Here is a 576,716-nt window from a genome sequence, read left to right as displayed (position 1 = left end):
TGTGTGTGTGTGTGTGTGTGTGTGTGTGTGTGTGTTTGATGGTAGTGGGGGTGGTCTGACTTAGTGACATCACCATCAGGGAGGATCCAAATGACCAGGAAAGTCAATTAGAGTTACACTGAGTTTACCAGCTGGACTCTCTGTATAGCACGAGAGAGAGAGAGAGAGAGAGAGAGATTAATGGAGGCAAAGAGAGAGAGAGAGAGAGAGAGAGAGAGAGGAAAAGGGAAAAAGGGGAGGAGAGACAACGAAAGAGAGGAAGGGAAAGAGACACATTTTGGAAGCTGGGGACCAGAGGGAATTTTTTGCCGGTTACAGAACAGTCTCCAGACTAATTTGTCTTGTGCAGGTCCATACAGTAGATCAATTGCGTGTATATTTGTCTCTCTGTGTCTGAGCAGAGGTGGAAGTGTCGGCGACAGAGAGAGGGAGTTGCCTGTTTGAAGAGGTCAGGCAGACAGGGGAAAGCCGGTCGATACGTTTTAAGAGGCCGCTTATCTGAAACTGACAACAGGATGAGAGGGTGAGTGAGGGGGGAGAGCCCAGCAGTACAGGGGGAGAACCATGGAGAGTACACCGTCCTCATCCACAGCCCACTCACAGAGGACACCCAGACACAGGCTAACCTGAGAGAGAGAGAAGCAGAGATAGAGGGGAAGAAAGAGAGGGAAAGAGTCTACTTTGTCCATTCTGTCCGACCGAGTGGGAGCGAGAGGCGAGGGTTCGTAACACTGGAGCTCAAGGATAAACCATGGACTCTGCACACCTCTTACCACGCCTGGACGTGAGTACTGCACACTCACACACACACACCCATAAACACACACTCTCTCACACATACGCAAACACACACATATACTGTCCATGTCTGCCAAGCCAACTCTGCCTGGCCACGGGAACTTCACTGCTCAAACCATTAGCCACTCTAGGGAGAACAAACGCATGCTCACACGCCCGCAGAGGCTGGCATGCTGTGTTGCTCTAAATCAAACGCCTGGAAGCCGAAGGTCCGAGAACAATGTGACTGTTATGTTTTCAGAAGACATAACGTGACTCCTCTGTAGGAGCGTAAAGGCATGAATTATTCCTCTGTGTTAACGGAGAATCCAGCTTTTCAGTGTTGTTTCTGTCTTTTCCACCTCGGGTCCTGTGTCGACCAGACGCGTGAAGTCTTTGAACTCTCTGATGTCACGGTTTCCACCAAATGCTTCTGCAATGTTCGGCCCTCAGCGAGCCCCCTGTTCACCAAAACGTAGCCTCCTGCTGCCGGTCACTTAGCTCCCTGACTCTCAGATCGTCTGAACGTAGCTCGGAAGGAAACGTGTGGATCACGGCGAGGGGGGGGGGGAAGTGTGAAAACGGAGGCGTGCAGTTGTGAATGTCTGAGCTGAAATTAGTTGAAGACGTACAAGAGCCGAACGCCTTTCCGGGTGACTTACAGTTCAGGTTGAAATAGAATGGAGACAAAGTTGACTTGTTGATGCTTTGCACCTTATGTGCTACTTATAGACTCTTGTGAGAATGTACCTGGGAACGAAAGCCCTGGCAGTAGTGACTACTTTACTGTACATTGTGTGTCTGTCTAATGTCTTTCCAAAGGACCAGGTAGCTCATGTCCCAAATCAAATCAAATGTTATTTGTCACACGCTTTGCAAACAACAGGTGTAGGCCAACGGCGAAATGCTTACTGACGGGGCCCTTTTCTCACAAGGCAGAGTTAAAGATACATTTATATAAAAACATTAGAATAGAAATAGTGACAAGAGGAATGAAACACAGTGAATAACGGAGAACAACAACGAGTCAAAATAGCACGCTATGAACATGTACCGGAACCGAGTCGATGTGCAGGGCTGCAAGGTAATTGAGGTTACTATGTACATACAGTATGGTACAGTAGGGGTAAAGTGACTAGGCGACAGGATAGATAATAGACAGTAGCAGCAGTGTATGTGGTGAGTGTGAGAATTTGTGTGTGAGAGAGTGTCAGCACGCATGTGTGTGTGGGCGTATGTAGTGTGTGTGTGTGTTGGGGTGTAAGTATGTGTGAGTGTGTGGGTCCAGTGTGCCAACAGTCAGTGCAAGAGAGTTAGTGCAAAAAAGGCCAATACAGGTTGTCCTGGTAGCCATTTGATTAGCTATTTAGCAATCTTCTTTAGCAGTCTTCTTTAGCAGTCTCATGGCTCGGGGGGGGGAAGTTGTTCAGGGTCCTGTTGGTTCCAGACTAGTACCACATGCCGTGTGGTAGCAGAGAGAACAGCCTATGGCTTGCGTGGCTGGAGTCTTTGACAATTTTTTGGGGCCTTCCTCTGATACCGTCTGGTAAAGAGGTGCTGGATGGCAGAAAGCTCGGCCCAAGTGATGTACTGGGCCGTACGCACCACCCTTTGAAGGGCCTTGCGGTCGGGTGCCTCGCAGTAGCAGATTCTGGCGATGTTGTGAGAGAGTTGGTCGATTCCCCAGTAGCCGGAAAGTGTCTGGTCTACTCCACCTCTCCTTAGGGAGCCTCATCGTCTGCTGTCATCTTAACCCTGTCTGCATTCTCCTGTGTGTGTGTGTGTGTGTGTGTGTGTGTGTGTGTGTGTGTGTGTGTGTGTGTGTGTGTGTGTGTGTGTGTGTAGCATTTTTTGTTGTTGTGATTGTACGTGTGCATGATGCATGCGTAGCGCTATGCCTTAAAAAACATTCAAATCGATTGGCTTTTGTCCATCATACGCATACACATTCACACACACAAAACATATTTGTTCCTCTTGGCATGAACGTGTTTGCACTCAGTCTGCGTGGTGCGTACGCGTAAAGGTTTGTTGAATAAGGCGAGCGGCGGGCTGAAAGTCTGGGGCCGCCCGCGTCATTAACCTCTTAATCGCCCCAGCTGGGATAAATTATAATCCACTCTAATAAAAACCACCCAGCAGGCAACCAGGAATATTATTCTAATGTTTTCATCTGTCACGCTTCAAGATAAAAAAAAATGTTGTCCTCCTAGCTTCAGCCTCATACATTAAATCATAAAGCAGTGAATGCCGTGGTCATCAGAGAGCTCCGTTGTGTGTTAGCGATGTATAGAGAGGGGTGAGGAACATTCCAGATGCATTAGGTGTAGGTGTGTCGCTTTCTGGTGATTATGAGTTAGAAAGAAAACGTGAGCTTGCCCAAGTTGGTGTGGGTGAGTTGAAGATTTCCACGACATACAGTCATTATGACATGGGGCAGCCAGTGTGTGTGTGTGTGTGTGTGTGTGTGTGTGTGTGTGTGTGTGTGTTAGAGAGCAAGAGAGAGGGAGAGGGAGAGAAGGAATCTGGGGAAAAGAAACACGGGAAGAACAACAGGAAACGAAAGTGGCGGGACCAGGCGTAACACGAAGACAGCGGCCGCGGATAAATCAGCCGGCTGCGGTGACACTGGGCCCTCTCGCCCCGGCAACACTCGGCAGCACTCTTCCGCAAAAACACCATTCATTTAGAGGGCTTAGGAAAAAGACCAACATAAGGGAGAGAGGGGAGAGAGAAATGAAGATAGGGAGAAAAAGGAAAACAGAGGTTGGGAAAGAGAGAGACATGCAGATAAAGAAGAATGGAGAGACAGGGAACACAGGGGGGGGGCAGTGGAAAGAGATATGGAAAAAGGACAAGTGGTGATAGAGAGACTGAGTCAAAGAGAGAGAAGGGGAGCGTATAGACAGAGTATATGTCTGTATATCGCTGTATATCTCTGTCTATCTTCACTTCTCTCTCTTTAACTCTTGTCTCTCTATCACCCCTTGTCCATATGTCTTTCCTCTCCCCGCCAGAGGAGATATACAGAGAATAGAGAGGAAAGAAATGGAGAGGAACTAAGAGAGAATGGGGGGGAACAGATAAACAGAAAGGGGTGGATTGATGCAGCGACAAATTAAGGCAATAAAGAGGGACTAAGAAAACGAGAGACTAAAAGACAGAGCGTGAAGAGACATAGAGTGAGGGATAGAGAGACACTTCTGTTGGTCTATTTTGATCTGTGGGTTCAGAGGGCCAGCGAGCAGACCGCCCTGCCTGATGACACACACAAATCTCTCGTCTTTGTGCGCATGGGGTCACTCTACCGTCTCTGCTCCGAGTCAGACATCATCTAATATGTCTGAGAGCACCCCCTCTCCCCACCTCACCCCTCACCTCCCCCGGAAGACTTGATTAGTCCCATTTCAGCGGAGGGGGGGGCTTGACGGAGAGGATGGCAGATAAATGGAGTTTAGTGGCTTCTCTCCCAGTTTAGATTAGCTGGAGAAACACAGGGAGATGGGTGGACGTACTCTAGATGGATGTGTGGCAGGGTGCCCTCTGACTCCCCCCCTCAACCACCACCCCCACCCACTCACTCCCCCTTCTGCAAGTAACCTTTGAACTTCATTAGTGGGGGGGGGGGGTCCTCAATCTAGTTTACGAGCCTTGGGACGCCACGGGAAAGGCTGTACAGTTGTGGCTCTCTAATCTCTAATCGTACTCTAATTGTCCTGTAGAGTTGCCTCAAGTGGAGAGGCATCGGGCGGAAGGACATTACTTTGGGTGGGGCTGCCTGAGTTAATGGCTAGTGAGCAGAGTCCCACGCTCACAGCTTATTTTCCCAGGGTATTACTGTCTGTTCTTGCTTTCGCTCACACTCACACACGCACACACACACACACACTCACACTCACACTCACACTCACACTCACACTCACACGCACACGCACACGCACACGCACACACACACACACACACACACTCACACTCACACTCACACTCACACTCACACTCACACTCACACTCACACTCACACTCACACGCACACGCACACGCACACACACATTCACTCACACACACGCATACACACACGCACACGCACACACACACACACACAAACCCACACACACCCTGTGAACTTCTTGTAAACCCTACTCTGACACTATAGCATGATTAGCTGTCATTAGGGCGTCGTTATGTGTTCGTTGTGCCATAAACGCCTCAGTTATCTAGCTGTGTCGGACTTAATCGATTCTCAGCTCAGTACCGAGATGAGATAGGGAGAGTGCAGAAGTGCAGAATTAGAAAACACTTCGCTCGAGTCTGCAGGGAAAACTAGGACGTTGAGCTCTACGTTGTTTACAGTGCCTTGCGAAAGTATTCGGCCCCCTTGAACTTTGCAACCTTTTGCCACATTTCAGGCTACAAACATAAAGATATAAAACTGTATTTTTTTGTGAAGAATCAACAACAAGTGGGACACAATCATGAAGTGGAACGACATTTATTGGATATTTCAAACTTTTTTAACAAATCAAAAACTGAAAAATTGGGCGTGCAAAATTCAGCCCTTTACTTTCAGTGCAGCAAACTCTCTCCAGAAGTTCAGTGAGGATCTCTGAATGATCCAATGTTGACCTAAATGACTAATGATGATAAACACAATCCACCTGTGTGTTTTCAAGTCTCAGTATAAATGCACCTGCACTGTGATAGTCTCAGAGGTCCGTTAAAAGCGCAGAGAGCATCATGAAGAACAAGGAACACACCAGGCAGGTCCGAGATACTGTTGTGAAGAAGTTTAAAGCCGGATTTGGATACAAAAAGATTTCCCAAGCTTTAAACATCCCAAGGAGCACTGTGCAAGTGATAATATTGAAATGGAAGGACTATCAGACCACTGCAAATCTATCAAGACCTGGCCGTCCCTCTAAACTTTCAGCTCATACAAGGAGAAGACCGATCAGAGATGCAGCCAAGAGGCCCATGATCACTCTGGATGAACTGCAGAGATCTACAGCTGAGGTGGGAGACTCTGTCCATAGGACAACAATCAGTCATATATTGCACAAATCTGGCCTTTATGGAAGAGTGGCAAGAAGAAAGCCATTTCTTAAGGATATCCATAAAAAGTGTTGTTTAAAGTTTGCCACAAGCCACCTGGGAGAAACACCAAACATGTGGAAGAAGGTGCTCTGGTCAGATGAAACCAAAATTTATCTTTTTGACAACAATGCAAAACGTTATGTTTGGCGTAAAAGCAACACAGCTTATCACCCTGAACACACCATACCCACTGTCAAACATGGTGGTGGCAGCATCATGGTTTGGGCCTGCTTTTCTTCAGCAGGGACAGGGAAGATGGTTAAAATTGATGGGAAGATGGATGGAGCCAAATACAGGACCATTCTGGAAGAAAACCTGATGGAGTCTGCAAAAGACCTGAGACTGGGACGGAGATTTGTCTTCCAACAAGACAATGATCCAAAACATAAAGCAAAATCTACAATGGAATGGTTCAAAAATAAACATATCCATGTGTTAGAATGGCCAAGTCAAAGTCCAGACCTGAATCCAATCGAGAATCTGTGGAAATAACTGAAAACTGCTGTTCACAAATGCTCTCCATCCAACCTCACTGAGCTCGAGCTGTTTTGCAAGGAGGAATGGGAAAAAAGTTCAGTCTCTCAATGTGCAAAACTGATAGAGACATACCCCAAGCGACTTACAGCTGTAATCGCAGCAAAAGGTGGCACTACAAAGTATTAACTTAAGGGGGCTGAATAATTTTGCACGCCCAATTTTTCAGTTTTTGATTTGTTAAAAAAGTTTGAAATATCCAATAAATGTCATTCCACTTCATGATTGTGTCCCACTTGTTGTTGATTCTTCACAAAAAAATACAGTTTTATATCTTTATGTTTGAAGCCTGAAATGTGGCAAAAGGTCGCAAAGTTCAAGGGGGTCGAATACTTTCGCAAGGCACTGTACATTCATCGAGATGTATCTTTTCTTCTTAGAATAATGACGACATCTGTCATTTCTTTCGTTGTAGGATGATGGTAAAGCAGACCGGTTGAGAGGACAGAATTCATGGCCCAGCCCAGGCCCCAGTCTCTATGTGAACCTCCAAACTTTGAATGCTTTGAACCAAATCTAAGGTCAGCTTACCCTCCCCCAATCCTAACGGCAAACTGACTCGCTAGTTAAGTGGCAACTTCATCCTACTTTGAACAATAGACAGGTCAGACACCGTACTCTGACCTCTAGTTCCTGACTCCAGAGGGCACAAGGCCATCAAGGCCTGTAGTTTGTAATTAGTCACTCATTGGGGTGGTAACCCTGCTGGATGGGGCGTTAACGCTAGGACCTCCAACACTGGGCCTTTTTCCCCGCGCAGCAGACAGGCCAGTTAGCAACTATGTTCTCATTATTTGGTTGAAGCTCCTGTATAGGTAAACTTTGGGAAGTAAATTAGAGCAATAGAGATATAAAGTACAGTTGCTCCACTAGTTATTATTCTCCAGTAAAGTCAACTGGCTTTAGCTCATGGTTTTTATCAGGACCACTATTAAGGTTCTTCTACGCATGTACACACACACGCACACACGGAATATATTCTCTGCTTAATCACTGTTATCCCCCTGTGCTTGAGTTTCCTAGGAGATGGGGCCTTGGCAACACATAGCAATACATGAACAATAAGGAAAACAAAGTGGTGCTGTTTTTTACAGCCATGTGTATCCAGCAAACAACTCACATGGACTTCAGCAGTACATTTCTTGATATCGCGCCAGACTTACTGCATGATGGCCCGACAAGCAGTGTGTGAATTACGTGAGGGGTGCTTTGGGGGAGGGGGGTTTCTCTAATTGAACCATTCTCCTATTTGTTTAAACAGCACGTTTGTGCTGCTACAGTGGTAAATATGAAAATAAAAGATGACGCCAAATGAAACGAACACCCCCCACCTCTCTGTCACGGTTTTAAGGCCAGTGAAAGTCGATTGGGGTTTGTTTTAAGGTCTCTCTCTCTCTCTCTCTCTCTCTCTCTCTCTCTCTCCTCTCTCTCTCTCTCCTCTCTCTCTCTCTCTCTCCTCTCTCTCTCTTCTCTCTCTCTGTCTCTCCTCTCTCTCTCTTCTCTCTCTTCTCTCTCTCCCCTCTCTCTCTCTCTCTCTCTCTCTCCCCCCCTCTCTCTCTCTCTCTCTCTCTCTCTCTCTCTCTCTCTCTCTCCCTGTCTCTCTCTCTCCCTGTCTCTCTCTCTCTCTCTCTCTCTCTCCCCCCTCTCTTTCTCTCTCTACTCTCTCTCTCTCTCTCTCTCTCTCTCCCTGTCTCTCTCTCTCTCTCTCTCTCTCTCCCTGTCTCCCCCTGTCTCCCTGCCTCGCTCTGTCTTGAGCTTTCACTAGCGAACTTGCAACATTGTATCGACTGGGTCCAACCCACGAGCAAACTTGCAACATGATCAACTTTGGTCCCTGCACACTAGTGGATCTTACATAATAGTTTCACAGTTGATGAGCTCCGCACAGACAGAGCTGTATTCGCGTCCCATATTTCAGCCACTTCTCAGGTGTCCCGGCTTGTCTTTTGACAACAACAAAAAAAGGTAAGTTTGTCACCAAGATGCATCAATTCATTCACAAGAGTGTGGTACTAATGACATATCCCGAATGTCATAAAACGTTCTCTCGGAGGATTTAAGCTATGAGTAGTGGTATTTCAAACCCCCACACTCCAATTTACTGAAAGACGTTAAACATATGGTATAGGAATTTCAATGAACAACGTGGGACTTTAAAGAGCACCACTGGAAGCGTCAAGAAGTGAAAGACTTAAGCGTTCCGTTTCCACTTCTCCCTGAAATAAACCCTAACTTCACTCCTCTCCTCACCCTCTCCTCCCCCACTCCTTCCCCTCTCTCCCTTCATGCAGATCCACCATGTTCCCTGCTAACCTCTTGGTCCTGATGGTCCTGCTGCTACCTCAAGCCTCGTCTGGTCGCCAGGACGGAGCCACCGAGCCCGATGGTAGTGTGTCGTCGTTGTTATCGTCATCACCAACCCCCCTGGACCCTAGCCTGGCCCAGACCATCCAGAACCTGCTGCTGAGCCACCTGGGCCTGCAGTCCCACCCCAACCCCCGGCCAGGTGCCCCCATCCCACAGTACATAGTGGACCTCTATCGCTTCCACTCCCAGCAGTACCACCTAGTCCAGGATCCACACTTCAGCTACCCCAGCCAGCATGTCCAGGAGGCCAACACCGTGCGCAGCTTCCACCACACAGGTAACATTACACATGTGGTCTGGGCCCAATATCCCCAAAGCGTCTGAGATTAGTTTAGCCTTTAAGATCATAATGAATAAGATCACATGGACAGATCCTGGATCAGCGCTCCTAATCTGAGGCTCTGTGTGGATAGTTTGCAACGCTGTTCTACCTTGTCCTGCCACTGATTGGGATCAGTTCCACAACACGTTTTTTAATGGACACTGTTCTACACATCCCATTTGTAGTTTCAGTCCGGGTTAGATGGCATTGATGGCGACAGGGCTGTGATACCCAGTCTGTTTCTGTTGTGACGCCACCTTGGCAGTCAGTAGGCTCCAAAGTCAGACCCTCTATTTTCCATTTGATAACGTGGATGTTTCCATAACAGTCACAAGCTAACCAGCAACAAGTGGAGGTCCTATTCTGATGCTAGTGTGTGCAATGAAAAGCTTATCTAGCTGTTTATGGCACTGAATGTGTCTGACATTTAAAGTTAAGGGTTGACAGGTCAATTTACCTTGTATTCGACATTGTGAGATTACAATGTTTGATATAGGAAATCCTACAAGAGAGACCTCCATGGAACTGCAGAGAACATCAGTTTTGTTTTACAAATTGAACCTTCTTCTCTGAACTATCATAACCCCTCCCTCCCTCTCTCCCTCTCTCCCTCCCTCCCTCCCTCCCTCTCTCAGAGTCTACCAGTCCCTCACTCCCCCTTGAAAAGAGGCAGACCACCGCGAGCAACAACAGGGTCCCCATCTCCTTCAACGTGTCGTCCATCCCCCAGGATGAGCGTGTGGTGTCTGCAGAGCTACGTTTCTTCCGGGTTGGTGGGGCCAGCCCGGGCCCTGGGGCCCACAGGGTCAGCCTGTTCCTCTCTGGAAGACCTGGGGACTCTGAGTCTGAGCCCACTCTGCTGGAGTCACGGGTCCTCACCCGGGCCCCCAACACCGAGCCAGCTGTCTCCTGGGAGGCATTCAGCCTCAGCACCGAACTCTTCCTGGAGGCCCACGCTCAGACTGGGAGCCTGGCCTTCCTCCTGGAGGTGACCCCTCTGGGTAACACCACCCTCCTCACCCCCCCTGACCATGATGCTCTACCACTTTCCACTGGGGAGGAAGGACGAAGAGTGGGACACCTGAGGGTGCGCAGATCTCTGGGACAGGACGAACACAGCTGGGCACGAGAGAGACCCCTGCTGGTTACTTACAGCCATGACGGGCGTGGGGAGGCACTAGCCGCCCATGTCCGGAGAACCTCTGGCACTGCCCAGAGGATGAGGGGGAGGAAGGGGGCCAGAGAAAGGGGCAGGAGTAGCAGCAGCAACCGGGGAAGGGACAGAAACAAGGACAGGGAGAGGGACAGGGACCGGAGTGCCAGCCGTGGCTGGGGCGGTAGCTGGGACGAGGGTGGAAGAGTGAAGCGTAATGGTGGCCGCGCAGCAAAGCTGAAGCGTCTGTCCCGCACCCGCTGCCGCCGCCACCCGCTCTACGTGGACTTCAAAGACGTGGGCTGGAACAAGTGGATCGTGGCGCCTAGCGGCTATGACGCCTTCTTCTGCCTGGGGGAGTGTCGCTTCCCGCTCGCCGACCACATGAACTCATCCAGCCACGCCATGGTGCAGACGCTGGTGAACTCGGTGAACGGAGCCGTGCCGCGGGCCTGCTGCGTGCCCACCGCCCTCAGCCCCATTGCCATGCTCTACCTGGACCCGCAGGACCGCGTGGTGCTCAAAAACTACCAGGACATGGTGGTGGAGGGCTGTGGATGCCGGTGACGGGAAACAAAAGAGAGGGAGGGAGGAGAGAGATGGAAGGAGAGATTGATTGCGTAAAGACAGAGGGCAAGGACAGAACCCAGCCCAGCAGGACCACGTGAAACAAGAGGACCTGGATCTTGTGGCGGAGGGATGCAAATTCTAGTACTAGCGGGGGACCGGAGAGATGGATGAGGCAGGAAGAGAAGAGACGGGAATGTAGAACCCAATCCAGCAGGAACAAGTGCTTTCTAAGAAGTGCATGGTGTCGGAGGGCCACAGCTGTCGGTAGTGGAAATAAAGAGGAGGAGAGAGAGAGAGAGAGAGAGAGAAAAAAACAGAGACAGAGGAGCCCCCTTAGGACACACAGTGCAGTGCTTCAGAAGTACCACACAGTGAGAGTATGAAGAGAAGACAGAGGGAACGACGGAGAGGGAGAGAAATAACAAAGCAGTCTTCCACATCCCGGTAGGGGAAGAGGATGCTGCTGACAGGAGAAGAGGGGAACGACAGCCAGGAGTAGAGGAGAAGAGAATCCTCCCATTAGCCCCACCTCGTCTCCTTCAATAGCACTCCACTCGCTGACAGCCCTGTGCTTGTTCAGTGCTCCCTCGCCAGCCCTCTATGTGTCTGTAACGTGTCTGTGTCTCACCGTGCTTAGTGTGTCGCTCACCTCCTTCCAGCATCAATCTGTAAAGGAGACGCACTCAATCATTGGAGTGGAAGGTGAAGAGATGAAGATATCAGTGCCAGAGTATACTATCTGTACGGTTGGATATCAAGAGTGGCTTATAGTACAGACAAAGCTGTCATGTGGCGCATATGAGGAGGATGATACAAAAAGCCTTTGCATCAGTTGACATCATCCTCAAACTAACTCGGCTAACTTGTCTGGGCCAACGGACAGCTACTGACCTCTCATCAAGAGAGACGTTGACGGACACTCCTCGCAGACTGATTAGATATGGATTTTTCGCAGACAGACAGACATGAATCTTCCCGTCATGAGTTTTTTTTTTAAACCACAACAATAATACAGAGGAATCATTATGCTATTGTTTGAATGTACTACTATCATTATTATTTAAAGATAACTTTTTGTTGTATATTTCCTTTGCAGAGATGAAGAAAATTCAGAAAACCGTTGTCATCAAAGTAATTCCATGAAATGGTAAATCTAACTTAACGAGTCACATTAGGTATTTAAATAGCAACCACATATGGTGTATTTAACCTTGAAAATATTTAAGATATCTGCTCTCTACAAAGCCACATGTACAGTACCGTAATACACCTAAAACCTGCGGCCCTTATAGTAGCTTTGGTACAGCAAGTTATGGTGGCTTTTGGTGTACTACACATACAAAAACACAGTGTTGTAAATGATGCAGCCATAGGCTCAAGAAATGCCACATATTAAGGCTCTGTGTATTGTATTCTACTGAATCTAATAACAAGAACACAATGTCATCGTCGAACACAGATGTCTTTGCTGGAGGTGTGCATGTTTTTTTTTTTAAAGAACGGCTGATGTTAAAGCAGTTGATTTCCAGTGCCTTTTGGACGAGGGCTTTGCAGGTGTTCTCCTGTTATGAGTTGAGTATTTTGAGTATCTTTCCAGCTTTTGGCTTTTCCCTCTATTTAAATGGAAGCGTTTAAACAACAGTCTGTAAAATGTTTGACATTGTCTGAAAACGTGATGACACCTGTAATAAACAGACCAAGCAGCACCTCTGTCACATGATTGGGTTTTGAAAATCAACCACATTTCCTTGTTCCTCCTCTGCTAGTGTTCTGAGGACCTATTGCTCTGAGTCTATGCACAAAGACAAGGGGAGAGCAGAGGGGGACTGTGAAATTCTTTCAGTGGTCAAAATCTCTTTCAATCACAAATTGCCTCTAGATAGACATTTGAGCCAAGGAAGGAAGCCAGTGGTCCCTTGATGAAACCAGAACAAACCAGATTTGGCTGTAGGCCTCGAGTACCTATATAGTCCCAATGAGACACACAGGCCTGTGATAGAAGGGCATGAGGAGAAGGCTATTCATGGGGCAGATCCACATCCCTTACTGGCAAAACCACTGCACCACCTTGTCAATTCACACCCGGCCTGTGACGTAGCCCACATGTGTTTCTGATCGCCAGATGTTACGCAGAGAGCTACTGCGCCTCTGAGCTCGCAGCAGTCAGTGTGCTCGGCAACGGGTCATTCCTCACGTCGTGAATGTGGGGGTCAAACCAACTCAACAGCTTTCTCGATCCCGCATTCCTGTGTGTTGAAAGGACCCCCCCCCCCCCTTACCCTCCTCCAGATGGATCGGCTCACTGCTTGTGAAGTATTGGGAGGTGAACAGTGTGAAACCCACAGCCGCTTTGCTCCATCCCGGGGAGGGGCGACCCTCCTCCCCTCCTGTCAGAGGCTGGACGTGGTCCAGAGCTCACTGGCTGCAGCTGGAGCTGTCCAGATTCTTCTTACATATCGCCTCTCACCAGCTGTCAACAGCAGCACACTGCCAACGGGGCTCCTGTGTGTGCGCGTGCGTGCATCTGTCTGTCTGCATGCGTGCAACGAGCATTAATGTGTTTGTGTGTCTAGATGTGTGTTTAGGTAAGTAGTGAAAACCATCTCATGAAATACACACAGCATGAGTCAGCCATGCACTGGCAGGAGGATAACCTTTGCTCCACAGAGGGTCTGTATCCTCCCTAACCCCTCCTTTTGCCCTAACTCCCCTCTAAGCCACCCTTCCCCCAACCCATCCCTCACACATCTTCTCTCACCACCCAACCCATCCTTCACCCTCTGACCCATTCCTCATCCCAACCTCCCCTCTCCCCCCTCTCAGCCCATTCCCTTATCACCCGTCTCACCCCTAGCCAAGACTACTCACTCCCTCCCCTGCCCCCTGCCTCCACCTAACCCATCCCTCAACCCTTCCATTTTCTCTCACCCCACGTAACCCCTCCCTCACCCCAAACCCTCCTCTCTCCCAGGTGCTGGATTATGACTGTGGTTCAGGGTATCAGGTGGGTGGAGCAGGACTGGGGAGTGGAGACAGGATATGGCCAGTTTATTTTGTCAGGTGTGTAGGCTCTGTGAGCCTGGATAGCAATGGCCTTGACCCAGTCAACCCCATGGAACACCTTCCCTCAGCCCTAAATCACACGCTACTGGGGGCTTCCAAACCCACCCGGCCCACAGCGACAGGGCCCCGGGGCCGCACCTCCAACCAGGTGCCTGGATGTATCTGCGATTGACCCCAGATAGACAGGGGAGTACACATTTCTCACATTACATAGCCCTCTTTCTGACATACAGAATATAGCCGCATTCAGTGAAAAGTTTGCGAGAAGCGCTTTACAGAAACCGAGCCGCGTTCAAGAGGCCCAGTGCAGTTCCAGCCACAAATGCCTGGAACGTTCAGATAGTACGGTTGGGATTATAACCTCGGTTATGGAACTCAAAGTCTTTTGCTACGTGCAGATGGAAGTTTAATTGGAACATTCAGTAGTGTTAGAGCATTAGTAGAATGCTCATGTGATCCAGGGACTAGGGATAGGCCCAGAGGTGCCTCCATGTTGGAGTGTGGAGTTCATGGAAATGAACTCTGTCTCCGCCAACATGCCAATCCAACCAGCCACACAGGCAGGGCCAAGGTAAGCCCAGAACAGAGCAGGCCCCATCCCTGGTATGCCCTACTAACTGACAGGCTTCTCCCCATTCACCCTGTAATACGGGAATAACTCCCACCACCGCCGGTTCACCTGTACAGCCCACCCACTGTCCATATCCGCCCAACCACACACACTTGCTCACACACTCACATTACCATGTTGGAAATTGCGACGTGCCAACCTAGGCTGGGATTCAATCCAAGCGCATTTTGTCGGCAATGCATATTTTAAAGGCAGTGTTCCCACGTTCGCGGAAAGCACATGCACGGTAAACGTTGCATATGTCGGCTCAATCTGAAATAACCTTTAAATGGCTCATTATCCAAATCCACGATTGGATTGAATCCCGGCCCTAGACTTGCCACGTTTAGGACCACAAGGCCCAAAGCATGGTTCAGCGTCAGAACCAGTGGACTGACTAGTCTGGCCACGGAATATGGTGACCTTATCAAGCAAAAGCTCTGGGTGTAAGGGTTGTCGTCGGTGGAAGAAGGAGAGGACCAAAGCGCAGCGTGGTTAGTGTTCATCTTTTTAATAAGCAACTGAACACTTCAAAAAATACAAAACAACAAAGTGAGAACGGAAACAGTTCTGTCTGGTGCAGACACACAAAGACTGAAAATAACCACCCACAAAACACAAAGGAAAACAGGCTCCCTAAATATGGTTCTCAATCAGGGACAACGATAGACAGCTGCCTCTGATTTTGAACCATATCAGGCCAAACACAGAAATAGAAAATATAGAAATACTAATATAGACTGCCCACCCCAACTCACGCCCTGAACATACTAAATAAAGACAAAACAAAGGAATAAAGGTCAGAACGTGACACTGGGCTTGAGTTATATTTCGAATAGCCCAAAATATGCTTCAGACTAGTTTAAAACTCTGTAATGGGATAACATCAGGGATGTAGGTAAGAGCAGTACATGCTCCAAAATGATGTATGTGTTCCAGGTCTTTGAGGTCATTGTGATTTCAATAAAACTCACAACAGCAGTTCAGTGTGGTCACAAACGTGCAATATATGTCTCAGCTTCAAAGGTTTCCATGTACTATATCAGACACGGTTTTCAATCATGGATCCCCCCACGTGTACAATATATGATACATATTGTCATAAGATAAAACCTCCATAGCAGCTGTGGTCAAAGCCTCCCCAGTTAGCACATTTGGTTCCTTGGAAGTTGTGGGAACGTACGTTTTTGGTTTCCCATTGGTTCTGGGAACGAAGCCGTAAGTTTCCTGACCGGTAAAACTGAACGTTTTTTAAATGTTCTGAGAACGGACGTGAAAATGTCAGGTTGCTGTGAGGTTCTGAGAGCATTTTACTCTGTTTCCTCAAAAGTTTTCCTGGGATGTTTTATTAATATTCTGAGAACGGAAATGATAGGTTATTTGAAGGTAATTAAATAACGTTCTGAGAACATGTTTCAGTAAGACTTTTAATAACACTGCTAGCTTAGGTTAACTGTTTTAAACTCCAAGCAGAGATAGGACACATGGAAATGTTCATTTGCTTAGGCAATAATCATGCAAACACATGTATTTTTTATTGTGGCACAGCGACATTGAGATTCAAGCCTTCTGTTCTCTTTCCATGGAATTAGTCCACTGCACCATCAGGATGGAGCTAGAATGCCATGTTGTTGTTTTTTTACGTATACGAAGCTGTTAATTTTAGTCTATTCAAATAGACCACATTTCAAAGGAAACAAGCACTCTTAAAGATCAGGTTTGACCAATTAGTGGGCATGACCAATACACCTGAACTCACTTGGCAAGATAGAGGATTTTGTTCAAGCTGAGAACAGAATGTATATGTTTTTAAATAGGCCGTGGTTACGGATACAGAGTTTTTGCCCACGCCTGCCCCCTCCCGCCCCTTGAGAAACCTATTTCTGGCATGTGTTATTTTCAGCACACATTTGTTTTTCTAACGTAGCTTCTGCTCACACTTCCCCTCCCTTCAGGTGTCGCGCTTTACACTTCCGCTCCACTATAAGCACTGCGATGCTTTGTCATTAGCGTTGTGTCATTGTGACCTTCGACCTGGTATACAGTGTTGTTTTGAGAGCAGAGAGGAGCAAAGGGGAAGAGCATCTTTATTTTCCCCTACTGTTCTGTACAATATTCTTCGATTATGTGTAAGTACAATAGCTTTGGTCAAGTTTTCCGCAAGTACTCATTATCAGTTTTGCTATTGGTTGTAATAAATTATCCTGTAATTACACAAGTTGCTTTTGTATACATTGTGAACATAGGCAATCTAGCTAGCTAGCTAAAGTTCCTGCTAGCTAGTAAATTCTTGACTTCATAAATCTGGTGGTGTATACTCGAGGCTATATGCAACCAAAATCAACTTTATTTCTCAGAATTTCAATTCTTAAGATAGAATGAATGTGCGCCTCAGCCATCAAGATTTGAACCGAGGCTATTTTTGAGCTTGGACGCGCCTTTTTGGATGTGACGCAATGCGATTGCAACATGGGCAGAATAGTAGCTTTGGTAGATTTTAAAGAAAGCATTTCCCCATTGTCTGATGGCTACAGTGGGAGCCGATGACTTCAGTGTAGCACAGCCTTTACTTACCCTCTTCTGAACCATGATGATGATGCCTATGTCTCGACCTCATATTTCTAAACAGCTAAAATAAAAACCCTGCAGCAATTTCAACGAACCTTCCAAAACATAGACGTACACACAGTGCATTCAGAAAGTATTCAGACCCATTCCCTTTTTTCACAGTTTGTTACGTTACAGCCTGACTATAAAATGCATTAAATACATTTTTTGTCCTCATCAATCTAAACACAATACCCCGTAATGACAAAGCAAAAACAGGTTTATAGACATTTTTGAAAGACTGAGCTCAAGCGCATCCTGTTTCCATTGATCATCCTTGAGCTGTTTCTTCAACTTGATTGGAGTCCACCTATAGTAAATTCCATTGATTGGACAAGATTTGGAAAGGCACACACCGCTCTATATAAGGTCCTATAGTTGACAGTGCATGTCAAACCAAAAACCAAGCAAAAACAGGATTGTGTCGAGGCACAGATCTGAGGAAGGGTACCAAAAAATTGTCTGCAACATTGAAGGTCCCCAAGAACATAGTAGCCTCCGTCATTCTTAAATGGATGAAGTTTGGAACCACCAAGACTCTTCCTAGAGCTGGCCACTCAGCCAAACTGAGCAATCAGTGGAGAAGGGCCTTGGTCAAGGAAGTGACCAAGAACCCGATAGTTGCTCTGACAGAGCTCCTGAGTTCTTCTTTGGATAACCTTACAGAACAACAACAATCTCTGGAGCATTCCACCAATCAGGCCTTTATGGAAGAGTGGCCAGACGGAAGCAACTCCTCAGTAAATGGCACATGCCACCCGCATGGAGTTGACCAAAAGGCACCTAAAGGACTCTCAGACCATGAGAAACAAGATTCTCTGGTCTGATGAAACCAAGATTGAACTCTTTGGCCTGAATGCCAAGCGTCACGTCTGAAGAAAACCAGGCACCATCCCTATGGTGAAGCATGGTGGTGGCAGCATCATGCTGTGGGGATGTTTCTCAGCACCAGGGACTGGAAGACTATTCAGGATCGAGGCAAAGATGAACGGAGCAAAGTACAGAGAGATCCTTGATGAAAACCTGCTCCAGAGCGCTCAGGACCTCAGACTGGGGAGAAGGTTCACCTTCCAACAGGACAACAACTCTAAGCACTGTAGGAGAAAATTCATGACTATGGGTGATTTTCCAGTATCTGGACTGTTCTCCCAGAAGTTGTGAGCAGAATCAACATGGGGTTAATTAATAGACATGTGTAAGCAGAATAAAGGCTGAGGCCAGAGCTGGATCAACATAGAGTTAATCACTAGACATGTAAAAACAGAAGTAAACAGAAAATGTATGCCTGTGCTGTTGTAGGCCTGAGGGAAGTCATTGTCTGATCCTGTGACTGGCTTTAGGGCATGTAGTTGTATTGTACAGCATATGTATGTCTGTGCCATTACAGGCTTGGGGAGAGCCATTGTGTAGTCCTATGAGTATCATTGGACAGACACCTACATTATGTGTGTGTCTTATTTTTTGTATCATTGCAATGGATACGCCACCAATAGAATCTGTAAATGAGCAAGAATTGAGAGAGAAAGATAATGGTGGGGAGAGGCCACTGGGGTGTTTATCATCTACATAGAGGGGAGTGACTATGTGTGTTATCTGACGGTGGAACCCTATAAGGCCTGAGGTCTGTGGCAAGAGAATTGAGTTGTTCCATGGAATTGCTTGGCTTTGTTACTTTTTGTAATAAAGTCTATTTGAATTCACAAGCTCCGGTATCTGAGAAATATTTGATTCAATATTTCCACGACTTCACACAGCCAAGACATTGCAGGAGTGGCTTCAGGACAAGTCTCTGAATGTCCTTGAGTGGCCAGCCAGAGCCAGGACTTGAACCCGATTGAACATCTCTGAAGACCTGAAAATAGTTGTGCAGCGACGCTCCCCATCCAACCTGACTGAGCTTTGAGAGGAGGAATGGGAGAAACTCCCCAAATACAGGTGTGCCAAGCTTGTAGCGTCATACCCAAGAAGTCTCGAGGCTGTAATCGCTGCCAAAGGTCCTTCAACAAAGTACTGAGTAAAGGGTCAGAATACTTATGTAAATGTGATACTTCAGGGTTTTTTTTTTAATACGTTTGCAAAATGTTCATTTGTTTTTTTGCTTTGTCATTATGGGGTATTGTGTGTAGATTGATGAGGGAAAAAACGATATAATCCATTTTAGAATAAGGCTTTAACATAACAAAATGTAGAAAAAGTCAAGGGTCTGAATGCTTACCGAATGCAGTGTATAATGAAGGCTACAACCTTCTCTATCTGTCTGTTGTAACGGATATTGCAGTTGCACAAGCAGGATGCAGTTCCTACACTTTGGACACATTTTGCGTGTCCAAAAAACACTACTTGACTGCCTGACGACCTCCTGTGCAGCTTAGCCAATGTTTGCAATGATGAAAAAAAATCTAATTTTTTAGGCATGTGGCAGGGTCTACAGTCAATCACGGACTACAGGAAGAAATCCAGCCCAGTCACGGACTAGGATGTCTTGCTCCCAGGCAGACTAAATAACTTTTTTGCCCGCTTTGAGGACAATACAGTGCCACTGACACTGCCTGCAACGGAAAAATACGGTCTCTCCTTCACTGCAGCCGAGGTGAGTAAAACATTTAAACGTGTTAACCCTCGCAAAGCTGCAGGCCCAGACGGCATCCCCAGCCGCGCCCTCAGAGCATGCGCAGACCAGCTGGCTGGTGTGTTTACGGACATATTCAATCAATCCCTATACCAGTCTGCTGTTCCCACATGCTTCAAGAGGGCCACCATTGTTCCTGTTCCCAAGAAAGCTAAGGTAACTGAGCTAAACGACTACCGTCCCGTAGCACTCACTTGCATCATCATGAAGTGCTTTGAGAGACTAGTCAAGGACCATATCACCTCCACCCTACCTGACACCCTAGACCCACTCCGATATCACGACTCAGGATATGACCCACATGCAGACACAGGGGACAGATGTTCGGTTCTCAGAATATTTATTATAACAATGGGGCAGGCAAAAGGGGTCGAAGGCAGGTCGATCCAAGAGTCAAAGGTTTGTGATCCAAGAGTCAAAAAGGTACAGAACGGGCAGGCAGGGTCAGGGTCAGGGTCAGGGCAGCCAGAAAGGTCGGAACCGGGAACACTAGAAAACAAGAACTATAGAAACGAGAAACACGCTGTTAAGACCTGACAAAACAAGACGAACTAGCAACAACAACAAAAAACAGAACACGCAAGTATAAACACACAGGGGATAACGGGGAAAAATAAGAGACACCTGGTGGAGGTTGAAGACCAGCACAAGACAGGTGAAACAGATCAGTGTGTGACAGCCCAGCCTGTACCAGGATTAAAAAGAGTCTGACAATGGGTTAGTTTTGCATCCTCCGGTGCCTTAGTTATGCGATATATACTGATATAATAGCGTGTAACTCAATAGCTAAGAAGAACATGAAATTGCTAGACTGCCTGTTTGTGTCGCGCTTATGTTTGCAATACTGACAACAAAATTTGTATGGACATGCCGATAATGTATTTTGTGTACAACATGTCAATAGTTGCATGTAGCCTACATCCCTCCGGAAAAAAAGAAAATTAAATTGGTTTTATGCTTACTGAGTTATTGAATGCAATAGTTTGAACAGTTTTGTGTACAACATGAAGTTTGTGGGCTACACTAGTGACCAGACAAAGTCGATCGGGGTGAGAGGAGCAGCAGTAGAACACTCAGCACAGTAGCTATGTAGGCAGAGAAGTGGGCACTCAGCTATGTAAATGTAACAATGACGCTGGGAGACGGGAAGCAAGTGCAGGTAGTGAGTTTAATAATAAACGTAACAGAGAACAATACAAGAGTGTAGCGAACAGAAATGGAACAACATTAACACTGCCTAGGGAATTAGACCTAAGAGAGTGCCAGATATAGGGGAGGTAATGAGAGAGGAAATGGAGTCCAGGTGAGCCTAATCATGAGGAGCAGGTGCGCACAATGATGGTTGCCCGGCTAGCGATGTCCAATGCTGGAGGGGATGAGTGGGAGTAGACCTGACAGTAAAAATATTATTTTGCAGAAATATCCATATTTTTTTGCCTTTTTTGCCTTAAATAACATTTTTAGAACGTTCTTTGAATGTTACTGTTTTCCTGTGTTGATTATTGAAAGTTTTCTTAATGTTCTGAGAACATGACTTTAAATAGAACCATGAGGAAACCTGTAGAAAACATTATGCTGAAGTCCTGAAATTATCACAGAAGAATGTTGTTTCTTAATGTTCTCTGAGTGTTTTGAGAACATGACTTTAAATAGAACCATGAGGGAACCTGTAGAAAATGTTATGCTGAATTATTGAAATTCCCACAGAAGAACGTTGTTTCCTAATGTTCTCAGAACTATTTGAGAACATTCCCAAGTTCAAACCAGCTGTAGAACATTCCTAAAACATTACCAAAATTGAAATGAAATGTAACCATGTTTGAACTTCAGGAAACGTTCTGTTAAAGGAATGAAATACCAAGAAAATAACATTATTTTGTCAAGTTCCTTCAATGTGCTGAGATGGTTCCAAAGTCAAGTAACTATCCCTCACCATTCCCAGAAAGATTGTAGAAAGATTGTATGCAAAATAACCATACGATAACCATGCTCTCACCAAGCTCTTAGAAACATATGGTTCTCAGAACGTCATGTGCTAACTGAATACAGTTTGCTGAGTTGATGGTTGGTCTGGAACACATAAAACAGATTGCCAGGGTTTTGGGTTTCGAAGATGGACCCATTCTGGAAGGAACAACAAAACCTGGATGAGTGAGAGGGTCGCAGAACGAGGCAGGGGCTGCGGCACGTCAAACCTTCAGGCTGACCGGAAGCCAGCCTGGAATAAAGCTGGGAAGGCTGACCCCAATCCCCATCCTGAAGCAGACCGGAGCACCGGGAGTGATGGGGTGGGAGTCACAGGTGATGTGATTGGTATGGGGGGAGGCTGGGCTCATTTTATGGAATTGGGGGGATGATGGTGTGTAAATGGGGATTATGGCGGTTTGTTTGGGGGGTGAGTTAGGACCAGCTGGTGGTTTTTGTTCGTGCTTGCATCTCTCTATCCCGTTTATTCCTGGAATCCCTATCGCAGTCTTAAATCAGAGTCCTCGCCATGGAAATTCAAGGCTGGATAACAACTTAGGGGTGAGAGAAAAACATGAACCCCCCCCCAATCCCCACCCTCCGGCCCGCCATGCTCCCGTTCCCCCTCCGTTTTGCCCTCAGTCCCCCACAGTCCCGGATTAAAAAATGATGTTTTTACAGGTGTCTCACGATGCAGATGCTCTCCTTGCTCAACTGGAAATCGCATTCGTCCCTCCCCTCCATCTCGCTCCTCCATATTCTCCCCTCTGCCGACTTTTGCTTTGCTGTCAACACTGGAGTTGAGAGGAGTGAGGTGATCTTCCCTGGGTGTTGCTTTAATGAGCAACTTGTTGACAATAAAGGCAGTGTTTTGAATCCTGTCGTCACCTAAACTCCTCACCTCCTCACCTCCTCATCCCTTCAACCCCCCACCCATCTAGACCAGACTATTGTCTCTCTATGGGACAGCCCCCTTAATAATGACTTGATCCTCTTCTAACCCTGACTCCCAGAAAGAGGGGCTTCAGACGAGCCACATTGACACCCTCCTCATCTCTTCTAACTGACTGATTCAACTATCTGCCATATTCAGCTATCACCTTGATCTGGCCCTACAAACTGACCAAACAATGGCATAACAATATCCATCAACAACTGCCGAGTGGGACCACATCCAAGAAGAGAGGGTGCTATGGAGAGGGAGGGAAAGGAGACGGACAGACAGAGATAGATAGAAATAGCGAGGCAGAGAAAGGGAAAGGGAAAGAGAGAGAGAGAGAGAGAGAGAGAGAGAGAGAGAGAGAGAGAGAGAGAGAGAGAGGAGCCGGTGGAGGACAGCTGTTGGTCTGTTTACTTGGATGTCACTCTTCTCCAGATGTTCTGAAGCCCAGAGAGGAAAGGGAGTGTTGGGGGGAGGGGGGTGTTTGTGGATCGTTGCCAGGATAGAATCATCATTCAATGCACTACGTGGCCAGGTACTGAGGGTCAACAGTAGGACTGCCCAGCCCCAGGTGCCCCGGTCTACGGCAAACATATTTCAAATAGTCAGAGCCCAGCAACACAACAACCAAACAAAGCTTCTCTGTGCAGCTGCTCCTCTTGATTAATTCACTGTTGTGTTTGTTTGTATATGCCTACATATGATAGATGTCATTGTGTTGCATATCGAATCTGTCTGCAGTACTGCACAATTAATGCGTCATAGGATACTCCACTCGCACTTGCTTTTATACACTTCATTGATATTACTTGTGGACGTTTCTGATAGTACTTCTTTGTTTCTCCTCTTGCATGTCTGGGGTGATACAGGTTCAGCCACAGGGTTGAGGTTTGCAGAGTACATTTCTTGAACATGTACATCCGTTGAGTCGGGGGAGCTGTGACTATATTTCAATGTGGCTACTGTACTACACAGAATACTCTTCCTCCCTGGCAAGAGATTGAAGGAAGGAGGAAAGGGAGAATTGTGGCGAGGAAAGGAGAAAAGGGGAAGAAGGGAGGGGGGGGGGGGAGGGAGTCGGTATCTCAAAATTCAAAGTATGCCCTTAAACATATCCAATATTTCACTATGCGATGGCAATACGATCCCCTTGGTTCTTTACTGGGAGCAAAATTGTAACATTTTGATCGTCAGAATATGGGTCAACGAGACAAGGATAAGCTGAATAAAACAACTGCTTGAGTAAAAAAATTGAGTTCATCGAATGTGATGAATGGTCACCAGGGGTGACATAACCAAACAAGAAACACTTCTTCCCTTTTTTTAAGGTGGCTTTGTGTTTTGCCAGAGTAGAGATCTTTTTTTTATCTCCTTTTTTTCAGGCAAATCTCCCTCATTGCATTAGCACATGTGTCTAAGCATGAGAACAGGGCCGATAACAGGCGCATGAATAACTGCAGGCGATCTCTGAGCAGTACATGGTGCTCCTGAGGAACATTAACATGGGCTTCAGCCCATCCCGAGTTAAAAAGGAAGAGAAGGATGAAAAAAAGGAGGGGAGGGAGCGGGGAGGGGGGAAAGGCCTGGCATAGAGATTAGATTAGTACTTTAAAAACATCTGTGAATTCGTCCGGCCCAAGCTACCGCTTCCCGACAGATCTGGGCCCGATCGTGCATTCTCTTCCTCCGCCCGAACCCTCCATCCTCCCCCCTCCACCGCCCTCATCCCCCTCTGTTGTGGTTTGTCTGTTCTGTTTTTCTCTGTGTGAGTGTGTTTGTTGCTTTTCACGACTCTCGCCCTCCTTCGGTCATTCATCTCAAAGCAGCGAATGTTAAATTGGGTACAGCTTATATAAAACAAATTTGTACAGAGCATAGAGCACACAATGGGTGGATGCGTTTAGTGCCTCTTGTCACCGTATAAGCCAGCGTTTCCCAACCAAGGGGTCGCGGGAGAAACGGGGGGGGGGGGGGGAATGGGTGCTTGGTTCATAGAACTAGGGATACGTGAGCCACTAAATTGGGTTGTAATAAAAGTGTTTCTTTCCTAGAAATTTGTCTCTCACTTTTGAATGGTTTATGCTACAAAATATTATGACCGCATTCCTGAAAAATAAGACTCCCAGGAACACATACTGTCTGTTTCCCTTAGAAACCATAGAACAGAGTGTAAAGAACCAGCCAGTGATGAAAGAAGAAGAATGTGATGTTCTTTTCTACACAGAAGATCATGCACAAGATCATACACAATTAGTATTCATCTTTCATGAAGTTTTCCTGAATTTCAAACCGTACTTCCTCAGATTTAAATACTATTATATTATTTTAAAAGTTAGTATCGGTCGTTGTTCACATACCTTTTTTTTTATATGATGGGGTCGAGATTTTTTTTTAAATATATCATAAACAGGTCACGGGACAGAAAAGTTTGGGAACCCCTAATATAAGACTTTGTGTGACACTACACAGGCTATACTCATGGCATAGCCCAATAATGTACAATGAACTACTTCAAGCGTAGCCCTAATAATCAGTTGAATTTTTTTTTTTTTACACAACACCAAGCCCATCACTAACCACCCCCTCCCATGAAGGGGGCCGGACTTGTCGAGTGTCTCATTATTACCATACAGTTCACAAGGCTCGCCTCATGGAGTGTTACAACATCAACACTCCCACCTGCCTCCGGGGCAGTGATAGAAGTCCAGAGACCTAAGGCAGGATAATGTTATATTATGCAAACACCCTCTCCAGCACGATCTATCCCCAAGATCTGGTGATGCCTGTGGATGTAGATCGACTGATCTGATGGTCCCGTGGGGCAGTTGGTAGAGCATGGCACTTGCAATGCCAAGGTTTTGGGTTTGATTCCCACAGGGGACCAGTACTAATGAAAATGTCTACACTCACCACTGTAAGTTGCTCTGGAAAAGAGTGTCTGCAAAATGACTCAAATGTAAATGTGGTGACAGAAAATGCAAATGTCATATGTTACCGCCATGTGTCAAATACAAATCTCTTTCCAACCACATTTTACTATCGGAGACATGTATGGGAGAAATCCTCTGTCAACACATCAATCACATGGTCTCTGCTTTCCGGGAACTTAGCGTGAACCACGTTCAGGTGTATAGCCGACTAGCCCCCATGTTCTCACGTGGGTGATTCAGACTCAGAGCTCAACTGGGGAGGAAGAGAAAGAGAGGAAACGCCATTACTTCAGCGTGCGCTTCATCCAAAACGCTCACTGACAAAGTCTCCTTTAACAATGAGAGTTATAACAGCGCGCCATGACCAGATTGTCCTTATTTCACAGTCACCTGGCACAGAGCTCGATGAAAACATTACTACAACGGTTTCCGTTTAATATGTGACTGTGTTGTGGTTCATTGCATAGGGAAAACGACTGTGGTTGATTATGGCAAGAGAACACCAAAACATCCACACTCAGTAACTTTTTCCCTCCGCTCTCCATACCAAGGAGGAAGTGACATTGTCAACATGGCGATGACTGGTTCATATACTACACATTTCCTGGCTGCTACTAGGGCCAGACACAATCCAAAATGTCAGCCTGACATGAGCCTCATCGAAATTGCAACAAGCGGTTCTGTGAAAAATTAATTTTATCAGAAGCCACTGCCAGATTTCTGGATTGGGCGGCGCTCAGAGTGTCCTGCCTTGACAAATCGCACTGTTAAGACACAGACGCCCTTTGCAAGCAAGTACCTACAGTATGTGAGAGTGGATTCTCGGCACTCATTAGCATGAAAACTAAATACAGGCACAGACTGTGTGTGGAAAATGATTTAAGACTGAGACTCTCTCCAATACAACCCAGCATTGCAGAGTTACAGTTGAAGTCGGAAGTTTACATACACTTTGGTTGCAGTAATTAAAACATGTTTTTCAACCACTCCACAAATGTCTTGTTAACAAACTATAGTTTTGGCAAGTCAGTTAGGACATCTACTTTGTGCATGACATAAGTAATTTTTCCAACAATTGTTTACAGAATTTCACTTATAATTCACTGTATCACAATTACAGTGGGTCAGAGGTTTACATACACTAAGTTGACTGTGCCTTTAAACAGCTTGGAAAATTCCAGAAAATTATGTCATGGCTTTAGAAGCTTCTCATGGGCTAATTGACATCATTTGAGTCAATGGGAGGTGTACCTGTGGATGTATTTCAAGGCCTACCTTCAAACTCAGTGCCTCTTTGCTTGACATCATGGGAAAATCAAAAGAAATCAGCCCAGACATCAGAAAAAAATTGTAGACCTCCACAAGTCTGGTTCATCCTAGGGAGCAATTTACAAATGCCTGAAGGTACCATGTTCATCTGTACAAACAATAGTACAAACAATAGTAATTCTAGACACCATGGGACCACGCGGCAGTTATAGCGCTCAGGAAGGAGACGCGCTCTGTCTCCTAGAGATGAACGTACTTTGGTGCAAATGGTGCAAATCAATCCCAGAACAATAGCAAAGGACCTTGTGAAGATGCTGGAGGAAATAGGTACAAAGTATCTATATCCACAGTATAATGAGTCCTATATCAACATAACCTGAAAGGCCGCTCAGAAACGAAGAAGCCACCACTCCAAAACAACCATAAAATAGCCAGACTACGGTGTGCAACTGCACATGGGGACAAAGATCGTACCTGTTGGATAAATGTCCTCTGGTCTGATGAAACAAAAATAGAACTCTTTGGCCATAATGACCATTGTTATGGTTGGAGGAAAAAGGGGGAGGCTTGCAAGCCGAAGAACACCATCCCAACCGTGAAGCACGGGGTGGCAGCATCATGTTGTGGGGATGCTTTGCTGCAGGAGGGACTGGTGCACTTCACAAAATAGATGGCATCTTGAGGGAGGAAAATGATGTGGATATATTGAAGCAACATCTCAAGACATCCGTCAGGAAGTTAAAGCTTCGTCGCAAATGGGTCTTCCAAATGGACAATGACCCCAAGCATACTTCCAAAGTTATTGCAAAATGGCTTAAGGACAACAAAGTCAAGGTATTGGAGTGGCCATCACAAAGCCCTGGCCCCATTTAAAATGTGTGGGCAGAACTGAAAAAGTGTGTTCGAGCAAGGAGGCCTACAAACCTGACTCAGTTACACCAGCTCTGTCAGGAGGAATAGGCCAAAATTCACCCAACTTATTGTGGGAAGCTTATGGAAGGCTACCTGAAACGTTTGACCCAAGTTAAACTATTTAAAGGAAATGCTACCAAATTCTAATTGAGTGTATGTAAACTTCTGACCCACTGGGAATGTGATGAAAGAAATAAAATCTGAAACAAATCATTCTCTCTACTATTATTCTGACATTTCACATTCTTAAATAAAGTGGTGATCCTAACTGACCTAAGACAGGGAATTTTTACTAGGATTAAATGTCAGGAATTGTGAAAAACTGAGTTTAAATGTATTTGGCTAAAGTGTATGTACACTTCCGACTTCAACTGTATGTGCATCCTTCAAGCACACCCTTCTCATTAACCTGTGGTGAGTTATTCACAATTTTCGATGAACAACTAAGGTTTTATATGTAAGATGGTTAAATAAAGAGAAAATGATTGATTATTATTATATTATTATTTGTGCCCTGGGCCTATAAGAGCTCTTTGTCACTTCCCACGAGCTGGGTTGTAATAAAAACTCACACTCATTCATATGTTTAATATATGTATTGTATAGTGTGTGTGTGGCAGGCTTAAAATGATGGCAAAAAACAACATTTGAGAGTGAGCTGACCCGGGTGCTAGAGGGGGTACGCAGCTGGAGGTTGAATGTTTGAAGGGGTACGGGACTCTAAAAAGTTTGGGAACCTCTGTTCTAGACTGTGCACGCACACACAAACACGCGCACACACGCACACACAAACACGCACACACACGCACACACACACACACACACACACAAACACAGGTATGAGAAGGTGCTATCATCAGAGGGACATTTTTATCATCATTGACAGGCAGGGAGTGACCGACCTGAGCCCTGGTGAGGGAGGGCGGGAAGGCAGAGGAGAGGAGGTTAAGGGTGAAGGGAAGAGGAGGAAGCGTACAAGTAAATGTTTGGGGATGTGAAAGTACCGGTACCTCTCTTTTCTCTATGTGATGGCAGACAGGGAGGTTGAGTGAAAACAATCGACCACAGAACCAAATCAGTTCCACAGACGTCCATGTCGCCCATTTCCCTCCTCTCTCCCTTCGTCTGCCCATCGCCTGTTCTGGACCACCTCTGAGAGTCTGGGCTCTTCCTCAACAGAGATTTGTGGTCGCCTTAATGTCCGGTTTTCTTGTCTGTTTGTGGCTTTGTGGCGTCAGTGTGTAAATCTATTACAAATCTGAGACCACAGAAGATTTACCTAAGTAATAATAAATCTAAATCTCCGTTTTCATATTTTCATAACAGTATTTTTGTGGCAATGCAGAAGTAGCGTTGATGGATAAAAACATATGGAACGAACGTGATTGGCAGCACAACGGTGGTACGTGGCTGGTTCAAATCTCATTTGACCCTTTCTATTTGATTCCTGCCCGAGGAATCATACCTTACAAATTCTCAGAAATATCCAGCTGTGAAATTGACCAATATGTCTAGCATGTTAGAGGTGAACCATAGAAGATGTCCTGGTGACGAGGGGATAGTGTTTGTAAGAAGGAAGAGGTTAGCACAACAACTTTTCCCTGACAGAATCCCAAGGCCACTAATGCTAAATTAACAGTGACCTGTATGGATGGGGACTCACTTTCTCACTTCCCTGACCCTATTCTCACTTCCTGACCCTATTCTCTAGCTGGGAATAGGGTAGGAAGAAAACGGGGATTGGGACTGGAACAGGATGGGAAGGGACACAGTGCCAGGTCTGCTTCTCAGGGAAGTGAGAACGCTGGGAACAGGAAACCCTTCAGAGCACATCACAGTCAGACGGAAATGAATATTTAAATGGTGTGTGTGTGTGTGTGTGTGTGTGTGTGTGTGTGTGTGTGTGTGTGTGTGTGTGTGTGTGTGTGTGTGTGTGTGTGTCTGTGTGTGTGTGTGTGTGTGTGTGTGTGTGTGTGTGTGTGTGTGTGTGTGTGTGTGTGTGTGTGTGTGTGTGTGTGTGTGTGTGTGTGTGTGTGTGTGTGTGTGTGTGTGTGTGTTGGAGGGACAGGGGAGGCAGGACACTCGAGAAATCTCTACACAAGAAAAATGATTGAGGGATAGAGACATGGGGTGTGAAGGAGAGATGCAACGAGTTATGGATAGAGAGAGAAAGGGAGAGATGGAAAAAACAGATGGTGGAATAAAAGGCAAGAGCGGACGGAGGCTTAGCACAGGTGGGATGGACGGATGGGTGGCTGGATGGATTGCAGTGCTGGAAAACCTCCCACTCTTTCTCTCCCTCTTTTTCTTCTAATGACGTGGCAGTGGAGCCGAAGCCCATCTCTGTTCCTGTCAGTCCCCACACACAGGTGCTCAGTGACAGATCAAATCCTCCTTTGATTTTATATCTCCCAGGGCCCGCCCTGTATTTTCATAATGTTTAAAGAGAAAAGCGTTTTGATTGGGAAACCGGGTGGACATATGGTAGCCATCAAAGCTGGCTTAAAGCTGTAATATGTAACTTTTTGGGCGACGCTAAGTTCACATAGAAATGTGAGTTACAGATCGTTCATTCTCATTGAAACTAAGCAGTAGATCTGTTCTATGTGCACTTTTCTATGCTTCATGTTTTTAAGTTTAGTTTTTGCATCTTTTACTTTCGGTTTTGTACGCCAGCTTCAAACAGCTGGAAAATAATTTTCACAGCTGTTTAGATGGTACAATGACTCTCCACACTATACTTACTTGTTTTGTCAGATAAACTGAAATTAGGCAAATTATTAGAATATTAGCAACCAGGAAAAGTTGGAGCGATGTCTGCATAGTGCACCTTGAAGACCTGAGAGGGCTAGCATCACTAACGCCCCTGTACCCACCCCTATGCTAACCTGCCTGACTGAGGCTTCCTCTCTCCAGACTCCCCTAAAACAAAAGAGATCCAGAAATAGGTTCCAAAGGAAAGACCAACTCTGGAGACAGAGCATGCATACAGATATAACATTCCCAGAACGAGACTGGTCCTATTTTCCAGGATGGAGGAATACTAAACGAACACACAGAAGTCCTGCAACAAAAGTAGTCCCAGTTTAACATGATGACTTTCAGAACTACTGTACTTCCACAGACAAACAGAGTTTAGGGAAGCAGCAGACCATCCCCAGTAAGAGTAAACCTCTGCCAGAGACAGCAATCTTAATCAAAGCAGAGTGACACAAGAGTAGTGTAAAAAAATTTTTTAAAGAAACGGTATAGGCCAGCATAAATTTCAAACTAGTCCATCCTGGTCTATGCTGGTCAGTGCTGGTCAGTGCTGGTTGGATACTGGTCAAGTTGGTCTGACCAGCATGGTCTAGCTGGTTATGCTGGTTGACCAGCATGGTCTAGCTGGTTAGGCTGGCCGTCTAGCTGGGCACAGACGGTATACTGGTGACTAGTTCATGCTGGTGACCAGCTTGTGCTGGTGTGCTGGTGACGACCAAGCTGGTCTATGCTGGTCCAGCATGGTCAAGCTGGTCTGCAAAACCACACCCATCATATTTCCTAGCATGCTCTATTGAAGTTAGATTTTTTAAATATATGTTCTTTGTTGTGTTTTTGCATGTACATTGACTGATTAACACATTTTATGCTACACGCAGATAAATAGTATACATTTTTCATTCTAGCTGGTACGCTGGTCACAAGTGTCCAACACAGTGAAGTCTGGTCATCAGCAAAACCAGCCCTAACCACTAGCATATGCTGGTCTATGCTGTTTTTTTCCAGCAGGGAAAGCTCTGTGTATCTCATTCCTCCACTATATTTCATTTTCATTCATGCTCTGTGTGTGTGTGTGTGTGTGTGTGTGTGTGTGTGTGTGTGTGTGTGTGTGTGTGTGTGTGTGTGTGTGTGTGTGTGTGTGTGTGTGTGTGTGTGTGTGTGTGTGTGTTTGCGTGCATTTGTAAACAACTATGTATTTTAGTCTGTAGTATGCATATGTGCATGGTCTGAGTTTATTCTTAACAGTTTACAGTAGACAGTTTACAGTGTGTTTGTGTACATAGAGGTCATAGATCAAGTTGCATCCCCCGGTCAGCAAGGTTATAAGTATAATTTCTGTAACTTTCTCCATCTCTGGTTGCCCCTAATTCTCTCTTTATTTGATGCCTTGGTACAAAGCGATACAATTCATTTTTCATATCTGGTATCTGGTGTACCCATGTACAATTTTGGTCAGGCTATCAGGTTTGAATGTTCAGCCCTAATTCAAATCAAATCACAATCACAAGTCCATTTATACAGTCTCCACACACTTTACAATAAAAAAACAAGTTTAAAATACTGAGAAACAGACATAGAGACATTACATTGACACACAAAAAACACAAAGGAAAATAGACAATATGGATGTGGGGGGCAAGACAGTACAGGGGCAATACATTGGGTGCAGTGCAGTAAAACAGTAAACATCGGGGACATTAGTTGTTTATCATGTTTAGTGGGAGGGAGGACAGCTCCACCCGGTGAAATAAGCCATGGTAAACCAATCATTAGCAGCCAGGCTCCATTATCCCTTCGGGGACGTGGGAGAAGGGGACCAGTGGAAGGGCCCGCAGGACCAAGTGTCCTTGAGAGACACAGGCTCCACTGTGGGTTGCCATAAAGACTATCCATGGATATTGTTGTTCGTGACTCATTGGCAAAACTGTGGAAATTGTAATTGAGTCATTACCACCAATTACAGGCAAGTAGGACTCATTATCTGTTTCGTTGTAATGGTTACTACATTATTATCCCTATTGTCTGTGAATCCGTGAAATACTGTCGGTTGTAGAAAATTGTCCATGATGAAAGCCATTGCCAACGATACTCTAAAATGTGTAGCGGTTTGGTCATTTTCAGGGAGGGTTATTCCCTTTTAGCAACACCGTGGAGGCCCTTGATTCCACAAGCAGCCATTCCTTGCGTGTGTGAAACAGATCAGAGATTGACTTTTGGATTTGGTTTATTTAGAAGATTGATTCCTTCCTCGGGACCCAGGGCCGACCTCCCCCAGTCCTTGCCTGACATCTCCATAAAGCAGAGGAGAGGAAAAAGGCATGAGTCAAAGTAACAACGCAATCCTCCTAGTCGCCACGTTCCAGGATTTATGACCAACCAGTGGGAGAGGCCCCCCTAACTGACTCCCATCCATGGAAGTTCTGCACTCGAGCAGGTCACGCTCCCGTTCCCTGCACTGCACCTGTGTAAGCCACAGCTACACACCTAAGGCCGGCAGGTGTCTGTTTGTGATGACAGGTGTTGTACCCAGATATGCTAACGCCATTGGCTCCTATTGTTGATGAATTTCAAAATTGGATGGTTTAAAGAAATTATGCAAAAGAGGTGGCAACAAGACAAGCCTCTCAGCTGATTTGTTGATATACTGTAAATTGAGACATTTTGTATTCCAAATCAAGATAAATGACATAAAACACCATGGAAAAAGACTTTGGAGTACCTTAAATTATAACATGGGAAGAAAACCTAATTTAATCTCCATCGTTTATTGAAGATGCTGGGTCCTGTTGATATTGATCATAAATTGTTATTGAATAAACTCACTAGCTATGGCTTTACATTGCCTGTTAACCCTCGCAAGTCTGCCGGCCCAGACGGCATCCCAAGCCGCGTCCTCAGAGCATGTGCAGACTAGCTGGCTGGAGTGTTTATGCACATTCAATCTCTCCCTATCCCAGTCTGTTGTCCCCACTTGCTTCAAGATGTCTACTATTGTTTATGTACCCAAGAAAGCGAAGGTAACTGAACTAAATGAACTACTTCACCCCATAGCACTCACTTCTGTCATCATGAATTTCTTTGAGAGGCTAGTTAAGGATCTTATCACCTCCACCTTACCCAACACCCTAGACCCACTACAATTAGCATACCGACCCAACAGATCCATGGATGATGCAATCCCCATAGCAGTGCACACTATCCCGTAGCCGCGGGACGTAGGGCTGCTGAGGGGCTGCAGCACCTCCAGATAAATAACAATAAAAAACATGTGGGGGGGGTGACTTTTGCCCACCAAATTAGTGCACTGGTCCTTTATTACTCCTGTACGAATGAAGCAGAGCAAAATACTCATCAGCAGAGCGAGGAGAAATGTCCCACCAATTGAAGTGGATTTATCAAATGACATCAATGAGGGATAATCATATGGATTCACCTGGTCTGTCTATGTCATGGAAAGAGCAGGTGTTCCTACTGTTTGTGCACTCAGTGTGCATATACAGGTACTGACATAGGTACAGTACACTGGATGTGCAAAACATTATGCTCTTTCCATGACATAGACTGACCAGGTGAATCCAGATGAAAGCTATGATCCCGTATTGGTGCCACTTGTTAAATCCACTTCAATCAGCGTAGATGAAGGGGAGTGTTATGAACTTGAGTGAAGACCCAAAAGCGGTTTTAACAGAAAACAGAGTTCTTTAATGAAAATACAGGAATGGCATAAATCCTCTTCCAACGTTGTCAGTGAAACAAAAAGAACGTTAGTATAGTGCAGGATGCTCCTGCCAGGCAGACTCCGACAGGACAGGACAAGGTGGAAGCAAACGAGACGACAGCTTGCTTCTGGCATCAAAAAACACAAACAAGAATCAGACACTGAAAGTAGCAGGAACAGAGAGAGAAATAGAGACCTAATCAGAGGGGGAAGAGAGAACAGGTGGGGAAGAGTGAAAGAGCTAGTTAGGGCAGATGTAGAACAGCTGAGGAATGAGAGACAGAGAAGGTAACCTAAAAAGACCAGCAGAGAGAGAGAATGAAGAGAAAGGACAGGAACAGACATAACAAGACATGACAGTACCCCCCACTCACCGAGCGCCTCCTGGCGCACTCGAGGAGGAAACCTGGCGGCAACGGAGGAAATCATCGATCAGCGAACGGTCCAGCACGTCCCGAGAGGGAACCCAACTCCTCTCCTCAGGACCGTACCCCTCCCAATCCACTAGGTACTGATGACCACGGCCCCGAGGGCGCATGTCCAAAATCTTACGAACCCTGTAGATGGGTGCGCCTCGACAAGGATGGGGGGAGGGACGAGCGGGGGCGCGAAGAACGGGCTTAACACAGGAGACATGGAAGACCGGGTGAACGCGACGAAGATAGCGCGGGAGAAGAAGTCGCACTGCGACAGGATTAATGACCTGGGAAATACGGAACGGACCAATGAACCGCGGGGCCAACTTGCGAGAAGCTGTCTTAAGGGGAAGGTTCTGAGTGGAGAGCCATACTCTCTGACCGCAACAATATCTAGGACTCTTGGTCCTACGCTTATTAGCGGCCCTCACAGTCTGCGCCCTATTACGGCAAAGTGCCGACCTGACCCCTTCCAGGTGCGCTCGCAACGCTGGACAAAAGCCTGAGCGGAGGGGACGCAGGACTCGGCGAGCTGAGATGAGAACAGCGGAGGCTGGTACCCGAGGCTACACTGAAAAGGGGATAGACCGGTAGCAGACGAGGGAAGCGAGTTGTGGGCGTACTCTGCCCAGGGGAGCTGTTCTGACCAAGACGCAGGGTTACGAAAAGAAAGACTGCGTAAAATGCGACCAACAGTCTGATTGGCCCGTTCGGCTTGACCGTTAGACTGGGGATGAAAGCCGGACGAGAGACTGACGGAAACCCCAATCAAACGGCAAAACTCCCTCCAAAATTGAGATGTGAACTGCGGACCTCTGTCGGAAACGACGTCAGACGGAAGGCCATGAATTCGGAAAACATTCTCGATAATGATCTGAGCCGTCTCCTTAGCAGAAGGGAGCTTATCGAGAGGAATGAAATGAGCCGCCTTAGAGAATCTATCGACAACCGTAAGAATAACTGTCTTCCCGCTGATGAAGGCAGTCCGGTGATAAAATCTAAAGCGATGTGAGACCACGGTCGAGAGGGAATGGGAAGCGGTCTGAGACGGCCGGCAGGAGGAGAGTTCCCAGATTTAGTCTGCGCGCAGACCGAACAAGCGGCGACAAATCGACGCGCGTCACGTTCCCGAGTGGGCCACCAGAAACGCTGGCGAATGGAAGCGAGCGCCCCGAACGCCGGGGTGGCCGGCTAACTTGGCAGAGTGGGCCCACTGAAGAACGGCCGGACGAGTAGGAACGGGAACGAACAGAAGGTTCCTAGGACAAGCTCGCGGCGACGGAGTGTGAGCGAGTGCTTGCTTTACCTGCCTCTCAATTCCCCAGACAGTCAACCCGACAACACGCCCCTCAGGGAGAATCCCATCGGGGTCGGTGGAGACCTCAGAAGAACTGAAGAGACGAGATAAAGCATCAGGTTTGGTGTTTTTTGAGCCCGGACGATAAGAAATAACAAACTCGAAACGAGCGAAAAACAGAGCCCAACGAGCCTGACGCGCATTAAGTCGTTTGGCTGAACGGATGTACTCAAGGTTCCTATGGTCAGTCCAAACGACAAAAGGAACGGTCGCCCCTCCAACCACTGTCGCCATTCGCCTAGGGCTAAGCGGATGGCGAGCAGTTCGCGATTACCAACATCATAGTTACGTTCTGACGGCGATAAGCGATGAGAGAAAAACGCGCAAGGATGGACCTTGCCGTCAGAGAGAGAGCGCTGAGAAAGAATGGCTCCCACGCCCACCTCTGACGCGTCAACCTCAACAACAAACTGTCTAGAGATGTCAGGTGTAACAAGAATAGGTGCGGATGTAAAACGATTCTTAAGAAGATCAAAAGCTCCCTGGGCGGAAACGGACCACTTAAAGCACGTCTTAACAGAAGTAAGGGTTGTGAGAGGAGCTGCCACCTGACCGAAATTACGGATGAAACGACGGTAGAAATTAGCGAAGCCCAGAAAGCGCTGCAGCTCGACGCGTGACTTAGGAACGGGCCAATCAATGACAGCCTGGACCTTAGCGGGATCCATCTTAATGCCCTCAGCGGAAATAACGGAACCGAGAAAAGGGACAGAGGCGGCATGAAAAGTGCACTTCTCAGCCTTCACATAAAGACAGTTCTCCAAAAGGCGCTGGAGGACGCGTCGCACGTGCTGAACATGAATCGAGAGAGACGGTGAAAAAATCAGGATATCGTCCATGTAAACGAAAACAAAAATGTTCAGCATGTCTCTCAGGACGTCGTTAACTAGTGCCTGAAAGACAGCTGGAGCGTTAACGAGGCCGAAAGGAAGAACCCGGTATTCAAAGTGCCCTAACGGAGTGTTAAACGCCGTCTTCCACTCGTCCCCCTCCCTGATGCGCACGAGATGGTAGGCGTTACGAAGGTCCAATTTGGTGAAAAACCTGGCTCCCTGCAGGATCTCGAAGGCTGAAGACATAAGAGGAAGCGGATAACGATTCTTAGCTGTTATGTCATTCAGCCCTCGATAATCCACGCATGGGCGCAGGGACCCGTCCTTCTTCTGAACAAAAAAACCCCGCTCCGGCGGGGGAGGAGGAGGAGACTATGGTACCGGCGTCGAGCGAAACCGACAAATAATCCTCGAGAGCCTTACGTTCGGGAGCCGACAGAGAGTATAATCTACCCCGGGGGGGAGTAGTTCCCGGAAGGAGATCAATACTACAGTCATACGACCGGTGTGGAGGGAGAGAAGTGGCCTTGGAACGACTGAACACCGTGCGCAGATCGTGATACTCCTCCGGCACCCCTGTCAAATCGCCAGGCTCCTCCTGTGAAGAAGAGACAGAGGAAACAGGAGGGATAGCAGACATTAAACAGGTTACATGACAAGAAACATTCCAGGATAGGATAGTATTACTAGACCAATTAATAGAAGGGTTATGGCGCACTAGCCAGGGATGACCCAAAACAACAGGTGTAAAAGGTGAACGAAAAATTAAAAAAGAAATGGTTTCGCTATGATTACCAGAGACAGTGAGGGTTAAAGGCAGCGTCTCACGCTGAATCTTGGGGAGAGAACTACCATCTAAAGCGAACAAGGCCCTGGGCTCCCCTAACTGTCTGAGAGGAATGTCATGTTCCCGAGCCCAGGTCTCGTCCATAAAACAGCCCTCCGCCCCAGAGTCTATCAAGGCACTGCAGGAAGCAGATGAACCGGGCCAGCGGAGATGGACTGGAAAGGTAGTGCGTGATCCAGAAGGAGAGGCCTGAGTAGTTGCGCTCACCAGTAGCCCTCCTCTTACTGATGAGCTCTGGCTTTTACTGGACATGAGGTGACAAAATGACCAGCGGAGCCGCAGTAGAGACAGAGGCGATTGGTGATTCTCCGTTCCCTCTCCTTGGCCGAGATGCGAATACCCCCAGCTGCATAGGCTCAGCATCCGAGCCGGCGGAGGAGGGTGGCAGTGATGCGGCAGGTGGCAGTGATGTGGAGAGGGGAGCAACGGAGAACGTGAGCTCCTTTCCACGAGCTCGGCGACGAAGATCAAACCGTCGCTCTATGCGAATAGCGAGAGCTATTAAGGAGTCCAGACTGGAAGGAACCTCCCGGGAGAGGATCTCATCCTTAACCTCGACGTGGAGACCCTCCAGAAAACGAGCGAGCAAAGCCGGCTCGTTCCAGTCACTAGAGGCAGCGAGAGTGCGAAACTCAATAGAATAATCCGTTATGGATCTATTCCCCTGACATAGGGAAGACAGGGCCCTGGAAGCCTCCTCGCCAAAATCAGAACGGTCAAAAACCCGTATCATCTCCTCCTTAAAGTCCTGATACTGGTTAATACACTCAGCCCTCGCCTCCCAGACTGCCGTGCCCCACTCACGCGCCCGTCCGGTAAGGAGAGAAATGACGTAGGCGATGCGGGCTGCGCTCCTGGAGTAAGTGTTGGGCTGGAGAGAGAACACCACATCACACTGAGTGAGGAATGAGCGGCACTCAGTGGGCTCCCCAGAGTAACACGGCGGGTTGTTGATCCTGGGCTCCGGAGACTCGGAAACCCTGGAAGTGGGCGGTGGATCGAGGTGGAGTTGGTGAACCCGTCTTGTGAGGTCGGAGACTTGGACGGCCAGGGTCTCAACGGCATGTTGAGCAGCAGACAATTCCTCCTCGTGTCTGCCTAGCATCGCTCCCTGGATCTCGACGGCGGAGTGAAAAGGGTCCGGAGCCGCTGGGTCCATTCTTGGTCTGATTCTTCTGTTATGAACTTGAGTGAAGACCCAAAAGCGGTTTTAACAGAAAACAGAGTTCTTTAATGAAAATACAGGAATGGCATAAATCCTCTTCCAACGTTGTCAGTGGAACAAAAAGAACGTTAGTATAGTGCAGGATGCTCCTGCCAGGCAAACTCCGACAGGACAGGACAAGGTGGAAGCAAACGAGACGACAGCTTGCTTCTGGCATCAAAAAACACAAACAAGAATCAGACACTGAAAGTAGCAGGAACAGAGAGAGAAATAGAGACCTAATCAGAGGGGGAAGAGAGAACAGGTGGGGAAGAGTGAAAGAGCTAGTTAGGGCAGATGTAGAACAGCTGAGGAATGAGAGACAGAGAAGGTAACCTAAAAAGACCAGCAGAGAGAGAGAATGAAGAGAAAGGACAGGAACAGACATAACAAGACATGACAGGGAGGAGACGGGGTATAAAATGAGACGTGGAGTGTGTATGTGTACAACTCAATATTAGGAAAGTGTTCCTAGTGTTTGGTATACTCAGTGTACAGTGCATTCTGAAAGTGTTCAGACCCCTTCCCCTTTTCCACATTTTGTTACGGCCTTATTCTAAAATCGATTAAGTCATTGTTTTCTCTCAGGAACCTACACACCATAAAAATATAATGATAACACCATAATAACAAAGTGAAAAATATTTTTTGAAATGTTTGCAAATGTATGAAAAATAAAAACTGAAATGCCTTATTTACATAAGTATTCAGACTCTTTGCTATGAGATTCGAAATTGAGCTCAGGTTCATCCTGTTTCCATTGATAATCTCTACCTGTGGTAAGTTCAATTGATTGGACATGATTTGGAAAGGCACACATCTGTCTATAGAAGGTTCCAGCAAAAACCAAGTCATGAGGTCGAAGGAATTGTCCGTACAGCTCAGAGACAGGATTGTGTTGAGGCACAGATCTGGGGAAGGGTACCAAAAAATGTCTGCACCACTAAAGGTCCCAAAGAACACAGTGTCCTCCATCATTCTTAAATGGAAGAAGTTTGGAAACACCAAGAGCCTTCCTAGAGCTGGCCGCCCGGCCAAACTGAGCAATCGGGGAGAATGTCCTTGGTCAGGGAGGTGACCAAGAACCCGATGGTCACTCTGACAGAGCTCCAGAGTTCCTCTGTGTAGATGGGATAACCTTCCAGAAGGACAACCATCTCTGCAGCACTCCACCAATCAGGCATTTATGGTAGAGTGGCCAGATGGACTCTCAGACCATGAGAAACAAGATTCTCTGGTTTGATTAAACAAGATTGAAGTCTTTGGCCTGAATGCCAAGCGTCACATCTGGAGGAAACCAGGCACCATCACTACAGTAAAGCATGGTGGTGGCAGTATCATTCCTTAGGGATGTTTTTCAGCGGCAGGGACTGGGAGACTAGTCAGAATCGAGGGAACAATGAACGTAGCAAGGTACAGAGCGATCATCATGAAAACCTGCTCCAGAGCACTCTGGACCTCAGGCCTGAGTGCTTCCAACAGGAAAATGACCCAAAGCAGACAGCCAAGGCAACACATGAGTGGCTTCAGGACAAGTCTGTGAAAGTCCTTGAGTGGCCAAGCCAGAGCCAGGACGTGAACCCGGTCGAACATCTCTGGAGAGACCTGAAAATAGCTGTGCAGAGACGCTCCTCATCCCACCTGACAGAGCTTGAGAGGATCTGCAGAGAAGAATGGGAGAAACTCCCCAAACACAGGTGTGCCAAGCTTGTAGCGTCATACCCAAGAAGACTCGAGGCTGTAATCGCTGCCAAAGGCGCTTCAACAAAGTACTGAGTAAAGGGTCAGAATACTTATGTCTGAATACTTTTTTGTTTTATGTTTTTTGTGTGGACCCCAGGAAGAATAGCTGCTGCTTCGGGAAAAAGCTAATGGGGATCTGAATAAACCTGTTTCGGTCTGCTTGGAGGAAAATGCACGACTACTCCAATATGGTTTGCATGAGTATTCTTGTTACTCCTGACCTTTTGAACTTTCCAAATGTGAGATCAGACTCTTTCACTCTACGTCCCCTCGTCTCTTCTCCATCTTCTTTCCTCACTCGTCACGCAGGTCACTGTGACCAGCTACTGTCACTAATAAATAGACCAGCTACTGTCACTAATAAATACAGAGAGCCTTCTGCCCTTATCCTGAGGACGACTGTCACAAGATACAGACAAAACAAATGGCTGGTCCCAACCATGACATCTCAAATTATGAAAACCTAGACGGTGTGCAAATAAATTATGTTGGGATCTTCGCATAGTGTGATGGCTGGCTTCACTTTCCACACACTTACTTACTTACCTAACAGGAAGACCAGGCGGATCTGTAGCTAGCCACCTGTCTGTGGCAGCTAGTGAGTCCTCCCCTATCTCCCACTTGCCAAAAGAATGAGAGATTGAATAGAATCAGATCAAAAGGCAACCTATGGGAAAGTCCGAGGTTAATTTGTCTTCCCGTGGTGCAGCCATTGGCCTAATGCCATGTTTAAAGTGAATCTGAACTTTTACTCAAAACGTCTTCTCTCTCTCTTTATCTCTCTTTGTCCCTCTCTCTTTCCCCTCCACCTTTTTTCTTTTAGAATTTAGGGAAGGGGAAACGCACAGCGGATACAGTTGTTTTTTCTCAAACTGGGCAACCAGGAGATTGGCAGTGACAAAGCAAGCCATTAATGACTGCAGAGGAAATAGAGAAAGTCCAGAAATGACTTCAAAATACAAGCTGCTTCCAGGGCTTCCAATTTGATGTTCAAATATTTACTTTTGTCCACCCGTGGGAGGTCTCGGTTTCCCGTCCTGCTCTGTCTCTGCGCGCCAGCGGTAAATTAAATCCTTGTTTGTAGTATTAATCTGCAATCCCAGACATGTGATATTACCATAGCTCTGAAACTCTGTTTTAGACTCATTCATGTATATAGGCCTATTCCTTCAAAGTGAGGCATGCATCCATCACAAAGACAGAGGGATGTCCAATACTCAATATCTTGCATAGTAACAGACATTAGGCAATAATTCTCAGCACTTCTCCGTTAGAGTTGTCTGTGTTGAGTTCAGTGCTTCACACTGGGTATGGTCCAGATGATGTGAGTCAATATGTGAAGCTCTAGGGGGGAGCTTGTGAAAGGCAATTCAGAAATGCATTCCATTATTAATAACCGATAGATGTTGTCCCCTGTCTCTCACTTATAAGTCGATCTGTGGACACCTAAGATCGAAATGGCTTGCATTGAGCAATAGCCCTGGTTCCCATGGACACAGTAGTATATTTGTTTTAGCCTGGGTGACACACTGTAGGATGTGAAATCTGAATCCACTTGAAGCTGGGATATCCCTCCTACTATTTCATTCGCTTTTCCGACTGTCCATCAACTCCTGGCTGAACCCTACTTCACAGCTACTGTCAAAACACATGCCTGCAATCCTTACATCATAACGCAGCAGCTTCATCACTGTAGCACATTCAGAGATCGATTTAACAGCCATTCATCTAAAATAATTAATAGATTTGAAACAAAAAACACTTTCTGTTTGTTATAGACGGACAATAATATGAGATGAAAGGCGAGTTCCTAGTGAGTTCAGGAAGCCAAGCTAGAGCTGTGTGACATTCACAGTGATGGGGGCAGATGCTTTGATCAAGAAAGGCCTTTACAAAATATGCACATTTTCTAATTTTCTCTAAATACTGTATATTTTACAGTTATAAGGAAGGTGAAATCTTAGTTAGTTGTTTTATAGTTTGATTATACTACATTTCAAGCATTATTCTTACAGCTTTTTTGTTTATAGGAAATTAAAAATATTTGAAATGTTTATATTTGTATCATATTTGTACTGTGTACTTGAGCTTGCAGCATCTGATTTGTGATTACACACACCATGAAAAAGGTCAATAAAGCCATGAGTGGAGTATGTGTCTGTAGTGTCCTAACATATGAATTAATTAGGCTACATATATCCACTTTCACCATAAATGTTTCTTTCTTTTTCTTGGCATAAAAGCGCCCTGCTACTTACTGCCCTCTTGTGTGAGGATTGGTTAACACACAATCATTCTGCTGTCAGGGTGGTAAAAATACAACTACTGGTATAACATATTGTATTTCAAGATTAATGAGAAAAGTTGGAACAAAATGCAGGAAATGTTTCACATACAGTTGTTGGTGTACCTTGACACGGTGTAAATATCTCAAGAATATGCACACCTGTCAATCAGGGTTGGATAGGTTACATTCTTCTATAAATGTAATCCATTAGTTACTACTTACCTTTCCAAAATTGTAATTAGTAACATAACTTCTGGATTACCCAAACTGAGTAACGTTATCTGATTCCATTAGTTACTACTTACCTTTCCAAAATTGTACTCAGTAACATAACATTTGGATTACCCAAACTCAGTAACATAATCTGATTAATTTTAGTTACTTTTGGATTACTTTCCCCTGAAGAGGCATGAGAAGACGACAAAAAAGATGCATCAAACGCATTTGTTGTGTCATCATAGTGCTCAGGTGGAACAACTTAAACTTGCATATTTTTGTTTATGCTGATTTGAATGTCAACGAGAAACAGAAAGGAGTCATAATGTATTTTTTCTGCATTATGAAGAACCCTACACTTCCCGCTGGGCACACCACGTCATTTCAGTGTGGATAACTGGGTACCATTTGGTTGAGACATTGATCAATTACATTACAATCTATGTTCACCCACTCAAAAAGCAGCTAAAAGTTAGTTGAATTTCCAATGTGTTATCACTATGCTTTTAACCATCTAAAAGCACAACCAAATTCCAATGGAAAAACCAATGTCTGATTTTTGGTTAATGCCTTTCAAGACGTTAGACAGATTATTATATCAATTGTCAAGATTTCCACAAACCTGTTACAACCTATGCATTGCATGCTATCATGAACATGCACTCTTTATATGATTTACATACTGTAAGAATGCATTTTTAGTTTCAGTAACCTCAATTTGACCTCGATGTGTTACTCATTTTAAGGTTAGATGTTACATTAGTTTGTTTAAAGGTACAAATTCAACCTATTGTTATACAAGATCTGTCTATTTTATATACAAGGTTTGTTATCACGACAACATAATGCTGTGTTTGAAATTTCACTCTCAAAACAACAGTTGATGACTTTTTTCAAATCCAATGTATTTTCTGTGTGGATTCCACAGCACAATACACTGACCAATTACATTAAAACAATGCTGATTCAAACAGTTTGTGCCCAGTGGGTTAGAGGTCTTCATGGGTCCACCCGAACCTGAATACCCAAGACCTGAACCGCAGTAGTGATGCGTGGGTAAAATTACTGGGGAAGCCAAGCCCGAGATAAAAGCCATATTAAAACCTAAGTTTTGCGATAATTGATTTGTTATGCCTTGACACAGTGATATATAGGCCTAAGGCTGAGACAGTAAGAAGACCGTGGAAGAATACATTTAACCACACCTTTGTTTCATCACAAATCTGGATAGCAACCTCTGTCCTCTTGTCAAGTCCACAAAGCATTTTGCATGTAACAAACAATTACATGACCTACAGCATGGTCAAGCAAGTTAACGTTTCTGACATTTTCGGACCACTAAACAACTACTGATTTAGAACCACGGAGAGTTAACACATGTCGGAAAGACAACAACAGGAGCTGCCTCCACTATTCCGACACCATTTCATCTTCAACATCATCAAATCACCTCTGCTTAGTCTAATACAGTGACAAGTAAAAGATGCCAAAAACAATTTAGTCCAATCAACGCAAGCTAAATATGATGTGGCTATCCATGGTTCTGTTTGTCTGTGTGTGTGTGTGTGCGCGCCGTTCATGCATGTAGAAAAACATGTTAACTCACCCTACTTGTAGAGAAATGGGAAAGCCATCCAAATTCATGTTGACAAAAGGGTCATACAGTACATGCTTTTATTTTTGTTGTTGTCCTAGGCTACCTGGCTAAAATGCTTGCTCGCTAGCCTAACTTCCTTTCATGGACAAAATGAACTAACATTAGCCTTCTACATCTAGCTACATATCTAGCTTCCATCCTCTCAGGCCAGGGGCACAACAATGTATGAATTTATGGATAGATCAGAATCATCGTTATAATCATTGACCAGTACAGAAAAATAAGTAAACCTACAAGTCCAAATCCCTATCTCCATCCATGACTAATTTAGGAAAGTGCCAATTGTGGCTAGCTAGCTAGCTACTGGAGGACAACAACACAAAGAGATGCAACAATTTAAGTTGTTTCTGTCAATGATCCAAACTGGCTTCCCTGTGACACTTTGTTTTGGTGCGCCAGGACCATTCACCATTGAGCTCACTCAGTTTAGCTAAATGCTGATTGGCTATTATTTGAAACTTTTTTTAAATCAAGGGAGCCAAAATGTTCGATGGCTTCCTTTGCATTAAATGCTATGGGCGGCAACGATGTCATACTCTTTTTGACCAGACCGCATCAGATAGATGGCCTACACATACAGAGACAGAGGATCGCTGTTTCGTTGGCTTTCTCCGGTTAAATACATTCAGCCTCTTGCGATTTGTAGGAAAATAATGAAACACAGAGAGACAAAAGATAAATATGTATATACAGTACCAGTCAAAAGTTTGGACACACCTACTCATTTTAAGGGTTTTCATTTATTTTGACTATTTTCTACATTGTAGAATAATAGTGAAGACATCAAAACTACGAAATAACACACAGGATCATGTAGTAACCAAAAAAGTGTTAAACAAATAAATATATTTTAGATTCTTCAAAGTAGCCACCCTTTGCCTCGATGACAGCTTTGCACACTCTTGGCATCCTCTCAACCAGATTCATGCTTTTCCAACAATCTTGAATGAGTTCCCACTTATATTGAGCACTTGGTGGCTGCTTCCTTCACTCTGCAGTCCAACTCATCCCAAACCATCTCAGTTGGGTTGAGGTTGGATGATTGTCGAAGCCAGGTCATCTGAGGCAGGACTCCATCACTCTCCTTCTTGGTCAAATAGCCCTTCCACAGCCTGGAGGTGTGTTTTGGGTCATTGTCCTGACCCAATAAGCGCCAACCAGATGGGAGGGCGTATCGCTGCAGAATGCTGTGGTAGCCATGCTGGTTAAGTGTGCCTTAAATTCTAAATAAATCACTTACAGTGTCACCAGCAAAGCACCCCCACACCATCACACCTCCTCCTCCTCCTCCATCCTTCAAGGTAGGAACCACACATGCTGGGGACCATCCGTTCACCTACTCTGCGTCTCACAAAGACACAGCGGTTGGAATCAAAACTCTCAAATTTGGACTCATCAGACCAAAGGACAGACTTCCACTGGTGTAATGTCCATTGCTTGTGTTTCTTGGCCCAAGCAACTGTATTATTCTTATTGGTCCTTTAGTAGTGGTTTCATTGCAGCATTTTTACCATGAAGGACTGATTCACGCAGTCTCCTCTAAACAGTTGATTTTGAGATGTGTCTGTTACTCGACCTCTGTGAAGCATTTATTTGGGCTGCAATATGAGGTGCAGTGAACTCTAATGAACTTATCCTCTGCAGCAGAGGTAACCCTGGGTCTTCCTTTCCTGTGGTGGTCCTCATGAGAGCTAGTTTCATCATAGCGATTGATGGTGTTTGCAACTGCACTTGAAGAAATGTGCAAAGTTCTTGAAATGTTCTGTATTGACTGACCTTCATGTCTTAACCTCTTGAAACTCCCCATCCCGGATCCGGGATTGTGACTAAGCCTCAGGCTCATTAGCATAACGCAACGTTAACGATTTCTGAAAATCGCAAATAAAATTAAAATAATGCGTTTGCTCTCAAGCTTAGCCTTTTCTTAACAACACTGTCATCTCAGATTTTCAAAATATGCTTTTGAACCATAGAAATTGACTAATTTGTGTAAGAGTATGCAAAGCTAGCATAGCATTTTGTGTAGCATGTAGCAAGCAACATTTTCACAAAAGCCAGATAACCAAATAAATAAAATCATTTACCTTTGAAGAGCTTCTGATGTTTTCAATGAGGAGACTCCCAGCCACATATCAGATGCGCAGTGTTTCCTGAAAGCGTCTGTGTGTAGGAGAAATCGTTCCGTTTTCTACATTGCGCCTGGCTACCGAAACGAACCGAAAATGCAGTCACCTACAACGTGAAACTTTTTCCGGATTAACTACATAATATCGACCGAAACATGGCAAACGTTGTTTGGAATCAATCCTCAAGGTGTTTTTTCACATATCTCTTCATTGACATGCAGTTCGTGGAAGCTTGCTTCTCTCTCTGTGCCCCATGGAAAAATACTGGCAGGTGACTTTTGCGCACCAATTTCGGCGCAGGACACCGGGCGGACACGTGGTAAATGTGGTCTCTTATGGTCAATCTTCCAATGATCTGCCTACAAATACGTCACAATGCTGCAGACACCTTGGGGAAACGATAGAAAGGGCAGACTCATTCCTCTTGCGTTCACAGCCATATAAGGAGATCATGAAAGACAGAGCCTCAAAAATCCTTGTCATTTCCTGGATGCCAAGTCATCTTGGTTTTGCCTGAAGCTCACGTTAAAGGGCACGCACAGAGAAGATATTTGTATTTCTGGACACGTCAGAGTGTTTTCTTTCGAACAGTAGCAATTATATGCATAGTCGAGCATCTTTTTGTGACAAAATATCTTGTTTAAAACGGGAACGTTTTTCTTCCAAAAATGAAATAGCGCCACCATAGGTGTAAGAGGTTAAAGTAATGATGGACTGTCGTTTCTCTTTGCGAATTTGAACTGTTCTTGCCATAATATGGACTTGGTCTTTTACCAAATAGGGCTATCTTCTGTATACCACCCTTACCTTGTCACAACACAACTGATTGGCTCAAACGAACTACGGAGGAAAGAAATTCCATGAATTAACTTTTAACAATGCACACCTGTTAATTGAAATGCATTTCAGGTGATTACCTCATGAAGCTGGTTGAGAGAATGCCAAGAGTGTACAAAGCTGTCATCAAGGAAAAGGGTGGCTACTAACATCTTGAATATATTTGATTTGTTTTACACTTTTTTGGTTACTACATGATTCCATATGTGTTATCTACAATGTAGAAAATAGTAAAGAAAATCCCTTGAATGAGTAGGTGTTTCCAGACTTTTGAATGGTACTGTATATGTTTTCTTTTTTCTTGCTAAAATGTTTTGTGGAAGCTTTGCTTCCCCTGGCTTCCCTTGAGATCTATGAATACATGCCAATGCTGACCCGGTAACTAAGCGGGTCCTGGTCCAAAACTCTAACTTTTACATCAGGGTTGGGTCTTGTTTGATTGTCATTGGGTTTAGGGTCTATGTAACTACAGCTGATAGACCTGATTGTCGTCGGGTCCATTCGGAGTTCAGGTCTGATTGTTCTATGGTCCGTTTGACTCTGGGGCCATCTTTTTTTAATGATAGGTCCTTTTGAGTCTGGGTCTGATTGTCCTTGTGTCCATTCGGGTGTGGGTCCAATTTTTAAGACCTGATAAGACCTCCACAATGGGTGGCTTAGGTTACATGCTTAGGTTCCGTGATTGCCATGGCACCGTGAGGTCGCCTAGGCAGAGAGCTCTGCAAACATTTTGACATATTTTCATTATTCGTTTATATTATGTATGCTTTTAATACAAAACATTTGAGGGTTGAACTGAAATATCTGGATGGTAACTCATGGAGTTTAAGTCATGTTTATTTGCTAGCTAGCTGGCCAATGGTATTTGAATGACACATCATTTCACCAGCTTTTTGTTCCACCTGTCCCGGCTACTGCAGGATGTGGACTGCAGTGTGAGAGAATGGCAGAGGCTCAACTCATTGGAGACTGTTCCAGACTACTTTCAAGGTGTGGTGGTCTTTTCTGGCACTTTTACAGTCGCCGAAGCATCACCAAGCCTACCTGGTAATCCAGCCTACCTACAGTATGGAGGACGAGGAAACTGCATGCCTGATGAAGAGTGCCAGGCCTGTCTACCCAGCTAACAATTCTAGGGAGACAGAACGTTTTTGTAATGTTACCCATAATGTTCCCCAGATGTTTGAATGTCTAGTTTTTTGTTTGTTTGGGGGACATTCTATATATGTTAGTAAAAACCTCCCAAAACACTTTTTAGCATGTTTTGGTGTTAGAGTTAACATTCCCTAAATGTCAAAAATAACTTAACCAGAACATGGTTGCCATGTTCTCAGAATATCCACGACAGGTTTCACTGGAAAGTTTAAAGAACATTCCTGTGTCCAGTTTTCTGAGGGTTTGGTATTTTGCTATTTTATTAAGATCCCCCTTAGCTGTTGTGAAAGCAGCAGCTACACTTCCTGAGATCCACACAAAACATGAAACATGACATATTACAGAACATTAATAGACAAGAAAAGCTCAAGGACAGAATACATTTAAAAATGGCACACACAGCCTACATATCAATATATACTGTACACACAAAACATCGAGGTCAAATGGGAGAGAGATGTTGTGCCGCGAGGTGTTGCTTTATCTTTTTTTTTAAACCAGGTTTGCGGTTCATTTGAGCAATATGAGATGGAAGGGAGTCCCATGCACTTTCTTTAATTTGTTCTAGATTTGGGGACTGTGAAAAGACCCCTGGTGGCATGTCTGGTGGGGTAAGTATCTGTGTCAGAGCTGTTTGTAAGTTGACTATGCAAACAATTTGGAATTTTCAACACATTAATGTTTCTCATTAAAAGAAGTGATGCAGTCAGTGTCTCCTCAACTCTTAGCCAAGACAGACTGGCATGCATAAGATTTTTGTGTGTATGGAACATTTTTGGGATATTTTATTTCAGCTCATGAAACATGGGACCAACACTTTTTTTTTGTTCCGTGTGTATTTATATTCCCTAACTCTGATATGGCTCATTCTGATATTAATTTATATAATAACATTTTGGGGATTTATGTGTATTGTTTTATATTGTTAGGTATTACTGCACTGTTGGAGCTAGAAACATAAGCATTTTGCTGCACCATAGGCTACATGACCAAGAGTATGTGGACACCTGCTTGTCGAACATCTCATTCCAAAATAATGGGCATTAATATGGAGTTGGTCCCCCCTTTGCTGCTATAACAGCCTCTACTCTTCTGGGATGGCTTTTCGTTAGATGTTGGGACATTGCTGCGGGGACTTGCTTCCATTCAGACAAGAGCATTAGTGAGGTCAGGCACTGATGTTGAGTGGTTTGGCCTGGCTCACAGTCGGCGTTCCAATTCATCCCAAAGATGTTAGATGGGGTTGAGGTCAGGGCTCTGTGCATGCCAGTCAAGTTCTTCCACACCGATCTCAACGAAACATTTCTGTATGGACCTCAATTTGTGCACGGGTGCATTTTCATGCTGAAACAGGAAAGGGCCCTCCTCAAACTGTTGCCACAAAGATGAAAGCACAGAATCGTCTAAAATGTCATTGTCTGCTGTAGCATTAAGATCTCCCTTTACTGGAACTAAGGGGCCTATTCCGAACGATGAAAAACATCCCCAGACCATTATTCCTCTTTCATCAAACTTTACAGTTGGCACTATGCATTGGGGCAGGTAGTGTTTTCCTGGCATCTGCCAAACCAAGACCGAGCACGCCCCCATTCTCATCGACGGAACTGTAGTGGAGAAGGTTGAGAGCTTCAAGGTCCTTGGTGTCGACATCACCAACAAACTATCATGGTCCAAACACACCAAGACAGTGGTGAAGAGGGCACGACAACGCCTATTCCACCTCAGGAGACTTAAAAGATTTGGCATGGGTACTCAGATCCTCAAAAAGTTCTACAGCTGCACCATTGAGAGCATCCTGACTGGTTGCATCACTGCCTGGTATGGCAACTGCTCGGCCTCCAACCGCAAGGCACGATAGAGGGTAGTGCGTATGGCCCAGTCATCACTGGGGCCAATCTTCCTGCCACCCAGGACCTCTACAGTGCCTTGCGAAAGTATTCGGCCCCCTTGAACTTTGCAACCTTTTGCCACATTTCAGGCTTCAAACATAAAGATATAAAACTGTATTTTATTGTGAAGAATCAACAACAAGTGGGACACAATCATGAAGTGGAACGACATTTATTGGATATTTCAAACTTTTTTAACAAATCAAAAACTGAAAAATTGGGCGTGCAAAATTATTCAGCCTCTTTACTTTCAGTGCAGCAAACTCTCTCCAGAAGTTCAGTGAGGATCTCTGAATGATCCAATGTTGACCTAAATGACTAATGATGATAAATACAATCCACTTGTGTGTAATCAAGTCTCCATATAAATGCACCTGCACTGTGATAGTCTCAGAGGTCCGTTAAAAGCGCAGAGAGCATCATGAAGAACAAAGAACACACCAGGCAGGTCCGAGATACTGTTGTGAAGAAGTTTAAAGCCGGATTTGGATACAAAAATATTTCCCAAGCTTTAAACATCCCAAGGAGCACTGTGCAAGCGATAATATTGAAATGGAAGGAGTATCAGACCACTGCAAATCTACCAAGACCTGGCCATCCCTCTAAACTTTCAGCTCATACAAGGAGAAGACTGATCAGAGATGCAGCCAAGAGGCCCATGATCACTCTGGATGAACTGCAGAGATCTACAGCTGAGGTGGGAGACTCTGTCCATAGGACAACAATCAGTCGTATATTGCACAAATCTGGCCTTTATGGAAGAGTGGCAAGAAGAAAGCCATTTCTTAAAGATATCCATAAAAAGTGTAGTTTAAAGTTTGCCACAATCCACCTGGGAGACACACCAAACATGTGGAAGAAGGTGCTCTGGTCAGATGAAACCAAAATTGAACTTTTTGGCAACAATGCAAAACGTTATGTTTGGCGTAAAAGCAACACAGGTCATCACCCTGAACACACCATACCCACTGTCAAACATGGTGGTGGCAGCATCATGGTTTGGGCCTGCTTTTCTTCAGCAGGGACAGGGAAGATGGTTAAAATTGATGTGAAGATGGATGGAGCCAAATACAGGACCATTCTGGAAGAAAACCTGAGTCTGCAAAAGACCTGAGACTGGGACGCAGATATGTCTTCCAACAAGACAATGATCCAAAACATAAAGCAAAATCTACAATGGAATGGTTCAAAAATAAACATATCCAGGTGTTAGAATGGCCAAGTCAAAGTCCAGACCTGAATCCAATCGAGAATCTGTGGAAAGAACTGAAAACTGCTGTTCACAAATGCTCTCCATCCAACCTCACTGAGCTCGAGCTGTTTTGCAAGGAGGAATGGGGAAAAAATTCAGTCTCTCGATGTGCAAAACTGATAGAGACATACCCCAAGCGACTTACAGCTGTAATCGCAGCAAAGGGTGGCGCTACAAAGTATTAACTTAAGGGGGCTGAATAATTTTGCACGCCCAATTTGTCAGTTTTTGATTTGTTAAAAAAGTTTGAAATATCCAATAAATATCGTTCCACTTCATGATTGTGTCCCACTTGTTGTTGATTCTTCACAAAAAAATTCAGTTTTATATCTTTATGTTTGAAGCCTGAAATGTGGCAAAAGGTTGCAAAGTTCAAGGGGGCCGAATACTTTCGCAAGGCACTGTATACTAAGCGGTGTTAGAGGAAGGCCCAACAAATTGCCAAGGACTCCAGCCACCCTCCTCATAGACTGTTCTCTCTGCTACTGCACGGCAAGCGGTACCGGAGTACCAAGTCTAGGTCAAAAGGCTTCTTAACAGCTTCTACCCCTCAAGCCATAAGACTCTTGAACAGTTTCTCAAATGGCTACCTGGACAATTTGCATTGTCCCCACCCCACCCCCCATTTGTACACTGCTGCTACTCTCTGTTTATTATCCATGCATAGTCACTTTACCTCTACCTACATGTACTTATTACCTCAATTACCTCGACTAACCGGTGTTCCCGCACGTTGACTCTGTACCGGAACCCCCTGTATATAGCCTCGCTACTGTTATTTTATTGTTGCTCCTTAATTATTTGTTAGATTTCTATTTTTCATAGAACTGCATTGTTGGTTAAGGGCTTGTAAGTCAGCATTTCACTGTAAGGTGAAATGTAGTGTTGTATTCGGCACATGTGAAAAATAACATTTGGTTTGATTTGATTTGGTGAAGCAGGATTCATCACTACAGAGAATGCGTTTCCACTGCTCGAGAGTCCAACGGTGGCGAGCTTTACAGCACTCCAGCCAACGCTTTGGTTTTGCGTATGGTGATCTTAGGATTGTGTGCTGTTGCTTGGCCATGGAAACCTATTTCATGAAGCTCCCAACGAACAGTTATTGTGCTGGCGTTGTTTCAAATCTGGTATTTTTTCCATAATTGGTCTTTTGACCAATCAGATTAGCTCTGAAAAAAGATCTGATATGAAAAGATCTTATGTGATTGGTCAAAAGACTAATTAATAGAAAAAAATGCAGAACCGAGCTGCCTGTGTAAATGCATATGTGTGGATTTTAAGAAGACAGTGTAGAGATGCTCAGCTATTTTAAATGATTAAGTACTGATAATGTATGAGGTAGTGGAAATGTGGTCATAATTCATTGTCACATTCGTCAAACTGAACGAATGAGACCAAGGCGCAGCGTGGTGTGTGTACAGGTTACACACCTCAGGGTGAGTGCAGGGAGCAGGCACAGGACATACAGGACATACTGGACTGTGGAGGCGCACTGGAGATCTGGAGCATAGAGCTTGGCACAATGCGTCCTGGCTGGATGCTCACTTGAGCCCAGCAAGTGTGGGGCGCTGGCACAGGACGCACTGGGCTGTGCAGACGCACAGGAGACACAGTGCGCAGTGCCGGCACGGGATATCCTGGTCCAGGGAAGTGTACTGGAGATCAGGCACACTGAGCCGGCACCATCCGTCCTGGCTGGATGCCCATTCTAGCCCGTCAAATGCGAGGAGCTGGAATAGAGCGCACCGGGCTATGAATGCGAACTGGATACACTGTGCGTATCTCTGCATAACACGGTGCCTGACCAGTCACACGCTCCCCGCTCCCCACGGTAAGCACGAGGAGTTGGCTCAGGTCTCCAACCTGACTCAGCCAATCTCCTCGTGTGCTCCCCCCAAAAATAATTATTGGGGCTGGCTCCCAGGCTTCCGTGCTGACCGTGTCCCCTCGTATCGTCGCCGTTCCTCCTGCGCTATCTCCACCTGCTTCCATTGCAGGGTCTTGTCCCTCACCATTACCTCCTCCCAGGTCCAGGATGTCATCCACCCATCTTTCTCCCGGGCCCAGGATGTCCACTCCTCATTAACACGCTGCTTGGTACTTTTGTGGTGAGTTCTTCTGTCACGTTCGTCCTACGAATGAGACCAAGGCGCAGGGTGGTATGCGTACATTCTAATTTATTAAAAGAATGAACACTGAACAAAATAACAAAACGAACGAACCGCGAAGCTAATATGAATAGTGCAGACAGGCAACTAAACATAGAACAAGAACCCACAAACACCAAAGGGAAATGGCTACCTAAATATGATCCCCAATCAGAGACAACGATAAACAGCTGCCTCTGATTGGGAACCATATCAGGCCACCATAAACATACAAATACCGAGACCTACAAAACCCCTAGACATACAAAAACCCTAGTCACACCCTGACCTAACCAAAATATAAAGAAAACAGAGATATCTCAGGTCAGGGCATGACATTCATGCTCAAGGGGTAATCCTACAGATTCCCATCTTTCAATGAGAAACTGATTTTAATTTGATCAGTTAGGGGTGTTGTACCTTGTTGCCATATAACAACATTAACATATATTGCTTAGAATGTCTGAGTAGTGTGAGTACCCTAGCAGGTCTCAAACCCAGGCCACTAGCACCAATGACAGATGCCCTAACCACTGTCCCAATAAGGGATATCTCTAGGGAATGTGCTTATCAGGCCAGCATAGTAAGGGCCTGTCCTGAAGCAAACACCAACCCCTTTTCCCTAGGCACTTGTGTAGATCTGAAACAACTGGATCGTTGTAAGCAACAGGGTGAATGCACATTGAAGTAAATCTCAGCTCTTAAAAGTACTCAATAAAAATGTTTTATTGATCATGGTGATTCAGGATTAACATTAAAACAGGGTGAAATGCCCCACCAACATTAGACCACTATACAGAAAGCCTTAACATTGCTATAATAAGTAAATCACATCAATGATGAGAGAATAGTCAGATGAACTGCTAACTGATGCAGACATGGTGGCGGAGCAGAAATAGTGGAATGCTGTGAACCTAGGAAGTTGTGAGTTCAAATCCCAGGTGAAGACATACTGAATAATAATTACTGTATAAATGAACATTTCCAGTCATTCTTATCCAGAGTAATTTAGGTTTAAGAGCCTTGTTCAAGGGCATATTGACAGAATTTTCACCTAGTCAGCTCAGGGATTTGAACCAACAATCTTTCGGTGACTGGCCCAACACTCTTAACTGCTGGGTTACCTGCCACCCACAATGCAATCATGTATGTTAAGTAAGTCAATTGAAAACACTGTATGTTAAAAGCACTGCGTTTGTCCCTAACCTTGGCAACAGACTGAGCACTATGAATGGATCAGTGGTTCACTCATCAGGGCCTTGATGGGCTCTGCAACAGTAAGAAGGTGTGATGTGTAGTGAAAACATTTTGGGGGGGAATGTTTCTTTGGGACCATCAGGTGACGTGTTCTGAGAACATTGGCAACCATGCCCTGCTATGTTTGGTGGGAAGTTAATGGAATATTCTCCTAACCCTCAGAAAATGTTATTGTCAGACAGCACATCAGCACACAAATATTTGTAGCATATATTGTGACAGTAAATATCTATGATTCAACTGATTATGTTTTTATGCGAAAGTACTTACATCAAATGACCAGCAAGGGGCATAATAATTATAGCATTTTATAACACTGCAAATAGAAATAGAATATAGGCACTAGAAGTGTTCTGGGTCAAACGTATTAGCGAACCTACGACCGGTCTATGTATTACATTTCTATTTGCAGCGTCCTGCGACGTAAAGTGTCCTGAACATGCCCCCCCCCCCCCCCCCCGTCGTCGTCGTCGTCGTCGTCACTAGTTACCCCAGCCACAAAGTAATAAAACCTGTCTTTTTCAACAATTTGTCTTCTTCAAATCTGATGTTAAACCTAACCCTAACCACACACCTTATGCCTAACCTTAAATTTGGACCAACAATATAATTTTGGTTTCAATGTTTTCGACATATCTTTGTGGCTGTGGTAACTAGTGGAAACTCCATGCCCCTGGATATGCGATGACGTATGGACAACAAACAGTTGGACTCGAGTAAGCTAACGTTAGCTTGCACAAGGACGAGGAGAGAAAACAGCTTCTTTGCATTCAAGCGCTTCTCGGGGAACGTCAATAAGCGGCATGTCTTTGTTTTAAAATAACAACCAAAAAGGAGAGTATTGTTCAACAGTTAAATCATTTGGGTACGAGAACGAAACATGCTCCGGACTATGACGCTTGTTTTTCTCCTTACCTAGTCGAGGATTGTGATGCGAGGTGCTCTGGTGAGACCGCGAACGACATTCGGAAATTATTTTTCTTAAACTAGAATGATTGACTCAAATACAAAGTATTTGGGTTTACCGAAAGGTGCATAAAACTACACCGGTCTAGATGTCATTGTCGGGCAACTACTTTAGCTAGCTTCATGCACATGAAATAGTATTTTGCTAACGTAATGGAGGCACCGTGGGTACAGTTTTAGCTAGCTGGTCACCCAAAATATAGCTATAACGTTAGCTAGCTTCCACATCAACTTTTAGAGTGTGCTGACCAACAAAATACAGAATACTGTAACATAAAACGGCTATCCATGCACTTTGTTGATATCTATCGTGGTTACCTAGCGTTAAATTAGCTAGCCAAACAAGTATAAACTAGATTGAGACTAGCAGCAGAATACATTGTTTCTCGGTTCGGAGGATTTGTCACGGTCGTTTGACACGAGGTGTTGCCTTTATCTCTGGATAATTTCACAACAATTTACCGTTCCTGGACATGTGATATGGTCAATTTATCAAAGTTTTTCTGAAATTACAATTTAAGGCTATAAATATTCTGAACTGCAGGCACCCATCACGTGTCAAACCAGTCAAATTTGCTTGCTTGAAAGTTGTCAATAATGTGCGATATTATCTCTTGAAATAGTTCTGTGTGGGCACAAATAGCTGTTTTTGTCAATCAATTACGTTAACACTCAAAAAGCACTTATTGTCATCGACAAAGTTGTAAACATTCTTGATGAAAGCATTTATTTTACAAATTATGTTAGCTATTGAAGGATCAAAGACCAACGTTCAAAGGTTAGACTGACATCTACTCAAAGGCATTACTTTAAATATTGTGTCAAGTATAGAGTTCTCGAATCAGGTCAATTGCCAACACTGTCTTCCTGGAAATGAAAATATGAATGTCGAGGAGCAAGCTCTGGATTTGTGCAATGTCAAAATTAAGAATAATGTTGGTGACAATACTACCAATAACTCGGAAGAGATCATTCCCCGGCTTTCGGAACTGATGGATGGAGATTTGTGTAAACAAGGCATTGGCAACGAAGCCGCCAACATGTCCTCTCTAGCTAAGCTCACAGACAACCCGCGAAGGGAGGACAACCACCGGTCAAAAGAGACACTAGAAATCGACGAAGTGAATGGGAATAAGAACAACAGCGTCCCAGATACCTCTGCAATAGTCAGTTCTGACTTTGACGTTCATCGTGACGACCAACGCCAAGATGAGAGTATCAAGGATACAACACCATTGGCCCTCATGTTTGCTATTGAGGAAGGGGATGATGGTGGCGATATGGACATAGGTGTGGATTTGAGTCTGGATGAAAGTGGCATGTTGGAGTCAGAACTTACAGACCAGGGACCATCCCTAGCAGAGGAGGCATCCTCAAGCAGTACCAATCCATATTCATCAACTCCAGACGCTGTCACCGACAAGGAACCTGAGAAACCCTCAGAACAGGAGGACTCACCACCTGTCACTGCCCCAGGAGAGGTCCTCTCTCCAGCCCTGGATGAGGGGGATGATAAACACAAAAATGGCAAGAGGGTGACTTTTCCTTCAGATGAGGATATTGTCTCTGGAGCAGTGGAGCCCAAGGACCCTTGGAGACATGGTAATTTCTAACACTGTTTTCTAAGCTATATCTGCTTATGTTACTCATATATGTTTAGGCCTTGTATGTGTGGCGTCCTTAGCCTTGCTGTGACCTCAAGCTGGGGATGCCATACAGTGCAGACTGTTGCTTTTGAACTCTGACTGGCAAAGAGGGACACTGTCACGGTGTACCTTTCTGTTGTCCCTGGCCTAATAGAGGGTTTTGACGCTCACTAGACTTTGCACTTTTAGTGGTGGTTTGTAGGGTTGGCGTGATACTCTGAAACATGAAGCGGATATAGTTTATTGATGAAGAGTCTTAATGTTAATAACAAACAGCATTATGTCGTCACCTAGAGTTACATTTGTTTATTTTGCAAGCTATAGCACCCACAATTTGACAAAGTAGGTGTTTATAGGGCCATGGAGTTCAGTCTAATTTGGTGTTTTCTTCTGCCTTCCATAGCAACCATTAGACACCAATCTGCAGTCACACCATTGTCAATTTCATCCCCAGGCAATACATTTCAATTTGAGTCATTTTGTAGACGCTCTTGTCCAGAGCAACTTACGATAGTGAGTACCTAGGGCCTATACAATACCTAGGATTTATAAAAATCTATCAGACTCCCTTGTCAAAATGAATTATTGAATCATGTTACACATTTGGCTTGACATGAGAATACAAGGTGGGTAATGGTTCTACATGGGCTTCTCCACCAGCTCAAAATGAAGTGAGTTCCCTTAGACGTCTCTGTGTGTCTTCCTCATGAGTCAGACCAGGCACTCCTTAAATGCATGCCGTTTTAGTAGTGGGCACTGTTTATTTAGGGAAAACGCCTCAGTATTAGCCTGTGTTGTTGTATGTGGCTTGTAGTGATATTCCTTACATCTGCTATGTGGATAGAGGTGTATTAATTCTGAATGGACAATTTGTCTTTCTGTTTTGCATACAGAACAAGTCAAGTGTTTGTATGCCTGTGGGCCTATTTTTCTAAGGATGCTGCAGTTTCTTTTGACTGAACATTTCCTGTAGGCACCCCAAGCACTTGCAGACTAGGTTCTTTAATGTAGGAGGGTCAGGTGTGGGTGGGGAGATTTCAGGGGATGCAAGGTTGACATACATTTTCAATCTCAATGTTCAATTGACTTGAAATCATCAGGATAGCTTCATAGTACTTTAACACCAAAACAAACCTACATATGAGAATACAAGGTGGGTAATGGTTCCACATGGGCTTCTCCACCAGCTCAAAATGAAGTGTCTTCCTCATGAGTCAGACCAGGCACTCCTTAAATGCATGCCGTTTTAGTAGTGGGCACTGTTTATTTAGGGAAAACACAAAAAAAAAAAAAAACTACTCAGACAGTTGTGTCCAATGAGGGTCAAGTGGGTAGTGGGTGACCTTTACCATGTCACTAACTGAACACAGTTTGGTTTGTTTTACATGAGTTCCCAGAGGAATAGAAATACCCTAATTCGTGCAATTAGATTTCACATCAAAACAGGAATTATCTCGATGGGTTACTCATGGGAAAAATCCATGGCGACATCCCCCCCCCCCCGTTACATCACGGCAGTTCCTGAGGTTACGGACATGGTCACCAAGAAGTTATCAGTTTCAAAGGTCCAGTGGCCGGAGAGGTAGGGTGCCAGGGACATCACATGATTCAAGATAACATTCTGCCATCTAGGGTAGATGCATGACTGATATCTTGATTAGTGTGTGCATTCCTATATTTCTGTCAATACAATACCATCAGTCACGTCAGTTACACTACCAACAGTAAATAGGACAAAATGGTGGTAGGGCTGGGCGATATGGACAAAATATCACACCACAATGTCTTTGACATTTAAGATGGTATTTTATGTATTTTAATAATAGTTGTAAATATGCTTTATGCGTAGTTCATGACCCTAGGTGGGCAAAACACAACTTATAAGTGATTTCAATGGGCCTTTCTCCATTTATAGTTTTCAAGCCTACTCCAAGCAAATATTATTTTCATCAATTTCTGCATTTCCTGCACTTTAATGATAATTTCCACGCTGTGCCACGAAGCATGATATGGGCAAACAATATAGGCCTAGTTAATTGGTGAACTATTGGAATCATGGAAATATAATAATTATTCTGATTCTATAGCGTTTGCTTCTAAATAAGCAGAGTAACACTCACGGACGACGAGTAAAGCTCAAACCAAGTTTATTCACCCACTGGACCATGCAGCTGCATAAGACAGAGATATTTACACAAGCACTGGTATTTAAACTTTCCTCCTATGCGGAGTCTCCTCACAAATCTGGCCAGCCAATACATATCTGTTGCTAGACAGGACTTTAGCGATGCCTGTTCTTTGTCACTTCATCTGACCTGACCTCTCCCTAAATTCCTCACTCATCCCAAACTCACGGCTGTCCTGTTGACTTGTACCAGACTGTGGCACTTCTCCTTTCCATAGGATGTCTAACAATAACATGTTCTGACAATGTAAATGTTCTGCATTTCCGTCTCCCACAGTAACATGAATAAGGATATTTCAAGTTTAGAAGTCAGAACCCATCAATAGTTAGAATATAGTGGTCAGCATCTTGGAATAAACCCGGGAGGAATTATTGACAGGGTAAGAACGAATGTCTTGGTCAGTGTTTCCATGTGACCCTAATTGTTACAAGACATGTTTTCTTACTTTGTGTAGCTAGCTAACATTCATGCTTCGCCTATTCCTCTCTAAGATAAGATACCGTTGTACAACCATGCTTATCTAGGCCTACACCAGCGCTGGTACCAGACAGTATTAGTTAGCTGCGTTTGCTCTGACTCTTGGAACATTTAGCAATCTAGCAAGCCAGCTAACTGGTTAGCATTAGTGGCTATCACTATTTTTAGCAACACCTTGCAAAGAAAAGACAAACGGGCAGATAGAGACCATAAGATAACGTAATAGTGTATAGCAGTGGTTCCTGAACTTTTTATCATCCTGTACCCCAAACATTCAACCTCCAGCTGCATACCCCCTCTAGCACCAGGGTCAGCGCACTCTCTAATGTTGTTTTTTGACAATATTTATTAAACACTAGAATGAGTGTGAGTATTTTTTTTCTCTGGAAAGTTCCTCCGTAATTGCGCATCCAGCTCACTCGGATGCTTCACTATATCACATTTGACATTGTCCGTAAGCTTGAGTTCATTTGCACACAACAAATAATACATTTATGGAAAGACCTGTGTATTGTCCTTGTTAATGCAGGCAGAGAAGAGCTCCAACTTCTTAATCATAGCCTCAATTTTGTCCCGCATATTGAATATAGTTGCGGAGAGTCCCTGTAATCCTAGATTCTGATCATTCAGGCGAGAAAAAACATCACCCAGTTTGGCCAGTCGTGTGAGAAACTCGTTATCATGCAAACAGTCGGACAAGTGAAAATGATAGTCAGTAAAGAGAACTTTTAGCTCGTCTCTCAATAAAAAAAATGTGTCTATTTTGCCCCTTGATAACCAGCGCACTTTTCTGTATGTTGTAAAAGTGTTACATGGTCGCTGCCCATATTATTGCATAATGCAGAAAATACACAAGTTCAGTTTTCTTGCTTTAACAAAGTTAACAATTTTTTCACTGTAGTGTCCAAAACGTCTTTCAAGCCGCCAGGCATTCCCTTGGCAGCAAGATGCTCTCGGTAGATGCTGCAGTATACCCAAGTGGCGTCGGGAGCAACTGCTTGCACGTGTGTTACCATTACACTATGTCTCCCTATCATGGCTTTTGTTCCGTCAGTACAGATACCAACGCATCTTGACCACCAAAGTCCATTTGATGTCACAAAGCTGTCCAGTACTTTAAAATATATTATATATATCCATGTTTACAGAAGAGGATGTCTTCCTTAATTGACTCCACATAAATGTAACGGGCATATACCAGGAGCTGTGCCAGGCCCCGCCATGTCTGTTGACTCATCCAGCTGTAACAAATATAATTCACTGGCTTGTATGCGAAGCAGTAATTATTTCAAAACATTTCCTGCCATGTCACTGATGCGTCGTGAAACAGTGTTGTTTGATGAAGGCATTGCTTCTAGCTTTTTTGACCTTTTCCCCAAGCATTGTCCCAGCCTTATCTGCAGCAGCAGGAAGAATTAAGTCCTCCACAATAATATGAAGCTTGCCTGTCCAAGCCACTCGGTAGCTCACTATATAAGACGCTTCTAGCCCCTTCTTATTAATGGTATGTTGCTTTTATACATGTCTTTCGACTCGAAAGTTGTATTAATTCTCGCTCAAACTCCTGTGGCTTATTTTTCAAATGGGCATGTTTCCTTTCAAAATGTTGTGAGAGAGTAACGGTCAATGTGATTGGATGTTTATTGTTTGACTAGGCTACCTTACATGGAATTTGACATTGTGTTGTTATTTTGCTGAACACTAAATGGTTTAATTTTTATTTTTGGCAGTGAAAGGAGGCTAAAAAAAACTCACTCAAATGTAAAGCCCCGTTGGAAAATCTCAATGGACGGTTTGAAAATGTGTATCACAGTTTTATTTGGTGTACCCGCGACGGCATTGCCTACCCAGCTTGGGAATAGCCGGTGTATAGACCCCTTGTGGAAAGTAGCACACCACCAACATTGTTGCATGTTTATTTTTTAATTTAACTTTTTTTTTAAACTAGGCAAGTCAGAACAAATTCTTATTTACAATGACGCCCAAACCCTGACAACGCTGAGCCAATTGTGTGCCGCCCTGTGGGACTCCCAATCACGGCCGGCCAATCACAGCCTGGATTCAAACCAGGGTGTTTGTAGTGACGCCTCTAGCACTGAGACGCAGTGCCTTAGACGGCTGTGCCACTCGGTCTGACCTTGCAGAGGGAATGGCAAGAAAGTGCTCGTTACTCCGTTGTCGAGCAACTGCTCTATCCTCGAGTGACAGAGGGCTTGGTGTGGTTAGTGGCATGCAACAGAGGGGGAGAGATGACTGAAGTAGCAAATAGCGTAAACTATAGAAACTGACATTACACGCCAGAGCTGCGTATCACATTTAACAAACCAAACATTGAAATACCGTTATAGAAGGTAAAGTAAATACTCAAAGCTGTCAGTGCATCAAAACCTGTATAGAGTCAAATACGGTATACCACCCTGCCCTAAGTGGTAGATATCTCGGGCCAATGTTAAATGAGTTTTAATCATGATGGTAACCCGTCTATCGTAAGTGCTGCAGGAGACTGAGCGTTGTTGTCTACTGATGTTTTACTCCCTCAACACATTCATAATTTCCATTTTCACCATCTGAAACATCCAGATCTAGACATCCCAGAAAGATTGAGGCATGGGCCTAGTATTCATAACAAGCGTGCAGTGTCCTCAATCCCCATCCAGTATCCTTGTCTGTCTTTTGTCTTTCCTTCGTCTTCTTTGATATTGCATGAAGGAGTAGGCCTAGCCTAGATCTCTCTGTCTCTGTGCGTTTCTTGGTTCAGCTGTCTTTCCCAGGGTCATGTTCACTCATGGAGAAGTGTGTCTTGAGCGGGTGCGATGGGCAGTGACTGATCCAACCATGGCCCAAAAAATGAAACGTATCCCCCCCGAGCCTCTTCATGGTTCACTTGGACTCGATCATCGTCACCATGGCTCCGGCCTGGAGACTTCCTTGACTCACAGGTCTAGGATCAGCTCTTCACTGCCCAAACCTCATCTAAGCAGTCAGGAGGAACAAACTTGGCCTCAAGTGCGTAGTGCTGCTCTCTCAACCTGGAGCAGACCCAGAGACGGGATGCTTCTCCATTTTATTCACACTGTGCTAGACTAGAGGTAGGCATAAGATGAATTCACTAGGTGTTATATTTTGACATCAAAATCAATCAAACTGTAGGCTCTTATTTCCATAGTGGTTTAGGCCTGTTTGTAGTAGTAGCTACAAGTCATGAAATTGTATAGCCTTTCTTTGTTGTCTCACATGCTGACATGTTCAGAATGATCATAGTTTATGTGGCTTCTAGGATACAAGATGCCTTACGAGATGGTGTCTGTTTAGTTTCTGCGGCGCTTGTGGATAGATGTAGGTAGATGTCACAATGTAGTTTGCCATTGAAATTAGAGGTCGACCGATTAATTGGAATGGCTGGTTAATTAGGGCCGATTTCAAGTTTTCATAACAATCGGAAATTGGTATTTTTGGGTGCCGATTAATTATTATTATTTTTTAAATCTTTAACTAGGCAAGTCAGTTAAAGAACACATTCTTATTTTCAATGACGACCTATGGACGGTGGGGTAACTCCAGTGGTGGGCCGTCAGGGTCAGCAAAGCCTTCTCTGCCGGCCTAAACATCATCAGAATATACTTTAAAAATATATATATTCCCACAAATGTATATTAAATTATTCCCCAGAGAGTACTCTTCATTTTCTAGCTTTCCTCTTGGTTGCACTGCTTCCAGCCCCAGGTTGAGATTTGGAGGGCTGGTCTTTATGTTAGATCTTTTATCCAATCATATTCAGCCATCATGTGTTGCCAGGGGTCTACAATCTGCCCTCAGGCCTTCAGAATCAACAGTGCGGGTGCTTGTAGCTTAAAGTGAGTGGAAATGAAAATTTAGTGTCAACCAATCAGCATTAAAGCTGGCTATTGTACGCCTGCTGGCTGGCTCCAGTGTTACACAGGAGCCAGGTAGCAGGCGTAGTGCGTGCACGTCTTTTGATTGGATTACCAATATTGAGAGGCAGGTCCTATGGGCAGGTCTATGCAGAACCTCAGAACTAGGAATCTGAATTTGATAAACAAATTAATTTGCGTATAACTAAGCTGTTTTTTCAACCCACAATAGCAGAAGGGGGAGAAGATATCGATTTGGTCGAGGATATAATTATAACGCCATTCTCATGACAAACTTTTCAAGAAAAGTTAGACATTGTAAGGAGAGGTCGCCCGACGCTACAAAGCCTGTCACAGGCGGGAAAGGGGTTTGTTTGCCACTTTCAAAGTTCCAACTACGAGCGCTATCAATGGCTCACAGGCTCCGAGAAGCACTGCAATCTGTACTGCTGGGAATGCCTATTATTACAATTGAGTGAGAGAGGCGCAGGTTCAGTCAAATCTACGATGGCGCAGGTTCAGTCAAATCTACGATGACACAGCTCGCATCTCAAGTTCACCCAGCGCATGCAGAGGCCCAGCACAAGGAGACCCTCGCACATACTACCAACAACTCCACAGCAATATTCTGGACAACATTCTTTGCCAGATACGAAACAGGTTTCAAGACCACGAAAAATGCATGTTTCTCTCCCTCCTAGACCCCCAGCACTTTCAGACCTACCGGGGGGGGTTCCCCGCAAACAGCCTTCTCCAGCTTACCAGAGAGTTACGGAACACTGTTCGACCTATCCAAGCTAAAAACAGAACTGACTGTAATGTATGCTATGACTGATTTTGAAGGGAAAAGTTCCTCTGATCTCCTTGATTTCCTTAAGCAGAAATATCTGAATGAGGACATGGGGCAACTTTATACATTGGCATGTGACAGTGACTATCCCTGTGTCCACGGCTTCTGTCGAGCGGTCATTCTCGGCCTTAAAGCGAATGAAAACCTATTCCAGAAATGCTACTGGACAGACTCTGCTTTCAGCATTAGCCTCCATGTCGATAGAAAAGGACTTATTGGTGGAACTAAAACGCACAGATAGACTGTACAACAGAGTCATTGAAGTCTTCTTGAGGAAAGAAAGGAGGATGGATTTTGTGTTCAAATAGTCAGTCTTTGGTGAGTAGGCATACAATGCATTTTATTTTTTAAACGTGTATGTATGTTTCGCTTTTTATTTTGTTAATATTAAATAGCCTATATGTTAATTAACAAAATAAAATGGCAAATAGCCTATGTTGCAAATGATTTGTTTTCTTTATTTTATTTTCAGTGAATAGTTATGTCTATCATCACGGTGAAACTGCTTTGGGTGCGACACAACGCCTGGTTATACTGCATTTTTGTCTAAATGTATAGTGTCCAGAGCCATGGCATCATAATGATGGTAATAAGAGGTGGATTAATTTGTGTGGGACTGTGTAGGACCTCACTGAAGGCCCAGGCCCACGGCACGCCACTGGTTAACTGCCTTGTTCAGGGGCAGATTTTTTTTTTCGGGGGCAGATTTTTACCTTGTCAGCTCGGGGTATCCAATCTTGCAACCTTACAGTTAACGAGTCCAACGCTCTAACCACCTGCCTCTCATTGCACTCCACAAGGAGCCTGTCACGCGAATGCAGTAGAAGCCAAGGTAAGTTGCTAGCTAGCATTAAACTTATCTTATAAAAAAAACAATCAATCAATCAATCATAATCACTAGTTATAACTACACATGGTTGATGATATTACTCGTTTATCTACCATGTCCTGCGTTGCATATAATTTATTATATATGCAACGCAGCGGGATGATTTAACAAAAGCGCATTTGCGATAAAATCACAATCGTTGGACGACTGTACCTAACCATAAACACCAATGCCTTCCTTAAAATCATATTAACCTCTTGAAGCTAGGGGGCACTATTTTTATGTTTGTAAAAACATAAAACTGTCAGAATATTGTCTGTGAGTATAACACAATCAGGAAGTGCCTCTTATTTTGAAACCCTTCTGTTCCTATGCATGCCTATCCTCCATTTAAAAGGATATCAAACAGATTCCTTTTTCTCTGGCTTCCCGAAGGTGTCAACAGTCTTTAGACATAAATTTCAGGCTTTTATTTCGAAAAATTAGTGTGAAAGATCTTATTGCGTAAGTGGATTGGTGGGGGCTCTCTGAGTTTTTGCATTACAGAATAAAGCCGCCATTGTTCCTCCCGCTGTTATTGAAAAACCTACACACTCGGTTTATATATTATCGAATATATATTTTTAAAACTACCTGAGGAATGATAATAAAAAACGTTTGACATGTTTCTGTGGACATTATGAAGACTATTTGGAATTTCCGTCTGCGTTGTCGTGACCGCTCTTTCCTGTGGATTTCTGAACATAACGCGACAAACAAGCGTTGGTATTTTGGGTATAAAAATAATCTTTATGGAACAAAAGGAACATTTGTTGTCTAACTGGGAGTCTTGTGAGTGCAAACATCCGAAGATCATCAAAGGTAAACGGTTCATTTGATTGCTTTTCTGATTTTCGTGACCAAGCTTACTGATGCTAAGTGTACATAATGCTATGCTAGGCTATCGATAAACTTACACAAACGCTTGGATTGCTTTCACTCTAAAGCATAATTTCAAAATCTGAGACGACAGGTGGATTAACAAAAGGCAAGCTGTGTATTGCACTTGTGATTTCATGAATATTTTTTAGTAATATTATTTGACTGTTGCGCTATGCTTTTCACCGGTTGCTGACAAATGATCCAGCGACAGGGATGGGTAGCGTCAAGAAGTTCATGACCAAAGGCTCGTAAATCTGTGTGTTATTATGTTATAATTAAGTCTCTGATGTATTTTTTTATTTTTTTACCTTTTATTTACCTAGGCAAGTCAGTTAAGAACAAATTCTTATTTTCAATGACGGCCTAGGAACAGTGGGTTAACTGCCTGTTCAGGGGCAGAACGACAGATTTGTACCTTGTCAGCTCGGGGGTTTGAACTTGAAACCTTCTGGTTACTAGTCCTATAAATACTATATTAACTACAACCTAAAACCTCTTACCTTGGAATATTGAAGTCTCATGTTAAAAGGAACTTTCATATGTTCTCATGTTCTGAGCAAGGAACTCAAACGTTAGCTTTCTTATATGGCACATATTGCACTTTTACTTCTCCAACACTTTGTTTTTGCATTATCTAAACCAAATTGAACATGTTTCATTATTTATTTGAGGCTAAATTGATTTTTATTGATGCATTATATTAAGTTAAAATAAGTGTTCATTCGGTATTGTTGTAATTGTCATTATTACAAATAAATAAATAAAAATCGTCCGATTTGAATTGGGACGGCTTTAATTGAACCTCTAATTGAAATACACATCCACTGGGTGTTGTAGAGACTAGCCTTGATAATAATATTGAAGGGGATTTTTTAATCTGAACAAATTGATAGATGAAACTATTCCCTGCATAGTGTCACCCTGCAGTGAGATTGTACAAGGAGTCCTAGCCTCTCTTGTCCTGGAGCACTTCCCCAGTCCTGGCTGGGGATTGAATGTTGCATAATTTCCTCCAGATTCCTGAACTTCCCATCATGACTCTTAGCAGCTTTGCTTCCTCTCCTCCCTCCTTATTCCCCCTCCCTTTCCCTCTCTCATCCTTCCCCTTTCCCTCTCTCGTCCATCCTTTCTCCTTCTCTCGGGCATTCGTGGGAAAACCATGTGCTGACTCCTTACATCAGTGGTTCGTTCCCAACCTTTTTTGTTTACTGTACCACCAACTGAGTTTAGCTCTGCCCGGAGTACCCCTGACGTACGCCCTCAAGTGCATTAACATTTTTACCAGTAAGCCTACGGTCTCATTAGTCTTCTCAACTACCCCTGTGGTTAGGCCAAGTACCCCCAGGAATCCTAGTAACCCTGGTTGGGAACCAGTGCCTTACATTATGCTAGAAGCATGTGGGCTATTGTTGGTTCTTCCATTGACGTATCATACAAATGAGATTAGTTGATATTTGTAAATATTCTGATTCTGTTAGCTACACTGTGTTTTGTTATAAGTGAAAGCAATTTTCCCCTGAAGAAAATAATAAATTGAATGCTGGATCTCATGTCAAAACAAAGAAGGCCCTCTTGGAAATTGGCACCAGTAATGAACTGACCCTTGAAGTCTGATTATCCGCATTTGGTGACGTTAGGCTATGTGATGTGCCTCTGGACCAAAGTTGGACCTGACAGGCCTAAACGTTTTGTTGTTGAGCCTGGGCCAACGCTTTTACTTGTTGGCTGCAGTTTGTAGTGTGTTTTGTGTACTGTTTGTACTGTCTGTCCTGCTCTGCCCCTGCAGCTTGAGGTCATGACATGAACCCTGCCCTTTTAACTGTGTCTATCTGAACTTCAGTCATGGATATTGGGACTGTAGCCAGTGTGCTCAGAGGCCACCATTTTGACCAGCGTGTTTACACGGGGGAGCTGCTCTCCTCCACTTATGAAAACACTGTACCTATAGGTAGAGGTCGACCAATTAATCGGAATGGCCTATTAATTAGGGCCAATTTCAAGTTTTTATAACAATCAGAAATCTGTATTTATGGACACCGATTTAGCGGATTTATATTTTTTATTATTATTATTTTTTTTACACCTTTATTTAACTAGGCAAGTCCGTTAAGAACACATTCTAATTTTCAATGACGGCCTAGGAACGGTGGGTTAACTGCCTTGTTCAGGGGCAGAACAACAGATTTTTACCTTGTCAGCTCCGGGATTCAATTTTGCAACTCTGCAGTTAACTAGTCCAACGCTCTAACCACCTGCCTCTCATTGCACTCCACGAGGAGCCTGCCTGTTACGCGAATGCGGTAAGAAGCCAAGGTAAGTTGCTAGCTAGCATTAAACTTATCTTATAAAAACAATCAATCAATCAAAATCACTAGTTAACTACACATGGTTGGTGATATTACTATTTTATCTAGCGTGTCCTGCGTTGCATATAATATATATATGCAATGCAGGGGGATTATTTAACAACAAAAAAAAGCACAATCTTTGCACGACTGTACCTAACCATAAACACCAATGCCTTTCTTAAAATCAATACACAAAAGTATATGTTTTTAAACCTGCATATTTAGCTAGAAGAAATCCAGGTTAGCAGGCAATATTAACCAGGTGCAATTGTGTCACTTCTCTTGCGTTCATTGCACGCAGAATCAGGGTATATGCAACAGTTTGGGCCGCTTGGCTCGTTGCGAGCTAATTTGCTAGAAATTTACGTAATTATGACGTAACATTGAAGGTTGTACAATGTAACAGGAATATTTAGACTTAGGGTTGCCACCCGTTAGATAAAATACAGAACGGTTCCGTATTTATAATAAACATTGTGTTTTCAAAATGATAGTTTCAGGATTCGACCATATTAATGACCAAAGGCTCGTATTTCTGTGTATTATTATGTTATAATTAAGTCTATGATTTTATATTTGATAGAGCAGTCTGACTGAGCGGTGGTGGGCAGCAGCAGGCTCGTAAGCATTCATTCAAACAGCACTTTCGTGCGTTTTGCCAGCAGCTCTTCCCTGTGCTTCAAGCATTGCGCTGTTTATGACTTCAAGCCTATCAACTCCCGAGATTAGGCTGGTGTAACCGATGTGAGATGGCTAGCGGGGTGCGCGCTAATAGCATTTCAATTGGTGACATCACTCGCGCTGAGACTTGTAGTAGTTGTTCCCCTTGCTCTGCAAGGGGTAACAATGCTTCGAGGGTGGCTGTTGTTGTGTTCCTGGTCAAAAAAATAATAATGGCAGATTAATTGGTATCTTTTTTGGTCCTCCAATAATCGATATCGGCGTTGAAAAATCATAATCAGTCGACCTCTACCTTTAGGAGTTTGCAGTGTTTAAGATTGTTATTGTCCCAAAAACTGTATTCTTCAGCCACCTCCATCCTTCATTATTTTTTACCTATTAATTATTTTTTTTGCCTGAGGAGGACTAGCTTCCCACAAACACTTATCACCCTTCTTATCTGTTTTAAACAGTGCTGGCCGGCGCTCGTCACAAAATGCCTGCTCACTTATAAATAGACAAGGCCCTGTGGAGAGCCAGTTCAGTTGTACTGTTTTAAGCCCATGATATCACAATCCCTCTGTGCCTGACAATGCCTCAGCTACAGCGTTGAGGCTCAGTGGCATCACAATTACCGTGAAGCTGTCTTTTTAAATTGTTGTCACCACAATTAATGACAGATCAACAAGTCACTAAGATGGAAAAGATTTCTCTTGCCTCCTCAGGAGGAGATGGCTCTTTATGACCTGTTATAATGACACGTTAATTCACTTATAACAGATGTTATGAACTTTAAATTGATGTTAAATGCAACAGTTTGCCTGCATCTTTAGGTGAAATTGCCCCATATGGGCACTTTCTCAATCAGGCAGTGAGAGAAACAGAAGTTTGTCCATTTCCCTCGCATTAGTCTCTCCTTTAAGTGCCCTCTGTTAATTATTGACCAGCAGGCTAGCTCTGAATTAGCACGGAATTGTTTCATAATCACATTCCATGTGATTCTGGAGCACTTGATTCCCTGCTATTGCTAGATTCACATCGCTACCAAATCCAGGACTGCTGACTTCTCAGGCCCCCCTCCAACTTTCTCCCTCCTGAGGCGTCATTGTGGTTGTGTTGGTTTCTTCTAGACAGCCTGGCCTGGACATTCTGTTCTTGTTTCTCACAGTCATGTGTCCCTGAATGAGTGAGTGGGGCCAGACGTGGTCCAGGGGGAAAAGCAGCACTCTGAGATGGTCAGTCAGCTGCTGGCCTTGGATCAGCCCAAGGATGTCAGCCCAGGTGTGTGTGTGTGTGTGTGGGGGGGGGATTAGAAGCTCATCTTCCTCATTGTTAAGTTTGGATTAAAATAACCTAAACAAAATGATGTGTGTGCTGGGTTGGTTCCTACTCCGTATACCGGGGTATTTGGATATAGCCACAATGTTTTTTTTTTTTCAATACACGCAATACCGTTAACTATTTAATCCATTTTTATATTTGTTGCTTCTTTTTAAGTAAATACCTTCAGTTTACTTGTGCAATACGATGAAGCAGATCGTGTTCATTTCACCTGTCACATTATTTTACGTTATGACGCTTACCTTGTAAATAGCACAATGGGATAAAGTGGGAGCATGTGAGTCCAGCTGTTTATTGAAGTGTTGCGTTTTATATTGAAAGCCAACCATGTATTTTTTTCTTCAATTGAGTGATCAGGACGTGCAACTGTAGTTTTCCTTCACAGAAAATGCATTATCGAAACACATTAGCCACAAAATAGTTTAGTGTTCATCAGATGACAGCAGAAGTGCAATGAGATTACAATGGAAAAACAAATATATTTTCCGCAGACCATGCGTAACCACGCCAGCCCAGGACTTCCACTTCCGGCTTCTTCACTTGCAGCCTTTTCTGAGACCAGCCACCCAGACAGCTGATGAAACTGTGGGTTTGCACAACCAAATAATTTTTGCACAAACTGTCAGAAACAGTCTCCGGAAAGCTCATCTGTGTCTTGACCGGACTGCTGTTCGGTGTCGTAACTGCTTTCAGTGGGCAAAAGCTCACCTTTTGAGAGCCACGGGCGAACGGTTTGTTGTGAGCAGACTGCCCAATAGTGGCGGTGGGGTTACTGTATAGGCAGTCATAAGCTACGGCCAACGAACACAATTGCATTTCATCAATGGTGATTCGAATGCACAGAGATACCATGACGAGATCCTAAGGCCCATTGTCGTGCAACCATCACCTCATGTTTTAGCATAATAATGCACGGCCCCATGTCGCAAGGATCTGTACACAATTCCTGGAAGCTAAAAATGTCCCAATTCTTCCATGGCCTGCATACTCACCAGATGTCACCCGTTGAGCGTGTTTGTGATGCTCTGGATCGACGCGTATGACACTTCCAGTTCCCGCCGCTATCCAGCAACTTTGCACAGCCGTTGAAGAGGAGTGGGACAACATTCCACAGGCCACAATCAAAAGCCTGATCAACTCTATGGGAAGGAGATGTCTCGCTGCATGAGGCAAATGGGGTCACACCAGATACTAACTGGTTTTCTTGTCCACACCCTTAACCTGTTGAAACTCCCCATCCCGGATCCGGGATCGTGACTAAAGCCTCAGGCTCATTAGCATAACGCAACGTTAACGATTTCTGAAAATCGCAAATAAAATGAAAATAATGACTAATTTGTGTAAGAGTATGCTAAGCTAGCTTAGCATTTTGAGTAGCATTTAGCACGCAACATTTTCACAAAAACCAGATAACCAAATAAATAAAATCATTTACCTTTGAAGAGCTTCGGATGTTTTCAATGAGGAGACTCTCAGTTACATACCAAATGCTTTTCCTGAAAGCGTCTGTGTGTAGGAGAAATCGTTCCGTTTTGTACATCGCATTTGGCTACCGAAATGAACCGAAAATTCAGTCACCTACAACGTCAAACTTTTTCCGAATTAACTACATAATATCGACCGAAACATGGCAAACGTTGTTTGGAATCAATCCTCAAGGTGTTTTTTCACATATCTCTTCATTGATATATCGTTCGTGGAAGCTTGCATTCTTCTCTAAATTCCATGGAAAAATACTTGCAGCTGACTTTTGCGCACCAATTTCGGCGCAGGACACTGGGCGGACACGTGGTAAATGTGGTCTCTTATGGTCAATCTTCCAATGATATGCCTACAAATACGTCACAATGCTGCAGACACCTTGGGGAAACGACAGAAAGGGCAGACTTACTCCTCTCGCATTCACAGCCATATAAGGAGACAATGGAAAACAGAGCCTCAAAAATTCTGCTCATTTCCTGGATGCCGTCTCATCTTGGTTTTGCCTGAAGCTCACGTTCTAGGGCACGCACAGAAAATATCTTGGTAGTTCTGGACACGTCAGTGTTTTCTTTCGAAAGCTATCAATTATATGCATAGTCGAGCATCTTTTTGTGACAAAATATCTTGTTTAAAACGGGAACGTTTTTCATCCAAAAATGAAATAGCGCCCCCAGAGCATCAAGAGATTAACTTTTTTTTAAGGTATCTGTGAACAGATGCATATCTGTATTCCCAATCATGTGAAATCCATAGAGGCATAGTGCATAATTAATTTATTTCAATTGACAGATTTCTTTATATGAACTGTACCTCAATAACATCTTAGAAATTGTTGCCTGTTGCAGCGTTTATATTTTTGTTCAGTGTACAGTTCCTATTGTTTGCCTTAAAGTTAATATCGCATTTTACTGGAGAAATGTATGCTGGCTACACCAAGAAAAGTAGCTACACCGTCAGTCAGAGCGCTGTCTGCTGATGGAAGGCCGTTAGTGAATTCTCATCCGAATGGAGAGGTGCAACTGAAGCACAGAGTTTGCCTGATGTCTAGCAGAAATGACAATAAGAAGCATTTTAGATATTTCTTATGAGTTTTGTCTTTAAAAATAATAATAATAATTTTGCTGCGTGAAAAAACCTGCAGAATTCCGCAATAACGTGACCCCTAAAGTTAACTTGCTAGTTTTCTAAGTAAGTGGCAGAATTTAATAAGGTGACGGGGCATCATTGTGCTATCTTTCTGCAGTGTTTGAGAAGTCAAATCCCTTTTGCATGAGTTATTTGTATCTGGATTTATTCTTTTCTCCTCTGTTCTCGGCCCGTCTGCTCCTCCCCCATCGTCTTCGAGCAGAGCAGACGTTGGGCCCGTTGCCCGATCGACTCCAGACTCCACACAGACACAGTGTGTACACATGCTGCTCCAGTGCCAGTTCTTCTGTCATAAAGCATGAGTCAAAACTTTGTTCATTTGCACAATGTGTCTCGTTCACATTCACTTGTAAATGTCCTAACTCACCAGAAATGACATTAGGTTGCTCCTGCGTTTGGAAAGTATTCAGACCCTTTTTCCACATTTTGTTACGTTACAGCCTTATTCTAGAACGGATTTAAAAAAAATAATAATAATCCTCATCAATCTACTCGCAGTACCCCATAATGACAGGTTTTTAGACATTTTTGCAAATTTATAAAAAATCATCTGAAATACCTTATCTAAATAAGCTCAGGTGCATCTGGTTTCCATTGATCATCCTTGATGTTTCTACAACTTGATTGGAGTCCATCTGTGGTCAATTCAATTGATTGGACATTATTTGGAAAGGCACACACCTGCCTATATAAGGTCCCACAGTTGACAGTGCATGTCAGAGCAAAAACCAAGCCTTAAGGTCGAAGGAATTGTCCGTAGAGCTCCGAGACAGGATTGTGTTGAGGAACTGATCTCAGGAAGGGTACCAAAAAATGTCTGCAGCATTGAATGTCTACCGAGAGCTGGCTGCCCGGCCAAACTGAGCAATTGGGGGAGAAAGGCTTTGGTCAGGGAGATGACCAAGAATCTGATGGTTACTCTAAAAGAGCTCCAGAGTTCCTCTGTGGAGATGGGAGAACCTTCCAGAAGGTCTGAGGGAAACCTGGCTCCATCCCTACAGTGAAGCATGGTGGTGGCAGCATCATGCTGTGGGGATGTTTTTCAGTGGCAGGGACTGGGTGACTAGTCAGGCTTGAGGGAAAGATGAACGGAGCAAAGTACAGAGAGATCCTTGATGAGAACCAAGACCTCAGACTGGGGGAAGAGATTCACCTTCCAACAGGACAACCACCCTAAGCACACAGCCAAGACAACGCAGGAGTGGAGTCTCTGAATGTCCTTGAGTGGCCCAGCCAGAGCCCGGACTTGAACCAAATCAAACATCTCTGGAGAGACCTGAAAATAGCTATGCAGCGACACTCCCCATCCAACCTGACAGAGCTTGAGAGGATCTGCATAGAAGGGAGAATACAGGTGTGCCAAGCTTGTAGCATCATACCCAAGAAGACTCGAGGCTGTAATCGCTGCCAAAGGGGCTTCAACAAAGTACTGAGTAAAGAGTCTGAATACTTATGTAAATGTGATATTTCTGTTTTTTTTATACATTTGCAAACAATTCTAAATTTCATTATTTGGTATTGTGTGTAGATTGAGGGGGAAAAAACTACATTTTCGAATAAGGCTGTAACGTACATTTTTGGGGGATAAGGTCAAGGGATCTGAATGCTGTCCGAATGCACTGTTATGTATAACTTCATGATTTTGATTACCTGTCTTTGTAGTATTTTTCACCCGTTTGTATATTTCGCTAGCAGCCTCATGAATATTTGCTCTTATTTGCGTTCATTTTGTTAGCATCCAATGGGCTTTTTCCCTGTTTTATGGCGCCCCCTTCTGTATTAAACCGGTAATATCGTAAACCCTACGATGAGAGGACAATACGAAAATCTGGATAAACCCAACCCTAGTTTCTATTATGTAAAATTTGCTGAACTACCTCAACGGGTGTTTCAGATGGATTCAGGTATCCATCCACATATTTTTTTCCTCCTATGTGGAGCTATAGGGGGCTCCCTGCTTTGTGAGATGTTTTTTGTCCACCCTGACCCTCCTTCAGCTGTAGGGCTGACCCCATTTAGTCGGTTGTTTGGCTGTTGGGCGACAAAGATTTTTTTTTTGACGAGCAGTTGCAACTATATATATTTTGTAATGCACACGAGACCTCTTTCATTCCTGTCTGGACGAATCCATTGCGATCACCAGTATTACATTTACTGTTAATTCCTATAATTTCTAATCTACAGTGTTTGTTTGATTAGTCATTTCTGTTAATGCATTCAATATTATTATTATTATTATTAGTAGTAGTAATAGTAGTATATTATTGTTCTCATTGTTTGAGGACTGTACAACGTAAATTGTCGAGTTGTCAATTTATTCGTTGTCTTTTGTTTGTAGCCTCCTGTCAATCTTGAGTAAGGACGGCAACTGATTATGCATAGAAGTAAGCCTAGGCTACCTGGCCTGCGCGCAAATGTAGGCCAATAAATGTGCCCATTTGGGGATCTTGATAGTATTTCTGATTGAGAAGCTCCACAGTGGTCGTGAGTTAAGACAAAGTATGTTTTTCTTCACCTCAAACAGCAAGTAAACAAGTCTGTTTTTACATCATTGAGAATGGCAATAGTTCCTCAACATGGCCTATTTAAAAAATATTTCCAGCTCTCTTTTGATAACCACTAGGCGTAAAAGGGGGAATAAATGTCATGCTCTTATTCGGTGGAAACGTAATGACATAGGCCTATCTGATTACGTCTTATCCCTTGCGGAAATAGCCTACAGCTATGTCTGTCCAGAGCTCACTGGCATGGGAAACTGAGGGCTCAGAATATTTCATACATTGTTTGCTAGCACAAGTTTGCCAGGCCCAAGTAAATAGTTGATAGTGTTTCGGGTTCTTTGCAGACAGGCCATGCGTAGCCAATGTGATTTCTAGGATATATTTATTTTTTATCAGGATATTTTCTACCTGTAGGCGGTTTTGTATTTGTTGGCTTTATGTAGGCTGTTTTTACATAGTAGCCAATGGCTATAGATGTTAGTTTTAGAATTTTGCTTAAGATACAAAGATTTTTATATACTTTTATTATAAAAACTTCCACGAAAATGTACACATGAAAATCAGAACTGGCATGCAGATCAGTAGAAATGGTAAGATAAATTGGCACTCCAAATGGAAAAGGTTGCCGACCCCTAGCTTAACGGCAGAATCTGGAGGAGGATCGGGAACAGATTATTTTTATTCTTCTGGTTAGGCTATCTTTATCTCTTGCTCACTCTTGTGTCTTTAAAAAAATTTTTAAAAAAAATACATGTTTAAAAATGTTTAACTATAGATTGGTCGAAAAAACAGACGACTCTAGGTCGAACAAGATTCTGTTTAGTCGTGAACAGGCCTATCCAGCAGGCATCCATCCAGGCCACTGTCAGTAGAGCTCTGCCCCGTAGCATAGGCCTTTCTCTCTTTCATGGACCATGCGTTCCTCGCCCCCTGTGACCAGTGTCAGCTGTCATGTGTGAATGACGCTGCTGCCACCCTGTGCAGCATGGTGGTGTGAAATGGCAGGGACGGGGACGGGGGAGCAGAGCGCTATTTAAGACTCAACACTCAGTTGTTAAGTAGGCCGTCAGGTCCAGTCCCTGCTCCGTTCGTCCAGAGGGCTCCCCTCATTCCACACAGTCAATGGCCTGTGACTGCTGACTGATTGCTTCACCAGGCCCAGTCCTCCTGTCGCTTCCCTCTGAACCCTACGCCAAGTCCTGGGGACCTCTCAACCCTACAAAATGGCTGCTTTGCCATTTCTACTTCTCCTTGTCCCCTCAATGCGGGAGCCGATCGATACAGGTCACAGACTGAAATGGAGTGTCTATTAAAGAACCTGTGACGTTGCATGCCGCAGTGTTGCATGGATTTGTGACAAATGCAGTTCCTCATCAGGTGTGCATGGCTCTACTCTTCTTCTCCTAGTCTCCTTTTCGTCTTTTGTCAACCTTGACCATTAAAGACCCATGCCGGTTGGCATGGCTTAGCATGTCTGTGTCACCATGTCATCAACACCCTGAGTCACAGTCAGTGACCCTTCAGCCACTAATGATTAGCTCAGGTGACTTTCACTTTCCATCGTGCACTGACTGTCATTCCATGCTTTGTCTACCACGCTAATTTGTGTCGGCCATTGCAGAACGGTAATATTAATTGACATCCGAGATCAAAGTTATCTTTCAGAAGAGATGATTTACCACAGAACATCAAGAGTAATATGCTGTTATCGTCAAAGCAGCATTCAGTTGTTCCCCCTCGCTTTCTTTCCTCCTCCTCCCTCCCATTTGATTGAAAACAACGCTATCCTCTGAAGTTTCAGTCCTACATGCGGTCCGCAGATGACTCGGATGCTCTTGCTAGTGCAGACTGTGTTCATCTGTGGTAGCTTGGCTGAGTCAGGGACACCTGGACCCAGTCCTAGTCCCTTCAGACACCGTGCCCAGCATAGAATGAGTAGAATGGACATGGCTCTAAAAATCTACAGGGGATTTCAGTGTCTGCTCAATAGAAAAGCATTGCTCCACGTGTAGAACTCTGAGAATCAGCCTAATTCTTACAGGTGTTTGATCAACTAACATTCAAACATTGACACGGCCGGTCCACCTACCACAGAACATTGCTTTGAATCTACCAAATTTAATTCTATGGCACCCAGAGACTGTCCCTCCCAGCACTGATAAGTGTCTCCTCACTCCCCTCTACACTCCTCCCAGCTGTGGTGAAAGGGGGAAAACGCAGAGGAGGAAGGAAGGGAAGGGGAGATTGACACAAAGGGAGAAATTGGGGTCAGACTACACTTGGAATCATTTAGGATGCAGCTAGCTTGCTCAGTAAACTCTTCTGAATGAGTAGTCGCGTAGACGTACTCCAGAAATGCCATTTTCCCCTCTGTAAAAATATTCAGTGGGAAGCTTTAGGCTGTATCTAGAGGTAAAAGGAGGCATTACTGTCAGCTTAAAGGTCAAATTTGTTTACAGCCTGATTTAGATGACCGCTACAGTGCCATCTGAAAGCATTCACACTCCTTGATTTTTTTTAAAAGCCGGAATTAAAATAGATTTAAATTGAGGTTTTGTGTCGGTGGTCTACTTACACTACCCCCATAATGTCAACGTGGAAATATTTTTTTAATGAAATGTTTACAAATTAATTAAAAATGAAAAGTTGAAATGTCTTGAGTGAAAGTACTCAACCCTTTGTTATGGCAAGCCTAAATATGTTCAGGAGTCAAAATTAGCTTATGTCACATAAGTTGCATGGATTGTTGAATAACTACCTCATCACTGTACCCCACACATACAACTATCTGTACGGTCCCTCAGTCGGCAGTGAATTTCAAACACCGATTCAACCACAATACAAAGTGTTGTGTTTGGGGAAAATCCAACGCATCACTGAGTGCCACTCTTCATATTGTCAAGCATAGTGGTGGCTGCGTCATAATATGGGTATGCTTGTCATTGGCAAAGACTAGGGAATTTTTTTTTAGGTTAAAATTAACCGGAATGGAGCCAAGCACAGGCAAAAACCTGGTTGTCTGCTTTCCAACAGACACTGGGGAGACAAATTCACCTTTCAGCAAGACCGTAACCTAAAACACAAGGCCACTGGAGTTGTTCCTGAGTGGCCGAGTAACAGTTTTGACTTAAATCGTCTTGAAAATCAATGCCAAGACTTGAAAATTGCTGTCCAGCAATGATCACCAATCAACTTAAGAGCTTTCATAGAATAATGTACAAATATTGTGCAATCCAGGTGTGCAAAGCTCATGGAGGATTACCCAGAAACACTCACAGCTGTAATCCCTGCAAAAGGTGATTCTAACGTGTTGACTAGGGTGCATTTCATTGTCAGTAAATTTGCCAAAAATAAATGAAAACATGTTTACACTTTGTATTTATGCGGTATTGTGTGTAGATGGGTGAGAAATAACTTTTTAAACATTTATTCTGAATTCCGGCTGTAACACCATGTGGAATAAGTCAAGGGATATGAATACTTTCCGAAGGAACTCGGTTAAATGACCACATAGACTGGCCCAGAGCCATGTACAGTGCATTTTGAAAGTATTCAGACCCCTTGACCTTTTCAACATTTTGTTACGTTACAGCCTTATTCTAAAATTGATGCGAAAAAAGTTTATTTAATCCATTTTAGAATTCGGCTGTAACGTAACAAAATGTCAAAAGTCAAGGGGTCTGAATAGTTTCCGAATGCACTGTATTCGGAAACTTCCCTGCTGGCCTACCAAGACCAGAAACACAATAGGGACGACGAGGCCCCAGGAGAAGCGAGCGTGTTCTGCCTGTTTCACCAGATCTCACTTTAATGGCCTCTAATTGTTTGTCCTCTTCATATGTCAAGGATTATCCCTAGCTAAGGTGTGTGCGCGTCAGTGGATTGGCCTACCCATAAGGTAGCCCTTACAATATGATCAGATGGTTATGATTTGATTAGGATCCCCAGTAGCCAACGCCAATGGCGACAGCTTGTCTTACTGGGGTCCGACAAAAAAACAGACAAATACTTTTCATCCATTTCAAACATTAACAGACATTTAAATATAACATTTAATTTAAAGACAGATGGTGAGGTAGGTCGTGTGGGAAAGGCTGACCTTTGGTTGGTTTGACCACTTGGGGTTTTACGTCAGTACAATATGACAAACTATGTCCCATATTCGACACAGTATATTTGACTTTCAGCTTGAGTCTTTGCTGTGTGCTTTATGTCTCCTCTTCAGTTGTGTTCAGAGGCACGTTTTCAAAGCCACATTTTCCTGTGCCTGTTGAGGCCTAATCGTAAAGTAAAAGAAGAATGTTATGAGACTACTCTCCCTTTTGGCCTGTGCTTTCGTTCTAATTCTCCCAACCTGGCTAGTTAGTGCAAAGGCAGTGGTGGCAAAAGTACCCAATTTGTCATACTTGAGTAAAAGCTTAAGATACCTTTTTAATAGATACGGACTTAAGTGAAAGTAACCCAGTAAACTACTTCTTGAGTAAAAGACTAAAAGTATTTGGTTTTAAATGTAAGTATCAAAAGTAAATATTATTGCTAAAATATACTTAAGTGTAAATAATTTCAAAGTCCTTATATTAAGCAAACCAGACAGCATCATTTTCTAGTTTCAAAAAAGTAATTACGGATAGCCAGGGGCCCGCTCCAACACTGACATTGTTTACATCGTTTTCATTTACAAATGAAACGTGTTTAGGGAGTTTACCAGATCAGAGGCTATAGGGATGACCAGGGATGTTCTTTTGATAATTGTATAAATTAGACCATGTTATTGTCCTGCTAAGCATTTCAAAATGTAGTGAGCACTTTTGTGTGTCAGGTAAAATGTATGGTGTAAACAGTACATACTTTTCTTTAGGAATGTAGTAAAGTCAAAGATATAAATAGTAAATTATAGATACCTCCAAAAACTGCTTAAGTAGTACTTTCAAGTATTTTTACTGAATTGCTTTCCACCACGGTGCGACGGGATCAGGGCCAAGTGTCGAACGCTTTCTAGGCTAATTCTATGCCGCACCCTCGGTAGAAATGCCGCCTTCTACCCTCTTTCTCAGTTCCCTGCCTGTATTCCCTCCGTTCTTCACCCCTGCCTCACTTCCACATCTGCTTACCCTCTGTTTTCCTCCTTCCCCCTGTTTTTCTCCCCCTGAATTCTGTGTATTGACTCAGGGTTGAAGACTTATCTAATCAAGATACTTTTTTGTGTGTGTGTGTGTATGTATGTATGTATGTATGTATGTATGTATGTATGTATATATATATATATATATATATATATATATATATATATATACATACATACACACACACACACACACACACACACACACACACACACACACACACACACACACACACACACACACAAAATGTATATGTGGACACCCCTTCAAATGAGTGGATTCTGCTATTTCAGCCACGCCCGTTGCTGACCGGTGTATAAAATCGAGCACACAGCCATGAAATGGGTTTTCATGGCCAAACAGCCACACACAAGCCTAAAATCATCATGCGCAATTCCAAATGTCTGATAGAGGGGTGTAAAGCTCGCCGCCATTGGACTCTGAATCTGGGTTTGGTGGATTCCAGGATAACGCTACCTGCCTGAATGCATAGTGCCAACTGTAAAGTTTGGTGGAGGAGGAATAATGGCTGGGGGCTGTTTTTTATGCTTGAGGCTATAGGCCCCTTATTTCCAGTGAAGGGAAATCTTAACGCTACAGCATACAATGACATTCTAAATGATTCTGTGCTTCCAACTTTGTGGCAACAGTTTTGGGAATGACCTTTTCCTGTTTCAGCATGACAATGCCCCCATGCACAAAGCGAGTTCCATTACAGAAATGGTTTGTTGAGATCGGTGTGGAAGAACTGACGTCAACCGCATTTGAACGCCTTTGGGATGAATTGGAACGCCGACTGCGAGCCAAGCCTAATCGCCCAACATCAGTGTCCTACCTCACTAATGCTCTTGTGGCTGAATGGAAGCAAGTCCCTGCAGCAATCTTCCAACATCTAGTGGAAAGCCTTCCCAGAAGTGTAGAGGCTGTTAATAGCAACAAGGGGGGGACAACTCCTTGTTAATACCCATGATGTTGGAATGAGATGTTCGACGAACTGATGTTCACTTACTTTTGGTCATGAAGTGTGTTTTAGTGTTTAATTCAAGATGATTCTTCCATTTTTAGTTTTTTTCGTGTAGATAAAAAAGACATCCGTTTTAATCAAAATTCGTAACACGAGCTTCATAAACACAACAATATGCAATAGCATATATGAAATTATTTGGACTGTTTTGAATGTTGACGTCCAAATCATGTCAATGGCTTGAAGGGGTCCCTCAAGGCCATTCTCGTGTTAATTTACGTGTTGTAGGCCTATTGATTAGAATCAGCAAGCTAAGCGGTTTTATGAAGGCTGACGGTTTTATGAAGGCTGGCCAATACCTACAGTAGTGTTGTAATCGCATAGCAGCCCCAGAGACTGACTGTACAGGTTCTCTCATATCTTTTGTTCACGCCTCGCCTGGCCACCTCACCACCGAGGTGAATTCTGTCATTTAAAAAAAACACATGTATCCCAATCAGAGGCCGTCTGTTGATGAACAACGTTAGCTTGAGCTCATAAAATATGGTTCAATTATTCCTGATGGCATACATTTAAATAGGCCTAACTGCGTAACAAAGAAGAATAATGAATAAGAATGCAAATGTCCTCCCTTTTTTTTGACAAATAACTTATCTTTCACAACAGCGCCAACAAATCCCACAGGTATTTTTTTTATGGCCTTTGTGCAAACAGGTTATTAATGCCGGCTATAGGTAATCCTGTTTGGGTTGTGCCTGCTGCCTGCACATTTTTTTGTCTTTAAGAAGGGGTAAAATGGTGTATTTGGCACAGTTTGGCTTGTCCTCAGAGCTCAGACAGACAGCATCTCCCTTTCAAGCTGTATGGTGGTTTTAGAAGTCTTGTTTAGCTCCAGAAATTGTGCAATACAGCTCACCCCCACCTTCTCCATACAGTCGGGTTTGTGCTGTAGGATTGGAGGATATTACGATCTAATTGGAAATCAACTGTGTTTGACGGAAATCAACTGTGTTTGACAGACATCGTTGACAGCAATGAATGGAAGCAAGTCCCTGCGGAAATGTTCCAACATCATCTAGTGGTGATGTTGGAGCATATCAAATTTTTTTTTTTTTTTTTTTTTTTTTTTTTTTTTTTTTTTTTTTTTTATACACATGATAGTTTTACCTATTTTAAACTAGACTGGCACTGCCAGAGTTGGGCAGCAGGCAGCTCACAGCTTGGCGACATGCCAAATGGCCTACCTATTTATTTTTCAATAAATATGTAGGTAGACTTAGTCTACTATTAATGCAATAAGTATGCCTACAATGTAGATTGTAGACAGCGGAGAGTGCCAAAAGATGCATTTTCCCTTCTTGTCGCCATTTTATTTGAATGCTTCGACCAACAAGTCAACATATCTTTCATGATCAACATTCAAGTGAATTTGGACGACCGTAACAGAGTTTTATATCTCAGAAAGTTGTGTTTTGTGAATAGGCCAAGTAAAAACATGATATGGTAATAATGAGAGAGAACCAACAATTACAAGATAGAAAAATCGAATGGAAGTTTAAACAAACGTGACAAGTTTCTGGCCTCCACCTGACCAATGTTTTAGGAAAATCCTTGCAAACCAAACAGACAGAATTATAAGACTAGACTACTGTCAATAAAATGTGCAGTTAACGTTACTTGTTGTACAAGTTAAACAGATGTGGATTTATTGTGGAAGTGTTTTATTCATATCCTTCAATTATGCAACCGGCATTACATAAGCTCTCACAGCAGCGCTTATGGGAACAAAAAATAAATGTTGCCTATAAAAAAATACAAAATAAAACATTTTAAGCTACAAAATAAATAAAGTTAACAAAATATGTATGACAAACTTATTTTCACTTATTTTCACAAATTTATTTGGTTGAGACACAACAGAATATTCTAGCCTGGCTACATTTATTTTGAATAAGATGCATCTGTCAATAGAGGCTTTGAAAATGAAACCGAAAGTGCAATAAAGAACCATTTGGACTGTTTTTCTTGTCATTTTATATTAATCTACCTAAAGGTTTCTGGCAAGGAACACAAGAATGTTCACCTTTTTCTGTCTTTAATAGACTACGGAGTGGGGTAACAATATTACCTGCTGTGAGGTCTACTGAAAACAAGTTCAGACGGAACGCTTTTTCCACAGATGTAGACGGTATTTGAGGGCGACGCTGGCCAAGAGCAGAGAGCGACCCTCACTACCCTGCCAGTGGGTCATCATCTCCTCCGATTCCATTTTAGTGTAACTTTGCTTAGCTCTCCCAAGAGACTGCCCAGTTACATCTTCTGTGGTCGACTTGCACGCTCGATCTCAGTTGAAATTGTTCTTAATCACCACTGAAAGGGTCTCGTATCACACTGTTGGCTTACAACGTTTGGTACCAAATCATCGTTCAAAGTTATCGTTACCACATATCACCATATGATTGGTTTATTTATTTATTTGCCCACAAGAAAATACAATATTGAATAGACAATTTCCACATTGTAGTCTAATTATTTAGACTTTAATCTGTGGTTTGAGTGACAGGACAGGCTGCATTACAGATTGTTTACTGCGTTGCTAGGCAAGGACGATCTACCCCCCCCCCGCCCGCCCCGGGTAGGGATTTTTTTTACGATACAATCGTATATCAACGATGTTTGGACAGGTCGATGGGGTGACGTGTCATTCCAGGCATCAACCAACCCTATTGTGCTGCTTAAAGGTGAATTAGTGCTCCATGCTGTTTGCAGTAAAACTCTCAGATTACTGGGGGATGGGAGTGGCCCAGACTTTATGACCCTGTAGCTTTTATAGCACATCTTTACCTGCTGCTATTTACCTTGAGCTGTTTCCGGCCAGGGAAGCTGTGTGGTACACAGTGTGGCCCTGGCTTCTCAACAGAACACACTCTCCCACTCCTAATCCAGTGCCTTACTTGCTGAGAACTGGTTTTCTAGAGGACTGAGAATGGGTAACGAAGTGATGATGTCGTGTGAGGCGTGCTCTGAGAACCAGGGGAGTTTCTCCACCTCTGGGCTGTTGGAATGTGCTACCTTCCTGCGACTCACGTCTCCCCCCCCCTTGGAAAGAGTGTACACTCACTCCTGCTCGACAACAACCCTCCTGCTCGACGACAACCCTGCAAGCTAGGCCTAATGCTTTCCCAAGGTCACGTTGTACACCAAAGCATGCACGCACACACACACAGAGTGTTGACAGGAGCTGACATGAGCCTCAGGGCTGTTGCAACAGGAGCCACAGGGAAAGCTGAACTGAAAGGGTTTGTGTGCAGGGTGTAATTGGGGTTAACAATTGAACATTTAAAAAAGCAGGTAGCAGTATTAATTCTACATGAAAATGTTCACTGTCCTGACCATTCGGAGGATGTGCGATATGTCTTTGAATCTGCTGTAACAATGTTGGGGGAGACACACAAGGAGGCTACACTTTGTAGAAGGAAAGCAAGCGATATGTTCTATGGTGAAGTTGAGTGTTTTGGGTGTGTTCTGTTTAAGGAATGGTCTTAATGTGAGGGAGAGGGATGGTGAAGGTGATTTCACAATCTGCTTCTGGATATTTGTTTTTGAAGGGAGATGCTCGATCTCTGTCAGTTTGAGGAGATCTCATAAGAGACACTGTATTGTGTTTTGGAGACGGGCGACTATTGAGACTGCTTTATTGAGTTGCTGCCTGCCCTGGATGTCCAGCCAGGTGATTCTAATACAATACAGCCCCTCCTGGATCAACAGGTGTGTGTGCACACACACACACACACACAGAGGTAGACAAGGCACACACACACAACGCACACACACTCACTCTCCTTTTCAGACGCATGTTGTTTTGACTGCTTTTTAAAGCCTTATCCCTCTGTCGTCTGCTCCGCCGTATCCAGATCAGTCCTGATATAGCACAGCCTGGGTCTAACAGTTGATGCCCTGAGCCTTTTTCCCAGTGTGCGAGTGAGTGGTAGGTGTGTTGCTTAAGCAGCGCAGCTCTGGCTCTGTGTGCTTTCCAGGGCCCTTTTAGAGCAGCCTGCCAGGCTGTTGTTCATTCAGTCTGCGTCTGATGGCAGGCAGGGCAGAGCCTCATGATGCTGATCACTGGTTGGGCCTGTCTGGCCTGCAGGAGAGCTTTAGTTCTGCTTCGATCTGAAATGGACTATCTGTTTTGAATGCATGCGTTCGAGGGAAAGCTTAACAACTGCACTACTAGGTGTCGAGAAGCGTGTCGGACGTTTACTTACACTTAAGTTGGGGTCATTAACTCGTTTTTCAACACCACCAAAACTACAGTTTTGTTAACAAGACATTTGTGGAAAGTCGGTTAGGACATCTACTTTGTGCATGACACAAGTCATTTTTCCAAATATTGTTTACAGATTATTTCACTTATAATTCACTGTATCACATTTCCAGTGGGTCAGAAGTTTACATACACTAAGTTGACTGCCTTTAAACAGCTTGGAAAATTCCAGAAAATTGTCATGGCTTTAGAAGCTTTTGATAGGCTAATTGACATAATTGGAGTCAATTGGAGGTGTACCTGTGGATGTATTTCAAGGCCTACCTTCAAACTCAGTGCCTCTGCTTAACATCATGGGAAAATCAAAAGAAATCAGCCAAGACCGCAGAAAAAAATATTGTAGACCTCCAGAAGTCTGGTTCATCCTTGGGAGCAATTTCCAAACGCCTAAAAGTACCATGTTCATCTGTACAAACAATAGTAATCAAGTATAAACACCATGGCACCATGCAGCCGTCATATCGTTCAAGATAGAGATGCGTTCTGTCTGCTAGAGTTGAATTTACTTTGGTGCGAAAAGTGCAAATCGATCCCAGAACAACAGCAAGGAGGCCTACAAACCTGACTCGGTTACACCAGCTCTGTCAGGAGGAATGGGCCAAAATGCACCCAACTTATTGTGGGAAGCTTGTGGAAGGCTACCTGAAACGTTTGACCCAAGTGAAACAGTTTAAACGCAATGCTACCAAATACTAATTGAGTGTATGTAAACTTCTGACCCAGTGGAAATGTGATGAAATAAATAAAAGTTAAAATAAATCATTCTCTCTACTATTATTCTGACATTTCACATTCTTAAAATATTGTGGTGATCCTAACTGATCTAAGACAGGACATTTTTACAAGGGTTAAATGTCAGGAATTGTGAAACTGAGTTTAAATGTATTTGGCTAAAGTGTATGTAAACTTCCGACTTCGTGTGTGTGTGTGTATTTATGTATGTATATATACACACACACATGCACACTTACCCCAGTGCCTGTGTTTCTATCTCTGTAACACACAGTGTTGATGTCTGATGGTGCTCCCTGGTCATGAGTTATTTGGGCTGTGATTTGGAGAATATGGAGGCACGCCGAATAACATGTTTGCACACATCCGTGCTCTCTCGGTCTCTTTAACATACACACGCTTGTAGACACAGTAAGCCTAACTGTGGGATGTCCCCTGGAGACTCATTGTAGTTGTTCGATTGTCACTTGACCATGGAGGGGTTAGAATGACTGAAATCCTCAGGTTTCTTCAAAGCCACTAAGGACAAAGGGTTATCTGTGTGTTGTGGATGCGTTTCAGAGGGTTTTGATGGGTGAAGATCCCAAGCTACAAAAATACCACAGCACCGCCCTGAATGTCTGGTTAAACCATACTGTATAGAGTCGAACTGCACGGAGTCTCTGTGCATTGAATTTCTTTCTTCAACGTTCACCGTCTTCAACAACCCGTAGCCTGGTCCCAGATCTGTTTTGTGCTTTTGCGTGATCCATCGTCATTGGCAAGCTGAACATGACCATTCCATTAGGAGTTGGCAGGAGAGCAGAAACAGACTGGCACCTAGGCTAAGAGGATGACCGTCCTGCCACTCGGGAGCGGGACTAGAATGACAATGCGGGATTCAGATGAAGGGTGGGGAAGGAGAGCGGGAGGAAGGCAAGAGAGGGGACATTTTGTCTCACCTTAGCGTAAGTAGCCAAACTGCTGATGGCAGGACAAAATATCAGACCTTTATGTCTTGTGTGCGCACACAGACTCGCAGCATATGCATACACTTGAGACACACTCACACACACCTGTCTCTTTGTCTGCGCATCTTTCATTAGTCTGTCTGAGCTGAAACAACGGTGCTGGATCTAAACCTCAGTCGTCTGAGCAGTTAGCCCTGAGAGCGAGGGTCTAGGGTGGCAGTGGGTCTCTCACACACACATACACGTGCGCGCTGGACTCTGTAGAAAGCTGCAGTACAGAGGCACCTCGGAGGGTCTCCACTGTGTGCCCCTCTCTCCACTGATGAGCCAGATGCAGTCTGAATACTCACCAGCCATTTATAGCCGAGGGGATCCGGTTGGCTTCGTTTCCTGTCCATTAGCTAAGCAGATTGCAAATCCCATATACTTACTGTGTCTCAAAATACCACATGCTCTCCTTGTGTATGACTCACTCAGCCACCAAGGGAGATGTTTTTTAATGTGTGATATCGCTGAACGTTTTTGATAGATTTTCACTCGCCAGTTGCATGTGTTTTTTTTAAATGTTTTTTTTATATAGAGGTGAGAAGGTAGCCAGGTAAATGTGAGAATGTTATGTCACCATGTTGTCAATCGTACTGTGCTATAATGTCTGTGACGCAAACTGATGTCGTCAACAGGCCACCTTTTGAGTATCGACGTGTGTGTAATCATGTTGTCACCATGTTGGTCTAACTCTCTCTTGTTTTTCAGCCCAGAATGTGACAGTGGATGAGATTCTCTCTGCCTACAGACAAGCCTGCGTGAAACTCAACTGTAAACCCATCCCCAAAGTGCTTAAACAGATGCAGGTAAACATGAATGAAATACACACACACACATACAGATATAGACCTCATATCCAAAGAAGAAACCCACTCAGGTTAGCCCGAACAAAGTGTAGGCTTTTAATAGTTTGTGGATCCACAGTAACACACACTCGCTCTCTCACACATTCTCCATGCCACTATTTCAGTAGCCTAATAACAGCACTGAAACACTAGACTGAATTCAGGCTTTCTTAGCTTTTAGTCTTGTCGTGGAGCTGGATTAAGCCTGTATCTGGACTTTTAAATCCCCAACACCATCACCACCTCATCAAAATCTGGTACCAGTGGAACCCTCTCTCACCCTGGCACCCAATCAAACACCACCTGACCTCAAACCACCCTGCTGGGGCAGCTCACTCACACCCACCGTGGGGATTGTCATGGAGCTAGCTGGGCTTTGCTGACAGCAGCAGGGGGATTTATGTGCTGTGTCTGTCTGGTTTGTTGATGTTTGTTGTTTTCCATTTGCTCGGTCTTGTGCTCTAATCCCTAATAAAAAGTAGCTCCTGGGGTCTGATAGGGAATGTTTTCTTTTTTTAAATACCGGTGCCGTGTGTGTGTGTGTGTCCACACATTAACGTGTTAATGCAAGAGTTGGCATTGTTTGTTTTTCTTTCAGTTGAAAGCCTGTTATGTAGACAGTTTGTCTTGGCAACAGGAATGAATGGAGAAACCCGTGAAAGGCCTTTTTCACCTCAAGTGTCTGGGCAGAACAAGGGGAGGGCTCATGGCTGTTTGTACTGGACTTATCGCTGTCGTTCTACTGTCCAGTAATCTTCCTTCCTTTCCGTTCGCGTGAGAGGTCGACCAATGCCGCATTGATACCATGATGTTTGCTTGTGAAGAACGAGAGAGAAAATGGATAAAAATGCAATCACAGATGGAGATGAAGAGCCAGACCGAGGCACAGCCATAAGTAGCATAAGAGAGGGTGTGTGTGTGTGTGTGTGTGTGTGTGTGTGTGTGTGTGTGTGTGTGTGTGTGACTCCTACTGTAATTTGCCACGGTTTCCTGTCCAGCGACCACACACTCCAGCATGTCTCCGTCTGCTGTGCCGTGTCATTGGAAATTTTGAGTGTTTGCGGAAGTGCTTGGTTAAATAAAGGTTCAATTTATTTATATATTTTTTTAAATATCTATTTACTCTTCAAGACCCACCCCAGAACTCTTTCCGCCCATCCACCACACTCGCACATACACTCACACATGCACACAGACATTCTCAAACATACACCCTTGCACAGTACAAACACACACACACACACACACACATAAGCTAAAGCAGCCTACTGTTAACATTCTGTCGATGGTCAATAGCCTTCTGTTGGTCAATACACACCCTGTTGCTTGCGTACAGAAGTATGGGCGTGTTTTTTATTTTTTAAATACCCACTGTAGCTTCCTTAAGTCTCCTGGGCAGGTTTGTCTTTCTCTGTTGTGTGTCTCGTCTTAGGAAGACAATGGGTGGTCAGGGTGTGTGCGTGTGGGATGGCGGTTTAAATCCGCAGTTGTGTGAGGATGAGATCATAGGGAAGAGTCAGATGGTGAGTGACAGAAGGGGCCGGCAGCGGGATGGCTAGTGCAGCTACACGTGATCAAGTGTTGTCGTATTTGTCACATGCGCCGAATACAGCAGGTGTAGACCTTACCGTGAAATGCTTACTGACAAGCCCTTATCACTGTTGGATGTTTGCGGTTCGCACTGCCCACACACACACACACGTACTGTGCAAACACACATGTTCTCGGTGGAAGAATGGCCTCCCTTTCCTTCTCTCTCAACCCCTTGTACTGTCTGTCGCCTGTCTACCCCTCCTGCACCTCTCTACCTCCCGCATTCCTCGCAAGAAGAACCTTGCTCAATCCACCTCCTCTCTCGTGTGTGTGTGTGTGTGTGTGTGTGTGTGTGAGTGACGGAGGCTTAGGGAATCTCCCGTCACCCCACTCAGGCGGCGTTTAGTCATTGGTGAGAGAGAGAGGGTGACATCGCGCACACTTGTGGAAAGACTCATCACTGTGCTAAGCTGGTCTTCTGCTCGTGCCTTAAATAAAGCCCGGGTAACTTTCCACTGTGGGGTTAACAGCCAGTGAATACACCGTCGTCAGTGTGTTGGCTGCTGGTCTGCTCTGATCCACGGCCCGGTTTTTCGGCTTAGTCATCCTTGAAAGAAACGGCTGTATAAACATACCCGTCCAAAAAAATAATGGCTGCCAAGAAAGATGTTTTATTTTCCCCCCCCCCCTTTTTAAATACACTTTTTATTTAGTGTGTACTGTGCACGTGGTGTCCGGCCAGGGGCCTACAGGTTACCTACATTAAGTGTGTGTGTGTGTGTGTTTAAGGGGCTCTAGCCTATTCAGCGTCTGTGTGTGGAATACCTGAGCCTCAGTAGCCCCAACCAGAGCCCCTGGGCTTGGATGCTTGGCAGCACTGTGTCACATTTCTGTCTCCGCTGCTCCCCGTCGGCACGAGGACATTCAATCTCCCCCTCTGTCACTCACGCACAACTATAGATGTGTACGCACATGTGCACACACGCTCAAGAATACGCACACTCATAAGGCCACAGATGTTCACTTTGGCATGCTCGTGACTCATTCAGGTGTATAGGACTACTCATTATTCAGGGACAGACATACCTGCGGCCACACAGTCCTATTGTATCCTATTGTGGAGGCCTGTGCAGTGCCGTATCGTGTTCCCTTTCCGTAGTTTCTCGCTCGCCCCTCTGAGAGACACGCACACACACACATAATCACCCCAGGTAGAGGAGTGGAGGACCTGCCAATCCCAGAACGCCACGGAGGGTCACACACCATCAGCCCCAGAAAGTCGCTCACTCAGATGAATGTATCTGTACCTGAATGGGTGACACACACCCATTCAGGCTGAAGTGTCTGTCAGTATCGCCTGCAGACAGTCAAAACCACCTGAAGGCTATAGGGCCAGGGGACTATTTACTTTGGTCTGTTTTCCATGTTTTTTTTGCTGTCTGTAGTTTCTCACACTGTCTGTCTGGCTGGGCTGTATTCAGGTCCTAGCAGAGCTTCAGATCCATTCTTAGCTATCTATTGCTGCTGATCTTGGACAGACGTAGCTGTATTTCTCATCTGCAATTTTTAAGTATTGACCGTAACCTACGAACAGATGGCCCTTGGTGGCCCTTGGTTGTGTAGATCACATACCCTGAAAACACACTTCGGTGTACTTTGCTTTTGATATGAGGACATAGGTCTGTTTAGCTACTGTTATCAGCGGTGACTATCTGACAAGCAGCCGGTGATGGGGGAGGTGAGGTTATTGAGTTTGTGTTCACCGTGCCGTGTAGTGCAGCACAGTGGGATTTGCTGGGGGGGGGGGGGGGGGGGGGTTGGAGGTGGGATAGGGAAGGGTGGATTGGAATACCCCCCTTTGAATGCAGTGGCGTTATGACACTAAATGTGCAGAATAGAATTGGTTGCTGTGGAGTGAAGACACATGCGTCACGTAAACAGACTTGTGGGTCGTGTAGAGATGTGACTGAGGGCAATACCTGCCACGGGCCTCTCTAACACACTGTAATCACAATGTGTCCAGCTCAGGTTTCATGGACCTGCTACATTTCCTGCACTATTTCCCTTGTCCATCTTATTGGCACAAAATGGCTGCCGTGCGTCAGCCAGGTGTGTGTGTGTGTGTGACATCAGACACACTGAGTTTGAACGGGAAGAGTCGACCTTTACCGATGTAGGGATCTGGGACGTTCAACAGATTAAATGCTGGATATTATTATTGGCCTCATCCTACTATGACACTGGTTCAGATAAGAGAAGAAATGCTTTGTCTGCTGTTTTCCTGTCTGTTCAGGCAGGTCTTGGCTTGATGTTGTACTCTGCTGACGCAAGAGCGGGCGCACACACACACACACACACACACTTTAATCCCATTGAGCAATCGTGTCCTGCCGACCTGTTCTTTGTATCAACGGTTTAGGTCTGTGTACACAGGAGTTTTTTTTTTTTCATTTGCGTGGGTTCATATTGGTCCCCTTTTTTATGTGATGAAAGTCAAAGTCTGTCTCTATGGTGACATTGTCCTACTGTGTTGTCTCTCTGAGTGAATGGCTTTGTGTGTCTTACTGAGGGTGTTCTGTTTCCCTGCGTTTTCTTAGGAGCTGAAAGACCTAACTCATCGAAATGAATGCCTGGACCTTAAAGGTAAGCGTATACTGAATACACACGCACCGCGTACAACAGACGCGCGCACACAGGTCTGTCTTCAAGGCGTGACCGCTTGTGTCCCTCCAGGTGAGAAGCTGGACTATAAGTCGTGTGAGTCCTTGGAGGAGGTGTTCAAGCGGGTCCAGTTTAAAGTGGTGGACCTGGAGCAGACCAACCTGGATGAAGATGTACGTTTATCCACACCCCCCACTCTCCTTCCCCCTCTTCTCCCTTCCCGGTCCCCCCCCCCTTTTTTTAAATCTTTTTTTCCACCCTCGTTCCTCTCTTCAACTCCTTTTCCTCGCTCTCATTATTTCCCTCCTCTTATTTCCCTGTCCTCTCGTTCCCCCTGTCTGTTTCCTGTCCCGCTCTCCTCTGGCAGGATGTGCAGTGTCTCCCAGGGTTGCGCGATTACTCTAAGAGCTCTGTGAATGTAAACACCATTAGATGGGGTTGGGTTGAGACGTGGACAGACAGGCGGTCAGACGCAGACAGACCAGGGGGTCAGAACCGGAGCTCTGCTGTAGGCCAGAGGGACACAAACCGACGCTGCCTAGTCTGACCACTTCTTATTTCATCAAAAGAACATTTTGTAGGCTTGGCTCCATGTGCTACTCAGTCAAGTGCTGTAAATGCACACACCTTTTGTCCATGCTTGCACAGACTATACTGTAGACCTATACGTGAGTGCACATTCATGCACGCGGAGAGGACGGTGCATGCCCCCATTTGCTATCCACATAAGCATGTTCATGCATGCAAAGATACACCGACAGTACTAAACAAATGCATCGTGGTATGAATGCAGGCGCACCCCCCCCCCCCCCCCCACACACACACACTCACTGACTGCCCTGGAAATGTCACTGAACTGACTTGCTGAGCTCCCTCACACTCACACTCCTTCTTTTTTTAGTGGCTCTCTCACGGAGTCTCCCCCCCCACCGCACTCATTATAGGGGAGAGACGTCAAGTTTAGATGGGGACAGTGGGTTTGTCAGGCTGGCTGTCACTGGCCTGGATGTGGATGGCCCTACCTGGGCGACAGAGGGAAAGGGAGAAAGGAGTGGGTGAATGAGAGGCAGTGGTTGAGACAGAGCCATGGATCAGCCCAGTCTCTCTGTAGTGGGTTGTGTTACCCTTTTCCAGCTGCCTCACTTCATCAGGCTCTCTGTTAATGTGACTTACTGTAGCTACACCAGCCAGCCAGGGGCATCCGTCAGGACTTATTTGTTCAGTTTCTTTACTTTTGGACGGTCATGGTTCTGGTTGGATAGAACCTGAGGTAACATCGTCTTAGCTCGACTGTTTTGTCTACTTATTTAATTCGAAGACCATGTTCTGTTTGATTTGCGTGAATTAATTCCAAAGGCACGGTATTATTTTGCATGAATGATTCCACAGTTTCTAATGATTTCTGGAGGGTTGAGGAAAGGTTCCCTGTGCAGATTGTGCTGTCCTGGCCCCAGTCATGTGTTGATTCCTAGATTGAGGTCGGCATGCAGATTCTGCAGCCAGCCAGATACTTACCCACCGGGCTCATGACTTGACTATTTCTGCTGTTTCAGGCAAATGGGGCCTCTGCCTGTGTGTGTAGATTCCCTTCTACTCACAATGATCGCCTGCTCATGAGTATGCTGGGTGTAGGTTTCCTGGGTAAAAATCCCAGACCTTTTGGAGTTTTGATGTCTGAGCTGTAGTGTCAGCTTCTACCATATAGGCCTATTTCTCTATTTTCTTTTGGTCCGTCTCTCGCACCAACCAACCAGTGGTTTCACCCTTGAGGCGGTTGGCCGTTTCCATAGTAGCGGAGGTTGTGCACAACACTGTCGGCCCTTCCTCCCATTTAGAACGTATGGCAACACTTGTAGGGAATATTTCTCTTTCATGATCTTATCTTAGTAGTTGGGTTGTAAGGCCAGTGTAAAGTGTGGCCTAACGTTTGATCCTCCTCTGTCTCTCCTCTCTTCCTCCCAGGGTGCGTCCGCTCTCTTTGACATGATTGAGTACTATGAGTCGGCCACACACCTCAACATTTCCTTCAACAAGCACATCGGCACCCGCGGCTGGCAGGCCGCAGCCCACATGATGAGAAAGGTGAGAGGCCTCTGGGCGGGGGGGGGGGGGGGGTTGTCGGACGATGAATCAATGACAAAATAGTGGATGTGATGCGTGATGTCACTACTAATTGATAGGGATTTTCTAAATGTTTCAAATTTTATTAAGTCGTATGTACACGTGGTAGATATCGTCCAATTGAAGTGCTTACTTGCAGGTTCCTTCTAGACAATGCAAACAAAGATGAGAAGAACAAAAATAGGAACATAAAGTAAATGGCTCAGTAGAATAGAATACATTTTATGGCATAAGTATAGTACAGGAAGGCACCATTTTATAGTCCAATATTTAGACTTTTGGGGATTACGGGTCAGGTGTTTAAATTGTGCAGTATTTAGCCATCATAATATGCAAGGGATGGGTGTTTTTTTTAAAGGACAATGAGTAGAATCCAGCAGCATGTTTAGGGTATTGAATGCATTTCGATCAACTGGATTTGCAACGTAGCCTTTCCCCCGTTTCATTAACACTAAACCCATGTGGGTTTAGAAAGACATCTCCCCTGGGTATGTGTGAGGATGAGACATGCCTGCGGTCTCCACTGAAGCACCCCCTGGGGCTGCAATCGGGCGCTCAGGCATGCAGGAGGTTTAGTGTACGTACACAAGTGTGCTTTTTGGCTTGTGTGTTTGTGTAGCAGATGGGGATATGTGAAACTCAGTCCTCTGCCCCTTGCGCAGTTAAAAGGCCTTTTTCAATAGCGTGACGGGTAGAGACGCTTCAGGAGGGAGGTCATGTGTTTGCAAGGCAGAGGTCCTGAGTTCCGAGGCCTCTTTGAGACAAATCACGGGGAAGCAGTTCTCTCGAAGCAAGCCGCTTGACGTCCTTTGCGTTTGCAGTGGTACTATACATTCCTGGTTGTGTGTACAGGTGTGTCTGGATATGGCTATGCATCATCGCTGGCTGGGCGTAGCACGTATTTGTTAGAGAATAATGTCTCTTTCCAGTGACAGCAAGGTGTAATGCTCTTAACTGGCGCTGTGACGTGAGTCATCACTATCAGAGCTCCGATTACAGATTACGGGAAGTTCCTGGATTATGGAAGAGAGGTCAGGTCACAGTTAAATCCGGTGGGGGGGGTGTTCCCATCCCCAGGGATGCTGGGAGGATTATCCAATGTATTTTCCAAAGACATCCTCTGTCTGTTTGTGAGCACATAGGTGTTCAGATAGGACAATTATAAGTGCCCACCAAATTATTATATTTCACAAATGTGTATTATGTGCAAATTTGATTTTTTTAAATATTTTTTTTGCATATCCCAAATCTCTCTGAGACACCTTTGGATAATGGGGTCGCAGCCGGGGTCACGGCCAGCGCCCCTGGAGGGCACATTGAGATATTTTTTCCCACCATGTCATCTCGGGGAGTCGAACTAGCAACCTTTTGTTTACTGGCCCAATGCGCAAACCGCTAGACTACCTGCCGTCCATATTAGCCACATCTGACAGTACGTGTGCTGCAGATCGCAGGCCTCCCGAAGGCACAAGCAAAACTGTCTGCCGTTATGGGTTAGTATGTCTACACGGAGGAGACCATGTTTGTTTTCTTTTTCTACCTTTTTTGATTGTAAGAAGAATGTGCCAGTGACTCATGACGACGTGGGTTTGGGATCTAGAGAATGAGGCTCCTTTCTTTGCACTCACTGTCCCTGTAAAAATAAAAATAAACTCAACTCAAACTCAACTCAACAATTCATACAAATAAAGTGGTTTTAGGCTGGGTATCTGTAAAGCACTTTGACAACTGAGGATGTGAAAAGGGATTTATGAAATACATTTAACTAGAAATTAGATTTAAACATTACTGCATGTGTTTTGTGCCCCCCAGACGAGCTCTCTGCAGTACCTGGACGCCCGCAACACGCCCCTGCTGGACCACTCTGCCCCGTTTGTGGCACGGGCGCTCCGCATTAGCGGCAGTCTGGCTGTGCTGCACCTGGAGAACGCTGGGCTCTCTGGACGACCACTGATGCTGCTGGGTAACGCTGCGGGAAGATGGGAGGCAGGGCGTCATCACTGTGTTAACCGAGAAGTTTTTGCCTCCATTTCCTCATCCTTCACTCATTTGCCTCTCCTTCCCTCTCTCCAGCCACGGCTCTGAAGATGAACATGAACCTACGGGAGCTGTACTTGGCTGATAACAAGCTGAACGGCCTGCAGGACTCTGCACAGCTGGGCAACCTGCTCAAGTTCAACTGCAACATCCAGATACTGGACCTTCGCAACAACCACATACTGGACTCTGGTAGGGATACAGCTCACTGCTATCATCTCGCGCTCTCTCTCACCTTCTCTATCACGTCATGACAACCTTATAAACCAGTGTTGAGTTCTCCGTCTTGCAGTCTAAAATACAAAATTAGTGCCTCTCCGTCTCTTGTTTCGTTGTAACAAATAATCTGGACACGTTTTAAAGAATGGAAGAACCGCATTCTCTAACCACAAATGTCATTTGAATCACAAACTAACCCCACGCTCAGCCATTACCCCTAACCTCTTTCTCTCTACCTCTCCCTCTGTGTGGCGTGCAGGTCTGGCCTACGTCTGTGAAGGCCTGAAGGAACAGAGGAAAGGCCTGGTCACTCTGGTGCTCTGGAACAACCAGCTAACACACAACGGCATGGGCTACCTCGCAGCTGCACTGGTAAACACACACGCCACAAAATGAGATGCAGCCATGGGGTTTAGGAAACTGTGGTTTGCGTGTGCTCCCTGGACTCTGCTGATTTAAGCAGTCCTGTGTTTTTGTGTCTGGAGCCTGCCTCACATCTCTCCCACAGAAACTATGTATAAAACAGACAATGAATCCCTATGGGTTCCCTGTGGAACAATAGACATGCGTTGGCAGTTACATTGGACACCATTCTGTACATGAGGTTCATAACACTGCAAGTTGTACAGTTAATTGAACTCGCTCGGAAGAATTCCACTCCTATGGCTAATGTGACTGATGTCGAGTCAAGTTTTACTTCCAGTGATATCAGCAGCTGTGCAATGTAACTCCTTGGTGTGTCCTTTCCCTCCCACTGCTCTCTCCCCCTTCCCAGCCTGTCTCGGCTCGTCCTGTCAGGACAGAGAAGCTGGGTACAGGCCATTATCACTGATCCGGTTGCCAGGAGAACTGGACCTAGCTTTGAAGGCCCAGTGCAGTCAACATTTCCACGATCTTTTAGCACTGGGCCTTTTTTAGTTCAGCATGGTGGTGACGTCTATATCCGGGCCTGTCGGTCAGTGGGAGGGTGGCTCATGCACATAGTAGTCGTGCTCCCAACAGTCCTTTTATCCTTGACATAGAGAATGATACTGTTTTGACTGCGCGGAGGACTTAGTCAGCAGGCCTGAGTGAAAGTGTTTTTAGGGCTGGGTGGATGATATTCTGAATATACTGTATATCACCCAACTAGAATGAAGTCTAGTCGGACCCCCAGGTGGACAGGTTTGGTACGACTGATACTTCCTTGTCATATCAAAATACAGAAATGAAATCGCAGCAGCTGCTCTTTAAGAACTGAGGAACCTCGAATGATGTCCCTTTTTAGATGTCCCTTTGTCGGGACGTTGAGGGGTGTTTGGAATACTGAGGCCTTCTGGGAATGTTGGCACGTAGACACAAGATTCCGGGTCTTCAGAGAGGCCTGTCGGCTAGCGTTCCCATCACGGACTGGATCTAGTGGTGCAGAACACACGCTCTGGACATTCATCTAACGCTCATGCACGAGATCCCATGACTGCCTCCGCTAAACTCTCATAATGGGATAGACATGTACATATAGGCACCACGTACAATACATTTGTTTTTAATATATATATATATATATATCAGTCAAAATTTGGACACCTACTCATTCCGGGGTTTTTCTTTTCTTTTCTTTATTTATTTATACATTGTAGAATAATAGTGAAGACATCAAAACTATGAAATAAAACATGGAATCATGTAGTAACCAAAGAAGTGTTAAAAAAAAAATCTGAATATATTTTATGTAACCACCCTTTGCCTTGATGATAGCTTTGCACACTCTTGGCATTTTCTCAACCAGCTTCATGAGGTAGTCACCTGGAATGCATTTCAATTAACAGGTTTGCCTTGTTAAAAGTAAATTAGTGGAATTTCTTTCCTCAATGTGTTTGAGCCAATCAGTTGTGTTGTGACAAGGTAGTGGTGGTATACATAAGATAGCCCTATTTGGTAAAAGACTAAGTCCATATTATGGCAAGAAAAGAGAAATTACAGTCCATTATTTTAAGACATGAAGGTCAGTCAATCCGGACTATGTCAAGAAGTTCAAGTGTAGCCACAAAAACCATCAAGCGCTCTCATGAGGACCGCCACAGGAAAGGAAGACTGACTTACTTCTACTGCAGAGGATAAGTTCATTAGAGTTACCAGCCTTAGAAATTGCAGCCCATATAAATGTATCACAGGGTTCAAGAAACCAACACATCTCAACATCAACTGTTCAGAGGAGACTGCTTGAATCAGGTCTTCATGGTCGAATTGCTGCAAAGAAACCACTACTAAAGGACACCAATAAGAAGAAGAGACTTGCTTGGGCCAAGAAACACGAGCAATTGACATTAGACCGGTGGAAATCTGGAGAGTGATGGAGTGCTGCCTCAGATGACCTGGCCTCCGCAATCACCTGACCTCAACCCAATTGAGATGGTTTGGGATGAGTTGGGCTGCAGAGTGAAGGAAAAGCAGCCAACAAGTGCTCAGCATATGTGGGAACTCCAAGAATTTTGAAAAATAATTGCAGGTGAAGCTGGTTGAGAGAATGCCAAGAGTGTGCAAAGCTGATAAGGCAAAGGGTGGCTACTTTAAAGAATCTAACATTTAAAATATATTTTTATTTGTTTAGCACTTTTTGGTTATTCCGTGATTCCGTAATGTTGATGTCTTCTATTTTTCTACATTGTAGAAAATAGTAAAAAATAATAAAACCCTTGAATGAGTAGGTGTCCAAACTTTTGACTGGTACTGTGTGTATACATATTTGTATACACACACATACATATGGTGCATTCGGAAAGTATTCAGACCCCTCAACTTTTTCCACATTTTGTTACATTACAGCCTTATTCTGAAATTAAATCGTTTTTTCCCCCTCATCAATCTACACGCAATACCCCATAATGACAAAAGAAATACAGATTTGGTGAAATTTGCTATTTCATGAGAAATATTAAATTGAAATATTACATTTACGTAAGTATTCAGACCCTTTACTCAGTACTTTGTTAAAGCACCGTTGGAAGCGATTACAGCATCGAGTCTTGGGTATGACGCTACAAGCTTGGCACACCTGTATTTGGGGGGTTTCTCCCATTCTTCTCTGCAGATACTCTCAAGCTCTGTCAGGTTGGATTGGGAGCGTTGCTGCACAGCTATTTTCAGGTGTCTTCAGAGATGTTTGATCAGGTTAAGTTTGGGCTCTGGCTGGGCCACTCAAGGACATTCAGAGACTTGTCCCAAAGCCACTCCTGTGTTGTCCTGTTTGAAGGTGAACCTTCGCCCCAGTCTGATGTCCCGAGCGGTTTGGAGCAGGTTTTCATCAAGGATCTCTGTGCTTTGCTCTGTTCATCTTTCCCTCGATCCTAACTAGTCTCCCAGTCCCTGCCCCTGAAAAACATTCCCATAGCATGATGCTGTTACCACCATGCTTCACCGTGGGGATGTTGCCAGGTTTCCTCCAGACGTGACGCTTGGCATTCAGGCAAAAGAGTTTGTTCTTGATTTCATCAGACCAGAGAATCTTGTTTCTCATGGTCTCAGAGTCCTTTAGGTGCCTTTTGGCAAACTCCAAGCAGGCTGTCGTGTGCCATTTAATGAGGAGTGGATTCCGTCTGTCCACTACCATAAAGGCCTGATTGGTGAGTGCTGCAGAGATGGGAGACTTCCAGAAGGACAACCATCTCCACAGAGGAACTCTGGAGCCATGTCAGACTGACCATTGGGTTCTTGGTCACCTCCCTGACCAAGGCCGTTCTCCCGCGATTGCTCAGTTTGGATGGTCAGGTCTTGGTGGTTCCAATCTTCTTCCATTTAAGAAAGATGAAGGCCACTGTGTTCTTGGGGACCTTAAATGCGGCAAAATGTATTTTGTGGTACCCTTCCCCAGATCTGTGCCTCAACAGAATCCTGTCTCGGAGCTCTACGGACAATTCCTTCAACCTCGTGACTTGGTTTTTGCTCTGAAATGCACTGTCAACTGAGGGACCTTTATATAGACAGATGTGTGCCTTTCCAAATCATGTCCAATCAATTGAATTTACCACAGGTGGACTCCAAGTTGTAGAAGCATCTCAAGGATGATCAATGGAAACAGGATGCACCTGAGCTCAATTTCGAGTCTAATAGCAAAGGGTCTGAATACTTATGTAAATAAGGTATGTCTTCTTTTTTTTTATACATTTGCAAAAAAATAGCTTTATCATTATGGGGTATTGTGTGTAGATTGATATTTGTTTTTATTCAATACATTTTAGAAAATTGGCTGTAACGTAACAAAATGTGGAAACGGGAAGGGTTTTGAATTATTTCCGACTGTGCTGTGTACACATATACATTTTCAAGGTGATGGATACAGCCCTCTGTTTGTAGTGTGTTGTACTTTGCATCATACGTCACAGTATATTTGCTGCCCCCTATCCCATGCTATGTGTAAAATCTGTTCCTCTCTCTCTCCCTCTTTAGCCCTGTACCCAGAGTTTGGAGACCCTAAATCTGGGCCATAACTCTGTGGGGAACGAGGGGGTCCACAAGCTGAAGGACAGTCTGATCGCCAACCGCTCGGTGCTCCGGCTGGGCCTGGCGTCCACCAAGCTGTCTTGCGAGGGTGTGTGTGTGTCCTTATTTAGCTATTTACAGCTATTTAAAATAAAAACCCTCATTGTCTATGAAAACGGAGCTGTTAGTGTGTAAAAGGGCATTGAGCTGAGCCCTGTACCACCACCTCTCCCCCTGTACTGTATGTCAGGTGCCGTGGCGGTGGCTGAGTTCATCGCCGAGAGCCCCCGGCTGCTGCGTCTGGACCTGAGGGAGAACGAGATCAAGACGGGGGGCCTCATGGCCCTCTCCCTGGCCCTCAAAGTCAACACCTCCCTCCTACGCCTCGACCTGGACAGAGAGCCCAAGAAAGAGACTGTGAGAGAGAGGGGGGAAATGGGGAAAGAGAGATGTACAGAGAGAAGTGGGGACTGTATGCAAGTTGTCCTTTGTAATACATTGTCAAGTTGAGTTGTGTTGTCCAAGAGGGGAAAAATTGTAAAAATGAATTTGTAGGGAAGGGGGAGTAGGGTTGGAGTAGACTGGGAACATCAATATAGAAAGCCCTGATCTCACCTAGATCTTATTCCTCTGTTTTCCTTCTGCCTCCCAGGTGAAGAGCTTCATCGATACGCAGCGTTCCCTGCTGGCTGAGATCCAGAACGGCTGCAAGCGGAACTTCATCCTAGCCAAGGAGAAGGAGGAGACCGAGCAGCAGATGCATTCGGCCTCCATGGCCGAGATCGCCACCGAGGACAGAACCATAGAGGAGGACGGAGCTGATTCCGGCGAGCTTGTTGATAACGATGGGAAAGACAGTGAGTGTGAGGGAGGAGAGGAAGGAGTGAAAGACACTGAGCGCCTGACTGAAAGCCAATTGGCAGTGAGCTCTGAGGGAGTGGTGTTGCCTTTGCTTTTGGAGTCCGACTCGGACACGGACGAAGAAGAGGATGAAGAGGTGGTTCTCTCTAAAGCTCCCTCCGTCTCCCCCACCCCCAAACACACTGGTCCTTCACTCCGGGCGGCGACAACTCAGCACCCCCTCAATGCCTCACAGACACCCCCCGTCCCCTCTGCCTCACCTGCTACGGGGTCTGTCATTTCAGGGATCACCGTCACAGAGTCCACGGGGGCCCCCGGTACGCCCCCCTCGCCGGGCCGCTGTATCTCTGTGTCGAGCCCCGGGAGGGGCCACAAGATCTTCATGGTGACCAGAGTAGAGAGCCCATCTGACCAACAGCAGTTCCAGGTCCTGGGGAAGATTGGCCTGACCAAGCCCCAGGTCTCCAAAGAGTCGGTGGTGTCATTAGTGAAGGAAACCACACAGGAACCACATCCTGGTTCACAACCCCCACAGGAGGAGGTGAGAACACAACCCCAGGCCACGCCCACACCACTGACACAGGAGCTGGTCCAGAGTTCAGACGACCCACAGACAGTCAACCCTAAACCGATGGAGCAGAGTCCTGTTGCGCCAGAGCAACCCCCTTCAGAGGAGACCGTAGTAGAGACTCCTAATGACCCGTCGGAGACGCTAGAACTACCATCCAACCTCCTAACCCAGCCCGCTGAGGAGGAAGTGGAGGGCGTTCTAGACAGTTCTCAACCTGTACTGGCGGAGCAGAGCCTGTTAACAGCAGCCCAGACATCACACTCACCCTCCCTTCCTACAGAAATAGCAGCAGCAACACTAGCATCACCCCAACAGACAGAGCAGATGGTAGAGACAACTACAGAGCCCCGGCTAGAACAGTCTGCTGTTGAGCAGCAGTCCACTGAAGCTGCACTGGAAGGAGAGGAGGGGGAGGAGGTGGTTGTGGAAAAGGAGGAGAGTCAGGACCCAGTAGAAGAGACATTTTGTGAACAGGCGGAGTCTCAAACCGACACAGAGGAGGAAGATGACATGCAGTCAGAACGTCTTCCGCAGCAGGACCAGAGTCCGGAACAGGCTCGTGACACAGTTCAGCAACCGTTAGCGCCGCAACCGTTAGCACCTCAGCTAGCTACACAGACAAACACGAAGCCCCTGAGTCTGCTTCTAACAGCACCGCTCCAGTCACAGCATGAAACAGTGCAGCCAGACTCTGAGCTTCTGCCCCCACAACAGGAACCGGCAGAGACACTTCCACAGGCACAGCGACAGGTGGCGCCAGAGAGTCCGCCGGAGCAGGGAGCAACGGAGAGTGTAGCAGAAGCAGAAACTGAACAAGAACTGTATCTGTGGGAGGAACAGCAGCAACTAGCACAACAGGCACTTCCTGTGCAGGTGGAACTGCAACAACAACATCCTGTTCTAGAGGAACTACAGAAGCAGCAGCTTCAACCAGAGGGGCAATCACAGACCACTCTTCCCGCTGAGCCCTCACCTGTTCCAGCCGAGACAGACACTTCCCTGGAGGTGGAGGGCCGTAGCTCCCCTCCCAAGGCAGAGGAGTCCCCAGACGAGAGCTCCACAGACGAGGGGGAGAGCGTGGAGGAGGTGGTGGGCTCGGCCCTTCCCAACGGCCTGAAGCCAGAGTTCGCCCTTCACCTGCTGGACCCCGAGGGCCCCAAGCCTGGGCCTGGCAGCTGTGTGATGGAGCACGGTGAGTCACAGGCTCTGAGGGAACACCCTGATTGTAGTGGGACAACGGGTGTGACCGACACATGCATACGGTATACACGTGGTACACTCGCAGACACGCACACAGTCTGACATGAACGTGTGTGTGTATTTTGCAGTGAGTGTCACAGCAGAGCTGAGCTGTGGTCAGGACCTGGAGGAGCTGTTGCTGGAGGCCAGCCTGGAGACTGGGAGAGACGCACCATAACTGTGTCATGGTACACCTACACTTACTAAATCTCCTGGATCTCTTTACAATGTACAGTCCACACACGCTAGACACATTTGTGGTAACACACCCCAAAAATAGATCTATATCAAGTAATGCAATGTGTGCTCTAATGTCGGTCTTATCTGTTTGTTCTGCAGTGGTTCTGTAGGAGAGAGGAACACAGGACTCGTATCGTCTCGGTGACTCGGCTTGTTGCTCCTCTGATTTTGTTGTCGTTACCACGAACTCCTCACCACCCCCTCTCTATGAAAACAGAGGACCAGTTGTCATCTAAGTAAAAAGAAAAAAAGACCCAAAACAATAATCATTGAGCTTCGTCACAGCATATAAGGAATTCACTTCAACTGAAACGCGCGCACACTGTATTGTAAAGAAAGTTTAACAAAATAAACAAGAATGGACACTAAGAAAATCACACTAACCTTTTGCCTGTCACTACATTCCGTCAATCAGGAAACCACGCTCATGCTGGGGGGGTGAGAAAGAGAGAGAGAGAGAGGGACGGAGGGGATTTATCATTGCGCTAACCAAAGACACAGGACACACTGTGCTCACCCCCAGCTCCACCCCGACGTGTGTTCTTCATAGTGTCGTGGGTTTGCACACTGACACAAAACCATACTATTGCCCTCTGCTGGACGAAAGAGTGTGCACAGCTGTGTGGGACTCAGACAAGAGGACCCACTGGCTTTGTGTGTCATTCTCTGACAATGACAGTGGGGCACAGATGGTTTTATAACCAAGGAATGTGTGTGTTACAGTTTTATCTGCCCCCCACCACCACCTCGTAAGGGATCTCTGCCAAATTGATCGCTTTCTTTTCTGTTCCTTCCCCTCCGTTGGCTTTGGCCCCCTCAGGAATCGTCCCCTCCAGTGTCTCTCCAGCAACGCCCTGGGAACACCCAAACCATCTGTCATCTGCCAAAAGCACACGGTCTCAGTCACAAATTATGTTGGGTTTCCTTTAAGAATCAGATAGCGGAGTTACTCCAATCTAAAGCTTTCTGGAAACCTCTGTAAATGTTGGAAAACAAAATGTCTGCCTTGACGGAGTAATGCCGTTCATTACGGAGGAAGTCTACCCTTTTTCTCTCTTTATTTTTCTTCTCTGGACTGGACAGTTATCAGACATTCTTTTCCAGATGGATTTTTTTTTTTTTGGTCTCCGACCAGAGTGATTTAAATGTAGTGTGACACTCAATAGGAGTATAAATAAAAAGCAGGTCTGACCGTCTCTCTCCTTCAAGTTCTCCCTCTTTCTTTGTATTTTGCAGGTACAACACTGTGCCATCTCATTTCCCAACTCAACACAGGATAAATGTTGCCTTCGACTCGACTAGGTTTAATTCCATCTCTTTTTGTTTTGCTGCTTGGAGAAATCAGTCGTTTTTGTATTTATTTTATAGTTGTATGAGCCTTTTCTTCGTGTGATTTATTTTTCTCCCCTTCTCTTCCTCATTTTATTAGTTATTTTCCGTGGGGTTTGCTTTTAAAGATTTCCCCATTTTGGTGTATATTTCAGATTCAAATTAGAGCAATTATTATGTTTAGGTTTTTTTGGGGGGGGGGGGGGGGGTAGATTAGAGTATGCTGGGTGGCAGTATCAACGGATATGGCAGTAAGGAGGGGGGGGAGAGTGCAGTTATGAAAATGAACGTTTTCCTAAGGAGGAGCTACGTGAGGGATGGTTTACTGAGAGACTTCCTGTGCTGAAACTTGACATCTTAAACACCACTGTGCTAAGGCCACCTGGGAGCGCTGGCGATATTGGTGTTTTCCTTGTAGGCCAGGAGGACATTGATATGAACACAAACAGGTGGGTAAAAGTTTTGAGTGAACACAGGGGTACCTCTGTCTTATACCATCTTGGGACATATGTGAGCCTGAATGCTCACCACTGTGAACCTATGGGCCAGGTACCAACGGCCCTATTCAACCGGTATCTAGAAGGTTCCAGGGTAAGGCAAAAAAAGGTGCTTTCTTACAGTGCAAGAAGAAGACAGGTTTGTCTCAGCTGCGGAATCCTCTGTATATAGGTTTTGGTTGAATAGAGCCCCTTGTCTCAATCCCACTGTTCTGTCTCCCCTGGTCAACCAGGTTGTTTCTCAGCCCGGGTAATCATGTCTGGGCTGCCCCTGCTGTTTGTAATGCTTTCATTTTTAGTCATTTTTAATTATTTGTTAAATTAATCGAAATGTGCTGGTAATCACATATGTATGGCAAATCACTTTTGTTCCTCTCTCAAATAAATGCATGTACTGACTAATGAAGTGACGGAGTGTTTCACTGGAAATACTCACTTTGGGAACTGCATTGGATGTTCTGCGTGGAAATTATTTGGAATTTTCTGAAAATATTTAATTTGACGGACCATCATAGTTAGGACAAAGTACTGTAGGTCTGAAAGTCTTTTTTGCACTGCTATTCTGCTGGTTAGTACCATCCCATCAACAAGCAAGTTAAATGCTGCTAGTCTTTCCATGTTTCTCTTCTTTATTTTTCTTTTGTATGTTTAAGCAAATTAGCCAATGGCCATATTCCAGTTATTCAGATGTAGAGAAGAATAATTTATTGGTCAAGGTGACATGGACCTAAAATGGCTTTCTATACGAGGAAGGGAAATGGTATGGCTTTAACTGACAGTCACAGAACATCAGTTTTAGACTCAAGTTTTTTTTTTAAAGGTCTTTGTAGGAGGCCTTTGGTAGTGTTTCATAAGCCTGCTCCAAGAGTGTTCTTACTGACATTTTAACCAATTCTGGAGCTTTGAGACATTAGAACCAGACTAGAGAGAGGAAGGAAGGCAGGGATGGATGGAGTGAGAGACTGCCTATGCAAAATGACTATCACCTTTGTTGGTATCAGGTTGGTGTGGTGATCTCTGGTGCGTCAGAGATATGGAATAAGAATACTGTGTATCTCAATGGGTGTTGTCCTGTCGTCTTTCGTTCTGATGGGATGTGACCTGGTCTGAGTTGTATTAGGCAAGGTGATACTGCTTTGTATTGAAGGAATTAAGAGGCTTAATGTAAGAGGGTACCATGTTACCTGTCCGAGATCTAAAAGACAAGTAGTAATCCACTTCACACAGAATCCACGGACACAATGTGGAACTACAAATAACAATAGTGGAAATATGATTTGCATACCAGGTCCAAGGCCCAGTACAAGAGCTGACCGATAGCTTGGCCAGACTAGTGACCCTTCTTTCAAGAGAGGTATTGAGAGAACAGGATCTGTTTGATGCTTGCCATTGTTTTATCTCATTTCAATGTATTCTATGGATTTATCATATATTTTCTCTTTTTTATTTGCCAATAGGACATGTGTACTGATATAGAGATGGTTCTTTAAAAAAAAAAAACATTTAGACCACTCGGATCAGCAATCGCGTCCTACTATGACATGGCATACTTGAAGTATGAAGTGGCATCTTGGCCAAGCATTCAGTACTATTCTGGTATGGGGGATATTGTTATTCCCTACTATGTCAAGACTCAAAAAGGTCTGTCTTTTCTCCAGATTTCTTGGGATGACATGGCTCAGTCTGAACTTTCCAAAAATGTTACCAAACTTTAAGATGGGACGTTGAGGGGTGAGGCGGTTCACCGCCCCCCTCAGAGACAGGCTCATGGGGCGAGGGGATTGTGTGTGTGTGAGGGGGGGGGTATTTTTTTTTTTTTTTTTTTTCATTACTAATCTGGTTCTGAAGGAATTCCAGCCAATACTAATCCACCCCCCCCCCTCCCCCAGCTGCTTATATGAAGAAAGATCATGAGAAAGAGGAGAGGAGAGGGGGCTAGAGAAAGCCTTAAACATAAACTTCATAAGCAAAACTCAGCATCTCCAAAGCTCCCTGAATTACTACAGAGGGTAAAAATACATTTAAGGACCATTCTCTTTTTGTACAGTAGACACGCAGGATCTGGATTGGATAGAGAGACTAAGGGCAGGACCTTCTGGAATAAATTTAACTCAACCCCCATGCGAACATTGACATGTAATACCTCTTTTTCCTTCATGTTTCTTCCCTTCCCTACTGTATCTATGCAAGTATTTCTTTTGTTCTACTTTTCCCCAGCCCAAACTGCCACCCATGAAAAGGCTTAAATCCACAAGGAAAGCAACACTGAAAACTAATTAAAAGTGACCTTCAGTTCTAAGTCTGCTTTTCTCAGCTTCCCCGTTCACCTTTTTAATTTCAGTAAACTTAGAAGTAGTGCAGTGGGTTTCTGCTCTCAGTACACCTCACCTGAAATACATTAGTGTTGTCTTTAGAGTACAGGCAGACTTATGAGGTAGAATCATATAAGCAATGATATTGTGCAATATTGTGACCTGTGGTGTTTTTGTAGATTCACCTACATCTCATAATGTGTTCTTCTAAACTATCTATGAAGGTACAATGTCTTGTTTTTGTTTATTTGGGTTCAAGTTTTACTGCATTTATGGATTTTGTGTATAATCTTGGTTGAAATAAAGGGTTTCCTAATTTCTCATGTCTCTTGGTTTCATGTTTGTTGCCTTGCCTTTTGAGCTAGGATCTTATACATGTCTCCAAAGAATGGGGGACCGAGCCTTCATGCTCCCTTGCCTGCCTTGCCTTTTGAGCTAGGATCTTATACACGTCTCCAAACTATGGGGGACCGAGCCTTCATGCTCCCTTGCCCCTCGCCTATGCAATGCTCTCCCTGACCATCTGAGAGCCACGCCATCCATGAGAACTTAAAAGGGCCTTAAAACCTACTTCTACAGACTGTCATTTTCATAGCCTAGATTGCTGGCCCACTGTTGTTATTGTATATTGCATCTATATTTATTTTCCCTGATTAGAGTTTCTGTAATGAAAAGCGTTATACATATTTCAATGTATTCATTATATGTTCTGTATATGCCCCAGTTGTTGTGCTGATGAGTTGTGTAGCATTTGTAAGACCGAAACCCAATTGACCACATGCACAGTGTCGACCGTGTCTCTCAGCTGTGTTTTAGTACAATTGTTGTGGTTGACGCTGCTGTAGTTTTCTGTCCCAGCACACTAAGTGAAACCGGAGGTCGGACAGAGGAGTGCCATAACAATAAGTCAACAATCTGGTGTCTAGTTGATCAACTAATGTGGTTGTCTTGGAAAGTTAAGGGTCAGCAGTGTTAGCTATTAAACTATTTGAGTGTAAGTGGACAGGCCAAACTCATTCAGTCTCGTGTGTCCCTTCTGGCAAATTTTTCCCTTTGGCAACCAGTGGTGTAAAGTACTTAAGTAAAAAAATACTTTAAAGTACTACTTAAGTAGTTTTTTGGGGGGAGGTATCTGTACTTAACTACAGTGCCTTGCGAAAGTATTCGGCCCCCTTGAACTTTGCGACCTTTTGCCACATTTCAGGCTTCAAACATAAAGATATAAAACTGTATTTTTTTGTGAAGAATCAACAACAAGTGGGACACAATCATGAAGTGGAACGACATTCATTGGATATTTCAAACTTTTTTAACAAACCAAAAACTGAAAAATTGGGCGTGCAAAATTATACGGCCCCCTTAAGTTAATACTTTGTAGCGCCACCTTTTGCTGCGATTACAGCTGTAAGTCGCTTGGGGTATGTCTATCAGTTTTGCACATCGAGAGACTGAAATTTTTTCCCATTCCTCCTTGCAAAACAGCTCGAGCTCAGTGAGGTTGGATGGAGAGCATTTGTGAACAGCAGTTTTCAGTTCTTTCCACAGATTCTCGATTGGATTCAGGTCTGGACTTTGACTTGGCCATTCTAACACCTGGATATGTTTATTTTTGAACCATTCCATTGTAGATTTTGCTTTATGTTTTGGATCATTGTCTTGTTGGAAGACAAATCTCCGTCCCAGGTCTTTTGCAGACTCCATCAGGTTTTCTTCCAGAATGGTCCTGTATTTGGCTCCATCCATCTTCTCATCAATTTTAACCATCTTCCCTGTCCCTGCTGAAGAAAAGCAGGCCCAAACCATGATGCTGCCACCACCATGTTTGACAGTGGGGATGGTGTGGTCATTGTGATGAGCTGTGTTGCTTTTACGCCAAACATAACGTTTTGCATTGTTGCCAAAAAGTTCAATTTTGGTTTCATCTGACCAGAGCACCTTCTTCCACATGTTTGGTGTGTCTCCCAGGTGGCTTGTGGCAAACTTTAAATGACACTTTTTATGGATAGCTTTAAGAAATGGCTTTCTTCTTGCCACTTCCATAAAGGCCAGATTTGTGCAATATACGACTGATTGTTGTCCTATGGACAGTCTCCCACCTCAGCTGTAGATCTCTGCAGTTCATCCAGAGTGATCATGGGCCTCTTGGCTGCATCTCTGATCGGTCTTCTCCTTGTATGAGCTGAAAGTTTAGAGGGACGGCCAGGTCTTGGTAGATTTGCAGTGGTCTGATACTCCTTCCATTTCAATCTTATCGCTTGCACAGTGCTCCTTGGGATGTTTAAAGCTTGGGAAATCTTTTTGTATCCGGCTTTAAACTTCTTCACAGCAGTATCTCGGACCTGCCTGGTGTGTTCCTTGTTCTGCATGATGCTCTCTGCGCTTTTAGCGGACCTCTGAGACTATCACAGTGCAGGTGCATTTATACGGAGACTTGATTACACACAGGTGGATTGTATTTATCATCATTAGTCATTTAGGTCAACATTGGATCATTCAGAGATCCTCACTGAACTTCTGGAGAGAGTTTGCTGCACTGAAAGTAAAGGGCTGAATAATTTTGCACGCCCAATTTTTCAGTTTTTGATTTGTTAAAAAAGTTTGAAATATCCAATAAATGTCGTTCCACTTCATGATTGTGTCCCACTTGTTGTTGATTCTTCACAAAAAAATACAGTTTTATATCTTTGTTTGAAGCCTGAAATGTGGCAAAAGGTCGCAAAGTTCAAGGGGGCCGAATACTTTCGCAGGGCACTGTATTTATATTTTTTACAACTTTTACTTCACTACATTCCTGAAGAAAATAATAGATACAGCATGGTTTGTTTGTAAATTATGTTGGTGTGCCCCTGGCTATGCATAAATAAATAAAAACAAGAAAATGGTGTCGTCTGGTTTGCTTAATATAAGGAATTTGAAGTGATTTACACTTATATTTTGATACTTTAGTATATTTGAGCAATTACGTTTACTTTTTAAAACCAAATACTCTTAGACTTAGTCATGAAGTATTTTACTGCTTGACTTTTATTTGTCATTTTCTATTAAAGTATAACTTTTACTTAAGTGTGACAATTGGGTACATTTTCCACCACTGCAGACAACATACCCAAACTTCACTGTCATATCTGTGATGACATGCAGAGTAAGTACAAGACGTTGAAAAGAGGGTAGAGGGAAATTATGCACATCCACAGATGTCCCATAGAATCGACAGGTGCTGGGAAGGCTATGTGGAGTATTAAAGGTTTATTATAGGTTATTAGATGATTATTATAGGTTTATCGATGAACAAATACTCCACGTTGTTGTTCATATTATATATTATGCTATGTCTTGTATTATGTAATATTTTGCAAGTTGTCAGTCAGCCAACATCTCACAGATTCAGTTTGTGTTTTTGCAAAGATTGGATTGAGTGTGACTGCAATGTTGAAAGAGCAGCTGTAACCTGAGAAGGTATGTGAGGGATAACATGCAACCTAATTACCTGCTGCTCTGGCTGTTGTCACACATACCTTATTCTCTTTTATTAAAGAATCCTCAAATCTGTAGGATCCAACTATTCAACCTTTTATAAGGAGTTTCTTTTCTAAGGACAGTGGCAAGTGATCAAATGTTTCCTCGCCAGGCCTTTCCCTGGGCCTGAGGAATGTGCAGGCGTGTTGGTATAAGAGTGAAAGGGACTTTTCTGTGGTGTCAACCCTCATCTAGCCTGTTGGCTCACTGGACTGCACCAAGCTCCTGGCAGGGAGGAGCTGTCTGAGATGGGGCCCTGGCACCGCTGCATCTCCACTGGCATGGATGGAGGGGAAGAAAAGGGCTGTGAGTTCGCACCCAGGTCGGATTGGAATTCTCACTCTGTTGGGGCCGCAGGGTAGCCTAGGGGTTAGAGCGTTGGACTAGTAACCGGAAGGTTGCAAGTTCAAACCCCCAAGCTGACAAGGTATATATCTGTTGTTCTGCCCCTGAACAGGCAGTTAACCCACTGTTCCTAGGCTGTCATTGCCAGGTAAAATAAATGTTACAAAATAAAGGTTCAACAAAAATTTTTTTAAAGTGTCTATTGTTTATTCTCTGTCTCATCACAACTTGCCATTTGGGTGGCCACAAGAATCCGCTCAGGTCTTGGAGAACAAGATGTCATTCAAGCATGACAATGAGTATGAGTTTTTATGATGAATATGACATTATTAGGAACTTTCCCCCTAACGTTATGGCACAGCTTTATTCTTATTGATACTATATATACTGAACAAAAAGATAAACACAACATGTAAAGTGTTGGTCCCATGTTTCATGAGCTCAAATATAAGATCCCACAAATGTTCCATGCGCACAAAAAAGCTTATTTCTCTCAAATTCTGTGCACAAATTTGTTTACATCCCTGTTAGTGAGCATTTCTCCTTTGCCAAGATAATCCATCCACCTGACAGGTGTGACATATCAAGAAGCTGATTTAACAGCATGATCATTACACAGGTGCACCTTGTGCGGTAGACAATAAAAGTTCACTCTAAAATGTGCAGTTTTGTCACAGAACGCAATGCCACAGACGGCTCAAGTTTTTAGGGAGTGTGCAAATGGCATGCTGACTACAATGTCCACCGGAGCTGTTGCCAGAGAATGTAATGTTCATTTCTTTACCATAAGCCGCCTGCAATATTGTTTTAGACAATTTGGCAGTATGTTTAACCAGCCTCACAGCAGTGTAGCAGTGTAGCCTAGTGGTTAGAGCATTGGACTAGTAACCGAAAGGTTGCAAGTTCAAATCCCCAAGCTGACAAGGTACAAAATCTGTCATTCTGCCCCTGAACAGGCAGTTAACCCACTGTTCCTAGGCCGTCATTGAAAATAAGAATTCGTTCTTAACTGACTTGCCTAGTAAAATAAAGGTAAAATAAAAAAAATAAAAAAGACCATGTGTAACCATGCCAGGACCTCCACGTTCACCTGCAGGATTGTCTGTGACCAGACAGCTGATGAAACTGAGGAGTATTTCTCTGTGAAAAAGCCCTTTTGTGGGGAAAAAAATAATTCTGATTGGCTGGGCCTGGCTGCCCTGTGGGTGGGCCTGGCTCCCAAGTGGGAGGGCCTACCCATGGCCAGTCATGTGAAATCCATAGATTAGGGCCGAATTAATTCATTTAAATTGACTGATCTCCTTATATGAACTGTAACTAAACAAAATTGTTGCATGTTGCGTTTATATTTTTGTTCACTTTTGCTCAGGTTTAAATTACTTTCACTCAGCATGACCTTTTGTTGATGTGTGGTCAGTAACGGGTTAAATGGGTGGGTGGGCTTTCCTCTTAACCCACACAAGGGAACGGGACAGCAGATTGGGGATAATGAAGGATGATGAGAACGAATCCCCTCACATGACACCGATTATAACCTGGGAGTTTGGTGGGCGTGGGAGATAGAGAGGGGAAAGTGAGAGGAGAGAGATGAGAAGAGAGAAAGAGGAGAGAAAGAGGGAGAGGAGAGGAGAGGAGAGGAGAGAGAGTGAGAGAGAGAGAGAGAGCAGAACAGAACAGAACACACGAGGAAACATTTTAATTCGGCACGCAGAAGCGCGAATGTGGACGTATTACCTCGCCACCATTTACCAGGTGATTATTTGACGCTTGTGATCTACCGCGCGTCAAAGGTAAAGAAACTCTAAAACAATAATATAAATATTAATTCACACTATTTAAAAGTGATAGTGGCAAACCATTTGTCAGGGATTTTTTTGTCGTCAGACTAGCCTAATTTTAATTGCTCTGATTTAGAAGCACATCATTGCATTAGGCTACCACCGGTAATTGTTTTTCACTTTTTGATTTATGTATTTCAGTCAGAGCACGTGTGTGTGTGTGTGTGTGTGTGTGTGTGTGTGTGTGTGTGTGTGTGTGTGTGTGTGTGTGTGTGTGTGTGTGTGTGTGTGTGTGTGTGTGTGTGTGCTCCAAGCAGGTTATTCATGCTGTGAAACTAATTCCTATATGACTTTTTAGGATCAGCTAGGCTCGAGTGTTATTGAGTTTGGTTTGGACCATTGCAAGGTAACACATTCCACTGAACAAGAGACGTGCTAAAGCTCCTTTGAAGCATTTCAAATCAAATTTGTCAATTTATAGCACAGGGCAAATTAGCTAGAACTAAAGGTTACAGGATTTGCCTGGTCTGTAACTTTGTTTCTAACAGTACAGTCTTAGATAAAAGGGTGCTATCTAGACCCTAAATGCGTTATTCGGCTGTCCCAATTGGAGAAATGGAGAACCCTTTTTGGTTCCGGGTGGAACGCTTTTCACAGAGAGTTCTACATGGAAGCCAAAAGGGATCTCCTATGGGGACAGCCGAAGAACCCTTTAGGAACCCATTTTTTAAAGAGTGTATGTTGTACTTTGGGTAACCAAATAACCTTTGCAGCAGTGAACATTGCAAAAAAATGCTATACAATTATTACATTAACTTGCATCTGATGGGCTGCTCCATCAATATTGAGCACGAAATGTTACTTTTTTTCATGTGTCCTCTGACAGGTGAGATGGCAAGCAGGTTGGGGCTCCCCCACGGCAGTTCCCTGCACAGATGCATGCTGGTCCTGACCTTCCTGCTCCTACTGTGTGAGATTGTTGTCAGCCGCCTCTGTAACTCCCTCATCACCATGGTGGACGTCTTCCACACCCTCTTCATCCTCATGCACATGGCTCTTCCTCTTGCTCAACCCACCCTGGGCAGAGGCCTCCCAAAACCGCCACCTGCCTCTCCTCTCTCCACTTCCATCACCTCCAACCCCACTCAGTCACCTGTCAAATCTCCCCCATATGCCTTAACCATCCCCTGTGTCTCTCCCATCCCTTCCAACTCAGCTTCCTGTCCCTCTCCTCCCCTCTCAACCCCTGTCCTCACCACCACTTCCCAGTTTCCCTCCAAACCTCTCACCCCTACAACCACCCATTGTTTCTCCCCTGACCACTCTGAGTCCAACCAGCTAACCTCTTATCCCCATCCCACCCTGTCTGTTCCAGCCAACCCTTTTCCCCGATGCCTCCCCCCTCAGGCGTCCCTGTGTGGCCTGTCCTACAGCGAAGCGAGGGTCCAGCCCCTGGGGGCTCTGATCTCAGCTCTCCTGCTGGCTGCCCTGTGTGTCTCTGTCTCTCTGGATATCCTCAGCCACACCCTGCAGCCCCACCCTATACAGCGCCCTCTTTTGGCCACGGTGATGGGGGCTGTCAGCCTGCTCTACAACCTCCTGGTGCTGGGGCTCAGCTGGGGTAGCTGGCTTGGGACCAAGACTAGAGCTGCCTGGGAGGGGGAGGAGAGATCTGTCCTTGGTGTGAATGGAAAAGGCACAGAGCATTCTTTGCTTTTATTATTAATGTCAGTGTGGGAGGGAATTGTGTACAAGTTCTGCATTATTCTAGCAGGTTAACTGGAATATAAGCAATGAACGTCTGTTTGTTTTTCATTCCAACACACCACAGTCAAGGCCGAGGTCCAGACCAAAGACAGCACTGGAGTGGATGGAGACAATGACCTCAGTAACCTCACTACATCTCTGGATGGTGCCTTCCAAGATGGAACACTTGTACTCTGTAACCCTGGAACCTCCAGTGTCCTGAACCCTGACAGTGACTCTCAGCACCCACCCCAGACATCCCTACTCCGTACCGTGGCCCCTCAGGTTCCCCTTTCAGACCACTGCCATGGAGCACACACACCCCCTGCAGACTCACACAGACTCCCTGCAGACTGCAGAACTGCAGAGACACCAAACAACTTCCCAAATCCAGAGGCCAGTGGCTGTCATCCAAAGTACTCCAACTCTGAGGTGTCTAAGTGTGTGGGACACAGAGGTGAGAAATGTTATCTTTCCTGTCTTTAGCCTTCACAGTACATTTTGGTATTTGGTAGATGAGTCATTTCTATGCTTGGGGAAGATGTTGCATTTTGTGGTCTTACCTGCTCTAGTCTGGAATTTAACAGCAAATCAAAAGGAGGACTAGGGTGTAGATCAACTTTAATTTTGCAGATAGATTTTGGGTTCTATCAATTTAATTGTTTGCATAATTTCTAATCCCCTTTTATTATGGTTTTATTTAACCCTACACTCCTCCCCTGATTGGCGTAAACTAACAGGCAACGATACTTGTACTGCTACTTACAGCTATTTTCACTCATGTACGGTACATGTAGTTAAAGGATTATACATACTTGTATGTCCCTAATTTCCTCTTCCTGCAAATGCTGGATTTTCAGTCACAGCGGCCAATCCACCATTAATTCTGATTTGAACTCCAACCCACTGATGTCCACAGATTAACCCATCTTTCCAAGTATATTACCATTTTGCTATTTCCTTTTGCAATACATCCCTCTATTTTACTGCAACGTCTTTACGAGGCTTCTGAACCTTACCGATATTGCCCTATAAAAGAAATACTTTACCGAAGACTACAGTGGTATTACCCATTGACTGATTGTTATTTTTCAGATCCCCCCCCCCCCCCAACAATATTTTGGTTAATCTGAACCCTGATATTATGACATAATCATTCCTGGACCTGACTCTATAAGCCAGCCACCGATGGACAGTGCTAGAATATGCTCTATTGCTTATGTTTCCTCCAGGCTGCACCGGTCAGACAATGTTGTGTATATATTGAGCATTCTTTTTGTAGCAAGTATAAAATATCTTAAGATTGCAATGAACGGGTTAATGTGTGTCAATTGTTGTTATACATTTCAGTTCATAGATCCGATGCCAAGGTATTGGGACATCAAAGACCTGTTCCCAACTGACTTTAATTTGATGGCATTGCTGTCAAATTTTTTGACCTTAGACTTAGAACTTTGGCTAAGTATTTTTTACTAGTGGTCTGGAAGTATCAATGTGTAGTTCACACATGCATAATCTATGAGCAGAATGACTGTTTTACCTCAATTAGCCACAAAATCCCTAGTTTGAAAGCAACTTTTTTTCTGGAAGCTGTGCTGCACCATTCTCCCCCCACTTGGGCCAGCCCCCCACTAATTCGAGTTCAACCAATGAGCTTTTGCCATATGAGTGACAGCTAGCAAGATGCACATGATGAACACGCACAGCAGCACGACAGAGAGAGCAATGACGTGGCACACATATCTGCACATTTTTGACTCGTGAACACTACTTTCAGAACTACTGGGTACTGGGTATACAAAAGTGAAATCTTTTTAAGTGAAACTAAGACATTTTTCAAATGTTCTATACTAATAATCTTAAGCCATTTAATGAGTGGCAGACAGACTAACTATTTCAGTTTTGTCTAGTTCTTCCTGCCTTACCCCCTTTTAATCCTGTCTCTTCAGATAATCAAACAGACCCCACCACAGTCTCAGCCCTAAAGTCAGAAAGCCCCACAAGGCTCAGGGTTCAACTTCCCGCCTTTCTCCCATCCCTCATCACCCTCACCCAGGCACTGCTGGGCTCCATCCTGGCCCTCACCAACGGGCTTACCCTGCTACTCCTGGGCCCAGACTGCCTGCATGGCTCTGGGGCCTGTGCCCCCTTCATCTACCTGGACCCTGGCTTCTCCATGGTGGCTGTGGTGGTGCTGCTGGCCACCGCTCTGCCCCAGGTGTGCCGTTACGGTTGGCTGCTGCTCCAGGCCAGCCCATCCCAGTTGTGTGTGTCTGATCTGGGCCGGCGGATTGCAAGCGTGCCTGGGGTGCAGGCGGTGCACGACCTCCACGTGTGGCAGCTGACAGAGAGCTGCCTGGTGGCGTCTGTACATGTCCACTGCCACGCTGGGTTCCAGATACACAGGTTTTTATCTGTTTTTATAGTACAAAACAATGAATGTTGATGTTGGGGAGATGGTGTTGGAAGGTCCGTAATACAGTTACCTCAATATGCATCTATTCCCACAGGTGTGGTGATCTGATGTCAGGGGTCACCAAGGTGTTTCAGAGTGTAGGTGTGAGCTGCTGTACCGTACAACCAGAGTTCTTCCTCTCCACTTCCTCAGCCAACGGCAACATGGATAACAACCACACCAACCCCACCATCATCCATAGGGAGATTCACCCACTGCCCTCACACCTGGCCTGCAGCCTGGCCTGTGGGAAGGGCTGTGTTGGGAGGATGTGCTGTGCTCCTCTGGAGGAAGGGTCTACAGAGCCACTGGCACCCCCTGCTGGGGAAACTGAGGAGCCTCACGTGCTGATCATAGAGAACGCCTTTCTTTGAGGGAAGGACCTTTGCCCTTGGATGTATCTCAGTAATGAAGAGTGGGCTCCTTGCCTTCTTTCCTTCATATTAATGTGATGTGAGATGTAGAGGACTGAAGGGGAGTAAACCACTTTGGGAAATTAAGATGCAGCCTGGGGAATGAATATAATATATTATTATTGTCAGAATATTCTGAAAGACTTCGTCCCCATGTCATTGTGGTAATTTTAGAGAGCTAGATAGCCTAATGTAAGAATTAGGCTCTCAGGTAAATAGTAGAAATCACAGTAGTCATTATGCTTGTGTGTGTCTTGGGATGGGATAATTAACATCATTCCTATGGGTGCTCAGAAAGTGCCTGTATGTTTACTGTATATAATGTATAATCTATGCATGTAGTACATCATTATGCCGGTATTGTATTTCATTGTATTAACACTGTGTCATACCAAAGACATGGTAGGTTGTAAGCCAAGTCACTCACCCTATGAAGAATTTATTCAATAATGCCATTTCATTCACATTTTCACTTCCATTATTGCGCATTGATGACATAGTTCTGTCTTGTCATTCACATTCTGTGTACATTGAACGTTTAGGTGCTGTCAAACGATCACAGGAATGAATCGAGTTAATGGCATCAGAATTTTTTGGGGAGTATTTTCACCATAAACAACAGAAGTCACGGAAACATACAGCTAGCTATTAATGCTCCCAATGTTTAAGTAGGCCTTTAAGTGCGTTTAAGTACACCCTCATCAATTTTCTTGAAGTTGAACACTTTCTCACACACACAGACACACACACACAACAGCTTTAAGTGCTGTTAGTTTTTTTTTATCGCTTTGAATAAAAACATAATGAGTACATTGGTATAATCACCGTAACACAACATCATTACATCTTTTCAATGTAGTCGTTTTAACTACCAGCTAATCCAATAGCAAACAATGCAAAGTACATGTTTCAAATCGCCCTTAGAAGTGCTGAAAGTAATATGCTACAGTACTGTAAATTACAGTAGATTACACCGTTTTCACATTAGGTAATACACTTACGTTACCCAACGAAATTGACAGAAAATCTATAATTTCCGTAATACAGTAATCAAACGTGTGATCAATGAAGACATCCTCTACAATCATTCATGCAAAAAAAAGATACAAAATATAATACCAACATAGTACACCTATCTGTAATCAAATGTAAGAAATTAAATTAAACAAATTAAATGAATGAAAATAAAACATAACGTTTAGCACACATTCATTTGCATCAAGCCTGTCTTGAGCATTTAGCCATAAATTATCATCCACATCACAGTGAATGTCCTCATTCTTCATGCACCGTGGGGAAAACCTTTTGGCATGGCGAATCCAAGCTTGACATTGGTCTGTATTGATGTCGCATGCGTCATCCATGGCTAATACTAACATAGGGTGTAATCATTAGTCCAACAGTTGCAAACGAGAGTTTCTATTGGACAAATTCAGGTATGTTTAACACCGTTTGGTTTGCTTCCCTTCATGAAATGTATTTCAAAAGAATCAGCCGAATGAATACACCCCTGATCACGTGTAAACACAGTTCACTTTCTTAGCAAGCAGGTTGTGTTCCTATATAACATAGCATCCTTCTGTTTGAGCAAGGTGTTTGAGTATGCTAAACTAGCTAGCTGCATTTGCTAGCTGAGTACTGTAAGTGAGACTGAAAGTCAAACAAATTGTGACCGACCGCCTTGATTCATTTTTATGTAGGAAAATTTGAAATTGTGTTTTTTACATTGGATTAAATCAGAGACACAGAACTACAAAATTGTGAATCATACACTGCATTTGAGGAACAATTGGAAAGTAATTGTACTTTGAAAATTGATAAACTTGTAACCTCACTTTTGAGAAAATGGCCTTTGTATGTTTTGGTACCTACTTGAGAGCTATTCTTTGTCTACACCCATTCAGCATTGTTCATGCCCTCTTAAGCTTTAGCCCAACCCATCTCTTTAAGGGTTGATCCGAGCGTTCTGCCCTAAGAACAGCAGTCAAGTACCCAAGAAGTAGCTTCTAGACATAAATGAGAGAACAGTTCACTGACCAGTTTACTCGCCCTAGCACAGCTGGTTAGGCTGTTTTTATGTTATCCAGAGCATTGGTGACTGCAACTGTGCTGCTGGCAACAATTTACACTTTTTTTTGCCAACGTTTACTGACACCGGCCATATTCAACTGGTGTTGAGTGTTCGTAAATGTGTCAGTTATTCTGCGCTCTGGCACACTCAGACGAGAGTGCTCTGACATCAGAGTAGATAACCAGAGCTAATTTACCAGCTATGTCTATCAACAGTTGTCGCAGTGACATTGTATTGTATTGAAATGATTAGTGGAGTCTTGTTAAGAAATGTGCTAGCTAGCTTTCTCTCTCTCGGAGGACCTGAGCCCTAGGACCATGCCCTAGGACTACCTGACATGATGACTCCTTGCTGTCCCCAGTCCACCTGGCCGTGCTGCTGCTCCAGTTTCAACTGACCTGAGCCCTAGGACCATGCCCCAGGACTACCTGACATGATGACACCTTGCTGTCCCCAGTCCACCTGGCCGTGCTGCTGCTCCAGTTTCAACTTTTCTGCCTTATTATTATTCGACCATGCTGGTCATTTATGAACATTTGAACATCTTGGCCATGTTCTGTTATAATCTCCACCCGGCACAGCCAGAAGAGGGCTGGCCACCACACATAGCCTGGTTCCTCTCTAGGTTTCTTCCTAGGTTTTGGCCTTTCTAGGGAGTTTTTCCTAGCCACCGTGCTTCTACATCTGCATTGCTTGCTGTTTGGGGTTTTAGGCTGGGTTTCTGTACAGCACTTTGAGATATCAGCTGATGTACGAAGGGCTATATAAATAAATTTGATTTGATTTGATTTGAACCATAATCCCAACTCATGACGTTACTACCCTGCATGAATCTGCAGGTAGCTAACCAACCAGGTTCAATGTTAGCTAGATAACATTAGGCTATAACTAGAAAAGTAAATGGCTCTGAGATACGAATAATAAGATCATACACGTAACTTTCCGTCAAAATTCGAAATATGTAATATCTGAAAATGTAGCTAGCTAGACTAGACCTTATACATCATGGATGGATGCTTCTCCCTGTCACGGGTGCCATGGTTGCCTTTAGTTTGAAGATGTAATCCGGAGACACGTGTTATCTCCATCTCCTCAGCTATCGTACTCTAATTCCACTGATTTCAAAACTGTCCTCCAGAAAAGTGGAGAGCAACACTTATGCAGTTCTACTACGAGATATATATATATTTTTATAGCTGGATTAGACAAGATTACCCACACATACTGACCAGCTCAAATAGACAGAACCGTGCCATATGGCAGACCAATCCAAACTCATCTTTTGACATGTCCAGCCGACTCATTATCTCAGCCAAACATGGCTAGCGGGAAGGATGCTGCCTTTTTCTGTGGCTAAACCAATTAAGCTCGTAATTTAACAATTTTATTCATATTTACATACAAGTTTGTTATTAAGGCACATTAAAGTTCACATGTTTCAGAAGGCATTTCTGCCCAAAAAATGCATTTTGATTAAAAAAAACTGTTTACGTTCAAATGGCTCTCCTGTGGAGTAGTGACCCCGACATATGCCTAGTTTCCTGAAACAAGTCATAATTACGAATTCTCTCTCTCTCTATCACTCTTTTGCTTGTCCTTCATTTTGTAAGAAATTAATTTGTTAAAAACTGTTCAACTATTGTCTTTCTCTCTTTGAGTCAGCTACTCACCGCATGTTATGCACTGCAATGCTAGCTGTAGTTTATGCATTCAGTACTAGATTAATAATCTGATCCTTTGATTCGGTGGACATGTCAGTTCATGCTGCAAGAGCTCTGATAGGTTGGAAGAAGTTCTCTGGAAATTGTCATAACTACTGTGTTAGAATATGGAAGGTGGTGAGAACCACGAGCCTCCTAGGTTTCGTACTGAAGTCAATGCACCCAGAGGAGGACCGAAGCTAGCTTTCCTCCGGCTATACCATGGTGCTACCCTATAGAGTGCTGTTGATGCTACTGTAGACCTTCATTGCAAAATAGTGTGTTATTATTTGGTGACATGATTATTTTTAGAATAGTTTTATCCAAAAAGGATCACTTTTGAAATGTTAAACAATTTTCATTTTTATGAAACTCACTGAGGAGGATGGTTCTCTCCTTCCTCCTCTGAGGAGCCTCCACTGGTAAGAATACTGTAACATGTTGTGTGAATTTACATGCATTACAATATGCAATTGACTGTACATGTAATAGTAAAGCATAGTGCATATCCTGCAGACTTTACGGTTTTCTTGGCGAAATGTTCTCATGATCGAATTGACAGTTGATCTTTTCAGATTGGGCTGAACTAATCTGCTGCCTCTGCCATGGTAAGGCCTCTGTTTACCACATGGTCAATGACAGTGGCCCGGACTTCATTAGAACCAACAGTTCCCTGCCATCTGCCTCCCTCTCTCTGATGTCCACCTCTTTGACAGGGCCCATGCCCACCTCTTTGACGGGGCCCATTCCCACCTCTTTGATGGGTCCCATGCCCACCTCTTTGACAAGGCCCATGCCCACCTCTTTGACAAGGCCCATGCCCACCTCTTTGACAGGGCCCATGCCCACCTCTTTGACAAGGCCCATGCCCACCTCTTTGACAGGGCCCATGCCCACCTCTTTGACCTCTTTGATGGGGCCCATGCCCACCTCTCTGACAGCCCCATGTCCGCAAACTCTTTGATTTCTTCCTCTCCCTTGCTGTCTGTCCTGCTCCATGTTGAAATCAATTAGCAATAACAAGTAATCATTATGTATGGTTATCATGTATCATACATGTAATTTAGATGTTTATACTTTACAAACACACATTTTATTTCTGTAGTTCTCAAAAGCCATATATAGTAGACAAACCAGTTTAAACCAAACGGTTAAGTGGTTAACCATCAAGTGCAGTGATGATCAAATGTATTTAAACATGAGAAGAGAATCATATGAAAAGTGTTGTGAGCATTGCATTGTGAAAGGAATATACTTTGTATGAAAGTTATTTCTAGATGAAACACTGATTAGGTTTGGTGAAAAAAGTTACCCTGTGATTTTGTGTGGTGTACTTATTCAATTGTAAATATACTTATACTTGGTTGTTAATTAGGCTACATCATTTCTTTCACATTGTTGGGGTCACAAGATTTTTCAGATATCAAAATGGGGTGTTGGCGGGCCAAAACAGTTTGGGAACCCCTGTTTAGTATATACAAATATACATGCATGATCCTGAAATATCATATGGATTGCTTTTATAAGATTGTGTGCCTATCTTCACCAAAGGCGCTGGAATAAAATCATTTTCACCAAAGACATTCTGCTTCCTTTGTGCACAAAACGTGTCTGAAATGAATGAACCCACAAATGAGAAAACCAATGTCATGTTCTTCCTACGTTTGAGACACTGATTACATATCCTAATGTATTTTTATTTTTTATTTTATAAGTTAAGAACAAAAGTTAAGGACAATTTTTTATTTACAATGACGGGCTACCCCGGCCAAACATGGACGACACTTGGCCAATTGTGCGGCGCCTTATGGAACTCCCAATCACAGCCGGATGTGATACAGCCTGGATTCAAACCAGGGACTGTAGTGACATCTCTAACACTGAGATGCAGTGCCCTCGACTGCTGCAACCACTTGTACATTTTGTCAAAATGTCTCTTTATGATGGGCAATTCTACCTTCAGTGTCCTGCCAACCATATACAGTAATAGGCCTACATTTACAGTATTTTTCCATAAGATACCTCACTACAGAGATAATAAAGTAAGATAATTAGGTGGGTGCTTACATTGGTCCTATTTTACACATGAGACACCCTTGGGGAGCCAGGGATCAGACATTATTTGACGGTGACCCTGGATTCAGACTATAGAAACTCCACCCCTTTTGTTATCAACCAGCCAATAAAATCTGAGCTATTTTGCATTATTTCGAAAAACCCTCCTTTAACAACAAACTTCGTTTAATATTTGTATTTCTTTCATTATAGAGTCGGCAAAACGCTTGTTATTTTCAATTGAGCAAATCCTTACATTCCCTATACTAAATAGTATGATTGCTTTCGACACAAAATTTGGAAACCGAGACTGAAACACTTATGTAGACTGTCAGGTATAAATTGTCACTGGAAACTCACATTTAAATGCCCGGATGAGCCTCGGTGGTCCGAGGTGCAGGCTTCAAACCTGTAGCTGCTTAGCGGCAGAGTGGTTCAATTCCACCTTTCGGGCGTGACTTCTGACCGTGAAATTGTGTTGTCTTTGACCCCCCACTTATAATATTCATCGCATTTCGCTAATAGAGAATTCTACGCAAGCTCTTGAAATTAAATGGCTGCAGTTGTTTCGTTGGAAGGTTTTATTTCAACATAGTCATGCTTTCAAATACAGTTTGGTATTGATGAAAGGTAGCCTAGCTGTCACATTAGAGCTTTCGGCCATTTACTGAAAGGCCGTGGGTTCGAATCCCCGACCATTGAGCAAAGCACTTGACTGCTTCTGCTAATTGACTAAAAGGAGATGAAAAGATGACCCGTCAATCAAAAGTCAGGTGCTGCGCGCGCCGCGGTTTGCATCCATCAACGAACCAGACCGGATGTACAATAATGACTGGCAAACCCGATAAACCAATCACCACTTCAACGTATTTTTCTTAACCAATCAATGTTCTTGTTAGAGTGAGTGGGCGGAACCATCTTTTACGGAAATGTGTGCATGTCCTTGATTATGAAGTAACGTGGAGAGGAATAAGCTTCATCTGATGGTGTAATTTGTCGCTTATCCAATTCAAAGGTAAATTGCTATTTGAGCTGAGTAGAAACTAGTATTTGGCAACAATTTTGGAATTCTATTATAAATGGCTTCATTGCTGTCCTATCTAGCTAGCTATCGAGCTAGCAACGTGTGGTATTGTTCGCCGTTGACTGCCGGACAATCCAGCAGCAACATAGATAGCTAAATTAGCTAGCTACACCGACCTTACCTTGATGTTGTCTAACAATGAGTTTAACACAAGCACATTTAAATGCAACGATATTCCTTTAACAAAATAAGAAAGGACCTAAAGACTAATCTTTGCACAATGATATTTTTATGTTTCCCTAACCAGGCGTGTCAACAACACCAGCTCAGTGACCATGCCTCTCCACAAGTACCCCCCAAAAATCTGGGAAGCCATGAAACTGAAGCAGGGGATCTATGCCCGCCTCCCCAAACACTACCTCCGCTCTCTGGAGGAGACCACGCAGCCCACCCCGGTCCACTGGAAGGCCCTGGGAATCAAGTACAGGGCCAACCCCAAAACAGGGCACAAGGAGCGGGTACAAGACGTCCCCATCCCCATCTACTACCCCCCAGAGTCCCAGGATGGCCTATGGGGAGGTGAGGGATGGATATCAGGCTTTAGATATGCCAACAATGATAAAGTGAGTACTATGCAGGGCATTAATTAACATTTGTTTTGTTCCCTGTATTCACATACATGCTCAGATATAGAATAAAGTGTGTATCATAACAATGTCTCTTTCTTCAGCTCTCCACCAGGCTGGAAAGAGTCTGGAAGCCACAGCTGTTCACCAGAGAGTTGTACAGTGAGATCCTCAACCACAAGTTCACCATCACCGTAACGGCTCGCGCACTAGACCTCATTGATGCTGCCTACGGCTTTGACTACTACATCCTGAGGGTGAGAGAGAGGAGGCTGCATGTTGTCATCTTTAGCTATTGTGTGTGAATATATGTAAATTCCCCAACGTGCAGTGTTTTGAGAAGATGACACTTAACATGGGTTTCATCATCCAGACACCAAAGGTGGACCTGAACTCCAAGCTAGGAATGGACCTGAGGCGGGCCATGCTCCTGAGGCTGGCCTTTAAAGACACCCAGCTCTACCCAGAGGACCCTGCCAAGAGGGAAAACATCTACACCAAGTACAAAGTGGGTTCGTTATGTTTTGGACCATGACAGTTTGAAGTATCACCACACTTTTTTTTGTCTTGACCGTTCATCAAGTTGCTTTTGGAGATGATGCAGGAGTTCATAAAGTCAGTGAAAGTGCTGCACAAAGTTTGTAGATAGTTAAAAGATCTCATTACATTATCTCTCCCTCTCATTCTGTCCTCGCCCCTCTTCCCTTGCCCCCAGCAGCAGTTTGAGATCCCTGCAGAGGAGGCTGAGTGGGTTGGCCTGAGTGTGGATGAGGCCGTGGAGAAACAGAGACAACTGGAGCACAAGGTAACTGCATCGTTTCAGTCAATAAGAACAGGTGTCACTCAGTAATCACCCTGCCAGGGTAAACATACACGGTCGATATCGACACATTTTTAGATTGAATCTACTCTGTCCTATACTCTCTCTCACTGGACTCTATTGTTTTGTGTCCCAGGAGCCGGAGCCTCTGTTCAAGAGCTGTGTGGAGAACCTGGTGAAGGAGCTGGCCATCCAGAAACTCTCTGAACCACAGCTGGTGGAGAAGAAGTAAGGGTCATTTTCTAAGGAGCACTAAGGTCACTTCCTGTTGACAGTGACACTTTGTCCCATTGAAAGACACTTATTTATTCAGGTTCTATTTTTCAGCAGCTAATTTGGACATATCTCCATCTGGGTTGTTATGATGTAAATATTCCCCATTCCTCTGTTTGATAGTGAGACTTTCCTTGATCATTGATATATAATTTGTCTGAGGAATAAAATATTCACATTTCTTGATTTGTTATTATTGACAATTTGTTGCCTAATCTAGACTGTCATACTCCAGTTTATCCTCTAGATAGAAGTGTTTTTCAGTATCAGAATTTAAGAACGATAGAAGACAGCCAGGAGCCTCTTTTATCAAAGGTGCTTGCAGACGGAAAAATACTCTAAACCGTGCTTGTGGCAGTTTTCCCATATTGATAAATGTTGAACTTAATGGGAAAGTGTGCGTATCGCAGGTACAGTTCATAACATATGCAGAAGATTCACATTTTCTAGTTGTTGACCAATTGTATTGCAAGCAAATATTGTTATTTTTAGAGGAAGTGGAGGTGTTTGATTTGTATTGTAATAATGGTAGGCTAATAAAAACATGTAGGTCTAATTGTAAAACGGATACATTAGGAGATCAGATAGCATCAGGAATCCTAATATGTTTCTTTTGCTTTAAAAAATGTTTTATAGTCTAGGCCTAAATCATTGTCATGTTGCAGGACGTGTCTCTCCTTTTCAGCCATGACTGGTTTATTCCTGCGAATAGGTAGTTCCACAAAAATAGTGCCTTTTTGCATCCCTTTGATATTTTAAGTGGAAATTTGTTCACCAATGTTGAAAAAGCCTGTTATGAAATGAAGTGCCCTTTTAATATAGACCGCATGGAGAAGTCAATACATCTGAATAAAAGCTTGCGAGTGTCCCTCCGTCAATCCCTCCGTTCCTCCGTCATTGTAAAGCCCTAGATATTTTGTTGCTTTGGCAAATTAATTTCTGAAGATAATTATTTATTTATTAATTTACGTCTCTCCCTCATTTTAAGGTCAACCCTGTTGCGTTAACTGAACTCACTTTTTAATATGATGAAACTATTCCTTTTTAAATATTTATTTCAAAAGAAACATTGAACATCTATTAGTCAAATCATAGTGTAAAAGCAGGTGAGCTGGTTCTAGTCTTTTTGGCAATTTTGTGGTGGAAAAGTGAGCGGGTCGAGCATACAACGTTTTTGTGAAGCTTGGATTCAATTGCCACTCCCTGTTGCACACAAGGTTCCAAATAATCAACCTTGATACTTTATTTGGCACCTAGTAATGTTTTTATATTTAACCACTTGCGTGTTCCAGGCGGAGTTGTAATCCTCATTCACGAGAGCACAAATATACACTGAAGAAAAAATAGGAACGCAACATGTAAAGTGTTGGTCCCATGTTTCATGAGCTGAAATAAAAGATCCCTGATATTTTCCATGCGAACAAAAAGCTTATTTCTCAAATTTTGTGCTCAAAATTGTTTACATCCCTTTTAGTGAGCATTTCTCCTTTGCCAAAATAATCCATCCACCTGACAAGTGAGGCATACCAAAAAGCTGATTAAACAGCATGACACAGGTGTACCTTGTGTTGGGGGCAATAAAATGCCACTAAAATGTGCAGTTTTATCACACAACACAATGCCCCAGATGTTTTGAGGGAGCGTGCAATTGGCATGCTGACTGCAGGAATGTCCACCAGAGCTGTTGACCAGATAATTGAAAAAATTGAATATTCATTTCTCTACCATAAGCCATTTTTGAGAATTTGGCAGTACGTCCAACCGGCTTCACGACCGCAGACCACTCGTAAGCACTCCAGCCCTGGAGCTCCCCATCTGGCTTCTTCACCTGTGGGATCGTCTGAGACCAGTCACCCGGACAGCTGATGAAACTGTGGCTTTGCACAAGCGAATAATTTCTGCACAAACTATCAAAAACCATCTCAGGGAATCTCATTTGTGTGCTCATCGTCCTCACCAGGGTCTTGACCTGACTGTAGTTCCGCGTCGTAGACAACTTCAGTGGGCAAATTCTCACCTTCGATCGCCACTGGCAAACTGGAGAAGAATCCCAGTTTCAACAGTACCGGCAGACAGCATGTATGGCGTTGTGTGGGAGAGCGGTTTGCTGAGGTCAACGTTGTGAACAGAGTGCCCCATGGTGGGGTTATGGTATGGGCAGGCATAAGCTACGGACAACGAACACAATTGTATTTTATCCATGGCAATTTGAATGCACAGAGATACTGTGACGAGATCCTTAGGCCCATTGTCGTGGGATTTATCCGCCGCCATCACCTCATGTTTCAGCATGAGATCCATGTTGCAAGGATCTGTACACAATTCCTGGAAGCTGAAAATGTACCAGTTCTTCCATGGACTGCATACTTACCCGACATTTCACCCATTGAACATGTTTGGGATGTTCTGGATCAGCGTGTTCCAGTTCCCACCAATATCCAGCAACTTCGCACAGCCATTGAAGAGGAGTGGGACAACATTCCACAATCAAAAGCCTGATCAACTCTATGCCCTTACCTTTTGTCAAGGTATCTGTGACCAACAGTAGCATATCTGTATTCCCAGTCATGTGAATAGATTAGAGCCTAATGAATGTATTTGACTGATTTCCTTATATGAACTGTAAGTCAGTAAAATCTTTGAAATTGTTGCACGTTGCGTTTTATATTTTTGTTCAGTGTAGTATGGCTCTAATTTATCTATAAAAACACTCATATGCAGTAGAGGTCTTAACTGATAAACCTGTACCGAATACCTGAGACCCGATCCCCGATCCGAGACATGAGCGGGCCCGGATCCAGAATTCTAAGTAATGTCACATGTCTGGGTCGGATCTGATGTGATTGTCATGGGCCGTAAGTAAGTGTAATTTTAACTGATTTGTCCAGAAGGGCCGGTAAAGATTTTCTCAAACTCTTGTTAAGTTAGATGGTGGTGAGCAGCAATTTTCAAGTCTTTCCATTTTGAATTCAGGTTGTAAGGCAACAAAATGCGGAAATAAGTCAAGAGGTATGAATACTTTCTGAAGGCTCTGTACGTTCCATGCCACAGTTTGATAAATCCCAATCATGTGTTGCGCATGCAAATCCTACAATCTCCACCTATGCCAGATTTTAGTACGAAATCTACTTCCGGCTGATAAATGAGGCCCCATGTCATTAATCTAAACACAACAGGCAATAGCCTACAGTAATTGAGTCTTAAACAAATAAGCTCATTTTTCTCATTACAATTTGTATATAACAATTTGTGTTTTGTCCCACTCTCTGTCTGTCGGTGCTTTTTGGGAGATTACGAGGACCATAAGGCAAGATGGACTTCGTCTTATTTATACCACACACCCCTTAACTCACTTAAATGGCAGATAGACCACATACACCCTTGTCTATGAATTCCCTTATATGGAACCAATGATATTATTGAAAAATAAGCTGCTTGGGTCTTCAGTAAACACAGTTTCTTTTGTGGCTTTCACTTTCGACTCCTTCACTGTGCCTGCACAGGTCCGCTGTAACGGTTTCCATTACAAAATGGTGTGTGGTTAAGACACTTGTAGGGCGGGGAGTCCCTGTTAGTTGGGGGACTCCCGTGGGTGGAGTTACCTAGCAACAAAGTAGGAGTTCGCAACAATTTTCTGTCTACAGGTTCATCCTTTCCTTATAAGGATAGGCGATGTTGTATGTCAAAGACTTAAATTACCCTTACTGTAAATCTAATGTATGACAGCACTCGTTTTCCCCATAAGCCCATACTTAAAAAAATCCTGTCTTTATGCCATTACACCAGCATAGTCTATGATGGGAATGCACAGTATGCAAACTAAGCAATAAACAGTGAAATGTGTGGAGCATCGTTCAGGGAATCATCGTTCAGTGTCTTTAGTTATTTGATTTGATTGTAGAGATAGTGAATGGAATGACAGTGTAGTATACTATAGATTTGAGACTTGAGAGCTTCTCAACTACTTTGAACTTGACGAGATGTGAGAATTGAGTGCTTTGTTCCATTCCCTTATGATTATATGGATACGCTACTGTTCAAAAGTTTGGGGCCACTTAGAAATGTAACTTTTTTTAAAGAAAAGCTATTTTTTTGTCCATTAAAATAACATCAAATTGATCAGAAACACAGTGTAAACATTGTTAATGTTGTAAATGACTATTGTAGCTGGAAACGGCAGATTCTTTTATGGAATATCTACATAGGCGTACAGAGGCACATTATCAGCAACCATCTTTGCAACCCTGCCTTAAAGGCCAGCATCCCGGAGTCGCCTCTTCATTGTTGATGTTGAGACTGGTGTTTTGCGGGTACTATTTAATGAAGCTGCCAGTTGAGAACTTGTGAGGCGTCTGTTTCTCAAACTAGACACTAATGTACTTGTCCTCTTGTTCAGTTGTGCACCGGGGCCTCCCACTCATCTTTCTATTCTGCTTATAGCTAGTTTGTTCTGTGAAGGGAGTAGTACACAACGTTGTATGAGATCTTCAGTTTCTTGGCAATTTCTCGCATGGAATAGCCTTCATTTCTCAGAACAAGAATAGACTGGCGAGTTTCAGAAGAAAGTTATTTGTTTGTCCGTTTTTAGCCTGTAATCAAACCCACAAATACTGATGCTCCAGATTCTCAACTAGTCTAAAGAAGGCCAGTTTTATTGCTACTTAAATGAGAACAACAGTTTTCATCTGTGCTAACATAATTGTAAAAGGGTTTTCTAATGATCAATTAGCCTTTTAAAATGATAAACTTGGATTAGCTAACACAGTGTGCCATTGTAACACAGGAGTGATGGTTGCTGATAATGGGCCTCTGTACACCTATGTAGATAGTCGATAGAAAATCAGCCATTTCCAGTTACAATAGTAATTTACTACATTAACAATGTCTACACTGTATTTCTGATCAATTTAATGTTATTTTAATGGACAAAAAAAAAGTGCTTTTCTTTAAAAAACAAGGACACTTCTAAGTGACCCCAAACTTTTGAACGGTAGTGTACGTGTTTCCACTATGTCATTGACTGACAATTGGGTCGGTGGGTCGGTTTATAGATTTCTAGTTTTACTTGATAGACCTAAAATAAATTGTAATCAAACAGTCAACAGGTGATGACATACATTGAGCATACTAAACACTAAGGACACCTGCTCTTTCCATGACATAGACTGACCAGGTGAATCCAGGTGAAAGCTATGATCACTTGTTAAATCCATGTCAATCGGTGTAGATGAAGGGGAGACAGGTTAAAGACGGATTTTTTAAGCTTTGAGACGTGGATTGTGTATGTGTGCCATTCAGAGGGTGAATGGGGAAGACAAAATATTTAAGTGCCTTTGAACAGGGTTTGGTAGTAGGTTCCAGGTGCACTGGTTTGTGTCAAGAACTGTAACACTGCTCACACACACAACTTTCATGCGTGTATCAAGAATGGTCTACCACCCAAAGGACATCCAGGCAACTTGACACAACTGTGGGAAGCGTTGGAGTGAAAATGGGCCAGCATCACTGTGGATTGCTTTTGACACCTTGCAGAGTCCCCGATAAGTTGAGGCTGTTCTGAAGGAAAAGAAAATCTATATTAGGAAGGTGTTCCTAATGTTTGGTATACATGTTCTAGAGGGACTGTTCATTATGAAGGTTGAGTCATTTTGCATTCACACTTTTCCCCTATTGTAACCATTGTGGTTCAGGGGGAGACAACACTATCAGCTAAATTCAGAAGATAGCATTTTGTTTGCTAATTCTTTCCACACAACGATCAGCCAGTCAGCCTACCAGGCCAAAATCCCCTTGAATCCCCCAGAGAAACAGCTATGTAGGCCATCTCTAAACCACAGCAACACCATAGACTGCATTTATACAGCCAGCCCAAATCTGATATTTTGCCACTAATTGGACTTTTGAACAATCAGATTGTTAATTTGGCAATAATTGGGCAACTTGTGTAGATGCAGCCTTTGTGACTGGTTGTGTTCATGTGGCCCATGATAAATTCAACATTCAGTGATCCCAAACCAAGGTTGGGTAAGGTACCTATAAATGTAATCTTTTTGACTAGTTACCTGTCCAAAATTGTCACTTTTGTATTACCTAAACTCAGTAACTTAATCGGATTACTTTCAGTTACTTTTGGATTACTTTCCCCCTTAAGAGGCATTAGAAGAAGACAAAAAGGATCCATCATAGTGGTCTTTGATTTGTGGTCAGACTTGCTCAGGTGGAACAAAGTTGGGCCTTTTTTCAATGCTGAATTGAATGTCATTGAGAAAAAAAGAAAGGCGTCAATGTAGAAGTTATCCATGAAGTAGTCTAGTTTTTAAAAAGTATATGTAATCTGATTACAATATTTTTTTCTGATAACCTGACAGATTACAGTTAGTTGTTTGTAATCAGATTACATTTAATGGATCACATGCAATCAATTTCTCCCCAACCCTGTCTGAAACCAATAGGAGGCAGTAGAGAGTCTGCTAAAATGGAGTGCAAAGGAAACTCAAGTTTTACCACGTCCAGGCTTTATCATGGCTCATCCTTATAGCAAAATCCACTCCTATAATTCTGTTATACGGTAATTAAGTTTCATCCTTCAACATGATTGAATCATTCCACATTTAGGACAATCTAGTTTAAATTAATTCTATAATATTCTACAAAAATATTGAATAACATGTCACAAAGATTCAAATTGTCTCACACACTCAGGTTACATTTTAACACCAGAAAAGGTGGAGAGAGGAAAGGTTAAACGTCAACTTTGTTATGTCACACATTCTCATTTGCATTCAAACACATTTGCAGGACATACAGTAAGTGATGTGTGAGTAACACGAGGAGATATGGGGATTGTTGTATGGCCACACAGGACATTTAAACTACCCCGATCAGCATTTTTATAGATGGGAACTTTCAATATCCAAGCCCCTTACTAGCTGCCAATGCTTTGTACTCGCTCACTCACTTCCCACCATTGTCCTTATATTACAGGGAATAACCACACTGAGAGGGTAGCTGCAGGTTACTCTCTACAAGGTAACCTCATGTCTATGCTTTCTTATGACTAACCAAAATACTTGAAAAGCTCTTCAGCATTAATCTGTAGAAATTTTACGTTACAAAATCCCAAAGTTAATTTCTGGCCAAGTATGCAAATTCTCCTAAAGCTGCTGAGCTAGTTTTAAAGTGAATTCAGACCAGAGCAGGATAAACTTGAGCATGTACAGTAGGCCTAAAGAAATAAAACCATTCATGTGAGTGTGTATACTTTAGTCAAGTATGAAATGTACTATAGTCAAGTTTGAAATGTGTATTGATTTTACCTCTAGTAATACTCATCAGGGTGTGACTAACTGTGTACATGTGGGAATGAAACTTTTGGCTGTGAGCCCAGTGTGGGGTTTCCCTGTGGCCTCATGCCACGTTTTTTCCAGTATTGGTCAACAGTGAAAAGCACATTTTGAGATACACCTGCTCAGACTGGGCCTGTATGTCTATAGGAGGAGCAAAGAGACCATTTGACTGGGATATCCAGCTTCTATGTTATTATGGAGCTTATTAAACAAATGTATGTCGTCATATTGTTCACCGTGGACCTGTAAAGAGAGATCCATTGAGGCTTGTGCCGTTCAGCAGATAAGGGCGGTGTGAATTGTGCCTCTCTTTCACTGGGTTGCGTTCAGTAGGCATAAAAAAAAGGAGCAAACCGCCTAAACTTCTCTCCTGTAAAAACATTTGAAGACGTTGTTACTGTTTGTGCCTAATAAACAGGACCTGGGTGAAAGCTTGAACTGCTGCCGAGATTGGGATTTTACAGTGGCCTTAGAACTTCCCATAATGGTCCTCTGACTCAGCAAAAAACTGAACACGGGGGATTAAACTATGGCGGTTTAATAAATACATCCAAATAGAAATGCTTCAAAATAAACGAGAACAAGTTTCAGCGGTACAACACAAGCTGTATGGGAGAATGAGTCATTGTTGACTCAGTGAAGCGCCTCATCAAAGCGCTTCCCAAGAAACTGATGAGCTAACATAAGAGCATTTCTGCTTTTTCATTGGGTAAAACACCCAGTTACATACAATTCAAATAATATATTTCTGTTTTTTACAATTGTCAAGTCACAACAGTCAAGTCAGGTCCCATGTACACGAATGGGCAGGTTGTGTGGGTGAGGTTAGGGGAAGTCACGTTGTTTTTGGAGTAAATGTGAGTGAGGCATTAGGAATGTGAGGGGGATGGACTCTGACCGGGCAAGAAAAGCTGGCAGCTAAAAATAGGATTGCATTAAAAGCAGCCGAGCCTGAACACAACAACGGACCCAGGAGGGGACACACTCGTTCTCCCACAGCCGTTGTGTCTTTCATTCAGTCCCCTCTCTTTTTCACTCTCCTTTCAGATATTGGACAGTTTGCTTTTTACATTTAGTAAAAACCTACCATGTCAATTATATTAAATATGAAATAGCCTATACAACCAACAACAAAACACATTTGAAGTGACCAGAGTTTAAGATGAATACTTGCAATCATTTTATTTTTGAAATACTAATGACAACAATCAAAACGCTAGTGTGAAGGGAGGAGTCTGGCATACAGTATACAAAGAAGCTGCGGATCTGTTAAGAATCTGAACATACACTGAACATGTTTAACTGAATAGGACTTACAGCAACACGACAGAGGTAGACACTAGGAAGAACAGCGCATTGGACTATGGTTGTTTCTACTGTACATGAATATTGGTTATTACAATGAACAGAGTCAACAGGTGAGCCAGAGGTTAAAACTGATGTCAACGTTCAAAAAACGACAGATAACAGACAATGACTGACTATACAATAACGAATATATCACATATGGAGAGTGAAAAATAAACAGCCTTTGATAGATGGTCCCTTTTACTTAACAATTTCTCCACAGAGGGGTCGTTTTCAGGTTGTCTTGCACCGACAGTTAAATGCTTAGGGCTCGATTCAATCTGTCGTGCTGAAAATCCTCGCTACAGCACAATATACATTTAAAGGCAATGATGGCACATTCGCAGAGACTGCATTCATGGTAAACGGTGCATATGTCGGCTCAATTGGAAATTACCTTTCATGTTCAATCACACTATAGCGCTGAACATCCGCGATATGGATTGAATCGAGCCCTTAGTTATGCTTTTCTTTAGTTGAATCCTCAATTCAGGGATTTCCTGCAGGTCCTTGTCGAAGTCTGCCTCAACAACAATATATACACAGACGGAGCCTGACAAGGAAAACTGACAAGGCAGACAAGAGTTGAGTTTAAGTGTCCATTTTGTATTTGGTCAGAGTACTGGATGGTCCCCTAATCACCACAGGTAGTATTGACAATGGGGAGGTAGGAACCATTTTTAACATCCATGGCTAGCCTATTGGAAGGGCAACTCGCCTCCACCAGTATCACTCTGGTCCCCCCGGAGGCGCTAAAGCTACATGCTAAAGCTACATGTCATCTGTGAGTGCTGTGCTGATCATGGCTATTAGCCTTAGGCTAACGTTAGCAGCATGGTGAAGGCAACACATTACACTCAAAGGCTTGGGTCTGGACAGACTTTTTGAAATGTATTCTTTTAGGGTCTGGTAGTGGTCGTGTGTGGGAAGGAGAGACAGGGGTCTGGATTATAGCCTCGTCCAGCAAGGCCTTTGGGGGAAAGGGGTAACCACACCATTAGGGTACAAGGTGCCTCAGCTACTACTATTACCAGTGTGCGTCCAAACTCTCATACTGTACTATGTTTGGGTGAGAGGACTGTCACAGGGTACAGAGTTAGGTCCCTCCACACCCTAAACTTCTAGTTTGAGGAGCAACACAACAACAACAAAAAATTAACGTTCAGGGGTTACCACATTCAGTCTTAAGGGGGTATGTTTTGCTCTCATAGGTCCCCCTCTGTCTTCACCTGGACCAAATCACACCCCTTGTTATCACACTGACCCTGAGGGGCAGAGCCGGGGAGTGACAGTGGGAAGGGCTGCATCAGAGAGGCCTGATTCTCGTTGACTAGCTGGTTGAACTGCTGGTCGTTATAGTAGCCCAAGTCCTGCCCAGACTCACACTGGTTGGGGTTAAAGTTCATGTCCATGCCACCTGGGACAAAGAGGGAGTTGACCCCCTGGCCAAAGCCAAGGAGGGCAGGGTCATGGAAAAGAGGCTCCAGAAGTAGAGAGAGAACACTGATGTCCTCTGGGCTTATGCACTCGTTCAAGAAGCTGTCCTCCTGGGTGTCACTGTAGTGAATCTCCCCCATGGTGGAGGCCCCAGACTGGGTAGGAGGATGCAACTCCTCTGGGACCAGCCAGTTATCTGCTGGGGTGAAGGTGAATGGCTCGAGTGGCTGTGATTCTGCTGCAGCCACATTCTGAGCTGTGGGCGGTAGAAAGGACTTGTGTTAGAACACCTTACTGACACTCAGCTATGCAGTCATTTGTTTTTGTGAGGCTGCTGTGTAAGCAGCCTTCATTGTTCTCTCTTTCACTTTCCTTTCTACTTTCTGTCCTGAAATAGGTCGCAGAAATTGAAGCTGGAAAGAGAGAGAGAGAGAGAGAGAGAGAGCCAAGGCCAATCCTCACCTGCCACACAGGATCTCTCTGTGAAGCTGATGTCCGTCTTTATCTTTCTCTTCCGCTTCACTTCATAGGGATCTGAACACGGCATCAAAACAGAAAAGAAGAAGAAAAATAAATCACAATATAACACAGCATTTATGATATCATATATAACATCATAAGTTGTATCAACCTGTGTTGTTGGGCTGGTAGGTAAACGTGACGGGGTCACTGTCCATGTGGTCAGAGAGACGGCGCAGGAAGACTTTTACTTCCACTTCCTCCCCCACGTCCTGTTCCCGGTAGGACGGGGTCTTGAACACGATAGCGATCTGCCGGTGGACGTCCGTCTGGGCAAACTCCGCCTTGGCCTCCCAAGACCCCCTCTTGAAGATGATCTCTATGTCGTCTGAGCGGGCAACACGCATGCACGCACACACGCACACACGCACGCACGCACACACACGCGCACACACGCACGCGCGCACACCCACACACACACACACACACACACACACACACACACACACACACACACACACACACACACACACACACACACACACACCAACCAATCAGCTTGTATCGTTCTCCAAGCTGTTTGACTTCAACAGTGTATTTCCTGAGATGTGTCATCACACGTCATGTGTCACTTCCATTTAGTTGTTTTAACAGGAGTTTACTTCCCCATTGCATATTACAACTTGGGAGTCTGGCTACATCTCACCTTTCTGGACTTTGTCGCAGAGCATGTAGATCTCAGTCTTGCCGGTGCATGGCCCTTTAACAATGTTCAGACGGTTGATCTTCAACTCAGATGTGGTGGTCGCCTCTGTGAACACGCACACATACGCACACTGAACACCTGCAGGATCGTTCAGGAAGTACATTTACATAGCTGTGGTCTTACAGTGCTGTGTCGCATCACGTTAGAGGACTATGTAAAGGCAGTCATGTGTAGGTGGTTGTGTCAGTGTCAGGAGGATGTTTGGGAGGGGATCTTACTCTTGTCATAGACGGGGTTGGACACTATGGGGTTCAGAAAGTCCCTCTTTCCATCCACCCACTCCAGCTCACACTGGAAACACAGCCGCACCACGTTCATGTCCATGTCCTCGATGCTTTTAGAGTGGCCCGCTGGGAGGACAGAGGAGAGGATATTACCCTACTGCTAATGACAATACAACTTTATTGTACAATAATATTGGTTGTGTGTAATTGGATACATTCTGCGTGTGCTTGCGATGTGCTTAATGTGCGTGTCAGGGCTCTACTCACTTTTAAAGGGGTCGATCTTCTGATTCCGTCTCTTCTCTAGAGAGGCATCCAGCTCCTTCCGCCTTACACACTGGATGCCCAGGTTAGCGAAACTGCAAGGTGCACACAAAACATGGTTGGTTACCAACCATTAAAAACAGACATGTTTACACTAACCCAGTGCACTTTCCTAGCAAAGCACCCCAAAAACGGTGAAGGAGGAATGAGAAAGGAGGAGGATATGGGCCTCTGGTGGACAAAGGGAGAAACTTAAGAAAAGAGAGTGATGAATAGAGGAGAGAAAGAGAGGGGTACCTGTGACGTGGGTTGCTGTGGGGGTTAAAGCAGACGACACAGATTCCGGTACCATCCGCACAGTCTTTACCCACAAGGCAGTGGGGGTGTGGGCGGTACGGGTAGTCTTTGGTCACCAGGGAAACAGTGACCATCACTTTTTTTATGTTCTGAATGGGACCCTGGAGCTGAAAGAGGGAGGAGAAAGGGGGAAGAGTGTGAAGAAGAGAAAGAAATTGGGAGAGGGACAAAGAAAGAGGAGGAGAGAGATACTGTATGCATCAATCAAAGCGAGATATGCATCAATCAAACCGTCTTTCTTCCTCCGACACAAGTGAGAGCATGATTAAAACTGAGTAAATGTAAGGTGAACAACCAAAACGGATTCAGTGCCTCTCCCTTTCAAATGTCAAGCGTCAAACTTCGCACTTGTCTGATAGTGTTAATCTTAGAGAGCTGCGGTCTGAATTGTAGTATGTGGGTGGGGATCAACATTGTTTAAATCAGACAAAGATGTGGATTTGTGGGGTACTTTCTATTTCAGTTACAATCAATTCCTCTCCCTCTGCCCCTGATCCTTACACTTGAAAGGCTCTACGTGTTGAGGGCAGCCAAAGGGGGGAATTCTGGGATAGATGGTACATTCCGTTAACCCTTCCACTTCCCACACAGACATACACATCCAGTGCAGGTTAGGGATGACATTGGGAACACAATTTGCAGTAAACAAATATAAGGACTAGGTTCTATTCTAATGAGACGTTATAGCAAGGTTCTGACTGAGTGGTCACGAAGATGTAACTTATCACAAGAGTAAGGGTGTTAACTGCAACTGCTAAATTGTTGTTGTAAATTAAAATACAGCCAAATACAATATGGATCTATTGGGTACCTCTATAGCAGGCAGGGTCTTGTTGGAGTCCCCACTGGAGGCCCCTAAGATGCTCCCGGCCGAGCGGCCCTCACACTCATAGCGGAACCTCATGCCTCTCTCCTTGGGCTGCTCCACCACAGCCAGGGTGGGCCTCTCCAGGATCTGCTCCAGCAGATCAGTGTCTGCCTGGGCCTGTCGAGAGGGACCCGCTGGCCCCCTGGAAGTCCCTGAACCAGAGGATCCCCGTCCTCGTCGGTTTGAGCCCGAATGAGAGACCCCACGAGTGGGGTGAGGTGCTGCCATATCTCTGGTGGTAGAGGGGTGCTGGGGCTGAGGGAAGAAGCAGGGTGCCTGCGGAGAGACATAATTTAAAGACAATGGCCATGTTTAAAAATTCATGTAAAGAAACACAGCCCGACAACAAACAGTTAACTTTGTATCCAAAACATCATCATGACGGTAGTGAGAATAAAACGGTTGAGGGCGTTTTCAAAGATAACCTGCATTGTTATCGTTTATCTACATACTCCCTCTCAGTACACCACTTTCTATGTCCTCATTTGACACATTCTGTTGCCATGCCCCCCTCTCAACCGTTAAACTAGAGAGCATCTCTTCCGTTTTTGGTAAACCCCTCTATACTTCCGTCCTCTCAGGCGACGGAAGTTTTTCATCCTTCATGCCTCCCTCTCTCTTGCTCTCTCTCGGTCTGCCCATTTCTCCTGGTTTCTCTTATACGTCAAAGTGGTATACTTATATCAGTAAAAAAAATGGCCTGTGTTCATTATTGACAGAAGCAATCTCTCTCACACACACTTTGCCCTTAACTCTCCAAGTTCAACCACATACCTTCTAATTAACAGCCGTTTCAAGAATCCCTAGAGACCAGCAACAGGAAAAGCGATTCGCCAAAAACAAACCGGAACAAAGAAAAACAAGCTGACCGACTTAAGGGATCGCCTTAAACTCTTTGTTATTACAAGCCGTCCTACAACTCAAGTCTGTCTAAACAAACCACCAGAAGTGGATAAGGCTGTATGAACAAAAAGAGGTGTGTGTGAGATCAATGTGCTCCACTTCAAAGTAGCGTCTACAGGCGGTTTGTGTGTGTGTGTGTAAGAGTGATATTATGGGCATGCCTTAAAGCCTCTACACAAAAGCAGCTTGGATCGAGCCAATCGAGCCAGGAGCAGCATGCTCAGGAAACAGGAAGTTGACATAATCTACAGCAGATCGACCAATTAGAAAAGCAGAAAAGCCTCAGAATGTGAACTTCCACCCTGAAAGGGTTGGCCCCCGGAAGGAAGGGAACTCAAAAACGAAAGTTGGAATCAGATGACACTCTTTCTCTCCTTTTCTGCCGCCTCCCCCACGAGAGGAAACAACATGCAGACGGGGGTGTGTCAACTCAGCTAACAGTCTATTCCAAGGCACCACTTTGACGCACAGACACACACAGACCACAATTGTCTCACTGTGAGTTCCAGGCTATTTGAGAACAGCAACCCAAGGCATAACAACAAGGTGCTCAAGGACGCCTTAGACTTCAAGCACCAGTGAATCGAGGCACCATGCTATGTGCCGTTGTGCACATTCCTTATCCATGGAAACTGTCAGTAGTTGAGTTTCACTTAGCCCCGAGGTGTGTCTGTCTGCCTTGGAAAAAGTGATAGCACACATCCCTGATAAGACTATACTTCAGATCAACCCATTAGCTGTTTTCTTGACTTTATCTCCCAGCTATTACAACAAACTGAGATACCAAACATTAACAGTGTGAACTGATGCGTAAAGAGTACCTGATGCGTAAAGAGTACCATAAAGAGTACCTGAGAGGCTGCAGAAACAAATCAAATCACTAACTAACCACTACAAGTCGACCTCTCGGTTTTACCTATTGAACTCTATGAATCAATGGCCTAACAAAAACGACAATTTATTGTACATATTTTCTTTCAAGAGTGGCTGAATATATTTTTGCATTAGACCCCGAAAGGCTTGGTACTCACCCTGGAGGTCGTGCCCCTTGGCACCAGTACTGGGGGCGTTGAGGAGGGTGTCTGCCTGGGCATGACCCTGTGGTTCTGGGCCTGGAGGTCAGAGTCTACAGGGGGATGAGGAGGTCCAGGGAGGCAGAAACCAGACTGGACATGACAGGGAAACCCCCGGTCTGCAGAGATCACCTCCTGAATGATGTCTAAAAAGTAGAGGGAGTGGGATGAGGAGCCTGCAAAGGGAGCTGGTGTGAAGGCCATCTGAGTGTGATCTATGTCTATATGTGTGCAGTATCAGCTAGATTAAACCCTGAGCATGATGCATAGGCCAAAGAGGCCCTATGTATGTAGACTATAGGCCTACTAGATATTAAAAAATATATAATGTATTTAAAACTGTACATTAATAATAAATAGCCTACTCACCCAAGTCGAGTGCTGGTGTACAAAGCAGGAGAAGAAAAGTGAGTTAACTCATGAATAATTACTTTGTGACAATGTTATACTATAGGTGTAACAGGCCAGACTAACTACATGTATGACAATGACTGTAATAGTATAACAGGTAAGTATATGTATTACAATGTAATAGTATATGTTTAACAGGTAGCCTAAAACTAGTGCCCAAGACTAGTGTAATATCTCAGAAGTGGGTGTTGGCCCCTATACTCAACTGTCAGTCACGCTTGGGAAGACAGAATGACAACACAAACTGCCAATTGAATAGCATGGCAGTGTGCCGTTAAAACTGTAGGTTCACTTGTCTGGGCCCCTGCAGTCAGTCCCCTTTTTGACACAGACCCATGACAATGCGTTTCCTTTACACTATTCTGTATATCTGTATAAAATATGTATGGAAATTATACTACTGTCCATGCCAATGTGAATGTCGTGGGACAACACACATCAGACACTGTAGATGCATAACTCCGATTTAGTTTACGTAAAAGAAAAGTCACTTACTTGAAGTGCCATTTTGAACACTCATGTTTCTCATGGCACGTTACGATGTTTGTCCTGGAGGTGGAAAGCTTGTTCGAGTAGTTTAAAAGACCCAGACACAAACACAATTCTGTCCTATTTCCCCAGACCGATCATTGCGTGGCAACGGTAGGCTACAGCGATCAAACAATCGCTCTCCGATATGCTTCAATTGGCCTTTCGTTTTTAAGAAACATACGACGTCTGGGTGGAAATCCCCTTACATCACCATTTGGGGAAACCCCCCAGCGGCAGTGTTGTGCTGGCTGTAGCCATGTAGAAACGTCAAATACCATGTACAAACGTCAAATAACGGCTCATTCCATCACCTATATTTAGCAAACTACTGTAGCACAAAAGCCGCCAGTGCAATGTCCCGAGTGGGATTATTGTTTTTATCTAATACATTTGCAAACATTTCTAAAAACCTGTTTTAAGCTTTGACATATGGCTGCTATTAAATGGGTAGATAGTTCAATAGTAATATCCTCTAAAACGCTACGGTGACAAACAAACTCTGCTGCCCTGTTTCCAATCGTCCACATGGCTGGGAGAACCTATTCAAGTAAGTAAGTACATACATTTCGAAAATAACTCTGTATTATTAGCTAATTTGCTACAGTGCAGGCTAACTCAAATGAGCTAGCTAGTCGGTTAGCTACCTAGCCATCTTCACATACTGTATAGATAGCTCGCTAAGTGAATTAAATATCACCATCTACCTAACGTCATATTAGCTAGCTATCTTGATGTATTTATCGCTGTAAAAAAACAAACTCAAAATGCATTCGTAGGTAGCTAGCTAACAGCCATGGAAGACGGTGAAAGGATAGCAGCCCCAACTGTCAGTGAAAGTAACGTTAGGCTATTCTGAATAGGATATGTACTTTTGTGTAGTTCCTGTCCCAAGAAGTGAGGATGGATATAATAGCAACATAATATTCAGTGTGGTGTAATTTGACTACAATGAAGTTTGTTTCTTGTGAGGTTTTCTGTCCTCAGATAAAGAGAGCTATGAAAGCCTGTCTACATATGACGAGGTCCCAAATGAAGAGCAGTGGTTCTCAGTCCCGGGGACTCAAAGCGGTGCACATTTTTGTTTTTGCCTTAGCACTGCACAGCTGATTCAAATGACCAACTCATCATCAAGCTTCAAATGGTATTCATGTATTCGTTTGTGATGCTATCCTTGATATGATCCTGTTATTGTTATATGCTACACATGCATATATGTGTGCCCATGCATCTTTCAATCCAATGTTATCATGATTTGTTATCAGGGATATTATACTTTAGTAATCCACAATGACCTGGTGATGTAAAAGTCTAATAATGACATTATCTTCCATATTCCTACAGATACCTTGTAACTGGATATTCCTTCAAAACGATTGCCTACAGTTAATGTGTAGGGCACAGCAAGGTTGGGTGACTAGGGCCATCTGGGACTGCCTGCGGGAGGAATTCAGGTGTGTGAAGGAGCAATTCAGGTGTGTGAAGGCTACCTGTGTCCTGCATAACTTCATGAGGATAGACACAAGGACCAGGAGGGGATCTGCAGCTCCCCGCCGTGTGCCAGAGGAAAAGTCTGCTGCTCTGCAGGATGTTTAAGGATGGGGTCCAACAATGCAGCAAGAGAGGCAATCTGTGTGCAGGAGATCTTCACCTCCTACTTCTTTCGAAGAGGGTGCTGTTCCCTGGCAACACCATAGACAACACTATGCACAACCAAAGGCTCTTTTAAGAGCCATTCACATTGAAATAAGAGTATTCTTCCATTTACTTAGCTATGTCAACTGCAGTTATTCAATTCCCAGTTTCTCTCCCTTTGATTTCTACTTCTCAGGTGAGGGTGCTGTTTAGGTAAGGGTGTGATGTTTGTACAAAAACAAAACAGGCTATTTTAAATCACCTATATTGAAAAAATGTAGAACAATTAGACACCCTATAACCCACACATACACACTCATGTATCAATCTGATTGATGGATTGTGTTGTGCAGTAAGCAATCTCAGGTGTATAACTGTGGCTCCTTCCACCTTCAAAGAATAGGCAAGAGTGCCAACTATAGAGAATAATAAGACACTTAATTATTTCTATAACTACGCTATATTGTTTGTTATTGTGTTTCCGTTCATGTGTTTCAGCATAAAGTACTCTGCAGCCACTTAGTGTGGTGTGGACACTAGGTGAGGCCACACACAGATTCCTGTTGAAGACTGTCACTTTAACTACCTTATTTCCTCAATAAATAGTCTCTCTCCATCACTTCATCCCTCTCTCCTCTTCTCCCTAAATCCTATAGGTTATATCAGCTGTGTCGGTGAACCCCTCCCACATCTGAACTGGCTACATAGAAGGCACTTGGTCAGGTCAACAAGAAGTATTATTAAAGAGATGTTTTACATTGAAATACAGATAGAGATGTAGTTGTCCCAGAGTTAATGATCCAAGGTCAGTTTAGCATTTAACCTGATGATTATGATGAACTAACAATGTTAGTATAAAAAATAAAAACAAGGCTTAAACATGCTATCTCTCTCATCTGCAGATATGTTTTGATGTGAGAGAGGATGCCAACTTCCAGTCCCATCATCGCCACCTCATCCGCTCTTAAGATAACCTTCGGGCCGACTAGAGACACTTGTGCAATTGTGATGAACTGAGAGAATATTTGGGTAGCAATGATTCATTAAACTAACCTCTTTCCCTTTGTATTTTACACCTCTCACCACCTCTTTCTTCCTCTGTTTTATAATGTACAACAGATGTACATTGAAGTACAGATTGAACTTGCATGTATAATATTACAAATATATTTATGCATGCACTTGGATAATGAACTTCTTTCAATAAAGTGTCACATTCTCTACGGGTTGAAATTAAATCTCTCATTTGATGAAATACTACACCTATCCTGTGTTCATCAGATCAATGCAGATGAAGGGCATTAGATATTGAGATGAACCGGTTTTAGAGTATTTACATGATGCATAGGAAGTGTAGTGTACTGTTTCATAAATTATATTTCTGTATGAATTATATATGAATTACAAATCAGCATTTAATTAGTTAAATCCTGTTTCTAGTCTATTAGTTACAATGTGTAAACATTGATGCCCCAGGACCAAGATTGGTAAACACTGTTGAAGTGTATAATTGTAATACATACATGCAGACACAGTGTCATTCAAAGACTGGAATTTGATACTCCTGTTATTGGATATGACTGAAAAATGATCTCAAAGACATTCATACCTGAACTGCACCTTTATTTGCCAAGATAGAGTACATGATCAGAATTAGAATCATAAAACACGGGACGAGATGTTAAAAACTGTCCATTGTGCCAATAGATGGAATGCACTCGCATGAGATTTGCCGTGATGTTGACAGAGTGGCATGGGAGGTTTATTTCTTAGACTGGGTTAAGATGTCAATTTTGGGACACATCCTCAGTAGTGTGCCTTCGAATCAGTGGGTGTTTCGGCCTTTAATCACTAAACACCCTCATCAAAGGTGGCCAGCTAAAGGTTGATCAAGCTTTAGCTTGTGTCCCATGCCCAATTAAGATGTCCCACGGGACTATGCAAGGCAGGGGCGTCCTCTTCCCTGAGCCAGCCCTACAGCTGACCGCATACCTCATATGCCCTCCTCAAGTTGGAGGGATCTGAATTGGGTTCTCAGGTGGGGGGTCATGAAGTTATAGCCCAGCAAGGGTCCTTCCGTTTGATCCAGATCCACTGGCTGCCTCTTTCAGCTGCTTGAGAAACTGCTCTGACGGTCTGCCGCAGAGGCTGTCCATGGATTCCAAGTTCTTTCAGCAACCTGATGGTTAAATGTACAGGCTAAAATGTGGGGATCTCATGCTTGGCAATAACTACATGTATATACGACTTGCATCCAAAATATATTATATTCTACTCAATCCATAGGCTTCAATAATGTCATTTAGAGTGTTTTGAAGTTGATACAACTGGCTATGATAGCTGAGGATCATAGCTAGGTTCTGAACTAATATGTACAGTGCCTTGCGAAAGTATTCGGCCCCCTTGAACTTTGCGACCTTTTGCCACATTTCAGGCTTCAAACTTAAAGATATAAAACTGTATTTTTTTGTGAAGAATCAACAACAAGTGGGACACAATCATGAAGTGGAACGACATTTATTGGATATTTCAAACTTTTTTAACAAATCAAAAACTGAAAAATTGGGCGTGCAAAATTATTCAGCCCCTTTACTTTCAGTGCAGCAAACTCTCTCCAGAAGTTCAGTGAGGATCTCTGAATGATCCAATGTTGACCTAAATGACTAATGATGATAAATACAATCCACCTGTGTGTAATCAAGTCTCCGTATAAATGCACCTGCACTGTGATAGTCTCAGAGGTCCGTTAAATGCGCAGAGAGCATCATGAAGAACAAGGAACACACCAGGCAGGTCCGAGATACTGCTGTGAAGAAGTTTAAAGCCGGATTTGGATACAAAAAGATTTCCCAAGCTTTAAACATCCCAAGGAGCACTGTGCAAGCAATAATATTGAAATGGAAGGAGTATCAGACCACTGCAAATCTACCAAGACCTGGCCGTCCCTCTAAACTTTCAGCTCATACAAGGAGAAGACTGATCAGAGATGCAGCCAAGAGGCCCATGATCACTCTGGATGAACTGCAGAGATCTACAGCTGAGGTGGGAGACTCTGTCCATAGGACAACAATCAGTCGTATATTGCACAAATCTGGCCTTTATGGAAGAGTGGCAAGAAGAAAGCCATTTCTTAAAGATATCCATAAAAAGTGTTGTTTAGAGTTTGCCACAAGCCACCTGGGAGACACACCAAACATGTGGAAGAAGGTGCTCTGGTCAGATGAAACCAAAATTGAACTTTTTGGCAACAATGCAAAACGTTATGTTTGGCGTAAAAGCAACACAGCTTATCACAATGAACACACCATACCCACTGTCAAACATGGTGGTGGAAGCATCATGGTTTGGGCCTGCTTTTCTTCAGCAGGGACAGGGAAGATGGTTAAAATTGATGGGAAGATGGATGGAGCCAAATACAGGACCATTCTGGAAGAAAACCTGATGGAGTCTGCAAAAGACCTGAGACTGGGACGGAGATTTGTCTTCCAACAAGACAATGATCCAAAACATAAAGCAAAATCTACAATGGAATGGTTTAAAAATAAACATATCTAGGTGTTAGAATGGCCAAGTCAAAGTCCAGACCTGAATCCAATCGAGAATCTGTGGAAAGAACTGAAAACTGCTGTTCACAAATGCTCTCCATCCAACCTCACTGAGCTCGAGCTGTTTTGCAAGGAGGAATGGGAAAAAATTTCAGTCTCTCAATGTGCAAAACTGATAGAGACATACACCAAGCGACTTACAGCTGTAATCGCAGCAAAAGGTGGCACTACAAAGTATTAACTTAAGGGGGCTGAATAATTTTGCACGCCCAATTTTTCAGTTTTTGATTTGTTAAAAAAGTTTGAAATATCCAATAAATGTCGTTCCACTTCATGATTGTGTCCCACTTGTTGTTGATTCTTCACAAAAAAATACAGTTTTATATCTTTATGTTTGAAGCCTGAAATGTGGCAAAAGGTCGCAAAGTTCAAGGGGGCCGAATACTTTCGCAAGGCACTGTATACCAAATGTTTGGGTCCATACACAGATCGGCTAGTTGGCTAGCTACACATCCATAGGCATACAGTTATTTTTATAATCCACTGCACAATAAGAAAGAACATACAGTTGAAGTTGGAAGTTTACATACACTTAGGTTGGAGTCATTAAAACTAATTTTTCAACCACTACACAAAGTTCTTGTTAACAAGCTATAGTTTTGGCAATTCTGTCAGGACATCTACTTTGTGCATGACAAGTAATTTTTCCAACAATTGTTTATAGACAGATTATTTCACTCATTATTCACTGTATCACAATTCCAGTGGGTCAGACGTTTACATACACTAAATTGACTGTGCCTTTAAACAGCTTGGAAAATTCTAGAAGATGATGTCATGGCTTTTGAAGCTTCTGATAGGCTAATTGACATAATGTGAGTCAATTGGGGGTGTACCTGTGGATGTATTTCAAGGCCTACCTTCAAACGCAGTGCCTCATTGCCTGATATCATTGGAAAATCAAAAGAAATCAGCCAAGATTTCTCAGAAAACAATTGTAGACCTCCACAAGTCTGGTTCACCCTTGGGAGCAATTTCCAAACGCCTGAAGGTACCACATTCATCTGTACAAACAATTGTATGCAAGTATAAACCACACAGCCGTCATACCGCTCAGGAAGGAGACGCGTTCTGTCTCCTAGAGATGAACGTACTTTGGTGCGAAAAGTGCAAATCAATCCCAGAACAACAGCAAAGGACCTTGTGAAGATGCTGGAGGAATCAGGTACAAAAGTATCCATATCCACAGTAAAACAAGTCATATCGATATAACCCGAAATGCCGCTCAGCAAGGAAGAAAGAAGCCACTGCTCCAAAACCAACATAAAAAAGACAGACTACAGTATGCAACTGCACATGGGGACAAATATCATACTTTTTGGAGAAATGTCCTCTGGTGTGATGAAACAAAAATAGAACTGTTTGGTCATAATGACCATCGTTATGTTTGGAGGAAAAATGAGGAGGCTTGCAAGCCAAAGAACACCATCCCAGCTGTGAAGCACAGGGGTGTCAGAATCATGTTGTGGGGGTGCTTTGCTGCAGGAGGGTCTGGTGCACTTCACAAAATAGATGGCGACATGAGGAAGAAGAATTATGTAGATATATTGAACCAACATCTCAAGACATCAGTCAGGAAGTTAAAGCTTGGTCGCAAATGGGTCTTCCAAATGGACAATGACCCCAAAAGCATGCTTCCAAAGTTGTGGCAAATGATTAAGGACAACAAAGTCAAGTCAACAAAGTGACTTGTCGTTTGCCTGCCCCCCTGTTTTTGTAATACACTTATGTTACTGCCTGCATGTGGGTCTTCTCCTGAGCCTTGTCAGTATCATTATTATAGGGCTGTGAAACCCATAGCCGAATGGCTTCAGTCTGGCAACCCTCAGAAAATTTGTCATAGCCTTGTTTAAAATGCATTAAGAAAGAAATGGTGCAATGTACACAAACAATTGTAGCCTTGTATTAAATGCATTATGAAGAAAATGGTGTAATGTAGGCTCCACAAAATGCGTTATGAATAAAATTGTGTAGGCCTACTGTTGCCTACATGAAAAAAGGGCCATTCTGACTACATGCATCAGTATCCCAAAGTATTAAGTGAAAACAAGCATAGAAAACAATATTGGTGTTCATTTTTTTTAAACAACGACGTAAGGCTACTATTCAAATTCACTCTAGCTATCTAAGTTACTTTGATTTCAGAGCAGTCTCTTTTGAGTGTGCCAGAGCGCAGAACAATGCATTTACAAACGCAACACCTACTGAATATGGCCGGTGTCAGTAAACGTAGGCAAAACAAGTAATAGTTTTTTTATTTAACCTTTACTTAAACAGGTCAAACCCATTGAGGCTAAAAACCTATTTGTGAGGGCGACCTTGCAAGAAGGCAAAACAGGTGAAATAGCAGCGTGTCCATAAAACACAGAAAAATACAGAATACACACAAAAGACAAAGTGTCACAAGTTAAAGGTACAATTGAAGATTAGACACAACTGCAGTCTTCACAAACAGTGTTGTCCATCAGAGTCTTAAAAACAGACAAGGGCACTAACTCCCTTAACTTTAAAATCTTCTGAAGCATGTTCCAAGATGACGGGGCATTATGGGGAAAATATGGTTTCCCCATTTCAGTTCTAGCCTTAGGAACAGACAAGGACAGCAGCGATCGTGAATGAAAACTATACTGAGTGACTGATCTGCTCAGTAAAGAACAGCGATACAAATGCTTTGTACACAAAAGTGTACCAGTGCTTTAGCCTCCTGGTGGAGAGAGAGTTCCATTGCACCATAGCATACAACTCACAGTGATGGGTAAGTGATCTAGCGTTTGAAATACATCTTAAAGCACCATGATACAGTGTCCAGAGTTTAAGGTACTTGCATATAGACAATATCACCATAATCCAGCACTGATATAAAAAAGTGCTTTGAACAATAACTTTTCTGACTAACTTTGAAAAGCAAGATTTGTTCCTTGAAATAGAAACACAATTTCAACTTTAGTTTCTTGGTCAAGTTATTACAATTATACACTTCACATTGTTTACCAATCCTGGTCCTGAGACATCAATTGTTACACAATGTAACTCTGCAGTAGACTAAAACACTATTTAACTAGTTAAAGGCTGATTTGTAATTCAAATATATAGAACCAGAATACATTTTTAAAAAAGTACATTACACTGGGGTCCCTGGTGCTCTGCTCCAGGAATCAGGCTGTCTTCAGGAAGATCCAGGGTGACATGTCTGAGGGCCTGACCAAAGACAGAGTTGGCCAGAGTGCCTCCAGAGTGCCTCCGTCTCTCGTCTCTCCGTCTATCACTTATTATACTTTTCTATCACTAGGTCATTGTGGATAACTAAAGTATAATATCTGAAAAAAAAGTATGATAACATTGGATCGATACTTTAGATGCCTGTGCACACACATATGCTGCATGTGACAACAGGATCATGTGAAGGATAGCATCACAAATGAATATACAAATACCACAATACAACAGTAGCATCAGTAACCTCCAAGATGTAGTCAATACACATTTCATGTACATTAATCCCATAAAGAATGTTTTTTAGTGTAGCCTATGAAAATGTTGTGCTATTTGTTATTGTTCTGATATATTCATTTAGGCTATTGTCTCACTCATTATATATTTATTGATCAATAATAACGTGAGGATTGTAGAATTGCTTGACAATATTTACCTTAATTAAACAAATGGCGAGATATTCAGCTTGCCGAAATGTTGTGTCTTCCCTTGCAATGCGAGGTCCCATCCTGGACAGCAGGTCATCAAACTGGGCTTTATCAAGCCTGAAATAGCCCTGGAACATCACATCGTCGAACCGCAGCTCCTGCACCAGATGATGGTACTCTCCATACCGGCTGCGAGTCATCAGAATGGGGTGAATCCACATGGAGCGCCGTCGCTGCAGGTTCAATGGTCGATAGGTCGCCACAATAGCCAAGAGTTTCCTCAGTTTGCGATTCATGATGGTAATAGAGATATGAGGATGAAATCACTATTTATAGGCAAATACTCTCCTTCCAAAAATCTAAATATTAGCAGGAAGACATTTAATTTTGGTGTCAAGGTGTATTTAAATTTTTTTTGCCTATTGTACGCAAATAAACAATGAAATACATTTTCTGATTTTAAAACAGTTTTTATTAATCATTTAAAAAAGCTTCAATTACTCTTTACCCATGGATAAATTAATGAAACGAAAAATGGATTAAAGTATTTACCCATTTCATATACCCAGTGGCAATTTTAGCAAAAGAAAAGTGGGATGCATGCCAGCAAATACACTACACAACACTAAACAATACATTAATGGCACTATAACGGTGACAAACTGTACACACAAACTGTTAGGGCCTACATAAAGCTGTCCCAACAACGGATGTACCTGTGACTGGAACCATTCAACACTGGCCTGACCAATTGGAATCCACGTTTCAAAATTGTTTTGATCATGTGGACTGGGAAATGTTCCGGAAAGCCTCCGAGAATAACATTGATTTATATGCGGACTCGGTGAGTGAGTTTATAAGGAAGTGCATCGGAGATGTCATACCCACTGTGACTATTTAAACCTACCCTAACCAAAAACCGTGGATAGATGGCGGTATTCACGCAAAACTGAAAGCGTGAAGCACAGCACTCAACCATGGAAAGATGTCGGGGAATATGGCAGAGTATAAAAAGTGTCGTTATTCCCTCCGGAAGGCAATCAAACAAGAAAAATGTCGGTATAGGGACAGTTTCAATTCAACGGCTCAGACACGAGACATGTCTCTTCCCCTTCATCTACGCTGATTGAAGATGATTTAAAAAATGACATCACCTGGGTTTACCTTGTCAATCTATCATAGAAAGAGCAGATTTTCATAATGTTTTGTACACAATGTATGTGGGATAACATAAAGCAGTGTTTCCCAAACTTGGCCCTGGGGACCCCAAGGGGTGCACATTTTGATTTTTGCCCTAGCACTTCACAGCTGATTCAAATATTCAACTAATCATCAAGCTTTGATTATTTGATAACTGTGTTAATCTCTGTGGTACTCTAATTAAGACAAAACATTTTCATTAACCTAGCACCATTAAAACACAACCTGTAAAGTGTTGGTCCCATGTTCCGGGAGCTGAAATAAAAGATCCCAGAAATGTTCTATACGCACAAAAAACGTATTTTGTTCAATTGTTTTCAACAAATGTGTTTACATTCACATTTCAGTAATTTACAGTAGAGAGTGCGTTAATATTTTTTTATGTACCTGCTCAGCCCACAACCCTTACACTGAGCTACATGGGACTACATCCCTAAATCCCCATTAGTGAGCATATCTCTTTTGCCAAGATAGTCCATCCACCTGACAGGTGTGGCATATCAAGAAGCTGATTAAACAGCATTATCATTACACAGGTGCACTTTGTGCTGGGGACAATAAAAGGCCACTCTAAAATGTGCAGTTGTCACACAACACAATGCCAGAGATGTTTCAAGTTTTGATGGAGTGTGGAATTGGCATGCTGACTGCAGGGATGTCCACCAGAGCAGTTGCCAGATAATTGAATGTTCATTTCTCTACCATAAGCCGCCTACAAACGTCGTTTTAGAGAGTTTGGCAGTAAGTCCAACCAGCCTCACAACGACAGACCACGTGTACGGCGCCATATGGGCGAGCAGTATGCTAATGTCAACGTTGTGAACAGAGTGCCCCATGGTGGCAGTGTTGTTATGGTATGGGCAGGCATAAGCTACGGACAACAAACGCAATTGCATTTTATCAATGGTAATTTGAATGCACAGAGATACCGTGAAGAGATCCTGAGGCCCATTGTCATGCTATTCATCCGGCCCCATCACCTCATGTTTCAGCATAATAAGGCAGCATGGCCCCATGTTGTAAGGATCTGTACACAATTCCCCGGGAAGCTGAAAATGTCCCAGTAGTTCCATGGCCTGCATACTCACCAGACATGTCACCCATTGAGCACATGTAGGATGCTCTGGATCGAGATGTACGACAGCGTGCTCCAGCTCTGGAAAATATCCAGCAACTTTGCACAGCCATTCAAGAGGAGTGGGACAACTTTCCACAGGCCACAATCAACAGCCTGATCAACTCTATGCAAAGGAGATGTGTCACACTGCATGAGGTAAATGGTGGTCACACCAGATACTGGCTGCTTTTCTGATCCACACCCCTACCTTTTTTATGATGGTATCTGTGACCAACAGATGCATATCTGTATTCCCTGTATTGTGAAACCCTAACGAAAGATCTAAATAATTTAATGTAATTAACTGATGCAATGTAACATCTTTGAAATGGTTGTTTATATTTTTGTTCAGTATACATTGTTTACATAGTAAAACAAGCCTATTTTGGGTTCTGACGATGTACGACATTTGAACTAAGCCCATGAGACAAATTATATATTTTAATAAACAATATGTAGATATAATTAATTTACAAGTCCAAAAAGGGATGCACCAATTACAGATTGCAACAAAACATGTAGTCAGTCTTTTGTGATAATATTACAGAAAACCACTACCCAGACAGACAAAATATGACATATCCTGAGATATGGCTCACTAGAGATCATAAAGATGCTAGTTTTAAGCTTATCGGCAGATAATATAACAGATTTCTGTACAATAGCCTATGTCAAAACCCAGAATTCATTTTCTGTTGAGATGGTTTGCCTTCTCTTTCTTCTAGGCTGGATAAAGGTTGAGCACCTGGAAAGGATGGAATGAAGAGGGGAGGAATGATCGCTGAGATCAGAGATGAAACTTATGGTGTCGGAGAAAGGATTTTTCACCCAGATGTAAGTGTTGCCCGGCACTAGTTCAGGGGAGCTGCAGTGGTCGGGTAATGTGAGGTAGTGAGGGGAAGCCATGGCTTTGAAATGGCCATGCGAGGCAAGCAAAGACAAGGCGTTTACCATCCCGATGGACCGCTCGTTCATCTTCACGGACACACTCTCCACTGTCCCCAGCAGACCTGGACAAACACACACACACTTTCAGATCAGCGTTGTGAAGCCAATGTACATCAGTGTCAAAATGAGAGTAGATTGAAGGGCTTCCCACTGTTCTTACTAAAGATCAAAGTAGTGAGTAATGTTTCCTGTCATCTTGTGCTTCAAACTGGAGGCCTTACCTCTGCTGTGACACAGGACTTCAGTCTTCAGATCCCCCAGTGGTAGAAGTCTGGGTCCTGAGGATAATGAACAACAGTTTCATCAAATGGACAGAGACAGACTCCAGGCAGGGACACATCAGAAGACTTCCCCTTTATCTTATATGAACTAGATATAGAATTAAATATTCATATCACTTGTCTGACTTGTAGGTTGGTCTTTCAGAGACCTTTCAGAGATAAACAGACGCAACTCAAGCTGTGGCATAAATCACAGATCGATTGTATCCTGTTCCCACTGACCTGGAATCACGTTCTTGGTGGTGTTGTGTGGTTCAGGCCTTGGGTGCAGGACCCCGGCGCAGCAAGACCACAGGGAGGCATTGGGGTAGCGGTGCCCACAGCAGGTGAACCCTTGCTGGGTAGGATAGAGCAGGTCTAGGCCTGGGGCAGAGCAGCAGGTCTGGGTGGAGCCGGCCTCCATCAGGACACTCCCACAGCACTGGGCCTCTGAGAGTCTGTCCTGAAACTGCAGGTCGTACAGAGTCCCTGCACAGCACTTCATCTGGCCGCTGCTGGGGTTGTACACCTTCCCTCCACAGCAGGACATGTTTCCCAACCTGTTGTGTCTGTGCAGAGAAAAAATATTTGACCTCCCAATAGAAAGAGAGCTGTCATGTTGTGTGAACTCAGAGCCATATTGTACAGATTATTTTTCATTTAATGGATTTTACCCATTATACTTTGATGAATATAGCACTCAAGGAAATGCAATCTGGAGAGTCGAGCAGCAATAAGAATTATTTGTTTTAGCCCATTGATTGCTTGTTTCATGGCCAAAGTATTGAGTAATGGCATCGGTATAAATTCAGACTGCCATACAACTTCCTGAGGACCTAACTAGGAGGTCGTGACCCACAGTTTTAATGACAGGGTTAGAGCCTTTAACATTGGAGCATTGTTTGTTAATTATGTGTTCGACCACGTTTCCACAGACTTTAGATCAGCTTGTGAAGCCGCTGGAGAGTGTAAAAACATGCAGTACCAGCCAAACGTTTGGACACACCTACTCATTCCAGGGTTTTTCTTTATTTTTAATGTTTTCTACATTGTAGAACAATAGTGAAGACATGAAAACTATGAAATAACACAAATGGAATCATGTAGTAACCAAAAAAAGTGTTAAACAAATCAAAATATATCTCTCATGAGGACCGCCACCGGAATGGAAAGTAGCCAACCTTTGCCTTAATGCCAGCTTTGCACACGCTTGGCATTCTCTCAACCAGCTTTACCTGGAATGCTTTTCCAACAGTCTTGGAGTTCCTACATATGTTGAGCACTTGTTGGCTGCTTTTCCTTCACTCTGCGGTCCAACTCATCCCAAACTCTCAATTGGGTTGAGTTCAGGTGATTGTGGAGGCCAGGTCATCTGATGCAGCACTCCATCACTCTCCTTCTTGGTCAGATAGCCCTTACACAGCCTGGAGGTGTGTTTGGTTATTGTCCTGTCAAAATACAAATGATCGTCCCACCAAGCACAAACCAGTTTGGATGGCTTATCGCCACAGAATGCTGTGCCATGCTGGTAAAGTGTGCCTTGAATTTTAAATAAATCACTGACAGTGTCACCAGCACAGCCCCCCCCCCTCCCATACACACACCATCTCACCTCCTCCTCCATGCTTCACAGTAGGAACCACACATGCAGAGATCATCCGTTCACCTACTCTGCGTCTCACAAAGACAAGGTGGTTGGAACCAAATATATAAAATATGGACTCATCAGACCAAAGGACAGATTTCCACAAGTCTAATGTCCATTGCTCGTGTTTCTTGGCCCAAGCAAGTCTCTTCTTATTATTTGTGTCCTTTAGTAGTGGTTTCCTTGCAGCAATTCAAGCATTTATTGAAAAATTTATTTTATCCTTATTTTACCAGGTAAGTTGACTGAGATCACATTCTCATTTACAGCAATGCCCTGGGGAATAGTTACAGGGGGGAAAGGAGGGGGGATGAATGCCAATTATAAACTGGGGATGATTAGGTGGCCATGATGTTATGAAGGCCAGATTGGGAATTTAGCCAGGACACCGGGGTTAACACCCCTATTCTTACGATAAGTGACATGGGATCTTAAGAGACCACAGGCCCGATCAGACCATGAAGGTTGAGAGAATGCCAAGAGTGTGCAAAGCTGTCATCAAGGCAAAGGGTGGCTACTTTGAAGAATCTCAAATATAACATATTTTGATTTGTTTAACACTTTTTTGTTACTACATGATTCCATGTGTTATTTCATAGTTTTGATGTCTTATTCTACAATGTAGAAAATAGTAAAAATAAAGAAAAACCTTGGAATGAGTAGGTGTGTCCAAACTTTTGACTGGTACTGTAAATAGATTCAAGTGTTTTTTTTGTTTTGTTGTTGAATTTTACCCCCTTTTCTCCCCAATTTCGTGGTATCCAATTGTTTAGTAGCTACTATCTTGTCTCATCGCTACAACTCCCGTACGGGCTCGGGAGAGACGAAGGTTGAAAGTCATGCGTCCTCCGATACACAACCCAACCAAGCTTGCTTCTTAACACAGCGCCATCCAACCCAGAAGCCAGCCGCACCAATGTGTCGGAGGAAACACTGTGCATCCAACCTTGGTTAGCGCGCACTGCTCCCGGCCCGCCACAGGAGTCGCTGGTGCGCGATGAGACAAGGATTTCCCTACCAAACCCTCCCTAACCCGGACGACGCTAGGCCAATTGTGCGTCGCCCCATGGACCTCCCGGTCGCGGCCGGTGACGACAGAGCCTGGGCACGAACCCAGGGTCTCTGGTGGCACAGCTGGCGCAGCAGTACAGCTCCCTTAACCACTGCGCCACCTGGGAGGCCCCTCAAGTGTTTTTTAAAAAGTAATTCCCATCTGTGTCAGGTATGCCCCCATACATGGTACACTTTTCTGTATTCCAAATAAACACTTCAGTCAATAATTAACAACATTTACTTGTAACAAACATTAGTAACATTCCTCAAATGCCAAACAAGAGTCAGCCAGTTTCCTCCTAGAGTCAGACACCAAGGTCAAGCACAAATCACACAACAGGGCGAAGTACAAAAAACAACTACCCATTGTCGGACCCCTTTCTTAGAGACCAAAAAGCAGACACAACATGTTTTAAGAGATGTCTGGCTGTCTAACTGTCTGAACGCCTCTGACTGGAACAAGGGAAGTGAAGTGCAGAACAGTTGGGGACCTTTTGGCTGCAGCAGTAGACGCCCTGTTGAACCATGTCTGGGAGGCTAACATACAGTAGTCTGTATGACATGGCGCATCCATTTGGCCGCCCACAGAATTGTTCCACATCCTGAGTCTTGATGTTTCCTACCTCTGTAGCCAGTGGAGTGGGCCTCTGCACTCAGAAGAGGCTCAGTCTCCCTCAGCATTTCAGAGAGAGAGCTACGGAACTTTCACAAGCTGGGTACAGTGCAGATGCCTCTTACTGTACTTCTGCAGGCGTTGGGGGGGGGGGGGGGACATATTTTCACCTGGAGTTAAGCCAGTATCATACGGTGATCTGTCCAGCATTCTGCACCCCTCATGGCACGTGTCAGCAGGACGTCAATAGTGTCAGAACGTCTCACTATGCAGTAGTCGATCCGGTGCCAGTGTTTGGAGCGTAGGTGCATCCATAGCGTTTTATATTTGTTCTTTTGCTGAAACAAGGTGTTAGTGACAATGAGATCAAAGCTGTTCTTAGCACCTTAGTTCTGCCCTTAGGCACTCTGAACTGCTCTTGCGGACAGTGATAACCCCACGTCTTTGGGATAAACTTCCTACAATGTCCAGCCTTCCAGAGCTACTCACTTGTGTCCGTTGCAGCAGATTTCATACTGAGGGTAGTATGTCTCCTCCCCACAGCAGTGTTTGCCTGGATCGTTCAGATGAACTTGTGAGCCACACACCATGTCACGGGATGGCAGATACAAGTGGCCACCTGGGGAGCACTGGTACCCATCCTCCACCACATGGTGCAAGGTCTGTTTACAGCACAGCACCCCTCGGTCCTCTACACCATACGGAGTTGTACCACAGCACTGGGAGAGAGACACACCAGTCAGCAGGGTAACAACACACACACAAACACACAGCATGTACAACAGACACACATACAGACAACTTCATACACTCACAAACGGTAGCATGCAAATTCACACACAATCTCAAAAGAAAGTCCACATGCTAGAAAAGAGAGTTTAACTTTCTTACCAGTCAACACATCCTCTACCGACAGACAGAGTGTGAAGCGATAAAGGAGACCCAATGAGAACTATCATTATCTATTGTCTCACTAACGCACACACAAACGAGGAGACACTAACTGGTTGTGGGTTGGGACTTACAGAACTAACGATGCAGATGGAAATGACATAGTACAGCATATAGCCCAAGTAAAGCAATCACCAATAGAAATAGTAATTGTTACTAGCAAAACATGGGGCAGATTTTCTCCCTAATAGACTTTTAGATCAAGCACCAGTCTAAAATATTGTCCTTGAGTATAGAACACCCACTTCCCACTGGGGACCTGTATGAACATTCTGACAGGACTGAAAATGGCTCTGTGGACAATGTATAGTTTCAGGCTCGTCTTCAGATATTTAGACTTTTTTTAAAAATACATCCCTGTACTGTACAGCTTTTGTCTTTATTGCTTAACCAACAACTCCTCAGCAAGCGGATGGAGGATTTAGCTGTTTTACTTCAATTTGACTGAGATGAAGACACGTTTTTTACATAGCGGAGGAGGTTCAGTGAACTAAGCTTTAGCTATAGGCCTAAGATCTATGGGCTAATGGACTTACCAGGTTTTTCCCAAACACCCTTCTGGACAGCTTCCCGGCACAGCAGATGTTGATGTCTGGATTGTAACAGACACAGCTAGCACCTTTGTAGACACCTGGTTAGAGAGATGGGAAGGATGGAGGACAGTGATAGTGATGGAGGTGACCCACATGGAAAAAATACTAGTTTACTATAGAACACTACAGAAATTACTAGACAATTATATAGTAAACTGCAGTATACTACTATAGTATCCCTCAATCATGTGTAGTATTTACAATACAACGTTGTAGTCTGCAAAAACACTACATTAATTACTATAGTATATACACTACAGTTATTTTACTACATTATTTATACTATAGTTATCTGTAAATACTACAGTAAAGTCAGCAAAAACACAACAGTGAACACTATAGTATTTATACCATAGTATACGATAGTATTTTTTCAAATCAAATTAAGAATGGTAAATAATCCATGTCAACCAGGCTAATATATAGTCCATTCGGAAAGTATTCAGACTCCTTGGCTTTTTTCTACGTTACAGCCCTATTAAAAATAAAAAACAAATACCTTATTTACTTAAATATTCATACCCTTTGCTATGATACCTGAAATTGAGCTCAGGTGCATCTTGTTCCCATTGATCATCCTTGAGATGTTTCTACAACTTGATTGGAGTCGTACCTGTGGTATATTCAATTGACCCAATGGTCACTCTGATAGAGCTCCTGAATTCCTCTGTGAAGATGTGAGAACCTTCCAGAAGGACAACCATCTCTGCAGTACTCCACCAATCAGGCCTTTATGGTACAGTGGACAGACGGAAGCCACTCCTTAGTAAACGGCACCTAAAGGACTCTCCACGAGAAACAAGATTCTCTGGTCTGATGAAACCAAGATTTGAACTCTTTGGCGTGAATGCCAAGTGTCACGTCTGGATGAAACCAGGCACCTCTCATCACCTGGCCTATACCATCCCTACGATGAAGCATGTTGGTGGCAGCATCATGCTGTGGGGATGTTTTTCACCGGCAGGGACTGGGAGACTCATCAGGATCGAGGGAAAGATGAACAGAGCAATGTACAGAAAGATCCTTGATGGAAAGGAGGTCCAGAGCACTCAGGACCACAGACTGGGGGCGAAGGTTCACCTTCCAACAGGACAACGAACCTAAGTATACAGCCAAGACAACGCAGTAGTGGCTTCGAGACAAAATCTCTTGAGAGACTTGAAAAGAGCTGTGCAGCAACGCTCCCCAGCCAACCTGACAGAGCTTGAGAGGATCTGCAGAAAAGAATGGGAGAAACTTCCCAAATACAGGTGTGCCAAGCTTGTAGTGTCATACCCAAGAAGACTCTAGGCTGTAATTGCTGCCAAAGGTTCTTCAAGAAAGTACTGAGTAAAGGGTCTGAATAATTATGTAAATGTGATATTTCAGTTTTTGCTTCGTCATTATGGGGTATTGTTTGTAGATTGCTGAGGAATAAGGCTGTAACGTAACAAAATGTGGAAAAAGTGAAGGGGTCTGAATACTTTCTGAATGCACTGTACGTGTGCAATAGATAAAAAACAGGTGAGACAAATGTGTCAATCATTTTGAAAAAAGTTTATATAATATAGGGAGAATTTTTTGAAAGGGCAGCCCCCTGTGAGCTTTCTTTCTTGTTTGGGCCTCTTGGAGACACAGTGTTGAGAATGTATCCAAAAGGAAATTGTCAATGTTACAGATTCTACAGACATGTTTTAACTGACTGATCAGGAGGCTTTTCTTTAGGAGGATTAGGGTGGAAACTACCACATCTTAGAAGTGTGTTTCGATCTGTGGACTTGCTGTATAGATCGGTGAGGAGTGTCATTTTCTTTGGTGATCTGAATGTCAAGGAAGCAGACACTAGAGTAATCAAAGTACGTGGTGAAACGAAGATGATCATTTTACTTATTAAGAAACTCATGTAACATCTCAAGACTCCCATTAAATAATACCAATACATAATTTATATAACGTCGATATAGTTTGATCTTCAATAGAAAGAGAATTTGCTCAGGGTTGAGAATGCAATCGTGTTCTAAAAGTCCCATAAAGATTTGCATAATTGGGGGCCATAGTACTCCCCATAGCCGTTCCTATTGTTGGTAGAAAAAAGTTACTTCTATACATAAAACTGCTATTTGTGAGTACCAACTTTGCTAGGTCTCTGATACATGAGGAGCTAGGCCCGAGAGTCTACAGGGCATTGTTCTAAAAAGAAGCTCAGAGCCTCAAGGCCACCTTGGTGGGGTATTGACAATCTTCGCTCTCGCACTAACTCTCTTTTATCCTGTCATCTCTCCCTTCTGCTAAATCCTTCTCCCTCCTGTCTCCTGATTCTTCCTATTCGACCCTACTCTCCTCCCTTTTCGCATCCTATGACTCGCACTGTTCCATTTCCTCCCGGCCAGCTTGGTCCTCCCCTCTTGCTCTGTGGCTAAGTGACTCAATTGAAGCTTACAGAACAGGGCATCTGAGCGAAACTGGAGGAACCCTAAACCTCCGGAGGACCCATCATCCTTTCACTTCCTATTATCTACCTTCTCTTCCTCTGTATCCACTGCTAAAGCTACTTTCTATCACTCTAAATTTCAAGCTTCTAACTCTAACCCTAGGGAACTCTTTACACCTTCTCCTCCCTCCTTAATCCTCCATCCCTTCCACTTTGAAAAGAAGGGTGACGACATCCACTCCTCATTCACTCAGCCTATTGAGTCCACTGGTCCCACTCGCACAGAACTACCCTTCACCTTGACCTCTTTCTCTCCTCTCTTTCCAGATGAAATTCTGCGACTAGAGAGGTCTGTCCACCTGACAACCTCCCAGCTCGACCCCATCCCCTCCTTCAGACCATCTCTAGAGACCTTCTCCCATTCCTCACTCCCCCCATCAATGACCACTGGCTGCATCTTCCCTGACTTCAAAATGGCCCAAGTCGCTCTCCTCCTCAGGAAAATAAATACTTGACTATCTGACCTCTAAAACTATAGACCTGTATCCCGTTCTTTTCAAAACACTTGAGCGTGCTGATCAACTTTCTCGTTATCTCTTTCAGAACGATCTTCTTACCCTAACCCTAACCACCTTCAAGACAGGTCACTCAACCAAGACTGCTCTTCTCTGTGTCACGGACGCTCTCCGCACTGCCAAAGCTGACTCTCTTTCCTCTGTTCTCCTCCTCCCAGGTCTATTCACTGCCTTCGACACCGTGAAACATCAGATTCTCCTCTCCACCCTCTCAGGGCTCTGCGCCTCAGGCTCTGCACACTCTTGGATTGCATCCTACCTGGCAGGCTGCTCCTATCAGGTGACGTGGAGAGAATCTGTGTCTGCACCACGTACTCTCACTACTGGTGTCCCCCAGGGCTTGGTTCTAGGTCCTCTGCTCGCTCTTCTCTCTATACACCAAGTCACTCAGCTCTGTCATATCCTCACTGATCTCTCTTATCATTGCTTGGCGGGTGACAACTACTTTTCTCCTTCACCCCTTTTGATACCAAGGTGGCGACACATGTCTCTGCGTGCCAGGCAGATATCTCAGCTTGGATGTCAGCCCACCACCTAAAGTTCAACCTCGACAAGAAGGCCTGTCTGCTCAAAGACATCTCCATCATGGTTGACAACTCCAGTGTCGCCCTGCCAGAGTGCAACGAACTTTGTGTGACCCTGTCGTTTTCTGCAAAGATCAACTCATCAACTCAGTGACCTGGTTTTTAACCTTCCCAGGTTCTCCCATGTCAACCCGGTCCGCCGCACACTCCACTGGCTTCAGGTTGAAGCTTGCATCCACTACAATACCATGGTGCTTGCCTACGGAACAGCAAGAGGGACTGCCCCTCCCTACCTTCAGGCTATGCTCAAACCCTACACCCCAACTTGAGGACTCCGTTCTGCCACCTCTGGTCTCTTGACCCTCCCAACCCTACGGGAGAGCATCTCCCGCTCAGGCCAGTCCAAGTTCTTCTCTGTCCTAGCACCCCAATGGTGGAACTGGTGAAATTGGATATTAAACATTTAGGTACATACAGTGGGGAGAACAAGTACTTGATACACTGCCAATTTTGCAGGTTTCCTACTTACAAAGCATGTAGAGGTCTGTACTTTTTATCATTAGGTACACTTCAACTGTGAGAGATGGAATCTAAAACAAAAATCCAGAAAATCACATTGTATGATTTTTAAGTAATTAATTAGCATTTTATTGCATGACATAAGTATTTTAACACCTACCAATCAGTAAGAATTCCGTCTCCTACAGACCTGTTAGTTTTTCTTTAAGAAGCCCTCCTGTTCTCCACTCATTACCTGTATTAACTGCACCTGTTTGAACTCGTTACCTGTATAAAAGACCTGTCCACACACTCAATCAAACAGACTCCAACCTCTCCACAATGGCCAAGAGCTGTGTAAGGACATCGGGGATAAAATTGTAGAACTGCACAAGGCTGGGATGGGCTACAGGAAAATAGGCAAGCAGCTTGGTGAGAAGGCAACAACTGTTGGCACAATTATTAGAAAATGGAAGAAGTTCAAGATGACGGTCAATCACCCTCGGTCTGGGGCTCCATGCAAGATCTCACCTTGTGGGGCATCAATGATCATGAGGAAGGTGAGGGATCAGCCCAGAACGACATGGCAGGACTTGGTCAATGACTTGAAGAGAGCTGGGACCACAGTCTCAAAGAAAAACATTAGTAACACACTACGCCGTCATGGATTAAAATCCTGCAGCGCACGCAAGGTCCCCCTGCTCAAGCCAGCGCATGTCCAGGCCCAGCTGAAGTTTGCCAATGACCATCTGGATGATCCAGAGGAGGAATGGGAGAAAGTCATGTGGTCTGATGAGACAAAAATAGAGCTTTTTGGTCTAAACTCCACTCGCCGTGTTTGGAGGAAGAAGAAGGATGAGTACAACCCCAAGAACACCATCCCAACCGTGAAGCATGGAGGTGGAAACATCATCTTTTAGGGATGCTTTTCTGCAAAGGGGACAGGACAACTGCACCGTATTGAGGGGAGGATGGATGGGGCCATGTATCGCGAGATCTTGGCCAACAACCTCCTTCCCTCAGTAAGAGCATTGAAGATGGGTTGTGGCTGGGTCATCCAGCATGACAACGACCCAAAACACACAGCCAGGGCAACTAAGGAGTGGCTCCGAAAGAAGCATCTCAAGGTCCTGGAGTGGCCTATCCAGTCCCCAGATCTGAACCCAATAGAAAATCTTTGGAGGGAGCTGAAAGTCCGTATTGCCCAGCGACAGCCCCGAAACCTGAAGGATCTGGAGAAGGTCTGTATGGAGGAGTGGGCCAAAATCCCTGCTTGCAGTGTGTGCAAACCTGGTCAAGAACTACAGGAAACATATGATCTCTGTAATTGCAAACAAAGGTTTCTGTACCAAATATTAAGTTCTGCTTTTCTGATGTATCAAATACTTATATCATGCAATAAAATGCAAATTAATTACTTAAAAATCATACAAAATCTGCATTGTAATAAAATACTTGTTCTCACCAATGTATATATCGGTTAAAAGCTTAAATTATTGTTCATCTAACTGCATTGTCTGATTTACAATAGGCTTTACAGCTAAAGCATGCCATGCGATTGTTTGAGGACGGTGCCCCACATCAACATATTTTCTATCGGCAAAGGCTTCATAAAATCACAAATAGCGATTAAATATTCACTTACTATTTGAAAATCTTCCTCTGATTTGTAATCTAAAGGGTCCGAGCTACAACATGTATGGTCGTTTTGTTAGATAAAATCCATCTTTATATCCCAAAATGCCCATTTAGTTGGCGCCATCGATTTGAGTAATCCACTCGTTCAACATGCAGAGAAAGGAATCCAAAAAGCTACCACTAAACTTTGTTAGAACAAGTCAAAATATCTAATCCTCAGGTACCCTAAAATGTAATTAAACTATAATATTTCATACGGAAAGAAGTATGTTCAATAGGAAAGCAAAATTAGCAGGTACGAGTCCTCTTCGTCGTGCGCGCACAGACTGATTTCCAACTCTGACTCCCAGTACTAAAACTCTAAATTCTTCATCGTTTGGGAAGAAAGAAGCCTGAAACCTTGAACAAAGACTGTTGACATCTAGTGGAAGCCATAGGAATTGAAATCTGGTTGCTGGATTTGGATATGACCCTATAACTTCCATTGTAAGAGCATGGGCTTTCACAATAAAATAATTTCCGGGTAGGTTTTTCTTTGGATTTTCTCCTACCATATCTATTGTGTTATAGTCTCATACATTATTTTAACATTTCTACAATCTTCAAAGTGTTTTCTATTATATGCATATCCTGGCTTCTGGGCCTGAGTAAAAGACAGTTTACTTTGGGCACGTCAGTCAGGCGGAAATTCAGAAAAAAGGATTCTAGCTTGAAGAAGTTTTTAAGATGAATGCACTAACTGTAAGTCGCTCTGGATAAGAGCGTCTGCTAAATGACTAAAATGTAAATGTAAAATTGACAGAATGTTTATGCCTGTAGAGCAGTAGAGTCTCCTCAGAGTAGGAAGGGGAGGACCATCCTCAATGAATTTAATAATCATCTAAATAGTGAAACATTTACAAAAGTTAGCATTTTTAGGTAAACCTATACTAAATATATTCACATCAACAAATAATTGATTAAAATACACTGAAGGTCTACAGTAGCATCAACAGCACTCTGTAGGTTAGCACCATGGTTTAGCCGGAGGACAATTAGCTTCTGTTCTCCTCTGGGTACATTGACTACAATACAAAACCTAAGAGACTCATGGTTCTCACCCCCTCCCATAAACTTACACAGTAATTATGACAACCTCCGGAGGACGTCCTCCAACATATCAGAACTCTTCCAGCATGAACTGACATGTTGTCCACCCAATCAAAGTTTCAGAGAATTAATCTAGTACTGAAATCATAAGCTACAGCTAACTAGCACTGCAGTGCATAACATGTGGTGATTAGTTGACTCAAAGAGAGAGAAAGACAATTAATTTCTTCCAAAATTAAGGAGAAGCAAGAGAAAGAGAGATTTGGTTGTATTTAAAAAAAATGCAGCTAGCTAGTTTAGCCTACTCAAACACCCAGCTAGAACAGAGAGGGGTGCCATGTTAGCTAGCTGACTATGGCTATCTAACACTGGAACTCCAAGTCAAGGTAAGCTTTTGGTTTTATTATTTTATTGCCACCGGGGCACACTGGTGTAACTGCTAAACTGCTTTCTGACTGTACTGTATGATTGTAGCCGGTTTAGTAACGCATTAGTTCTAGGTGACTATGACTTGACAACGATGTAGGCTGTGTATAGTGGTTAGTGGTCATGACAAGAAGGTTTGGCTTCAAATTTTCAATTTTTTTTTTGTTGCCTGGTCATAGACAGCTGATGTGTTGTGTAGTGAAGTCTACAAGCGAAGAAAAGGTGGGAGGAGGAGAGCGCATACAGTAGATAGTTGCGCAAAGTGTTTTTATCTGGCTGTTATGAAAGTGAACTGTTTGCGTGTGATCAGGGGTGTATTCATTCCGCCGATTCTGTTGAAAAACATTTCTTAAACAGAAACAAGCATAATCAAGTCACCTTGATTACTCAAAATTCTCTTGACCTGTCCACCTATGTAAATTTTATTTCATAGACCAGGTTGTCGCAACCTCAAGATGGGTACAAGGAAAGTTTGAGTATCATGCAGTAGCCTAAACCTATCGATGGTACATTGAGCTGGGTGAATGGAATATGAATGGCAGTAATCTAATATGCTCCAATAGAAATAAGACGAAGCTCTTAAAAAGTATCATCCTCCCTCAACTTAAATGGCACCGACCGCCACTGCTCTAGATTATGTAGGTGCGTTTCACAGTGGTGTATGACCCGATGAAGATCCAACTTGGATCAAAACGTTATTTTTATTGTGCACTAATTAAATCACCCTGGGACCATACCAGAGTTGCGGAGATTCCTTTTTTCTTCTATGGAAATGAATGGCCACACAAATCCAACACTACAGCAAAGTTTCATATAAAGGGATGTTTCAGAGACAATATGGTGCTGATTCATGCATGGGTAATGGTCTGGTAATAAAATAATCATACATGGGAAAAATTCCACAAATTGGTTGTTTCATTTTCCATTTTTGTTCAGCCAACCATTCTGGAGATTTTAGCCCGTAATCTTAAATTGCACAGTATAGTTATTACATAACTAGAGATTTTACAAGAAACACTAAAGAAGAAAGGGTCTAAACAATCTGACCCAGATGTTTTTGGGGGATCAAGTTTAAGGAGCTCCTTTAGCACGTTGGACTCAGTGACCGCCTGCAGGGAGAAACTTTGTAGAGGGGCAGGGGAAAAAGAGGGAGGAGCAACAGGGCTAGTTGCATTAGAAGGGGTGGGAGATGAGGTAATGTTGGACGGGCAACAAGGCATGGCTAAGTTAAATAGGAATCGTGACTTATTGAAGTGGTGATTAAAGAGCTCAGCCATGTGCTTCTTGTCAGTAACAACCACATCATAAACTTTAAGGGACATGGGCAGCTGTGAGGAGGAAGGCTTATTCTCCAGGTCTTTAACTGTTTTCCAGAACTTATTGGGGTTAGATCCACAGAGAGAGAACTGCTGTTAGGGTCACTCTAGGAAAAGTAATACAATTTCAAGTTGAAAAAATGTAATTTAGGGGGTTTTCTCTGCTGTTAAACATAGTGGAGGGTCATTTTTGACCCTTAAGACAACACAAGGGTTAAGGAAAATTATGAAACAGAGAGAGACTAAAGATAAATATTTACCAGTAAACAATTTTGGGGAAGCCTGGCTTCCCTTGGCATCCATGAATACACGCCACAGATGGATATGTATTAATCTCTGAAACCACTCTCTACTGCTGCGCTACGATATAAGGATTGCAGCATGTGCTTTGTCAGTGACGTAGGGTTTAGACAGGAGTTGGCGGACAGTCTGAAGACAGAATGAAATGATAGGAGGGACATCCCAGCTTCAAGTGGTTTCAGATTTTACATCCTGTCAGTCGGAACCAGTACCAGAACCACGCAGGTCCCCTAAATGAGGGACTTGACATCTCAGAGGTTTTAACCTGTCTCCTCCCCTTTATCTACACTGTCTGAAGTGGATTTAACAAGTGACATCAATAAGGGAATATAGCTTTCACCTGGTCATCCTGTCATGGAAACAGCAAGTGTTTCTAATGTTTTGTACACTCAGTGTACATACACACCAAAGGAGGCTGGTGGGAGAAACTATAGGAGGACTGTCTCATTGTATCGGCTGGAATTGAATAGAGCAGAGTCAAACATGTGGTTTTTGTATATGTTTGATACCGTTCCATTTATTCCATTCCAGCCATTACAATGAGCCTGTCCTCCTATTGCTCTTCCCACCAGCCTCCTCTGAAACACACAAACACTAGCAGGGCACCTTGTGCTGTCTTACATGGGGTGTGGCTGAGTGTTCCATCAAAGCGGACCTGGTCATGAGAGTAGTTTTGACCCTGGTGAGAGCTAGGATTCACACAGCAACGCTCTGTTGTTGGGTTGAAAAAGGCACCTAGACCATAAGGCTTCTCCCCAGGCATACTGGAGGCATGTGGAGAGCGAGAGGAGAGAGAGAGAGAGAGAGAGAGAGAGAGAGAGAGAGAGAGAGAGAGAGACACTTAGATGCAATACAAACACATGCACATAAAGACACATAAACAAACATAATGTACACAAATACACATACAAGTTTAACCAGTTTTACCAAACTACATAATAGTTTTAAAAAATCATGTTAAAAAACATAATCCACCCTCATGTTTCTAACTATTCCACCACTCTTGTTCTACAGACAAAGGTTTACAATTAAAGTGCCCACTTTAATAATCACAGTGTCAATGTGGGTGCTGGCCAGGCACGGCGCTACACCGGGGCTAAGGGGTGCTATAGCAACGTCACAAATCTGCATAGCCCAGTTAAGCGTTTTAGTATTATTATTTTTTAAATAAAAATACATATGTAAGAGTTAATAACCAGCCATTCTGTTCCCAATCCGATCCCTGGCATCGTGCACGTGTGTGTGTAAGGCTACAGTTAGGCTACATTATGTGAGTGTTATGATCCCCAGTTTCTGTCTTGTGGTTTGTGTATTTGTATGTGTGTATTTTTGGAAATGGCTTCCTGGATTCCCCTAAGCAGCTGATTGGTCAGCCCCATTGCAGATTGGAGCTGACCCCGCCCCCTCGTCAGGATACACCTGTATCCCATTAGACTCATTCTCCAGCTATATCAGCCAGTCTTCTGTTGCGGGTTGTATCCTGGGTTGGTTGTTTCTCAGAAAGATGATGAGTATGTCCTATGTTGGTATTTGCTGGGAGACAGGGTTTTGTGACGGTCCTGCGGAGGTATGTTTATGTCCAACGGACTGTTTTGATTATTGAACTTGTTTGTACTCTTCTGTTTAATTTGTTCCCAGGGGGGAAGGCACCTAGGGAGTGCTTAGGCAAGAGGCTTGCGGGCATACAAAAGTCGTGGTATTTACTGTCTATACACACTAGGTAAGATCTGGGCGGACCACCCCCTGTGTTTTGGTTAGCGCACCAGGTGGTGTTAAGATGGTAAGGTAGGAGAGGGGGTTTTGACATTTGGTTCCGTTCAGCCCCTTTTCCCCAAAATTACCGTGTGACGGAATAAATTCCCAGTAAACAGTAAATTCTCTGCCTTTGTCATCCTTACTCGCACCTACAGTCCCATACCTCTTCCACTCCACGGGGAGTTGAGTTGTAGCAGGGTGTTGTGATCACTCTTCCTAGAGGGGTACGTAAAGTCGACAAGCTAGAAGTTAGCTCACTATCTCGCTCCGTTGCGATGGACCCTTTTCTTATCAAGAGAAGAGTACGGGTAGTAAATGACAATCCAGACCCTGTCATCGATGGGAGATAAGATGAGTGTTAGCACAGCCACCGACCCCTCTGATTTAAGCCAGTCACCTGTTGAAGAACCAAGGCGCCCTCTTCAGCGTTATCCAGCCACAAAAGTTGGACAGCAGGATCGCTACATCAATCGTAGGTGGTATGAGGATTACTTTCCGTATATCTGTCACACTGCCAGTAAACTCTACATGTGTGCGTAGTTTTTTATTGAATGCGGCGTGTAAAAACCTACCTAAGAAACATAATGGCAAACTCTTGATTTAGCAACCTTGCCAGCTTGTTCATACACGCAGAAAGAACCAAGGCACTGGATATCCAGAAGATAGTCTAATTTGCAACTGGACCCCAACACTCATGTCCTATAGAACACCAGTTGATGAGTAACTGAAAGGCCTATTTATTGACAGAGCGCACCTGTCTGGTGGTGGGAACATGACTCAATCGCGCTGATCTGGATGGAACAAGAAGACGCATGCATATTCTCGGCCTAAAAGTATTTTTGCAAAAGAAATCTAATCGCTAAGATTGTGATAGCCGTTTTACACCGTGTGGACAGGCATAGTCTAAATGCACTTCTCGCTGTGGCTGCACTGTGGATATTATTCCATTCATGTCTGATGTGATAGACATTTAATGTTAATCCGTAACATTATAACCAATGGACACCAGGATGCGTGTATCGTCGGCCTACAAGTTGTTTGCATAGAAATATAATCACTAAGATTGTGATAGCCAGTTCGTTTTACAAGTGTGCACAGTTAACAGGCACTTCGAATCCCCGAGCTGACAAGGTAAACTGTTCCTAGTCCGTCAAAAATAATGCGTTCTTAATTAACCGACTTGCCTACTTAAATTAAGGTAAAAAAATAAAACGTGCATAGGCTAAATGCATTGCACTTCTCTTTGTGGCTGCACTTTGAAAATTATTCATTTAATTTCTGACGTTGTGATAACCCTTTCATCCGAAACATTATTACAAATGCACAGTTTGATTATGCACTTGTTGTCGAATTTTGGATGTATTGTTATTGCTGAAAGACCTTGCCTTTGCACATGAAATAGGTGTTTGTCATTGCCTTGTGGTCACTTTTATTAGGCTTATAGCTATTTGGTACAATTCTTTGGCCAAATTCAATTGGAAACGATATATTTATGTAGCAGAGTTAAAACGATTATTCCATCAAACTTAAAATTATTCGAATAATACACAGAACAACCAGGTTTGGGGTCAGTGGCTAAAGCCCGCAAACAGGAATATTCCAAGTTCAGACAGAAGTCAGATCGCTATGATCGCCAGGAACTTTACTTTTGGTGTCAATTTTTTATTGTTGCACTACTGGTGCTACCCGTTGACGTTAGGTAGGCTGCTACAGTAGCTGAATGATAACATCTTCGGGTTTTGTTTCATAAAATACATTACATTTCATCTGGGTGCTTGCGTCACCTACTAACACCATGGTACTACTCGTAGCTCCTGTTCACCTCCGTCTGAGAAAACAAAGGTATGTTGCAGTTACCTCCTTTCTAAACGTCCATAACGTGAAATAAAACATCCCAAGGTTAATGCTGTGGATATTGTTATAAGGGAGTGTGAGACTATTGAAAAATGTGACTCAGTGTTTTTTATTAATATATTTTAGTGCTAAAAAGTGTTGCTCTTGTGAGCTAGCATGCCTTTCTGTGACGCAGACGGTTAGCTGAGCTGGTGCTGCATTGTGGGAGGTGTAGTTTTGGGCCTATTAAGGTCTGAATGGGACAGAGATATCACTTTGTAGCTTATTTTTGCAGTGTTGTATTTTGGTACTGTCAACACTTAAAGCACCGAGCAATGTATTGGATGTGAGACAGGATGTGTTTTACCTTTCTCCGTGCTCCTGTATGTAACAGTTGTTAAAGTACTGTGAATTTCATATATTGTCATGTTGATTTGTTATTATGCATGCCTGGGAGTAGGGGAATGTGTACTTACGTTTTGCCCTTAGTGCTCAAATCACTTTGATGCACTGAGGTAGGCACGCTTTTTCTGTCTTCAGAAAAGTTTGATTCTTTTAAGCATAAAGTCGGTGTGGTCATGAATATTGTTGTGTATTTAGAGGTTACTCATAAGTGGATGGTATTCAGATCCACTTGTAATTGTGCTTTTTAAAATATCAACATTCTGAATTACACGTGGTTAATAGCTAGCTAAGGTGTTTTTGTTTGTGTGTGTGAACGATGGCTAGCTCCTTGAATGATCCCAGTCCCTTGTATTGTGCATCTGTTGTAGAAAGAGGCGACGATTCGCAGAACATGTGCTCTACAAATGTGTTATGTTCTTTTGGATGCAGAGTGAATTCTGCTTATTAAAACTACCTGATCTGAAGTACACGTCTATAGTCTCAATCAACCCCACAATGTGGTGCAGTACACCACCGGTTACATGGAACAACTTGTCAGATGGTGCATTGGAGATTGATGTGTTGTCCTGTCTTTTCACAATACTATTGCAGATCGACATAAGCCAAAAAGACAGCCGTGGTGTCAATTTATTGGTTCTCCTGTGGTACGTAATAAAGACCGCTACATTTATATCAAATGTGCTGTGTCATATCTGCTTTTATTGAAAAAAACGAGAACTTCCTTAAGTCATGAAAATCAACTTTTCTTAGCACCCTGCGTATTGGTGAAGCTCCCCCCTAACACCGAGAGCAAGAATCCTTGTCTGTTGAATCCATGTCTGTTGGCAGACCATTCAATGCCAAGGCCAAAAGCATAAAGCAACAGATGCCACACCCATTGTTGCTTTTAGCTATAGGACATCAAAATTATTATTTTAAAACCTGACTGTTAATGAAATGGTTAACTTGAATAAAGAAAGTGAGACATGAGTTTCAGTATATGGTTGAAGGCCAAAGGCAACCTTACCAGTTTGGAGAATTCGGAGCAATTGCCCTGTGCTGAAAAACTTTCGACCCTGATGATACACAGCAGCTTGCATTGAGAGGCTCTAGGGTTAGTAGTCCAGAATCAAAGCAGCAGCAGTGGCTTCGCTGGTCAAACTGGTGGTCTCCGCAGCACCGGTGGTGACCGGACATTTTGGCCAGGACCTTCCTTCCTTGGCCACTTCCACAGCAAAGCTGGTGGTCTTCATCATAAAGGTCTGTGGGACAGGTAATAACAGTTGAGTGCTTTAAACAGAATCTGATCAAGTGCTCAAGTTTGTCATTGTGAAGGGGAGTAAGTGAGCATAGATGTACAGACGGTGGCAAGTGAAATTCAAGGACTTTCGAGCACTAGTATGTATTTTCAATGATCTGTTTAATAGTTCCTATCATGCAATGGTTTCTAGTTGCCACCAGATGAGATATCACCACTACCTTACAAGTTCTAATCAATGTGTTTCACTACTTAATTACTACACACAGGAGTGCTAAGTCAGTGATGAGGATGTTGACTGATTTCCTTGTATGAACTGTAACTAAGAAATATTTAAAGTTGCATGATGCATTTATATTTTTGTTCAGTGTACGTGATGATATAAAATGGTCTATGTAAATTCTTTATTTTTAGCAAAATGCTTGGTCCCACAGGCTGTCCCAACACATGACAAAGTGAATTCTGACCGTGTAACACACCCTTAGTTGACTCAAATGTTTTCTATACCCATTTGAAGAAACAAATGAATGTGTTTAAGATTAAAGATTCTCTCAGGGGACCCTACTTCAATTTTAGGAGACCCCACATGGGTCCCAGACCCCAAGTTTGGGAACCACTGTACTACTAACCTCTCTCCCCGCTTGCTTCAATGCTTCCTCTCTTTTTGTATTTCCTTTCCACTTTTTTAAAAACTTTTATTTAACTAGACAAGTCAGTTAAGAACAAATTCTTATTTACAATGGCGGCCAAACCTGGATGACGTTGGGCCAATTGTGCGCTACCAGACCGCGGAACACGTGAGGAAATAAAACTGGGTTGTCTGTCTGGAAATTAATTCGCAAGACCACATTTGTCATATCAACCTATTTGATCATTCTGTTTTCTAATTTTAATTAAATTGCCCTTTCAAGTACTAACTTGAGAATGTCAGATTTTTTTTCATGCTTTTCCTACTTCAATTTCAGTGTGTCGAATTTAAGTACCGAGTGCGAGCTCTGGGTGCAGGTGGGAAATTAGGTTGTCACAATGACTCGGCATGAGAGAATTGGGAAATATCTCCCAAAAAGCTTTCGGACTAGACAGACCTCAATGGGGTGAGCCAAGTCTAAGATGCACACTGACACCACCTATTTTGTATGCCTTTTGATGTAGTTGTGTTATTCTTCCCAATGATGACAGAAAATGCCTCAAGACCTGACACCACTGACCTTTTCCACAACACTTGGAATGGGGTTGGGTCCTGGTTAGGATCTGAGAGTCACAGCACAGTTGGTTGAGTGGGTCATAGGCCTGAAACCCACAGCAATCTGACACCAGCTGGCTCACATTAAGAGTCAGCTGACCTGCATCGGTTGAATCACAGATAAACACACAAAATACCAATTCAAACTTGGGAGATGCTGAGAATGTTTTCAACCCAGTTACCAGATTTGAGTGACTAGATACAGTGGGATACTGCTAGACAGTCATGTCTCCTCTCTCACCTTTACAACAGGAAGCCTGGATGAGGTTGAAGGCCCTGTTTCCACAGCAGGACAACCCCACCCCTTCATGTAGTACTTCCTCACAGCAAGTGTAATCTAGAACGTCATATTTCCTCTTGCTGCAGAGGTGATCTCTTGGAGACCTGAAAGGCAGGGTTTAATCTTCATGTCTAGAGTGCATTTTCTATGTCTATGTGCAGCATATATACTAGACAGAATGGAGTCACAATGCTCACACATACAGTCACATCATGCTGCCACCTTAATTAAAGGTAGGATGAATTTGCCCCTAAACACTATCAGGTCAGTTTTTCATATCCCCGCTTAAGATTTGAGCCCTAGGGCAGCTCCTACCCAGAGCACAGATAATAAGGGTACTTGCTATACTCACGTGTCATAGAACTTCCCAGCATGGGCAGAGACTGGAACTCCAAAAGGATTGACTTGCCCTGTGGAACATCAAGACAAAGCATTGGCTACGTATTCTGTGAAAAGCTCGATCTCAGGTCATGAGGAATGCTTATTAATCTAAGTGTGGCATTTGCAAAACGCTCACTAAGAGAATTTTGGAACTGTAAATCGCTTTACAGTAAAAAAGTAAAGCAATGCGAAATGTATTGTTTAAAATCGCATTTTACAACTGCCGATACAGTGACTGAAGTTGAATAAGGTATTGGCAGGAAGCAACGGTATCTATAGCTCCAGTTAGCACTTCCTAAAGGTCTCTGCAGCTCCATATAAGTCATTTGAATTCAAAAACGTTAAAATCAGTCTTAATATCCCCATCACTCTATAAACTACACAGCCAGTAGTAGAGGTCGACCGATTATGATTTTTCAATACGATACCGATTTATTGGAGGACCAAAAAAAGCTGATACCGATTAATCGGGCAAATATAAAAAATAAAAAAAGTATATATACATATTTGTAATAATGACAATGACAACACTTAACATCAATTTAGTCTCATAAATAGTGAAACATGTTCAATTTGTTTTAAATAATGCAAAAACAAAGTGTTGGAGAAGAAAGTAAAAGTGCAATATGTGCCATGTAAAAAAGCTAACGTTTAAGTTCCTTGCTCAGAACATGAGAAAGCTGGTGGTTCCTTTTAACAAGAGTCTTCAATATTCCCAGGTAAGAAGTTTTAGGTTGTAGTTATTATAGGACTATTTCTCTCTATACCATTTGCATTTCATATACCTTTGACTATTGGATGTTCTAATAGGTTTCTTTAGTATTGCCAGCCTAATCTCGGGAGTTGATAGGCTTGAAGTCATAAACAGCGCAATGCTTGAAGCACAGCGAAGAGCTGCTGGCAAATGCAGGAAAGTGCTGTTTGAATTAATGCTTACGAGCCTGCTGTTGCATACCATCGCTCAGTCAGACTGCTCTATCATATCATAGACTTAATTATAATATAACACACAGAAATTACAAGCCTTAGGTCATTAATATGGTCAGAAATGGGAACTATAATTTCAAAAACAAAACGTTTTATTCTTTCAGTGAAATACAGAACCATTCTCTATTTTATCTAACAGGTGGCATCCATAAGTCTAAATATTGCTGTTACATTGCACAACCTTCAATGTTATGTCATTATGTACAATTCTGGCAAATTGATGACGGTCTTTGTTAGGAAGAAATGGTCTTCACACATTTCGCAACAAGCCAGGCGGCCCAAAATTCTGCATATACCCTGACTCTGCTTGCACAGAACGCAAGTGCAGTGACACTATTTTACTAGTTAAAATAAATTCATGTTAGCCGGCAATATTAACTAAATATGCAGGTTTAAAAATATATACTTATGTATTGATTTTAAGAAAGGCATGGATGTTTATGGTTAGGTACACATTGGTGCAACGACAGTGCTTTTTTCGCGAATGCGCTTGTTAAATCACCCGTTTGGCACCGCATCAATTATATATATATATATATATATATATATATATGCAACGCAGGACAAGCTAGATAAATGAGTAATATCATCAACCATGTGTAGTTAACTAGTGATTATGTTAAGGTTGGTTGTTTTTTACAAGATAAGTTTAATGCTAGCTAGCTCCTTGCTGCACTCGCATAACAGGTAGTCAGTCTGCCACGCAGTCTCCTTGTGGAGTGCAATGTAATCGGCCATGATCGGTGTCCAAAAATGATTACCGATTTTGTTATGAAAACTTGAAATCGTCCCTAATTAATCGGCCATTCCGATTTTATCGATTGACCTCTAGCCGGTAGTGTGCCCTCGAAGGCAATGCTGATCCAGTAATGATGACAACTAATTTCACTGACTTATCTACACTGAACAAAAATGCAACAGTTTCAAAGTATTTTACTGAGTTACAGTTAGTATAAGGAAGTGTAGTCAATTCAAATACATAAATTAGGCCCTAATCTGTGGATTTCACACATGCATCTGTTGGTATTACTTAAAAAAAAGGGTATGGGCGTGGATCAGAAAACCCGTCCGTATCTGGTGTGACCACCATTTGCTTCATGCAGCGCAACATATCTCCTTCGCATAGAATTGTTCAGGCTGTTGTTTGTGGCCTGTGGAATGTTTTCCCACTCCTCTTCAATGGCTGTGCGAAGTTGCTCGATATTGGCGGGAACTTGAACACGCTGTCGCCAACTGTGCATCCCAACTGTGCTCAATAGGTGACATGTCTGGTGAGTATGCAGGCCATGGAAGAACTGGGACATTTTTTTGCTTCACGGAATTGTGTACAGATTCTTGCAACATGGGGCTGTGCATTATCATGCTGAAACATGAGGTGATGGTGGTGGATGAATGGGCCTCAGGATCTCGTCACAGGATGTCTGTGCATTCAAATTGCCATCGATAAAATGCAACTGTGTTTGTTGTTCGTAGATTATGCCTGCCCATACCATATCCCCACCACCATGTTCCACCATCTGTTCCACAATGCTGATGTTAGCCAACCGTTCACCCACACGATGCCATACACGCTGTCTGCCATCTGCCTTGTGAGGTTCCCAAGTGGTGCAGCGGTCTAAGGCACAGCATCTCAGTGCAAGAGTCACTACAGTCCCTGGTTCAATTCCAGGCTGTATCACATCCGGCCTTGATTGGGAGTCCCATAGGGCGGTGCACAATGCCGTCCGAATTTGGTTGGGGTAGGCCATCATTGTAAATAAGAATTTGTTCTTGCCAAGATAAAGGATAAATGTAAAAAAAAAGAAGAGCACGCAGATGAGTTTCCCTGAGACTGTCTCTGACAGCTTGTACAGAAATTCTTCAGTTGTGCAAACCCAGTTTCATCAGCTGTCTGGCTGGCTTCTCAAATTATCCCGCAGGTGAAGAAGCGGGATGTGGAGGTCCTGGGCTGGCGTGGTCTGTGATTGTGAGGCCGGTAGGATGTACTGCCAAATTCTTTAAAAACGACATTGGAGGTGGCTTATGGTAGTGAAATTAACATTAAATTATCTGGCAACAGCTCTGGTGGACATTCCTGCAATCAGCATGCCAATTGCACGCTCCCACATCTGTGGCATTGTGTTGTCTGACAACTGCACATGGCCTTTTATTGTTCCCAGCATGAGGTGCACCTGTGTAATGATCATGCTGTTTAATCAGTTTATTTATATGCCACACCTGTCAGGTGGATGGATTATCTTGGCAATGGAGAAATGCTCATGAACAGGGATGTAAACAAGTTTGTAGACAATTTTAGAGAAATAAGCCTTATGTGCGTATGGAACATTTCTGAAGTATTTTATTTCAGCTCATGAAACATGGGACCAACATTTCATGTTGCGTTTTATATTTTTGTTCAGTATAGATTGCACATATCCCTAATAGGCTTCTAGACCAGAAAGCATGATGTGGCCACAGATTTGTTAGCGGATTGGAAATTCTTTTTTTTATTGATCTGTTTGTCCATGTCAGCAGATTAGGCTACTCTAATTTTTGACCTATTAACAAAATATATTCTGTCTCCAATCATATAAAGTGCAGTAGAATTGAATGAAATGTGTTTATAAAAGGGCACTCTTCCTGTGCAAAGAAATAATACACTGCTCAAAAAAATAAAAGGAACACTTAAACAACACAATGTAACTCCAAGTCAATCACACTTCTGTGAAGTCAAACTGTCCACTTAGGAAGCAACACTGATTGACAATAAATTTCACATGCTGTTGTGCAAATGGAATAATTTTTTATTTGCCAGAGAACACCAAGATTGGCAAATTCGCCACTGGCGCCCTGTGATGAAAGCAGGTTCACACTGAGCACATGTGACAGACGTGACAGACGTGACAGTCTGGAGACGCCGTGGAGAATGTATTGCTGCCTGCAACATCCTCCAGCATGACCGGTTTGGCGGTGGGTCTGTCATGGTGTGGGGTGGCATTTCTTTGGAGGGCCGTACAGCCCTCCATGTGCTCGCCAGAGGTAGCTTGACTGCCATTTTTTTGTTTTACCTTTATTTAACTAGGCAAATCAGTTAAGAACAAATTCTTATTTTCAATGACGGCCTAGGAACAGTGGGTTAACTGCCTGTTCAGGGGCAGAGCGACAGATTTGTACCTGGGGGGTTTGAACTTGCAACCTTCACAGTTGCTATTCCAACACTCTAACCACTAGGCTACCCTGCCACCCCACCGGGTACCGAGATGAGATCCTCAGACACCTTGTGAGACCATGTGCTGGTGCGGTTGTCCCTGGGTTCCTCCTAATACAAGACAATGCTAGACCTCATGTGGCTGGAGTGTCAGCAGTTCCTGCAAGAGGAAGGCATTGATGATATGGACTGGCCAGCCCGTTCCCCAGACCTGAATCCAATTGAGCACATCTGGGACATCATGTCTCGCTCCATCCACCAATGCCACGTTGCACCACAGACTGTCCAGGAACTGTCCACCTCATCAGCAGCATGCCCAGGCGTTGTAGGGAGGTCATACAGGCACATGGAGGCCACACACAGCCCCATTTTGACTTGTTTTAAGGACATTTCATCAAAGTTGGATCAGCCTGTAGTGTGGTTTTCCACTTTAATTTTGAGTGTGACTCCAAATCCAGAACTCCATGGGTTGATACATTTGATTTCCATTGATAATTTTTGTGTGATTTTGTTGTCAGCACATTCAACTATGTAAAGAAAAAAGTATTTAATAAGAATATTTCATTCATTCAGGTCTAGGATGTGTTATTTTAGTGTTCCCTTTATTTTTTTGAGCAGTGTATATACACACACACACACACACACAGACAGTTGAAGTCAAGACGTTTACATACACTTAGGTTGGTATCATTAAAACTAGTTTTTCAACCACTCCACAAAGTTCTTGTTAATAAACAATAGTTTTGGCAAGTCGGTTAGCTTCTGGAAGGCTACCCAAAATGCTTGACCCAAGTTAAACAATTTAATGGCAATGCTAACAAATACTAATTGAGTGTATGTAAACCTCTGACTCACTGGGAATGTGATGAAAGAAATAAAAGCTGAAATAAATCATTCTCTATTCTGACATCTCACATTCTTAAAATAAAGTGGTGATCCTAAATTACCTAAGACAGGGAATTTTTACTATGATTAAATGTCAGGAATTGTGAAAAACAGAGTTGAAATGTATTTGGCTAAGGTGTATGTAAACTTCTGACTTCAACTGTACATTAGTCATTCCTCAAATCCCAACAAATCAACCAGCCTCCTCCTAGAGTCAGACACCGAGGCCAAGCACAAGTCACACAGCATAATAAAAACAACTACCCATTGTCTGACTCCTTTCCTGGAGACCCAAAAGCAGACATCCCTCGCCAGGGAAATTAATTACAGAACAGTAGGAGACTGTATACATACAGTTGAAGTCGTAAGTTTACATACACCTTCGCCAAATACATTTAAACTTAATTATAAGTGAAATAATGTGTCTGTAAACAATTGTTGGACATATTACTTGTGTCATGCACAAAGTAGATGTCCTAACCAAATTGCCAAAACTATAGTTTGTTAACACAATTTGTAGAGTGGTTGAAAAACTATTTTTAATGACTCCAACCTAAGTGTATGTAAACTTCTGACTTCAACGGTATATAAACTCATCACATCGAGATTAGTAGGCTCTTACATACGTCTGCAAATGCGAAGGTGGTTGGAATACTTTATATTACGTTGAACATCGAAAAACTTGAAACACGCCGCCCATGAGCGGACGCATAAATACTTGGGATTCTATATGTCATTCTATGATTAGGCCCATAAAAAGGTCCCGTACCTGGAAGAAATGAATTCGTCCCTGATGATGCATAACTTCTCAGGCCCAACACCCCCAATAAACAATAATTCACAAGTTCCACTGTGGCTTACCGTAACCGAAGAGGAGCCCACATTGCAATACTATCTCTGCTGTATACTGTACACACATCAATCTGAGAGGCAGAATAGTAGCCCACATTACAATACCATCTCTGCTGTATACTGTACACACATCAATCTGAGAGGCAGAATAGTAGCCCACATTACAATACTATCTCTGCTGTATTCTGTACACACATCAATCTGAGAGGCAGAATAGTAGCCCACATTACAATACTATCTCTGCTGTATACTGTACACACATCAATCTGAGAGGCAGAATTTTAGCACACATTACAATACTATCTCTGCTGTATACTGTACACACATCAATCTGAGAGTCAGAATTGTAGCACACATTACAATACTATCTCTGCTGTATACTGTACACACATCAATCTGAGAGGCAGAGTAGTAGCCCACATTACAATACCATCTCTGCGGTATACTGTACACACATCAATCTGAGAGGCAGAGTAGTAGCCCACATTACAATACTATCTCTGCTGTATACTGTACACACATCAATCTGAGAGGCAGAGTAGTAGCCCACATTACAATACTATCTCTGCTGTATACTGTACACATCAATCTGAGAGGCAGAGTAGTAGCCCACATTACAATACCATCTCTGCTGTATACTGTACACACATCAATCTGAGAGGCAGAGTAGTAGCCCACATTACAATACCATCTCTGCTGTATACTGTACACACATCAATCTGAGAGGCAGAGTAGTAGCCCACATTACAATACTATCTCTGCTGTATACTGTACACACATCAATCTGAGAGGCAGAGTAGTAGCCCACATTACAATACCATCTCTGCTGTATACTGTACACACATCAATCTGAGAGGCAGAGTAGTAGCCCACATTACAATACTATCTCTGCTGTATACTGTACACACATCAATCTGAGAGGCAGAGTAGTAGCCCACATTACAATACCATCTCTGCTGTATACTGTACACACATCAATCTGAGAGGCAGAGTAGTAGCCCACATTACAATACCATCTCTGCTGTATACTGTACACACATCAATCTGAGAGGCAGAGTAGTAGCCCACACCTCTCAACTGCTTGCCCCATTTCCATCATATAAACAGACGCAAGAGAAGATAGTGCTTTCCACTTACCATGAGCATTGTAGCAGGGTAGAGTCAGCAAAACTGTACAAATTCAAAAAACAAATGTTAAAGAAAGGAAGTCTAGCCAGGTTCTACCCAAATTCTAGTGAATGTGCAGAGTTTGAAAGGGATGGTCACGTACCAAACATCAGAAGTGGAATTGTCATGGCGACTCTTTCAATAAAGCAGTCTCATTCATAGATGAAAAACTAAGGTGCACTGAAATAAGTAGTCAATATCAGCCACACCTACAAGTACCACCCCTGACAATAATATCCAGTTGGCTAGCTTTCCCCAACATACCATAGTGTGACCCAATCTCAGTCAATAATATGTTGTATGAGTCATTTGTTTTGTCTGGGACCTGCTTTTACAGTTGCAGATGGTGAAAATGTAAAGTGAAAATGTAAAGTGAAAATTACTGCATTAACAATTTAACCTAACTATTTTGTTAATTTCCGCCAAATTGTTACTCATGTCATAAAGGTGATTACAACTTCGGGCACTTTCAGAAGTTAAAATGTATTGATACACAATTTTACCAGTATTATAATTGTATTTGATTTGTCTAGAAACAATATCTGATATCTTGTATTTTTTCCCGGACAGCCAAGGACAAATGTCATTTCCATCACGTCATTAAACATCCATTTTAGTTTAAAATAATTTTATTGAACACATTTATCATACATTTGTACATTAACGTTTTTAAATATTATTTTTAAGTGATTAAGGTTTTCCTAATATTAATAATTCAACACAACACCTGAATGTATAAACTTGCATTGGTGACAGCTGAAAACATATATTTATCATGATAAATGTTATTTCCAACCAAACTTGTGAGATTATGATAACAACCATATGATTTCCCTTTCTAAAACAAATAAATCAATGTAATTTATACATAATATACTAATTTACCTATGGGTTGTGGTGGAAATGTTACACATTTAATTAATATAAGACAAAGATTTCAAACCACTGGAACTAGCATCTTTTCAATATGAGAACAATGTTTTGTCATTGACTGCACTTAGATGCAACAACTAGAACGTCTAGCACCTATTGTCATGCTTCCACCTGTCACCAGAGGGCGACAGAGACAGCCCTAGAGACGATGACGCAAAGGTGTTTTCTAATACTAATTATGATTCCCTTGTAAGAGGTGTGTTTCTGTTACCCTTTGCAGAAGCTTGATTCATTTGCGCTTGTCTCCTGAGTACGTTTTCAAGTCCTGGTGTTTATTTTTCCCCCCCAGTGTTAATTTGTACCTTCTGTTTAACCGTTTCCTAGTAAAGTATTTCCCTGTCTGGTTCTCTGCTGCTGGGTCTGACCTCATGTCATGCCTATATATTGAGGGAAGAGTTCATTGAGAGATACACATGTTCTATTTAATGTTTGAGTTTATGTCCTGCTTTGTATGTACTGTATAGTGAGTATCTAAGGCTTAGAAAGAGAGCTAAGTTCCTGCTAGAACAAGGCATCCAGCCCCATGTGCCTTTTGGTCACTGGATGGGCCTCGGGGAATAGTCCAACCACATTCTGTGGGCTGTATCATATGATGTTGTCACACATCGCAATCAGACAAAGTTGGTTTGTGTTAGTCTTCCTCAAACAATGTTTGAACATTGTGGATAACCACCGGACTTGAAATCCACTAGTAATGAGTCTAATGCTGAACTTTCGATTAAACATTAGCCTTTCAACAGTGTCTGTCCCTTTCATTAGGCTTCGCACATGAAAAAAGATACATGCAGCCTGGAAGATACTGCTGATTTTATATATGTGAGAGTGGAATAACTGCTCCTCTTTCTAGAAATTTACATTTAAGTCATTTAGCAGACGCTCTTATCCAGAGCGACTTACAAATTGGTGAATTCAATGTTTTTTTTTTCTTCTAAAAATACATACAAAAGTAATGTTTGCGTCCGGCTACTAGGAAATTCCATGTGACTTTCTGGAAGCCCAGTTCAAAGGTAAGGGTGGAGAGAGAGAGAAATGATTTTTTAGACCTATACTGGTTTGAAGGCCCATCACTTACAAAGTGTACAGCAGTAGCCTTTGGAGAGAGCTCAAGGAAGTGGTGTTTTTGAGAGATGGGCCAGATACCAGAGGGGTCATGCCGCATAGAAGAGGTCAAAGAGCAAAGTGATTTGTGGTATATCCAACACAGGTGTTGAGGGTCACCTGCTTGTGAGAATCACCAAAGTGAACTGCCTAGATTTCACTGATGTATTTTACACAGGTAGTTCTCTGCAAGTTCAATATGCGCGATGACCTCCTTTTTCCCCAGATTCTCTTTTAATTCTCTGTTTGGAGTATTGGTGTTGAATGTTGTACAGGTGTTTACCCAACATCTCTTTCAATCCTTTGGAGAGGTCCACTAGAATCTGCAATGTGACACACTCCCTTTTACTGTCAAATGTACCGTGAACTTCTCCATGTTTCTCGCTTTTGTTTTTCTTATCGCCTTCTTCAACTTTGTTTTCCCACTCAACCATGTCTGCTCACCAGCATCAAAGCGCAATGTTTTACGCTCTTTTGCTTGGCAATGGGAGCACTCTCTGTACAAGCACTTTTTCTGTCAGGTTCTCACAGCACAAAGACTCAATAAGGTTCTCAACGTTGCTGCAGCTGATCACCTTGTGATACTGTAGTTTGTCCGCCATGAACTGGAGGTTGACGTGGGTTTTGCAGAGGCATGTGTTCCTATCCTGGACTGTTTATTTTATTTTATACCTTTATTTAACTAGGCAAGTCAGTTAAGAACAAATTCTTATTTTCAATGACGGCCTAGGAACTGCCTGTTCAGGGGCAGAACGACAGATTTGTACCTTGTCAGCTCGGGGATTTGAACTTACAACCTTTTGGTTACTAGTCCAACGCTACTAACCACTAGGCTACCCTGCCGCCTGACAACCCAAAAAAAAGGACATATTATGAATAATTCATAGGAAACTTTTTATCTCTGAATATTCCCTCTTAAACTTCCGATAAAGGGGCCACCCGAGTGACCCAGTGGTCTATGCACAATTCCAAAGAAGAAGCCTGGAGGAGAGAGAGATGACTAGAAACTAACCCGGTTGACCGTTTTATCTGTGGATTAATTGTCGGAGTAGAGGACCTTGTGCATTTCAGGTAAGATAACAACCCAATGTTTATATCCCTGGACAAATGAAATAGCAACCGCAAGCTGGCTAGCTAAATTTCCATGAATATTGAATGCTTTTTCGACTTGTCCCCAAATTAATACAAATCCACATGTGCTCTTGTTGATTTGTCACCCCACACCAGACGCGATCAGGACACGCAGGTTGAAATATTAAAATTAACTCTGAACCAATTATATTACATTTGGGGGCCGGTCGCAAAGCATTCAACATTTATGGTAATTTAGCTAGCTAGCTTGCTGTTGATATAAACTGTTAACAGAGTTTGTTTCTATTAATCTCTCCTCCTTCAGGCTTCTTCTTCTTTGGACTTTATATGGCAGTTGGCAACCAACTTTAAGGCGCATTACCACAACCGACTGGAGTGGGGACCTCAGTTAATCTTTCAATCACCCATGTGGGTATATGCTCCTAAAAACCAATGAGGAGATGAGAGGCTCAATGTCAACAGGACTTGTGAGGCATCTTTCTCAAACTAGACACTTTAATATACTTGTCCTCTTGCTCAGTTGTGCACCGGGGCCTCCCACTCCTCTTTCTATTCTGTTAGAGCCAATTTGTGCTGTTCTGTGACGAGAGTAGTACACAGCGTTGTACGAGATCTTCAGTTTCTTGGCAATTTCTCGCATGGAATAGCCTTCATTTCTCAGAATATGAACAGACTGACGAGTTTCAGAAAAAAGTCATTTGTTTCTAGCCATTTTGAGCCTGTAATCGAACCCACAAATGCTGATCCTCCAGATACTCAACTAGTCGAAAGAAGTCCAGTTTTATTGCGTTGTTAATCAGAACAACAGTTTTCAGCTGTGCTAACATAATTGTAAAAGGCTTTTCTAATGATCAATTGTAATTTTAAAATTATAAATTTGGATTATCTAACACAACGTGCCATTGGAATACAGGAGTGATGGTTGCTGATAATGGGCCTCTGTACGCCTATGTAGATATTCCATTAAAAATCTGCCGTTTCCAGCTACAGTTGTCATTTACAACATTAAATGTCTACACTGTATTTCTGATCAATTTGATGTTATTTTAATGGACAGAAAATTTGCTTTTCTTTTAAAAACAAGGACATTTCTAAGTGACCCCAAACCTTTGAATGGTAGTGTATATTAAGAACATACTCACAATAATATAGATTTCATTAACACTTTCTCTAGTAGATAACATTAATTATATAATGTTTTCTCATTAAAAAAAACAGAGAAGCTCAAATGTCTGGGTCACGGGCAAAACAGTGAAATTAAGGTATAAAATGCATCTGAAACGTAGCTAAAATCCTTGATCGAGAGGTGTTAAAGTCTGGGGTGATTGTAGTGTGAACTTAACATAAAGAATCAAATAATAGTTTTAAATAAAATGTAAAAAAAATGTGCCCCGATGACATAAGTTCCTGTAGTTGCAGAATCACCCATAAATGTGTATATTAAAGTATATAGTGCACAAACACTGTTGAATATTACACGTTGTAAGCATGTGGTAAAGATGTGGAGTTGATATTTGAAGCCATTCCAGCGAACCACTGCTTTTAACCAGGGCAAGGTGACCGGAAACATGACCGTATACAAACAGTGTAGCTATTCCCTCCGCAAGGCAATCAAAGCCTCAGTATAGAGATAAAGTAGAATCACAATTCAACGTCTCAGACACAAGAGGTATGTGGCAGGGTCTACAGTCAATCACGGATTACAAAAAGAAAACCAGCCCCGTCACGGACCAGGATGTCTTGCTCCCAGGCAGACTAAATAACTTTTTTGCCCGCTTTGAGGACAATACAGTGCCACTGACACGGCCCGCAACCAAAACATGTGGACTCTCCTTCACTGCAGCCGAGGTGAGTAAAACATTTAAACGTGTTAACCCTCGCAAGGCTGCCCATCCCCAGCCGCGCCCTCAGAGCATGCGCAGACCAGCTGGCTGGTGTGTTTACGGACATATTCAATCAATCCTTATCCCAGTCTTTGATTTGATAGTTGGAGTTAGACTTGAGATGCAGATGTAAGAGAGAGAGCAGGCATTTTTCTTATGGAAGGATTTGAGTCTTTGACAACTCTTTTCCTATAAGCATTTTTAGGTATTGTATTTTTTACATCTAATTTGCACATACTTGTTAGGTTATGCGGCCAACAAGGCAGAGTTCATCTCAGCCTATGCCTCCCTCCAGTCCCTCGACTTCTTGGCACTGACGGAAACATGGATCACCACAGATAACACTGCTACTCCTACTGCTCTCTCTTCGTCCGCCCACGTGTTCTCGCACACCCCGAGAGCTTCTGGTCAGCGGGGTGGTGGCACCGGGATCCTCATCTCTCCCAAGTGGTCATTCTCTCTCTCTCCCCTTACCCATCTGTCTATCGCCTCCTTTGAATTCCATGCTGTCACAGTTACCAGCCCTTTCAAGCTTAACATCCTTATCATTTATCGCCCTCCAGGTTCCCTCGGAGAGTTCATCAATGAGCTTGATGCCTTGATAAGGTCCTTTCCTGAGGACGGCTCACCTCTCACAGTCCTGGGCGACTTTAACCTCCCCACGTCTACCTTTGACTCATTCCTCTCTGCCTCCTTCTTTCCACTCCTCTCCTCTTTTGACCTCACCCTCTCACCTTCCCCCCTACTCACAAGGCAGGCAATACGCTCGACCTCATCTTTACTAGATGCTGTTCTTCCACTAACCTCATTGCAACTCCCCTCCAAGTCTCCGACCACTACCTTGTATCCTTTTCCCTCTCGCTCTCATCCAACACTTCCCACACTGCCCCTACTCGGATGGTATCGCGCCGTCCCAACCTTCGCTCTCTCTCACCCGCTACTCTCTCCTCTTCCATCCTATCATCTCTTCCCTCTGCTCATACCTTCTCCAACCTATCTCCTGATTCTGCCTCCTCAACCCTCCTCTCTTCCCTTTCTGCATCCTTTGACTCTCTATGTCCCCTATCCTCCAGGCCGGCTCGGTCCTCCCCTCCCGCTCCGTGGCTCGATGACTCATTGCGAGCTCACAGAACAGAGCTCCGGGCAGCCGAGCGGAAATGGAGGAAAACTCGCCTCCCTGCGGACCTGGCATCCTTTCACTCCCTCCTCTCTACATTTTCCTCCTCTGTCTCTGCTGCTAAAGCCACTTTCTACCACTCTAAATTCCAAGCATCTGCCTCTAACCCTAGGAAGCTCTTTGCCACCTTCTCCTCCCTCCTGAATCCTCCTCCCCCCCCCCCCTCCTCCCTCTCTGCAGATGACTTCGTCAACCATTTTGAAAAGAAGGTCGACGACATCCGATCCTCGTTTGCTAAGTCAAACGACACCGCTGGTTCTGCTCACACTGCCCTACCCTGTGCTCTGACCTCTTTCTCCCCTCTCTCTCCAGATGAAATCTCGCTTCTTGTGACGGCCGGCCGCCCAACAACCTGCCCGCTTGACCCTATCCCCTCCTCTCTTCTCCAGACCATTTCCGGAGACCTTCTCCCTTACCTCACCTCGCTCATCAACTCATCCCTGACCGCTGGCTACGTCCCTTCCGTCTTCAAGAGAGCGAGAGTTGCACCCCTTCTGAAAAAACCTACACTCGATCCCTCCGATGTCAACAACTACAGACCAGTATCCCTTCTTTCTTTTCTCTCCAAAACTCTTGAACGTGCCGTCCTTGGCCAGCTCTCCCGCTATCTCTCTCAGAATGACCTTCTTGATCCAAATCAGTCAGGTTTCAAGACTAGTCATTCAACTGAGACTGCTCTTCTCTGTATCACGGAGGCGCTCCGCACTGCTAAAGCTAACTCTCTCTCCTCTGCTCTCATCCTTCTAGACCTATCGGCTGCCTTCGATACTGTGAACCATCAGATCCTCCTCTCCACCCTCTCCGAGTTGGGCATCTCCGGCGTGGCCCACGCTTGGATTGCGTCCTACCTGACAGGTCGCTCCTACCAGGTGGCGTGGCGAGAATCTGTCTCCTCGCCACGCGCTCTCACCACCGGTGTCCCCCAGGGCTCTGTTCTAGGCCCTCTCCTATTCTCGCTATACACCAAGTCACTTGGCTCTGTCATAACCTCACATGGTCTCTCCTATCATTGCTATGCAGACGACACACAATTAATCTTCTCCTTTCCCCCTTCTGATGACCAGGTGGCGAATCGCATCTCTGCATGTCTGGCAGACATATCAGTGTGGATGACGGATCACCACCTCAAGCTGAACCTCGGCAAGACGGAGCTGCTCTTCCTGCTCTTCCTTCCTTCCCGGGGAAGGACTGCCCGTTCCATGATCTCGCCATCACGGTTGACAACTCCATTGTGTCCTCCTCCCAGAGCGCTAAGAACCTTGGCGTGATCCTGGACAACACCCTGTCGTTCTCAACCAACATCATGGCGGTGGCCCGTTCCTGTAGGTTCATGCTCTACAACATCCGCAGAGTACGACCCTGCCTCACACAGGAAGCGGCGCAGGTCCTAATCCAGGCACTTGTCATCTCCCGTCTGGATTACTGCAACTCGCTGTTGGCTGGGCTCCCTGCCTGTGCCATTAAACCCCCTACAACTCATCCAGAACGCCGCAGCCCGTCTGGTGTTCAACCTTCCCAAGTTCTCTCACGTCACCCCGCTCCTCCGCTCTCTCCACTGGCTTCCAGTTGAAGCTCGCATCCGCTACAAGACCATGGTGCTTGCCTACGGAGCTGTGAGGGGAACGGCACCGCAGTACCTCCAGGCTCTGATCAGGCCCTACACCCAAGCAAGGGCACTGCGTTCATCCACCTCTGGCCTGCTCGCCTCCCTACCACTGAGGAAGTACAGTTCCCGCTCAGCCCAGTCAAAACTGTTCGCTGCTCTGGCCCCCCAATGGTGGAACAAACTCCCTCACGACGCCAGGACAGCGGAGTCAATCACCACCTTCCGGAGACACCTGAAACCCCACCTCTTCAAGGAATACCTAGGATAGGATAAGTAATCCTTCTCACCCCCCCCCTTAATGATTTAGATGCACTATTGTAAAGTGGCTGTTCCACTGGATGTCAGAAGGTGAATTCACCAATTTGTAAGTCGCTCTGGATAAGAGCGTCTGCTAAATGACTTAAATGTAAAATGTAAATGTTATCGAGTTGGAAGGTATGTGGGTTGACACAGCATTGTTTGTCCACAACCCAGAGGACCCCTTATCTGGGAAGGGAAAGGAATTTGATGGCCTGATCACCTGAGTTTTCTGTACACATTTCTGGTACACATATTTTTTGAATTACTTTGGTAACACTTAACCTCAGGCATACAGATATATGATCTTAATTTGATCACTATGTTGCAGAACAGCTTTTCTGCAATGCAGGACATTGAGGTTTGAAAAGGCTTCTGAAGTTTAAATTCCCCTTTGAAATTTCAGACTTGATTTTCCCTTGCGAAAAATGTTTCGACCCCCGACAAAAATGTCAATGCATTATAATCCACATAACAATTCACATGTCCTGTTATTGCAGGATTATTTTCCTGCTGTAGAAAAACAGACTGAAATGAAGATCCTATACATCTATAATGCCTTTTAAACACACACACAGATACAGTACTGCGCCTCTTACTGTTACATCTCGGCAAACCTGCAGCTTCAGAGTCAAAGTTTAAGAGTTTGACAAGGCTAGGGTGCAAGGAGTACAAGCCTTATTCAAGAAGTATAGTATGTATCGTTTTATTTGAAACAACTTAAAATGTACTGTATATCTGTGATTCAACAATTAAACGACAGTCCTGACTGCTTTTCAGCAAGCTTAAAAAAATGTAAGCACTAAAATTCACAGGCAGAGTTCTTGATACAGGGGCTGACATTTGATTTGATGATGATGCTCTCTACAATGTTTCAATGCAGAATGTTTGTCTTCGTCATTGAGATGAACAACATTGACATGTACAGTACAGGCAGTGACTTGACCCATTACTTTGGACATTCAGGGCATTCCCTTTAAACAGATACCCATTGTGGCCACTGCTCTCACTAAAAGGTCAACGGTGGAGTGTGCTATATATGGCCATCCACCACTTGTTTGTTTTTTTCTGGGCCAATGTGTCTGCTGATTAGAAAAGACGGAGCATTTCAGAATATATATTTGCAACTGAGGGGTGGTGCTAGACCTAGAGCTGGAGCTGGGCCTGGGCCTTTAACTGGAGATTGGGCGGAGGGGTCTAATTCCCCAGAGGATGGAAATAATAAATGCATGTACACTAAGTATACAAAACATTGAGGGAACCTGCTCTTTCCATGAGACTGTCCAGGTGAAAGCTATGATCCCTCATTGAAATAACTTATCAAATCCACTTCAATCAGTGTAGATGAAGAGGAGGAGGAGAGGTTACAGAAGGATTTCTAAGCCTTATGGTGGAAAGTGCCAGGCGCAACGATGTGTGTCAAGAACTGCAACGCTGCTGTTTTTTTCACGCTCAACAGTTTTCTGTGTATGTCAAGAATGGTCCACCACCCAAGGGACATCCAGCCAAATTGACACAACTGTGGGAAGCATATGAGTCAATATGGGCCAGCATCCCTGTGGAATGCTTTCGACACCTTGCAGAGTCCATGCCCTGACAAATTGAGGCTGCAACTCAATATTAGGAAGGTGTTAATGTTTTGTCAACTCAGTGTATTTGTATGTTATCAATGATGCTTGGCTTAGTTCAATACTCCGTTCCAGATAAACAACAGTGCACTGCACCTGATTTTGCACCTCAAATGTGTAATACATGATAAGAGTAATTGTAGTCAATGATCAGAATCTTTGCTGGGGTAGAAAGTCAGTTCAGAATTAGAAATTGTGAACTAATTTACCACACTACGTAATGGATGAGGTGTTTCAGTACAGACACTATTAAAAACATCTGTTTTGATGTTATTTTTTCAAGTGTACTGTGTATGTAGCCAATAAGTCAACCTGTATTTTGTCTTTGATGAACATACTTTATTACCGTACAAATGTATCACCTTGTAATTGAGTCTGTATTTTTTTCTCTCCCAGTCATACACAGATGTCCTTGCAGTTGCAATGAACACCATTACTACTTAGCCACAATGAATTGTTTTTTTAATTAAAAAAAAGTTATTCAACATTGACTGAAAAAAAGTCACAGTCACAATATTTTCATGGACAGAATAGTCCAATGCTCGAGTCCCATAACCAATGATAAATGTCTTCTGATTTCAATCCAACCCTTTAACTTCATAAGCCCAGCTGTTGGTTATACACACAAACACAAGTCACACAGAAGAGGGCTAGTGAAATGAACTGGCTGTGAGAGAGATCCCATTCTTCAAAAATCCACTATACCTCAGTTGGTGTGTCTGATGCTCCTCCTACAAAGCAGTCGACTTTGTCTTGGTCACAAATGAACCGCCCGGCATGTTTGGGACCCTCAATGCTGGTCCCAGACTATCTTTTTCTGGGAAGCCCAAATAGGGCATACAGGGTACGGACATTTGCAAGGGTATTTCTTAAACACCTTTGCTTTTTGGGAAGCATAGGTTATTTAAGCTGGAGTTTCTTCATGAATGTATCTGTAATCGTTAGTGTCTACTAAGAAGATGATTGGTCCACCTAGTTTTACCAGAGCACTGTTAGCGTTACACCGAGGCCTGTACTCTGGAGTGGGATCGATTTGGAGGTGGAGGGTCTGTCATGGTCTGGGGCGGTGTGTCACAGCATCATCGGACTGAGCTTGTTGTCATTGCAGGCTATCTCAACGCTATGCGTTACAGGGAAGACGACATCCTCCCTCATGTGGTACCCTTCCTGCAGGCTCATCCTGACATGACCCTCCAGCATGACAATGTCACCAGCCATACTGCTCGTTCTGTGCGTGATTTCCTGCAAGACAGGAATGTCAGTGTTCTGCCATGGCCAGCGAAGAGCCCAGATCTCAATCCCATTGAGTACGTCTGGGACCTGTTGGATCGGAGGGTGAGGGCTAGGGCCATTCCCTCCAGAAATGTCCAGGATCTTGCAGGTGCCTTGCTGGAAGAGTGGGGTAACATCTCACAGCAGGGGCCTCCCGGGTGGTGCAGTGGTCTAAGGCACTGCATCGCAGTGCTAGCTGTGCCACCATAGATTCTGGGTTCGAGGCCAGGCTCTGTCGCAGCCGGCCGCGACCGGGAGGTCCGTGGGGCGATGCACAATTGAAACTACACTATCAGGGGGATATCTCATTGCACAAGTTGTTAGAAAACTCAAAATCAGGCGTTGTCACATTTACAGCAGCGGTAAGGTAACTTTTATAGAAACTGAACTGTATGTAGATGGTCAACGTTTTTGACTGGGGAAGCACCTTTTTTTTAAGCCAGAAGTTTACAGGTTTGTTGACATACTTTACCTTCCATAACTCCAATTGATGGACTATGTTGGGAGTGTTGTGTCTTTCTCACAGCACAGGTGGCACAGAAATATGTATCTGAGCCACAATCCCCACAGCTCAGCCTCCTCCAAAACTCACACACTGCAAATGGCGTTGGGTGGATGACATTCCAGCTCCACTGAAGGCATGTTGACCATGTTGACCATGTACACACAGCTCCCTCAACCCCTTCCAGGCCTCAACATCCGCTGCCTTCCTTTTTTTTTAAATGCTGGTTGAAGAGGTGCATCACTGCAGCTGGGCACAACTTCTCCTGAAGAGGGAACGGCTCTATTCTCCCAGTAGTCCCTAGAGAGTAGTGCCACTTGTTACTGAGTGGACTATCCTGGTAAATTAAGTTGAACAGAACTGAACAGAGCAACTTTCTCACCAATCCAAGTTGATGGCAGGGGTGTTGGCACTATCATGCCTCTCGTCAGGTCTCTGTAAACCAGAGTGGCTCTTTTTCTTCTAAAAGATGGCCTCTGTGAAAAACAAGTTTTTGATTTATTCTAAATGAAGACATAATATTAATTACATTTAAAGGATCTGATATATATAGGACACGTAATTATCTACTGTACCGGCGGGTAGGAGTGTTGGGCCAGTAACCGAATCCCCAAGCCGACAAGGTAAATAAATGTGTCGTTCTGCCCCTGAGCAAGGCAGTTAGCCCACTGTTCCCCACTGTGGATGTCGATTTAAGGCAGCCCCCCACACCTCTGATTTAGAGGTTAAATGCGGAAGACACATTTCAGTTGGTTGTATTCAGTTGTACAACTGACTAGGTATCCCCCTTTTCCTTTTCTAGTTGTATCATGGCACATGACTAGTGGAGTTACTTTGCTTACACTCAATTATTTTCTTACTAATCTAAAAGGTAGTTATGTGTAGGAAGTTGTGCGTCGCATGGACATTAAGTAGTCTGAAATGCCTCCAGGGACAAGTGATGACACATCTTTGGGCTTCAACAAGCATGGGACGGGAATATTTTGGGCATCTTGGCTAATGGTTTATTGTTGGAATTGTTATAATGTACCATCTCAACTTGTTTTGGTCATTGTAGGTCAAATCATGTTACTCTGCCCAAAGTTGTACCCCTCATATGCATTTTAAAATGTCGGCATGTCACAACAGGAGTCTAAGTACCCACGTTGGATATTTGTTCCTGGTCATATGAATGGTGTAAGCATTGGCAAAGAGAGAGTTTAAATTCATGCGAGGAAGTGTACTAGTGAACTCTTCTGGAAAAGTATGGAGATTTGAGACAGGAGATGCAGCCAAAGAAATTAGACGCAGGCCAAGCACTGAAAATAGGAAATGACACCATGCCGTGGTACCCAGGAAATTTGAACCCGAAAAGACTTAATGCTAAATTGCAAATCATTTTAAATGTATTATATATTATGATTGCGCTCAATGAATGTTTTTTTCCTCAAAACCAGATCAAAGTCCAGGAGGTGCAGAGTGGCAGACAGGCTCGTGGCCAGGCAGGCGGGTACAGAGTCCAGATACAGGCAAGTGGGCACTGCTTATCACACGGCAGCATCAAAGCTCATCTAATACTCTTTTATGCCACTGGTTGAGAGAAATTGGCATTGTTTTGGGGCAGAATTATGTGAGGTTTTATGTGTTGTTGTTGTTGGTCAATTGAGCTCAATCTGCCTAATGAGCAGGCCGGCCATGGGCCTATGAGTTTATTCTGTATGGCCTGTAGCGGAAACCAAAAGATCTGGAGCAGTAGTTGTAATAATTGTAAAGTTCAGGGGAATTGTAACAATATTATAGGAAACCTATCAGTCTCTCGCCTATGAGGCCTTCCACATGCCAACACACTAGCAATGCCAACCCCAACAAGCCAACTGTAAGTGCTGTTATTGTAAAGTGGAAATATCTAGGTGCAACAATGGCTCAGCCAGGAAGTGGTAGGCCACACAAGCTCACAAAAGGGACCGCCGAGTGCTGAAGCCCATAAAAAAATGATATCTGTCCAACATTCACTACAGAGTTCCAAACTGCCTCTGGAAGCAACGTCTGCACAAGAGCTGTTCGCCAGGATCTTCATGAAATGGATTGCCATGGCCTAGCACACAAGCCTAAGATCACCATGCACAATGGCAATAATCGGCTGGAGTGGTGTAAAGCTCACCACCATTGGACTCTGGAGCAGTGGAAATGCTTTCTCTGGAGTGATGAATCACGCCTAACCATCTGGCAGTCCGACGGATGAATCTGGGTTTCGTGGATGCCAGGAAAACGCTATCTGCCCCAATGCATAGTGTCAGTTGTAAAGTCTGGTGGAGTAGGAATAATGGTCTGTTGTGATTTTTCATGGTTTGGGCTAGGCCCCTTAGTAAAGGGAAATCTTAACGCTATAGCCTACAACGACATACAAGACGATTCTGTGCTTCCAACTTTGTGGAAACAGTTTGTCCCTTTCCTGTTTCAGCATGACAATGCCCCCATGCACATTTCGAGGTCCATACAGAAATGGTTTGTTGGCCTCCCGGGTGGCGCAGTGCATCGCAGTGCTAGCTGTGCCACCAGATACTCTGGGTTCTAGCCCAGACTCTGTCGCAGCCGGCAGCGACCCGGGAGGTCCATGGGGCGATGCACAATTGGCCTAGCGTTGTCCAGGTTAGGGAGGGTTTGGCCGGTAGGGATATCCTTATCTCATCGCGCACTAGCAACTCCTGTGGCGGGCCGGGCGCAGTGCACGTTGACCAGGTCGCTAAGTGTACGGTGTTTCCTCCGACACATTGGTGTGGCTGGCTTCCGGGTTGGATGCGCACTGTGTTAAGAAGCAGTGCGACTTGGTTGGGTTGTGTTTCGGAGGACGCATGGCTTTCGACCTTCGTCTCTCCCGAGCCCATACGGGAGTTGTAGCGATGAGACAAGACAGTAACTACTAACAATTGGATACCACGAAAAAGGGGGTAAAAGAAAAATTATGGTTTGTTGAGATCGGTGTGGAAGAACTGGCCTACACTGAGCCCTGACGTCAACCCCATCGAACATCTTGAGGATGAATTGGTACGCCGACTGCGAGCCAGGCCTAATCACCCAACATCAGTGCCTAACCTCACTAATGTTCTTGCGGCTAAATGGAAGCAAGTCCATTCAGCAATGTTCCAACATCTAGTGGAAACCTACCCAGAAGAGGGAAATGGGGGACGAACTCCATATTAATGCCCATAATTCTGGAATAAGATGTTCGACGAGGAGGTGTCCACATACTGTGTCCACATGTAGTGTATGTGCACACGACCAATAAAATTGTATTTGATTCGTCGCTGTCCAACAACTGGGGGCGCTGAAATCGCAGAGCTAGCCCGCCTATGTTTATTTGTCGCTGATTCGTGGTCCTGAATCAATATGTGTCTGCTGTTTTACTGGGCACATCTTGACATTCATGGGGCTTCTCCCATGGCAGGCCACGAAGCCTAATACACAAACTTCTGAATGTGGACAAGGGCTTTGAAAAACATGTAGGAGAGGCTACTTAATAGTTCCACATTATGGTGAAATAGACCTATATTTCTTCTTTATTTTGGCACTTGTAGGGCTTGATATGTTCATGACACCTCATAATTATTTCCACCTCTACAGGATTAATTGGACACTACAAAGGAGATCTGGAACAGTCACCTGATCCGCCCGTGAAAGAACGCGACTGTCCCCCAAGGTCAACCTGATGTCATGTCCACAGCTCCAGAGTTGTATGATACACATTCAAACCCCTGAGAGTCCATGGTGGTATGCTTGACTGATGAGACTGTAACCCTATTTACTTCTCCCTCTACTCCCTTCACCACACAGAAATATTCTAGGTATTTACCAGTCATATTATTTTCCTTTCAGGTAACAGTGTATTTTTACTTTTTCAGACAAATAATAAGCCATGTTGACTTTTGTCGTCAAAGACCCTTTTATTTCATTAGCATGTAAACACGTGAACACAAACTTTGAATTCAAACAAATGTAGTTTTTGCAAGCTAGGCTATTCCTGAGTGGCGAGTGCGCACCGTGGCGGCTTTAAAAAAAAAAGTGAAAACAGAGCCCTTACACAAATTATCAATAGTTGTTTGGCAAATGTAGATGTATTAAGAAGTCTCTTCTTTTCGATGGTCTATAAAAATCAAAACATCTGGGCTGTATGCGATTTGAAATTATGATAAAAAAAAAACATCTATTTTTTGTTAAGAAAACTGAAACAGAACATGGGCTCTGTTTCCTGGCTCCTTAAGACTGAAATTACACGCTTGTGCTTCAGCGTTTTCAGCCACAACTTCACAATCGATAATATTGTCACCCATCAGAGTATTCTCAATGGAATACATTTCATTTATTTATTATATGTGTGGAAATGGTTTTTGTTTCTTGTTTAGGTGTAGTTTTGATGGGCAAGCAACTGTTAGGTGAAGGGAGGAAAAAGAAACACTCCCCAAAACTGCTTATGTTTTGTAAAAAAAAAAAAGTGTAAAGGATGGGGACAACAACAACACTGTGTACCGCATGTGTGTGTTCTTCTGCAGTCTTGGGGGGCTTCTTCCAAAGTCACTCTTGGTCTCAGCACAAGGACGTCTGCATCGGTTTACCAAAGTAAGACAGGGTAATACATCACATAGCCTTACGTTTAGTTAACAGACAATCATGTTCAACATTCATTGGTTCTATTTATCGTTTTCTTGGTTAGGGGTAAGTCAAGTCCTGATAATGTTTAACCTTATCATACCTCATATGATCCAATAAAGGGACCACTCTGAACATTTCTCAGAATACTCTTTTTTCACAACTTACGTACGTCGACGTGTGTAAGTTGTACAGTATTATCATTTTTTTCCCGTTGTTACTTTATCCTCACTAGTAACCCAGTATACTTTTCTTCACCAATTCCTCCATTAGACTAGTGTCCTATTCATACAGGGGTTTAGATATTCACACTAGTTGTTCTATTTAATGGCATATTCGGAAATAATACTCACTTCTTTCATATCTCCATACAGAATCCCTATATAACGTCATAAATAGTTATTAATGTCCACATGGCAGCAAGGACCACAGCGCAGCAGCCCGAGAGGTGCACATCTCGGGGTGCTGTTACCCTCTCTTCTCCTGTCAGTGCTCGCTACCTGTAGATCGATGGGCGGTGGTTGACAGAACCTCTAGGTAACGTTATAGATCTGAAAAACGCAGCTCACACAGAAATGGTTTGGGCTGTTCATTATTTACCCTATATAAAATTATACCCAGGTATTCACACCCACACCACTCCATGTGCATCTATGCACCGACACTTCAACGATCCGAGCCTCCCAGAGACTGTGGTCCCAGAACACATAGACATTTCAGAAATGCCGATGAAAGAAAAGCACACTTTTTTCGTCCATTTAAAACAACATCGCATTTATCAGAAATACAGTGGCGACATTGTTAATGTTGTAAATGACTATTGTAGCTGGAAACGGCAGATTTCTTTATGGAATATCTACAGTTTAAGTCGGAAGTTTACATACACCTTCGCCAAATACATTTAAACTCAGTTCTTCACATTTCCTGACATTTAATCCTGGTAAAACTTCCCTGTCTTAGGTCAGTTAGGATCACCACCTTATTTTAAGAATGTGAAATGTCAGAATAATAGTAGAGAGAATGAATTATTTCAGCATTTCTTTCTTTCATCGCATTCCCAGTGGGTCAGAAGTTTACATACACTCAAGTAGTATTTGGTAGCATTGCCTTTAAATTGTTTTACTTGGGTCAAACATTTTGGGTAGCCTTCCAGAAGCTTCCCACAATAAGTTGGGTGAATTTTGGTCCATTCCTCCTGATAGAGCTGGTGTAATTGAGTCGGTATGTCTGCCTCCTTGCTCGCACACGCTTTTTCAAGTTCTGCCCACAAATCTTCTACAGGATTGAGGTCAGGGCTTTGTGATGGCCACTCCAATACCTTGACTTTGTTGTCCTTAAGCCATTTTGCCACAACATTGGAAGTATGCTTGGGGTCAATGTCCATCTGGAAGACCCATTTGCAAAAAAGCTTCAACTTCCTGAGATGTTGCTTCAATATATCCACATAATTTTCATTCCTCATGATGTCATCTATTTTGTGAAGTGCACCAGTCCGTCAACTGTATTTAAACTTCCGACTTCAACTTTAGCTAGCGAGACTGTGGGAAAACTACTGGTCGCCATTGCACAGTGACCTGTCCTAACTTCGACCTGTTGACCATTACAAGTCAATGTGATTGTTTGATTCCACCGAAAAATGTCCCTAATACAATTGAATGGCAGATGCCTACTATCAAGCTTCTGATGGCCTAGACAATGGCTGACATAGCTAGCTAGATTTATCTCCCCAGAGCCCACCAAAGAAAAATCCTGATGGGATCATTTTTTCTGGATCATTGTTCTTCTTCAGCGTTAACCTTTTCCTTTCTAACGAAAATTGAAGAGATTAAATCAGAGCATAATTGAAAATAATAAATTTATTGTTATTTGCATTATTTTATAAATCCTTAGCCTTTCTCTGAAAGCGTAGAAGGCCCTCATTGTTCCCCATTATGTTTGGGTTAGTAAAAATTTGTAGAGTGGCTCTATTTGCCCACAACAAGCATTTTTCACTATTCTGAATGACGAAAGAATCCATATGTTCTTCTGGAATATGAACACAGAAATTCTGGACAGTTTGAACTCTTATTATGGTGACGGAAAAATTACAGTCATGGTCTTGAATTGGAATCTAATTTTTCTGGTCTCGGTCTCTGACTTCTCCGTCCCCCTCCTAGTCTCGGTCTTGACTCAGTCTTGTCCCCCCTCCGGTCTTGGTCTTGAATCGGTCTCGCTTTAGGTGGGCTCGAACACAACACTAGAAGTGGGTGTCCTATACTCAAGGCCAATTTTCTAGAGTGCTGCTTGATCCAAAAGACTATCTGGGAGAAAATCTGCCCCGTGGTTTACCAGTAACAATGGCTATTTATAGTGGTGTTTGCTTTACTTCAGCTACAGTGCCTTGCGAAAGTATTCGGCCCCCTTGAACTTTGCGACCTTTTGCCACATTTCAGGCTTCAAACAAAGATTTAAAACTGTATTTCTTTGTGAAGAATCAACAACAAGTGGGACACAATCATGAAGTGGAACGACATTTATTGGATATTTCAAACTTTTTTAACAAATCAAAAACTGAAAAATTGGTCGTGCAAAATTATTCAGCCCCCTTAAGTTAATACTTTGTAGCTCCACCTTTTGCTGCGATTACAGCTGTAAGTCGCTTGGGGTATGTCTCTATCAGTTTTGCACATCGTGAGACTGAAATTGTTTCCCATTCCTCCTTGCAAAACAGCTCGAGCTCAGTGAGGTTGGATGGAGAGCATTTGTGAACAGCAGTTTTCAGTTCTTTCCACAGATTCTCGATTGGATTCAGGTCTGGACTTTGACTTGGCCATTCTAACACCTGGATATGTTTTATTTTTGAACCATTCCATTGTAGATTTTGCTTTATGTTTTGGATCATTGTCTTGTTGGAAGACAAATCTCTGTCCCAGTCTCAGGTCTTTTGCAGACTCCATCAGGTTTTCTTCCAGAATGGTCCTGTATTTGGCTCCATCCATCTTCCCATCAATTTTAACCATCTTCCCTGTCCCTGCTGAAGAAAAGCAGGCCCAAACCATGATGCTGCCACCACCATGTTTGACAGTGGGTATGGTGTGTTCAGGGTGATGAGCTGTGTTGCTTTTACGCCAAACTTAACATTTTGCATTGTTGCCAAAAAGTTCAATTTTGGTTTCATCTGACCAGAGCACCTTCTTCCACATGTTTGGTGTGTCTCCCAGGTGGCTTGTGGCAAACTTTAAACAACACTTTTTATGGATATCTTTAAGAAATGGCTTTCTTCTTGCCACTCTTCCATAACGGCCAGATTTGTGCAATATACGACTGATTGTTGTCCTATGGACAGAGTCTCCCACCTCAGCTGTAGATCTCTGCAGTTCATCCAGAGTGATCATGGGCCTCTTGGCTGCATCTCTGATCAGTCTTCTCCTTGTATGAGCTGAAAGTTTAGAGGGACGGCCAGGTCTTGGTAGATTTGCAGTGGTCTGATACTCCTTCCATTTCAATATTATCGCTTGCACAGTGCTCCTTGGGATGTTTAAAGCTTGGGAAATCTTTTTGTATCCAAATCCGGCTTTAAACTTCTTCACAACAGTATCTCGGACCTGCCTGGTGTGTTCCTTGTTCTTCATGATGCTCTCTGCGCTTTTAACGGACCTCTGAGACTATCACAGTGCAGGTGCATTTATACGGAGACTTGATTACACACAGGTGGATTGTATTTATCATCATTAGTCATTTAGGTCAACATTGGATCATTCAGAGATCCTCACTGAACTTCTGGAGAGAGTTTGCTGCACTGAAAGTAAAGGGGCTGAATAATTTTGCACGCCCAATTTTTCAGTTTTTGATTTGTTAAAAAAGTTTGAAATATCCAATAAATGTCGTTCCACTTCATGATTGTGTCCCACTTGTTGTTGATTCTTCACAAAAAATACAGTTTTATATCTTTATGTTTGAAGCCTGAAATGTGGCAAAAGGTCGCAAAGTTCAAGGGGGCCGAATACTTTCGCAAGGCACTGTATATACTGTATTATGTCATTTTCAGCTGCACAGTTAGTACTGTAAGCCCCGCCCTGCAAACAGTTAACAATGGAGGAGCTCCTCTTTTGTGTGAGTGTGCGTCAGACGAAGGACAACTAGAGCTCTTTTTCGGTGTCTTTTCTATCACTTGGCACTCTGTTGGTAGAGGATGTGTGCACAGGTAAGAATGTTAGACTCTCTTTTCTAGCATGTGAACTTTCTTGGGTATACATTTTGTGTATGTGCATGCTAAGGTTTGTGAGTGCATAAAAGTTGTTTGTCTGTTATTCATGCTGTGTGTGTGCTGACACCCTGCTGACTGGCATGTGTCTCTCTCCCAGTGCCGCGCTACAACTCCGTTTGGCAAGGATCATCAACTAGATTCAACCGCGGGCTGATTTTGTTCTTGAGCGGATGGTTGGGGGGCCAGAACATAATTGCAAATCATTTGTAGACTGCAAATTGGCTGCAAGAAGCCCAAACAGATATAATATTTGATTAAAACATAAAAATGTCAAACCTTCCTTTTGTATATAATCACGTGTCTCTCTATTATGCGTGGAAATACTTGGGAACAGATATCCCAAATGAAAATCACTAGGGGCTGATATCCTGGTGTTCTTCAATGTCCGACAATGAAAACAAAACATGGGGCCCAAATAAAACCACCCGGAGGCCAAATTCAGCCCACGGGCCACCAGTTTAGGGAACCCTGCCGTATGATAGAGGACCATGGGGTGTTGTGCTGTAAACAGACCTTGCACAGTGTGGTGGAGGATGGGCACCAGTGCTCCCCAGGTGGCCACTTCTTTCTGCCATCCCATGACATGTGGATCACTCATTCATATCAACAATCCAGTCAAACACTGCTATTTATTTATCTTTATTTAACTGGGCATGTCAGTTAAGAACAAATTCTTATTTTCAATGACAGCCTAGGAACAGTCAGTTAACTGCCTTGTTCGGGGACAGAACGACAGATTTTTACCTTGTCAGCTCGGGGATTCGATCTAGCAACCTTTCAGTTACTAGTCCAATGCTCTAACCACTAGGCTACCTGCCACTATGGAGAGGAGACATACGGCCCTCAGGATGAAATCTGCCGCAGGGGACACAAGTGAGTTGCGTTCTAGAGTGGAAACTGAAGGTAGTTTATGACAAAGACGTGAGGTTATCACTGTCTGTAAGCACAGTTCAGAGTGCCTAAGGGCGAATAATTGGATCACTTCATATTCAGCAGACTGTATCCATCCTGCTTGTCTGTTGATGCAATGTCTTGAAATGTGTGTGAGTGTTTGTACTATAACTATGGAAAGTATTTTCCAATCCACTGTCTGAGACTGGGTGTGCATATTTGTTTCCTTATGTGTGCGAGACACAGATGGATTTAATTGTGATTCGAAAGAACATTTCCAATACCTCAGGATGTGGGAGAATTCTGTGGGCGGTCACAGACGACCACAGACATATTTCAAAATGGTGTCTTCCACTGCAGCCAAATGTCTAAGAGTCGCCTCCTGTTCTGTACTTACTTCCCCTTTTTCCTGTCAGAGGCATTCAGCCAGGGATATCTGCATTTGCGTCTCCAGGAAAGGGGTCAGACAGTCGTTAGCCATTTTTGTTGTGCTTGGCCTTGGTGTGTGACTCCAGGAGGAGGCTGGTTGATTCTTGTTTGGGATTTGTGGAATCTTACTAATGTACAGTTGAAGTCAGAAGTTTACATACACCTTAGCCAAATACATTTACTCAAGTTTTTCACAATTCTTGCCTTTTAATCCTGGTAAAAATTCCCTGTCTTAGGTCAGTTAGGATCACCACTTTATTTTAAGAATGTGAAATGTCAGGATAATAGTAGAGGGAATGATTTATTTCAGCGTTTATTTCTTTCATCACATTCCCAGTGGCTCCGAAGTTTACATACACTCAATTAGTATTTGGTAGCATTGCCTTTAAATTGTTTTACTTGGGTCAAATGTTTCAGGTAGCCTTCCACAAGCTTCCCACAATAAGTTGGGTGAATTTTGGCCCATTCCTCCTGACAGAGCTCATGTAACTGAGTCAGGTTTGTAGGCCTCCTTGCTCGCACACGGTTTTTCAGTTCTGCCCACATATTTTCTATGGGATTGAGGTCAGGGCTTTGTGATGGCCACTCCAATATCTTGACTTTGTTGTCCTTAATCCATTTTGCCACAATTGTGGATGTATGCTTGGGGTCATTGTCCATTTGAAAGACCCATTTGCGACCAAGCTTTAACTTCCTGACTGATGTCTTGAGATGTTGCTTCAATATAACCACATCATTTTCTTTCCTCATGATGCCATCTATTTTGTGAAGGGAACCAGTCCCTTCTGCAGCAAAGCACCCCCACAACATGATGCTGCCACCCCTGTGCTTCACTTTTGGGATGGTATTCTTCAGCTTGCAAGCCTCCCCGTTTTATGGCCAAACAGTTCTATTTTTGTTTCATCAAACCAGAGGACATTTCTCCAAATAGTACAATCTTTGTCCCCATGTGCAGTTGCAAACTGTAGTCTAGCTTTTTCATGGTGGTTTTGGAGCAGTGGCTTCTTCCTTGCTGAGCGGCCTTTCAGGTTATGTCGATATAGGACTCGTTTTACTGTGGATATAGATACTTTGGTACATGTTTCCTCCATCATCTTCACAAGGTCCTTTGCTGTAGTTCTGGAATTGATTTGCACTTTTCGCACCAAAGTACATTCATCTCTAGGAGACAGAACGAGTCTCCTTCCTGAGCGTTATGACGGCTGCGTGGTCCCATGGTGTTAATACTTGCGTACTATTGTTAGTACAGATGAACGTGGTATCTTCAGGAGTTTGGAAATTGCTCCCAAAGATGAACAGAATTGTAGAGGTCTACAATATTTTTTCTGAGGTCTTGGCTGATTTCTTTAGATTTTCCCATGATGTCAAGCAAAGAGGCACTGAGTTTGAAGATAGGCCTTCAAATACATCCACAGGTACACCTCCAATTGACTCAAATGATGTCAATTAGCCTATCAGAAGCTTCTAAAGCCATGACCATAATTTTCTGGAATTGTCCAAGCTGTTTAAAGTTACAGTCAACTTAGTGTCTGAAAAATGAGTTTTAATGACTCCAACCTAAGTGTATGTAAACTTCTGACTTCAACTGTATGTTCCCAGTAAATGTTGTTCATTAATGACTGAAATAAGCAGGAAGTCTGTGAGAACAGTGCTGTTGAGACTGACACACTTGAATGTACTTTAGTTTTAACATTTTGCGGCTGATTCTAAAATCATTCCCTTATCCTCACACCTCCATTTGTGCGTTCACATACACCTCAGCCATATGCGGAGGGAGTGAACATTATCGAGGGTGTATGGAGCGAATTAGACTCTCGTATAGCCACTTCGACCGAGCCAGCAAGGCTGCCAGCTCCAGAGCCAAGTGGCATCCCAACATGCACTGCGTGATGTTTGGAGTTTTGTACAAAAGAAGAGACGTGTCTAATTATGAGCCCTGTTTATTATGTTTGTGTCTGATTGAGGCATGACACATGAAACAAAATACATCCCAAATAAAATGTTTAACTGTTACTGAAGTGAAGATAGTGTAAAAACGACAGGGGAATTAGATCATTTGCATGTCATGCTTGTTCTATTATTTAAATGTGGAAAATTAATTGCTTCATTCAAGTCACGGGTGTGGCCTGAAGTTGAGGGGTTTATTGATCCTCTCGCCACTCTTGAAGTCACCCTCTGAGTTTCATCAGCAACACGTGACAACGGAGGCCACCTCTGAGCGAGTTGGTAGGATTGAGGGGCTAGTTTGGGATCAGTGGTTGAAAAAGTACCCAATTGTCATAAATATAAATGGTAAAGTACAGATACCCCCCAAAATCTACTTCAGTAGTACATTCAAGTATTTTTACATAACTACTTTACACCACTGTTTGGGATTCACTGAATGATGTACATTGGCTTCAAGACACCGACCGAAAGTAAACATTTGAATAAACTGCCCTAACCAAAAAAAAGGATATCAAATGAATTGATTAGCTAAATGGATGGCCTCCCCACTTGAGCACTGCAGTTGGTAATCTCTCTTCAGCCCTCAATATGTTGATTCAAGCAGTCAATGGGCTAAAACAAATCATTCTTATTGCTGCTAGACTCTCCAGATTGCATTTCCTTGAGTGGTATATTCATCCAAGTATAATGAGTAAAATCCATTAAATGATAAATAATCTGTACAATATGGCTCTGAGTTCACCCAACATGACAGCTCTCTTTCTATTGGGAGGTCAAATATTTTCTCTCTGCACAGACACAACAAGTTGGGAAACATGTCCTGCTAGGCAGGGAAGGGCTACACAACCCCGGCAGGGGCCAGATAAAGTTCTGTGCAGGGACTCTGTACGACCTGCAGGTTCAGGGCAGGCTCACAGAGGATACCCAGTGCTGTGGGAGTGTTCTGATAGAGGCCGGCATCACCCAGACCTGCTGCTCTCCCCCAGGGCTAGACCTGCTCTATCCTACCCAGCCAGGCTTCACCTGCTGTGGGCACCGCTACCCCAATGCCTCCCTGTGGTCTTGCTGCGCGGGGGTACTGTACTCGGCCTGAACCACACACCACCAGCAAGAACGTGATACCAGTAAAGTGGGAACAGGATATAATCCAAACTTGATTCCCAGTCCTGAGTTACACTGAAGTTTAAAGTTTAGAATGAAGTTTAAAGCATAGAATGAAATGAAACATTACTCAATACTTTGACCTTAAACCAGAACAGTGGGAAGCACTTTAAACTACACTGAAAAAAAGTGTTGGTCCTATGTTTCATGTACTAAAATAAATCCCAGACATTATCCATACACACAAAAAGCTTATTTCTCTCCAATTTTGTGCACATATGTGTTTACATCAAAATTAGTAAGCATTTCTACTTTGCCAAGATCATCTCACCACCTGACAAATGTGGCATATCAATAAAACTGATTAAACACAGTGGTGTAAAGTACTAAAGTAAAAACACTTTAAAGTACTACTTCAGTCGTTTTTTGGGATATCTGTACTCTACTATTTCTTTTTTGACTACTTCACTAAATTCCGAAAGAAAATAATGTACTTTTTACTCCATACATTTTCCCTGACACCCAAAAGTACTCGTTACATGTGCAATGCTTAGCAGCACAGGAAAATGGACCAATTCAAACACTTATCAAAGAACATCCCTGGTCATATCTACTGCCTCTGATCTGACGGACTCCCTAAAAACACACGCTTAGTTAGTAAATGATGTCTGAGTGTTGGAGTGTGCCCCTGGCTATCTGTAAATAAAATAAAAACAAGAAAATGGTTCCATCTGGTTTCTTTAATATATGGATTTTGAAATGATTGATACTTTAACTTTTAATACTTAAGAATATTTTAGAAAACAAATGTACTTTATATTTAAAACCACATACTTTTAGACTTTTACTCAAGAAGTATTTATTGGATGACTTTCACTGGAGTCATTTTCTAATAAGGTAACTTTACTTTTACTCAAGTATGACTATTGAGTACTTTTCCCACAACTGATTAAACAGCATGGTCATTACACAGGTGCACCTTGTGCTGGGGACAATAAAAGGCCACTTTAAAATGTGCAGTTTTATCTCACAGCACAATGCCACAGATGTTTTGTGCAATTGGTATGCTGACTGAATGACCACCAGAGCGGTTGCCAGAGAATTTTATGGTAATTTCTCTACCATCCACATTCAGAAGGGAAATTGGTCTGTACGAGGAACAAGACTCTGGACATTTTCCCTTTTTGAAAATAAGTGAAATGTTGGCTTCTCTCAGCGTTTGAGGGAGTTGGTCATTTGAAAATGAGTGGTTAAACATATCACGCAATGGCTCAAGGATCAGGCCATGGAACTCTTTATAGAACTCACTACAAAACCCGTCTGGTCCTGGGGCCTTACCATTTTGCAGATTCTTAATTGCGAACATTATCTCTTCCTTGGTAATAGGGGCATTAAGGAGGGACCTCTGCTCTTCGGAGATAGTAGGGAGCTCAATCTTACAAAAGAAGTTCTCCATTAATTTGGGTGCGCATCCTTTGGCAGTTCTGAGGCATAAAGGTTTGTATAAAATTTCTTAAATGATTCACTTATCAATGTATTTTCATATAAATGATTACCATCAGAATCAGTAATAGTAGCAATTGACGGAGAGTCAGCTCTCTTATCGCCATGTTCATATAGCTTTTGCCTGACAAATCTCATTTTCTTTTCAGCATCCTGTGTTAGGAGAGAGTCTAACGTTGATCTAATGACTGATATTTCCTTTAATAGGGCAGGAGTGGGCATTTTAATGTAGTCCTTCTCTTTAGTTCCTAATTCACCCTCTAACATTTTTTGCTTTTCACGCTTTTTCCGTCTCTTAGTAGCTGTGTATGACATAATCAGACCCCTGGCATACGCTTTACAGGTCTCCCAAAGGAGCGAAGAGTTATCTGTTGATTGAGAGTTAATAGAGAAAAATGCTTTAAACTCTGTAATAAAATATGATGTGAATGTATGGTCTTTAAGAGTGGTTGTGTTCAACCTCCAATGTCTTGACCGATTGAATGCCCCGTTGAGTTTTATGTCCAGGATCACCTCAGCATGATCAGATATGACTATGCTTCCTATCCTAGTGGATAAAACAGACTGCAAAGACGTCCTGGGCATAAAAAAATAATCTATTCTAGTCTGACATCCATGAGGTGCAGAGAAAAAAGTGAACTCTGTTGGAAGGATGAAAAGCTCTCCAGACATCCGCATACCCCAGATCATCACAAATAGTTTTAAGTGACTTAGCTTGAGGAGAGAGTGAAGCTATACCGCTGGGAAACTTATCAATAAGGGGGTTCAACAAGCAGTTAAAATCTCCTCCAACCACTGCAGTGTCCAAGTTTAATTCTGAAAAGTCTAGAAATACCTTAGTGAGGAAATCAGGGGGGTGAGCAGGGGGGAAGTAAATATTCATTATGGAAATGTTCTGCCCTTGTAAAGTACCATTAATTATAACAAAGCGACCAAATGTATCTTTCACACAATTCAAGACCTTAAGTGGTAAGTTCTTTTTCACCAGAATTGCTACACCTCTACTTCTGGATGTAAATGATGAGAAAAACACTTGACCAAACCCCCCTTGTTGTAATTTCAGGTGCTCCTTATCCTCCAAATGAGTTTCTTGCAACAGGGCAATATCAATATTTTATTTTTTCAAAAAAGACAGAACTTTCTTCCTTTTAATGGGGTTATGGCTCCCTCTAATGTTCCATGTACATACACGCAGTCCGTTACCTGCCATTGTATCTTGACCATTCAATATCCAGACTGGATCCTACTGTAAAAGTGGGGTGGTACCTTTTTCCATGTGTTGAACTCTCCTCTATCTCACCGAGCATAAACAAACGATATGAACCCTGAACTCGAACTATACTACACCCAAAAATTAAACATGTAAAGATCCAAAAAGGGGTTTTCCCATTAGCTAACATGCAGGGGATTTCAACTCTCCAATGTAGACACTTAAGTCCGCATTGCCGCTCAATAGCCTCATCCTTTATATGTATGGAAAAGAAAATCAATAAAAGAAGATTGAGGCTCTTCCACCTAAAACCAAGCCTGGGCACCAATATGGATTTACACATATCTCAGCCTGAGCTATAGCGGCTATTACTTTAGCAAGAAAAATAATAAAGATACGAATATGGCTCACTGGAGAGATGCTATCGGAGTCGGTGCAGCCAGCGGGTTTCTCAACGCATCGCGCCGACAAGAAACAAACATCTTTCTGGTAAGAAGAGGGGCGGGGGCGTATGCCTTATGGCTAACGAGACGTGGTGTGATCACAGAAACATACAGGAACTCAAATCCTTCTGTTCACCTGATTTAGAATTCCTCACAATCAAATGTCGACCGCATTATCTACCAAGAGAATTCTCTTCGATTATAATCACAGCCGTATATATTTCCCCCCAAGCAGACACATCGATGGCTCTGAACGAACTTTATTTGACTCTTTGCAAACTGGAATCCATATATCCTGAGGCTGCATTCATTGTGGCTGGGGATTTTAACAAGGCTAATCTGAAAACAAGACTCCCTAAATTGTATCAGCATATCGATTGCGCAACCAGGGCTGGCAAAACCTTGGATCAATTGTTATTCTAACTTCCGCGACGCATATAAGGCCCTGCCCCGCCCTCCTTTCGGAAAAGCTGACCACGACTCCATTTTGTTGATCCCTGCCTACAGACAGAAACTAAAACAAGAAGCTCCCACGCTGAGGTCTGTCCAACGCTGGTCCGACCAAGCTGATTCCACACTCCAAGACTGCTTCCATCACGTGGACTGGGATATGTTTCGTATTGCGTCAGACAACAACATTGACGAATACGCTGATTCGGTGTGCAAGTTCATTAGAACGTGCGTTGAAGATGTCGTTCCCATAGCAACGATTAAAACATTCCCAAACCAGAAACCGTGGATTGATGGCAGCATTCGCGTGAAACTGAAAGCGCGAACCACTGCTTTTAATCAGGGCAAGGTGACTGGAAACATGACCGACTACAAACAGTGCAGCTATTCCCTCCGCAAGGCTATAAAAGCAAGCTAAGCGTCAGTATAGAGACAAAGTAGAATCTCAATTCAACGGCTCAGACACAAGAGGTATGTGGCAGGGTCTACAGTCAATCACGGACTACAAAAAGAAAACCAGCCCAGTCACGGACCAGGATGTCTTGCTCCCAGGCAGACTAAATAACTTTTTTGCCCGCTTTGAGGACAATACAGTGCCACTGACACGGCCTGCAACGAAAACATGCGGACTCTCCTTCACTGCAGCCGAGGTGAGTAAAACATTTAAACGTGCTAACCCTCGCAAAGCTGCATGCCCAGACGGCATCCCCAGCCGCGCCCTCAGAGCATGCGCAGACCAGCTGGCTGGTGTGTTTACGGACATATTCAATCAATCCCTATCTCAGTCTGCTGTTCCCACATGCTTCAAGAGGGCCACCATTGTTCCTGTTCCCAAGAAAGCTAAAGTAACTGAGCAAAACGACTACCGCCCCGTAGCACTCACTTCCGTCATCATGAAGTGCTTTGAGAGACTAGTCAAGGACCATATCACCTCCACCCTACCTGACACCCTAGACCCACTCCAATTTGCTTACCGCCCAAATAGTTCCACAGACGATGCAATCTCAACCACACTGCACACTGCCCTAACCCATCTGGACAAGAGGAATACCTATGTGAGAATGCTGTTCATTGACTACAGCTCGGCATTTAACACCATAGTACCCTCCAAGCTCGTCATCAAGCTCGAGACCCTGGGTCTCGACCCCGCCCTGTGCAACTGGGTACTGGACTTCCTGACGGGCCGCCCCCAGGTGGTGAGGGTATGCAACAACATCTCCACCCCGCTGATCCTCAACACTGGGGCCCCACAAGGGTGCGTTCTGAGCCCTCTCCTGTACTCCCAGTTCACCTATGACTGCGTGGCCACGCACGCCTCCAACTCAATCATCAAGGTTGCGGACGACACAACAGTGGTAGGCTTGATCACCAACTACGACGAGACGGCCTACAGGGAGGAGGTGAGGGCCCTCGGAGTGTGGTGTCAGGAAAATAACCTCACACTCAACGTCAACAAAACTAAGGAGATGATTGTGGACTTCAGGAAACAACAGAGGGAACACCCCCCTATTCACATCGATGGAACAGTAGTGGAGAGGGTAGTAAGTTTTAAGTTCCTCGGCATACACATCACAGACAAACTGAATTGGTCCACGCACAGATAGCATCGTGAAGAAGGCGCAGCAGCGCCTCTTCAACCTCAGGAGGCTGAAAAATTTTGGCTTGTCACCAAAAGCACTCACAAACTTCTACAGATGCACAATCGAGAGCATCCTGGCGGGCTGTATCACCGCCTGGTACGGCAACTGCTCCGCCCACAACCGTAAGGCTCTCCAGAGGGTAGTGAGGTCTGCACAACGCATCACCGGGGGCAAACTACCTGCCCTCCAGGACACCTACACCACCCGATGTTACAGGAAGGCCATAAAGATCATCAAGGACAACAACCAGAAGGCGAGGTCAGTACAGGTGCATCAAAGCTGGGACCGAGACACTGAAAAACAGCTTCTATCTCAAGGCCATCAGACTGTTAAACAGCAACCACTAACATTGAGTGGCTGCTGCCAACACACTGACTCAACTCCAGCCACTTTAATAATGGGAATTGATGGGAAATGATGTAAAATATATCACTAGCCACTTTAAACAATGCTACCTAATATGTTTACATAGCCTACATTATTCATCTCATATGTATACGTATATACTGTACTCTATATCATCTACTGCATCCTTATGTAATACATGTATCACTAGCCACTTTAACTATGCCACTTTGTTTACATACTCATCTCATATGTATATACTGTACTCGATACCATCTACTGTATCTTGCCTATGCTGCTCTGTACCATCACTCATTCATATATCTTTATGTACATATTCTTTATCCCCTTACACTTGTGTATAAGACAGTAGTTTTGGAATTGTTAGTTAGATTACTTGTTGGTTATTACTGCATTGTCGGAACTAGAAGCACAAGCATTTCGTAACACTCGCATTAACATCTGCTAACCATGTGTATGTGACAAATAAAATCTGATTTGATTTGAATATTACTGAGCCTAGGTACGTGAGAACTCACACCACTGTTTCATGATCAGATTCAACCAAAAATAAACAAAGTTATCCAATGCTGTGGAGGTGCAGCTAAAAGTTATTTACCCGAGAGAGTCAATAAACGCAGCAGCCTCTTCAGGTGTGTAGAGTTTTTTAGGTGATGCGTTGACCATAATCTTCAATGTGGCCAGGTACAACAGTGCGTAGTCCATCTTCATTCTCCTGAGTCGAGCCTTCGCCTCATCAAACGCTTTGCGTCTTCGTACAACCGCAGTGGAATAATCATTGAAGAATGAGACCTTTGGACCTTTACGTTGACTACCATCAGAGCCGATGTTTCTAGCCGCGTCCATGACGCGCTGCTTGTCGGTGAAGTTGTGGAACTTTATAACCACCGGCCGTGGGCGCTGATTGGGACCGGGTATCGGTGCTTGAGAGCGATGGGCTCTATCCAGCTTCACCCGACCAGCCTTAGTGTCCATTTGTAGGTAGCCAGTGATCCATTCCTCAAAGAATTTTACTGAACGTGTCCCTTCAGAATTTTCCGGGAGTCCCACAACAGGAATATTGCATCTGCGTCCTCGATTATCCAAGTCGTCAATGTGCTCCGTCATTTCGCGCACCTGTTTCTCAAGTGCTTTTATCTTAGCGTCCATAGATGTAGTTGAAGTTTCCACTGCAGCAATTCTTCCTTCCACCTCAACAACACGTTTCACAACCCTCTGTATTTCAGCTGAATGGCCTGCTATTGCTTCCAAGACCGTTCTTATCTTAGCATCGATTACTTTAGTAATGTTATCAGTCATCTTTTGAATCACCAGGTCCATTGTGCCTGGATCCGCAATGGTGTTAGCTTCGCTAACGTTAGCTAGCTCCTCATGCACATCCACAGGGGTGGTGGTTTTGGTCAACTTCTTAGTCGTTCTATTGGGCATGTTGTCGGATATTTTTGCGAAATAGCCGTCAAGACTCATTATATGGTAACTTATTTAGCCAATTATACCACTTTTTCAAGCTAGGAGATTAATGTAAAAATATAAATTTACGAATGCCAGGAGAGCTCGCTGAAACGCCATGTTCTCTCTACGGCGCCATTTTGTCCACCCTTTTTTGGATGTTTAACTTAATTATAAATAAATTCAAAAGAAACATCCTATCACTGTCAACTGTGTTTATTTTCAGCAAACTTAACATATGTATGAACAGAACAAGATTCAACAACTGAGACAAACTGAACAAGTTCCACAGACATGTGACTAAGAGAAAATGTATTAATGTGTCCCTGAACAAAGGGGGGGGGGGGGGGGGGTCAAAAGTAACAGTCAGTATTTGGTGTGGCCACCAGCTGCATTAAGCACTGCAGTGCATCTCCTCCTCATGGACTACACCAGATTTGCCAGTTCTTGCTGTGAGATGTTACCCCACTCTTCCACCAAGGCACCTGCAAGTTCCTGGACATTTCTGGGGGGGGAATGGCCCTAGCCCTCACCCCCCAATCCAACAGGTTCCAGATGTGCTCAATTGGATTGAGATCCGGGGTCTTCGCTGACCATGGCAGAACACTGACATTCCTGTCTTGCAGGAAATCATGCACAGAACAGTATGGCTGGTGGCATTGTCATGCTGGAGGGTCATGCCAGGATGAGCCTGCAGAAAGGGTACCACATAAGGGAGGATGTCGTCTTCCCTGTAACACACAGTCCTGTCTGGTCCAGCGACGGTGGGTTTGTGCCCATAGACAACGTTGTTGCCAGTGATGTCTGCCTTACAACAGGCCAACAAGCCCTCAGTCCAGCCTCTCTCAGCCTATTAGGGACAGTCTGAGCAGGGATTGTGTGTTCCTGGTGTAACTCGGGCAGTTGTTGTTGCCATCCTGTACCCGTCCCGCAGGTGTGATGTTCGGATGTACTGATCCTGTGCAGGTGTTATTACACGTGGTCTGCCACTGAGAGGATGATCAGCTGTCCATCCTCTCTCCCTATAGCGCTGTCTTAGGCGTCTCACAGTACGGACATTGCATTTTATTGCCCTGGCAACATCTGCAGTCCTCATGCCTCCTTGCAGCATGCCAAAGGCACCTTCACTTAGATGAGCAGGGACACTGGCGTCTTTCTTTTGGTGTTTTTCAGAGTCAGTAGAAAGGCCTCTTTTGTGTCCTAAGTTTTCATAACTGTGACCTTAATTGCCTACCGTCTGTAAGCTGTTAGTGTCTGTTAGTGCATGTTCATTAATTGTTTATGGTTCATTGAACAAGCATGGGAAACAGTGTTTAAACCCTTTACAATGATCAGTAAAGTTATTTTGGATTTTTACAAATTATCTTGGAAAGACAGTTTATATACCCATTGATTCTAGAAGAATATAATTAGTCTCATGGGTTTAGTTTAACTGTCATACACCATCAGAACCCAAAATAAGTGTGTTTTAAGCTGTGAACAATGTACTTGTAACCAAACTCTGTATAGCCTCAAAACATGGTTAAAACCATTTTAAGCTCATGGAGTCTGCATCCATAGCCCTGTCACTGAATTTGTGTGGTTACATTTCTCCAGCCCCATCCCTCAGCTGTTTACCAAAGACAGTGGCCCTGCATATTTGTTGCCTGGAGATTAAAGCGGCAATGGTACTAGGTTAATGATTTTTTTTAATTTTTATAAATTACCACATTTTTAGCCATAACACCCATAAAACCTGACGGGCAAACAGGGAAATGGTTCCAATTGTTTTTCCACCATTCATTTTTCCCATAGAGGATTTTAGGAACACTTAAAATAAGGGTTATGTGGACTCCCGAGTGGCGCAGCGGTCTAAGGCAATGCATAGCAGTGGTTGAGGCATCACTACAGACCCGGGTTAGATACCACGCTGTGTCACAACCGTCCGTGACCGGGAGTCCCACAGGACGGTGCGCAAATAGCCCAGAGTTGTCCGGGTTAGGCCTAGAGGTCGACCGATTATGATTTTTCAAAAAAAGCCGATACCGATTAATCGTTCGATTTTTATACATAATTAACACTTATTTTAACACAAATAAAATCAATTTAGTCTCAAATAAATAATGAAACATGTTCAATTTGGTTTAAATAATGCAAAAATAAAGTGTTGGAGAAGAAAGTAAAAGTGCAATATGTGCCATGTAAGACAGCTAACGTTTAAGTTCCTTGCTCAGAACATGAGACCATATGAAAGCTGTTGGTTTCTTTTAACATGAGTCTTCAATATTCCCAGTTAAGACGTTTTAGGTTGTCATTATTGTAGGAATTATGACGCGTCGACTATTTCTCTCTATATCATTTGAATCTCATATACCTTTGACTATTGGATGTTCTTATTGTATTGGCAGCCTAATCTCGGGAGTTGATAGCCTTGAAGTCATAAACAGAGCTGTGATTCAAGCATTGCTAAGAGCTGCTGGGAAATGCAGTAAATTGCTGTTTGAATGAATGCTTACGAGCCTGCTGTTGCATACCACCGCTCAGTCAGACTGTGCTATCAAATCATAGACTTAATTATAATATAAACATACAGAAATACGAGCCTTAGGTCATTTATATGGTCAAATACGGAAACGATTTAAAAACATTTATTCTTTCAGTGAAATGCGGAACCGTTCCGTATTTTATAGAACGGGTAGCATATAGATATAAATATAGATGTTACATTGCACAACCTTCAATGTTATGTCATAATTATGTAAAATTCTGACAAATTATTTATGGTCTTTACACAGTTCGCAACGAGCCAGGCGGCCCAAACTGCTGCATATACCTCGACTCTGCTTGCACTTAACGCAAGAAGTGACAAGTTCTCTACTTAATATTGCCTGCTAACATGCATTTCTTTTAACTAAATATGCAGGTTTAAAAAATATATACTTCTGTGTATTGATTTTAAGGCATTGATGTTTATGGTTAGGCACATTTGTGCAACGATTGTGCTTTTCTTGCAAATGCGCTTTTGTTAAATCATCACCCGTTTGGTGAAGTTTAAGTAGGCTGTGATTCAATGATTAATTAACAGGCACCGCATTGATTATATGCAGCAGGACAAGCTAGTTAACCGAGTAATATTATCAACCATGTGTATTTAACTAGTAATTATGTTAAGATTGATTGCTTTTTTCATTAAAGTTTAATGCTAGCTCGCAACTTACCTTGGCTCCTTGCAGCCACAGGTCCTTTTGAGGCTGCACTCGCGTCACAGGTTGTCAGCCTGCCACGCAGTCTCCTCGTGGATGGCAATGTCATCGGCCATAATCGGTGTCCAAAAAGGCAGATTACCGATTGTTATGAAAACTTGAAATCAGCCCCTAATTAATCCACTATGCCTCGAATTATCGGTCGACCTCTAGTTTGGCGGGGTGTTTTTTTTTTACTCGAGCGACTCCTTGTGGTGGGCCGGGCGCCTGCAGTCAGTTGAACAGTGTTTCCTCCAACACATTGGTGCAGGTGTTAAGTGCGGGTTGGTGTGCCTTATTTCGGATGACTCATGACTCGACCTTCGCCTCTACCGAGCCCGTTGGGGAGTTGCAGCGATGAGACAAGGCGAAAAAGGGCTGATGTATAGCGTAGGCTTACCCTGGCATGACGTTTTGATAACCGGTAAAAAGCCTTGCCATGGATTGTGCATATGTGTGCCATTCCACGCTCAACAGTTTCCCGTGTGTATCAAGAATGGTCCACAACCCAAAGCACATCCAGCCAACTGCGGGATGAATTGGAGTCAGCATTGGCCAGCATCCCTGTTGAATGCTTTTCGACACCTTGTAGTATCCATGCCCAGACGAATTGAGGCTATTCTGAGGGCGTTAATGTCTTAGGTGTCCTTAATGTTTTGTCGACTCAAGTGTGTGTCAAGGTTGTCCTGCTTGGAGTGTGAATGTAGTAGAACAATTGAAAAATCATAAGTCCAGGCAAAAATACTTAAATCAGCTATTACTAGACATTTTGACATCAGTATTATTAACATTACAACCCGAGATTCTGTAGTTTCAGAACATACAAAATAAATTCAAGTGACAAAAAAAGAAATCAAGCCATCATAATTAATATATTTCTATTAATACCTACAAGGCTGTTTCTTGTTGTTGTTCAAGTTCGGAACATCGACCATTTGTTTAAAATGGAGGGTAGACTGTCTTTTGCGGGTAGTTAGGACAGATTGTGCATCTTGGTTCCCTTCACGTCACACTTGGCTCTGGACCCTTCCAGATTCCTCCAGCACAACTCACCAATTTCCCCACCATGACACATTGCGTTCACACATGGAATGATTTTTTTTTTTTTTAAAGAAATCACAAGAAATCCACAGATGGCGCAAAGATCTGAAAATTCTGAGATATGTACTGCAACTATCCACCCTCAACTGGGCCTCCAACATTCACAACCTGAACTCCAAATCATTACTGTTACCCAAAATATAAAGAATACAGTACATTACATTTGTTTTACTTCACTTGAACAAAAAATAAAAAAAATAAAATAGGAAGTCCACATTAATTACGATTCGCTGCAGATCCCCCACACAAAGAGGGAGAGTTAGACTGAAATTTGTAGCAGTGTCCATGACAGAATACAATGACTTCTTTTCTCTGGCAAATGACATTTCACTCTGCCTGGTTTCCACAGGTCCTCTTCACCCCAGGAGCGAGGGCGAGAAAGGCGGATAAGTTGGTCGTGGTTAATCGTTCTTCTTCTCATCCTTTGCTTTTTCTGTTATGGCTACGACCTCCCCAGCGGCTGCGACCTCCCCAGCGGCTGCGACCTCCCCAGCGGCTGCGACCTCCCCCTGCGCTGTGCTGTCCTTGTTAGGGTCCACTCCAGTGGGTTCCGCCCCGCTGGTGCCAAATTCGTTCATCCGGTTGGGATCCACCCTGTAGATCCAGCGCTGGTACAGGTAGACAAAGAATACTACGTCTGTGGGAGGGAAACAGAGTTATTACAGGGGAACTAGGGATGTAATGTTCACCAAAACCCACACCTCCTCTGAATGGCACAGATACACAATCCATGTCTCAAGGCTTGAAAATCCTTCTTTAACCTTGTCTCCTCCCCTTCATGTAAACCAGGGATGGGCCCGCAGACCATTTTGTAGACCAAATGGACCAACTCTGTCGAGGTCTCAACTTACTGTTGAGTTAGAATAATAGATTACAAACAGTGAAATTTGAAAATGTGGTTGTGCATCAGAAGTTAGTCTAGCGGCCAGCTAACTAAACTTGTAGTAACCATGGTCGAATTACTGACCGGGGTGAGGCCCCACTGTCCATCAGTTAGCATATGAAAACCTGCAAACATTTGCCTCCACCCCATGGCAAAATGTGTAGAATTGCAGGCAATTAGCTGTAAAACTGCCATTTTCTTTCTCTCCGCCACATGGCAATATTACTAGAATAGCATGTGTAGAACTGCAGGAAATTAACTTTAAAACGTCATTTCTCTCTTCTCGTTGTCACGCATCATACCGGCTGTATTTCTGTATTTTTGAAAGTTATATATCTTAAACGTGATTGCTAACATGCAAAACAAATGTGGGACTATGTCAACAATATACTAATGAAACAAATACCAATAGATGTTTTTGGGGTGAAATGTTTCTAAGTAGCTCTCTGTAGGTTTGGAGGTCCATCTGTAGCAGGGATGGGCAACTCCAGTCCTCTGGGCCACACTTTTGACCCAGCTAACACACCTGACTCCAATAATCAACAAATCGTAATCTTCAGTTTAAAATGCAATTAGTTTAACCAGCTGTGATAGAGATGGTCTGACACCAGTCCTCAGGACTGGGGTTGCCCATCCCTGACCTGAAGTAATGCTCAATACATGGTGCATTGGCAAATTCATTGACAACCTCAGCTTTAGTGGGTTAACTGCCTTATTCAGGGGCATAAGACAGATTTTTCCCTTGTCAGCTCGGGGATTCGATCTAGCAACCTTTTGGTTACTAGTCCAACGCTCTAACCACTAGGCTACCTGCCGCCCAATTGAATGAATTACTTTAGGCTTTGCCTATTTAGTAGGCTATAAAGCTGAGTGACTCTTATTTTGATCCAAAGCTAAAAATGAGTAAGTACAGACATTCTTTCTGATAGTCTTTAATAAATAAAATGTTTTGACTAAGTTAATCTGCTCGTGTATATGTTAAATCATTTGATATTGTGGTTACAATAAAGAATGGAAACAAAATAAATCCTATTCATAATTAATTATCAGATTCGTGTGAGGAGCTGTAATGTGGAACAACCCGCCAACTGACAGAAATATTCACACCTCCATTAATTTACAAGGGACAGTCGAACAGCTCGGCTAGGTGTGAAAAATCCCAATTTGTGCCAGTTTACACCACAGATAGATTCTGCGGTCAGTCAGAGTTAAGTCATATTGTAAAGTGTAGCCTAATGGCCAAACTTGCAATGTATTCGAGGCTTAGTTGTGTTAAATGCAGATGACACATTTCATTGTACAACTGACTAGGTATCCCCCTTTCCTTTAAGTCCTCTAAAGTTTTACATTTAACTTAATATCACAGAACTGAATTACCCTAAAGAAAAATGCATCAACCCCTAAAATGCCAATTTATTATAATCCGCATAATTCAAACTAAAGACGGGGTATGCTAAAGACGATGAGAAAGAATGTCTTTAACCCTGCTTTATAGTACAACTTGTTTTGAACGAAAGCCCCAAACAAGTGAATCACTCGGCCCTGTGCTGAAAAATATAGCTGTCCACGGTGCTGAAACAACCTTCAGTGCGCCATTGAATTGCCAACTTTCCCTATATGTTGATATGTGCAGTGGCGAAAATTGAGGAGACAGGAAACACTTAATTACACTGAATAAAAATATAAACCTCAAAATGTATAGTGATTGGTCCCATGTTTCACGATTTTAAATAAATGGAACATTTTCATGGATCTTACGTACAAAAAGCTTATTTATCAAAAATGTTGGACTAGTGTGTTTACATCCGTATCAGTGAGCATTTCTCCTTGGTCAAGATAATCCATCCACCTTACAGGTGTGGCATATCAAGAAGCTGATTAAACAGTATGATCATTACACAGGTGGACCCTGTGCTGGGGACAAAAGGCCACTAAAAATGTGAAGTTTTGTCACACCACAAGTTGAGGGAGTGTGCAATTGGCATGCTGACTGCAGGAATGTCCTTCAGACCTGTTGCTCCCAAGCACAAAGCGAGGTCCATACAGAAATGCTTTGTCGAGAGCGGTGTGGAATAACTTGACTGGCCTGCACAGAGCCCTGACCTCAACTCCATCAAATACCTTCAGGATTAATTGGAAAGCCGACTGCAAGCTAGGCCTAATCGCCCAACATTAGTTGCCCGACCTCACTAAATGCTCATGGCTGAATGGAAGCAAGAACCCGCAGCAATGTTCCAACATCTAGTGGAAAGCCTTCCCAGAAGAGTGGAGGCTGTTATAGCAGCAAGGGGGGGACCAACACCATATTAATACCCATGATTTGGAATGAGATGTTTGACGAGCAGGTGTCCACATACTTGGTCAAGTAGTGTAAAGCAACAGGAATAAGACATATGCTGCTTTTGCTGCCCGTTTGAGTGTTTAATAGCCTACTGATTCCGTGAGCACCAAGCCTCAAATAACTGCAAAAAGGTTGGCTAAAGCAATTTCACAAATGTCTGTTTTTAATCTTTGCTATGCTGTAAAAAGGCTTTTTTTGTAAGACGACTCTCTGGTATTACTTATTTATGTAGTGTTGTGTACACTGTTCCAAAACAGGCAGAAAAATGTTGTAAGCCAACATGTCGTTTGTCACAATCTGCAAGCAGCTCTCGCTCCTCTACCCTCCTTTCCCCCCCACCTCCTTATTGTTATTATTACAATTATTATGATCATCTCTATAATAAGTAATGTCATTATCATTAGTAAGCTTAGTATAGTATCATTGTATAACCACCATTGAGCTGTAGGCCTAAGAGTACGTCCTGTTTAGTTTTAATACCGTAACTTGCTATGCGTGAAGCCTCTCCAGTTACATGAGGTCCACCTAGTTGTCGACACCTCATAAGCAGCCCAAACATATTAAACATGAATTATATACTAATGGTTGTTTATCAATTTCACCTACTGTAGATGAAAAGAGCTTGCCAAGTTTTCCAATTGTTTTTACTGGTTCCAATTCTGTATTTCATCACTAGGTGGAGACATTGAGCACCAATCTGTATGGTCTACCACACATCTCTGTGAGCACCACCAGCTGAAGAGAGTTATCCCTAATTGTCTTCCCCATGGCCTAGATCCCCCAATATCAAACCTGGGCCTCGGAGCCAGTTCCACTGCATTTTTTCATTGTTCCTCTCTAAATCAGGGACTGATTTTGAACCTGGAACACCAGGTGTGTGCAATTAATTAATTATCAGGTAGAACAGAAAACCAGCAGGCTCCGAACCTCGTAGGGTAAGAGTTGAGCACCCCTGCCCTATATAAACTTGTCCATTCACTTTGTGATTATCCACTGAAAGCAGAAACGTCAATGTTTTAAAACTTGCTTAATAAAACAATTTCTCATGGTCAGTGAGCGTTGTACCTTTTCCTTTCCAATGCTGTTTACACGTTTCAAAGTTACACCTCGGCTCACGTTGGTTAAGCAACCTCTATTTTTTTCCGTATAATTATCAACCCATAAATAATCTACACCTACATGCAAAATCCTCTTGACAATGATTTTACATCAGGCCTAATTGACATATGCCTAAAATACCACTAGGCTAATAATCACATTTTGCTTTTGATTATTTAATCAACCTACGTTCAAGTTATCCATTTGTAGCGCATAAAAAAATTGATTTAGAGAGTTGTTGAACGGGGGTTAGGAGTGTGTTGATATGAACGGTAATATGATCAAAATTCCTCTCAACCGGCATAATACTGTACGATTCAGTGCAATGCCTATCAACATATCGGAATAGGTTAAATAAAGGTTATGCATGCCAACATATAAAGGCAAGAATTAGGAGTAGGCAAAGTGATCGTGTCAGGCAAAATTTATAGTTTTTAAATGTTTTACCATTGTACATCAAATGTTGCACTCGCATTCACCTTGGTTGTCTGAAGCATGCTGTAGAGTTCACAGCTGGCAATGCCTCATCTGCGGACCAGGTGTAAATCGTTCGGCAGCCTAAACTATTATTGGGATACAAAAGAAGCCATGCAACCTTGATGGGCCATCAGCAGGATAATAGACTTGCTGAGTTGAGTTCTATTTTTAGGGACTAAAAATGTATGTATAGCCAGGCCTGGAATTTCATGATTTTAGGGTCATGGCCATTCGGCCTTCAATAGCTGCCAGGGCACCAAGGCCCTCTGCAAGGGCACCAAAGCCATTAACCAAAATAGCCAATTAAATTAATTTGAAAACCAAAGGGATACCCCCCCCAACTATTCTTATGAAAAACACAAGTGTTTGTAAATGTACATAAATAATTAGCGTACATGTTAAAGTGTAGGTGATAGCCTATGCTTATTGGCTACAACCTCTCCGGACCGATGCTGACATAAGGCGCCTGAGAATGTAGCCAAACTTTAATGAGACTTTCAATTACATATATATAGAGTGGCGTACAGCAGGTCAGCCACCACAGGCAGACTCGAAGGCTGGTGGCAGACGGATTCTACACCATGAGGCGATGGCTCCCTCTGCTGGATGTGCCAGGTCTCGACAGGCTCTCCAGCCAGGACTAATTGGGGCTGAATGTGGTTGGCTGATTGCTCACCAGCTGTACGAGTCCCATAAAGCTGCCAGAAGGGCAGCACACAGAGAAAGGGACTGGGGGAAGAAAGGTGACTTCCGTATAGTTGGAGACGGTGCCTGAGGTAAAAGTAGGGAGTTCAGTTTTTGTGCCCGACAGGATATAGCAAGACCCGGAGCCCAGAAGACGGTATCCTTTTCTTTTATTATTTAAATAAACACCCTTGAAACCGAGCTAATCTTACTCTGTGTCTGATCTGTGTAAACGTCTTGACCAAACCCCTTGGTCTGCCACAATAGGCTAAACGCCAGTCATGTTTGACAAATATAATGTAGGAACATTATTGTCAAATGGCTTGATTCTGTCGACATACTTGAGTCACCTTTCGTTCTGATAGAGAAAGGTTAGTGCCTGTTGCACACTGCAACACCCACCTTGCCACCGGAGCAGTCTTCCAATAATCATACGACTGCACTTTGTGACATGAATTGAGTATATAGTATGTTTTTTGGTCATAGTATGGATATAGTTAGTATGCCAAAATTTCCCAGATGCCGAGACAAAACGCGAAGAGCACTTTTTGCCAGTCCCGTCTGGTCCAACGACGGTGGGTGTGTGTCCATAGGCGACGTTGTTGCCGGTGATGTCTGGTGAGGACCTGCCTTACAACAGGCCTACAAGCCTTCAGTCTAGCTTCTCTCAGCCTATTGTGGACAGTCTAAGCACTGATGGAGGGATTGTGCGTTCCTGGTGTAACTCAGGCAGTTATTGTTGCCATCCTGTACCTGTCCCGCAGGTGTGATGTTTGGATGTACCAATCCTGTGTAGGTGTTGTTACACGTCGTCTGCCACTGCGAGCACGATCAGCTGTACGTCCTGTCTCCCTGTAGCGCTGTCTTAGGCGTCTCACAGTACGGACATTGCAATTTTTTGCCCAGGCCACATCTGCAGTCCGCATGCCCTAAGGCCTCATTCACACAGATGAGCAGGGGACCCTGGGCATCTTTCTTTTGGTGTATTTCAGAGTCAGTAGAAAGGCCTCTTTAGTGGCTTAAGTTGTCAAACCTGTGATCATAACTGCCTACCGTCTGTAAGCTGTTAGTGTCTTAACCTCTTACATCTATGGGGGCGCTATTTCATTATTGGATAAAAAAACGTGCCCGTTTTAAGCGCAATATTTTGTCACAAAAAGATGCTCGACTATTCATATAATTGACAGCTTTGGAAAGAGAACACTGACGTTTCCAAAACTGCAAAGATATTGTCTGAGTGCCCCAGAACTGACGCTACAGGCGAAACCAAGATTAAACTTCAAACAGGAAATGAGCAGGATTTTTGAGGCTCTGTTTTTCATTGTCTCCTTATATGGCTGTGAATGCGCAAGGAATGAGCCTGCCCAATCTATCGTTTCCCCAAGGTGTCTGCAGCATTGTGACGTATTTGTAGGCATATCATTGGAAGTTTGACCATAAGACTACATTTGCCAGGTGTCCGCCCGGTGTCCACAGTCGAAATTGGTGCGTCAACTGCACGTCTTTTTCCAAGCGATTCAGAGTAGACATCCACGAACGATATATCAATGAAGAGATATGTGAAAAACACCTTGAGGATTGATTCTAAACAGCGTTTGCCGTGTTTCAGTCGATATTATGGAGTTAATTTGGAAAACAGTTCGCCGTTTTGATGACTTGAATTTTCGTTTTTTTTTGGTACCCAAACGTGATGTACAAAACGGAGCGATTTCTCCTACACAAAGAATCTTTCAGGAAAAACTGAACATTTGCTATGTAACTGAGAGTCTCCTCATTGAAAACATCCAAAGTTCTTCAAAGGTAAATTATTTTATTTGAATCCTTTTCTGGTTTTTGTGCAAATGTTGCCCGCTAAATGCTACGCTAGCTATCAATACTCTTACACAAATGCTTGTTTTGCTATGGTTCAAAAGCATATTTTGAAAATCTGAGATGACAGTGTTGTTAAGAAAAGGCTAAGCTTGAGAGCTAGCACATTCATTTCATTTGCGATTTTCATAAATAGTTAACCTTACGTTATGCTAATGAGCTTGAGGCTATAACTGGATACAGGTTTTTTTCATAGCCAAACGTGAACAAAACGGAGCAATTTGTCCTACACAAATAATATTTTTTGAAAAACTGAACATTTGCTATGTAACTGAGAGTCTCCTCATTGAAAACATCTGAAGTTCTTCAAAGGTAAATTATTTTATTTGAATGATTTTCTTGTTTTTGTGAAAATGTTGCTGGCTGAATTCTAGGCTTATAGCTATGCTAGCTATCAATACTCTTACACAAATGCTTGTTTAGCTATGGTTGAAAGCATATTTTGAAAATCTGAGATGACAGTGTTGTTAACAAAAGTCTAAGCTTGAGAGCAAATATATTTATTTCATTTGCGATTTTCATGAATAGTTAACGTTGCGTTATGCTAATGAGCTTGAGGCTATAAATAGGATCCCGGATTGCTCTACGCAAGAAGTTAACGACCGTTCCACAAACATGAATTGTTTATGGTTCATTGAACAAGTATGAGAAAGTGTTTAAACCCTTTACAATGAAGAAATTTGGATTTTTACAAATTATCTTTGAAAGACAGGGTCCTGAAATGGGCCGTTTCTTTTTTTTGTTGCTGAGTGTTGTATGTAGTATATTAGTATGGGTATTCGAACACAGCTTTAGACTATTTAACCATAAACGCAATTGTTTAAAACACAGTCGTTTGTCATTTTATGAGGCATGTCTTGCCACGTTCTGACCATAGGAATGTTAAGGGGATTATTTTATAAACACTTCCTCATATGCAATTCAAGTCAGTACTTCTCTCATGTTCTCAACTTTCTTTTGTTGTCTAGCAGCCAAAGACAAGTGTTCTAATATTAAACAACCCATGCTTGTTGATGAGTCTTTGGGTCTTCCCTATTTCTGAAGGATATTTTCATTCCTGTCATATTTGCGGTGCACTTCTGAGAAGGGTGTTTTTCCGCCAATTGCATTTTGGAACATTTGTGCTTATAGCCTACTGCAGTTTGCGCATTGCTGGACTTCTGTGAAGAAATAGTTTATCAACATTTTAAGCAAACATTGGGATCTGTTGCATCAGCCTCGTTGCTTGTAAATGTTTAAAAATAATAATGCATGTACAGTGGTTGTATTCATTTGGGATCTATTGCGTCCCACAACTGTCCCAGAGTATGTTTGGAATATTTCTCTCGCACAGAAAGGGCAAGCTGATCAATAGAGGTCAACATTTCTACTATAGATTGACATATGCTAGAGTTTTTTTGCTGTTCCTTTGGCCTACTCATCCTGTTGGCTGATGAAAAGTACATGCGGACAGAGCTAACATTTTCAATATGAGCCTCCAAATTAAATAAGGACGCGATCCGATGAATCCGTCTGTCTTGTGGCCTCACTGAACGCTTCGATGCCTGTGAGAAGGACACCGATCACGTGATGGGCATTGGCTAATAAGAATTAAGATATCTGGCGATTGGTAGCAGGGAATTCATTAACTTAAATTCAGACCATTTGAAAACACAACAAATACAATAATAGTACAGCCCAGATTAAAAACAGTCGCATTCCACCGTGATTGCAATTGCTTTAGCCAACATGTTGCAGATCATTTATTGTTTAATTATTCTAGGCTCCTTTTTCACTTATTTTTATAAATAAAATGCTTGAACGAAATTATCAGACCAAAAGTTCACCTAACAAGACTGAAGTTTGAAATGTCTAACTCAATATCACAGACCTGATTTTCCCTAATGAAAATGCCTCAACCCCCTACAAAATGTAAATGTATTATAATCCACATAATAAAAGCCAACTCATAATAGGGCATGATGTATAACCAATAGTAAGTAGTATACAGTATTTGTTCATCAGCATCTTTGTGTTTTTGTTAATAAAGACGCCCTCTAGTGGTTCAAATGAGCATTAATGGCCAACACTGCGACTCACTGACACGTGTCCCAGCATACCGCTCACTATAATGCAACTTCTTAAATGATGAACCACTGTAGTCGTTTTAACAGAACAGCCCAAATTATAAATTATATATATCAACGGGATAGTCATTGTTAAGAACCGGAATGGGCTGTGCTAAGTGTATGAAATGTGTGTGTTTGGAGGGCAGTGAGTAATAACGCACCGTCTCGGAGACATCCTATCCTGTACATCATGGGCATCTTGATGACAAAGGCGAACAGGTCGTCGATGAAGGTGTTCAGTGCCTTGTAGGTGAGCATCCTCCATGGGAGGTGGGCCACAGACTTCATCTTATAGTTGATGAACAGCTGTGGCGTCATTGTGATGAAACCTGAGCCAATCACAAAGCAGACACGACAACACGTCATTGAGGGTAGAATATCTCTCAGAATGTCAATTCATTTAAAAAAAAGTCATTTAGGAGAGAATGACAAGGACAGACTATCAATAAGGATTAAGACGGCATAGACCGCCACATGTCCTGGACTGCGCAACAGATATTTAGCAATGTGATCATCACAGCATAGAAAACGAGAGAGGAAAGGATGATTTTCCAAGACCAGGGTGGAGCTCAGTCCCATTACAGATAAAAATCAGGCAAAATATATCACGCTTCTGAACAATGACCACCAGTGACTCACCAAAGGTTAACAAGAAGCCATAGAGCATTCCCAGTACGAATGAGTACCAGCCTTTGTGCTCTTGGTACAACACACTGTAGACGGCATAGCACCCGAACAGAGGGTAGAGCAGCCATGACAGGTACTTGAAGGCCATCTGCACAGAGGGAAGAGGACAGGACAAAAACCATCAGTACAAGATTGTCCATGCGAGCGGTAAATGAAGATAGAATGGTGGTGCCGCGTTGACGCGTTTCCTTACGTCGTCGAAGACTTTGGTGGAGGACTGCACGTACGTTGACTTGTCTTTTATTGATAAGCGTGGGAGGATCCCGAACAATTTGTTCTCTCTGTCCAACTGGGGAGGAGACACATCCGGATGAGCTAACAGGGATTCATTTGTGCAACCAAACGCATTGAAATACCCGTCGTCCATCTCACCTTGACGTCCATGACCTTGGTGATCTTCCAGAAGTCGATGAGCAGGCCGATGAACACGCTGACCTGGATGTTATGGGACACGAGATGGGGATTAGTAAAGGGACCACTCTGCTATAGTACAATGGTCATGAATGACATGCGTACAGAGCCTGCCGTGATGAGTGACATTACATTAATCCTTTTTGAGAATAAATGAAAAACCCACTGACCTGCACCACGAAGTTGGTCTCATTGTCCAGGATGTAGAGCAGCACCACCAGGGACTGGAACACCCCAAAGATGATGGAGCGCACAGACAGACCCTCCATAGACTGCCTGCTGTTCCAGAACTGGATGTCTGACACACACACACACACACGAGTATAGAAACAACATTCTACCACACCGTAGAACACATATAATCCAAAAGTGGTCTTCTAATAGGCAGTTAAGCTGTGGGAACAGAGGCACGGCGAGCTCACCATTCTTAAATGCCAGGAACTCAAAGATGCTGTGTACGATGGAGACCACGATGGTCACGCCCAGGAGGTACGGATTGGTTTCCAGCAGGGCCACCTACAGAGACAACACAGTTCCTTAGCAACTGTTACCAGAGAAACAACATGGAGTCTAGACTCCGGGACCAGTCTGATTCTAAAGATGTGCTACATTGGAGGAGCAAAAGCAAAACCGAGATCTATATCTCCTTCTCTATTTACACCATGCCCCGGCCTATGACCTCTAACCCCTGACCTTGACAGAGTCCTGGTCCTCGTCAGACTGCTCGTAGGTGTCCTCTGGCAGGAAGTTCCATGGTGAGCGGGCGTTCTGGGCAGCGTAGAGCTGCCAGCGCCACAGGGACAGCGGGCAGTAGGACAGGCGCAGAGGCAGCGACTGCAGGCTCTCATTGATGGGGTAGTAGTCTTTCTGCAGGTTCCAGTAGTCGTTGAAGTAGACGATAGGATAGTAGTCGCCGCTCACCGCGTCAAACTTCACATCTGTTAGGGTTGGGAAGGGTAAAAATAATGGGTTGAGAAAATGACAGCCAGAATAGAGCAGTAACTAAAAGGTATTTCACCTTTAGTTAGATTTTTGCAAAGAAGCAGTAGATCTCAACTCTCCTAGTACATGCTCTGGTATAACCCACAGAGAAGCGAGAGAATAGGTGGGTAGAGCTTACGTTGGTCCAGTGGAGGGGGGACCGAGCCCTTGACCCAGGCTGTATGGTCATCCACCATGTTGATGGTGAGGTTGGGGTGCCAGTGGGAGATGATCTCCACTGGGCCGTGGCTCTCCGCTCGCTGGGGGAGAGGAAAGAGGAATGGCAGTCAATCAATACTGTGTGGTCTGGGTCTACGGACTGAAAAGGAATGAGGTCTATGAATCATGGTAAACACAGCTGACCTTGATCATCTCCGGGTCGGTCTCGGTCTCCCCCGTCAGCAGGTTCTTAGTCTTCACAAACTTCCTGCGTTTGAACTTGTTCAGCACTGAAAGAGTCAAAGAGGAGTCAAACCACTTACACACTAGTTTGAAAAGGTCATGCATGCACCAGAGTAGGCGGTGTGTGTCCGTTACTTACTTCGCGTGGCATGGACTGTTGCTAGCCGACGATACTGGCTCTTGCGTTTGGGGTCTGGGTGGAATCCGGTCTTTGTGAAATACACGTGGATGTAGAGGGAACCATTCATTTGCACCTTCTGTAGCACATAGGATCAGAGAGAGAGATTAGAAAATCCTACTCTTACCTCTCCCTCCCCAGTCTCCCCCCCCTCACCTCTTGGATGTCCAGGTCCAGTGAGTGCTCATAGCAGCCATCCCCCTCGTCTCCAGTGTTCCAGTCTCCGTAGACCAGGTCTCTATGGAACCAGAACAGGGACTGTGTGTCGTTGAAGTCAGAGAAGACCTCATCCTGGGAGATGTACACATACAGGTCCTGAGGACAGAAGGAAAAACAGGTTAACATTTATTTCCTTCATGTTCTCCTATTGATTTGCCCATATGGTACTACTTTGGGTGGTTGTTTGCTGTGGCACAGCTTCTTTGTCCGGCAGTGTGCACTAAATTACTGAGCGCAAGTCAACAAGCGAGCCAGGACCAAGCTCGTCAACGGACACCAGCTGTTCACCCAGAGAACCTTCAATGAGCAGCAGGCACAGACCAAAGGTCAACCAGGAAGTCAATAGTCACATGACCTGGGGTTAATTGCTTATGCAGAACGGTGCGAAAAGGTTGGCGTACCATGAGGCTTTCCTTGGGGAAAAGGTTTCGGCTGGGTAAATGCGGTGCCCCTGCTGGGGTACTGGGGTCTGGTGTAGAGGACCTGCGGAACCAGCTGCTGATGGCCCAGATGACGAAGATCCTGCAGAGGACGAGGACAAGGGAAGAGAAGGTCAGCTTTGTCTAATTGAAACCAATTCAACATCTTGAAAAATCCCTTTACACTACACATTTTACTAAGTGGGATGCTTGGGACCATAGAAACATAATTATACTTCTACGATTGAGACCACCCAACTGACATCACCCCATTGAAGTTTAAATTTAAACCAGTTAAGGTAAGGGTTAATGTTAGGGTAGTACCAGCGATCCCACTTAGCGTCTACCGTAAAGTAAGTGTGTGTGTCTGAGTTGGAAAGGATTGAACCCTGTTGCCTAATCTGATGGTCTCGTATCCCATCGAGCTACCACTGTCAGGTTCACAACAACGGGGGTTTCTTCCAAGTTTGACATCTTGTTTTGAGCTTCAAGTAATCAGTTGACTGAAATACTCTAGGGGAATGTGTTGCAACAGTAGGAAACTCTCACACCGTACTGCTTCTATGATAGGAGCCAACTCTCCTGGTACTCATTAATGCACCTTCATGTCATTCTAATCCCTCGCTGGCCCCAGTACTCTGTTTCTGTCTCCACTCATGAGAAGACCAGCAGAGTATAGAGTGATTCCAATAGGTTGAGAACATTTATCATCATCTAGCAAACACTGAAAGTTAAAACAAAATCACATCTTTAAGACACCTCCGAGATTCATTTAATTAAATGCTGCTGGTGTGCATGACTTGAATGAAGGTCTTTAGTCATTGTATCAACAACCAAGGTTGCCTCCCTATCACTTTAAACCCTGTGTCTTGAAGTGTGAACTGGTTTCTCTCCAATGAGTGCAATGTGTCTCTGGCAACAATCCCCTGATATGACACCACAATACAAAGCCTGCATTTAAATCTATTAGGCACTGTAAATTAATTGACTGCGGGTCGGTAGAGCTGTAATGGGACTGAGTTCCACCCTGATTCTAACAGACCTAAACTAGCAGACCACTCGAGGTGAATGGCATGGCCCAGGCCCCATTAGAGGATTGCCTTATCAACCCTACTACTTAAAAACACATCCCGCATTCAAGTAAACAGGGGCTGTCTATTGTCTATTCATATCAGTGTGTGTGTATACACACACACACACACACACACACACACACACCTCTGACCCACCTGAAGAGGACTCCTTTTATGACCGACCATGCATTGGGTGGTGGAGCCGGCTGTTGCGGTGCAGGGTCCCCAGTAGCAGTCTGTACAGCCTGGCCATCCACGGCTGCAACAGCTCCATTGCTGCTCACCTACACACACACACACAATAGATCAATCAGGGAATCCTAAAATATGTTTCCTTCCACTAGCTAATTATAGACTAAAAAGATGGAAAAAAACTATCAAACTGGCTTGTTACAGATGAAAAGCTGTACCTGATGACATAGCATAGTGCAAATAAATAGCACATTTTCAGCAAAAGTTTCCATGTACTGAATTTAAAAAAACGGAAGTTCAAATGGGATTCCATAGCATTTCCATTGGTTGTCACAAAAACTGTTGCTATCAATAGCAAACTTGCCCAATCTTGTCTTGGTGGATGCCCTCTAGACAACAGTTTACTGATAAAGGAGAGTGTTTTTTTAAAACATCATCCATTTCACTAGATAGGTGACATATTTTCATGCGAATATTCTAAACTTTGCCTAAACAAAATATGTACATTTTCCCACCAGAGACATTTCCATCAAACGGACTAGTTTTGGATAAAAGTCTGTGCGTGATGACATAGTGCACATGACTTTTGCTGTTCAATTCCCATGTACGTTTTCAACTCTAAATGTTGTGTTATATAGAGAATGTGCCCAATCTGGTATTGCGTGTATAGCCTACATAATGAGATTATTATGGACAAAAGAACTAGGTTTCAAAATATCAAAACGGCAGCCAAGCATCTACAGAATAAGACACTCAATATTTATTGAAAAGGAGCATCAAGCTTATCACCTTGAACTTTCACCACCCTGTGAAGTCATCAATTGATTTAATCTGTAGATGAATAAAATGCATGGTTTTCCGAGTCGTAGTGGGACGACCACATATCATCGCGTGACTCACGCGATATCAACGTTTACTTTGATATCCACCTCCATTTATTGCATAAAACATTTTACCGACACAAAAAGATCCCACAATCTTGAACGAACAAATTGCCTGAAGAAATTGTCTGTTGTAGGGATTAGAGGTCGACCAATTATGATTTTTCAATGACGATACCGATTATTGGAGGACCAAAAAAAAGCCGATACCGATTAGTCGGACGATTTTTATTTTTTATTTGTAATAATGACAATTACAAAACCGAATGAACACTTATTTTAACTTAATATAAGTGTTGGAGAAGAAAGTAAAAGTGCAATATGTGCCATGTAAGACAGCTAACGTTTAAGTTCCTTGCTCAGAACATGAGAAAGCTGGTGGTTCCTTTTAACATGAGTCTTCAGTATTCCCAGGTAAGAAGTTTTAGGTTGTAGTTCTTATAGGAATTCTAGGACTCTTTCTCTCTGTACGATTTGTATTTCATATACCTTTGACTATTGGATGTTCTTCTAGGCACTTTAGTATTGCCAGTGTAACAGTATAGTTTCTGTCCCTCTCCTCGTCCCTACCTGGAACACATCAACTACAGCCACCCTCGAAGCATCGTTACCCATCGCTCCACAAAAGCCGCGGCCCTTGCAGAGCAAGGTGAACAACCACTCCAAGCCTCAGAGCGAGTGACGTTTGAAACGCTATTAGCGCACATCCCGCTAACTAGCTAGCCATTTCACATCAGTTACACCAGCATAATCTCGGGAGTTGATAGGCTTGAAGTCATAAACAGCGCAATGCTTGAAGCCTAGCGAAGAGCTGCTGGCAAAATGCACTAAATTGCTGTTTGAATGAATGCTTGTATGCTGGTGCCTACCATCGCTCAGTCAGACTGCTCTATCAAATAGACTTAATTATAACATAATAACACACAGAAATACGAGCCTTAAGTCATTAATATGGTCGAATCCGGAAATTATCATCTCAAAAACAAAACATTTATTATTTCGGGTGGCATCCATAAGTCTAATTATTCCTGTACCCTCGCAAGGCAGCCGGCCCAGAAATCCCTAGCCGTGTCCTCGGAGCATGCGCAGACCAGCTGGCTGTACATATTCAATCTCTCCCTATCCCGGTCTGCTGTCCCCACATACGTCAAAATGTCCACCATTGCTTTTTTGGGTAAAGGAACAAAGGTAACTTAACCAAATGACAATCGACCAGTAGCACCCACTTCTGTCATCATGAAGTGTTTTGAGAGACTAGTCAAGGATCATATCACCTCTACCTTACACCCTAGATCCACTTCAATTTGCTTATCGCCCCAATAGATCTACAGATGATGCAATCGCCATCGCACTGCCCTATCCCATCTGAACAAGAGGAATACCTACGTAAGAATATTGTTAATTGACTATAGCTCAGCCTTCAACACCATAGTACACTCCAAGCTCATCACTAAGCTTCGGGACATGGGTCTGAACCCCGCACTGTGCAACTGGGTCCTGAACTTAGGAAGTTAGGAAACATCACCTCCACTTCGCTGATCCTCAACACAGGGGCCCCACAAGGGTGTGTTCAGCTCCCTCCTGTACCCCCTGTTCACCCATGACTGCGTGGCCACACACGCCTCCAACTCAATCATCAAGTTTACAGACACAACAGTGGTAGGCCTGATTACCAACAATGACGAGACAGCCTTCCATGGAGGTGTAGGCCCAGGAATATAACATCCCATCCAACGTCAACAAAACAGCTGATCATGGACTTAAGGAAACAGCAGAGGAAGCACCCCCCTATCCACATCGACGGGACCACAGTGGTGAAGGTGGAAAGCTTCAAGTTCCTCGGCGCACACTTCACTGACAAACTGAAATGGTCCATCCAGACTGTGCAACAGCTCCAAAATTTGGCTTAACAACTAAAACCCTCAAACTTTTACAGATGCACAATTGAGAGCATCCTGTCGTGGTGTATCACCGCCTGGTATGGCAACTACACCACCCTCAACCGCAGGTCTCTCCAGAAGGTGGTGTGGTCTGCCCATTGCATCACCGGGGCCAAACTACCTACCCTCCAGGACACCTACAGCACCCGATGTCAAAGGAAGGCCAAAAAGATCATCAAGGACAACAACCACCCGAGCCACTGCCTGTTCACCCCACTATCATCCAGAAGGCGAGGTCAGTACTGGTGCATCAAAGCTGGGACCGAGAGACTGAAAAACAACTTTTATCTTCAGGCCATCAGACTTAAATAGCCATCACTAGCCAGCTACCATCTGGTTACTCAACCCTGCACCTTAGAGGCTGCTGCCCTATATACATAGACTTGAAATCACCGGCCACTTTAATAACTGGAACAAGTCACTTTAATAAATGTTTAAAGATTTTGCATTACTCATCTCATATGTATATACTGCATTCTATTCTACTGTATTTTAGTCTATGCAGCTCCGATATTGCCCATCCAAATATTGCTATATTCTTAACACACATTTAAAGGAATGGAGTTAATTGTGAAATTGTTAGATATTACTGCACTGTTGGAGCTAGCAACACAAGCATTACACTACACCCCCAATACCATCTGCTAAACATGTGCATGTGACCAGTAAAATTAGATTTGATGAAAATCTCCATTAGGAACTTAGAAAGAGGGGGAATTTAATAGCAACAACTAGGATGAGTTTCTAACAGGACTAGGATTGTGCCTTTGGCTTCTGGACAACGAAAGAAAGTTGATATGAAAACCAATTGAACAGGGGAGCCATTTTCATTAATGGCATGAGGAAGTCTTTATAAAATAATTGCCACCACATTTCTATGAATGGATTTTCGCAAGGCTACTTTGAATTTTTTTTATTTTAAATTTTACCTTTATTTTACTAGGCAAGTCAGTTAAGAACAAATTCTTATTTTCATTGACGGCCTAGGAACAGTGGGTTAACTGCCTGTTCAGGGGCAGAACGACAGATTTGTACCTTGTCAGCTCGGGGATTTGAACTTGCAACCTTTCGGTTACCAATCCAACGCTCTAACCACTAGGCTACCTGCCGCCCCAAAGCAAGGCAAGACATGGCTCAAAGTACAACATTGAGGTTTCAAAGAAATATACGGCTGTACGCTCATTTAATTGTTATTTGTTGAGCAATTACTGTGCTTACTAAAGCACATTTCACTTCAGCACGGGCTTTTTGAGGAGCTATTCTCCTGCACTGTGTGTGACAGGTGATCGGCTACTTCGCTTCGCAAACTAGCCTCCGTATGCTGTGCATGTGTGATAAAAAAAGATGCATGACAAAATTGAAAATACACACGCACCAATTTAATTCCACTCAATTATGCAAATGCACCTATAGACCGATAAACATTACCGGACAAATGTATTATCGGCTGCTAACCAATTAATGGTTAACATCCCTAGTCTGTCGGCATTCATAAAATTGTACCAAAACTTCCGGTTTCCATTACAGCTGTCATGATTTTACTCACATAAAAACTGTAGATGGAAATGTGGTTAGACAACAACAAATTTGACCATGTCTGGAGTATTTTGTTCTGTCGACAGTAGAACATATTAACCAAAATTGTGCAGTTTCCATGATCACTATAAGAAAAGATCATTGATTTACCAGCAAAACATGTTTTTCTACCTAAGACCAACTATGTCAGGTGTAAAATAATTGCACATTTTTCCTCTAACCTAACCCAAAATTAGGTTAACAACTTAACCCTACCCCCAGCCGACGTTAGCCGCCTCGTCGACTGGCTAGATTTCATAACATACTGTAAATCGAGCAAATTCTTAACATATTATGCGAAATGGGTGAAGGACATCCACAAATTAATACATACCATACTAAATGGAGCGTATCGGATTTACATACAGAATAATACTAAACGCGTTGAGACCAGTTTAGGAAAAACTATTTGTCGTTCAATCTTCTCGGTGTGTAATGGGATAATTCAACACATTTCTCATCCCTGGATTGTGGTACAGTGGGTTTTCAACCCATACTTTGCGCCAGCTCCGCTCTCTCTTAATCTACACAGGTGCAGTTGTAAATAAGCAGGTCGGATATGTTTGTTAGTTAATAACAAGATGTAACATCCATAACTCGTTAACTACAGCAAATCTAGAAAGCACATCCCTACTTGCAATATTTAAATCACATCGATGTTCGATATATTCTCAGTGACGGGCGGTGATTCGTTTCGCACCCAGTCAATCAATAATGATAGGCAGCAGACTAGTCTAGTCAATCAAGGAATTAACGTTAGTCCATTGAAGAACGCCGTTAGACAAATTAATCTGCTAACGTGAGATGGCTACATACGCCGACCAAATAGCATTGTAAGTCTAGCTAGCCACTTGTAGCTAACTAGTTAGCCAGCTAATAATAACTAGCTAACGTTAACTCATTTAAAGCCAGCTAACCCAATAATATACTGTCATGACGTGTATCTGTTTCCCCAAGTACCGACCTCATTATTTTATTTAGAAATAGGTTTGTCAACAGTTCTAATGTTAGTTTATCAGAAAATAACAGCTACCTTGCAAGATGCAGTAATAAACGCATCGTGAAAGGCAGGGGGTCGTTTTTAAACCGACCGGCATTGACAACGTCAGAGGCTCGTGTGAAATGATCACAATTCAATAACAATATCTGCAGTGCCACTCACTCCTTTCGAGTTAACCATATGCCGCTATTAGTAGTCACAAATTGAAGACAGTCATACAATTTCATTCATTTTACCTCGCCGTTGGTTTGCGGAGAAGCTTCGGTCTCCTGCGACGCCATCTTCGCTGTCTCTGTCGCACACTGGCAATGAAATTGCAGACCTCGCGTGAGTTCAGATTGGTACGTCAACGTGATGTTTTTTGCAAAGAAGCAAGTCATCCCCTGTTGGTTTAAACAATAGAGACCGCGGCGTGTTATATCTGCCACATTCTCTTTACTGTATGCTGTGCCTATTGTAACTCAGTGATCTTTAGTACTTTAAAGTATGTTTTACTTAATACTGTAACGACGTTTTTCGGAGTATCTGTACCTTACCATTTATAATTTTTTGCCAACGTTTACATTTACTTCACGACATTCCTAAAAAAGTTTTACACGATACATTTTCCTGACAACCAAAAGTACAGGAAAATGGTCCAATTCACGGACTCACAAAACACAAATGTAAATTATGTGTGTCCCTGGCTTCCATAAATAAAAACAAGATCATTGTGCCATCTGTTTTTGAAATGATTTATACTTTTACTTACATTTCAAACCAAATACTTTTACTCAAGTATTTTACTGGGTGACTTTCTCCCATTTTCTATTAAAGTATGACGATTGAGTATATTTTTTCCACCACTGACCATATTCCTTCCCTGTCAGGGGTTCACTGTCCAGTTTCCTGTGCAGTGTCCCACTGCAACCTGACAGTTTCGGGATAAGTGTGATGACCATCGTCTTTAACCCCTGCCTAGACTATAGATCTCTTAGTCATGCACCATGCATGAACTACTTTATTTCTGTCCTGCTAATGGTGAATTTGAGTAAGAATCGGTCAAATACACCTTGATCACCACATCTTCTGGTAATACTACGTTTTATTATGCATAAGATACCATTACACTTTGGTACATCAACACCTTTGAGATTTCATAAAAACGAATGGCAAATCTTGTACAATTCTGGGCATGTTAGTTGCTGACAACATCTTGGGAAAAATACAATTCAATAAAAAAGGAACGAATGAATCAATTGCTTTTGTATCCACATTTTCTCTTCTGAAACTCACTCAACCAGGAGTGACACAACAAATGACAGATCACCTGCGTTCATGAGTCAAACTGTTAGAAGTGGCGATGAGGATTAGTACAATGAAGCTCAGACAAGACGTGATATCTACATGAAAAGTGCACTGTCACCACCTGGGCAGCCGGTTTGAACTGTATGCTGTCAATGTGCACAACTGATGTTTCGACATTCTAATCAAATCTTATTGGTCACATACACATGGTTAGCAGATGTTAATGCGAGTGTAGTGAAATGCTTGTGCTTCTAGTTCCGACAGTGCAGTAATATATAACAAATCCAAAATAATTACCTAATACACACAAATCTAAAGGGATGGTATAAGAATATGTACGTATAAATATATGGATGAGCAATGACCACACGGCATAGGCAAGATGCAATACATTGTATAAAATACAGTATATACATATGAGAAGAGTATGTAAGATGTAAACATTATTAAAGTGGCATTAAAGTAACTAGTGATCCAGTTATTAAAGTGGCCAATGATTTCAAGTCTGTATGTAGGCAGCAGCCTCTCTGTTTTGGTTGTTTAACAGTCTGTGATGGCCTTGAGATAGCTGTTTTTCCCCAGTCGGTCCCAGTGATGCGTTGTACAGACCGCACGATCCTCCGGAGAGCCTTGCGGTTGTGTTAGGGTGTTAGAAGCAGTGGAAGTTTCCAGAATCTAAAACAGGGACACGACACAAAAACAAACAGCTTCTATGGTACAATAACCAATGAACTAACAGATATTCAAATAAACTGAACATTTTGTCAGTAGTACAAATAGATATTTTGTTGTTGCTTGAATTCAAAAGCATGGGATTTATTTTAGAAAGTTTGATAGAACACTGGCTTGGGATGATAATTGACATTTGATGAACATTGTTGTGATTTTTATGACTGCCTATTATTCATATAGAATCTAGGATGTGATGGGCAATTGAGGTACAACTCAAAATTCTGAGGACATCAATTTAGGAACGCTTGCTTTCTACATCCACTGAATAAAAGGACATTTACATTAAATACATCGACAATGTATTTGTAACAAGGCAAAAACATTGTGCTTTTCTCATCTCTCCTCATTCAATATACAGTAAATTCTACTTTTCTTTTTTTTTTGCTAGGGGCGTCTGTCATGACGTCTCTAGCACGGAGATGCAGTGCCTTAGACCGCTGTGCCACAAGAGATGTCATACGCTAGAGTCGGTCCTAGGTGATACTGCCTCCTTCCCCAGTTGCAGCTCTCTATAGTCCAACCCATACCTCCCTGACCAGCACAAAATAAAGTTATTAATCGCAATGACACTGTCCCTCACCCTGGGTTCGTAATCAGACTGGAGGTCTATGTTGAACCCATCTGCCCACACCCCTTGACAGTGTGACAGCATCACAGTCCTACAACTTGTCCAGATGAAAGTCTTCCTCTGGGAAGTGCCCCACGGTCTTTGTGCGGGGCCTGACAAACGCAAAGTACTTGTTCTCACGTTCAAAGTATCACTTCTCCTTCACACTGTAAGGAAAGAGAGAGTGGAGACATCAAGTACATTTATGACAGAGAAACTCACCAGGTCTGCACCTCCCCACAGGTTTATTACCAGAAAGACAAGTCAAGATGTTCACTGTTTAGAGGTACCTTACATGTCAGACACCATGTGATGAAGTCACAAAATTACATCCATTGCCCTCACCTGCCCGTCATGTTTCCCAAGAGGCTCGTTGTACTTCACTCCCACCCAATGACCTGGCTTGAAATCTACTATACCTGCAAGACAGAAAATAAGTTGGAAGGAGTGGCTTAAGTATTCATAACTCGACTTATTCCACATGTTGTTTTGTTACAGCCCGAAAACATTGATTAAAAAAATTCAACCATATACCCCATAATGGAAAAAGTGAAAACCTGTTTAGACATTTTTTCTAATTTATTTAAAATGAAATACAGAAATCTCTCAAGAACATACACTACCGTTCAGGTTTGGAGCCACTTAGAAATTCTAGTTTTTGAAAGAAAAGTACATTTTTTTGTCCATTAAAATATATATATATTTTTTTTAAATCAGAAATACAGTGTAGACATGGTTAATGTTGTAAATGACTATTGTAGTCGGGAAAAGGCTGATTTTTTTTTAATGGAAAATCTACAAAGGCGTACAGAGGCTCATTATCAGCAACTTTCACTCATGTGTTCCAATGGCACGGTGGGTTAGCTAATCCAAGCTGATCATTTTAAAAGGCTAATTGATCATTAGAAAACCCTTTTGCAGTTATATTAGCACAGCTGAAAACTGTTGTACTGATTAAAGAAGCAATAAAACTGGTCTTATTTAGATTAGTTGAGTATCTGGAGCATCAGCATTTGTGGGTTTGAGTACAGGCTCAAAATGGCCAGAAACAAAAGACCTTTTTTCTGAGACTCAGTCTATTCTTGTTCTGAGAAATGAAGGCTATTCCATGCAAGAAATTGCCAAGAAACTGAACATCTCGTACAACGCTGTGTACTACTCCCTTCACAAAACAGCGCAAACTGGCTCTTACTGATAATGGGCCTCTGTACACCTATGTAGATATTACATCAATTATTATTTTTTTTTTTTAAATCAGCTGTTTCAAACTACAATAGTCATTTACAACATTAACAATGTCTACACTGTATTTCTGATGAATTTGATGTTATTTTAAATGGACAAAATGTTTTTCCTTTTCTTCCAAAAACAAGGGCATTTCTAAGTGACCCCAAACTTTTGAACGGTAGTGTACGTGGTGAGTTGATGCTTATTTCAGCTACTTTGTATGCGTTGTTTGTTGGCAACTTTGTACTTTACAAAGTTTATTGAACAGATTCCAGAAATTATACCCAACCATGCTGTGGTCAGCAATCATGTGAGTGTTGCAATCGCTTGTGGAGGGTGTAAGGGGTCAGCAGGGGGAGGCACAGGGGTCTCAGCCTGGCTTTAAACGTACTGTAATGAAACAGCAGGGATTAGGTCTCGAACCCTCGACCTTGGAGCCTGAGGTCCGGCGTGCCATCGACTGTGCCACAAAAGCATGCTCCACGGCAGAGTCGATTTCCACGCTTATAAACCCAGGGTCGTTACACTATTCCCTCCTTTCAAAGAGCGAGTCCTCGCGCTAGCTTGCGACTCTACGTCTTACTGGAACGCGCTCACCGGCCAAGCACACGCACTGTCGTGGATGCAAGTGTGATCACTTCTGACACCAGTGTAATGAAACAGCAGGGAGCAGGTCTCAAACCCTCGACCTTCTAGCCCGAGGTCCGGCGTGCCATCGACTGTGCCGCAAAAGCATGCTCCACGGCAGAGTTGATGGATATATTTTCTGTCACTCAAATACAGATGTGGCAAAATGTATAGAATTGCAAAAGAAAAACAGCTAATTATTATTTGCACCATATGACAAAATGTGTAAAATAGCAGGAAATAAGCTTTAAACCTGCAAAATTCTTTCCACCAATAAGAGGGGTGTGAACAGTGTGCCATGAACCGCGCTTGTGCCCATAGAAATAGGTGTGGCGTGCGCGGGATGTTCCCCAATGTTGGAAGGGGAGCCCAGAGTGAAAATGTTTGGGAACCCCTGGGTTAAGAGACCCTATCAACAGATTCAACAGTAGGTCCCAACTTACTCCACTGTGAACAATACTAAACAGGGGACATACCCTGTGGGTGTCATGTGAGCAGTGTCTCAGAACACAGAAGTACATACATTCCTTTTGCAGTCATCATGCACAGGGTAGGAACCTAGCAGGGCCTGGTTGTCGTCCAGCTTCTGCATGAACTTGTCGGTGGTGGTGAAGAAAAGCTGTAGTTCCATACTGGAAGCCGGGGTACCCAGAACCATCTCCAATTTACCCTGGAGGAAAACGTAGACTGAAAAACTGCATCACATGGCCACAGGCTGTGCTGCAACGGCAGCAGGAAGAGGGACAATACATTATTACGTTTCAGAGGCACGAAGACCAATCAGACATGACCAACATAATTTAGCTACCTTGAATTTGGCGATGGTGTTTCCCCTATTGTATCGTTTATTCCCCTCGAACGAAATGATGGTACAGGTCAAACGCAACGATACCGTGGGATTGGTGATCAGTCACGCCATTGTCCATTTTCAAGGTTTAGTTTCGCCGGCGTTTAATTTCCTCAGGCAACAAAGACCACTTCATCAAATACAACAGTAAGCTTGCATTGTTTACCCGATTAAAAAGCACACAACTAGTTAAAGTTTTGAAATAGCAACGTTAGTAGCACGCACTCAGCAAGTTACACAAACTTAGCTAACGTGAGTCCTTCCAGTTCCAGCTTGGTCCCTCACAAATATTTACATGTTCTTTTGAGCTTTTCTTGACGATCTCTGTAAACAAATTTCTACTATCAGTTCACTGGGTGTTTTTTGATTAAATCAATTCAGGTACCATGTGCTGTATAATCTCAGTGAACGGGGTGGTTGTTTTGTTTCCCTCGACGCCGTCACAGATCCTGCAACTCCCAGTTCTGGAAGTTTATACCCGCCCACAAACACAGTGAACCAGTCATGTCGTTAAAATGTCGGGTGGGTATTTAGGTTGACCAATTGGGTAGCACATTTCTAAGACGTCGTAACAGGAAGAAATTCATTTTGGGTGCCAATGATGTTGACGGAGGGGGACTTTCATGATTAGAACCAATCATCAATGTTGGAATTAAAGCTGGGTTTTGGTGAAAGTGCCACACCCAAATTATGGAAGTACCAACTGTATCCACGTAGTCGCGCCATAAACCATGGTATAAAGCCCATATTGTTACTTTTGTAACAAAGTCATGCAACGTTAGCTATATACATCGTTACAAACAATGTTCAATTGTGATAAGAGCATTTTTTATTAGAGCATTGAATGATTTTAAAGTTAGTCTCTGTTGATTTAATTTTAAAAAACACATTTATTTTCATTTTGTCAAGTGTGGAATAAGATAAAATTGTCCTTCCGTGCTAAGGTGCTCACTGCTCTGTGACATATTAATCACAGGGAGAAAGAGACACATGGTTACCTTTGAAAAGTTATTACCAGGCCTTGCCTTTGACATATAATGGTTGTCTACTCCAATATCTACTCATTGATTTATGAATGGGAAATAAATGGATCAGACAGGAACATAAAATAACATCTGTGCATCAAATTAGAATTTAGGACTGAGAGAAGAAAAGAAAAGATCACAAAAAGGAGTATGGGGTGCAGCCAGAAGACAGACAGCTTCCCCACCACCCCCACCCCCAGATGAAAAGTTTACATTCCTGTTTCAAGCTGAGATGGGGTGTTTGGCCTTGCCTCATTACACTCTGTCTGTCTGCACATCCAGGTGTACGTGCTGCTTTTCACAGTAGGTCACAGCTCTCTCTCTCTCTCTCTCTCTCTCTCTCTCTCTCTCTCTCTCTCACACACATACCATCTCTCTCACCTGGTCACATTCTTCATTCTCCGGGGAACTCGTAAAAGTCACAAATGCACACATTGTCTGACATTCTTCTATTTAGACAAACTAGCTCTTGTGCCAACCCCACTGTCAGAATGATGGGCACTTTTCAATGAACATAACAATTCTGCATATTTTAACTCTAAAACATTCACATCATGGTGTGTATGTGTGTGTGTTGCACTGAGAGTATTTGCATAAAGAAACAACACCAGGTGCCCATTCAGATGCCCGCTGAGGAACTGGAGAGACAACTATCAACCACCCAAAGTCTAAACACACAGCAAGGAAAGAACAAACAGAACACAAACAGAGGCGGTGCAGGGCCGAGTTCACCAGTAGAACTATCTTACAGATGGCAAGAGCTGATCCTGCTCAATCAACTGTTCATGTGAAATCAACAGACTTTGAGATCAGTAAACAAATGGACGCATCTACAGTGCATTTGGAAAGTATTCAGACTCGTTCACTTTTTTCCACATTTTGGTACGTTATAGCCTTATTCTAAAATTGATGAAATTGTTTTGTTTACTGCACACAATACCCCATAATGACAAAGCAAAAATACAATTCTGAAATGTCACATTTATATAAGTATTCAGACCCTTTATTCAGTACCTTCTTGAAGCACCTTTGGCAGCGAGTCTCCTTGGGTATGACACTGCAAGCTTGGCACACCTGTATTTGGGGGGTTTCTGCCATCCTTCTCTGCAGATCCTCTCAAGCTCTGTCAGGTTGGATGGGGAGCGTCGCTGCACAGCTATCTTCAGGTCTCTCCAGAGATGTTCGATCGGGTTCAAGTCCGGGCTCTGGCTGGGCCACTCAAGGACATTCAGAGACTCCACTCCTGCGTTGTCTTGGCTGCCTACATAAAGCTGTCCCAACACAGCAGAGTCCTAACAGCAGTCTCTACACCTTGCCACTGCTACATCTGGGAATCAGCGAAGCCTTGTCTGGCAGCGAAACAGTTAATTTAGCCTCATTTACTGCCTTTAAAAAACTGATATGACTGACTTGCTTAAACAAATGTGGTTTCTACTGACAATTGAGATGTACAAACTATGGCATAAGGGGACGACAAGCAGATAAGAGGCAATCCGTAATTTCGATTAAGACATTAATGAGCAAGCTAGGACGGATGTAGTCAATATACTTATTTGTTCACCACTTTTGAAATGTACAGAGACAGAACATGGTCTGTTCTTACAATGTTCTCCCTGTATACCAAGTCAGAAACGTAGGATATAAAAATGGGGCATATAAGCAGACAACGAAAGCTTTTACAATATTCTATGATTACATTTCTCTAAAACAGGTTATAGTCTGGATGTGCACCACCAAGTCAGAACAGTAGGTGAGATTCAGAGGTGAAAATAGACCCTGGATTTTGGAGCTGCCCTACTCAAGAAAGCATGTTTGTATGGAGGCTTTATTAAATAAATTATATACAGTTGAAGTCAGAAGTTTACATACACCTTAGCCAAATACATTTAAACTCAGTTTTTCACAATTTAATCAGAGTAAAAATTCCCTGTCTTAGGTCAGTTAGGATCACCACTTTATTTTAAGAATGTGAAATGTCAGAATAATAGTAGAGACTGTTTTTTTTCCAGCTTTTATTTCTTTCATCGCATTCCCAGTGGGTCAGAAGTTTACATACACTCAATTAGTATTTCGTAGCATTGCCTTTAAATTGTTTAACTTGGGTCAAATGTTGTGGGTAGACTTCCACAAGCTTCCCAAAATAAGTTGGGTGAATTATGGTCCATTCCCCCCTGACAGAGCTGGTGTAACTGAGTCAGGTTTGTAGGCCTCCTTGCTCGCACATGCTTTTTCAGTTCTGCCCACAAATGTACCAGTTTCCTCCAGCATCTTCACAGGGTCCTTTGCTGTTGTTCTGGGAATGATTTGCACTTTCCACACCAAAGTATGTTAATCTCTAGGAGCCTCCTTCCTGAGCGGTATGACGGCTGAGTGGTCCCATGGTGTTTATACTTGCGTACTATTGTTTGTACAGATCAACATGGTACCTTCAGGCATTTGGAAATTGCTCCCAAGGATGAACCAGACTTGTGGAGGTCTACAATTTTTTTCTGAGGTCTTGGCTGATTTATTTTGATTTTCCCATGATGTCAAGCAAAGATGCACTGAGTTTGAAGGTAGGCCTTGAAATACAGCCACAGGTACACCTCCAATTGACTCGGATGATGTCAATTAGCCTATCAGAAGCTTCTAAAGCCATGACATCATTTTCTGGAATTTTCCAAGCTGTTAATCGGCACAGTCAACTTAGTGTATGTAAACTTCTGACCCACTGGAATTGTGATATGGTAAATTATAAGTGAAATAATCTGTCTATTAACAAATGTTGGAAGAATTACTCATGTCATGCACAAGTAGATGTCCTAACTGACTTGCCAAAACTATAGTTTGTTAACAAGAAATTTGTGGAGTGGTTGAAAAACGAGTCTTAACAACTCCAACATAAGTGTATGTAAACTTCTGACTTCAACTGTATATATTTTTCATTACATTGTTTGCAAACTGATATGTGACACGTATTAATGCCAAAATAACATGCAAACAGGCAACCTCAATTTTTTTTTTTTTTACAAGAAATTATTTCATTTAGATTATTTTTTTTTGTGTGGTAAAAACAGAGCCCCACCTGCCCTGAATGATGGGTAGCCACTGCACCTGAGCTCAATTTCGAGTCTCATAGCAAAGGGTCTGAAATCTTATGTAAATAAGCTATTTCTGTTTTTTTTTATATACACATTGCTAACATTTCAAAAAACACTTTTTCATTTTGTCATTATGGAGTATTGTGTGTAGATTGATGAGGGCAAAAAATATTTACCTTTTAGAATAAGGCTGTAACGTAACAAAATGTGGAAAAAGTGGAGGGGTCTGAATACTTTCCGAATGCACTGTAGATGTGAAGCAATAAGTCTTGCCTGGACACAGCCCTGAGCAGTGGTATATTTCCCATATACCACACCCCCTCTTGCCTATTTGCTTAAATATACCACAGCTGTCAGCCAATCAGCATTTAGCTCATCTGGAATACTTACCCACCACATCGCCTGGCCCTAGCAAATCCTGATCCTCAGTAGACAGGCTGAAAAGTGTTTGCTGAAGAAAAAAAAGAAGGCTGTAGGCCTATTTAATACAATCTGATAACAACATCAGATTGTCAACAAAATAATGTGGATGTTCAATCTTGAATTAAGCAATAACATTTATCTACCAGTAGCCTAATAAAAAGGTATTGAACAGGCAGTGCTATAATACATCTTCGAATGGGAGATTGACGAGGTTAGGGGCGTGTGTGACGCGTGTAGCTGTGGCAGACACTCGTCCACGGAGAATAGAAGAGAGAGAGAGAGCGTGCAGGGGAGGGAGGAGGAACTAAAAGAAAAAAGTTCAAACTAAAAATGGCTTCCTTGTCTTTGGAGTCTGCAGAACAATCCGAGAATAGCACGGAGGAGTCTACCCAAGAGGCCGCTCTGGTAAAAGAGGAGACGGATCCGGATGAAGTTTCAGAACAATTGCTCAAAACTTTCCAGAACTCGGCGCTCAGCTTTTCGACAGATCAAGTAGCATGTCTGTGCGAAGCCCTTCTACAGGCGGGCAATGTGGATCGCCTGTGGAGATTCCTATCAACCATCCCTCCTTCGGCTGAGCTGCTACGTGGCAACGAGACGCTGCTCAAGGCCCAGGCACTGGTCGCTTTCCACCGGGAAGAATTCAAGGAGCTGTACGCAATATTGGAAAGCCACGACTTCCACCCCAGCAACCATGGGTTCCTGCAGGACCTCTACTTGCAGGCGCGCTACAAGGAGGCGGAGAGGTCCCGAGGTCGTAGCCTGGGCGCCGTGGACAAGTATCGGCTTCGGAAGAAGTTTCCCCTGCCGAAAACAATCTGGGATGGAGAGGAGACTGTGTATTGTTTCAAAGAGAAGTCTCGCAATGCACTGAAAGAGTGTTACAAAGGCAACAGGTACCCCACTCCAGACGAGAAGAAAAACTTGGCCAAAGTGACTGGACTCTCCCTCACGCAAGTTAGCAATTGGTTCAAGAACCGACGGCAGAGAGACCGAACCCCGTCCGGTACCAACAGCAAAAGGTAGGCTATGCATTCATTTTATACATCTTGTAACCACGTACCCCGTGAAAACCTTTATTTGAAACAACGTTTCATACACGATTGCATGTCAAATATCAATGTCAAAATGGTTCCTCTTAAAATAAAATAAAACGTTTATGTAGTGTCATTTGCATAGTTGTTTATTGTTAGAGGCAGGCAAACTATGGGAGTTAATATAGACTATACTGCTGTACACCGCACACACACACGCTGTCCAAATATTTAATTTGTTTATTTGAGTCAAATTAATGTTCACCGAGATTCTCCTGCTCATATGAGTAGGAGTGAGCGCTAGAAAGTAGCCTAACGTGGTAACCAATTCTTACCTAAATGGATCTGTTAGCGGCAATATTATTTTAGTGTTCCAAACATGTTCTATGTAATGCAGACTTTTCTAAATAATGGGCTCGACTGTGCGGTTAATCTCAACTACGGTTCATGTTCAGCATATTTAAATCAAATTCCATCAATCCCTGCAGTAACTCCATCAATCTGCGCATGAACTCTTTGACAGTGATAACGCCACACATGTCTTAGAGAGCACGATTGGGAGCAAGAGCATGTTGCTTTGTTGTGAAATGTGAGATCCGGGCGCCCATTGTGGCTCAAGTTTCCTGAAATCCTGCACCGCAAAGTCTCCCGACGGACCTCGGCGCGCTGCCGATGCTCTGCACCGCTGGGGGAGCGGGAGCGAACATAGAGGAAATGGTGTTGATGCTGGGAAACAAAAGGAGGAAATATATCTAAAACCTTTAAAATGTCTTCAGCTCTCCTGTGCACATTTTAAACCCCAAAAACGTTTTATTTTACTGCAGGACTACAGGCTCGCTTTGGCCAGGGAAGTTGGCAGCTTAAATGCAACACAGCTACACAGGAAATTGGGTTTTCAATGTGTCAGTTGTTGATGTACTTTATTCCCATGTGTAGAGAGGAAGGTGTGTGTGTGGAGAGATAAAAAAAGAATGCCGATCATCCCCCATGCAGTCCTGTCTTTATCTTCTCTATGGGCAGTGGGCGGCTGGGGGACTGTGTTAACCATACTGCTTTAGTGCACCAGGATAGTTGAGGACATACACATCACACACTGTGTAAACCATAGGATCAAAGGAGATTCACAGACTGTTATTGACCTACCATATGTTGTGTGTTGTAACATTCAAATCCATTTCTCCTCTTTTTCCATTCCATCTATCATGCAATCCTTGCCTACTCCCCCTTTTTCCATATGCTGTCTCTGTTCATTGTCTCACTCACCCTCCCTATCTTTCTCCTCTGCTCTTCCCCCGTGTTTTCTCAGTGAGTCCGATGGTAACCACAGCACAGACGATGAGGGTGATGACATCTCAGACAAACCAGAGGACATTGTGGGCTCCACAGCCTCCATCTCCCTCTCTGGCACCCCCTGCAGCACTGGAGGCCAGCTCTTCCTCAACGGGGCAGGTGGGTTCCTCACCGCCTCCCACCCCTTACTCATCAACGGGGGCTCCCTGATCTCCGGGGCAGGGGGTGGCGTCATCATCAACGGGCTGACCCTGAGCGATGGTCACACGGTTACCCTCAGCCCCATATCGGCTAACTCACCTCTGCTCTTCAATGGAGCGCAGGTCATATCCAAGAGCAGTGAGGATATGGGTCTTGAGGGCCAGGGGGTTATGGCCATGGAGGCCCAGCCCAGCTCTGCCATCTCCCTCCCTCTGACAGAGGATCTTAAGACGGACAATGTAAGCCTGACGAACCCTTCAACCATCCCCACCCTGGACTTCATCAATGTCCCAGAGGGGATGGTTCTCAAAGCCGAGGACATCCAGACAGTCTCTCCTTCCTCCTTGTCTTCCCCCTCAACATTCTCCCCCACCTCCCTTTCCTCCCTGGTTCTGACTCAAAATGGCTGCCTCTCCGACACCCTCACCCTTCCGGTCTCTATGTCCTCTCCGGGCGTGGTCATCTCCAGCCCTGTAGTGGGCCTCCCCAGCCAGCAGGGGGAGTATGTGGTGTTTGCCACGGCTGGTTCTCAGCTCACCCCCTCCAGCTCCATCTGCCAGGTGGTGTCCTCCTACAGCTACTCCACCCCACAGGTATTCTCCCTGCCTCAGGTGGTGCCCTCCATCCAGGGTGTCCCCGTATCCCAACTGGTCCAACACACACCTGGAGGCCAGGTGTCCCAGTGTCCCCAGTTAATCCCTGTGTCCCCCCTCACCTCCTCTCTCCCCCAGGGCACCCTCTCCCAGTTCCAGGCCCACCAGACTCTGAACATCGCCCCCCGCCTCGCCCAACCCCTCCCCCAGCATCATACTAGTTCCTCTACGTTGGGAGAGGGAACCACCATCCTCTCCCTTTCCCAGCTCCCCAACGGACAGCTCCCCCAGGGACTCACACTCCAGCTGGGTGAACAGACCTCAGCTACCATCCCCACTCTGACCCAGATCCAGTCCCCACTAGGCCATCACCAGATCATCTCTCAGTCCAAAGAGACAATCCCAGGCCAGTTGGTTCCCCTCTCCCTGCCCCAGCTGGTGCCCGTCTCCTCCACGGGACAACTCTCCTTCCCTCAGGTGGGCCCGTCCACCCCTTCTCTATCTGGATCTGGTGGAGCCTTCCAGATCCTAACCTCGGCCCCTGGAGGTGGGATGACTCAGGGGCCCTTCAGGATAAACCAGCTGGGACCCCTCCAGACTGTAGGCCCCCCGACCAGCATGGCTCCTGGTGTCCAGCTCCTCAACTCTGGGGTCATTCAGCTCCCCTCCGCCTCGCCAGGTAACTTAAGACTTGGACACACGGAGAAGACTGACTGCCGATTGGTACTGTCGGCATTCAACCTTTTGTTGTTCACATCATACCGATCAACCGCTGATCAGATCGTTAAAATACTCCAGGCCACAAGGTGGCAGTAGCTTTAAGCTTAGTTTGGCTTTTGCTTGATAGCTAGTGTTAGCGAACTATCAAGGTTTGCTAATGTTATTGCTAGCAAGCTAGAATTTGTAGAAAGCCCATGTGGCCATCTGGCTAGTAACAACTAGATAACTTAAGTAGCTAGCAACATTATAGGTCATTAAATCAACATGGATTTATTTTTGAATGAAGTAGCTGACTGTTAGCTGCCAACAATCAGTGCAGTAGCTAGCTTTGTTGTGCTAACTGGCAAATGGTTATCCTAACTGTTTAGCTAATGTTAGCTAGCAACGGAACTGGCACTGGCAGTATGGGAGAGTGAATGAAGTGATTTATTCATCATCTTACTAGATGGCTAGTTCACAAACTCTAGGTGGCATTCTGGCTTCTCCTTAGTTGTCAGCCATTTGCTTCACCTACGCATACTTTGAACTACAATCCCGGGCACTGTGTTTTAAGGTTTAGAAATGTCATTAATCATCGCTTGCAATATGGCTTTTTGAAATATATGACCCTTATATTTCATCAGTGAGAAAGAGTCCTTCAAATTAAAAAGATACAGTACATTTACTATAGCGGTTTTGTACAGAGCCATGCAGCTGTGTAATGGAACTGAGAGTCATGATAAAGTGCTAGCCAGCTTGGTAAAGCAGCTAGTGTTATGTGCATTGCGCTGCACTTTACCACCCAATGTGTTTCATATGAAGTGTTGTGTGACTGCCTGGCTCAGTTAGCAAGCTAACGTGGGATTGATGTCACCAGGAAAAGGTGCCTTTCCTTGTCTTCTGTTGATCCTCCTTTTTCGGAGAAGGTGGGAGCTGCATCCCAATATGGCGACTGGAGTGTGGGTGTGTTAAGGAAAGTAGTGGGTGTGTGAAGTGCTCTGCTATAGGTTAGACGTTTTTTTGATTGAGTGTTGTTGCTGTCTATGCCCTCCCCATTACCTAGGTCCCTGGACCTCAAAGCCAGTTCCACTGCATGTTTTCATTGCTCCCCTCTAATCAGGGACTGATTTTTAGACCTGGGACATCAGGTGTGTGCAATTAATTATCAGGTAGAACAGAAAACCATCAGGCTTCAGATCTCATAGGGTAAGAGTTGAATACCCCTGATCTGGACTGTATTTGCATGTTTCAAGGTGACATCTAGATGGTTGTCAATATTAGTTATACCATGTGTAGGTTACTATCCTAATTAAAATAAGATCATGGGAGTGGTAAAAAGATCGCCATGTTAGCTACCGCCGGTGACACGACCGTGGTATCACGGGCATGTCCATAACACACCGGTGCACTGGTCGCTGGCTTGTCGACTCGTCGTGCAGCCCAATCAGCCACGTGAAATGGTCTTTCGTGGCAACAAATCTGCCCAATTAGCCGATTCTCTTACCATACACCCACTCGCCCGGTTGCCATGTTGGACTGCAAGCGACCCAGAGTTGTCTTTTTGGATTCCCTACAGGGGGTTCATGCTCTGATCGTCTCACATTCAAGTCGTGAAGAACGTCAAGTTCGTCAGTACGCAACAAGAAGTGTCTTTTTGTTCTAGCAAGAGAATGGCCTCCTACTGTGCTATTGGCAGTCAGTCTTCTCTGGGTGTCTGACATTACTGAGTCATTTGCTTTTTAGGGAAAATATATCGATGTCATTGTTGGTTGATGAAATGCTAACATATTTCCCACTACTAATTCTTCCACTTCCACCTCTCCTCTGTCCTGTAGGGAATCTCCTCTATGGTGGAAGCCCCATCCTGAGTTACCAGAACGGCAAGCTGATCCTAACTATCCCAGCTGGCATCCAGTTCGGCAGCCTGCCCATGAAACCCGTCCCTGAGGCTTCTAACCACCACACCAACGGAGTAGGCCATGGTCTCACCCTCAACCCTGTCATCCAACCTACACCTACCCTCCTTCCAGTCTCCACCTCCGTCCCCACGTCCAACACCCTCCAGACATCCCCCCTCTGCTTCATCAACTCCTCTCCGCTCTACTGCACTCCTGAGATGGGTGTCCCCATCAACCAGTCCCTCTCCACCACCTCTCCACACACCCTGGACCTCTCTGCCACCCACACTCCTCCCAATGCCCTCACCCCAGAGAGCATGCTCTCCCTCAGCCCCATGTGCAGCGGAGTGACCCCCACCACTCAGCTCTCCCACACCACCTGGAGCCCTGTCCCCCTCTCCACCTCTGCCAGCCTGACTATGTTTGACGTCCGTGGGAAGGGAGATCTGCCCGAGGACCCGCCTCTGCTGGACCTACCTGGAGGCGAGGCCCTGCTACTAGGCAGCACCTCTCCAGAACAGGATGTGGACAGGGGGTCGCCGTTGGGGGACCCAGTGGAGATGGATGGAGACCCCAAGATCCTCACCCAGCTACAATCAGTCCCTGTGGATGATGGTTTGGGGCTGTAATCCAGTCCCCCAGCCCACACCACCACAAACTGTTACAGAACAATCTGGAAGGTTTGTTTGTCTGACCTCAGTGCTCCCCTGGCTAGGTTTGCATTGAAGAGTGGACAGGCTTTGACTCATAAGAGAAAGGTGCTTTGACTAAATAAATCCTGTGCCGATGATCTTTTGGATAAACCGTCATGGGATAGGCTGATTGTATGCAACGCAGAATGACCTGGAGGATGGCCTTTCATACAGGCTAGCCTATTCCCTCAACTGTCCACTGCTTAGTCTCCACAATTTAAGCACTCATCTGCCTTCCATAAGCCCAGAGCCCTTCCTGTGTCCAGTCTGAGCACAAAGTTTATTTGTAAGGACATTCAGCTACTTTTGTGCGCACAGACGTCCATTTCAGCCAAGACTATTTGTACTACAAGGGAATGAATGCCTTGGGTTTTATATGTGGTGTTGGTTGAGCAGTATGCCACGGCCAGGCTCTGTCTTAAGTCTCTAAACACAGTCAAATGCAGACACAGACGAGCGTTCAGTCCTGTTGAGTTGGTGGTTCTGCATGGCTGCTCACTCTAGTGCTGGTGTAGTTTTGAGTGCTGCCGAGTATTGCACGGTTTGGCATCGGTGGAGGCTTACAGAGAGTGAACTGACAGTGGCACCAGAGACCCCGGACTTCTAGCATTGAGATGGACTGTGTTCCCCCTCTCTGTCAAAACTGGTCAGCAGTGTCACCGCATCAAGGGCGCCGGCTCATCATTTAACGACATTTTGGTATAAATGCTAAGCGCTATCGCATCTGAGGTATGTAGGAGGAAATGGGAGTCCCCTGAGATTTCTTTGTTCGTTTTGTTTTTTTTACTCTATGCAATCAATGCATGTTCCTCGTGTAGATATGACCATGTGACACAGATATGACATGTATTACAAGCAGTATGTAAGCAAGTCTAATTGGGATAGACCAAGCTTTTATTAAAGACAGCCTTTTTATACACTATGAAATCTCATGCGCGTGCACTACAAAACGCCTGATCACATTGTTGGATATTTCCAGTTGAATGCGCCACAATCGTACACTATTGTATATTGCGTCTATGAATGACAAAAAAAATATTGTGTTCTTATATTACTTGTATGGGTTTGATCTAGACCTAGTAAGTGCCTTATTATCCAGTTGCTGAGGTTGGCGGGCCAGTTTTCTTGCGTTTTATCTTCAAAGTGTAGAATGTGTTCTACTCTTCACAAAATGTAAGCACCATTGACACAAGCTACTTCCCACATTGATGTTGAATGTGAGTTTTGTGATAACCCTTAACCCTCTTGAACTCCAGAGAAACGTAATCTAGTACTCTGTTGCGCGGCAGTTGCATGTTTAGCGTGACTTAACGCCTACCATGACATAATAACCATTGAGATCTCCCTCCTCGCTGTACGTTTTGCACATTTTCGTCCTTGTCATGTTTTACGTCTTTGGCGATGGCCAAATTATTTTCTGAAAACCTGCTGCCTTTGCTCTGTTCTTGACTAATTGCGCTCACTGTTCTGAAAGGGGACGGGATAGGTCGAATCAGCTGGTTAAGTTTCAGGCAGCCTCTGTCTATCCTGATATCAGCAACAGTGAGTCATGAAGCCCTGAGAGCAGGCGACAGGACTCCTAGAATGGAATGCTATCCAGCGAGACGTGGTGCAGATGTTCTCTCCATAAACTTTAAAATACTCACCATCTCTCCATAACCACAGCACAAATGGCAATTATTTCTCTGGCCAACGGTACAACAACACTACTCTTCAGTGTCACTCCCAACTGTATGTTTTTGTTTGTGTATTTAAAGCATGTATCAATCATTTTCTAGTAGTAGCTTTGAATGAAAAAAACGAGCCGTCCATGAGGAAATTGGACAAAGTTAAAAGCATCAATGGACCTTCCCAGGGGCTGGCTGGTTGTACAGTCTCAGAATGTGTACAGTCGTGGCCAAAAGTTGAGAGAGTGACACAAATATTAATTTTCACCAGGTTTGCTGCTAGTGTCTTTTTAGATATTTTTTCAGATGTTACTGTGGAATACTGAAGTATAATTACAAGCATTTCATAAGTGTCAAATGCTTTTATTGACAATGACATGCAGTTGATGCAAAGAGTTGACTGTTCTTTTTCAAGACTTCTGCAATCCGCCCTGGCATGCTGTCAATTAACTTCTGGGCCACATCCTGACTGATGGCAGCTCATTCTTGTATAATCAATGCTTGGCATTTGTCAGAATTTGTGGGTTTTTGTTTGTCCACCTGCCTCTTGAGGATTGACCACAAGTTCTCAATGGGATTAAGGTCTGGGGAGTTTCCTGGTCATGGACCCAACATATCAATGTTTTGTTCCCCGAGCCATTTGGAGCACCTTGCCATAAGGCAAAAGTGATAACTATCATGCTGGAAAAGGCATTGTTCGTCACCAAACTGTTCCTGGATGGTTGGGAGAAGTTGCTCTCTGAGGATATGTTGGTACCATTCTTTATTCATGGCTGTGTTCTTATGCAAAATTGTGAGTGAGCCCACCTCCTTGGCTGAGAAGCAACCCCACACATGAATGGTCTCAGGATGCTTTACTGTTGGCATGACACAGGACTGGTGGTAGCGCTCACCTTGTCTTCTCCGGACAAGCTTTTTTCCAGATGCCTCAAACAATCGGAAAGGGGATTCAACAGAAAAAATGACTTTACCCCAGTCCTCAGCAGTCCAATCCCTGTACCTTTTGCAGAATATCAGGCTGTCACTGATGTTTTTCCTGGAGAGAAGTGGCTTCTTTGCTGCCCTTCTTGACACCAGGCCATCCTCAAAGTCTTCGCCTCACTGTGCGTGCAAATGCACTCACACCTGCCTGCTGCCATTTTTGAGCAAGCTCTGTAATGGTGCCCCGATCCCGCAAACGAATTAACTTTAGGAGACGATCCTGGCGCTTGCTGGACTTTCTTTGGTGCCCTGAAGCCTTCTTCACAACAATTGAACCGCTCTCCTTGAAGTTCTTGATGATCCGATAAATGGTTGATTTAGGTGCAATCTTACTGGCAGCAATATCCTTGCCTGTGAAGCCCTTTTTGTGCAAAGCAATGATGACGCCACATGTTGCCTTACAGGTAATAATGATTGACAGACGAAGAACAATGATTCCAAGCACCACCCTCCATTTTGAAGCTTGCAGTCTGTTATTCGAACTCAATCAGCATGACAGGGTGATCTCCAGCCTTGTCAACACTCACACCTGTGTTAACGAGAGAAACACCGACGTGATGTCAACTGGTCCTTTTGTGGCAGGGCTGAAATGCAGTGGAAATGTTATTTGGGGGGATTCCATTAATTTGCATGGCAAATAGGGACATTGCAATTAATTGCAATTCATCTGATCACTCTTCATAACATTCTGGAGTATATGCAAACTGCGATCATACAAACTGAGTCAGCAGACTTTGAAAATTAATATTTGTGTCATTCTCAACTTTTGGCCACTACTGTAGATAATGATGACATCACCACTTCTCAAATGATATTATACACGTACAATCTGAATAGGATGTTAATACCTGTAGCATTCACGTGCCAAAGGAATGTTGCAAGTTGTTTTTTTATTGGTGTTTGGACTTTTTTTGTTGGTTCGGAGCGGTTTTTGTATACGATAGTGTGCATGAGTTGGACACTAAAGGTGTGTGTGTGTGTGTGTGTTTGTTTTTTTCCATGAGCCCAACCCTTGTCTACATGTAGTGTTTTTTTTTTTCTCTTTCAGTGTGTGGTGCTCCAAAGGCTGTTTGTGCACAATCTCCTACACACACACACACACAACCTTCAGCTAAGTTATCCAAAGATATGAATTTTTTTAATGTACCTTTTAATAGCGAGTAAAGGGACTATTAGATATTTTTAAATGTCTTTTGTCCTCTTTTGAGGTTGGTTTTGTACTTAAAGTTATTTTATTTTTTATATACAGTTTTATTGTGATTCTAATAAACTACATTTAGAATACATTTGTTTTGGGTGGATTTTGTAAATGTGAACGCTTCTCTATTTAAATCTCCATGTGAGATGTGTAGGGGTCAAGGGATCAAACTATTGAGGAGTGCTTACACTACCAAATCACATTTTAGAAGCGCTTTTGCAATTTGGTTTGTAAATTAGATTTAAATACTCTTGTTTGAACAACACAATCATGCTTTCTATCTGGATGAATGGGTACACAACTGAGTACAATCCGGTGTGTGTGACTGTTTTTGTAACCCCCATGCTCTCAGGTTACCAGTGAGTTCAACATTGCCAGGGCGGGACCGGGTATGGATAAGGATATATATATGTTCACACAGACTTATTCACCCAACAGCAGCTCTCTCTAAACATTTCCCTTCACTGAGAGAGTTGTGAAAGGTCACAGAGGTAAGCCAACTAACCTTTTGACCTCTTGGTGTGCATGGGCTCCATCTCCATGGCGATGGTCTTCTCGGTAGAACAGGTGGAGTGTATGTGCGAGGTCCTTCTGCAGAGCGGACTCATGGAGCGCCTGACTGACTTCCTCCACACTCTTCCCCCCTCTACCTCCTCTTGCCCGGGGGTCTGGAGAGCATCCTGAAGGCGTGGGCTGCCGTGGCATACCATCTGGGGCGCTTCTCGGACCTCTACGCCCTCCTGGAGAGCTTCCATTTCTCCAATCGCAGCCACCCCCTGCTGCAGCAGCTCTGGCTGAGGGCACACTACCTGGAGGCCGAGTGCCAGAGGGCGCCCCCTTGGGGCTGTGGGGAAGTACCGCATACGCCGTAAGTTTCCCCTGCCAAGAACCATCTGGGATGGAGAGGAGACCAGCTACTGCTTCAAGGTACAGTGAATGAAATCTGCTAGGTTTGTTTGAGCAGATATTAATACTATATTTAATCATTATACTGCCTCAGCATTTTTGGTTCTTGTAAAACGAAATGTCCCTGGGACCTGGTCCATAATTAAGCTGTCTGTAATGCATTAGGTGTTTGAGTTTAGCCCTTGTGGTGTCAAGACAAAAGGGACTTTCTACCTGGATATTAAGCCTAAAGTGTGTTTACACTCAGTCTGCTTCAAATGCACTGAACACCTGTCTTCACAGTACCGGTCAAAGCAATATGCTGGCTGTAACGTCCCTCATATCAGTGCAGATGAAGGGAAGGAGATGAGGAGCAGAGGCCTCTTACTGCTACCATGAACTTTAAATCATTAACCTACTTGTTTCATAAATCCGAGGTTAATGTTCCTCTTTTACAGGAGAAATCCCAGAGTGTGCTGTGGGAGTGGTATTACTGTAAACCCTACCCTTCACCACGTGAGAAACGAGCGCTTGCGGCCGCCACCGGTCTCACCGCCACCCAGGTGAGCAACTGGTTCAAGAACAGACGACAACGAGACCGTGCAGCTCACGGTACTACCGGGTGAGTCTTCACTTTCTCCTTCTAATACATTTCATGAGAAATAGTTCTAAATGAGTTTCTAAATGTTCATCTCTCCTTTAATTTCTATTGAGGACTGCATGATTTCTCATTTAGCCAACAGCTTTGCAGTGGATTACCACTGCCCTCTTCTGGCACAACCAGGGAACTGACGTGCTCTCTGTCTCCACTTAGGGAACAGAAAGGTTGTGGACCACCTCTTGGCTCCAACAGAACCCCAGGAGCAGCATACCCAAAGGCCTACCCCTTCTCTGACAATGGATGTTCACCTCCAGGCAGCCCCAGTCCTCTCTTCTCCTGCCCCCAACCCCTCACAGCCCCCACTTCTGAGCCATATGGGTGGGGGACAACTCTGAATCTCTTCACTACCTGAGCCATCATGTATAGTAGGCTCACTTCATAGGCACGATTCACTTGTCCTGCCAGAAATGTATGTAAGACCATTCAATCTTTTGAGTAGCGTAGTTTCATGACACACTGTACCGAAAACTGTAGGTTGTGTTAAATCAAAGTCAAAAGCAAAACCATTTTTTAAATAGTTTAATTGAAAACACAAATGTGTCAGACCTAATCATTGACAAGCACTTGAAGCATTTGGGAATAAACAATATGGTTTAAAAAAACGTGCTCCCATATCATGCTTCCTGAACACAAACCAGGTTGCAGCTGAGAGAAACCACAGCCAAATGTTAGTACAGCCAGGACAAGCACACAGCCTCTCCCATAGGGATGGGTGCGAGATGATTCCTATTCACTGAGCTTAAACAACATCATCCAGTGTGTGCACGCAAGCTGCCTGCCTCCCGCAGAGGCAATCTGGCCTATTTAGATTCGGACTGACGCTTTTGATTCAGCTGTGTTCTTATCCAGTTTATTTTGGCCCAGCACCTTCTCTGATTGAAGCCGTTTTTTTTAAAATCGGCACTTTGGTAAAGATGTGAGACAGATGACATGCTCAACCAAGCCTGGGCCGGAAACCTCTTGGGGAGAGGTAATGCATACAGAAGATATCCAGTGATGGGACAACCATTTCAATGTCATTCATTATGTTTCTTCAAGTTTTTCGGTCACTGCCATGCTCTGTGAATACAACCGTCAATATCAGCTCAACGAGCTTATGGCGTGAAATCAAGTCTACAGTCTGATATTCACTGAGTGTTGGAAAATCACAACAGAGGACCATATAGCATAAAAGAAAGGATTAGGTTAGCGTTACCTTAAGACTTTACAAAAAAAGAGGCGATGAGAATATTAAAATCCACAAAGGCCTCTTCCAGTTATTTTTCATGAACATGTACCATCAAGGTTTTTCTGTGATACAAACTGCCTACATCCAGCAGGGTCACTTGATGGTAGTTCTGCTCTCAGTTCAATATGTCTGAGTGTTGGTTTCAGTGGTTAGAACCTGTCCAGTGACAGAGGAACATTATCTCTCCTAGTCTTTTGCAACGTCAGGGCAAAACTGCCCCAAACCCCTGTCTGTATTGCCTACACTGTGGTTAAAAGGTGTCCCATGTAATCTGTTGGTTCTCGGGTTATGGGACCAGTCCAATGGTGGGTCCAGGTGTGGTTAAAAGCCCAGGTACTCAGCCAGGAACACAGCCAGAATCTTGGTCAGGTTTTCCACTGTGGGTCGGTGCATGTTCTCCTCCGTGTCATCCAGCGTGTGCCAGAATGGGGGGAAGGGGGTGGCAATGACATGAAGCACAGGAACACCTGAGTTGGTGTGAAAGAAAGAATTGCAGGATTTAAATTATTTCTTAAGACAAAATCCCATCAGCCGAGGCGACGAAGTGTTGTGATGGTACAGTCGTGGCCAAAAGTTGAGTGCCACATTTATTTCCATAAAGTTTGCTTCATTGTCTTTAGATATGTCAGATATTACTATGGAATACTGAAGTATAATTACAAGCATCTCATAAGTGTCAAAGGTTTTTAATTGACAATTACATGAAGTTGATGCAAAGAATCAATATTTGCAGTGTTGACCCTTTTTCCAAGACTTCTGCAATCCGCCCTGGCATGCTGTTAATTAACTTCTGGGCCACATCCTGACTGTTGGCAGCCCATTCTTGCATAATCAATGCTTGGAGTTTGTCAGAATTTGTGGGTTGTTTGTTTGTCCACCCGCCTCTTGAGGATTGACCACAAGTTCTCAATGGGATTAAGGTCTGGGGAGTTCTGGACCCAAAATATCAATGTTTTGTTCCCCAAGCCAATTGGTAATCACTTTTGCCTTATGGCAAGATGCTCCATTCACGCTGGAAAAGGCATTGTTCGTCACCAAACTGTTCCTGGGTGGTTGGGAGAAGTTGCTCTCAGAGGATGTGTTGGTAGCATTCTTTATTCATGGCTGTGTTCTTAGGCAAAATTATGAGTGAGCCCACCTCCTTGGCTGAGAAGCAACCCCCACACATGAATGGTCTCAGGACGCTTTACTGTTGGCATGACACAGGACTGATGGTAGCGCTCACCTTGTCGTCTCTGGACAAGCTTTTTTCCGGATGCCTCAAACAATCGGAAAGGGGATCCATCAGAAAAAATGGCTTTCTTGGGCGACCTGAAGCCTTCTTCACAACAATTGAACCGCTCTTCTTGACGTTCTTGATGATCTGATAAATGGTTGATTTAGGTGCAATCTTACTAGCAGCAATATCCTTGCCTGTGAAGCCCTTTTTGTGCAAAGCAATGACGATGGTACGTGTTTCCTTGCAGGTAACTATGGTTGAGAGGAGGAACAATGATTCCAAGCACCGCTCTCCTTTTGAAGCTTCCAGTCTGTTATTTGAACTCAATCAGCATGACAGTGATCTCCAGCCTTGTCCTCGTCAACACTCTCTCCTGTGTTAAGAGAATCACTGACATGTCAGCTTGTCCTTTTGTGGCAGGGCTGAAATGCAGTGGAAATGTTATTTTGGGGGTTTCAGTTCATTTGCATGGCAAAGAGGGACTTTGCAATTAATCTGATCACTCTATACAAATTGACCATCATACAAACTGAGGCAGCAGACTTTGAAAATTAATATTCTTGTTTCATTCTCAAAACGTTTGGCCACGACTGTATGTCAGTTTGTCTGTATATGAGCACACCCTCCCACCTTTATGTAGGAAGGGGATGTGGTCGTCCTGCACAGGGCCCAGGTACACGTCCTTCCTGAAGTAGGTCTGCTCAGAGGGGTGAGAGGTCAACAGACCCTGCCTGTGCAGCCTCTTCTCTGAGAGGGATGGATGGAGGAGAGTTAAAGCACAAGGTGCAGAAAGACAACGTCAACAAGGGAACTGACCCTCCCTGGGGTGTGTATGTTACCTGCAGCGATGAGACGGTCAAACCAGCGGGCAGTGTTGTCAAAGTGATTTACAATCAAAGGGTCTGGACCACCAAGCAGGTCCAGTAGAACAAAGAGATCCTAAAATGGACGGAGGTGAGAGTGAGTGGATGCCATATTTTAATGTGCACACAAAGGTGTCTTACCACAGCCTGCAGCAGGTTGGTGTGTGTGGAACCTAGTGGGTGGGGTGTGTGTGCCATGCGCTCTGCCAGGTGCCTTGATCCATAGAGAGAGTCTGTGGCTGTCCACTCCTCAAACGACTCCTCTCCATCAAAAAACACTAGCTGGAGGGTGACAGCAGATGCCTACAGCACAGAGACAGAGGGTGGAGGTAGGGTTTAATTGCATTAGATAGAGACAGTGGTGAGAATGTTCTGCACTGTGCCAAGTAAAGGCCAAGGCAATGTCATTTCATCACATCTCAATTCCCAACAACAACGTCACTCTTGCAGTTTATTTTTTATTTTGTGTGAGGCTGCAGTGATGTCGCAGTTTGGCTGTGTGTGGTTGCGTGTATTTCTGACTACCAAAGTTAGTCTCTGGGGAGGAGGAGGAGGGGGGGGGGCACTGCTAAACAGAGGATGGAGTCTGCTGCTAAGAACAGGGCTGCTCTCTGCAAGGCTACAGTCAGCACTTTTATATTCTACACTGCAGAGAGAGAGGAGGGGATAGAGAGTAGGGAGAGAAACCCAACTACTCAGCATCTCACCTCACTCTGTCTCCCTCACCAGTTCTCTGTTCTTTCCATTGCAGTATTTTATTCTGTTTATCTGAGTAAACTGCCTGCTGGCCTTAGAATGGTTCTCATGTTATGTTATGTAATATATATATATATATATATATATATATATATATTCTAAGCGGGGAAATCAGACGTGTGGTTGTGACCACAATGTCTGATAACACATTGTGCTCCTGCATTTTGTTTGCTGCCAACTTGGGACAGGTCTGCTTGAACATTCGACTGTTTATCTCAAATCTCTTATACTGACTAAACTGATAAATAGATCTAAAATGCAGTCCCGGGAAATAAATTGATGGACATGGTACCTGCTGATTGAGAGCTTTGAGCTGGGCATCCAAGGCAGAAGCTAGCTCCAGGATCATGGCACAGGGCACCGCTGAGTCGCTGGCCCCCAGGAACACTCTCTCCGGGACGCGGGGGTCTGGGGGTAGGACCTTGGAGTCATAGTGGCAGGTCAGCAGCAGCCTGCGAGGGGCCCCGGGGTCAAGGGTCGCAACGATGTTGGAGAAAGTGACCTGACCCCGAGGCGTTGGCGACAGGAAAGAGTCGAGTTCTACTGTCCAGCCAGCGGAGAGAGAGGACAAGGTGGAGGAGATGTGCTGATATAAAGAAATGAGAAAAGGGTGTGAACTCGAGGCATTTCGTTTGATCTTTAACTAGAAATGATATACTCTTTCCTACATGAAAGTGCTGTGAGAAACCATATAAATGCATCATCATTATTATTATTGTCACCTAGTCCACCTGACACACTCACTTGGCGTACGGCCTGGCTGCCCAGGGTTCCTGGGAGTCTCTCAATGAGGATGGGCCTAAGGTGAGTCTCCCACAGGCGTGATCCGTCTACCTGGGACACCAGCCGTCGTACCTGGGATGGGGAAGACTTACTGGCCTTATGGGATAACTGGAGCAGAGGAATGAGTGGGTGGGTGGTAGAGAGAGAGAGCAAGAGATGAACTCATGGAATAGAACACACAATAACAAACCTCAAATCACTGAAGCCCTCAGTGACACCATTCTGTGTGCCAACTGTACTCGAACAACAATCACTACCGCAACTGTAAATAGTACAGTAATAGAATGAGTTTAGTTCCTTACCCGGTCTTTTGCCAAATCTACGACGGGGATTCTGTTGTTGCGGTTGCTGCTTGTTTCGTTGGACAAATATAAGCCCAACACCATAGCAAGAGTCAGCACACCCAAGAGACAGAAGACCAGTACCCGAGCACGGGGCATCCGAACCGAGTTGCAACCAGGGAGAGCACCGTTATTCGCCTGCAAAGGCTTGTACCGTCGACTAGTTCTCGACATAACAAAGCTTTCTAAAACGCGGTGAGAACGAAAAAGACCCGTATCTCTATAACTGAAACTCACGGCAGCTGCTCGGTCCCTGTTGGCCCGATCTAAAGCTACGTGTCAGTCCCCGAACTGAACTTACAGTGAAACCACCTATTATGTGGTTAGATAGAGTCCGCAATTCAGCTTAGCGTCTTATTTTGAAGTTTTCGCAGTATTGCACCAAACGTTGCACATTTATCTTATAATAGTATTGTTATAGCTTGTATTTGCAACGCCCTACCTCGACTCCTAAATAATAGTATCTAGGCTACCCTAAGCCCCCCTTGGCATTTATACAAATTATACTCTACTCTTTCATGGTAACATGTACTTCTACATGCCAAACCCATCTTTCAATGAGGCCTGTTATGATCTATCCTCGTTTTCCGATCAGTCTATAGTGTCATCCTTAGGCTTGCTTCATTGGAGTTGAACATTTATCGATATCATGAATCTATCGATGGTTAGGCTACTCTTCCTTATCTAAAATCCGTTGTCCTCAAATGTCTTACACCTGATTTCGGCTTTTATTTTCAATAGGTAGATACAGCAACTAACGTGGTTTGTAACTTCTGTAGCTTCTCACCCAACTGAAGTAATCGAATCCACTGTTAACGCAACACAACTTGCTTTTTTTGGTGCCTGATTTCCGGGTTTTCGTTGACAGTGACGAGGCAAGGGCTTATTTTAAAGGCGCAGTCCCGGTCTGACCTCTCTCTTACTAAGCATCGATAGGTATTTAACGCATCAGCTAGCTAACTACTGAACAGAAATATTTGTTAAGGTATCTGTGACCAACAGATGCATATCTGTATTCCAAGTCATGTGAAATCCATCGATTAGGGCCTAATGCATTTATTTCAATTGACTGATTTCTTCATATGAACTTTAACTCAGTAAAATCTTTGAAATTGTTGCATGTTGCGTTTATAGTTTTGTTCATATATTAGAGCAATCTGAAGATCGATGACCATTGGTTGATGCATGCAGTGTCTGAGCCAGAGGAACGTGCCCGTTACATTGTTGCCGCTTCTATCCAATGACATTACTGTTCCATTTGGTTCCATTCAGGGTTTCATTTGAAGATTCAGTAGATGCATTGTATGCCTCAGGTCACATGCGCAAGTACAAACAAAACCTGTTCATGTCATCAAATAGTTAAATTGACTGTCAATCACCACATTCTCATCGGCAGACTCAACAGCCTTGGTTTCTCAAATGATTGCCTCGCCTGGTTCACCAACTACTTCTCCGACAGAGTTCAGTGTGTCAAATCTGAGGGCCTGTTGTTCAGGCCTCTGGCAGTCTCTATGGGGATGCCACAGGGTTCAATTCTTGGGCCGATTCTCTTCTCTGTATACATCAATGATGCTGCTCTTGCTGCTGGTGAGTCTGATCCACCTCTACGCAGACGACACCATTCTGTATACTTCTGGCCCTTCTTTGGACACTGTGTTAACAACCCTCCAGACGAGCTTCAATGCCATACAACTATCCTTCCGTGGCCTCCAACTGCTCTTAAATACAAGTAAAACTAAATGCATGCTCTTCAACCGATCGCTGCCTGCACCTGCCTGCCTGTCCAGCATCACTACTCTGACTTAGAATATGTGGACAACTACAAATACCTAGGTGTCTGGTTAAACTGTAAACTCTCCTTCCAGACTCACATAAAACATCTCCAATCCAAAGTTAAATCTAGATCGCTTAAGCCGATCCTCGACTTCGGCGATGTCATTTACAAAATAGCCTCCAACACCCTACTCAACAAATTGGATGCAGTCTATCACAGTGCAATCCGTTTTGTCACCAAAGCCCCATATACTACCCACCACTGTGACCTGTACACTCTCGTTGGCTGGCCCTCGCTTCATACTCGTTGCCAAACCCATTGGCTCCAGGTCTACAAGACCCTGCTCGATAAAGTCCCACCTTATCTCTGCTCGCTGGTCACCATAGCAGCACCCACCCGTAGCACGTGTTCCAGCAGGTATATCTCACTTGTCACCCCCAAAGCCAATTCCTACTTTGGCCGCCTCTCCTTCCAGGTCTCTGCTGCCAATGACTGGAACGAACTACAAAAATCTCTGAAACTGGAAGCACTTATCTCCCTCACTAGCTTTAAGCACCAGCTGTCAGAGCAGCTCACAGATCACTGCACCTGTACATAGCCCATCTATAAATAGCCCAAACAACTACCTCTTCCCCTACTGTATTTATTAATTTTGCTCCTTTGCACCCCAGTATTTCTACTTTGCAAATTCATCTACTGTCAAATCTACCATTCCAGTGTTTTAATTGCTATATTGTATTTACTTAGTCACCATGGCCTATTTATTGCCCTTACCTCCCTTATCTCACCTCATTTGCTCACATAAGTATATAAGTAAATAAGTATATAGACTTATTTTTCTACTGTATTAATGACTGCATGTTTGTTTTACTCCATGTGTAACTGTGTTGTTATATGTGTCGAACTGCTTTGCTTTATCTTGGCCAGGTCACAGTTGGAAAGGAGAACTTGTTCTCAACTTGCCTACCTGGTTAAATAAAGGTGAAATAAGAAACGCATTTTAAAAATGCAGCACAAACACACTGTTGGGGCAAGTGACTCTGAATTTACAATGGCTAGCCCCCATTCGTTATTTTTCTCTTGTGATTTATGCTATTTGCCTTATGACTCCTGCATGCATTGTTGACTATGAACTTGCTTGTTTACCCAACCATGGGACAGACTGTTTGTTCCCACACTCAGGACTTTGGTTACATGGACTCTTGGCCTCCCATCCTATTCTAACCAACTCTCCCCGGCTTTGTAGTCATGTTACTTGATGAAATTGCTGTACAATATGATCTTGTCGTCTAATGCACATTCAAATGTTATAAATCAACACTGAAGAGCTCTCCCTGTCCTCTGCCGTGCCTTGATTGTATTACTGCTGATTGATCTGGAAATGTACATGTACAGTACACGCTGGCCCATCTACTGTTGCTACCCAATTCTGATTTGTGCTCTGATATCTGCTTCACTGATTTCTGCACGTTAACACTAGAAGCTTTTTACCTAAAATTGATCAATTGAAAGTGTGGGTTCACAGCTCCAATCCAGATGTGTTGGTCATTACAGAGAAGTGGTTAAGAAAGAGTGTTTTGAATACTGATGTTAACCTTTCTGGTTATAACCTTTTTTTCGGGCAAGAGAGATCTTCCAAAGGTGGTGGAGTGGCAATCTTTACCAAGGATCACCTTCAGTGCTCGGTTGTCTCCACCAAGTCTGTCCCCAAACAATTGCGATTTGCTGGTTTTACGCATTAAACTTTCAAATAACCCTTTGTTGACTGTTGCTGGGTGTTATCGGCCACTATCAGCACCGGCCTTTACCCTAAATGCCCTAAGCTCTCTCCTGGCCCCTTACACTAAGTCTGAATTTGTCCTGCCAGGTGACCTATGCTTAAACCACCTGACCAAGTCCTAAAGCAATGGGACTCCCTAAATCTTTCTCAGATTATTACAAATCCCTCAAGACATGACTCCAAACCCCAAGAAAAGGCTACTCTCCTTGATGTTATCCTTACAAATAATCCTGACAGGTATCAGTCTGTTGTTTACTGTAATGACCTTTGTGATGACTGTTTTACAGCCCGTGTTTGTAATGGCTCCTCAGTGAAACATCCTGTCCTGATTTGTCATAGATGCTTGCTAAAAAACTCTGAGCAAGCCTTCCTTCATGACCTGGCCTCTGTAAATTGGTATAGAATCAGCTTGATTCCCTCTGTCGAAGAAGCTTGGACCTTCTTTCTTAATATTTTCATTGGTATTGTTAACAAATACGCCCCCGGGGGACAAAATGGCGCCGTAGAGAGAACACGGTGTTTCAGCGAGCTCTCGTGGCTTTCGTAAATTTATATTCTTACATTAATCTCCTAGCTTGAAAAAGTGGTAGAATTGGCTAAATAAGTTACCATATAATGAGCACATTGACGACTTGGATAATCGAGGACGCAGATGCAATATTCGTGTTGTGGGACTCCCGGAAGAATCTGAAGGGACACGTTCAGTAAAATTCTTTGAGGAATGGATCCCTGGCTACCTACAAATGGACACTAAGGCTGGTCGGGTGAAGCTGGACAGAGCCCATCGCTCTCAAGCACCGATACCCGGTCCCAATCAGCGCCCACGGCCGGTGGTTATAAAGTTCCACAACTTCACCGACAAGCAGCGCGTCATGGATGCGGCTAGAAACATCGGCTCTGATGGTAGTCAACATAAAGGTCCAAAGGTCTCATTCTTCAATGATTATTCCACTGCGGTTGTACGAAGACTCAAAGCGTTTGATGAGGCGAAGGCTCGACTCAGGAGAATGAAGATGGACTACGCACTGTTGTACCCGGCCACATTGAAGATTATGGTCAACGGATCACCTAGAAAGCTTTACACACCTGAAGAGGCTGCTGCGTTTATTGACTCTCTCGGGTAAATAACTTCAAGCTGCACCTCCACAGTATTGAAAAACTTTGTTTATTTTTGGTTGAATCTGATCATGAAACAGTTGTGTGAGTCCTCACATGCTCCGGATTAGTTATATTCGTATCTTTATTATCTTTCTTGCTAAAGTAATAGCCGCTATAGCTCAGGCTGAGATATGTGTGAATCCATATTGGTGCCCAAGCTTGGTTTTAGGTGGAAGAGCCTCAATTTTCTTTTATTGATTTTCTTTTCCATACATATAAAGGATGAGGCTATAGAGCGGCAATGCGGACTTAAGAGTCTACATTGGAGAGTTGAAATCCCCTGCATGTTAGCTTGTGGGAAAACCCGCTTTTGGATCTTTACATGTTTAATTTTTGGGTTTAGTATAGTTCGAGTTCAGGGTTCATATAGTTTGTTTATGCTCAGTGAGATAGAGGAGAGTTCAACACATGGAAAAAGGTACCACCCCACTTTTACAGTAGGATCCAGTCTGGATATTGAATGGTCAAGATACAATGGCAGGTAATAGACTGTGTGTATGTACATGGAACATTAGAGGGAGCCATAACCCATTAAAAGGAAGAAAGTTCTGTCTTTTTTGAAAAAAGAAAATATTGATATTGCCCTGTTGCAAGAAACTCATTTGGATGATAAGGAGCACCTGAAATTACAACAAGGGGGGTTTGGTCAAGTGTTTTTCTCATCATTTACATCCAGAAGTAGAGGTGTAGCAATTCTGGTGAAAAAGAACTTACCACTTAAGGTCTTGAATTGTGTGAAAGATACATTTGGTCGCTTTGTTATAATTAATGGTACTTTACAAGGGCAGAACATTTCCATAATGAATATTTACTTCCCCCCTGCTCATCCCCCTGATTTCCTCACTAAGGCGTTTCTAGATTTTTCAGAATTAAACTCGGACACTGCAGTGGTTGGAGGAGATTTTAACTGCTTGCTGAACCCCCTTACTGATAGGTTTCCCAGCGGTATAGCTTCACTCTCTCCTCAAGCTAAGTCACTTAAAGCTATTTGTGATGATCTGGGGTATGTGGAATTCTGGAGAGCCTTTCATCCCTCCAATAGAGAGTTCACTTTTTTCTCTGCACCTCATGGATGTCAGACTAGAATAGATTATTTTCTTATGCCCAGGACGTCTTTGCAGTCTGTTTTATCCACTAGGATAGGAAGCATAGTCATATCTGATCATGCTGAGGTGATCCTGGACATAAAACTCAACGGGGCATTCAATCGGTCAAGACATTGGAGGTTGATCACAACCATTCTTAAAGACCATACATTCACATCATATTTTATTACAGAGTTTAAAGCGTTGTTCTCCATTAACTCTCAATCAACAGATAACTCTTCGCTCCTTTGGGAGACCTGTAAAGCGTATGCCAGGGGTCTGATTATGTCATACACAGCTACTAAGAGACGAAAAAAGCGGGAAAAGCAAAACATGTTAGAGGGTGAATTAGGAACTAAAGAGAAGGACTATATTAAAACGCCCACTCCTGCCCTATTAAAGGAAATATCAGTCATTAGATCAATGTTAGACTCTCTCCTAACACAGGACACTGAAAAGAAAATGAGATTTGTTAGGCAAAAGCTATATGAACATGATGGCGATAAGCCAGGAAAGTACTTGGCATACCTAGCTAGAAAGAGGGCTGACTCTCAGTCAATTGCTACTATTACTGACCCTGATGGTAATCATTTATATGAAAATAAATTGATAAGTGACTCATTTAAGAAATTTTATACAAACCTTTATGCCTCAGAACTGCCAAAGGATGCACCCAAATTAATGGAGAACTTCTTTTGTAAGATTGAGCTCCCTACTATCTCCGAAGAGCAGAGGTCCCTCCTTAATGCCCCTATTACCAAGGAAGAGATAATGTTCGCAATTAAGAATCTGCAAAATGGTAAGGCCCCAGGACCAGACGGGTTTTGTAGTGAGTTCTATAAAGAGTTCCATGGCCTGATCCTTGAGCCATTGCGTGATATGTTTAACCACTCATTTTCAAATGACCAACTTCCTCAAATGCTGAGAGAAGCCAACATTTCACTTATTCTCACAAAGGGAAAATGTCCAGAGTCTTGTTCTTCGTACAGACCAATTTCCCTCCTGAATGTGGATAGAAAATTGCTTTCTAAAATCCTAGCCACAAGATTAGAGGACTTACTGCCACTAATTGTGAAAGGAGACCAAACTGGCTTCATTAGAGGCCGTAAGTCATGCAACAATGTTAGGCGGCTTCTTAATGTAATTCAAGCCTACCAACAAAGTGCTGTGGATGGTCTTGTGCTCTCCCTAGATGCTGAGAAAGCATTTGATCGTGTGGAGTGGTCTTACCTATTATTTGCTCTAAATAAATTTGGTCTGGGGGACAACTTTATAAAATGGGTGAAAGTTTTATATGATGACCCTCAGGCTGCTGTCCTTACTAATGGGCTAAGGTCAAATAGCTTCTCTATACACAGAGGTACCAGACAGGGCTGTCCATTATCCCCCCTCCTCTTTGCACTCGTTATGGAACCACTGGCCGAGGCCATCAGGGTAACGCCTGCTATACAGGGGCTGCTCATTGGTGATGTTCACCATAAAATAAGTTTGTATGCTGATGATGTCCTGATATTCATCTCTAGTCCCGAGACTTCAATTACATCTCTTATTAATATTATTGAATTATTCAGCAAATTCTCAGGCTATAAGTTTACCGTACTAAGTCAGAGGCTATGCCACTTGGTAGCCTACACTCGGTACCTAATACTTCTCCCCCCTTCCCTTTTAAATGGTCTCCCTCAGGTTTCATGTATCTGGGGATATTTGTAACTCCAAAATTCCAGCTAATGTACAAAGCCAATTTTGTTCCCTTGTTTGATACAATAAGACAGGATCTGGAGCGCTGGAACTCTCTCCCGGTTTCTTGTTTGGGTAGAATATCCCTTTTGAAAATGAACATCTTACCTAGGCTACTTTACCCAATCCAAATGATCCCAGTATTACTCTCCAATACAGTAATAAAGGATGTAAATGGATGGCTAAGTTTCTTTGTATGGAGTAAACGCAAGCCAAGACTTAAGATGGCAATATTGCAGCTGCCAAGTTCTATGGGCGGCTTGGACCTGCCCAATATCAGGTTCTATCAATGGTGTGCCCACCTATGTTATATTTCTGACTGGATCACAAATGATGACTCCTCTATTTGGTTAGACATTGAGACTTCTCTTTCAAAATGCCCCTTACAGGATCTTTTATTTTTCAGAAGTTTCAAGTCTGTAGAAGATCACTGCAATAATCCCGTTACACTTAACACACTCAAAGTATGGAGGTCAGTTCAACGCTTCCTGGGAAGGTCCAAACTAACCTCTGCTCTTACCCCAATTCTTAATAACCCAGATTTCAGTCCAGGATTGCTGGATGCTGGTTTTAACTTATGGCTTAATAAGGGCATACGCAGGCTAAATGACTTATTTGCAGATAAGATTTTGTCGTCATTTTAGCAGATGGTCGAGAAATATCGACTCCCAAAGCAGGACTTTTTCCGCTTCCTACAAGTAAGACATTATATTCTGAAGAGCACCACCTTAATTGGTAACCCTGATATGTCTGTTATTGAAAAAATGGTTTTTCTCCCACAAAGGAAAATGTCTGTAAGTCTGTTTTATGATACTTTAAGGTCCTTTTCTGCTGTCAACACACATAGTGTGAAACAAGTGTGGGAGACAGAATTGTCTGTTACTATTGACAAAGAGACGTGGGAGGACATTTGGAGATATGCAAAAACAATATCTATATGTAACCGTACTAGAGCAATCCAATTCAGAATAATACACAGATTGCATATATCCCCAAATCGCAGACATGCTTTTAGCCCCACTTCCTCTTCCCCTCAGTGTCTTAAATGCAAAACCGATACAGGCACCCTAACACATTGTTTATGGTCATGTACCAAAATACAAAGATACTGGTCTGGTGTTCTGCAAGAAATTGAAAAGATCCTAGGGGTTGATCTAGAGCTGGACCCAGTTTCTTTATTGTTAGGTCTCCCTAGTAGGCATGTTACTTCTGTGGGTAAAAGGAGGCTTTACAACATCCTTACCTTTGCAGCGAGGAAAAACATCCTTTTACAATGGATTAGTGACAAGGTCCCTTCTATTAAAGATTGGCATAAGATACTATTTTAATGGGTTCCTCTGGAATATCTGACATGTACATTGCATTCTAAAACAGACCAGTTCTACAAAGTATGGGAACCTTATCTAAATTACCTAGAACCTGATGTATCAGCTATTATGCTGCAAGGATTCACTTAGAATGGCGGGGATCTATGTATTTTAGAACTACACTGTACGTTCCAAGTGTGGAACCTAACCTCTTGGTTTAAACTGAGCTTTTTTGTTTAATTTCTGTTTGTAAGTTTGTTTAAAATGTATGTATTGAGAGAGGCAATGATGGTGATTTGTTTTTGTTCTGTGTGCCTTGTCTCTGTTGTTGTATCTCTTAATTTGGGTGAAAACTATGAAATTCCAATAAAAATACTATTACAAAAAAAAAAAAAAAAAAATACGCCCCCTTAAAGAAAAGGAGAATTAAAAACAGGTTTTTAGCCCCTGGTTGGACCGTGATCTGGCAGACTTTCTCCACCTCAAGAATATAATTTGGCGAAAGGCTCAGGAACATGCATACTCAGGCTGACTGGATCTAGTTCAGGCAAATAAGCAATAAGTGCACTCAGGCTATCCGGAAGGCCAAAGTTAGTTACTTCAAGGAGCAGTTCTCTCTGTGGGTCTAACCCCAAAAAGTTCTGGAAACGGTTAAAGACCTGGAATAAACCCTCCTCCTCACAGCTACCCATGCCCCTTAAAATTGATGATGCGGTTGTTACTGACAAGGAGCACATTGCTGAACTCTTTAATCACCACTGCATTGTCAGGATTCCTATTTGACTCTGCCATACCTCCTTGCCCGTCCAACATTTCCTCATCTCTATCCCCAATGCCCCTCCCTCTTTTTCCTCTGCCCCACTACAAAGTTTCTCCCTGCAGGCGGTCACTGAGTCCGAGGTGCTAAAGGAGCTCTTTAAACTTGACCCCAATGTTTCTTCTTTAAGGTTGCTGCCCCGATCATCACCAATCTATAGATGCTTGTTTTGTTTTTTTTGCGACAGAGCCTGGGCGCAAACCTAGAGTCTGGTGGCACAGCTAGCGCTGCGATGTAGTGCCCTAGACCACTGCGCCACCCGGGAGGACCTATCTCTGACCTTTTTAACCTCTCTGGGGAGGTTCCCATTGCATGGAGGGCAGCCACAGAGCATTCTTTATTTAAAGGGGAGATCAGGCTGATCCTAACTATTGTAGGCTAATTTCTATTTTGCCCTGTTTATCAAAAGTGTTGGAAAAACTTGTCAATAATCAACTGACTGGCTTTCTTGACGTCTATAGTATTCTCTCTGGTACGCAATCTGGTTTCCACTCAGGTTATGAATCTGTCACTGCAACCTTAAAAGGTCCTAAATGACATCACAATTGCCCTTGATTCTAAGCAGTGTTGTGCTTTTGATACGGTAGACCATTCCATTCTTGTGGACCGGCTAACGAGTATTGGTGTCTCTGAGGGGTCTTTGGCCAGGTTTGCTAACTACCTCTCTCAAAGAGAGCAGTGTATAAAGTCAGAACATCTACTGTCTCAGTCACTGCCTGTCACCAAAGGAGTACCCCAAGGCTCATTCCTAGGTCCCACGCTCTTCTCAATTTACAACATAGCTCAAGCAGTAGGAAGCTCTTTCATCCATTTATATGCAGATGATAAGTCTTATACTCCGTTGGTGTTAAACACTCTACGACAAAGGTTTCTTAGTGTCCAACAAGCTTTCTCTGCCCTTAACCTTGTTCTGAACACCTCCAAAACAGAGGTCATGTAGTTTGGTAAGAAGAATCCACCTTTCCACACAGGTGTGATTACTACCTCTAAGGGTTTCGAGCTTGAGGTACCTCATACAAGTACTTGGGAGTATGGCTAGATGGTACACTGTCCTTCTCTCAGCATATATCACAGCTGCAGGCTAAGGTTAAATCTAGACTTGGTTTCTTCTATCGTAATCACTCCTCTTTCACCCCAGCTGTCAAACTAACACGGATTCAGATGACCATCATACCCATGCTAGACTACGGAGACAATTTATAGACTGACCGGTAAGGGTGCCCTCGAGCAGCTAGATGTTCTTTACCATTCGGCCATCAGATTTGCCACCAATGCTCCTTATAGGGCACATCACTGCACTCTATACTCTTCTGTAAACTGGTCATCTCTGTATACCTGCCGCAAGACCCACTGGTTGATGCTTATTTATAAAACCCTCTTAGGCCTCACTCCCCCTATCTGAGATACCTACTGCAGCCCTCATCCTCCACATACAACACCCGTTCTGCCAGTTACATTCTGTTAAAGGTCCCCAAAGCGCACACATCCCTGGGTCCCTCCTCTTTTCAGTTTGCTGCAGCTAGCGACTGGAATGAGCTGCAAACACTCAAACTGAACAGTTTTATCTCAATCTCTTACGTCAAAGACTCAATCATGGACACTCTTACTGACAGTTGTGGCTGCTTCACGTGATGTATTGTTGTCTTTACCTTCTTGCCCTTTTTGTTGTCTGTGCGCAATATTGTTTGTACTATGTTGTCTTGCTACCATGCTGTGTTTTCATGTGTTGCTGCCATGCTATGTTGTCGTCTTAGGTCTGTCTTTATGTAGTGTTATGGTGTCTCTCTTGTCTGTGTGTTTTGTCCTATATTTTTCATCCCAGTCCCCGTAGGAGGCCTTTTGGTAGGCCGTCATTGTAAATAAGAATGTTCTTAACTGACTTGCCTAGTTAAAATAAAATACCATCGCCAAAAATAAAAATGACAGATTCTATCATTATGAAAGATTTTTAATATATGTTCTTATAAAATAATGAAAACAATTTACACTTTTAAAATGTACAGTCATTGATCCAACATCCCCAAGAAAAACAATGTTCAACCGTAAGTTTTCGTCAATGCATAAAGCACTCCTGCCTCATGCAGAATGCACCAACAAAGTAAGAAAAACTATCATACAAATCAGCTCTATACAAAGATTTAAAATCAAACGGCATATACAGAAATAAAAACTAAGTACCCTCTTAATTCCACTATTTTGTATTTTATGTCGCAAAAGTGGCCAATATTTTCCAAAAATAAATTAGACAAATATTAAACATCTAAAAAAATAAAAATAATACAATTGATCCATTTACCAAGTTTCGATGTTACCATTTGTGATTTGTGCACATGCAACATTGATGCACCGAGCTATGTTCAACATGTACAGTACAAGTTTGGACACACCTACTCATTCAAGTGTTTTCTTTATTTTTTTACTATTTTCTACATTGTAGAATAATAGTGGAGACAACAAAACAATGAAATAATCTCCTGGAATGCATTTCAATTAACAGGTGTGCCTTGTTAAAAGTTAATATGTGGAATTTATTTCCTTCTAAATGCATTTCAGACAATCAGTTGTGTTGTGACAAGGTAAGGGGGGTATACAGAAGATAGCCCTATCTGGTAAAAGACTAAGTCCATATTACGGCAAGAACAGCTCAAATAAGCAAAGAGAAACAACAGTCCATTACTTTAAGACATGAAGGTCAGTCAATTCAGAACATTTCAAGAACTTCTAAAGTTTCTTCAAGTGGAGTCTCAAGAACCATCAAGCGCTATGATGAAACTGGCTCTCATGACGACTGCCACAGATAAGTTCATTAGAGTTAACTGCACCTCAGATTGTTACTTGAAATCTGTGAGGTACAAACACATCTCAACATCAACGGTTTGAGGAGACTGCGTGAATCATGCCTTCATGGTCAAATTGCTGCAAATAAACCACACGAATAATAAGAGACTTGCTTCCGCCAAGAAACACGAGAAATCTGTCCTTTGGTCTGATAAATCCAAAACTGCAGTCTGTAGCGATACGCCATGCCATCTGGTTTACACTTTTTAATTTTTTTAATTTTACCTTTATTTTACTAGGCAAGTCGGTTAAGAACAAATTCTTATTTTCAATGAAGGCCTAGGAACAGTGGGTTAACTGCCTGTTCAGGGGCAGAACGACAGATTTGTACCTTGTCAGCTCAGGGATTTGAACTTGCAACCTTTCGTTTACTAGTCCAACGCTCTAACCACTAGGCTACCCTGCCGCCTGACAACCCAAAAAAAGGACATATTATGAATAATTCATAAGAAACTTTTTATCTCTGAATATTCCCTCTTAAACTTCTGATAAAGTTAAAGACTAACATTTAAAGACTATCATTTGTATACTGTATCATCTATACTATTTGTTTTTCAACAGGACAATTACCCAGCACACCTCCAGGCTGTGTAAGGGCTATTTGACCAAGAAGGAGAGTGATGGAGTGCTGCATCAGATGACCTGGCCTCCACCCAATTGAGATGGTTTGGGATGAGTTGCACTGCAGAGTGAAGGAAAATCATTCCAGGTAACTACCTCATGAAGCTGGTTGATGGATACAAAGCTGTCATCAAGGCAAAGGGTGGCTACTTTGAAGAATCTCACATATAAAATATATTTGATATGGCTAACCCTTTTTTGGTTACTACATGATTCCATGTGTCATTTCATAGTTTTGATGTCTTCACTATTTATTCTACAATGTAGAAAATAGCAAAAAACACTTGAATTAGTAGGTCTGTCCAAACTTTTGACTGGTACTGTATTTAACTACAGTTTTCTTGAAATCAAATACAGCCAAAACTAAATCCTTAAAAACACCCATACCCCTCCACACACAAATAAACAAAATAAAGATTAAGACATTGCAGATATCAACATCACAGCACATGTGCTGAGCTTCAGTGATAACATGAGTGTGTAGGGTTATGTTTGAGTTGCTCTTGGTATGTCCAAGATGATATAACTGGCTGGAGGATGAGGCAGCTTACAGTACACAGAGAAATGGAGACAGATGTCTGTACAGTGCATTCGGAAAGTATTCAGACCCCTTGACTTTTTACACTTTGTTACAGCCTTAATCTAAGATGGAGTCAATTGTTTTATCTCCTCATGACTCTACACACAATACCCCCACATTTTTCACATTTCTAAAAAATATCAAATTTGCACAAGTATTCAGACCCTTTACTAAGTACTTTGTTGAAGCACCTTTGGCAGCAATTATTACCTCAAGTCTTCTTGGGAATGACGCTACAAGCTTGACACACCTGTATTTGAGGAGTTACTCCCATTCTTCTCTGTAGATCGTCTCAAACTCTGTCAGTTTGGATGGGGAGCGTCGCTGCACAGCTATTTTCAGCTCACTCGAGATGTTTGAGCGGGGTTCAAAGTCCTGGCTCTGGAGATGGCTTTCAAAGATCTCTCTGTTCTTTGCTCCGTTCATCTCTCTCTCTCTCTCTCTATCCTGACGAGTCTCCCTGCTGTTGAAAAACATATCCACAGCATGATGCTGCCACCACCATGCTTCACCGTAGGGATGGTGCCAGGCTGTCATGTGCCTTTTACTGAGTGGCTTCTGTCTGGCCACTCTACCATAAAGGCCTGATTGGTGGAGTGCTGCAGAGATGGTTGTCCTTCTGGAAGATTATCCCATCTCCACACAGGAACTCTGGAGCCATGTCAGAATGACCATCGGGTTCTTGGTCACCTCCCTGAGCAAGGCCCTTCTCCCCCGATTGCTCAGTTTGGCTTTGCGGCCAGCTCTAGGAAGTCTTGGTGGTTCCAAACTTCTTCCATTTAAGAATGGAGGCCACTGTGTTCTTGGCGACCTTCAATACTGCAGATATTTTTTGGTACCCGTCCCCAGATCTGTGCCTCAACATAACCCTGTCTCGGAGCTCTATGGACAATTTCTTCAACCTCATGGCTCGGTTTTTGCTCTAACATGCACTGTCAACTGTGGGACCTTATATCGACAGGTGTGTGCCTTTCCAAATCATGTCCAACCAATTGAATTTACCACAGGTGGACTCCAAGTTGTAGAAACATCTCAAGGATGATCAATGGCAACAGGATGCACCTGAGCTCAATTAAGTCTCAAAGGGTCTGAATACTTAAGTAAATAAATTTGCAACAATTTCTAAAAACCTGTTTTCGCTCTGTCATTATGGGGTATTGTGTGTAGATTGATGAGTCGGAAAAATAATTAAATACATTTTAGAGCAAGGCTGGAACATAACAAAATCTGGAAAAAGTAAAGAAGTTTGAATACTTTCCGAATGTACTGTACATGTTGCTCTTATCTCAACGTAATGTCTCTCGTAAATGCACAGATGTTTCTGAAAGAGTGAGGGCAGGGTTGTGTAGTTTCTTTTGTATGTTTCGTGCCATATGCATGTGAATGTCCACCGATCCAGCCACAAAGGGTTTACACCATATAGGTACATGTCCACACACACAAAACAATAAATACAAATAAATAGTACAGTCTGTAAAAGGGGATGTCTGTGAAGGGTCCTGAGAGTAGTGAAGGGAAGACAGGATTCCAGTTGAGGCAGGGCAGGGGGGCTCCTGAAAAGGGGGTCTACGACGACTTAACTGTGCTCGGGGGTTACATTTAATGGAACCAAAATAGTCATATGGTCCTTCAGCAGACATTTTCATAATTTTAGTAAATGGATGTAGTCCAAACGAGAATTGGAACCCACACCGTTGGCTTTGCCAGCTCCATGCTGCCCTCCATTTATCCCACATTCATCACAATGGACACACATCGGTAAGAAAAATAGTTTCTATACAGAATATAACCAAGCGTAGGTGTTGATTTAGTTAAGTGTATTCCTGTCGTATGGACATTGTTTGTTTGTTTTCGAAATGCCCACACGTTTCACAGACCCATCACCACAGGATAAGTTACTTAAGTTATTTAGCTAGGTCTCACAGTTGTGTATAAATTGTTCAGTTTGACTCTGCAGACACAAGGACTGTTAGCAAAACAGTATGTATAATACCCCTTCATTCTAGCACACACACACAGCTATTGTACCATGACACAGGTGCTACAGTGTTTAAGAGATTGTTTCTATGTATTTTCTAAATGTGTGCACTAGCAGTTGGTAAACAAAACAGAAACCACAAAATATGATAATTCTACATATGTTAAAAAATATAAAAAATGCTTAGATATTTGTAAATACCTTTAACATTGACCGTTAACCAAAAAAACTGAGATGAGATACTATCATTGAGTTGATGACACTATATTCTGTCTCTGAACGAACAAGATGTCTCATCTCACTAGCGTAGCGGTCATAACACAGCGTGCTCATGACTGAAATGCCCTGTGCCAACCTATCACACACACACACACTCAACAAAGCGTATCAGTACAATATGCATGTGTTCAAGCTATATGTTGAACCACACGGGCAAAACTACAGTACCACATCTTTTATAAACACACGTATCCCAGAGCATTCTGGGAGTTGTAGTCCCTCTCTTTTTTTTGTTGAGCCAGAGCTCGTGTTTGTTTTTGGCTGATTCGCTTCAGGAACAGTATTAGGCCTCTCTGGGTGATCTAGTGTTCTAAAGTTCATAACATCTCTCCTCTTTATTGGCTTTTCTCTGATGCAGGAGTGTACAAAAATAAAAACCTACAAGCAGGGACAGAGGGATTCACTCTGGGTGCACAGGCTGAGGGAGAGTCAGCTTGTGCTGTGTTGGGACTCTTTTAGAGTAAATAACAAAATAGGCGTGTCTACTTGCAGGCTCTTCTGTCTCGGCAATTCGGTTTCAGATGAGCCAACGTGGATCCATTGGTTCTCTGCAGTCCCTGTGTCCGTCCAGCCCAGAGCGAGGCATGGTTTCTGGTTGTGCGCCACAGAGAGGGTGGCGGCATAACGACAGGTCTCTCTCCCCAGAGCAGGTCAGTGGTGGAGAGGTAGTGCTCCTCTTCTCCCCTACCATCCTACCCCTCTAGGAGAGGCAGGAGGGAGATGGTGTGGTTGGAATGTGACAGAAGCAGCAGGCGAGGGATAGAACGTGAGAATGTAGGGGGGGGGGGGCGTTCTTTCCCTCTCTTATTTTCTAGTACATCATTTCACACACTAACTTCCATTTTCTATTGCCCATGTATTCCACAGTGCCGAACCAGACCCACTAACAAATCCATTCCCCACCCAATCCCAACAGCATGAAACTCACTGTGACTGTCGTTCCACTAAAATCACCTTTACCCTAACCTCTTCCTTCCTCTCCACCATTCTCTGGCTTAGGTCACAAGTTCTCTCTGTGGATGCTCTCGCACTCTCGCTCCGAGGTCACTTCCTGTGTTCGTGTGAGCTCACTTCCTTTGCGGGGGGTCGGTGAAGAGCAGGCTGAACTTGCGGAGCTGCTCACTGGCCGAGTGGCTCTCTTCCTGGAGCCGCTGGTTATTCTGCCGCAGGTTAGCCATCTCAGCCAACAGGTGCACTTTGTCCTTCTTCTCCTGAGAGACAGAGAGGGAGGGAATGTGGGTGAGAGACAGAGAGGGAGGGAATGTGGGTGAGAGACAGGAAGGGAGGGAATGTGGGTGAGAGACAGAGAGGGAGGGAATGTGGGTGAGAGACAGAGGGAGAGAATGTGGGTGAGAGACAGAGAGGGAGGGAATGTGGGTGAGAGACAGAGGGAGGGAATGTGGGTGAGAGACAGAGAGGGAGGAAATGTGGGTGAGAGACAGAGGGAGGAAATGTGGGTGAGAGACAGAGGGAGGGAATGTGGGTGAGAGACAGAGAGGGAGGGAATGTGGGTGAGAGACAGAGAGGGAGGGAATGTGGGTGAGAGACAGAGAGGGAGGGAATGTGGGTGAGAGACAGAGAGGGAAAGGGAAGAAAGTGTTAATTATCTTGATCTTTCTTTTGTATTGGTATTTTCTTTTCTCCCCATTTTCGATCTTGTCTCATCGCTGCAACTCCCCAACGGGCTCGGGAGAGGCAAAGGTGGAGTCATGTGTCCTCCGAAAACATGACCCACCTAACCGCGCTCCTTAACACCCGCCCGCTTAACCCGGAAGCCAGCCGCACCAATGTGCACCAACCCAGCCCGCCACAAGGAGTCGCTAGAGTTCGATGAGCCAAGTAAAGCCACCCCGGCCAAACCCTCCCCTAACTAGGACGACGCTGGTCCAATTGTGCGCCGTCCTATGGGACTCCAGGCCACGGCTGGTTGTGGCACAGCCCGGGACTGAACCCGGGTCTGTAGTAACTCCTCTAGCACTGCCTTTGGCCGCTGTGCCACTCGGGAGGCCATTTATTTATTACCAGATTAAATTCTTGCTGTGTCAGTGGTACAGCCATTTAAATGAGCATATAGTCTAAATGTCTCTCTGGTGTAAACGGTACCTTCTCCAGGTCAGTGTTGAGCCGCTTCAGCATCATCTCTAGGCTGTACAGCCGTCCCGAGAGGTCGTTGGGTACCTCATCCCTGAAAACACACAAAGACATTTAACTCACACTGTCTAATGGGTTAAGTAGCAGGTCGGGCAGACGGGTTTAACAAGGTGTGTTCAACAGAACAACAGAGTTTATAAGGGCCGTACAACGCAGCGTGTTAGTTTGGTAAACAAGAGGCAGTTTCAGTGACAGGCTGGTTGTAGTCATGCCCTGAGACAACAAAAGCTGAACAGGCCCAGACTGCTTTAACTCAAACACTCCACTGTTTGTTCCCTACAGCAGGTGTTCAGAGATCCTTGGTAACTTGTTTGATCCATGTGTAATTACCACAGCTAACCACAGGATGGCACTGTCAGTACAGCTCTCTACATGTGACCGGTGAGGTTGACCTGACAAAAGGAAAAATGGGAAGTCCAAGTGTAGCCAGTGCTTTTATACACTCAAATATTGTGTTTAGGATCTGGAGTATCGGTGTCAAATAGACAAAACGATCCCCATCTGCTGTAACCGCCATGATTGTGGCGGCTACAGACCGCGATTGTTTGAGCTGGTGTGTGAATTGGAGACTTACCCGCTGAAGGTGGGGGTAGTGCGTGGAGTCTGAGGTGTTTGGAACTGGACTGGACTGATGATCGGCCGCATGTCTGGAACCCCAACTTGAGGCTCGGTGAGCGAGAATAGAGACACCGCCCTTTGCACTGTAACACACACACAGTTACAAGACTGCATTTCCCCCTTCGCAGTTAGCTACTAAACAACAAAGGCTGCTGCCCCCCCCCCCCCCAAATCACCCATCTTTGCAATCAGCTTTTACAATGCAAGGTCTCCAGGGAGATTTCACCCAGTCAAGCCCGTCAAGGAGCAGCCCAGCTGGGCTAGGGGCTGTAACTGAGGCCCAGGATCATGTCTCAGTTGGTCCCTGCCCGCTGGAGCTGCTGTGAGAGGGTTTGTGGTGGCAGGGGACCAGATATCTGAACACACACACACAGAATACTCACACTCACCCTCGTAGGCCTTGGCAGCGTTGACCAGACTGGCCCACTCCAGGCCACAGGCAGTGTCAGGCAGGGGTATGAGCCCCGGGTCCAGCCTCCTCAGGGGGGGAACCTTATCCCTCACCTCTTTCAATGACAGCTCCGACGCAGACATAGGGACTGGCCAGCCGGGAGGAGGGCAAGGAGGTCAAATTAACTAAAGACTTAGCATTCATGACGACGTCGCATGATAAACTTTGCTTCTTGAAAGTCATGCATCTTGAAAACTTGACAGCTGACATGCAAAACATTTTGGTACATTATGAAAAGTGGACTGGTTAAAGAAACGCCAAAATATCGTTTTTGAGTGGACTACTCCTTTAAAAGTAGCACATAAATGATTCCTTGTATGACTATAACTGAGCTCTGTGCGTTCTTGACATACCATAATTAGGTACGGATACAGGGAAGTGAGAAGGTAACGACATCAAGCTGTGGCCCCACTCACCCTTCTTGTTGGGCATGTGACTGGCAGAGTGTGCATGGCGCCGGGTGGGCAGGGTGGAGGTGAACAGCAGGTCGCTGGGAGTGCCCTGGTCAAACAGGGGGGCAGTGCTGGCATAGCTGGCATCCCTGCGCCCGCTGCACAGAGACTCGTCTGAGAACGTGCGCTGAAGAGTGCGCCGAGGAGACTGAAAAGAGAAGGGAGGGAGGTTAGTTGTGGGGTAGTATGTTTGTGTGTGTGTGTACATCTACTGTGTGTTTGTGTGTGTGTACTGTGTGTGTCCCTCACCATGTCTCTTTGTGGTATCTCGCCAGGGCTGTCCATGATGATGAGTTTCTTCAGGTCGTCCTCGACGGTGCTCTTGTGGGATCTCCGTGGAGACCGCAGGTCCCTTAGCGACGCTCTGAGACGGGGCTGTCCGAACACGTTCTTAGAATTCACGTCCACCTGCCTGTACACACATAGAGCAGGAATATAGGTTAAATACAGCAACAACTTATCACCCCGGCTTAACACAGTGGCGTGATGCTTGACTTTTATGCTGGTGGTGTAGAAAACTGGTGCACACACACACACTTACTTCTTGCTGCTGTTGCTGTCAGAGCAGTAGGTAGTGGGTATGTTTGAAGGGGAGGGGGCGTTGTCATCTGGTTGCCAGGGGCCCAGCCTGTTCTTGCTGCATAAGGCCTTGGGGGCGGAGCTAGAGAGAGGGGTGGAGCTGAGTAGAGCAGAGTTGGGTGTGACTGTGGCGGCTCGGACCGGTCGCGATTTCTCTGCTGCAGGGGTCTTGTAACCCTGGGGTGTGTAGCAGGCCCTGTGACGACACACAAACAGACACATGCTCCAATCCATAAATCGATCTCCATCTATTTACATGCATAACAAAGTCAATATCAATGGTGCATAGGTTTAGGAGATACACACATGCTTGAATTGACGGATCGATTCAGGGTGAGATCCATAACAGACACAACAAGCCACACGTCATGCAGAACAGCTGCTGGTGGAATTCACCTCTCAAATTCCCTTTGTCTCCCAACTAAAAATTCCACCAACAACAAAAAAAGACACCTCAAACAACATCTGTTAATGCCACAGCATAATCAGTGATTATCCCTGACCAGCCATCATGACTTTCCGTGCACACCATCCACCCAATCACTCGAGCAAACCAACCATCGACAAAATGTCCGTCCATCCAACCAACCCACAATCTATAAAATGTCCATCCAACCAACCAACCATCGACAAAATGTCCATCCAACCAACCCACAATCTATAAAATGTCCATCCAACCAAGCCACAATCTACAAAATGTCCATCCAACCAACCCACAATCTACAAAATGTCCATCCAACCAACCCACAATCTACAAAATGTCCCTCCAACCAACCCACAATCTACAAAATGTCCCTCCAACCAACCCACAATCTACAAAATGTCCCTCCAACCAACCTACCATCTACAAAATGTCCCTCCAACCAACCTACCATCTACAAAATGTCCCTCCAACCAACCTACCATCTACAAAATGTCCCTCCAACCAACCTACCATCTACAAAACGTCCCTCCAACCAACCTACCATCTACAAAACGTCCCTCCAACCAACCTACCATCTACAAAACGTCCCTCCAACCAACCATCTACAAAACGTCCCTCCAACCAACCATCTACAAAACGTCCCTCCAACCAACCATCTACAAAACGTCCCTCCAACCAACCATCTACAAAACGTCCCTCCAACCAACCATCTACAAAACGTCCCTCCAACCAACCATCTACAAAACGTCCCTCCAACCAACCATCTACAAAATGTCCCTCCAACCAACCATCTACAAAATGTCCCTCCAACCAACCATCTACAAAATGTCCCTCCAACCCACCATCTACAAAATGTCCATCCAACCCACCATCTACAAAATGTCCATCCAACCCACCATCTCGCCATACCTCCACCCATCCATCTCACCACTCACACGTCTCTGTCCCCATTTCCTAAGCTCCTGTACCACAGTTTAGACTACATACCTTGTATGTTACGTGTTGGGTGCCTCTGTGTGTCAGAATGCCAGTGTCCTGTCCTGTTCTCTGAGTGACTGGGGATAGACTGGGGGGTTTAAACCCCCAATCCTTTAATCCCCTATAGGAGTAGCTGGACTCTCTAAATATGTGTCCACATATATGTAGGGCAGGGGTGATACATCTGACCCATACATGCCCCCCATAGGGATTAAACCCTTGTGTGTTTTGGCATGTTCAGCATGAGGGGTGGGATGCCTATGTGGACAAAGCATACAGTTCTTTCTCCTCCCCTTTCCACTCTCAAAAGCCAACCTGAGTTTGAGTGTATAAGCGCTATGCGCAGTGTGTGTGTTTTTGTGTCTCTCCTACCTGGGTTTTAATGAGTCTGGCTTCTCCACGTTGGATCCAGGAGGGAAGGTGCGTGTGCGGTATCCTTTGTTCTGATTGGCAGGAAATACAGGCGATGACTGCAATCTCCGCCCCTCGACGACGTTGCCCCTCGCCTCAGAGAGCTCCTGCAGCCCGCTATTATAGGTTGCTGAACAGTGCAGGGGCTTCTGTGATTGGCTGGACTGGTTTCCGTGGCGTGCGCCAGGCTTGGTGTTGTAGAGGGTGGGGGCGTCGATGCCGCTGTCACTGGACCCGCCCTTACTGAGGGGGTCGGGGTCAGGTTCGGCCAGGTCGCCTAGGTAACCCCGGGACCCCCCCGGGCCTCCTCTCTCCCCCCCGGCCACGTCGAACCAGCGCTCGTCACTGTGGCTGCTGGATGCGTTACTGGAGAGAGTGTTACTGCTGGAGTGGCTGGAGTACTGGGTCTCACCCTACAGAGAGGGGGATGAGGTGAGAGAGAAAGAGACGGTAGATACACAGAAAAGCAACAGGCAGAAAATCTCTCTAAATAAAAGATGACAGTTATATCTGACCTTTGAGTGTCTGTTGGGGGAGTCTTTCCCTGGGACGTCCTGTCGGGTGGGTTTCCTCTGCCCCCCTCTTCCTGGCCCCCGAGATGATGAAGCTGGGACATGCCATAGGGGCTCTGGGCAGAAAAACACACACACACACACACCATTACACATCACAGGCCTAATGTAGCGACAGGTGTGGTATGTAGGCCATATACTCTGTGTCTGGTCACAGGTAATACACAGTGTATTGAGGGAGTCAGAATTCAAGACCCTTTTCTGGTGATGGATGGAGAACTCAGTTCGATTTGGAGACACTCCAAATGACTGTCTTTAATCCGGACTATTTTATTTCTGTGTGTACGCATATGTACAGTTTAAGTCGGAAGTTTACATACACCTTAGCCAAATACATTTAAACTCAGTGTTTCACAATTCCTGACATTTTAATCCTAGTAAAAATTCTCCATTTTAGGTCAGTTAGGATCACCACTTTATTTTAAGAATGTGAGATGTCAGAATAATGGTAGAGATAATTATTTATTTCAGCTTTTATTTATTTCATCACATTCCCAGTGGGTCAAAAGTTTACATACACTTAATTAGTATTTGGTAACATTGCCTTTAAATTGTTTAACTTGGGTCAAACATTTCAGGTAGCCTTCCACAAGCTTCCCACAATAAGTTGGGTGAATTGTAGCCCATTCCTCCTGACAGGGCTGGTGTAACTGAGTCAGGTTTGTAAGCCTCCTTGCTCGCACATGCTTTTTCAGTTCTGCCCATAAATCTTCTATGGGATTGAAGTCAGGGCTTTGTGTTGTCCTTAGGTCATATGGACACAACTTTGGAAGTATGCTTGGGGTCATTGTCCATTTGGAAGACCCATTGGCACCCAAGCTTCAACTTCCTGATTGATCTCGAGATGTTGCTTCAATATATCCACGTAATTTTCCGTCCTCATGATGCCATCTATTTTGTGAAGTGCACCAGGCCCTCCTGCAGCAAGACACCCCCACAACATAATGCTGCCACCCCTGTGCTTCACAGTTGGGATGGTGTTCTTCGGCTTGCAATCCTCCTCCTTTTTCCTCCAAACATAGCGATGGTCATTATGGCAAAACAGTTCTATTTTTGTTTCATACATTTCTCCAAAAAGTACGATCTTTGTCCCCATGTGCAGTTGCAAACTGTAGTCTGGCTTTTTTATGGCGTTTTTTTTTAGCAGTGTATAAACACACAAACATATAGAGGAGTTACCAGCCTCACTCACTCAACATTACATTACATTACATTCATACATTCATTCATACATACATACATACAGCTCAAAAAATAAAGGGAACACTTAAACAACACAATGTAACTCCAGGTCAATCACACTTCTGTGAAATCAAACTGTCCACTTAGGAAGCAACACTGATTGACAATCAATTTCACATGCTGTTGTGCAAATGGAATAGATAACAGGTGGAAATTATAGGCAATTAGCAAGACACCCCCAATAAAGGAGTGGTTCTGCAGGTGGTGACCACAGACCACTTCTCAGTTCCTATGCTTCCTGGCTGATGTTTTGGTCACTTCTTAATGCTGGCGGTGCTTTCACTCTAGTGGTAGCATGAGACGGAGTCTACAACCCACACAAGTGGCTCAGGTAGCGCAGCTCATCCAGGATGGCACATCAATGCGAGCTATGGCAAGAAGGTTTGCTGTGTCTGTCAGCGTGGTGTCCAGAGCATGGAGGCGCTACCAGGAGACAGGCCAGTACATCAGGAGACGTTGAGGAGGCCGTAGGAGGGCAACAACCCAGCAGCAGGACCGCTACCTCTGCCTTTGTGCAAGAAGGAGCAGGAGGAGCACTGCCAGAGCCCTGCAAAATGATTTCCAGCAGGCCACAAATGTGCATGTGTCTGCTCAAACAGTCAGAAACGTACTCCATGAGGGTGGTATGAGGGCCCGACGTCCACAGGTGGGGGTTGTGCTTACAGCCCAACACCGTGCAGGACGTTTGGCATTTGCCAGAGAACACCAAGATTGGCAAATTCGCCACTGGCGCCCTGTACCCTTCACAGATGAAAGCAGGTTCACACTGAGCACATGTGACAGACGTGACCGTCTTGAGAAGCCGTGGAGAACGTTCTGCTGCCTGCAACATCCTCCAGCATGACCGGTTTGGCGGTGGGTCAGTCATGGTGTGGGGTGGCATTTCTTTGGGGGGCCGCACAGCCCTCCATTTGCTCGCCAGAGGTAGCCTGACTGCCATTAGGTACCGAGATGAGATCCTCAGACCCCTTGTGAGACCATATGCTGGTGCGGTTGGCCCTGGGTTCCTCCTAATGCAAGACAATGCTAGACCTCATGTGGCTTGAGTGTGTCAGCAGTTCCTGCAAGAGGAAGGCATTGATGCTATGGACTGGCCCGCCAGTTCTCCAGACCTGAATCCAATTGAGCACATCTGGGACATCATGTCTTGCTCCATCCACCAACGCCACGTTGCACCACAGACTGTCCAGAAGTTGGCGGATGCTTTAGTCCAGGTCCTGGGAGATGTTCCCTCAGGAGACCATCCGCCACCTCATCAGGGGCATGCCCAGGCGTTGTAGGGAGGTCATACGGGCACGTGGAGGCCACACACACTACCAAGCCTCATTTTGACTTGTTTTAAGGACATTACATCAAAGTTGGATCAGCCTATAGTGTGGTTTTCCACTTTAATTTTGAGTGTCACTCCAAATCCAGACCTCCATGGGTTGATAAATTTGATTTCCATTTATATTTTTTGTGTGATTTTGTTGTCAGAACATTCAACTATGTAAAGAAAAAAGTATTTAATAAGAATATTTCATTCATTCAGATCTAGGATGTGTTATTTTAGTGTTCCCTTTATTTTTTTGAGCAGTATATATATATATATATGTGTGTGTGTGTGTCCTGTATGTTTGTCTACATACATGTGTGTGTTTGTGTACCTGTCTTGCAGCGCTCCATAGTGCTTTCCTGGCTTGTGAAGCCCGAGGAGGACTCTCCACTAGAGGTGATGTCCAGACTGAGATGAGGTTCGTAGGCCAGCAGGGGACGCTGGGCTGAACCGTACCTACACAGATAAGAGGAACAGAAATTTTACACACACGATATTTTACTATACACCGTTATTGATGCACGGGCTGGTTTGGGTTTTTACTTTGCCTTTTACAGCGTTATTTCAATGTTTGGTTTGTTAAATGGAAAACGCCACTCCAGCGGGTTTCTGGTTTTATAGTTTATTCTGTTTTCTACTTGAGTCATTTCTCCCTCTCCTCCTGCAAATAATTTTTCATGTTAAAAAAAGGTTAACAGAGTACTAGCGAATTCCCATAGTGGACGCTAGCTAAATACCAACAAGGCATAAGCAAGGACAGACAACCAAGGTCATGGAAGTTATAGAACTATCTCAAAAGGCTACTCCCACTTGATCCAGAAGGGGATTGATCGTCTTTGCTGTAACCAAGAAGCTTGATATTGCAAGCTAGCCACCTAACGTTATAGCTAGCAAGTAAGCTAACCAAATCCATAGCTGGAGACAATATATTTGGCACATCTTAAATAGTTAACTTATAAGATATTTGTCTGGCAAACATTTGTAGTGAATTTTAAGTATAATTTGTTACCATATAAGTTACCATATGAATGGCTCAATTACATTTTCTGTTGTTGAATAAAATGAAAATAGAAAATCCCCCTCTGCTTCAAAACACACATGTATATACGGTATACTGCCCAAGTCTGGTCCAAAAATGTACAAATATTGGGTTATGATATTTTGGCCAAACCGCCCAGGCCTAACTCACGCAAGGTTACACACAGACTAGGATGAACATACAGGTGGACAAAAAAAAGTGTACAGCACACACACACACACTAGGGCTGAACCCATTTTGTCGACTGATTGATCGTTTTTTTCTTTGAGGAGCACAAGACATCTGTGTGACACACGCCTGTCTCAGTGGACTAATCCATTGCGGAGGCCACAGGGATGGCACAGTCCATCACTAAGACCGTGGTCACCAACCTTTTCTCCATCAAGTTCACTTTTGCAGTCAAAAAGCAAGTGGAGAGCTACCGCTCAGATTCTTTTTTTAAACACGACTTAAAAAATGTTACATTAACCTAAAAAAACTGTTCTGTAGGAATGAGGTTTGTGCAGTAGGCCTAATACATGATCACAGCATATTGGCTATATGCCTGGCCTTCCAATACTGTTATTCTCAGACCATATTATATTTCAAAACTCAAGCTTGATAACAAAATATAGCATTTGGTGTAGCACTTGCACAAATTTAAATATTTAGCTTTTTATTTTACTGGACTGATGGTACTTGCACATCATGGTCATGGTGCATTCAAGACAATTGGGAACTAGGTCAAATCATGACGTTAGTGATCTTTAAAAGACATCAAAGTTGGATGACCGCTCAAAATGATTTTTCCCCAAGCTCGTAGTTGTTTTGAATGCATTGAAGTCGGAGCTTTTCTGAGTTCCCAGTTGTTTTGAACATGGCATTCGTCTCAGCGCAGGGGACACTGTCTTCCATCTGATGGCTAAACTCGAGTCGCACCGCATTCCTATGACCAGAGAAAGTGAAATATTCCTCAAAAAATATATACGACGAGCTGCTGCTGCTAATAATAATAATAATAATAAAAACGCAGGGCTATCGATACACCTCTACTCTTTTCATTGCTGCGGCAGCGCGAATGGAAACACAGAAGAGCGTTTTATGTTTTCTAATAGTGTTGAATATAAACAGTTGACAGGGCTGAATAAAAACTTGAACATTAACTCACTCATAAAAACAGCAGATTTCTCCTGTATTCTTTGACAGTCTCTGTGGTTATGGTTTTAAAAGTTATTCAATCTTACGTAGGCTAGTATCAAACTTTGCTGTCCCTGGGGTCGTGGATGCACTGTAGGCAAGCGAGGTAGGCGCACTCGATTTAGCCACAGATCTCCCAGTCCGCCAGATAGGGGGAGTTTGTCTATTTTTTTTTAAATTATTTTTTATTTATTTTACCTTTATTTAACTAGGCATGTCAGTTAAGAACAATTTCTTATTTTCAATGACGGCCGAGGAACAGTGGGTTAACTGCCTGTTCAGGGGCAGAACGACAGATTTGTAACTTGTAACTTCCGGTTACTAGCCCAACGCTCTAACCACTAGGCTACCCTGCCGCATCCAAGATCTAAATGAATGAAATATTCTTATTAAATACTTTTTTCTTTACATAGTTGAATGTGCTGACAACAAAATCACACAAAAATGATCAATGGAAATCAAATGTATCAACCCATGGAGGTCTGGATTTGGAGTCACACTCAAAATTAAAGTGGAGAACCACACTTCAGGCTGATCCAACTTTGATGTAATGTCCTTAAAACAAGTCAAAATGAGGCTCAGTAGTGTGTGTGGCCTCCACATGCCTGTATGACCTCCCTACAACACCTGGGCATGCCCCTGATGAGGTGGCGGATGGTCTTCTGAGGGATCTCCTCCCAGACCTGGACTAAAGCATCCGCCAACTTCTGGACAGTCTGTGGTGCAACGTGGCGGCGTTGGTGGATGGAGCGAGACATGATGTCCCAGATGTGCTCAATTGGATTCAGGTCTGGGGAACGGGTGGGCCAGACCATAGCATCAATGCCTTCCTCTTGCAGGAACTGCTGACACACTCCAGCCACATATTGTCTTGCATTAGGAGGAATCCAGGGCCAACCGCACCAGCATATGGTCTCACAAGGGGTCTGAGGATCTCATCTCGCTACCTAATGGCAGTCAGGCTACCTCTGGCGAGCAAATGGAGGGCTGTGCGGCCCCCCAAAGAAATGCCACCCCACACCATGACTGACCCACCGCCAAACCGGTAATGCTGGAGGATGTTGCAGGCAGCAGAATGTTCTCCACGGCATCTCCAGACTCTGTCACGTCTGTCACGTGCTCAGTGTGAACCTGCTTTCATCTGTGAAGAGCACAGGGCGCCAGTGGCAAATTTGCCAATCTTGGTGTTCTCTGGCAAATGCTAAACGTCCTGCACGGTGTTGGGCTGTAAGCTCAACCCCCACCTGTGGACGTCGGGCCCTCATACCACCCTCATGGAGTATGTTTCTGACCGTTTGAGCAGACACATTCACATTTGTGTACTGGCCTGTCTCCTGGTAGCGCCTCCATGCTCTGGACACTACGCTGACAGACACAGCAAACCTTCTTGCCACTGCAGGTCACCACCTGCAGAACCACTCCTTTATTGGGGGTGTCTTGCTAATTGCCTATAATTTCCACCTGTTGTCTATTCCATTTGCACAACAGCATGTGAAATGTATTGTCAATCAGTGTTGCTTCCTCAGTGGACAGTTTGATTTCACAGAAGTGTGAGTGACTTGGAGTTACATTGTGTTGTTTAAGTGTTCCCTTTATTTTTTTGAGCAGTGTAGTTCAAAATTGGACCACTTTGTTTACCCAGTGTGCAGGGCTTCTGAATCAAGTGCACCTACCGCCAACAGCGCAACACAAAATCAAATTTATTATTGGCTTTTCTACAGAAATGTTTGGTTTTCGACTACGAATGCCTTGAAGATCGACCAGTCGACGACCACTGCTCTAAGACGTGGTACTGAATTTGTATATGGTTATATTATGCAAAACAAATTGTGTAATACTAATAAGTGTAATATAATTTTATAACAAACGCGCTTTCTCTCGCGTTGGATAGCGGTTGCAGTCCGCGGTTCTGTAACAATCTTCAGTGCACCATTTAATTGCCGCCTTTCCCCATGTTGAGATGTGCATAATAGCAAAGTTAACCAGCAACTTGGTGTTGAGCGTATTGAGGCGGAGGCAGCAGCGGAGTGAGAAGACGAGGAAACAGCCCTTGCCTTTATTGTCTAAGAAAATTGAGGAGAGAGGAAACCAACTTAATTCGGTCTATAATCAATAGCCTCACTGTTAAATGTGTCTGGCTTTATAAATGATACATACAGTGCATTCGATAAGTATTCAGACCACTTTACATTTTCCACATTGTTATTTTACAGCCTTATTCTTAAATTAAATAAATTGTTCCCCCCCTCATCAATCCACACAATACCCTGGAATGACAAGGCAAAAACAGGTTTCGATTTTTTTTTGGCAAATGTATAAACATTTTTTTTAAATGGAAATATCACATTTACATAAGAATTCAGACCTTTTACTCAGGACTTTGTTGAAGCACATTAGGCAGCAATTAAAGCCTTGAGTCTTCTTGGGTATGACAATACAAGCTTGGCACACCTATATTTGGGGAGTTTCTCCCATCCTTCTGTGCAGATCTTGTCATGCTCTGTCAGGTTGGATGGGGAGCGTTGCTGAACAGCTATTTTCAGGTCTCTCCAGAGGTGTTCGATCGGGATCAAGTCCGGGCTCTGGCTGGGCCACTCAAGGACATTCAGAGACTTGTCCCGAAGCCACTCCTGCGTTGTCTTGGCTCTGTGCTTAGGGTTGTTGTCCTGTTGGAAGGTGAACCTTGCTGCAGTCTGAGGTCCTTGAGTTTTCGTCAAGGAACTCGCTGTACTTTGCTCCGTTCATCTTGCCTCGATCCTGACTAGTCTCCCAGTCCCTGGTGATGCTGCTACCACCATGCTTCACCGTAGGGATGGTGCCAGGTTTCCTCCAGATATGACGCTTGACATTCAGGCCAAAGAGTTGAATCTTGGTTTCATCAGACCAGAGAATCTTGTTTCTCATGGCCTGAGAGTCTTTAGGTGCCTTTTGGCAAACTCCAAGCGGGAGGTCATGTGCCTTTTAATGAGGACTGGCTTCTGTCTGTCCATAAAGGCCAGATTGGTGGGGTGCTGTAGAGATGGTTGTCCTTCTGGAAGGTTCTTATCTCCACAGAGGAACTCTGGAGCTATGTCAGAATGACCATTGGGTTCTTGGGTCACCTCCCTGACGAAGACCCTTCTCCCCCAATTGCTCAGTTTGGACGGGCGGCCATCTCTAAGAAAAGTCTTGGTGGTTCCAAACTTCTTCAATTTAAGAATGATGGAGGCCACTGTGTTCTTAGGGACCTTCAATGCTGTAGACATTTTTTGGTACCCTTCCCCCAGATCTGTGCCTTGACACGATCGTCTCGGAGCTCTACGCACAATTCCTTGGAACCCTTGGCTTGGTTTTTTTCTCCGGCATGCACTGTCAACTGTGGGACCTTATATAGACAGGTGTGTGCTTTTCCAATTCATGTCCAATCTATAGAATTTACAGTTGGACTCCAATCAAGTTGTAGAAACATCAACTATGATCAATGGAAACAGTATGCACCTGAGCTCAATTTCGTGTCTCATAGCAAAGGGTCTAAATACTTATGTAAATAAGGTATGTTTCTTAATTTTTATAAATTTGCAAAAATGTATAAAAACTTGTTTTCGCTTTGTCATTATGGGGTATTGTGTGTAGATTGAGGATTTGTTTATTTATTCCATTTTAATATAAGGCTGTAATGTAGCAAAATTGGAAACAGTCAAGGGGTCTGAATACTTTCCGAAGGCACAGTATACATCTCCAGAAATAAGACCGATCCTGCTTCTATTGCATGTTTGTTAAGTAGCCAACTGATTCCATGAGCACCAAGCCCCACACAACAGCAAAATGTTGGATAAAGCAATTTCACAAATTTGTCTGATTTTAATCTTACCTACACTGTAATAAAGGCTTTTAAAAAATTACTCAGAACAGACACTGGTATTACTTAGCATTTATTTTGTGTCGTTTACACTGTAAGAAACTAAATGGCTGACATGATGTTGCAGCTCCAGCATGGAGAGCGCAATAAACACCTGCTGAGCTGTGGTGCGTTTTCGCTGCAGCAGGGAGGAGAGAGAGACAACGTGCAGCCGTCAACACAGGCAATCGCTATCATCTTAAAAAAAATATATATATATATTTTTTTTTACACAGCATGGCCATCGTGCTCCCTCAAGTCATTTGTCTGTCGTAATTACTTAATCAACCAGTGTGCTTAAAGCGTCAGACAAGCTCAATGCAAATATTTTATTCAAACGCACAGGGTGTCTATATACAGGAAATTACATGTTTAAAATGTTTAACCCATCGATTGGTCAAAAGAACAGATGACACTCTGTTGACCAAAATGTTTTTTTTTCTTTTCGGGACGGCCCTAACACACACACACACAAATACGTTTAAGAACATTTCACAGTTTCTATTGTTGCTATGCTCCCCGGTGGAGCTTATTTCAAACATGTTACATCCTACCAAACCAGAGGAACTAAATCACCACACACACAAAACCACACAATATCAAGTCATAATCCAAGTGTGTTCATAAATGTCTCAATTACTTACAAATCGACAGTCAGCTTCTCAAAGCATTAAACTAAATCAGTCACAGGTCTGCAGCAAGTTAGCTACCAATCCAAGCAACAAGCGCAAAAAGCCTGTCAAGTATCATACAAAGGAAATGCCAGGGAACAGGGAGGAGTGACATTCTCCTCCAATACAAACAAATGAAAACCTCAATGATACGTCAATGCATACAGACATCGAGATACACCCACCACACAAAGACACTAACCCAACCCACCTCGCCACACAAAGACACTAACCCAACCCACCTCGCCACACAAAGACACCAACCCACCTCGCCACACAAAGACACCAACCCACCTCGCCACACAAAGACACTAACCCAACCCACCTCGCCACACAAAGACACCAACCCACCGCGCCACACAAAGACACTAACCCAACCCACCTCGCCACACAAAGACACCAACCCACCTCGCAACACAAAGACACCAACCCACCTCGCCACACAAAGACACCAACCCACCTCGCCACACAAAGACACCAACCCACCTCGCCACACAAAGACACCAACCCACCTCGCCACACAAAGACACCAACCCACCGCGCCACACAAAGACACCAACCCACCTCGCCACACAAAGACACCAACCCACCTCGCCACACAAAGACACCAACCCACCTCACCACACAAAGACATTAACCCACCTCACCACACAAAGACATTAACCCACCTCACCACACAAAGACACTAACACTTCCACTGACTGACCTGTCAGGTGAGGGTTTGTAGCGTACGAAGGGCCCGCTGAGTATGGGTCCCCCCAGGGCCGCCATGCCCCCCAAGCCAGAGGGGGAGGAGAAGCTGGCTGAGGGGTTCCTGTAGGGTAGCACTCTGTCGCCCCCCGCTGGGGACAGGCTGTAGTGGTTCTCAGGAAAGCTCACCGGCCTGCAGGGAGCACAGCGGGACAGCAAAGATTAATCACAAGTAGGGTTGCACATTTGGGGTATATTCAGAGGTGGAAACTTTCCGTGGGAATTAACGGGAATATATGCAAATTAATATTAATACCATTTAAATGTAGATGTTTTTTGAATTGGATATATTTACCATAACATATAGAGACAGAAACCTTTTACCTTATCATACGTTAGACATAATTGCAAATTATTAAATCCTTCCAAAATAAATTTAAAAAACAATTTAGTTACGAATTGAACTTTTATTAAATTAGTTGACTTCACATGGGGTGATTTCACTGAACAACAAAAAGGGAATGATCCCCAATGATCCATCGAATCTCCCAAAAATGTTATCAACATACATCTGTAAAATGTATTTTATTTATTTATTTCACCTATATTTAACCAGGTAGGCAAGTTGAGAACAAGTTCTCATTTACAATTGCGACCTGGCCAAGATAAAGCAAAGCAGTTCGACACATACAACGACACAGAGTTACACATAAAACAAACATACAGTCAATAATACAGTATAGACAAGTCTATATACGATGTGAGCAAATGAGGTGAGATAAGGGAGGTAAAGGCAAAAAAAGGCCATGGTGGCAAAGTAAATACAATATAGCAAGTAAAACACTGGAATGGTAGATTTTCAATGGAGAATGTGCAAAGTAGAAATAACAATAATGGGGTGCAAAGGAGCAAAATAAATAAATACATTAAATACAGTAGGGAAAGAGGTAGTTGTTTGGGCTAAATTATAGGTGGGCTATGTACAGGTGCAGTAATCTGTGAGCTGCTCTGACAGTTGGTGCTTAAAGCTAGTGAGTGAGATAAGTGTTTCCAGTTTCAGTGCTTTTTGTAGTTCGTTCCAGTCATTGGCAGCAGAGAACTGGAAGGAGAGGCGGCCAAAGAAAGAATTGGTTTTGGGGGTGACTAGAGAGATATACCTACTGGAGCGTGTGCTACAGGTGGGAGATGCTATGGTGACCAGCGAGCTGAGATAAGGGGGGACTTTACCGAGCAGGGTCTTGTAGATGACATGGAGCCAGTGGGTTTGGCTATGAGTATGAAGCGAGGGCCAGCCAACGAGAGCGTACAGGTCGCAATGGTGGGTAGTATATGGGGCTTTGGTGACAAAACGGATTGCACTGTGATAGACTGCATCCAATTTGTTGAGTAGGGTATTGGAGGCTATTTTGTAAATGACATCGCCAAAGTCGAGGATTGGTAGGATGGTCAGTTTTACAAGGGTATGTTTGGCAGCATGAGTGAAGGATGCTTTGTTGTGAAATAGGAAGCCAATTCTAGATTTAACTTTGGATTGGAGATATTTGATAAGGGTCTGGAAGGAGAGTTTACAGTCTAACCAGACACCTAAGTATTTGTAGTTGTCCACGTATTCTAAGTCAGAGCCGTCCAGAGTAGTGATGTTGGACAGGCGGGCAGGTGCGGGTAGCGATCGGTTGAAGAGTATGCATTTAGTTTTACTTGTATTTAAGAGCAATTGGAGGCCACGGAAGGAGAGTTGTATGGCATTGAAGCTTGCCTGGAGAGTTGTTAACACAGTGTCCAAAGAAGGGCCAGAAGTATACAGAATGGTGACGTCTGCATAAAGGTGGATCAGAGACTCACCAGCAGCAAGAGCGACCTCATTGATGTATACAGAGAAGAGAGTCGGTCCAAGAATTGAACCCTGTGGCACCCCCATAGAGACTGCCAGAGGTCCGGACAGCAGACCCTCCGATTTGACACACTGAACTCTATCAAAGAAGTAGTTGGTGAACCAGGCGAGGCAATCATTTGAGAAACTAAGGCTGTCGAGTCTGCCGATGAGGATGTGGTAATTGACAGAGTCGAAAGCCTTGGCCAGATCAATGAATACGGCTGCACAGTAATGTTTCTTATCGATGGCGGTTAAGATATCGTTTAGGACCTTGAGCGTGGCTGAGGTGCACCCATGACCAGCTCTGAAACCAGATTGCATAGCAGAGAAGGTATGGTGAGATTTGAAATGGTCGGTAATCTGTTTGTTGACTTGGCTTTCGAAGACCTTAGAAAGGCATGGTAGGATAGATATAGGTCTGTAGCAGTTTGGGTCAAGAGTGTCCCCCCCTTTGAAGAGGGGGATGACCGCAGCTGCTTTCCAATCTTTGGGAATCTCAGACGACACAAAAGAGAGGTTGAACAGGCTAGTAATAGGGCAACAATTTCGGCAGATCATTTTAGAAAGAAAGGGTCCAGATTGTCTAGCCCGGCTGATTTGTAGGGATCCAGATTTTGCAGCTCTTTCAGAACATCAGCTGAACGGATTTGGGAGAAGGAGAAATGGGGAAGGCTTGCGCGAGTTGCTGTGGGGGGTGCAGTGCTGTTGATCGGGGTAGGAGTAGCCAGGTGGAAAGCATGGCCAGCCATAGAAAAATGCTTATTGAAATTCTCAATTATGGTGGATTTATCAGTGGTGACAGTGTTTCCTATCTTCAGTGCAGTGGGCAGCTGGGAGGAGTTGTTTTTATTCTCCATGGACTTTACAGTGTCCCAGAACTTTTTTGAGTTAGTGTTGCAGGAAGCAAATTTCTGCTTGAAAAAGCTAGCCTTAGCTTTTCTAACTGCCTGTGTATAATGGTTTCTAGCTTCCCTGAACAGCTGCATATCACGGGGGCTGTTCGATGCTCATGCAGAACGCCATAGGATGTTTTTGTGTTGGTTAAGGGCAGTCAGGTCTGGGGAGAACCAAGGGCTATATCTGTTCCTGGTTCTAAATTTCTTGAATTGGGCATGTTTATTTATGATGGTTAGGAAGGCATTTAAAAAAAAATATCCAGGCATCCTCTACTGGTGGGATGAGATCAATATCCTTCCAGGATACCCCGGCCAGGTCGATTAGAAAGGCCTGCTCGCTGAAGTGTTTCAGGGAGCGTTTGACAGTGATGAGTGGAGGTTGTTTGACCGCTGACCCATTACGGATGCAGGCAATGAGGCAGTGATCGCTGAGATCTTGGTTGAAGACAGCAGAGGTGTATTTAGAGGGCAAGTTGGTTAGGATGATATCTATGAGGGTGCCCGTGTTTAAGGCTTTGGGGAGGTACCTGGTAGGTTCATTGATAATTTGTGTGAGATTGAGGGCATCAAGTTTAGATTGTAGGATGGCTGGGGTGTTAAGCATGTTCCAGTTTAGGTCGCCTAGCAGCACGAGCTCTGAAGATAGATGGGGGGCAATCAGTTCACGTATGGTGTCCAGAGCACAGCTGGGGCAGAGGGTGGTCTATAGCAGGCGGCAACGGTGAGAGACTTGTTTTTAGAGAGGTGGATTTTTAAAAGTAGAAGTTCCAATTGTTTGGGTACAGACCTGGATAGTAGGACAGAACTCTGCAGGCTATCTTTGCAGTAGATTGCAACACCGCCCCCTTTGGCAGTTCTATCTTGTCTGAAAATGTTGTAGTTTGGGATTAAAATTTCAGAATTTTTGGTGGTCTACCAAAGCCAGGATTCAGACACAGCTAGATTATCCGCTTTCACAGCGTGTGCTAAAGCAGTGAATAGTACAAACTTAGGGAGGAGGCTTCTAATGTTAACATGCATGAAACCAAGGCTATTACAGTTACAGAAGTCGTCAAAAGAGAGCGCCTGGGGAATAGGAGTGGAGCGAGGCACTGCAGGGCCTGGATTCACCTCTACATCGCCAGAGGAACAGAGGAGGAGTAAAATAAGGGTATGGCTAAAAGCAATAAGAATTGGTTGTCTAGAACGTCTGGAACAGAGAGTAAAAGGAGGTTTCTGGGGGCGATAAAATAGCATCAAGGTATAATGTACAGACAAAGGTATGGTAGGATGTGAATACAGTGAAGGTAAACCTAAGTATTGAGTGATGAAGAGAGAGATATTGTCTCTAGAAACATCATTGAAACCAGGAGATGTCATTGCATGTATGGGTGCTGGAACTAATAGGTTGGATAAGGTATATAGTGAGCAGGACTAGAGGCTCTACAGTGAAATAAGCCAATAAACACTAACTAGAACAGCAATGGACAAGGCATATTGACATTAAGGAGAGGCATGCTTAGTCGAGTGATAAAAAGGGTCCAGTGAGTAGAGAGGTTGGGGGTCACGGCGATTTAGACAGCTAGCCAGGCCATCGGTAGCAAGCTAGCATAGGATGGAGGTCTTTTATTAGCCACCTCTTGCGTTCCGTCAATAGATTAGTGGGGTTCCGTGTGGTAGAGGGGATTAATCCAAATCACACAACAACAAAAAAACAAACAATAGATATAGTTATAGAGGCCCAAGAAGAAGAAAAAAATAAAATCGTAAAAATAATAAAATGATAGTCTAGAAACTAAAGCTTTGGTTGTCTTCCTCTCAGGCTTCCATTTCCATGTCTTCTCCCTGGACGTCCTCAATGTCCACCTCTTGAACATCAGACTGAGGGCTTATCTTCACTGTCACTTTCCAACCTTGTTGAGGATGACCCGTTGTCAGGCTCAAAAAAACTCAAATTTGCCCGGGTGGCCACCAATTTTTTAACCCTTGTATTGGTCAGCCTGTTGCGTGCTTTGGTCTGTGTGTTCCCAAACAAGGACCAGTTGCGCTCTGAGGCAGCTGATGTTGGTGGGATTTGGAGGGTGATGGAGGCAACAGGGGAAAGCGCCTCAAGCGCCTTGTCTCCTTCAATTCATGCAATGGTTACTGCTATAGGTTTCAGGAGTTTCAGGCTGCTTACCAGTCTCGCCCAAAATACAGAAGGTTCCTCTTGATGGGGCTGACCATATCGGCAGACTGTGATATGGTCATTTCTTGGAGAGACTCCTTCCCCTCCAGAAGACTGTCAAACATGATGACACCACCCCAACGGGTGTTGCTGGGCAGCTTCAATGCGGTGCTCTTATTCTTCTCACTTTGCTTGGTGAGGTAGATTGCTGCTATAACTTGATGACCCTTCACATACCTAACCATTTCCTTCGCTCTCTTGTAGAGTGTATCCATTGTCTTCAGTGCCATGATGTCCTTGAGGAGCTGATTCAATGCTTGAGCAGCACAGCCAATGGGTGTAGACCAAGCAGCATTCATGTTCGCAATATTGTCTGTCACCAGTGCAAATACCTTCTGTGGTCCTGCTGGTGATTTGCAGGATGTGCAATGACAAGTAAAATGGCTGTTATTGGTTACATTGCCTTCTATGCCAATTTCTCTACAAAACAGGCCATAACCTTCAAACTTGCAGAGATACCACTCTGAAACTTTGACATGCCCGTAGAGTATATCATGCTCAACAACATATTGAAACATTTGCCAAATCCACAAAATATTTGTGTATATACACTACCGGTCAAAGGTTTTAGAACACCTACTCATTCAAGGGTTTTTCTTTGTAGAATAATAGCGAAGACATCAAAACTATGAAATAACACATATGGAATCATGCAGTAACCAAACAATTGTAACAAAATACATTTAATCGTCGGGATTCTTCAAATAGCCACCCTTTGCACACTCTTGGCATTCTCTCAACCAGCTTCACCTGGAATGCTTTTCCAACAGTCTTGAAGGAGTTCCCACATATGCTGAGCACTTGTTGGCTGCTTTTTCTTCACTCTGTGGTTCGACTCAACCCAAACCATCTCAATTTGGTTGAGGTCAGGCGATTGTGGAGGCCAGGTCACCTGATGCAGCACTACATCACTCCTCTTCTTGGTAAAATAGCTCTTAGACAGCCTGGAGGTGTGTTGGGTCATTGTTTTGTAGGAAAACAAATGATAGTCCCACTAAGCTCAAACCAAATGTAATGGTGTATCGCTGCAGAATGCTATGGTAGCCATGCTGGTTAAGTGTGCCTTGATTTCTAAATAAATCACAGACACACGTGTCACCAGCAAAGCGCCCCCACACCTTAACACCTCCTCCTCCATGCTTTACGGTGGGAAATACACATGCGGAGATCATCCCCATTCACCCACACTGCATCTCACCAAGACACAACGTTTGGAACTAAAAGTCTCCAATTTGGACTCCAGACCAAAGGACATATTCCACCGGTCTAATGTCCATTGCTCGTGTTTCAATAAGTCTCTTCTTATTGCTGTCATTTAGTGGTTTCTTTCCAGAAATTCGACCATGAAGGTCTGATTCACGCAGTCTCCTCTGAACAGTTGATGTTGAGACGTATCTGTTACTTGAACTCTGTGAAGCATTTATTTGGGCTGCAATTTCTGAGGCTGGTAACTAATAAACTTATCCTCTGCAGCAGAGGTAGCTCTGGGTCTTCCTTTCCTGTGGCGGTCCTCATTAGAGCCAGATTCATCATAGCGCATGATGGTTTTTGCGACTGCACTTGAAAAAATGTGAGGTTCTTAAAATTTTTCAGATTGACTCAACTTCACGTCTTAAAGTAATGGTAGAATGTAATGGGCTGTTCTTGTTGTTCTCTAAAATAATGGGCTGTTCTTGCCATAATACGGACTTGGTCTTTTTAAAATTAATTTAAAAAAAATCTGTATACAACCCTTACCTTGTCACAACACAACTGATTGGCTCAAATTAAGAAGGAAATTCCACAAATTAACTATGAACAAGGCACACCTGTTAATTTAAATGCATTCCAGGTGACAACCTCATGAAGCTGGTTGAGAGAATGCCAAGAGTGTGCAAAGCTGTCATCAAGGCAAAGGGTGGCTACTTTGAAGAATCTCAAACACTTTTTTGGTTACTACAGGATTCCATATGTGTTATTTCCTAGTGTATATGTCTTCACAATTATTCTACAAAGTAGAAAATAGGAAAAATAAAGAAAAACCCTTGAATGACTAGCTGTGTCCAAACTTCTGGCTGGTACTGGATATACAGTTGAAGTCGGAAGTTTACATACAAACTTGCAGAGATACCACTCTGAAAAGTCATTAAAACTTGTTTTTCAAGCACTCCACAAATTTCTTGTTAACAAACTATAGTTTTGGCAAGTCGGTTAGGACATCTACTTTCTTCATGACACCAGTCATTTTTCCAACAATTGTTTACAGGCAGATTATTTCACTTATAATTCACTGTATCACAATTCCAGTGGGTCAGAACTTTACCGTGAAAGAAATCTGCCAAGACCTCAGAAAAAAAATGTAGACCTCCACAAGACTTGTTCATCCTTGGGAGCAATTTCCAAACACCTGAAGGTACCACGTTCATCTGTATAAACAATAGTATGCAAGTATAAACACCATGGGACCACGCAGCCGTCATGCCGTTCAGGAAGGAGACGCGTTCTTTCTCCTAGAGATGAATGTACTTTGGTGCGGAAAGTGCAAATCAATCCCAGAACAGCAGCAAAGGACCTTGTGAAGATCCTAGAGGAAACAGGCACAAAAGTATCTATATCCACAGTAAAACGAGTAATATAACCTGTAAGACAACTCAGCAAGGAAGAAGCCACAGCTCCAAAACCGCCATAAAAATGCCTGACAATGGATTGCAACTGCACATGGGGACAAAGATCGTACTTTTTGGAGAAAAGTCTTCTGGTCTGATGAAACAAAAATAGAACTGTTTGGCCATAATGACCATCGATATGTTTGGAGGAAAAAGGGGGAGGCTTGCAAGCCGAAGAACACCATCCCAACGGCAAGGCACAGGGGAGGCAGCATCATGTTGTGGGGTGCTTTGCTGCAGGAAGGCCTGGTGCACTTTCCAAAATAGATGGCATCATGAGGGGGGAAAATGTGTGGATATATTGAAGCAACATCTCAAGACATCAGTGAGGAAGTTAAAGCTTGGTCGCAAATGGGTCTTTCAAATGGACAATGACCCCAAGCATACTTCCAAAGTTGTGGCAAAATGGCTTAAGGACAACAAAGTCAAGGTATTGGAGAGGCCATCACAAAGCCCTGACATCAATCCCATATAAAATTTGTGGGCAAAACTGAAAAAGAGTGTGCGACGAGCAAGGAGGCCTACAAACCTGACTCAGTTATACCAGCTCTGTCAGGAGGAATAGGCCAAAATTCACCCAATTTATTGTGGGAAGCATGAGGAAGGCTACCTGAAACATTTGACCCAAGTTAAACAATTTAAAGGCAATGCTACCAAATACTAATTGAGTGTATGTAAACTTCTGACCCACTGGGAATGTGATGAAAGAAATAAAAGCTGAAATAAATAATTCTCTACTATTATTCTGACATTTTCACATTCTTAAAATAAAGTGGTGATCCTAACTGACCAAAGACAAGGAATTTTTACTAGGATTAAATGTCAGGAATTGTGAAAAACTGTTTTTGGCTAAGGTGTATGTAAACTTCCGACCTCAACTGTATATCTATTTTTTTTACGTAGAAATTAAAATACTACTCATATTAAAGAGCAAGCCGTAAAGCTTCAGAATACACGTTTGCTTTGTAGCACCTACAGATGAAAACATTGTGGAGTCTTAAGAGGCCTGCTAGCCCAAAATGTCATAAAAATGCCATCTTTGATGAATTATTTTTCAAATATGCTTTTAGATAAATGTAAAATACATAAACAATCCTTCCTCCAAAAAGGACCATTGTATGGGTTACATTTCCTATAAACCGCCCAAATCAGGCCGTTTTGTCCTGCTTTACGTTTTTATAAGAATAACCTCGTCGTCGAAGCATTTACGAGAATGACAGCAGGTCATTAGCAGAGGATCACCCACTCAAGAAGCTGAAGAAAACAAGGACAACTACACCAGTGTCTAAGCCAAAGGCAAACAATCACACACACGCCAGTGTCTCACCTCTTGTTGGAGAGATGCTGGGCCTCCCTGTATGGGATGGGCATGACCATGGCTTTGTGTGAGCGGGGTTGGGGTGGTGGGGGGCCCATAGGGGTCCAACGCTGAGGGGTGGGGGCGCTGTGCAGGCCGGCGGGGCTGTCCCAGCGCAAGACAGGGGTGCGAGGGGAGGGCCGGTAGCCTGCTGCCACGGGCTCAGACTCTGACTTCTGCTCCATGGTCTTCATCTCATACTCCTCTGTACATCCCCTATAGACAGAGAGGGGGAATGGAGAGTCAGTACTACTGCAGTTGGATTGCAAGACGACACACTAACACCAGACAACGACTGGAAAGATGTCATAGCTGCTCACAAAATAGCAGTGGCTACGCACGCACTTGTGCGCGCACACACACACACACACACACACACACACACACACACTACAGCACTCAGATAAAAAAGGTCCACCTCGCTCACAAGAGCTGCATTCGAACACAAGCTGAACTTAAACTGAGCAGGTGAAAACCCTGAACTCCTCCATACTCTCCCTCAGCATATTCCCTTCAGCATCCCCCTCCAACAGCTCACACACAAGCACTAATGAGCTCCCTTGATACCTCATGATGGGAAAGGGGTGGGGGGGGGGGGCCTCTATCCCCTATTGTGAGGCCTCGGTCAAGTGTATGAGTGTGTCTCCAAGCCCTGACCTTTTTAGTCACCCAGTTGTCGCTGAAGTTTTCATTTGGGCAAAAACACAATAAGATAAACCCCTAATATCATAACGATTCTCTCCGTCAGCCTTTTATTGGCGTGTACGGAGCCCAGATGTGTCAACTTGCATTGACTTTATACACGCAAGGCGTGTGGAAATGGCCGCTTAAGCCGAGTCCGCTCTAGTTAAATACTTTCATGAGATCCAGTGGAGATACCAGGCTTTTTTTCGACTTCCCCCCGATAACAGTCATGACCCGGACCTTTCGAGTAGTCACTGCACTACCACATACAATGAGGTGCACATTGAAAACCTCGAGCAAACGCAAAAGGAACACAATGACGCAATAATGAGACAATAATGACCAACATCAGTTTCAGTGGGGGGTCAATAGCAATAGATCCCTTTTTTAAGCAGGGCACCTGCACGACAGACTCACCATCTCAACATCCTCACTGAAGCCTTGAGCAGAAACGGCACATGCATCTTTCGTCCTTCATCACTATTTCATGGTAAAGTCTATTATTGGAGGTTGAAGAGGCACCACGCAGCGCCACAGCAAAGGCTGCCTCAGACACCAGACCATGTACATCCCCGCCACACGGCGGGAGAGGAGAGAGGAGGAGAGGGACAGACTAGTGAAAGGAAGAGAGGGAAGATAGAGACGAGGAGAGGAGAGAGGAGAAAGAAAGGGTGGGGGGGGTAAAGGGAAGAAAATGAAAAATTAATAAATTAGAGGACAAGGAAAAGAGATGAGAAGTGGAGAAAGTGACAGAAAATCTGAATATAGCCTAGGTAACAGACAAGAAGAAGAGTGGAGGAACAAAGAATCAAAGGAGAGCTGGGCAGGAGCAGATTGTCCAGTGTGTGTCTGTGTGTGTCCGTGTGATCTGTCCCGTACTATTTGACCTGGATTAAGCTCAATCACACTGGCCTGGCCACACTAAGCCCAAGACTGCTTTAGAAAACAAACAAACACACCACTACTACCACCACTGCAGGCTAAGGTAAACAGAGCACACACACAGAGGGGACCACGCAACACATGCACTGTCGGTATGAAAGATACCAGGAGACATTGCATGAGTAGAATGATGGTCTCACTATCACACTCATACATATACCAGTGAGTGTACTAACCAACCTTGGAAGGAAAATCCTAGATCCCACACAAACGCACGAATACGACTGCCAATGTCAAGCCACGAAACCAACCCTCACACACACACAGACACTGGCTAAGAACACGCGCGATGCACACACGCCAGAGTACAAACCTTCGAGAGAGAGAGAACACCAGTGCCCACTTCCAGAGACCGCTCCATCGCAATGGCCGGCCTGACAGCTGGGGAGCTCTCTCTCTCTCTCACACACACACAGGGAGGGGGAGAGAAAGAGGAGAACGTGAAGCCAGTTCCTTCTCTCTCTCCCTCCCACTTGGCTTCTCCCACCTGAGAGGTGTTCAGACACGTCTTCCCATTCTATGCCGGCTAGCCTACTGTACACACACTACCTCTCTCCCTCCTTTTCTACCCTTTTCATTAGCATGGAGCACGCATTTTTAATTTATCGCCTCTTTTTATTTATTTATTTTTCCCTCTTTCTGCAGATTCCGGGCCTTAATCTCATGCAATCTGTTGTCCCGGTTCACTATAGCAAACAAGTGTGATCGAGAGGGGGGGTGAAAGAGAGAGGGCGGAACAGAAAGAGTGAAATACAAAACTAATTACATAGTGTGTGTGGAGGAGTAAGCATGTGTGTGTGTGTGTGTGTGTGTGTATCAAAGGGGTTTAAGTCATGCAATTAAACTGCCTTACACATTAAAGAAATCCAACCACGGTGCAATCACACAGCCCCGGCAGCACAATTACTGTATTTAGCAACCCCCAACTCAATCAAGAACAGACATCCTGCTACTTGTGACCGACTACGGAGCAGCACACTCGGGGGGGGGATTGCGTCCCCAAATGGCACCCTATTCCCTATATAGTGCACTACTTTTCACCAGGGCCCTGTTCAAAAGCAGCACACTAAATAGGGAAAAGGGTGCCATTTGGGACACCGCCAAGCTGGGCTAGAAATCGAGTAGAGACGAGTCACACTGTGTGTAGTCGGTGCGTATTCATCTCAGTAACATTCAAACCCACAGTATTTAATAGAGCCTCATTATCCCACTGTACTCAAGGCCCACACTCAGATGAAAGGTTGAGAGGAACGGAGATGGGTGAAGGGGAGATAGAGAGAAAGAGTGAGAGGCTGAGGGAAAACACAGGCCTTGATGGACAGAATGAGAGACGGGGAATAAGAAAGCTTGAAAGGACACGATTCATTCTATTGTTGCCTCTTTCTATCCGTCTCTCTCTTTCCCTCTCCTCTTTCACCAAGCCCACACCATGTGCCTCTCGCCTCTCTCCCTTTCACACACACCCACTCAAAACTCTCCTCAGAACAGAGACGTCTGGCCAGCATCTTTCAGCCCTGTGTGTGTTGCTGTGTGCGCGTCTTCTCTCTCTACAACACATCCTTAGAGGCATGATGATGCTTTGACAGCAAACACACAAGCGCATTCATTTTCACATACACACACTCGCACACACTGACCTGCGGGGCCCTCCCTCCTCGTAGGGCGGTATGATCACCACTTTAACGGTGACAGACGTCCTCAGTAGGTCGATCATCTGCTCGTGTGTCAGGGTTACCGCGGCAACCTTGCAGATCTCCACCAGCCGGCTGCCCTGCCTCAGCCCTGCCTGCCAGGCGAAGCCGTACTCCTCCACCTAAAATAATCGTACTTTCAATATAATTTTACGTCGGATTTTTACATGCGTTTACTGAAACACGTGTTTTAGAAAGTATGGGGAAAGTACCTCAGCCACGGTGCCGTCCAGACTGACGTGGAACCCCAGCTGTCCCAGGCCGTTCCTCCTCAGAGTCATATCCGCCGTCTCACAGCCCACCGTCAGCGCCTGGGGATAGAGGGATGGAGGGGGAAGAGCTTAGGGGCTTTCAGCAAATAAAAGGGCTTCGAAAGGCTGGTGGTTTTAAATGAATCATTAAATACATAATTATACTGCCACACAACAACAGTCAAACATGCCATTTTCATAGATTTTTTGTTTCAGTATGAGTGTTGAACCTCCTCTTGGCAAGAATCACAGTCATCTTAGCCTGGGTACCTGTGGGTTTCAGCAAAACTTTTAATTGTCTTACGCAACAAGGTAGAGAGGTGGAACCCAGGCTATTTCTTCCACACAAAAAAATCCAGTTAAACTCTTCCCTGCCTCGTACGCCACCATACCCCTGGTGAACTTCCCCAGCTCTGTGACCTTCTGCCCGCTCACCTTTAACCTCTGCACCACCTCCCTGATGTCCTGAGCAAAGCCCTCGGGGACTCTGACGGCGATGTGGTCTCCTCTCCCGTAGAAGATCTTCAGCGCCAGCCTCTCCGGCGTCCAGCCGATCACGTCGGCGCAGAAGCAGTTGAACACCACTTCCTTGGTGTTGCAGTCTGCCAGGAGGATGTACTCTGCCGACACGCCCAGAGCGCAGGAGATCTCCGACCCGCCGCCACTGAAGTCCTGGGCCAGCACCCTCCACGCCACCGCCCCGGCCGCTCCCAACTCGGCCCCCTCCCTGGCTCGCGCCCGCTCTCTCTTCTTCGACGCCAGCGAGATGAGGTTGTTGAGTTTGCCCGCGGAGTCGAGCGGCGTGCTGCTCACATAGTTCTCGGCTAAGTCTCTGAGGTACTCCTGTCGCGTGCGCGTGGCCATGGTGTGGAACTTCTCAGACTTGTGTGCGGCGCTCTCGGCATTGATGACCTTGGCCAAGAGGAAGTTGCGGAAGGCTTCAGGGCCGCGGAACGTCACCCCGCTGGGGATGGGCGGGCCGAAGGAAGGTACGTCATTCATACGCGTCACAGCCACACTGAAGAGAGGGGAGAAAAAACAACCATCAACAACCGACCAATAACAACAGCATAATGGATACCATGGTGAGAGTTGGTGCCCCCCCCCCTACCTGTAGCAGGTGTCGTCGGAGCAGGGGTTGTGCACGCGGACGATGACGAACACATGCTGGAAGTGGGAGCGGACGTTCTGAGGGGTGAAGGGCAGCGCTCCCGGCTCCTGGAAGATTACTGTGACGATGTCGTTCCCTATGTGCCTCTTCCTCAGGAGCTGAGGGAGAAAAAGGAGAGGGGGGGGGGTGAGAGAGAGCAAAAAGGAACGTGTGAAAGAGGGAGACAGAAAGGAGTGTGAGCGAGGGTGGAGGTAAGGACACAGAGTTGGCATGGGGAGAGACAAACAGAAGCAGGGTGAGGGGAGGAGAGTGAACGGGGGAGACAGAACGAGCACAAATTAACATGAGTGAGCCAGAATTGGCACTCGGTCTCACTTGACTCACTATCGCCCCAGTATAATGTTCGGGAAAAGTCTGCGAGAGAGACCGAGCGGGAGAGAGACAGATTGGTCCTAGTCTGCCCGGATGTAGGTCTGAGATTGGGATACAGATATAGGCAGTGAGCAGTGAGAGAACTGTTGAGGCCAACAAGCAGATCTTTATGTAATGCTACATTCGATTGAGTATGTGTGAATGTCAGTGACACAGTGACCGAATACATACCGTGTCCATTCCGGTGCTTGCCCACCCTCTCTCTCTCTGTAGCAGTGTGAAAGTGTCAATTACACAAGACAGCATAGAGCCTAAACACACCCTACGGGGTGCTGCTGGAGCTCTGTATGCCTGAGACACCAGTTCTGCCTGGGGCTGGACAACTGACAGAGGCCCCTGCGGTCCGGATGTACCGGAGGGCCTGCTCTCCTCTCCACGTCCTCTCTTAGTCAGTCACTCTCCTCCTCTCTCTGGCACATAACATTACTCTATTAATCGACTGCCTTAGCAGATCTCCCTCTCTCCTTTCCGTCCCTCAGAGTGAGGGAGGACTGCCTTAGCAGATCTCCCTCTCTCCTTTCCGTCCCTCAGAGTGAGGGTTGACTGGTGATCAACACCGACACCTAGAGGTTGCGTGGCAGAAGTAAAAATGTTGGTGCTGTCGCCTTTGAGCCTCTGGATGGAGTCAGTGTGCTGAATATTCATCGACTCTCTCCCATTGTGCCGTTTACACACTCACATAAAAGTAGTACACAGTCAGGGACACGCACACATTATAGCGTAACCGCAGAGTTTTCAAACCCAGAGGCGCAACGTCGCGATACTTCTGGGAATGCATCTGGAAGCAGACTTGACACACCAGACTGGGGGTTTGGCAGACAGAGAAGTGTAAAATGTGTCCTTAAGGCAAAACCTAGATTCGAGCCAATGTCTTAAGTTGCTGAACCTGTCATTACTACAACCTCGTGAAAGTGACATAAAAAAAAAAAAAAACATAAAAAAATATATATTAAAAAACAAAACTTTATATCGAAGGAGAGCCTTTCGTTTGAATGTCTGCACATGCGCAGTTCGGCACGACATGACTGTCCGACCTAATGGCGTTTTTCTGCGCATGAGCTACGCTAGCTAATGTCGCCATGACGTTGCCTTCAAGTGTGACCGGGGATTTCTATTGTAGAAGCAATTTCTGCCCATCTTTGGCGTAACCCATTCACACATAGTTTATATTTTATATATTTTATATTTATATTTTATTCATTGAACTTGTTATTTAATTAACCAGGTTGGTCAACTGAGAACCAATTTTCATTAACAGTGATAGCCTTGGAATCTCGGTTGCTATAGCTTAAACAGAGTTTTCATAACCTACCCATTCATATACATAGGCTGCTGTTTGCATACTTTTAGCAACAGTTGTATGTATTAGCAACTATTAGCAAGCTTACACTATATATACACAAAAGTATGTGGAACACCCCTTCAAATTTGTGAATTTGGCTATTTCAGCCACACCGTTGCTGACAGGTGTATAAAACCGAGCACTAATCCATGCTATCTCCATAGACAAATACTGGCAGTAGAGTGGCCTTACCGAAGAGCTCAGTGGCTTTCAACGTGGCATCGTAATAGGATGCTAACTTTCCAACAAGTCAGTTGGTCAAATGTCTGCCCTGCTAGAGCTGCCCCAGTCAAGTGCTGTTATAGGGAAGTGGGAAACGCCAAGGAGCAGCAACGGCTCAGCCGCGAAGTGGTAGGCCAGACAAGCTCACAGAACAGGACCGCCGAGTGCTGAAGCGCATAAAAATATAGTCTATTGCAACACTCACTACCGAGTTCCAAACTGCCTCTGGAAACAACGTCAGCACAATAACTGTTCGTCGGGAGCTTCATGTAATGGGTTTCCATGGCTGAGCAGCCGCACACAAGCCTATGCAACAATACCACGCGCAATGCCAAGAGTCGGCTGGAGTGGTGTAAAGCTCGCCGCCATTTTCTGGAGGGACGAATCACGCTTCACCATCTGGCAGTCCGACGGAGAAATTTGGGTTTGGCGGATGCCAGGAGAACCCAACCTGCCTCAATGCATAGTGCCAACTGTAAAGTTTGGTGGATGACGAATAATAGTGTGGGGCTGTTTTTCATGGTTCAGTATAGGCCCCTTAGTTCCAGTGGAGGGAAATCTTAATGCTACAGCATACAATGGCATTCGAGACAATTCTGTGCTTCCAACTTTGTGGCAACAGTTTGGGGAAGGCTCTTTCCTGTTTCAGCATGACAATACCCCCATGCACAAAGCGAGGTCCATACAGAAATGGTTTGTGGAGATCGGTGTGGAAGGACTTGACTGGTCCTGCACAGAGCCCTGACCTCAACCCCACCGAACACCTTTGGGATGAATTGGAAAGCCGACTGCGAGCCAGGCCTAATCGCACAACATCAGTGACCTCACTAATGCTCGTGGCTGAATGGAAGCAAGTCCCTGCAGCAATGTTACAACATCTATTGGAAAACCTTCCCAGAAGTGTGGAGGCTATTAGAGCAGCAAAGGGGGGGACCAATTCCATATTAATGCCCATTATTTTGGAATGAGATGGTCGACGAGTAGGTGTCCACATACACTACATGACCAAAAGTATGTGCTAGCAACAGTGACTGTACAGTTGGCATGTATTCAAGGAACATAAATACTTTTAGCAGCACATTACCAACATAAGTACACTCGTGGGGTTTATATGACCTTGTGCATTCACCCACATTAAGTTCTCAGGCAAACACTTGAGCCAACAATTTAAACACACACGCGCACACACAAAAATGCCGAGCTTAACAACTGACACAGTTTACCCAGACACACCGTTACCACAACGCCCTGAGGGATATGTAGGAAGGCAGAGTTATTTAAAAGCAGAAAGGGAAAAATAGTCTTTCAAAACCTAGAGACTGAGCCCCACCCAGCTTTGAACCAGCTTTGAACCAGTTATGAGAGAGACGACTGAAAAGCCCATTCAAAGAGAACAAAGACTCCATAAAAATACTGCAGACACACAGAATGGAAGAGGAACAACACTCTAAAAGAGAAGCGAGGGAGCGGGGCAAGAGAGAAGTTCCATTTCATGAGCAGCTGCAATTGTCCATGTCCGAGTCAGACAAACTATAGAACAGCGCTACAACAAACCACATTACACAAAGTATTTAACCCTTCGTCCGCCATGTGTCTTCTGAATCTGAGATGTATGACGCTCGATGGTGACACTCGGACGGACGTCCAAAGGATTAGTGAGACCGTGACAATGGCCACACTACCCAGAGTACCCTTTAGGAGTCTGGAAGAGTGCCTGAGCCTTTGTAACTACGCCTGTGGGATTGACCAGACAACACTACTAGATAGAAGGGTAGTTGAAGAGGCAGGATGAATCCTATCTTGTAGGCATGAAGGTGTCTGGGGTGGGCTGTAGTAGACCGTGCTGTGTTTGTGTTGGTCTCACCTGCTGGGGGTTGTTGGGCATGTAGGGCAGCATGGTGGACACGTGGAACATGACCTCATAGCCCTGGTAGGTGGTGTACAGGGAGTGGGTGCCTGTCGAGTCAGCTGGGGGGGAAACCGAGAGAGAAACAAACACACGCACAAGCAAACACAGGGTTAATATTCCGTTATCCAGGCCCAGTTCAGCACCAAGACATGAACTCCAAAAGCGAAGGAACACAATGGAAAGAGAGCGGCCACATCAAAAGCCGTAGTCCGTAGAGAATTACAATACTATTTTAGGAAACCACATAACTCCAACTCTTTTTTTCTAAACGTTTTTGCTTCATTAGGCAGTTATGTAGCAACACTGTTTTTATATTCATGCACCATTGACAGGGATCCCACATTTCCCTCAGTGTTCACCACCCTTTAGTCGATCATTCTATGACTGCAAGGTCAGGAAGGCATGCCGAAAACTCTGTTCTGACATTAGGCACGAGCAGTCACCGGCGAACGAACGCCCTACTACGCACCCCCCTCACACACCGACACACGCGGACACGTACTCTTGGTGTCCAGCTGGGCGGCGTAGTTGGTGAAGCCTCGGAGGCACACCTGCTCCCCTAGCAGGTCCATGAAGGCCGAGAAGGCGGGCGTGGCCTCTTCGTTGTTATACATCTCCTCTTCGGTGCTCTGCCCTGCGCGACACAGCAGCATTCCCACCTTGTGCTTCTGACTCAGCTAAACCGGAGAAGAAACAAATATTAGGCGGCATTCACACGCGGACGCCAGCCCCTGGCTCAAACAGAGACATTCCCATCTGGTGTTTATGACTGTAGCTGTAGGTGGTGATATCAGAGGTGATGTAAGACAGAGACAAATGCACGGAGATATCATAGAACTCGCGCCTGAGACCGTGACCCCGCTAGACTCACCCCCTGTTCGTCCAGTTTGAGGAGCTGCTCGGTGACCTTGGGCGTGCTGAGAGCCAGGCGCAGGCAGGGCACGCTGAGCTCTGGGACCACCTGCTCCAGCACCTCCTTCAGGGGGAGACCCCGCACCGTGCCGTGCCTGCCCGTGGAGGCCACCGCATCCTCCAGGATGGACCCCCGCAGCGTCACCAGCTACACACAGAGGACATTGGACTCATTAGAGATGTAAAAAAAACAACAAAAAAACACACAAAGGAGATGTGATGTACTTTATTGTCCAATAACTTGAAGAGAACGTTCTCACATCTATGTCGCCGGGGAGTTTAAATGTTTGTTTTTTTAGAGACATTGAGAAATAGGACAGATGTCTTCAGTCAGGGCATATCTGCAATCTGTACTCGGGGTGTTTCCAGACAGCGGGGCTATAATAATCTCAGGCGCTGAGAGAGCTATACGTTATTCAAGGTACTCAGAGACCGCGGCACCGGGCTTCATTAAAACTGCAACACAGTGCTGAGGAACTAGACGGGGCGAGAGAGTGCTTCACCTTAACGAAATCAAGGGTTTGGCGTGGCGGAAAAGAAACCCCTAAACAGTGCAGGTTAAATTCCAGCTATTCAGATATCCTTCCGGCACAATATAGAGCTCCTCTTGTCAATGGACTCCATAAGTCGTTTTACGTCTAACTATTCATACCGTGTTTCCCCCGGTGACCTCTAACCTCTGACAAGTACCTCCAATCCATCTCTCCCCCTGAGAGGCAGGGTGGGAAACCCTATGTTGGCATCCAGCAGTGACTGACTGCGCCAATCTGGGGCATTTGTGGGTTATGTGTAAGAATGTGTGTGTGTGTAACTGAGTGTGAATCGTGTGGTTACAGCATGCTGTGTCAGCATCGTTCAGACTTCAATTAGAGAGTATGGGAGAAGGGAGGGAGGGGGAGTGAGCGTTCTCTCGCTCTCTCTCTGTGGGAACCAAGGGCAGGCCTGAGTGGCGTGTCTGTGTGAGCTGAGCTCTGTAGACACAGGCGGCGGAGCGGCCCATTGTTCCATAGGGGCTAAGGTGATGAGGCCAGGCAGCCATGTAATCCAGCTAAAAACAACACGAGGGAGGGCAGCAGCCAACCAGAGGGGCACGGCCACAGGACTCACCGGTCACTATTGGGAAGCACATGTATTAGACAGGGTGCAAGCAGAAACGCTATGTACAACCAAGTCTATTAGGCTCACTATTTGTGCAGTGGAAGTCAATCTTTCAAATCAGTCGCAGAGTATGAGAGAACCTGTGTGTGCAGGAAAGGTAGTGCCAGGTATATGTGGACTCTTGAGTGCCCTAAAAAAATTGTGGCCTGGATTGCTTATGGGGTTTTCCACGTAAATATTTCAGTGCTTCTGGTGGAGCCCGAGTACATAAATGGGAGCGCAAAAACCCTGCCCAAGAAGAAAGTGCCCACTTTTGTTTTTAACCTACTAAAGAGGACTTTGGAAAAGCTAGGCGGGTGATTGGGCCAATCATAGAGAATGCCCTGTCCCAGGGCTGGAGGGGTGGTGATCCAATCAGAGCACATCTTTGCTTGCCTGGCTACCCAGACTCCTCTCTCCGGCCAAACACTACGACACTCCAACGAACGTTCGTTTCTTCACCACAATGAGTCTGGATCGGAGTACCTCCACGACCCTTCACCGAATGGGAACACATTCAGGGCGTGTCTGATTGGTCCAAAAACCGATGGGTTGGACCAGAGCCAGAACAGCCATGGGTAAAGCGGAGGTTTGAAAAGGTGTCATTGGCTTTGATACTCTTGATTGGTTAGAGACGATCCAAATCACCAATGACTTTGTTTTGTACAACGTCCCTCTTCACCACAAATTACTTCAAACGACAGCAGTCTCAGACTAAAAGTATGTAGCGAACGACAGAGCAACGGAATAATTCAGTTTGAGTCGTCAGGCTACATCTTTGCTTGAATGAGATTTGACATACAGTGGGGCAAAAAAGTATTTATTCAGCCACCAATTGTGCAAGTTCTCCCACTTAAAACGATGAGAGAGGCCTGTAATTTTCATCATAGGTACACTTCAACTATGACAGACAATGAGAAAAAAAAATCCAGAAAATCACATTGTAGGATTTTTTATGAATTTATTTGCAAATTATGGTGGAAAATAAGTATTTGGTCACCTACAAACAAGCAAGATTTCTGGCTCTCACAGACCTGTAACTTCTTCTTTAAGAGGCTCCTCTGTCCTCCACGTGTTACCTGTATTAATGGCACCTGTTTGAACTTGTTATCAGTATAAAAGACACCTGTCCACAACCTCAAACAGTCACACTCCAAACTCCACTATGGCCAAGACCCAAGAGCTGTCAAAGGACACTAGAAACAAAATTGTAGACCTGCACCAGGCTGGGAAGACTGAATCTGCAATAGGTAAGCAGCTTGGTTTGAAGAAATCAACTGTGGGAGCAATTATTAGGAAATGGAAGACATACAAGACCACTGATAATCTCCCTCGATCTGGGGCTCCACGCAAGATCTCACCCCGTGGGGTCAAAATGATCACAAGAACGGTGAGCAAAAATCCCAGAACCACACGGGGGGACCTAGTGAATGACCTGCAGAGAGCTGAGACCAAAGTAACAAAGCCTACCATCAGTAACACACTACGCCGCCAGGGACTCAAATCCTGTAGTGCCAGACGTGTCCCCCTGCTTAAGCCAGTACATGTCCAGGCCCGTCTGAAGTTTGCTTGAGAGCATTTGGATGATCCAGAAGAAGATTGGGATAATGTCATATGGTCAGAAGAAACCAAAATATAACTTTTTGGTAAAAACTCAACTCGTCGTGTTTGGAGGACAAAGAATGCTGAGTTGCATCCAAAGAACACCATACCTACTGTGAAGCATGGGGGTGGAAACATCATGCTTTGGGGCTGTTTTTCTGCAAAGGGACCAGGACGACTGATCCGTGTAAAGGAAAGAATGAATGGGGCCATGTATCGTGAGATATGGAGTGAAAACCTCCTTCCATCAGCAAGGGCATTGAAGATGAAACGTGGCTGGGTCTTTCAGCATGACAGTGATCCCAAACACACCGCCCGGGCAACGAAGGAGTGGCTTCGTAAGAAGCATTTCAAGGTCCTGGAGTGGCCTAGCCAGTCTCCAGATCTCAACCCATAGAAAATCTTTGGAGGGAGTTGAAAGTCCGTGTTGCCCAGCAACAGCCCCAAAACATCACTGCTCTAGAGGAGATCTGCATGGAGGAATGGGCCAAAATACCAGCAACAGTGTGTGAAAACCTTGTGAAGACTTACAGAAAACGTTTGACCTCTGTTTGTTGGCAATGACAAAGTATTGAGATAAATGTTTGTTATTGACCAAATACTTATTTTCCACCATAATTTGCAAATAAATTCATTAAAAATCCTACAATGTGATTTTCTGGATTTTTTTTCTTCTCATTTTGTCAGTCATAGTTGAAGTGTACCTATGATGAAAAAAATATGAGAGAGGCCTAAAATTAAGTGGGAGAACTTGCACAATTGTTGGCTGACTAAATACTTTTTTGCCCCACTGTATAACTAGCTGGGGTGTTAGTGGAGGAAGGCCTACCAGCGGACCAGGGCAGTGTTTGGCTTGGCTGTTCTTAGCAGGGCCTGGTCAGGTGGAAAGTTCCACTGGTAGAGAATGGAGAGATTGGAGGGAGAAGGGAAGGTAAATGGAGCGAGGGTAAGGTGTGGAGCGAGAAGGTAGTGTATGTGGAGCCAACATGGGCCGCGGGGACTCACTGAGGTCCAGTCCAGCCATAAATACCAGCGTGCAAAAAATCCACAAAACTCCCACACACACTCTGCCTATTCAAACAAACATATCATGGCATCATCAGTATTCACCCTACTCAGTGTTCCCTCTAGCTGTGCGTAGGCAGGCAGTGGGAGGTGGGTTGGGTGTTAGTACCTCACTGGTTCTGGCGATGACGCGGTACTGGTACTGGTCCTTCAGGTCTTTAGTGTCGTCCAGTTTCTCCCTGCGGATACTCACAGCCACCGGACCCAGCTTGTCGTCCGTGCCAAAGTAGTTTGAGTGCTCTGCAGTGACACACAGGGACAGTGTGTGTTCACAACATGTCTGGACAGGCCTTTGGTACTGTTGAACACGTGTATTGATCATTTTAATAACAGCCCTTGGACATGGAAATATGGAGGAGGGAAAGTAGGGGGGTTGAGAGTGAAAGGAGAGAGCGAGAGAACAGGCTCAAGAGCGGAGGAGGGAAAGAGAAGAGATCTGCTTCGCTGAAGAGTGCGATAACAGCAGGGCTTGCAGTGCTTGTATGCATGTGGTTTCAATACATTTTCAATTGCACGTTGAATTAATCAGCTCATCAAGGAACCTGAGGACATCGATTAGAGCTACAAATGACAGACAAAGATTGCACAGCCGAGCTTGTGGCGCGGCGAGCGCGGCTGTGCTCGGTACAGATTCTACTCTTCCAGGGGAAGTCACGTGCTTGAGTAACCTTCAGAGGTAGAGAACACAATAGGAATCTACAAAATGACTCTACTCAATTATATTTGTTATTTAAGCCACGGCGATACAATCGCTTGCTTTGACATACCGGCCTTATTGCTTTGCGTGGTATAGGCCTATTGAGGCCAGAAAGGTTGGTTTCATAAACAGAACATTCCACAGGACATTTCATTACATTTTATTATAAGTGTGTGACAGACTGAAGACTGAGTAGCCTATCTGCTTATCTAAAGTTTGATGAATAAGTGGAAATCTCTGATAAGACGCATTCCTGAAGTAAAAAGGCTGTAAACAATTTCCACATGATACAGTAACAGCTTTACTCCACAAACTGTGATCGACTTCTCCTACTTGTGAGTGGAGGAGGAAGAAACTAGTGAAAGAACTGTACGTTTTCAAACTTGTTTCGTCCCTGCATAATTGAAGAGGCTCAGCACTGTTTAGCATTCCAGCTTGGTCTTGCAGTCTAAAATGTCAGCTTTCTGGGTGAGGCTTTTTGACATGCACGCAGGGCATCGCAGTCACTGCTCTGGAGCAGTCTCACGTTCCACGCAGCGTTCAGGGGGACAGGCAGTAGTATTTTTGGAGCGGTAACCTTCATCTCGGTGGTTGCAAGCGTCACAAACCCTGACAACATCTGTCTCTAATTAGGCTCTTACCAGATGATTTAGTCCTTGGGGAAGCTATCTATTTTTCCAGGGTCTAGAGAGGGAATTCTGGGAGCGCACACACACACACACACACACACACACACACACACACACACACACACACACACACACACACAGCTGTTCTGTAGGATGGGGGGGGGGACCAGTGTCAGGATTAATGTGCAGGGGCAGAAAGGAAAACGTGTGTCTGAGGGATTAAGCTAATTCTTCTCTGAGCTACAAACTCAGTTTGTCAACAGACAAGAGGCAGGTACATGTTATCCTCTGGGACCGCTGCCAGGTTGGCTGCCCGTACAGGGACAGCTGGATGGAGGAGGAGAAAGTACCGCCAGTGGAAACACTACTGATACGCTAGACTTTTGTGAATAGTTATAGTACAAGTAGTTAGGCAGGATTGGTAGGCAACATCAGATGAGTTGTTACCTTTCCCGTGGAAGTAGTCTCGGTAGTAGCGTGCCCCCAGGTCTACGTGCTCGATGCTACAGAGTTTCAGCCTGTCCATTCTGGTGACTTGCTGCTCTATGGGAACCTCCACCACCGACACACTGGCGTTGCTACGCCGAAGGCTGCCCCTCGCCAGGTCACCAGCGCCCCCCTCCCCTCCCCGCTCGGCCGAGGAGCTCAGGAAGCTGACGTTGCGCTCCCCGTGGCCCCCAGTCTCGTTGTGGAAGTGGGGGCAACTGAGGAGGAGCGGACTGGAGTTGGGGCCACCGGGGGGGGCGTCCAGAGGGTCCATGCCCAGGGAGGGTGTGGGCGCGCTGGGGTCGAGGTCTAGCGTCAGGTCCTCAACGCTGGAGTAGGTAGCGTCCAACCCACTCAGAGTTGAGGACCGTGACACAGCCAGGGAGACTGAGGCCGCCGATGCCCCGGTGGCAGTGTTCCTCCGCTTGGCTACGTAGGCGCGCTGAGCAGCCGCCTCATTGAGGTCAAACAGGATGCTCTGGGCGTCGTAGTGGACAAAGCTCTTGGGGCACACCCAGGGTTTGTAGGGTGTATCTGTAGAGTTACGGCCTCCCCCGTCCTCCCACGCCTCCCCTCTGTCCAGCTCCCCTCTGCTGGAGCTGCGGAGCTTCCGGAACAGAGAGGACGTCCCCAGAGACGACTCTGTCCCCCCGCTCTTCTTCCTCACCCTGTTCTCTGACCGCCCCATCCCTCCATCCTCCCCCCGGGATGTGGGCGTGGGGGAGTGGCCCGTGGGGAGGGGTGCCGAGGGAGGTGAGTTGGTGTACAGTAGCTCCCCCAGGCGTCCGGGGGCAGTGCTGCGCTGGTCGGGCCTCTCTTGGTGGAACTGGCTGAGCATGTCAAAGAAGCTCTGCTCGGGGATGCCCTGCACGTCGATGGACGAGGTGCTGCCGTACTCCCGGAACAGATTAGCACCTCCACGACCTTCCACCTCATTCTCATCCTGCTCGCTCAGAGTCACCTCGCTGTTGGACCGCTGCCGTAATGGGGGGAAGGCACGCAGGCCTGAGGGAGACCCTCTTTCACCTCCGTACCCACCACGGAACTCCACATCCTTCGTGCGTCGCCTTGGTAAACGAGCCACTCCTCCCCTCACCAGCCCGACCTCCGAGATGGGGAAAGATGTGGTCGTTGTGAAGGGGTCGTCTACATGGTGATTACTGCCTTGTCCGTTCTCCAGGAGTGACTCCCTCGATTGCGCATGGCGCGGCGGCCACTCAGCAATACGGGCGCGGACACCCATCTTGGGAACGGAGACACGTGATTGGGTGGCTGGGTCAGAGGAGGGGGCAGGGTGGCCGTTGGGGGTGGGGTGGAAGGCGGCATGTTGTGTGAGGAGGGACCCAGGCCCTCCCCCTCCGCCCCTCTCCAGCAGGTCTGAGGACGTGCAGGTGACCCCTCGATCTCTGTAGGTATTCATGGCGCCCCAGGAGAGCTCAGGGCAGGACAGCAGGCAGGGGGGCAGGGAGCTGGCATCCCAGGCCAGAGTGGGGAGTAGGGGAGAGGGAGAGGAGCCCCACACACACTCTGCTGATACTGCGGCCTCCACCTCCCACACACATCGCTTTCAATGGGAGGGTGGGACACTGCTGGTCATAGGCCCAGTTACACAGTAGGCTGTCTCTCTTCTCTCAGGCTCTGGGCAGATCTGGGGAGAAGACAAAACACACATTGATATGCAGACGACCACAATAAAACAACATGCACACATGGCATACAGTAATACACTGCTTTGAACATGCACGCCCAAACACTAACACACACTGACCAAGATTCACCCCTCCTACTCAATGAAATGACACCACGAAAACGATGACTACAGCAACTCATCTGTACTAGAATGTGAGAGAGAGAGAGCGAGAGAGCGAGAGAGAGAGAGATTAAGAGAGCCGAGGGGGTTTGACAGAGGATTTCTCCTGTTGAGACCGATCTTCAGAATGCCTGGTTTATCATTATACTAGTGTCCTATTCAGCAGAAATACACACGCACTATCAATTTCCTTAACACCAAATCAAACTCCTGCACCATAAAGCCATGCTGAAAGCACTAGGCCATTTAAAATCCTAGCTAAACAGCACTTGTTGATCATAAAGAAAATATATAAATCTGACTAGATATTCACGCACACAGGTTGCTGCTGCAGTGTAATCGTTCAGCTAATATAACTGACAGCAGTATGTTTCCTCATTTGGCTCCTTCTATCAGCTGGTACTTAGTCCAGGGGGGGATGATAAATATACAGAACCTTCAGAAAGTATTCACACCCCTGGACTTTTCCCACATTTTGTTGTATTACAGCCTGAATTTCAAATGGATTACAATTTAATTTGGTTGTCACCAGCCTACATACACACACAATAACCCATAACGTCAAAGTGGAATTTTTTACAAATTAATAAAAATGAAAAGCTGAAAAATCTTGTGTCAATAAGTACTCAAACCCTTTGTGATGGCAAGCCTAGAGTAAAGATGTGCTGAACAAGTCACATGATACGTTGCATGGACTCACGGTGTGTACTAATAATGCTTAACATGGACTCCACACATACAGATAATCGTAAGGTCCCTCAGTCGAGCAGTGAATTTCAAACGCAGATTCCACTACAAAGACCAGAGGTTTTCCAATGCCTCCCAAAGAAGGTCAGACATTGAATGTCCCTTTGAGCATAGTGAAAGGATTCATTACACTTTGGATGGGGGTATCAGTACACCCAGTCGCTACAAAGATACAGGGGTCCTTCCTAGGGCTGTGGCGGCCATTACATTTTGTCGGCCGGTGATTGTCCAGCGAATAACTGCCGGTCTCACGGTAATTGACCGTTAATTAACAAACACGTTCTCTAGGCTTCCACGCATAGCCTACAAGCCACTGATGCAGACCTTTGGTAAATATACATATTAAAACATGTAATAAATCAATTTAATATACCCTACACCAGGACAATAATTACATTATCCATTTTAGACAGGTCTAAAGAAACATGTTATGAAGAAAAAAATAGTATTTTTTCCAAAGAACAGAATATCATACTCTGAGTTGTCTTTATGTTAGGACCTGATATGGCTATGCCATATGGCTGTGGGCTACACTAGTTAATTAAGCAGACAAGATTTGCTTAGAATTCCGTAGCAAAATAATTTTATAGTTTGAAGAATACAATTGAACATAGCTGAATAAAATAGAAAGTAGAAAGGATATTTTCTCCAAACAATTTCCAAGGAAGTGCGCACATGCAGCTATTCTGTGTTGAGCCGTTAACAAAGAAACAGGTCCTTAGCATTATATGCTTTATTTAGAGTTATTTATGCAACTTTAGTTGTGATACAAACATTGGGCTATATCTTTTGATTATTAATACATTCTAAGGCTTCATTATGCGAATAATGATGATTTGAAAAAAGTTGCTTTGTTTTCTCTTGTGCAGGCTGCACACACTTCATCAGTCTCTCCTTCACAATTTAACAAGCACTTGATAATATTCTCACCAGGCCTCGAATTTCCCAACAGCATCTCCATTGTGTGGCCGTAATGCCAACGACAAAAATCCATGCCTTTTTGCAGCCAAAGTGGCCTTGTGCCCTTGGGCTGAATATAAGAATTCCCTTCTCCCTGCCGAGCTGCCATGCTCGGAAGCACCTCTCACTCACATGGCTCTCTCAAATAATTATTATTAGCCAATGCCCGTCACAGGCATCTCAGCTAAGTAGGGGTCAGTTGTGCACTGGGGCCTCCCGCTCCTCTTTCTATTCTGACTAGAGCCAGTTTGCACTGTTCTGTAAAGTGAGTAGTGCACAGCGTTGTATGAGATCTTCAGTTTCTTGGCAATTTCTCACATGGAATAGCCTTCATTTCTCAGAACAAGAATAGACAGACGAGTTTCAGAAGAAAGTACTTTGTTTCAGGCCAATTTGAGCCTGTAATCGAACCCACAAATGATGATGCTCCAGACACAACTAGTCAAAAGAAGGCCTGTTTTATTGCTTCTTAAATCAGAACAGTTTTCAGCTGTGCTAACATAATTGCAAAAGGGTTTTCTAATGATCAATTAGCCTTTTAAAATTATAAACTTGGATTAGCTAACACAACATGCACCTGGAACACATGACTGATGGTTGCTGAATGGACCATTATCATGCACCTGTATCGAAACAGGGGCATAGGGGGAAAAAATACATGTCATCTATACAGTTAAATAGCGAATGGAGGACGCTTTTCCCGTGGTCCATTTTCATGCCAGCCAGGTATACGCCTGTTGTAAACTGAAGCAATGTGCTTAATATTAGGAAAGTTGTTAAATATAATAGGCCTGGTCTATAGAACACTGATGGTATCCTCTTATTTTTAATAGAGGCCATCAAAACTCTGTTCTCACTCAATTGCATAGCCTATAACCTATAGAAATATTGAGCAACATGAGTTCATGGGCTCTCGAAGTGAATGATTTCCGAAAACATTTGCATAGATGAGAGGGACAATAGAGCGCCGAGTACCAGGCAATTAGCCAGTTTGGTAGGCTACTAATGACCATCAGCTGCATCACAGCTTGGAGGAGCCTAATTACCGTGACTAAACAGCCACTTGGGAATTGGACTGCCGGTGTGGCAGTAATACGGCCACAATAACAGCCCAGCCCTATGAATTCACCTTTCAGCAGGACAATAACCTAAAACACAATCCAAATCTACACTGGAGTTGCTTACCAAGAAGACGGTGACTGTTCCTGAGTGGCCGAGTTACCGGCGAGTTACATTTACTTGACAATCTATGGCAAGACCTGAAGATGGTTGTCTTGCAAGGGTCAAAAACAAACTTGACAGAGCTTGAAGAATTTTGAGAAGGATTATGGGCAAATGTTGCACAAATCCAGATGTGGAAAACTCTTAGATACTTACCCAGAAAGACTCACCACTGTAATCGCTGCCAAAAGTGCTTCTACAAAAGTATTGACTCAGTGGTGTGAATACTTACATAAATTAGATGTCTATATTTCTTTGTCAATAAATGTGCAAACATTTCATAAAAAAGGTTTTCACTTTGTAATTATGGGGTGTGTCGATGGATGAGAAACAAATATGTAATCCAAGCCGTAACAGAATTTGAATAAGTCACGGGGTATGAATACATTCAGTTCCAGGGTCAGTGCCAATACCATATTTACAAAGTGCAGGGATACTGGAGTGGTAGGTTTAGATATTTATAGGGGTAAAGTGACTATGCGTCAGGATGGATATATGATAAACAGAGTAGCAGCAGCATATATAATAATTGTATGTGTGTGTGCGTTCGTGTGTGTAGAATCAGTATGAATGTGTGTGCTTTGAGTGTGTGAGCATGTGTGTTGGCGTGTCAGTGTGAGTTAGTGCTTGTGGGTGAGTGCGAATTAACAGTGCAATAATAAAATAGAAGGGTCATTGCGGCAGGGTAGCCTAGTTGTTAGAGCGTTGGACTAGTAACCGGAAGGTTGCAAGTTCAAACCCCTGAGCTGACAAGGTACAAATCTGTCGTTCTGCCCCTGAACAGGCAGTTAACCCACTGTTCCTAGGCCTTAATTGAAAATAAGACTTTGTTCTTAACTGACTTGCCTGGTAAAATAAAGGTTAAAAAAATGAAATTAAATAAAGATTTGCAGCGCCATGCGATCGAGGGCGGTGCAGTTGCCATACCAAGCAGTGGTTAGGTTAGATTGGCAGGAGAAAATGCATAAAAACTAAAGTCATATTTATGTCAAATGGAGAAAAAATAAAAAAGTGTCTTAAAATAATTAAGACCCCAGAGTGTCTGCTATAAAAAATAAAATAAACTTGGGCTAAATGGCTTAGAATAGATCATCCTAAATTGAGAGAGAGAAAAATATTTCTCTGGACATTTTGCGCTGCTTTGGTGAAAATCTTAACTCTCTGCATTGTTCTCCTGCATTTTGTAAATGTGTTCACAACACATTTATTGATAATATGTTATGCAGGCTATACCAAAGGAATAGGCCACTTGGCATGGCCCTGCTGTGGGTTACCCGGTCAGCTCTTCACTGCCCGGTAACAGTCAAGTTGAAATAGCCTTTACGTAGTCTGTCACATGTCATCGTCACCATCGACGATGGCTCTCAATCATCTTCGATATCAGATACTATGGTAATATCGCCCAACCCTACTCTACCCCCTCCTTCTGTTCATTCTCACTCTCCCTTGCCATGTCGTCTTCAGAGAGAAACAGACGAGGAAGCACACAACTAGGCTACTTCATACTCAGCTAAGGAAGAGAAGGGTGAAAAGAAAATTGAGGAGAGAGGGGGAGAGGACGTAAAGTGGGAGAGAGCGAGGAGTTGAGAGACGGGGAGGAGGAAGAGAGCAGGAACGTGTTCCCTGAACCACAAGGACTCGCCTTAATGTGACAGTCACAAAGAATCAGGCTTCACCACCTCCCCGTCGCTATAAAAAGCCTCCCTAGACTCCTAATCTACCACTACTTTATTCAGGGTCTTCTCTTCTCCGCTCAAACTCTCGCTCTAATGTTTTAACTCGCTCTCTTTTTATGTGTGTCCCTCTACCTAGGCTAATCCATCTCCGTTTTATTCCGTCTCTTCTCCCGCTCAAATACGCTCTCCTCTCTTTCATCGCTCCATCCCTATCGGTTTCTGTCTCTCTCCACTCAGGTTTATGATCCGTCAATCCCTGTTCTCATTCCCATCCCCGACATCTGTCTCCAGTAAACGTATGATCCAGGCCATTTCTCAGTCTGACATCATTTAATGATGTTAGCTACTGGTACGCGGAAAGGGATGTTTTGTGAGGATCGTAAATCCTTTCCACAGAGTTTCTATTCATCATTCTATTATAACGTTGAGCGATCTCACAAGGCAGAGAGTGAATGACACTTGTGTACGCTCAGCACAATCCTCTGTGATTCACTTTTGGCATGCGGCAGTAGTATATACACACACCATGTACAAAACTCATTCACAGCGAGAATTTTTTTTATATATATATATTTTTTTAAATCAGCTGAGAACCAGATGACCTAACAAATGTATCATGTCTTATGTTTTGGGGAAATACAGGTGATTCCAAGAGTCCTGTTCTGATCCCGCTGCTACGGCACAAAGTCTTTCCTTATTCGGCGTGGCGGCCGCGATACGTTATCAGTCCCAATCCCAGATAGGCTCCAGCTGCAGCACCCTGAGAAAGGGCCCTTTATTCAGCTGAACGGCCGCCAGGAGCGAGTGGGAGTTCTGTCATGTCTCTGGGTGTCCACAACACCGAGTCAAGGCCGACAGACACAGTAGAACTGGGCCAAAACTACTACGCAAAAGCTGGAGGGAGGACAGACAGACTACCTCAGCCACACAACCATACGGAACGTGTTTGGCAAACACATCTCGTTATGCCAAGCACCGATACGTCTCTAATACGAACAGTTCCAAAACTGAAAGAGATGAGCCGCCGCAGCCCAAAATAGGAGGTGCAAGAAAAGTCCTCCAGACAGACCCGTTGCAACCCAAGGCACAGAGGATGGCCCACATAGAGGTGAAAGGGATGAGTTTTTATCCCCAAACAAACAGAAAGAGCTAAATAGAGATAAGTAGGGGAGGCAGAAAATGGCAAGTGCCATAAGATGCCATAAGAAACATAGGAAACATGAAGGGCTTTGAGGCCCCCAGGCAGACAGAGCGCTGGCCCCAACTACAGAAGACGTAAAGCAGGAACTGAATGCCTTTTAATTACTCCCAGAGCAATTAGTTTGGCCTCTGAAGATGCTTCCCCCGCCACCTCCCTCTCGGGGTGCCTGTGCACCGCGCAAGCCCTGGCCCTGGCCCACACAACGCAAACACACGCTGGAGCGGGTCATTACTCTGCTCACTCGTCATAATCACAGAGAGCTTCGAGAGAGCTACAGCTACCAGAGAAATGACTGTACACGACACGTGCTCCAGGTGGAGAGAGCTGTTGTTCCTGTATCATGACAATGCCAAGTGACCAAGGACAAGAAAAAGTCACTTGTGGAACAGACCGCCTCGCAGGACAATAATGCTTTTGAGAGCCTACGCATAGAATTGTGATATAATTAAGCAATAAGGCCCGAGGGGGGAGTGGCATTACATCGGTAACCAGTTTATAATGGCAATAAGGCAGCTTGGGGGCTTGTGGTATATTGCCAATATACCACGGCTAAGGGCTGTGTCCAGGCACTCCACGTTGCATTGTGCATATGAACAGTCCTTAGCCGTGGTATATTGACCATATAACACACCCACTCGGGCCTTATTTGTTAATTATATAGCATGTGGAATACACATTTGGACAGAGGTGAGAAACTCATACACAACAGCAGGTGCTTTCAGATACTTTGATCAAAGACACAAAGGCCTACACACACACACACAATCCATGACCTTACTACTATTAGGCCGACTCAAATGTAGGCTAAGCTATACAAAGACAAGAGTGACAACTTGAGAGGGTGACAGGCAGTGGTGAGTGACCCGAGGAGGGATTCTACAGTAACATAACATGAATAGTCTAATATTAGCTGTGGTGACGGTAAGATGGCGTAGTCGGTTGTGTCGGTCGGTCGGAGATGGTGATACATACTGGATGACTGGCAGACAGCCGGCAGCGACGAGGTATCACATCACAGCACTGCGATGACAACACACCCTGACAGGACGACAACCCTGCTCCCTGGGACTGACTACAGCTCAAACATACAGGGCTTGGGTCCGTATTCATAAAACGTATTCTCAGAGTAGGAGTGCTGACCTAGTGATCAGTTTGAGGTTTTATTGAATACATTATGTAGACAAGGGGGACCTGATCCTAGATCAGCACTCCTACTCTAAGACGCTTTATGAATACCAGCCCTGGTATAGATAGACTACAAAAGAGACTGGGCTGCGTGGTCTTCATACACAACCCCCAGGGCCGGGGTGGAATATACATGGAGACTAGAATTAAGAGCTGAAATAAATGTAGCCAAACAGTTTGCCAAAATGTTAGCGTCCTTTATCCTTATTAGGAGACAGAGTTGTTGTAACGAGTGAAAACTTGGACCTGATAATGAATGAATAGACGATTAGTGAGTGGTGGAGATGACTAGGACCCTTACTGTCGCTTCAGTGTGAATGGGTAACGATGCAGAATGTTCAGCTCGGTTATCCTCTGGTCGTTGGAGGGTTCCTGTGGTGAGTCTGTCTCAAGCTGTTCCAGGATGACCCGTCTCTCCGGCTACCTGATCTCACCCCACTGGCTTCCCCTGCAACCTGACCACAGGTCTGACTCGAGGGCTGTAACGTTCGAGCTGAAGTGGAGGCTTGGAAAACCTTGCACACACACTGCAGCCCTTGTTTACCCCCCCTGTGTCTTGGCGTGTCCTCCATGTCTGCTGTGCTTCCCTACTGAACCTGGCAGTGACAGGTCTTGTCAGGCTCTCGGTCTCTGTGCTGCCTCTCCTGGCCCTGCTGTGAAAGTCTCCATTGATTTCCTGTGACATTGTTTTGCACTCGATCCCTGATAACCTCTACTGTCACTGCTGTGGCATACTCTGTCATACAGAAAGAACAGAACACTAGCCTGGAGGAGAAGCCTGGGCAGCGAGCAATACACATACAGCCACGCATGCGTGCCGACAGACACGTGCACTGCGAAAACACATTTGCATTGCGTGCACATGCATATGAGAAGGGTGCATGGGTGGGGAATGAGGGGCAAACTACATTCTTCGCCGTCTCCACTTGGTTGCCTGTGATCTGAAGTAGGGTGAAGGGCAGTGGAAGTTTGGGGAGTTGTTGCGACGCAAGGTGGAGATACAGTGAAGGTCTCTACTGTGACATAGGCTTACAGAAATCCTTATATTTATAACATTAGGAGGTAGTAAGGTTTACACATCAGCACAAGGCAATGCGGCATCTGAACTTCTCCCCTCTCCGAGTGGATGAGATGAACCCCCACACCTACACACCATTGATTCGGCTTTGACGAGGCTTACTGTTACAGCTAATTTCTAAAGCGTGACCAGAGGCCGTCATGCTGAGTAGCGGTACTTTCAACCCCAATAAGAATCAGCTATGCAAATAAAACATCACTAAGACATTTGCGGCGACTTCAATTTACTACCACTTGAATCTACTGCTGTGGTGCAATCTAGCGCTGGGCTTTTCCCCTGGGGTAGGCAGCCACTTTAGAGAACAGGGGGAACGCTCCGACTTGGAAAGAGGGAAAGCTAATAGCAGTCAACTGCATTACTACTTCGAAAAGACTGTGGTGTGGCCTAGTGGGACGACAGTGGATTCAGACAGTACTGGACTTTGATTCAGACCACATTAGGAACATTGGCCATTAGTTAGTGGAGGGGGGAAATCAATAGTTATATATTACAATATTATTTTTAACAATATATAAATATATATATAAATATATACACACAATATATAAATATATCGTGCTGGTTGGCTGTACCAAAACTCCAGTATTATTCCTTCATAGCTGTTACTCCATCTTCGTTTTAAATAGGGGGGCAATTTATTTTCAGCACTTTTATTTACACGACTGATCAACACTCGTTTTCTCACCAAAGCACCTAAGTATCGTAATAATATCGTACCATGAAGTCCCTAGCAATTCTGTATGGATAAATGACGATACATTTCATAGGAGTGAGTAAGAGGCAGAGGCGAGATCAGAAAAAAGTGGACTTCTCGCAAAAATACCCTTCTAAATTCAAGAAACAACCGGTTACATTCTGAAATTGTTGCTGCTTGACTGCACTGAGCCACCGACATCCAGGGAAGTAGACATCCCACAAGGAATTATCTACTTTTTCAGTCACAATATGCTTTTACCTCATAGGACTTCCATGATATTAATAAAACGAAGCCTGGTTTGTTCTAATGTAAGTCTAACATGCTAGCGTAAGCCTAAGAGCTCCTAGCAAGCTACGGTTCAGCTAAACGTCAGCATTCAGCTAGCATGTTGATGTGAGGAGGACACAGAAATGATTTGGTTTAGCTAGCTAACTAGCTAATGTTACCTAGCTGTGAAGCCTATATTATTATATGAATGATACTGTACGATAAAGTGACTGTACTTTTATTCATATGGGAGGGGGTAAACGTTCATTATTGCTATGCTAACGTTACTTGATCATGAAGAATGTCGTTTGCTAGAGAGCTAGCTAACGAGTTAGCTGTGTATTTTCAGCTAATTTCATGCGTACGTATGAGAGAATAAACTTTTTTTCAGCATGTGCTTGTCAATTGTTGCATTATTCAAGTGTGTAATAGGTTTTAGACGAAAAGTTGCTTGGACTGTTAAATAGCTTGGGGCTTACTGGCTAGCGGCTACCGTGATATTTACGGTCAAATTTAATCTGCCGACCAAGAATGAGAATTGAAAAGCAGAAAGCGCTTTCGCTCCTCCGACTCTCCATGGCGCGGAGTGGGAACAGGGCCTATGACACAGCCAGACAGCAAACACACACCTTAACAGCCAGGGGGGTGAACATTGATAACACACTGTTACATAACAGAGGATCAGGTGATGCCCCAAGGCTAAGGCGGGTCGCACAGAAGACTTTCAGTAACCCTGATGGGAACATGTGCGTATATACACACTTTCACCCACATGCAATCTCTCAATGAGAGTAGAACCACATACAAATGCTGCCAACTTTTAGGCTACAAACAACAGACGCATAGAGGCATGCACAAATAATTCTAAAGCGCCCCGTGTCGGCTATGCAAACGAAACCCCAAACTCTACTGGTGGGAGGTGGGGTGTTTCACTGAGTATTGAACCAGTCTTTCAAGATGTCATCTGACGGCAATACAACTCTGTAGATAGGGATAAGCTTGCAACACACTTTCCATGACATTCCTTCACTTTTACAGCCAACCACTTATTGCCCTGCCGCTGTAAAATAATGACGTGCGCACACACGCTGTTGATACTCATTTAGCCTACCTGAATCGGGCGTGGTCCGTGCCTGTGTGTGTTGACTCACAGGTGAGCAGGGGGGGGGGGGTCAATGAGGCGGGGAAAGTCTCTCGATCACAGCTCTGCTGCCTGGAACACAAGAGGAACAAATGGTAGAAGTTAGAACCACTGTTCTCTGTTATTAGGTAAATAACTACCGCTTTTCCCCCTTCTTTTCTTTTTTCAAAGTTCAACGGCTGACATTTAGAGTGAAACATCAGAGAGAACAAAAGGCTCCAGGTAACCAGAGGAAAACTACACTTCCAAAATTGAGAAGAACTAAGCCAAAAGAGAGAAACACAAAGCAAAAGGTTCATTTTGCCGCTTTACTTTAGCAGATTCAGGTTGTTTAATTGTTAACCAGTAATTACATTCCAACTAGGCTGACTACGCTCTGATAGGGATGGAAGATGTATGAGGAAGCATTATGAGTGTGTACAGTCTGGCAGAGGGGTGTGTGTGTGTGTGTGTGTGTGTGTGTGTGTGTGTGTGTGTGTGTGTGTGTGTGTAGCTGCTGTAAGTTCCAGGCTCATCAGGCCAGCAGTGAGTCCATTGTATGTGAGGAGGAATGTGGATGCAAGGGACTCTTGTCTGTCTTACAAACACACACAAGTCCTACATCCAAACACTCAATGGCACACGTCAGTCTCCTAAATAGACAAACTCACTAGTTCCCTCTACACCATTCATTAATTAGAACCCAAAAGAGCTGACAATTAAGATCATCTGATCCTCCACAGATAAAACTCAGCTATAAAGCCTCTGTTCATTTACCTCTTCATGTAGCTACGACACTATACACGTCAAACAAAACATATTGAACAGATAGGATTTATCAGGCAGCATCCTCTGGCATTTCTCTCCCTCTTTCTGCCTTTCCCCGTCTCTCTTCCTTCCGCCCTCTTAAGGCCTCGACATGCTTCAGTTCAAAGTCGGCTTGGCGAACCGGACGGACGTGCTCGCATACTCCCTGAAAAGACCTTCAGTTGGAAAACCTGAAAAAAGCGGCAATAATACCAGTATTTTCCAATGAAAGAATGCGAATGACAACAAAGACTTAATTGAAGAATCTCTGCTGTTGACCAATCACCGTCGAAGGGTCGTCGACTTCGGCTACCGACTTCGGCTTGCCTCAATCATTTTGCGTGTGCGCCCGAACAGCCCGAAAAAACCCTTAACGGAGTCCAAAACGAACAAAATTGTCACAAAATGGCACCATCATATGAGCACAAACTGTTCCGAACTGTTTCGGCTAGGAAGCATGCGGACGCATTTCCTTCCCATGTCGCTGCGTTGTCTGTATTTCCCTCACTCGCCCTCTTATCTTGTCCTTGACAACTATCCCTCTGTGTCCTTGACCCTCCCTGACCCTGCCAACGCCCTGCCCTTCTGTACTTCCTGATTTACTCTTCCGTGTGCCCGGAATGTTCTCCTGAACAATACGACAGCAGCAGCAACAGAGTGAGCCAGGTGACTATTGCACTCAAAGTGGTAGTGCCAGTGCATGTGAGGTCGGTGTGTCGGTGGAGGTTGTCGGACAGGGGGCAAGCCGAGGGTAGGCTACAGAGTAGTGGGATGAGGAAGAGGGTTGATGTAGGCTCAGTAAGAAAAAGGGTGCCGGGTTGCTCAGAACCGGAGTGAGCGATGTGAAAGGGTATTCATGAAGGTTGGGTGATCAAATATGGGTGAGGGCGAGTTTAACAATTGGGCAAGGTCAACTATGGTACTCATAAAACACTGGTATACATATTGGCTAATCAAAAAAACATTACAATAAATGGGTGGGAAAAAAACAAAACCCTCAAATAACCACCATTCGTCTATACCATGTAATCACATTCTACAACTGGACAAAATGTGTTGAAATGGGCAGAGGCTACTTGGTGGCAAATCTCTTCTCATATCCTTACAGGTAGATGCAGCTTCAGTGTGTGACAGGTGTGCTTCTGTGGCTGTGTAGCGCGCTCTTGGAGCAAAGAGGAAGGGGCGGCGTGGGTGTACACATTGCAGATCAGACCCTATTTTAGATCAGAGTTTTTCATGCTGCGACTGCCATCGGTTGAAACATGCTCTTGAATACAGAGGGTGGGTGTCGTGGTTTGGCTAATAAAATGTACTAAAATGGGAATCAAATTTAAAATTTAAACTTTCAAAAAATGGTACCACAAAGATGGTTGGAGGTCCACACATCAGAGAACAGGGACATATGCTGTTTTAGAAATTATACTGTCAACCCTTCATAGGAAACCTATTGAAATCATAGAAAATATAGATAATAGAATAGACATGACCATTTAAGTTAACGGTGGATGGACCAGCGGCCATCTTTGCGGTAGTAATTCGTAAAACTTTTTTATTTATTTAACCTGTTGAAACTCTAGGGGCGCAATTTCATTTTTGGATGAAAAAATGTTCCCGTTTTAAACAAGATATTTTGTCACAAAAAGATGCTCGACTATGCATATAATTGATAGCTTTCGAAAGAAAACACTCTGACGTGTCCAGAACTGCAAAGATATTTTCTGTGCGTGCCCTAGAACGTGAGCTTCAGGCAAAACCAAGATGAGACGGCATCCAGGAAATGAGCAGGATTTTTGAGGCTCTGTTTTCCATTGTCTCCTTATATGGCTGTGAATGCGAGAGGAGTAAGTCTGCCCTTTCTGTCGTTTCCCCAAGGTGTCTGCAGCATTGTGACGTATTTGTAGGCATATCATTGGAAGATTGACCATAAGAGACCACATTTACCAGGTGTCCGCCCGGTGTCCTGCGCCGAAATTGGTGCGCAAAAGTCAGCTGCAAGTATTTTTCCATGGAATTTAGAGAAGAATACAGGCTTCCACGAACGATATATCAATGAAGAGATATGTGAAAAAACACCTTGAGGATTGATTCCAAACAACGTTTGCCATGTTTCGGTCGATATTATGGAGTTAATTCGGAAAAAGTTTGACGTTGTAGGTGACTGAATTTTCGGTTCGGTAGCCAAATGTGATGTACAAAACGGAGCGATTTCTCCTACACACAGACGCTTTCAGCAAAAACTGCGCATTTGGTATGTAACTGAGAGTCTCCTCATTGAAAACATCCGAAGCTCTTCAAAGGTAAATGATTTTATTTATTTGGTTATCTGGTTTTTGTGAAAATGTTGTGTGCTAAATGCTACTCAAAATGCTAAGCTAGCTTAGCATACTCTTACACAAATTAGTGAATTGCTATGGTTCAAAAGCATATTTTGAAAATCTGAGATGACAGTGTTGTTAAGAAAAGGCTAAGCTTGAGAGCAGGCGCATTATTTTCATTTTATTTGCGATTTTCAGAAATCGTTAATGTTGCGTTATGCTAATGAGCCTTTAGTCACGATCCCGGATCCGGGATGGGGAGATTCAAGAGGTTAATGGCGTACCGGCTATGGTGTACCAGCTAAATTGCAGTGGTCTGAAGTGATAGAAATAGAATAAATAGACTGGACTTAGGATTGAAATAACACCCACCCTGTATTCAAGAGTATGTTGTGTCTCAACCGATGGCAGACACCACACAAAAACCTCAGATGACATAAAATAGAGTCTAAGCTACAACATATACGAATGTGCAAAAGAAAAACGGATTCAGAAATTGTTGGATATGTGATGGCAGTCATTTTTTGTACATTTATTTCAAGAAATTTTACTGACCACTTCTTCCATGGACATGTACGGAAGGTTTTGTTCAAATCAAAAAGGATGCTGTCAAAAAAAGTGATTGAATTCAAATGGATTTACCCTCCATTAAGTAGTCCAAGTAGCCTAAAGAGGCTAGCTAAGCTAACATAGCCAGCTAGCAAGCCTATGGAGTCTACATGATGCTGCACCCCATCGCCCCCCCAACTCCATTCAGAATAAACAATAGTCTACCTGTTAGTTGCTCGTCTTTCTCACTTCGCCAACGTTTAATTCCATAATTTTAACTACATCCTGCATTGCATTAGTGAGCTCTCACTTCCCTTGCTACACATGGAGCGTCTGACTGTAGTGGCGTTCTGATTGGCTGACAAAAACATGTGAACGCTACCAGTCTTCCGACAGAGAAAAAAAGAAACAATATTTTCTGAATGGACATTTTGCACTGCTTTGGTGGAATTCTCCGCATGGCCGGAACGATACCAGTATTGCGAAAAACAATAATTAAAACAAAGCAGACCTAACTCTTTGATCCTTAAAAACCCGCTGTATGAAAAATAGTTTGCTATAGCTTGGGAAATACATAAATGTGAAGCTGGATGACAACATAATGATGTTTGCTTCCAATACTAAGGCTGTTTTCCTAAATAAGTTAAATCCGTTTTGTTTCTTTGCCACGATCCTTACATGTAAATCGGGATACTGGTATTGTCCCGGTCCTACTGTCTAGCCTACATTCCTCTATTGCTTTCTTTAACATATTTATTGAAACGAATAGGCTATATAGAAAATAGGAATAGGCAAATTACTCTGAATGTCACATGTGCTGCCCTGCTGTACGACTCGGTTCTTTACAGTGTGGCTCGTCAAGTTAAAACAATCTAAACCATCGTCTGTCACATCATGTCGCCGTCACCATCAGCGCTGGCTGTCACTCATCGTCGACACTACCGTAATGTCGCCCAACCCTAGTGAGGTTGATTGCACTGAGATGGGTGATGAGGTCAGACACCGCCAAATGCCCCAAGGTGGATCCCCATTACTGTCTGACAATACAGTGCCAATCAATACCAGTCAATTCAGGTCCGCTTACCCTTTGACGCAGAGCATAATAACACTCTTAGTAAAAGTGTGTGTGGGAAGAGACTGTGTGTGTGCGTGCCTTGAGTGTGTCTCACGACTAAACTAATGGAGAGTACAGTATCCAGAGCCTAGAGCCAGTCCTGATTATAGCTCTGAGAGTCAGCATTATAGCTCTGAGAGTCAGCATCAGAGATGTACAGCTTAGACTTCCCCCTACATCCCCCCCAAAATTAAAGAGTGAACACTTTCCAGCCATGGCTAACATTTCAGCCCATAGAGTAGGGTCACTGGTAAGCCTAGAACAGTTGAAATTGATAAATGCAACACCTAGGCCTACCTACCTTCCTATCTAGCTACCTAGGCCATGGGGCTTACAGGTATGTAGGATAATAGCCTAGCCTACGTTGCATTATAAAGCAACACAAACAAACGAAGACCCTCCATATAGCCTCCTATGCGTGCATGTTTAAATAGGAGAGCAGCTGTATATTTAGTGCTGAAGCCATTCTCTGGTTGCAGTGCCTGCCAGACATTGACCATCAAACAGCTTAGAGAAAAGGAAGTCAAGCCCAGTGCAGAGGGAGAGAAGTTGTGTGTGTGCTTGCGCGTGCGTCACTGGATCAAATCAGGAAATCGACCGCATGCTCTTGACTTATGAGTACGATGACTGGGCTTCTTGGTACCCGTGATCTGTGAAGTGGGCTGTAGCTACGCATGCTAGAGTGTGCATGTACGAGTGTGTGTACGGTGTAATATGAACGTGCGTGTGTGCCTTGCTGTATATGGCCGTACAGTAGGCTTAGTGAACAGGAATATGGTAATTTATGTCCCAGCGTGTTAAGAGATAGAGATCATCATCTCCTACAGCAGAGCAGGGTAATTAAACATCTCTCTCAGCGCGCTGAACGCAGTGTGACTGGGCCGGCCTGAATTAGAGACCAGACGCATTTCAAAGAGGACATGCAAATCGTACTTTACATATCATTAGTGGTTGTTCCAGCGCTGCTCTGCTCCATGGTGAGCCACAGAGAGGAGCATGAGCTGGCTGGCTTCCTTCCTCCCGCCTGTCATAGGCATTGTGTTGTGATTTAAACGGATTACTCCAAGCTCTGACTGCATTAATATTTCAGAGTGGGAGTGCTACTTAAAAAGCCGTCCCATATTTTTCTTCTTAAAACCAGTTTGAAGAGGAGCCGTTCTAGTCAGCTAATGGGTTTGTCAATGCAACTGTAACAGGCTGACTACACGGCCCACGTCGCGTGCGCGAGCGTTGCAAAATAAATGTTGAAATCTATATTATTCAATTACTGCTCCACACACTGCTCATGCTCGCCAACGAGTGTGTCCATTGCCACGGGCTAAAATAAAAGTCAGTTCTATTTGTGACGCAGATAACGCTGCAAGTCCTGCCTCTCCCATCTCCTCATTGGTTTATAGAGGCAGGTACCCACGTGCCATCTCCTTATTGGTTATACCCACGTGGGTGACTGAAAGACGAACGAGGTCGGTGGAGGTAATGCACCTAATTTATGAAAGTTGCCAATCGCAATATAAAGTCAAGAGAAGAAAAAGCCTGGATGAAAGAGAGATGACTAGAAATGATTCGGTTGACCGTTCTATGTGTGGATTAATTGGTGGAGTAGAGGACCTTGTGCATTTCAGGTAAAATAACATCAGTGTTTATATGCCAGAACAAATTAGCTAGCAACAGCAAGCTAGCTAAATAAGACAAATTAGCGAGTAAGTGCAAGCTAACTAGCTAAATTGCCATACATGTTTAATGCTTTCAACATGTCCCCAAATTAATATAATAGGGACAGTTTGTTTTGATATTTTAACCTGCATGTGGTGATCGCGTTTGGTGACAAAATACATTTTTGCACGATGGCGCACACGCGCAGCCGGTTTGGGTTCCACGTAAGGGCGTTGTCACACTGTTCTGACCTATAGTTCGAATCGGTGTTCAATTATTTTTTTAATACTGTATTTTTAGTTTCACATTGTCAAATGAACTAAAAATGCCTGAAACAAAACAATTCAAATAATTAGTTTATTGGAGAAAAATGCTCATATTAAATCCATCTTTGATTATCAAGAAGCGTAACGCGTGTATCCACAACTTCATATTACTCCCGCTTTGGTCTTCCAACAACAAGCGGGAGGAAACGGTGCAATAGCGGCTGCGATGTGAATAGGCTATATTCAGTAGCCTGTCCCCATCTCCCCTAATCAATAGTAATAACTTGAGATTCTGCATGAAAAGTGCTATATAAACTGAATGTATTGTTATTATTCAGCATCGGACACGCTCAATTACACTGCTCCATACAGAATGTTTAATAGATAAATCAGGTGATGGTAATGCTCGAAGTCAAACAACCAATACTACTGCGTTCTCGCCAGCAGCGAACTGAACCACAGCACAAAACGGAATCGGACTGAGTTAACCCTTTTTGACAGTACCACGGTGCGTTTAGTGCCCTGCTCCCGAGTGCGGATAGCGTTTGACACCAGTCCAAACAAACCGAACTGAGGGGGAAAACGTGCCAGAGTTGGTGTGAAAACCAATTTTGTGTGAAAGCCCCATGATACATACAAGTTTTGGTGTAATCATAACCTGGCTAACTTGGCCTGTACGACATCTGCTGTTCTTGACCCTGGTGGAATGGGTAGACTTTTTCAGCCGTTTGAAGTCACTGCCATTGTTATATGAATTCATTTCTGTTAGGGATGGGCACGTTTATTCTAATATCTGAACCGACGGTAGTATTAAATTACTTGGGAGAATGCTGCATAGCTGTCATCAAGGGAAAGGGTGTCTACTTTGAAGAATCTAAAATATATTTAGATTTGTTTAGACATTTTTGGGTTACTACATGATTCCATAGGTGTTATTTCATAGTTTTGACATCTTCACTATTATTCTACAACGTAAAAAAAAAAGAAAGAAAAACCCTTGAATTAATAGGTGTGTTCAAACTTCTGACGGGTACTGTATATAAACAGGACTAACTTACCAACGAAAAGGCTTTGTTACACAGCCAACGATAATAACTATATCATTCAACATAATAAAGCAAGTTGACAGTTTTTATTAGAGAGACCCATAAAATGAAGCACTGGTAGCCTACGCATACGGTATACCGAAACTTCTGTACCCGCCCCCCGCCCGAAGAATGAAGAAATGTTGAAACTGTTCGCAAAACGTCCATACAGACTAGAACACATTTACAATACAAGACGATACCGGTAGCTTCCAGCTATAAATGTAGGCTACATTTCCTTGCTAGCTTTACAGCTGAATTCATGACCCTAGTACTTTGTTTGTGGTAATACGCAAACCATAAAGCAAAAATATTCTGATTTTAAATTGATTGTCACCAAAAACGTAATTAATTCACCTCTCCCTCACCAACAAAAACGTATTCGTCTCCCTTGCCTCCCATCTGGTTTCCACTAGATTTCAAAGTCAGATTCCACTGGCACATACAGCACACACTATTATGAAAGAGATTGCTTCTATGCAAATGTTGTTGATCAGTACAATAAATTAATATGTTCTCCTAGCTCCCTCCCTCCCCAGAATGCATCGAAAAGTCAATGGCACTGGCCGTCAGTTATGAAGTGCCTGGTTCAAAGCACCTGCATATCCCGCTATAGAACCAGCGATAAGGAATACTGTCCGGGATCAGAACTTTATCAGCGAGACGGTAGGCGGGTAGTGCATATAAAACCGTCTCTATCTCTAACAGCGCCTCCATCGCTATTAACCCCAAAAGTGTGCTGGGAACCCCTGCAGAGAAGGGTGGGCAGCCCCATTCATACTCAAACACGGGGAGGTGAGATTGCCATGCTTTCATCATTTCCTTCCCCCTATTCCCTCTCGCTCCTCTTCCCCTCCGGCTCTATTTGAATGGAAATAAGAGGGTTGAGAGAACCCCTCCCTCTGCTAGATGTCTCTCCAGTGTGTGACGGGTTGCAATGCGTTCTCTCTGCCTGCAGTAGGGAGAGGGATACTGCTGTGAGAAGTACCAGACTAAATCACATGAAAAGCAGGTAAAAGGTCAAATTGCTGAATACAAGGAGTAGATGGAAGCCCTTATCCACTGATGGAAATGGACGGGTGGGGTAATTATCTGATCCTAGATCTGGGGTAAGGGGCCCCGCCACCATATACCTTTCGCAACCTCAAGGGTTGGTGAGGTTGGAGAATGCTGTGTTGTGTATGTACTGTATGGATACAACACTCCGTTCACTGCTGGATTGCTGTGCCGCCGGTTGCCATGGGAACCAGGGGCACACAGACAGAAAGAGTTACGATGTAGGCGTTTGGCGGTGAGCATTCAGAACACACAACCTGAGCGATAAATAAAAGATGTCCTGTCGTCCACCCCGCAATATGTCAATCAATCACAAAGGTGTCCTCGTCACTACATGCAGGGGAAGAGGGACCTAAACATGCATGCACACAGACACACACACTCTGCAGAGGAAATGCGGTCCCACTTGCACTCTCGCACCAGTATCACCTTTGTTATTAGAAGACGCAAAAATAAAAAGAGCCAGAGAGAAAGAAGAACGCAGAAAGTTTGGAACCTGGTAGGACTATAGTCAGAGAAGAGCCAGTAAAAGGAAATTAATGGACAATGAGAAACGCACGGGAACACAGAGGAGGAATTTGGTGAGTGGGATACAGTTGAAGACGAGGAGAGAGCAGAGCCTGGCAGACCAGGAACTCGGTGATGAATCAGATCGGGAGAGAGGAGAGATTGCCTCAAATTGAGGCTTCAGAGTGATGCATCACAGAGCTGCTGCTCCTACAGAGGCCCAGCAGTCCTTGACCCCACCTCCTCTCTGAGCTCCCTCTCCCCCCTTTTCCATGCATCATCTCTCACCCTTTTCTTCTATCTCCTGTGATCCTTGAACCCCTCCTCTCTTTCCTCCCAGCTGGCCTCCTCTATCTGAGAAGGATTCTTTAACAACCACAGGCTGTGCTGCTTTAAAACACAAGCCGTGCTGCTTTAAAACCACACAATGCAACGTGTTTTAAATTGCTCTACATTCTTCAAAAGGCGATGGTAATCGTACTCTTAAATACGCATTCATCTGTTACTTGTGTCTGTTTCCCTAATATAATCTACTTGATATATCTTCCTTTATTATTTTCCCCTAACCTAATTGGAGTAAACTAATAGACAACAACTCTTAGGCTTCTACTTCCAGCGTATACATACTGTATACATTTCACGGACACAATAGTTCCTACAGATTGCAAATGAAAGAAACATTTTTGCTAAGAGTTTTATTATATTGTTTATCAATTGACTATGACTTTTCAAATCACTCAGCAGTGCCATTTGCAGAGTTATCTTCAGGTAAATGTTGCAATTCAGTCTTTCCTGAACCTGCGACCAAAAACAAGCTACAAATAGACAGTACCAAAAGAAATAATCTAATGATTCGGTTTCTTCGCAGCAAAATCTGCAGGGCTGGGAGGGATGGATGGATGGATGGATGGATGGATGGCTGGCTGGATGTATGTATGTATATGTATATATATATGTATATATAACATTCTATTGGTTGCAATACATTTGGATAATAAATTAAATTGAAGAAAAAAAGTTTTGAATCCGGCGTTGTTTTTTGTCTCAGTGCCATGGAATCGGTACATTGAAAATCTCTTTCCAACTATTTTGCAATCAATTTATTCATTTATTTGTATTTAACCTTTATTTAACTAGGCAAGTCAGTTAATTAAGAACAAATTCTAATTTGCAGTGGCAGCCTATCCCGGCCAAACCGGAAGAAGCTGGGCCAATTGTGCGCCGCCCTACGGGACTCCCAACCACAGCCGGATGTGACGCAGCCTGGATTCGAACCAGAGACTGTAGTGATGCCTCTTGCACTGAGATGCAGCGCCTTTGACAGCTGTGCCACTCGGGAGCCCTACATGGCACAGCTGTCCATTTTTTGGTCCTTAAATTAAACTGGTATACTTTATCACAATTTTCAATTTTGGTCTTTAATGCAGGGCCAAGTTACTTACTTTTCCCCCCTTCCACTTGCCTCCCATTTTTGTGGTAATGCTGCAATTAGTTGGTTGTAATTTTAGGTAGAGCAGACATTTCCATCTAATTTTGTTACCTGCATGTGTGACTGACAACTCCACCAGTCCTATTTATGATATCATTTACAAAGATAGCTTTGTAAAAAATAAATCTCCAAAAATAATGCTTTATTTTTCTATCAATTAGTATATTGGAGTTTAACCATTTCTCATAATATTTCTCATAATATTCGTTCTGTCTTTTCTGGTGGACGAAACCGAAATTGCAACCAACTTTCTATGGCTTGTGTTAAAAATAGTGATATTTTGGAGATGATTTCATTTTCAAATAACCGAAAAGGGAAAAAAGCCATGTCTCTCTCTCGTCTCTCTGGAGCAGACATATGGTGAGCAATATGTTTGGAACATCGAATCGCAATTAAAAATCACAGTATCGAATCATAATACATATAGAATCGTATCTGCACCAAAGTATCGTGATATCGCATCGTGATGTCCCTGAGAAATTCCCAGCCCTAATTCTAACACATATTCTAGACACGGTTTTAAAGACAACGGGGCTATGCTTGTACACCGAGCAGGAGATAATAATCCCAGTGTCTCAACACAGTACACACCGTGTCCAGAGTAACACCTACCCATTTTCCTCCGCCACACAGGGGTAACGAGTGGCGTCAGGTTGGTAGGTGTCAACACACACAGGGCTTATTACCATCTACCTGCTGCTTGAGGAGCCAGCAGACAGACCGACTGACACACACATTCTAATAGTGGGGGTTACCCTTGACCTGAACCCCTCCCCCGCCATAAGGACGATAACATTAAGTCATGAGTCATGATGACAAACCATTGTTTAGGCTAGGTCAAGGAAGCATAACGATGGGGTAGGTAGACATAACAGAAGCCTACTAGCTTACTTAAGTAATGCTTGTGAAATAATGACCAAGCTCCTCCGCCCCTGCGCTGTTGGCCTGAGGTCCTCCCTACACGGTCTGGGAACGACGGGCCAGCGGGGTGTTTTAGACCCTCACAGCTGCTGCATGTTCCCATGGAGGTGTCCCTCCCAGGAGAAAACAGGGGGATAGTGTTGTGCCGCACGGATTAGCCCCTAAACAGATTTTGGGCTACTCTCAGCCGACAGGCATAGTTGACTACTAGGCCCAAAAAATAAAAATGCATGGCAGAAATACGGGGATTTATTTTGTCTTTCCGGCATGTGCCATCTTTTGGCCTAGTTTTGGAAAACAATCTTTACGCCCCGTCAACAAAGCACAGATCCAACTTATAGGCTAAATGCAACACAGTGACAAACAGTAGCCCACTCTCTCTCAGCATGAGTAGGAGCAGTGGCTGCTGAGACCCCTTAAAAAAGGGGACATTCCTGCTGTCACACCGCACTCTGCTCTGACTGAGTACCGAGTACGGCCATCGCGTTTCCATTAGGGACGTGGAAGGAAGTGGAGATCTGGGGGTCTTTTAGAGGCACTTCCTGTAACCGTATCACCCTAGTGACAGGCTAATGAGGCTAAATGATGAGGCTTTAGGAAGAAAGGGTATCCCACAGGGAGAGGAGGACAGACCCCAACAAAGACATACAATGACATAGAATAGTCACAGAGTCAGTTGTTCCCCATGACGTGGCCCCTTCTAACATGATGTCTATCTAGTCAGTGGTATCAGCGTTGTTTCTCAAGGGACCCAGAGGAAAAAAGGGCAACGGGCAGTTTATAAAAACCTTTAGTTTCATTTCAACCATCTAAATGATTGAAACATGCCGTTTGTTCAGCCCAAGAGGCCGACTGTAGGAGCAGGGCCACGCTATCCACCCCGCAGCACAGACCAGATCAGTGGGGTCAATCACAGATTCAAATACACATCATCCAACACATTTAAAAAAGATTCAAAACCCACCACAAACACTGCTTTCGAGGAAACACAGATGGGATTTTGGAATAAATATTTTGGGCCAGTGAGAAAGACGAATATTGTGGCTGGACTATTTCTATATGGGTGGTGAGATGGGCACATGATCCGTACCATAGACGTCAATGCATCATTACGTCATCGGCGATGCCTTGGGAACGTGATCCGTACCATAGACGTCAATGCGTCATTACGTCAACGGTCCACACATGCAGTCAGAACGGTCAACTCTGATGACTCACATCTATGATGTTTTACTCAGTGATTGATTTTCTATCACAGACACAAATCAACATTTGGAAAGGAGCTGTTGAACATTCAGAAAAGGACACCAAATTGAAAAACAAAATGCAGTGACAAGGTTTGGGGTTTTGTTGCCCGTTAACATTTTTTTTGTTTTAAAACTGACTGACACAGAGCCCCCCCCCCCGGCTCATACTCAAGCACCAACAAAAAGCCACACTATTAACAGGGTCAAGGGGCAAAGTGTGTGTGTGTTTTTTTGGGGGGGAGGGGGGGGGGGGTTACAGTACAGCCAGACACAGAAGATGAGTGACACAGTTTCAGACAGTCTCTTCCTCTCTTGCCTTCTTTTCTCTCTCTCACTCTCCTCAATGGCTCCATTGAGAGTAGAGGCCGTTGGGGTCTTGTGAGGACTGAGTGTCCACCCTGTCCCTGATCGCTTTCCCTAGTCAGTCAGTCAGTCTGCCGGTTGGGCTGTCCTCTGGGGGGTCTGGGCTCTCCATGGAGGAGCCCGGCCCTTTCAAAGCTACGCCGCGTCTGGCAGTCATGCGGCCTAGATAAGCCCGGCAGCCAGTAGGGGCCCGGGAGATAGTGCTCAGAGATAGCGATAACAATGCCAGACTGTTCTTCTGACGCTTGTGAAATGATGTTTTATTTTGAGGATTCCTCTGTGAACCGCTCTACCACACTTCTCTGTGCGGTACTGAAGATCATTGGCCTACTGAGGCTGGAATGCCGGTCAGACTGGGCTTGGGGCTATGGGCAAGGCATCATGGGGCACCAACCGCTCAAATCAAAGCGCACTTCCTATCAACCCAGTGAAATAGAAGACGAAAGAGCAGTGGTGTACTTTTGAACTAACTTTTCACTGCCAGAGAGAAAAGAAACACTCACACACACCACCTGGAGTTGCGTTGAAATAAGAAGAGACGGGGTCACTGGCCTGGACGATAAAATCACCAGAACAAAATTCAGAACTGGGTCACAGCGCAAAGTTTCAGAACCACTGTCTGCACTAGTCTTGTAGGTGTTTGGGGCACGAGACTGAGGGCGCTGGACTTTTACCAAAATGAAAAAGTAATGCTTCTAAGAAGGGGTTTGTCATGACTCTGCCTAATGGACTCTGGGATACGGCGGGTGTAGAGAGCTAAACCTGGCAGGAGCGTGACTACTCACTCAGCTGGCCTGGAGGAGCAGCTCTCCAAGCAGGTTGCGTGCATCTGGGTGGGATCCCCTCTCGTCTCTTTCTCTGCTTCCAACAGAACCAGCCTAAATCTGACAACATCCACTAGCAAGTCGGCCAGACTACGCGCCCCTTTGTTGTTTTCTCATCATCTTTCCTTCATGACCTTGGATCTGAAAGAGCTGTGGAAGTAGGCCTACTTGTACTTCTGATTCCCCCAGTTCATTCACCAATGGGTCACGAAAGAGCCATGGCCCTGGTGTGAGCAGCGTGCCGTCTGGGTTCGCAAAGCGGCGACTGCAAAACGGCCCGCCTGGTGGAATACATTCATATGCACATTGAGAGACTGTAGAGTAGAGCTTCGTCCCAGGGGAGAGGTGGTCAGTGTGTATCGTGCTCATCACCCCCCCCCCCGAGTGATTCTTACCTGGTTCTCTTTGCACCACCACAGGGAGTCTGGGGGGGGAAGAAGAGAGAGAGAGATACAGAGGGAGATCGATACAGAGATCGAGAGATAAAGAGACACAGAGAGAGAGAGAGAGAGAGATACAGAGAGAGATTGAGAGATAAAGAGACACAGAGAGAGAGACAGAGAGAGAGAGATACAGAGAGAGATACAAAGAGAGATACAGAGAGAGAGAGATATGCCCCCCTAGGCACAATTATGACAACATAAACAACAAAAACGGGTCACAACTCCTGCAGCTCTGTCGCACGCTGGGTATGTACATAGTCAATGGTAGGCTTCGAGGGGACTCCTATGGTAGGTACACCTATAGCTCATCTCTTGGCAGTAGTACTGTAGACTACTTTATCACTGACCTCAACCCAGAGTCTCTCAGAGCGTTCACAGTCAGCCCACTGACACCCCTATCAGACCACAGCAAAATCACAGTCTACTTAAACAGAGCAATACTAAATCATGAGGCATCAAAGCCAAAGGAACTGAGTAACATTAAGAAATGCTATAGATGGAAGGAATGCAGTTTGGAAACCTACCAAAAAAACAATTAGGAAACAACTAATTCAATCCCTTTTAGACAATGTCCTGGGTAAAACGTTCCACTGTAATAGTGAAGGTGTAAACTTGGCAGTAGAAAATCTTAACAGTATATTTGACCTCTCAGCTTCCCAATCAAACCTAAAAATCTAAAATAGAAAACCGAAGAAAATTAACAACAATGACAAATGGTTTGATGAAGAATGCAAAAATCTAAGAAAGAAATTGAGAAACCTGTCCAACCAAAAACATAGAGACCCAGAAAAGTCTTCACTATGGTGAATCACTAAAACAATACGGAAAAAGAAGGAACAGCATGTCAGAAATCAGCTCAATGTAATTGAAGAATCCATAGACTAACCACTTCTGGGAAAATTGGAAAACACTAAACAAACAACAACACGAAGAATTATCTATCCAAATTGGAGATGTATGGGTAAACCACTTCTCCAATCTTTTTGCCTCTATAACAAATAATAAAGAGCAAAAACATATACATGATCAAATACAGATCTTAGAATCAACTATTAAAGACTACCACCACTGGATTCTCCAATTGCATTGAATGAGTTACAGGACAAAATAAAAACCCTCCAACCCAAAAAGGCCTGTGGTGTTGATGGTATCCTCAATGAAATGATCAAATATACAGACAACAAATTCCAATTGGCTATACTAAAACTAACATCTTCCCCAATATTTGGAACCAAGGACTGATCACCCCAATCCACAAAAGTGGAGACAAATTTGACCCCAATAACTAACGTGGAACATGCGTCAACAGTAACCTTGGGAAAATCCTCTGCATGATCATTAACAGCAGACTCGTACATTTCCTCAATGAAAACAATGTACTGAGCAAATGTCAAATAGGCTTTTTACCAAATTACCGTACAACAGACCATGTATTCACCCTGCACACCCTAATTGACAACCAAACAAACCAAAACAAAGGCAAAGTCTTCTCATGCTTTGTTGATTTCAAAAAAGCCTTCGACTCAATTTGGCTTGAGGGTCTGCTATACAAACTGATGGAAAGTGGTGTTGGGGGTAAAACATACAACATTATAAAATCCATGTACACAAACAACAAGTGTGCGGTTAAAATTGGCAAAAAACACAAATTTCTTCACACAGGGTCGTGGGGTGAGACAGGGATGCAGCTTCAGCCCCACCCTCTTCAACATATATATCAACGAATTGGCGCGGGCACTAGAAAAGTCTGCAGCGCCCGGCCTCACCCTACTAGAATCAGAAGTCAAATGTCTGCTGTTTGCTGATGATCTGGTGCTTCTGTCACCAACCAAGGAGGGCCTACAGCAGCACCTAGATCTTATGCACAGATTCTGTCAGACCTGGGCCCTGACAGTAAATCTCAGTAAGACCAAAATAATGGTGTTCCAAAAAAGGTCCAGTCACCAGGACCACAAATACAAATTCCATCTAGACACTGTTGCCCTAGAGCACACAAAAAACTATACATACCTTGGCCTAAACATCAGCACCACAGGTAACTTCCACAAAGCTGTGAACGATTTGAGAGACAAGGCAAGAAGGGCATTCTATGCCATCAAAAGGAACATAAATTTCAACATACCAATTAGGATTTGGCTAAAAATACTTGAATCAGTCATAGAGCCCATTGCCCTTTCATGGTTGCGAGGTCTGGGATCCGCTCACAAACCAAGACTTCACAAAATGGGACAAACACCAAATTGAGACTCGCACGCATAATTCTGCAAAAATATCCTCCGTGTACAACGTAGAACACCAAATAATGCATGCAGAGCAGAATTAGGCCGATACCCACTAATTATCAAAATCCAGAAAAGAGCCGTTAAATTCTATAACCACGTAAAAGGAAGCGATTCTCAAACCTTCCATAACAAAGCCATAACCTACAGAGAGATGAACCTGGAGAAGAGTCCCCCAAGCAAGCTGGTCCTGGGGCTCTGTTCACAAACACACCCTACAGAGCCCCAGGACAGCAGCACAATTAGACCCAACCAAATCATGAGAAAACAAAAAGATAATTACTTGACACATTGGAAAGAATTAACAAAAAAACAGAGCAAACTAGAATGCCATTTGGCCCTAAACAGAGAGTACTCAGCGGCAGAATAACTAACCACTGTGACTGACCCAAAATTAAGGAAAGCTTTGACTATGTCCAGACTCAGTGAGCATAGACTTGCTATTGAGAAAGGCCGCGGTAGGCAGACATGGCTCTCAAGAGAAGACAGGCTATGTGCTCACTGCCCACAAAATGAGGTGGAAACTGAGATGCACTTCCTAACCTCCTGCCCAATGTATGACCATATTAGAGAGAAATATTTCCCTCAGATTACACAGATCCACAAAGAATTCGAAAAACAAATCCAATTTTGAACAACTCCCATATCTACTGGGTGAAATTCCACAGTGTGCCTTCACAGCAGCAAGATTTGTGACCTGTTGCCACGAGAAAAGGGCAACCAGTGAAGGACAAACACCATTGTAAATACAACCCATATTTATGCTTATTTATTTTATCTTGTGTCCTTTAAACATTTGTACGTTGTTAAAACACTGTATATATATATACACAGTGCCTTGCGAAAGTATTCGGTCCCCGTGAACTTTGCGACCTTTTGCCACATTTCAGGCTTCAAACATAAAGATATAAAACTGTATTTTTTGTGAAGAATCAACAACAAGTGGGACACAATCATGAAGTGGAACGACATTTATTGGACATTTCAAAAAAATTTAACAAATCAAAAACTGAAAAATTGGGCGTGCAAAATTATTCAGCCCCTTTACTTTCAGTGCAGCAAACTCTCTCCAGAAGTTCAGTGAGGATCTCTGAATGATCCAATGTTGACCTAAATGACTAATGATGATAAATACAATCCACCTGTGTGTAATCAAGTCTCCGTATAAATGCACCTGCACTGTGATAGTCTCAGAGGTCCGTTAAAAGCGCAGAGAGCATCATGAAGAACAAGGAACACACCAGGCAGGTCCGAGATACTGTTGTGAAGAAGTTTAAAGCCGGATTTGGATACAAAAAGATTTCCCAAGCTTTAAACATCCCAAGGAGCACTGTGCAAGCGATAATATTGAAATGGAAGGAGTATCAGACCACTGCAAATCTACCAAGACCTGGCCGTCCCTCTAAACTTTCAGCTCATACAAGGAGAAGACTGATCAGAGATGCAGCCAAGAGGCCCATGATCACTTTGGATGAACTGCAGAGATCTACAGCTGAGGTGGGAGACTCTGGCCAAAGGACAACAATCAGTCGTATATTGCACAAATCTGGCCTTTATGGAAGTGGCAAGAAGAAAGCCATTTCTTAAAGATATCCATAAAAAGTGTTGTTTAAAGTTTGCCACAAGCCACACCAAACATGTGGAAGAAGGTGCTCTGGTCAGATGAAACCAAAATTGAACTTTTTGGCAACAATGCAAAACGTTATGTTTGGCGTAAAAGCAACACAGCTCATCACAATGAACACACCATCCCCACTGTCAAACATGGTGGTGGCAGCATCATGATTTGGGCCTGCTTTTCTTCAGCAGGGACAGGGAAGATGGTTAAAATTGATGGGAAGATGGATGGAGCCAAATACAGGACCATGATGGAGTCTGCAAAAAACCTGAGACTGGGACGGAGATTTGTCTTCCAACAAGACAATGATCCAAAACATAAAGCAAAATCTACAATGGAATGGTTCAAAAATAAACATATCCAGGTGTTAGAATGGCCAAGTCAAAGTCCAGACCTGAATCCAATCGAGAATCTGTGGAAAGAACTGAAAACTGCTGTTCACAAATGCTCTCCATCCAACCTCACTGAGCTCGAGCTGTTTTGCAAGGAGGAATGGGAAAAAACGTCAGTCTCTCGATGTGCAAAAGTGATAGAGACATACCCCAAGCGACTTACAGCTGTAATCGCAGCAAAAGGTGGCGCTACAAAGTATTAACTTAAGGGGGCTGAATAATTTTGCACGCCCAATTTTTTTAGTTTTTGATTTGTTAAAAAAGTTTGAAATATCCAATAAATGTCGTTCCACTTCATGATTGTGTCCCACTTGTTGATTCTTCACAAAAAAATACAGTTTTATATCTTTATGTTTGAAGCCTGAAATGTGGCAAAAGGTTGCAAAGTTCACGGGGGTCGAATACTTTCGCAAGGCACTGTATAATATGACATTTGTAATGTCTTTATTGTTTTGAAACTTCTGTATGTGTAATGTTTACTGTTCATTTTTATTGTTTATTTCACTTTTGTATAATATCTACCTCACTTGTTTTGGCAATGTTAACACATGTTTCCCATGCCAATAAAGCCCTTGAATTGAATTGGAGAGAGAGAGAGATACAGAGAGAGAGAGAGATACAGAGAGAGAGAGACAGAGAGAGAGACAGAGATACAGAGAGAGAGAGACAGAGATACAGAGAGAGAGATACAGAGAGAGAGAGAGAGCGATACAGAGAGAGAGAGAGAGATTCAGAGAGAGAGAGAGAGAGAGAGATACAGAGAGAGAGAGATACAGAGAGATAGAAAGAGAGAGAGAGAGATACAGAGAGAGAGAGATACAGAGAGAGAGAAAGATACAGAGAGAGAGAGAGAGATACAGAGAGAGAGAGAGAGAGAGAGATACAGAGAGAGAGAGATACAGAGAGAGAGAGAGAGAGATACAGAGAGAGAGAGAGAGAGATACACAGAGAGATACAGAGAGAGAGAGAGAGAGGGGGGTACAGCGTTGAGCTGGAGGTAATTAAGAACACATCCCCACCACTCCCTCCCAACTACTACTCCCTTGTGTTCCCTCCTCATTTCCATCCGCTACCACACAAACTGGCCCCAAGACTGAACCCCCACAAAATCCTTTGCTCTACCCTTCCCCCTTCTTTCCCTTGAACCCCCATGTCTCCTCTCTCTCTCCCCCTCTCCTGTGGTCGGTTCAGTATGTAGCTTATGGGATCAGCTGGTATTCAGCCTCAGGTCTCGGCTTGCCAGAAATGGGGGGAGTGAGCGAGCGAGAGAGAGAGAGAGCGAGGCACAAGAAAGGGGGCTAAGCCACAGACAGGGTGAAGAGAGAGCGAGATGAAGGGAGAGGACAGGCCAGAGACATGGGAAATAGTGGTGTAGGGGAACTCGCAAAATATGATCCTCTGCGTTTTCACAGTCAATCTCAAAACAAAACATGTTGAATTGATTCGAAAGCTTTTGGCATCCCGCTCACTCCCAAGCTACCTATTCAAGCCAGTATGCAAACGCTGTCACGAGACAAAAAATTGGCCCCGGTTAACACCTCCACCCTGACCCAACACAGGTGGAGACAATTAAAGTGCTCTGTGGCAGCAGGCCACCACATCATGACGAAGCACAGAAGGTACTCACAGAGATGGATGAGAACATGAAAACACTGAGGTAAGCCTCTGAATAATTTATGCAGTAGTCAGACAGCTGATGGGCTGTCTGTGCATCTGTCTCTACCCGCGCTCATGCGCCTGCCCCTCTGCGTGCCCCTGCCTGCGTCCGTGCCTCTCTCTCTCTGCGCCTGCCTCTCTCTTTCTCGCTCTCTCCACCTGCCTCTCTCTCCCTCTCTGCGCCTGCCTCTCTCTCCCTCTCTGCGCCTGCCTCTCTCTCCCTCTCTGCGCCTGCCTCTCTCTCCCTCTCTGCGCCTGCCTCTCTCTCCCTCTCTGCGCCTGCCTCTCTCTCCCTCTCTGCGCCTGCCTCTCTCTCCCTCTCTGCGCCTGCCTCTCTCTCCCTCTCTGCGCCTGCCTCTCTCCCTCCCTCTCTCTGTGCCTGCCTCTCTCCCTCCCTCTCTCTGTGCCTGCCTCTCTCCCTCCCTCTCTGTGCCTGCCTCTCTCCCTCCCTCTCTCTCTGCGCCTGCCTCTCTCTCTCTCCCTCTCTCTCTGCGCCTGCCTCTCTCTCCCTCCCTCCCTCTCTCTCTGCGCCTGCCTCTCTCTCCCTCCCTCCCCTCTCTCTGCGCCTGCCTCTCTCTCCCTCCCTCCCTCTCTGCGCCTGCCTCTCCCTCCCTCCCTCTCTGCGCCTGCCTCTCTCTCCCTCCCTCTCTGCGCCTGCCTCTCTCCCTCCCTCCCTGCGCCTGCCTCTCTCCCTCCCTCCCTCTCTGCGCCTGCCTCTCTCTCTCCCTCTCTGCGCCTGCCCCTCTCTCTCTCTGCGCCTGCCTCTCTCTCTCCCTCTCTGCGCCCTGCGCCTGCCCCTCTCTCCCCTCTCTGCGCCTGCCTCTCTCTCTCCCTCTCTGCGCCTGCCTCTCTCTCTCCCCCTCTCTGCGCCTGCCTCCCTCTCTCCGCCTGCCTCCCTCTCTCCGCCTGCCTCCCTCTCTCCCTCTCTGCGCCTGCCTCTCTCTCCCTCTCTGCGCCCGCCTCTCTCTCTCCCTCTCTGCGCCCGCCTCTCTTTCTCCCTCTCTGCGCCTGCCTCTCTCTCTCCCTCTCTGCGCCTGCCTCTCTCGCTCCCTCTCTGCGCCTGCCTCTCTCGCTCCCTCTCTGCGCCTGCCTCTCTCTCGCTCCCTCTCTCCGCCTGCCTCCCTCTCTCCCTCTCTGCGCCTGCCTCTCTGCGCCTGCGTCTCTCTCTCTCTCTCTGCGCCCACGTCTCTCTCTCCCTCTCTGCGCCCGCCTCTCCCTCTCTGCGCCTGCCTCCCTCTCCCTCTCTGCGCCTGCCTCTCTCTCCCTCTCTGCGCCTGCCTCTCTCTCCCTCTCTGCGCCTGCCTCTCTCTCCCTCTCTGCGCCTGCCTCTCTCGCTCCCTCTCTGCGCCTGCCTCTCTCGCTCCCTCGCTCCCTCTCTGCGCCTGCCTCTCTCGCTCCCTCTCTGCGCCTGCCTCTCTCTCTCTGCGCCTGCCTCTCTCTCTCCCTCTCTGCGCCTGCCTCTCTCGCTCCCTCTCTGCGCCTGCCTCTCTCTCTCCCTCTCTGCGCCTGCCTCTCTCGCTCCCTCTCTGCGCCTGCCTCTCTCTCGCTCCCTCTCTGCGCCTGCCTCTCTCTCGCTCCCTCTCTGCGCCTGCCTCTCTCTCGCTCCCTCTCTGCGCCTGCCTCTCTCTCGCTCCCTCTCTGCGCCTGCCTCTCTCTCTCCCTCTCTGTGCCTGCCTGCCTCTCTCTCTCTCCCTCTCTGTGCCTGCCTGCCTCTCTCTCTCTCTCCCTCTCTCCCTCTCTGCGCCTGCCTCTCTCTCTCCCCCTCTCTGCGCCTGCCTCCCTCTCTCCGCCTGCCTCCCTCTCTCCGCCTGCCTCCCTCTCTCCCTCTCTGCGCCTGCCTCTCTCCCTCTCTGCGCCTGCCTCTCTCTCTCCCTCTCTGCGCCCGCCTCTCCCTCTCTGCGCCCGCCTCTCCCTCTCTGCGCCCGCCTCTCTTTCTCCCTCTCTGCGCCCGCCTCTCTTTCTCCCCTCTGCGCCCGCCTCTCTTTCTCCCTCTCTGCGCCCGCCTCTCTTTCTCCCTCTCTGCGCCCGCCTCTCTCTCTCCCTCTCTGCGCCCGCCTCTCTCTCTCCCTCTCTGCGCCCGCCTCTCTCGCTCCCTCTCTGCGCCTGCCTCTCTCGCTCCCTCTCTGCGCCTGCCTCTCTCGCTCCCTCTCTGCGCCTGCCTCTCTCTCGCTCCCTCTCTGCGCCTGCCTCTCTCTCGCTCCCTCTCTGCGCCTGCCTCTCTCTCGCTCCCTCTCTCCGCCTGCCTCCCTCTCTCCCTCTCTGCGCCTGCCTCTCTGCGCCTGCGTCTCTCTCTCCCTCTCTGCGCCCGCCTCTCCCTCTCTGCGCCTGCCTCTCTCTCCCTCTCTGCGCCTGCCTCTCTCGCTCCCTCTCTCCCTCTCTGCGCCTGCCTCTCTCTCTCCCTCTCTGCGCCTGCCTCTCTCTCTCCCTCTCTGCGCCTGCCTCTCTCTCTCCCTCTCTGCGCCTGCCCTCTCTCTCTCCCTCTCTGCGCCTGCCTCTCTCTCTCCCTCTCTGCGCCTGCCTCTCTCTCTCTCCCTCTCTGCGCCTGCCTCTCTCTCTCCCTCTCTGCGCCTGCCTCTCTCTCTCCCTCTCTGCGCCTGCCTCTCTCTCTCCCTCTCTGCGCCTGCCTCTCTCTCTCCCTCTCTGCGCCTGCCTTTCTCTCCCCCTCTCTGTGCCTGCCTCTCTCCCTCTCTGCGCCTGCCTCTCTCGCTCCCTCTCTGCGCCTGCCTCTCTCGCTCCCTCTCTGCGCCTGCCTCTCTCGCTCCCTCTCTGCGCCTGCCTCTCTCGCTCCCTCTCTGCGCCTGCCTCTCTCGCTCCCTCTCTGCGCCTGCCTCTCTCTCGCTCCCTCTCTGCGCCTGCCTCTCTCTCGCTCCCTCTCTGCGCCTGCCTCTCTCTCTCCCTCTCTGTGCCTGCCTGCCTGCCTCTCTCTCCCTCTCTGTGCCTGCCTGCCTCTCTCTCTCTCTCCCTCCCTCCCTCTCTGCGCCTGCCTCTCTCTCCCTCCCTCCCTATCTGCGCCTGCCTCTCTCTCCACTCTCCCTCCCTCTCTGCGCCTGCCTCTCTCCCTCCCTACCTGCGCCTGCCTCTCCCCCTGCCTCTCTCCCCCTCTGCGCCTGCCTCTCTCCCTCCCTCCCTCTCTGCGCCTGCCTCTCTCCCTCCCTCCCTGCGCCTGCCTCTCCCCCCCCCTGCCTCTCTCCCCCTCTGCGCCTGCCTCGCTCTCGCTCCCTCTCTGCGCCTGCCTCTCTCCCTCCCTCCCTCCCTCTCTGCGCCTGCCTCTCTCCCTCCCTCTGCCTCTCTCCCCCTCTGCGCCTGCCTCTCTTTCGCTCCCTCTCTGCGCCTGCCTCTCTCCCTCCCTCCCTCTCTGCGCCTGCCTCTCTCTCCACTCTCCCTCCCTCCCTATCTGTGCCTGCCTCTCTCTCCACTCTCCCTCCCTCTCTGCGCCTGCCTCTCTCCCTCCCTCCCTGCGCCTGCCTCTCTCCCTCCCTCCCTCCCTGCGCCTGCCTCTCTCCCCCCCATCTGCCTCTCTCCCTCTCTGCGCCTGCCTCTCTCTCTCCCTCTCTGTGCCTGCCTGCCTCTCTCTCTCTCTCTCCCTCCCTCTCTGCGCCTGCCTCTCTCTCCCTCCCTCCCTATCTGCGCCTGCCTCTCTCTCCCTCCCTATCTGTGCCTGCCTCTCTCCCTCCCTCCCTCCCTCCCTGCGCCTGCCTCTCTCCCTCCCTCCCTGCGCCTGCCTCTCTCCCCCCCCCTCTGCCTCTCTCCCCCTCTGTGCCTGCCTCTCTCTCTCCCTCTCTGCGCCTGCCTCTCTCTCTCCCTCTCTGCGCCTGCCTCTCTCTCTCCCCCTCTCTGCGCCTGCCTCCCTCTCTCCGCCTGCCTCCCTCTCTCCGCCTGCCTCCCTCTCTCCCTCTCTGCGCCTGCCTCTCTCCCTCTCTGCGCCTGCCTCTCTCTCTCCCTCTCTGCGCCCGCCTCTCCCTCTCTGCGCCCGCCTCTCCCTCTCTGCGCCCGCCTCTCTTTCTCCCTCTCTGCGCCCGCCTCTCTTTCTCCCTCTCTGCGCCCGCCTCTCTCTCTCCCTCTCTGCGCCCGCCTCTCTCTCTCCCTCTCTGCGCCCGCTCTCTCGCTCCCTCTCTGCGCCCGCCTCTCTCGCTCCCTCTCTGCGCCTGCCTCTCTCGCTCCCTCTCTGCGCCTGCCTCTCTCTCGCTCCCTCTCTGCGCCTGCCTCTCTCTCGCTCCCTCTCTGCGCCTGCCTCTCTCTCGCTCCCTCTCTCCGCCTGCCTCCCTCTCTCCCTCTCTGCGCCTGCCTCTCTGCGCCTGCGTCTCTCTCTCCCTCTCTGCGCCCGCCTCTCCCTCTCTGCGCCTGCCTCTCTCTCCCTCTCTGCGCCTGCCTCTCTCGCTCCCCTCGCTCCCTCTCTGCGCCTGCCTCTCTCCCTCTCTGCGCCTGCCTCTCTCTCTCCCTCTCTGCGCCTGCCTCTCTCTCTCCCTCTGCACCTGCCTCTCTCTCTCCCTCTCTGCGCCTGCCTCTCTCTCTCCCTCTCTGCGCCTGCCTCTCTCTCTCCCTCTCTGCGCCTGCCTCTCTCTCTCCCTCTCTGCGCCTGCCTCTCTCTCTCCCTCTGCGCCTGCCTCTCTCTCGCTCCCTCTCTGCGCCTGCCTCTCTCTCGCTCCCTCTCTGCGCCTGCCTCTCTCTCCCTCTCTGTGCCTGCCTGCCTGCCTCTCTCTCTCCCTCTCTGTGCCTGCCTGCCTGCCTCTCTCTCTCTCTCTCCCTCCCTCCCTCTCTGCGCCTGCCTCTCTCTCCCTCCCTCCCTATCTGCGCCTGCCTCTCTCTCCACTCTCCCTCCCTCTCTGCGCCTGCCTCTCTCCCTCCCTCCCTGCGCCTGCCTCTCCCCCCCCTGCCTCTCTCCCCCTCTGCGCCTGCCTCTCTCTCGCTCCCTCTCTGCGCCTGCCTCTCTCCCTCCCTCCCTCTCTGCGCCTGCCTCTCTCCCTCCCTCCCTGCGCCTGCCTCTCTCCCCCCTGCCTCTCTCCCCCTCTGCGCCTGCCTCTCTCTCGCTCCCTCTCTGCGCCTGCCTCTCTCCCTCCATCCCTCTCTGCGCCTGCCTCTCTCTCCCTCCCTCCCTATCTGCGCCTGCCTCTCTCTCCACTCTCCCTCCCTCCCTATCTGTGCCTGCCTCTCTCTCCACTCTCCCTCCCTCTCTGCGCCTGCCTCTCTCCCTCCCTCCCTGCGCCTGCCTCTCTCCCTCCCTCCCTGCGCCTGCCTCTCTGCGCCTGCCTCTCTCTCTCCCTCTCTGTGCCTGCCTGCCTCTCTCTCTCTCTCTCTCTCTCTCCCTCCCTCCCTCCCTGCGCCTGCCCTCTCTCCCTCCCTCCCTATCTGCGCCTGCCTCTCTCTCCCTCCCTCCCTCTCTGCGCCTGCCTCTCTCCCTCCCTCCCTCCCTCCCTGCGCCTGCCTCTCTCCCTCCCTCCCTCCCTGCGCCTGCCTCTCTCCCCCCCTCTGCCTCTCTCCCCCTCTGCGCCTGCCTCTCTCTCGCTCCCTCTCTGCGCCTCCCTCTCTCTCTCCCTCTCTGCGCCTGCCCTCTCTCTCCCTCTCTGTGCCTGCCTGCCTCTCTCTCTCCCTCCCTCTCTGCGCCTGCCTCTCTCTCCCTCCCTCCCTCCCTGCGCCTGCCTCTCTCCCTCCCTCCCTCCCTGCGCCTGCCTCTCTCCCTCCCTCCCTCCCTGCGCCTGTCTCTCTCCCTCCCTCCCTGCGCCTGCCTCTCCCCCCACTTCTGCCTCTCTCCTCCTCCCCCCCCTCCCCCTCTCCCCCCCCTCCTCCCCTCTCCTCCTCCTCTCTCTCCCCCCTCCCTCCTCCTCCCCCCCCTCCGCCTCTCTCCTCCTCCTCTCTCCCCCCCCCTCCGCCTCTCTCCCCCTCCTCCCCCCTCTCCCCCTCCGCCTCTCTCCCCCCCTCCGCCTCTCCTCCCCCTCCGCCTCTCCTCCCCCCCGCCTCTCCCCCCCGCCTCTCTTTCTCCCTCTCTGCGCCCGCCTCTCTCTCTCCCTCTCTGCGCCCGCCTCTCTCTCTCCCTCTCTGCGCCCGCCTCTCTCGCTCCCTCTCTGCGCCCGCCTCTCTCGCTCCCTCTCTGCGCCTGCCTCTCTCGCTCCCTCTCTGCGCCTGCCTCTCTCTCGCTCCCTCTCTGCGCCTGCCTCTCTCTCGCTCCCTCTCTGCGCCTGCCTCTCTCTCGCTCCCTCTCTCCGCCTGCCTCCCTCTCTCCCTCTCTGCGCCTGCCTCTCTGCGCCTGCGTCTCTCTCTCCCTCTCTGCGCCCGCCTCTCCCTCTCTGCGCCTGCCTCTCTCTCCCTCTCTGCGCCTGCCTCTCTCGCTCCCTCGCTCCCTCTCTGCGCCTGCCTCTCTCTCCCTCTCTGCGCCTGCCTCTCTCTCTCCCTCTCTGCGCCTGCCTCTCTCTCTCCCTCTGCACCTGCCTCTCTCTCTCCCTCTCTGCGCCTGCCTCTCTCTCTCCCTCTCTGCGCCTGCCTCTCTCTCTCCCTCTCTGCGCCTGCCTCTCTCTCTCCCTCTCTGCGCCTGCCTCTCTCTCTCCCTCTGCGCCTGCCTCTCTCTCGCTCCCTCTCTGCGCCTGCCTCTCTCTCGCTCCCTCTCTGCGCCTGCCTCTCTCTCTCCCTCTCTGTGCCTGCCTGCCTGCCTCTCTCTCTCCCTCTCTGTGCCTGCCTGCCTCTCTCTCTCTCTCTCCCTCCCTCCCTCTCTGCGCCTGCCTCTCTCTCCCTCCCTCCCTATCTGCGCCTGCCTCTCTCTCCACTCTCCCTCCCTCTCTGCGCCTGCCTCTCTCCCTCCCTCCCTGCGCCTGCCTCTCCCCCCTGCCTCTCTCCCCCTCTGCGCCTGCCTCTCTCTCGCTCCCTCTCTGCGCCTGCCTCTCTCCCTCCCTCCCTCTCTGCGCCTGCCTCTCTCCCTCCCTCCCTGCGCCTGCCTCTCTCCCCCCTGCCTCTCTCCCCCTCTGCGCCTGCCTCTCTCTCGCTCCCTCTCTGCGCCTGCCTCTCTCCCTCCATCCCTCTCTGCGCCTGCCTCTCTCTCCCTCCCTCCCTATCTGCGCCTGCTCTCTCTCCACTCTCCCTCCCTCCCTATCTGTGCCTGCCTCTCTCTCCACTCTCCCTCCCTCTCTGCGCCTGCCTCTCTCCCTCCCTCCGCGAGCCTGCCTCTCTCCCTCCCTCCCCTGCGCCTGCCTCTCTGCGCCTGCCTCTCTCTCTCCCTCTCTGTGCCTGCCTGCCTCTCTCTCTCTCTCTCTCTCTCTCTCTCTCCCTCCCTCCCTCCCTCCCTGCGCCTGCCTCTCTCTCCCTCCCTCCCTATCTGCGCCTGCCTCTCTCTCCCTCCCTCCCTCTCTGCGCCTGCCTCTCTCCCTCCCTCCCTCCCTCCCTGCGCCTGCCTCTCTCCCTCCCTCCCTCCCTGCGCCTGCCTCTCTCCCCCCCCTCTGCCTCTCTCCCCCTCTGCGCCTGCCTCTCTCTCGCTCCCTCTCTGCGCCTCCCTCTCTCTCTCCCTCTCTGCGCCTGCCTCTCTCTCTCCCTCTCTGTGCCTGCCTGCCTCTCTCTCTCCCTCCCTCTCTGCGCCTGCCTCTCTCTCCCTCCCTCCCTCCCTGCGCCTGCCTCTCTCCCTCCCTCCCTCCCTGCGCCTGCCTCTCTCCCTCCCTCCCTCCCTGCGCCTGTCTCTCTCCCCTCCCTCCCTGCGCCTGCCTCTCCCCCACTTCTGCCTCTCTCCCTCCTCCCCCCCCTCCCCCTCTCCCCCCTCCTCCCCCTCCTCCTCCTCCTCTCTCCCCCCCCCTCCGCCTCTCCTCCCCCCCCCTCCGCCTCTCTCCTCCTCCTCTCTCCCCCCCTCCGCCTCTCTCCCCCCCTCCGCCTCTCCTCCCCCCTCTCCCCCCCTCCGCCTCTCTCCCCCCCTCCGCCCTCCTCCCCCCCTCCGCCTCTCCTCCCCCCCCCCCGCCTCTCCCCCCTCCCTCTCCCCCCCCCCCCTCCTCTCCCCCCCTCCGTCTCTCCTCCCCCTCTGCGCCTCTCTCTCTCCCCCTCTGCGCCTCTCTCTGCGCCCTCTCTCTCTCCCCCTCTGCGCCTCTCTCTCTCCCCCCCTCTGCGCCTCTCTCTCTCCCCCTCTGCGCCTCTCTCTCTCCCCCTCTGCGCCTCTCTCTCTCTGCGCCTCTCTCTCTCCCCCTCTGCGCCTCTCTCTCTCCCCCTCTGCGCTCTCTCTCTGCGCCTCTCTCTCTCCCCCCTCTGCGCTCTCTCCTCCTCCTCTCTCCCCCCCTCCGCCTCTCTCCCCCCCTCCGCCTCTCCTCCCCCTCTCCCCCCCTCCGCCTCTCTCCCCCCTCCGCCTCTCCCCCCCCCTCCGCCCTCCTCCCCCCCCCCTCTCCCCCTCCTCTCCCCCCCCCCCTCCGTCTCTCCCCCTCCGTCTCTCCTCCCCCTCTGCGCCCTCTCTCTCTCCCCCTCTGCGCCTCTCTCTCCCCCTCTGCGCCTCTCTCTCTCCCCCTCTGCGCCTCTCTCTCTCCCCCTCTGCGCCTCTCTCTCTCCCCCTCTGCGCCTCTCTCTCTCCCCCTCTGCGCCCTCTCTCTCCCCCTCTGCGCCTCTCTCTCTCTGCGCCTCTCTCTCTCCCCCTCTGCGCCTCTCTCTCTCCCCCTCTGCGCCTCTCTCTCTCTGCGCCTCTCTCTCTCCCCCTCTGCGCCTCTCTCTCTCCCCCTCTGCCCCTGCCTCTGTGTGTGTCCTCCACCCCTACCACTGTGGGATCACCCCCCATGTAAACATGTTCAAACAGACCAAGCTCGTCTCCAAACAAAGCTGCCGGTTTGCTCTAACATGACAAAAACAGGAAATACAACTCTAAAAACACCCATGTACACAAGAGCCTTAATGATTCCGGGAGTAAATAAGGCTATCAAATTCAACCACACAAGGTTCAAATCTCCACGGTGGCGGTGGGAGAGTGCGTTCATTTCTGGCTGTGACACACAAACGGGCACAAAACGTCACAAGTTTTCCACTGGCTTATAGGTGTGAGAAGCATTTGGCTCAGGCCTGCCCTTGTGATCGCCTCGGAGGGCAAGACGATCATTACACCCAGGCAGCATGCACACACACACACACACACACACACACACACAGGGAGAGGTTCCCTTCAAAGCATCTGTGACACGTGTAGTTTACGAGACTCACGTCTTTTTATGTGTTGTGGAAACAGACACTATTACCCCCACACCCCTTACTATTCATTACCCTCTCTGTACCCCCCCCCCCCCACACTCTCCCTTTCCCTCGGTCTCTCACTCTTCTTCCCTCCCCTGCTTTCTCTACACCTCCTTGACGCTTCTGTACAGACTCGTCAGCTCTCTCGGGCAGCCAGATGGACAGAGTAAGAGAGAGAAACAAACATACCGCCCAGGGCTCAATGGGTGGGCGTTGCCACACACACACACGCACGGTACACAGGACAACCTGTGACGGCTGTAGATGAATGCAATCAAAGCTACCCGCACTCACCACTTAGTGCTAACCACCGCATTAAGTGTTTTAGAAATGCAGACCTGGAAAACATTAGGAACAGGTGTCACATCTCAGGCGAAGAGTGGCAATAGTGGAGAACTCCCCCCCCTCTCACACACACACACGTTCTTGAAGCGGCCCTTTCCAGAGGCAGGGTGACAGCTGCAGCAAGGAGGCAGTACACTAGAGAGAAGAGCCTCGGGTTGGGAAAGAAGGAAAGAAAATCCATATCTCTCCCCTTTTTCTCTCAACGGCATTTGCCCGTTTTTGTTTGTTCTCACGCCAGAAGCCAGACACTCACAAAAGCAAATATTGACTGTGGGCAGCCTGGGCCCAGCCTCTGTGCTTATAGACCACATCACCGTGGATTCCCAACTCAAAAAAGGCTGGATTCAGTGTCCAAAGCCACAGTGCAACCACTCCAGCCTGTTACTCTGTGTCGAACAAAAATCACTGCTATGGAAAGAGAGCCCCAAATCTTTTTAGCTAACACGTCCATGTTTCTTTAGACACAGCCCTGGGTGTTAAGCAGCAAGGTGACCATTCCAAAAAAAGCCTAATACCTATTCATTCAGTCCTTGCAGAGCTAAGGGTTTAGGGCGGTTGGGGTAGATCTGAAATTGGGCATCAGTTCCAGGTATGGTGAAGCTGCCATGGCGTAGAGACCCCCAGCTGGCAATAGGGTCTGTCTGGACAGTCCATCCCTGAGGAGCCCAGTACCAGGCCATCTGTCTGGCCAACGGAGCCATGGTGTGCCATGCCAAAACTGGAGCAACAGACAAGGCAATGACAGGGAACCCAGGTCCTAATATGACTAGAACTCCTCTCCAACTGAGGTTTACACCCTGGCCCATAAATACTCACTTTTATAGCTCTTTGGCTTCAATTGCTTGCTCAATGTTAGAAATTGGTGTCAGAAGTAAATCTGAGGAGACATAGATGCTGACGAACGTTCGTGCCTGCCCAACCCTATCGGGTCTGTGGAATTCTAGGCGGTCCACAACTCTCTCTCTCCCCAGCCCCACTTTCAAAAACAGAGTTTTGGCATGACTAAGCAAGCAGCCCCACTTTCAAGCAGGGCAACCCCTTTCTGCCATTAAATCTCTCTCCCTCGTTCCCAGTCTCTCCCTCTTTCTCCTCATCCCCATTCTCTCGCTCTCTCTCCTGTCAGATTATCCCTCATTGGGCTTGTTATGTGCTCCTCATTAGCATCGGTGGGAGTGGAGGAGAGAGGGAGCTGAGATAGATGTTGGGGAAAGAAAGACAGCGATGTGAAGCACGTCCTGGGCCACAAGGCTGACCCGGATTCCGGCGTGACTCTGCAGAGAAGCCTTGCCAGGCCTCGCTCAGACGTAACACACAGTGACAGACCCCTGCTACTGAATCACCCCCCAAGCCTCTGCTCCTTCCATCAGATGCCCACAATGTCGGATTGGGCTAACAATGCTGGGTTGGGCTGGGAAGGCCAACTTCTTTGGCAATAATCATAGGCAGTCCTAACATGCGTGCGCGGTTCAGTTTGGTGTACAGCACTACCACGCTTTACCCTGGCAACCGTACAAAAGGAGTGGTCTAAATACAACAACAACAACAAAAAGAATGCAAACAACGTGCTGGAATGTAAATGTATTTATTAACCGTGGGCCCGTCACGGCGAGGAAAACCAGCGAGGCGATGAGGCTGGGGCTCCATGCTGTATACGGGCTCCCAGGGCCGATGCGACCCCACAGGGTCCGCTCGAGTGGGGCTAAATAAACCCGTCTGCCTGCCTGCGTGTGTGTGTGTAGAGGAACCAACGGGGAGGCTCACTTCAAAACCACATCAGGGCTCGTCACTAGTGTGTTTACAACCAGGAAACAACCAGACAACATGTGCACATAACATATTATGAACACACACACACACACACACACGCGAACTACAAAAAGGGAAGTTAGACAAGAGCGCATCGGTAATGAAAAAACATTGGCTTGGGGAAGAGGATTAAAAGCACTAAGCTTGGCGTTTTGGCAGGAGTCCCTGAGGGTGTTCTAAGTGGGTTAAAGCACATCCCTAATCTCTTCTTCTACTCGGTGTCTGCCACGACTTACCTAGAATAGGAGTCCACTACAGGGGGTCCGGATTCGATTAATTATGTGTAAAGACACCTAGATACACACTTTGACAGCTACACACAGAGAAACATGGGCACACACCGCCTTACCCCCGAGGGCTTACGGGTTTTTACTATGGCCTACTCTTCCTCTCTCACACCTAGCCTAATGTGTGGGAGCTGAGGAAGGCTACTCCCTCAAGTTGAAACACACACATATACAGACACCCCAACTTAGTCTTTGAAGACAAATACGTGAGAGACTAATCACAACAGAGAGAGAGAGAGACAGAGAGACACCTCTCTCCTGGTAACAGGAGGATATACTGTAACTGTTGTGCTGCTGTACAGCTGCCTTGGTTACATGTAAACAAAATAATAATAATACAAATCTGGCCACAGAGCAGCAGACGGGGCTTGCCTGCCAAAGCAAGGCAAACTGAGTACAGCAGGACTATTGAGAATGAACTGAATCACTGGAGTAGAGAGGCAATGTGCAAACGGAAATGATAGCGAGAGATAAAGAATGCAAGGCATTAAACCAAGCAAACAGTGTTAAAAGCCCTCCCCTGGCAGTTAGATACACACACCTCTCCCTTATCCTAGCCAAGTGAACAGAGGCAGGTGGTGAGCTAAGGTGAACGGTCACAGTTTATTCAGACGGTGTTATACAGTCTTTGGTGAAAGATACACAGGATTTTTCCAATGCAGTGCAGCATTGTGTGTGTGTGTGTGTGTGTGTGTGTGTGTGTGTGTATACACTTCTGGCTTGTATGCTCTTACACAAAGCCCTTCTCTGGCAGGCTAATGTAGAGACAGAACTCCCACCCAGAGCTGTCAACACCTACCCTTCAGTGTCGATTTCCCTTCAAATTAAACTAATCTCTGCAGCGTGTGTTTCTAATGATTATTGATGTCTGCTCGCAGCATCAAAGGGAAGGGTCTATGTCCTGATAGCTCTAGGATTTCTATCTCAGGCATCTCTAAAAACGGAATTCGGTCAGTAATAGCACAGCAAAGGTGTGTCACTGATGCAATAAAACCGTTTTCCCGGCAGGCAGGAGAGAGATGCAGTGGGGAACCATACTCATTTCTAAGAGCATGCTCCTCAGCTCTACGCTCAGTCATCAAGTTATCCAATACCAATGTAGAACATGCAAAATATAGCGTGAGTCTAGGGTGCGGGGGCACCACACGAGATGCTCTTGCAAAGACACACGTCCACGTCCCACTGAACAGACAGCAGCACGTAGGCTGACCTCTGTGAAACCATGACTAATGAGTGAGAAAAGAGAGAAGCGAGGAGGGGGGGGGGGGTCAGGGAAAGAGAGAAGGAGAAGAAAAAAGGAGAGACACTGCCTAGTGCCTGGAGGCTCTTCATGGGGCTGCCAACATTCCAGTAGAAGACAGACTTGGGAACCACTGGAAAAACACACTAGGGTGTGAGTATATATATATATATATATTTTTTTTCCTACCTTTATTTTACTAGGCAAGTCAGTTAAGAACAAATTCTTATTTTCAATGACGGCCTAGGAACAGTGGGTTAACTGCCTGTTCAGGGGCAGAACGACAGATTTGTACCTTATCAGCTCGGGGATTCGAACTTGCAACCTTTCAGTTACTAGTCCAACACTCTAACCACTAGGCTACACTGCCGCCCCAAAATATATATATATATATAGCTTGAGCGGTATACTGTATATACCGTATAGCGGGGTATTTTGGAAAAATCCACGGGATGGTTTTTCAATACCATTAATAGCGTTGAAACAGTTTATTCTTTTTTTTTTATATACATTGGATATGTGGCTACTTTAAGTAAATACCTGCAGTCAATGTGCAATGCATTAGGAGATAAAGAACATTGCGTTCTTCATTTCATCGGTCACATTATTATCCAGAGACTGGAGCGTTGTGAGTCACTCACTGTCGTGCAGCAGGCGCCAGGCAATCTACTTACAGTATAGAAATCACAACTAAATGTTTGCCAGCTAGACATCTTCTAACTATTAAGCTAACTCTCTAAAATGTGCTAAATTCTCTGCAGTTGTGCATCTGGTTTGCTAATAAAGTAGCTAGTTAGCCATCTAGCTAAGTGGGTAGCTTCTTCAAAAACCAAGCATTCGCTTGGCAACAGAATCCACTCCTGGATCAAGAGCCTTGCTGGCTAATATTTGTGTTGTGCGTGCAGCAAACAGAGTAGCATTTTTTAAATTTACTTTTATATTTTAGGTCAGAAACTGTACAAAATGTTTGCAATGTGCTCGTTAGCATTGGTGTGTATTCATGGATGCCAAGGCAAGCCAGGCTTGCCCCCCAAAAACGATATATTTTTTAAACATACAATTTATCTTTTGCCATTTTCCTTAAATTCTGAATGTACCGCACCTTAGAAAGCATCTGAGCGAGCGAAACAGTGCCCCTGTCTCTACGTGCAGGCCATCTGATGCTGTCTGGTCCAAACGATTGACGTTGTTGCCGCCCGTAGCTTTGAATGGAATGCCAGGTAAGCCGGTGAGCATTTGGCCTTCCTTGATAAAAAAAAATAAAAAATTTAAGTATTGAAAAAAAATGTGCAGGATTCGGCATTGAGCTAAACTGACCAAGCGCAACTGTGAAAGGTCCTTGCGCACCAAAATCTTTTTTTTTAAGTGTCAATTGAAGCCAGTTTGGATTTTGCCATCACTCCTATCAAATCGCATTGACAGCATACGTCATTGACAGAAACAACTTGAATTGTTGCATCTAATTGTGTTGTCTTTAGGTGTGCTAGCTAGCTCGCTAAAATTGTCCCTTTCCTAAATTAGCCATGGATGGAGATAGGGATTTGGACTTTTGCTTTTACTTAACTCTTAATTCTGGTCAATGATAATGGCAATTCTGATCCAACCATTAATTCATACATTGGTAGTGCTCCTGGCCTTCGAGGATGGAAGTTCAATATGAAGCTAGACGTAGATAGCTAATGTTAACTAGCTAACGTTACCCATGAATGGAAGTTAGGCTAGCAAGCAAGACATTTTGCCAGGTAGTCTAGGAAAACAAAACAAATGTGTGTACTGTATGACAGGCTGATAGATGCTTCGTCAACATGAAAGAGGATGGCATTGGAGTTTCTCTACAAGTAGAGTAAGTAAACATTATTCTACTTGTACACACACAGAAATCAGAACCATGGACAGCCACATATTTAGCTTATGGTTGATTGGACTAAAATTGTTTTTGGTATCTTTTAGTTGTCACTGTATTAGACTAAGCAGAGGTGATTTGATGATGTTGAAATGTTGAAGTTGAAATGGTGCTGGAATAGTGGAAGCAGCTCCCGTTTTCTTCGCGACTTGCGGTAACTCTGTTGTTCTAAATCAGTAGTTGTTTAGTGGTCCGAAAATGTTGGACACATTAACATGCTTGACCATGCTGTAGGTCAAGTAGCTGTTTGTTACATGCAATATGCTTTGTGCAATAAAAAAGGACAGAGGTTGCTATCCGGTTTTGTGATAAAACAAAATATGTGGTTGAATTTATTCTGCTACCGGCCTTAGGCTTACTTATCCCGGTCGCAAAGCATTTGAATTAACAGGTTATCAAATCAAATTTTATTTGTCACATACACATGGTTAGCAGATGTTAATGCGAGTGTAGCGAAATGCTTGTGCTTCTAGTTCCGACAATGCAGTAATAACCAACGTTATAGAGCAAACAGCGCGATTATCATAACACCACTACTGCTCATTAGCATTCTCTGACGATTCCTTTGTCCTTGTTAGCAGAATGTTGACAAAATGCTAAGTGGCTAACATTAGCTTGCAAGATCAACCTTCGTGGTAACAGAAGCAGAGCCAATCCCCTCCTGGATTAAGATCCCTGCTGCAAACTGCATTTTGAGATATTTTAATAAGTTTATGAGCTGGGTTATCGGTCCTAGTGGTAAATGTTTGCATGCGCTTGTTAACATTTATCGAGCAACCACTATGAGAATTCCTTAGTACTTGTTAGCATTTTGGTCATTTAAGTTTTTGTTGGGGTTCTTTTTTTTTACATAAAAGTAATAGCACCCCCTTGTGTGCACTACAGGTAATACCATATATCCCGAGATGGCACAGGAGCAATATGCAGGTACAGATGTCTGGATATCACCCAACCCTAGTGTGTATGTTAGGGAGTGACCTTAATGTGCAAAAGGGGTTGTAAAAGAGAACTACATGAAAGTAAATGTGAATGCACGCAAGTGTGTGAGTTAAGTGTTTGTGTAGAGTGAATTCATGCATCTTTGAGAGGGCAAAACTGAGTGGATGATGCCTAAGTGGCGAGGGAGCTGAGTATTTGTGCTGCTGTAAGTGGGTCAAGTCCGCTTCATTTAGGGGTGGGGGTAATGGAAGTGACCTTCAATAGAGTGTGTCACTTGGTTACTGTGATACAGTGCATGTATTGTCTGTTTCTCTGTGTCCTGTCCTCACCCTTTTCAGAGTGCTCCCATTCAGCCAAATAGGAAGGGATTCACTGAATTGCCCTGCTAAACCAAGCACATAACCTCTCCCTCTCAGGAGACAACCAGGGAAAGGACAACAGCACATTTCCTCCTCCGACATGCAAGTCCCTCACATTTTTCCCTAGGGGTTCTTACACATTCACTTGCTCTCTCTTCCTCCAAGGTGTCTTTCCTGGCTAGACTATGTCTTCGTTTCCCCACCACATGGGCAACGTTTACGGAACCAGACCGGTATCTTTTAGAGCTGAACCAAAGAGTGGGGAAAGATGGATGAGCACTAGACTAGAGTGAAAGGAGGAGATACACAGTGCTTTGCTGGCCATCTTTTCATTTTTATACTGCAGGGTAGGGGTGTAACCGTTCAGTACGTATTGTGGTTTTGGGGGTCACAGTTCGGTTACAGTATGGCAGGGAAATTAAATGGCAACAGTTACTGCAATTCATTTTTGCTTCTTTGGCAAAAGACACAAACCAAGCCTCCCGAGTGGCGTGGTAGTCTAAGGCACTGCATCGCTGCGTTACTACAGGTCCTGGTTCGAGTGGCAACCAGCCGCTACCGGGAGACCCATGGGGTGGTGCACAATTGGCCCAGCATCGTCTGGGTTAGGGGAGGGTTTGGCCGGCAGGGATGTTGTTGTCCCATCGCGCTCTAGCGACTCCTGTGTCGGGCCGGGCACAATGCACTCTGACACGGACGCCAGGTGTAGTGTTGTGTTTCGGAGGATGCACCGCTCTCAACCCTCGCCACTGCCGAGTCTGTACGGAAGTTGCAGTGACAAGACTAACCACCAATTGGATACCACGAAATTGGTGAGAGAAAGGGGTAAAAGTTGTTTATTTTATAATAAAAACAAATAAAAGACACAAACCCAAACCATTTGTGGCCCAAGTCCAGCTTCTGTGACAACATTTCCTGTCGCAACAGACAATGCTATGTTGCGCCTCTCAAGTAAAGGTTTTCAGGGGTCCAAAGTTGGACCCATTCCGAAATGGACCTGGGGCTTTCCCACCCGGACCCAATATGTATAATTTGTTTTTTTAATCTAAAGACCCGGGCCCGAGGATAACTAGATCAGTTCTGAATAGATCTGGTCGGATTCAGACCCGGTTTGATGGAGGGAAGCAGCAGAAGTCAATTTGTAAACTACTTTATTAACCAGAGGTGATAAAGCGCGAGAGAGACGCTTTAGCAGGCGGAGGAGGGGCTTTGCAGTGTGTGTACTGTGAGTGAGTGACACGTGGAGCATGGGAGACAGCAACCAACAATAGACTAACTTCTGGCTTGCCAACGCTAGGTTGTTTATCATCCAATATGACTACGAAGTAGTGGTCTTTTTTTAGAATGTAGCTTCCATCAATGTAATTGTCTGCTTGATTTACAATCCCCCATATATTTGAAATCATTTTCTCTACTACTATTCTGACATTTCACATTCTTAAAATAATGTGGCGATCCTAACTGACCTAAGACAGGGACATTTTTACTGAGATTACATGTCAGGAATTGTGAAAAACTGAGTTTAAATGTATTTGGCAAAGGTGTATGTAAATCTCCGACTTCAACTGTATATTTTGATTTTAATCCCATCCTTCAGCTACTCTCAACCCCTGCCATTTTCTCTGAAGACCATCTATTTTTAAAATGGGCTGTTTCACAAAAGTTCTGAACCTATATACATTTTACAGACAGTATATTTTACATTATGTATAGTTTGTTTGTTTTTAGTCCCTCCCTTCAGCTACACTCAACCCCTCCCATCTAGCTCCATTTTTTATTTATATTTGCCATGTATTTGTCAAAAGTCTTGGAACTTTCCTAATTTCATAGTTTCTACAGATTGTAAATTAAAAGATAATCATTTTTGCTAAAAGTATTATTGAACGATTGACTGACTTTTCAAAAATAAACCAGCAGTGCTATTTGCAGAGTTAGCACCAGGTAAATGTTTCAATTCTTCAGCCATTCCTGGACCTGCGACCAAAAACAAGCTATATATGGACAGTACCAAAACTAACGATCAAATGATTCTGTCTAATCGCGGCAAAATCTGCAGAGCTGGGATGGTTGTATCCCCAATACAGTGGAGCAAAAAAGTATTTAGTCAGCCACCAATTGTGCAAGTTCTCCCACTTAAAAAAACGAGAGGCTTGTAATTTTCATCATAGGTACACTTCAACTGACAGACAAAAATGAGAAGAAAAAAATCCAGAAAAATCACATTGTAGGATTTTTAATGAATTTATTTGCAAATTATGGTGGAAATTAAGTAAATACTTTTTTGCCCCACTGTGTGTGTGTGAGATATATTACACACACCATTCTTTTGGTTGCAAGAATTTTGTATAATAATAATTGAAATGGCTCTGAACGAACTTTATTTAACTCTTTGCAAACTGGAAACCATTTATCCGGAGGCTGCATTCATCGTTGTTGGGGATTTTAACAAGGCTAATCTGAAAACAAGACTCCCTAAATTTTATCAGCATATCGATTGCGCAACCAGGGGCGGAAAAACCTTGGATCACTGTTACTCTAACTTCCGCGACGCATATAAGGCCCTGCCCCGCCCCCCTTTCGGAAAAGCTGACCACGACTCCATTTTGCTGATACCTGCCTACAGACAAAAGCTAAAAAAAGAAGTTCCCACGCTGAGGTCTGTCCAACGCTGGTCCGACCAAGCTGACTCCACACTCCAAGACTGCTTCCATCACGTGGACTGGGACATGTTTCGTATTGCGTCAAATAACAACATTGAAAGCGCGAACCACTGCTTTCAATCAGGGCAAGGTGTCTGGTAACATGACTGAATACAAACAATGCAGCTATTCCCTCCGTAAGGCTATCAAACAAGCTAAGCGTCAGTACAGAGAAAGTAGAATCCCAATTCAACGGCTCAGACACAAGAGGCATGTGGCAGGGTCTACAGTCAATCACGGACTACAGGAAGAAATCCAGCCCAGTCACGGACCAGGATGTCTTGCTCCCAGGCAGACTAAATAACTTTTTTGCCCGCTTTGAGGACAATACAGTGCCACTGACACTGCCTGCAACGGAAAAATGCGGTCTCTCCTTCACTGCAGCCGAGGTGAGTAAAACATTTAAACGTGTTAACCCTCGCAAGGCTGCAGGCCCAGACGGCATCCCCAGCCGCGCCCTCAGAGCATGCGCAGACCAGCTGGCTGGTGTGTTTACGGACATATTCAATCAATCCCTATACCAGTCTGCTGTTCCCACATGCTTCAAGAGGGCCACCATCGTTCCTGTTCCCAAGAAAGCTAAGGTAACTGAGCTAAACGACTACCGCCCCGTAGCACTCACTTCTGTCATCATGAAGTGCTTTGAGAGACTAGTCAAGGATCATATCACCTCCACCCTACCTGACACCCTAGACCCACTCCAATTTGCTTACCGCTCAAATAGGTCCACAGACGATGCAATCTCAACCACACTGCACACTGCCCTAACCCATCTGGACAAGAGGAATACCTATGTGAGAATGCTGTTCATCGACTACAGCTCGGCATTCAACACCATAGTACCCTCCAAGCTCGTCATCAAGCTCGAGACCCTGGGTCTCGACCCCGCCCTGTGCAACTGGGTACTGGACTTCCTGACGGGCCGCCCCCAGGTGGTGAGGGTAGGTAACAACATCTCCTCCCCGCTGATCCTCAACACTGGGGCCCCACAAGGGTGCGTTCTGAGCCCTCTCCTGTACTCCCTGTTCACCCACGACTGCGTGGCCACGCACGCCTCCAACTCAATCATCAAGTTTGCGGACGACACAACAGTGGTAGGCTTGATTACCAACAACGACGAGACGGCCTACAGGGAGGAGGTGAGGGCCCTCGGAGTGTGGTGTCAGGAAAATAACCTCACACTCAACGTCAACAAAACTAAGGAGATGATTGTGGACTTCAGGAAACAGCAGAGGGAACAACCCCCTATCCACATCGATGGAACAGTAGTGGAGAGAGTAGCAAGTTTTAAGTTCCTCGGCATACACATCACAGACAAACTGAATTGGTCCACTCACACAGACAGCATCGTGAAGAAGGCGCAGCAGCGCCTCTTCAACCTCAGGAGGCTGAAGAAATTCGGCTTGTCACCAAAAGCACTCACAAACTTCTACAGATGCACAATCGAGAGCATCCTGGCGGGCTGTATCACCGCCTGGTACGGCAACTGCTCCGCCCTCAACCGTAAGGCTCTCCAGAGGGTAGTGAGGTCTGCACAACGCATCATCAGGGGCAAACTACCTGCCCTCCAGGACACCTACACCACCCGATGTTACAGGAAGGCCATAAAGATCATCAAGGACATCTACCACCCGAGCCACTGCCTGTTCACCCCGCTATCATCCAGAAGGCGAGGTCAGTAAAGGTGCATCAAAGCTGGGACCGAGAGACTGAAAAACAGCTTCTATCTCAAGGCCATCAGACTGTTAAACAGCCACCACTAACATTGAGTGGCTGCTGCCAACACACTGACACTGACTCAACTCCAGCCACTTTAATAATGGGAATTGATGGGAAATGATGTAAATATATCACTAGCCACTTTAAACAATGCCACTTTGTTTACATACTCATCTCATATGTATATACTGTACTCGATACCATCTACTGTATCTTGCCTATGCTGCTCTGTACCATCACTCATTCATATATCCTTATGTACATATTCTTTATCCCCTTACACTGTGAATAAGACAGTAGATTAGGAATTGTTAGTTAGATTACTTGTTGGTTATTACTGCATTGTCGGAACTAGAAGCACAAGCATTTCGCTACACTCGCATTAACATCTGCTAACCATGTGTATGTGACAAATAAAATTAGATTTTGATTTGATTTGAAATGGAAAAATTTGAAGTTTTAAATCCGGCGTCGTTTACATATCAGTTCATAAACCATGGAATCAGTACATCAAAAAGCTCTTCCCAACTATTTTGCAATCTACACGGCACAGCTGTCAATTTTCTGGTCCTTAAATGAAACTGGTATACTTTATTTATCACACATTTCTTTAACCATAGTACCTGTGTTGACTGCATCAAACAGAGAATCTAGTTAGCTAGCTAGGCTAATTAAGGCTGCTTTCTCCCTGTCTGGCAGTTCAATAAAAACACCTCCATCCAGATTATAAAGTAGCAGCCTACCTGTTGGCTCTGTCGTTGCAGCATATCCTTCTCATTTAACCATCTTCCATTGATTAGATCATCTCCTCATTTGCTTTGCCACACACGCAGGCTCTGTGACTGTAGTGCCGCTTTGATGTCTTATGATTGGCCGACAACAACAACAAGCTCCACGCGCCACTCTGCATAGGCTATTCTCGTCGAGCAGTGGCGACATAGTTAATGTTTTATCGACAACTCAATCGCCGTTGTAATCTACTGTGAAGTCACAATTATCCAAAACTGGACATTTAAAAGATGATGGGGGATCTTCAAACCAGAATTGATCAACCCCACCACTCACCATCGTAAAATCGAACAGAACTAGTTCCCGGGTGTGTCTCACCAAATGATAGTTTGAAATGTGCCAGTTAAGATTAGAATTTTGATTACAACGTGCGTATGTAGCTGTTTTAACGGAATAGCCTACAATGTTTTTTCAGATGAGATTTAGGCAATGGCATACAACACAGCGTAGGCATAGCCTACAGCCCTTGTGTTGTTGTTATATATATATATATATATATATAGAAAAATATATATTTTATGTATTCATTCGGGTTCACAGTGTAGACCGAACCGAGATCCCTGTGCCAAACAATTTGGTCGGAATACGTGTACTATTAAACCCCTACAGTAGGAGGCAGTTTGGTCTCTAGGCTGGCTATAGACAACCTTTTCACCTCCTTTCACCCCCCCCCCCATCTCTCTCTCAGTCTGGGGCTATCAGTCAATCCATCTCTCACTCGATAACAAGGCCTACTGTTCTAGAGAGAAAACACAACTTCCCTCTCTCGCCATCACTCCCAGGCCCACTCCTGTGGGCCAGGAACAAAGTTGTCAACAGCGCACACTTATTTCTCACACACACACACACACACACACACACCTAGACATTTGTTATCATTAGTGTAGCACCATTGGCCCAGGGAGACATGCAAAACACACATCATTAGGAGAACAGCCCTACCCACCAAAATAACAACTTATAGCCTACGTCTCTCTCAGAAACCCCCTTCTGTCTCCTGAACACACAATGGTCTTATATCCATAGCTATTGCAGCACTCCATCCCACAAAATCTGATTTAGAAATAGGGAAGAAAAATGCAAATAGTGATACAGTACTGTAGAATCAGGCCAAACGCATTCATGGAATGGGCAAGTACTACACTCAATTAGCATTGAAACAATGACTACAGTTGGGACAGGATCTGAACTATGGGGAGGTGGACTGGACTGCACAAACGCATACAGGGTGGGAGGGAACTTCGCATGTCTCTAGACACATTCCAGAGCAAAAGAAAGAGGGAAAATAAAGAAAAGCAGAGAGACAGACAGACATGGGTTTGACTGGCAAGCTCCCAAATGGAAACATCCTGAGAGACAGAGGAAGTGGAATCATGCAAATGACCACAGGTTTCCTGTTGCTGTTGGGTTGTACACATTGATCCATTCCAAAAACAGAGCTTGAACCATAACAGGAATAGTTGAGGTTGTCTTTCATTATATCCTGACCAGGTGGATTCTAGTCATGCCTGCTGTCTGACTCATAGAGACAGTCAGCACCCTGATCACACTCACTACTTCCGGTCCTAAATCCGGACCTCCACTCACGCAACGGGAAGGGCCAGGGTGAGGGTAAGCAAGAGCCCAACAACTCATCTCCCAATGAAACACAGATGTAACCAGGCAAAGATCCTCCCTATTCAGTAAGCAAATCAGCATGCAAGCACAGACACACACACGTGTCACTTCAACACTCCAGAACACAATCCCCATACATTGGCAGTCACTCAATCAAGTAACCCGGTCGAATCAGTCACTCAATCAAGTAACCCGGTCGAAGCAGCTTCGCACTTCAAAGCTCTACCAATAAATGACCACATGATGATCCTGACCAAGTGTTGACTGTACAAGTCTAATTTCGACCCCTCCTCACCCCAATAAAATAGAGAGAGAATCAGCTGTTTCCTTTTGACTTCATCTAGGATTTCCTCCTCTCTCCAACATTTCTCTATCTGCATGACAGGGCCCTTTGTGTAAGTCCCCTTACATCTTAACTCACACACACACTGCCTGTCTGATAAAGGCTCCACATGTGAAAACACGGTTTGAGAAAACCATGAAACCAGTGAAATAACAGGCTTGCGAAGCTCTTCTCCTTGGAAACAGCAGAGGAACCCATTCAAAAAGGGTGGCAGGGTAGCCTAGTGGTTAGAGCATTGGACTAGTAACCGAAAGGTTGTAAGATCAAATCCCTGAGCTGACAAGGTGAAAATCTGTCGTTCCCTGGTAGGCCGTTATTGAAAATAAGAATTTGTTCTTAACTGACTTCCCTAGTTAAATAAAGTTTTTTTTTAAAGGCAAATACTGAAGAAAATAAGTGAAGAATAACAAAGGAAGGTGCCTCAGCTGCACAACATATCCTAAGGGATTGGGGAAATGTGTTCCCTGGAGATCTGATTTGTACACCTCCCTCTTCTATTAATTTAGCATAGCATCAGTTTGGAAATATAATTACCTAATTAGAACCAAGGAGGATATAAAGGGGGCAGAAATCAGCTCATGTTAAAATCAGCACACCAGTAAGGGCTTAGGACATTTTAGCTTGACAGTTGTTCCAGGCTTAGGCTATATAGCTGACAGTCACTCCTACATGTTCAGCCTTGACTACAGCGTAAGAACACCGAGAACCTCAAGAGGCAGACATATCCTTTCATATGGCTCTCGGTGCGTGAAGATGTTTCCCCCAGTCTTATTGTATATAACCACTTTAATGCAGAATATCTTGCTGCATTTTGTAAATGCAGATCTAAAACCTCTTATTTTTGTAAGCTGATCGAATGCCCTGACTGATGTGTAGCTACTTTTCTCTGGTACTTCTGTTTAGCCTATTTATCTCTATAAAATGCAAGATTAATAGGAAATGTCACAATTTTTCTAGTTCATATTCATACTCGTGACGACCATTAATCTGAAGACTTATCTAATAACCTAAATATGTTTGTTAACCGATTAAATTAATCGCGTAACAATTAACTCATTAGGATCTGAGGCACCACGAGAGAGGTTCTTTAAAAAGAGTTACCATCTCCCGAATTAAACTCAACTTATTAATCATAACATCGTATCATCATTCTGAACAGTCAACTTGCTTGCACCTGCAAAAACCTGAGCCTTACTTATGATTCAGTACTACACCAATTGGTTAAATGATTTATTTACTAGCTAATTAAAATGTTAACACAGGACAAACGTACACACCTAATATGTTAAAAACAAGTCCCTAGCGGACTGACAACAATACGGCTGCTTGTTATAAAAGACATGGAGAGGGCGAGAGAGAGAGGGACAGACACTTTACGTTGGTACACTTAGAAACTACTCACTTATCGTACTCCTATACTTTGCACACGAACCTCCGCCCACTTGGAATAAGAAATCATGAATGTATTTGCGTGCAATTCCTTGGTTTGCCGTGTATCCCTCTCGGAACCGAGCTGCCTTGGAAAAGGGGTTGGGCCTTTTCGCGGTAGGCTTGTAAGGCACTGATTGTTCAAAAATGGTTCCAACAAATCTTCTACTGCTGCTACTCTTCTTTGCAGTTGTCTGGTATCCGATGACTTGTCGTGTAGTCCTGAACAGAACTACAGAGTTGATTTTCCTTCCATTTGCTCTGGAATATGCCTTTTTGAAGATAGGCTAGCCAGCCGTGTCGATGATTCCCAGTGGGGCGATGAGAGTAGTGTACCACGGTGATTTGAGAAGCGTAGTAGACGGGTTCCACTTCAATTCACTTTCTAGATACTTTACTTCGGACAGCTAATCAGCCGTACCAGTAATTATCCGGGAAGTGAGTTTATCGTCCCTACCTTATGTTGAGATTCAGAGCTCAGGCCACTTTAAACGCAAGATCCAGCTCAACATCTCTCTGGTCTGATATATTAATTCTTAACCAACAATTTTATACAGATTGTTCAAAAGGGCGGTTCTGTAAGGCTGACACGCTCTCTGACCTCAATTGTCACTGTGAAAAATTTCTAAAACAATGATTTCTTATGGCTCCTAAAATCATATCCATCTCTTAACAAAAACACTGATAGTTTTTCATATTCCATGCATCAGATGGAAACTTTGTACATGTAGTGGTTATACTTTCCAGGTTCCAGTATTTCTTTTCACATTTTTAATGATATCACAAAATAAACAATTTACTTTCAATCGCCTCAGAATGTGGGGAATGGTCCAGGTTAGAAATATTGTTCCAGTATTCACTTTAGAACGTGTTAGAGTTTAGGCAAGAAAAGTATCTTGAACATGTGTACAAATTTTTGACTGGTGCTGTGTGTGTACACACACACACACACACACACACACACACACACACACACACACACACACACACGTTCAAAAGTTTGGTGTCACTTAGAAATGTCCTTGTTTTTGAAAGAAAAGCACATTTTTGTCCATTAAAATAACATAAAATTTAACTGAAATACAGTGTAGACATTATTAATGTTGTAAATGACTATTGTAGCTGGAAACGGCTGATTATTTATGGAATGTCTACATAGGCGTACAGAGGCCCATAATCAGCAACCATCACTCATGTGTTCTAATTGTACATTGTGTTAGCTAATCCAAGTTGATCATTTTAAAAAGGCGAATTGATCAAAACACTTTTGCAATTATGTTAGCCCAGATGAAAACTGTTCTTCTGATTAAAGAAGCAATAAAACTGTCCTTTAGACTAGTTGAGTATCTGGAGCATCAGCATTTGAGGGTTTGATTACAAACTCAAAATGGCCAGAAACAAAAATAAAATGTTCTTTCTTCTGAAACTCGTCAGTCTATTCTTGTTCTGAGAAATTAAGGCTATTCCATGCGAGAAATTGCCAAGAAACGAAAAATCTCATACAACTCTGTGTAATACTCCCTTCACAGAACAGCGCAAACTGGCCCTAACCAGAATAGAAAGAGGAGTGGGAGCAAGAGGACAAGTACATTCGTGTCTAGTTTGAGAAACAGACGTGCAGTGTAGTGAAAATGGCGCATTTCTATATGTTTTTTCTACTACAAAACATAGAAAGATAAGTGTTTCCAATAATGTCATCAACTAATTAGGCAGTTAGTAGGTAATGCCTACTCACAATTGGTCAAAATGGAAACATCCTCTATCTTTTTACTACAAAACATAGAAACGCACCCTTTTCACATATGTTGATGTTGGAGTGATGCTGGAGATGAAGAAGAAAATTTCCCCTTTAACATCAAGAAAAACATTAGGAAATGTTGCTGGCTACTCTATGATAAACAGAAATATGATGGCCATGAATAGTTTGACAAAAATACCTTACTTTTTCATTGTAAGCTAATTTACTTGTGTGGCTGCTAGCCAAACAGTGTTACACTTCTGTTGACATCTGATGAATGAACGTGTTGTACTAATATATTTTCTGTGAAGGGAAAAATGTAGTTGCACGCCCCTGATCACTCTAAGAAAAAAAACACACTTGCCTTTCAATATAAAACGCTGGCAAAATGTTTTAAAAACGCAGATTTTTTTGATGCTCTCCATTTTGAAAATGCAGATTTCTGATCTCTAACATGACACGTGTACATAATGCTTTCCATTGCCTTGGCATTTCAGTGCTCTGCCATCTGTAAAATATTAAATGGACAGACATATGAAACAGTCCTGTTTAAATCAAACTGTGTACAAGTCCTTTGTAGCAGTGTCTAAATGCTTTGTGCAGGGATTTTTCTGCTATTGAAATCCTTGGGCGGGCCAAACAGTGTTTTTTTAAATACATTTACGGGATAGAAATTATTTCAGTGTAAAATTAAATAAAGTATGTACAAAATATCATTAACCTATATAATTTAAAAATATATATAATATCTTTGAGACCTAACAATCACCAAAATAAGAGCTAGACAGTCAGGGATAATTGAAAATAAAATGTAAAAAACGACGAATTTAGCCATATAGATGTTGTTATTATATCTGTGCAAAACACAGCATTTGCCATTGAAAATGCATAGATGGCAGGAAATAGCCTAAACTTTAAGACTGCAAAATGTTCTCTCCACTCCATGGCAGTATATGTAGAATTAAGGGAAATGGGCTTTAATCTGCAACATTTTCTCTAAACTGTATGACAATGTGTGTAGTATTGCAGGAAATTAGCTTTAACACTTCAAACATTTCTATCAGCTCCATTAAAAGGGGTGTAGAACCTATTTCTCAATGCCAGAAACGCATACAAATAGTAACTTGGAGCACCCAAAGAAAACAAATTCCCAAATTACAAACTTTTAAATCAATTGCTATAATTGTATAATGTTGTTCTAAAAGTTGGGTTTGAGGTTTTTCCAAATCAGCTCCGACTTTGGAAACAACCCCACAACGCCGTGAATGACAAACTTTGTAAAAGGTGGACTGAATGTGATTACTTCCATTGTTGATAGCCATGGGAGTGAAAGCTGTCCCTACCATCAATGTGGCTTCTAAAGCATCTCAAACGGCCAGCAACACCAGCAGAGTGAGCAGTCAGTGAGCCAGGTAAGTGAAAGAGCCCGCTTGCTACCTCTATGCTAACCTTAGCTAGCAACACAGGTACCACATTTAGCTGACATCTTCAATCTAAATAACACCCATAAAACTAACCAAATGCAAACATGTCTGCCAGCAGTTGGTAGCTAATTGCTGGTGCTGTCATACCTAGGATAGGATGGAATACCTAGGATAGGATAAAGCAATCCTTCTCAACCCCCCTAAATGATTTAGATGCACTATTGTAAAGTGGCTGTTCCACTGATGTCAGAAGGTGAATTCACCAATTTGTAAGTCGCTCTGGATAAGAGCGTCTGCTAAATGACTTAAATGTAAATGTCATACTATAGAGAGAGTATAAACCTATGGGAAAGAGTCATTTTGGCCGTGACGGAGATCACCTTTACTGTATATAGCCTTATGGCTAGGGACGAAAGTGTGTGTGGATGGCTAGTCGGATGAATTGAGACGACACATCCAGAAGAATTTTATTCTGATATCTGCTATGGCATCTCAAAGACATTCCATACACTGGACTGATGGCAGATTTTAGGAAAGGAATATGGAATGTGGGGGCTGCGCGGTGGTAATTCGGACATTCTGTGGCTCCGGGGGAGTTTTCTATAAGGCCTGCCAAGTGTGAGCTAAATTGAAATGCGAAGCGTCGGCCAGTATACATAAATATCTGTCAGGGTCAATTATCTGCTACCTGGACTTTAAGAAATTGGTAGAATTGCAGAAAAAATATATATAAAGAAAACTTTACACCACCAAGATCGAGGCCTCTAAAATGTTCTCAAAATTCAGCCACCCCGACCGCACCCATTGCCACATCCCCTGCAACGCCCACCAGCTAAGCCCCTTTTTTATGCAGGAAAACTCCTGTTGTATTAAGACTAACAGCAACCTTACTAAGTCCTATAACCCTGTTTAAAAGCTTTGCGGACAGTGGGGCATTTCTCCCTCTCTCAGTGCAGGGAGGACTCTGGTCTGTGGCGAGAAAGGCCAGAACCAACCGGCTATATTTACCCCAGCCAAACAGGCCTGGGGAAGCCTGCAGGGGAAGAATCACTGGGTCTGGGACGTGCTCGCTCTTCCTCCAGATCACTCTTCATCCTCCCGGCTGAAAAGCTAAACTGATAGCTTTATAAACACCTAGGGGGTTCATGCCTGAGGGAGTGAGGAGAGGGGGATGATGTTTTATGACAGTGCAGGAGCCATAAAGTAGATCCTACTTTTAACGAACATCCTGCTCCTTTTTCTATAACTCAAACTGTTGAAACTGCCATGCACGCTGAGTCACAGACAGGCTTCAAGGGAGGCCAATACTTCAAAAGAGATTCTGTGAGCAACACTGGTGCAGGTGGACTAATGCCATTTAATCCAACACCTGCAGTGTTCAATTACATGTGCATGCCATGTATTTATATTGTAAGAGTACAACATCAATAGCAGAGATATATATTTTTTTACATGTACTCAGGATGAGAGGCTTGCAATGCATAAATGTATGATGCGCTCTCCAGCATGACAAGGACCAGACGGTATCCAGCACCTGAGGCTGCATCCTCCTCTCTGAACTGCGATGCTACACTAATGAGCATGATGGATCAGTCTGTCTGCCGCATCTTATGAGGAGCTGTGCATTATACTGTTTATTTCTATTAACCTTTATTTAACCAGGAAGTCCCCCGGAGTCAGGGAGAAACCTGGCAAGAAAATTACAAACAGAGGGAGGACTGCCAGTGTGGTGGTTAGGACTCAAACTGTGCTGTTGGAAGAGCTGAAACTTAAAAATAAATAAGTAATCTATAGGATTTGTATAGTCCAGGTTTTTATTTTTAAGACACCCGATACTCAGTCCATGTTTGAGTCATTTTATGAAAATGTTTTCATTAACTTAACAGCTGAGTAAGAATGTACCCTTGAGAACCAGTTCCTTTGAATCATAGGTCTTTATCTTCAAAAACCACAGTTTGATGAGTCATCGATGAGAGGCGTGAATCACAAAGCTCACAAGGAGAATGCAACTCAGGTGGCCCAGATACAATTCCCTTTGTATTGTAAAGTATTGTACTTTGTTTATAATGTAGGCCTACTCATAGAAACAGCTTGAAACTATGGCATATTCCTCAAGGTTATTTAGAACTGTTCCCTATGGAACTACAACGAGAAGCACTACTACGGTGTCCCAAGCATAACCAGAGGATTAACATGACATTTTGTTCAACCAAAACATGCTGCTTTTACATTATGAAATAGGCAAGCTTTTTATCTACAAAGGGGCTTTCAGTCACTAATTATTTTAATGATGCACAGCATAGAAATGTTAACTTTGAAAGGCAATAAAGGCAGCATTGTATATTTTTATTTAACTAGGCAAGTAGGTTAAGAACAAATTCTTCTTTACAATAACAGCCTACCCCGACGACGCTGGGCCAATTGTGTGCCGCCCTATGGGACTCCCAAGCACAGCCGGGTGATCTGGATTCGAACCAGGGACTGCAGTAACGCCTTTAGCACTGAGATGCAGTGCCTTAGACCGCTGCACCACCCAGGAGCCCCAAGTGAAGCCTTTATGAAACTGGCTAAAGCTAAATAAAAACTTACAAAATTAAGCAACAATAAGTAGTCATGTAAATAAATATCCAAAAACATGTAAATGACAAAGTCACATTTTAGGGAGTAAAATCCTTGGTGCATTTGACTGCGGTGCATAACTTCACTTGTTGGCCCAAACAGCAGCCTATGACCTAAGCATGTCACCAAACGGTGAAACAGGTCACCAAATGGTGAAACCACTGATGACCTGAGAAATAGCCGTATCAACCAGGTAATAAATAGCCTGCCCTACTGTTTCAAGACTTTGCTTCTCGGTTTACCAAACATAACGCGTCTTAGTTCTGGTTTTGATTCGAGAACATTTGTCAAATATTTTGATCAAACATGAGACAAGTGACAAAAATTCCCTAACGGAAATGATCCAAAACTAAGTGTTTCAAATAAACACTTCTATCTTTCAGTGACGGATGAACGAGGGGGATCTGAAGTTGTAATCTGAGACACCTGGTCGTGATTATTCAACATTAACTGTGGTATCCAGAACTTCACATGTATGCACAGTCTAATGTCATTTCCTTCAAAGTAAACGAAGAAGCCCCTATTTTTATCCCCGAGGAAACTACAGACGTGATGAGTGTAACGTCAGTGAGCTGATCTGAAACACCCTCTTTCTCAGAGGCAGGGAAGTTAGTGGTCTAGACCTTTTCCTCGCCAGTTCTGGCCTTATCGTCATTCTATTAGTTACAGGGAGTAAGCAACAAAAATAAATAGTTATGTGCCGTCATATCTATGCTGCCCCCTGGATGAAAGGTCTATTCTAATATTTGACGTGTTATTTCCTGCGGCATCCAGCTACATTTGGACTATTATATGATGACACAGACTCTTAACCCCCCTTTCCCACGGCAACGCATGCACACCCACCCAACCAGATCACTTTGAACAAGGCAGGTGACTTTGAATCAAGAGGATATTTTAACATCACACACACACAAGCTCCATTCCATGGATATTGGTAACTTACAAATGCCTAGCAGATAAGACGGTGTCATGTGGCTGACAACTGACCTTAACATGTCACAATGACAGCTGATCAACATTGACACTAATGTGTACAAACAGGGTCTGCATGGTCTGCTTAGCTAGCATTCTGTTAAATAAGAAAAAAAAGTGTCATACACTTCTTCACAGTTTACATTTTTATAATTGAATATAAGATGATTGATTGAATTCTGTAAGACCACTTATGAGGGCTTTAGTTAGTACAATTATCTAGCTAGCTAGCCAGTCACCCAATACTAGGATCACCCATTTTCAGTTACCTAGTAAGTTAACTAGCTTGTTTGTAACATTTTACCCATGAATCACTCAACACCAAAACATGGTGGTACGCTGCCCAACACAAATCCCCTAAAGAAAACGCAGTGTGTTTACATAAAACCTTTTATGAGCAATTCAGTCAAAACTAAAACTCACATTAGCAACTTCCTACTGCAGCACTTTTCAAAATGCAAAGCTCGTTCAAGCTAGCTGACTTGGTTACATTCCCAACTGCTGCTGTGTTTCACTTAACAAGACAATGGTGCCATTGTCTGGAACTTGTAGTTTTACCATTGTCGCGTGGCCTTTACAGGTGTGATTAACTCAGGTAGAAAAAAACTACAAACCCGGAGTATTCTAAATACTACGCGCACGCGTACTGAAACACGGCGGACCAGGAAGGATCGGGCATATTTTAGTTCATAAAACATTATTTCGGAGACTAATTGATATACTATGTTTTTAAGTAGTTAACTGTATAATATACGTCTAGGTGAGACGTATATCCACTACATGTTTAGATCGGTGCAACAACGATTAAAAACAACCTAGTAGTATGCAAGCGGTTGACTGCAAAGCAGGCTTGTGAAGTTAGCTCGCGATGGCCGGTTGCAAGTAACGTTACTGAGTAATGCTAGCTCGTTGACTCGCCACTTTAATGTTGTTGAGCAACCTAACTATTACTAAAACTACTTTGGAAATACTACTTGGGAGTGTTTCTTACCTATCGACGAACTTATATCCCTTTAGAAATCCCCATCTCCTAGGAGAAACATTCACTGACCAGTAGTCGACAGCTTGTTTCTGTCCCCGCTCACGACGTTGCCAGGAATGCTCTCCCGGAGTCGGATCACACAAGCCAGCCGAAACCACCGTGCTGCGCTAGCACTCAATCTCACACCGCACTGCGCCTGTGCGAGCATGCTTGTTGTAGTACGGATAGTAAATTTATGAGGGCAGTTATTCTACACCCATACATTCATTGCATTGAACACAGATAGACGTGTTAGTATGGCCATTGCAAAAAAAAATCTGTTGCAATAATGTCTCGGAAAAAACAACAGCATTATTCCGAAATACACAGTTACATGTTTGGAATATAAAAGTTGCTCACTACATAGTGCCTGTAAATGATTTTTGCACCACGTTAATTGTCTATTTTCGGTTGTGGTCATAGAGTTGGAGCTAAGTTATTAGTAAATAGCGCAACCTTGTGGTCGTGAATTGTAATCAAAGCATTTTTACACGTCAATACAAAAATGTGCATACAGTGTTTGATCATTTTCTTTCGGAGGTTAATTAATGAAAACATAAATCCCATCTGCGCCTTACAATGCTGCCTGCCACTATGACGCAAAGGCCTCGTTTTACTACTAAACTGCATGACATTATTGCTACGTCATCAAAGTCGTGACGGAATAAATATATATAAGGCCAGTTTTTCAAGGAAAGAAAATAATGTAGTCAAAGTGAATAAGGGATAAAGTGCAACATGACGTCAATGAGAAGGATTGTTCCGGAATGGAAATATTTTCTTCCGCAGCTGAAACAAACTATAAAGGTATGGTATAACTTTATGGTCCCGAGTGGCACCGCGGTCTAAGGCACAGCATCTCAGTGCTTGAGGCGTCACTACAGATACACTGGTTCAGTTCTAGGCTGTGTCACAACCGGCCGTGATTGGGAGTCCCATAGTCCCAGCGTCGTCCTGGTTTGGCCGGTGTACGGTGGTCATTGTAAATGAGACTGTGTTCTTAACTGACTTGGCTAGTTAAGTAAAATGCCTTGACATTTTGTCGTTTATCATACCTGAATAGTTCTGACGTCATAGGAATGATTTTACTATTCCATAGGAAACGAATTCGAACTCCCATTCTTCTTCATCATCTTAATTCAAATCTAATTTATGATCATGATCTCATTATTATCATCTTAATCATCGTCATTACAATAATTGGACTATTTCCCATTCATATTGATAGGAAGTGAGTGATCCTGATGAAGATGAGGTGGAGGAAGAGACAGCCCTGTGTCTGGATGCCACTCCCGCAATGCAGTTCCAATACTCGTGTGCACAGAACTACTTACAGTGCCTCACCACCAACTCAAGCCTCAGTGGCACTGTGGTGGTGGGCTTCCAATGGGGACACACCATGACCTCACATCGGGTGAAAATGGGGCATTAATTGGGGATTTACAGATGCGAATTAAAATATAATACTGTGTATAATAAAAAGTAATGCTATGCAATAACATGTTATTCATCCTGTTAGGGCAGGCCAATTCGTTCCAGGGTGGTATGCCATTGCATGATGCCCAAATAGAATGAGCAAAAACCTCAAAACTGCAAATCCATGAACCCTTACCTCCCTCTGTCAGATGGAGGTGTGGACAGAGAACCTGCGAGGGGATCTAAAGCACAACCTGAGCCTGCCCCTGGACAGGGGCTACCGGGTGGAGCACCTGGTCTCTGTGCCCAGCCAGCGGGTCTTCGTTGGGGCCTGCGATGACCTCTCTCTGCGCGTGTTCTCTGACCCAACGCAGGGCATGGCGGTGCTGTACCGGACCAATTGCCTGGGCTCTGTGCTCTGTATGCACTACTGCAAGGAGACAGAGGAGCTGCTGACTGGCAGCATGGGCATCATCACCTTCTGGGGCTTCTGGACTAATCTGCAGGTGGGTGGGATGTTCAAACATCCTTGATAGGAAGCACTACAGCCTTCTTGTTTTTTAAGATGAAAAGCATTTTCTCTTCCAACTTCTCTGACGCATCCTTTTGTTTACTCAATTCCTGCACCTTGGTTGGACTGATAAGTAGCTTTGTTTTCCCTGACATCTGACCTCTGCACAGACCCACCTGGGGATAATCAAGGTGCTGGACTGGCACTGCACTTCCTTGAGGAGGGACACTACCATTAGTGGCCTGGTGACAGAGAGACAAGCGTCCATGCTTTACGCGCTCTGCAACCGCGGCATCAAGTGCTTTGACTTTGTGGAGAAGAAAGAGTACAGGGCTCTCAGGGGACACGGTCAGGGTACTCTGCGCTGTGTGTCGCCTGACTGGGTGCAGAGGTACCTCTGTACGGGCGACATGATTGGATTTGTACAGGTATGAAGGGAAGAGAATAAAGAGGAGCTCAAAATAAAAATGTAAACAATGTCATACGCAGAAAGGATTCCGTACTGTATGTTCCTAAAGAGTAAACGTTCTGAAATACACTGAGATGCTTGGATTGTGTGTCATTAATCTCCTAACCATTCAGGTGTGGAGCTGGGATACTAGGAGCCTGCTGCAGGAGTTCAGGGCCCACGCCCGCTCCGTGTCCACGGTTCTCATGAGGCCCAGCACCCACACGCTGCTCACCTCCTCCACGGATGGCTGGGTGAAGGAGTGGAGCTGTAGTGGGGACCTCCTCCTCAAGCTCTTCCTGGATGACCCTGGGGGGGTACGCAACCTGTGGCCGCTGGGCGAGCACCGTATCCTTTGCCACTCCCCTTCGTCATTCTCCATCTGGAGGCTCCAGAACCTGTACAGGCTGTTTAATGACCCAGGCTGTGGGATGCAGCTCCTGAGGCGGGTCGAGAGCAGTCGGGGACAGGCACAGCTCCTGGCTGTGTCGCAGGATAGTATCGCCAGACTGATCTCTCCCGTAAGCGGGGAGTTGCTACTTCTCTCCTGGCCCTTCCTCCTCCTGGACCAGGCCCTGGGATTTGCCTACAACCCTAGTCGGAAGGAGTTGTTTGTGGCCAGTGGTAGTCCAGAGGTCCTGGTGCTAGACATGGCTTTGTGCCCTTGCACAGCTAAGCGGATCATCCGGACCTCCAGGGACCAGGATCTGGATGACAGCGTGATGTGCCTGGAGGCGGTGATGGTGGGTGGGGCGGAGTGTGCCGGGGTCAGCCCCCTACCCTGCCTGGTGTTCAGTGGCCACCGCAACGGGAAGCTCCAACTGCTCTCCCCCCACCGACTGGGATGCCCCGCCAGGAAGGCCCATGATGGTGCTATCTTACAGATGAGCAGCCTGGCCGGGCCCAGGCCCCAGCTCTGCTGCTACGGCTCAGACAAGCAGTTCAGCATATGGGAGATAGAGATGGGGGAAGTCCATGTGGAGGTCGCACCTCTGGCCAGGGTGAGTTGCTCCTCTGACCTGGTTCTCTCGCGACTCCTCTCTGGTCAGGTATTTGCTGTTTCCCCCAACTATAGTCTTCTCTTCTTCTCCTTGCCTAGTGGAGGGTGTTTGTGGATGGAGAGGAACCCCCCAACCTCCATCTCTTGCCTGGATTACTGCGCTGCTCTGGGGTTGGTGGTGGTGTCGGGACCTGAGGGCACTTTGGAAGTGTGGGAGACTCGGGGTGTGCAGTTAGCCGAGATACGCCTAGGTATGCCGGTTAGTCAGTTGTGCTTCGCTAACACCCGTGGGGACCTTCTGGCCTGCTTTGGAGGCACCATCTGCATCATCTCCGGCCTGCGCTACCTGCCTGCCAGGCTGCTGCAGCAGGTACTGGACCTGGCCCCCGCGGATTACATCCTAGAGGATCCCATCCCGTTTCTACCTCGCTCCCAGAGCTGCTATGATATTTATTTGGTGCCACGGATGTTCCTGAAGCCTGGGCAGGCCACGCCAGAGTTGAATGAGACCCCAGCGGTACTTGATGTTGTGAGGCCAGAAAGCACAGGATGTAAGGATGTACTGGATGTGCTGAACAGGGACAGAAAGAAGAACCCTCTGATGATTCGGGCACCAACTCCACCAATTGTAAAAGGGGATCAGCCAGGTGAGTGGATCAGCCTCACATGTTATGTTAAGAAAAGTGACCACACTTAAAGTATTAGGGTGTAATTACATGTTTTATAAAATAGTCAGGTTTCCGTGTTATAAATTATAGTTAAAGCAATAATTTCCTTTCTCACAGGTTCCTGGTCTTGTGCTCTCCGATTGGTTAAAACTTTGGAGGAAGAATTGAATCTGGAGGACGAGCCAATGGAAGGGTCAGAAGACCGGGACAAGTCTCAAACACCATTCGAGCCTCTCCCCCCAGACACACTTTTTCTGGACTGGCCCGTGGCTCCAGACGGCTTCCTCCCCAACTCAGTGCTGCGTAACTGGAATCTGAAGCAGGAGCCACCCAAGACAATTGTGCCAAAGGAGGCCAAAGCCCTTTGCAGAACATTGTCACAGTCAGAGGATGAACCAGAGCACTCACCAGTAGTCACCGCCATCCTTGCTAAGGCCAAAGAAGCAAGACTCAACAAACCAATCCCCATGCCTAAGCTGTTTGACACCCCAACCGAGTATGAATCCCCACCCGAAGATGATACTGGTGACGGAAATGACCTTCTGAAGCATATCTCCGAGAGCATATGGCTGGTCTCCAGACCTGATGTGAATTTGGTGGAGGTCATGAAATCCCTGATGTTGACCATGGAGGGTATGGACAGTGATGTCTATGGGAACTGCACAGAGGCCCTATTCAGCATGTTCCAGACCTACGACATCCCTCCGGAGATCATTAATAACCTCACCTCCTGCCTCCTAAAACATATCCAGAAGGGGAACCCCCACTGGAAACGCTTGGAGGCCATGAAGAACTTAGATCAGATAGATCACTTCCAGGACAAACACCTGTACTTGCTGGCGGAGGTTCTCCTAGACCCAGCAATGGAATTGCGGGAGATGGCCAAGAACATCCTGAGTCGGGTCTACGGCATTGACAACAAGACCAGCCTGCTGAATAGAATGCAGGCCAATGAAGACGTACCCAAGATGTGAGTAGTGCTCAAATCACTGGAACGGAGGGTGGTTGACATTTCCATTAAAAAAAATCGGTCAGCAATCAACCACTTTTGTTAGCAGGTCATATTTATGCGTTTATTATTTGTTTATTTACTTCCCCTCACCACACCTTCCCACAACCACAGGCTCTATAAACATCTAGAAAGAACACTTTCTGATGATCTGGAACACAAAAAATCCACAGATGCTCCCGCCAAACCCATCAGCGGAAGGCTGTCCAGGCCATATGTCCACAGGGACTCCAGTAACGGTTTGCCTTGTTTCCCAGAGTAGTGTCATTTTGAAATGAAACATTTGGGTTATACCCTCTTTCAATTCATTTCAATACAGGAAATGTATTTGACATCCAATTTGAATTACCCCCCACTTTTCTCCTCTCTCTTCTCAGGGCCCTTCTTGGAGTGCACAGCAGAGGACAACGGCACTCCAAGTTCAGAGCAAGGTACAATTTGTGGATCTATAAGGCCCAATATGACTGTCATGACCAGTGCATTTGTTTGATTGCGTAAATGATTGTCAACATGTTGCTTCCAGTGCACAATGTCAATGTTCATAATTTTACGTGATGGCTTAGTACTTAAAAAAAATATATAGCGATCCCCATAAGCTCTCCTTCCTGGGGTCCAAACACATTAAGGCATTAAGGTACTTACATTACAAACATACAATATTATTTTCAAACTTTTTCGTCAATATGCTCTGCAAGCGAATATATCATGTGTTGACTTTATGTGATCGTTGGATATACTTGATATTGTGAATGCCAATCTGTAAAAACAACCTAGCATTGATGCCAGTCTCTTTTGGCTCTTTATATTACTAGCGAATGAGCAGTCCCTTTCAAAGTAGTGACTGACTGGTTCCCAAGCATCATTGGTCCTTCTCTTCTTGTACCCAGGGTGCTTAGCTACCACTCTCATCGTTCAGTACCCAATCAGGCTTCTGCTCTCCAGGGCAGTACTGCTGGTGCTTATTAAACAGGCAGTGTCTGCCGATGGAACACTTTTGATTTTAATCAGGGGGAGGCAAATGCTGATTTTCTGCCCTAATTAGTAATCGTGGTGTTTCATGGAGAGAAACCCTGGAAGTCTTTCGATGTGATGGTTCATGGGTGATGGTGTGGCAAGACATGATTCATCAAATAATTATTTATTTTTGTATATTTATTTAATATATTATTTTTTAGCTTAATCATTATCAGTCTCTCGCCTATTTCTCCCTTTCCTTTCGCTCTCCTCTCTTTTTTTATATTTCACTGTCTCTCACTCTCTGTAAACAGATCACATGCGGACTCCTGACCTCCCTCTCATTAGGTCCCTTGGGTGTAACCATGAATCTTCTTCCCTGAAAGAGGAGCCGGTACTCAGCCCACCACGGGAGGACTTCATGCGCCCCCACCGCTCACCAAAGAAATTCCGCAAATTCTCTCTGTCCACAGCCAAGTGGGACAGCATTGTGGCGATCCCGGAGGAAGGGCACGTACATGTATATGACCCCACCATCATAGAACTCTACAAGAAATCCAAGCCCCATAAGCAGTTGTGCAGCCAGCTCCCCACCACCAAGGCCCCCAGTGACTCTGGGGTGAGCTCCATGGGGTTGAGCAAGGAGGCTAGTCTGGTGCAACTTCCAGACAGCCCACAACACCTCAGGCTGAAGCCCGTCAAGGGTAAGGGAGACCCCAACTGGAGGGAAAGCCTGTACAAGCTTGTATCCCAATATGGCTTCCGCTCCCCAAGGGCCAGACTGACCACTCTTGGCCCCCTGGATGTCCCAGGGGCTGCACAGCGCAACTCCTGCACCCTGTCCCCTTTTCAGACCAGGAAGGCCAGCCAGGTGTCCCTGGGCCAGAGGGTGGTGCAGAAAATCCAGTTGAGGGAGTCGTCATTTGAGAGGCCTGCCTCCCAGTTCCACCATGGGCTGCCCCTGCCCTGGCAGCTCAACAGCCACACCATGGACCCCTCTGGAGAAAGTATGTATGGGAGGCTGGAGGTGGACTGGGTGAGGGAGCCAATGGAGCCACAGAGAGGGAAGATGCAGAAAGTGAAGCTGCCCCCGATAATGTCTAGGTGTCATCCATCCTAATCACTAGGGGGCAGTGTGGGGCTACAGTTTCATTGAGGCAGTGTTGTATTGTCTCCAGATATCTGCTTGATAAACATCCCCCAAATTGTGATGGAATTGTAATGCATTAAGCTTGTTGTTGTAAGTTTCAATAAAATATATCTGTATACTTTCCTAGAGAGTATGTTGTGTGATAATTGGAGACACACATGCATGCTCTCTCACACAAACACATGTGCACATGACAAACCCAGGCTACACAATTTTATGCACACACCATTAAAAAATATCTAATTCAACTGATCCACAAAGCATCAGCCTAATCACCTAGGCTACTTGACAATGACCAGTATAGGCTGCTTATTGTGCAGCAATGCCTTGACTATAATTAAAGGCTACCCATAAAAATAAAAGTCTAACAGATAGAATATTTTAAAACCCTATTTTGTCATAATCAAATTGAAGCAAAGTTCATTTGTTCATCCAAGCTATGTCCAAACTATGACATATTAAGGGATATGTGGACGTAGGCTACTCAATAAACTACACTTCCCAGAATACAACGGCGTATTCCACCCAGTCCAGCCGGTGTATTTGGACACAAAGTCAGCCTAGATACTGACAGCTGCGTCTAGAAATGGCACGTCTTTTGGAGAAAAAAGCTATTTGATTGTGAAGGACAACTGGCCACCCGACAGACTCAGATGAGTAAGGACTCCAAGACTATTCATTTTGTGGAATTGGATTATGGAATCTGATGGTGGATATTTGGATGCGATCACACGCCCATGCGACAATGTCAATGGATGTTGTGATGCACGGTGTCCAGGCTTTTTTCCCGTAAATATTTGAATATTTAATATTTGGTTTATTTGAACCAGAAGACAAGATGCAATATACACACAAAGACTGGATTCTAATTATATTTGGCACTAAAAGGGAGTATTAGGCTTGTATTAGGCCTGTTACATTATTATTATTATTATTATTATAAATGCCTCGAATATGGTGCATCTGTCTATCATAGCCAAAGAAAACACGTTACCGTAGAGGATTAATCGCCTTATTTGAATCACGTCAACAGATACACAACTATTTGCAATTGGAATTACAGCGTGATGCCTTCACAAAACCCATCATTTATTGTTATGGTAGGCTATTTCGTTCTCTAACCTAGCGTGTGAAGGTGTCGAGAAGCACTGAAACATATTCCGTAGAGCCAGCAGGTGCGGGATCTTTGATCACAAATAACTGAAATGTGCAACATCGTATCCATATAAGTAGACAAGGCTATTGCTTATGGTTTTCAAATGTATCAGATGTTTTGAAGGAGCATCGTCTTGTAGCCTACAAAATAAAGGTTAGATAATAATGGCAAAAACAGACCGTGCTGTACCAATGGTGTCTGTGTCTCTGGACTCTCTGCGCGTTCGTGTCTGCTCAGTGTATTATTGAAACATTACCGTGCGCAGAACTTAGGCCGGACAATGTAACAAGACGAACGATCAATCATTGATGTGCGCTGACTACAAAGATGCTAAATGTACAGGCACTCAATTGTCTTTGCCTGACTGCTGTCCGCCGTAATTCCCCATCTAAAAATGGACGAGTACGCTATTTAAGGACATTAAACTGGCTTATACGTTTATTGGTGTAGGCCTACGTGATCTAGAAGAGGCAGCATCAAAGTAGGGAAATATTTCAATCGATATTTCAACAAAATGCGAGGTCAAGACAAATTGCTGTAATTCATCGCTGTCCAAAAGCCAATGACCATGTAATAACGAGATGTCAGACAAGCGATATTCTTCTGCTCTGTGCTTGTTTGGAAACAACAACGATCCTTGCTCAGAGGATGTTAAACTATATAGATGACACTATTTAGAATCAGAATGTTTTGTTACATGTGGTGCAAATTGATCCACAAATAGCCCATTCAGATGTGCGATCTCCTTCAGTTGTCGTGTAGCTTCCTCGCTGTCGTTGGCCTCTTATAATCTTCAAGGAGAGGAGCTAGCCTCTTTAAATCGCTGAGTCAGGATCTGTCCTCAATGAGGCGACATGAAGTGTAAGCGTTGGCTGTGTCTTGTTACTCATCAGGGCAAAAATGTAAGGAACTAAAAATGGTAAGACGCCATAATAAACGCAACTGTTGTAGCCCTCTCAGACCATCCGGCGCTTGCTGAATCTTGCGAGGAAGACAGTAAATACAATCAGTAGTCTAATATAGAAATATCAATAGATGCTCAGAGATACCCTAGTTGTAAAAGCAGTGTGGGACGTTACAGAGACCCGTGTTCAGATCCCGACCATGCTCTCCCGAGCAGCGCAAAGCTGTACCACCCACAAGGACCTCATCTCACAGTAATGAAGAGGGTCCACTTTGGGGGTTTCCCAGGCCAGCCTTGACTCTCAGGTAGCTTTCTAGACCATACTATTGAAGAATAAACAGTAGCCTCTCTCAGGGATGACCATGGTTCTGCCCTGATTGCTTTTTTCCCCTTTAGAAACACACCCCAGAGAGAACCAATTGTAGAAATACATGTTAAATACACACTGCATTATACATGGTAGTACAGACTGCTACACACACATGATTGGTGACAGGAACTGGAACTACCCCAGTAACCGGGGACAGTGATGGGACAGTGGAGCTTTGGCCTGCCCGTCCACTGATCTGTCTCACCTCTGGTTAAGGAGGCCTGGATTCAGCTGATGGGCCATGCATGGATTTTGTGCGTGAGTTGACAGAGGGCAGGCCCACACCGCTGACCAGCAGCCGAGCAGCCATGGACCCATACGCCAGAGCGAGCAGCACAGCAGCCCCACTGCCCTGCACCAGCTGTGGGGGCTGCTGCGACCCTCCTCCCCCTGGCCTCATGCTCGTTGGTCCCCTTGGCCCCCCTTATGGCCCCCCTCTCTCCTCCATGCCCCCACATATGACCCCTGCTCCCCCGGTGTGTGCTGCTACAGCTGTCCAGGCTGAGAATGGCAGCAGCTGGAACTCCTCCTCGGGTTCTCTAGACTCCCACCCTGGCCACCAGGGCGGCTCTACCACCTTCAACCCCTACTGGATGGCCGTGTTTGACTACGAGGCCACGGCAGACGAGGAGCTGACCCTGCGGCGCGGGGACCTCCTTGAGGTCCTCTCCAAGGACTCCAAAGTGTCCGGGGACGAGGGCTGGTGGACGGGCAAGATCCAGGACAAGGTGGGCATCTTCCCATGCAACTACGTTACTCGGAGGGACGCCGGCAGCTACCCGCAGCTAACCCCAGGAGGGCTGGTGGCGGGTGGGGTGCCTGAGGGGTGCCCCCTTGAGATCGACTTCACGGAGCTGGTGCTGGAGGAGGTGATTGGGGCAGGGGGGTTTGGGAAGGTGTATAGGGGGATGTGGCAAGGGGAGGAGGTGGCAGTTAAAGCTGCCAGGCAGGACCCGGACGAGGACATCAGCGCCACAGCTGAAAGCGTACGACAAGAGGCCAGGCTTTTCTGGATGCTCAGACACCCCAACATCATCAACCTGATAGGGGTGTGCCTGCGAGAGCCCAACCTCTGCCTGGTGATGGAGTACGCCCGCGGGGGGGCCCTGAACAGAGCCCTAGCTGGGAAGAAGGTACCCCCCAGGGTGCTGGTGAACTGGGCCGTGCAGATCGCCACAGGGATGGACTACCTGCACAATCAGACCTTTGTACCGGTTATACACAGAGACCTCAAGTCTAGCAACAGTGAGTATGCCAACACTCGTCTCCCACTCCACTCATACCACAGTGTGTCTGCTGCCATCTCAAAGATTTCATTTCTGACCCATTCGCTCCAAATGAGTCCTTTCCTATTTCATGTCAAATATAAAACATTTGGGGGCAAATTACACTCAGAATGGGAATACGTTCATTCTTTCCTTTGATTTATTTGCATGTTAAATCAGCCATGCATACACATTTGATTGGTCAAAGACACATACATATAGGTCGTAGACGGACTGTATTCAAGCCTGTTTTAGTCCCAGTCTCCAGTTAAGGGAAGTATAGTATACGAAATCCATTTAACGGAGGATGGATGAGCGGACACTTACAGAATGTGCAGTACTGTACGTACTGTGAACCCGTGTGTTGATGGGTTCATTCAAGTGTCGTGTGGATGAAATGAAATAGGAGTTTTCTGGTTGACACACAGGCAGTTGAGTTGAGAATGACAGGGTAAGATCAGCCCTGGAGAGCTGGCTCTCTTTGGCATCTTTCCCTTGTCATTTCTCCCCTCCTCCTCCGATCCTCTCTTCTCATCCTCCTCTTTCTACCACCCCTCCTCAAGGAGAGCAGTTCTGCTCTGCAGCTCGCCAAGCTATTTCTGGTCCTTTGTGCTACTTACTGTTTAAAGACGCAGTTGCAGATGATGGGGGGGGGGGGGTATATACACTGTGTTTTTGTGTGTGTGTGTGTGTGTGTGTGTGTGTGTGTGTGTGTGTGTGTGTGTGTGTGTGTGTGTGTGAGTGTGTCTGTCTGTGTGGGATGTGAGCATGGGGGATGGGGTGTAGAGATATGAGTTGAGGGTACAGGATGCTGAGTACAGGGCTTTTTGAAGGAGAGAGGCAGAGCGATCTGGAGTATCTGTAGCTTAAAGTTACCCTGCTCACAGATCTTACAAAATGTTCCTAATCGCTCTCTGGTTTGTGAAGCTGCGATGTAGCGAGAGCCGCCAGATCAGAAGCCGCCTCGCCCTCAGTAACCGTAACGATAGGGATCAGATTGGACGGTGAAGCCTTGAACAACCGCGCAGAACTTCCTTCACGACACTGGGCTGTGTTGAGTCACCCAGCTGTCAGCCTCTCTGCACAAATGTCAATTCCCTCACTTACAATTCTTCCGTGTGAAAAGATGATTTCAAAGGAGTGTCTCAATCTGTCAAGCCGTCTCCTTCCTCTATGGATGACGCGTCCCACTGAAAACAATTGAAAAGGTTCCCATTGAAAACGTTCCCATTGAAAACGTTCCCATTGAAAACAAACAAAGTATTCAAGTATGTGATCAGCCGATGACTTAAAGAGGGATGTTTATATTGAAGCCCGGAGGGTGGGAGAGAGAGATGAAGGGAGAGGAGGAAGCAAAGGAAGAGAGAGAAGGAAGCAAAAGAGATGGGGAGAGAGGAAAGGTCACAAAGACGAGGGAGGAAAGAGAGGGACAGAGAGGGAGAAGAAAGATAGAGAGATAGAAGGTGAGAGAGATTGGGGAGGTAGAAGGAGAGGGATAGAGAGCGAGGGGGATAAACAGAGGTTCGTCTTAGTTTAGGGTTACACCTCAGCTCATTGTCCAAGTGTACAGGTCTCAGATATCCTCTTGAAACCGCCGCCCGTTTGGCATCACTGCCGTTTACGGAGAAGCTTTAGGCAACCACAGCTTCTCCTCTGCTTCTTCTCCACCACCCTCGCTGGCCTGCCAACCTCTCCTCTACACACTCACTGTATTTGTAGTGTGTGTATGCGTGTGTGTTTTTCTACCTTTCTCTCTGTGTTGTTGTTTGCCTGGCTGAGGCTAGAATAGTGAGCCTGACTGTCTAACCGGGATAATCTGATTATGGTGACCTCCTTAGAGTGATGTGACAGCGGTGCTTGTGGGTTGGCAGGTCTCTGTCCCTTGTTCCATTTAGCCATACCTGTCACACCGATCCAGAATCAGCCCACTCTCTCAGTGGTGCCCAATCCTCCTTGGGCCATATTATTTAGCAGCAAAATCGAAAATAAATCAGAATATAATTGTTACAACAGTTTTATAAGCACATATAGTAGGCTGAGTCAGAGAAGCCCTAAGAATATGGTCATGTGAACAATCGCGTCATTACCAACACATTTCTCAAAAACATGGCTCTAGTTGATAGCCATTCAATTCAAAACCTTATTGATCAGGTGATTTGATCAAGTTGAAATCCAACCCGCCCTAGATAAGGTGTGTTCAGAAAGAGGTCTTGAAAACTTTACCCCGTGATGGCTAACGTGTCTGCAGCCGCTGCACTGAGTTGTACATTATATGGACATGACTCAGCATAAGGTACCAAAATACTTTTCCACTGATCACCTGTCTACTGTATCACACATAGAAACAGAATCTACAGTTGAAGCCGGAAGTTCACATACACTTCATTTGGAGTCATTAAAACGCAATTTTCAACCACTCCACACATTTCTTGTTAGCAAACTATAGTTTTGGCAAGTCGGTTAGGACATCTACTTTGTGCATGACACAAGTCATTTTTCCAACAATTGTTTACAGACAGATTATTTCACTTATAAGTCACTGTATCACAATTCCAGTGGGTCAGAGGTTTACATACACTAAGTTGACTGTGCCTTTAAACAGCTTGGAAAATTCCAGAAAATGATGTCATGGCTTTAGAAGTTTCTGATAGACTAATTAACCTAATTTGAGTCAATTGGAGGTGTACCTGTGGATGTATTTTAAGGCCTACCTTTAAACTCAGGGCCTCTTTGTTTGACATCATGGGAAAATCAAAAGAAATCAGCCAAGACCTCAGAAAAATAATTGTAGACCTCCACATGTCTGGTTCATCCTTGGGAGCAATTTCCAAACGCCTGAAGATACCACGTTCATCTGTACAAACAATAGTACGCAAGTATAAACACCATGGGACCACGCAGCCGTCATACCGCTTTTGAAGGAGACGCGTCTCCTAGAGATGAACGTACTTTGTTGTGAAAAGTGCAAATCAATCCCAGAACAACAGAAAAGGACCTTGTGAAGATGCTGGAGGAAACAGGTACAAAATTATCTATATCCACAGTAAAACTAGTCCTATATCGACATAACCTGAAAGGCCACTCAGCAAAGAAGAAGCAACTGCTCAAAAACCGCCATAAAAAGCTAGACTACGGTTTGCAACTGCACATGGGGACTAAGATCGTACTTTTTGGAAAAATGTCCTCTGGTCTGATGAAACAAAAATCCAACTGTTTGGCCATAATGACCATCGATATGTTTGGAGGAAAAAGGGGGAGGCTTGCAAGCCGAAGAACACCATTCCAACTGTAAAGCAAGGTAGTGGCAGCATCATGCTGTGGGGATGCTTTGCTGCAGGAGGGACTGGTGCACTTCACAAAATAGATGGCATCATGAGACAGGAAAATTATGTGGATAAATTGAAGCAACATCTCGAGACATCAGTCAGGAAGTTAAAGCTTGGTCGCAAATGGGTATTCCAAATGGACAATGACCCCAAGCATACTTCCAAAGTTGTGACAAAATGTCTTAAGGACAACAAAGTCAAGGTATTGGAGTGGACATCACAAAACCCTAACCTCAATCCCATAGAAAATAACTGAAAAAGCGTGTGCGAGCAAGGAGGCCTACAAACATGAGTCAGTTACACCAGCTCTGTCAGGAGGAATGGACCACAATTCACCCAACTTATTGTGAGAAGCTTGCGGAAGGCTACCCGAAACGTTTGAGCCATGTTAAACAATTTAAAGGCAATGCTAATAAATGCTAATTGAGTGTATGTAAACTTCTGACCCACTGGGAATGTGATAAAAGAAATAAAAGCTGAAATAAATCATTCTCTCTACTATTATTGTGACATTTCACATTCTTAAAGTAACATGGTGATTCTAACTGGACTAAGACAGGGAATTTTAACTTGGAATAAAAGTCAGTAATTGTGAAAAGCTGAGTTTAAATGTATTTGGCCAAGGTGTATGTAAACTTAGAGTTAGATGTTCCAAGTCCTTTTTATAGATTCTAGTTCTATGGACACGCAAGAGTGGGATCGACCCCTCTATATTGCAGAGGTAGATATGTTATATAACCTACATGACTGTGTCCCAATGACCCCGTTTCCTAGATGACCACTGATAGGTAAAAGGATTGATATCCATCTCTGAGGATTCACCCACATCAAGTCCTTTTATGGACGAGTCGATATGAAGGAAAGGAACCAAGAAAATACCATAAAAAAACACATTTGTAGCCTAGGCTGGGAGTTTCTGTGACAGCTGTTTGAGCATTAAGATACTGAACAATAGGCTATTATGCTGCATATAGGCTTCAAAAAGATGGGGGGGGGGGGTTGACGTTACCTGCTGCTTTTTTGAGTGCCGTCACTTCAAATGGAAAGCAAGTTAACTGTCATCTGAATAGTGGGGCCTTGTGTCTGCAAGCTGGCCTGTCCAGTCTGTAATATTATTTTTCCAAGCACGGGATAATTCAGCATCAATTACAGGAACTAGTAACTTGGATATTATTCAGTTAGATGGTGTGAGTTGGACTGAAATATTGAGTATCCTCATCTTACATATAGTTATCCTTCAATTATGATATGAATACACATTCCATAATTGCTATTTATCGGATTAGTGCATAGCATGCCATTGAAAAGAGTTTAAATGTGTGTCTGTTTTGAAAAGGATTAGCGTTCGGAGTAGCCTGTCTGTCTGGCTTCTTTCCCACACTCCGAAAGAGGGATGTTGCTGCTAGAAGAGCCGTCACAGACCGACTTAATTCCTCTTCGTGGCAGCAGTAGGAAAATACTGGCCAGCACTACGGCACCTGATTCAATCAATGAATCAATCAATCAAGGGCCCTGTTTGAATGCTTTCGACAATGCATCCTCCCTTCCTTGAATTTATCACTGAGAGTAGTGTGTTTGTGCATGCACGTCTTTGTATGTGTTGCGTGCGTGCGTGCGTGTGTGTGTGTACGCAATTGCATATGCAGTGCATTCGGGAATTACTCAGACCCGTTCGTTCACTTTTTCCACATTTTGTTATTGTTGTTTGTTATTGTTACAGCCTTCTTCTAAAATTGATTTTTTTTTACATCCTCATCAATCTACACACAATATCCCGTAATGACAAAGCAAAAATGGAAATATCACATGACATAAGCCTTCAGACCCTTTACTCGGTATTTTGTTGAAGCATCTTTGGCAGCGATTACAGCCTTGAGTCTTCTTGGGTATGACGCTACAAGCTTGGCACAATTGTATTTGGGGAGTTTCTCCCATGCTTCTGTGCAAATTCTCTAAATCTCTGTCAGGTTGGATGGGGAGTGTTGCTGTATAGCTACTTTCAGGTCTCTCCAGAGATGTTCAATCGGGTTCAAGTCCGGCCTCTGGCTGGGCCACTCAAGGACATTCAGAGACGTGTCCCGAAGCCACTCTTGCGTTGTCTTGGCTGTGTGCTTAGGGTCGATGTCCTGTTGGAAGGTGAACCTGTCAGGATTTGGCCAGGGTTGTTCCGGGTTTTGGTCACTAGATGCCCCCATTGTGCTTTTTGACCTCATGTTTTTTCCCTTGTTCCCCATTATTATTTGCACCTGTGCCTCGTTTTCCCTGATTGTATTTAAACCCTTAGTTTCCCTCAGTTCTGTGCTCTGTGTTTGTATGTTAGCACCCAGCCCTAGTGTTCTGTGTATTCTTGTCGATTCCGGTGGATGCTCTTGTGGAATTCTGTTTTTATTTTTGAGTATCTCTTGAGGCTTTTTGTGCTATTCCTACCACCTTTTGGATTTGCCATTTTTTTGTATTGAAGGACTTCTCCTTTTTACTTTATTAAATACACCGTCTTAAGTACTGCTGTGTCTGCCTCATCTTCTGGGTTCTGCTGACTATTCGTGGCTCAGTTGGTTAAGTGACTGTTTCTCACTCCGGAGACCCAGGTTCGTAACCGGGTCCTGACAGAACCTTTGCCCCAGTCTGAGGTCCTGAGCGCTCTGAAGAAGGTTTTCATCAAGGATCTCTCTGTACTTTCCTTCTTTCCTCTTTCCCTCGATCCTGACTCGTCTCCCAGTCCCTGCCACTGAAAAACATCCCCACAGCGTGATGCTGCCACCACCATGCTTCACAGTGGGGATGGTATTGGCCAGGTGATGAGCGATGCCTGGTTTCCTCCAGGCGTGATGTTTTGCGTTCAGGCTAAAGAGTTCAATCTTGTTTTCATCAGACCAGACAATCTTGTTTCTCATGATCTGAGAGTTCTTTAGGTGGCTTTTGGCAAACTCCAAGCGGCCTGTCATGTGCCTTTTGCTGAGTAGTGTCTTCCGTCTGGCCACTCTACCATAAAGGCCTGATTGGTGGAGTGTTGCAGAGATGGTTGTCCTTCTGGAAGGCTCTGCCATCTCCAAAGAGGAACTCTGGAGCTCTGTCAGAGTGACCATTGGGTTCTTGGTCACTTCCCTGACTAAGGCCCTTTCCCCCGATTGCTCAGTTTGGCCGGGCGGCCAGCTCTTGGAAGAGTCTTGGTTGTTTCAAACTTCTTCCATTTAACAATGATGGAGGCCTCTGTGTTCTTGGGGACCTTCAATGCTGCAGGATTTCTTTGGTACCCTTCCCCAGATTTGCGCTTCGACATGCACTGTCAACTGTGTGTGCCTTTCCAAATCATGTTCAATCAATCAAATTTACCACAGGTGGACTCTAATCAGTTTGTAGAAACATTTCAAGGATGATCAATGGAAACAGGATGCACCTGAGCTAAATGTTGAGTCTCATAGCAAAGGTTCTGAATGCTTATATAAATAAGGTATCTGTTTTTCTTTGATTTGTTTTGAATTTCCCCAAAATGTCTAAAAACCTGTTTTCATTATTGGGCATTCAAATATTTAATCCATTTTAGAATAAGGCTGTCACGTAACAAAATGTGGAAAAAGTCAAGGGTTCTGAATAGTTTCCCGAATGCGCTATATATGTGTGTGTATGAATGTGGGACAGAGGGACACGGTGGTGCTAGCTAGCTAGGGCAGGAAATACTCACTGGTAGTGCAGCAACAATGACCCCATTCTCACAAAACAAGCCAAGACAGAGCTGGGCTCACAATGACAGGAGTCACCGCGGGGGGAGGGGGCGCGGAGAGGACGGACGACACAGAGAGACGGAGGGAGTGAGGTCGACTGTAGACCTTGAATGACAGGACGGAGGGATGGATGGGTAGAGAAAAGGAGAAGGAATGCGCTCGCTGCAGAGTGGGCCCTGCGGGCTAGGTTGGGGGAGGGGGTGGGGGAGGGAGGGAGCGGTAGAGGGATGGGGAAAGTGGTGGGGAAGGGCTCAGTTGGAGACACGGTCAGAGTGTTCCACAGACTAAGAGGACTCAACATCATACAGTTCCTCTTGTACCGCTCTTCCTACTCCACACATCTGTATGTTCCCAACCAAAACACCTCACCAATCAACCAATGGTGGTGGACTAATTCGTTTAACATAGTAATTGGTCGCAAAGAGAACAAACGAATTGTCTCCAATCAGGTCAAATGAGGCCAATCCTGTAGGTAGTAGTGTCAGTATTGTCTGTCTTACTTCTGTGTTTGGCTCCCAGTAAGGCCTTGGACTCAGAGGCACCGTGAGAACAGGGGCACACTGCAAACAGATGTTTGTATTCCCTGTCTGTTAAGCTCAGTTAGACCCCCTGAGTTGATAAACATGATGAAAGTGCCCAGAGTGAGAAAGGGGGAGAGGGATGGAGGCATGGAGAGGGGAAGAGAGGTAGAGAGGGGAAAGAGGGATAATAGAGAGAGGGATAGAGGCATAGAGAGGGGGAGGGGATAAAGAGAGATATAGAGGGAGAGGGGGATAGAAAGAGGGAGAGAGATAGAGAGGGGGAGAGGGATAGCAGGGGAAAGCAGAATAGCTCAGTGTGTCTGAAATGACACCGATCAATGGTCAGTCAGATTGCAGAAACGCGAGCGCACACACACACACACACACACACACACACACACACACACACACACACACACACACACACACACACACACACACACACACACACACACACACACACACACACACACACTGGTACTGTCTACACAAGTCAATGAACAGATAAGAGATGAGGCCAATGGCTACCAGTAAACTAATGAGGACACAGGTCACACTACACAGTATCCCAACCCCATGAACCTCTCTAGTTTCCACTTATTCACTGATTTGAGGAATTTGACATGCATTCAGGTTCATCCCAGTGACTAATTTCCCTGCATTTCTGACATTCCCAGAATGGTGACATACTGTACATACTGTACAGAACCCAGTTAACAGGGCAACATTGGCACCCAGCCTACCTCTGCCAGCCTCACGCGACAAAAGCCACAGCGAGCACAGAGAGCACACGCTGCACACAGACGCGTGCACACACACACACATACAGACGAAGCTGACACAAGGCACATTGGCCAGGCTGTATGTGGCGACTGCTGTTAGAAGGGCATTGTTGCTGGCCAGGCTTACACTGGGCCTAGGGCTCCAGGGGACTGGGGGGGGGGAGACTGAGAGAAGGGAGGCCCAACACAGGGGGCCTTGCACTGTGTCACGGATCCCCCCCGGTACTGCTGCTCATTCTGTTCACCAGTTCCTGGAGGTCTACGTCACCGACTTTCTAGGCTTCCATGAACGGGATTCATTATCATCAACCCCGGACTGTCTTGTCTGATTGCACAATCCTGGTTCCCATCCCCCTTGATTAGTATGTTATATAGGTGCCCTCTGTTCCCTCTGTCTTTTGTCGGTTATTGTTCCCATGTCCGTTGGTGGTGTGAGCACCTATGCGTTGGTGCAGCTGTTATGCTGCGGGCTTTATATATCGCACCCGTGGCGTTCAGCGAGGTTTACCCTCGCTCTTTTGTTTGGGTACGGCCCAGGGTTTTTGTATGCGTGTTTGTTTTTGGCTGTATTTAAAAAATAAAAAAAAACGATTGTGTACTCCTGCGCCTCTTTCCAAATCCTTTATACCAGCGCGACACACAGAGTGTCCCCCTGAGCCAGGTTCCTTGACCAACCACAGAAGAGTAGAGGACACACTGAGAGCTATACTGTGGCGTGCTCTTTGAAAACAAGGGAGAATGCTAACATCCTATGTGTTATGATTTCCCTGGACATCACATAGTATTACCGGCCCGGAAACGTGTCCGTGTGCATGTTTGCGGGAAAGGTCATGGGGTCATAAGCAGGGGATGACTGCTGCACTGACTCCATGATGCAGTTATACACGGCTTCACAGGGATACACTACGGTACGATAAAGAACCACGACTAGAACTACGTGCCGACCTACAATAGGTATAAAAGAAGACGGGCTGTTATAGAAATCAAGGCTAATGTCACTGTGTGAAATGAACATTGGACTGTGTTTGTGTGTTGAACCTGCTCGCTTACAGAGCCTGGTGGATCTAAGACTAGCCTCCCAGTCCAGCAATATTTAGATGGATTTCCTGGTGTCGATGGTTTGTGTCTCAAATAGAACAAAAAGGGTCAAATGGATCGGCCAAATGCTAAGAGATGTCTTTTCTTTGGTAAAACCATGTCAATTTCATCTCCCAAATGTTTGAGGTGGGGAGTGAAATATGTCTCGAATTCAAATACCCAGTTTTACAAATCTCGATAGTGAACCTGCAGTCCTGCTCCACATACTGGGGGGGGAAAGCAGTCTCACTTAATACCTCAACCCTTTATGAGAACCAGGCTGCCTGGTCACATGAATTTGGCAGCTGCATTTGTGTGGAGACAAAGTGAATGCCTCCAGGGTGATACTGTGCAACTGCACGGCTCAGGATTAGAGCCCAAATGGCCTCTGGTTAATACGAATGGAGCCAACCAGGGGTATCGATGACATGCGAGCAGATTCAGTACAACCTCCATATCCAAACAGGCAAAGTGCAGCAATTCTGGCTGCGATACTGTGGGTGCAGCATCCATTATGCTGATGTTATTTATTGGCTTCCTGTAAAGTATCAAACATAGGCCGGCGTTTGTGTTTCCAGTTTGGGGAAGCAAATGTTCACCATAGAAATGCACCTTTACAATGAAGCATTCCACGCATCATCACATTTAAACACTTACCTACTATTCGCAATGTAATAAGTAGATTCGATAATCATCATTTAAGGCTAATAATATAACTCTCACTGTTCACAAAAAAGGACCGGTCGGTGTATGCCTGAGAGAGTATTGCATAGAGTAGGCTAAGGCTATATGCTATATGAGATATGTTTCTTCTTTCTTTGCACATGACTTTTTTAAATTTTATTTTATAAACACATTTCACGTTATAAAACTGGAGACATTAGCAGAACCTTTTCTTTAATACGATAAATGACATGGTAGCCCACGCTACACTGTTGACACTGACAAACAGATCAATATAATAGGCCTATGGGAGTGGGAGACAAGTATTGTCTACTGCCCGGAGAAAAATAATTGTCCCAAAACAAACTTGACACCGACCCAACAATGATAAAGAATGAATATGCGCAGTGCGCAGTGTACTCACCCGGGATTAGGCCGATGCTCTCCGCTGGTACCAATAACATAATATACTGTTGAATTTTGATCAACTATAACACAGATTTGAGTATTTTCATTGTCTTCTTTACAGCAACAGCCATTTCCTTTCCAAACTATAGTTTCCCCACCATTGTATTTTGAAATATTGCGATATGCTTGGCTGGGCCTCTCTACTATTCACTGACAGTCACAATCATATATTTTGTATTTGCCTCGCACGCTGCCCAAATTGTGCACGCTATCTTTCCTTCCGACTGTAGGCAATGAGATATAAAACAATCCACAACAGAAGCTAATGATCCTCTGAGGCCAAATCATGCTTTAGTAGCCTATTTGAATGATTTAATTGATTTCTGTATAGACGGGAGTTAGGCTATATAAGGCTATATAATATTTCAATTTACTTTAGGGAAAGCTGCCCTTAGATTCATGGACGCGCCGGCTATGGTGCCATGCACAATTAAGAGCAGTGTTGTATACTGTACTTGTATCCCAGTGTAGTGTTTTGTGAGATGGGTTAGTGTTCTTGACTGGTGTATGGTTTCTCTTTGGTGAGTGTCAGAACAGGAACGTGCGAAAGAAAGAAAGACCTAGATGGACATCAAGACATGAAGAATATCCTACCAGATATCCTACCAGCACCATGAAAAAAAAGTAGTCATCTCTTTCACTCCTTCACCCTTCATTTTTTCATCGACTCCACTTTTCTATTTGTCATGCCACTAATCCTCTACCAATCTCGCTCCATTTTCCTCTCCATCTTGCCATTGCCCTCCTTTCTCCGCCACCTTGTCTGACAGTTTATCCTCATCCCTCTGCCCTTGCCCTCATTCCTGTCTCTCTCTTGTCATTTTTCTCTCTTCCTTGTCTCCTTCCTTCCTTCTTATCTCCCCCCCATTTCTCCTCAGACTCTCTGTCCCTTCCTTCTTATCTCCACCCCCCCCCCATTTCTCCTCAGACTCTCTGTCCCTTCCTTCTTATCTCCCCCATTTCTCCTCAGACTCTCTGTCCCTTCCTTCTTATCTCCACCCCCCCCCCCCATTTCTCCTCAGACTCTCTGTCCCTTCCTTCTTATCTCCACCCCCCCCCATTTCTCCTCAGACTCTCTGTCCCTTCCTTCTTATCTCCACCCACCACCCCCATTTCTCCTCAGACTCTCTGTCCCTTCCTTCTTATCTCCACCCCCCACCCCCATTTCTCCTCAGACTCTCTGTCCCTTCCTTCTTATCTCCACCCCCACCCCCATTTCTCCTCAGACTCTCTGTCCCTTCCTTCTTATCTCCACCCCCCCCCCCCCATTTCTCCTCAGACTCTCTGTCCCTTCCTTCTTATCTCCCCCCCCCCCCCCCCCCCATTTCTCCTCAGACTCTCTGTCCCTTCCTTCTGTCCCTCTCCCTTAAAGGCATCTGCTTACGTCCCACCCGAAACCGTTTGTACATGTTTTATGACACCGTTTTTGGACATTTTTGTCCGTTTTGGTTTCCGGCAAGGTTTTTTCCCCGTGTTTTTTTTCAAGCCGAAGTTTAATAGCCGAAGTCTACGCCCCTTCGTCAGTGATTAGTCAACAGTAGGGATTCTTCAATGGTTGAGAGAATGAAAAGAGTGTGAAATGCTGTCGTCAAGGCAAAAGGTGGCTACTTTGAAGAATCTGAAATATAAAATATAGTTTGATTTGTTTAACACCTTTTTGGGTTACTACATGATTCCATACGTGTTATTTCATAGTTTTGATGTCTTCACTATTATTCTACAATGTAGAAAATAGTCCAAATAAATAAAAACACTTGAATGAGTAGGTGTGTCCAAACATTTGACTGGCACTCTATATACACAAACTGTTTCAGATGGTAAGCATGTGGTCACCTTTACTCTCCCCCCTATACCCATACCCATCGCTCTCTCTCTCTCTTTCTCTCCTTCTCTTGCTCCCTCTCTCTCTCTTTCTTTCTTTCCATCTCACCTCCCCAGTGTGGGTAGTCTGAGTTGATCCTAGGCAGGCGACAGCTGGAATGACAGACAGACATGGGAGGGGGCACGGGGGAGCGAGGGATGGAGATAAGGGGGTGAGTAGGGGATGGCTTGCTGGGTACATGGGGGGGGCTTTGTCGGCAGGGCTGTGATCTGTAGTGAAGTGTAAACGGAGTCCCACCCCACAGACTGGCCCTGAGGGGCGGGGGTAGTGACTGTATCAAAGACCTCTATTGGAGTAGAAGGATAATAGAGCCCTTTGCACTCTCACATTGGCTCACAGCCATGCCAATCATTCTACCTGGTTGGCTCACAGCCACGTCTGTCACCTAAACTTTTAGCCAGCCCAAAACCCTCTTCTCAGAAATCCCTCTTGTCACCATGTAGAAATTCCCAAAGAGGAAATCTTGCAACCTATTTCTTGAAGAATGTTTTTCCGTCTGGAAATTCAACTGAGGTGGGCAATTGCAGGCAGAACACACTCCAGTCATAAGGTCCTGTCCCTAGTGAGGAGGAGGAGGAGGACAGTCGAAACATGCCACGCTGCCTGAGCAGCTTCATCGCAGGGGCTGTTTAATCTGCAGGACGGCGGTGGATAGTGCTCTGCCCTGTTAGACTAGTGGACCCAGCAGGTATCAGAGTGGTGTCTGTGTGTGTGGAGGGCTGGGAGGGATGCCGGGGTGCAGGGGTCTTTGTGTAGCGGGGGGGGGGGGTTGATTTGTTGGAGGCAACAGCTGTTCCACCCTGCAGGCTACACCTGTTCCTCTGTGGACAGAAACAGAGAGAGGGAGATGAGAAGGGGTGAGTGAGAGGCGTAGAGAGAGAGAGAGGGGCGGAGGGAGAGAGGTGGGGGACTGAGAGGAAGGAAAGAGGGAGCGGGAGAGATTAACTAAGAGAAATACTTGAATTTGTTTTGTTTTTATTAAACCGTTATTTAACTAGGAAAGTCCATAAGGAACAAATTCTTAGTTACAATGAAAGCCTACCAAGAGGCAAAAGGCATCCTGCGGGGACAGGGGCTGGGATTAAAATAAAAATGTAGGACAAAACACACATCACGACAAGAGAGACACCACAACACTACGTAAAGAGAGACCTAAGACAACAACACAACGTGGCAGCAACACATGACAATACAGCATGGTAGCAACACAACATGACAACAACACAGTAGCAACACAACATGGCAGAGGCACAACATGGTACAAACATTGTTAGGCACAGACAACAGCACAAAGGGCAAAAAGGTAGAGACAACAATACATCACACTAAACAGCCACAACTGTCAGTAAGAGTGTCCATGATTGAGTCTTTGAATGAAGAGATTGAGATAAAAGTGTCCAGTTCGAGTGTTTTTTGCAGCTTGCGACTGGAACGAGCTGCAAAAAACACTCAAACTGAACTGAAAAGAGGAGCGACCCAGGGATGTGTGGGCTTTGGGGACCTTTAACAGAATGTGACTGGCAGAACGGGAGGATGAGGGTTGTATGTGGAGGAGGAGGGCTGCAATAGATATCTCAGATAGGGGGGAGTGATGCCTAAGAGGGTTTTTATAAATAAGCAACAACCAGTGGGTCTAGTGTCAGGTATACAGAGATTACAGAGGAGTATAGAGTGCAGTGTGTCCTATGAGGAGCATTGGTGGCAAATCTGATGGCCGAATGGTAAAGAACATCTAGCCGCTTGAGAGCACCCTTACCTGCCTTCTCTCTAAATTACGTCTTTGTAATCTAGCTTGGGTAGGATGGTCATCTGAATCAGGGTTAGTGTGGCAGCTGGGTTGAAAGAGGAGAGATTACGATAGAGGAAACCAAGTCTAGATTTCACCTTAGCTTGCAGCTTGGATATGTGCTGAGAGAAGGACAGTGTACCATCTAGCCATACTCCCAAGTACTTATTTGATGTGACTACCTGAAGCTATAAACCCTCCGAGGTATTAATCACACCAGTCGGGGTGGGGGAGTGGAGGTGGGGGTCCTAATGTTGAGCCCTTCCTGAACTACACTATACTACACAAAAGTATGTGGACACCCCTTCAAATTAGTGGATTCGACTATTCCAGCCAGACCGGCTGCTGACAGGTGTATAAAAATCGAGCACACAGCCATACAAACTCCATAGACGAACATTGGCAGTAGAACGGCCTTACAGCAGAGCTCAGTGACTTTCAATGCTGCACCGTCACAGAATGCTAACTTTCCAACAAGTCAGTTCATCCAATTTCTACCGTGCTAGAGCTGCCCCGGTCAAAGTTCTGTTGTTGTGCATTGGAAACATCTAGGAGCAACAACGGCTCAGCCGCGTAGTGGTAGGCCACACAAGCTCACAGAACGGGACCACCGAGTGCTGAAGAGCGTAGTGCGTAAAAATCGAATGTCCATGGCCGAGCAGCCGCACGCAAGTCTAAGTTGCGTTCTCTGGAGTGACGAGTCACGCTTCTCCATCTGGCAGTCCGATTGACAAATCTGGGTTTGGCGGATGCCAGGAGAACGCTCTCTGCCCCAATGCATAGTGCCAACTGTAAAGTTTGGTGGAGGAGGAATAATGGTCTGGGTCTGTTTTTCATGATTCGGGCTAGGCCCCTTAGTTCCAGTGAAGGGAAATCTTAACCCTACAGCATACAACGACAGTCTAGAAGATTATGTGCTTCCAACTTTGCACAAAGCGAGGTCCATACAGAAATGGTTTGTCGAGATCGGAATAACTTTGATGGCCTGCACAGAGCCCTGACCTCAACCCAATTGAACACCTTTGGGATGAATTGGAACGCTGACTGCAAGCCAGGCCTAATCGCCCAACATCAGTGCCCGACCTCACTATTGCTCTTGTGGCTAAATGGAAGCAAGTCCCCGCAGCAATGTTTCAACATCTCTTGGAAAGCCTTCCCAGAAGAGTGCAGGCTGTTAAAGCAGCAAGGGGGAACCAACTCCATACTAATTCCCATGATTTTGGAATGAGATATTCGAGGAGCAGGTCTCCACATATTTTTGGTAATCTAGTGTATGTTGTTGATGTAAATTGAGAAGAGCATGGCGTACTCCCTTGGTGACAGGCAGTAGCTGAGACAGCAGATGTTCTGACTTGACACACTGCACTCTTTGGGAGAGGTTGTTAGCAAACCAGGCCAAAGACCCTCAGAGATAACAATACTCCTTACCCGACCCACAAGAATGGAATGGTCTTGGCCAAGTCAATAAAAATAGCAGCACAATATTGCTTCGAATCAATGGCAATGGTGACATTATTTAGGACATTTAAGGTTGCAGTGACACATCCATAACTATCAGGAATCAAGGTAATACCCAGATGCAGACGAATTGACAATGGTCTAATATTCCAACAGGGGCAGGCAATAGACAGGTAAAGGCAGGCAGGAGTCAGTAAACCAGAGGTGGGGCAACTGTACCGAACGGCAGGCAGGCTCAGGCAGAGTGGTCAGGCAGGTGGGCTCAGAGTCAGGACAGGCAATGGTCAAAACCAGGAGGGCGAGAAAAAGAGAGACTGGGAAAAGCAGGAGCTGAGAACAAAACGCTGGTGGACCTGAAAAACAAGATGAACTGGCAAAGGACAAACAGAGAACACAGGTATAAATACACAGGGGTTAATGGGGAACATGGGCGACACCTGGAGGGTGGTGGAGACAATTACAAGGACAGATGAAACAGATCAGAGTGTGACAATAACCTGAGTGGAAACCAAATTGCACACCAGAGAGAATACTATAAACATCAAGAAAGCCAGTCAGTTGATTATTTTCAATTATTCCAACACTTTTGACAAACAGGGCAAGATAGAAATTGGCCTATAACAGTTAGGATCAGCTTGAGCTCACCCTTTAAATAAAGGATGCACCATGGATGCCTTCCAAGCACTGGGAACCTCCCCAGAGAGGAGCCACGGGTTACAAAGGTGAGAGATAGGCTCGGCGATGATAGGGGCTGGAACCTTAAAGAAGAAAGGATCTTAACCATCTGACCCATATATTTTTTGGGGGGTCAAGTCTAAGGAGCTCCTTTAGCATCTCAGACCGACTGCAGAGAGAAACTTTGTAGCGGGGCAGGGAAAAAAGAGGGAGGAGCATCAGGGCTAGTTGCATTAGAAGGGCTGGGAGATGAGGAAGTGTTGGACGTGCAAGGAATCTTGGCATAATGAATGTGTGATTAAAGAGCTCAGCCATGTGCTTCTTGTTAGTATTAAGGACAGGAAGAGATGGGGAGGAAGTTAGAAGTGAAAGAGAGGTTGGAGGAAAAGAAAGTGAGGGGAGGGAAAGATAGAGAGAGAGGAATGGAGGGATGAGGACAGAGTAGGAGGGGGAAGAGGAGCATAGGGAGGTCCAGATCAGTGAGGCCACTGTTGACTAATTGTGTTGTCAAATCTACCTAGTTCTCCCAGGCTCATCTCTCCATCTGTCTCAGCTCCTTTCCTTAGCTTCCTGTCTGACAGAGCACGACCTCTGCCCTGGTTACCATAACAATTGAGGTTGATAACCCTGCACATTAAAGTCACCCCACACCAAAGTAAAGTAGACTAACTGGTTAAGCTGTGTAGCAAATCAATGCTAATAGTCCGGGTAGCCATTTGATTAGCTGTTCGGCAGTCTTATGGTTTGGGTGTAGAAGCTGTTAAGAAACCTTTTGGACCTAGACTTGGTGCTCCGGTATCGCTTTTTGTGCTGTAGCAGAGACAACAGTCTATGACTCGGGTGGCTGGAGTCTTGGGCAATTTTTAGGGCTCTGACACCGTCTGGTATAGAAGTCCTGGATGGCAGGAAGCTTGGCCCCAGTAATGTACTGGGCCGTACCCACTACCCTCGCTAGCGTCTTGCACTCGGAGGCCGAGCAGTTGCCATACCAGGCGGTGATGCAACCAGTCAGGATGCTCTAGATGGTGCAGCTGTAGAACTTTCTGAGGATCTGATTGACCCAAGCCAAATATTTTCAGTGTCCTTGCGGGAGAATAGGCGTTGTTGTGCCCTCTTCACGACTGTGTTGGTGTGTTTGGACCATGATAGTTTGTTGGTGATGTGGACACCAAGGAACTTCCCATTTAATAGTAATAGTTACCCATATATAAATGTATATGATCGCTGCATTATATACAGTAATAAGCGTTTTAGTCTTGTCTCCCTCCCCTCCACCTCCAATGTGTATCAGCCACCTGTACTTACCATAACCTGTTGTCATGACTAACCTTAACAAAGCGGACACCCAGTTTTGGTAAACATTTGAGGGATGGGGCTTTAGAAATGTAACCGCTCTCAAAATCATAGGCAGAGCTATGGATAAAAATAATCAAAATGATGGGTGTGGAAAATCGCAAAATGGATGTAGAAATTGCAGATTGCCTCTTTAAGTCCCTGAGGTTAAGTCTCCACGGTTAGTCTTTATCTGTCCTCTATGTAAAGAGTGACTCACAACATTCCTCTGCTCTCCTTTGAGGGTCAGGGTCCAGTGGCTGGGGATGGAGGGATCGAAGGAAAGAACGGGGGGGTGGTTATGTCTGGGCTGTGGCGGAGGAAGGTAATGGAAACTCGATGGCACTTCGTTGATGTTGATGGCACTTTGTGGTTTTTTGAGTGCCAGTTACTGACGTCAACATTAATGCCATGCAACACGGGAATACTTGACCTCTTTGTGAATAATATGTATGTGTTGTTTTTCAAGCTTAGCTACAGTAGATGTGTAAACATTTCAATATTTTGTATAAGTTATCAGTGTGGTTACACTGTGAAATGCTGCGCTGGAGCTGAAAACATGGTGACAACATGAGAGCTAGTGGAGAGCAGGTGGCTCTGCTTTGATCACAGATATCTGTACACATTCTCCCTCTCTCGCTCCCAAGCTCAGTGAGATACACAGACACAAACACTCGCACGCTCCAACATATTCACACACCGCTACGTGGAGCGCACATACTGTAGTCGAACACCAAAATCAAAGTAGTGTCAACTCAAACACACACATGGACTCTGACGGATACAGACACCCTCAGTTTCACATGCAAACAGACGCACAACATTCATGCCTCTCTCACACTCTCTGCCTCCCTCTCTCTCTTTCTCTGCCTCTTTTACTCTCTCCATCTTTCACAGGCACTCACCGACGCACGTACGCACGCACACGCGCACGCGCGCGCGCACACACACACACACACACACACACACACACACACACACACACACACACACACACACACACACACACACACACACACACACACACACACACACACACACAGAGCCCAGCCAGCCCTGGGGAGACAGCTGTCCCTCACAGAGAGAGAGACAGTGGTATTGAAATAGAAAAAGAGAGCTGGGGGACGACAATGGCTTATTATCATTGTCATCAGCCATCCATTATTCCCTGTCCCTCAGATTAGACTTGGGTGGAAGCTATACACTCACACACACACACATGTGAAACATACAGACACATGCACACACGAACACAAATGTGCATGTTGACGAATAGACTGGCGATATTTACCATTTTAGAAGACTCTCTTATCTCTTGCAACTTAAAAGTAGTGAGTTCGTACATTTTCCCCTACTGGTCCCCTGTGGAAATCAAACCCACAATCCTGGCGTTACAAGTGCAATGCTCTACCAAATGAGCCGCCAACTATTGGCTAAGTCCTTTTGTGACATACTGTACAGTGCCTTCAGAAAGTATTCACACCCTTTGAATTTTCCACATTTTGTTGTGTTACAGTCTGAATTGTAATATATATATATATATTTGTCCCTGGCCTATACACACATACCCCATAAGGGTCAAAGTGGAATTATGATTTTAAACGTTTATTCTAGTTAATGAAAAGCTGATATGTCTTAAGTCAATAAGTATTCAACGCCTTTGTTATGGCAAGTTTATATAAGTTCAGGATTAAAAATGTGCTTAACAAGTCACATAATAAGTTGCATGTACTCACTCTGTGTGCAATAATACTGTTTAAGTTATTAAATACACTTTGGATGGTGTATCAATACACCCAGTCACCACAAAGATACAGGCATCCTTCCCAACTCAGTTGCCGGAGAGAAAGGAAACCGCTCAGGGATTTCACCATGAGGCCAATGGTGACTTTAAAACAGTTACAGAGTTTAATAGCTGTGATAGGAGAAAACTATCCACAATGCTAACCTAATTAACAGTGAAAAGAAGGAAGCCTGTGCATAATAAAACAAATATTCCAAAACATGCATCCTGTTTGCAACAAGGCACTAAAGTAATGCTGCAAAAAAATTAGCTGCCAAGAGTTGCTACCAAGAAGACAGTGAATGTTCCCGGGTTACAGTTTTGACTTAAATCTACTCGAAAATCTATGGCAAGACCTAAAAATGGTTGTCTAGCAATGAGCAGCAACCAATTTGACAGAGCTTGAAGGTTTTTGAAAAGAACATGGGCCAATGTAACGTACTCCACGTGTGGAAAGCTCTTCGAGACTTACCCAGAAAGACTCACAGCTGTAATCGCTGCCAAGATGTTTCTGCAAAGTGTTGACTCAAGGGTGTGAATACTTATGTAAAAGAGATATTTCTATATTTCAATTTCAATAAATTAGCAAAAATGTCTATAAAAACATGTTTTTACTTTGCCATTATGGGATATTGTGTGTCGTTGGGTGAGAAATAAAATCTATTTAATCCATTTTGAATACAGGCTGTGACACAACAACATGTGGAGGAAGTCAAGGGGTATGAATACTTTCTTGAAGGCTCTGTATACAGTATGTTATCATGCCATTGAACCCAGCACATTGTTGATTGACCTAAAAGGAAATGTCAGAATGCTGTTTGATGAATAGTGGTCGGCATCGGGAGATTAAGAAAAGCCCATGATGTGGTGAAATCTTGATCAATTGAAGACTCAACATATACTACATGTACTGTGCTTGACATTACCTTTTGATTGCGTGTGCTTGGACATTAGCTGCCTGTAGGCATATAATGAGTCTCAGAGGCACACCTGTTTCACGTGAGCCAGGTGTGTGTGTGTGTGTGTGTGTGTATGTGTGTGTGTGTGTGTGTGTGTGTGTGTGTGTGTGTGTGTGTGTGTGTGTGTGTGTGTGTGTGTGTGTGTGTGTGTGTGTGTGTGTGTGTGTGTGTGTGTGTGTGAGAGAGAGAGAGTGTGCGTGTGCTTAAACAAAGACTCAGCTGTGTGCTGTGCCTCTCCCCGCCTCCCTTTGCATACGCCTGTCGATAAGCAAGTACAATCCCCTCCTCTCTCCCAGCACTGTGGACTGTGTACACCAAATATTTCCATAGCCAGCCCTCATGCGGAAATGAAGGAGGAAGTGCATGGAGAGGAGAGGACAGGAGAGAGCAGAAAGGCCAATGCTGGGAGTTCAACAGGAAAAGCCAACTCACCTATGTCACCCAGAGACTTTGAAACGGTTGCAACATCGTATGGAAATTCTCAGAACGGACGTGCTGGGCACAGTGCATAATGTCGGTGAGACCTGAACACTGCTCTGACCAAACCTTTTGTCAATGGGGCTACATGTTGAGTGTAGACCCGAGGAAAATACAGGTTGATGACAGATATGGCCCATAGCCTATTAGAGGAATATGGCCAGATGACTAGGGTCACATACTGGCTGATGATCCCCAGGTTGCACTGCCCTTGAATCACACACTTAACCTGAATTGTTTTTGTCAATAACCACACCTACTATCAATGTATGTGATGGTGCGCTGTGTGCTGTGCGCTGTGTGCTGTGCGCTGTGTGCTGTGCGCTGTGTGCTGTGCGCTGTGCTTTGGATAAGGGCCTCTGTTGGAGGACAGAGAGTAGTAGAGTTAGTGGTATGCATGTCACACTCAAACTATCTCTCCCTTCTCTCCACCTACCCCCCCCCCCCCTTCTGTCTGTCACTCTTTCCCCACACCCTTCCCTCCACCTATTCACCCCCCCCCCCCCCACCTCTCCTTCCCCCTTTCTCCTCAGTCCTGATCCTGGAGCCCATTGAGAGGGAGGATCTGGGTGGCAGGACCCTGAAGATCACAGATTTTGGCCTGGCACGGGAGTGGCACCAGACCACCAAGATGAGTGCGGCGGGCACCTACGCCTGGATGGCCCCCGAGGTCATCAAACTCTCCCTGTTTTCCAAGAGCAGCGACGTCTGGAGGTACAACACTCTGTCATGTAAACTGTACAGGTTTTTTTGTTACTGTGGGACATGTAGTACACACAGCATGGTGCAGATGCAACACCCACAGTCAGTAGCTAGTGTCCTTATTCTTTAAATACTTCCACCATTGATACCCTCAGAGGCAAATGACATTCGCCATGTATAGTAGGTAACATAAAGGGTGTGTTGAGTTAATATATGAATAGCCTGTACAATCATGACAAGTGCCTGTGACAAGTGCCCCCCCCCCCTGTCTCTCTCTCCTCAGTTTCGGGGTGTTGCTATGGGAACTGCTGACAGGAGAGGTTCCGTACCGGGAAATAGATGCGCTGGCCGTGGCGTACGGAGTGGCCATGAACAAACTGACCCTGCCCGTACCGTCCACCTGTCCCGAGCCCTTCGCACTCCTGCTGGCAGGTAGGAACCAAGATGGCTGCCTGTCAGCCCAGTTTCACCTGTGGAGTAGAGCAAAGTTGGTTGCCTGTCAGGACAGGTTCGCGTGCAAAGATGATTGCCTGTCAACCCAGTTTCACTTATTGATTAGAACCAAGATGGTTTCCTGTCAGCCCAGTTTCACTTATCGATGAGAGCCAAGATGGCTTCCTGTCAGCCCAGTTTCACGTCTATTATTGTTGGAGGTCAGAGTGAGAGTAGGTTCACCTCTCAGTCAGCAAACTGGTGATTTTATAGTCTCTTGCTCCACTTCTTTCTCCACTATTTCCATGCATCCCTAATGCTCTTTCTCTCTTCATCCCTCTCTCCCTCTCCTCCGTCTTATCCCTGTTCATCCTTTAATCTCTCCTTTGTCACCCCTCTCTACTGTGTCTGCTCTCTGTTTACTCCTGTCTCTCCTCTCTTTCCTCTCCCCTTTCTTTTTCCCTCTGCCCATTCCAACGACTTGAAATATTATCTGTCTGTCTATAAGCAATTGTTTGGGATCTGAGGGCAAGTGGTGCCACAGAGCACTGTGGTCTGTTCAGTGGTGGAGGTGGAGGGGAGACGTGCACAACTGAAAGACAACCGCTGTACTTTGTTGTTTGGGAATTTACATGAAAGTTATTTTTACTCAACCTCCTCTCCCCATCCTCAGAGTCCTGGAGCCCAAACCCCCGCAGTCGCCCGTCCTTCACTAATATCCTGATGCGTCTGCTGGCCATCGAACAGTCGGCCATGTTTCAGATGCCCCTGGAGTCCTTCCACTCTCTGCAGGAGGACTGGAGGCTGGAGATCCAGCAGATGTTTGACGAGCTCAGGGCCAAGGAGAAGGTGAGAGGAGCCGACACGGTCAGGTGGGAATGTTGTCACTATCCCCCTCAAAAGTGCAGGTTGCAAAGTGCTGTTGCCTTGGCAATGTGAGGATCTTCGACAGGGTGTTAATGTTGCTGTAACATTACATCTACATGTTTGTTCCAAATGCTCCCATTTTCCTTGACTTGCCCCTCTTCTCTCCTGTAGGAGTTGCGTTCCTGGGAGGAGGCGTTGGCTCGTGCGGCCGAGGAGCAGAGGGAGCAGGAGGAGCAGCTGAAGAGGAGAGAGCAGGAGCTGGCTGAGAGAGAGATCGATATCGTGGAGCGTGAACTCAACATCATCATCCACCAGATGTACCAGGAGAAGCCCAGGGTCAAGAAGCGCAAGGGCCACTTCAAAAAGAGCAGACTACTCAAACTGGGCCGAGACAGCAACAGCATCAGTCTGCCCTCTGGTGGGTGGTGGCAGATATTGCACCCAAACATTTATCCTATTATTTGAATAGGGCATCATTATTTTTTCTTTCTATCCTTATTAGGATAGCAAAATTCTGGTAACTTTTCCAAAATCCACAGGTTTTCAAGAAATACCAGTTGAAGGATTCCCAGCTTTTTTTTGCTTATTCCCTCCTGATTCCGGGAATCTTCCAACCAGGACTTCTGTTAAAACCAAGCATTTTTGGAACTTTGTCTCTAATTCCTCCCTGTTTTGTCCACACACAGGTTTCGAGCATAAGATCACAGTGCAGGCGTCTCCGAGCGTGGATAAGAGGAAGCCCCAGGGCAGTGAGAGCACCACACCTCCAGCCAGCCCAGGGGTCATACCCCGCCTCAGGGCCATACGACGTGAGTTGATCTGTGGGGGGGGGGGAGACAGGGACAGGGGTTGAGGGGGACTGGAGGACAGAGGACACACCAAAAGTTAATACCAATTATTCAATTGTGAGGGACGGTATTGTGTCAATATAATCCCAAATTGGGGATTCCCTCCCTGGATCTTGTGTGCAAGTGACTACATTTTGTTACGCTCACTGCACATCAGGAATTTGATTTGCTGTGTTATAACGACAACACCTGTGTCACTGTGGCCCTCAGTGACGCCCAGCGATGGCAATAAGACATGGGGCCGCAGTGCCGTGTGTAAGAAGGAGGACCTGGCAGCTAGCAAAAAGAAGGGACGCACCTGGGGCCCCAGCTCCACCCTCCAGAGAGAGAGACTGGGCGGAGAGGACAGGTAACAGTCATGGTCCGAAAACAGCCCCTTGTTAGCTCCATTCTCCTACTTGCCTGCTAACCTTTCTGATTTTTGCATTTGCATATTCGAATAATCTGAACATTATTCTGGCGAGTGTTTGGTGTATGGTATCAGTAAACAGTATTGACCCAATCTTCTTTCGTCTTGCAGGTTGAAGTCGTTAGGTGACGGATGCAAGGTGTGGTCCTCTAGTGCCCCGAATCTGGGCAAGTCTCCAAAACACGCCCCCATGACCGCCGGCTTCTCCAGCCTCAATGAAATGGGTGAGTCTCTGCGTTTATCACTATTTCTGCAACAGAAAAGAGATAGTAAAACATACTATGGATACAAAATCAGTTAGACTCTTGATTGATTGAAACGCCTTGTTCTCCCTCTCACACTTTCTTATCTCTCGCTTTCTCTCTCTTTCTCCCTCGCTCTCTCTCTGACAGAGGAGCACTGTGAGTTGGAGGAGTCGCCCAGGTCTCTGATGCCCCCAGAGACCAGCAGTAACGGGTCTGTGGAGGAGGGAGGCCCCCCGTGTGGCGGGCTGGGGCCCGGGCTGGGGCCTGCTGGGCTAGGGAGCGGGATGGGTTACCAGGACTCTCTGCGGCGCTGCAGCCAGAGGAAGAAGAGCGACCTGCTGTTACTGGGCTGTGCCTCAATACTGGCCTCTGTAGGTCTGGGGCTGGACCTGCTACAGCTGGGGAAACTACAGGTAATGGAGGGAGGGAAGAAGGGAGGAAGGGAGGAAGGGAGGAGCAGGAAAGGGGTCTGTGGACAAAATGACCCAAACCATGGCAAAAAAACAAGTCAATCCTGCCACATGGTGTAGAGACTATCTTAATACATGGAATAATGGTTTTATACTCTACACCTGGGAGTTGACAAGGTCTGGTATGCATGTCAGTTGACATTATACAACCTTAGATTGTACAGTAGAAGAACTGACCAGTTTCCATGTGTGTGTGTGTCTAGGTCCAACAGGACGAGCAGGACCTTAGAGAGGAGCAGCGCAAGAAAAAGGACAGCATTTTCCAGCGAACGGGTCGTTTCCGTCGCAGCACCTCTCCCCCGAGCCGCGCCCTGTCCCTCTCGCTGTCCCGCCGCCGCGACTCCACTCTCCCCTGCACGGACCCCTCTCCCTCCGTCACCCTCCTCTCCCTCTCCTCCCTCTCAGACTGCAACTCCACCAAATCTCTCCTTCCCTCGGACCTTGAGGACTTGGCGTTGACCCCCGGAGTGGGCTTCTCCCTCCCCATGGCGAACCCTGTCCCCGCCCTTAACCCCCTCCTGGATCTGAGGGCAGAGAGCTTCAAGAGGGAGCCCAACCAGTCACTCACGCCCACCCACGTGTCTGCAACCATGAACAGGGGGCACAGACGCACCCCCTCTGATGGGGCGTTACGCCCCCGCGCCCAAACCCTAGGGCACCGCAGGACCCCCTCGGACGGCAGCATGCCCATGCCGCCCCCACCGGGGCCCCGCATCCTCCCCCTACATGCAGGTGAGTATGTTGGGAAAACATGATGTCACTATGAGCTTTTAATTGAAGAACAGGAAGCAACACAATGTGTACAAAACATTAAGGACATCTGCTCTTTCCATGACATAGACTGACCGGGTGAATCAAATCAAATCAAATTGTATTTGTCACATGTGCCGAATACAACAGGTGTAGACCTTACAGTGAAAAGCCCTTAACCAACTATTGAGTTCAGAAAAAGAGGTGTAAAGAAAGTATTTACTAAAATAATCTGGAGTAAAAAAGAAAGAAAGAAAGAAAGAAAGAAAGAAAGAAAGAAAGAAAGAAAGAAAGAAAGAAAGAAAGAAAGAAAGAAAAAGAAAATAAACAAATAATTAAGGAGAAACAATAAAATAACAGTAGCGAGGAATTATACAGGGGGTACCGGTACAGAGTCAATGTGCGGGGGCACAGGTTAGTTGAGATACTTGAGGTAATATGTACAGTACATATGCAGTTGAAGTCGGAAGTTTACATACACCTCAGCCAAATACATTTAAACTCAGTTTTTCACAATTCCTTACATTTAATCTGAGTAAAAATTCCCTGTCTTAGGTCAGTTAGGATCACCACTTTATTTTAAGAATGTGAAATGTCAGAATAATAGTAGAGAGAATTATTTATTTCAGCTTTTATTTCTTTCATCACATTCCCAGTGGGTCAGAAGTTCACATACACTCAATTAGTATTTGGTACCATTGCCTTTAAATTGTTTAACTTGGGTCAAACATTTTGGGTAGCCTTCCACAAGCTTCCCACAATAAGTTGGGTGAATTTTGGCCCATTCCTCCTGACAGAGCTGGTGTACCTGAGTCAGGTTTGTAGGCCTCCTTGCTCACACATGCTTTTTCAGTTCTGCCTACAATTTTTTTTATAGGATTGAGGTCAGAGCTTTGTGATGGCCACTCCAATACCTTGACTTTGTTGTCCTTAGGCCATTTTGCCACAACTTTGGAAGTATGCTTGGAGTCCTTGTTTATTTGGAAGACCCATTTGCGACCAAGCTTCCACTTCCTGCCTGACTGATGAGATGTTGCTTCAATATATCTACATAATTTTCCTCCCTCATGATACCATCTATTTTGTGAAGTGCACCCAGTCCCTCCTGCAGCAAAGCACCCCCACAACATGATGCTGCCACCCCCGTGCTTCACGGTCGGGATGGTGGTTTTCGGCTTGCAAGCGTCCCCTTTTTCCTCTAAACATAAGAATGGTCATTATGGCCAAACAGTTCTATTTTTGTTTCATCAGACCAGAGGACATTTCTCCAAAAAGTATGATCTTTGTCCCCATGTGCAGTTGCAAACCGTAGTCTGGCTTTTTTTATGGCGGTTTTTGAGCAGTGGCTTCTTCCATGCTGAGCGGCCTTTCATGTTATGTCGATATAGGACTTGTTTTACTGTAGATATAGATACTTTTGTACCTGTTTCCTCTAGCATCTTCACAAGGTCCTTAGCTGTTGTTCTGGGATTGATTTGCACTTTTTGCACCAAAGTACGTTCATCTCTAGGAGAACATGTCTCCTTCCTGAGCGGTATGACGGCTGCGTGGTCCCATGGTGTTTCTACTTGCATACTATTGTTGTACAGATGAACGTGGTACCTGCAGGCGTTTGGAAATTGCTCCCTAGGATGAACCAGACTTGTGGAGGTCTACAATTTTTTTTTCTGAGGTCTTGGCTGATTTCTTTTGATTTTCCCACAATGTCAAGCAAAGAGGCACTGAGTTTGAAAGTAGGCCTTGAAATACATCCACAGGTACACCACCAATTGACTCAAATGATGTTAATTAGCCTATCAGAAGCTTCTAAAGCCATGACAATTTTCCAAGCTGTTTAAAGGCACAGTCAACTTAGTGTATGTAAACTTCTGACCCACGGGAATTGTGATACAGTGAATTATAAGTTAAATAATCTGTCTGTAAATAACTGTTGGAAAAATGACTTGTGTCATACACAAAGTAGATGTCCTAACCGATTTGCCAAAACTCTAGTTTGTTTACAAGAAATTTGTGGATTGGTTGAAAAACGAGATTTAATGACTCTAACCTAAATGTATGTAAACTTCTGACTTCAACTGTAGGTAGAGGTGACTATACATTGATAATAAAGAGGGAGTATCGTCAGCATAAAAATGGGTGGCGTGGTCAATGCAGCTAATCCGGGAGCCCAGAATCCAGGTGAATGCTATGATCCCTTATTGATGTAACTATTTAAATCCCCTTCAAATTTGTATCGATGAAGGGAAGGAGACAGGTGAAAGAAGGATTTTAAAGCCTTGAGACAATTGAGACATGGATTGTGTATGTGTGCCATTCAGAGAGTGAATGGGCAAGACAAAAGATTTAAGTGCCTTTGAACAGGATATGGTAGTAGGTGCCAGATGCACCGGTTTGAGTGTGCAAGAACTGCAACGCTGTGGGAGTTTTCACACTCATCCATTTCCTGTGTGTATCAAGAATGGTCCACCCTCCCAAAGGACATCCAGCCAACCTGAGTGGGTTGTACACTCAGAGTATATTTCAGTTACACCCAAACTTAAAAAAACACATGTCTCTGGCATGGCCCATCCATGTCAACAAAGTGTTCATGTTGTTCTCCCATCCATCTATTCTCTCCCTCTGTTCTCCCTCTGGTCACTGTATTTCTCTCTCTTCTCTCAGGTTACAAGGAGACCCTAGATATCCCCCGTCTCCCTGACCCTTCCAGCCTCTTCCCAAGGGTCCTCCGCCGCAAGGCCCCTGCTCCGCCTGTCCCTGTCCCGGTCCTTGAGCCCCTGACCATCATCAGTCCCTTGGAGAGGCCCAAGACCTTGGAGTTCGCCCCCCGGCCTCGGCCCACACCAGCCAGGGTGCGACCGGACCCATGGAAGCTGGGTTCCCTGTCCAGAACCCTGAGCTCGTCCCCGGGCAGCAGCTGTGACAGTCCCCTGGGATCTGGGGACAGCAGTGCCAGCACCGGCGCTGCCAGGCCCAACCTCATGGACATGGACGTGGATGGACAGGATCTGGACGGCACCGTGCCCCTGTGTGAACAGCACCAGGCTGCACAGCTCTGTGGAGAGAACTACGGCTAAGTCACACATTACTGTATATGGGCAACACTGCTCCTAGTGCACACTTCAAAGACTCCTAGTGTGCACACTTTATTCCTGGTACCCAATCCCTTTGCAAACAGTACTTCTACTAGTGTCCACTCTGAAGCCCACTTGTGCGGGTTGTACCTCTCTCCTGGTGGTCACTCCTAAGCCTTGTGCCCCCTAGTCTCATAGTGCCCAGCGTCCGGGACAGCACACGTCTTAGTGTCCCTTCCAAAGCCGCCCAGTGTTGGACAACATTCCTCTAAGTGACCACTCCGCAACCCCTAGAGTCCAAACCTTTAGTGCCCTAGTGACCAGTGTGCCCTGCTAACCTTCCGCATATTACCTGTCCTCGAAAAGGAAGGAACGTGTAAGCCATTCCACTTCCAGACAGACACTTCCAAGTCCTCATCCCGATTTACATGTGCTGCAGTAGGACTCGTTCTGCTAAACCACCCCGTTGACTCTCTTCCTCTCTCTACACAGGTGTTGTGTCTGTCTCTGCTCGCTCCTTCCCCAAAGACTTGGGCTGAAGCTTTGCCAGCCGTAGACACATTCACATCTCAACAGGGTTGGAATTATTCTCTTGGGAGTGCCCTTGAAGTGTCCATGTTAATAGTTGTTTTGTGGGGGTGCCCTGATTTGTTATTAGAGCACCTCTGGGTGTCCCATCATGTGGGCCCTGCTGCCCCTCCTTCATATTTACATGTAGTCATGGTAGGTAGACGCTCAAATCCCGAGGGACTTCCAAATCAGTGTGTAAGTTGCCCTCTTATTGTGCATCACCTTCTATAGAACTAATTTCCACCTCCCTCACCTCCACATAGCATCTTCCTGTATAGGGATGGTCTCTGTCCTCCCCCTCTCCCAAAGACTGCAACAGGAACAGGGAAGCCATTTTAAGCTCCACAGCACAATTGGCAGGACTTTATTTCCTCAGCTCTGTACAGCAAATTCATTTTATTTTTTCTCAATGCTTGAACCATTCCAGCCATAACCTGTTTAGCACAGCATTTTCTATTGGTTTGGCGAATTGTGTGTCTGTGTACACTGTGTGTTTGTGTGGGTGTACACTACGTGGGTGTACACTGTGTGTCTGTGTGGGGGCGCACGTGCGCCCATGTGTGCTTGTGTTTTTGGTACCGCATGTTATTTTGTGTGAAGGATGTACTGTAGAACTATCAAATCTGTTGTGAGGGAGCCGAAACAGGCTGCTTTTCTCCCTCATTCTTTACCTTACGTCCTCATAGGGTTGCGAAATGTCCAATATTTTCCCCCCAAAATCCCCTGGTTTACCAGAAATCCTGGTTGAAAGATTCCTGGAAGAAGCAGGAAATACGGGAATTGTTGAACCACTATTTCTGGAAAACCAGGGAATTTAGGGAAAGTGTGAAACTCATAAGCTGGAGTTTCTCAGCAAACGTCCTCTCTCTCACCTTCATCACTGCTCTGTAAAGAGCCCCTTATACACTCGGTTATATGGACAGTTCATTTTTAACAAAAGTCCTCTGAGAGCAGAGGAGGACCATGGGAAATGAGGGTTAATCCACTTGCAATAAATGGTTAATGAATACTACCTGTTTTCTACAACAACAAAAAAACGAATTCCCACATTCCGTACCCCTGACTTCCTTTTCCTCACCTACTGGATCGTGATACAGCATCATTGAAGGGAAAAAAGGGCCCAATCTTTGGTTAAAGAGCCATGGAATTGACATGTCCGTGTCACAAGAGTATAGACTGTGAAGGACTTAACAGAAGGTGCTTGGGATGTGGACGGCGAATCGAGAGAACTCTGGATTCTCTCGCAGGCCCATGAGTGCACCTGTACTGTCTGGTTGCTGGAAGAAGATGAATACCACTTTTTAATGGCACAGCTAGTCAAGGCTACATACAAGTATTTACTTGGTTATGTGTATATGGGTGTGTGTGTGTGTGTGTGCGTGTGTGCGTGTGTATTTAGTGTTATTATTTGTATGGGATGATGTCAATCCCATAGGTAGAGGGGTGAGCAAAACTCATCCTTATTCTCCTTGTGTGGTTAAGAACGCTCAGAGTATTTATTAAAATGATTGTTATAATTGAAATAATGATTCGTTATTGTCATTATGATTCTCTGTCCCGGAATATATATATTTGTTAATATAACACAGACCAAGGAAAACCAAGCAAACTACAGGCTGACGTTCATGTAGAGTATGGATGGGAGGTTGTCTTCGACCTGTCTCAATCCGTGACGTTCTGGGATACATGACGAAAGAGTGATGTGTTGTTGACTGTTGAGGCTGCGGTGAGGAATGATTGAATGAATTACGTAATAAAGAAGGAAGAGAGGCGCTTGCTGTGTCTCTGCTCTTCCTGTCATTCGCTCTGTGGAGTTATATCCGCAACGTTGACTGTCGTTACATTCCGTTATATTCTACCGTGTGCGCTAATGCTTGTAACAGCTGAACCTTTCCATGGCTTTTTCAAATAACACACATTCTATTGTATCCCTGTGAGCAGGAGAAATGCCTGGCTGCAATAACAGTGATCGTCCTCTAGATGTCATCAAAGCCGATCAAGTCACTTTGAGCCAAATATACTTACGAGGACAAGCATGGTAGCTGGTTGTGCATTTTGATAGTCATTTAGTTGTTCACTGGTATCTTTCAGGTTTCCTTCTGTGGAGTTGTACGCTCTGACATTATCCTCTGTCTTTTGTTATGAGTTTTCAACGATTGCTCCCATTTGAGCATGAGACCACCTTTACTAAATAGTCCAACAGGATTTTTCATTTGTTTGCCTTTGTGACAGAATTGTGTAGGTGACCAGTAGGAATCTTGTAAAGCGAAGATATCGGGTACGTTGCAATGTTAACATAATGCTAGAATCACACAACAGACATCTCAATATCTCAGACACCTGACTTGATCTAACAGGCTTATCGGGGTGCTTTCATAGCCCAGTTTGGGCCTGGTTAGCTGAATGAACGTACGTCCTTTGTCCTGATCTTGTCCACATTCTGATTGCATCCGCATATTAGCCGCTGCATCTACACATGGTATTAAAATGTGTCCGCATTGTCACCAGACAAATCATTTGATTGTTTCAAAACAAGTACTGATTTCAATTGTTTCATTGTCCAGATCCTTCTACACTTGTACGATATCCAGACAATGCATCCTTGACTACCTCACAAACAGACCACAATGAACCTTTTAATCATCTATACATGTCTAAAAATGTGGGGACAATCAAAATGTGGACAAGATCAGGACATGGAACACATGTTGGCACCTGGTATAAACAGGGCTCATGGCAACAAGCAGTGAGGAGGATGAAAGAACGTCAGCTGTTCATTCAGCTAATCTGTAACATGGAATTAATGAATAAAAACATGGCTCTCATGAATATATGCATCGAAACTGAAAACCAAATGAGAGGCGTTCAATTGGAAGGCACAAACAACGCTCACACACACACGCAGTCCCGATCCACTTCACTGCTCTTGTCTGTCAGTGCTATCCGCCGAGCCAACTCAGTTCCAGACGCCTGCCAGTTGCCTAGCAACCACCCTTCACATCCGTGGCAACGCTATTAAAAGCAACAGCAAAGAGGGAAAGGGGATGATGGAGGAAATGGACAGGTGTTTTAGACTCAATACGGATTTGTTGAGCAAGGTCTCATGCATATCCTCAATTCACCTACAGACGCCAGTCTGGGTTTCACCTGTGCCGAGGTAGCTGCGTCACAGTGCCTCTATATGTCTGTTCATATCCCTGTTCCCCTTTTGTCTTTTTGCCTCCTTTGATGTGCGTTCTTGCTTCCTCCATATCTTGCTCTTTTATAGCTCAGCATCTTCCCCCTAGCGCCTTTCAGCAGGTCTACCCCGCTGGGCACAGACGTCAATTCAACGTCTATTCCACATTGGTTCAACGTCATTTCATTGAAATGACATGGACACAATGTTGATTCAACCAGTGTGTGCGTAGTGGGATATCTCTTCGCACCATCCCTCCTTTTCTCCCCCTCCATCTTTCCTCCAATGCCTTTCTCAGCACCTCCCCTCCACCCCCTCCTCCCTCTCTCTCTGGAGCTCAGGGAGCAATTAAGCAGGGCAGTCAGTAGTAACAGAGATTATTACCTTTGGAGGGAGAAGAGAGGGGGAGCGAGGGAAGGAGAGGGGTGGGCAGAGAGAATGTGTGTGTGTGTGTGTGTGTTGCTGTTTACCTCCTACATTGAGGTATCACCATGCACTCGGACAACCCTGAAGACAATCACGCAGGCACAATTTCATATTCCTTTTCAACTTTATTTATAGTCTTCATTTACCAATCAATAGTGCATTCCCGGGCTAGCAGTTCAATGTAACCAGTTATCATGTCCTCCAATGTTTTGGATTTGGAATATTGAACGGACGTTTCCTCACATGGTCCAATGGGGGGAAAAATGTACTTCTAACCACGATGTACTCATCATCAAGTCCTACTCTCCGGTACAAGCAAACGAGGAAAAGGAAAGAAAAACAGATTAGCGGAGTTCTTCGTTGCTGTAGCTCATAAATAACTTCTACTGTGTAACTGGTTCGGTTCTCCAACGCCCACTTTCTTCAACGAGATCCACTGTCGCTTTGTGGGATTCACAAACTCTTAAGAGTTGGGTATGGACTTTCCCAAAAACAGGGGACAACAAATCCTACTTAACATCTACACACAGAGACACAGTGACAGATAGCCTGTGGTGTAGCTACACCAAACTCACTTCCCCCTTCACTTGCGTTCTCATCAATTGATAAAATTACTCAATAAGGTAAAGCTTTTAACAGCCATTCGTTTTTCTTTTCAGTTTCGTATTTTGTTCACAATTGTTTCGTAAGCACAAAAAACGACTTTGACATTTGACAAACAAGTACCTCAATGACATCAAAGGAAAGAGAAGAAAAACGGCCCGTATTTACTTTCCCACTTTAGTTTGTGCTTTTGCCGTGTCTTTTCAGAACTAGACGGCTAAAGAGACGATGTCTCTCTCTATCTATATTTGCACAGACAGCACGTTGTAACATTATTCCCACAATAACTGGTCCAGGGTCATTCCTTTGTTTATCTCATAATGGGTCATGTTAGGGCAGGGGTGGGAAGAACTTAGCCCTGACCTGTTTTTATGTGTGGACAGTAACCATAGACACGGAGCGATAATGACTCAGCAAACTGGGATAACAACAGGATGGTGGACGGATGCCTTGGCGATAGGACCATGGGGAGATTCCCTATAGGGCCATGTGGGAGTAGGCCCAGCTCAGCCAGCCATAGGGACCAATACAACACTACTGCACAGTGGTGAGGTTGAGAGAGTAAGAGACAGAGAGATATACACTGAGTATATAAAACATTAATAACACCTGGTCTTTCCATGACGTAGACGAAACCAGGTGAATCCGGGCAAAAGCTATTGACATCACTTGTTAAATCCACTTCAAGTCGGTGTAGATGAAGGGGAGGTGACAGGTTAAAGAAGGATTTTTAAGCCTTGAGATAATTGAGACATGGATTGTGTATGTGTGCCATTCGGAGGGTGAATGGGCAAGACAAAAAAATGTAAGTGCCTTTGAACGGGGTATGGTAGTAGGTCCAGGATCACCGGTTTGTGTCAAGAACTGCAACGGCGCTGGATTTTTGAGGCTCAACAGTTTCCTGTGTGTGTGTCAAGAATTGGTCCACCACCCAAAGGACATCCAGCCAACTTGACGCGGAACTGAGGGAAGCATTGGAGTCAACATGGGCCAGCATCCCTGTGGAATGCTTGACACCTTGTAGAGTCCATGCCCCGATGTTTGGTATACTCAGTGTATATTTCATTGACAATCCCAATTATTATTATTACATTTTGTTTATGATGTTAATATTGTTAAATATATATCCATTTGCAAAGTAGGCTTGGCAATATGGACATTGAAACGTCATGCCAATAAAGCAATTTGAATTTAAATTGAATTGAGATTGAGGTATGGAGAGAGATCTGGAGAGAGGGGAAGAGGTGGAGAGTATGAGCATCAGAGAGAGAGAGAAATAGAGAGCGCGACAAAGAAAGAGAGTTCTTGGTGCCTCTGGGTTTTTCCACGCCTTGTTTCTGTACCAAGGTGTAAACCTCCCTCGAACCTCTTCACAGCGCTGCTTTAACATAATCCCATCTCCACAGTTTCAGAGTGACACTGCACTCCTGCTGTGTTACTGGTGCTGCTGGCCCATTTCCCTCTACAGTGGAGCGCGTCTCTGGATCACACAAATTTGCTCCAGGCATCGCGCTGCTGCCTCTCCAGAGTCCCATTGACACCACAGGAGGTTGGGTGGCACCTGAGTTGGGGAGGACGGGCTCGTGGTAATGGCTGGAGAAGAATAGTGGAAAGGTATCAAATACGTCAAAACACATGGTTTCCACCGTTCCAGACATCATTATCAGCCGTCCTCCCCTCAACAGCCTCCTCTTATTGATGCACTTTGGTCCCAATGTCCCTCATATTAGGCCACAGGCAAATGACGAGATCTGTTATCGTTTTGATATTGTATTATCCACTCCTCTGAAGTCCTTTTGGAATTCTTCTCCTCACCTCGGCCAAGGCAGACCACTGCTGCTGACCCTATTGTCTTTCTGCATGGGACCATATAAGTCTCAGAAAATGACCCGCTGACTCCATTAACCCATTCTACGTTTGCAGGGAGCATAGAGGGTATTAGCGTGATACATTGGATAGGGGGAGCAACCTGCCCTGTTATAGAAAGCAATGAACCAGACATTATCCCTGACATCCAAAATGGCTTCCCCTTTGAGCCACACATTACCATGCAGGGGCTTGGCTTGCACATAGGGTGAAGGAAACTGGGTTACACGGTATTAGATGGCGGAATTAAGGTCAACTCAAACCTCTCCTTTAGAACAGGGCAGGTACGTCTACGTATTTCTATAAATCCTAGAAACTCTTCAGGCTTTATCAGCATCACTGGGATTGATATTTAGAAAGTATGCAGTGGTATGATGGTCTGTATGTGTAATATGTCATTATCTGGCCTCGCCCCAATCACAATCCTCCCTTGTCTTGGTCTACCACTACTGTTGTGTAATCTGCCTATGGAGACAGCGATTTTTGTACTAATTTATTTTCTGAACTGATTTCTTTGTTTGTCGCAACACTGATATCTATTAAAATATGCACAACAAAATTCGGAATCTCAAATGGCACACTCGGGTTGATGTTTTTATCTGACTGGGTTGATGGCTGATCCACCTCAGACGGATACAACATGTGGGATCCGATTCCCTGCGCGAACACTGCCAAGAGTGTCTTGTGATGTCACTGATGCCTGGGAAGGTTCAACATGAGTGATCAAGGGCCTGGAAGTAGATCTCAGAGTAAAACAAAAAAATCAGAGAACTCTGTGCAGCCAAGGGTGCTTGACGGAACCTCAGTTCCACTGGCTATTTTCCATTGTGACATCATTAGCAAGAAAGCGGAGATTGGTGGGGGGGGGGTAACAGTCTGACAACACAACACATTCCAGGGGGGATTGGACAACAGATTCAAGACACTGGTTCACAAAAACACACCTGTCAAACAGAGGAACAGTGAGTCCGGTGGGAGTTAGTTTGTTCTGTTCCTTAGAAAGAGAAAGGACGTACATTTTGCTTCATAACAACCGATAGTCGTAAGTGCAATGAAAATCAAACAGGAGACAAAAAAAATGAACAAAGGACAAATTACAAACACTTGAATTAGCCCTTGAATTTAAAAACCGTCCAGAAATAGAGACAAGGTACTACAAGCTGAAAACGAAAAAGAAGATTGATTGAACATGAGCGCAAAGGTCGGCTTGTCTGAAGACTATTTCGTATTAAAAAGACAGAGATGTAGCCTGCTAGCTAGCCTGATCTGTACTGTACTGGGGGGACAATCTCTGTCCGGGACAAGTCTGGGTCAGTGGCTTTCAGACCTCCCTCCATTGTGACAGGGCAGGGGTCAGGGTGTACAGTTGAATTGGCCTAAGGTCTTGATATGTGTTACACCATTTCCTTTCTCCTAAACTCCTTCCCATGCCCTCCCCTGGTCCCTTTCCCAACCCTGGACATCTCCTCAGTCCTCACATCGAAAGAATAAATAAGAAATTCTACTCTATTTTACTTTTTTTTTTTTTACACCTTCTCTAAATTACGCAATTTTCTTTGATCGTATATTTTTTTAAGCAGTTTTGCATGAGTATAGTATAGTATTTCCCTCTGCTTCATTTTTTCTTGGTTTGACAGTCTGCATCTGGGGTACAGAACAACAGCGCCTGGGGTGGGGGGAGGGGAGGCGGGGGGAGAAAAGGAGGAGAAAGAGGGAGAGAGACAGGGCTTTTTCTGCCCTGTTCTTTTACATGGTTGAGGCGCATCGCTCGGGCCAGTCATCAATGGGACTGGGCTCCATAAAGGAGGAGAGGAGGTCAGAGAGGAGAGGTGACGTAGGATGGGTCGTAGCATAGGCCATAGTGATAGAGAGGCCAAAAGGTCAAAGGTTAGCCAAGGGCCTCTTTGCCGCTCTCCCTCTCCCGCTGACCCTCCCTATTCATCTTCATTTCCGTCAACTGGATGTACCGCAGCACGTTTGTGTCTGTGTCACAAAGAGGGAGGGAGAGGAAGAGCGAGAGAGAGAGAGAGAAAGTGAGAGAGAGGAGAAAAAGAGAAGGAGAGCGAGAGAGAGAGAAATAGAGGGAGATATTTGTTAGTGTTGCCACTGGCATTAAGTGACATGTCCTGATAAGATGACATGAGTAAAACCAGATTCTCTCTTTTACTGACAGACTTTACTGACGGGCAATACTGTCTCAGCCTACCTGAGGGCTCACGGTGCTTGGCGTCACGCAGGTAGCGCAGGGCACAGTCGTAGTCTCCCAGGTGGTAGCAGGCAATGCCAGCGCGGTACATGGCCTTGAAGTGGTCCCTCTGGTAGCCCAGCACCTTCAGGCAGTACTCCTTCACACGCTCATAGTTCACCAGCTCGGACTGCAACAGGCACGCTGCACAGAAACAGGGATGGGAAGAAAGGAACCAGTCACTTCTGGACTATTGTGCATTCCTTTGAAAATGTTGCTTGGTTTGCTCTTTTCGTGTCCGTATAGCTTGTCGGCATCGGACTGAATTGAGAGAGAGGGGTAAAAAAAAAAAAAGAGTTTGGACAGGTTTGGAGAGAGAAAGAGAGAGAGAGAGAGAGAGAGAGAGAGAGAGAGAGAGAGAGAGAATGCAAGAGAGATAGAAAGGAGAGAAAGAGAGCGAGAGAGAGAGAGAGAGAGAGAGAGAGAGAGAGAGAGAGAGGGAGAGAGGGCAAGAGCTGATGTGCCAGGCCTTTTAAATAGTGTACAATTCAGCTAGCGCACTACTCCTTCAGGATGACAGGGAGATAAAAATAGCTGGAAGCTAGGACGCTGCAAAAAATAAAAAATAATAAATCTGGTCAATGTATTACACATTCAAATAGAGAATGTAGCTTATACTGTTGAGTCCATTTAAAAAGAGATAACTGCTGATGAACTGGCCCCGGAAAAGAGGGAGGAATCTAGCTAACTTTGCACACCTTTAGAGTGAAGGATATTTACTGTGAAGTTTTATTTTCATGACAGGGCAGACATGAAATGGGTAGAGGGGGATGAGATGAGAAAGAGAGAGAGAGAGAGAGAGAGAAAGAGTGAGAGAGAGAAGAGAGAGAGATAGAGAGAGAAAGAGAAAGAAAGAGAAAGAGAGAGAGAAAGAGAGAGGGTTGAGGGGGATGAGATGAGAAAGAGAGAGAGAGGGTTGAGGGGGATGAGATGAGAAAGAGAGAGAGAGGGTTGAGGGGGATGAGATGAGAAAGAGAGAGAGAGGGTTGAGGGGGATGAGATGAGAAAGAGAGAGAGAGGGTTGAGGGGGATGAGATGACAAAGAGTTAGGGAGAGAGAGAGAGGGTTGAGGGAGAGGAGACAGGTTCACAGGGAACAGAAGACAGATACAGGTGATATATGCGGCAGGAGATAGTGATGACACTATTGAGATATGGAAAGGTAGAGTATGGACAATAGCACTTTGGAGACACTGTGTTTCATTGTGGTCATTAATCGTATGGGTGTGTCTTACAGCAGCACCTTTCACCAGCTAATGTCTGTAACGTCATTAGTACACACACACACACACACACACACACACACACACACACACACACACACACACACACACACACACACACACACACACACACACACACACACACACACACACACACACACACACACACACACACACACACACACACACACACTTCATAGCAGCTTTCAGTTCAGCGAAGCTGCTACATTTTTGACGGTGGGTCATCTCAGGGCTTTCTGTTCACTCAGTCCAGCGCCCAAAAGCTCTTGGTTGGTTTTAGCCTATACCTTTGATTGACAATTACTACTCCCGTCCTCTCCTCATAGTTATACCCTCCCCCGTCACACTGAAGCCTGTGTCAGTACAAGAACATCTCTCCCTCTCTCTCCACCACTTTGTACTAGTCTCCTCTAACCTTTCCCTCTCTACCCCCCCCCCCCCCCACACACACACACCACCTCCCTCCCTCCTCTGTCTCTGCCCTTGACACACAGACAGCTCTGTGAATAGCATGAGTCAGGGTCTATTAGCTGGGAGCCAGGGTGAGTCAGGAGCGAGAGACCGGGAGGGAGGGGGACAGGGACGCAGTGGGAGGGGGATGGGGGGAGATGAGAGGGGGAGGGTTACACTGGGAGACTATGTGTTCCAGCGCTTGTCACCTTCCTGTAACTCAAAGAGGTCTCTGGGAGAGTGTGTGTGTTTCTGCGTGGCGAGCGTGCGTGCGTGTTTGTGTCCTGCCAATACGCCAATTGACAACAAGATAGGATAAGGAAATGGAGCCATGTTGATTACATCTAGCTTTGGGCGTCTGACTGCAACACAAATGCATCACTCTAAGTAACGCAAGATCCCATCCAATAATCTCTACCGGTTTGTGTTCTGAGACTGTCTACAGACTGTCGGTAGAGACCTGCTACACAGTTCATTTCAGTCCTCTCCAGAGTCAACCGACGTCAAGTACTGGGTCGTTCCACGAATGTAGTAGATTTTTGGATAGTGTAATTTAGTAAATAACTACACATTTTACCGAATTTTAACATTTCGTCCTAAAGAGCACATGCTCAACTTCATAAAACGCACGTTTTCCCATCTCAAGGGGTTAAATAAAATAGATGAATATAGTAAGTGCCAATGAAGTGCTATTAAAAGGTACAGTGTTGACCGTATCATGGTTGAGGTTTTCATCTTAAATCCGACATAAATCCCCCAGTGACGGGGGGAATGAGAGCATGTTCTGTGCAATAGAGAGGCTATTGAATGCAGCTTTCACTTCTTCTTCTAAATCAAATCAAATCAAATAGGGTTTGATCTTTACAGGGTTTGACACATTATGCTCCACGCGCTCAGTTTCCCGCCACAAAACACCAGAAATCTGCTAAAAAGACTGGAACCGGCTCACCCCATTTTGCACTATGATTTTGTTCAATGTTTCTTTCGGGGAAAATAAGAATGAAGAAAGGAAGAGTTTCATCACATTAAAATGAGAGTTCAGTTCACGTCAAAATGGTTGACCTCAAAACGAGGGAGAGAAACGTGAAAGAATCGCTTGTCACACAAAATAAATTATAATGATGGTGAAAACGCTGAGATGTTTGGGGGTTAAGTCTTTATTCATATTAAACATCTGATTTATAAAATGGCCCAGGTAGTCTATATTAAAGGGAACTTCATTTAATATGACAGACTTTTAAAATACAATATTGGTGCACAATTTCTACTTCAAATATAAAACGGAAGCAAAATGTACACGGGTCATGGAACGACCCTACTTCTGCTGTTCTACAAAAACCTCCCTCCCCCCCTCCCTCCCTCCCTCCCTCCCGCTGTTGATCTACTCTGTTTTTAAACCCACAATGCCTCCAGACATGTATGCCTACACTTTCGTGACACTAGACCTTGTTCCTTCGCATGCAATGAGAAGGCGGGTTGGGAGGGACGAGATGGGGGAGCAGAGGGGTTGGCGCACACACACACACACGCACACGCACGCACGCAGTTCAAGCGAGTTCAAGTTATTCGAGCCACCAGGGAGCTAAAATAGAAAGCTAGGGGATGGAGAACTCTCACGTTTGATAAGTGGATATGACTCAGCAGATTTGAGATCACAACAGAGGGGCCAAAGGTCAAATTGTTTCCTCAAACTCAGCTGATTTTCTAAACAGTCTTCCTGCCAGCCACATCGGATTCCCTCTGTGTACTTTAGATATGAACCATGTTCGTTTTTCCATCCAGCCAACTATAAAAATGTGGCGCACTCCCCCCCCTCCATCCATCATCCTACAGGGGTAAGGGAGCCAGTAGAGTACGGGAAAGCTTTCAGCGGATTCAGTTCCAGCACATAATGGCCTATATAATGGCTAACGCTGTTAGAGTGTTCTCTTTTCTCACAAACACACAAGCTCGTACACACAGACACGTGCACGCGAGTGCCCGGGCACACAGAAATATGTGTCGAAATGTACATGATTAAACAGTGTAAAAACATGGGCCTGAACAAACACGGGTAGAAATATGCATGCACACACACACACACAAACACACGCGCACACACACACACACACGCATACACACGCACGCACACACACATGCACGCACACACACAAACACACGCACAAAAACACACACACACTGCACCCTGACCACACCCCACTGAGCCGTTAGACAGATGGATGGATTGTCAGGGTAAACGCATCGACGGCTGCATCCGGACACAGTGTGATAATGGTAGCATCAAAATAAACTCTCACTTCAATCCATTGTTATCATCGCCCATCCAATCTTCTAGCTCTCATCAGAGAATAACACAGAGACAGAGAGAGAGAGAGAGAGAGAGAGAGAGAGAGGCTATCTAGGGAGAAGCCAGGAAAGAGCTGAGTCTTTAAGTGGTTTGGTGATGACCTTGTGCACATTGAGTTAGTGTCAGTGTCAGTGATCTGAAAACACCCTCTCTCTAAGGATTCTCTCTTTCATATCGCTAAGCACCACGCCGGTCTGGAATACTGAGCAGACTCAAAGCAGGAGGAAGAGGAGGAAGAGGTGAAGAAGAAGGGAGGAGAATGATAGTGCGACATACTTGGGAAAATGCTGAAATTTACCAGCTTCTTAAATCTTTTTGGGGAGAAACCTAACAGGTGCAATAACAGCTTCTGAGTGAAAGTGTGAGAGAGAGAGAGAGAGAGAGACAGAGAGAGACAGAGAGATGAAGCGAGCAGTTTATCACATTCTCGGAATCCTCACACTAATGTGCCTGGAGCATTTTGTCTGAAAAACAGAAGACTGCCTTTTATCCCAGAGCGGGGGAGTCAGAGATGGGGAGAATAGATGTCAGAAAGAGAGAGAAGAGATTAAATAGCGAGGACAAAGGAGCCTGATCGAAATAAAAAGATCAGACCACAAAAGAAGGACGAGAAAAGAGCGAGAAGCATTTAGAGTGTATGAGGAGAGAGAGAAATAAGCTCTGTTGTGACAAACAACGAGAGAAATAAATACGTTGATGGTTAATAGCGATAGGGAGAGTTACTCTAGTGTAAATGAAGGAGTGAGGAGGGGCGAAGAAAGAAACGGTCGAGAGACATGTCAAACAGCGTAAAGTATGAGAAAACTCTGCATCGATCGACTGCCAGCGCTCACTCTTCCTGTCTCTTCCCACTGCCTGATGAGGAGGCCTCTCTCTTTTTCTCCTCCCATCTCACTCTCTTTTCCTCGATCCCCTCACACTCTCTGTCTGCCCCCCCCTCCTCCTCCTCTCTCTCTCGCTCAGGGCCAGCTGTGAGATGGCTAATTTAAAGCCACTGATGATGGTGGTGATCAGTTTGCTGTCCATCATTTTATAATTAGTTCACACATCCATTTTCACGCTACCTTACCTGCATCAATCTCGGACTCCATCTATTTGTCATCCCGCTGCTTCCCCATCTCCTCTCCACTGTGTCATCATTGACCTCTGATACTCACTGACCAGAGCGGATATAGTGACCGCTGCCTCCCTTTAATCACTGGCACACTGCCTTGACTTTCTCCCTCTCTCTCACACACATATTTTACACTTGTACAAGCGTGTATTAATACACACGCGTGACTTGGAAATGTGTTTTTCCCACACTCCCTCACACACCCTCCAAGAGTGGGAATAGACATTGCATTTACATCTGAGCCCAGTGGGGGAGTCAACCTTTATCAACGGCAATCCTGGAGCAATTAGGGTTAAGTGCCTTGCTCAAGTGCACATCGGCAGATGTTTCACCTTGTCAGCTCGGGGATTCAAACTGGCAACATTTCATTTAACGAAACACAGCTCCAACCGCTAGGCTACCAGCTGCCTAGAGCTATGTGCCTGCCCCTGAACCCGTGATAAAGCCCAACTTAAACATACACTCAATTGGTATTTATACACTCAATTAGTATTTGGTACCATTGCCTTTAAATTGGTTAACTTGGGTCAAACGTTTTGGGTAGGCTTCCACAAGCTTCCCACAATAAGTTGGGTGAATTTTGGCCCATTCCTCCTGACAGAGCTGGTGTAACTGAGTCAGGTTTGTTGGCCTCCTTGCACGCACACGCTTTTTCAGTTCTGCCCACACATGTTCTATAGGATTGAGGTCAGGGATTTGTGATGGCCACTCCAATACCTTGACTTTGTTGTCCTTAGGCCATATTGACACAACTTTGGAAGTATGCTTGGGGTCATTGTCCATTTGGAAAACCCATTTGCGACCAAGCTTCAACTTCCTGACTGATGTCTTGAGATGTTGCTTCAATATATCCACGTAATTTTCCTCCCTCATAATGCCATCTATTTTGTGAGGTGCACCAGTACCTCCTGCAGCAAATCACCCCCACAACATGATGGTCATTATGGCCAAACAGTTCTATTTTTGTTTCATCAGACCAGAGAACATTTCTCCAAAAAGTACGATCTTAGTCCCCATGTACAGTTCGAACCCGTAGTCTGGCTTTTCTATGGCGGTTTTGGAGCAGTGGCTTCTTCCTTGCTGAGCGGCCTATCAGGTTGTGTCGATATAGGCCTTGTTTTACTGTGGATATAGATACTTTTGTACCTGTTTCCTCCAGCATCTTCACAAGGTCCTTTGCTGTTGTTCTGGGATTGATTTGAACTTTTTGCACCAAACTATGTTCATCTCTAGGAGACAGAATGTGTCTTCTTCCTGAGCGGTATGACGGCTGCGTGGTCTCATGGTGTTTATACTTCTGTACACATGAATGTGGTACCTTCAGGCGTTTGGAAATTGCTCCCAAAGATGAGGTCTTCTGAGGTCTTGGCTGATTTCTTTTGATTTTCCCATGATGTCACGCAAAGAGGCACTGAGTTTGAAGGTAGGCCTTGAAATACATCCACAGGTACACCTCCAATTGACTCAAATGATGTCAATTAGCCAATCAGAAGCTTCTAAAGCCATGACAGCATTTTCTGGAATTTTCCAAGCTGTTTAAAGGCACAGTCAACTTAGTGTATGTAAATTTCTGACCCACTGGAATTGTGATAGTGAATTATAAGTGAAAAAATATGTCTGTTAACAATCGTTGTAAAATTACTTTTGTCATGCACAAAGTAAAAACTATAGTTTGTTAAAACTTCTTGGTGACAGGGGGCAGTATTTTCACGTCTGGATGAAATGCATGCCCAAATTCAACTGCCTGCTACTCATCCCCAGAAGATATGATATGCATATTATTAGTAGATTATTTGGATAGAAAACACTCTGAAGTTTCTTAAAATGTTTGAATCATGTCTGTGAGTATAACAGAACTTATTTAGCAGGCGAAACCCCGAGGACAAACCATTCAGACTTTTTCTTTTGAGGTCACACTCTTTTCAATAGGGTTTTCATTGGGAATCCAGATTTCTAAGGGACCTTCTTGCAGTTCCTATCGCTTCCACTGGATGTCAAGAGTCTTTAGAAATTGGTTGAGGTTATTCCTTTGTGTAATGAAGAAGCACGGCCATCTTGAACGAGGGTCACTTGAAGTGTACTGTTAGATAGAGGAGCGTGACCAAAAAGCATGCTTCAGTTTGTTTTCCTCCTGTATTGAACACAGATCATTCCGTCTTCAATTGTATCGATTATTTACGTTAAAAAAATACCTAAAGTTGTATTACAAAAGTAGTTTGAAATGTTTTGGCAAAGTCTTTGAGATATTTTGTAGTCACGTTGCTCAAGTTGGAACCAGTGTTTTTCTGGATCAAACGCGCCAAATAAATGGACATTTTGGATATATATCTACGGAATTAATCGAACAAAATGACCATTTGTGATGTTTATGGGACATATTGGAGTGCCAACAAAAGAAGCTCGTCAAAGGTAAGGCATGAATTATATTTTTTATTTCTGTGTTTTGTGTCGCGCCTGCAGGGTTGAAATATGCTTTCTCTCTTTTGTTTACGGAGGTGCTATCCTCAGATAATAGCATCGTTTGCTTTCGCCGAAAAGCCTTTTTGAAATCTGACATGTTGGCTGGATTCACAACATGTGTAGCTTTAATTTGGTATCTTACATGTGTGATTTAATGAAAGTTTGATTTTTATAGTAATTTATTTGAATTTGGCGCTCTGAATTTTCTAGCGTCCCACATATCCCAGAGAGGTTTGACAAGACATTTGTGGAATGGTTGAAAAACAAGTTTTAATGACTCCAACCTAAGTGTATGTAAACTTCCGACTTCAACTGTGTATATATTACCTATGAAGTTGATCACATTGATATTTCTTCACCTGCAAGCATAATTCAAACCCCCGTCAGATGTAATCCCCAACATCCCTGTCAAGGTTTCAGGGAGAATTTCAACATTAAAAAAAACTAAATTAATGTATTATAGTCCTGAATGCTCATTGATTGATAGGACTGAGGAGCATCATTTACATCCCCTGTTCCAGTTATACCAATGAGCTTCCTGGGTTGCTGTATCCCTGCAGTAGTGACACAAATGCAGACCCATATCGTCATTAGAACACACACATCATCACTTATCATTAGACCCTCTTGTTGCTCGTCTGAGTAGTTCAATATGAGCCTCTGTGTATGTGTATGCCTCGGTGACATCCACAGCACCCTCGGAGGCTTCCATCCGTCTATGGGGTGCTGAAGACGAAACTGCCAAACGAGCAGAGAAACAAGTGTTTTCCTCCACGCCTCTCTAATTGCCATCCCCGGATGGCGCCACAGCGCTTCTCTCTTGCCACTCTCCCTCCCTTAACGCCCCAAACCTCAACCACTGCATTGCTACATCACCCATAATAGTAGCGGATTCAATTCATGGCTCATCTATTGAAATATTCATATGATTGAAATAGCTATCCTTGTAATGACTTCATCGGCAGTAAGATGACCTCAGCATGCCCAATGTGAATTAGTGCTCTCAGATGTAGGGGCTGTGGTGGTCCTGACATTTTGTCAGCCGATTATCATGCAAAAGCCTGCTGGTCTCGCGGTAATTGACTTTAATTTAACATAAACACGTTTAGCATCTCCAGGGCTCCATTGCATACAAGCCTTATTTACAAGTCGATGATGCGCTGATCTACTTTTTAAAAAGTCTAATAAATCAATTGAATATACACCATCACAATAAATCCATTCTTTATTGTATTCCAGAAGAACAGAAGATGACTTGGCCTACTGTGTGTTATCTGGCTACGCACCATGCCATAGGCTGTAGGCTTGTTCATTTAGCAGACAAGATATGCTAATAAGTCCCGTGCCATTATTTTTTTTATATTATATGGTTTTATAGTAAGAAGAATATAACTGAACTTGGCTGAATAAAATATAACGTTTATATTCCTATTCCGGAGCAAGTGTGCATATGAAGTGGCTACGTTGAGCGTAAAAGTGATCATTTTAAACAGGGCCTATATGTAACAGTATAATTTTAAACGGTCCCCTCGCCCATACCCGGGCGCTAACCAGGGACCGTCTGCACACATCAACAACAGTCACCCACGAAGCGTCGTTTCCCATCGCCCCACAAAAGCCGCGGCCCTTGCAGAGCAACGCGAACTACTACTTCAAGGTCTCAGAGCAAGTGACGTCACCGATTGAAACGCTATTTAGCGCACACCGCTAACTAAGCTAGCCGTTTCACATCCGTTACATATACAATACATTAAGAGTTATTTGGCAACTTAAGTTGTGAATGATGCAAACCTTAGAACATCTTTCAAATCAAAACATATATGGGCTGCATGATGCGACTACAGGCTGTTGATGATTTGAGAAGGTCGCAAAAAAAAAAAAACGTGCGCTCTGTTCTTTGCCTCAGGCGGCGCACGCTGTCCTCCCAAGTGATCATATTTTCACCCATCAGACGACTCTCAATTGAATCTTGTCTTTACTAATATGTCAAATTAGTGTTGATTTATAATGTATATTTATCAAATGGGTAGGAACAGGGGTAGGGGGGAAAAGACGTCTGCTGTACGCACTCGAAAAGCGAATGGAGACCACTTTCCCGCAGGTTAGTTTTTCAGTCATGGCAGCATAGGCTTCTCTAGGCATTTCACTCCACACATCAACCACATTTTGATGAACATGCAGCCCCTCGCTGCGCGACTGGGGGTATTCCTCCCAAACTCTGATTGCCATGGGCTCTACAACCCTGTTCCTGCAGCGACCCAGCGCTTAATTTGGGAAACCAAGTGAAATCTGTTCGCGAAAATCGATAGTAAAAAAAAAAATCACAACAAAACATATTTCATTAAACAGTTGACAGCCCCTCTCTATGGCACTGCAGAAAGCAATGAAGGTGAGAGCGGAGGAGATGGCAACGTGCAGTGGTGAGATATACTGTAGCTAAGGAGATGGCAACGTGCAGTGGTGAGATATACTGTAGCTAAAGGTAACGTGTCAGTATATTAATTACGAAAATATAAGAAATTCCCTATTACTAGGCTATTCAAAATCAAATAGAACTTCAATATAGTTTTAGGCTAATTTGTTGAATTTTGGAGTATAGGCTAGAACAATTATGTACCAAAGACGTTTTAAATGGTGTTTTTAAAATATTTTTCTGCCATGAGTAATATTCGGTATGCTATGTGTTATTTAACGCACAAGCATTATTTTAATTCAGGGTTATTTTCATTTTGGGCTCATATATAGGCCTACGCAAAAGTAGGGTTGCGGCGGTCACGAAACTTCATCAGCTGGTGATTGTCAAGCAAATAACTGTCGGTCTCATGGTAATTGACCGTTAATTAACATAAACACATTTAGCGTCTCGGGCTTATACACAAACTATTTTAAAAAGTCTAATTATAAACCATGGAATGTAGCATACACCTTCACAAAAAAAACATGATTTATTTTAGACAGGTCTTAAAGAAGCATGATATGAAGAAAATGTAGTCTACTTCCGAAGACAAGAATAGCATACATAGTTGTCCTTATGTTAGGTCCAGATGTGGCTATTGCGAAATGGCTGTGAGCTACACTAGTTCATTTAGCAGACAATGTTTGCTTATAATTCCGTGGCATTATTTTATAGTATGAAGAATACAATTGAACAAAGCTCAATAAAATATATTATATTTTCTCCAAACGATTTGAGGGAGTGCGCACATGCGTCTAGTCTGTATTGAGCGAATAATAAAGAAATAGGGACTCCTATATGCTTCATTTAGAGTTGTTGATGTAACTTTAGTTGTTCTACAAACGTTGGGGTATATGTTTTGATTTTTAATACATTGTAAGGCTACATTATTAGACTCTAGTGATGATTTGAAAAAAGTCACTTGAAAGGGATGAGCTCTGCTTTGTTTTTTTTGGGCGCAGGCTGTACAGTCGCCAAGTCTATCATTCACAATTTGACAATCATTTGATAATGGCTCGATTTTCACGCAGCATCCCCTTTGTGACCGCAATGCACCCTAAAGAAATCCAGGCCTTTTGTGGCCCGGATGCTACGTTGTGCCCTTCTCCCTGAGTGTACTACGCAATCCGAAACGTCTCTCACTCGCACCGTTCTTCGTCACGTGATCGAGTCTCTCTCACAGGCTACAAGTTAAGACAGACACATCGGGGGACGCAACTGCGAGTCCTTATCCAATTCCGAGGTGCGTATTGAAGATATTGGATGAACTGTCCATATTTACTTTTCGTCAGCCAACAAGATGAGTAGGCCTAACGAAAAGCAAAAGCACTAGCTTACGTCAATCTACTATCCCCATAGTACAAAAGTCCCTATTCTGTTCTGTGAAAGAAAGAAATATTCCAAACAGTCTGGGACAGTTGTGGGATGTGATAGATCCCAAATTAATACAACGCTAGTTAAAAAAAAAAACTTTTTTATGCAATGTGGCTGACACAACAGATCAGAACGTTTAGCTTAAAATGTTGATAAACTATTAGGCTATTTCTCCACATTATAAGCACATAAATGAGCACATGGTAGTAGACTATAAGCATGAATGTTCCATTAGCAGAAAACACCATTATCAAAAGTGACCAAAAATTAAATTATGCATGTATACTATTATTATGAAGGTGCATTTTTATGGTGAAAATTAACTTCCCCAAACTTGAAATGCATGCGCTGCTTATATATGCCAGTTAGGCTCTACACCCCTTGTAAAGCGGATTAATGTGCTTCATTTGAAGAAGTTATTTGGCCACTTTAGTTGTGATACAAACCTTATTAAAACATATAGGCCTTCGGGCTAGGCCACATGAGTTGTGTGACTATGAATCGAACAAGTCACAAAAAAAGGCATTGTTTCTTATGCTGGGCATCATTCACAAGTTATAATATATAATTCACAAGTAATAGGCTTATATTGTCCCCAATCAGACTATTCTTCATTTAATCGTGTCTTTAAATATACGCGTAACATTTGTTAGAATTTAGAATGGACCATTAACATGCACCTGTATCGAAGCAGGGGCAGCGGGGAATAAATACATGTCATCTTTGCACTTAAATAGTGAATGGAGGACGCTTTTCTCAGTGGTTTATTTTCATGGCCATACTCCTGATCTAAATATAAGCAATGTGCTTAATATTAGGAAGGTTGAGAAATACATTTAGTAGGCCTAGCCAAAAGAAAACTGATGGGATCCTCCTCTTCTTAATAGAGGCCATCACTCTGTTTTCTCCCGCAATTGCATAGCCTATAGAAATGTCGCACAACATGAGCTGATGGGCTCTCATTAATGGTTTGATTAGATTTTCAAATACATTTGCATTGATGTCAGAGTGATTGGAGGGACAAAAGGGTGATGAGTACCAGGCAGTTAGCAAGTTTGTTAGGCTGCTAATGACCAGCAGCAGCATCAGAGCTTGGAGAAGCTTAATTACGTGACTAAACGGTCATGTGGAATTTGACTGCCTTCATGACTCTTGACCACCGGCGTGGTGGTAATACGGTCACCGCAACAGCCCTAGGCATAAGCTCTAATACGCATATGGATGTTTTGAAATAATCAGAAAGCGCTGTCCATTTCATTGCGTTATAGGCTTTGAAACAACACCTCCAATGACCATGTTTTCCACTCAGTTTCATCCCATTGAACTGTTTTCTTCAAACTGATCATCACAGTGAGGGTGAGTTATAAAAGGCACATACTGTTTCGACGATAAGTGTTTAATGTGATTTTTGATAGCATTGCATTGATGAACAAAAAAAATAATGTCAGAGTGGTTAGAGGGACAATAGTACCCGGAGTACCAGGCCTTTAGTGACCTGATGATAGTTGTATACTAACAACGTATGTCCAGAGAGCATAAGAGGAGATTACCGTGACTCACATGGAATTTTACTGAGGTTATGACTCATGGCTGCCAGTGCGGCGGTAATACGGTCACAGCCCTACTCATATGACTTTACTGTGCATCAGTGCCATGCCCATTGCCCATTTCTTCATTTGCCTGTGGTTACAAGCAGTGTTTGTGTATGTTGAAGTGGTGTTGTGTTCTCCAGACAGAGGGGACTATGTTGTATGTCTGGGTCCCTTGTGTGGTACTGTGATGTTGTTGTGGCCTTCAGCAAGCAAATTAACTGGACATCCATGTGCAGCAGAAAGAGAGAGAGAAGGATGACCTGCCTTGGTGGATGATGTCACTGAGGACAGACAGACAGACGCTATCTTTTGCCGTTAGCGCAGAAGATTGCGGCCCTCCCCCAACCCGGACGACACTTGGCCAATGGTGCGCCACCCTATGGGACTCCCGGTCACGGCCGGTTGTGACACAGATCCGGGCTCGTACCCGGGTCTGTAGTGACGCCTCTAGCACTGTAGTGACGCCCTTAGACCGCTGCGTCACTCCCCCAAGAGTTGATCCACTGTAGTACGGAACTTCAAAAACAGATCCGCTCTGGAGGCCCATGCGCCTGGCATCCATGTCAAAACATTTTTAAACGTAATAAATCCTTTTGAGAGTAACCCTCCAAAAAGTAATTCCTTCATAAACATTTTTCATTTCCATATGTTCTAGGAAGCTAAGTGCTTGTTTCTTGGGCTCCAGAAATGTGACTGGTCTTGAAAAAGCTCAAATTCAACTGATTGAAAGTACAAGGGGGGCATTGGTGAACAAATGTCGTGGTCAAGCCTAGGACGGCGCCAGTGCAATGAGTGGAGCTTACTCAGGTGTTCAAATGCTCATATCAAACGAGAGGCTAAAATATAGAAATTAAACATGGTCCCATGTTTCATGAGCTGAAATAAAAGGTCCCAGAAATGTTCCATATGCACAAAAACCTAATTTATTTAAAAAATGAAAAAACATCCCTGTTTGTGAGCATTTCTCCTTTGCCAAGATAATCCATCCACCTGACAGATGTGGCATATCAAGAAGCTGATTAAACAGAATGATCATTACACACACAGGTGCACCTCGTGCCGGGGACAATAAAAGGCCACTAAAATGTGCAATAAGGAACACACAAAATTTACTGGACATCATCAGATCATCACACAACACAATGCCACAGATGTCTCAAGTTTTGAGAGAGCATGCAATTGGCATGCATGCTGCTGGAATGTCCAACCAAAGCTGTTACCAGATCATTTAAATTTCTCGACCACAAACAGCCTCCAACGTCGTATTAGAGAATTTGGTAGTATGTCCGACTGGCCTCACAACTGCAGACCATGTGTAACGCTGGGTCTTCCGTTCCTGTGGCGGTCCTCATGAGAGCCAGATTTCTCATAACGCTTAATGGTTTTTGCGACTGCACTTGGAGAAACTTTCAAAGTTTTGGAAATTTTCCAGATTGACTGACCTTCATGTCTTAAAGTAATGGTGGACTGTCATTTCTCTTTGCTGATTTGAGCTGTTCTTGCCATTATATGGACTTGGTCTTTTACCATATAGGGCTATCTTCTGTATACCAACCCTACCCTGTCACAACACAACTGATTGGCTCATACGCAATAAGGAAAGAAATTCCGCAAATTAACTTTTAACAATGCACACCTGTTAATTGATATGCATTCCAGGTGACTACCTCATGAAGCTGGTTGAGAGAATGTCAATAATTTGCAAAGCTGTCATCAAGGCCTAGGGTGGCTACTTTGAAGAATCTCAAATATAAAATATATATTTTTTGGTTATTACATGATTAAGAAAAAAAAATTAAGAAAAACCCTGGAATGAGTAGGTGTCCAAACTTTTGACTGGTACTTTCATACCCCGTTGAAAGGCACATAACCTTTTTGTCTTGCCCATTCACCCTCTGAATGACACACATACACAATCCATGTCTCAATTGTCTCAAGGTTTTAAAATCCTTCTTTAACCTGTCTCCTCCCCTTCATCTACACTGATGGAATTAGATTTGACAATTGATGAGAAATTAAAACAATTGAATCCATTTTAGAATAAGGAGGTAAAGTAAAACAATTTGGACAAAGTAAAGGGGTCTGAATACTTTCCGAATGGACTGTACGTCATGGAAAGAGGAGGTGTTCTTAATGTTTTGTATACTCAGTTTATACCACTACATATGTAGATATTAAAATAAACAGCATTTTCTACCTTATAACAATTATATTTTGTGCCAATTTTGACTGAATTTGGTTCAGTGGATACTGAGGGAACATAGGGCTGAGGGAACATAGTGTGGTCCCCGCCTATATTAACATGCAGCTTTCTGGATAAATAACAAGTTGTCTCTCCTGTTCACTGGAGCACAGTGAGTTAGATATGCACAAATTATTCTTACAAATTCTCATTACTGTAGCTGTTGACCAAAAACGCTCTGTATGTTCTTAGTGCATCTCTCTCTCTCTCTCTCTCTGTCTGTGAGTGTCAGAGAGGGCATCTGTTTCAGTCTCCTCTAAGCTAATGGCGTGACTTTCAACTGAGGACTAAAAAAGGCCCTCCCTCCCTCCTTCACAGATGACTGGATCATATTTACTGCCATGACAAGAGCACTCCAGCTCTGCCAGGGCAATGATATAATACCGTTAGCCTTGGACGTGATTTCTCATCTCCTTACTTACAATGACAAATGATACGCAAATGCAGCAATGAAGAACAACGTAACATCCTCCTCCCAGAGGTCAAAAAGGTCCACCAAAGTCACCCCCCTCTTCATCTCTATTCCTCTTCGAATCTCTTCATATTTAACAGTGCCCTTAACATCCTGTCCAGTTTCTCTCGCTCTCTTTCCCCACCCTCCCCCTCTTCACGCTCAGCGCCCCTTCTCTTGGCTCCTTGACCCTCCTCCTCTCTCTCTCTCTCTCCCTCGCTCTTGTTCCCTCTCTCTTGGCAGCAACGGAAATGGTAAAGAGCAGAGTACAGAATGCCCAGTCGAGCCCCCACAGTGAAGCTATGCCATCTGCAGACCTGGCATAATGCGCCCATGGCTCTCATACAACCACACAACCCCTGAACTGCCAACATACGAACCAAGAAAAAACACAATCCCCCATTCCTCCTTTTCACCCTCATCTTCCTCTCTCCTCCACCCTCCTCTTCTTCCATACACCTCATACCAACTGTCTCTCCCTCGCTCTTCCTCTTACCCCTCCATCACCTCCTCTTCCTCCCCCATACACATCCTCCTCTCCATCTCCTCCTCTAGTGACGTTATTGGCAGTGGGTGAAAGGAAGGCGTTTTGCTGCTCCACTCTGGTTTTATAAGAGGGGGCTGACTGGACTGTATCGTAGGCTGGGCCTCGTGACAGGTAGCACCCCCTCTGCAGTATTATATAGCGCTGAGGACTAAGTCTGTGTCCTAGATGGCGCCCTATTCCCTATATAGTGCCCTACTTTTGACCAGGGCGGATCAAAAGTAGTGCGTTGTATAGGGAATAGGGTGACAATTGGGCACAGGCTCTGACAGTATTACATCCCCGTTCCCTTCTGGAATGAGATTAAAATTAGAGGGTGATGTCATGCATCTCAAGATGGTTGGGGAAGTGTAGCGGTACTGTGAGTCTTCTTCTAAGACTCTTGGCTGTCTATTACTTTTCTGGGGAGAAACGGATGCTGATGATACTGTATCTACACACTCATTGACGTTTCGTTGCTACGGGGGCCTGTGATTGCAAGTCAAGGGTCACGAGTTCACCGACGGTCTCGATGTAATAGCCCTGAGTGGAAATGGATGTGGTGAGAAATATTGACCCTTTGCATCAGATGCGGATACACACATGCAGGCGTACACACACACAAACAAATGCACACACACTGGCCAGTGTTGGAGCTAAGGGAGGTGGTGCTGGTACACCCACTACCTTCAGTTAGTTGTAAATGAACCCCATGAGCATTCTTGGAGCCTGATGGATTAGTGTAAACATACCGCGGCAAAATGTTAATGGACATCGATGAAATAACACACAGCCTAAACCTTCTAAAGTGTCCATCATGCCCTCGTCGCAGCTCTTTGGCTTAATGCATTGTCTCTAAAAGAAAGCAAATCTCCTGAAAGGACTATGGGTGGATCTGCTGCTGAGTGGTAGAGCTCACACACACACGCACACAAGTTGGATCATCATGGCAATAAGAAGAGCATTCGAGAACAGTGTATAAAAGGTGCTGGGTGTTACGAAACATCCCGATGGGTGAGTAAAAGGTGCTGGGTGTTACGAAACATCCCGATGGGTGAGTAAAAGGTGCTGGGTGTTACGAAACATCCCGATGGGTGAGTAAAAGGTGCTGGGTGTTACGAAACATCCCGATGGGTGAGTAAAAGGTGCTGGGTGTTACGAAACATCCCGATGGGTGAGTAAAAGGTGCTGGGTGTTACGAAACATCCCGATGGGTGAGTAAAAGGTGCCGGGTGTTACGAAACATCCCGATGGGTGAGTAAAAGGTGCTGGGTGTTACGAAACATCCCGATGGGTGAATAAAAGGTGCTGGGTATTAGGAAACATCCTGATGGGTGAATAAAAGGTGCTGGGTGTTAGGAAACAACCTGATGGGTGAATAAAAGGTGCTGGGTGTTAGGAAACATCCTGATGGGTGAATAAAAGGTGCTGGGTATTAGGAAACATCCCGATGGGTGAATAAAAGGTGCTGGGTGTTAGGAAACATCCTGATGGGTGAATAAAAGGTGCTGGGTATTAGGAAACATCCTGATGGGTGAATAAAAGGTGCTGGGTGTTAGGAAACATCCTGATGGGTGAATAAAAGGTGCTGGGTGTTAGGAAACATCCTGATGGGTGAATAAAAGGTGCTGGGTATTAGGAAACATCCTGATGGGTGAATAAAAGGTGCTGGGTGTTAGGAAACATCCTGATGGGTGAATAAAAGGTGCTGGGTGTTAGGAAACATCCTGATGGGTGAATAAAAGGTGCTGGGTGTTAGGAAACATCCTGATGGGTGAATAAAAGGTGCTGGGTGTTAGGAAACATCCTGATGGGTGAATAAAAGGTGCTGGGTGTTAGGAAACAAGAGGTTCCGCTCATAACGTCGTGCCTCTGCTGCTGCAACCCGAGGCTGTGACTCTTGACTCACGCACCGATCGCAGCCAATCACGCGGAACAAAGGAATAATTGAGTCAGAGATCAGAGGAAATGGGCCAGGGGAAAAAAGACGGTTCAATCTCCCCAACAAAAGGAGTTAGTGCTGGACTCTTTCTTTTTTTTTACACTAACGTCTGTTCTCTACAGCAGATCTCTCTTTATCTGAATAAGCAATCTGTATTGTTTAAAATGATCTAATAATCCAGCAACTGCTTCCTGCTGTTTTCATAGTCTTCCTCCCCAGTCAGCAGAAGACGTTGAAAATACTTATTTAATTTAAATTTATTTTTTATTTTTTTATTTTCAACGTCTTTCGCTCATAGGGTCTCATTCTAGGGAAGTGCTTTGAGTGCCATGTACGAAAAGAACAGTGGGAAAACTGTTAGTATATTGGCTGTTATCATATGTATCTGTGAGCACAGCATGTGGTTTGGGTGGGAGGATGTGCTGCCTGCGGAACATGATTCATCCCAAAAACTGTCAACCTGCTGACGGTCTCCCTCTGGACAACGTGTTGCAGCACCATTTCCAGCCTGGTGTAACCCACTTAGAAACAGTACCACAGCCCCATGGGGAAACAGCATGTTGGCTCTTTTAACAAGGGCAACGGCAAATAGGCCATTCATCTCAATAGCTCTCTCTCATACAAGAATCAGGTAACAACACCTCCATTTTTCTGTTACTCTCTCTCCCTCTCTTTTTTCAGTATATATATTCTTTCTCCCAAACCGACATCACAGCCGTATGCAGTTCTTTATTGTTTTTGTCGTTCGCACACAGTTTCCTCCTCTTGTCTCTTTCTATCATTACTTGTCTCCTTTGATGTCGGCTTCTCTCCCATCACCTGTCTTGGATCTCTGTCTCAAACACAATCGCTGCATTTAGTGAATATTTCTGGGCCGCCTTTGTCCGGGTAGCCAAGTCATTTAAAAAGGTGCTGTGGCTGGCACAAGACAGGCAATAGTCCTGTCCTTGTCATAACAAAAGTCTAGCACGCACACACACACACACACAAAATGAGCTTGCACATCCCTGTACATAAAACAGACAACACACACACAGCAATGTCAGCATTGGCACTGTGATAATGGCAGGGCGAGAAGCAATCTGTGTACCCCCACCCTTCTCCATATCAGACAGCCCCTTGGTTAGAGCTGCTGTTCTTCAGAGGAACGATCGCTGGGACAAACAGAATCACCCACAAGCACACACACACGCACGCACGCACGCACGCACGCACGCACGCACACACACACACACACACACACACACACACACACACACACACACGCTGGAGGTGAGGCTGCCCACTCTGTTGCCCCTGTATCATGCGTCTGAAAGTAAGACAGCTGGCCAATCAAAATGCTGCCTAACTCAACACGACACGGGCCACCTTCTGACCAGCAGGACTCTGGGTAGCCAGACCGTTGGTAGGGTGGAGAGGTCTCCAGTCTTATGAAATGTGTACGCATATTGTATTTTTTTCCCAATCTAAAATAAAACACAGATTGAGGGAGAGGTCACAAAATAAAACAAACAATCTTTGTTATTGTGAGAGGTGAGAGCAGAATGCGGTGATGGACACGAGAATAACAACAGGAAAAGGCCCAGTGATAGTTGCCATGGTAAATATGCCCCTCATCACCCACTGAACCTTGTGAAGACTTACAGAAAACATTTGACCTCTGTCATTGCCAACAAAGGGTATATAACAAAGTATTGAGATAAACTTTTGTTATTGACCAAATACTTATTTTCCACCATAATTTGCAAATAAATTCATTAAAAAATCCTACAATGTGATTTTCTGGATTTTTTTCCCTCATTTTGTCTGTCATAGTTGAAGTGTACCTATGATGAAAATTACAGGCCTCTCTCATCTTTTTAAGTGGGAGAACTTGCACAATTGGTGGCTGACTAAATACTTTTTTGCCCCACTGTATATAGGTATGTGCATGTATATACATTTGAAGTCGGAAGTTCATATACACCTTAGCCAAATTATTTACAGACAGATTATTTCACTTAAAATTCACTGTATCACAATTCCAGTGGGTCAGAACATACACTAAGTTCACTGTACCTTTAAACAGCTTGGAAAATTCCAGAAAATTATGTCATGGTTTTAGAAGCTTCTGATAAGCTAATTGACATCATGTGAGTCAATTGGAGGTCTACCTGTGGATGTATTTCAAGGCCTACCTTCAAACTCAGTGCCTCTTCACTTGACATCATGGGAAAATCAAAAGAAATCAGCCAAGACCTCGGAAAAAGAATTGTAGACCTCCTCAAGTCTGGTTCATCCCTTGGAGCAATTTCCAAACGCCTGAAGGTACCACGTTTATCTGTACAAACAATAGTGCGCAAGTATAAACACCATGGGACCACGCAGCCATCATAACGCTCAGAAAGGAGACGCATTCTGTCTCCTAGAGATTAACTTACTTTGGTGCGAAATGTGCAAATCAATCCCAGAACAACAGCAAAGGATCTTGTGAAGATGCTGGAGGAAAGAGGTACAAAATGATCTATATCCACAGTAAAACGAATCCTATATCGACATAAGCTGAAAGGCCACTCAGCAAGGAAGAAGCCACTGCTTCAAAACTGCCATAAAAAAGCCAGACTACAGTTTGAATTGCACATGGGGACAAAGATTGTACTTTTTGGAGAATCTGGTCTGATGAAACAAAAATAGTCTGTTTGACCATAATGACCATTGTTTTGTTTGGAGGAAAAAGGGGGAGGCTTGCAAGCCGAAGAACACCATCCCAACCGTGAAGCACGGGGGTGGCAGCATCATGTTGTGGGGGTGCTTTGCTGCAGGAGGGACTGGTGCACTTTATATGGATATATTGAAGCAACATCTCAAGACATCAGTCAGGAAGTTACAGCTTGGTCACAAATGGGTCTTCCAAATGGACAATGACTCCAAGCATACTTCCAAAGTTGTGGCAAAAAGGCCTAAGGACAACAAAGTCAAGGTATTGGAGAGGCCATCACAAAGCCCTGACCTAAATCATATAGAAAATGTATGGGCAGAACTGAAAAAGCATGTGCGAGCAAGGAGGCCTACAAACCTGACTCAGTTACACCAGCTCTGTCAGGAGGAATGGGCCAAAATTCACCCAACGTTTGACCCAAGTTAAACAATTTAAAGGCAATGCTACCAAATACTAATTGAGTACATGTAAACATCTGACCCACTGGTAATGTGATGAAAGAAATCAAATATGAAATAAATCATTCTCTCTACTATTATTCTGACATTTCACATTCTAAAAATAAAGTGGTGATCCTAACTGACCTAAAACAGGGAATCTTTTACAGGGATTAAATGTCAGGAATTGTGAAAAACTGAGTTTAAATGTATTTGGCTAAGGTGTATGTAAACTTCCAACTGTATATGTATGCATACGTGTATGTATATGGATATATATATTTACCAAAAAAAGATATGGGGGATTGGAAATGTTGCAGACAATTACATTGATGGAAGCAACAATCTTTCCACAATATTAAGCTGATCCACCCCTAAAATATCTATATATAGTTTTTTAAATTTAAATAAATAAATAGATTTCACAATGCATTACGTAACATTTTATCCATACTCTCATGTAGACAGACTACTGTCACCGTGGTAAACAATATTTATACTGTCATCATTAGACCCACAGACACATCTAATCTCCTATAGGCCAACTCACATGTGCCAGACAGACTACTGTATCTGTTAAAAATCAAATCTCATACATCTGTTTCATAGATTATCTGGCAGTAGGCAATCTCTTAATCTCACATCTATTGAATAGATGATCCTGATTCTTACTCAAAGCACTACCAATAACAAATATCTGTAAGCTCAGCTTTACTCAAATCTCATTGTTGGAGATTAAGATTCTGAGTATAAAATCAGTTTATCTTTTCAAATTACATTACACATACATAGCCTATTTAACTGACACTTGTGGTTGGTTTGATAGAGGGATTAACCTTGATGACCAGACATGACAATGCTGACATGAAAATACTAATATTGTCAATTATTCTAACCATAAAAAGTGTTGTGAGTTTCAATTCACTAGCTGTGTTTACACAGGCAGCTCAATTCTGATATTTTTTTCACTAATTGGTCTTTTGACCAATCAGATCAGCTCTTTAGTCAATAATTGAGTGTAATATCAGAATTGGGCTGCCTGTGGAAATGCAGCCATAGTGGCATATGACTTGTATTTGTGAGGTCATTTTAGGATCCATTTAGACAGATTTCACCTGTAAACTGGGGTGGTCCACGCCATGTTTTTCCACCTCAGAGCATGTGAACTGTTTTTGCAACAACACAGCTGCACTGTGGGAGGAATCATGTGTTGGATGATATGGCAGCATATAACCCCCAGGCTCCCACTGTGTATTTGTGTCCCTTTTCCACAGGATGTACACCTCTCCACTCCTGGTAATATAGCCTTTCCACTGACTACAGCTGATTACCATCAAATCACTAGTTTCCCCCGTGGCTATCAAAGGAATTCACTTGGGGGGAAAAGGTTTGGAATCAAGAGAAGCAAAAAATGTACTTGTATGGAGCACAACAAAGAGAGATGATAGACAGTGGAAAAAAAACCTTGATAAGAATCACAAGAAGAAGACATGGCTTGAGGCAAAAACAACTCTATAATGTATTATAATTAACCCTTGTGCTGGTTACTAATAAAATAATGATTAGGGCCCAGTGCAGTCAAAGATGTCATTTTCCTGTGTTTTAGAATACATTTCCACACTATGAGGTTGGAATAATACTGTCACATTTTGAAAATGATAAAGCCCTTATAGTGGAAGAGCTGTTCGAAAAGACTGCCTGAAATGACAGCCTGTTTTGGTGGGATGGAGTTTTGGCCTGCCTTGGTGACATCGTCAGACGGTAAATTAGTTAATAGAACAATAAGAAACAGAGTTCCAAACCTCTCTGTCAATAACAGCTAGTTTTAGTTTTTTTCCACTCCACTCAAACCACTACCAGACAGTCCTAGCAAAATTCTTGTTTGAGGGATTCCTCTATGCTAAGAAGCTATTTTAGTTTATTTTTGACCATTTTTTTATTGAAAAAAATCACAGTAAGGAAATTATTTTATATTGAGATGAAAATGGCTGCATTAATCGAGAATGGCAATACATTTCACGTTGAACGGACAGGAATATCACAATGAAAAATATGGACACATTCGCCAGCCATCTACCCGTCTATATTCAGCTCCATTGCGCTGTCCACCGTGCAAAGCGCCAGCTATTAATGTATTATTAAGCCTATTCTTATTACCCAACCTCATACAGGCCTCACAGCAGCGGAAATTCTGCTTGACACTTGCTAATTGTCTAAACGAGTTCCTTCCTAACCCCGTGAACCGGAACGAACAATGGCAGAATCTCAGTATACGAGCTGTCCATGCTCAAGACCCGCGACGCTGAGCAACAACACTGACTAGGCTAGCTACTCCTCACCTGTCAAGCTGTCGTAGCACTCGATCTCCGTGATCTCCACCGTTCTCCGCTGCTCTTCCGTCAGCTTGACCGCGGCTTGGCTCAGGAGGTTGACCTCGGAGTCCGTGCTTTCATCCACTAAATGCACCCCTTTCAGCTGCAGCAGAGCCCGGTGGTACTTCCCTATCGCTTCCCGGAATTTCTTCTCCTTGTAGCAGCGGTGGCCCTCCACCTTGAAGTCAATGGCTTTCTGTATGTTTGACTCCATCTCCATCTGTGCCGAGCCGGCAAGACACCCTCCTCCAACGCCGACGTCCCCCGCGGCCGCCGCCAGGCTCCGGCCCCCCGCCTCTGGGTAGCTCTTTATGGAGTGCTGTTTTGCTTCCATCTCTCTCAGTGGGCGCGACTGGACCGGGCCATGCTGTTCCGACGAAGGTCTCTTTACTCCGAGAGGACTAGAGCGGCGTGCTGTGCATAAAGAACGCGCGAGACAGGCAGGCAACAACAATACAGATGAGAGCGAGAGAATAAAAACCTAGCACGCACCGCGCAAATAGGCAATAAACTATCAAAACAGCTTACACAAATTCAGACTACCGTAAATTGTATTTTATATAAAAATCACAAATAATTGGCCAGACATGACAATGCTGAAATGAACTGATTCCTGAATTACAAGCCCTCTTCTATCTATTTTTGACCATCGCGCGAGAGGATGCCTTCGATTGTGTGTCTGCGCTCGAGCCCCCGGCATGCGCCGCTTCAGCACCACAGCCAGCGGACTCAGGCTCGCGCGTGATGCATTGTGGGGAAATCGAGGAGTCGTGCGGAGTTCAATCGGATCTTTCACCTTAAAGTTGTAAGCAATCTTCACTTTGATTCATATGACCAATCAAGAGTCATGATGGATGTATGTAAAGAAACGGGAAATAAAACTAAAAAAAACAACACCAACATTTATTACCAGGAGTTGAAATTACTGTATGAATATGCCGGGGGTAGAGACAATCTATTCTACAAATATTCTACATGATTGTAGTAAGCCTATGTGCTCTAGCTCTGATCCAAATGGCAAGACTTGTCAATTGCACAAATGAAATCAATGAACTCAAGACTATTCCATATACACTATACATACAAAAGTATGTGGACACCCCTTCAAATTAGTGGATTCGGCTATTTCAGCCACACAGCCATCCAGTGGCGACTCATCATTCAGGGCAGGTGCAGCAGAGTTTTTTTTGGCATTAATACATATCACATATCATTTGTAAACAATGTATTTTAAAAAAGTTAATAAAGCCGCATACAAACATGGTCTCGACAGGTAGCCTGTGGAAGACACATTTCAGTTGAAATAATTCAGTTGTTCAACTGACTAGGCATCTCCTTTGCCTTTTCGTTTTTTGCTTTCTTGAGTAAGGCAGCTCCAAAATGCAGGTGTTTCAGCCTAGCTCAGTGCTTTCAGTGGTGGTGGGGCAGCTAGCGGAAAATACAGAGCGTAGGGGTTGGTGATGTTCTCTTGTTGTGCCATGATTGGCTCAGTGTTCTGTCACTCATGGTACACTACGTCAGTGCAAAATCTACAGGTAGAGCTAGACATTCAGGCCCCTTGGGTGCTGCCATAGAATTACATTAGAAGTGCCCATCCAAGAAGACTCAAGGTAATTGGCCACAGATAAAATAACGTCAAATCACATTATATCTACCTTAGCTTTGATTGTAATGGACATGTCAACATCATACTTTCAAAATGTTAGCTAGCAAGCTAGACAAGCAGTCATCATCATGAATCAAGTTGACAATCTAATGGTAAATCCTTTTCAATCCTTGTCATTTGATTAAAAATTATCAATAAAACGTATCATTGCTTATCGGCCACTGGACATAAACAAGTTGCAGCGATGTGACAAGATCATAAGTTCTGGTCCATGGCGTTGCATTTGAATGTTTATCCTTTGAAATAAAATGTTTAAAAAATGACCCCCTTTTTCTCCCCAATTTCGTGATATCCAGTTGGTAAAGTTTGAGTACATTGGCCATGCTGTCAATCCAGCATGACTTCGCCCACATTCAAGACAACTGGAAACTCGGAACTGGGAAATCTCAGACTTCAGTGAGTTCAAGACGACTAGGAAAATACAGAAAATGATTTTGAATGGTCATCCAACTCGGAATTCCAAATCGAGAACTCTTGCCTCTTTCTCGAGCATACAAGAAGAACCGCTGCGCCACCTTCCTGTTCAAGTGAGCACAGCACCACAAGGTGAGTCCAAAAATGTATTCTATGCTGCTGCATAAATCAAGTAATATGCTAGGGAGATACTTATACTGTAGCCAAGAAAGTAATACTAAGTGTATGTTGTGTAGTAAGCTGTTTGTAGCCCATGTCCCTCACCCTCACGGACAATTCCTTCAACCTCATGGCTTGGTTTTTGCTCTGACATGCACTGTCAACTGTGTGACCTTCTATAGACAGGTGTGTTTCTTTCCAAATCATGTCCAATCAATTGAATTTACCACAGGTGGACTACAATCAAGTTGTAGAATCATGTCAAGGATGATCAATGGAAACAGGATGCACCTGAGCTCAATTTAATGTCTCATAGCTAAGGGTCTGAATACTTATGTAAATAAGGTATCAGTTTTTTAAATGTTTTTATACATTTCTAAAAACCTGTTTTCACTTTGTCATTATGGGGAAGTGCGTGTAGATTGCTGAGGAAACGTGTTAATTTAATCAATTTTAGAATAAGGCGGTAACGTAACAAAATGTGGAAAAAGTCAAGGGGTCTGAATAATTTCCAGAGGCACTGTACAAATACACAAATACATTCTAGAGGATTCTGTCCTTCCAATTTTGTGACAACTGTTTGGGGAAGGCCCTTTCCTATTTCAGCATGACAATGCCCCAGTGCGAGGTCCATAAAGAAACGGTTTGTTGGGTTCGGTGTGGAAGAACTTGACTGGCCTGCACAGAGCCCTGACCTCAACCTCATCGAACACCTTTGGGATGAATTGGAACGCAGACTGCGAGCCAGGCCAAATCACCCAACATCAGTGCCTGACCTCACTATTGCTCTTGTGGCTGAATGGAAGCAAGTCCCCACAGCAATGTACCAACATCTAGTATAAATCTTTCCTGAAGAGTGTAGGCTGTTATAGCAGCAAAGGTGGGACCAACTCCATATTAATGCCCATGATTTTGTAATGAGATGTTTGCACGTGCACGTCTCCACATACGTTTGTTTGTGTAGTGTACATACGTCGGCTAATTCGGTGGCACTTGTTTTTCTCGGGGCAAATGGTGTCCATTTTAATGATCTGTGACCAGATTCCATTGGAACCACAAAAATACCAGTGTTGTGCCCTTTTGTAAAGCCTAGTCTGCATTAATTCCACAGGACACAAACCTACACTGGTATAGAATCCATGGTTGTTGTTGTTCAGCCACACTCCTCTATTATGAATGTACTGTGCCCATGTTCCAATGTTCACATTAATGAACAGCATCACCTGCTGTGGGACTGTGCTGGTTACTAAGCAGCAGTGACCCAGAGGACTTTCCATCTGACAAAGCTGCTCTGGCCCTGAAAGATCACGGACACGTAATTACACCCAATCACTTCTCCACTGTAAGATCTGATGAGGACTCTGTTGCAAAAATGGTTTCTGTGCATCATCTAGGTGGGTGCTAGCCTGGGTACCAGTCGGTTTGAGTTATCATTCCACTTCTTGTCATGATCACATGACAGAGTACAGAGAGTTTCAAGTTCCTTGGTGTCCACATCACCAACAAACTATCATTGTCCAAACACACAAAGACGACAATGGCTTTTCCCCCTCAGGAGACCGAACAAATAGTGAGACTGTTCTCTCTGTCCCCCCACTCGCTGTTTATTATCTATGCATAGTCACTTTACCCCTACCTACATGTACAAATGACCTCAGCTAACCTGTACCTCACACATTGACTCAGTACTGGTATCCCCTGTATATAATCTCATTATTTTTATTTTGTGTCACATTTTAGATTTTTTTTAAACTTTAGTTTATTTAGTCAATCTTTTCTTAACCAACGATGTAGTTCAAGAAATAGAGTTAAGGGCTTGTAAGTAAGCACCTGTTGTATTCAGGGCATGTTAAACATTTAATTTGATGTGATTGGATTTGAAGGAGTGGAAATTTAGCTAAACAGGTTCTGGATTTCAGTCTAGGTGGGTGCTACACAGTGGTGTAAAGTACTTAAATAAAAATACTTTAAAGTAGTTTTTGGGGGGTATATGTAATTTACTTTACTATTTATATGTTTCAATACCTTTACTTCACTATATTCCTAAAGAAAATAATGTACCTTTTACTCCATACATTTTCTCTGACACCCAAAAGTACTCCTTATATTTTGGATGCTTAAGCAGGACAGGAAAATGGTTCTATTCACGCATACCAAATACTTTTAGACTTTTACTCAAGTGCCATTTTACTGGGTTACTCACTTTTACTTGAGTCATTTTCTACTAAGGTATCTTGAATTTTACTCAAGCATGACAACTAGGTACCTTTCCCACCACTGATACTACAAATCAGAGGTGAAAGCAGTGAAGTGAAGGTCGATGAGAGTTCTCTCTCTTCCATGTATTATGTCTGTCTGAAACAGTGAGTGGGAGAAAACTGGACAGGCTGTCACATTGCACCATCCCTCCCATCTGTCTGTCACTGTCAAAGCCTGGTTAGTGGTACCAGCTGTGCTCCTGCCTGTGTTTGTCGATGCAGCGCATTTGTGTGTGAGGGGGAGGCTAAGACACCCATCTCCAGGGAGGTAACACTGACAAGATGGAGAGCTCCCTGACTCAACCCCTAACACACACCACTCCTTCAGACAAACACACACCACTCCCAGACATATTATTGAACTCCTCGATAAATGATCAGCTCAATTCCACCGAGAAGCCAAATATTGACTCTGGTCTCACACCTGCAATTTCAATGATAGGGTATCTCATTAAAAGAGAAAGGTCCAAAGTTCAAGAGCACCCTGTAGGACTGAAATCCTGGGGGGGGCGGGACGGCTGGAGTAGCTAGCTCAAAGACGGAAGGAAAATCAGGCAAGACTTTTTCCGCCATTTTCTTATTTATCTTCAAGATCACTTTCTGAAGGCAGGGTGCCTTGTTCCATTACATCTTAAAAACAATAAAACCTTGGATGTTTTTTTTGTCATGATTTTCAAAATATATATATATACAGTGTAGCAAAGTTCCGGTGTGAAGTTTAATAAAAAATAAATAAAAGACAGTCTCAAAATGACATTGTGTTGGGTGAACACCTGCTAAGTATTGCATCAATATCAAGGGGACATTACATATCAGTTCCTATACCATGCTGAATTATGACAAACCAGGGGCTTATAGAGGAAAGCACATTACACATTTAGATAGAAAGGGTATGGTGCAGAACTAACATGATGCTTTAGTTGACTAACAAGAGAAGCATGTGAGCTCTATACGTTACATTTCTACGTACTGAATAAGCCCCGGGGGGGGAATCTCTTGGCTTTCAAGCAGATGGCTGTACACAACCAGAGGATCAATGTGGCGGTGGAGCCTTCAAAAAAGGTAGAAATCATCAAGCAATATGCATTTACACATTTCTACAGATACAGTTCATATAAAATGAGGTGATGAGATTCTCTTGCTTGTGGGTTGAGAGGTTCATTGATGTACTTGTTTGCCAGTTGCTGCTGTCCAGTCTAGGGCCAGAGTTACAGCATTAAAGTCTTAGCAGTGGACTGTACTTCTCCTGTACCAGGTCGTCACGGCCCAAGTGAGGTGAGTGCTTACGTGATATGAGGAATAACGTTACATTGTGCATTCCAACAATCCATTGTGTCACTTGGCCAACTTCACTAGAAGCAGCTCTCTGTAAAAGCCTACAATACAGACCTCTGTTTTGTACTGTGGATGGCATCCCCAACTGGAGGCATATGAGGTCAAGAGGCCAGTGTTGGTTCCATGCCATAACAATAGCATAAAACAATACAACTAAACGCTGGAGATGGGTGCAGAAGGTTTAATCTCCTTGATTGGCAGAGGAACAGCAGCATGGAGAAAATGTGTCTTGACCTAAAAATGTAGTTAGCTCGGATGGGTCAAATTTATGCCTATAGAACCTAAACTTACCTTTCAAAACCTGATGAAACATCCAAAATGTTCATTCACCCAGGCCGATTGCAGTGGTCGTCTCAAACCTCTAAGGTTGGATATAATAACAAAATGCTTTTCATGACTCCAACACGTAAGGGGAATAATACCAAATAATAAAAAAGTAGGGTTTAAGTCTAGACATGACCTGATATGTGTTAGGTCCTCCTGCTGCCTAGTCTCTTAAAGACATTGACTGACCCTACGTCCATCTGAGCCCCAAAACTCTCTCCCCTCCAGCCCTGGTGCTGCTGCTGACCTTGGGGCTAGCCAGGGCCAGGCCTGGCCGGGCCTTATTTCTGGTGCTGGTCACCCGGCTGTCCTGGGTGTCGGCAGGCGGTGGGGAGGCAGAGGGCTTGCCCAGTCTCTGAAGCACGCTGAGCTTGGCAGGGGGGAGGCCGTCGGGGGAGGAAGAGGACGAGGAGGAGGGAGAATCAGTGGGGGGGAGTTTGAATTTCCCTCCCAGGCGGCGGAGGGTGGTGGGGGCCAGCTTGGGGGCTACAGGCTCTTTCTTCTGGGAGGGTGGGAGTCGCTTGAGGACGCCAGCGTACTGTAAGACCGAACCCTCTCCGTCACTATCATCCTCATCCTCCTCCTCCTCTTCCACTCCGTCTACATCAACCCTTCCTGCAGTTCCCTGCTCCTCCTCCGCGCCGTCTGTTCGGCCCAGACGACTGAACACACCCGTGGCCTGGAGAGAGACGGGCCATGAGAGCAGAGAGGCCATGCCCTGACTAACACTCAACGTCAGTCACACAGACACACATGTAACGTGTCAAAAGTGAGGGCTCACCTTGCTGCTGCCTGTGGTGGTATCTGCCTTGGACTCGGCTCCCAGTCGCTCAAACACAGACATCCGCTTGCTCCCTTTTTATAGGTAAGAGAAACAGAGTTAAATAGATAAATATACTGTCAAACACAGGAATTGAAAGAGTGGGATGGTGTGTGTGTGTGTGTGTGGGGGGGGGGGGGGTTCTAGTGAGGGATAGGAGTCATCTTTATCATGGTAAGAGAAAGACATTTCAAGACCCATTTCCTTTAGATGCGTCAGACCATAATGTTAGTGGGATGAGCATTAAAGTGCATTGAATGATTAGTATCCTTGGTTCACCGTGGCCAGAAGGTGAGGCCCTACCTTTCTTGGCCTGCTGGGCCAGGATTCGGGCGGTGCGTGCCGTGGTGCCTTTGGGCATGTTGATGATGTACTTGCCTTCCATCTCTGCAGTCACGCGCCGACGCTTCACCGGCAGACCGTTCCCCTCGTCAGCAGGCCGGCTCAGCACTGGGAAAAAGAGAGATGGGATGGCGAGAGAGAGGAGGTGGAAAGAGGTAGAGAAGAAAAAGAATGAGATATTGTGGGATGGAGACAGAGAGAGTCAACTGTGACATCTATGCTCGGGAGATTTTGCCTCCAGCTACGGCAGATAGAGTGAGAAGGCCAGTCCACACAGAGGGTGGAAAAGGGGGGTAGCTACCTGCTTTGCCACCTTTGGCCTGTTTGTTGGACACTGTCACAGAGATTGCCCGGTTGTCAGGGTGATGGGCTGGTGTGTTTGGCGGTGAGTCGCGGCTCAAGGCGTTGGCAATCATACGTGTGGCGGCTGTAGAGAAACAGGAGGATTAGAAACATATGGTGAGGATTCTGGCACAGAATGGCTCCCGTGCATTACCCAAGAGGGTGACGCTACTCATTGGAGGTGGAAGGGGCGACTTATCGTCCTACACTGTTAAGCACGTTGAGAAAGGCGATACATAAAAGGCAAATCACTGGTATGAAATTAATAACGGTTCATTGTGTTGAACCAAAATACTCACGGGTGTTGGCAGTTCTTCGGAGTTCGGTCTGAACGCTGGACTGTCCTGAGGTTATGGACTGTGTGGCCATTTTGCACATGTCCTGGAGACGGGAAGGGGAGGTGGGAGAGGGGCAGTATTGGAGTAACTGCTGTCAGAACAGCATTAAAAACAGCAAGTCTTCTGGCAAAGTACCATATCTCTATCGCATGACTTGTAGTGCTGCATTGGAGGAAGTGCTCCCAACACGAGCCCGAAAAGCTCTTTAAATTTTATTTATTTATTTCACCAGGTAGGCAAGTTGAGAACAAGTTCTCATTTACAATTGCAACCTGGCCAAGATAAAGCAAAGCAGTTCAACACATACAGCAACAGAATTACACATGGAGTAAAACAAACATACAGTCAATAATAGTAGAAAAATAAGTCTATATATGATGTGAGCAAATGAGGTGAGATAAGGGAGGTAAAGGCAAAAAAAAGGCCATGGTGGCAAAGTAAATACAATATAGCAAGTAAAACACTGGAATGGTATTTTTGCAGGAGAAAAATGTGCGAAGTAGAAATAGAAATAATGGGGTGCAAAGGAGCAAAATATAAAAATAAAGAGTAGGGGAAGAGGTATTTGTTTGGGCTAAATTACAGATGCAGATGTACAGGTGCAGTAATCTGTGAGCTGCTCTGACAGCTGGTGCTTAAAGCTAGTGAGGGAGATAAGTGTTTCCAGTTTCAGAGATTTTTGTAGTTCCTTCCAGTCATTGGCAGTAGAGAACTGGAAGGAGAGGCAGCCAAATGAAGATTTGGTTTTGAGGGTGAAATGAATGATGCAACAGGTCAGTGATTGTATCTTTCCGGCCATTATTTCTCTAGACCGGTGGTCTACCATCCTGTCGATCACGATAGACTGGTCGATCATGATCTACACAAGCCGTCTCCTTACCTGTCGGTAGACCTGTTTGGCGTGTTTGAGGATGGCAATAATGTCACCGATGACAGTGATGCCCAGGTCCATCATGATCTCCTTACTGAGGTCCATCAGCATGTTTTTCTGGACCCTGCAGAAAGGGTGAGAGAGAAGGAAGTGGGATTGCGAGAGAAAATAGATATTTAATTCCTACTAATAGAAGAATGGACGAGAATTTATTCGAAATTAATGGAAATGATTCACGACCAAATTGTTTACATTGACATTTTAGTCATTTAGCAGACGCTCTTATCCAGTACATACTTTTTCCAGGGATGCAAACTGGTGAGTGCCCAAAAAGGTGACACTTTCTTTTTGCACTGAAACATGCAAAAAAAAAAAAAAAACTCTCCTAGGGGGGAAATACAGGTTAACAAAAGCAAACAACAAAGCGGTTCCCAACCACCGGCCCCACGCACGGAAAGGATAATTCATTATAATGTATATATATATTTTTTTTAATCTGTAAAATAAAATAATAATTATATACAATTAGAGGCTATTTGTGCAGTAATTACATTGAACTTGGCGCAGTCTGTTGGTCATTTTCTCACCACTCTAATATCTGTCACGCCCACAACAGTTTACCGATTCTGAACTTGAGTAACGCGAGCGCCCATCGCCGTCTGCGTGAGCTGTGTTGGTCACCAACTACGTTAGTTGACGTGAATAAAAACAAGCAAACGTCGAGATCTTCGGAAGGGCTAAGGAAGATAAAAGGACCAACGACGATGTCGATAAAGCAGAGACAGCAGAGCCCGAGCCAGCAAAAAAAAAAAAAAAAAGCCTCATTCAATAGAAAATATGGCTTTATTGCGACAGGTGACTCACATGTCCCCTGTGCGTAGTATGTGGAGATCGCCTGCCAGTGTTTGAGTTACGAGAGCCACTGCAGAGATTTCATTCAGAAAAAGAAGTCACCACTGGCAGCACATTTCAATGACGAAGAATGGGCCGCAAAACTCGCTTACCCGTGCGACATATTTAACCTGCTCAACGAAATCAATCTGTCACTTCCGGGGGAGAATGACAACTGTCTTTAAATTGGCAGATAACGTGGCTGCATTCAAAGCCAAACTGGAACTGTGGGGAAGGCGAGTGGACAGGGGCATATTTGACATGTTCCAAAAATGAGCGGGGATTTTTGGGAGACAGACTGGGCCGTCTTTCTCCCAGCTGGTGCGCGATCCCCCAGCTTCGCTGTCAATAGAGTTCGAGCGTTACTTCCCAACCACCAAAAGACCCACGAAGTGCGAAGAAATGGATCCGCGACCCATTTGTGAATGTACCGGGTGAATCGTCCATGTCTGTGCAGGAATAAGATCAACTCCTTGAGGTTGCAAATGACGGTGGCCTTAAAAGTATGTTTGAGAGAACTTCATCTCTGCCGACCTTCTGGATTACAATCAAAGCTGAATATCCTGACATCGACAAAAGCATTGAAAACGTTGATTCCATTTCCAACATCCTATCTATGTGAAGCGGGGTTTTCCGCAATGACCGCAACAAAAAACTAATTACGGAGTAGACTGGACATAAGGAACAAGGGTGTCACTGTCTCCCATCACCCCTAGATGGGACCGTATTGTTGCCGGGAAACAAGCTCAGGGCTCCCACTGATTCAGCGACATGGTGAGTTGGCATAATTTCAGCCAGAGTACACCTGGCACACCCCTTTTTATCCACTGTATTGAAAGAGGGAAAGTGTGGTGTTTTTCACAGCTATTGGCATAAGCCAGGCCCAGCTCCACCTACTTGATCCCTGAATCTACTTGTTTAAATCATTGCCTCATTTTCACCTAATTCTCTCATTCTGAAAATTAACCACATATTGTATATGTTAAACATTAGTTCAGATAGTTCTTTAGCTCGTTAACATTTCACAGATGGCCAGGGTCCATTAAGCAACTAACGAGTTATAACTTGAGGAACGGCAAGGAGTCATATACCAGTTAATACTATCGCGAATTGGTTAGGGTACTAACGTTAGCTAGCTAGCTGTCTGACTATATTAACCAGCTAACTTTCAATAAGTAAACACAATTATTTGATCAGCTAACTTGGCTATTGTTGCTAAACAGTTATCTGGCTAGATAACGGAGCATTCGATCCATCTACGATAGCAAGATACTTCAACAATACTTGTTCCACCACACTTTCTCCCTCACCTGAAACTTTCCAAATACCAGTAGTTTTTCGGTTACAGCTCATGACGTACGCTTCATCACCCCCGTCTCCGTGGTCAGGCTTCTCACCTACCTCTTCGTTATCGCTCATGGACGCGCTGCTGTAACTGGCAAACTGCCTTTGCACCCTACTGCTGTCTTTCCAGAGCGCGTGCTGATTCTGTAACTAGCAAATTGGTTCTCTCTTCAGTCGGGTGCTGCATTCTGTTATGTGAACGATTGGCTGAGCCTTGGATACAGCCAGTATTGCTCCAAACGCACAGCACTCGTTTGCTTACAGCCAGTAGTGATCCCCCCCCCCACCGGATCTACACGATTCATGTAGGACACATTTTGCATCCCTGATTTTCATATTTCTTCGTGCTGGTCCCCCATGGGAATCAAACCCACAACCCTGGCGTTGCAAGTCCCATGCTCTACCAAATGAGCCACACGGGAACAATAATCAAATGTCTGACCATCTTTCATTTTGTGGTGAACTGTTCCAGGCCAAGGAGTGAAGACAGCCTTATTTACCTGTTGTCCACAAAAGACAAGGCATAGTTGACAGCCAGACCAGCAGGTATCCCAGCATCTTTGAAGAACTGGATCCACTCCGAGGTGGCTGAAAAGACAAGAGGGAGGAGCGTTAAAAACCGGTCAAGTAGCTAATAAAAAAACAACACCTTGATTTGCTTTAGTGTTTTAATATAGCTCCTAAAAGATACTTGTACAAAAGTGATGATCTTAAAACGTATTTTGACAAACCTATTTCTCACTGGCAATACTAAAAGCCATAACTTACTGACCTTCAAAGTTAAAATTCAAAACCATTTGATTAGGCTATATCCATATAGTAGTGAGCTCCAATGGAACATGCCAAGTAGAAACCCTGGTGACAGGACAGCATGCTGAAGTCAGACAGCACATGCTCGACCAGCCAGCTAGGTGTTATTTATACAACTATGATAGATCGCCTTGTGGTGACAGCGAAATTCCACTGGGGTTCATAGACACATTTAATATTGCCAGTGTTTCCACCAGAACGATAATGTTGCCGTCAAAGCGGATCAGTGAGGTGTAAAGGACTTAATTGTACAGTATCAGGCAAAACAACAGTTTTTTTATTAAACTGAGTGGTCTCTGGTTAGCTAACTAGAGGGCGATAACAGGCAGCTAAAGTCAGTCCCAACATGAGCTAAAGGGCCTTGGTTGCAGTGTGTGGGCTACTCGTCGCGAACATATAACATAACTTGCTAACTAAACTAATTAACCAACCGTTCTGTCGAGGATTCATTTCACGATGAAACCAGGCGACCTTTCGGTAACGTTAGTTGTTAGACTAGTGATCTACCTCCCCTCCATCACGCTAATGTTAGAACGCTACGTGTGCAGTTGTTGACTAGCTACTAGTTGACTTGCTAGCTAGCCAATTTAACAGTAGCTAACGTTCATGTGAATGAAAATGTTAGCAGGATTGACTTCAACTTCGTACCTATCAGTCAACTCGGTGGTGCCAATGATAAACTACTCATCAGTCCCACTTTTGTTTGTGATTTTAAAAAAATGTAACCACAAACAAGAATGATGCACGAGCAATTTTGAATAGCTAACGTTATCTAGTTAGCTACTACATTCTAGTCGGCACTTGAGACCTACACACTATGCTAGCTAGACACAGACACCAGTTTCTCTACATTCCGAAAAATAAATATCCTTCATCACTGTTCTAAGAATAATTGACAACAATTAAATATTTGTGGAGTCTTTTTAAGCGATCTTCTACATTATCTGGGCCCTTTTATATCACTCACCTGTTGTTACGGACGCCATGTTTACAGAAGAACAGCTGCATCCAGGAGACAGCTCTGTTCTTGACGTAATTTCCGCTGCGTTTCTGCAGTGGCATATTTTCACCACCAGAGTGCAGTGTAAGCCTTCAATCTACTGCCATAAATTGTCGTTCATTTTTTGAAGACATTTCAGTGACGTTACATTTTCTGATAGAGGTGAGGAATGGGGCCACACCGGTGGAGTGTGGTAGGAGGAACTTTAGGACGGGCTCATTTTAAGGGCTGGAATGGAATAAATGGAACCGTATCAAACAGATCAAACATGTGGAAACCACGTTTGACTCCGTTCCATCTATACCATTCCAGCCTCTACAATTTAGCCCATCCTCCTATAGCTCCTCCCACCAGCCTCCACTGGGACACAAACACACACACACACACACACACACACAACAAATAACCTTAACAATATGTTGCTGTTTATTGAATGCCATTTTATGCATTGGACAAGGACAAGTGTGTAGTTATCAAAGCACCATCATTAGATCGATCAGTTGAGTAAAAGTGTTTGTACCACTGATGCAGCACCCTCTCAATATCCTCCAATAAACCCATTTAGTTTAGGGCCTCAGCTGTTACAAATAGTCTCAATGTCTCAAGTATAAATTTCTGAGTCCATTTTCATTGGTCACTGCTGATCACAACAATGCAACCGTTGCTTCACAGAAAAAGACAAACATATGTTTACATATACAGTCTGATTTTTTTTTCTTATTTTTCTAGAGAAGGCATTCGAGGAAAAGACGAAGGTTCTATTGAAGGAAATAACAGAAATAAGGCATCAAAGGAAAATGCTAAGAAATGGAGTGTTTTGAAATATTTCTTTAAGATTCATATATTTATAATCAAGGTCCACCCCTCAACCTCCACTCAATTAGGTCAAGACCTCTTGGCCCAAACAATGATACAGGGCTATGTGAATGAAAGCTTGCGGTACAGTTTATAACAAGGCTTGAAAATCACAGCAATACATGGTCACACTGGACACATAGCGTAGCAGAAAGAGAGTACCAGAAGTCTTCTGACACTGCGTAAATGAAGTTCTTCAGATGATTTGCTACATGTCTACCTCTGACGATATGACTGCTGCATCTCAGAGTCTCCATTTCAGTACATAACATCGTACGTTTGCAACTCATGGGGAAAATAAATCGTTTGTCATTCACAAAAAATGGTAAAAGACCTGTCTGTTCCAGTCAGTCTTATATCAGGTATTTGTATGAAGGCAGGTTCACTGATGCGACAAAGTTACTGAGTTTATGTCATCGTTTCTACATGTGTCCATGGCCCATCTCTACTTGGATTGTTAGAAAAGGAACGTCCGAAATAACTTAATCCTCTCAGTTCTCTCCCTCAATCCTCCTCTCTATGTCTCTTGTCTTTACCTTTCGGTCTCTCTCTGCCTCTGTCTGTAGGCCTCCAGTGACGGTGTGAATAAACAAATCACACGAGGGAGGTGGTGTGAAGGCAGTATTGGCCACCAGCCTGGACACTGCAGAAAATGCCATTTCCGGAGATGAGAGAAGGGTAGAAGAGAGGGGGGGGGGGTTGACAGTGAGCAAGCATCTGCAGTGCGGACAGATACTCTCTCTGTCTGTGTGTGTGTGTGGGGTCTATATAACGGACACCTTAGATGGTACAGATCGGACACCTTAGATGGTACAGATTTAGAAAACGAGTCTTATGTGAACTGGACCTAATTTCCTGATCTGTCCAGTGCTGACATAAGTGCGTATTCTTCTTCCTAACCAGGTTTCCAGGTTCAGACAAAAAAATGACATAACGTTCTCTGAGAGAATGCACGGTTGGGATTCAAGAAATCAACGTGACACCTGTTTAGGGTGTGAAATAAGAATAATATCGTCGGCATGACTATTCAAAACATGCTCTCGTTCAGTGAAAGAACCACGGCATTGTTGTTTTTGTCCGGTACAGTTTACAAGTTCATCTGATGTACGACAGGTAGCGGCACAAAACCGTTCCGTACACGTGCCATCTATCAGCATAAACCCCTTTCACACATCATCAACAATGCCATGGTAGGTTCATGGAAGGAAATGAAAAGGTAATGACGTTCGTCATTCAAAAAGGGCATACGAGGCCTGTCCCTTGTCTTACCAGTTGAAGCCTGGCACGTCAGTTATTTTGGAGGGGCCCTCTTTTGAATTCAACAACTAAGACTTTAGCCCGTCTAATGATAAGCCAAACATATATATATATTTTTTCTCTATCACACCTCCATTGATATTTCAACAATAACTACTATGAGGTGAATATTTTAAAGAGAGCAACTCTCAAAAAGCTCTCCAAAAATATCTGTTGATTTGAATCGCATGATAACTACTTTATTGAACAAGAATGCACACTAGACTCAAACAGATTTCTCAACAAAAACATTCAATTAAAAATCATTAATACTTTAATATGTATTTTTGACATTCAATTCACATTAGTTTCCTCATTTTGGGTCCGAAGGGGACTAAGTGGTGACATTAAGCTTTGGTGGTGTAGGCATTGGGACTGACCTCGCAGAGAAAAACAAACAGGCAAATGTACCACCTCAATAATCTCATCATACTGACGAGCTGCAGTACATGCAGTATCACGTGTTAGATATAGTTATCCTGAATAATGTGCTTTATATATAAAACATATGAGCACAGGCAGTGATAATGTGCGTCATATTGAGGGAACGGTTAAGTACGGTCATTTATTATAATTGTTTGTTCTTTTAGAAAAATATCCATTTTAAAACCAGCCTCAACAACCACCTCTGTTTCTTCATTGACAAAAATATCCAATTTTTATATTTTCAAACATTCATACTTTACAATCATTGTACATACACTTCAATATACATATATTCTGTATGTATATACGTATGCTTTTAAGTATACTTTTGACACATATAACATTTTATGATAGTGCACATGCCTCCAAAGTTGCCAAACATAATATTTAAAAAAATCAAATAATAACACAATGCAATAATACTAGTAACATTAAGGGGGAAATCACCCCTGAAAGAGCAAACACATCTGGCATTGGCAACACAGGTAAGAGCGGAGGACAAAGCCAAACATGATTTTGTTTTAATACATAAAACATAACAAATGTCACTTGAAAATTAAAAGGAACAAATTCACAGGCAAATGAAGAACACATATACTCATAAACACCCCCTCCTCCCGTCTCCTCTGTGTGTCCGTCCTCTGTATTGTGCTCTAACATTGTGTCAACCTCAATCAAAAGAAAGAAAGAAGCAGGCCAAGTGGCTCAGAGTGGGATACACTCACAATAAATGCACCTCCCACTAGGAGAGGAAGAAAGGCCGCTCATCCCAATGTTCAGAGGTTGGTTGAATATTCCTTTTAAAAGTATCTTTAAAAAAAAAAAAACAATGGTTCACATCTGATACCAATAAACTCATGTCTGACAAAAAGCTCTTTACCAAAAGGACATGCCTTTCTCAAGGTTTTTCTTCTTTTCATCATGACATTTTCTCTGTCAAAGGTAAGACTTAAAAACGACAACAGAAAATACTTGGTGATAAAGGAGGGGGGAAGAACATTGTACACAACAGTATCAGTAATGAATGGAGGACAATTCAGATGCTTGAAAGCGACGGTATGAGTATTTGTGTGGTCCCAGGGTGAAGAGACTTTGCAGTATGGCGGTGGTACTATGCCAGTAAGAGGTAACCCATCCACACAGTTGGCAAGAGCTGGATTTTTTTTGGTGTTTTTTTTTTTTTGGTGTTTTAAAATTCAATTTAGGCTTAAGAGTACATCCTTTGTCTCTGCCAAAGTTTCAGCTCTCACTCTAGACCTCTACCTCGGCTAAAGCCTCTTCTCTCACTCTCCTGCCGTCCTCATCTCACCAGCGCAACACAAGTCTCATTTCATCTCCATCGTTTCAACATCCAACAATGGCTCAGGAGAAGAATGAAAAGATTGACAACCCTTTTGCATTTGTGTCCATCCTATTTTGTGTCTTTTCAATGTGTTTATTTTTTTTAAAGCTCTACTTTGAGCAAAACACTCCAAGGCTCCTCAGTGGGGGGTGCGTCTGTGTCCATGTGGGGGGACGAGGGGGACGTGTGAGGTGGGCCGGCGCTCAGTCAAGGTCCCAGGGTCTGGAAGGGCTCGGCATGCTCTCAGGGTTCGAAGACTTCAGAGAGAGAGAGACAGAGAGGAGAGAAACAAAGATGGAGAGGTGGACGAAGAGTAGGCGGCAGGATAAAAAGAGAGAGAGCCAAATAGCTGGAGGCTGTGACGCCCTCCCCTTTCCAAGTCACAACTAACGACGAAGAAGCAAGAGGAACCGAGAAGATGAGGAAGGCAGGAGGGGAGAGCAAGAGCTCAGCAGTCTGGCCTCACAAAAGAAAACCCAAACCTAAGTCCTTCTTCCCTATTTCCGCTTGCACAAATACATTCAGCATGAAGAGGAGGGGTGAAGAAGATGAGAGCAGGAGCAGTGAGAGTGACCGACAGAGGGAACGATAGGGAGGACAAGTGTGCCTGTTGGATCGCAGGTGAGCATGTTGCTATTTACTGTGTGCACTGTACGTGCACGTCACAAGACGTTGAAAGATTCATTGTGAATTAACCTGGGTATGATGTCGGAGAATGTTTTCACAGATCGACTGACAACTCAGAGCCCAGAGTTTTGGACTCAATTTGAATTCACTTGAAATACTGGATGAGTTATATTTAGTTTCCTCATAAGGACAACGGTGTGCACTAAATGCTATGCGGTCAAACTTTGCTTGATGTCATGTTTACTCGGTCTGAATGTGTGTGATTTTTGTATGGCTCATTATATAATGTATGTTCATCCATGTTGTTGACCTCGTCTACCATGAGCAACCGTTTTTTGCCGTATATAAGTGATTGGCGTAGGGGCGCGTGCGCGTGGTGTGTGTCTCTGTCGGTCAGTCAGAGCGCGAGCAGCGAGGGCGAGTTCAGGGAACCAGAGGACTGCTCGCTGCTGCTGTTTCTCTGGTTAGCGCTGACCCCGCAGGCTCCCTCTGGGTAGCTGAACACAAATGAAGATGTGTATGAAGGGTTGTAGCTGCCAGCGGCCGCGCCATCATGGTGACCACCACCCCCACCGTCGGCCACCAGGCACGGCCCACCCGGCACAGGCTCGCTTGAGCCATAGAAAGAACTAGAAAACGCTACCTCCTGCATCATCCCCGGGTGCGGATTAACCTGTTGCTGTGGTTGAACCTGCTGCTGCGGTTGAACCTGCTGCTGCGGATGAACCTGCTGCTGCGGTTGAACCTGTTGCTGCGGATGAACCTGCTGCTGTTGTCGCTGCTGCTGATGCTGCGAAGTAGAAGGCTGCGAGGTGTAGGCGGGAGGCAGGTAGAAAGTGTCCTCCACAGTCAAGCCCACGATGGAGACGGGGGCCTGTTGGGGCAGTAGGGGCTGATGCTGGAGCTGTGTGGAGCCTGAGGCCTGCTGCTCCTGGTAGGGGATCTTGCAGCTGGGCTCGTGAGTCACCAGGACAAACTCCAGGCGCTCCTTCTCCTTCTGCAGCTCAGAGATCTCAGCCTCCAGCTCAGACTTCTCCTCCTCCAGGATGTCGGTCTCCTGTGGAGGGAGGGAGGACAGGCGAGAGATAGGATTCAAAGAGCTGTATAGTCTAAGCCTCTATGTCTATGGAGATGGATGCATGGCTATCTTTCTAGATATAGATAGGCCTACATGTTTCCTCCTTGAAATAGATAGCATAGCCTATGCTAGGACTTGTAAATTAGACTATAACAACTGTAGGCACAATAGACTTTCACAAACACTATAATCATCTTTGCTCACTTCAACTTCTGTTAATAACCAGCCACTTAAATAACATTGTGTTCCTATTACTCACATACACAGTCATTACCATAAGCCTAGTAATGTAGCGTAACACACTGTATATAATTATTACCATAAGTCATTTTGACAGTAAGAACCCCAGCCAAGCTCACCCCTTGCAGTCGGTCAGTGAGTTCGCGCCGGCGGTTTCGGCATTTGGCGGCTGCCAGCTTGTTCCTCTCGCGCCGAACACGCCTCTTCTCCTGCTCCTCTGGAGTCAACTGGAGGAAAAGAATAAGGAGAAATTAAAACAAACCCAAACTTTGTCTTTGCCTCTATCTCGCTAGCTTAGAATAACAGATATATATATATGATGTCTCATCAGATACAGTATTGTTAAAAGAAATGTGGTGAATGTGTTAACTCTTGCTGTCTACCCATTCTACATATAAAGATTGACACACAGGGCATACACACACACTTACAAACACACCAACATCTCCATCGTCACTCACAGACTCGTCTCGTACACGGCGACTACGAGTCCTAGACTGGCGGATGGGGCCCGGGGCTGGGCCTTGCCCCGGGGTCTCAGAGCCTGCGGGAGTAAAACCTGAGCCAGAGGAATAACTGGGCCCTGGCAGATCATAAGGGTCTACCAGGGACACAGACTGGGTCCCACTTTGGCCAGAGGCCTGGGACGAGATGAGAGTTGGCTGCACCATCCACTGCAGGTCCTGGCTGCTAGTGATGGCTGTGACTGTGGGCACAAAGGAGCCTGGCATATCCACTCCTCCACTGCTGCCCCCGGAACCACTGCCTACCCCGTCCCCGCCTCCAGCAGACACACAATCCTGGAACACACAGAGATGGAGGGGTAAGGCATGAAAACAGACAGAGAAATGGGATGCTGCTATACAATGCAATGACAACAAAGTGTCTTGCTCTCTAAACATTGCTTTGTGAACAACTTAGATGTTGATTTCCTTGAACATAAGAGGGTAGATATCACAGCAGAAGATTGCATAGCCTTGATGTCCATAAGACACACCCTTTTGGGCACAGTTTGACGCACCCATTCTAATTGCAAGTCATCTATAAATAAACGTTGAATAAAATGCCACCATTGCAAACATTTACCATGTGGATAAGAAGCTGACTGGTATAATGCATTATGATACTGTTATAAATGCATTGTATGTCCCCCTTATAATGTCTTATTATGATCCTAACTTAATAACAACAATCCATTTAAATGTGTTAAAATGTAACACATGTATAACCCTTATAATAACATCATGAAGGCTCATACAAGCTTACAATAAGTAATAAAGTATATCAGGAAATTTCACTCTTATGGAATGATTGAATGCCAGTGAGAGTTGGAGTCTCCCAAAATCCCTGCAGAACAACGTTATAAATAGATCACTGAAAGAATAGATTTAGGTGCCCAAATCTATCCTTGGCTCTCTGCTTTAATTAGAACTGAGACGAGCAGTGATGCCATAGTAAACTCGGAATACATTAATATTCATATCAAAGCGTGTAAGGCAAGGGGGCATGCAGCTTTGAGGAGACCGCCTAAACCACATATGTCAGAGTCAAGGCCCGCGGGCCACATCCGGCCCGCGAGAAGGTTTTTTACGGCCCCTGGGATGATCTTGATTTATTATTAGAACCGGCCCGCAGACCGCAGCAAGCCGGCAGCCCGCAGATCTTTTACACGCACCAATACTACATTTCCCACAATGCAACGGTGACGCACCGAGCAGTAGGCTGCTTCATTTCAATATTTATTGGCACAGCAGTCGTCAGCATCACAGTAAAATTAACTTTCAGATACCCATCAAAAATGGCAAAACGGAAGGTGGACACTGAGAACCGGGGTTTCAAACAAGGTGGGAGTCGGAGTATATGTTCACGGAGGTAGCTGGAAAACCTGTGTGTCTTCTGTGTGGAGAAAGTGTGGCGGTACTGAAAGAGTATAATCTGAGACGACATTATGAAACGAAACACGCGGACAAAAACAAGAATATGGACATGGAACAAAGGCTACAAAAGGCAGAGGAATTAAAACGAGGCCTCAAATCTCGACAGGCTCTGTTCAAAAAGCCAAATCACAAGGCCAGGCTGCTGTCAAGGCCAGTTTTATTGTGGCAGAAGAGATCGCTAAATCAGCCCGGCCATTTACGGAGGGGGATTTCATCAAAAACTGCATGATTAAAGTTTGTGACGAAGTTTGCCCAGAAAAAAAGGCAACTCTTTTTAAATGTGAGTCTGAGCAGAAACACCATTGCCGAGAGAGTAGACCAGTTGTCCATCAATCTAAAAGAGCAGCTTGTGAAAAAGGGAAAAGATTTCATTGCATATTCCTTGGCTGTGGATGAGAGAAAGGAATAAAGGAAATTTGTCTTTTGTGTCTGTTGAAAATTAAAGATTACTGACAGAGCCATAAGAAAATATTGCTTTATTTATCTGATCATATTGGAATATATTTGTTAGGTTTTCAGTAGGTTCAATTAGGTTCACTAGACTATATGCGTCATTTAAAAATTTTTCAATGAACATTCGAACAGTCCGGCCCTCGGCTTGTAGCTAAATTTTTTATTTGGCCCTCCGTCCATTTGACTTTGACACCCCTGGCCTAAACCAATCAACTCGCTCAAAAAAAGTCCCCCCTCCTCCTTCCCCGGCGTTCCCTTAGCAACGCAACGTAACACTCCAAAATAGAACGCATTTACGTCACAGCAAGCCCTGAACTGGGAGCGTGGAGAGAAGCGAGCAAAGGCGGAGTATTTTTGTGCATACGTAGGAGAGTGCCAAAACGATGTCATCCGTTGCGCGGGACGCTGTAAACCAACCACCAAAGACAGTACACGTTGCTAGTAGCATTGGCAAAGCCTGAGTCCGAGATCATGCCGGCCGGCAGCCTTTATTTCAATCAAGTTCAAGTCCCTGTAATTTTCCAGGACATTAGCAGCATATCTTTAGCAATGTTGATGCAACGTGAAAGGGAAATGTTCTTGCCTTTCCCTATCATAGAACCTATGTAATAACAAGCTTATGATAATGATGATACCCAGGTTGATAAATCCAAACTCTGCATGGTTGAACTCTAATGCGACAAGGTATAATTGCACCAGCATTTGCAAATGCTACTGAACTGTAAAGCATCATATGAAATCATTCGAAACTCAACCCATATTCCTGGAATACAGCCCACGGCACCATCATCATAAACAACATAAATCAGACTTCATGCATTATTATATAAACATCTGTCAAATTAAATGTTGCCTCAATATTATAATGATAAACTTTCGGAAAGTGGGCGGAAAGGACACATAAGCTCCCTTTCTCGAATCATTGCTCAAAGTAAAGACATTGGACTTATTGGACCTACCTGTGAGGCACTGGCCGGCGGGCTCCCGAAGGAGTCCACGGAGGAAAGGTACTGAGACTCAATAGACGGGGACGAACTTCCACGGGAGATGGTATCAAAGTCACCGGGGAACCCTTGGAACATTACCCCGGAGGAGCCGAGTGAAAAACCTATAGTTCCCGGAATGAGTGTGACGTCACCTGCAGTTCGCGCGCACACACATGGGCAAGGGGAGAGAGGGGAGACAGCTGTCAGTTTGCTGTCATTGAAATGCAATCTCATGTATCTAAGATAGGGTCAACAGTAAACATGCATAACTGGAAACCTTGCTTTACGTGTAGCCTACATGTATATCGGAAATAACGTAATAAGAACCGTGTTGCTGCATTATCTAACATTCATGTTAAGAAAGTATTTTACCGTTAATGTGTTCCTTATTGTGCTCCGGTAAGATGCTCTTGGTCTCTTTCCAAAAAAGTTGCATGAAGAAGAAAATCCAGTTCGCTGCAATGGAAACAGTCCTTACGTTCCGGATTTTAAAAACTCATTGATCCAATTCAGAGTCCGCTAAAATATGTCCTCTGTCCGTTTTTCCAATGTGCAATTATAGATCCATGTAAAAGTCCACTATGGATAAACTGATCAGCGATATAGAGTCTCGGCCCACAGAAGCGAGTCTTGTCTTATGAATGAATCCATGGAGTACGAGCGAAGCATTGTAAAGGACACGTGAAGTCCCGCCTCGGAGTTCCGCTGACGTACGTGCCCATTTATGGGGTTATGTTTTTGTTTGGTATCCTTGGTAATGACGTTTAGCTAGGGATTCCCTCTCCCACAGAAACGGTACAGCAGACGAGAATAGAAAATGTTACTAACACAGCCACGAAATATTTCTAACCAGTAAACATTTTCGGATAGTAAATTTAATGAAACATGTTTTAGTGTGCACGTAGCCAAATGATGTATTGTAAAAGCAGATGAAATGATCATCCAAATGCACTTGTTCTTAGTATTTTGGAGGTGTCTGCTCATGTAGACTAATAATTATGTTCTACTCAGTAAAAAAGCCTAAATATTGTAGAGTTAAGCTCCAGATCAGGTAAAACTTTGAGGGCTAGTTTGGCCCATTGCCTAATGAATATGTTCATGAATAAGACAGGCAAGATTATTAATGTACAGACTGTCTGCCTCGTGTATATATATATATTATTCATCTTTGCATAGGCCTAAAGAGATAAATAAATATATACATGAATATAGATCTTGCATGTAGGTTAGCAGATATATAGCCTAGTATATACTGTAGGCTATAGCCTAGTGACAATGAAATGGGATATTACTGAAATTACTTCTAAAGGTACATCAATGAATAGTGTTGGCACTATTCAAGTAGGCGTATTTAGACCGGTTGTCCATTATAAACATATACACATTCCATTGTCGATTTCTTACGCAATTGTGTTGGTTTGACATCGCTCACAAGAGGAAGGAAACACACCAGGCAAAGAGAGAAAATCCTCTCGGATAAACTTTCTCACGGACACGCCCTCGGGAGTTCCCTTTCTTGAAGAGGCCGTGGAATCCCTCGTTCTAGAACCGGATCATCTGCTGCTGGGATTTCGACAGGTTTTTCGCGCTGGCAAGTTTGAACGCATACATTTATTGTTCTTTATCGTTGCATCAAATATCATCAATATTAGTTTATGAGCTGGTCTTTTAGACTGAAATGGAGAAGGTCGAGCCAAAGCATGTGAAGCAATAAGCAAGTGTTTTTGGACTTCCATCCGACATGTGTTTGTATGAGTGGAGCATCTTCAAGGCAACTCATCTATGGACGGTGAGTCTATGCACTCATCTAGAAGATGGCAAGATAGACTATGTGTTATTCATGAGCGTGGTGTGTGAAATGTGCAGAGGGCGTCGCTGATCAATGATTCTGTTGTCAATTTTTTTCCCCACACAAGTTCCCAGAATAACAACGAGGGGTATACTTTATTCAAGAGTCTCCAAACGTTTTACCAGAAAACATGTAAACAGATTGAAGCACAGCGTTCCGACACGGAACGTGGGCAGTAGTGACGGAAATACACTGCTGTCACTGCAAATATCATCCTCTGTCGAACTGTACATAAACATGATTGATTTTCTTTTCTGTAGCCTGCTCCTCCCTACGTAAAGACGCCAATGGGAATATGGCAGGTGGGAGGAGGTGTGTGAGGGAGTGTGTGTGTGTGTGGGGGGGGGGGGGTAAAATGTCGTAAAATGTCACCGAGGTAGGCATGTTGTAGAATACATCGGTGTGTAAAATGACTGGGAATAGTGGGGATAACAACAATTAGTCAGCGCTACAACGTCACCGATGAGGAACGTTCTGTACTCTGTCGGTGCTCAATCGCAATGATTAATCCGTACAGATGGTCCATGGTAAACTCTGAGGTCATAACAATACCGCATACATGTACCTACCTACACAGGAGAGCAGCACGTTTTGTATTATATTAGAGGAAGGAGGTTCATAATCAGGGAAGTTATCAAGAAGATAAGACTGGCGGGTTATCATTGAGATCAATAGCATACCTTACATTTCACATTCTTATTGCACTGACTAACAACGACAACAACCACAACTACAATTAAGCTGTTTAAGAAAGGAAAAGGTTGTTGAATTGAGGGATAGTAAGCATGGACTGTGGCGGCAGGTAGCCTAGTGGTTAGATCGAATCCCCGAGCTGACAAGGTCAACATCTGTCGTTCTGCCCCTGAACAAGGCAGTGCCATAGGCCGCACTGTTCCTAGTCCGTAATTGTAAATACGAATTTGTTCTTTACTGACTTGCCTAGTTAAATAAATAAAAAACATCTGCAAACAGCAATTCCCTTGTCATAAACACATCTGCACTGCAAGCTGAGGCTGGCTAGACATAAACAAGAAAAGCCAAGCTGTGTATAGCATGCATACATATATCATCAACGAGACTTGTCTATGTTATATAACGGCTAAAACAAGACTACATCGGTTTTACAGACCAACCATGTGCTTACAATCCCTTTCTCACCACAATCCCTTTCTCACCACGTCTGCTGCATGTTTGTACAGCGTTGCGTTGCCTTGGAGATACAGTTCCAACACGCCTGACGTCGAGACGTAGAACTTTTGTCTTTTTTTGTTTTTGTTGCCTGGCAACCGGTTTCCGCAGTAACCAGTTCTCGAGTGACAGGGCAGGGGCAGAGCGGTAGTTGAGGCAGGAATAAGATGGCTGACTGAAATGTAGCTTTTCCTCGAATCCACTCGTTTAACTGCTCGTTTTGCGTGTTTTAAAGTTTGTGTTATAGCCCTGCCATCTCCGTTTACAAATACGTTAATGGTTTTGCATGCATACATCTAACTTGTAGTCGTGTGAAGCGTCGGGAGATACTAGCTACAACAACGCAGCATAGCAAGCATTCTAGCTAGCCTAGCTACAGCAAGCTAAATTGTCCCCCAGCTTGCTTTCACGAGATTCCTCTTGGTTGCTACTCGTGGCTAATTGGTTTGGTCGGGAATGAATTTTTGCAAAATAGTGTACATTGAAATAGTGTACATTGTTCTGCCTAGGAAGTTAGCCATTCAGTTGTCATCTGCATCCAAAAGTTGTTAATACTCATTCATGCAATAAAATATGTTAGGGACATTTCTCCTGCTTTATAGAGATGTGGTGGTTTCGAAGTTAATGCAGAAGTGTCGAATAAAAATCTGCTAGAAGTCTACGTGGTGCAAAATTACTGAGGTCTTACGACATTGACTGCCACTTATTGCACAATATTGTTATCCAACATATGAATACTGCTATAGCACAAGGTCATAGTTGGCTATATTATTTGACTATCATTCACCATTTTCTTAAGCAAATGACTGAGGCTAAATTGGTATTGTAAGCTACTCAGGGAAACCGGTTCTTAATCGAATACAAATCTCAAAATATATTTGATAAGAAAATGACCCACATTTTTGTTAGTTGTTTCTCATATGTGCCCTGTATGCGCCCTATTTAGCCTGGTCCCACGATCTAGTATGGTTATTTTATGGACCCATAACAACAGTCTAAAAGAGTTTTTCTAAAACACACACACACCTTGGATCAGCCTATGACCTGTTTGTGTGCACTAGAGACTTGCAATGTGGAAAACAAATCAGTATGAACCACCATGCAGTTTACTTTTTATTATTCTCATAATGTTATAGTTTTACAGTATACTCCTTTTGGTATCTAGTGTACCAAAATAATTTGAGACCGTCTCATTGATATCAGGTAGCCTAAATGCCAAATGTATAGCAATGTACACCACAGGGGTGTTACAAGTGCTATATAAACCTGCATAACTGTTGAGATTTTACATTTTCTATCAGTGTCTGAGTTCATGCATTTTGCATTCCAGAGGTACTAAATTTGTAAAGAACCAGTAGATCTGTCTTGTGCCTCAGTGGGATTTGTTTCGCTTGTCCCTGCGTATTTTCGGGAAGCTGCTAATTTGCTAACATGAGGCCTGTGCCTGTTTCCTTGAGGGGCGGGGCATTTTCCCCCAGTCTTCCTGACCCAAATATTTGTTACCAGGCAACAGCCAGGCCCGTCCCACTCCAGAATGGTGTTGTTTACACCCCTTCTGTCTGCTCACCCCGACAACATTGCATAATCCTTCTCACAGATTTTCCCCACTGAAATAACTTTGACCTGGATTTTTTTGCTCTCCAACACACCACAACCCCCACCCCCTCCTGTTAACCACAGAAATATAGCTAACTTTATCTCCAAAGCTCTCTCAACCTTTTCCTTCTCTGTCTGTTGCAGCTACTCACTTGGTTTGCGGGACAAAAGTTCTGCAGAATAGTTCAGGACTTTGAGGCAGGCAGGTTACGGGGCTATTGCTTGCTTTGGGGGTTAGCTCTTGGCTACACAGTTGTATGGCAGTACGTCTTTTTCTGATATAAGGGAGAAACTCTGCCCCTGCAACCTCTCCTTCTCTCCGTTCCTAGTCCATCAAATCCAGTAATTATTTATTGGCAGCATAGATGGGCCATTGCCTCAGCCTAAGCAAACATGACTTGTATTTGTTATATTAACTGGGATATAGCAGAAATTAATACCATTGGCCGCTTGAGCGAAACTTCTATGAGCTCACAATGACCCTCAAACTTTTGAACCTGTGGACTTCTTTTTCTGTTTGTTAAAACCTGTTAACTTCACCCTTTTTCTGGCTACAGTTGCTTTAATACATATGTCAAACTATGATATATTACCACGATGTTGAACACTCCCCCTGTTTAGTGTTGACCTATTATTACAACGTTGCAACTATCGGAGGTATGTACTGGAAAGAGTAACGTCTCTAGCTCACACTTCCATAACTACAGTTAAGTAGGTATCATGTCTCCACACTCTGTTTATCTGGGGAGGGAGATGGGGAACCCCTGTCTACCTCTGTGTGGCGGTATCTCGCGAAACACTCAGTCGTGCCTGGAAACATCTGGAACGTCTGGGATCAGAATGAGGTCATACCGCTACCTCCTTCCTGCACTCTCTCTCACTGTACAGCTGTCTGGGTTGTGTTATACTTGGACCACAGACCAGGGAGTGTAAAACATAGGATTTGCAAGGGCTAGGACTGAAATAACTTGATTAACTAGACCTATCGTGCCTCTGCTCCTCCTGCGTCGCTCTGTGGTCAGTGTGTTCAGACAAATAAACAGACAGCCAGGGTCATTAACTTTTACTTTCTCTTGTGGTAGATAATGAACTCAGAATGCTGGAGTGAGACAAGTGTTAAAGCAAATATTCACCTATTTTGAATGTTATATCGTTTTTGTGCATCTCTTAGTGATGCTCTATCGATTACCGGGGTCATTTCCTGTTTTCATGTGTATCCGAGCTATTCACCCTTCAAGCAGGCACAAATACAGCCAGGATGATGAGTATAGTGTATAGTACGACCCCGGGAATCGATAGAACATGGCTCAGAGATGCACAAAAACAATATGACTTTCAAAATGGGGAAATGGATCAGCTTTAATATTGCGGATAGCTTGTAGGTTCTTGACAAAGAAAAGGAGAGCCTTACACTCTAGGAGCTCAGATGCAATAATTTTATATCCAACGTTTTCGACAGACAAGCTGTCTTCATCAGGATATAATGACAAACACTGCGGGTCACTAATTTATATACTTTGAAAGGACACACACAGGTGTCTGTAATCATGGCAGGGTGTGGCTTGATTTCATTGGTTGATTTACAGATATAACTATAACATATAAAGACCATGAATGGATAACATACGATCATAGATACAATGTGGCTACATGGGCCTACAAACATTTACAATGGATAGCAAAAACACAATAAACACAAGAATGGCTTCAGATCAAAGTCTACGTTGGGACCGAAGGGAGCAAGATCCAGGCAGCCTCTCGTTTTAACAATAAATTGTCAAGGTCACCCTCTTTCCTAGGGAGGGTGACGTGTTTAATGCTGATAGAGCAAAGTGACAAAATATGCGTGGTTTGCTTCCAGAAAGTGAGCCGTAACTGGGTACGTCAAGTATTTGCAACTAATTGTAGGTTCTATCTATTTAATTGCTAACATACGTTTTTGTAAGAGCATAAATAAATAAATAAATATATACGGGATGCCTGTCAATACATTCCTGTGTCTATAATGGTCGACTGCGTAATTTTTATTTTTTTCAATTGACTTCCTTTTTTTGTCTAAGTGAATCCTTAGCCGTCAGCAGAAATGAGCATGGCTTGATCTATTGTATCATGCACAGCAAATGAGTTGGGTACCCAAAGTTAAATGCAATCAGTGGGTTTTAGTATTCCGCAGCATCTTCGTGACTCAGACAGCACGTCAAACCTAGCCTATTTTCAACAGGCCAACTGCCAGACAGGGAGGAAGAGATGGAGGAGAGGGTCGAATGCCAAAATGATTATTCCCCCCACTCACTTTTCTCTCGCTCACCGTGTCTCTTCGTCCATTTCATTTTCTCCTGATGTCTTTGTTTCAACCTATTTCTTGATCTCCATATTCCCCTACCTCCGCCCCTTCTTACTTATATAAGGGATGCCCTATTTCTCAAGGCACTTTAGAAGGAGGGAAATAGGGAGTGAGTGGGAGAGAGAGAGAGAAAATAAGAATTTAGAGACATTGGAGGAAAGATAGTTCAAATGAGATTGGATGGGAGAGAAAGAGATGTCATGACAAAGAGTTCTGCATGTTCTTCCTTCTTCCCCTCACCCCATCTCCACCGTCATTACCCATCTCACCCACACACTCCCCACTTCCCCTCACCCCTCACACACACTCCCATCTGCTCCTTACCCCTTTCACCCACACACCCCCTTCTGCTTCTCATCCCTCACACATACACTCCCCTCTGCTCCTCACCCCTCACACATACACTCCCCTCTGCTCCTCACCCCTCACACATACACTCCCCTCTGGGCCTCACCCCTCACACATACACTCCCCTCTGGGCCTCACCCCTCACACATACACTCCCCTCTGCTCCTCACCCCTCACACATACACTCCCTTCTGCTCCTCACCCCTCACACATACACTCCCCTCTGCTCCTCACCCCTCACACATACACTCCCTTCTGCTCCTCACCCCTCACACACACACTCCCTTCTGCTCCTCACCGCTCACACACACACTCCCTTCTGCTCCTCACCGCTCACACACACACTCCCTTCTGCTCCTTACCCCTCACACACACACTCCCTTCTGCTCCTTACCCCTTTCACCCACACACCCCCTTCTGCTTCTCATCCCTCACACATACACTCCCCTCTGCTCCTCACCCCTCACACATACACTCCCTTCTGCTCCTCACCGCTCACACACACACTCCCTTCTGCTCCTTACCCCTCACACACACACTCCCTTCTGCTCCTTACCCCTCACACACACACTCCCTTCTGCTCCTTACCCCTCGCACATACACTCCCTTCTGCTACTTACCCCTCGCACACACACTCCCTTCTGCTCCTTACCCCTCGCACATACACTCCCTTCTGCTACTTACCCCTCGCACATACACTCCCTTCTGCTCCTTACCCCTCGCACATACACTCCCTTCTGCTCCTTACCCCTCGCACATACACTCCCTTCTGCTCCTTACCCCTCACACATACACTCCCTTCTGCTCCTTACCCCTCGCACATACACTCCCTTCTGCTCCTTACCCCTCACACATACACTCCCTTCTGCTCCTTACCCCTCACACATACACTCCCTTCGGCGCATCACCCCTCTTACCCCCACACTCCTCTGCTCCTAAACCCTCACCCACACACTCCCTTCTGCTCCTTACCCCTCACCCACACACTCCCCTCTGGGCCTCATCCTTCACAATCTCCTCTGCTCCTCACCCCTCATCCACACACTCCCCTCTGCTTCTCACCCACACACTGCTTTTGCATTATACTCCTCACCCAACCTCTTTTACGACTCACCCCTCTTACAACTCTGCACCTACACACTTAAAAATAAGAACCTAAAAGGGTTCTTCAGCTGTCCTCAGGAGAACCCATAAAATAACCCCTTTTGGTTCCACGTAGAACCCTTTACACAGAGGGTTCTACATGGAACCCACAGATGATTCTACCTGGAACCGAAAAGGGTTTCCCTATGGGGAAAGCCGAATAACCCCTTTGGAACCCTTTTTGTTAAGTGTAACCCCCCCCCCCCCATCTCTGATCCTCACCCCATTCCTCCTCTGCTACAGTCTCCAGGAGGATTAGGGCTTGGAAATCATACCGCAGCACAAGGATTACCTTAAACCGTTAACCTAACGTGACGGTGCATTTACTTCTGAGCAGTGAAACACGACTCCAACCCTGGAGGGCTGCAGTGTTCTGCATCCTTCCATCTTTACCTTTTAGACACCGACTGATTTCGACACGGGAAAAACAGATGTTCATATTTAGGACATTGACTTGCATTGGTTTTGGCCCACAAAGGCTTAAGGGAGCAATTCGGTGGCCTAAATGCTCCCTGGAGACAGTGGTCAGCTAAACAAAAACCAAAGCATGGATTACTGTTTTACCTTGTCCATAGACTGCTGACAGGGTAAGGAAAACAATATGTAATTTGGCTGAATTATCCCTTTGTAACAGGGTTGTATATACCAGTGAAGTGAATGATGTGACTTCAGTACGGTTTAAATACTGATTTTTAAAGGGACTAATCCTGATTATGAAGAAGGATACATTCATCTGTCGCCACACAGTCAAATGTAGTTGTCAAAATATTGACATGATCTTGTCAAAGTTTTACTCAAGTGAAAGCATCTATGACCACATGCTCTTCTTACAGACTGTTAAATCATGTTATATCTGCTTGACATTTCACAATTAGTTGTTGTTTCAACTAGCAGTCAGTGACACAGTGGCACACCGGTCACTTTTACAGCACAATTTCTAGTAAATTGCCAAGGATATAGGTGACGGTCTGACGAATAAATAGCAACAGAGTGATGAGAAACAGAAGACAGAGAGGAGGCGTGCAGTAAATGTAGATACGTCTCTCTGCGTCTCAAATCACCTCTTCTGGTAAATCATGCACTCTGTGTCCCATGCCAACACACATCCTTAAATACCTCACTATGACGACTGAGATAGGCGTAACCTCATCACATTATGCCTGACCGAGTGAACCTGGGCTAAATTAGCAGCTTGGCAGCCTCCGTATGCACCCCCCCACTCCCCCTCCTCAGCCACCACGGCTGTACAGCCGAAAACACCCCCACACTGCACCACAACTCCAGCACTATTCCTGTAGCCTCTCCTGCCACTACGGCACAGAAATAACAGCACCTCCAAGAACAGATGCCAAGCCTATGTCATAGCATCACAGTCAGCACCTCACAGGAGGTGGGGTGGGGGGGGGGTGCTGGATACCTCTATTATCTTGCTGGCTTGAACTGATTTAGCCTCTACGTTGTGTGTGGTTTTTTTGTATTTGTTTTTTTAGTGGAAAGAGAAACAGAGAGGAGTACCCCATCTTGATACATGTCTACTGGGCCCAGCCTGGGCAAGACCACTGCTGTCACACACACCCACCCACCCACCTACCTACCCACCTACCCACCTACCTACCCTACCCACCCACCCACCTACCTACCTACCTACCTACCTACCTACCTACCTACCTACCTACATACATACATACAGTGGGGCAAAAAAGTATTTAGTCAGCCACCAATTGTGCAAGTTCTCCCACTTACTTATACTTATGTATGTATGTATGTATGTATGTATGTATGTATGTATGTATGTATGTATGTATGTATGTATGTATGTATGTGTATGTATGATCTGTCGACTATCCCCCCTTTCTGTCCTGAGGTGGATGGACTGTTGCCATGGGCAACCTGTGTGTAGTCACCTAAAGATGAACAGGAAGCTGTGTCTGAGCAAAGCTTCTATTTATAGGAGCATCAGGAGAAAGGACAAGAGCATACATGCTTGTGTGTTTTTGTGACTTTGAGAGCACACAGGGTAACAGAGGGAGAAGGAGGCAGATTGTGAGACAGTTACTAGAGAGAGCGCAAGGGAGGGCGCAAAGGAGGGAGGGAGCAAAGGAGGGAGGGAACGTAGCGGAGGAGGCGGCGAGTGCGTGTAGATGCTGTACGTGGCGTCAGTATGATAAGTATAGAGACGGTGTGTGCTGCGCGGCTGAGACATCACCTTCACTCCCTCACCAGGTCAGGCCGTACTCACCGTGTATGTGAGGCTGGGCTGTATTTATAAACACAGAAATAATTTTACATTATCGAAGCAGATTTTTATTTTGGGATACATTTTATTATAATTTTCAACAGTTTAACTACATTTTCACTATTTAAAAGTCAAACGATGAAAGAGGGAACATGAATACTTGGCTGTAATACTGAATATATATATAACAGGAATACTGGAAATATTTAGCTGAAATAGCTGATATACACTGAGTGTAGATTAGTTGGAGGAGACAGGTTAAAGAAGGATCTGTAAGCCTTGAGACTGAGACATGGATTGTGTAATATGTGCCATTCAGAGGTTGAATGGGCGAGACAAAAGATTGAAGTGCCTTTGAACGGGGTATGGTAGTAGGTGCCAGGTTGGAGGGGGTGTAACTCCATGTAAATACATGTAAAGCACTATAACACAATATGGCAGTAGAGAGTGACAGTGCTGTACATTATAGTAGAATATAATGTGCTGTGTGACATCGTCATCGCATACTGCTTTGAGGCTGTTATTCCGACACTGCTAATGTGACAGTTCCTATAGCAGCGGGGTATCGTATGCTGACAAAGGCCAGGGGATGTTTGTGTGTGTGTGTGTGTGTGCGCGCCTGTGTGTGTTGTGTGGACGAGGGTGCCCGCGGAGGCATGATGTTATGGAGGCATGATGTTATCATATGGTCCTGGTCAGACAGAATGCCCCTGCAGTGCCCACGCAGAAACCCCCTTTACAGAGCACTCTCACACGGTCAGGAGTCGGAGCAGCCACTGTAAAAGAACAGCAACTATTCAGAGTTAGAGGGCATTAGTAAGGGTATAGTCTGTATTAAAGGTGGGGTCAGGGTCAAGGTACTGTATAAGTTAGGCTTGAGGATATGGTCTGGCACAGGACAGGTTAGGGTCAGGTTATGGTTCATGGTTACCGTCGAGATATAGGGTTATGGTTAGGGTTGAACCAGGATGTGGACAGGGCTCGGGCCAGGGTTTTGGTTGATTTTACAGTCAAGGAGGACTCACGGCATTGATTTCTACGCCTTTGATCTCTGGGTTGCTCTCTGATTTAAGCAAGGCTGGGGAGAAGGGACACAAACAAACACAATATCATAACCTGCAACAAAATATAACACACCTAAGTGTTTTGTGTGTGTGTGTGTGTGTGTGTGTGTGTGTGTGTGTGTGTGTGTGTGTGTGTGTGTGTGTGTGTGTGTGTGTGTGTGTGTGTGTTGAAATACCGAATAGCTTGCGCAGCCTGGAGAAGCAGGTCACAAAGCCATGGAAAGGCAGGTGCAGCTCCCCAGAGCCAAACCTCTCCCACAGCAGCTGTATGACCTGGCCATCACACTGCACACCTAGCAGGAAGGAGGAAGAAGAGAGGGGAGGAGAGAATGATGAGGCAGGGATGAGAGGGAAGGAGAGAGAAGTGTGTTATTATACATTCAAGAGTGGAGTCCCTGCTGAGAAATAAACAGCATAAACCAGCATGCATTGCAAGCTGGTCCGTGCTGTTCTGATGCTGGTCATTCTGGTCTGACCAGCATGGTCTGACTTAGGGATGGGCAACTCCAGTCCTCTGGGCCTGATTGGTGTCACACTTTTGCTTCAGCAAACACACCTGACTCCTATAATCAACTAATCACTAATCAGTTTAGAATGCAATTTCTTTATTCAGCTGTATTTGCTAAGAATGGGGGAACAAGTGTTACACCACTCCGGCCTCCTCGGACTGGAGTTGCCCATCTCTGATTCTAGCTGGTCATGCTGATCCCACCATGCTGGTGACCTAGCTGGTCTATGCCTGTCCAGCATGGTCTAGCTCCCTCAAACTCAATCCTGGACCTCGAAGCCAGTTCCACTGTGTCTTTTCATTGTTCCCCTCTAATCAGAGATGGATTTAGACCTGGGACACCAGATAGGTGCAATTATCAGGAAGAACAAAAAAACAGCAGGCTCCAGACCTCATAGGGTAAGAGTTGAACACCCCTGATCTAGCTGGTCTGACCAGCATCCCACTAAACACGGACCGACAATGACTGGTTTTAGACATCGATTTTTGGTCAGGTCCAGACCAAATCTGAACCAATCATAGATGCCTATGTTTGGTTCAGATTTGGTCTGGTTCGGACCAGCCTTTATTTGGCTCAAACATGCAGCTGTGTTTTTTTGTTGTTTTTTTTTTACTTAACTTTTGACCAATCAGATCAGCTCCGAAAAAAAATCTGATGTGAAAAGATCTGATGTGATCGGTCAAACCAATCCAATCTGTTAGTTGTTCCAGTTTAGATGGTTTGGTCGTCTCATTTATTCATCTTTCTAACCCTGGCAGTCATTCTGAATGCAGATTGTGGGTGAAGCCATTTGTGTTATGGGAAAAACTACGCCCTCAATGTATGATATCTGTAATGTATTGTCTTAAATGATTAAGCACTGTGATGCTGGTACGCCTGCTCCCTCCAACGCTCGATGTCACCGGTCCCTTCAGATAGCCCTCAGTAATAAGGCAGCATTCTGTAACGTACGCGCAGGGAGACAGGAAGCAGGTGCAGAAGGTGAGTTTAATAATGAAAGAATACAACACAGCGAGAAGCGTGCCGAACGTGTGAGAACTGCTGCTTGGTGACTGAGGCTTACTGAGGGCTGTATGAAGGGAGAGTAATAAGGGTGGTATTGAAGGTCGGGTGTTCTTAACGACAGGGAGCAGGTGTGCGCAGTGATGGTTGCCAGGACTGGTGGTTAGTAGACCGACGTCGCCGGAGGGAGGGAGCAGGTGTGACAATACCAGTATCAGCATACACTGGTCACCAGCATACCAGCATCAAAATGTCCAAAACACAACGAAGGCTGGTCACTAGCAAACCCAGCAGCATATGCTGGTCTATGCTGTTTTTTGTTCAGCAGGGGTGGAGTGAAATGTAAACGAGGATATGAAAGTGAGGTTGTGAGGGAATGGCAGGGTTCAAACTTGATTTGTTATCGTTTAAGGACAGGCATCGCACCCATACGGTATTGTCCCGCTCTGAGATTGCAGGAAATGGCCGTTACAGATGTTCAAAAACACAAACATCTCTCACCCCCCCACCCCCCGTACTCCGCAGTACCACCTTGTTAAATAATCCCGGAGTAAACTCTGAGTTAGAGATTGAGTTAGGGAGTGAGGATAAGAGGCAGACAGAGAAAGAGATTGTGTGTGTGTACGCACCAGCAGCCTGGAGGGCCAGACTAAGCTCAAAGGGGCTCATAGTCCCTGAAGAGTCCTGATCAAACTTGAAGAAGATGGACTGAAAGAGAGAGAGAAGTCAATGAAGGATGGTTGAGTAGCTAACCTGCAAATACAGAAAATGCGCTGTACAGTTCCCTTTTCTTATGAATTCCTTTATCTTTATTAAACTTGCCCACCCTTCCTTCATCCACGCAATATTTTATGACAATAAACCCGCCAGTGGGATATGAGTCGATCTGCGCATCACTAGTGTGCATATCAGACAGAAAAATAGTTTCCTGGTCTATTTAAGTTGGTAACCCGTTTATAATAGCAATAAGGCGCCTCAGGGGTTTGTGGTATTATTGCCAATATACGACATCTGTATCCAGGCATTCTGCTTCACGTTGGGCCTAAGAACGCCAATATACCACAACTCCTCTGGCCTTATAGGGCTCCAACAGGCCACGCCCCTCTGTTGTTATTGATCTCGCCACCTCCCGCCTGCCTTCCATCTTTGAGGACTTGTATTTCCAGCGTTAAGAGTTGTCACTAATATCTTGTCTGAGAAGGTTTGACAGACACAATCAATATGGTATTGGCACCACATTGCCCTTCGATAGGCTATGAGGAAGATTCACCTTATTGCTTATATCAATCAAATCCTCTCCACAAGTGCATAGGGTCGATTTGGGATTGGCCGAGGTGTTGCGTTTCTAACTTCTGTTAGCTCGTTAAGTGGTCCAGTGTTTTGTCCCAGACTGTAACCCTCACTCCGGAGTCGAACTGATGCATTTTACTACGCGAAGACGTTTTCCCACGTCTCGTGTAGCCAATATAAGGGTGACAGTCACAGTAAGCACACACATACAAGCAACAATACACGCAACAACCGTTATTTTAATTTAAAAAATAAACATTGTCCGTTTTACAAACGGAAAATGTACAAAATGTGTAAAACAGTGAAATATACAACTCAGACTCATCCTCTGGCTTCAAAACATAACTCCAAACTCTCGCGGTAGTTCCGTGGTTGTTGATCGCGTTAGAACTGACCCAGGGTCTATTTTTGTGGTGGCAGAAATGCTAAGGCTCATGTTTAGTGTCGTTTTTGGTGCTCTTTGAAACGCGGAACTGACGGTAAAAACACGACTTCTCAGCACAAAGGTTGATACATTCAAAACTGATTTGCGCTACATCAACATACGAATGGTTTTGCAATCTTGGGAGAAAATAGAAGGTCTACGTTGCACAGTAACATCCCTATGGCTAATATTTAAATACCACTATGGTAACAAGGATTGAGAATTCAGTTCCGGAATCACTTGTTGCTTAACAATTTGGGGCTTGTCCCTTAAGCAGTCAATCAATCACATTTATTCATAAAGCCCTTTTAACATCAGCAGGTATCACAAAGTGCTTAATGGAAAACCCAGCCTAAAACCCTAAACGGCAAGCAATGCAGTCGTACCTGCAGACTGCGAAGAGAGGCCAGCAGAGGCTCGGTCTGCTCTCGGGTCAGACTGCTACGCCCCCCAGTCTGACAGGTGGGTTAGGGATCTCTCTCAGACACAGGTACTCAAAAGGGCCAGGGCCCGTATCCACAAAACATATCAGAGTACGAGTGCTGGTTGTTCCGTGTCCCAGAAAGAAAAATAACTGTCGCTCAAACAGAAGAGGGAACTAACAAAAGTCACTGACAATCCAAACGAGACAGGTGGGGTTTTAGGAGGGGTTCTGAAAGACACTCATGGAGGTGTCCACTGAAAGTTGACGAGCAACAACTGGGACGGAAAAGACACTCACCATGAGCGGCCCGCTAAATTTGCCCAAGAAGAGGCAAACAAAATAAAACCCCACACCAAACTTAGGCCGGAAGCAAACCAAAAAGTGGAGCAAAACAAAAACAGGGAAGATCAGAATAAGGATAAGATTATTTGGAGAGAAGAAAATAGGGAGTGGCAACTAAAGGTGTTAACCCTCCACATCTCTCAAGCCAAGTGCAGTACTGGGCCAGCAGCTCTTAAATATCACTTGTGCCAGTACAGGTGAAACACCTGACTAACAAGATGACAAGCCAGCACAGGTGTAAAACATACTGATTAATGAGGTGACACCATTAGGTGCGGCCATTGTGCTAACGTCCAACCTCGAAACATAAATGGGAAAACCAAAGCCTGTAATAACTTTCCTCTTAAGACAACAAATATATCCTATATTTGTGTTGGACAAGTTTGCTCACAACCAACAGAAAACCACTTCCATATCACAACATGATTGACTTAAATACGTCTCGACTTAAACAAGTCACCTTCTCCAATATAAACATGTTATCTCCTGGCTATCAATACTTAAATACAAGACCAAAAAATATATATATATATTATTTTGAGAAACAGAGGTAAAATCACATGCATTTCTATTACTCTCATCCCCTTGGAATGAGCTCTACCAAAACAAATCTCCAATACAGAAAAATGTGGAGTCAAATAAAATGTTGGCAAGGGCTACACACTGGCTAAATATAAAATGTATGGACTGCCTACCCTTGAAAGGCAATCAGCAACCAAGTTGTCTGATTTCAAGAGGAAACTCCTGCAATATGAGACTCCGGCGAAGGAGTCGATGATTCGCGGAGCTCGTCTTTTGCAACAAAAAAACAGGGTTACAATCGGTATAGACCACCAGAGGTGTAGAGACCGATACATAAACCTTGATGTGCTGAAGAGCCAGTTCCCCAAGCGAGCGTCTTTTTTCAATTAGTCAAGTACTGTTTTTGATGTGAGGCCAATTGCTTTGAAAAAGGGTGCTCATTCTCCAGACCACGTAGCACAATATCCATGAGCCTTTGCAACGTGGCTCCAGCATTTTGTAACTCAAACGGGAAAACAAACCATCAGGTGTGATAAAAACAGACAGCTCTTTGGTGTGCTCGGTTTAGGGGGACCTGCCAATATCCCTCCAGCAGATTGAACTTGCTAACGTACTTAGCAGCGCCAACACGGTCCAAACAATCGTCGACTCTGGGCAAAGGGTAGGAGTCCGACTTAGTTGTTGTCCGACTTAGTTGTCGGAAACAAAACCGCAGAGACCCATCTGCAATGCCGTGTTCAAACATAAAATCCAACTCACTGTGGAGTTTCTTTCTCTTTTCAGGATTTACTCGATACGCATGTTGTTTGATTGGGGCAAAGTCCCCAATGTCAATGTCAATGTCTGGCACACCTGAGAATAAACCCTGATATTCTAAAAGCAGTGCAACAATGTTGACTTTTTCCTCCAGAGACAAGTGTGCCAAAAAGACATCAAGGTTATCTAGAATCTGAGTTACTCAGCCATCCCACGGGCACAGGGTATATTGGGCTTTCCTCGTGCTCTTGAGGAAGACTATAGTCAACAGTGACAGCAGTGGCAACAGGTAGAACATCACTACCGGTTTCCACCGACTTCTCCGCCGGATGGTAACGGGTGTAGTATGGTTTTAATATGTTGACATGACCCAGCCAGGGTTTCTTCCTGCGCTCCAGTGTGGCAATGATGTAATCCAGATTTTCTTTTTGTTACTATTGAGTAATGGCCTGAAAAGCAAGCTCGCACGTTGACTCCAGAATAGGAAACAAAACCAGAACTTAGTCACCCACACTGAAAGTGCAGTTTAGGGCCTTTCTATCATACCAAACTTTCATTTTCATTTGCGCCTTCTCCCAATTCTCACTGGCAAACTCACAGGCGAGGTGCAATCTGTATCAATAACTGCTAACGTGCTCCAGCAAATTTGTTTTTGTGTTTAAGGTGTTGACTTGCAACAACCTCACTCGGAGTAAGCTCAAAGATTCCTAAACAACCCTCCGTGCTGGAAAACAGCAAGAGGAACCCCATCATCACAGTCTTTCTCAAACTCAAAGCACATGTCATTAAACGTCAGAGTGATGTACAATGTGAAACCGTACAGATGTGCGTTCTTCTACAGCTACAGTGGCTTGTGACAGTATTCACCCCCCTTGGCATTTTTCCTATTTTGTTGCCTTACAACCTGGAATTAAAATTGATTTTTGGAGAGTTTGTATCATTTCATTTACACAATATGCCTACCACTTTGAAGATGCAAAATATGTTTTATTGTGAAACAAACAAGAAACAAGACAAAAAACTGAACTTGAGCGTGCATAACTATTCCCCCCCCCCCCCAAAGTCAATACTTTGTAGAGCCACCTTTTGCAGCTGCAAGTTTCTTGGGGTACGCTTGACACAACTAGCCACTGGGATTTTTGCCCATTCTGCAAGGCAAAACTGCTCCATCTCCTTCAAGTTGGATGGGTTCTGCTGGTGTACAGCAATCTTTAAGTCATACCACAGATTCTCAATTGAATTGAGGCCTGGGCTTTGACTATGCCATTCTAAGACATTTAAATGTTTCCCCTAAAACCACTCGAGTGTTGCTTTAGCATTATGCTTAGGGTCTTTGTCCTGCTGGAAGGTAAACCTCCGTCCCGGTCTCAAATCTCTGGAAGACAAACAGGTTTTCCTCAAGAATCATCATTCCTTCAATTCTGACCAGTTTCCTCGTCCCTGCCGATGAAAACATCCCCCGGGGCATGATGCTGCCGCCACCATGGTGGGATGGTGTTCTCGGGGGGATGAGAGGTGTTGAGTTTGCGCCAGACATAGCGTTTTCCTTGATGGCCAAAAAGTTACATTTCTGTCCCATCTGACTAGAGTACCTTCTTCCATATGATTGGGGAGTCTCCCACATGCCTTTTGGCAAACACAATTTTTTCTTTATGCAATGACTTTTTTCTGGTCACTCTTCTGTAAAACCCAGCTCTGTGGAGTGTACGGCTTAAAGTGGTCCTATGGACAGATACTCCAATCTCCGCTGTGGAGCTTTGCAGCTCCTTCAGGGTTATCTTTGGTCTCTTTTTGTTGCCTCTCTGATTAATGCCCTCCTTGCCTGCTCCCTGAGTTTTGGTGGGCGGCCCTATCTTGGCAGGTTTATTGTGGTGCCATATTCTTTCCATTTTTTAATAATGGATTTAATGGTGTTCCGTGGGATGTTCAAAGTTTATAACCCAACCCTGATCTGTACTTCTCCACAACTTTGTCCTTAACCTGTTTGGAGAGCTCCTTGGTCTTCATGGTGCCGCTTGCTTGGTGGTGTTGCAGACTCTGGGGCCTTTCAGATCAGGTGTATATATACTGAGATCATCTGACAGATCATGTGACACTTAGATTGCACACAGGTGGACTTTATTTAACTAATTATGTGACTTCTGAAGGTAATTGGTTACACCAGATCTTATTTAGGGGCTTGATAGCAAAGGGGGTGAATACATACGCACGGACCACTTTTCCGTATTTCATTTTAAGTTATTTTTTTCATTTCACTTCACCAATTTGGACTATTTTGTGTATGTCCATTACATGAAATCCAAATAAAAATATATTTAAATTACAGGTTGTAATGCAACAAAATAGAAAAACGCCAAGGGGATGAATACTTTTGCAAGGCACTGTAAGCTATATATAACAGAGGTGACACCCATTCGATGTGGCCAATATTCTAATGAGCTAACATCCAACCTCGCTGATCTAGGATCAGAATAGCCTTTTAGATCATAATCAACAAGATTATATGGACGGATCCTAGATCAGCAGATCTACTCTGAATATGCTTTGTGGATACGGGTCCTAGCAAGAAAAACAAAGCCAGTGAGATGTAAGGGGAAACGCTGTGACAACTGGCCAAATAAAAGGATACTTCCTCTCCAAAGATGAGCTGTCTGCATGTCTCCAGTGGCAGCTGGTAGTCTTTCTCCAGAACTGAGAGAGAGGGAGAGAGGGGAGGGGTGAACGAGGCAGAGGATTGTAATGGTATACTAGCTATGAGGTTTTGCCTAGAAAAGTCATCTGTTTCCCCCAAAAATTTGTCTCTTACTACTCTGCTCCCACCTACTGGCTTTTACTGGTACTGCTGTGTACGAATATTCCCCAGCAACATGCAATAGTGGTAGCCTTCATTGCAGCAGTTTAAAGAGTTCTGCAACATGGTTTGACTAAATTAACATATCACCTTGTAATGACAACCTGAGTTCATTAAACCCCCTAAGGTTGATGTCAACGGAAATCTAATTAGCATAATAATAACAAATCCCCATAGAAATCAGTCAGTTTAAGCTAGAGATAAATGTTTTTGCATTGGATGCGTCTCAATCCACCACATTCGCCTACGTCGCCCTTCCTCATCTGAGCCAATCTGACAACGTCTGTCTATAGCGTCCAAACAGTTTGGGCTGCCCAATAATATGACTCTAACGAACACATACATGGCGGTTGTTGTGCTCTAGGACGCCCACAGGCCACACAAGATTCATTGTTTAGCTGTTTCATGTCGTGAATCTGTTATTCAACGTGTTTGTATTGAACAATAGCAGTAAAGCCCCAAAAAAATGTATATTTTTTCATTTTGAATATATTTTTGGGATACTTCAAGGGGTCTTAAACCCCCCTCCGGATTAGACAGGGCTTAGACTCTTATGGGTTCATTAATGATCTAACCTGAGTTAACCAGCTTCATGAACTCCTTAGCATTCAGCTTGTCATCCTGCCAGGGAGAGCGAACAGGAGGTTAAGACTGTCTAAGGGAGACATTTATCTTCTATAATTGAGTTATATTTAGAGATGAGAGAATTCCTACCGGCCCCGCCACCTCATCAAAGGTCTTCTGTACTCTCTTGCGATCCTCTGGCAAGACTGGTGGCATTGACATTACCTGTGAAGGACACACACGCACAGACAGTTGGCTTGGTGAACTGGAGAGCAGAACTGCAGTAGAAGTAGACTTCAGTAAGGTTTAACTCACCATGAGGAAGCCAGTGGAGCAAGTGAAGTCTTGGGTCCTGGAATACAAGGAGGAGCACCATCAGACTTTTACTAATTATCTTCTTCATCATCATCATCATCATCCCCCACCACCCTCCTCTCCGTACCCCAGATTGTTGCCAGTCTTGGAGTAGACACGGAGGAAGAATTCCGCAGGCATGTTGGGCCTGTAGGTGGAGGCCAGGATCACGTAGTATCCCGGGTCCAGCCTCACCTTCCTCCACACAGCCCTACGGTGACAAAAGAAGAAGACAACCTCTATTGGAGTAAAAAAAAATGAATGGAAGTATATATGGAGGTCCTTTTAAGTTTGTGTTTTTTGTATTTTTCTTTGTGTGTTTCCTATACTCCTGCCTTGATTGTAGTATCTGTGTAATTGCTTGGTCTTGTTATGCAGGGCTCTCTTGAAAGGGAGACATTGGTCTCAATGGGACTCCTCTGCCTAAATAAAGGCTCCAAAGAAAATCTAATAATAAGTGTATTGACTGTTTTCATAAAAATGTGACATATTTGCAGTAAAGACTGGCTACTGAAGTACCTGAGGGGTTGGTACTTCCCTGAGCGCCCCACAGGGTGCTGGTTAGAGAAGAAACTCTGGTCCAAACACAGGCCCTGGAGCTACGAGAGTGGGAGGGTAGAGGAGAGAGAAAAAGGCAGAGATAGAAAATATGGAGTAAAGGAGATGGTGGAGAGAGAGGGAGCAGCGACCATGGTTGGTCGATTTAAAAGTGTAGTCTAACTAAAGTAAATAGTTGTGTTTTTCAAATACTTTACTACAAAATACTCACCTCTGGAGGAACCTGCAGATACAGGAAAGACATCAGATTAACTGAAAATGTAGAACGTTCACATTCACTGCACACACAATTGACAACACATTCTCTCTCTCTCACCCTGTAGATGTGGAAGGCGATGTGGAGAAAGTGAATTTTATTCCTCTTTCTCCGGTCTTTCTGCAGTAGTTCCACCAGTACGGTGCACTGCTTTGCTTTCTTCTTCTGCTTCTCTGCCACCATCTTCTCCTCCGGGGTCATCTCTTCATCCTCATCATCATCATCATCTTCTTCTTCCTTGTCCTGCTCGGCAAGGACAAGCTGGAACTGGGGATTCTTCCAGAATGATCCTACGAGAGAGAGAGAGACAGAGGGATAGTTAGATAACGGGATTAGAGAAAGGTTTGAAAAGGAAAGGAGTAAATTAAATTACAAACATTCTGCCATTGGAACGAGCTGTTCTCCCTGTTCTCCCAGGGATCTGTTCTCCATGGCAGACGGTATCGGAGCACGAGGTCTGATACCAACAGGCTCAGAGACCATTTCTATCTACATCAACACTTGAACTGGACTGACTACCTGCTCTGATTCTCCCGAACTTTAGCACACATGCACTCACCCACACACACAAACCACACATTCATGCTACACACAAACCACAACTGCTGCTACCAGACTCTTATTATACTGTTCAGTTTATCCACTTCCCCCCCATTCCTCCCTACCTGCAAGTAAGCATTTCATTGGACAATGTATACCATGTGTATCCCGTACATATCACTCGTGAAACTTGAAACACACTCACGACGGTAACGACGACTGCCCCCTGCGGTGGAGCCCGATACCCAGGAGCCTTTGTGGGAGCTGAGTGTCCATGCAGAGGTGGGGGCGGCAGGGGAGTCGGGTGTGTCCACGTCCACTATGGGTTCAGGGTTCACGCTACACAGCTCCACTGTGTCTAACAGCCTGTTGAAGTCCTCCACATTCATCCTGACACACAGAGAGGATACAGACTGTCAGAGTGTGTGTGTGTGTTATTTTTGTAGGTATGTTTGTGTCTACGTGTGTTTGTAATGCCAGAACCTACCAGAATTCTCCATCCTCACTCTTTTTCAGCTCAATCCTTTTCTTTTCAGCAGCATCCACATCGTCCCAGTCTTTACTCCTAATAAAAAAATAGAACTCGCTATTAACCATCAAGTATTCTCACGGCTTGCTAGAGCACTGTGAACTGCGGTGGTGCAATGGTCTGAGCATCACGAGTTCAAGCGTTTAAAAAAACATTTGGACTTTTTGAAACGTTCCAACATCAAAGTCTATTTCTATTGACCAGGCTGGATGTAGTCCCAGCCTGTGTAACAACAAAATGAAACATGTGCACGCACGTACCTCGCACACACACACATACTCTTCCTTACTTGTCACTCCAGGGTCCAGAGTACTCCACAAAGCCCCAGGGATTCCTCAGCCGTAGCAACAAGGCCTCACCAGCCGGCTTCTTCACCTGAACCACACACACACACAATGGTAACACTTCATTTGAAGGGGACCTTATTGCAGTGTAATAACACTATAAGAAGTATTGTAATTCATTGTGATTATTCATAGTTACATGTTGTTAGTACAGGATGTAACTGGTGGTAATTGCAGTCTGTAATTACAGAGAAAGTTTGTTCCTACACTACATGACTGCTCATCTTACATCTCATTCCAAAATCATGGGCATTAATATGGAGTTGGTCCTCCATTTCCCCCATTTGCTGCCCCTCCCGCAGTTCGGCGTTCCAATTCATCCCAAAGGTGTTTGATGGCGTTGAGGTCAGGGCTCTGTGCAAGCCAGTCATGTTCTTCCACACCAATCTCGACAAACCATTTATGTATGGACCTCGGTTTGTGCACGGGGGCATTGTCATGCTGAAACTGGAAAGGGCCTTCCCCAAACTGTTGCCGCAAAGTTGGAAGAGCAGAATAGTCTAGATTGTCATTGTATGCTGTAGCATTAAGATTTCCCTTCACTCCAATTTGCATTCCGCCTCAACAGATCCACAGATGATGCAATCTCTATTGCACTCAACATTGCCCTTTCCCACCTGGACAAAAGGACACCTATGTGAGAATGCTGTTCATTGACTACAGCTCAGCGTTCAACACCATAGTGCCCTCAAAGCTCATCACTAAGCTAAGGACCCTGGGACTAAACGCCTCCGTCTGCAACTGGATCCTGAACTTCCTGACGGGCCGCCCCTAGGTGGTAAGGATAGGGAACAACACATCAGGTGTCCACACTGATCCTCAACACGGAGGCCCCTCAGGGGAGCGTGCTCAGTCCCCGCCTGTACTCTCTGTTTACTCATGACTGCATGACCAAACACGACTCCAACAGCATCATCAAGTTTGCCGATGACACAACAGTGGTAAGCCTGCAATGTTTGACTGTCTCGCTCTCCTTGAGCAAAGGTCTACTCGTCTCGCACACATGATGACGCACAAACACAAACGCACTAAATTGCCAATCCAATCTTGGCTGAAATTAATTTCCCAGAGGGCCAATCGAGTGGCGCAGCGGTCTAAGGCACTGCATCGCAGTACTAGCTGCGCCATTAGAGATTCTGGGTTCGAGTCCAGGCTGTTCTAGCCGGCCTAGACTGGGAGACCCATGGAGCGGCGTACAATTGGCCCAGCGTCGTCTGGGTTATGGGAGGGTTTGGCAGGCAGGAATGTCCTTGTCCCATCACGCACTAGAGACTCCTGTGGCGGGCCGGGCGCAGTGCACGCTGACACAGTCGCCAGGTGTACGGTGTTTCCTCCGACACATTAGTGCGACTGGCTTCCAGGTTAAGTGGGCATTGTGTCAAGAAGCAGTGCAGCTTGGTTGGATTGTGTTTCTGATGACGAACGGTTCTCGACCTTCGCCTCTCACGAGTTTGTACAGGAGTTGCAGCGATGAGACAAGACTGTAACTACTCCTACTCCAACATGAAAAAGGGGTCAAAAATATTTTATAATTTTTTTTTTAAATAATAATAATTTCCAAGACTTTTCCAAAACGTTTTGAATTGTATTATTTCCCTTTTAAAATTCCATGACTTTCCTGGATTTTCATGACTACGAACTCTGTAGTATGAGGGCACTTTTAGGCAGGTCTGAAGCTGAAAAAGAAGACAATTATTGCCTATTTTACACCTATTTTCTTGATTTAGGGATGCCAGGTAGCCTTGAGGTTAGAGCATTGGGCCAGTAACCGAAAGGTTGCTGTTTCCAATCCCGGAGCCACCTAATGTCACGACTTCCACCCAAGGTGGCTCCTCTGCCTGTTCGGGTGGCGCTCGGCATCGCCAGTCTACTAGCTGCCACCGATCCTTTTTCCTTTTCTTTTGGTTATGTCTGTTTTGTGTTTCACCTGGTTTCATTTTGGTTAATTTGGGGGGGTATTTATCTCGACATTTCAATTGGGGTTTTTGTGCGGGATTGTTTTCATTTGACTGTCAGTTTGGGTTGCGTTTTCATGTTTAACATGTGTTTTATCCCTGGACTGTGTTTGAGTGGGGTTTCATGGCTACTGCTGTAGTCCGGTGTCCTGTGATTTTTGAGCTGGTTTATTAAAACGCCCTTTTCATTCGGAACTTGTTTCTCCTGCGCCTGACTCCACACCCACATCTCCTTGGGGAGTTTTGACACCTAACCCTAATTGCTTCAGGGACGCTACATAATAGCGACTCTGACTGACGATTCTCCCTGAGGGTGTCTCAAGGAGAGTTGGAATATGCAAAAAAACACATTTCCTTTACACACTTGTTTGTAACTGGACAAATATTGGCAACCCCAAAAATACTTATTTTTATGAACTGCTGAAAACACTACCTAGATTTGAATTTAGTTAAACTGCCACCAAGCTACTGTAGTTAAACTACTAGTTGAACTTCTCCCCGACACTGCTAGCTAGCTATCAAACGTTAGCTGCTGTGTTTGGTAGGCCTACCAACTACGCTATACAGAATATACTTTCCATCCTTGACAGCTAATGTTAGCTACCTAAAGCTGGTGAATAGTACGGTACCCAAGGCAAGGGTATAACGTGAGACACACCTCTCATAATAACGTTAGCTAGCAAAAAATACGAAGAAATGTAAGGTATTTTTTACACGTTGCAATAAACTAAACTAAAGTAGAAGCTCATCTTGTTTGTTTTCACTTGGTAATGAGTGCTAAGTAATTATACGGCAATTGCTCATAGTACGTTACCTACATAAAAAGCTACCTATGTAGGTACACAATTACAAGTAACCCTCAAGATACATTTAATTTGAACTATCTAAATCCTGTGTAACAGCTAGTAATTACATTGTACTTAGGCAGATATTACATGCACTCTGTGTTTATCCTCTCACTTGGATGTCGCTTCCAGAAGTTTTCAAATGAAAGCTGTTGGATCCTGTGTTTTACATTATAGCCATTAGTATATATATGATTAAATATCATCTGATGTTGGTTGTGTGAGGTGTCTGCATTTGTGCACTGGAGCATCATTATGAGATTAAACAACTGCTTGCTACTTGTCTGTTTGTGTGTGACAAGAACTGAGTAACATGGTGTGACCTGCATGTTGCAAAACTGTAGATAACAGCCCAGCAGATGCTTTGTCCTTGTGTTTGTATGTAACAATATTGAGCACATGGTGTGACTTGCTGTATCTTACAAAGTTGTGATAGGGAGGGGTGGTCATCACGAGGTTTAACTGAGATGGAAAATTACTGAACAACACAATAGCAGGAACTGAGCAACTGTTCTAACTAGGCTGCGATACCAGAACAGTAAGGATCTATACATCGACGGGGGAGAACTCCAAGAAGCGCCAAGAGGCGGGGACCCGCCTGAGCGCATGCAATAGGCTGGGCAAGTTTAAACCACGCCCAGCCTCTACTGTGATAGACATAGGCCAACAGACGGGTTGGAACTATCACAGTATAAAGAATACGGATTACATACATCTTGTCAGTTCTCTGTTCTGCCCTGCGTGGCATTACAGTGAGCCCGTATATACGAAAGGTGCATTTGCCATTTATTACTTAGCTCATAACAAATACATAGTATAAAATCGGTGACTCATTGTTATATTTATCCTGATACCAGATTTGAATTTACGCAACTCTAACAAAGCCAGGCTGTTAGGATAGGGAATGTACTTCACAAGTACACATTCATTACAAGTAAGTTAAGTTATCCTCAAGATACACAGGATTTAGCAAGTTAAAATGAAGTGTAACACCTAGTAATTACATTACACTCTGTGGTGTACTAGTGGGTTTATTCTCCAACTTGGATGGCAAGGAGGTTAATCTTGTACACATTATAAGTAATATCTTTATTATGACCTTGGATGACACCCGTATGGTAGTCAATGAGGTTCACCTATATGTGCGGCTTTGGAAAAGCTATCCACAACCGTAAGGGCCGAAGCAGGGACGAACATCCGGCTAGAACCGAGTAAATAACAGAGCACAACGAGCCTGCCTTGAGTTGAGGCATTTGGCGGCACGAAGATATTCTAGATTCTTATGGTCGGTCCATACTAACAATGGGTGTTCCGCCCCTTCAAGCCAGTGCCCCCACTCCTCAAGGGCCACCTTGACTGCAAGAAGTTCCCAACTACCAATGTCATAGTTCCTCTCAGCGGAATTAAGGCGATGGGACAGGAAAGCGCAGGGATACAACTTTTTGTCCCGGGCAGAACGTTGGGATAGAACGGCCTCTACTCCAACGTCCAAAGCGTCAACCTCCACCACGAACTGACGGGACAGGTCCTGATGGATTAGGATGGGGGAAGTGGTGAAACTATAATTAAGATTCAGAAACAGCCAGTCAGCATCTGGGAACCACGTGAACGGAACCTTGGGAGTGTAGTGAGGGGGGAAGCCAGGGTGCTGTAGCCCCGAATGAAGCGGGGGTAGAAATGTGCAGATCCCAGGAAACGTTGCAGCTGCACTCTGGACGTGGGTTGGGGCCAATCCACATCCGCTCTCACCTCGTCAGGATCCATCTGAAGGTTCCCTGCAGCGATGACGTATCCCAAAAAGGATATAGTGGAGAAATGGAGTTCACATTTCTCTGCTTTGACAAACAAATGGTTCTCCAGGAGGCGCTGGAGGATTTGTCGGATGTGGAGGACATGCTCTTGAGTCGAAAGGGAAAAGACAAGAATGTCGTTGAGGTAGACAAACACAAACCGGTTTATCATGTCAGGTTGACCAGGGCCTGAAACACTGCGGGAGCGTTGGTCAGTCCGAACAGCATAACCAGGTACTTTTAGAGGCTCGAATGCCGAGGAGAGGAGTGGTAGAGGGTAACGATTTTTTTACTGTGATGTCATTGAGGCCCCGGGAGTCGATACACGGACGCAGGGTTTTGTCTGTTTATTCCACAAAGAAGAACCGTGCGTCGGCAGGGGATTCAGAAGGATGAATGCAGCTAGAGAGTCCTCAATGTAGTCCTCCATGGCCTTGATCTCTGGGCCAGACAGAGAATAAAGCCACCCCTGAGGCGGTGTGGTAATTGTCGGGACGATGCGGCAGAAGGGATGTGGCGCGAGCCTTGTAGAATACCTCCCAGGGGTTCTGGTACTCTGCGGAGAGATCCGAGGCTTTTCCCAAGCCCACAGGAGGATGTCTCGGGGCAGGCTGTGCCGCCTTAACACAATGTGCGTGGCAGAATGGGCTCCAACACAGGATAGAACCAGTAGCCCAGTCAAAACCACAGGAACACAAGGAGATTTAAATGAGTAGAAACTGCAAAGAGGCACAAGGACATCCAGTGCATCGAGCCACAAGAGATTACAACCGTGTGACAGTTGTCACTGAATTGGATGCAGCTGAGAAGAATCATTAGTGAATTTAGTGGAAACTTGCCCATTTGTAACAAGCATGGTAAGAAGCATTTGTTGTTACACCTCTGTAATTAGACTGCAATTACCACCAGTACAACTATGAGATTACAATTAACTACAATACTTGTTACAATGTAATTACACATGTAATTAAACTGTAATAATGACCCCTTAAAATGTAGTGTTACTGGAAACGGAAACACTTATGTGAGCAGAGTGCAACGATTTTCTATCCAAAATATAAAAGTGGATTATATTCTGATGACTTTAGCTTGGTGAAGCACAGTATGATACATACCGTGTCAGTGTCTGTGATGGCGTAGGCATGGCCCTTCACCAGTCCCTCTGCAGTCACTGTGCCTATCTCACGATAGTTACTAGCCTGTGGAGATACACAGCACATAGATAGCAACTCACCACAGGTGCTGCATACACAGTAAGAATCACACTTGCCATCACAGTAGCTATTGACGAAGGAGAGGTGTGAGGAAGGTACAGTGGGGCAAAAAAGTATTTAGTCAGCCACCAATTGTGCAAGTTCTCCCACTTAAAAAGATGAGAGAGGCCTGTAATTTTCATCATAGGTACACTTCAACTATGACAGACAAAATGAGGGGAAAAAAAATCCAGAAAATCACATTGTAGGATTTTTAATGAATTTATTTGCAAATTATGGTGGAAAATAAGCATTTGGTCAATAACAAAAGTTTCTCAATACTTTGTTATATACCCTTTGTTGGCAATGACAGAGGTCAAAAGTTATCTGTAAGTCTTCATAAGGTTTTCACACACTGTTGCTGGTATTTTGGCCCATTCCTCCATGCAGAGCTCCTCTAGAGCAGTGATGTTTTGGGGCTGTTGCTGGGCAACATGGACTATCAACTCCCTCCAAAGATTTTCTATGGGGTTGAGATCTGGAGACTGGCTAGGCCACTCCAGGACCTTGAAATGCTTCTTACGAAGCCACTCCTTCGTTTCCCGGGCGGTGTGTTTGGGATCAATGTCATGCTGAAAGACCCAGCCATGTTTCATCTTCAATGCCCTTACTGATGGAAGGAGGTTTTCACTCAAAATCTCACGATACATGGCCCCATTCATTCTTTCCTTTACACGGATCAGTCGTCCTGGTCCCTTTGCAGAAAAACCGCCCCAAAGCATGATGTTTCCACCCCCATGCTTCACAGTAGGTATGGTGTTCTTTGGATGCAACTCAGCATTCTTTGTCCTCTAAACACGACGAGTTGAGTTTTTACCAAAAAGTTATATTTTGGTTTCATCTGACCATATGACATTCTCCCAATCTTCTTCTGGATCATCCAAATGCTCTCTAGCAAACTTCAGACGGTCACTGTTCTTGTGATCATTTTGACCTCACGGGGTGAGATCTTGCGTTGAGCCCCAGATCGAGGGAGATTATCAGTGGTCTTGTATGTCTTCCATTTCCTAATAATTGCTCCCACAGTTGATTTCTTCAAACCAAGCTTCTTACCTATTGCAGATTTAGTCTTCCCAGCCTGGTGCAGGTTTACAATTTTGTTTCTGGTGTCCTTTGACAGCTCTTTGGTCTTGGCCATAGTGGAGTTTGGAGTGTGACTGTTGGAGGTTGTGGACAGGTGTCTTTTATACTGATAACAAGTTCAAACAGGTGCCATTAATACAGGTAACGAGTGGAGGACAGAGGAGCTTCTTAAAGAAGAAGTTACAGGTCTGTGAGAGCCAGAAATCTTGCTTGTTTGTAGGTGACCAAATACTTATTTTCCACCAAAATTTGCAAATAAATTCATAAAAATTCCTACAAAGTGATTTTCTGGATTTTTTTTCTCATTTTGTCTGTCATAGTTGAAGTGTACCGATGATGAACATTTTAGGCCTCTCTCATATTTTTTAAGTGGGAGAACTTGCACAATTGGTGGCTGACTAAATACTTTTTTGCCCCACTGTATGTAGCTGTGTTGGTACAGCATTCATCATAATGTCTATAAGTCATAAATGTGCCATGGGTGTGTGTGTGTGATTTGTCTTTGAGCGTGTGAATGCGTTCTTCGCTATGTGTGTGTGCATGCGTTATTGTGTGTCTGTGTACCTGTATGAAGCAGCTGAGCAGGCTGCCACGGGACAGGGCAGCAGAGAGGGCTTTCCACATGACCCTTGGGGTGCGTGAGGAGACAGGGAGGGAGTAGGCTATGCCCCCTGTGAAGTCCTCCATTGCCTCAGAGATATTACCTCCCTTCAGACTCCCATACGACCCGATCAGCCTGTGGTGTGGTAGAAGGATTGAGGAATGAGGGAGGTGATATTTTCACACAAGCCAGACACACAAACACTAAAATGATGTAAGACATTGCAAGGATGCATGCACGCACACATACATAAACACACACACACACACACACAGACAGATGCATATGCTGGTGACTGACTTGGCATAGGCTTTCTCCACCAGGGCGCTCCAGTACTCGTTGCGGGTACAGGAGTAGCTGAAGAGCAGGCGGCCCTCGCGTACGGGTAGCCTGTCATCTACTACCACCTCCACCCACTCACCATACTGCCAGAACTACACAGGGGGCGGGGAGGGGGGGGGGTTATGGATGGAGAGGGAGGTCGGTAGGAAGGGAGGGAGAGGGAGGCATAATGAGGGTGGACAGGGAGGGAGGGAGGAAGGATAAGGCATAAGGAGGAGGATGTAGGGAGGGAGAGAGGAGGGGAAAGAGAAAGAGGGGAAGGAGAGATGGGACATTAAGAACTGTAATATTCTGTGGGTCTCAGAGTCATGGCTGAACAAGGACACATCTAGCTAAGTTTTTCTACGTATCAGCAGGACAGAACAGCAGAGTCCAGTAAGATCGGTGGGGTGTCTCTTTCTTTTACAGGATTTAAAAAAATAATTGCTCCCTTTTTCTCCCCAATTTTCGTGATTACTGTCTTGTCTCATCGCTGCAACTCTCCAATGGGCTCGGGAGAGGCAAAGGTAAAGTCATATGTCCTACGAAACATGACCCGCCGAACCACACTTCTTAACACAAGCCCGCTTAACCCGAAAGCCAGCCACACCAAATGTGTCGGAGGAAACACGATGAGCCAAGTAAAGCCCAATTGTGCGTCGCCGGTGACTGAGGTGGTATACTCCTCAGGAGGCTGAAAATATTGGGCATGGGCCCTCAGATCCTCAAAAAGTTCTACACCTGCACCACTGAGAGCATCTTGACTAGCTGCATCACTGCTTGGTACGGCAACTGCTCGGCATCTGACCGCAGGGCACTGTAGCCACTCCCTGCCATCCAGGACCTCTATACCAGGCGGTGTCAGAGGAAATCCCTAAAAAGACTACAGCCACCCAGTCATAGACTGTTCTCTCTGCTACCGCATGGAGAGCGGTGAACAGATAATAAAATGTCTACCCAGACAATTTACATTGATTTATTATTAATTGTTTTGCAATAACTCCCTTACACTGGCTGTATGTACACTCACTATACTCTACCCACACACTCATACATAGTACACTGACACACACAGAAAACACACCCACACACAAACTCACACTTTACATAAGCAGCTGCTACTCTGTTTATTATATATCCTAGTCACTTTTACCCTTACCCACATGAACAAACTACCCCCTGCATATTGGCTCGGTACTGGTACTCCTCTATAGCCTCGTTAATATTTTTATTGTATTACTATTTTCTGTGTTACTATTTCCTGATTGCCTAGTCAATTAACCCTACCCACATGTACATACTGTATTACCTCAACTAAACTCATACCCCCCTGCACATTGACTTGGTACTGGTACCCCTTGTATATAGCCTTGTTATTGTGTTACTATTTCAATTTTTTTGTTGTTTAAATATTTCTCTTATATTTGGGCTAGTAAGTAAGCATTTCACTGGAAAGTCTACACCTGTTGTATTCGGTGCATGTGACCAATAAAATGTTATTTGGCATTTTTCCTATTTTGTTGCCTTACAGTATGGAATTAAAATAGATTTTTCATTTGATTTACATAACATGCCTACCACTTTGAAGATGCAAAATATATTTTTATTATGAAACAAACAAGAAATAAGACAAAAAACTGAAAACTTGAGCATGCATAACTATTCAACCCCCCAAAGTCAATACTTTGTAGAGCAGGGGTGTCAAAGTCAAATGGACGGAGGGCCAAATAAAAAATTTAGCTACAAGCCGAGGGCCGGACTGTTCGAATGTTCATTGAAAATTTTTTAAATGACGCATATAGTCTAGTGAACCTAATTGAACCTACTGAAAACCTAACAAATATATTCCAATATGATCAGATAAATAAAGCAATATTTTCTTATGGCTCTGTCAGTAATCTTTAATTTTCAACAGACACAAAAGACAAATTTCCTTTATATAAAAATCCCCATAACATGAACATTAAATGAAAGAAACCGGTATTCAAGGCACCATCAGTAGCCTATATTTTCTATTTTAGCAAAAGTGGGCTAAATTTACTTCAAAGAAAAAAACAATAATAGCAATTTTCTATCATCCACTCAACTGAAATATTTTTAAAATATAATTGGATTGAAATACAATAAAATAAAGTGCAAAAATCTATTAATCAAAAACAACACTTTGTTTAATGACATGATCCCGACCCTGCAGCTGCAAGTTCATTGCATTCAGATGACTCGTAATGTCACACAGAAAAGCCATTTCACACAGAAACATTTCGTCTCGGAGTTGTGTTGTGTCTTTCCCTTTGCTGTCCAAGAACAGACAAATCTCCTCACGAAGCTCGAAACATCTTTGAAGCACCTTTCCCTGGCTTAGCCATCGCACCTCTGTGTGATAAGGCAAATCACCATGCTCCGTTTCTAACTCCGTCAGAAATGCCTTGAACTGGCGGTGATTCAAACCTTTGGCTCTGATAAAGTTAACTGTGCGCGTGATGATGCTCATTACATGCTCCATTTTCAAGGCTTTACCGCACAACGCTTCCTGGTGTATGATACAATGATAAGCTGTCAGCTCACCTGTCGCGTTTTCCTCTTGCATCTTTTCCCGTATCTTCGCCACCAGTCCGCTCCTGTGTCCACACATCGCAGGTGCTCCGTCGGTTGTCAAACCCACGAGTTTTTCCCAAGGCAGCTCCATCTCATTTACACATCTTGACACCTCTTCATACAAATCATGCCCCGTAGTTGTGCCATGCATAGGACGTAAAGCCAAAAACTCCTCTGTCACGCTTAGGCTGGAGTCCACTCCGCGGATGAAAATTGACAACTGGGCAATGTCAGAAATGTCGGTGCTCTCATCCACAGCCAAGGAATATGCAATGAAATCTTTTCCCTTTTTCACAAGCTGCTCTTTTAGATTGATGGACAACTGGTCTACTCTCTCGGCAATGGTGTTTCTGCTCAGACTCACATTTAAAAAGAGTTGCCTTTTTTCTGGGCAAACTTCGTCACAAACTTTAATCATGCAGTTTTTGATGAAATCCCCTCCGTAAATGGCCGGGCTGATTTAGCGATCTCTTCTGCCAAAATAAAACTGGCCTTGACAGCAGCCTGGCCTTGTGATTTGGCTTTTTTGAACAGAGCCTGTCGAGATTTGAGGCCTCGTTTTAATTCCTCTGCCTTTTGTAGCCTTTGTTCCATGTCCATATTCTTGTTTTTGTCCGCGTGTTTCGTTTCATAATGTCGTCTCAGATTATACTCTTTCAGTACCGCCACACTTTCTCCACACAGAAGACACACAGGTTTTCCAGCTACCTCCGTGAACATATACTCCGACTCCCACCTTGTTTGAAACCCCCGGTTCTCAGTGTCCACCTTCCGTTTTGCCATTTTTGATGGGTATCTGAAAGTTAATTTTACTGTGATGCTGACGACTGCTGTGCCAATAAATATTGAAATGAAGCAGCCTACTGCTCGGTGCGTCACCGTTGCATTGTGGGAAATGTAGTATTGGTGCGTGTAAAAGATCTGCGGGCTGCCGGCTTGCTGCGGTCTGCGGGCCGGTTCTAATAATAAATCAAGATCATCCCAGGGGCCGTAAAAAACCTTCTCGCGGGCCGGATGTGGCCCGCGGGCCTTGACTCTGACATATGTGTTGTAGAGCCACCTTTTGCAGCAATTACAGCTGCAAGTCTCTTGGGGTATGTCTCTATAAGCTTGGTATATCTAGCCACTGGGATTTTTGCCCATTCTTCAAGGCGGATGGGTTCCGCTGGTGTACAGCAATCTTTAAGTCATACCACAGATTCTCAATTGAATTGAGGTCTGGGCTTTGACTAGGTCATTCCAAGCCATTTAAATGTTTACCCTTAAACTACTCAAGTGTTGCTTTAGCAGTATGCTTAGGGTCATTGTCCTGCTGGAAGTTGAACCTCCATCCCGGTCTCAAATCTCTGGAAGACTGAAACAGATTTCCCTCAAGAATTTCCCTGTATTTAGCACCATCCATTATTCCTTCAATTCTGAAGTTTCCTAGTCCCTGCCGATGAAAAACATCCCCACAGCATGATGCTGCCACCATCATGCTTCACTGGGATAGTGTCCTTGGAGTGATGACAGGTGTTGGGTTTGCGCCAGACATAGCGTTTTCCTTGATGACCAAAAAGCTAAATTTTAGCCTCATCTGACCAGAGTACCTTCTTCCATATGTTTGGGGATTTAATGGTGTTCTGTGTGATGTTCAGAAACTAAGATAATTAAGATAATTTTTTTTAGAACCCTACCCCGATCTGTACTTCTCTACAACTTTGTCCCTAACCTGTTTGGAGAGCTCCTTGGTCTTCATGGTGCCCCTTGCTTAGTGGTGGTGCCCCTTGCTTAGTGGTGGTGCCCCTTGCTTAGTGGTGGTGCCCCTTGCTTAGTGGTGGTGCCCCTTGCTTAGTGGTGGTGCAGACTCTAGGGCTTTTCAGAACAGGTGTATGTATTAGAAGTTGACCGATTATGATTTTTCAACGCCAATACCGATTATTGGAGGACCAAAAAAGCCGATACCGATTAATCTGCCAATTTTTTATTTTTTATTTGTAATAATGACAATTACAACAATACTGAATGAACACTTATTTTAACTTAATATAATACATCAATAAAATCAATTTAGCATCAAGTAAATAATGAAACATGTTCAATTTGGTTTAAATAATGCAAAAACAAAGTGCTGGAGAAGAAAGTAAAAGTGCAATATGTGCTATGTAAGAAAACTAACGTTTCAGTTCCTTGCTCAGAACATGAGAACATATGAAAGCTGGTGGTTCCTTTTAACATGAGTCTTCAATATTCCCAGGTAAGAAGTTTAGGTTGTAGTTATTATAGGAATTATAGGACTATTTCCCCCTATACCATTTGTATTTAATTAACCTTTGACTATTGGATGTTCTTAAAGGCACTTTAGTAATGCCAGTGTAACAGTATAGCTTCCGTCCCTCTCTTCGCTCCTCCCTGGGCTCGAACCAGCAACACAATGACAACAGCCACAGTCGAAGCAGCATTACCCATGCAGAGCAAGGGAAACAACCACTCCAAGGCTCAGAGCGAGTGATGTTTGAAACGCTATTAGCGCACTAACTAGCTAGCCATTCACTTCGGTTACACCAGCCTCATCACTGGAGTTGATAGGCTTGAAGTCATAAACAGCACAATGCCTGACGCACAATGATGAGCTGCTGGCAAAACGCACGAAAGTGCTGTTTGAATGAATGTTTACGCGCCTGCCTCTGCCTACTTCCGCTCAGTCAGATACTTAGATAGTTGTATTCTTGTTTGCTCAGAAAGATTATATGCAACGCAGGACACGCTAGATAATATCTAGTAATATCAAACATGTGTAGTTATCTAGTGATTATGATTGATTGTTTTTTATAAGATAAGTTTAATGCTATCTAGCAACTTACCTTGGCTTACTGCATTCGCGTAACAGACAGTCTCCTTGTGGAGTGCAACGAGAGAGAGGCAGGTTCATATTGTGTTGGACTAGTTAACTGTAAGGTTGCAGGATTAGATCCCTCGAGCTGACAAGGTGAAAATCTGTCGTTCTGCCCCTAAACAAGGCAGTTAACCCACTGTTCCTAGGCCGTCATTGAAAATAAGAATGTGTTCTTAACTGACTTGCCTAGTTAAATAAAGGTATTAAAAATGTAAAAAAAATATATGTTTTTAAATAAATAAAAATAAAATCTGAATACTTTTGTAAGACACTGTAAATCTCAATGATGCTTGGGAATACTTAGGAACAGATTTCAAAAACTTTTAAAAAGTTGGAGCTGATTTGCTGGAGTTTTTATAGTCTTATGTCCAACTATTAAAAAAACACAAATCACCCACTGGCCAAATTCGGTCCACGGGACGGACGCCAGTTGGGGAACCCTGATCTAGTTACACCACCTCCTCCCATAACACACACTCTCTGTCATACACACGCTAACACACTTCTCTGTTCTCTCATTCCCTTAAGGAATCCTTAATTCTACCTCTCCATCTCTACTACTATTTTCAGTCCTACCTTTGCTTCTCTCGCTCTTTTACAAGACATGCTACTCTGATAAGATAGTAAGGAACATTCTCAATGCATTCACAAAAAGTGAGTATGCAGAACACATGTACACTGCAAGCTCATGAACCCTCCCCACATATTACCATGAAGTGGAAGATGCCAGCATAGGATTCTGTCAGGCTCTGATTAGGTGGTACCACTTTGACAAAGAGATTGGGGTGCATGGTAAGGCAGGACAGGGCAGCCAGAAGCCAACAGTCACCTATTAGAAAAAGAAAGAGGCAATATGCATGTTATCTGTTGTTATGATATGGGGTTTAGGTTAGTTTTGGCAAACAGTTAGGCAACACACTACCAGGTTGTCACTTCCACACTCCATCCCCAGGCAGCAGCACCAACCAGGTCAAGGGCATTGCTCTGCCAGGAAGCCTTTATAAGCACATCAACTGCAGGCAATTATGGTGATCGCCAGCTGGCAGAGCCTGAGTTACTGATAAATCAGGGAATCAGATTTTGCGTGTCCATTTAAATCCTTGGTAAATAGACTTCGTAATGGCCTGTCAGCTTTAAAGGTTTTAGGGTCATCAACAACAACACCATGATGAACCATGTTAAGTTTGGCATTGACATCTTAAAATACACTGAGTGTACCAACATTAGGAACACCTTCCTAATATTGAGATGCACCCCCTTTTGCCTTCAGAACAGCCTGAATTTGTCGGGCATGGATTCTACGTGTCGAAAGTGTTTTACAGAGATGCTGGCCCATGTTGACTCCAACACTGGGTGAAAAGGGTCAGTATCAGGGGATATCTTTATCTATATATTCCTGGATATTTTGTAGTTTTTTTATTATTACTTGTGTACTTGTTTGACAATTTTAATGCAATGCTAGGAGCTAGTAACACATTTCGTTGCACCCACTATAACACCTGCTGACCTGTGTACATACCAACAAAATGTTATTTTATTTGATTAATTCAACTTTGACCTACCAGCACCAGCACCATCACCCAGTGTCACAGGACACCAACACCCACTTACCCCAAGGCGGCTCAATGTAGCCTGTCCCTATGCTCAACTTACCCCATACCCGTAGTTGTGCCAAGAGACCACTTTTTTTGGACAAGCTATTTTTTCAAAACTGTTATGTTTACATGAATTCTGATTATTTCCAGGAATACACAACATCCTGAAATATATGTAGATATCTTTGTTAGAAAGAATACTATATTTCCCTTGACCCCCCCCCCCCCCACACACACACACCTCTCTAACAGTAAACAGCTGCCATGTGTGTCCATGAAACAGCTGCCCTGTGTGTCCATGTAGAGGAAAGAAAGAGGATCTCTCAACCCCATTCCCAGGAGAATAGGTTTGGAGAAATGAGGGCAATCTGGTTATACAGGAAAACTGTGAGTTGGAGTTGATTGTCTACTGTTACTGAAATGATATTCCATCCTATGATGTTTAAAACAGCACACACTTACCCAGCTGGCCCTGGCAGATATCGGTGGTACACGTTGTGTCCTCCACAAACACAGCATTGGCACTGATCTCCTGCAGAGAGAGAGAGAGAGACAAGGGGCAGAGTTCAAGACTACAGTTTACCCCACAGCACATATTGCCGTTGAGTCTGGGGGAATGTGAAACCAATACAACACTAATTTCCACATAACAGTTGACTGGATGATGACAAGGCAATGTTAATGATGTAAACTGCCTCACACAAGTCTCATGGCTTCTCCTGTTGTTACTCGTCATTCCATCTCTGTTCTGCTGTTAAGAGATATCCTGTCCAGCTGTTTGGCTCAGACTCAGAGTCTGGTCTGTAAGTTCTCTTTCTTTTCTCTCAACATGCTCTGTCCGTTCTGTGAGTTTCATCTCTTCTCTCTGAACATGCTTCATCAGATCGATCTAACTTTCTCAAAACTAGACCTCACCTGACAGTGACCCGCGTTGCCATGTTCGCAGTTTTCTAGCAAATTGGGCTACTTTGAAAACTATGTCGTGGGTGAAAATGTCACGGGTGTTGATGAATAGATACATGAGAAATGAGATCAAGTTGAGACTCTGGACAAGGCGGATAAGGTATAATAAAAGACTGTTTATTCAAGCGTAATGATATCTGGCAAAGCGTGCTGCACGGCCCCTTCGTCTAGCTCTTACGGAACTGTCGGAAAAAGAGTCCGAAACATGATGTACAGTCCCTTTAATACATAGAAATGACGTAGGTAGATTCTGGTAGTCCTGGCTTCTGGTAGGTTGCTTGTAGGTGATAGACAGTCCCCTCCAGCCTGGTGTCCGTATCCCATTAGTTCTCGACAGAGTTCTTTGTCTTTGGAGCCCATCCCGAAGGGGGTCGGGGGTTTGTGTTTTAGGAATTTCAGTGTATATGTTCAGTGTATATGTTATCTCAGTCAGCCACCCGTACAGGGTTGTACCAGTGCGATTAGTATCTACAGAAGGACAGGGGGAGGGGAGGGTTATGACACAGTGTGCAAGCCACAATTGCATGGTTAGGCCACAGGCAGACAACAGTCAGTGAATGCGTTATTACATGCGTTTAATATGTTTATTACACGGGTTGCAGGTTTTTGGGCTATTCTAAATACCTTACGAAAAAAGATTGCGGTCAGCGTGCAGTATAACTTCAGTATGCTACAAATACTGTGCTGTATAACTGCAGTATGCTGCAAATACTACGTCCAAAATCACGTTTATTTGACTGCAGTAACTTTGCAGTTTAGAGTGCGGTATAAAGGCAGGACACTGCAGTTATTCTACAATTACTGTGTCCAAAACGGCTCATTTTTTGTAAGGGCTGCGATCGCATATTTATTTTATTTTAAATTAGCTATTAATTTCACTGTCAGGAAGTGAGGCTGTTGCTGAGTGAGTGAGTGAGTGAGTGGTGTTGTTGAAGACATTTACAAAGATAGGAATCAATATCCACAGAAAATGCACAGTGCTCATAAATGCAGCTATAGGGCCTGCAGTGCATGGATAACTAATAAAGGACACTGGGAATGAACCTTAATTGTTAATTATTGATGAATGTACTGATGTCACAACCAAGCAAGAAACATTCTCAAATCATAAGCACATTTGGAGGAATGATCAACATTCCAGCTGGTGATTCACTGACCACTGCCAATGCCTTGTTCAAGTTTCTTGATGGCAATAAATTGCCCATTGACAACAGTGTCGGTCTCGCCACAGATGGCTGCATTACAATGTGTGGCAAAAACAATTCCATCCTGACAAAAATTCAAGCAACTATTCCGAATATTGTCTACATTAAATGTGTGTCAATCCCTGCAATTCTGTGCCTCCAAAGCAGTGAATGTTCTTCCACGAAATGTTGAATATACAGTGCATTCGGAAAGTATTCAGACCCCTTGACTTTTTCCACATTTGTTTTACGTTACTGCCTTATTCTAAAAATGATTGAATCGTTTTCCCCCCTCATCAATCTACACACAATACCCCATTTGCAAATATATTACTCAGTACTTTGTTGAAGCACCTTTGGCAGCGATTACAGCCTCGAGTCTTCTTGGGTATGACGCTACAAGCTTGGCACACCTGTATTTGGGAAATTTGTCCCATTAATTGTCATCGGGCCCTTCTATACCAGTTGCTCAATTTGGCCAGGCAGCCACCCCTAGGAAGAGTCTTGGTGGTTCCAAACTTCTTCCCTTTAAGAATGATGGAGGCCACTGTGTTTTTGGGGACCTTCAATGCTGCAGAAAGTTTCTGGTACCCTTCCCCAGATCTGTGCCTCGACACAATCCGTTCTCGGAGCTCTACGGAAAATTCCTTCCACCTCATGGCTTGGTTTTTGCATTAACATGCACTGTCAACTGTGGGACTTTATATAGACAGGTGTGTGCCTTTCCAAATCATGTCCATTCAATTGAATTTACAACAGGTGGATGGACTCTAAATCGAGTTATAGAAACATATTTTGTCACTTGTAGATTAGACTACTGTAGTGCTCTACTTTCCGGCTACCCGGATAAAGCACTAAATAAAACTTCAGTTAGTGCTAAACACGGCTGCTAGAATCTTGACTTGAACCAAAAAAGGTATCATATTACTCTAGTGCTAGCATCTCTACACTGGCTTCCTGTTAAGGCATGGGCTGATTTCAAGGTTTTACTGCTAACCTACAAAACATTACATGGGCTTGCTCCTACCTATCTTTCCAATTTGGTCCTGCCGTACATACCTACACGTACGCTACTGTCACAAGACGCAGGCCTCCTTACTGTCCCTAGAATCTCCTAGCAAACAGCTGGAGCCAGGGTTTTCTCCTATAGAGCTCCATTTTTATGGAATGGTTTGCCTATCAATGTGAGAGGCGCAGACTCGGTCTCGACCTTTAAGTCTTTACTGAAGACTCATCTCTTCAGTAGGTCCTATGATTGAGTGTAGTCTGGCCCAGGGGTGTGAAGGTGAGCAGAAAGGCACTGGAGCATCGAACCCCCTTTGCTGTCTTCCTGGCCGGTTCCCCTCTCTCCACTGGGATTCTCTGCCTCTAACCCTATTACAGGGGCTGAGTCACTGGCTTACTAGTGCTCTTTCATGCGTCACCGGAGTGGGTTGAGTCACTGACGTGATCTTCATGTCTGGATTGGCGCCCCCCTCGGGTTCGTGCCATGGGGGAGATCTTCGTGGGCTATACTCGGCCTTGTCTCAGGGTAGTAGGTTGGTGGTTGAAGATATCCCTCTAGTGGTGTGGGGGCTGTGCTTTGGCAAAGTGGGTGGTGTCGTGTCTTTGGCATCATTAAAGTGAAGACTTATTTTATCAAATCAATTCTCTGTAATTATTATTACGTGATTAAACTAATCATGTAAATATAATTAACTAGGAAGTCGGGGCACCAAGGAAAATTTTCAGATTATAAAGTTATAATTTTACTAATATAACTCTTCAGATATTTTAATATCTGATCAATTAGACTTCTAATGAATGAATTATTCTTTACCTCACTTTAGTCTCATTCCAAACGTCGTAAATTGTTGGCTATCTGCACGAACTCAGCCTATGAATCATCCATGCATCAATTGTCTTAATCATTTATTTACTAACTAAATAATCACAGAAATGCATAAATAAACAAACAATAGATATGGTTACAAGGAAATGATAGCAGAGGTTCCCTCGTAGGCTAAGCCGATATGACGGCTTGGTAGACAAAGGGAAGTGGGTGTGGACTGAGAAGGGCGGGAAAGACAAAAAACAGTCACTACACAGTTGATAGTTATATCAACTGAAATTCTAATCCTTTGCGTGTGAACGCTCACTCTTTCGGGAATAATTGCAATCAATACTTACGCTCAGTGTGTCGTAGTGATCTCTGTTGGAATTGTCCGTCTTTCTGTTGGAAAGTTCATCCGCGCGTCTCTCTCTGAAGTCTTTTGTGGTTAGAATGGGCACTTCAGAGTACCATTCAGAAATGTTCTTATAGAATAGATGTTTCGGCGGTTGTCAGTCTTCGCATCCCAGGTTAACAATTTTTAGCTGTAGACTAGTAATTAGTATCTAAGATTTGCTCTTATTATGTCAGGATCAATAGGCACCTGTATAAACATAGTTATGGTAATGTGGCTGTATTGTCTTTCATGAGGTCACAAACAATAAATGTAAATGTACCGTTTACACATTCTCCAAAACATGGATATTGTTCAGTTCTCAAGTTCTGTGATGTAGAAGAAATCCCTTTGTTCTACTGTGAAACTCTCTCTCTCTCTCTATACCGCAGAGAGTCTCCTCCAGGAATTTACGACCTGAGATAACAGAATCTGGGTGTAGGAGGGAGAAAGAGGGGAATGCCACGCTTTATACCCAGAAAGGGCCACGTCATGACAGTGGGGTTATATCCTGCCTCTTTGGCCCTGTCTGGGGGTATCGTCGGACAGGGCCACAGTGTCTCCCGACTGCTCCTGTCTCAGCCTCCAGTATTTATGCTGCAATAGTTTGTGTGTCGGGGGCTAGGGTCAGTCTGTTATCTTGAGTATTTCTCCTGTCTCATCCGGTGTCCTGTGTGAATTTAAGTATGCCCCCTCTAATTCTCTCTCTCTCTTTCTCTCTTCTCTCGGAGGACCTGAGCCCAAGGACCATGCCTCAGGAATACCTGGCCTGATGACTCCTTGCTGTCCCCAGTCCACCTGGTCGTGTTGCTGCTCCAGTTTCTGCCTGCAGCTATGGAACCCTGACCTGTTCACTGGATGTGCTACCTTGTCCCGGACCTGCTGTTTTGGACTCTCTCTCTACCGCACCTGCTGTCTCTAACTCTGAATGATCGGCTATGAAAAGCCAACTGACATTTACTCCTGAGGTGCTGACCCGTTGCACCCTCTACAAACCCTGTGATTATTATTATCTGACCCTGCAGATTATCTATGAATGTATGAACATCTTGGACATATTCTGTTATAATCTCCACCCGGCACAGCCAGAAGAGGACTGGCCACCCCTCAGAGCCTGGTTCCTCTCTAGGTTTCTTCCTAGGGAGTTTGTCCTAGCCACCGTGATTGTACATCTGCATTGCTTGCATTGCTTGCAGATGTACAGCACTTTGTGACATCGGCTCATGTAAAAAGGGCTTTATAAATACATTTGACTGATTAATCATAGAAAAGGGTCTGAATAATTATATAAATAAGGTATCTGGTTTTTAGTTTTTATAAATTTGCTAACATTTCTAAAAACCTGTTTTTGCTTTGTCATTATGGGGTACTGTGTGTAGACTGATGAGGAAAAACATTAATTTAATCCATTTTAGAATAAGTCTGTAACGTAACAAAATGTGGAAAAAGTCAAGGGGTCTGAATACTTTCCGAATGCACTGTATGGTGTCACAGACATATACATGGTTCTCCAATACCACCCAGCGACTCTTGGAATATGAAGACATATATACCACCATCAATGTTGGTGAAGCCCTCTGAAGATATTGTAACTCTGACACCAGATGGCTTGCAATCAGTGAGTGTGTCAACCAGGTACTGTCACAGTATGAGCTGAAACTGCACTTTCAGATCACCAAAGACAGCGAGAGAAACTATGCTGCAGAGCTACTTTACCTGTAAAGTCTCATTACCACTGACCCAGGCCACCTTGTGTACCTGAAGTTTCTGCGGCCAATTGTGGGAGAGTTGAACAGGATCAACAAACTTTTCCAGCTAGATTCAGCCAATCCAGGAAAACTCATATCTGATCTAATGACCTTCTACTGCTCTCTTGTGGAACGAGTCATGATGCAACAAGAACAGGAGTGAACTCATGGAATTATACTTAACAGATGAGCATCGCCTGCCGCTCGAAGCTGTGGACTCCGGGGTTCAGTTCCACCAGAGGAATAAACCCACAAATGGTACAGGACATGAAAACCCAGTGCAGAGACCACATGGTTGTTCTGATAAGGGAGATCAAGCAGAGACTTCCGGATAACATCAAACAACTGGAGGCACACGAGTCTCTCTCATCCTGAGCATTGTGCTCAATGGCGTCAAGCCACGTCTAGATGCTCTCTCCTTCTTCCCTCTCTTCAAAAGGAGACCCCGGAAAGGCTGACCAACAGTGGAGTGATCCACACTCAATAATAGACCAACAAAGGAGGCAGTAAAATAGAAAGGTTTAGAGGTTAGGTTAGACACACTGATGCAGCGGGGGAGAAAGATTTACAGGAACGTGGACATTTTGCTCTCGCCGTGCTTTCTTTGTCATTCAGCAATGCTGCTGTTGAACGTGCCTTCTCCCAGATGGCATTGATAAAGAATTAAATAAACAAGCTGAGAAGCAGAATGCAGGAAAGATGTCGAGCTGAGAAACAGAATGCAGGAAAGATGTCTTGAAAACATCATGAGAGTCTGAGCCCACATGCAAAGGAACGTCAGCCAGGATGCTCTCATTATTCACCGCTGACATCTACTCAGCACAACAGGCCGAGGTCAAATGGAGACAACCCTCTTCTCTAAAAAAAGAGAGGAAACAGACTGTAAATAGTTACATTTGATGTGAATAGTTTGAATCGGTGGAACAAAAAAAGAACAGACAAGAGTGGCAGTTCACAGCAGGAGGAGAGTGCTCTGGATACGGGCAGGGAGTTTGCTGAACACAAGAAAAAAAGCAGGGTGAGCAAACTTTTCTAAGCGTTATTTGTGAGTCTACACACAGAGACGCTTCCTTCAGTCTTCTGTCTGTAAAGTCTCATTGCCCCCGTTTCTCAAACTCATCCCTCATTATCGCTCTGTCTGTTGTTCTACTCTCTGTAGAGCAACATATGGGGAATTGCAGCAGCAACTTGTATGGGGATCACCCCATCCTCTTTGGAGGGCTACTATCAAACCAGCACTGCTGTTTTGGTGAGTTCTTATCTCTAGATCCATGACAGACTATCAAATTATAGTAGTGATTGATTGATTAATAGTAGAATACACTATCTTGATGTACTGGACTCCTGATGGATCTCCTCTCTCTTTTCTTTCCATCGTGCTCCAGAGAGAGGATGGATGACTGGGACATCAAGCTGCAACCACACATTAATTGACATTTATTATGAAATAAAATAACTGTTGGGGCTTTTAGATTTGTATACTCCCGTTTAAAGGAATACTATTATTTTAGAGCAATGTGACTTGTATTAACCCTATTACACAATGATTAACATTGTGTTAACACCATTTCAGAAGAATGTTTTCTGAAAAAAAAACATACCTCTTTATCATTCACTATGAATCACTTCTATAGTTCAGATTAAATCATTAAATCATTTGGTGTGATGAACCAATAACAAAGGGAGAAAGGCAAAGAACAAGGTCAAGCAAATTGACCATACGTATTTAGATTGTCATTATGAAGACACCTATTGGATAGATGAGAGAACTCCTCTCTTGCTGCTGGAAAACAAATTTGGGCTATTTTTCAGCCCTTGTGGGCGGGTTTTGAGTGGTAATTGGACTAGAAATGTTTGCTTAACCTGGCAACACAGACAGTGAGTCAGTTCAGCTGTAACCTTCATCTGTCCAAGAGCAACACCCAACTTTGAACTCTGCCTTGAACTACCTTGACTTACTCATATCCTCAAACGCAATTCATAATGTCAACATAAAAAATGATAACATAGGCTACAGAAAATGAGCATGACTATCACGAGTAAAAAGCTGGACTATTGCAATGTAGAAGTACGTTTTTGAGCATGACTATATGACTGGCTATCATGTAAACGCCGATAGGACGGTAGCCTACCTTGGGTCGCAGCCACTTGATCTCCTTTTTGGGGTCTGGGTCGGTAGGCATACCGATGGAGCTCTGGTCCGGGGCGAAGGTTGGGTCAGAGAACAGCGAACCGGATTTAACGCACGCATCTCGGAGAGCTACATAGTCCTGGCTCCCAAATTTTACCGGATTGGCAATGGATCCAGGTGTGACCTGCTGAGACTCCATTTTCAATGCTAAAATTGAGATGAATTTGAAAATAGTAGGCCTAGCAAATAAAGTCAGATTGAACCAACATTCCTATCTCGATTTGTTCTTCGTAGCTCCGTTTTGGGGAATTGTGCAACAAACAAATCCAGTTCTTAAATACACTCATAGGCTTACCCACCCACTTACTCGAACCATCTGGGAGAGGTATGCAGAGCCTCCGGGAAGTTAGTCAGCTGGAGTTGGGGTAATGACATGGTACCAGGATCTTACTTAGAATTCTATTGTTTATCGTCCATCTGCATCATTTTCCGTGGTTAGTTAATCCCATGTCGATTAAATGTGTGATGGCCTACAACCACTGTTTATTAAAACGTCAAGGTCTTGCTTTCTCACACACACATTTTCCTCTTCTTCCTTTAAAACACATTATTTCACAATTCTTCTTCCACACATTGCCTGTATTTAGTTACAACGGTCCTCTCCATCAAGCCAGTCATGTGGGGTCTCTGATGTGAGCGCCTCTTCGCAGTGCCCGACTGCAATCGATAGTAGGCTACTAAATGTTGTCACTATAGAGGGCAGTCTGTCTCTACTAGATGGGCGAAAGGGAAGTGGAGTTGATGCCCATACAATTTTGAAGCACTACAAATGCCAAGAGACAACAAAGCAGGAAAAGTGATATAATAGGCAAATGTTACTAGCCTAAAATGGAAAAGGAGAGATATATGCCTACGAATAAGATAGACCGTTTTTTCTTTCCATATATTACTATAGCCTGTGTTCATCTATAGGCCTATATGCAGGAACTGATCATGTAGCCTATAGCATCACAGTCAGCACCACACAGGGGGGGGGGTGAATGCATGGAGCAGGTGATAGGGGGCTTAGTGGGACATTTTAGGAGGAAGGAACTGTAGGAAAATGGGAAAGGGGGAGGATGAAATGAGAAGAGGAATACATTTGGTACGGGTAAAATAACAGTTCAAATTTGGTTCAAATTCAGATGTTGAATTTCAGATGCCTCAATACAGTGCAATACCTGTAAAGCTCTCTCGCTGGGTTGAACGTATACAGACCCTGTGTTGCATTTGCTTTTTTAGTGGAAAGAGAAACAGAGAGGAGTACCTATGTATTATGTCTGCTGGGCCCAGCCTGGGCTATACCACTGCTGTCACACTAACTCACCTCATACAGAAAACTCAAGTCAGCTGAACCAGAATAGGCTCTATGCATTATACTGCCTCACACACTCTATTTTACTTCCTACCGGGTTGCTGACTTGTTTTTATCATTAGCTTACTCGTTAGATAACTGTCGTCGATGCATTTCTGACTGAAATAGTACGCAATGACTACGTTTAAATTACAGCCCAACGAAGGAGGTGCTAATGAACAGTGTCTCAAAATGTAACGGTATTATGAGCCTCCATAGTTTCCCGGTCGATGTAGTGATTGGTAGGTGATTGGTAGCAGTATGCTGTGACAAATTTATGGTCACCAAACACAGGTGTGTAGTACATATTTCATCGAGAGTGACTTTGTTGAGGGAAATACCTAAAAAGAGGTGTTGTTCCTACAGTCTTCTCGTGGAACTGGCACATTCAAAAGAGACCTGGTGTTTGGGAAAGACGACTGAAACCTCCTGCCCCGACTGAGGAGGATGAAGAACAAGGTGCGCTGCCTGTGGACTGTGCCGTCTCTTGATCCGGTCCAGTCACATGATTACTGTGCAGCCCTGGACATGGCCCTAATGGAAAAGCATGAGCATGTAAGAGAAATTGAGGAGCTCAGAGCTGAGCTGAAGAAGCTGTTTGCCTAACATGGCTTTGGTCTACAGCGATTTGCTGGTTCTGACGAGGATATACATTTTTACACAAGGTACAGTAATGATTTATTATTATCCAACATTACTATTGTTTATTATTTATTATACCGAAGTCCATCTTACCTTTAAGAACATGCTCATTATTATTTAGGGGTGGCAAGTAGTCTAGTGGTTAGAGTGTTGGGCCAGTAACCGGAAGGTTGCTGGATCGAATCCCTGAGCTGACAAGGTAAAATCTGTCATTCTGTCCCTGAACAAGGCAGTTAACCCACTGTTCCCTGGTAGGCTGTCATTGTAAATTAGAATTTGTTCTTAATGGACTTGCATATTTAAATAAGGGTAAAACTAGACTAGCACATTAAATGTATATTGTGTTGACATTCGTTTTCAGTTAACCCCAAAAAATGCTCCCAGGTCGTTGCTGCAAATAAGATTTGGGTCTTGTACACTTCCCAGGATTTTTTAACATTTTTTAAAACAAATTCAATGCTGTGAATTACAGTACGAATTACAGTAACAAGAAAAACAAGCTACAATAGCAGCAAGGTCATGTCTAGTGCTACTTGATGCTTAGAGAAGATGGGCAATAACAGTAATGAGCTTTTTTGGTATTCAAATACTCTGGGTCCGTCTTCAGATTTGCAAACTACACCCACCTGATGGCCTTCTGGCACTTGATTGAGCAGCAGAGACCAAGTTAATAAGAGTCACAAGCACCAATCCATCTGAAACAAGTGTAACTGGAAGAAAACCAGTAAGGGACTTCATTAAATACAGTACTTAGAGAATATTATTTGATCTTACTGTAATTGTTAAACATTGTTTACGGTTTGTGTTATGGACCGAAAGTAAGGACTATATTGTACTAAAACGGTTTTCTTTATGTTCAGACACTGCCATCAAATCGACGAGTTGTTCTTGTTTATGACTCATCTGTCGCTGGGTCTGAAGCAGAAGGATTTGGCCCATTGGTTCAGCCTCCACCAATCGACAGTGAGACGGATTATGATCTCATGGGCCAACTTCCTCTACTGTCTACTTGGATCAGCACAGATATGGATCCCCAAGGAAACCATCAAAGCCCACCTGAGTTCAAGGACTATCCAGACCCCCAGGTAGTGATCGACTGCACTGAACACCGCTGCCAAACACCATCTTCACTACTACTGCAGAGTGAGGCGTTTTTTTCCTACAAGTCACACTGTACCTTTAAGGGCATGTTGGGAATGTCACCACATGGAGCTGTCACTTGTGTCATCGTTGTATTCTGGATCTGTGAGTGACAAGGAGATCTTCAAGAAGTCTGGAATTATTTCCTTACTCACCCCTGACATGGCCATTAAAAATAAAATGAAATGTTATTGGTCGCATACAGTACACATGGTTAGCAGATGTTAATGCGAGTGTAGTGAAATGCTTGTGTTTCCGACAGTGCAGTAATATCTAACAAGTAATCTAACCTAACAATTTCACAACAACTACCTTAAACACACGTGTAGAGGGATGAATACGAATATGTCCATATAAATATATGGATGAGCGATGGCCGTGTGGTGGATAAGGGCTTTTTCGTAGATGACATTGTTCTGTGCAAGGTCAACAGGACAGCCTTTCAAGACGCACACAGATGCCAGCGCATGAGGTTAGGGAGACCCAATCCACTGCCAGGCTGAGAGTGCATGTTGAAAGAATGAGCCGCAGAGTAAAGGAGCACAAGCTGTTTGACAGTCATCCCCCTGACCATCTCAGGAAGCATCAACCAATTATTTGCCGTGGCGTGCCTGTTGGTCAACTCTCAAAACGGACCTTTGGCCAAGCCAGTGTAAATGTACATGTGTCTATTTGCTAGCAGCAAAAAAATTATTTGTTTATCTATGACATGTATCAATCATTTGTGTTGCAGTGAATATCAGCTTGTGTAGAGCTTGTATTGGCTTTAATTAGGCAATGAGTTAAAGGGTGGGGGAAAGAAATCAAGTCAACACAGAATAGCCAGAATGCAAGATTGAATACAATGTTAGAGATGTGTAATTGATTAACTGAACTGTTGAACATTTGATGAAATACATTTTTCTTCACAAGAACATCAATACTTATTTTTTCATGATACCACTAAACTTTGGCACCCATGCAGGGGATCCATTCAGGTGCGAGATAATACACTTCTGCAGGTAGTGGTAAAAATAAGTTGTCAACCTTCCCTCTTATAGGTTTTGAAACCTGTAGATCTTTATATATCCTTTCAACTAGGATGTCCTCCTGTGCACAGATGACAAAGTCACACCAGCTACAACCTGTGAGAAGGATTTGACCTTGCACCTGCCAGTAGTAAGCATGAGATCTCTTCAACTTCAGCTCCCCATTCTGTATCTTCAGATAAGGGCAGTCAACATAACTTGGTACATTTGGGCACTTGACCTCGAAGAGTCCAAAGTGTGGTCTCACACTGGGATCAAATATGATTCCATCTGGAGAGGATCCTAACCACGGAGCATCTTGGTGCACAACGAAGCCACACGGAAAGAAGTTACCATTCTTCAGTGTGCAGTACTCCTGTACAGTCACTGGCTCCATGGACCAGAGCCCCCTCTTCATCTCCATGGTCTGCATACCAGATCCCTGTACAGTGACTGGCTCCATGGACCAGAGCCCCCTCTTCATCTCCATGGTCTACATACCAGATCCCTGTACAGTCACTGGCTCCATGGACCAGAGCCCCCTCTTCATCTCCATGGTCTGCATACCAGATCCCTGTACAGTCACTGGCTCCATGGACCAGAGCCCCCTCTTCATCTCCATGGTCTGCATACCAGATCCCTGTACAGTCACTGGCTCCATGGACCAGAGCCCCCTCTTCATCTCCGTGATCCCTTGAACGTCTGCTCAGCTAGGTGGTCAGCTGAGGTCTCTCCCCGGATATGGCAAAGCTCTCAAACGAGAGGATGTTATTCTCATTTTCCTGAGCTGATGCCATTCTGGGTTGCTGCTCTGCTCCCTTGTAGCAACCTGGACTTTGTGTGACATCTCGTAGGTTGTCTCTAATGCCTTGAGGTTGAACTGCTCCTGATGGTTAAGGACGTAAGCACACTGGGAAGCCTGAAGCCTGTAGCCATCTAATGGAAGTATTGGTGGAGAAGGAGCATCGGCAATCTTCACAATTTCACAAGTCTTTGGCTGTGGAAGTTGATAGGACAGCACACTGCCAGCTTGCACTGGCCCAAAGGCAGACTCATGTCAGCTGACATTTCCATTGTTGTCACAAGAGGGGCAGTAAGTGGAGAAAAGTTGGCACGCGGAGAAAGTCCATGTCAGCCCTGTATCCGTTGAGTGCTTTGTAGAGAGAACTTCTGCAAAACATTTTAAAACCTTAACATCAGGATGGAGAGATAACTATGACAAAGACTCATGTAACTTTTCCAGAAACAACAAGCCTGAAAGTTCAAATAAAATGGATTCAAATATAGAGATTATTATATATTTCCCCTTAGTCTTTGTCCCAAACATTTGTTGTTACATCGTAAAGCCGACACTGTTTAGGCTTATCATCTCGATACAAAGAATAAGAATCACAACAAAATGTTTTATAAAATGGCTTCACACCCTAATTAACAAGAATTTACTGTTACATAGGCTGAATACTTTTCATGTGCATTTTTTTAATGGATATTGATAGACTCACAAGTGTTCTTGTCTTGTGCCAACGCTGTTCTGTGTCTGTGCAGGCGTGAACTGGTGGTGCAGCAGGAATGTTTAGTTGAGAGTAGTGCGCTGTCTGGTAAAGAAGGGCCACTTCCTGCAACACAGCAGCAGTGGCTTTGGACCAATCACTGGTACGGAGTGCTTTAACTCCATCTGTGAAGTGAAGATATGTGTGAAGTGAGAAATAAGAATGATGTGGCCCATGAATAACAATAAACATAGTAGTGTCTAGTCTTCTTAACTAGGGGCTCATTTAACAGATCTTTACCAAATAACCTGTTAAGTGGGCAATTCTAAATTGGGATTGGGACCCATGATGACAGTGTCCCACAGGAGATGTTTAACATGGTCCCTAGTAGCCATCTTTAACCTTTCCCTACTCTCATGCTGTGGGGTGTCAATATATCTTTGCTAGATACCGTGTAGAAGAAATGAACAACAATTATTTTTAGCGTGCAGATATAGCTAGCAAGCTAACGAAAATACACACATTCTCAAGTACATTCTGTCAACGTTACATACTTTTACGAAGTAACTAGCTAGCTACATTTACTAGTTAAATTAGCTAGGTAGCTAATATGATTGTAGCTAGCTAATGTTACAGCTGTCACTGACTTGGTACTCACCTTCATAGTTGTCTATGTAGCTTCCTATTATACATCTTGAACCCCTTTTCGTTCTTGCTCGCTGGAGTCTCCGAGGCTGATTTAACAATTCGATGTACACTATTAATATTAATTTGAGGCAAGTCCTGAGGACACATAGTAACAAACTGAGATATAGTGGTAGTAATGTTATATCGTCGATAACAACTAAACTGACTTCCGTCAGAGCGCGAAGGAGGGAGTTAGGGAAGTAGCGGAGGAGGCGGCGAGTGCGTGTAGATGCTGTACGTGGCGTCAGTATGATAAGTATAGAGACGGTGTGTGCTGCGCGGTTGAGACATCACCTTCACTCCCTCACCAGGGCAGGCCGTACTCACCGTGTATGTGAGGCTGGGCTGTATTTATAAACACAGAAATAATTTTACATTATCAAAGTGGATTCATTTTTACAACATTTTTTTATTTTTGGATACATTTCAACTACAGAGCATCAACTACATTTTCACTATTTAAAACTCAAATAATGAAAGGTTAAAGAAATACTTGGCTGTAGAACTGAAAACACTTGACTCAATTGCTGAAAATACTTAACTGATATGCGGGGTATCTTATGGTGACAAAGGCCAGGGGCTGTTTGTGTGTGTGGTGTACGTGTGCGCCTGTGTGTGTGTGGACGAGGGCGCCGGCAGAGGCATGATGTTATCATATGTTCCTGGTCAGATAGAATGCCCCTGCAATGCTCACGCAGAAACCCCCTTTACAGAGCACGCTCACACGGTCAGGAGTCGGAGCAGCCACTGTAAAATAACAGCAACTATTCAGGGTTAGAGGGCATTAGTAAGGGTATAGTCTGTATTAGAGGTGGAGTCAGGGTCAAGATACTGTACAAGTTAGGCTTGAGGATATGGTCTGGCACAGGACGGGTTTGGGTCAGGTTATGGTTCATGTTAACATATAGGGTTATAGTTAGGGTAAGCGTTAGGGTTAAGGTTGAACCGAGATCTGGACATGGCGCTAGGTTTGGGGTTGTGGTTTAGCCTAGGGTTAGGGTTGAGGTTTAGGCTAGGGTTAAGGTTATGGTTAGGGTTGTGGTTGAGGGTAGGGATAGGGTTGAACCAGGATGTGGACATGAAGTTAGGCTTAGGGCCAGGGTTTTGGTTGATTTTAAGATCAAGGAGGACTCACAGTATTGATTCCTCCGTCTTTGACCTCAGGGTTGCTCTCTGATTTATACAGGGCTGGGGAGAGGGGACACAAACAAATCAAATCAAATGTTATTAGTCACATGCGCCGAATACAACAGGTGTAGACCTTACAGTGAAATGCTTACTTTACGAGCCCCTAACCAACAATGCAGTTTTTTTTTAACGAGTAAGAATAAGAAATAAAAGTAACAAGTAATTAAAGAGCGGCAGTAAAATAACAATAGCGAGACTATATACAGTGGGGCAAAAAAGTATTTAGTCAGCCACCAATTGTGCAACTTCTCCCACTTAAAAAGATGAGAGGCCTGTAATTATCATCATAGGTACACATCAACTATGACAGACAAATGAGAAACAAAATCCAGAAAATCACATTGTAGGATTTTTAATGAATTTATTTGCAAATTATGGTGGAAAATAAGTATTTGGTCACCTACAAACAAGCAAGATTTCTGGCTCTCACAGACCTGTAACTTCTTCTTTAAGAGGCTCCTCTGTCCTCCACTTGTTACCTGTATTAATGGCACCTGTTTGAACTTGTTATCAGTATAAAAGACACCTGTCCACAACCTCAAACAGTCACACTTCAAACTCCACTATGACCAAGACCAAAGAGCTGTCAAAGGACACCAGAAACAAAATTGTAGACCTGCACCAGGCTGGGAAGACTGAATCTGCAATAGGTAAGCAGCTTGGTTTGAAGAAATCAACTGTGGGAGCAATTATTGGGAAATGGAAGACATACAAGACCAATGATAATCTCCCTCGATCTGGGGCTCCACGCAAGATCTCACCCCGTGGGGTCAAAATGATCCCAAGAACGGTGAGCAAAAATCCCAGAACCACACGGGGGGCCCTAGTGAATGACCTGCGAGAGCTGGGACCAAAGTAACAAAGCCTACCATCAGTTACACACTATGCTGCCAGGGACTCAAATCCTGCAGTGCCAGACGTGTCCCTCTGCTTAAGCCAGTACATGTCCAGGCCCATCTGAAGTTTGCTAGAGAGCATTTGGATGATCCAGAAGAAGATTGGGAGAATGTCATATGGTCAGATGAAACCAAAATATAACTTTTTGGTAAAAACTCAACTCATCGTGTTTGGAGGACAAAGAATGCTGAGTTGCATCCAAAGAACACCATACCTACTGTGAAGCATGGGGGTGGAAACATCATGCCTTGGGGCTGTTTTTCTGCAAAGGGACCAGGACGACTGATCCGTGTAAAGGAAAGAATGAATGGGGCCATGTATCGTGAGATTTTGAGTGAAAACCTCCTTCCATCAGCAAGGGCATTGAAGATGAAACGTGGCTGGGTCTTTCAGCATGACAGTGATCCCAAACACACCGCCCGGGCAACGAAGGAGTGGCTTCGTAAGAAGCATTTCAAGGTCCTATAGTGGCCTAGCCAGTCTCCAGATCTCAACCCAATAGAAAATCTTTGGATGGAGTTGAAAGTCCGTGTTGCCAGCAACAGCCCCAAAACATCACTGCTCTAGAGGAGATCTGCATGGAGGAATGGGCCAAAATACCAGCAACAGTGTGTGAAAACCTTGTGAAGACTTACAGAAAACGTTTGACCTCTGTCATTGCCAACAAAGGTTATATAACAAAGTATTGAGATAAACTTTTGTTATTGACCAAATACTTATTTTCCACCATAATTTGCAAATAAATTCATTCAAAATCCTACAATGTGAATTTTTGGATTATTATTATTTTTCCCTCATTTTGTCTGTCATAGTTGAAGTGTACCTGTGAAGACAATTACAGGCCTGTCTCATATTTTTAAGTGGGAGAACTTGCACAATTGGTGGCTGACTAAATACTTTTTTGCCCCACTGTACAGGGGGGTACCGGTACAGAGTCAATGTGCCGGTTAGTTGAGGTAATATGTATATGTAGGTAGAGTTATTAAAGTGACTATACATATATGAGAACACAGAAAATAACAGCGGGAAGGGGTGGGGGTGGGGGGGGGTGGGGGGAAATGCAAATAGTCTGAGTAGCAATTGGATTAGATGTTCAGGAGTCTTATGGCTTGGGGGTAGAAGCACACAATATTAAGGCTGAATATCATAACCTGCAACAAAACATAGCTCACCTAAGTGTGTGTGTGTGTGTGTGTGTGTGTGTGTGTGTGTGTGTGTGTGTGTGTGTTGAAATACCGAATAGCTTGCGCAGCCTGGTGACACAGGCCACAAAGCCATGGAAAGGCAGGTGCAGCTCCCCAGAGCCAAACCTCTCCCACAGCAGCTGTATGACCTGGCCATCACACTGCACACCTAGCAGGAAGGAGGAAGAAGAGAGGGGAGGAGAGAATGATGAGGCAGGGATGAGAGGGAAGGAGAGAGAAATGTGTTATTATCCATTCAAGAGTGGAGTGGAAGGTAAAATGTGAGTGGGTGAATGAGTGAGTGTAAGAGGCAGAGAGTGAGAGTGTGTGTGTGTGTATGCGTGCGCGTGTGTACACACCAGCAGCCTGGAGGGCCAGACTAAGCTCAAAGGGGCTCATAGTCCCTGAAGAGTCCTGATCAAACTTGAAGAAGATGGACTGAAAGAGAGAGAGGTCAATAAAGGATGGTTGAGTAGCAGTAGCTAAGTAATATCACTAATTATAAACCGGGTATTTTGGGTCCTGGATGCTGATTGGCTTGTGTATATCAGACAACATGCCTTGGATATGATGCAAGAACACTTTTATGTTGCTAACCAGTTTATAATAGCAACAAGGCACCTCTTTGGTTTGAGGTATATGGCCAACATAGTTTATTTAGTTCAGTTTATTTATTCGACCATTTAAAAAAACAAGCACACATAAAACTTGAAAAAGCCATAGACGCACATAAATACAATCATGGAGGATAACACACAATGAAGTCTGGGACTTATTTCCATTGTGGTCCTCTTGAGACAAGATGGCTGGGTAAGATCCAACACAGTACGGCAGTGAAATTATCAAACAAAAACAGAGAAGAAGAACATCTATCTCATCATTCCAGTTACCATGGCTAAGGCCAGTATCCAGGCACTCCCCTTTGCATCGTGCATAACAACAGCCCTTATCCGCTGTATATTGGCCAATACACTGCACCCCCTTGGGCTTTATTGCTTAACATATTGGGTTTTGTACCTATAGCAGTCGTACCTGCAGACTGCGAAGAGAGGTCAGCACAGGCTCTGTCTGCTCTCGGGTCAGACTGCTACGCCCCCCAGTCTGACACGTGGGTTAGGGACAGCTCTCAGACACAGACAGAGGCGCTCAAAAGTACCAGGGCCCGTATCCACAAAGCAAATCAATGCTGATCTAGGATCAGTTTAGCCTTTTAGATCACAATGAATAAGATATTAAATGGACAAATCCTAGATCAGCATTCCTACTCTTAGATGCTTTCTGGTCCTGGCAAGAAAGACAAAGCCAGTGAGATGTAAGGGGAAACGCTGTGACAACTGGCCAAATGAAAGGATACTTCCTCTCCAAAGATGAGCTGTCTGCATGTCTCCAGTGGCAGCTGGTAGTCTTTCTCCAGAACTGAGAGAGAGGGAGAGAGGGGAGAGGTGAACGAGGCAGAGGATTGTAATGGTATATTTAAGCAATAAGGCACAAGTGGATGTGGTATACGGCCAATATTAAACGGCTACGGGCTGTTCTTATGTACGACACAACGCTGAGTGCCTGGATACAGCCCTTAGCCGTGGTATATTGGCCGTATACCGCAAACCCTCAAGGTGCCTTATTGCTATTATAAACTGGTTAGCAACGTAATTAGAACACTAATAATACATGTTTTGTCATACCGGTGGCATAAGGTCTGATATACCACTGCTGTCAGCCAATCAGCATTCAGGGCTCGAAGCACCCAGTTTATAATAGCCATTAGGTTTCGCCTAGAGAAGTCATCTCTGTTTCCCCAAAAAAGTGTCTACCTGCTCGAGGAAACCTTGCTACTCTGCTCCCCCTACAGCTGTTTACTGGTACTGCACTGTAAGAATATTCCCCTCAAAAGGACCAACATACAATAGTTGCACCCTTCATTACAGCAGTTTATGGAGTTCTGCAACATGGTTGGACTAAATTAACCTTATAATGACAACCTGAGTTCATGAATGATCTAACCTGAGTTAACCAGCTTCATGAACTCCTTAGCATTCAGCTTGTCATCCTGTCAGGGAGAGAGAACAGGAGGTTAAGACTGTCTAAGGGAGACATGTATCTTCTATGATTGAGTTATATTTAGAGATGAGAGAATTCCTACCGGCCCCGCCACCTCATCAAAGGTCTTCTGTACTCTCTTGCGATCCTCTGGCAAGACTGGTGGCATTGACATTACCTGTGAAGGACACACACACACAGACAGTTGGCTTGGTGAACTGGAGAGCAGAACTGCAGTAGAAGTAGACTTCAGTAAGGTTTAACTCACCATGAGGAAGCCAGTGGAGCAAGTGAAGTCTTGGGTCCTGGAATACAAGGAGGAGCACCATCAGTCTGTTACTAATTATCTTCATCATCATCATCATCCCCCACCACCCTCCTCTCCGTACCCCAGATTGTTGCCAGTCTTGGAGTAGACGCGGAGGAAGAATTCCGCTGGCTGGTTGGGACTGTAGGTGGAGGCCAGGATCACGTAGTTTCCCGGGTCCAGCCTCACCTCCCTCCACACAGCCCTACGGTGACAACAGGCAAGAAGAAGAGAAGAACTTCTATTGACTGTTTTCGTGAAAACGTGACATATTTGCCGTGAAGACTGGCTGCAAAGGTACAGTACCTGAAAGGCTGGTACACCCCAGAACTCCCCACAGGCTGCTTGAAAGAGAAGAAGCTCTGGTCCAGACACAGGCCCCGGAGCTACGAGAGGGGGAGCGGGGAGAAGAGAGAAGAGAAGGAAAGAGGAAGAGAGGAGAGGAGAAAAGAGGGGAAGGCAGAGATAGAAAAGAGGGAGAGAAGGAGGTAGTGGTGGAGAGAGGGGGGCAGCAGACATGGTTGGTAGATTAAAAGCCATGTCATTGTCTAACTAATGAAAATATGTAGTTAAAAAACAACAACTTTACAATAAAATACTCACCTTTGGAGGAACCTGCAGAAAGAGGAAAGACGTCAGATTGACTGAAAATGTAGAACGTTCACATTCACAGCGCACACAGGGACAACACATTTTCCCTCCCTCTCTCACCCTTTCTCTCTCACCCTGTAGATGTGGAAGGCGATGTGGAGGAAGTTGATTTTCTCCTTCTTTCTCCGGTCTTTCTGCAGTAGTTCCACCAGCACGGTGCACTGCTTTGCCTTCTCCTTCTGCTTCTCTGCCACCTTCTTCTCCCCCGGGGTCATCTCTATATCATCATCATGCTCGGCAAGGACAAGCTGGAACTGGGGATTCTTCCAGAAGGATCCTATGAGAGAGAGAGAGAGAGAGAGAGAGAGAGAGAGAGAGAGACACAGAGAGGGGGGGGGGGGGGTAGAGGAGGGAATGTTGATAAGGAAGGTGGTAAATGACAACTGGATGAAATTACAAACATTCTGCTTTTGGAAACACACACACACACACACACTCACGAGGGTAACTACAGCTCCCCCCTGCAGTGGAGCCCGATACCCAGGAGCCTTTGTGAGAGCTGAGGGTCCAGGCAGAGGGGGGGTCTGCAGGGGAGTCGGGGTCAGTGGATGTGTCCTCTTCCACTATGGGGTCAGGTTCCACACTACACAGCTCCACTGTGTCAAACAGCTTGTTGAAGTCCTCCGCACTGATCCTGACACAGAGCGGATACACACTGTCAGAATGTGTTTGTGTGCTGTTGTTGTAAAGTGTGAAACTAGATGAGATGTAGAGTTAGAGTGAGAAGCATTTATTAAAGTGTCACTTCACAATGATACAGTAGAGATTTTAACAACCACAATTGTGGACCACTCAAACCGTTTTGAGACACGAAAAGCAGTCATAGCCAAACGTGGTACAGTATTTCATTTGGAGTCATCTATAATACATACAGTACATCATCTATACATATCAGTTATTGTACATTACGTTATATATACACATGCATGCATAAACAAAAACAAAGTACAATAGATAAAAGGCGAGATTGGTCGATGTACACTGCCTTCAGAGAGTATTCACACCCTTTGACTTTTTCCACATTTTGTTGTGTTACAGCCTGAATTTAAAATGGATTAAATGTATATATTTTTTGTCACTGGCCAAACCACAATACCACATAATGTCAACGTGGAGTTATGTTTTTCTAAATTTTAACAAATGAATAAAAAATGAAAAGTTGAAATGTCTTGAGTCGATAAGTATTCAACCCCTTTGTTATGGCCTAAATAAGTTCAGGAGTAAAAAACTGCTCATCAAGTCACATAATAAGTTGCATGGACTCACTTTGTGTGCAACAATAGTGTTTAACATTACTTTTTAATGACTACCTCATCTCTGTAACCCACACATACAATTATCTGTAAGGTCCCTCAGTCGAGCAGGGAATTTCAAACAAAGATTCAACCACAAAGACCAGGGAGGTTTTCCAATGCCTCGCAAAAACGAAGGGCAGATATGTAAAAATGGAATATCCCTTTGGGCATGGTGGAGTTATTAATTACACTTTGGATGGTGTATCAATACACCCAGTCACTACAAAGATACAGGCGTCCTATCTCAGTTGCAAGAGAGGAAGGAAACCGCTCAGTGATTTCACTATGAGGCCAATGGTGACTTTAAAACAGTTACAGAGTTTCATGACTGTGATAGGAGAACACTGAAGATGGATCTACAACATTGTAGTTACTCCACATACTAACCTAATTGACAGAGTGAAAAGAAGGAAGCCTATAGAGGATACAAATATTTCAAATCATGCATCTTGTTTGCAACAATGCACTAAAGTAATACTGCAATAAATGTGGCAAAACAATTCAATACAAAGTGTTACGTTTGGGGTAATACAACACATTACTTAGTACCACTCTCCATATTTTCAAGCATAGTGGTGGCTGCATCATGTTATGGGTATGCTTGTAATCGTTAAGGTCTGAGAAGTTTTTGAGGATAAAAAATAAATGGAATGGAGCTAAACACAGGCAAAATCCTAGAGAAAAACCTGGTTCAGTCTGCTTTCCATCAGACAATAACCTAAAACACAAGGCCAAATCTACGCTGGAGTTGCTTACCAAGAAGACAGTGAATGTTCCTGAGTGGCTGAATTACAGTGTTGACTTAAATCTGCAAGAAAATCTAAGGCAAGACCTGTAAATGGTTGTCTAGCGATGACCAACAACCAACATTTCTGTATTTAATTTTCAATAAATTTGCACAAAAACAATCAAACATGTTTTCACTTTGTCATTATGGGGTACTGCATGTTGATGGTTGAGAAAAAAAAGCTATTTAATAGATTTTGAATTCAGGGTGTAACACAACAAAATGTGGAGTAAGTCAAGGGGTATGAATACTTTCTGAATGCACTGTATGTGTATGTATGTGTTTACGTATGTTTGTGTCTACGTGTGTTTGTAACCAGAACCTACCAGAACTCTCCGTCCTCACTGTTTTTCAGATCAATCCTTTTCTTCTCAGCAGCATCCACATCATCCCAGTCTTTACTCCTGCAATTACACACACAGGATTACATGCCTGTGTAATGCAAAATGAAACACACACACACACACACACAATTCCTTACTTGTCACTCCAGGGTCCAGAGTACTCCACAAAGCCCCAGGGATTCCTCAGCCTCAGCAACAAGGCCTCACCAGCCGGCTTCTTCACCTGAACCACATATACACACATGCACACGCACACAGACAAACAATTATTTGAGCAAAATGAGAAAGTGGATTGTTTTCTGATGACTTTAGCTTGGTGACGCACAGGATGATACATACCGTGTCAGTGTCTGTGATGGCGTAGGCATGGCCCTTCACCAATCCCTCTGCAGTCACTGTGCCTATCTCACGATAGTTACTAGCCTGTGGAGATACACAGCACATAGAGAGCAACTCACCACAGGTGCTGCATACACAGTAAGAATCACACTTGCCGTCACAGTAGCTATTGACGAAGGAGAGGTGTGAGGAAGGTATGCAGCTATGTTGGTACAGCATTCACCATAAAGTCTATGAGTCATATTTGTCCCATGGAAAGTGACAAGGGGATACCTAACTGAATGCATTTAACTGAAATGTGTTTTTCGCATTTAACCCAACCCCTCTGAATCAGAGATGTGCGGGGGGCTGCCTTAATTGTCATCGGCGCCTGGGGAACAGTGGGTTAACTGCCTTGCCCAGGAGCAGAACGACAGATTTTTATCTTGTCAGCTCTGGGATTCGATCCAGCAATCTTTCGGTTTCTGTCCCAAAGCCCCTGCCTGCCAGGCTACCTGCCGCCCCATCGGGTGTGAGTGGGTGTGTGTGCGTTCCTGCGTGCATGTATGTACTGTACCTGTATGAAGCAGCTGAGCAGGCTGCCACGGGACAGGGCAGCAGAGAGGGCTTTCCACATGACCCTGGGGGCGCGGGAGGAGACAGGGAGGGAGTAGGCTATGCCCCCTGTAAAATCCTCCATCGCCTCTGAGATATTACCCCCCTTCAGACTCCCATATGACCCGATCAGCCTGCTCCGAGATAGGAGTAGAGCGAGCATGAGAAAGGGGTGTGTGCAGAGAAAGGGGGAGGAGAGAGAGCGGCGTGGGAGAGGAAGGATTTAGAAACGAGGGAGATACATTTTATAGATGTACATGTTCTGTCATTTAGCAGATGCTCCTACTCAAAGAGCTGTACAATAAACACATTCAAATGAGGCTGAGACCTCATAAGAGCAGTGTCAGGCACACAGAGCCAGACACACTGGAACGCTCAAATGATGTACGACATTACACACACACACACACAGATGCATGGACGCACGCATACACACACACACACACACACCCCGGTTGACTGACTTGGCATAGGCTTTCTCCACCAGGGCGCTCCAGTACTCGTTGCGGGTACAGGAGTAGCTGAAGAGCAGGCGGCCCTCGCGTACGGGTAGCCTGTCATCTACTACCACCTCCACCCACTCACCATACTGCCAGAACTACACAGGGGGGCGGGGGGGTTATGGATGGAGAGGGAGGCATAAAGAGGGTGGACAGGGAGGGAGGGAGGGAGGAAGGATGAGGCGTAAGGAGGAGGATGTAGGGAGAGACGGGGAGAGGGAGGGAGAAGGGAAAGAGGGGAGGGGGAGAGATATACATTTGATATCTTGCATAACAGTGGGCAAGTACAAGCCTGCATCATCATATGCCCATAAGCAAGGCTGTGTGTGTGTGTGTATGTGTGTGTTTCAGGGTAGTAGTTACCTACAAGTCTGTACTACACTCCCAACATAACCCCTCCAGGTCTACTCATATGTACCCTTTTTCTCCAACCAATGCGTTATGTCATGCCACACATACTTCACTGAGAGGGCCAAGTCACCTGAGAAAATATTAACACGGTCCGTCAATCTAAATAACACATTTTTAAAAATCTCCATCAAAATCCGTCAATTTAAGCTAGTGATATCTGTTTTTTTTTGCATTGGCTGAGTCTCAATCCAACGCATCTGCCGATGTTGCACTTCCACATCTGAGGTGAAAGGTGGCAGAGCTAGAGTGATGTTTTGTCAGACCATGAGACATCCCATCTGAGGTGAAAGGTGGCAGAGCTAGAGTGATGTTTTGTCAGACCATGAGACATCCCATCTGAGGTGAAAGGTGGCAGAGCTAGAGTGATGTTTTGTCAGACCATGAGACATCCCATCTGAGGTGAAAGGTGGCAGAGCTAGAGGGATGTTTTGTCAGACCATGAGACATCCCAGAAATCGGTCTTCTCACGAAAACGTCTATAGCGTCCGAACCGTGCCCTACAAACTAATGTGACCCCCACCGTGGAAAGGGGAGATTCTCACGAACACCGTGGTGTTCTCTTTTTTTTCAAGTCTGAACGCTCGGATCAACTCTACACCTCGGCCAGAGTGTCCGGTGTGCACTCGGAACACTCCGAGAGTTATGAATGGACAATCTGACAACGCTCTGAGTGTACTCTGAGTGTACTCTGGCACTCCAGATTGAATTCACAAACACACCCGTAGTATAAACCAACCTTTAGTCTTGAAATCTTTGGTTGTTTAGTACATGGCCTTACATGCGAATCCTTAATGAGATGGGTGGGGGCTAAGGTTTAAGAGGGTGTGAACTATGCTGAATGGGTGTAGAAAAAGAAGAGCTCTCCAGTAGGTGTATACAAACATTCAAGGGACATTTTCTCAAAAGTGATGTTACAAGTTTATCAACTTTCAAAGCAGAATTACTTTCCCATTGTACCTCAACTGTAGTGTATGATATACAATTTTCTAGCTCTGAACCTCTACTTTTATCCAATGTAAAAAAAAAACACAATTTTAAATTTTGCTACACATGACAGAATCGAGCTGGTCGGTCACAAAGGGGTCCTAAAATTCTAAATCAAATAGCTAAATGATCCATAGTACGACCATCTTAAAACAATTCTGTATGTCAACTTAGAACCCCCCCACCCCGGCGTAAAGCAATTAGAGAAAATCACTAAGGCATAACTCATGACCTCTATGATGTTGTAATGCTTTTCGTGAGACAATGTTTTAATTATCAATCTCTTTAACCTGACACAATTGGTCCAGAGAAGCCTTTGAGGCAAATGTAAATTATTAAATGATAATGACGATAGGGGCAAGTGTGCAGAGACGAGAGCGAATGGGTTAGAGGTGTGCACAACGTGAGTGTGTGTGTGTGTGTGTGTGTGTGTGGGGGGGGGTAATTAAAGATCGCCCTCATTAGTGAAGAGGTAGGGTATGGGGGGAGGGGATCATCAACTAGATTTTGCCTCGGGATGATTTTTTGAGCGCATGGTCAGGGGGCCTGAACATAATTACAAATGATTTGTAGACTGCAAATTGACCGCAATAAGCACAAACAGATATAGTATTTGACTAAAACATAAGCATTTCAAACCTTGCTTGTATACGATCACATCATTCATCTATTATGCGTGGGAATACTTTGGAAAAGATTTCCAAAATTAAAATCACTTGAAGCTGATTTGCTGTTGTTTTTATAGTCATTTATGTCCAACTATGAAAAAATATATATATAAAAAAATGTGTTCACCAAATTTGGCCCACGGGCTGCCAGTTGGGAAATCTTGATCGAGTTACACCACCCTTCTCCCATAACACACACTCTCTGTCATAACACACACTCTCTGTCATAACACACACTCTCTGTCATAACACACACTCTCTGTCACAACACACACTCTCTGTCACAACACACTCTCTCTGTCACAACACACACTCTCTGTCACAACACACTCTCTCTGTCACAACACACACTCTCTGTCACAACACACACTCTCTGTCACAACACACACTCTCTGTCATAACACACACTCTCTGTCATAACACGCACTCTCTGTCATAACACGCACTCTCTGTCATATCACGCACTCTCTGTCATAACACGCACTCTCTGTCATAACACGCACTCTCTGTCATAACACGCACTCTCTGTCATAACACGCACTCTCTGTCATAACACGCACTCTCTGTCATAACACGCACTCTCTGTCGTAACACACACTCTCTGTCATAACACACACTCTCTGTCATAACACACACTCTCTGTCATAACACACACTCTCTGTCATAACACACTCCTCTGTTCTCTTTTTATTTCCACCATATTGCAATCTTCAGCCCTGCTTTTACTATTCTCGCTCTTTTACAAGACATGCTACTCTGATAAGATAGTAAGGAACATTCTCAATGCATTCACAAAAAGTGAGTATGCAGAACACATGTACACTGCAAGCTCATGAACCTTCCCCACGTCTTACCATGAAGTGGAAGATGCCAGCATAGGATTCTGTCAGGCTCTGATTAGGTGGTACCACTTTGACAAAGAGATTGGGGTGCATGGTAAGGCAGGACAGGGCAGCCAGAAGCCAACAGTCACCTATTAGAAAAAGAAAGAGACAGGTCAAAGGCAATATGCATGTTAACTAGCAGTATAGGTTTGATTTGATTTCAATTGATTCTACATGTATATTTCATTTCAAATCATTTCCTGGGGCTTGTGGAAGATATGCCACTGCAGCGTTCCCACACTCACACTTTCTCCCTCACAAACACACCCACATGCACACACACAAACATGCCTGTACACACACAGACCCATTCCTCTCTAACCGTAAACAGCTGCTCTGTGTATTCATGTAGAGGAAGAAAGAGGTGTTGATGATTGACGCACGTATGCACACACACAAACACACACACACACACACACATACACACACAAGGAATGCCACATTGCCATCAGATTCATCACACAAACCTTGAGGACAAAATGAACCAAGCAACAAGAAAGCAAGATGAGCATTCTCACCATTTCACACAAATCAAAAACAGACTGGGCATCACATGAAAAGCGGTCACAAACAAATCACAGAGTTATTTTTATGGGAGAAAGGGGGTGTGATCACAGGGTCCCAACTCCCTTTAGACCAACAGATACTCCGAGGAGGTTGGGACTGGGAGACTGGGAGGTGGGAACACGAATGTCACCCCCGATCCCCCTGCCATTGGGCAACGTGTTTGGAGCGGAGGCCCTGGGGCAATGTGGAGGGGTGACATATTCAGTGTGATTGATAGTGATCCTCCAGAATCACTGAGAAACTGAACCATACAGAGAAGAGAACCAGGATCGCTCAAGCCCATTCCCAGGAGAATAGGTTTGGAGAAGTGAGGGCAATCTGGTTATACAGGAAAACTGTGAGTTGGAGTTAATTGTCTACGTGTTACTGAAATGATACCCCATCCTATGATGTTTCAAATACACACACACACACACTTACCCAGCTGGCCCTGGCAGATATCGGTGGTACACGTTGTGTCCTCCACAAACACAGCATTGGCACTGATCTCCTGCAGAGAGAGAGAGAGAGACAAGGGGCAGAGTTCAAGACTACAGTGTACCCCACAGCACATGTTGCCCTTTAGTCTGAGGGAATGTGAAAGCAACACAACACTCTCATTTCGTTCACATAACAGTTGACTGGACGATGACAAGGCAATGTTAAAGATTTAAACTGCATCACACAGGTTGTTATCTCGTCATTCCATCTCTGTTCTGCTGTTAGAGATATCCTGTCCAGCTCTTTGGCTCAGACTCAAGAGTCTGGTCTGTAAGTTATCTTTCTTTTCTCTCAACATGATCCGTTCTGTCAGTTCCCTCTCTTCTCTCTGAACTTGCTCCATCAGATAAATCTATCCTCCTCGGAACAAGACCACACCTGACAGTGAGTCAGCTCGGGTGTAGCCTACAGCACAGGTGTAGGCTACATCTGTCCAGGAGCAACATCCCAATTGTACACAACTAGACCTACTCATATCCTCATCAAACTCAATGCATAACGTCAATATAAAAGTTAGAACATAGGCTGCAGATGTCCGTAAGATAAGCATGACTATCATGAGTAAGAAACTGGACTCTTGCAATATACAGGTAGGCTATGTTTATGAGCGTGACCACATGGCTGGCTATCATGTCGACCAGTGGTCACCAACATGTCGATCGCGACTGGTCCATCTTCAAGGTATTCCTACTCGATAACCAAACATTCCTATAGAAAAGCCAACGATAAAGGCTTACGCGCCTTTTTTTGTTATTCCTGTTGCGCTGTTGATGGTAGATGCACTTGATTCAAAAGACCTGCGCACTGGGTAGGCAACGTGTTCAATTTTGAAACATTTCATTTGTCTGAAAAGACATGGCCCGTCACCCTGGCGGACACGTCACCCTGGCGGACCGGGAGATCTGTGGCTAAATCGAGTGCGCCTCTACTGCGCTGGCCAATCGGATAGCACAAATCACCGTGCCTACAGCTTCTACACCCTGGCCACGGCAACGTTTGATATTAGCCAATGTGAGATGTAATAACTTTTAAAAAGATGAATAGAGAGACACTGTCAAATAATACAGCAAATAGCTGCTGTTCCGAGTGAGTTCACGTCTACGTTTTTATTCAGTAGTGTCAAACCTTTTTTTATTTAACACTATTGCAAAACAACGTGCTTCTCCATACTTTCACTGGCGCTGCAGCTGCAATGAATGAGTAGCCAAATGTTTTATTATCATTTCGTCCTGTCTATTTTATTATCAAGGAATATTTCACTTCCTCTGTTCTGGGGAACAACATGAATTTGTGCATGAGGCCGAGGCAGTGTGACTTGAGTTTCGCCATCAGGTGGAAGAAGGTGTCCCCTCTCTCTTGTCAGTCTCACCAGAGGAAAGGAAGGAGAGCAATGGGCGGTGATATATCAGGGACTGCTGCTCTCACCCTCCGCTAAAGACGAATGCCGGGTTCAAAACAACTCGGAACACGGAAATCTCCCGACTGCAGTGTATTCAATACAATTGGGAACTCGGGAGAAAAACAAATCTGACTCGGAAAAGTCGTGTTTAACCGTTTTCTAACTCGGAATTCCAAGTCGGAAAATCTAGAACTCCGACTTTCCGACCTGAAAATCACTTATGTCATGATTTGAAAGCACCATGACCATCAGATGCAGCTCGCATCAGTCCAGTAAAATAAAAATGTTAATAATTTCAGTTGCTACACCAACTGAACTATTTTGTTATCAAAGCTCCTCGAGTTTTAAAATATAATATGGTCTGAGGAGAACAATATTGGAAGGCCGGGCATATAGCCAATATGCTGTGATCATGTATTAGGCCTACTGCATAAACCTCATTCCTACAGAACAGTTTTAATTAGGTTAAACATTCTGTGTCGTAGATCTCGACTTGCTTTTTGACTGCGAAAGTGATCTCGACTCACTTGATGTAAACACCGATAGGACGGTAGCCTACCTTGGGTCGCAGCCACTTGATCTCCTTTTTGGGGTCTGGGTCGGTAGGCATACCGATGGAGCTCTGGTCCGGGGTGAAGGTTGGGTCAGAGAACAGTGAACCGGATTTAACGCACGCATCTAGGAGGGCTACATAGTGCTGGTCCCGAAATTGAACAGGATTGGCAATGGAACCAGTTGCGAACCTCCGAGTCTCCATTTTAAATTGTAAAGTTGAGATCAAAATAGCAAATGTCTATGCTTATTTTGGGGGGACTTGTACAACAATCCCAGTTCTTAAATACACACACACTAATTCACCCGTATGGAGACATACGGGCGCCTCCCTTAGTCGAACCATTCCAGCAAGGTATGCAAGAGCCTCCGGGAAGTTTGGAACGCTCCCATTTATTTAACGCTATCAACGTCAATTGTGATCGAATCAGCATAATATTAGCCACATTCAATGCAACATACTGAAACAAAACGAACTATGCCAGACTTAGTGTGTGTGTGTGGGGGGGATATATTTTATGGAACTTTCCACAAATTATACCCGCCTACACAAGAGATTGTGCAGAGCGCATCGGAGTGGGATTCAATTGCATTGACTGGCACAAACGAGTAGATTACTCTTGTGTTGAGATCATGAGCCCCACCAGTTTTGTTGCCTGTTTTGCATTTTATTTTAGCGTTAATTCGTGTCACATATCAGTTTGCAAAATAAAGCCGCGTACAAACATTGTATTTTTCTTGCTTTCTTGAGTAAAGCAGCTCCAAAATGCAAATGTGTCCGACCTGAAAATCACTGACGTCATGATTCGACCTTGTTTTTTCCAAGTTTTCCAGTTGTCTTGAAAGCACCATGAATCCAGAGAACGACCGACTTTCATGACAAAGTTAATGTCTTAATCGAAATTAAGGATTGCCTCTTATCTTCTCATCGTTCCCTTAGTTTGCACATCTCAATTGATATAAGCCTACTGCTTCTATAGGTCTATCTCATCAGTATCTTATTCATAATTTTAGGCAATGTTGGAATGATTTCATTGTTTTGCTTACTTTGTGTATTATAATTTGCACGTGTGCAAATGAGGAGATACTATATAATGTTGTTGGGTCTGTAACCATGTATACCAGTGACCGTCTTTTCCCATTCAAATATTTGTTTTCAACAAAAAGTTCAGTAATAGACCCATGTAATTCCAGTTGATTATTGTGAGGGTTGTTTTGTTTGCGCAATACACTCTGTGCGTCGGCATATTGTATATAAAATTGAATCTGACTGTATTTTCCTTCCTTTTTTTCACATAGTGTCACGCCCTGGTCTATATTTATTATGTTTATCTTCATTTATTGGGTCAGGCCAGGGTGTGACATGGTTTTATTTGTGGTGTGTTTCGTCTTGGGGTTGTGTGGGGTGTATAGCATAGTCTATGGCTGCCTGAGGCGGTTTTCAATCAGAGTCAGGTGATTATCGTTGTCTCTGATTGGGAACCATATTTAGGTAGCCATATTCTTTTGAGTGTTTTTGTGGGTGATTGTTCCTGTCTCTGTCTTCACTAGATAGGACTGTTTAGGTTTTCACGTTTCCGTTTTGTTGTTTTTGTATTGTTCGTGGTTTTTTTCGTTCTTCAATAAATATGTCTCAAAAGTACCACGCTGCATTTTGGTCCGCTCCTCCTTCAACAGAATAAAGCCGTTAGACATAGGCCTAATGAAATACTTCAAATGCTAGGCTAACCGTTTCTCTCTCGCTCTCTCGCTCTCTCGCTCTCTCTCTCTGTATGTATGTGGTGACTTAATCAAAGAAGAGTAAAGTTAAGGCCTCAACATCTTGCTGCATTTATCTGAATTAACATTTATCTGAATTTCTGTCGGTGTCCATTTTGAAAGTCCTGAACAAATAGGCCTACCTCATTGCAGCTAGTTTGCTTGCACTTGCTTGTACTTAGAGCAACGTTTTAATGACAGAAGAATAAACATTGTGAATTTACTGAACAGAAATGTAATCATGTTTGTGTATCTGTAACAGTATAATTTTAAACCGTCCCCTCGCCCATACCCGGGCGCGAACCAGGGACCCTCTGCACACATCAACAACAGTCACCCTCGAAGCGTCGTTACCCATCACTCCACAAAAGCCGCGGCCCTTGCAGAGCAAGGGGAACGACTTCTTCAAGGTCTCAGAGCAAGTGACGTCACCGATTGAAACGCTATTTAGCGCACCGCTAACTAAGCTAGCCGTTTCACATCCGTTACATATCCTTTTGGCCTTTGTTGTCATTGAAGGAGAATGCAGTTCTTAACGACTTACACAAATCCACAAGGAGTCAGTAGTAACCACATTTGTTTAAGCAAGTCAGCCATATCAGCTATGTTTTTTAAAAGGCAGTAGATGAGGCTGAATGAACTGTTATCACTGCCAGACAAGGCTCTGCTGATAGCCAGGCATAGCAGTGGTAAGGATTCCCTCCACGGTGCTGAAGGAAAGCTCTGCTGCTGGGACAGCTTTTATGTAAGCATTAACAGTTTGTGGGCACCGTTTGTCACCGTTATAGTGCAATTAATGTATTGTTTAGTATTGTGTTGTGTAGGTATGCATCTAAAAAAAAATGCCGAGTTTGCCCCACCAAGATTTACATGCTAAAATCGCCACGGGTAATAATAATACTTTGAAGGGAATAATAATGCATTTTATTTGATTAAATGGTTTCTTGCATCAAACACAATACAATAACATGTTCAGTTACCTCTTAGTCTGGAGGACAAGTGAATGAACAGGTTAACGTCAAACCCTGCACGTTTTTCAAAGGTGTAATGGATTGTCGACATTGAACACCCCGGATTGGCTACTACTGTTGGCTGAATGAAATTACTATTTCCTTGTTAAAATGTTATGGCATGCATTTTCTCCATTGTTTTTTATAGTAGACAACTGATAGGTCTACACGATTATCAAATAGCCACAGTAGCCTTCCTAGCCACAGTTAAAACTGTTACTAAAAGCAGGTAGGCTTCAGCCTCGGTGTTCATAGTAAACGCGCACCGGAAGTTGCACAGAATTTTCACAACGTTCAAGGTTTGCCGAACTGAAATTTGCTCAGTGCCCCAATTTTTTTTGAGGGAACATCGGATCTGACACTTGTTTTGTCCACACGAGGACTCGGACTCTCAAAGAGCCCTACAGTCTGTCACTGGGCCGTTCTCCATCACGCCTGATTAAATCGACGATGAGAACAGGAATGATTATGACCAGAGCTAAACAGACACAAAGAATAGCGACTCAAACCCATAGAATGGTCCCTTTTAACTCCATTATCCGCCTGCCCATTATCTCCGTATGGTCTTTGAGGCCGGGATTATACACATCCCTAATAACAAAGATCGCCGACCCGCCCTACCCATGTCGACACTCCCACGCCTTCTGTGACCCTTTTGATCCCACGAACCGCAGCCGTCTGACGAAAACGGTCGCCGCAACTATTTAAAAAAAAATATATTTTTTGTTTTTGTTTTTCTTGAAAAAAATAAAATAAATAGGTAAAGGAAATGTACAATATGAACCAACATAAATGAAATAAATAGAAATAGAAGATGACAGATCACATTTCAACATACCGGTAGGCTACATCAAATGTAATTATACAATTCTACAGCGCAAATACTATTTTTGTTACTATGTAACTTGAGGGAATTTAGGCTACACATTCATAAATTAAGACTTGAAATCTGGGATTCTTTGAAAATGTACATTTATGAATATAGATTTTACTCAGAAGTAAATTCTGTTTTTTTTTTCATACTATCTTTTAGTCAGCTGGAGTCTGGGTAATTATTTGGTGCCAGGAGCTGACTTTGAACTGTAGCTTATTATTTATCGATCATTTACATAATTTTCTGTGGTCAGGCAATCCCATGTCGATTAAATGTGAATGTTGATTAAAAAAGTATGAAGAACAGGCTGTGTGTGTTCTCTCTCTCACTCTCACTCTCTCTTTCTCTCACTCTCTTTCTCTCACTCTCTTTCTCTCACTCACTCACTCACTCACTCACTCACTCACACAGCCTATATTTCGGCACCATAATTGGGGAGGAAGGGCTCGTGGTAATGGCTGGAGCGGAATGAGTCGAATGGTATCAAACACATGGTTTGTGTTCGATGCCAAACACAAGGTTTGTGTTCGATGCCATTCCAATGTCTCCGTTTTAGCCATTATTATGAGTCCGTCCTCGCCTCAACATCCTCCACTGATAAACCCTGAATTGCTGGTGTTATATTTTGGCCAATAAGAGGCTTTGAAGACCCCGGCAGCCATTTTGGTAGCAGTCCTTCATGGGAATAAATGGAATTCAAAAGTACATGTTCCTCTTTGTTGTTGTGGGGACAGTAACGTTATTACTCTCTAAAGAAATACTCTAAGGAATAGGTTTTTATAAGCAAATATATATTTTTATGTTCAGTTCACATATCCTAATATAATTTAGAAGTAGGCTAAGCATTAAGGTGTCCGTAATAAAAACGAATAGATAGTAGACCTTAATGCATTTCTATAGATTCCAAAATCTTTTTTGACGTTGGGAGGAGTACCAAAATGGCTGTGTGGTGGCTTTAATACGTCGCCCCCTGTCAGTCATCCAACGTTTATAGGCCTACACATCATTGGATAAAACCAGAGAGTAAGAGGCAAGCGAGAGGCGAAGCGAGAGGGTTTACTCGGCCCAAAATCTGTTCACGAAAATAAAACCACGAAGTTTGGGCATTTTTTTATGTAGGTCAATGAGAGTGTCAAACTCAACCAAAAAGGTAATAGCTAATTTTCTACATGAGGCTTATTCGATCTAATTTAAGTTTTGTAATGGTTCGGTTGTTAGGAATGCACTGATATAATTGGAGGCATGTTGCATTTTGTCAACTTTGAAAAAATACTTCTTTATATCGGAGTTGTGCCTGTTGTTCACATGCGTATCTGCCCTCTCATTGCTAGAATGGTGCCACATAATCTCGCCTCCTCTCGCCTGTCTTCCGTCTTTGAGGACATGCATTTCCATTGTTAGAGTGGTCACTCGACTATGTATTCAATATAATAGATAATCTTTGCTAAAACTGTCCTCGCAATCAGACCAGTCAAATCAAATCAAATTGCATTAGTGACATGCGCCGAATACAACCTTAAAGTGAAATGTTTACTTACGAGTCCCTAAAAATATGAATAAGAATAAGTAATAAAAGAAACAAGAAATTAAAGAGTAGCAAGACTATATACAGGTTAAGGGGGGGGGGGCAATGCAAATAGTCTGGGTAGCCATTTGATTAGATGTTGAGGAGTTTTATGGCTTGGGGGTAGAAGCTATTTGGGAGCCTCTTGGACCTAGACTTGGCGCTCCAGTACAGCTTGCCGTACGGTAGCAGAGAGAACTAGGGCGCCAAGGACCTTGAAGCTCTCAACCTGCTCCACTACAGCCCCGTCGATGAGAATGGGGGCGCGCTCGGTCCTCTTTTTCCTGTAGTCCACAATCATCTCCTTTGTCTTGATCAACTTGAGGGAGAGGTTGTTGTACTGGCACCACACGACGAGGTCTCTGACCTCCTCCCTATAGACTGTCTCGTCGTTGTCGGTGATCAGGCCTACCACATGTGGGGTCTCCTGATGTGAGCACCTTTCTCGCACTATCAGACTGCAATCGATAGTTGTCTACTACATTCCGTCACTAGAGGGCAGTCTGTCTCCACTAGATGGGCGAGAGGGAACTGGAGTTGGGGCATATACAATTTTGCAGCACTAAGAGACAATAAAGCAAGAAAAGTTATGCAATCCGCAAATGTTACTAGCTAGCCATAAATGGGAAAAGGGAGATGCAGAATATTCCTACGAATAGGCCAAAGCTATTTCTTCTTTCATTCTATGACTATAGCCTATGTTCATCTAGGCTTACATGCATGAACTGATCATGTAGCCTAGGCCCATTGACCCTAAGTAGCCTAGCCTATTCTGTTCCATAACACTGTCATAGGTAATCCGCAGGTGAATTATTCATATATAAGTGATGGACTAGGCTCAATTGCCCTTACAAGGTTGATGCCCGTTGTGGAAGGTTCCATGAGGAATCGGTCTTGGGGATCCCAAAAAGTGGTGCACCTCTTGGGGCCCCCAGGACCGAGGTTGGGAAGCCCGGTGTTAGGATTAGACCAATGTTCCCTCTAAACTGCGTGCAAGGGAGAATACAGGAGAGAGAAAATGGCCGAAGCAGATTTTCTGTTTGAATCAGATGACGTGTTGAGTGGAGATGAGAGGGGGAATAATTGTATTCCAGTGGCAAATGCAAAAGGACATAAGAGAAGTAAAGTGGTAGTGGAATCTAGTAAATTCCAGCCTAGTTCTGATTTTTGGAGTAAGGGTTTTGGATCGATGTTATTACTTTGTATTGGATAACACCACAATCATTTGGGCTTGCTTGGGCTCATAAAATGTCTTCAATGTAGGGCTCATAACATGTATTTAATGTATGGCTCATCAGGCTCCGGTCACATCAGACTTTAATTTTCATGCCGAACAAAACTCTACTCAAATCCATACATGTTAATATTCTTTATACGCTTTAGAATTACACTTCCGGTTTGGGCAGGATATACCAGATTACACGGGAGAAAAGTGATTATTCTTGGGATGGAACGTTTGTAATACCGGGAAAATATTCTACCCTAGTCTGTAGTATATTCTTTAGATGTTTGGGGCTGCTGGTGAACCATGATGTGCAGGCATAATCAAAGTGACGCTGAAATAGCGCACTTGCCAGAGACTTTTGGGTGTCTATAGGTTTCCATCCAATTGGCAACAGATTTTCATGCAAATATTCTAACATCTGCCTAAAAACAATATGCACATTTCAAGGTTTCCTTTACGAAAATTTGGCGCGGGGCAACGTGACCGGGAAGATTTAAATGTACCATACATTTGAGAAATTTACCAGACATCCATATGCATTCAAATCCGACTTGGCGCAGTCAGCACGATAAAAAAAACTAGGGATATTGGCCAAATTATCCACAGTTACGTGTCCTAAAAAACAGCCTATAACAAATTAGAAAAACACGATTGCTTGTGTTTTGATATGTAGCATATGCAAAACTTTATAGATTTTTTCTTCTCCTTTTTAGGCTACTTTCCTTTAAGCAATGATTGTCCACCTCACGGTTCAGCTGTTGGGAGATTTGAACACTAAATGCATCAGGGCATTGTATACATAGGCCTATAGGCTTAGGTGTCTACTGTATGATATTGATATATATATACAAAATATATGGCCTTTATAAAGAATAAAAACCTTAGGCTTAGCCCCAGAGAGAGAAAGATAAGAGATATGCCCGCGGCATGCTAAGACACCGACATGCTTGTATTTATGTTAGATGGTTACTGTGTCTGCTATACAGATATAGATGTACAGAAAGAAGCTAATGCAGAATATTTTGTATTAAAATAAGCATAATATTGTTAGATTATAGGAGTAACTCTGGTAGGCCTGAAACATTCTTCCTCGCCTTAAATTGAGAATCAGTCTGTCGGGATCAGTCTTAAACTAAATACGGAGTACACAATTAAAAATACAGATCTAATTTAATTTAGCCACTGAAAACTTCTCAACAGAATTAAACAAAACAGGTTTCACATGTTTAAAGAACTGGTTTCGATTAATGAATAGGCTTATAATAATAACAATGATATACAATAATAATAATAATTTTAAAAATGATTATAAATACATTTTACTTCCAAAATTGCAACCTACCTGAATGGGGAGTTGTGTAGCAGCCTGCATTCTTTTCATCTTAGTCCACTACAATATTACAATTTATATTAAATTGCCCTTGTAAGCTTTTCACTATACGCATACTGTTTTTCCTCTTTCCATGGCTGCTCTGTTGTCCTCTCTCACCTCAGCAGCAGGCGCATGTGTGCGCAAGACGTGAGAGAATGGTGCTGGAGCGAGAATTCAAGGTGTAGGCTGTGATAGACAACCACTACAATTCGGCCTGCTACAATTTTATTTATCTGCTTTAAAAACAAATCTACCAAATACTGACAATTACCAGCTAAGGGGAAGCCTGGAGCATTTTCCCACGAGAGTTGTGTTTCCATCAAATGTACTTGTTGCAGATACTTTACTCACATAAAAAGGTTGAAAGGAAACCTGGTTAATGTCAAGCCATTTTGAGGATGCTGGAATTGTATCTTGGATGAATGAATGTGCGCATGGCTACAGGATCATTTTGAAGTAGCCTAATCAGATTAAAACATTGTGACTGGTAGTGTTTATGCCACATATACATTTAGAAAGATACATTATAAATATTTTAGGCTATATTTAAGCTTTAGATTCTAGGTGCGTGAGGAACAGCCGAGGAGAGGAGGCTGTGCGTGTTAAACTTTTCTGAGGAACTGGGCATATGTGGCCACATGCATTATTATAGGGCGAGTTGGGAGAATGATGCTCTGCAACAGACAATAGTAAAAATACAGCCGGACTGGTCTGCTACTTTGCCTTTCCTAGGCCTTATATATAAACTGTCGAGAGTAGACCCACCACCCATCCAAATCTAACGAAGCATTCAAATCAAAGGGCTTTTGTTGCAGATTTGTATTGCAACCTAGAGTAGGCTAGAATGCTGTACTCCCATGAAAACAATAATGCAATTATTAATTGCATTGTGGTGTTGTAGGCTAGTCTAGGTAGGATAATTGTATTGTCCCTTAACAAGATCAATAGGGGAGATTGTTGAGCTGTGTGTGTCTCATGTCTTCACTGTTCTTTCATGTGCAAGGATGCACCTGGCCTTTCCTCTGCCTATCAGCTATTCCTATTTGTTCTTGTCAATTCATTTAAAAAAATGATTGGTAGATCTGGACAAACAATCCACCTACCACTACTGTCACTTTGAATGGTGGATAGAGGGCAGGATAAACCATTAGACTGATAGACTATACTGACCTGTGGTATAGTAAAAGTTAGCACGTGGAAAAGGGTAGTGTAGTGTATAAGGGTACCAAAACACCTTGATATAGGGGAGGTGCGTGCAAAGCAGATGAGGAAATGTGGCGAGGATGTAAGAAATTATATATAGTAAAACCTGCAAGAGCCAATGTAAACCAGGAAAACAACGTAGTACCCTCCCCTGTGCCCAATAAATAACTACACATCCTTACCCAAAGCAAAAATAAAATGTTGACAACCCTCCCCTATTTTGGACCATCCCTCCCCCCAGTAAATTGTGATATGTCCCTTATTTCTCCTTGGCTGTCCCATCTATGCCCCCTCCACTCAACCTACACTGCCTTTCCAGCTCAAACTGCCTCAACCTCATCCCAAGATGATGACTTTCAATCTCCATCATTAAGATGTTATGTTTGCTCTTTTGCGTTTTATGTGCCTTGAAAAGCGTTGTATGTCAAATGTATGTTTTTTTTCCCAAGGTAAAATTATAAACAGACTTATTTGAAAAATATACAACAAGATCATCCCAGAATTTGGATATTAAAAAGGTGACACAGCGATTCAGATGCATTACCACAAAAAAATGTGATTCTTGTCCACATCTGTGAACTGTAAAGGCATATATTGGATATATTATGTAGCGCCTTCAAATGTACTTCTCTAGCCTTATCTCAGGAATTAAGGTAATACCCAGATGCAGACACATCGAATTGACAATGGTTTAATATTCCAACAGGGGCAGGCAATAGACAGGTCAAGGCAGGCAGGGGTCAGTAATCCAAAGGTGGGGCAAAGGTACAAATCAGCAGGCAGAGTCAGGGGCAGGCAGACTGCTCAGGCAGGCGGGCTCAGAGTCAGGATAGACAAGGGTCAAAACCAGGAGGGCGAGAAAAAGAGAGACTGGGAAAAGCAGGAGCTGAGAACAAAAACGCTGGTTGACTTGATGAACAAGACAAACTGGCAACGAAAAAACAGAGAACACAGGTATAAATACACAGGGGATAATGGGGAAGATGGGCGACACCTGGAGGCGGGTGGAGACAATCACAAGGACAGGTGAAACAGATCAGGGTGTGACACCTTATTTGGTATACAAAACCTGTAAGGCTTTCACCATGCTTTTTTTTCAAATGTATGTTGTCAATTACTGAATACGAATAAAACTTTCCTCTTGGTTGTCGCCGCCACTAGTATTGTGTCAACTGCACAAATTATGACATCACTTCTGTATGGTAAAACTTCAACATAAACATTTACATTTCAAAACATTGCAAGGAGGATTTATATGCAATGTCCATTTTTTTGTGCTTATAAGCAAATGCAAAAAGGAAGTTATGAAAACAATTAGAAAATGTTCTTAAGACCACTATCAAAGAATACCATTTTCAGACTGATATGTCCACAATATTGGGCTGTAGAGGGAAACTGTTCGCCAAGGTAAAAATGGGGATGGAAATACTCAGTAGAGTCTGCAGAATCAGTAGAGTCTGTTATTTCTTGGGGGATTGCGATCTAAATACCCAGCAGCACTTTCTACTCCATCCATTCCATTGGCCACAACGGAATACACTGTATACATGTTTGAGTTACATATTGGCTTATACATTAAAAAAATTAAACGATTCTATGTGCCGAGGTAAAAGTGGGGTTGGGAATATTCAGTAGGGTCTGTAGTTAATAGTAAGCTAACTCTATATCTTACATTTAGCTATCGAAATTGTGTGCTGCCTTAAATTATGCAATGCAAAGTAGTATGAATTGGCTATAGATTGCAGTGCAAAGTATTTGCTGTGGATTGTAGTGACTAAAAGCAACAAAACATTTGCCTGACCATCCATGAATGTGACAACCCAGGGAACATAGTCCATCTCAACTATTCCTGTGACCCACCTGTACTGCAAGGTAGCTAGTTAGCTAAGTAAAGATGACTTAAACTACCACTTTTTTGGGGGATGTTATGTGATATTGTCTTACTTAGCATTTGAATAATATATACCAGTCATACACAAGGCTGCACAACTGTCAAGACAACAGTTTAAGGCTATAGCCTTTGTCCTCCATAACTCTGGTGTGTGCTATTTGTGCCATTACTACAATTTGAATTGTGACATTGTGATTGCATAGCCCTTCGCTTGTTATCACTCTTGTCTAACACATCATTCCCGCTCTCTGTTACCGAAACCAATTTACACTATTCACCATCATTCTCTGCGTGTCTCGCTATAAAGTTAACGAGTGTGTTGATCTCTCTGTGAGGTTGCCTAATTCCTTCTGACTGAGGAAGGGTCAGTGTGCTGTATATACCCACTTGATGTACAGATATACCCACTTTTTGTTACAGTTACTTGCCCCATTCTCTTCTCTTCTCCCGGGTTTACTTTGTTCCATCTCTACAGAACCTACAGAGTGGGTCTGCAGCGCCAGACAGCAGATACCCCCAGGGCTCCTTTCTCAAGGTCCAGATTTGTCTGCCTAGATCTACCCAACATCAGACATCCATCAAGATGCATCCTACTCCTAAATCTCATCTATCATAACATTCTAGTTAAGTAGATCTTCCCTAATCACATTTCTCCTCCCTCCTTAATATCTCCCCTCTCTCTCCAGATGACATCCTGCGACGAGTGAGGTCTGGCTGCTTGACAACCTTCCCGCTCGACCCCCTCCCCTTCTCCAGACCACCTCTGGAGACCTTCTCCCATTCCTCACCAACTCATCCCTGACCACTGGCTGCATCCCCTCTGACTTCAAAATGGCAGAGTTGCTCCCCTCCTCAAGAAACCAACACTTGACTCATCTGATGTCAAAAACTATAGACCTGTATCCCTTTCTTTTGAAAACACTTGAGCATGCGTCTCTGATCAACTCTCTTGTTATCTCTCTCAGAACAATCTTCTTACCCTAACCAGTCAAGCTTCAAGGCAAGTCACTCAACCGGGACTGCTCTTCTCTGTTTCACGGAGGCTCTCCGCACTGCCAAAGCTGACTCTTTCCTCTGTTTTCCTCCACCCAGGTCTATTCACTGCCTTCGACACCGTGAAACATCAGATCCTCCTCTCCACCCTCTCAGGGCTGGGTGTCTCAGGCTCCTACCTGGCAGGCCGCTCCTACCGGATGACGTGGAGAGGATCTGTGTCTGCACCACGTACTCTCACTACTGGTGTCCTCCAGGGCTCGGTTCTAGGCCCTCTCTTATTCTCTCTACACCAAGTCACTTGGCTCCGTCATATCCTAACATTGCTATGTGGTTGACACTCAACTACTTTTCCCCTTCCCCACTTCTGACACCCAGGTGGCGACATGCATCTCTGTGTGCCTGGCAGATATATCAGCTTGGATGTCGGCCCACCACCTCAAACTCAACCTCGACAAGACGGAGCTGCTCCCGGGAAAGGCCTGACCGCTCAAGACCTCTCCATCACGGTTGAAAACTCCACAGTGTTGCCCTGCCAGGGTGCAAAGAACCTTGGCGTGACCTTGGACAACACCCTGTCGTTCTCTGCAAACATCAAAGCAGTTACCCCCTCCTGCAGGTTCATGCTCTACAACATCCGTGGAGCACGACCCCACCTCACACAGGAAGCGGCGCAGGTCCTAATCCAGGCACTTGTCCTCTCCCGTCTGGACTACTGCAACTCGCTTTTGACTGGGCTCTCTCATGTCACCCTGCTCCTCCGCACACTCCACTTCCTTCCAGCCGAAGACCATAGTGCATACCCACGGAACAGCAAGAGGAACTGACCCTCCCTACCTTCAGGCTATGTTGAAACCCTATACCCCCCCCCCCCCCAACCTGAGCAGTCCATTCTGCCACCTCAGGTCGCTTGGCCCTCCCACCCCTACAGGGAGGGCAGCTCCCACTCAGCCCAGTCTAAGCTCTTCTCTGTCCTTGCACCCCAATGGTGGAACCAGCATCCCTGCCCATCTTAAGAAAACATCTGAAACCCTACATCAAACAGTATCTTAAATAATTATCCTCCTCACCTCAATGCCCCCGCCCCCAAATAAACCAGTGCGGCAAGGAAAGACCTAGATAAGCTGCAACTGGCCCAGAACAGAGAGGCACGTTTTGCTCTTAATTGTAATCAGAGGGCTGATATAAAAACTATGCATTCCAGTCTCTCTTGGCTGAGAGTTGAGGAGAGACTGACTGCATCACATTCTTTTTATAAGGAACATTAATGTGTTGAAAATCCCAAATTGTTTGCATAGTCAATTTACACACAGCTCTGATACACACATTTATCCCACCGGACATGCCACCAGGGGTCTTGTCATCGTCCCCAAATCCAGAACAAAGTCAAGAAAATGTACAGTATTATATAGAGACCTTATTGCATGGAACTACCTTCCATCTCCTATGGCTCAAATAAACAGCAAACCTGGTTTTAAAAAACAGATAAAGCAACATCTCCGGCAAAACGCCTCTCCCCTATTTGACCTGGATAGTATGTGTGTATACATTGTAGGCTACGTGTGCCTTTTTTTTTTAGAATGTATGTAGGTCTTTCCTCGAGCTGTTTCTGTCTAACGACGTCCTGTATTATGTCATTCTGTATTATGTTTCATGTTTTGTGTGGAACCCAGGAAGAGTAGCTTCTGTTTTTGCAACAGCTAATGGGGATCCTAATAAATACCAAATACCCCCCCCTCCCCCCAATTCTTCTAAGTAATTAAAGGAAGAATGTACTCTGATATGTGGTTGTCCCACCTAGCTACCTTAAGGTGGATGCACTAACTGTAAGTCGCTCCGGATGGATGAGCGCGTCGGCTAAATGACTCAAATGTCAAATGTAAATGGGTGCTGCAGAACAAAGCTCACTGATCAGATACGTTCTTGCTGAGGCAAAGGAAGGTGCGGTCCTCGCTGAGGACCACGTACGTTGCATTGATCCAATCTCCAATAGAACATGGAAGTACAGTGTAGAGGCAGCCAGGACGTCACTGAAAAGGCTTGACGTCTGGCAGCCGCTGCAAAGGAAATGTTGGGTTAACTGACAGGGACATGGGTTGTCTTACCCCACGAAAGGGGTTGTTGCAGGCATGTTGGGGAGATGAGCGTATTTATTGGTTTACAGTACAATTTAGTAATTTTTTTTACCACTTGTCATTGTTCACGTTTATGGGGTCACACTTTGCTCACCTTTAATATCACTTTTGTTTTATCCTTCTGCTGGACACCAGACTTGTTGAATTATTGACGAGACATCCTGCCTCTTCGAACATGTTGCAAGCCAGACCTCTCTCCGCAGAAGACCTCATCCATCGCTTTCGTTTGACTTTAGGCCCAAGGTTGTGATGAGAGAATAGTTGAGAACACATATGACTATTGGAGACATTGGCTTCTAAATTGGATGGTCAGTATTGAGAACTCATAAATCTGTCTTCTATTAACGAGCAATGTAAAACTGAGATTAAGAGAAAGTTTCCCCGGATCCAGATTCTGGGCTAAATAGCCATGATTTACAGTATAATTGAGATTGAGAATGCTTTATTCCAAGATTTACACTTAATCTGTGTTTGGGAAAACGGTCCTTAGAGGACATCAATATATTACAATGTGTTTGATAGATGTAATTCATAGCGTAATTCATGATCATTATGTTTAGGACATGCCCATGTTAGCCTCTCAATATTTAACCCAAGTCAAATGATCTGTGTTCTTGTGTCCTCTTCAGTATAGAGTCTTGGACCCTCAGGAAGTGTCTCCTCTTCGTGTCTGGCCTAGAGGACATCCCTACACTGGGCTTCCCCACACAGCCTAACTTGGAGTTCCTACATGCCCACTGGGAGAGACGGGTAGTTCCTGATGCTGTACCAGAGGTCAAAACCTGCACTATGGTCCTCTGTCTGCCGACCAACGCCTCTTATACGCATTTAAGGAGTTTATGAACAAGTACAAGTAAATACAAGGCGGCAATATACCTGGATCTGGTCTATGACTTGTTTTCTTGTTGTTGACAAGCATGTTGTTATCCTATGGTCAGTACTGTAGCTATATGAGACATGTTTTAATTACCCCTGAGTGGGCTAACCCTATTGGCACAATGAGTAGGGTGTATTTGTTTCACGCGAGCAACACAGGTTCAATTTCCTGTCTGTAGCCTTAATAAATTGTGCAGGGAGAACACGTTCACTTGAAATGCCGAGACGTGCGCAGATGTTTCCACTTGGACTGGGTTGACATGTCATACCTGATCTACATATATATATTTACTCCTCTGATACAGATACTTTTGAGCTTTGTCTCTGTCCATAATAGTCTCACAAAAGACTAACGGCCTGTCTCATCCCTGGTTTGCAGCTCTGCCTCCGTGAACCTCTTTAGCCAACCGAAAATCAACTAAACAAGCTGGATGTTAAAATACAACACAAACAAAGATGTTGGAAAGGGCATGCAACCTCCCAGCAGAGGAATGTGATTATGGGGTCCTAAAAGGGGTCCTAAAATTCTAAATCAAATAGCTAAATGATCCATGGTGTGACCGTCTTAAAACAGCAGCTTAGTAAGGGGGAGGGGGAAACTGAAAGGCTTGGAAATCTCTTTCTTATTGCTCTTTCTTATTGGTCTATTAACTCATTTACTGCATGGTGATGTCCAACCTCATAGTGTGGAAAGTTATAAATGTCAAACACAGGAACTTCATGTTTTTGACTGCACTGGGCCTTACTGTTTCATAAGCCTGCCATCTTGTGGTAGGTTGCTGCAGCTGCAGCTAATGTCTTGTCCATTTTGGGTACTTAATCTGGGAATACAGAGAGAGCACCTGATGCAATATTTATGCCCGCATCGGCAAACAAATACTTAATAATGATGATGATACATTTGTGTGTGCATTTGTGTGTGTGTACCTTCTACGGCAGCTCCTTTATTATGCTTGGTGTGCCCCGGTCCCTCGTATCCACACACACACACACACACAGTGGTAGCAACTACACTTAGGTCCAACGCCTTGAGCTCCTGGCCTACACTAACACACAGACACACTTGACACACACGCACACCCTTGCCCAGCTCGAAAGATAACTTCTTTCCTTATTCGAGACGAGAGTTAAACCGGGTTCCTTCCAGCAGCATGCCAACACAGTAAACAAACACCTTGTCCTCAGCCAACAAACACCCTGCCCTGTGCTTCACTAACTACAGAGGGGAGGGAGGGAGAGAGAGAGAGAGACACTGAAGGTCTGTTGTGCTGTAGCAGTGTGTTGCACACTGTGGTATTTTTTATTTAGCCCATCTCCTTCTCGGACAAAGGTAACTTTGCCCTTACATTTTTGCTTTTACAAGTTTTTTTGTTTACACACATTTTACATATAAAAAAATAGCATGTCATGTTTTTAAAAATATCTTATATAATATCTTAAGTATTCAGACCCTTTGCTATGAGACTCAAAATTGAGTTCAGGTGCATCCTCTTTCCATTGATCCTCCTTGAGATGTTTATACCTGTGTTAAATGCAATTATTTATCTTTATTTAACTAGGCAAGTCTGTTAAGAACAAATTCTTATTTTCAATGACGGCCTAGGAACAGTGGGTTAACTGCCTGTTCAGGGGCAGAACGACAGACCTTGTCAGCTCAGGGGTTTGAACTTGCAACCTTCCGGTTACTAGTCCAACGCTCTAACCACTAGGCTACCCTGCCACCCCAATTGATTGGACATGATTTGGAAAGGCACACCCCTGTCTATATAATGTTCCACAGTTGACAGTACATGTCAGAGCAACAGGACTGTGTCAAGGCACAAATCTGGGGAAGGGTACCAAAACATTTCAGCAGCATTACTGGTCCCCAAGGACACAGTGGCCTCCATCTTTCTTAAATGGACAAAGTTTGGAACCACCAAGACTCTTCCTAGAGCTGGCCGCCAAACTGAGCAATTGGGGGAGGCCTTTATAGTTAAGTTGCCAGATGGAAGCCACTTCACAATAAAATGCACATGACAGTCCGCTTGGAGTTTGCCAAAAGGCACCTAAAGGAATCTCAGACCATGAGAAACAAGATTCTCTCTGGTCTGATGAAACCAAGATTGAACTTTTGGCCTGAATGCCAAGCATCACATCTGGAGGAAACCAGTCACCATCCCTAAGGGTGAAGCATGGTGGTGGCAGCATCATACTGAGGGAATGTGTTTCAGCGGCAGGGGCTGGGAGACTATTCAGGATCGAGGGAAAGATGAACAGAGCAAAGTACAGAGAGAGATCCTTGATGAAAACCTGCTCCAGAGTGCTCAGGACCTCAAACTGGGGCAAAGGTTCACCTTCAAACAGGACAACGACCGTAAGCACACAGCCAAGACAACGCAGAAGTGGCTTCGGGACAAGTCTCTGAATGTCCTTGAGAGGCCCAGCCAGAGCCTGAACTTGAACTCGATCGAACATCTCTGGAGAGACCTGAAAATAGCTATGCAGCGATGCTCCCCATCCAACCAGACAGAGCTTGAGAGGGTCTGCTGAGAAGAATGGGAGAAACTCCCAAAATACAGGTGTGCCAAACTTGTAGTGTCATACCCAATAAGACTCGAGTCTGTATTCACTGCCAAAGGTGCTTCCACAAAGTACTGAGTAAAGGGTCTGAATACCTCTGTAAATGTGATCTTTCCGGATTCTATTTTTAATACATTTGCAAAAATTTGTCATTTTGTCATTATGTCATTATGGGGTATTGTGTGTGGGTTGATGAGGGGGAAAACTATTTAATCTGTTTTAGAATAATGCTGTAATGTAACAAAATGTGGAATAGTTGAAAGGGTCTGAACACTTTCCAAACGTGTTGTATATTGTGCACAAAAAATTCAGTTATAAATAATTTTGTCTCAGTTGAGAACAAATTGTCATCCAATAGGCTTTGCTTAAATTTCCAATATCCCCGTTCAAGAGTTATGTGAAGGCCAATTAGATGGTGGTCCGATCGTGGGTCTGTCTCCTATCAATACTTTAAAAAAAACTTTTGGTGTCAGCGAGAATGACAAAAAAAGTTTTTTTTTGTAAGTAATCAATTTTAGAATAAGGCTGTAATGTAACAAAATGTGGAAAAACTCAAGTGGTCTGAGTTCTTTCCGAATGCACTGTATGTCAATGATATTTGTGATCTCCTTAAGGGCGTGTGGTAGTGTTACTGTATGCTGTGTAGTAATTTGGGCTGCTGTTGTGTTTAGGTCTGGGGCTTTGGGCTCTAAACCTGTTCAAGAAGTGAAAGGATTTGTGTGATGATGTGGAAATGTAGGAACTGTCTGAGACAAGGAGAGGTCTCAAGCATAAGGGACAATAAAGGTCATTCATAAACACCTCATGAAAAGTGCTTAAACCGGTCAAGTCATCCTGTGTGTTAGCTATCTCGGAGGACAGCCTACTTGATATCCGAAAGGCAATGTGAGTCTCAATCATTGTAAAATAAAAGGAAATCCCTGTGATGTCTCACATTCATAATTGAAACACTTAAATACTTAAAAATAATTTAAAACGGTTGTTTCACACGTTAACACACCACACACACCCACCACAACTGAAATGCATTGAGGGAGATGAGATTTAGGAGTATGATGCATCTTGATGGAGGTTGAATGTCTGATGTTGGGTAGATCACGGGGGAGGACTCTGGATGTTGGGAAAGGAGCCCTGGAGGTATCTGCTGTCTGGCGCTGCAGAACCCCTCTTTAGATTCTGTAGAACTAGAACAGAGTAAACAGGAAGAGGGGAGGAGAACGGGGAGGCGGACAACTGCAATAGAGAAAATTCACAGGTAACCGTAGATCAAGTGGCTATATAAAAGGGGTAGTTATAGTCATCTAACTAGTTATCTTGCAGTACAGATGGGTCAACGGAATGGTTGAGATGGACTATGGGCCCTGGGTTGTCATATCCATGGTTGGTCAGGCAAATGTTTTGTTGCTTCTAATCACTGCAATCTACACCAACTGCTTGCATAATTCAAGGGATCATACAATTAGATAGCAAGATATAGAGTTAGATTACTATTAATTAACCTGAGCTACTTCAGTAGATGTACACTTCACTTTCATAACGCACATTAACAGTGCTGTAAAAACTAGCCAGCTGGATAACATTTCCATTATTCATACAGTACTAGTTAAACATTTGGACACACCTACTCATTCAACGGTTAATATTAATTTTTAAAAACTATTTTCTACATTTTAGAATAATAGTGAAGACATCCAAACTATGAAATGACACATTTAGAATCATGTACAGTTTAAGTCAGAAGTTTACATACACTTAGGTTGGAGTCATTAAAACTCATTTTTCAACGACTCCACATATTTCTTGTTAAACAAACTATAGTTTTGGCAAGTTGGTTAGGACATCTACTTTGTGCATGACAGAAGTCATTTTTCCAACAATTGTTTACACAGACTTCCCTTATAATTAATTAAATCACAGTTCCAGTGGGTCAGAAGTTTACATACACTAAGTTGACTGTGCCTTGAACCAGCTTGGAAAATTCCAGAAAATAATGTCATGGCTTTAGAAGCTTCTGATTGGCTAATTGGCATCATTTGAGTCAATTGGAGGTGTACCTGTGGATGTATTTCAAGGCCTACCTTCAAACTCAGTGCCTCTTTGCTTGTCATCATGGGAAAATCAAAAGATATCAGCCAAGACCTCCACATGTCTGGTTCATCCTTGGGAGCAATTTCCAAACGCCTGATGGTACCACGTTCATCTGTACAAACAATAGTGCGCAAGTATAAATGGGATCACGCGGCCATCATACCGCTCAGGAAGGAGACGCGTTCTGTCTCTTAGAGATGAATGTACTTTGGAAAAAAAAGTACAAATCAATCCCAGAACAACAGCAAAGGGCCTTGTGAAGATGCTGGAGGAAACAGGTACAAAAGTATCTATATCCACAGTAAAACGAGTCCTATATCAACATAACCTGAAAGGCCGCTCAGGAAGGAAGAAGCCACTCCAAAACCGCCATAAAAAGAGCCAGACTACGGTTTGCAACTGCACGGGGCGGCAGGGAAGCCTAGTGGTTAGAGCGTTGGACTAGTAACCGGAAGGTTGCGAGTTCACACCCCTGAGCTGAAAAGGTACAAATCTGTCGTTCTGCCCCTGAACAGGCAGTTAACCCACTGTTCCCAGGCCGTCATTGAAAATAAGAATTTGTTCTTAACTGACAAGCCTGGTTAAATAAAGGTAAAATAAAAAATAAATAAACATGGGGACAAAGATCGTACTATCTGGAGAAATGTCCTCTGGTCTGATGAAACAAAAAAATAGAACTGTTTGGCCATAATGACCATCGTTATGTTTGGAGGCAAAAGGGGGAGGCTTGCAAGCCGGAGAACACCATCCCAACCGTGAAGCACGGGGGTGGCAGCATCATGTTGTGGGGGTGCTTTGCTGCAGGAGGGACTGGTGCAAAATAGATGGCATCATGAGGAAAGAAAATTACCTCAATGACCCCAAGCATAATTCCAAAGTTGTGGCAAAATGGCAACAAAGTCAAAGTATTAGAGTGGCCATCACAAAGCCCTGACTTCAATCCTATAGAAGATTTGTGGGCAGAACTGAAAAAGCGTGTGCGAGCAAGGAGGCCTACAAACCTGACTCAGTTACACCAGCTCTGTCGGGAGGAATGGGTCAAAATTCAACCAACATATTGTGGGAAGCTTGTGGAAGGCTCCCGGAAACATTTGACCCAAGTTAAACAATTTAAAGGCAATGCTACCAAATACTAATTGAGTATATCTAAAAACTTCTGACCCACTGGGAATGTGATGAAAGAAATAAAAGCTGTAATAAATCATTCAGTTATTCTGACATTTCAGATTTAAAAAAAAAGTGTTGATCCTAACTGACCTAAAACAGGGATTTTTTATTTGGATTAAATGTCAGGAATTGTGAAAAACTGAGTTTAAATGTATTTGGCTAACGTGTATGTTCAACTCTAGTAACCAAAAAAGTGTTAAACAAATCAAAATATATTTATATTTTAGATTCTTCAAAGTAGCCACCCTTGCCTTGATGACAGCTTTGCACACTCTTGGCATTCTCTCAACCAGCTTCATGAGGAATGCTTTTCCAACAGCCTTGAAGGAGTTCCCACATATGCTGAGCACTCGTTGGCTGCTTTTCCTTCACTCTGTGGTCCAACTCATCCCAAACCATCTCAATTTTGTTGAGGTCGGGGGATTGTGGAGGCCAGGTCATCTGATGCAGCACTCCATCACTCTCCTTGGTCAAATAGCCCTTTCACACAGACTATTGGCGACAATATGAAAAGTACACCCAAACCAAATCACATTTTATTTGTCAGATGCTTCATTAACAACAGGTGTAGACTAACATTGAAATGATTTCCGGGAACTTCCCAAGAATGCAGAGAGAACTCAAACAAATACATTGAAAAAAAAGAACACAAGGAATAAATACACAATGACTTGGTGCCTTCAGAAAGTATTCATACACCTTGACTTATTCCACATTTTGTTGGGTTACAGCCTGAATTCAAAATTGATTAAATATAAACAAATTCTCACCCATCTTCACATTATATCCCGTAATGACAAAGTAAAAACAAGTTTTTAGACATATAAATGTTTTTTTTTACCCCCAATTTCGTGGTATCCAATTGTTAGTAGTTACTGTCTTGTCTCATCGCTACAACACCCATACGGGCTCGGGAGAGACGAAGGTCAAGAGTAATGCTTCCTCCAAAACACAACCCAACCAAGCCGCACTGCTGGAATCGCGCATCCAACCTGGAAGCCAATGTGTCAGAGGAAATACCGTACACCTAGCGAATTGGTTAGCACACACTGCGCCGGCCCGCCACAGGAGTCGCTAGTGCGCAATGAGACAAGGATATCCCTACCGGCCAAACCCTCCCTAACCCGGACGACGCTAGGCCAATTGTGCGTCGCCCCATGGACCTCCCGGTCGCGGTCAACTGCGACAGAGCCTGGGCTCAAACCCAGAGTCTCTGGTGGCACAGCTAGCACTGGGATGCAACGGGGAGGCTTAGTTTTTAGACATTTTTGCAGATTTATTGAAAATTAAATAAAGAAACATCCCATGAGTCAATACTTTGTAGAATTACCTTTGTCAGTGATTACAGCTGTGAGTCTTTCTGGGTAAGTCTCTGGATTGTGCAACATTTGGCCATTATGCTTTTCAAAATTCTTCCAAATCTGTCAAATTGCTTGTTGATCATTGCTCGACAACCATTTTCAGGTCTTGCCATAGACTTTAAGTAGATTTAAATCAAAACTGTAACACATTCACTGTCTTCTTAGCAAGCAACTCCGGTGTAGATTTGGCCTTGTGTTTTAGGTTATTGTCCTGCTGAAAGGTGAATTAATCTCCCAGTGTCTGGTGGAAAGCAGACTGAACCAGGTTTTCCTCTGTTATTTTGCCTGTGTTTAGCACCATTCCATTTATTTTTTATCCTGAAATATTTAACGATCACAAGCATACCCATAACATGATGCAGCCACCACTATGCTTGAAAATAGTGGTGGTACTCAGTAATGTTTTGTATTGGATTTGCCACAAGCATAACACTGTATTCAGGACAAAAAGTTAGTTGCTTTGCCACATTTTGTACACTATTACTTTAGTGCCTTGTTGCAAACAGGATGCATGTTTTGGAATATTGTTTTTCTTTACAGGCTTTCTTCTTTTCATTTGATCAATTAGATTAGTATTGTGGAGTAACTACAATGTTGGTGATCCATCCTCAGTTTTATGACTGTGATAGAAGAAAACTAACTGTTTTAAAGTCACCATTGGCCACATGGTGAAATCCCTGAGCGGTTTCCTTCCTCTCCGGCAACTGAGTTAGGAAGGACGCCTGTATCTTTGTGGTGACTGGGTGTGTTGATACTAATGACACTTTGGATAGTGTAACTTCACCATGCTCAAATGGATATTCAATCTCTGCTTTGAGTTTTGTTACTCTTCTACCAATAGGTGCCCTTCTTTGCGAGGCATTTGAAAACCTCCCTGGTCTTTGTGGTTTAATCTGTGGTTGAAAGTCACTGCTCAACTGAGGGAACATACAGATAATTGTAGGTGTGGGGTACAGAGATAAGGTAGTCATGCAAAAAATAATGTTAAACACTATTAATGCCCATTGAGTGAGTCCATGCAACTTACAGTGCCTTGCGAAAGTATTCGCCCCCCCTTGAACTTTGCGACCTTTTGCCACATTTCAGGCTTCAAACATAAAGATATAAAACTGTATTTTTTGTGAAGAATCAACAACAAGTGGGTCACAATCATGAAGTGGAACGACATTTATTGGATATTTCAAACTTTAACAAATCAAAAACTGAAAAATTGGGCGTGCAAAATTATTCAGCCCCCTTAATAAGTTAATACTTTGTAGCGCCACCTTTTGCTGTGATTACAGCTGTAAGTCACTTGGGGTATGTCTCTATCAGTTTTGCACATCGAGAGACTGAAATTTTTTCCCATTCCTCCTTGCAAAACAGCTCGAGCTCAGTGAGGTTGGATGGAGAGCATTTGTGAACAGCAGTTTTCAGTTCTTTCCACAGATTCTCGATTGGATTCAGGTCTGGACTTTGACTTGGCCATTCTAACACCTGGATATGTTTATTTTTGAACCATTCCATTGTAGATTTTGCTTTATGTTTTGGATCATTGTCTTGTTGGAAGACAAATCTCCGTCCCAGTCTCAGGTCTTTTGCAGACTCCATCAGGTTTTCTTCCAGAATGGTCCTGTATTTGGCTCCATCCATCTTCCCATCAATTTTAACCATCTTCCCTGTCCCTGCTGAAGAAAAGCAGGCCCAAACCATGATGCTGCCACCACCATGTTTGACAGTGGGGATTGTGTGTTCAGGGTGATGAGCTGTGTTGCTTTTACGCCAAACATAACGTTTTGCATTGTTGCCAAAAAGTTCAATTTTGGTTTCATCTGACCAGAGCACCTTCTTCCACATGTTTGGTGTGTCTCCCAGGTGGCTTGTCGCAAACTTTAAACAACACTTTTTATGGATATCTTTAAGAAATGGCTTTCTTCTTGCCACTCTTCCATAAAGGCCAGATTTGTGCAATATACGGCTGATTGTTGTCCTATGGACAGAGTCTCCCACCTCAGCTGTAGATCTCTGCAGTTCATCCAGAGTGATCATGGGCCTCTTGGCTGCATCTCTGATCAGTCTTCTCCTTGTATGAGCTGAAAGTTTAGAGGGACGGCCAGGTCTTGGTAGATTTGCAGTGGTCTGATACTCCTTCCATTTCAATATTATCGCTTGCACAGTGCTCCTTGGGATGTTTAAAGCTTGGGAAATCTTTTTGTATCCAAATCCGGCTTTAAACTTCTTCACAACAGTATCTCGGACCTGCCTGGTGTGTTCCTTGTTCTTCATGATGCTCTCTGCGCTTTTAACGGACCTCTGAGACTATCACAGTGCAGGTGCATTTATATGGAGACTTGATTACACACAGGTGGATTGTATTTATCATCATTAGTCATTTAGGTCAACATTGGATCATTCAGAGATCCTCACTGAACTTCTGGAGAGAGTTTGCTGCACTGAAAGTAAAGGGGCTGAATAATTTTGCACGCCCAATTTTTCAGTTTTTGATTTGTTAAAAAAGTTTGAAATATCCAATAAATGTCGTTCCACTTCAAGATTGTGTCCCACTAGTTGTTGATTCTTCACCCAAAAAAATACAGTTTTATATCTTTATGTTTGAAGCCTGAAATGTGGCAAAACATAAAGATCAAGGGGGCCGAATACTTTCGCAAGGCACTGTATGTGACTTGTTAAGCAAATGTTTATGCCTGAACTTATTTAGGCTGACTATAACAAAAGATACTTATTGACTCATGACATTTCAGATTTTTATTCATTTGTAAAAAAAATAAAAAATAATCTAAAAACATAATGGACATTATTCAAAGTGTGTAGGCCAGTGACAGAACATCTAAATGTAATCCATTTTAAATTCAAGCTTTAACACAACAAAATGTGGAAAAAGTCAAGAGTACTTTTTGAAGGCACTGTACATGGGGTACAGTACCGA

At 44.4% G+C, this 576,716-nt stretch overlaps 15 protein-coding genes, 4 long non-coding RNA genes, 1 other non-coding gene and 1 pseudogene across 36 annotated transcripts; 10 read left to right on the top strand and 11 right to left on the bottom strand.

The window, feature by feature from the left end:
• The first annotated feature begins 527 nt into the window (after positions 1–527).
• LOC135552573 (bone morphogenetic protein 4-like) lies at positions 528–12,520 on the top strand. Its single transcript, XM_064984276.1, has 3 exons — positions 528–784; positions 8,694–9,046; positions 9,727–12,520. Exons 2-3 carry the CDS (start codon positions 8,701–8,703, stop codon positions 10,809–10,811), a joined length of 1,431 nt encoding a protein of 476 aa, XP_064840348.1. The 5' UTR covers positions 528–784; positions 8,694–8,700; the 3' UTR covers positions 10,812–12,520.
• A 43,608-nt stretch (positions 12,521–56,128) lies between these two features.
• Positions 56,129–106,787, top strand: LOC135552572 (protein phosphatase 1 regulatory subunit 37-like). Of its 2 annotated transcripts, none has more exons than XR_010457481.1 (13): positions 56,129–58,011; positions 89,515–89,612; positions 93,782–93,827; positions 93,918–94,018; positions 95,808–95,927; positions 97,779–97,929; positions 98,040–98,195; positions 98,482–98,594; positions 102,648–102,789; positions 102,931–103,097; positions 103,333–105,304; positions 105,441–105,580; positions 105,691–106,787. XR_010457481.1 is itself a non-coding variant. In XM_064984275.1 (13 exons), exons 1-12 carry the CDS (start codon positions 57,291–57,293, stop codon positions 105,527–105,529), a joined length of 3,876 nt encoding a protein of 1,291 aa, XP_064840347.1. In that variant the 5' UTR covers positions 56,129–57,290; the 3' UTR covers positions 105,530–105,539; positions 105,691–106,787. The 2 variants fall into 2 exon arrangements, 1 of the variants encoding a protein (XP_064840347.1); XM_064984275.1 differs by having other exon boundaries at positions 105,441–105,539.
• Positions 106,788–115,270: 8,483 nt separating this feature from the next.
• LOC135553351 (uncharacterized) lies at positions 115,271–119,943 on the top strand. The gene is made up of 6 exons (XM_064985502.1): positions 115,271–115,342; positions 115,727–115,774; positions 116,255–117,142; positions 117,200–117,571; positions 119,064–119,520; positions 119,625–119,943. The coding sequence occupies exons 3-6, from the start codon at positions 116,260–116,262 to the stop codon at positions 119,941–119,943; spliced, it is 2,031 nt and encodes a 676-aa protein (XP_064841574.1). The 5' UTR covers positions 115,271–115,342; positions 115,727–115,774; positions 116,255–116,259.
• Positions 119,944–126,176: 6,233 nt separating this feature from the next.
• On the top strand, positions 126,177–126,263 carry trnastop-uca (transfer RNA opal suppressor (anticodon UCA)). Its single transcript has one exon. It is a non-coding gene; the product is annotated as a tRNA-Sec (tRNA).
• A 458-nt stretch (positions 126,264–126,721) lies between these two features.
• Positions 126,722–128,732, top strand: mrpl28 (mitochondrial ribosomal protein L28). 2 transcript variants are annotated; one of them, XM_064984274.1, is made up of 6 exons: positions 126,722–126,823; positions 127,140–127,455; positions 127,563–127,715; positions 127,832–127,966; positions 128,177–128,263; positions 128,415–128,732. In XM_064984274.1, the coding sequence occupies exons 2-6, from the start codon at positions 127,168–127,170 to the stop codon at positions 128,508–128,510; spliced, it is 759 nt and encodes a 252-aa protein (XP_064840346.1). In that variant the 5' UTR covers positions 126,722–126,823; positions 127,140–127,167; the 3' UTR covers positions 128,511–128,732. The 2 variants fall into 2 exon arrangements, with proteins under 2 accessions (XP_064840346.1, XP_064840345.1); XM_064984273.1 differs by having other exon boundaries at positions 128,174–128,263.
• An 8,321-nt stretch (positions 128,733–137,053) lies between these two features.
• Positions 137,054–144,725, bottom strand: LOC135552568 (transcription factor RelB-like). 3 transcript variants are annotated; one of them, XM_064984270.1, is made up of 11 exons: positions 144,502–144,725; positions 143,965–143,976; positions 143,554–143,741; positions 141,563–141,895; positions 140,692–140,858; positions 140,398–140,489; positions 140,125–140,256; positions 139,847–139,951; positions 139,313–139,528; positions 139,144–139,215; positions 137,054–138,937 (listed from the first exon to the last, which is right to left on the bottom strand). In XM_064984270.1, exons 1-11 carry the CDS (start codon positions 144,533–144,535, stop codon positions 138,450–138,452), a joined length of 1,839 nt encoding a protein of 612 aa, XP_064840342.1. In that variant the 5' UTR covers positions 144,536–144,725; the 3' UTR covers positions 137,054–138,449. The 3 variants fall into 3 exon arrangements, with proteins under 3 accessions (XP_064840342.1, XP_064840341.1, XP_064840343.1); XM_064984269.1 differs by lacking the exons at positions 143,965–143,976; positions 144,502–144,725 and having other exon boundaries at positions 143,554–143,938; XM_064984271.1 differs by lacking the exons at positions 143,554–143,741; positions 143,965–143,976; positions 144,502–144,725 and adding an exon at positions 142,394–142,682.
• Positions 144,726–144,779: 54 nt separating this feature from the next.
• LOC135552570 (uncharacterized) lies at positions 144,780–147,402 on the top strand. 7 transcript variants are annotated; one of them, XR_010457478.1, is made up of 4 exons: positions 144,788–145,678; positions 145,879–146,709; positions 146,826–146,892; positions 147,072–147,402. It is a non-coding gene; the product is annotated as an uncharacterized LOC135552570 (long non-coding RNA). The 7 variants fall into 7 exon arrangements; XR_010457479.1 differs by having other exon boundaries at positions 144,780–145,084; positions 145,507–145,678; positions 145,879–147,402; XR_010457480.1 differs by having other exon boundaries at positions 144,781–145,084; positions 145,522–145,678; positions 145,879–147,402.
• A 30,272-nt stretch (positions 147,403–177,674) lies between these two features.
• LOC135551486 (uncharacterized) lies at positions 177,675–184,955 on the bottom strand. The gene is made up of 3 exons (XR_010457318.1): positions 184,887–184,955; positions 184,754–184,786; positions 177,675–177,734 (listed from the first exon to the last, which is right to left on the bottom strand). It is a non-coding gene; the product is annotated as an uncharacterized LOC135551486 (long non-coding RNA).
• A 35,565-nt stretch (positions 184,956–220,520) lies between these two features.
• LOC135552567 (putative lipid scramblase CLPTM1) lies at positions 220,521–240,646 on the bottom strand. Its single transcript, XM_064984268.1, has 15 exons — positions 240,546–240,646; positions 234,878–235,005; positions 233,631–233,751; positions 233,167–233,325; positions 232,972–233,089; positions 232,794–232,879; positions 232,570–232,690; positions 232,143–232,387; positions 231,872–231,965; positions 231,620–231,747; positions 231,411–231,473; positions 231,232–231,327; positions 230,991–231,126; positions 230,513–230,680; positions 220,521–221,528 (listed from the first exon to the last, which is right to left on the bottom strand). Exons 1-15 carry the CDS (start codon positions 240,588–240,590, stop codon positions 221,293–221,295), a joined length of 1,944 nt encoding a protein of 647 aa, XP_064840340.1. The 5' UTR covers positions 240,591–240,646; the 3' UTR covers positions 220,521–221,292.
• Positions 240,647–241,375: 729 nt separating this feature from the next.
• On the bottom strand, positions 241,376–246,094 carry LOC135552566 (uncharacterized). Of its 2 annotated transcripts, XR_010457473.1 has the most exons (5): positions 245,598–246,094; positions 245,313–245,459; positions 243,281–243,354; positions 242,909–243,102; positions 241,376–242,271 (listed from the first exon to the last, which is right to left on the bottom strand). It is a non-coding gene; the product is annotated as an uncharacterized LOC135552566 (long non-coding RNA). The 2 variants fall into 2 exon arrangements; XR_010457472.1 differs by having other exon boundaries at positions 241,376–243,102.
• A 4,314-nt stretch (positions 246,095–250,408) lies between these two features.
• On the top strand, positions 250,409–260,503 carry LOC135552563 (homeobox protein SIX5-like). The gene is made up of 3 exons (XM_064984263.1): positions 250,409–251,186; positions 252,505–253,961; positions 255,817–260,503. The coding sequence occupies exons 1-3, from the start codon at positions 250,495–250,497 to the stop codon at positions 256,506–256,508; spliced, it is 2,841 nt and encodes a 946-aa protein (XP_064840335.1). The 5' UTR covers positions 250,409–250,494; the 3' UTR covers positions 256,509–260,503.
• Positions 260,504–260,883: 380 nt separating this feature from the next.
• On the top strand, positions 260,884–262,476 carry LOC135552565 (homeobox protein six1a-like; annotated as a pseudogene).
• Positions 262,468–268,025, bottom strand: qpctla (glutaminyl-peptide cyclotransferase-like a). Of its 4 annotated transcripts, none has more exons than XM_064984265.1 (7): positions 267,115–268,025; positions 266,774–266,884; positions 266,322–266,615; positions 265,415–265,576; positions 265,250–265,349; positions 265,041–265,157; positions 262,468–263,658 (listed from the first exon to the last, which is right to left on the bottom strand). In XM_064984265.1, exons 1-7 carry the CDS (start codon positions 267,325–267,327, stop codon positions 263,513–263,515), a joined length of 1,143 nt encoding a protein of 380 aa, XP_064840337.1. In that variant the 5' UTR covers positions 267,328–268,025; the 3' UTR covers positions 262,468–263,512. The 4 variants fall into 4 exon arrangements, with proteins under 4 accessions (XP_064840337.1, XP_064840336.1, XP_064840338.1 ...); XM_064984264.1 differs by having other exon boundaries at positions 266,774–266,920; positions 267,115–268,022; XM_064984266.1 differs by having other exon boundaries at positions 263,518–264,783; positions 266,774–266,920.
• Positions 268,026–278,738: 10,713 nt separating this feature from the next.
• Positions 278,739–388,920, bottom strand: LOC135552561 (signal-induced proliferation-associated 1-like protein 3). 3 transcript variants are annotated; one of them, XM_064984260.1, is made up of 23 exons: positions 388,781–388,920; positions 335,796–335,897; positions 323,804–325,490; positions 322,140–322,270; positions 318,186–318,374; positions 317,817–317,991; positions 317,270–317,373; positions 313,410–313,567; positions 312,734–313,316; positions 312,260–312,358; positions 311,994–312,169; positions 308,701–308,946; positions 299,770–299,946; positions 292,632–292,756; positions 289,687–289,799; positions 289,133–289,584; positions 287,321–287,554; positions 287,029–287,191; positions 286,744–286,927; positions 286,260–286,415; positions 285,833–285,959; positions 285,211–285,292; positions 278,739–284,318 (listed from the first exon to the last, which is right to left on the bottom strand). In XM_064984260.1, exons 3-23 carry the CDS (start codon positions 325,260–325,262, stop codon positions 284,175–284,177), a joined length of 5,277 nt encoding a protein of 1,758 aa, XP_064840332.1. In that variant the 5' UTR covers positions 325,263–325,490; positions 335,796–335,897; positions 388,781–388,920; the 3' UTR covers positions 278,739–284,174. The 3 variants fall into 3 exon arrangements, with proteins under 3 accessions (XP_064840332.1, XP_064840334.1, XP_064840333.1); XM_064984262.1 differs by having other exon boundaries at positions 286,266–286,415; XM_064984261.1 differs by having other exon boundaries at positions 388,841–388,901.
• A 7,587-nt stretch (positions 388,921–396,507) lies between these two features.
• On the top strand, positions 396,508–430,708 carry LOC135552560 (mitogen-activated protein kinase kinase kinase 10-like). Its single transcript, XM_064984259.1, has 11 exons — positions 396,508–399,641; positions 421,106–421,286; positions 421,558–421,706; positions 422,380–422,555; positions 422,745–422,991; positions 423,260–423,382; positions 423,632–423,770; positions 423,942–424,054; positions 424,223–424,488; positions 424,749–425,277; positions 427,957–430,708. The coding sequence occupies exons 1-11, from the start codon at positions 398,642–398,644 to the stop codon at positions 428,367–428,369; spliced, it is 3,336 nt and encodes a 1,111-aa protein (XP_064840331.1). The 5' UTR covers positions 396,508–398,641; the 3' UTR covers positions 428,370–430,708.
• Positions 430,709–432,645: 1,937 nt separating this feature from the next.
• Positions 432,646–461,661, bottom strand: LOC135552559 (tetratricopeptide repeat protein 9B-like). The gene is made up of 3 exons (XM_064984258.1): positions 460,922–461,661; positions 437,216–437,398; positions 432,646–436,992 (listed from the first exon to the last, which is right to left on the bottom strand). Exons 1-3 carry the CDS (start codon positions 461,286–461,288, stop codon positions 436,898–436,900), a joined length of 645 nt encoding a protein of 214 aa, XP_064840330.1. The 5' UTR covers positions 461,289–461,661; the 3' UTR covers positions 432,646–436,897.
• Positions 461,662–466,150: 4,489 nt separating this feature from the next.
• Positions 466,151–473,874, bottom strand: LOC135552558 (uncharacterized protein C19orf47 homolog). Its single transcript, XM_064984257.1, is given in 9 exon segments — positions 466,151–467,333; positions 467,336–467,789; positions 467,892–467,965; positions 468,234–468,380; positions 468,574–468,699; positions 468,914–468,995; positions 469,833–469,947; positions 472,559–472,646; positions 473,836–473,874. Coding segments are annotated over 9 exon segments (1,182 nt in total). The 5' UTR covers positions 473,855–473,874; the 3' UTR covers positions 466,151–467,256.
• Positions 473,875–476,942: 3,068 nt separating this feature from the next.
• Positions 476,943–483,782, bottom strand: LOC135552557 (protein FosB-like). The gene is made up of 5 exons (XM_064984256.1): positions 483,481–483,782; positions 483,082–483,260; positions 480,164–480,532; positions 479,852–479,959; positions 476,943–479,471 (listed from the first exon to the last, which is right to left on the bottom strand). The coding sequence occupies exons 1-5, from the start codon at positions 483,542–483,544 to the stop codon at positions 478,812–478,814; spliced, it is 1,380 nt and encodes a 459-aa protein (XP_064840328.1). The 5' UTR covers positions 483,545–483,782; the 3' UTR covers positions 476,943–478,811.
• Positions 483,783–493,888: 10,106 nt separating this feature from the next.
• On the bottom strand, positions 493,889–529,657 carry LOC135552556 (calpain-9-like). Its single transcript, XM_064984255.1, has 22 exons — positions 529,286–529,657; positions 521,517–521,586; positions 520,170–520,288; positions 513,969–514,102; positions 513,632–513,803; positions 511,847–511,930; positions 506,087–506,172; positions 505,756–505,833; positions 505,474–505,658; positions 504,789–505,018; positions 504,684–504,695; positions 504,434–504,513; positions 504,003–504,125; positions 503,876–503,912; positions 503,711–503,785; positions 503,572–503,617; positions 502,775–502,836; positions 498,488–498,556; positions 497,017–497,095; positions 495,053–495,169; positions 494,838–494,890; positions 493,889–494,588 (listed from the first exon to the last, which is right to left on the bottom strand). Exons 1-22 carry the CDS (start codon positions 529,481–529,483, stop codon positions 494,562–494,564), a joined length of 2,136 nt encoding a protein of 711 aa, XP_064840327.1. The 5' UTR covers positions 529,484–529,657; the 3' UTR covers positions 493,889–494,561.
• On the top strand, positions 527,501–528,741 carry LOC135551485 (uncharacterized). Its single transcript, XR_010457317.1, has 3 exons — positions 527,501–528,171; positions 528,313–528,402; positions 528,539–528,741. It is a non-coding gene; the product is annotated as an uncharacterized LOC135551485 (long non-coding RNA).
• Positions 529,658–533,299: 3,642 nt separating the features above from the next.
• LOC135552555 (calpain-9-like) lies at positions 533,300–552,208 on the bottom strand. Its single transcript, XM_064984254.1, has 24 exons — positions 551,719–552,208; positions 549,701–549,770; positions 548,684–548,802; positions 545,731–545,864; positions 545,229–545,400; positions 544,673–544,756; positions 544,471–544,556; positions 544,316–544,393; positions 542,348–542,541; positions 541,982–542,184; positions 541,860–541,871; positions 541,563–541,642; positions 541,339–541,461; positions 541,218–541,254; positions 541,053–541,127; positions 540,914–540,959; positions 540,267–540,328; positions 539,945–540,013; positions 539,272–539,350; positions 538,965–539,081; positions 536,779–536,831; positions 535,615–536,390; positions 534,969–535,141; positions 533,300–534,636 (listed from the first exon to the last, which is right to left on the bottom strand). Exons 1-22 carry the CDS (start codon positions 551,914–551,916, stop codon positions 536,364–536,366), a joined length of 2,118 nt encoding a protein of 705 aa, XP_064840326.1. The 5' UTR covers positions 551,917–552,208; the 3' UTR covers positions 533,300–534,636; positions 534,969–535,141; positions 535,615–536,363.
• Between the last annotated feature and the right edge of the window lie 24,508 nt (positions 552,209–576,716).

Source organism: Oncorhynchus masou, chromosome 13 (genome assembly GCF_036934945.1).
Source record: "Oncorhynchus masou masou isolate Uvic2021 chromosome 13, UVic_Omas_1.1, whole genome shotgun sequence".
Classification (NCBI taxonomy): Eukaryota; Metazoa; Chordata; class Actinopteri; order Salmoniformes; family Salmonidae; genus Oncorhynchus; species Oncorhynchus masou.
This window is presented reverse-complemented; position numbering and strand designations above follow the sequence as displayed.

Excerpts from the sequence above, each read along its gene's own strand:
- mrpl28 (XM_064984273.1), top strand. The coding sequence starts at position 127,168 with ATGCCTCTCCACAAGTACCCCCCAAAAATCTGGGAAGCCATGAAACTG. Across the intron at positions 127,456-127,562 it reads GATATGCCAACAATGATAAA|CTCTCCACCAGGCTGGAAAG; the intron begins GTGAGTACTATG and ends CTCTTTCTTCAG. Across the intron at positions 128,264-128,414 it reads AGAGACAACTGGAGCACAAG|GAGCCGGAGCCTCTGTTCAA; the intron begins GTAACTGCATCG and ends TTTGTGTCCCAG.
- LOC135552557 (XM_064984256.1), bottom strand. The coding sequence starts at position 483,544 with ATGCAACTTTTTTGGAAAGAGACCAAGAGCATCTTACCGGAGCACAAT. Across the intron at positions 480,533-483,081 it reads CGCCGGCCAGTGCCTCACAG|GATTGTGTGTCTGCTGGAGG; the intron begins GTAGGTCCAATA and ends TGTGTGTTCCAG. Across the intron at positions 479,960-480,163 it reads ATGGAGATGTTGGTGTGTTT|TTGACTCCAGAGGAGCAGGA; the intron begins GTAAGTGTGTGT and ends CTTTTCCTCCAG.
- qpctla (XM_064984264.1), bottom strand. The coding sequence starts at position 267,327 with ATGTCGAGAACTAGTCGACGGTACAAGCCTTTGCAGGCGAATAACGGT. Across the intron at positions 266,921-267,114 it reads TAGATTTGGCAAAAGACCGG|TTATCCCATAAGGCCAGTAA; the intron begins GTAAGGAACTAA and ends CCTCTGCTCCAG. Across the intron at positions 265,158-265,249 it reads TGACCGTCTCATCGCTGCAG|AGAAGAGGCTGCACAGGCAG; the intron begins GTAACATACACA and ends CATCCCTCTCAG.
- LOC135553351 (XM_064985502.1), top strand. The coding sequence starts at position 116,260 with ATGGCAAGCAGGTTGGGGCTCCCCCACGGCAGTTCCCTGCACAGATGC. Across the intron at positions 117,572-119,063 it reads TAAGTGTGTGGGACACAGAG|ATAATCAAACAGACCCCACC; the intron begins GTGAGAAATGTT and ends CTGTCTCTTCAG. Across the intron at positions 119,521-119,624 it reads GCTGGGTTCCAGATACACAG|GTGTGGTGATCTGATGTCAG; the intron begins GTTTTTATCTGT and ends CTATTCCCACAG.
- LOC135552568 (XM_064984269.1), bottom strand. The coding sequence starts at position 143,799 with ATGGCCTTCACACCAGCTCCCTTTGCAGGCTCCTCATCCCACTCCCTC. Across the intron at positions 139,529-139,846 it reads CTGCGACAAAGTCCAGAAAG|ACGACATAGAGATCATCTTC; the intron begins GTGAGATGTAGC and ends TTGCCCGCTCAG. Across the intron at positions 139,216-139,312 it reads CTACCAGCCCAACAACACAG|ATCCCTATGAAGTGAAGCGG; the intron begins GTTGATACAACT and ends TGCCGTGTTCAG.
- LOC135552559 (XM_064984258.1), bottom strand. The coding sequence starts at position 461,288 with ATGGAAGCAAAACAGCACTCCATAAAGAGCTACCCAGAGGCGGGGGGC. Across the intron at positions 437,399-460,921 it reads GTGCTACGACAGCTTGACAG|CGTGCCTGTTGCAGTCCGAG; the intron begins GTGAGGAGTAGC and ends GTTTCTGTGCAG. Across the intron at positions 436,993-437,215 it reads CAAGCACCGTGAGCCCTCAG|ACACAAACGTGCTGCGGTAC; the intron begins GTAGGCTGAGAC and ends TTTGTGACACAG.
- LOC135552560 (XM_064984259.1), top strand. The coding sequence starts at position 398,642 with ATGGATTTTGTGCGTGAGTTGACAGAGGGCAGGCCCACACCGCTGACC. Across the intron at positions 421,707-422,379 it reads CTTCGCACTCCTGCTGGCAG|AGTCCTGGAGCCCAAACCCC; the intron begins GTAGGAACCAAG and ends CCCCATCCTCAG. Across the intron at positions 422,556-422,744 it reads AGCTCAGGGCCAAGGAGAAG|GAGTTGCGTTCCTGGGAGGA; the intron begins GTGAGAGGAGCC and ends TCTCTCCTGTAG.
- LOC135552567 (XM_064984268.1), bottom strand. The coding sequence starts at position 240,590 with ATGGCGTCGCAGGAGACCGAAGCTTCTCCGCAAACCAACGGCGAG. Across the intron at positions 232,388-232,569 it reads CCCCCCTCCACTGGACCAAC|ATGTGAAGTTTGACGCGGTG; the intron begins GTAAGCTCTACC and ends CAACCCTAACAG. Across the intron at positions 231,748-231,871 it reads GTTCCTGGCATTTAAGAATG|ACATCCAGTTCTGGAACAGC; the intron begins GTGAGCTCGCCG and ends TGTGTGTGTCAG.
- LOC135552573 (XM_064984276.1), top strand. The coding sequence starts at position 8,701 with ATGTTCCCTGCTAACCTCTTGGTCCTGATGGTCCTGCTGCTACCTCAA. Across the intron at positions 9,047-9,726 it reads GCGCAGCTTCCACCACACAG|AGTCTACCAGTCCCTCACTC; the intron begins GTAACATTACAC and ends TCCCTCTCTCAG.
- LOC135552556 (XM_064984255.1), bottom strand. The coding sequence starts at position 529,483 with ATGGAGTCTCAGCAGGTCACACCTGGATCCATTGCCAATCCGGTAAAA. Across the intron at positions 502,837-503,571 it reads CATGAAGCTGGTTAACTCAG|TTCTGGAGAAAGACTACCAG; the intron begins GTTAGATCATTA and ends CCTCTCTCTCAG. Across the intron at positions 498,557-502,774 it reads AGCTCATCTTTGGAGAGGAA|ACTGGGGGGCGTAGCAGTCT; the intron begins GTATCCTTTTAT and ends CCCACCTGTCAG.
- LOC135552572 (XM_064984275.1), top strand. The coding sequence starts at position 57,291 with ATGAATGTCGAGGAGCAAGCTCTGGATTTGTGCAATGTCAAAATTAAG. Across the intron at positions 94,019-95,807 it reads AGACCAACCTGGATGAAGAT|GGTGCGTCCGCTCTCTTTGA; the intron begins GTACGTTTATCC and ends TCTTCCTCCCAG. Across the intron at positions 98,595-102,647 it reads GCTACCTCGCAGCTGCACTG|CCCTGTACCCAGAGTTTGGA; the intron begins GTAAACACACAC and ends CTCCCTCTTTAG.
- LOC135552561 (XM_064984260.1), bottom strand. The coding sequence starts at position 325,262 with ATGAATACCTACAGAGATCGAGGGGTCACCTGCACGTCCTCAGACCTG. Across the intron at positions 318,375-322,139 it reads TCATCGCCAGAACCAGTGAG|CTGGTGACGCTGCGGGGGTC; the intron begins GTACTAACACCC and ends CTCTGTGTGTAG. Across the intron at positions 313,568-317,269 it reads TGCCCAACAACCCCCAGCAG|CTCCTGAGGAAGAGGCACAT; the intron begins GTGAGACCAACA and ends TTTCTCCCTCAG.
- LOC135552563 (XM_064984263.1), top strand. The coding sequence starts at position 250,495 with ATGGCTTCCTTGTCTTTGGAGTCTGCAGAACAATCCGAGAATAGCACG. Across the intron at positions 251,187-252,504 it reads TCCGGTACCAACAGCAAAAG|TGAGTCCGATGGTAACCACA; the intron begins GTAGGCTATGCA and ends GTGTTTTCTCAG. Across the intron at positions 253,962-255,816 it reads GCTCCCCTCCGCCTCGCCAG|GGAATCTCCTCTATGGTGGA; the intron begins GTAACTTAAGAC and ends TCTGTCCTGTAG.
- LOC135552555 (XM_064984254.1), bottom strand. The coding sequence starts at position 551,916 with ATGGAGACTCGGAGGTTCGCAACTGGTTCCATTGCCAATCCTGTTCAA. Across the intron at positions 541,128-541,217 it reads GCTCCACTGGCTTCCTCATG|GTAATGTCAATGCCACCAGT; the intron begins GTGAGTTAAACC and ends TGTCCTTCACAG. Across the intron at positions 540,329-540,913 it reads CATGAAGCTGGTTAACTCAG|TTCTGGAGAAAGACTACCAG; the intron begins GTTAGATCATTC and ends CCTCTCTCTCAG.